This window comes from Ranitomeya imitator, chromosome 4, assembly GCF_032444005.1.
Source record: "Ranitomeya imitator isolate aRanImi1 chromosome 4, aRanImi1.pri, whole genome shotgun sequence".
Taxonomy (NCBI): domain Eukaryota; kingdom Metazoa; phylum Chordata; class Amphibia; order Anura; family Dendrobatidae; genus Ranitomeya; species Ranitomeya imitator.
The window spans coordinates 19,071,783-19,648,498 of NC_091285.1; the positions used below are offsets into that span (position 1 = coordinate 19,071,783).

Below are 576,716 nucleotides of genomic sequence, written 5' to 3' on the forward strand. Positions count from 1 at the left end.
CTTCTGGGTCATAATAGATGTATAGACAATGAAGGGGATCAGCTTAGGGTTTCTAGTCTTGGCATATCATCTGTCACTGTAATAATTAAAGTCCCCTTCTATGTCACTTCAGATCTATAGACATAGGGGGGGGGGGGGCTGGCTTATTTATATAAAAAAAAAAAATAAGCCAGCCCCCTTCTGTGTCTGGATCTGTTATGACAGAAGGGGGGAAAGGCTTAGGAATTGAAATAATTTTATTTTTTATAATTAAGCCAGCCCCCTTCTCTGCCAGATCAGTTCTATAAAGACAAAAAGTGGCTGACTTATTAAATAAAAAAAACTAAGCTTTTATTTTTTTTTTTATATAAGCCAGCCCCCTTCTATGTTTTAAAGATCTGTTGTGGTGGTGAAGGGGGCTGGCTTATTTTATAAAGTGACAGTAACGTATGATGTGTCAATACCAGAAGCCCTAAACTGACCCCTTCATTGTCTGTACATCTGTTTATGACCCAGAAGGGGGCTGGCTTGGTAACTGAAATAAGCAGTCAGCCAGCCCCCTTACCACACACACAAACTGGAAATGATGTCTTATGTCAAGTAGCCGCCATCTGAGATTGGGGAAGGGGGGTTGTGACCGGCGGATGATGGGTCTATAGGTTTTACTCATGCCCGTGTGGAAGAATAGTGGTCGGTGGTAGAGGAACCATCGATCGTAGATACAGGAGTCGCTAGGACATAGAATGAGACTTTATAGATAGAAGAAAATGTACAGATTATAAATGTTTAATCTATTTTCCACCCCAGCTACAGCGCCACCCTTGTACCTAGGCGGAGGCCGGTATTGCAGCTTCATTCCCGCTTCCATTCCAAACACTCGAGGACTACTGATGATTTTTATTTCATGGATCCAGAACATTGTTAAAGGGGAGTTGTCCACATTGGACAATCCTCATTAGCCACATTATGTTCTATATCACTCTCCTGCGTAAAAAAAATATTAATGTGAAATTTTCTCTAAATTATATATTTGTACGATAAACTTTGGCCGCAGAACAGACCGTGAAGGGTTAATGTCCTGAGATTTCACTGCATGTGCTGCATCTTCGTGCAGCAGCGGCGCCACCTGGTGGTGAAATAATGGAAGTGGCGATGATTTTCACAGTATAGAAAGTACCTATAAGGATGGCACGGACTGCGCCGGTTCGGTACTGTATTCTACGTAGAAGATGCGGCCACTTGGCGATAGGAGAAATAATCTGCCGTGTAAACAATAAACCCACACTGAGTCCAACAGGGGGCGTCTTGTCGTCTGTTATTCCGCGTCCCTTTAACCACGTAGAAAACTATAGATGATGTTTATGGTGTATCTGAAGTCATCAATGTGGACCATCGTTTTATGACCCCCGAAGATCATACGAATGAGGGTCCTCTAGCCCCTTTATGTGAAAGAAGTCCTATTGAGCACGAGTGACCACTAACTCTCCATTTACAGTCTATAGGAGTTAAAGGGGCAGTGCTCAATAATGCTGCTTTCACGTAAGGAACTTTGGGACCCCTGTGCTCAGTATCAGGGGGGAATCTTAGCAGCCAGACCCCCAACAATCATACATTTATCAGGCTGAATAGGAGAGAAATTGTTTGGAACTGCCCCTTTAAGTGAATGGCAGTACATACCCCCCCTTTTTTTTTAATAAGGATTGGTGTAAAGTATACTCATGGGGACTTTTGCAGTAGGCCAAAAACGTGCAAGTCTTTCAGACAGGCCGTAATCAGGGGTCCGATGTTTGATCGCAATTCATGGCCTGACCAACATCTCCCAACCCCGAGCCTGACCGCTTCATAGATTTCTATGGATCTGCCACGCTTGGGCCACGTGCGGTCAGTCCGTGCATTGTGATTCAAGATCGGACTGATGAGCTGTTCTAGGTATTCGCGATCTTACATACAGTTGTGACAAAGTGTTGGCACCCTCGAAATTGTTCCAGAAAGTATTTCTCCCTGAAAATTGCAATTACACGTTTATTTCCTTTGTGTGTATTATGATAACTCAAAAAAGAGAAAAAAAATTTGGCAATTTGGACATTACACACACAATCCCAAAAATGGGCCGGAAAAAATTGTGGGTAAATAACTTTTTTAACGCATGTGATGCTCGTTCAGACTCGCTTGTGGCAAGTAACAGGTGTGGGTGATATGAAAATCACACCTGAAACCAGATAAAAAAGGGAGAGAAGGTGACTCAATCTTTGCACTGTGTGTTCACACTAAGCATGGAGAAGAGAACTGTCTGAGGACTTGAGAACCAAAATTGTTGAACATCATCCACAATCTCCAGAGATCTTGATGGTCCTTTGTCCATGGTGTACAACATAATCAAGAAGTTTACAACCCGTGGCACTGTACCTAATCTCCCTGGCTGTGGACAGCAGAGAAAAACTGATGAAAAATTACAATGCAGGATGTTAAAATAGCAGCCCCTATCACGTTCCAAAGGAATTCAAGCTGCCCTTCAGGCTCAGCGTGAACTATCCATCGACATTTTAGTAAAATGAGACCGCTAGGACAGGAGGACACCATTGCTGATACAGAGACATAAAAAAAAAAAAGCCAGACTGCAGTTTGCCAAACTGTAGGTAAGCCAAGATCCTTCTGGGAAAGCATCTTGTGGACAGATGAGACCAATATAGAGTATCTTGGTAAAGCACATCATTCTATTGTTTACCGAAAACAGAATAAGACATACAAAGAAAAGAACAACATACCTACAGTCAAATATAGTGGAAGTTCACTGATGTTTTGTGGCCTCTAGCACTCGGTGCCTTGACTGTGTGCAAGCCATCGTGAAATCTGAAGATTACCAAAGGATTTTTGGTGGCAATGTAGCGCCCAGTGTCAGAACGCTGTGTGTGGGCCCTAGGTCATGGGTCTTCCAGCATGACAATAGGTCAAAACATACATCGAGAAGCCCCCAGAAATGGAAACAAAGCGTTGGAGAGTTCTAAAATGACAGCAATGAGTGCGGAATAAAATCCCAATGATCACCAGGGAGAGCTGTGGATAATCGGCCACAGGTGCAGGATGCCAATAAGGGAACCTTATCCTTCAGCTTGGGCTCAGGGTAAACCTTCAGGGCAAGAACTTGGCTTTCATGTTATCAGAGAAGTTAATGAGGCCTGTTGTAGATGTGGTTTGGTGAGGACATGGCAAAAATCCCCCCTAAAAAAATACTGTTGTTTAGCCGGCCATAAGAAGCCCCAGATGAAACTATTCAGCGAAACAACCAGTCACCTCGTACTGAAACCCGTGGAGGCAGAGGTAGGATAATTGCTATTTGGACTTCCGGCAGCTCCTGGGATGGGCCAGTAGGATTATGGACCCGCTGGTGGGCTCTGAGTAAACTTTTCTTTTTGGGATGGATGACAGATGAAGCGCAACTTCCGTGGCAGAAGCGTCACCTCCACAGACATGGCGTCGTACTCCTCGGAGTCTATACTGAAATGTCCCTCTGTGCCCTATGAGGGGAAAAGAGTAATGATGTCAAGGCCGTGATGTAATAGCGCATTTCACAATTTCGGCCCAGTGCAATGGCCGCCCCAGGACAGCACATGGTAAGTTTGGGCTTAGTGCTCACCTCTGGCAGCTGGACATTGCAGCGGCTGACGTGTAAGATCTGGGCGTCTTTCGGGCACAGCCGGGGATCGATCGTCTTCTCCACACTGAAACGTTTTACAAAAAAGATTAAAGGCCGCTGAAATCCTCTGTGCTGCACAGATGGGACACCATTAAGAGAATAGGACTCACCCCAGACTAATGAATTCGGACTTCCTGATGGAGTCCGGCTCAATGCAGACGCTCATGGAGTCCATTGTGCGCTGGTGACAAAAGTGCGAATATTAGACACATTACAGAACACACAGCAGCTACTGGTGGGCCGGCTCCAACGCGGGAAGAGGGGGAGCGACTCCTTGTGGGTGGGCCGACTGACACGGGAAGAGGGGGGAGACGACTCCTTGTGGGTGGGCCGACTGACACGGGAAGAGGGGGAGACTACTTCTTGTGGGTGGGCCGGCTCTGACATGAGAAGAGGGGGGAGACGACTCCTTGTGGGTGGGCCGGCTCTGACATGATTAGAGGGGGGGGGGGGGCGACTCCTTGTGGGTGGGCCGGCTCTGACATAATTAGAGTGGGGGGGGCGACTCCTTGTGGGTGGGCCGGCTCTGACATGAGAAGAGGGGGGAGACGACTCCTTGTGGGTGGGCTGGCTCTGACATAATTAGAGTGGGGGGGGCGACTCCTTGTGGGTGGGCCGGCTCTGACATGAGAAGAGGGGGGAGACGACTCCTTGTGGGTGGGCTGGCTCTGACATAATTAGAGTGGGGGGGCGACTCCTTGTGGGTGGGCCGGCTCTGACATGATTAGAGGGGGAGACGACTCCTTGTGGGTGGGCCGGCTCTGACATGAGAAGAGGGGGGAGACGACTCCTTGTGGGTGGGCCGGCTCTGACATGATTAGAGGGGGAGACGACTCCTTGTGGGTGGGCCGGCTCTGACATGAGAAGAGGGGGAGACGACTCATTGGGGGTGGGCCGGCTCCGAGATGGGAAGAGGGGGAGACGACTCCTTGTGGGTGGGCCAGCTCCGACATGATTAGAGGGGGGAGACGACTCCTTGTGGGTGGGCCGGCTCTGACATGAGTAGAAGGGGAGATGACTCCTTGTGGGTGGGCCGGCTCTGACATGAGAAGAGGGGGGAGACGACTCCTTGTGGGTGGGCCAGCTCCGACATGATTAGAGGGGGGAGACGACTCCTTGTGGGTGGGCCAGCTCCGACATGATTAGAGGGGGGAGACGACTCCTTGTGGGTGGGCCGGCTCTGACATGAGTAGAAGGGGAGATGACTCCTTGTGGGTGGGCCGGCTCTGACATGAGAAGAGGGGGGAGACGACTCCTTGTGGGTGGGCCGGCTCTGACATGATTAGAGGGGGAGACGACTCATTGGGGGTGGGCCGGCTCCGAGATGGGAAGAGGGGGAGACGACTCCTTGTGGGTGGGCCGGCTCTGACATGATTAGAGGGGGAGACGACTCATTGGGGGTGGGCCGGCTCCGAGATGGGAAGAGGGGGAGACGACTCCTTGTGGGTGGGCCAGCTCCGACATGATTAGAGGGGGAGACTACTTGTGGGTGGGCCGGCTCCGACATGATTAGAGGGGGGAGACGACTCCTTGTGGGTGGGCCGGCTCGGAGATGGGAAGAGGGGGGAGACGACTCCTTGTGGGTGGGCCGCCTCTGACATGATTAGAGGGGGAGAATACTCCTTGGGGGTGGGCCAGCTCCGACATGATTAGAGGGGGAGACAACTCCTTGTGGGTGGGCCGGCTCCGACATGATTAGAGGGGGAGACGACTCCTTGTAGGTGGACCGGCTCAGACATGATTAGAGGGGGAGACGACTCATTGGGGGTGGGCCGGCTCAGACATGATTAGAGGGGGAGACGACTCATTGGGGGTGGGCCGGCTCAGACATGATTAGAGGGGGAGACGACTCATTGGGGGTGGGCCGGCTCCGACATGATTAGAGGGGGAGACGACTCATTGGGGGTGGGCCGGCTCCGACATGATTAGAGGGGGAGACGACTCCTTGTGGGTGGGCCGGCTGTGACATGATTAGAGGGGGAGACGACTCATTGGGGGTGGGCTGGCTGAGATGGGCCGGCTGAGATGGGAAGAGGGGGGAGACGACTCCTCGTGGGTGGGCCGGCTCCAACACGGGAAGAGGGGGAGCGGCTCCTTGTGGGTGGGCCGACTGACACGGGAAGATGGGGAGCGACTCCTTGTGGGTGGGCCGGCTCTGACATGATTAGAGGGGGGAGACAATTCCTTGTGGGTGGGCAGGCTCTGACATGAGAAGAGGGGGGAGACGACTCCTTGTGGGTGGGCCGGCTCTGACATGATTAGAGGGGGAGACGACTCATTGGGGGTGGTATTATGTTTGCTAATGACAGGTGTTATGAAGGCAATCCAGAAACACAGTGTGCTTAGCGATCAGAGCGCACACAGTGATCTGACAAATACCCAAAAATACAAGAACGAGCTCTGAGACGTGGAAACTCTGTAGACTGCACACCTGATCGTATCCTAAACACAACTAAAAGCGGCTGTGGATTGCGCCTAACAACTACCTAGGCAACTCGGCACAGCCTAAGAAACTAGCTATACAAAAACCACCAGACTTGTCACATGTAAATGGCCGGGAGCATATAAATACCACTCCCCCACTATCATAAACCACACCACAATGGTAGGTAGGGAAACTCCAAAACATATAAAACACAAAAAACCGGAGTACAGAAATCCCAAAACACATGTTTACCAATATATAAACTTTATTAACAATAAACAACAATACCATTAAAATGTATCAATTGCCATCATAGCACATATAACACAGGAGAAGATTCAAATGGAGAGCCCATAGGTATACCAGTGGGGCGGGGAAGTCCAGTTGTCCCAAAGAGATGGGCATACGTGGATAGAAATTTCAAATAGACTGGGCGCATGTAGAGGGGTTAAACCCCATAGTAGCATAGTAGCAAATTAGGGGGCTGCCAGTCGAGCGGGGAGTGTCCTCTTGCCTCTGATATGGGTAAGTTACCATAATTTGTGACCTGACTGTGGCTCATTGTGGGGGCATATTTATGCATGTTTAGCTGCTCTACTTATTTGCTACTATGGGGTTTAACCCCTCTACATGCGCCCAGTCTATTTGAAATTTCTATCCACGTATGCCCATCTCTTTGGGACAACTGGACTTCCCCGCCCCACTGGTATACCTATGGGCTCTCCATTTGAATCTTCTCCTGTGTTATATGTGCTATGATGGCAATTGATACATTTTAATGGTATTGTTGTTTATTGTTAATAAAGTTTATATATTGGTAAACATGTGTTTTGGGATTTCTGTACTCCGGTTTTTTGTGTTTTATAAGAAACTAGCTAGCCTGAAGATAGAAAAATAGGCCTGACTTGCCCCAGAGAAATTCCCCAAAGGAAAAGGCAGCCCCCCACATATAATGACTGTGAGTAAGATGAAAAGACAAAACGTAGGGATGAAATAGATTCAGCAAAGTGGGGCCCGATATTCTAGGACAGAGCGAGGACAGTAAAGCGAACTTTGCAGTCTACAAAAAACCCTAAAGCAAAACCACGCAAAGGGGGCAAAAAAAACCCACCGTGCCGAACTAACGGCACGGCGGTACACCCTTTGCGTCTCAGAGCTTCCAGCAAAACAAAAGACAAGCTGGACAGAAAAAAAGCAACAAAAAAGCAAAAAGCACTTAGCTATACAGAGCAGCAGGTCACAGGAACAATCAGGAGAAGCTCAGATCCAACACTGAAACATTGACAAGGAGCAAGGATAGCAGCATCAGGCGGAGTTAAGTAATGAAGCAGTTAACGAGCTCACCAGAACACCTGAGGGAGGAAGCTCAGAAGCTGCAGTACCACTTGTGACCACAGGAGTGAATTCAGCCACAGAATTCACAACAGTACCCCCCCCTTGAGGAGGGGTCACCGAACCCTCACCAGAGCCCCCAGGCCGACCAGGATGAGCCGCATGAAAGGCACGAACAAGATCGGAAGCATGAACATCAGAGGCAAAAACCCAGGAATTATCTTCCTGAGCATAACCCTTCCATTTAACCAGATACTGGAGTCTCCGTCTAGAAACACGAGAATCCAAAATCTTCTCCACAATATACTCCAATTCCCCCTCCACCAAAACCGGGGCAGGAGGCTCAACAGATGGAACCATAGGTGCCACGTATCTCCGCAACAACGACCTATGGAATACATTATGTATGGAAAAGGAGTCTGGGAGGGTCAAACGAAAAGACACAGGATTGAGAACCTCAGAAATCCTATACGGACCAATAAAACGAGGTTTAAATTTAGGAGAGGAAACCTTCATAGGAATATGACGAGAAGATAACCAAACCAGATCCCCAACACGAAGTCGGGGACCCACACGGCGTCTGCGATTAGCGAAAAGTTGAGCTTTCTCCTGGGACAAGATCAAATTGTCCACTACCTGAGTCCAGATCTGCTGCCACCTATCCACCACAGAATCCACACCAGGACAGTCCGAAGACTCAACCTGTCCTGAAGAGAAACGAGGATGGAACCCAGAATTGCAAAAAAATGGAGAAACCAAGGTAGCCGAGCTGGCCCGATTATTAAGGGCGAACTCAGCCAACGGCAAAAAGGACACCCAATCATCCTGGTCTGCAGAAACAAAACATCTCAGATATGTTTCCAAGGTCTGATTGGTTCGTTCGGTCTGGCCATTAGTCTGAGGATGGAAAGCCGAGGAAAAGGATAGGTCAATGCCCATCCTACCACAAAAGGCTCGCCAAAACCTTGAAACAAACTGGGAACCTCTGTCAGAAACAATATTCTCAGGAATGCCATGCAACCGAACCACATGCTGAAAGAACAAAGGTACCAAATCAGAGGAGGAAGGCAATATAGCCAAGGGCACCAGATGGACCATTTTAGAAAAGCGATCACAGACCACCCAAATGACTGACATCTTTTGAGAAACGGGAAGGTCAGAAATGAAATCCATCGAAATATGTGTCCAAGGCCTCTTTGGGACCGGCAAGGGCAAAAGCAACCCACTGGCACGAGAACAGCAGGGCTTAGCCCTAGCACAAATCCCACAGGACTGCACAAAAGTACGTACATCCCGTGACAGAGATGGCCACCAGAAGGATCTAGCCACTAACTCTCTGGTACCAAAGATTCCAGGATGACCAGCCAACACCGAACAATGAAGTTCAGAGATAAGTTTATTAGTCCACCTATCAGGGACGAACAGTTTCTCTGCTGGACAACGATCAGGTTTATTTGCCTGAAATTTTTGCAGCACCCGCCGCAAATCAGGGGAGATGGCAGACACAATGACTCCTTCCTTGAGGATACCCGCTGGCTCAGATAAACCCGGAGAGTCGGGCACAAAACTCCTAGACAGAGCATCCGCCTTCACATTTTTAGAGCCCGGAAGGTACGAAATCACAAAGTCGAAGCGGGCAAAAAATAACGACCAACGGGCCTGTCTAGGATTCAAGCGCTTGGCAGACTCGAGATAAGTCAAGTTCTTATGATCAGTCAATACCACCACGCGATGCTTAGCTCCTTCAAGCCAATGACGCCACTCCTCGAATGACCACTTCATGGCCAGCAACTCTCGATTGCCCACATCATAATTACGCTCAGCGGGCGAAAACTTCCTGGAAAAGAAAGCACATGGTTTCATCACTGAGCAATCAGAACCTCTCTGTGACAAAACCGCCCCTGCTCCAATCTCAGAAGCATCAACCTCGACCTGGAACGGAAGAGAAACATCTGGCTGACACAACACAGGGGCAGAACAAAAACGACGCTTCAACTCCTGAAAAGCTTCCACAGCAGCAGAAGACCAATTAACCAAATCAGCACCCTTCTTGGTCAAATCGGTCAATGGTTTGGCAATGCTAGAAAAATTACAGATGAAGCGACGATAAAAATTAGCAAAGCCCAGGAACTTTTGCAGACTTTTCAGAGATGTCGGCTGAATCCAATCCTGGATGGCTTGGACCTTAACTGGATCCATCTCGATAGTAGAAGGGGAAAAGATGAACCCCAAAAATGAAACTTTCTGCACACCGAAGAGACACTTTGATCCCTTCACAAACAAAGAATTAGCACGCAGGACCTGAAAAACCATTCTGACCTGCTTCACATGAGACTCCCAATCATCTGAGAAGATCAAAATGTCATCCAAGTAAACAATCAGGAATTTATCCAGATACTCACGGAAGATGTCATGCATAAAAGACTGAAACACAGATGGAGCATTGGCAAGTCCGAATGGCATCACTAGATACTCAAAATGACCCTCGGACGTATTGAATGCAGTTTTCCATTCATCTCCTTGCCTGATTCTCACCAGATTATACGCACCACGAAGATCTATCTTAGTGAACCAACTAGCCCCCTTAATCCGAGCAAACAAGTCAGAAATCAAAGGCAAGGGATACTGAAATTTAACAGTGATCTTATTAAGAAGGCGGTAATCAATACACGGTCTCAGCGAACCATCCTTCTTGGCTACAAAAAAGAACCCTGCTCCTAATGGTGACGACGATGGGCGAATATGTCCCTTCTCCAGGGATTCCTTCACATAACTGCGCATAGCGGCGTGTTCGGGCACGGATAAATTAAATAATCGACCTTTAGGGAATTTACTACCAGGAATCAAATTGATAGCACAATCACAATCCTTATGCGGAGGTAGAGCATCGGACTTGGGCTCTTCAAATACATCCTGAAAATCAGACAAGAACTCTGGGACCTCAGAAGGGGTGGATGACGAAATCGACAAAAATGGAACATCACCATGTACCCCCTGACAACCCCAGCTGGATACCGACATGGAATTCCAATCCAATACTGGATTATGGGTTTGTAGCCATGGCAACCCCAACACGACCACATCATGCAGATTATGCAACACCAGAAAGCGAATATCCTCCTGGTGCGCAGGAGCCATGCACATGGTCAGCTGGGCCCAGTATTGAGGTTTATTCTTGGCCAAAGGTGTAGCATCAATTCCTCTCAATGGAATAGGACACCGCAAAGGCTCCAAGAAAAACCCACAACGTTTAGCATAATCCAAATCCATCAGATTCAGGGCAGCGCCCGAATCCACAAACGCCATAACAGAAAACGACGACAAAGAGCATATCAAGGTAATGGACAGAAGGAATTTGGACTGTACAGTACCAATGACGGCAGACCTAGCGGACCGCTTAGTGCGCTTAGGACAATCAGAAATAGCATGAGTGGAATCACCACAGTAGAAACACAGACCATTCAGACGTCTGTATTCCTGCCGTTCAACTCTAGTCATAGTCCTATCGCACTGCATAGGCTCAGGTTTAACCTCAGGCAGTACCGCCAAATGGTGCACAGATTTACGCTCGCGCAAGCGTCGACCGATCTGAATGGCCAAAGACAAAGACTCATTCAAACCAGCAGGCATAGGAAATCCCACCATGACATCCTTAAGGGCTTCAGAGAGACCCTTTCTGAACAAAGCTGCCAGCGCAGATTCATTCCACTGAGTGAGTACTGACCATTTCCTAAATTTCTGACAATATACTTCTATATCATCCTGACCCTGGCACAAAGCCAGCAAATTTTTCTCAGCCTGATCCACTGAATTAGGCTCATCGTACAGCAATCCGAGCGCCAGGAAAAACGCATCGACACTACTCAATGCAGGGTCTTCTGGCGCAAGAGAAAATGCCCAGTCTTGAGGGTCGCTGCGCAAAAAAGAAATAATAATCAAAACCTGTTGAATAGGATTACCAGAAGAATGAGGTTTCAAGGCCAGAAATAGCTTACAATTATTTTTGAAACTTAGAAACTTAGTTCTATCTCCAAAAAACAAATCAGGAATAGGAATTCTTGGTTCTAACATAGATTTCTGATCAATAGTATCTTGAATTTTTTGTACATTTATAACGAGATTATCCATTGAAGAGCACAGACCCTGAATATCCATGTCCACACCTGTGTCCAGAATCACCCAAATGTCTAGGGGAAAAAAAAAAAGTGAACACAGAGCAGAAAAAAAAAAAAATGATGTCAGAACTTTTTCTTTCCCTCTATTGAGAATCATTAGTTAGGCTCCTTGTACTATTATGTTTGCTAATGACAGGTGTTATGAAGGCAATCCAGAAACACAGTGTGCTTAGCGATCAGAGCGCACACAGTGATCTGACAAATACCCAAAAATACAAGAACGAGCTCTGAGACGTGGAAACTCTGTAGACTGCACACCTGATCCTATCCTAAACACAACTAAAAGCGGCTGTGGATTGCGCCTAACAACTACCTAGGCAACTCGGCACAGCCTAAGAAACTAGCTAGCCTGAAGACAGAAAAATAGGCCTGACTTGCCCCAGAGAAATTCCCCAAAGGAAAAGGCAGCCCCCCACATATAATGACTGTGAGTAAGATGAAAAGACAAAACGTAGGGATGAAATAGATTCAGCAAAGTAGGGCCCGATATTCTAGGACAGAGCGAGGACAGTAAAGCGAACTTTGCAGTCTACAAAAAACCCTAAAGCAAAACCACGCAAAGGGGGCAAAAAAACCCACCGTGCCGAACTAACGGCGCGGCGGTACACCCTTTGCGTCTCAGAGCTTCCAGCAAAACAAAAGACAAGCTGGACAGAAAAAAAGCAACAAAAAAGCAAAAAGCACTTAGCTATACAGAGCAGCAGGTCACAGGAACAATCAGGAGAAGCTCAGATCCAACACTGAAACATTGACAAGGAGCAAGGATAGCAGCATCAGGCGGAGTTAAGTAATGAAGCAGTTAACGAGCTCACCAGAACACCTGAGGGAGGAAGCTCAGAAGCTGCAGTACCACTTGTGACCACAGGAGTGAATTCAGCCACAGAATTCACAACAGGGTGGGCCGGCTCTGACACGGGAAGAGCGGGAGACTACTGGTTGTGGGTGGGCCGGCTCTGATGCAAGAAGAGGTGGAGCTACTCATTGTGGGTGGCACGGCTTCGATCCAAGAAGGGGGCAAGAGAATGCTCATAAGTGGGCCAGCTCAGATGCAGGAAGAGGGGGAGGCAACTCCTTGTGGGTGGTACAGATTCAATGCAAGAAGAGGGACAGGTGACTTCTAATGGGTGAGCCGACACCGGGGGAAGAGGGGGGATGCAACGCCTTGCGGGTGGTACGGCTCCGATGTAGGAGAAGGGGGCAGGTGACTCCATGGGTGGGCCAGCTCAGACGCAGGAAGAGGAGTGAGGCAGCTCCTCATTGGTGTGCTGGCTCCACACAGGAAGACGTAGAGGGGGTTGACTCCTCATGGGTGGGCCAGTTCGACAAGGGAAAAGGGAGGGGAATCAGCGACTTCTCTTGAGTCTGCTTTGACACTGGGGAGAGGACAGCACAGAGCCCAGCCTAGATTATCATCTTACCGTCAGATCCGGATGCTGGTTCTGTGTACTTATCGACAGTTCTACCGCAGAAAGCTGGGCTTCTTCCCAGGGCTCTGGTGCCTCCTCCACTGGAACTTCTAACATAAAATTAATATAAATACCATATCGCCACCTTTCCGAAAAACACTTACAAATGTCAGACACTCCCCCCCCCCATAAAAAGATAAAGGGCAACAGCCGAGTTTTTCCATATTTCCAGGAGGAACAACAGGGAAACCGATCAATATAAAATGGTAATAAACAATGTTCCAGAATTGTTATTTCATGTATTTAATAATAATAAAACACACCAGAAAAGTGAACCGATCTTTTTGACAACCACCAGTCTGACATATGGACAAAAATCTTAGAGAGTCACACTATTCACTTACCAACTTTTGGGGGCGACCAGTATTGGACGAGCCTGCGGTATATCCGGACATGCAGAGGAGGACGGCCCAATGGCTCCTTGGCCTCTTCTTCAGGTGGTCGCTCAGTGGGTCCTAAGAAGAGGACAAAGGCCTCGTGTCTCTGCGGCCACTCCTGGAAAATAAGAGGACAGTTCTGGAAGCGGGTCCTGCCATAAATAGATCCGACCTGTGTAATTAGGACAGGCGCAACTGACGGCGCTGAGCGTCTTTATCGAGCCGTCGTATTGCTCTGCCCTTTCCCGGTAATCTGTTCATCACACATGAATGGAGCCGTGAAAAGCTAAAAACCCCCCAGATTCCCCCACAATACACCGCACAGAGCGCAAATTGTATGTTCTGTTTCCCGATCTGAGGCCGAGTCAGTCAGCGCATTGTGAAGAAGCAGCGGCCCCGTCACCATCTATAATAGCACAGCGTTATAAATACCACGACGCGCGCTCAGCACCTGAATTATAGCCGGTGACTCAGATCAGGTAATGGTAACCCTGAAAAAGGCAAAATCTACACAGATCGTGGTGAAAACGTAAAAAGCAGCAAAAACCGAATAGTTACTAGTAAGACAAAGGTAAGACGTCTGGAGAGTCATAAATCATAGAGAGAACATCACACTTGGCAGTATTATAGTAGTTATACTCTTGTACATAGGGGGCAGTATTATAGTAGTTATATTCTTGTACATAGGGGCAGTATTATAGTAGTTATATTCTTGTACATAGGGGCAGTATTATTGTAGTTATATTCTTGTACATAGGGGGCAGTATTATAGTAGTTATATTCTTGTACATAGGAGCAGTATTATATTAGTTATATTCTTGTACATAGGGAGCAGTATTATTGTAGTTATATTCTTGTACATAGGGGCAGTATTATAGTAGTTATATTCTTGTACATAGGAGCAGTATTATAGTAGTTATATTCTTGTACATAGGGGCAGTATTATAGTAGTTATATTCTTGTACATAGGAGCAGTATTATAGTAGTTATATTCTTGTACATAGGAGCAGTATTATAGTAGTTATATTCTTGTACATAGGGGCAGTATTATAGTAGTTATACTCTTGTACATAGGGGCAGTATTATAGTAGTTATATTCTTGTACATAGGGGCAGTATTATAGTAGTTATATTCTTGTACATAGGAGCAGTATTATAGTAGTTATATTCTTGTACATAGGGGCAGTATTATAGTAGTTATACTCTTGTACATAGGGGCAGTATTATAGTAGTTATATTCTTGTACATAGGGGCAGTATTATAGTAGTTATATTCTTGTATATAGGAGCAGTATTATAGTAGTTATATTCTTGTACATAGGAGCAGTATTATATTAGTTATATTCTTGTACATAGGGAGCAGTATTATTGTAGTTATATTCTTGTACATAGGGGCAGTATTATAGTAGTTATATTCTTGTACATAGGAGCAGTATTATAGTAGTTATATTCTTGTACATAGGGGCAGTATTATAGTAGTTATATTCTTGTACATAGGAGCAGTATTATAGTAGTTATATTCTTGTACATAGGAGCAGTATTATAGTAGTTATATTCTTGTACATAGGGGCAGTATTATAGTAGTTATACTCTTGTACATAGGGGCAGTATTATAGTAGTTATATTCTTGTACATAGGGGAAGTATTATAGTAGTTATATTCTTGTATATAGGAGCAGTATTATAGTAGTTATATTCTTGTACATAGGGGCAGTATTATAGTAGTTATATTCTTGTACATAGGGGCAGTATTATAGTAGTTATATTCTTGTATATAGGAGCAGTATTATAGTAGTTATATTCTTGTACATAGGGGCAGTATTATAGTAGTTATATTCTTGTACATAGGGGGCAGTATTATAGTATTTATATTCTTGTACATAGGGGGCAGTATTATAGTAGTTCTATTCTTGTACATAGGAGCAGTATTATAGTAGTTATATTCTTGTACATAGGGAGCAGTATTATTGTAGTTATACTCTTGTACATAGGAGCAGTATTATAGTAGTTATATTCTTGTACATAGGGGCAGTATTATAGTATTTATATTCTTGTACATAGGAGCAGTATTATAGGGATGTTCTAGATAACACTAACTATAAGAAAATAACATTTTCCTTCTCGAGTTGGCCACCCCTCACCATGAGGGGTTAACACTTCCCAGCATTTTGCCTGCTGGCTACTTCTTCTGTATAGGACACCAGGGAATGGTGTCCTAGATAAACAGTCCAGGCCGTACCTTAAGTGTACTGAACAAATGAGCGGCTCTCGCCTTCAGTGGCCCCAAATACCAATATCTGTGAAGAGAAGGCGACAAGGAAGATTGTGACTGGCAGTGAGGGAGCGATTGCGGTGGAACACAGGACAATGACATTAAATGGCGATAATACATTTACAAGGAATCAGGCGTTTCAGCGCTCAGCATCCTGTATTAGTGTAAAAGCTTTTCGGCTGGGTTTACGTCCTGTTATTGGGAGTCCCGGGAGGTCTATTAAAAACCGTGCGTAAGGAAAAAAAAAAAAATCTTATAATTAACCCCATATTGGCCAAGTCTGTATTTCGGTCCAACTTTTTTTTTTTTTTGGAGGAATGCTGTAAATTCACAATTCCGTGATTTTTTTTTGTAGTTGGTCATTGAGGAATTAAAGATGTATTCCCATCTCTAAGACCCTATCCCAATACGTAGCAGGTATAATATAATTAATATTAGCAAATATCTCAAATTAGAAACGTAGTATAGTTCATCTGATTTGCTGACACTTACCCCATCTGCAGGGCATTGCAGTAGCTTAGGTATCCATGGTTACGACCATTCATATAGTAAGAGTTAGTTGCAACCATGGATACCTAAGCAACTGCAATGCCCTGCACATGTGGTAAGCGAATCAGAAGAACTATACTACTTTTCAAATTGGAGGTATTTGATATTATTATTATTACACCTCATATTGGGATTGGATCTTGGAGATAGGAAATACCTTTTTAATGATTCAGGAAGAACGTGAAAAAAATAGAATAAGTTTGGTGAATATTAAAGGGAAACCCCACACACACAAAAAAGAAAAATTTAAAAAATTGACCGATAAACCATGTGATAAATGTTTAACATCGCTGGGGGTCTCACTGCTGGGATCCCCCCACTGCTCAAAAGAAATTAGTTCCAACTGAGCACGTGCGACCTCTGCGAATGATGGTTGCACATGCTCAGTAGCACTTTGTGATCCAGAGTTAGGGGTCTAAAAAAGGTCCCCTGTGTGAATAGCGGCTCTCAGCAGATGGACCCCCATCGATAAGCCCACGTCTCAAGAGTGTTTACTCCCCATGGTTCTTCTAGGGGGAATAGCACTTAAGTGAGCCAGCCCCCTTCTCCCACTGTGAAAGGAGGAGGTGGTCACAGATAGAGGAGGAGGAGTAATGGAAGAGGGGCCTGGGCAGAGTTTTGCCCACTTTTGAGCACCGTGGATGTGCTGGACTAAAAGGAGTAATTCTCCGTGAACTTACTTGGTGGATTTTGTGGCGGCGTCTCGATAACTGCCCCATCTCAGACCATTCAGCGCAAACACCGGCTGCTCCTGATGCCCCTGAGGAACGAGAGAGGAATCAGAAGTAACAGGTACCAGGGACGACCGGTAAAAACGTCAGAGAGAGGATTCCTCTACATTAATGATGGATGCCGGCCTCGGGTGCGGTGAGATTAGTGCAAGCGGTCACATATCGTGGATTCCTCTATGTGATGGATGCCGGCCCGGGTCCGGAGAGCGGCGAGATTAGTGCGGGCGGTCACATATCATGGATTCCTCTACATTAATGATGGATGCCGGCCCCGGGTCTGGAGAGTGGCGAGATTACTGCGGGCGGTCATACAGTGGGGCAAAAAAGTATTTAGTCAGTCAGCAATAGTGCAAGTTCCACCACTTAAAAAGATGAGAGGCGTCTGTAATTTACATCATAGGTAGACCTCAACTATGGGAGACAAACTGAGAAAAAAAAATCCAGAAAATCACATTGTCTGTTTTTTTAACATTTTATTTGCATATTATGGTGGAAAATAAGTATTTGGTCAGAAACAAACAATCAAGATTTCTGTCTCTCACAGACCTGTAACTTCTTCTTTAAGAGTCTCCTCTTTCCTCCAGTCATTACCTGTAGTAATGGCACCTGTTTAAACTTGTTATCAGTATAAAAAGACACCTGTGCACACCCTCAAACAGTCTGACTCCAAACTCCACTATGGTGAAGACCAAAGAGCTGTCAAAGGACACCAGAAACAAAATTGTAGCCCTGCACCAGGCTGGGAAGACTGAATCTGCAATAGCCAACCAGCTTGGAGTGAAGAAATCAACAGTGGGAGCAATAATTAGAAAATGGAAGACATACAAGACCACTGATAATCTCCCTCGATCTGGGGCTCCACGCAAAATCCCACCCCGTGGGGTCAGAATGATCACAAGAACGGTGAGCAAAAATCCCAGAACCACGCGGGGGGGACCTAGTGAATGAACTGCAGAGAGCTGGGACCAATGTAACAAGGCCTACCATAAGTAACACACTACGCCACCATGGACTCAGATCCTGCAGTGCCAGACGTGTCCCACTGCTTAAGCCAGTACATGTCCGGGCCCGTCTGAAGTTTGCTAGAGAGCATTTGGATGATCCAGAGGAGTTTTGGGAGAATGTCCTATGGTCTGATGAAACCAAACTGGAACTGTTTGGTAGAAACACAACTTGTCGTGTTTGGAGGAAAAAGAATACTGAGTTGCATTCATCAAACACCATACCTACTGTAAAGCATGGTGGTGGAAACATCATGCTTTGGGGCTGTTTCTCTGCAAAGGGGCCAGGATGACTGATCCGGGTACATGAAAGAATGAATGGGGCCATGTATCGTGAGATTTTGAGTGCAAACCTCCTTCCATCAGCAAGGGTATTGAAGATGAAACGTGGCTGGGTCTTTCAACATGACAATGATCCAAAGCACCCCGCCAGGGCAACGAAGGAGTGGCTTCGTAAGAAGCATTTCAAGGTCCTGGAGTGGCCTAGCCAGTCTCCAGATCTCAACCCTATAGAAAACCTTTGGAGGGAGTTGAAAGTCCATGTTGCCAAGTGAAAAGCCAAAAACATCACTGCTCTAGAGGAGATCTGCATGGAGGAATGGGCCAACATACCAACAACAGTGTGTGGCAACCTTGTGAAGACTTACAGAAAACGTTTGACCTCTGTCATTGCCAACAAAGGATATATTACAAAGTATTGAGATGAAATTTTGTTTCTGACCAAATACTTATTTTCCACCATAATATGCAAATAAAATGTTAAAAAAACAGACAATGTGATTTTCTGGATTTTTTTTTCTCAGTTTGTCTCCCATAGTTGAGGTCTATGTATGATGTAAATTACAGACGCCTCTCATCTTTTTAAGTGGTGGAACTTGCACTATTGCTGACTGACTAAATACTTTTTTGCCCCACTGTATATCGTGGATTCCTCTACATTAATGATGGATGCTGGCCCCGGGTCCGGAGAGCGGCGAGATTAGTGCGGGCGGTCATATATCGTGGATTCCTCTACATTAATGATGGATGCCGGCCCCGGGTCTGGAGAGTGGCGAGATTAGTGCGGGCGGTCACATATCATGGATTCCTCTACATTAATGATGGATGCCGGCCCCGGGTCCGGAGAGCGGCGAGATTAGTGCGGGCGGTCATATATCGTGGATTCCTCTACATTAATGATGGATGCCGGCCCCGGGTCTGGAGAGTGGCGAGATTAGTGCGGGCGGTCACATATCGTGGATTCCTCTACATTAATGATGGATGCCGGCCCCGGGTCTGGAGAGTGGCGAGATTAGTGCGGGCGGTCACATATCGTGGATTCCCCTACATTAATGATGGATGCCGGCCCCGGGTCCGGAGAGCCGCGAGATTAGTGCGGGCAGTCATATATCGTGGATTCCTCTACATTAATGATGGATGCCGGCCCCGGGTCTGGAGAGCGGCGAGATTAGTGCGGGCGGTCACATATCGTGGATTCCTCTACATTAATGATGGATGCCGGCCCCGAGTCTGGAGAGCGGTGAGATTAGTTCAGGCGGTCACATATCGTGGATTCCTCTACATTAATGATGGATGCCGGCCCTGGGTCCGGAGAGCAGCGAGATTAGTGCGGGCGGTCACATATCGTGGATTCCTCTACATTAATGATGGATGCCGGCCCTGGGTCCGGAGAGCGGCGAGATTAGTGCAGGCGGTCACATATCGTTTATTTTAGCTAATGAGACGTGATTATTCTCCCGACAGGTTTTGGGTGTTTTTATTCACCGTCCTCCAGGATCGATAAACGCGCCATTATATATATTGGATTAAAATTAGGATTGAGCGCGAGGCCGAGCTGGATGGATAAACACGTTCATCTAGGCCAATTTACTGCCAGCGGGATCATGCATCTTCCTCCTTGCGAGACTGCTCCAGAGGCGGCGCGGGAAAAGGCTTTATGGATCTAACCGGTCTCCGTACGCTCTACTGAAAGGGGACTTCACCCCTCAGGCAACTGCATCAACGTCCTCCAGTTTGGTTTAGTTCTGTATTATTGCGGTATTTGATAGAATCGTCTGTGCTTTACACTGAAGCTTTGCTTTTTTTCCCTCCCAATTATCTCCTGTGTTTCAGCACATGTGCACGGAGAGGGGAGGTGGGAGCCGCCTTACCTTTATCTGCAGCACATCCAGCGGCATGGTCTCTCCTTGCAGGATGGAAATCGTAGCATCGGAGATGTGCCTGAAAGATACATACGAAGAGAAGCTTCCTACACTAAACGCCATTTTTAAAAAATACTGCAGCCCTTTACTTCCTCCCTGCTGGCAGATACAAAATATTAACTATAGAAATCAATGAATCAATGTACACTCCACTCTCTCCATGTTCAATCTCCAACCGGAGGAAAAAAAAAAAAAGATTGGGTATATCAAAGTTTAATATGCCTAATCTTTCTTCACGCCAACATCAGGGAAGAGTTCTGACATCCCTCCATATACATTATTCATATAACTCATGGAAAATGATTTACTAGAATATGAAAGGACGCCTTTATTAAAGGGGAGAGGCCTTAAAGGGAACCCGTCGGCACCTTTTTACGTATGGAAGTAGTGGTATGGCTGTGTAGGTGCTTGTCTCCCAATCAAAACGATACCTGTTTCGTAGAGATCGGATCTACCAGCCATGAGTAATCAGGGTAGGTTTAATATGCAAATCAAGCAGGAAGTGGATTGCTTCTTTCAGCCCAATTTGCATACGACTAGTACACTAGATTTGTCATGACTGGAACATCGGATTTCTACAATAAAAGTATCATTTTTATTGAGAGACAAGCGCCTACACAGCCATGGCACCGCTTCCATATGTATGAATATGCTGAAAGATTCCCTTTAAGGCACATACAGCTTAGCGCTCAAGGAAAATTCTTTCCCACACATTAAAGTCTCCCAAACCTAATAATTTTGATGAGACTCGATGCCCATCTTAATCTGTCTCTCGACCCTTTCCTGGCAGAAGATGTCTGATTAGAGTAGGAGTGGGCAGCTTAAATTCATATGCCCAATCCTTTGCTTTCAAGAAAAGCAGCCGTCCTTCAGCCCTTTCCCACTTGTTTTTTTTATTTTTTAATATCTTAGATAAGTCCCAGACGGTTGTTTTGACTGCGGAAGCATACAGGAGACGGTGTCCGTATAGGTCAAACAAGGACAGACAGACGGGGGCCAATTAAAACTTTACAAGCGTGCCGATACTTGACGAATCTGTAAAGGGTAAGTCATGCCGACGTGCAGCCCCTCATCTCCGCTGTGTAACGGCCGCATGCGTCTGAGACATATTTATGAGCAATAAAACGCAAAAGAAATTAAATTGCTTCTGCCGGTAATCAGCGAAACGCGCCGGGTTATTTGTCAGGACCAGGCTGATCGGATGATGCTGTGGGGAAAGACTGAAGAGGCTGCTGAGATTTTTCAATTCGAGGATGGGGACAGAAGATTTTACCCTCCGAATCCAAGTTTGTTTGTTTTTTTCCACTATAGCTGTTCCTGGAAAAGCAGAGCGACACTCTATTTGGGCGTCATTACCATAGAAATAAATCTGATCAGAGAAATCAGCTTCATTCTCCACTTATGAGCCACTTCTCTCCAATCTCAAAAAAATAAAAAAATAAAAAGCTATAAATCCACGTTGGTCAAAACAAAAACGGACCACCATCTCACAGAGATCAAATTACAGCTGCCTATTAACGTTTATAGAGAAAAGAAGGTGAGGAACAGAGTAGAAGAACAGCCATAGACCATATCGGCTTTCTTGTAAATGTTATATCTAATTTTGGAGATGGATTCACAGCTACACTGCTCATTACAGCTGTATAATGACTTCCATGCTGCCGCTGCTTTTGCTAAATAAAGATAGGAGAGCAGGAATCCCTCATGACTGTGTTTGTAGTGTATGGGAGCTGGATTCACAGCTACACTGCTGTATCATGCCCTAAATGCTATCTGGATTCACAGCTACACTGCTCGGTACTGCTGTGTAATAACCTTCATGCTGCCACTGCTTTTGCTTAAGATAGGAAACAGGAATCCCTCATGTCTGTGTTTGAAGTGTATGGGAGCGGAATTCATAGCTACACTGCTAAGTGCTGCTGCTATCTGGATTCACAGTTACACTGCTCAGTATTGCAGTATAACATCCTCCATGCTGCTTTTCTAAATAGAGATGATAGGATTACCTCATATGTCTGTGTGTAGTGCATGGGAGCTAGATTCACAAGTACACTGCTCAGTGCTGCTGTGTAATGTTCTCCAGACTACTGCTTCTAAACATCTGCTAGAGAAAGACAAAAGGAATCCCTCATGTCTGTCTGTGTGTAGTGTATGAGTTGGATTCACAGGTACACTGCTGAGTGCTACTGTATGTCTTCCATGTGGCTTTCTGGATTCATATCTACACTGCTCATAACGACCAGAAATAGCAATATCATCTCGTGCAGCTTTTTGTGAAAAGTCACCTGAACGCGGAGGCAGCTACAGGCGGGAAAACCAGAGGATCTGACAGCACATCAATACTCAACCCTCCATATAAAAGAGGTGATAGCGGACACTTACTGAACCTTGTTATCGGACTTTGGGTACAGGGTTTGGCTCAGGGTGTTGGTCGCGCCTAGTGGAATGAACCCAATCGGGATTTTACTGAAGGAGGCCTGAAAAACAGAAGATCACATCGATGTATAAAAACCTCTACAACTCCCCAATACGCCTTGTGCTTTATTTTCTCGCAATGTTCAAGACTCCTGCTTGCTGTCACTGAATGAGAACACTCCTGCTTCCAAACCAGGTTCTGTTGGGACAGTTTTGGTGCAGTGTATCAGGGTAGGTAAGAACAGAGCCTGGTGTTGGGTTTTCTACAACTGATCCACTGTAACGAATTCCCACAATGCAGCATCGGAGGCCATTACCTGATCGTCCCTGCGGAGGAGTCCTGTGATAACCTGCAAGACACAAGGCCGTCGTGTTACTTGGTGTTCCGGCTCATTGTGCTCATAGCGTGCGGCGTTCCGTCACCTCCAGAGCTGCAATCGAAATCCAGCTGTCACAAATTGGCTGTATGCGACATATATTGTAAGATTCGATCCAGGGATCTAGTCTGGGTGGATGTGTCTGGATCCCATCGTTCTTACCTCCTGCAGGGTCCCATCTCCACCAGCAACGATAATTAGATCTGTACTTTCCAACAGCTCCAGCATCTTTTTGGCCTGACCCTCATAGTCTGTCTGGAAGATTTAAAGGAAATGTATCATCTATATTTTCTAGTCCGCTTTCATTTTCTGTACATGGTTAGGCTGGAGATATCTCGAATTCTAATGAGAATTTAATGGGCATGCTCTGTGACCTATGCAGAGGCCATTATGCAGGGAGGGTGCGGAGGTGAACTCTGATCACCACTTACTTCCAATGCTTTGTTAACTACTATAGGCACATGCCGTCTGAAAATTGCTCATTGATTTCTAATGAGAAGTGGGCATGCTCTGTGACCTGTACAGAGATCACTGTGCAGGGAAGTGGAAAGAAGAGAATTGTGATAATCATTTATCATCAATACTTTGCTACCCAACATAGTAACCCATAGTCTTGAGAGAGGAGTGATTGACTTTTATGGAAGAATATAGTGGGCATGCTCTGTGACCTGTACAGAGACCATTGCGCAGGGAGGGTGGAAGAAGAGAACTGTGATCATTTATTTTCAATGCTTTGTTATTCACCATAGTAACCTATAGTCTTGAAAGATAAGTGATTGACTTTTATGGAAGAATATAGTGTGCATGCTGTGACCGGTGCAGAGACCATTGTACAGGGAAGTGGAAAGGAGAGAATTGTGATAATTTATTATCAATATAGTAACCCATAGTCTTGAGAGAGGAGTGATTGATTTTTATGGAAGAATACAGTGGGCATGCTCTGTGACCTGTACAGAGACCATTGCGCAGGGAGGGTGGAAGAAGAGAACTGTGATCATTTATTATCAATGCTTTGCTACCCAACATAGTAACCTATAGTCTTGAGAAATAAGTGATTGACTTTTATGGAAGAATATAGCGGGCATGCTATGTGATCATCACAAAGTGTGAGTAGCGAGTCATCCTTGATTTTTAAAGGAGATTGTAGTGGGCATGCTCTGTGCAGGAAGGTGGAGTAGTCAGCTGTGACCATCACCTATTGTGAATAGTGGAAACATGGGTTCTCTACCATATGAAACGGTAGTCTTGAGAGTACTCTTACTTCTATTGGAGAGCGTAATGGGCATAGTCTATGACCTGTGCAGGGGTCTTTGTGCAGAGAGGTGGAATAGGCGAGCTGTGACCATCACCTATTGTGAATAGTGGAAGCCTGTGCCATTTATCTCCAGAATTTAGAGGGAAATTGCCCTTAAATCTGACTTATTTGAAGGTTCATAAAGGATATAAATGCCGCCATACTGTGGACGTTTCTAGTCTATAAATCCTCGAGAATCTCTCTCCAATCTGTCACCGCTATTTATATATAAATCACAATCAACAATCTGCCGACTGAGAATAGCTGGATGGCAATTAGCGGTCGTGGTGTTAATCACTGCTCTTCTCACGGACCTGTCACAGCATTTCTGGAAGACGCTGGCACGCTGCCTAATGTGCGCAACACCTGCCATGTGTAATGTAAAAGAGCGCGGGTAATAAGACTGCTACCACCGGGCAAGCAACACCTGACTGGGACGGCTCCAAACTCCCCGCTAGGGGAGACAAGGGTTAATGATTCACACCGCTGGCTTTAAATATCTGCTTATTATCTACAGGTTAGAGAACAGCCAAAGAGAAAGAGCACAAAAACCCTAATGTTCTACTGCAGAGAGACAATGGGGGGAGGCTCCTGCTGCAGCCAGACCCAGAACAGAGTGGAGGTCTAGAACTACAAAGTGGGATATCTCGGGCTAGAAGTAAGATATTAAAAAACAGATTTCAGGGGCATGGCCATGCTCTGGTGCTTGTAAGAAGAGCTCATAGTATCCTGGACAGTAATCCTCCATTAAACCCTACATTTTGACGTTTCAACTGCACTCTAATAGATTCTGAGGGGAAGAATTGTCAGCGGTGCGTTGTGAGGTCTCTCCTGATGCCCGAAGACCACTGCCATGCTGTCGGAAGGACCTAGGCCTGTGGCACGCCGTGAAGTGAGGCAGCCCTGCCCTTCGAGATGGTGAGAGGGGAAGTCACAGTCGGAAGAGGACACGGCGAGGCAACACTTTCCCTCCCCGTGAAGGTGCTTTGGAACCCTGACGGTGAGGAGTTCTCGGCCTGGGTGGATCGCGGTCATGAGAACTACCTGGGTCCTGAAGCCTGCACTCACCAGCACCAAGAGCCTGACGTTTGGGAATAGAAGGCGAGGCAGAGGGGCAGAAGAAGTCTCTGGCTGTCCGAGGTGGGTCCAGGGCTGAGGTTCTGCTATGACCTGTAGCATAAAGATGGGCCAAGAAGATGACGCTGGATCCCAAGAGGATAGAGTTGTCGAGCTGGAGGATGCTCTTCCCCCCCCCATTCATAAGGACATTCAAACATTCCCAGGCGGTGGCAGCGCTACTTGATAAGGTTAATGACTTGGCAAACCGTAAAAAAAGACACAATAACGTCAGACTGGTCAGGGTACCTGAGAATGTAGAAGGAAGTGACCCCTACAGCTTTTTTGAGAAATGGCTGAGGGACTCTTTTGGACAGGAGAGCCTCACTCCTTTGTTAGCGGTAAGGAGGGCAAACAGGGTCCTCACCATGAGACCGGGACAGGTGGCTCATTTTGATAAAAATCCTACATTATAAGGATAGAGACATTATTCTGAGGAAGACACGTGAGAAACAAGACATTACTCTCGGCGGGCAAAAGATTTCTTTCTTTCTGGATTTTTCGGTGGAGTCCAGCGCAAGAGGGCCTCCATGTTCCTACATATCAAAAGAAGACTGCGTGCGCCAGGTCTGCAATTCTCCATGATCTATCCCGCTAAGTTGAGAGTGGTGGCTCTGGTATCTACTGCATTCTCTTCGACAACTCATAGGACGCTCTTAGATGGCTTAACGCTCAGGAGCGTCAGATCAGTCAACAGATTAGGGATAGAAGATCTCAGGTCTTAGACGCTTTCAATCGAAGAAGCTGTTTTGCTTATATAAGTACTGTGCCTGTGGGTTTTATTTTTGCCCTTGAGTTTTCGGAAGATGGACTTCTCTTGACACTTGTTTTCGGAGGTGGGTTCACTAACTGAGTGAGCTTTGATTTAGAGGTTTAATTTTTAGCGTGTTCGCTGGTTGTTCACACTCAGCATGGGAGCGTATTGGATGGCTAGATGCCATTTTGAGTCCCGGGCCTTAAGGTTAAGGGTAGGTTTACGTAATTTGGGGGTGAGGGAATGTTCTGGGTTGGGTTGGGATGGGAGGGTCTTCTCTTGGTGTGCAAATGTAAATATTTCTGGGTACAGTATAGCTGCCTGGCGTCATGATGCTTTGTTAACAAGATTTGGTATTTTTTCTACTACCTAGGTTTAAGTGGAAGTCTCTGGTGGAACATCCAGGAGATGAGAGACAGTGTTCAGACACGCCATTTTTGAACATCAGTCGGCGATTGTTGGACTGCACGAGAAACACATGAAACATAATGAATCCATTAGCACGCTACGTAGATCTTGGATGGGATTTACTCAAGGACGGTTTGTCTCCAGATCCAAAAGAGAATTCTCTCTAAACGTATAGATTCGGTCAGAGATGACAAGGGCAGGTTTGTCGGTGGGCGTTGTACAGTGTCCCACCTTGAATGTATCATTGTTGGCCAATTTGATGCTGGAGAAGGATGTGATCAATACCATGGATGGCAAGAAGAAGAAATAAATTTTGGAACTAATTAAACCAGACATGTCCCTCGAAGCAAAGATCACCAAGCTACGACTTGTCTACTGTGGACATATCGTATGAAAAGAAAGCAATCACTGGAGAAGGACATCAAGGTCGGAAGAGTAGAAGGCACCAGGTGAAGACCAGCAACCCGGTGGCTTGATACTATCAAGACCCTGGTGGAACCATCTAGGCTTCTCGTAAAAATCCCTGGTTGCCCAGATATCTCCTTCACAATTATGGGTGATATTTGTAGAAAATAAGGTTGCGGGAGAGGAAGACTGTACATCTCCATTTAACCGTCTTACAACTTAAGTGGCCATGAAAGATGAGATTTCCCTCTGCAAGAGCCTTGTCGACATGTCAATCCCTACCAAGAATAGATATGGTATGGTGTAACGCCTCTAAAGTACCGCTTTTGTCAGATATTGAATATGGCCCTAGGTCATTGTCTTATTGATTCCCTCTAATGTTCTGGATGCAAGTAGATCCTACTAAGGATAAATACTTCCTTGGCTGGAAATTTAATCTGAGAGATAAAGAGGGGAACATCAGTACCCAAACTTCTAAATACTGGAGAATGTACAAGGTTTCTACGTCTCCAGGGTTAACCACCTGCAGGACAAACTCTTGGAGTACTTGGTTGGGATAGGCTTCCATATGTTGGGGGACAATGATGAGGAATTTTTAGAAATTCCCTCTCTCGTTGGAGGAAGTTCAACAGGCAGTGGTTAAAATGTCCAACGACGAGGCACCCGGGTCGGATGGCCTCTCAATAGAAATATACTAGCTGTTTGTGGAGGCATTGGGGCAACGATGCGTTTATAGCGAGGAGGTTTCAGAATTCCCTAAGCGATGCAATAATTGTGGTTAAACCCAAGGAGGTGAAGGAGAAGGCGCTACCGAATTCACATATACCTAGGTCATTATTGATGTCAGAGGTAACGATCCTGGTGACGAGGCTGGGCACTGTCTTCTCCACGGTAACACATTCAGATCAAGCTGGGTTTATGCCCTCAAAAATCAAAGGCCATTAATTTACGGAGGGTATTCCTAAATTTGCAAGAGGCTCAGGCCAACCCAAGAAGTACATCAATTGTTTCCTTCGATGACGCCAAGGCCTTGGACAATGGTGCTCTATAAAGAGATGGGGTTCGGCCCCAACTTCATCGAGGGGATTATGCTATTATAGAAGACCCCGACGGCTACAATAAGGGCTAATGGGGAGATGTCTGATAGATTCGGGCATTTTAGGAGAAGACAGGGCTGCCCCTTATCACCATTACTTGTTGCTCTTGCAATTGAACCAAGTGTATAATTAGAAAACCTCTGGGAATAAAGGGGTTTAGGTACGGGAATAAAGAAGAAAAAAAAAAAAAAAATCGACTATATGTCAGGATATAATAATATTATCAAATACCTTCAATTAGAAATGTAGTATAGTTCTCCTGATTAGCCATGTCGCTTACCTCCTCTGCGGGGCATTGCCGTAGCTTAGGTATCCATGGTTACAACAACTCATATAGTGACAGTTATTTATGCAACAATTAGTGCTTGCAGCCATGGATACCTAAGCTACGGCAATGCCCTGCACATAGGGTAAGTGACATAGCGAATCAGAAGAACTATACTAATGTTAATATTAAATCTTGGCAATGTAAATACTTCTTTGAATCTAAGTCCTCTGGTAATTAATATAAGGAATAAAGTGAGCGCTTGGGGGAAAACTATGGTACTTTGGTCAGGTTTGGGTAGAATGAACCTTTTTAATGAACCTTACTCAGGAAACAGGGATGATAGTATTAAATCATATGGGGGGGGGGGGGGGGTAAGGGGGGGGTCAAGAACAATATATCACATTTGTTCGAATATCATAAATTCATGGGTAAATCGAGAATGTCTCTTTTTGGTTCATAAAATTTGGTGGACATGTAAAAAAAAATGGCTGGGAACGCAGGACTGCTTGAAGTACACTCCTCTTTGGGATAATCCGAATTTGTGGGAACTGTGACATCTGGGGGGGGGGGGGGGGGGGGGGGATTTGGGGAATGGAGAAATCAGGGACTGAAGAAAAAAAAAAAAAATGGTTGGTCAGGGCCAATGGGAGAGGGACGTGGTCAATGTCTCCACTGAGGAGTGGGAGGAGGCGTTAGAAATCGACAGGACTGGTCTCCATTAATACGGCGCAGAGGAGGTCCCAACTGCTTCTCAAAGACAGGGAAAGTATTAGTAGATGGGTGACGGAGGTTTATAACATCACAATTCATCTAAGAGCAAAATCCAGTGTTCGGTTTGGTGGGGGGACGCAGGAGCTTCTTCCCAAGTACAGTCAGCCATTGTCAAAATATTCTATCAAACCAGAAAGTCTATTGCCAAGCAGAGGTTGGTAAATGGTCCTCCTCAAAGTGCTGCTTATCCCGATCTGTCACTTGACCGTAGGGACACTCATGGGCCGGTAGAGATTTCTATCACATCGGTGAAAAGTAACTGTCCACCTATAAATCCCCATATAAGCCTCCTGCGCCGCCATACTGTACATTAATACATGCCCCATGTCCAAAAGTTGGACAGAGGAGTTAAACTCCCCCCCCCCCCATGGTTGCTTTCCACAGACCTCTCTGCTTAACATTCACGGCAAGCCGAATAGAAAGAGTCTTCTAATTTTGGAGCACGGAGGTTGCTCTATACCGCTCTAATTAATCTGCAACACTTGATTGCATTTCCAATTCCCCCTCCTCTCCCTTCTTTCCACTTGCAATTTTCTTTGCTGACTTGAAAAGGTCCGCAGCCGGCTGATACCGTGACCTCCAAAACCAGCCGGCACATCCGAGGGCGCAAACTTTACAGAAGGGAATAAATACTGGTGGGCAGGTGACTTATCTCGGAAAATTTCAGAGATTGCAAACGTCTATAATGTTAGGAAATGGCAAACATAGAACTACTATAATACTGCCCCTATGTACAAGAATATAACTACTATAATACTGCTCCTATGTACAGGAATATAACTACTATAATACTGCCCCTATGTACAAGAATATAACTACTATAATACTGCTCCTATGTACAAGAATATAACTACTATAATACTGCCCCCTTGTACAAGAATATAACTACTATAATACTGCCCCCTATATATGAATATAACTACTATAATACTGCCCCTATGTACAATAATATAACCACTATAATACTGCCCCTATGTACAAGAATATAACTACTATAATACTGCCCCCTATATATGAATATAACTACTATAATACTGCCCCTATGTACAATAATATAACCACTATAATACTGCCCCTATGTACAAGAATATAACTACTATAATACTGCCCCCTTGTACAAGAATATAACTACTATAATACTGCCCCCTATATATGAATATAACTACTATAATACTGCCCCTATGTACAATAATATAACCACTATAATACTGTCCCTATGTACAAGAATATAACTGCTATAATACTGCTCCTATGTACAAGAATATAACTACTATAATACTGCCCCCTATGTACAAGAATATAACTGCTATAATACTGCTCCTATATATGAATATAACTACTATAATACTGCTCCTATGTACAAGAATATAACTACTATAATACTGCTCCTATGTACAAGGATATAACTACTATAATACTGCCCCCTTGTACAAGAATATAACTACTATAATACTGCCCCCTATATATGAATATAACTACTATAATACTGCCCCTATGTACAATAATATAACCACTATAATACTGTCCCTATGTACAAGAATATAACTGCTATAATACTGCTCCTATGTACAAGAATATAACTACTATAATACTGCCCCCTATGTACAAGAATATAACTGCTATAATACTGCTCCTATATATGAATATAACTACTATAATACTGCTCCTATGTACAAGAATATAACTACTATAATACTGCTCCTATATAGAAGAATATAACTACTATAACATTTGCCCTGATTCCTGCGGTTAGTGAATATGCGGTATACACACCGCCTGTAGTGACTCGTATAACGTGGCAGGATTACCTATATGGCGGATGAGTTGGTAAGGAGGGTAACGGTTTACCATGGGGCCAATTGTACTTTAGTAAATTAGCATAGCGTTTTGTTATTTTTTTCGCCGAGTTCTGCGGCCTCAGGGGGACATTAGTATGTGGCGTTCATCCCACATCATGAGGGGGTGATTACACTGACAATCTCCTAAAGGCGCATTTTCTTTTTTGTAACGAGGATTTTGTCCCCAGGCAGCGAGTCCTTCATCACAACCACAAGTGTTTCTACGGGGCGTAATAATCAATCCAAACCGGTGAAGGAAAACTTGGGTAAATGAGGCGTTACGCGGAGCCCGACCATCGCCACGGGGTGCCTGTGCAATGTAGGACAGGACGCCTAGAGAGGGACACTCGCCTTGTGACCGTGCTGCACTGGGGACAAGAGATCCTCAACACAGGACTCCCTCTAACCGCGCAATTTTTCAATTTTGCCCTTTCAATTATTATTATTATTTTTATCTACATTTTAATTGCTTTTTATTGCATTTTTATTCTGAAGGTGTGGTGAGACAAAAAGAAAAACAATCCTGGCTGTCGATTTTTTTTTCTCCTTTTCATTATGGCGTTTAGTGATTGATTTAATTTTTGATTTTCACAGATCGGAGTTTTAATGATGCGGCGATGCCAAATAGGTTTTAAAGGGTTTATCTGGCCTTGGGGCTGAAGTCTGCAGTCACTCTGTGTAAGTACAGACTTGTGAATCCTTACAGCGTGCATAGTGCGCACTGTCAGGACTCTCCTGTGCCGGCCTCATGACCAAAAGTATCCGATTTGCATACATGTGGTCATATGCTAACTAGACGTGCACGAGGCCTAATTCCTCTAGTCTGAATGTGGACTGGAGGAAGCATATTGCAGATTTGCTGCCAAACGAACGCCAGCGAGTCCTGACAGCGGGCACTATGCACGGTGTGAGGAGTTACAAGTCTGAGGTCACAGTGACTGCAGCCTGGAGCCCCGAGGACAGACAAGTCTTCAGTGATCGCTCGTCCTACACAATGCAGCGCTTCAGTATTGCAATGAGAAAATGAAGGTCTCTTATGAAGAACAGTCGGTAGAGGGGCTTCACGTGAATGAAGCGGGGAGAGACTTTAGTGGGCTGCCTGCTGCCATGCTAACTCATTGCGTCCTGGTCGTGGGTGGTCTACTGGGCGCCCAAACAGACATTCCACTAAGGTTATGCTACCTCAATGCTGCTGTACGAGACCGACAACAAGATTTTGGTGTTTTGACAGCAGCAATTGGAGATCCTGTTAGAGGCAGGTGCTGACTGTATAAAACAGCCGACCACTGCCCTGTGTGGAGCGGGTTCAGATCCTGCTCCTTACACTGGCTGATAAATCCGTCATCAGACATTAGGAATTAACATTGTAAACATTTGAAATTCTCCCATGAGATCCCAACATTCTGTGACATAACAAACATTGCGCCGACATCCCAACATTCCTGCCAACATTTCACCGACATCTCAACATTCCAACCTTCCCACCGACATCCCGACATTCCAACCTTCATGCCGACATCTCAACATTCCAACCTTCCCACTGACATCCCAATATTCCAACCTTCCCGCCGACATCCCAACATTCCAAACTTCCCGCCAACATCCCAACCTTCCTGCCAACATCCCAACATTCCGTGACATTACAACCTTTCCGCCGACATCCCAACATTCCAATCTTCCCGCCGACATCCCAACATTCCACGACATTCCAACCGACATCCCAACATTCCACGACATTCCAACCTTCCCGCCAACATCCCACGACATTCTAACCTTCCCACCGACATCTCAACATTCCAACATTCCAACTTTCCTGCCAGCATTCCATCGACATGACAACATTCCACGACATTCCAACCTTCCCGCCAACATCCCACGACATTCTAACCTTCCCACCGACATCTCAACATTCCAACATTCCAACTTTCCTGCCAGCATTCCATCGACATGACAACATTCCATGACATTACAACCTTCCAGCCGACATCCCAACATTCCGTGACATTACAATCTTCCTGCCGATATCACAATGTTGTACTAGGATATAAAATTCATATGCTACCTGTATGATCCACACCAAGAAAGGAAGCAGAACAGCACAGTGGCTCTACTACCAACATTTATATAGACGGTGCACAAGGACCCAAGATTTAGTGGAGACACAGCTGACGTCTGCGAGTCTTAAGTCATTATATTCCAGCCATGAACCTTGATAAAGAAAGTTTCCTTGATTTTAGTAGTTGCAATGCCTCACTATTCCTGCAGAGGCGCAGCACGAAAAAACAAACACTTAACATTTGTTCAGACCTGGTGGGGACATAGAACATAAATCATAGGTTTTCTTAGATTTTTACCTAGTGAAGTCAATGGAACCTACTGTACCTTCACCACATGGACATCGATCCCAGAAAGATGCAGTATAGGGGCAGCGTTCTTCTCAAAGAGGGTCCTGGCTTTTCTAAAAGAACAAAATACAAGACAATTGTTGTTTGGGGTAAAACCAAAAATTCATCATATACAGCTCCTCCTAAATACAGGCAATATATTTCCTCCACATAGGAAGATGTTTTTGCATAGGATGATGCACCTACAAGAGCTGAGAGCAGTGCAGCCTTCCTGATTCAGATAGCACCGCCTCCTTGTTTCTAATGTTGGCACAGGTAGTACTACCTCCTGGTTTCTAATGTCGGCACAGGTAGTACTACCTCCTGGTTTCTAATGTCGGCACAGGTAGTACTACCTCCTGGTTTCTAATGTCGGCACAGGTAGCACTGCCTCCTGGCTTCTAATGTTGGCACAGGTAGCACTGCCTCCTGGCTTTTAATGTTGGCACAGGTAGTACTGCCTCCTGGTTTCTAATGTTGGCACAGGTAGTACTGTGCACACGGCAGGAAGTGTATCATACCGGCAAAATGTTTTTTTGCTCTTTTAGGTTTTCCTCGACATATCTGTATGAGGGCTTTTGCATTCTCTGTTTTTGAGACCATTCACTTTACCAATGTACTGGGAAAAAAAAAATTCAAGCACAGTGAAGCTGGGAAAAAAAAAAATTTGATTGTTATATTTTGATAGATCGGACATTATGGATGTGGTGATGAGAAATGTGTTTAGTAGTTGATTTTTAATGGGGGGGGGGGGAGGAGTAAAGAGAACGATTGAATTTTTCAATTTTTACTTTATTTTTAGTCTTCTTAGGGGACTGGAGCCTGTGATCGTTCACCCGCTTGTAGTATATAGTACAATAACAGTATTGATGTATACAGTGATAATGGCGGCCTCCTATGGAGCTTTCCCACACGGGATCCCCAGCACTGAGGGACATGTATGGGACTGTGTGTAAAGAGGCGAAGGTTCATCCTGTCCTTCCAGTCTTTTCTATAACGATGTAGTATCAGATTGCACTGCCCTTGTGTATTTACCTGTATACAGTGTAGGCACAGATAGTACTGCATCCCTGTCCATGTACGCAGTATAGTCACACACAGTACTGCCCCAGTGTACGCAGTGTAGGCACAGACAGTACTGCAACCGTGTATGCATCATAGGCACACACAGTACTGCCCCCGTGTACAGAGTGTAGGCACAGACAGTACTGCAACCGTGTACACAGTATAGGCACAGACAGTACTGCACCCGTGTACACAGTATAGTCACACACAGTACTGCCCCGTGTACACAGTATAGGCACAGACAGTACTGCCCCCGTGTACACAGTATAGGCACAGACAGTACTGCAACCGTGTACACAGTATAGGCACAGACAGTACTGCAACCGTGTACACAGTATAGTCACAGACAGTACTGCCCCGTGTACACAGTATAGTCACAGACAGTACTGCCCCGTGTACACAGTATAGGCACAGACAGTACTGCCCCCGTGTACACAGTATAGGCACAGACAGTACTGCCCCCGTGTACACAGTATAGGCACAGACAGTACTGCCCCCGTGTACACAGTATAGGCACAGACAGTACTGCACCCGTGTACACAGTATAGGCACAGACAGTACTGCCCCCGTGTACACAGTATAGGCACAGACAGTACTGCCCCCGTGTACACAGTATAGGCACAGACAGTACTGCCCCCGTGTACACAGTATAGGCACAGACAGTACTGCCCCCGTGTACACAGTATAGGCACAGACAGTACTGCCCCCGTGTACACAGTATAGGCACAGACAGTACTGCACCCGTGTACACAGTATAGGCACAGACAGTACTGCCCCCGTGTACACAGTATAGGCAGAGACAGTACTGCCCCCCGTGTACACAGTATAGTCACACACAGTACTGCCCCCGTGTACACAGTATAGGCACAGACAGTACTGCCCCCGTGTACACAGTATAGGCACAGACAGTACTGCCCCCGTGTACACAGTATAGGCACAGACAGTCCTGCACCCGTGTACACAGTATAGGCACAGACAGTACTGCCCCCGTGTACACAGTATAGTCACACACAGTACTGCCCCGTGTACACAGTATAGGCACAGACAGTACTGCCCCCGTGTACACAGTATAGGCACAGACAGTACTGCCCCCGTGTACGCAGTATAGTCACACACAGTACTGCCCCGTGTACACAGTATAGGCACAGACAGTACTGCCCCCGTGTACGCAGTATAGTCACACACAGTACTGCCCCCGTGTACACAGTATAGGCACAGACAGTACTGCCCCCGTGTACGCAGTATAGTCACACACAGTACTGCCCCCCGTGTACACAGTATAGGCACAGACAGTACTGCCCCCCGTGTACACAGTATAGGCACAGACAGTACTGCCCCCCGTGTACACAGTATAGGCACAGACAGTACTGCCCCCCGTGTACGCAGTATAGTCACACACAGTACTGCCCCCGTGTACACAGTATAGGCACAGACAGTACTGCCCCCCGTGTACACAGTATAGGCACAGACAGTACTGCCCCCCGTGTACACAGTATAGGCACAGACAGTACTGCCCCCGTGTACACAGTATAGGCACAGACAGTACTGCCCCCGTGTACACAGTATAGGCACAGACAGTACTGCCCCCGTGTACACAGTATAGGCACAGACAGTACTGCCCCCCGTGTACACAGTATAGGCACAGACAGTACTGCCCCCGTGTACACAGTATAGGCACAGACAGTACTGCCCCCGTGTACACAGTATAGTCACACACAGTACTGCCCCGTGTACACAGTATAGGCACAGACAGTACTGCCCCCGTGTACACAGTATAGTCACACACAGTACTGCCCCCGTGTACACAGTATAGGCACAGACAGTACTGCCCCCGTGTACACAGTATAGGCACAGACAGTACTGCCCCCGTGTACACAGTATAGGCACAGACAGTACTGCCCCCGTGTACGCAGTATAGTCACACACAGTACTGCCCCGTGTACACAGTATAGGCACAGACAGTACTGCCCCCCGTGTACACAGTATAGGCACAGACAGTACTGCCCCCGTGTACACAGTATAGTCACACACAGTACTGCCCCCGTGTACACAGTATAGTCACACACAGTACTGCCCCCGTGTACACAGTATAGGCACAGACAGTACTGCCCCCGTGTACACAGTATAGTCACACACAGTACTGCCCCCGTGTACGCAGTATAGTCACACACAGTACTGCCCCGTGTACACAGTATAGGCACAGACAGTACTGCCTCCGTGTACACAGTATAGGCACAGACAGTACTGCCCCCGTGTACGCAGTATAGTCACACACAGTACTGCCCCCGTGTACGCAGTATAGTCACACACAGTACTGCCCCGTGTACACAGTATAGGCACAGACAGTACTGCCCCCGTGTACACAGTATAGTCACACACAGTACTGCCCCCCGTGTACACAGTATAGGCACAGACAGTACTGCCCCCGTGTACACAGTATAGGCACAGACAGTACTGCCCCCGTGTACACAGTATAGGCACAGACAGTACTGCCCCGTGTACACAGTATAGGCACAGACAGTACTGCCCCCGTGTACACAGTATAGTCACACACAGTACTGCCCCCGTGTACACAGTATAGTCACACACAGTACTGCCCCCCGTGTACACAGTATAGTCACACACAGTACTGCCCCCGTGTACACAGTATAGTCACACACAGTACTGCCCCCCGTGTACACAGTATAGTCACACACAGTACTGCCCCCGTGTACACAGTATAGGCACAGACAGTACTGCCCCCGTGTACGCAGTATAGTCACACACAGTACTGCCCCCGTGTACACAGTATAGGCACAGACAGTACTGCCCCCGTGTACAGAGTGTAGGCACAGACAGTACTGCCCCCGTGTACACAGTATAGTCACACACAGTACTGCCCCGTGTACACAGTATAGGCACAGACAGTACTGCCCCCGTGTACACAGTATAGTCACACACAGTACTGCCCCCGTGTACGCAGTATAGTCACACACAGTACTGCCCCGTGTACACAGTATAGGCACAGACAGTACTGCCCCCCGTGTACACAGTATAGGCACAGACAGTACTGCCCCCGTGTACACAGTATAGTCACACACAGTACTGCCCCCGTGTACACAGTATAGTCACACACAGTACTGCCCCCGTGTACACAGTATAGGCACAGACAGTACTGCCCCCGTGTACACAGTATAGTCACACACAGTACTGCCCCCGTGTACGCAGTATAGTCACACACAGTACTGCCCCGTGTACACAGTATAGGCACAGACAGTACTGCCTCCGTGTACACAGTATAGGCACAGACAGTACTGCCCCCGTGTACGCAGTATAGTCACACACAGTACTGCCCCCGTGTACGCAGTATAGTCACACACAGTACTGCCCCGTGTACACAGTATAGGCACAGACAGTACTGCCCCCGTGTACACAGTATAGTCACACACAGTACTGCCCCCCGTGTACACAGTATAGGCACAGACAGTACTGCCCCCGTGTACACAGTATAGGCACAGACAGTACTGCCCCCGTGTACACAGTATAGGCACAGACAGTACTGCCCCGTGTATACAGTATAGGCACAGACAGTACTGCCCCCGTGTACACAGTATAGTCACACACAGTACTGCCCCCGTGTACACAGTATAGTCACACACAGTACTGCCCCGTGTACACAGTATAGGCACAGACAGTACTGCCCCCGTGTACACAGTATAGTCACACACAGTACTGCCCCGTGTACACAGTATAGGCACAGACAGTACTGCCCCCGTGTACACAGTATAGTCACACACAGTACTGCCCCCCGTGTACACAGTATAGGCACAGACAGTACTGCCCCCGTGTACACAGTATAGGCACAGACAGTACTGCCCCGTGTACACAGTATAGGCACAGACAGTACTGCCCCCGTGTACACAGTATAGTCACACACAGTACTGCCCCCCGTGTACACAGTATAGGCACAGACAGTACTGCCCCCGTGTACACAGTATAGGCACAGACAGTACTGCCCCCGTGTACACAGTATAGGCACAGACAGTACTGCCCCGTGTATACAGTATAGTCACACACAGTACTGCCCCCGTGTACACAGTATAGTCACACACAGTACTGCCCCCCGTGTACACAGTATAGTCACACACAGTACTGCCCCCGTGTACACAGTATAGTCACACACAGTACTGCCCCCCGTGTACACAGTATAGTCACACACAGTACTGCCCCCGTGTACACAGTATAGGCACAGACAGTACTGCCCCCGTGTACGCAGTATAGTCACACACAGTACTGCCCCCGTGTACACAGTATAGGCAGACAGTCCTGCACCCGTGTACACAGTATAGGCACAGACAGTACTGCACCCGTGTACACAGTATAGGCACAGACAGTACTGCCCCCGTGTACACAGTATAGGCAGAGACAGTCCTGCACCCGTGTACACAGTATAGGCACAGACAGTACTGCACCCGTGTACACAGTATAGGCACAGACAGTACTGCCCCCGTGTACACAGTATAGGCACAGACAGTACTGCCCCCGTGTACAGAGTGTAGGCACAGACAGTACTGCCTCCGTGTACACAGTATAGGCACAGACAGTACTGCCCCCGTGTACAGAGTGTAGGCACAGACAGTACTGCCCCCGTGTACACAGTATAGGCAGAGACAGTACTGCCCCCCGTGTACACAGTATAGGCACAGACAGTACTGCCCCCGTGTACACAGTATAGGCACAGACAGTACTGCCCCCGTGTACAGAGTGTAGGCACAGACAGTACTGCCCCCGTGTACACAGTATAGGCACAGACAGTACTGCCCCCGTGTACACAGTATAGGCACAGACAGTACTGCCTCCGTGTACACAGTATAGGCACAGACAGTACTGCCCCCGTGTACACAGTATAGGCACAGACAGTACTGCCCCCGTGTACACAGTATAGGCACAGACAGTACTGCCTCCGTGTACACAGTATAGGCACAGACAGTACTGCCCCCGTGTACACAGTATAGGCACAGACAGTACTGCCTCCGTGTACACAGTATAGGCACAGACAGTACTGCCCCCGTGTACACAGTATAGGCACAGACAGTACTGCCCCCGTGTACGCAGTATAGGCACAGACAGTACTGCACCCGTGTACACAGTATAGGCACAGACAGTACTGCCTCCGTTTTTCTCTATACATATAGGCACAGGCAGTACTGCCTCCCTGTTTTTCTCTATACATATAGGCACAGACAGTACCATCTTCCTGTCTTTGCCTGCAATGATAGAATATAGCACTGCCTAAACTGTGCATGATGTTAATACAGACAGCGCTGCCTGTCATTACATAAGGTATGGAGGATTTCTCCAACTCATTTTGACACTACAGCTCCCAGCAAGCCCTACCAGGAAAGGTAGGAGACCACAATCATGCAGACACATTTACAGCTGAGCGGGAATTGACAATGCCCTTTATCGTGGACGTCTTTTTCAGGTTTTTCCTTTCTCAGCTCGTACATCTTCATACCGCAGACTGAAAGCTGAAGGTCAGTAGGAAACCAGCGCCGACCTTTCCGGCTGTGATTACGGAGCAATCAATAATCAATGTGCCGTAGTCCAATGCAGAACACTGCTAGCCACCCGGCCGGCCCGGGGCTCGTTACTTACAAGACAGAAATGAACCATTAGTGTAAAAGGTGATGCTGCCTTCTAATTACAGAGATCAATGGCGGAACACGGAGCGAGGTCTGACCTGGTGCTGCCCTTTTAAAAAGCAGAGAGGACTCTGTGCCGAGGTCTGTCCGCCTCTCCCATGTCATGTAAGTAACACACAAAAAGGTTAGAAGACACATGGGGCGTCTTCGTTTTAGCCTCCACTTCTTACAAGACACAAGAAAAAAAAAATAGGAAAAAATATAGAAGAAAAACCCTAAACTATATGTAAAGAATGAGATATATATATATATAATTGTGAGAAGCCGCAGAAAATCTTCTCTGTGACCAAAAGGATAAGGCATGTTGAAATCAATCAGCCCGATCATTCGCTCCCAGATAACAGTGCAGAAATTCACGGATACCTCACATGCACAAGATGATGTACTAGTTCTACTGACATGGGGGTGGAGGGGTTAATGAAACATGTATTGCCCGCTGTATATGATCCACTGTGCAGTAAACAGGATTAGCGATCCTTTAAATCAGTTGCTCCCAGGTTCTCCCAATCTCGCCCGTCCTCACCCATTACAAGCGGCTGGATTTAGGAAAACAGTCGCCTTCTTCACTGCTGTATTGGGGTAAATGAGCTGGTGTCCAAATACCTAAATAGGAAAGCACAGGAAAGTTATCAGTCATTGTACAGGAGGAGGTGAGCTGTGACATCACCTATTGTGAATGGTGGATCCTGTGTTATCTACTGTATATAGAGGTGTTATCAGTCATTGTACAGGATGGGGAGGAGGTGAGCTGTGACATCACCTATTGTGAATGGTAGATCCTGTGTTATCTACTGTATATAGAGGTGTTATCAGTCACTGTACAGGATGGGGAGGAGGTGAGCTGTGAAATCACCTATTGTGAATGGTAGATCCTGTGTTATCTACTGGATATAGAGGTGTTATCAGTCATTATACAGGGGGAGGAGGTGAGCTGTGACATCACCTATTGTGAATGGTGGATCCTGTGTTATCTACTGTATATAGAGGTGTTATCAGTCATTGTACAGGAGGAGGAGGTGGGCTGTGACATCACCTATTGTGAATGGTGGATCCTGTGTTATCTGCTGTATATAGAGGTGTTATCAGTCATTGTACAGGATGGGGAGGAGGTGAGCTGTGAAATCACCTATTGTGAATGGTAGATCCTGTGTTATCTACTGGATATAGAGGGGTTATCAGTCATTGTACAGGAGAAGGAGGTGAGCTGTGACATCACCTATAGTGAATGGTGGATCCTGTGTTATCTACTGTATATAGAGGTGTTATCATTCATTGTACAGGAGGAGGAGGTGGTGAGCTGTGACATCACCTATTGTGAATGGTGGATCCTGTGTTATCTACTGTATATAGAGGTATTATCATTCATTGTACAGGAGGAGGAGGAGGTGAGCTGTGACATCACCTATTGTGAATGGTGGATCCTGTGTTCTCTATTATATATATATATTCATTATCAGTCACTGTAATCCTGTCTGTGATGATAATGAGACTGCTGAGAAGTGATCTGTACATAAGTGGAAGCTTATTGTATGGCTAAGTGGACAGAACAAAAAGGGCAAGATTTCAGGATTCTTTAAAATATTGTTGGAAAATGTGAACAAATTACCAGAAATATTTTTGAAAAGTGATTTTTATATAATAAAACCTCGATGTAGAGAACAGATCATTTACTGATGTGACATCGCCTTTACAAAGAAGCACCGATGCCATTTATAAACCGGCAGAAGTCGCGAGGGGAGCTCTGTGCGGGGACGTACCTGTGCTTCCTGGCAGGCCGCCCTCCTCAGCAAATTATCACTGTGCAAGAAAGAGGCAGAACATAAGATTTAATGGGGATTGATGGTGATCAGCGGCTTTATACCGATGCACGATACACACCGTGCCAAGAATTAAAAGTTCCTGTTACTGCTCAAATAGTCTATGAGACCCCCACCTATATACAATATGGGGGTCTTGTAACCCTCGTTTCAATGCTGCAGCCGCTGCTCCATTCATCTACTCTATACCCATTAATCCCAGGCAGTCCCATAGAGAATGAATGGGGTCTTTGCGTTGCCCCTCTACGGTCGGACCCCCATTGATCTAACAGCAGTCTTGTGGGAAGGTAATCGCTTCTTTATACTCCCCCCCCCCCTTAAGGATTAATAGAAAGTGCTAATATCATCCCCGTTTCCTTCTCGCTGGTCACTTACCAGTATTTGCCGTACATCCAGTTGCTTCCGTACGCCAGCAGGCAGAAGCCCACCGTGCTTTTCTTCCAGTGGTTACGAAGAGTTTTGAAGATGCGGACGACTCTCGCCATGGCTGCAGCCCAGTCTGTAAACGATAGAAGGAAACACGTCAAAATGTCGCCGACATCAGAGCGGTGGGGTGCGGGACACACGACATCAGAAGTGGCAGCCGTACAACTTGTGCAGCAGCAGCAGCAGCTCAGATCTATAGGAGCCGCGGTATCCGAGCTATTCCGCCTCCTTCCAACCAACACGGACCTGCGAATGGAGGGATTGCCACACTCATCCGATATCGATCCCTAACTGGAGGCCATTAAGTACTGGACGATCAATTAAAGGGGGACGTCCCAAGACGATAAGCCGGATCCATAATGACCTTATATAAAGGAGGACGGTCCTCCCACTGAATGAGCCCAACAGCCACTGTCATAATCTGCACCCGGAAGACCATGACACTAAAGGGTTAAGAGGCTTTATTTTTCTTCTATTTTCTATAATCTCAATTTTATTTTTTATAATAAACCCCCGGATAGCAAATACATTCAGTATCACGGCCGCGAGAGGGGAAGAAAGCGGGTGCGGTGATCCGGGATCAGTGATCTGACGGAGATCCAGTAACGGGCGGATCAGGGGAGGCCGGTGTGACCGCCATCGCTCTCCAGTCTCCGTGCCGCCCTGATGCCCCATAGCCAAAATCAATGGAAATGAAAGGACCACCCCACACTCTCACCCCCAATAACGGGGGCACCGATGTGTCCAGAAGAGGATGTATGAGCGGCAGGAAGAGGAGGAATGGCACTGGGGTCCCGAGAGATCGTTCTGCGTTCTCAATCACTTCATCGCAAGAAGATAACGACGACCTTCTTCTTAAAGGGGGCGTTCCAGCATTAAAGGGATTGTCAAGTAACAATAAAATTCACCTGACCACAAGATAGGAAATGACTTATTCCTTGGCGGGAGGCTGAGACTCACACGGATCACCCGTACGGGCGCGGTCAGACCACCGTATAAATGGGACTGGCCGGAGGGTCTTCTGACAGCACGATCGGTCAGGAATCAATGGTTTACACCGGACCATCCCTTTAACATCTCAAGGGCACAGACACCTTCTGCGCTTTCTTTATTTCCTCCCTTTATCACGGGAGGAAATAATAATAATAAAAAAAAGATGATAAAAAGAATCCTGGTTTGGAGCAGAACAAGTTTCCATTCACTGACAGGAATCAGAGGGAAGTGACAAGAGAGGCAGCACCACGTGACAGGAGCAGACGCAGACCCTGCGGTCACTCTCTGTGTCATGTCCGCCTCTCCTCCGTGGGTCCTTACCGGTCACACCGCGGGAGGTTACCCCGGTGCTCACACTCCTGCCTTCCCCCCGGTGCTCACACTCCTGCCTTCCCCCCCGGTGCCGACCCGCACCCTCACATGCGTCCTCTCCGTCACGTGGTCTCAGCACAGCTGTCTCTATGGGTGCGCCGCCGTATGTCTCCTCACTGGAAACAGAACACTAAACTCTTAGTTCCGGCTCCAATTGACATTCACCTGTTACCAGGGCAACCGCTAGACGGAAAGCTCCCTGAGTTTGCTAGTGATGGGACTTCGAGGTTTTTTTTGGGAATCGGCTCTTTCGGCTCTTGAATCGGCTCTTCAGTAATCTCACCAATATAATGACACAAAACCTTCTAGTTAACAGATTAACATTGTTTATATTATTTTTCATTATAAGAACATCAAACAAATGCAAAAAATGTGCAAAACAGCCGTATAACTTAACAGTGAAACATTTTTAGAAGGTCATTAGGACAAATTGGCATTAAGAAACACTAAGTGCCTCAGTTTGGACGGGCTGATCCGGTTTCTTCTCTCTGTGATTATCTGCCCTGTTTTGGAGAAAATTCTCTCTGAAGGGACTGATGTTGCTACGGAACACAGGGCAGGATGCCAATAAAGGCTTCTTTCACACTAGCGTCGGGCTCGGCCCGTCGCAGTGCATCGGGCCGAGGTTACCGACGCTAGCGTTGTCTCCGCCGCACAACGGGTGCAGCGGATGCTGCTTTTCAGCGCATCCGCTGCCCCATTGTGAGGTGCGGGGAGGTGGGGGCGGAGTTCTGGCCGCGCATGTGCGGTCGGAAAGACGATCCGTCGGCTGCAAAAAAGCGTTTTTTTGCGGCCGACGGTCCGCCACAACACGGCGCTACCGTCGCGCGACAGTTGCGACGTGTGGCAATCCGTCGCGTAATGGTAGTCAATGGAGAAAAAACGCATCCTGCAAACACTTTTGCAGGATGCGTTTTTTCTGCAAAATGACGCATTGTGATGGATTGCAGTGTGTGAAAGTAGCCAAAGATGTAAGAAGACAGTGCATGAGGACAAGTGAAACTTGAGCTGTGACTGGCTGCTCTGTGGTCACATGTTCTGCCTTCATTTACATCCTGCTTCTGTATTGGCCGGTGAATGAGATAACACTGAGCTGCTGCCGACTCCTCTCCTACAGGACTGTCAGCAGCAGCTTTCCTCTCTCCCCCTCCAGCACAGTCTCTCCTGGCTCCTCACCTCCTCCTCCACCACCAGGCTGAGGGAAGGGAGCAGAGCAGAGAGCCACTAGATAACAAGCGGCTCACTGATGGGTGCCGGCTCATATCGTTCACAGTGAAGAGCCGGCTCTTTGAGTCGGCTCGTTCATGAACGTCACATCACTAGAGTCTGCAGGAAGTGGTGCTGTGACTGCATTCCCGGCCTTGTGACAGAACCTGCTGGGAGTAGTAGTGTCACAACACATAGCACAGGATTACATCACCCCATAAATGTACCTCATGTATCACCCCATAAATGTACCTCACTCATCACCCCATAAATGGACCTCACACATCAGATCACCCCATAAATGGACCTCACACATCAGATCACCCCATAAATGCATTAACCTAACGATCCCTGTGTGGCCTATTTATAATAAAAAAAAAAAATAAAAAAAAAAGGTTCCTCGCATCATGTTCTCATACACTTTATGCAGTATTAGCCCTCTGTGTCTGTACTGCTACATACTTAGGCAGGTAACTGGTTCATGCAGCTTTACATGAACACCTGAGCCTTACACTATGGCCGGTCCGAATAACTAAAGCAATTGTTACCATCCACCTCTCGTGTCTCCCCTTTTCCTCATAGTCTGTAAGCTTGCGAGCAGCAGGGCCCTCATTCCTCCTGGTATCTGTTTTGAACTGTATTTCTGTTATGATGTAATGTCTATTGTCTGTACAAGTCCCCTCTATAATTTGTAAAGCGCTGCGGAATATGTTGGCGCTATATAAATAAAATTATTATTATTATTTATTATTAAATGTACCTCATGTATCACCCCATAAATGGACCTCACACATCACCCCATAAATGTACCTTACTCATCACCCCATAAATGTACCTCACGTATCACCCCATAAATGTACCTCATGTATCACCCCATAAATGTACCTCATGTATCACCCCATAAATAGACCTCACATATCACCCCATAAATGTACCTCACGTATCACCCCATGAATGTACCTCACGTATCACCCCATAAATGTACCTCATGTATCACCCCATAAATGTACCTCATGTATCACCCCATAAATAGACCTCACATATCACCCCATAAATGTACCTCACATATCACCCCATAAATGTACCTCACGTATCACCCCATAAATGGACCTCACGTATCACCCCATGAATGTACCTCACGTATCACCCCATAAATGTACCTTACTCATCACCCCATAAATGTACCTCATGTATCACCCCATAAATGTACCGCACGTATCACCCCATAAATGTACCTTACTCATCACCCCATAAATGTACCTCACGTATCACCCCATAAATGTACCTCATGTATCACCCCATAAATGTACCTCATGTATCACCCCATAAATAGACCTCACATATCACCCCATAAATGTACCTCACGTATCACCCCATAAATGTACCTCACGTATCACCCCATGAATGTACCTCACGTATCACCCCATAAATGTACCTTACTCATCACCCCATAAATGTACCTCATGTATCACCCCATAAATGTACCGCACGTATCACCCCATAAATGTACCTTACTCATCACCCCATAAATGTACCTCATGTATCACCCCATAAATGTACCTCATGTATCACCCCATAAATGTACCTCACGTATCACCCCATAAATGTACCTCATGTATCACCCCATAAATGGACCTCACTCATCACCCCATAAATGTACTTCATGTATCACCCCATAAATGGACCTCATGTATCACCCCATAAATGGACCTCACACATCAGATCACCCCATAAATGGACCTCACACATCACCCCATAAATGTACTTCATGTATCACCCCATAAATGGACCTCACTCATCACCCCATAAATGTACTTCATGTATCACCCCATAAATGGACCTCATGTATCACCTCATAAATGTACCTCACACATCACCCCATAAATGGACCTCACGTATCACCCCATAAATGGACCTCACTCATCAATCACCCCATAAATGTACCTCATGTATCACCCCATAAATGGACCTCACTCATCACCCCATAAATGGACCTCACGTATCACCCCATAAATGTACCTCACGTATCACCCCATAAATGTACCTCATGTATCACCCCATGAATGTACCTCACGTATCACCCCATAAATGTACCGCACGTATCACCCCATAAATGGACCTCACACATCACCCCATAAATGTACCTCACTCATCACCCCATAAATGTACCTCATGTATCACCCCATAAATGTACCTCATGTATCACCCCATAAATGGACCTCACACATCAGATCACCCCATAAATGGACCTCACTCATCAATCACCCCATAAATGTACCTCACTCATCACCCCATAAATGTACCTCATGTATCACCCCATAAATGGACCTCAGGTATCACCCCATAAATGTACCGCACGTATCACCCCATAAATGGACCTCACGTATCACCCCTTAAATGTACCTCACGTATCACCCCATAAATGTACCTCATGTATCACCCCATGAATGTACCTCACGTATCACCCCATAAATGTACCGCACGTATCACCCCATAAATGTATCTCATGTATCACCCCATAAATGGACCTCACGTATCACCCCATAAATGTACCGCACGTATCACCCCATAAATGGACCTCACGTATCACCCCATAAATGTACCTCACACATCATCCCATAAATGTACCTCACGTATCACCCCATAAATGTACCGCACACATCACCCCATAAATGTACCTCATGTATCACCCCATAAATGTACCTCACTCATCACCCCATAAATGTACCGCACACATCACCCCATAAATGTACCTCATGTATCACCCCATAAATGTACCGCACGTATCACCCCATAAATGGACCTCACTCATCACCCCATAAATGTACCGCACACATCACCCCATAAATGTACCTCATGTATCACCCCATAAATGGAACTGACACATCACCCCATAAGTGCACCTCACACATCACCCCATAAATGGACCTCACACATCACCCCATAAATGGACCTCATGTATCACCTCATAAATGGACCTGACACATCACCCCATAAGTGCACCTCACACATCACCCCATAAATGGACCTCACACATCACCCCATAAATGGACCTCACGTATCACCCCATAAATGGACCTCACGTATCACCCCATAAATGGACCAGACACATCACCCCATAAATGTACCTCATGTATCACCCCATAAATGGACCTCAAACATCACCCCATAAATGTACCTCACACATCAGATCACCCCATGAATGGACCTGACGTATCACCCCATAAATCTACCTCACTCATCACCCCATAAATGTACCGCACGCATCACCCCATAAATGTACCTCATGTATCACCCCATAAATGGACCTGACACATCACCCCATAAATGGACCTCACGTATCACCCCATAAATGGACCTCACTCATCACCCCATAAATGGACCTCATGTATCACCCCATAAATGTAACTCACTCATCACCCCATAAATGGACCTCATGTATCACCCCATAAATGTAACTCACTCATCACCCCATAAATGGACCTCACACATCACCCCATAAATGGACCTCACATATCACACCATAAATGTACCGGTCCGCACGTATCACCCATCTATGTACCTCATGTATCACCCCATAAATGTACCTCATGTATCACCCCATAAATGTACCTCATGTATCACCCCATAAATGGACCTCACTCATCACCCCATAAATGGACCTCATGTATCACCCCATAAATGGACCTCACACATCAGATCACCCCATAAATGGACCTCACTCATCAATCACCCCATAAATGTACTTCATGTATCACCCCATAAATGGACCTCACTCATCACCCCATAAATGGACCTCAGGTATCACCCCATAAATGTACCGCACGTATCACCCCATAAATGTACCTCATGTATCACCCCATGAATGTACCTCACGTATCATCCCATAAATGTACCTCATGTATCACCCCATAAATCGACCTCACTCATCACCCCATAAATGGACCTCAGGTATCACCCCTATAAATGTACCGCACGTATCACCCCATAAATGGACCTCACGTATCACCCCATAAATGGACCTCACGTATCACCCCATAAATGGACCTCACGTATCACCCCATGAATGTACCTCACATATCACCCCATAAATGGACCTCACCATCACCCCATAAATGTACCTCATGTATCACCCCATAAATGGACCTCATGTATCACCCCATAAATGGACGGCACACATCACCCCATAAATGTACCTCACTCATCACCCCATAAATGTACCGCACACATCACCCCATAAATGTACCTCATGTATCACCCCATAAATGTACCGCACACATCACCCCATAAATGCACCTCATGTATCACCCCATAAATGTACCGCACACATCACCCCATAAATGCACCTCACACATCACCCCATAAATGGACCTCACACATCACCCTATAAATGGACCTCACACATCACCCTATAAATGGACCTCACACATCACCCTATAAATGTACCTCATGTATCACCCCATGAATGTACCTCACGTATCACCCCATAAATGTACCGCACGTATCACCCCATAAATGGACCTCACTCATCACCCCATAAATGTACCTCACACATCACCCTATAAATGTACCTCACACATCACCCCATAAATGGACCTCACTCATCACCCCATAAATGTACCTCACACATCACCCTATAAATGTACCTCACGTATCACCCCATAAATGTACCTCACGTATCACCCCATAAATGTACCTCATGTATCACCCCATGAATGTACCTCACGTATCACCCCATAAATGTACCGCACGTATCACCCCATAAATGGACCTCACTCATCACCCCATAAATGTACCTCACACATCACCCCATAAATGGACCTCACATATCACCCCATAAATGGACCTCACCATCACCCCATAAATGTACCTCATGTATCACCCCATAAATGGACCTCATGTATCACCCCATAAATGGACCTGACACATCACCCCATAAGTGCACCTCACACATCACCCCATAAATGGACCTCACACATCACCCCATAAATGGACCTCACTCATCACCCCATAAATGGACCTCAAACATCACCCCATAAATGTACCTCACGTATCACCCCATAAATGTACCTCACACATCACCCTATAAATGGACCTCACACATCACCCCATAAATGGACCTCACACATCACCCCATAAATGGACCTCACGTATCACCCCATAAATGTACCGCACGCATCACCCCATAAATGTACCTCATGTATCACCCCATAAATGGACCTCACACATCAGATCACCCCATAAATGTACCTCACGTATCACCCCATAAATGTACCTCACGTATCACCTCATAAATGTACCTCATGTATCACCCCATGAATGTACCTCACGTATCACCCCATAAATGTACCGCACGTATCACCCCATAAAAGGACCTCACTCATCACCCCATAAATGTACCTCACACATCACCCCATAAATGGACCTCACATATCACCCCATGAATGTACCTCACATATCACCCCATAAATGGACCTCACCATCACCCCATAAATGTACCTCATGTATCACCCCATAAATGGACCTCATGTATCACCCCATAAATGGACCGCACACATCACCCTTTAAATGGACCTCACGTATCACCCCATAAATGGACCTGACACATCACCCCATAAGTGCACCTCACACATCACCCCATAAATGGACCTCACACATCACCCCATAAATAGACCTCACTCATCACCCCATAAATGGACCTCAAACATCACCCCATAAATGTACCTCACGTATCACCCCATAAATGTACCTCACACATCACCCTATAAATGGACCTCACACATCACCCCATAAATGGACCTCACGTATCACCCCATAAATGTAGCTCATGTATCACCCCATAAATGGACCTCAAACATCACCCCATAAATGGACCTCACACATCAGATCACCCCATGAATGGACCTGACGTATCACCCCATAAATCTACCTCACGTATCACCCCATAAATGTACCGCACGCATCACCCCATAAATGTACCTCATGTATCACCCCATAAATGGACCTCACTCATCACCCCATAAATGTACCTCACACATCACCCCATAAATGGACCTGACACATCACCCCATAAATGTACCTCATGTATCACCCCATAAATGGACCTGACACATCACCCCATAAATGGACCTCACGTATCACCCCATAAATGGACCTCACTCATCACCCCATAAATGTACCTCACACATCACCCCATAAATGCACCTGACACATCACCCCATAAGTGCACCTCACACATCACCCCATAAATGGACCTCACGTATCACCCCATAAGTGCACCTCACACATCACCCCATAAATGTACCTCATGTATCACCCCATAAATGGACCTCACACATCACCCCATAAATGGACCTCACTCATCACCCCATAAATGTACCTCACACATCACACCATAAATGGACCTCACTCATCACCCCATAAATGCACCTCACACATCACACCATAAATGGACCTCACGTATCACCCCATAAGTGCACCTCACACATCACCCCATAAATGTACCTGACGTATCACCCCATAAATGTACCTCACGTATCACCCCATAAATGTACCTCACACATCACTTCATAAATGGACCTCACGTATCACCCCATAAGTGCACCTCACACATCACCCCATAAATGGACCTCACACATCACCCCATAAATGTACCTCACGTATCACCCCATAAATGTACCTCACACATCACGCTATAAATGTACCTCACGTATCACCCCATAAATGTACCTCACGTATCACCCCATAAATGTACCTCACGTATCACCCCATAAATGTACCTCACACATCACCCCATAAATGTACCTCACACATCACCCCATAAATGTACCTCACGTATCACCCCATAAATGGACCTCACACATCACCCTATAAATGGACCTCACTCATCACCCCATAAATGTACCTCACACATCACGCTATAAATGGACCTCACACATCACCCCATAAATGTACCTCATGTATCACCCCATAAATGGACCTGACACATCACCCCATAAATGTACCTCATGTATCACCCCATAAATGGACCTGACACATCACCCCATAAATGTATCGCACGCATCACCCCATAAATGGACCTCACACATAATCCCATAAATGGACCTCACTCATCACCCCATAAATGGACCTCAAACATCACCCCATAAATGGACCTCACACATCACCCTATAAATGGACCTCACACATCACCCCATAAATGGACCTCACGTATCACCCCATAAGTGCACCTCACACATCACCCCATAAATGTACCTCACACATCACCCCATAAATGTACCTCACACATCACCCCATAAATGGACCTCACACATCACCCCATAAATGGACCTCACGTATCACCTCATAAATGGACCTCACACATCACCCCATAAATGGACCTCACTCATCACCCCATAAATGGACCTCACACATCACCCCATAAATGGACCTCATACATCACCCTATAAATGTACCTCACACATCACCCCATAAATGGACCTCACGTATCACCCCATAAATGTACCTCACTCATCACCCCATAAATGGACCTCACGTATCACCCCATAAATGTACCTCACTCATCACCCCATAAATGGACCTCACGTATCACCCCATAAATGTACCTCACACATCACCCCATAAATGGACCTCACTCATCACCCCATAAATGGACCTCACGTATCACCCCATAAATGTACCTCACGTATCACCCCATAAATGGACCTCACGTATCACCCCATGAATGTACCTCACGTATCACCCCATAAATGTACCGCACGTATCACCCCATAAATGGACCTCACGTATCACCCCATAAATGGACCTCACGTATCACCTCATAAATTGACCTCACACATCACCCCATAAATGGACCTCACTCATCACCCCATAAATGGACCTCACACATCACCCCATAAATGGACCTCACGTATCACCCCATAAATGGACCTCACCATCACCCCATAAATGTACCTCATGTATCACCCCATAAATGGACCTGACACATCACCCCATAAGTGCACCTCGCACATCACCCCATAAATGGACCTCACGTATCACCCCATAAGTGCACCTCACACATCACCCCATAAATGGACCTCACGTATCACCCCATAAATGTACCTCACACATCACGCTATAAATGTACCTCACGTATCACCCCATAAATGTACCTCACGTATCACCCCATAAATGTACCTCACGTATCACCCCATAAATGTACCTCACACATCACCCCATAAATGTACCTCACACATCACCCCATAAATGTACCTCACGTATCACCCCATAAATGGACCTCACACATCACCCTATAAATGGACCTCACTCATCACCCCATAAATGTACCTCACACATCACGCTATAAATGGACCTCACACATCACCCCATAAATGTACCTCACGTATCACCCCATAAATGGACCTCACACATCACCCTATAAATGGACCTCACTCATCACCCCATAAATGTACCTCACACATCACGCTATAAATGGACCTCACACTTCACCCCATAAATGTACCTCATGTATCACCCCATAAATGGACCTCACACATCACCCCATAAATGTACCTCATGTATCACCCCATAAATGGACCTGACACATCACCCCATAAATGTACCTCATGTATCACCCCATAAATGGACCTGACACATCACCCCATAAATGTATCGCACGCATCACCCCATAAATGGACCTCACACATAATCCCATAAATGGACCTCACTCATCACCCCATAAATGGACCTCAAACATCACCCCATAAATGTACCTCACGTATCACCCCATAAATGGACCTCACACATCACCCTATAAATGGACCTCACACATCACCCCATAAATGGACCTCACGTATCACCCCATAAGTGCACCTCACACATCACCCCATAAATGTACCTCACACATCACCCCATAAATGTACCTCACACATCACCCCATAAATGGACCTCACACATCACCCCATAAATGGACCTCACGTATCACCTCATAAATGGACCTCACACATCACCCCATAAATGGACCTCACTCATCACCCCATAAATGGACCTCACACATCACCCCATAAATGGACCTCATACATCACCCTATAAATGTACCTCACACATCACCCCATAAATGGACCTCACGTATCACCCCATAAATGTACCTCACTCATCACCCCATAAATGGACCTCACGTATCACCCCATAAATGTACCTCACTCATCACCCCATAAATGGACCTCACGTATCACCCCATAAATGTACCTCACACATCACCCCATAAATGGACCTCACTCATCACCCCATAAATGGACCTCACGTATCACCCCATAAATGTACCTCACGTATCACCCCATAAATGGACCTCACGTATCACCCCATGAATGTACCTCACGTATCACCCCATAAATGTACCGCACGTATCACCCCATAAATGGACCTCACGTATCACCCCATAAATGGACCTCACGTATCACCTCATAAATTGACCTCACACATCACCCCATAAATGGACCTCACTCATCACCCCATAAATGGACCTCACACATCACCCCATAAATGGACCTCACGTATCACCCCATAAATGGACCTCACCATCACCCCATAAATGTACCTCATGTATCACCCCATAAATGGACCTGACACATCACCCCATAAGTGCACCTCGCACATCACCCCATAAATGGACCTCACGTATCACCCCATAAGTGCACCTCACACATCACCCCATAAATGGACCTCACACATCACCCCATAAATGGACCTCACACATCACCCCATAAATGGACCTCACACATCACCCCATAAATGGACCTCACTCATCACCCCATAAATGGACCTCACGTATCACCCCATAAATGGACCTCACACATCACCCCATAAATGTTCCTCACGTATCACCCCATAAATGTACCTCACGTATCACCCTATAAATGGACCTCTCACATCACCCCATAAATGTACCTCATGTATCACCCCATAAATGGACCTGACACATCACCCCATAAGTGCACCTCACACATCACCCCATAAATGGACCTCACACATCACCCCATAAATGGACCTCACTCATCACCCCATAAATGGACCTCAAAAATCACCCCATAAATGTACCTCAGGTATCACCCCATAAATGGACCTCACACATCACCCCATAAATGGACCTCACGTATCACTCCATAAGTGCACCTCACACATCACCCCATAAATGTACCTCACACATCACCCCATAAATGTACCTCACACATCACCCCATAAATGGACCTCACACATCACCCCATAAATGGACCTCACGTATCACCTCATAAATGGACCTCACACATCACCCCATAAATGGACCTCACTCATCACCCCATAAATGGACCTCACACATCACCCCATAAATGGACCTCATACATCACCCTATAAATGTACCTCACACATCACCCCATAAATGGACCTCACGTATCACCCCATAAATGTACCTCACTCATCACCCCATAAATGGACCTCACGTATCACCCCATAAATGTACCTCACTCATCACCCCATAAATGGACCTCACGTATCACCCCATAAATGGACCTCACTCATCACCCCATAAATGGACCTCACGTATCACCCTATAAATGTACCTCACGTATCACCCCATAAGTGCACCTCACACATCACCCCATAAATGGACCTCACACATCACCCCATAAATGTACCTCACGTATCACCCCATAAATGGACCTCGCGTATCACCTCATAAATGGACCTCACACATCACCCCATAAATGGACCTCACTCATCACCCCATAAATGGACCTCACACATCACCCCATAAATGGACCTCACGTATCACCCCATAAATGGACCTCACCATCACCCCATAAATGTACCTCATGTATCACCCCATAAATGGACCTGACACATCACCCCATAAGTGCACCTCACACATCACCCCATAAATGGACCTCACGTATCACCCCATAAGTGCACCTCACACATCACCCCATAAATGGACCTCACACATCACCCCATAAATGGACCTCACACATCACCCCATAAATGGACCTCACACATCACCCCATAAATGGACCTCACTCATCACCCCATAAATGGACCTCACGTATCACCCCATAAATGTACCTCACGTATCACCCTATAAATGGACCTCTCACATCATCCCATAAATGTACCTCATGTATCACCCCATAAATGGACCTGACACATCACCCCATAAGTGCACCTCACACATCACCCCATAAATGGACCTCACACATCACCCCATAAATGGACCTCACTCATCACCCCATAAATGGACCTCAAACATCACCCCATAAATGTACCTCAGGTATCACCCCATAAATGGACCTCACACATCACCCCATAAATGGACCTCACGTATCACCCCATAAGTGCACCTCACACATCACCCCATAAATGTACCTCACACATCACCCCATAAATGTACCTCACACATCACCCCATAAATGGACCTCACACATCACCCCATAAATGGACCTCACGTATCACCTCATAAATGGACCTCACACATCACCCCATAAATGGACCTCACTCATCACCCCATAAATGGACCTCACACATCACCCCATAAATGGACCTCATACATCACCCTATAAATGTACCTCACACATCACCCCATAAATGGACCTCACGTATCACCCCATAAATGTACCTCACTCATCACCCCATAAATGGACCTCACGTATCACCCCATAAATGTACCTCACTCATCACCCCATAAATGGACCTCACGTATCACCCCATAAATGGACCTCATACATCACCCTATAAATGTACCTCACACATCACCCCATAAATGGACCTCACTCATCACCCCATAAATGGACCTCACGTATCACCCTATAAATGTACCTCACATATCACCCCATAAGTGCACCTCACACATCACCCCATAAATGGACCTCACACATCACCCCATAAATGTACCTCACGTATCACCCCATAAATGGACCTCACGTATCACCTCATAAATGGACCTCACACATCACCCCATAAATGGACCTCACTCATCACCCCATAAATGGACCTCACACATCACCCCATAAATGGACCTCACGTATCACCCCATAAATGGACCTCACCATCACCCCATAAATGTACCTCATGTATCACCCCATAAATGGACCTGACACATCACCCCATAAGTGCACCTCACACATCACCCCATAAATGGACCTCACGTATCACCCCATAAGTGCACCTCACACATCACCCCATAAATGGACCTCACACATCACCCCATAAATGGACCTCACACATCACCCCATAAATGGACCTCACACATCACCCCATAAATGGACCTCACTCATCACCCCATAAATGGACCTCACGTATCACCCCATAAATGGACCTCACACATCACCCCATAAATGTACCTCACGTATCACCCCATAAATGTACCTCACGTATCACCCTATAAATGGACCTCTCACATCACCCCATAAATGTACCTCATGTATCACCCCATAAATGGACCTGACACATCACCCCATAAGTGCACCTCACACATCACCCCATAAATGTACCTCACGTATCACCCCATAAATGGACCTCACGTATCACCTCATAAATGGACCTCACACATCACCCCATAAATGGACCTCACTCATCACCCCATAAATGGACCTCACACATCACCCCATAAATGTACCTCATGTATCACCCCATAAATGGACCTGACACATCACCCCATAAGTGCACCTCACACATCACCCCATAAATGTACCTCACGTATCACCCCATAAATGGACCTCACGTATCACCTCATAAATGGACCTCACACATCACCCCATAAATGGACCTCACACATCACCCTATAAATGGACCTCACACATCATCCCATAAATGTACCTCAGGTATCACCCCATAAATGGACCTCACACATCACCCTATAAATGTACCTCACACATCACCCCATAAATGGACCTCACTCATCACCCCATAAATGGACCTCACGTATCACCCTATAAATGTACCTCACATATCACCCCATAAGTGCACCTCTCACATCACCCCATAAATGTACCTCATGTATCACCCCATAAATGGACCTGACACATCACCCCATAAGTGCACCTCACACATCACCCCATAAATGTACCTCACGTATCACCCCATAAATGGACCTCACGTATCACCTCATAAATGGACCTCACACATCACCCCATAAATGGACCTCACTCATCACCCCATAAATGGACCTCACCATCACCCCATAAATGTACCTCATGTATCACCCCATAAATGGACCTGACACATCACCCCATAAGTGCACCTCACACATCACCCCATAAATGTACCTCACGTATCACCCCATAAATGGACCTCACGTATCACCTCATAAATGGACCTCACACATCACCCCATAAATGGACCTCACTCATCACCCCATAAATGGACCTCACACATCACCCCATAAATGGACCTCACGTATCACCCCATAAATGGACCTCACCATCACCCCATAAATGTACCTCATGTATCACCCCATAAATGGACCTGACACATCACCCCATAAGTGCACCTCACACATCACCCCATAAATGGACCTCACGTATCACCCCATAAGTGCACCTCACACATCACCCCATAAATGGACCTCACACATCACCCCATAAGTGCACCTCACACATCACCCCATAAATGGACCTCACACATCACCCCATAAATGGACCTCACTCATCACCCCATAAATGGACCTCAAACATCACCCCATAAATGGACCTCACTCATCACCCCATAAATGGACCTCAAACATCACCCCATAAATGTACCTCAGGTATCACCCCATAAATGGACCTCACACATCACCCTATAAATGGACCTCACACATCACCCCATAAATGGACCTCACACATCACCCTATAAATGGACCTCACACATCATCCCATAAATGTACCTCACGTATCACCCCATAAATGGACCTCACACATCACCCTATAAATGGACCTCACACATCATCCCATAAATGTACCTCAGGTATCACCCCATAAATGGACCTCACACATCACCCTATAAATGGACCTCACACATCACCCCATAAATGGACATCACGTATCACCCCATAAATGGACCTCACACATCACCCCATAAATGGACCTCACGTATCACCCCATAAATGTACCTCACTCATCACCCCATAAATGGACCTCACGTATCACCCCATAAATGTACCTCACACATCACCCCATAAATGGACCTCACTCATCACCCCATAAATGGACCTCACGTATCACCCTATAAATGTACCTCACGTATCACCCCATAAATGTACCTCACGTATCACCCCATAAATGGACCTCACGTATCACCTCATAAATTGACCTCACACATCACCCCATAAATGGACCTCACTCATCACCCCATAAATGGACCTCACACAACACCCCATAAATGGACCTCACGTATCACCCCATAAATGGACCTCACCATCACCCCATAAATGTACCTCATGTATCACCCCATAAATGGACCTGACACATCACCCCATAAGTGCACCTCACACATCACCCCATAAATGGACCTCACGTATCACCCCATAAGTGCACCTCACACATCACCCCATAAATGGACCTCACACATCACCCCATAAATGGACCTCACACATCACCCCATAAATGGACCTCACACATCACCCCATAAATGGACCTCACTCATCACCCCATAAATGGACCTCACGTATCACCCCATAAATGGACCTCACACATCACCCCATAAATGTACCTCACGTATCACCCCATAAATGTACCTCACGTATCACCCTATAAATGGACCTCTCACATCACCCCATAAATGTACCTCATGTATCACCCCATAATTGGACCTGACACATCACCCCATAAGTGCACCTCACACATCACCCCATAAATGGACCTCACACATCACCCCATAAATGGACCTCACTCATCACCCCATAAATGGACCTCAAACATCACCCCATAAATGTACCTCAGGTATCACCCCATAAATGGACCTCACACATCACCCCATAAATGGACCTCACGTATCACCCCATAAGTGCACCTCACACATCACCCCATAAATGTACCTCACACATCACCCCATAAATGTACCTCACACATCACCCCATAAATGGACCTCACACATCACCCCATAAATGGACCTCACGTATCACCTCATAAATGGACCTCACACATCACCCCATAAATGGACCTCACTCATCACCCCATAAATGGACCTCACACATCACCCCATAAATGGACCTCATACATCACCCTATAAATGTACCTCACACATCACCCCATAAATGGACCTCACGTATCACCCCATAAATGTACCTCACTCATCACCCCATAAATGGACCTCACGTATCACCCCATAAATGTACCTCACTCATCACCCCATAAATGGACCTCACGTATCACCCCATAAATGGACCTCATACATCACCCTATAAATGTACCTCACACATCACCCCATAAATGGACCTCACTCATCACCCCATAAATGGACCTCACGTATCACCCTATAAATGTACCTCACGTATCACCCCATAAGTGCACCTCACACATCACCCCATAAATGGACCTCACACATCACCCCATAAATGTACCTCACGTATCACCCCATAAATGGACCTCACGTATCACCTCATAAATGGACCTCACACATCACCCCATAAATGGACCTCACTCATCACCCCATAAATGGACCTCACACATCACCCCATAAATGGACCTCACGTATCACCCCATAAATGGACCTCACCATCACCCCATAAATGTACCTCATGTATCACCCCATAAATGGACCTGACACATCACCCCATAAGTGCACCTCACACATCACCCCATAAATGGACCTCACGTATCACCCCATAAGTGCACCTCACACATCACCCCATAAATGGACCTCACCCCATAAATGGACCTCACACATCACCCCATAAATGGACCTCACACATCACCCCATAAATGGACCTCACTCATCACCCCATAAATGGACCTCACGTATCACCCCATAAATGGACCTCACACATCACCCTATTAATGTACCTCACGTATCACCCCATAAATGTACCTCACGTATCACCCTATAAATGGACCTCTCACATCACCCCATAAATGTACCTCATGTATCACCCCATAAATGGACCTGACACATCACCCCATAAGTGCACCTCACACATCACCCCATAAATGGACCTCACACATCACCCCATAAATGGACCTCACTCATCACCCCATAAATGGACCTCAAACATCACCCCATAAATGTACCTCAGGTATCACCCCATAAATGGACCTCACACATCACCCTATAAATGGACCTCACACATCACCCCATAAATGGACCTCACACATCACCCTATAAATGGACCTCACACATCATCCCATAAATGTACCTCACGTATCACCCCATAAATGGACCTCACACATCACCCTATAAATGGACCTCACACATCATCCCATAAATGTACCTCAGGTATCACCCCATAAATGGACCTCACACATCACCCTATAAATGGACCTCACACATCACCCCATAAATGGACATCACGTATCACCCCATAAATGGACCTCACACATCACCCCATAAATGGACCTCACGTATCACCCCATAAATGTATCTCATGTATCACCCCAACAATGTACCTCATGTATCACCCCATAAATGTACCGCACGCATCACCCCATAAATGTACCTCACCATCACCCCATAAATGGACCTCACACATCACCCCATAAATGGACCTCACACATCACCCTATAAATGGACCTCACTCATCACCCCATAAATGGACCTCACGTATCACCCCATAAATGGACCTCACACATCACCCTATAAATGGACCTCACACATCACCCCCTGCACAAGGTCTCTATTCAGGTCTATGACTCTGGTGAAGGTGGCCAAGCCCATCCAGATGAATGGAGCTTCAGGGCGCCTGGGCAACCTGCTGCACTATTCAACTCCTGCTGGTTGTGGTCCTGCGGACACACGCACTACAGGATATGACTTGTGGACTGGAGGTGGGGGTCGACCTCTGGGACCACCACTAATCAAAAACAGGACTTTAACACATCTCTTTAGAATGGAGTGGTGGCATGAACTGCGTGCCACAACTCTACTCATCTTTTATGGATAGTGCCGTCCTCAGATATTTATGGATTGGCTGCCACCCGGCCCAGCCCGCCCCTGGATTGGTGGCATTTCGGAGCCCCGTTTTTGGGGGGCAGGTGCAATAGACGGCGCCCCACCTGTCCCTATGCCGTAACATCACTGGCAGACTGAGGGCGGCCATAGATCATAATGTAGGGTTAATTTTCATGGAGGTAAGAGCCATTTACGGCATCTGCAGGAGACCGCCTGCGCGTTTTTACGATGACCCATTGTGACATTCACTTAACCTAGAGGTGCTGGCGAATTGTAATCTCGAACAGTAGAAGCTCTTTCACTTCCAGAAATGTCATAAAGATCCAGGCTGCTGCCGCCGCCGCCGCGGGGCCGGGGCACAAAATAAATTGTACGATGTGGTGTTCTGTTTGTTTCGGTGTCTGGTTAAATTATCCTCAATTACCAAGGCGATAATAGCTGCAAGGTATTCATTAGAATTCATTACCACTTCAGCAAATCATTGCAGGATGGTAAATTTTACTTTCTGTAAAAAAAAACAACAACAAAAAAAACCTTAAATAAATTTACACAAAACATTTCCCGATCGGCCATTTATTGTGTTCTAATCTCATTACCTTCATCAAAGACAGAGTGTGAACTCGTTCTCACGGGATGGCTCACCGCTGAATTTCTTATTGTGGAATACTTAAAGCGTACCTGTCTCTTCAGGTGACTTCAGAGTAAGCTGGAATCCTATGTTCACGCGCCCACAAAGAAATAGCGCCCCTAGTGGAGTCATTTAGTGTTCCCACTAATACCCCCCATTACAGTGTGATGCTACCCCATGCCGTATCACACCCCATGATACCCTTTCCCCCACATCCTCCTCCTAAATTATGATGCATCCACAGTGCCCTTCTTACATTATAATATCTATACAGAGCCCCCCCATACATTATGATGCCCCCACAGAGCCCCTCAGACATTATTATGCTTCCACACTGTCCCTCATAAATTATAGTGCCCCTTATGCATTATGGTGCCCTTCATATATTATGATCCTCCTACAGTGCCCCTCATATATTATGATACCCCACAGTGCCCCTCATACATTATGATGCCCACAAAGAGCCCCCATATATTATGATGCCCCCACAGATCCCCTCATACTTTATGGTGTCCCCACAGCACCCCTCATACTTTATGGTGCCTCATACATTATGATGCCCCCACAATGTCCCTCATACATTATAATGCCTCCACGGTGCCCCCCATATGTTATGATGCCCTCACGGTGCCCCTAATATATTATCATGCCCCTATAGTGCCCCTCATGCTTTATCATGACTGCACAGTGTACCCCATACATTATGATGCCCTCACAGTGCCCCTAATATATTATCATGTCCCCACAGTGTCCCTTATATTTTATCATGCCCCCACGGTGTCCCCATATATTAAAATGTCCTCACAGTGCCTCTAATATATTATGATGCCCCCACAGTGCCCCTTATATTTTATCATGCCCCCACAGTGTCCCCATATATTAAAATGCCCTCACAGTGCCCCTAATATATTATGATGCCCCCACAGTGTCCCTTGTACATTATGATGCCCCCACTGCCCCTCATACATTAAGATGCCCCCACAGTGCCCCTCATACATTATGATGCCCTCACAGTGCCCCTCATACATTATGATGCCCTCACGGTGCTCCTCATACATTATCACTATCTAAAATTTTTTGTTGTTTCTGATCTACTAGGAAGCTAGTTGCTAGGAGCACCATCATGGGTGTCATGATACCGCAGTCGTGAGCAGTGTAGCTATGAATTCATCTCTGGGATAAGATAAAACACTTATTCTCTCATTTTCACTTTATTTCTCCCCCTCCTTTCCTCATAGACTTTAATAGGCTGCTGTAATCTGATCCCTCATTGAGCTGGCGGTCCATAAGGTTTTGAACTGAGGATGATGTTAGGACTAGAGATGAGCTCCATAGCTATTACCCCCTTCCCAGGCTATAAACATCGGCCCCCAGCCGTCGGCGTTCCCTCTACTGGTTATGAAAATTATGCGGGACCCCATGTCATTTTTTGGGGGGAGTCCCCATTTTAATAGCCAGTAAAGGCTAATTATACAGCTGTTACCTGACATTAATAGCCTGGGAAGCTAAATGGGTATTACCCCCTTCCCAGGCTATAAACTTCTGCCCCCAGCTGTTGGCTTTCCCTCTGCTGGTTATGAAAATTGCACGGAACCCCACATCATTTTTTGGGGCCCCTTCCCAGGCTATAAACATCTGCCTGTTATGAAAGGCAATTCAGTACTACAATGGACATAGCGGTCAGAGCACATACAGTGATCTGACAATAACCCAAAATAATAGAACGAGCTCTGAGACGTGGGAACTCTGCAGACCGCAATCCCTAATCCTCTCCAAACAACACTAGAGGCAGCCGTGGATTGCGCCTAACTCTGCCTATGCAACTCGGCACAGCCTGAGAAACTAACTAGACTGAAGATAGAAAATAAGCCTACCTTGCCTCAGAGAAATACCACAAAGGAAAAGGCAGCCCCCCACATATAATGACTGTGAGTTAAGATGAAAAGACAAACGTAGAGATGAAATAGATTCAGCAAAGTGAGGCCCGACTTTCTTAACAGATCGAGGATAGAAAAGGTAACTTTGCGGTCTACACAAAACCCTAAAGAAAACCACGCAAAGGGGGCAAAAAGACCCTCCGTACCGAACTAACGGCATGGAGGTACACCCTTTGCGTCCCAGAGCTTCCAGCAACAAATTAGACAAGCTGGACAGAAAAAATAGCAAACAAATAGCAAAGAAGAACTTAGCTATGTAGAGCAGCAGGCCACAGGAATGATCCAGGGAAAAGCAAGTCCAACACTGGAACATTGACAGGAAGCCAGGATCAAAGCATTAGGTGGAGTTAAGTAGAGAAGCACCTAACGACCTCACCAGATCACCTGAGGGAGGAAACTCAGAAGCCGCAGTACCACTTCCCTCCACCAACAGAAGCTCACAGAGAGGATCAGCCGAAGTACCACTTGTGACCACAGGAGGGAGCTCTGCCACAGAATTCACAACAGTACCCCCCCTTGAGGAGGGGTCACCGAACCCTCACCAGAGCCCCCAGGCCGACCAGGATGAGCCACATGAAAGGCACGAACAAGATCGGGAGCATGGACATCAGAGGCAAAAACGCAGGAATTATCTTCCTGAGCATAACCCTTCCATTTAACCAGATACTGGAGTTTCCGTCTAGAAACACGAGAATCCAAAATCTTCTCCACAATATACTCCAATTCCCCTTCCACCAAAACCGGGGCAGGAGGATCAACAGATGGAACCATAGGTGCCACGTATCTCCGCAACAATGACCTATGTATGGAAAAAGAATCTGGAAGGGTCAGACGAAAAGACACAGGATTAAGAACCTCAGAAATCCTATACGGACCAATGAAATGAGGTTTAAACTTAGGAGAGGAAACCTTCATAGGAATATGACGAGAAGATAACCAAACCAGATCCCCAACACGAAGTCGGGGACCCACACGGCGTCTGCGATTAGCGAAATGTTGAGCCTTCTCCTGGGACAAGGTCAAATTGTCCACTACATGAGTCCAAATCTGCTGCAACCTGTCCACCACAGTATCCACACCAGGACAGTCCGAAGACTCAACCTGTCCTGAAGAGAAACGAGGATGGAACCCAGAATTGCAGAAAAATGGCGAAACCAAGGTAGCCGAGCTGGCCCGATTATTAAGGGCGAACTCAGCCAAAGGCAAAAAGGACACCCAGTCATCCTGATCGGCAGAAACAAAGCATCTCAGATATGTTTCCAAGGTCTGATTGGTTCGTTCGGTCTGGCCATTAGTCTGAGGATGTAAAGCCGAGGAAAAAGACAAGTCAGTGCCTATCCTACCACAAAAGGCTCGCCAAAACCTTGAAACAAACTGGGAACCTCTGTCAGAAACGATATTCTCTGGAATGCCATGTAAACGAACCACATGCTGGAAGAACAATGGCACCAAATCAGAGGAGGAAGGCAATTTAGACAAGGGTACCAGATGGACCATCTTAGAAAAGCGATCACAGACCACCCAAATGACTGACATCTTTTGAGAAACGGGAAGATCAGAAATAAAATCCATAGAGATATGTGTCCAAGGCCTCTTCGGGACCGGCAAGGGCAAAAGCAACCCACTGGCACGAGAACAGCAGGGCTTAGCCCGAGCACAAATCCCACAGGACTGCACAAAAACACACACATCCCGCGACAGAGACGGCCACCAAAAGGATCTAGCCACCAACTCTCTGGTACCAAAGATTCCAGGATGACCAGCCAACACCGAACAATGAACCTCAGAGATAACTTTATTGGTCCACCTATCAGGGACAAACAGTCTCTCCGCTGGACAACGATCAGGTTTATTAGCCTGAAATTTTTGCAGCACCCGCCGCAAATCAGGGGAGATGGCAGACACAATTACTCCTTCCTCGAGGATACCCGCCGGCTCAGACAAACCCGGAGAGTCGGGCACAAAACTCCTAGACAGAGCATCCGCCTTCACATTTTTAGAGCCCGGAAGGTACGAAATCACAAAGTCAAAACGGGCAAAAAACAGCGACCAACGAGCCTGTCTAGGATTCAACCGCTTAGCAGACTCAAGATAAGTCAAGTTCTTATGATCAGTCAATACCACCACGCGATGCTTAGCTCCTTCAAGCCAATGACGCCACTCCTCGAATGCCCACTTCATGGCCAGCAACTCTCGGTTGCCCACATCATAATTTCGCTCAGCAGGCGAAAACTTCCTGGAAAAAAAAGCGCATGGTTTCATCACTGAACAATCAGAACCTCTCTGCGACAAAACAGCCCCTGCTCCAATCTCAGAAGCATCAACCTCGACCTGGAACGGAAGAGAAACATTTGGTTGACACAACACAGGGGCAGAAGAAAAACGACGCTTCAAGTCTTGAAAAGCTTCCACAGCAGCAGAAGACCAATTGACCAAATCAGCACCCTTCTTGGTCAAATCGGTCAATGGTTTGGCAATACTAGAAAAATTGCAGATGAAGCGACGATAAAAATTAGCAAAGCCCAGGAACTTTTGCAGACTTTTCAGAGATGTCGGCTGAGTCCAATCATGGATGGCTTGGACCTTAACAGGATCCATCTCGATAGTAGAAGGGGAAAAGATGAACCCCAAAAATGAAACCTTCTGCACACCAAAGAGACACTTTGATCCCTTCACAAACAAAGAATTAGCACGCAGGACCTGAAAAACTGTTCTGACCTGCTTCACATGAGACTCCCAATCATCCAAGAAGATCAAAATGTCATCCAAGTACACAATCAGGAATTTATCCAGGTACTCTCGGAAGATGTCATGCATAAAGGACTGAAACACTGATGGAGCATTGGCAAGTCCGAATGGCATCACTAGGTACTCAAAATGACCCTCGGGCGTATTAAATGCAGTTTTCCATTCATCTCCTCGCCTGATTCGCACCAGATTATACGCACCACGAAGATCTATCTTGGTGATCCAACTAGCCCCCTTAATCCGAGCAAACAAATCAGATAACAATGGCAAGGGGTACTGAAATTTAACCGTGATCTTATTTAGAAGGCGGTAATCTATACAAGGTCTCAGCGAACCATCCTTCTTGGCTACAAAAAAGAACCCTGCTCCTAATGGTGACGATGACGGGCGAATATGCCCCTTCTCCAGGGATTCCTTCACATAACTGCGCATAGCGGCGTGCTCAGGCACGGATGAATTAAACAGTCGACCTTTTGAGAATTTACTACCAGGAATCAAATTGATAGCACAATCGCAATCCCTATGCGGAGGTAGGGCATCGGACTTGGGCTCATCAAATACATCCCGGTAATCAGACAAGAACTCTGGAACCTCAAAAGGGGTGGATGACGAAATTGACAGAAATGGAACATCACCATGTACCCCCTGACAACCCCAGCTGGACACCGACATGGATTTCCAATCTAATACTGGATTATGGGCTTGTAGCCATGGCAACCCCAACACGACCACATCATGCAGATTATGCAACACCAGAAAGCGAATAACCTCCTGATGTGCAGGAGCCATGCACATGGTCAGCTGGGTCCAGTATTGAGGCTTATTCTTGGCCAAAGGCGTAGCATCAATTCCTCTCAATGGAATAGGACACTGCAAGGGCTCTAAGAGAAACCCACAACGCTTAGCATACTCCAAGTCCATCAAATTCAGGGCAGCGCCTGAATCCACAAATGCCATGACAGAATACGATGACAAAGAGCAGATCAAGGTAACGGACAGAAGAAATTTTGACTGTACCGTACCAATGGTGGCAGACCTAGCGAACCGCTTAGTGCGCTTAGGACAATCAGAGATAGCATGAGTGGAATCACCACAGTAGAAACACAGCCCATTCAGACGTCTGTGTTCTTGCCGTTTAACTCTGGTCAAAGTCCTATCGCACTGCATAGGTTCAGGTTTAAGCTCAGGTAATACCGCCAAATGGTGCACAGATTTACGCTCACGCAAGCGTCAACCGATCTGAATGGCCAAAGACATAGACTCATTCAAACCAGCAGGCATAGGAAATCCCACCATGACATCCTTAAGGGCTTCAGAGAGACCCTTTCTGAAGATAGCTGCCAGCGCAGATTCATTCCATTGAGTGAGCACGGACCACTTTCTAAATTTCTGACAATATACCTCTATCTCATCCTGACCCTGACAAAGAGCCAGCAAATTTTTCTCTGCCTGATCCACTGAATTAGGTTCATCGTACAGCAATCCGAGCGCCAGGAAAAACGTATCGATATTACTCAATGCAGGATCTCCTGGCGCAAGAGAAAATGCCCAGTCCTGAGGGTCGCCACGCAAAAAAAGAAATAACAATCAAAACCTGTTGAACTGGATCACCAGAGGAGCGAGGTTTCAAGGCCAGAAATAATTTACAATTATTTTTGAAACTCAGAAACTTAGTTCTATCTCCAAAAAACAAATCAGGAATAGGAATTCTTGGTTCCAACATAGCTTTCTGATCAATAGTGTCTTGAATCTTTTGTACTCTTGCCGAGAGCTGATCCACAAATGAAGACAGACTTCTAATGTCCATCGCTACACCTGTGTACTGAACCACCCAAATGTCTAGGGGGAAAAAAAGGCAAAACACAGTGCAAAGAAAAAAAAAATGGTCTCAGAACTTCTTTTTTCCCTCTATTGAGAATCATTAGTACTTTTGGCTTCCTGTACTGTTATGAAAGGCAATTCAGTACTACAATGGACATAGCGGTCAGAGCACATACAGTGATCTGACAATAACCCAAAATCATAGAACGAGCTCTGAGATGTGGGAACTCTGCAGACCGCAATCCCTAATCCTCTCCAAACAACACTAGAGGCAGCCGTGGATTGCGCCTAACGCTCCCTATGCAACTCGGCACAGCCTGAGAAACTAGCTAGCCTGAAGATAGAAAATAAGCCTACCTTGCCTCAGAGAAATACCCCAAAGGAAAAGGCAGCCCCCCACATATAATGACTGTGAGTTAAGATGAAAAGACAAACGTAGAGATGAAATAGATTCAGCAAAGTGAGGCCCGACTTTCTTAACAGATCGAGGATAGAAAAGGTAACTTTGCGGTCTACACAAAACCCTAAAGAAAACCACGCAAAGGGGGCAAAAAGACCCTTCGTACCGAACTAACGGCATGGAGGTACACCCTTTGCGTCCCAGAGCTTCCAGCAACAAATTAGACAAGCTGGACAGAAAAAATAGCAAACAAATAGCAAAGAAGAACTTAGCTATGTAGAGCAGCAGGCCACAGGAATGATCCAGGGAAAAGCAAGTCCAACACTGGAACATTGACAGGAAGCCAGGATCAAAGCATTAGGTGGAGTTAAGTAGAGAAGCACCTAACGACCTCACCAGATCACCTGAGGGAGGAAACTCAGAAACCGCAGTACCACTTCCCTCCACCAACAGAAGCTCACAGAGAGAATCAGCCGAAGTACCACTTGTGACCACAGGAGGGAGCTCTGCCACAGAATTCACAACATCTGCCCCCGCTGTTGGCTTTCCCTCTGCTGGTTACGAAAATTGTGCGGGACCCCACATCACTTTTTTGGTGGGTCCCCCATTTTAATAGCCAGTAAAGGCTAATTATACAGCTGTGAGCAGATATTAATAGCCTGGGAAGCTCCATGGGTATTACCCCCTTCCCAGGCTATAAACATTGGTCCCCAGCCGTCGGCTTTCCCTTTGCTGGTTACGAAAATTGCACGGGAGCCCACCCCATTTTTTTCCAAAAAATAATCTTTTATTAAATACATGTATAGTAAGCTGCACACACTGTACTAATTATATTTGTCACAGACATCCATATATATACCTATTATATTTTTATTTATTGTATGTATTTCATCTCTTCTATCCTGTCGGCTCCTGCAGTGATTTTACAGTACTTGGCAGATAAATTGCTGGCTTTTCTTCTATCTATCTATGTATGTAATATAAATACAGATATATATGTGTGTGTCACTGACATCTATATACCTATGTATTCTATGTGTATATATCTATTCTATTCTAGCCTATCACTCTGTGATTTTACCGTACGCGGCACATGAATTGATGGCTTTTATTCTATCTTTTACCGAATGTTACTGACTTTTTCCAATTTTAAGAAAAATGCTCATGTGACCGATCAAAAATCCGAATGTACCATATTCGTGCCGAATTTATGTTTGGCGATCATTTTCCTAACATATTCGCTCATCTCTAGTCATAATTACCACTGCAGTATTGTTTTAATACTTTATGACTGAGCTGTCCCAATTTTAAAAAGTGTCCCTTGTAAAAAAAAAAAACCTAAAAAAACTAACAAGAACCCCACACTGACTGTACATAACAATGTAATTGTTACGGATACACAGCTGAGGAGGGAGGTCACACAGATGCCACCACTGTTACCACTTTGTCACAGATGACACCGGAAAGATCACGCCGATCCCACCGCTGCCACCACTTTGTCAAGAGAACGTAACTCCGCTACATCCAATCATCAGGGCAATTACGCAATTGACTGACGAATGATGGACAAGGCTGCTGCTGCTTCCACTACTAGGCTGGTTGTTGGGGAACTCATATATACACCTCCGACTCCAATGCATGGAATATATATACTGTATATACCCCGATACGGTTACTGTCAGCTCCACAATAGCAAAAGAACTACTAGCTGCCACCACCAATCTTTTATACAGGCCGATTGGACAACCGTTACAGGTAGCATATGGCTTCATGGGTGCGGTTTACAGAACAAGAGGAACAAAGCTTTCACATTTTAAATATTTAATCCAGAAAAATAGGCAGTGATCATAAAAAGATATACAAGCTGATACAAAATGGGAACAAGAATGCGGTATATACATGATTGTATTCATGATTTTACCTTTACATAGAGATTAAACATAGCATGGTTCGCATCATCTAGGAGTCTGTTATTAAGTTGGAGGAGTTCTAGCAATGTGAGTGAATATGTCACGTCCAAATGTATCTTCCATAAATATCGGATCGAAGCAACACCCCAATATTCATATGTGGACAACAGAGACAAAACATCTAGAACATTCTCAGCACAATCCTTTGAACCCAGGATGCGTCTTACTTGGAACAAAGGCAGTCCCTGAACTCCTTCTCGTCTGAGTAAACCGATCTCAATCTTTTTTCCCAGTGGATATCCTGTTTTAATCACCTGTCCATGGCAGGAGGTCTCTGCTTCAAAGGAAGTTTGAATTAGTTCTGCCCTCCCTAGCTAACATAATTCCACTTGAAAGTTGGAGTGTCAGCTCTTCTTCAGTTTTCCCTCTTCCCCATATATTCAATGTGGAGGAGGGGCATGTCTCTTCCCTGGAGATGTCTTATGGAATTTCATTTTCGGCTATGACAATAATGGTTTTCATACTTATTCTAACACAACACTACCTAGAGCTAGATTTATGTGCAGAGCTATGGGTAGGGTTAGGGTTGAAGTTTAGAGTTAGGTTTAGGGTTAGAGCTAAGGTTAGGGCTAGGGTTAGAGCTAGGGTTAGCATTAGAGCTATGTTTAGGCTTTGAGCTAGGGTTAGAGTTAGAGCTAGGTTTAGATTTAGAGCTAGGGTTCATGTTAGAGCTGCGGTTAGAGGTAGAGTTATGGTTACAGCTAGGGTTAGGATTAGAGCTACGGTTAGGGATAGAGCAAGGATTAGAGCTAAGATAACAAAACAAAAAGCTAGATTTATGGGTAGAGTTAGGGTTAGAGCTATGGTTAGAGTTAGCACTTGGTTTAGGTTTAGAGCTAGGAGTAGTGTTAATGTTAAAGGTTAGAGCTAGAGTTTGAGTTAGAACTTGGGTTAGGCCTTGTGTTAAAGCTAGGGTTAGATTTAGAGCTAGGTTTTAATTTTAGAGCTCGGGCTAGAGTTAGAGCTAGGTTGTAGATATAGAGCCAGTGTTACTGTTAGAGCTGCGGTTAGAGTTAGAGATAGGGATAGAGCTAGGGTTAAGGGTAGAGCTTCGGTTAGGGTTAGTGCTATGGTTAGAGTTAGAAGTAGGTTTAGGATTAGAGCTAGGGGTAGTGTTAATGTTAAGGTTAGAGCTAGAGTTTTGGATAAAGCTTGGGTTAGGCCTTGTGTTAAAGCTAGGGGGTTAAAGTTAGAGCTAGGTTTAGGGATAGAGCTAGGGTTAGAGTTAGAGCTAGGTTTAGGGTTAGAGCTAGGGATAGTGTTAGACCTAAGGTTAAAGTTAGAGCTAGATTTAGGGTTAAAGCTATGGTTAGAGTTAGGGTTAGAGCTAGAGTTAGAGAGCTAAGGTTAGGGATAAAGCTAGGGTTAGATTTAGAAGTAGGTTTGGTGATAAAGCTAGGGTTAGGGCCTTAAAGAGCACTAACACTTAGGGGTAAGTAACAGGGAATGCTAGCGGTCCAATGTTTTGGAGGCGCAAAATACTTGCCTTACCCCAGGGCGCTGGCAAACCCAGACTGTACCACTGCAATCTGTCTCTCTGATGGTTTGTTATTGTAATTTTTCCCGGTCCAGATTTTTTGTTAAAGGTCCTTGCTGCCCGTTGTGCGGGTGCGGTGACACTTGCTGGTGGAGCGTCCTTTAGTGGAGGAAGCAGATGGCTGAACACACACTTTGCTTGAATAATTGTAAATTTGTTTGCGTTAACGTCCACTTGATTAACAAGATACCGGCCTCGTATGTCCAAACGAAGAAGCAATTTAATTGCTGTCAGTGAATGGTATATTACATTGAGGAATTGTAGCTGAGATGAATGCATCTCTCCGCGTTGATAAAAATCTGTGTCACTCCGAAGAGAAGCAAGAAGAATTAGCTCATTGATTGCCGGGTGCCTGCCAGGAGCATTGGTAGAATATTTAAAGGGATTGTTTGGAATAAAAAAAAAGTGAAGGGACTGATTTGAGTCTTTTTTATATGTATATGTTTAATTAAAACTTTTTCTTTACACTGCATTTTTCAATCCCCAGAGAGGCCTTAAACTTGGGATCCCTTGTATTATATATATTTATATACTGTATATTGTGCGGTATATAGTGTAAAGCATTGTCACCTATGAATGAAGCCCAGCTTGTGGTTGGGCTTCACTGGAGTACCAAGATGGCGGTGATCGGGATCTACAACAGGCCCCTTGCTGCGATACCAACTCATTGGCACTATGCCCAGACGGATGATCCACTGAGATGTCACAATTTACTCGGTACCTCCACCAATCAGTTATTGATGACCTATCCTTAGGAAAGGCCATCAATTTAAAAAAGTAGCGATCAACTTCTTGAGCAACAGCGATCGGGGCTAACTCCAGTCACTGCTGCTAATGACTTGTGCTGGCTGTATAACACAGCTGGTACTGCTCCTGAGCCTGTTATACGCACCCTCACCCGTACATACTTTTAACTAATAGAGCCAGAATAGTTCTGAGCTGCAGTACCACACACAACCTGTGCTCAGGTGTGGCGCCGGTTTTGAGAAGATAGCAGACAATGATTGAGGTTGGTACATTGACTGTGATCATAATTTTTTGTCACTTTGTCAGGTCTGCTACCATCATTAACCTACAGACTCCGTATCCAGGATCATCTGCCCACTGCAACTTGGAGACTCCCTCCTGTAATGATACCTCTTCCTGAGACAACCTCTTTTTCAACTGAAGCCACCATTGATCGGTTTGTCTTCCAGAATCCACCAACAAACAGCTAACATCACTGGTGGAAGATGGCTGCTCTCGGCTCTTTCTAATAGACAGGGGCGGATTTATATAAATTTGGCTCCTGGACACCAAGCAAAGTAGAGCTCCATGGTTGCCATTTTTCCCTATTTTGTTCCCTGATGGTCTTAGACACCACTGGTCATCTAGGAATTGATGTGAAATGTGGGCTCCTGGATACCAAGCAAGGTAGAGCTCCCTGGTTGCCATTTTTCCTTATTTTGTTCACTGATGGTCTTAGACACCACTGGTCATCTAGGGCTTGATGTAAAATGTGGGTTCAGTCCTCAACGGTCCTCCAGGCATCAATGGTGCCCTTTCCGGTAGTGATGCACTCCACGAAACTGCACACGTCGAATGCCCTTAAGGCTGACCCTGTCCCATGTAGCCACCTCTATGGTGTGTCCCCTACAAGGCTCAATTAAAACCTGGTTTTAATGGTAAAAAAACCCAACTGAAAGTAAAAAAAAATTGCATTTTCCCAATGGTATAGTCCCAGGCCTTTACCTGTGGCGGCAAACCTCCTCAAGGTACATTTTATAAAGTATTAATTATAAGGAATGTCCTTTTATTAGAAAGCTCATTTGAAAATGAGTTGATGATAGGATATTCTGCTACAGGGGTTAGGGTTAAAGCTACGGTTAGAGCTAAAGTTGGGATTAGAGCTAGGGTTAGTGATAGAGCTAGGGGTAAGGATAGAGCTCGGTTTAAATGTAGAGCTAGGGTTTGGGCTAGAACTAGGTTTAGTGTTAGAGGTAGGGTTAAGGCTTTAAGGGTAAGCAAATTAGTTGATGTTAGGATGTTCTACTACATGGGGTTTGGGTTAAAGCTACAGTTAGAGCTAGAGTTGTTATGATCCGTTCCAGGGTTTAATCCTATCTGCCCTTTTTCCGGGCGGATCATGTCAAGGGTTAACTTTGCTCTGCCTCATTCTAGGTTCAAGTTTGCTATTTAGCTCCTATGCATCCTGCTGGCGGTGTCAGCTATAGTTCTGCCTACGGCGTGTGAACCTGACTCTGGTTGGTCTTGATTTGTCCTGCTGTGATCTCTGACTTGCCCCGTGTGTGTTGACTCTCTTTGTCTGCCCTTTTCACAGCGTTTCCCTGTTTGGTAGTTTTGATTCTCTGGTTTCTGACTGGGCTTGTATTCGGACTCGCTTCTGTCTTCTGACTTTGTCTTATCCGCTTCTGACCGTTGCTGAACCTCCTGGCTTGTTCCTGACCACATGTACTGCTGATTCCTTTTGGTACTTCTGCCTCTGTATTTTGACTCGGCTTGTGTGACCACTCTCTCGCCACTTGGTGGCACCTGTGCTGCTGCTCTGTGGTGCTTCTCTGTGTACGCAGTCTCACTTCCCTCTCTAGCTCCCTCTGGTGGAGGTTGCGGTATATTGCACTGCAGCAGCATGACAGAGTTAGGGTTAGAGCTAAATTTGCGAGTAGAGCTAGGGTTAGGGATAGAGCTAGGGTTAAATTTAGAGCTAGGAATTGGGCTAGAACTAGGTTAGGTGTTAGAGCTGGGGTTATGGCTTTAGGGTTAAGTAAATTAGTTGATGATAGGATATTCTGCTACAGAGGTTAGGGTTAAAGCTACGGTTAGAGCTAGGGTTAGGGTTAGAGCTAAAGTTGGGATTAGAGCTAGGGTTAGGGATAGAGCTAGGGTTAAATTTAGAGCTAGGTTTTGGGCTAGAGCTAAGTTTAGTGTTAGAGCTGGGGTTAAGGCTTTAGGGTTAACTTAATTAGTTGATGATAGGCTGTTCTGCTACAGGAAACCCCAGCGTTCACCTGTAACCTGTGGGAGAACGTAGGAGCAAGTGTTCAGTTTCCCCACAGTGCCTCCGCAGGTGAAACAAAGTATTACACAGTTGTTATTGAACTCTATTGCCAAGGAACACACATGATGGGACCTCTTAAGTAGACTCTTTTAAGTCTAGCTAACGTATGATGGTCTTGAACCTCTTGAGTGAAAACAATGGCGTCTCCCGTGGAACACAAGCCTCCTCGGGAATATAATTTCTCGGCACGTCCGCCGAACATTTCTAGACATAAGTAAAGTGAAATTATCCTGCATTTAATTGTTTCAGAAATAGACTTGCCCCCGCTGGAAGTGCGGTGCGGAATAATCAGTAGCTGCAGGATTAGAAGAGGAGAAATCTGCAGCGCAGGCAGAAAATACAATAATTCCAGTATTGGGAAAGGAGGAGATTTCGTTAGAAGTAGCAGCGAGCGTCGGAGAGACACAGAACGGAGCTATCTGCATTTGCCTGATAAGGAGGCTGCAGAGAGAGGAATTATTTCTGTCGTATTGTGTTGGGGAGCAGCAATGCGGGCCCTTCCATCATTCAGAGCATCTCGTTCACAGGATGTCAGTCTATAGACCGTTTTGCGCAGACCCTCCATCCTTCGTCCCATCCGATGCACAATATTACATTAACTGGTATAAAGCAGAATATATGGCATCGCTAGTCACCGTCAGGAGCCACTGCAGATATGCAGCATTCACTGCCGGGCCGTGGTGCAAGGACAAACTCGTAAATACTGGCTTCAGGTAGAATACAAAAGCCACCGCAGGGACCGAACCAGGGGGGTATGGTGCGGTGTCAAACCTTACCTATCTCATCAGGGGTATGGTGTCGCACAGGACAGGAGAGAACACTGTGATTAAAGAAAAAAAAAATGAAAATTGCGGCATAAATTAAACGGTCCACATCACTGTACAGTAAACACGTCACGTGGAGCACGTACGCTTGATGGTTCTTATCCTAAAAGAGGCACATGCGCTTATCAGCTTCTCACCCACACATGGGGCAACCAAATTTATCCTTAGAAAGGCACATACAATTGAACAGCACCTTGTCCACATATGGGGCATCTAAACTTGACAATTCTTATCCTTGGAGAGGCACCTGCACTTGAACGGTCTCTCATCGACACATGGGGCACATGAACCTGATTGTTCTTCTCCTTGGAGAAGCCACACACTTGAACATTGTCTCATCCACACATGGGGCACATGAACCTGATTGTTCTTCTCTTTGGAGAAGCCACACACTTGAACAGTGTCTCACCCACACATGGGGCACATGAACCTGATTGTTCTTCTCCTTGGAGAAGCCACACACTTGAACAATGTCTCACTCACACATGGGGCACATGAGCCTGATTGTTCTTCTCCTTGGAGAAGCCACACACTTGAACAGTGTCTCACCCACACATGGGGCACATGAACTTGATTGTTCTTCTCCTTGGAGAAGCCACGCACTTGATCTGCGTCTCACCCACACATGGGCACATGAACTTGATTGTTCTTATCCTTGGAGAAGCCACACACTTGAACATTGTCTCATCCACACATGGGGCACATGAACCTGATTGTTCTTCTCCTTGGAAAAGCCACGCACTTGAACAGTGTCTCACCCACACATGGGGAACATGAACCTGATTGTTCTTCTCTTTGGAGAAGCCACACACTTGAACAGTGTCTCACCCACACATGGGGAACATGAGCCTGATTGTTCTTCTCTTTGGAGAAGCCACACACTTGAACAGTCTCACCCACACATGGGGCACACATGTTTGACAGTTCTTTTCCTTGGAGAGGCACACGTGCATGAAGAGACTAACGTCCACACATGAGACTCATAAGTATTGTGCACTCATGGGGCACCGAAACTTGATGGTTATTCTCCTTGAAGAGGCACATACACATGAACAGTCTCACCCACACATGGGGAACACATGTTTGACAGTTTTTTTCCTTGGGGAGGCATACGTGCTTGAAGAGACTAACGTCCACACATGAGGCTCATAAGCTTGACGGTTCTCTTCCTTGGAAAAGCATAACCACTTGAATAGTGTATTGTGCACCAAAACTTGATGGTTCTTCTCCTTGAAGAGGCACATACACTTGAACAGTCTTACACAAAAACATGGGGAACATAATTTTGACGATTCGTATCCTTGGAGAGGCACATGCACTTGAACAGTCCTTTGTCCACACACAGGGCACATAAGTTTGATGATTCTCCTACTTCGAGAGGCATACGCACATAAACAGTTTCACATTCACACATGGGGAACATAAGCTTAACGGTTCCTATCCTTCAAAGGAAGACACAATTTAACACTCTTGCTCTCAAATGTGGCACATAAATTTGATGGTTCATAATCTTGGAGAGGCATATACACTTGAACAATCTTTTATCCACACGGGCAACATAGGCTTGATAGTTCTTCTCCTTGGAGAGACATGAGGCACGTAAGATTCTTTTGCACTCAACCAAATTCTAACCCACACATGGGGCACATAAGTTTGATGGTTATTAATCTTGGAGAGACATATGTACTTGAACAGTCACTTGTCCATGCACATCGTTCACGTAGGCTTGACGGTTCTTCTCATTGGATAGAAGCTTAAGCAATTTTTTCTGAGCACATGGGGCGATAGGCTTGATGATTCTTTTCTTGGAGAGGCACATGCACTTGAACAGTCTCTCATTCACACATGGGGCACATGAGTTTGACAGATTTTTGACATACTGTAGATACTTGAAAAGTCTCTTGTCCACACTTGAGGTAGTTGAGCTTAGTGGTTTCTATCCTTGAAGAGGCACACACACTTGAACAGTCTCTTGTCCACACATCGACACATAAGCTTGATGGTTCTTATCCTTGCTTTTTATTTACTGTACTTACAGAAGGGTATATGTTCATTTTGTTTCCATTTTAGGTTTGGTCCATTTAATGGCCAGTGTGAACATGTTCCAACACATTGCATGTGTACCAACTTATACTCCAGTTCATTTCCTTCGTTTTTTTCTTTAGGTTCTTGAACTTAGTGCATGCAAGGACGTTGGCCTCCCGTTTTTTGAGCTGGACATTACATTTACAGTATATACAGTAGCTTTCCATTGTGTGGTGTCCATAGTTGGATCCCTGTCCTGCCCGGCCCTTATTCGCATTGAGGTCATTTTTGACACATGGTATGGTTTTAATACTAGAGGTAAGGACCACCAGACTGGGTACGCCTGGGATGAATTTTACGCTTTTTATTTAATCAAAAACAGTGTTTACTAAGTACCCTATGTTATTTATATGCTCTATTGCTGTTCTCTTATTTATAGCAAGGTATATGTTAATTTTCTATCTATAATTTGTCTGGTTCCTATCCTTGTAGAGGCACATGCACTTGAACGATCTGTTGTTCACACATGGGGAACATGGGATTAATGGTTCTTCTGCTTGAAGAGGCCACACACACTTGAACAGTCTCTTGTCCACACATGGGGGTGCCAAAACTTGACACGTCTTATCCTTGGAGAGGCAGATGCACTAGAACAGTGTCTCGCCCACACATGGACCACATAAGTTTGACAGGTCTTCTCCTTCAAGACACACACAGCTGAACAGTCTCTTTTCCACACATGGGAATACACACTTGAACAATCTCTCGTCCACACATATGACACCTAAGCTTGATGGTTGTTATCCTTGTAGAGGAAAACACGCGTGAACAATCTCTAATCTACACATGGGGCACATAGGATTGATGGATCTTCTCCTTGAAAAGACACTTGTACATTTTCTTGTCAGCACATGGGGCATGTAAGCCTGATGGTTCTTTTTTTACTACACATGGGGCAAATAAACTTGTTGGTTGTTCTCTTTAGAGAAGCAAATGCACTCAAACAGTCTCATTTCTGCACATTGGACACACAAGCTAGACATTACTTATTTTTGGAGATAGACACAAGCTTAAACAGTCTCTCATCCACACATAGGATACATGAGCTTGATGGTTCTTATCTTTGTAGAGGCACATGCACTTGAACGGTCTCTCATTGCAATAAGGGATCCTCAACCTGTGGTTCTCTAGTGTTTCTTAATCTTGTTTCTCTTTTCTCAGATGTACTTCAGGCCTCTTAGCTTTAGTCGAGGAAACTAATCACAACTCGGCTCGGACTACTTTTGCAGGGCAGATTCTGCACTCTAATAAGAATTTGCGGTCTGCAATATTTTCTTAGAACGGTTCAAATTTTCACATCCCAAATATTCGAGTCTGTTGCCTTTTCTCATACTAGTAAAGATTTCTGCTAAAGGGGTTCCCTACTTTAGAAAATTTGTGCAGGTGGGATTGGTCTCTTGGTGACAGTCATGTAACTTGAGACTTGTGAGCCCCAATGCAAAATCTCCAATAGGTCCCCAACATTCATGTTTCTTAGTCTTGGTCTTCTCGTTTGGACCAAAGTGACCTTTTTTGCACTCCAAGGCTCCAGTTCCTAGGAATTTTAAAGATGCTGGTCTTTATCACAAATATGATCATGCCTCAGTTTTGAAGAAATCAAAATTTACTACAAGATTACTAATAATACCGCTATGAAAGGATAAAAAACACTGCAACGCTATGAGTACATATTACTACCACATAGTGATGGAATTATTCCACCAAGATCAATCTTACCATCAATAATGCAATGCAAGAGCTGAATAATACTGCCAGACAATAACAACATATTATCGGCATATACGGTAGTAATAATACAACCATACTGAAACTCTCTGAGATCACAGGATTGGCATATGATTAGCCAGGCTGGCTGACGCTGCACCTGAGATGTCACACCAGGCCGGAGACTCAAACAAGGGATTCCACAAACTTTGGAAATTTTGCGCGGATCCTGTCGACAGCCAGAGAGCACTGACCTGAACCGTGGAACGATGTTGCACGAAATGACCCATTTATCTATTATTACCGCCATACAGTGATCATAAATTAGAAGCTAACAGTCCATATACGTGTTCATGTATGTGTACTCTGCACACTGACTCCGTAGTGAAGTCAAGTAACATTTCCCAGTATCTAGACATAAACCATTAAACGAAAAAAAAAGCCTCGATGAGTCCCTGCTGCAATCTCCTTACAAGGAAAACAGGAGAAAAATTAACTTTATTGTGATGTGAAATAATAAAACGAATACTCCAGTCACGAGCGTTATTACCGTCAGCGGTACAGTAAACCCTCCCGAGTTAAATGGGGAGGAAAATCCATTTTGCTAAATACCTCTTTGTTTTTATTCCGCTCTCACCTGGATCATGCCGCAGCAATAAAGCGGAGAGTCTCCCGGGGTTGCACAGTATGGAGGCATCGGGGAGAACATGCAGACACTAAAATGCCGCCATGGTGTTATACAGGACGGTAATGGTAATGTTCTCTTGTAACAGATCTCGGAGCATATAGGAAAAAATAAAGCTGTAATGTGGCGCATGCTTCCAGTGAGGAGTCATGGAGGCGGTCCTGGGACAAACGTTACGACTTTTTTCCCCTTCCGGTGTCATCACGTTCCGCAAAAGTGGACGGACTTGGCAAAAGGGGCGAGAAGATTGTCGCGCATGGTTGCTGACATCTAAGCCACCCCATGGCGGATATAGATTTGACTTTCTGGAGCAAACGTGCCAAGTCGTTTGTATTAGTTTACTGGCATCAAAAGGTTGCAAAATTTGGCCAAAATTAGCAATTTTATCTCCTTTTTGTGCCAAATTCAGCACATCAAAAAAAAAACCAGTGGCCAGGGTTTATCTAAAGGTTTCGGCAGGGTCTATCATTGCTCATCAAATGTACTACATTGTATAATATAGGTGAAACCTACGCCAACCTCATTTTATTTTCTGGCATGAAGGCGGCACAGAGAGGAGCCAGATTTAAGAATAGTGGAGCAACTATTAATGCAATTGGCTCAACTTACATCAGCAGCTACAGGGACACACAATGCCAGACTTCATAAATTCTCATCCATCTATCTACCGTATTTATCATCTATCTATCCTTCTATCTATTTATTTATCTCTCTATCTATTGAGGCTTACAAAAGTATTTGGACCATTTTTCCTTTCACTGCTGCTGATAAACATCCCCACAGCATAATGTTGCCGCCACCATGTTTCACTGTGGGGATGGTGTTCTTGGGGTGATGAGCTGTGTTGGTTTGGGGCCAGACATAAGGTGCCTTCACACTGAGCAATATTGCAATGAGAACGACAACGATCTATGACGTTGCAGCGTCCTGGATAACGATATCGTTGTGTTTGACACGCAGCAGCGATCCGGATCCCGCTGTGACATCGCTAGTCGTTACCGAAAGTTCAGAACTTTATTTGGTCGTTAGATCAGCCTGAATCGTTGTGTTTGACATGAAAAGCAACGACGCCAGCAACGATGAAAGGGGCCGTCACAGCGTCTTGTTGTGGCCAGGTAGGCGTTATGCATTACAAAAGGAGACGCCTTTAAATTTAGCAATGTCGCTCGTAGATAGATACGCAATTATTTCGAAGATCCCAATATATTACAAATTACAAAAGGAGACGCCATCTGTCATAATGGCCTGGGAGGTGGTGTGAACATTATTATAGTAATGTAATTATCACCATACTCCCAAATGCATTCCAAAGACAAAAGGTGATGCCTACATCACATTATTACATTAAAAAAGGCACCCCTTTACATTACATTACAAAAGGTGACGCCAACTGTCACGACAGCCTAGGAGGTAGGTGTGAACTTTACGTAAGGGCGTATTTACAATGCATCACTATTACAAAAGAAGACCCCTTTAAATCACATTATTACATTACAAAAGGTGACGCCATAACGTTATATATTTCAAATGGCTTTGTTGTTACGTCTCACTGAGAACGCTGATAGGTCACATCGGGGTCATGTGTACCTGCGTTCCGAAATATAAACCGCGACTTTACAACTTTTCAATCACTTGTGCGTACTCTGCCATCCACGAGCATCTCGTGTGCGTCTTGGTTCGAAATCCATCGTGTTCCTTCTCCATCAACTCGTGGGCGTCTTGGCTGTAACTTTTGAGCGACCTGTTTGTAGATCTTCAACTCTGCAGCGTTCTCAATTAGTACATCTACGGTGAGTATATCCTTGTGCTGTATTCATTTGCCATGCAGCAATACTAATTTATGTGTCTAGAAATAGATGTATACTACATCTCAGCAGTGATTTTTTTTTAGAGCTTTCACGTTTATAACCAAAGACGCTTTAGCGTCGTAGTATTTCCATTTTAAGTGGTAATGCAAACGATTTTGTAGTATGGTGTGTTTCACCAACATGAAATTGGCCATTGACAAAATAGCAGCCAATAGAATTTACAAATTTTTCAACGCTCAAAATGGATAAAAATAGCCCTCATCCCATCCCCAAATGGTGGCTATGGGGAAACACACAAACGGCCCCCATCCCATCCCCTAAATGGTGGAAATAGTCCCACGGACCATCCCATACAAAAAATGACTGATAACAATAGGAACGGCATACGGCTCATCTAACTTTTAATTTTTGCTGTTTCTTAACTTTTATTTTTTTATTTTTTAAAGATGTCTACAAATGAGCAGGACTGTGTTCGGGCACTCATAGAGATGTACCGCTCCCTGCCCTGTTTGTGGAAGATAAAATCTAAGGATTATAGCAACCGTTACATGAAGAGAGAAGCGTATGAGAAGCTGGTGGCCGTCTACAGGGAGTATCATCCCACAGAGACCGTGGATGAAAACATTGTGAGGAAAAAGATCCAGGCTCTCCGCACAGTTTTCAAAAAAGAGGTCAACAAAGTGGAAAATTCTAAGAAGTCTGGGGCCGGAACTGAGGAAGTCTATGTGCCCAGGCTGTGGTATTACGACCTGATGGCATTCACTAGAGACCAAGAGATCCCTCGCCCGTGCCAGACTGTGACTAGCCTTTGTGAGCCATCGCCCGAAGATATCCTGCCTGAGTCTCCTGACGACCATGTAAGTAGCCCCAAGCTTCCCTTCTTGTAGCATGCCGTGTGTCTTGTATGTTTATGAGACTGCATGGCTTCCAGTAATAGTGAGTCACGTTGTTCATGTTTAATCCCCCTGATGATAACAGCTGCCACTTCCTGTGTCCGTAATTAACATTGTGTCTTCCGCACATTCGTACAGTATTGCCGGCCAATGTAGTTCAGCACAGCTCTTTAACCCCTTTGTTTTTTAACCCAGGTAACTGTTCCTCATAGGTTCCAATGGGCATAGAGGTGTTTGGGGAGGTGTGGGCTCTCTAGGGCTGTGTGGCAGAGTCGTTTGTATGTTATTTATTTTAAATTTTTCTTTTTCATGTAATTGCAGGTGCCTCTGCAACAGCGGGAAACAACGGAAGCGAACAATGTCCAGTCCCCTCAGTCCTCCAGTAGCCCGTCTATCGAGGAGCAGACATGTCCACTGCGCCCATCTAGAAAAAGAAAATCAACAGCAGCCACACCTGTGGATCTCCTGGCAGTGGCCAACAGCATCTTGTCCAAACACGTCACAACCAAACTCTCCCCATTCGCATCCTTGGTTGAGGAACGTTTAAACAGACTGGATGATACCCAAAGATCTCACGCGGAGAGAATAATGTTTGACGTTATGAACGCGGCAGCCGCAGGAAAACTATGCGACACATCAACATTGAGCATTGACGTCCGTCAGCCCAGTGCCCATTTTTATTGGGGACACCAACAGGAGCCCATGCACAGCACTCCTGTCCGCAGACCTGGGCCACATAATTCTCAGTTCAGGACACCACCTGCACCCCCTTCTTTTGGTGACTTATCACAAGGACCTCCTATGGCCACGCACCACTACAGTGAGATGGACACTTACTACCAAAATTTGTAGTGTTGTAGTTGAAATAAATGAGACTTGTGTTTTAGATGCTCCACAAGTAATCCCCTATGCCTTCTCCCCTGCAGGCATCCTCCTGGCACCCGTTCATTAATCCCCTATGCCTCATCAACATTAAAAAAGTATTGTAATAAAAAATAATAAAATTTTTAATACAAATAATTAAATTTTTGGTTTCTTAAATTTGTGTATGTACTACGTGTCTCTTTGGCTTGGCAATAAATGACGCCGCTGGTCAATATACTACGTTGCTGGGCAATATGCGACGGGGACATGCAAATGCTAGAATACCCAATACATTACCGTCACACATAACTATATTGTTAACGATATCGTTGCTTTTTGTGACGTAGCAACGATATCGTTAACTAAATTGTTGTGTGACAGCGTCCAGCGATCAGGCCCATGCTGGGAGATCATTGGTCGCTGGGGAAAGTACAGCACTTTTTTTGGTTGCTGAATCTCCCGCTGACATCGCTGAATCGGCGTTACACACAGCATGTGTAACGCCGATTCAGCGATGTCGTCACAAGAAACAAGGGAAACATTGGGTTAATAAGTGCAGGGCCACTCTTAGTAACGTGATGTTTACCATGGTTACCGTTGTCAATGTTAAAAAAACAAACAGTACATACATTCCCACTGTATGGTCAAGTCCCTCGCCTTCGGCTTCCCGCACTGACTGGTGAGCGCCGTCCGGTAGTAAAGCACAGCGTTGACATCACCGTTGTACTTTACGCCCGGCGCTGAGTCAGTGCTGGAAGCTGAAGGCGAGGGACATGACCATACAGCGTGAATGTAAGTATGTATTGTAATTTTTTTTTAACATTTACAACGGTAACCAGGGTAAACATCGGGTTAATAATCGCGGCCCTGCACTTAGTAACCCGATGTTTACCCTGGTTACCCGTGGACTTCTGGATCGGTGCTCGCTGGAGAGCTGTCTGTGTGACAGCTCTCCAGCGACCAAACAGCGATCGACATCATTGTCGGTATCGCTGCAGAGTCGATGAGTGTGAAGGTACCTTTAGAATATGGTGAACATCTACTAATATATATACACACACACATCAGGAAATCACTAGTGCATAGGATGCTGCAGACTCACAGGTTTCATATGATTGATACAGAAGTAGAGTATGTTCATAGATATATATGTTTATTGGTATGTATTGGTATGTATGTAAAATAATAAGAAATAACAAATAGATATATCGTTATGTTCACATTTATTACAGAAAAAGGAGTATCATGGGTCATCCAAAAATTGTTAAAAATGAGCACTTTTACACAAGAGCACTTGAACCCCCCCAACAATATCATCCATAATACATGGTATAAGTTATGCCAACAGTTACGTTACAGCTGTTGATACTGCCATGGGACAGCCCCTGGCCCATTGAAAAAGTCAGAGTATTTGTCCCTGCTATTCGTTGCATCATCACAGTACCTTCCAGAACCCAGACTTTCCAAACCACAAACCCTGTGCGCGTCTAGACGCCATTCGCCCTGGGTTACATCTCCGTTACCCTGGTCCACAGAGTCTACATACTGTGGAGGGCTGTATGCAGTGGCATCACGGCGACGTAGAAAGTTGTGGAGGACACAACAAGCAAGCACCACAGAGTCAATAGACGTTAGTTTCATGTTTAGTGCTGTGTGGAAAACCCGAAATCGGTTTGCCATAATTCCGAATGCATTTTCCACAACGCGTCTAGCTCTTGAAAGTCTGTAATTAAAGATTCGTCGTTCCGGTGTCAGAGTCTTCTGGGAGAAGGGCTTCAAAAGGTTGGGATGCAGTGGGAAAGCCTCATCTCCGACAAAGACAAAGTTCATGTTTTCTGTTGTGTCACTGTTGGGCGGCAAGGCAAGTTTATTATTTTTCAAGCGTTCCCCAAAATCTGTGTGCTCCAAAACTCCTCCATCGGATACTCTCCCGTTAATCCCAACAGACACACTTATGAAATCATAGTTAGCATTTACGAGGGCCATGAGAATTATGCTGAAATATCCCTTATAGTTATAATAAAAGGAGCCAGAGTGTGGTGGTTGGGTGATGCGTACATGTTTGCCATCCAAGGCCCCACCGCAATTAGGGAACTGCCATTGCTCCTCAAATCCCCTTGAAATCTCTTTCCAGTCATCCGGGGTCTGTGGGAAAGGCATGTAACTGCGGTGTAAAACTGAGACAATAGCTTTGCATGTCTCTGGGATGATGACGCTGAGTAGGGATCGGGATATAGCTGCGCTGTAATGCAAGTCTTGCATAGACCTGCCAGTCACCAGGAAACGCAGCGTGACAGCCAGCCTCTCATCCACAGGGACAGCTGCTCTCATCTGTGTATTTTGCCGCCTGATATAAGGTTCTACAGCTGCAAGTAGGACATTAAATGAGTCCTCCGACATTCTCAGGTAGTTACGAAAATCATGCGGGTTGTTATCCTGCAGTTCCCTTATAAGGCCCATATGGGACAATTGATTCCTCTTCTGCAGCCACTGTTTGGTCCACATGCGGCGCTGACGCTTTACACGATTGTTTCGCGCTTGAACCTCCAGCTGGTTGTGAGCTTCTACCAATAACGCGGCCGCAACAATCACAGGTACATCCGAATGAGACATGGCAACCTGAGAAAGGAAAAAAGAAAAAAAAAAATTACTACATATCATTTTCAAAACTTACACAAGACATCCAATACTGTAATGCATTCTCCGTTGCGTCACCGATGCTGCACCATTTGACAAAAATGTTAACATAGGATGTAAGGTACTATATATATATATATACACATACATACACACACATATATATACATACACAGAGATATACATGGCTAATTGTAAGCAACGTTAACACAACAGCCATACCCCATAGATACCCTCCATTAAATGTACCATCCACTGAAACAAACAGGACGATGAGCGCTGCTGATTTATAACGGGAACGCCAAATAGTGACTTCTGGAGCCGACGTCACACCCGCGACGGTGTGCATAAATGGAGACGCTATAGCGTTGCGAATTGCGCGCCAGAACGGTAGAATCAAGGACCTCCTCTGGGCGTGGCTGGGTGGTGCCATACAGCGTCTCTCTTGCTAAAATGGCGGCGAGACAGCGATGTCCTCCTTTGGGGCAGACAGAGGTCCGCTTTTTTGTAAAAAAAATGGATGCCATGGACTATGAGGGCCGGGAGAGTCGCCCAGCACACCCAAATCTACACAAGAATGAGGTGTTGCGCCACATTGCCCAGAAGATGGAGCGGAGGTTCGGCATCCGGCGCAGTGCGCTGCAGCTGCGAAAAAAGTGGGCCGACCTCCGGTACAAACAGCCACTTTATCTGGCAACGTTGCGGGCAGAGACCAGGCAAGGCAAGTAACAGTATAGTGTAATTGGGAGACACACAGTATCGGGAGGGGGGAATAGGGACACTCGCACTGCCGTGTGGCGCTTCCCACCTTCTATATATGTACCTCGATTTGGGGAGTTAAATTTAAATTTTATTCCTTTATGCCACTGGCCTAGGTTTGTTATTTGTGGGGGTGTCGGAAGCTCTGTACTTTGGTGTGTAAACATTGTGTTTCTTTATTTTTTGTGTATAGAGAGACAACTCCAGCAGAGGACTACAGCGGCCAGCAGCGTACGCCCACAGCCAGGGCCGTCACGTAAGTTACCCCTCATGTCTGGCAATTGCGATGGCGCCTACTTAATTTTTTATTTAAGTCTACAGCTCTGTACTTCTGGTGTCTAAACCTTGCGTGTCTTTTTTTGGGGTGTAGAGAGACGCCGCCGGCAGAGGACAGCACCCACTGCAGCCAGCAGTACAGCGGCTAGCAGCGGAAGCCCACAGCCAGTGTCGTCACGTAAGTTAACCACCCTTTTTTAGAATTTAATGACGCCATACGGGCCATTAGTAGGGAGGTTAAATATTGTGTACATTACAGGTGCAGTAACCCCACCGCAGGCCACAACCCCGCCCTTTCAACACCCATCTTCCTCCCCCGGGTCGGCGTCATTCTCTCCAGCGACAAGCATTCGTAAGTGACAAAACCAGCGAGCGCTTCACCACAGTGAGTTCAATTGTTAACCAGATATGTATTTGCTTCCTTTCAGCAGCAGGAGCTGTGGCCCGAGCCAGGGGATGGGTGGTCAGCAGCTCCGCGGATGAGCAACAGGCGTCCCTTTTCCGTAAGTATTGAGAAAGTGGGAGGGGGTTATCGGTGGGATGTCACATTTGACAACGACTAAACGGACCCTAAAACATTGAACCTAAAAAATGCCCTCTGGGGCAGTAGAAAATTGAGTGTGTAGTTAAAAGTACCATTTTACAATAAACGATTTACTAACGATCATTACCAGCTATACGACCTGGTCGTGATCGTTGGTAAGTCACTGTGTGGTCGCTGTCACACAGAACGATTGCGTTAACAATATCGTTGCAACTTCACAGAAATCAAAGATATCGTTACAAAAATCGTTATTTTTGACGGTACCGTAAAATTGCTGGTTATGTAAACACATGCCACCGTTGCAGCTTAATCACTGTCCATTCTCCAACCTCTTCTATCACAGAACCGGACACCGTGAGAGAGCTGCTGGCCAAGCAAGACCGCCTGGAGCGGACAGCAGCGCTCATGCTGCAACAAGTACAGCAACATGGCCGCACGCTGCGACACCTCTTGAGGCGTGGGAGGTTCTGATTTTTTTTTTTTTTCTTTCATTGTTTGGGATATTGTTCTGTTACTTGTTATTTTTCAGTTAACAACATAAAAAAAGTTTGATTTGACACAATTATGTTTGGTTTATTGTGTCTATAGCCGCCGGCAACACACCGTGCGCCAAAAACGTCGCCACACACACTTTTTGGCCCACATAATATCTCCAGTAGTTAAAAATGAAAAGACTGCAGCTTGGTGTGTCTGTAGTATACAGATATGAGGTGGGCCAAAAATATTACATGCATCTCCATAATCACACAAATTGAGGGGACAATGGTTGTCACACGGTACATATCTATGCTCACCTGCCAGGTGTCAGAAATAGTGAATTCAGGAGCCTGTATATGTTTATCATGAATTCATTTTTTCTGACACCGTACTTGATGAATATAGATAGCGTGACAGTGATTGTCTCTTGATCAAAAAAAAATAAGGTCAGTTTGTGAAAAAAAAAAAATTAGTTTACCAGTTGTGAGCTGTTTTTATTTACTTGCGGAGCAGGCCAGGGACAGCTAAGCCAAGGTAGACACAAAAGAGTTGGTTGGCCTTACCATATAGTTTGCGCAAAAAATGCTACACAGCGCCAAATAGTTTGCAAACTGCATCCGAAAGTGCCTCCATCTTGTGTGTCCGCTTACCAGATGCACAAGATAGCTGCCAGATATGTTTTATACATTACTATACCATATACTTAGATAAGCATTGCGTCTAGCATTACTACATAGCCATTACTATACAAAAAAAAAAAAAATTTGAACATACCGTTGATGAGCAATAAAAGAACCGATGAAGACGCCGGCGATGAAGACGTGGAGTACGGCGTTCCAAACAGAACGTTCACGGTAGAAGAGGATCGTAGCTGGAGAAGGATCGTTCCGGACAGGACGCTAGAAATGCAGGAAAAACAGGCATACGCAGCTCTCGAACAATGTGAATCAATCGCTGTAGAGTCGCGGTTTATATTCTGAGACGCCGGGACGTCACATCCTGGGTGACACCTATCTGGGTGTCACCCACCTGGGTGACACCTATCTGACTACGCTGCCAATTCATCGGATCGTTTACACCACTGCTGTTTGACGTGAAGCAAGCAACCAGCGACAACGATCCGCGAGTCGCTGTTACGTCACTGTATCGCTTCGGCATCGTTCGAACGTTGGTGTGTTTGACGTCTCTACAGCGATCTAAACAGCGACGCTCCAGCGATCGCCTTTTGGTCGTATCGTTGTCTATATCGCTGCAGCGTCGCTCAGTGTGAAGTTACCTATAGTGTTTACTTTGGTAGACAACATGTTCAATATTTGTCTCTTCTGACCACAGCACCTTCCTCCTTACATTTGGGGAGTCTCCCACATGTCTGTTGGCAAACTCAAAACGGGGTTTACAGTTCTTGTGCATAAATAATTATTTTTTCTGCCCACTCTTCCATAAAGTCCACCTCTATGGAGTGTACGGCTTATTGTGGTCTGTACTTGGGAACTCTGTAGTTCCTTCAGGGTTACCTTTCGTCTCTGTGTTGCCTCTCTGATTAATGCCCTCCTTGCCTGGGCTTAGAGTTTTGGTGGGTGGCCTACTTAGGTGTTGTTGTGGTACCATGTTCTTTCCATTTGATGATAATGGATAGTGCTTCAGGGGATCATGAGAGATTGGGATATTTTTTATAACCCAACCCTGACTTCTCATCAACTTTGTTCCTGACTTGTTTGGAGTTCTCCATGGTCTTCATGGTGTTATTTGGAAATCTCCTTGGTCTTCATGGTGTTGTTTGGAGATCTCGTTGGTCTTCATGGTGTTGTTTGGAGATCTCCTTGGTCTTCATGTTGTTGTTTGGAGATCTCCTTGGTCTTCATGTTGTTTTTGGAAATCTCTTTGGTCTTCATGGTGTTGTTTAGAAATCTCGTTGGTCTTCATGGTGTTGTTTGGAGATCTTCATGGTCTTCATGATGTTGTTTGAAGATCTCTTTGGTCTTCATGGTGTTGTTTGGATATCTCTTTGGTCTTCATGTTGTTCTTTGGAAATCTCCTTGGTCTTCATGTTGTTGTTTGGAGATCCCTTTGGTCTTCATGGTGTTGTTTGGAGATCTCTTTGGTCTTCATGGTGTTGTTTGGAGATCTCTTTGGTCTCCATATTGTTGTTTGGAGATCTCTTTGGTCTTCATGGTGTTGTTTGGAGATCTCATTGGTCCTCAAGGTGTTGTTTAGAAATCTCCTTGGTCCTCATGGTGGTGTTTGGGGATCCCCTTGGTCTCCATGTTGTTGTTTGGAGATCTCCTTGGTCTTCATGGTGATATTTGGTTAGTGGTGCCTCTTGTTAATGGTGTTGCAGCCTCTGTGGCCTTTCAGAAAAGGTAAAGTGTATATACTGACAGACATGTGACACTTAGATTGCACATGGGAGGACGTCCTATCACTAAGCATGGAACTTATGAAGGTAATGGCTTGCACCAGAAATTTTTAGGGGCTTCATAGCATAAGGGGTGATTACATATGCACACACCAATTTTTAGTTATTTTATCCCATTAACTTAATTTATGCCTATAATTTTCTTACTTCTCTTCACCAACTTAGACTATTTAGTGCCTATGCATCACACACAAATCGAATTGCAAAAATATTTAAACAGGTTGTAACAAGAGGTAAAAATCCAAGGGGATGAATATTTTCGCAAGGCACTGTATCCATCATAATGTAATTGCAAAATCTATAAAGCCATCTCATAGTTCTCATAAATGAACACTGAAGGCTCGCACTCTATGACCTTCACATGACCCTTAGTCTCGGCTGGGTCCATCCAACACTTCTGCTGCAAGCAGGTAGTTAAAGTTGGTCATTTGATGGCTCGTAGACTAGTCACGGCTGACAGAGGGATTTGGAAGATGACAGGTTTATGACCGTTGAATCACCTTTGGCCTCGCTGTGACCGAAAAGATGAGTAGACTGCTTGAGCTCAGGCTCCAGAGTAAATATTAGGATTTTATGAATTTCATAGATGTGACCGATAAGGAAGACATATTTTCGACGTCGTAATGATGTGGTGAACGTAGCACATTGTCTTACATCACTGGACAGTTGCAGCACCTCCAAATAAATATCGGTCAGATGGATGATAATATCCATTCCATATCTATAGAAAGATAAAATTGTGATAGGAAATATGACGTTGAAATCTCCCGCTTGTGACCTCCACTCCAAGGGCAAAATATCGTGAAAATTGGGGATCTCATGATTTTTTTTAAAGACCAGCAACATCCCATGAGCAGCCATGTTATGAATCACTGAAGGGGAGATATGTTGGCGTGACTTTGGTTAATAAAAGCAAATACTGAACTATAATCATTGTAAGTCCTGGAAGACACAATGTGCTGTGGTTCTGTACAGTTACCCCCAAAAACGAAGAGCTCCTCTTCATAAGAGTCAATGTATTGCGACATCAGGTTTAGTACATTTCCTTGTTATTTTATGTAATTATATATATCGTATTGTTTTGTTCCCATTTTGAATCATCTTTGCTTTCCTTTTGGATGAAATATATAAAACGTAATAGTTCTGTTCTTCTTGATCTGTAAACCGCACCCTGAAGCCATACGCTACCTGTAAAAGGTGTATTAACGATTGGTGGTGGAAGCTAGTGGTTCCTTTTGTTATTGTAGAGTTGGCAGTGACTCTACCAGGGTATATATATATATATATTCCATGTGAATGGGAGGTATATACCATACGCTCACTGTGACTTCCCCTATAACGAGCCTAGTAGTGGCAGCAGCCGCGGTGTCATCCATCACTCGTCAGTCAATTCTGTAATGGTCCCGATGATTGGAGGCAGCCGACTGTGTTCCCTATGATTGATCTATCTCTCTATTACACTGGTCTACAAAAAAAAAAAATTCTGGCATGGACTTTAAGAACAGTTTTAGACTAACTTGAGGGTGCTGAATTCAAATCTGATCTTATAATTTCTCTATCACATCACGTTTTTGCGCTATAGGTATATAGCCCATTTTCAAAAATTCCATGATAAATATAAGTAGTGTATGAAAAGTGCCGGTTTATACGGTTCACTAAGGTAAATTTAGTTTTCATTTAGTCTCCCAATAAATGTGAGAATATCATTGTTTTCTTTGAACATGCATAATTCCCATTTGTTATGATAACCCCCTTGTTTTCTGTGCTACTGGGACAGTAGAGCTACAGCAGAGCGTTGGGTGAAAAGTGAATGGCCTCAGCGACAGAGTTTGGCATCTGGCGATAAGAATGTCATCCATGATCCGCTAGTGGATAGGAAGGACATTGTCTTTCCTCCCTTAGGGTACCGTCACACTATACGATTTACCTACGATCACGACCAGCGATATGACCTGGCCGTGATCGTAGGTAAATCGTAGTGTGGTCGCTGGGGAGCTGTCACACAGACAGCTCTCCAGCGACCAACGATGCCGAGGTCCCTGGGTAACCAGGGTAAACATCGGGTAACTAAGCGCAGGACCGCGCTTAGTAACCCGATGTTTACCCTGGTTACAAGCGTAAAACTAAAAAAAAACAAACAGCACATACTTACATTCTGGTGTCCGTCAGGTCCCTTGCCGTCTGCTTCCCGCACTCACTGACTGCCGGCTGTAAAGTGAAAGTGAAAGCACAGCGGCTGTGCTCTGCTTTCACTTTACGGCCGGCAGTCACAGTGCGGGAAGCAGACGGCAAGGGACCTGACGGACACCAGAATGTAAGTATGTGCTGTTTTTTTTTTTTAGTTTTACGCTTGTAACCAGGGTAAACATTGGGTTACTAAGCGCGGCCCTGCGCTTAGTTACCCGATGTTTACCCTGGTTACAAGCGAACGCATCGCTGGATCACATCGCTAGATCGCTAGATCGGTGTCACACACACCGATCTAGCGATGACAGCGGGAGATCCAGCGATGAAAGAAAGTTCTAAACGATCTGCTACGACGTACGATTCTCAGCAGGATCCCTGATCGCTGCTGCGTGTCAGACACAGCGATATCGTAACGATATCGCTTGAACGTCACGAATCGTACCGTCGTAGCGATCGAAATGGTATAGTGTGACGGTACCCTTACACATAAAACTTGGATTGAGGAAGCAGTTCGTCAGAGCTCTCAATCACAGTGGAGAATGCTTTAACTATATATGTTCAACTTTTCCTGGTCTTAGTGAAGAGAAGAAAAAGGCTGGAATATTGGATGGACCTCAAATAAGAACACTTAGGAGAGACCCAAATGTTATCACATCAATGAATGAGACAGAAGAAAGAGCTTGGAGGCATTTTGTAATGTGGTGCAGAATGTTCTAGGGAATAAGAAAGCCGACAACTATGAAGAGATTGTGGAAGAGAAGAGCTACTAACGAGTCTGCGGAATCTCGGATGGAGAATGAGGATCAAGATTCACTATTTCCAGAGAACCTTGGGGATGTGAGCGAGGAACAAGGGGAGCGTTTTCATCAGGACATTAAAACAATGGAAGAACGGTATCAAGACCGGAGGGACTCACATATGATGGCGACTATTGCTGGAGCCTGATGAGAGACAACCCAGAAGCCGCACATCACAGATCAGCCGAGAAAAGAAAGTTCAAATAATAACGGCCATTTGTCATTCATCTGTGCGCCGTATATATGTGTTTATATTTTGTAGTTTAATTCTGTAAGTAGATTTGATTTGCTGTACATAGACTTTATTATTATTATTATTATTATTTATTATTATAGCGCCATTTGTTCCATGGCGCTTTACATGTGAGGAGGGGTATACATAATAAAACAAGTACAATAATCTTAAACAATACAAGTCATAACTGGTACAGGAGGAGAGAGGACCCTGCCCGCGAAAGCTCACAATCTACAAGGGATGGGTGAGGATACAGTAGGTGAGGATAGAGCTGGTCATGCAGCGGTTTGGTCGATCGGTGGTAACTGCAGGTTGTAGGCTTGTCGGAAGAGGTGGGTCTTCAGGTTCTTTTTGTAATCTTTGTTATTCCTTGATTAAAAATTTACAAAATGTAGTATCGAAAATCATGTGTTTCATCATAAAACATTAGATAGGAGTAATTTTCATAAAAAATTGAAAATATCTCGAAATCCTGATGTGATGGCCAAAAACGGAGTTCATATTCGTAATCAGCAGCCAAAATTGACTTAAAATAGGCTTTAAAACCTTTTGCCAGAAAAATTGCGTTGACCAATGTTATTGATCTATCTATTATCTATTTATTATCTATCTATCTATCTAATATCTATCATCTATCTAATATCTATCATCTATCTATCTATCTATTATAGTTCTATTATCTATCTATTATCAATTTATTATCTATTATTATCTATCTATTATCTATCATCTATCTATTATCTATTATCTATCTATCTATCTATCTATCTATCTATCTATCTATGTATTATCTATTATCTATCATCTATCTATTTATTATCTATTATCTATCATCTATCAATTATCTATCTGTTATCTATCTATTATCTATCTATTATCTATCTATTATCTATCTATCTATCTATCTATCTATCTATCTATCTATCATCTATTTATTATCTATCTATTATCTATCTATCTATTATCTATCTATCATCTATTATCTATCTATCTATCTATCTATCTATCTATCTATCTATCTATCTATCTATTATCTATTATCTATCTATTATCTATTATCTATCTATTATCTATCTATTATCTATCTGTATCTATTATCTATTATCTATCTATCATCTATCTATTATCTATCTATTACCTATCTATTATCTATCTATTATCTATCTATCTATCTATCTATCTATCCATCCATACATCTCTCTTTATAACTTTATCTCAGGGCTCGTTCGTTATCGTGGCGTGATGTAGCGCCATCTCACGCCGAGCCTCTCCGTGATCAGAAGCATCATTCATTCTCCTTGGCTCCCGCTGCCACGAGCTAGGCCAATCCTCCTCGGTAAATGTTAGCTGCCATTGATTAGATTTTAATGAGCGCTAAATTCCTCACTAACATTTTTAATGACGATTGCGATGTTTATTTGCTTTCCTACCAGCAGGTGGCGCAGCGCTCATTTATGGGAAGCGTTAAAATTCCCCTCAACACTTCAAGGTGATAGTCTGAGGGTAAGAAAAAGAAAAAAATTACATCTAGAAAATAACAAAACAATGTAATTATCACCGTTAAAGACGCTGAATTAGAAAATCACCGCAAATGAAGAGTAATTTCGTTTTTGACTTTATCTAACTTGAATGGGACTGGAGCGTTCATCATGAGAACTAATTCATCCGAGAAGAGGACGGTCAGTGTTTTGTAATATAAAGAATATTTATTGAAATTTATAAATTTTGTTTTTCCAAAATTTGGGCTGAATCAATAACCTCGTGTGATTTATGGCGAGAACATCACAGGTGAGAGGTGATTGGTTGGGAGAGATTTTGGATTTTTTAATATCTATCTGAGGTGCTCTAATCTGGGACATTTGTGACAGATTGACAGATGGAGATCCAAGGGGTGGATCCCATCCTATCTGAAATATAAGGTTTAGGTACATGGCAAAAATGGACAAGTGGCCACGCATGCGCTTTTCTCTGTCCCTTTTTTTATGAGAGATCTGATATAAGCCAAAGCGATGGAATCAGATATTTATGACACATCGATCGGATGGGATCTTCCATTAAGACTTTCATCTACACTTGGGACCTTTATCTATGATGATAAAGGCGCCTTGGTGTGCGCGGCAGAAATGGAAAAGTGTGCACGCATGCTGTACTCTCTCTGTTAATTTCTGTGGGTGATCTGATAATTGCCAAATAATGGGAAATGCATCTTTAAGATATTTATGGCACAAATAGGACTGGATCCAACCCTGGGACCTTTATCTATGTTGCAAACAGGGTCTCAATGTACGAAGCAGAATTGGAAAAATGACAGCGCATGTGCTGCTCTCTCCATTCATTTTATTATAGATAATTCTCAAGTGACAGGACCCGCAATCTATCAGATATTTACGGAACATTGATAGCATTGGATCTATTCTTTGGACTTTCATATACTCTCGGGACCTTTATCTAAGATGAAAACAGAGTCTCGGTGTGCGCGTAAGAAATAGAAAAGTGGCCGGGCATGTGCTGCCCTCTCCATTAATTTCCTTGAGAGATCTGATAATTGCCAAGTTATGGGACTGACATCAATCAGACATTTATGGCAAATCTATAGATAGGATCTACCCTTAGGACTTCTGTCCGTGCTTGGGACCTTTATCTATGATGAAAACGGGGTCTCGATGTGAGTGGTAGAAATGGAAAAGTGTGCGCTCATGCTCTGCTCTCTCCTTTAATTTCCATGAGAGATCTGATAATTGCCAAGTTATGGGACTGACATCGATCAGACATTTATGGCAAATCTATAGATGGGATCTACCCTTAGGACTTTTGTCCGTGCTTGGGACCTTTATCTATGATGAAAACGGGGTCTCGGTGTGAGTGGTAGAAATGGAAAAGTGTGCTCTCATTCTCTGCTCTCTCCTTCAATTTCCATGAGAGATCTGATAATTGCCAAAATATGGTGCAGACATCCATCAGACATCTACGGCACATTGATAGAATGGAATCCACTCTTGGGACCTTCATCTATGTTGAAGACAGGATCTAGACATTCGAAGCAGAATTGGAAAAAATGACCGCACACGCACTGCTCTCTCCATTAATTTTTATGGGAGAGCTCATAATTTCCAAGATAAGGGTCCTGCATCTACAGTATCAGATTTTTAAGGAACATCAACAGCATGGGATTTACCTTTTGGACCTTCATCTACGCGTGGGACCTTTATCTATGATGAAAATGTTGTCTAGGGGCATGACATGCCCTACTCTCTCCATTAATTTCCACGAGGGATCTGATAGTTAACAAGTGATGGCTCTGACATCGATCAGACATTTATGGCACATCGATAAGATGGGATCCACACTTGGGACCTTCATCTATGTTAAAAATGGGGCCTCAGTGTGAGTGGCAGAATTGGAAAAATGGCTGCACATGCTCTGCTCTCTCTATTATTTTTTATGGCAGATCTGAGAAATCCCTAGTGACAGGACCCACATCTATCAGATATTTATGACACATCGATAGGAAGGGATCTACTCTTAGGATTTTCATCCATGTTTGGGACCTTTATCTATAATGAAAACAGGGTCTCAATGTGTGGAACAAATGTAAATGTTGCTGGGCATGCACTACTCTCTGATAATTGCCAAGATCTGATTGCCAAGTGATGGGACCCACATCTATCAGTCACTTTGATAGGATGGGATCCCCCGTTGGTACTTTCAGATACCTTCAAAGCAGATCCTCAGTGGTGGAAATGGAAAAATGGCCGCACATGCTCTGTTCTTTCCATTAATTTCTATGAGAGATCTGATAATCGCCAAGTGATGGGACTGGCATTGGCCAATCACTTTGATAGGATTGGATCCAGCCTTGGGACCTTCATCTATCTCGAAGATGGGTCACTTACATACCCCATATACAGTGTTGGCCGCCTTCTCCACCTATACAGTGACAATCACAACCACAGTCTACCTCTTCCATGCATACCACCCAACCATTCTCCAAAATGAACCTAATGGACAAAATTATGGAGCATATACAGTAAAAGTGTTTTACCTCCATAGATATGGGATACAAAGCTCCGAATCAATTACATAGGAATAAAGATAAATGCTGAAATTCTGACTAACTGCAGCCACCACTAGGGGGAGCTTGTGAGCTTTCTGCATACAGTAAGCTCCGAGGCTCCCTCTAGTGGAGGCACATGTTTGACCTCGGCATAATGTTAATAGATTTTATGGTTTGCACTTAAGGCAACAAGAATAGACAATAAATTCTTAATTTTGCGAATATGAAAAAATATGGCAAAAACATGTTTGTGATGATGTTTATTTCTAAAATGCATGGTTTTTTTTTCCCTCTCCACTTAAAACTACATTGATGTCTCATGCGGCAGTTACAGCACAATTCACATGTGGAAAATGGCGAGAAAATGACTTTTTGTTACACTCCGGAGGAACATTTAGCACAGCGGTGGATCTGAATTCTTCTGCGACCTCATCACATGTTTCTATATATTTCCACCGCAATTATGACTGAATTCTCTTTCTGCTCACTCTCTCTGAAATGTCCTTCTCATCTCTTCTTCTCCTTTTTTTATTTTCTGAAAAAAACATATTCTGCAATTTTCTAGATTTTTTTTTTTTATAAAAAAAGAAAATAAAAAAAGAAATGGCAACCAAATATAAAATTAAAATTAGCCCAGATTGTAATCAGAATGGATTAATTCAAAGATTCAACAGAAAAATATAAATAATATGATGCATTTTATTTACTACTATAATAATAATAATAATAATAATAATAATAAAGCATTAGCGCAAAGAAAAACCTAATGGCAAAAATATAACAACTATCATAAAGTCACTTAGATCTGGAAATATAACTACTATAATACTGCCCCCTATGTACAAGAATATAACTACTATAATACTGCCCCTATGTACAAGAATATAACTACTATAATACTGCTCCTATGTACAAGAATATAACTACTATAATACTGCTCCTATGTACAAGAATATAACTACTATAATACTGCCCCTATGTACAAGAATATAACTACTATAATACTGCCCCTATGTACAAGAATATAACTACTATAATACTGCCTCTTATGTACAAGAATATAACTACTATAATACTGACCCCTATGTACAAAAATATAACTATTATAATACTGCCCCTATGTACAAGAATATAACTACTATAATACTGCTCCTATGTACAAGAATATAACTACTATAATACTGCTCCTATGTACAAGAATATAACTACTATAATACTGCCCCTATGTACAAGAATATAACTACTATAATACTGCCCCTATGTACAAGAATATAACTACTATAATACTGCTCCTATGTACAAGAATATAACTACTATAATACTGCCTCATATGTACAAGAATATAACTACTATAATACTGCCCCTATGTACAAGAATATAACTAGTATAATTCTGCCCCTATGTACAAGAAAATAACTACTATAATACTGCTCCTATGTACAAGAATATAACTACTATAATACTGCTCCTATGTACAAGAATATAACTACTATAATACTGCTCCTATGTACAAGAATATGACTACTATAATACTGCTCCTATGTACAAGAATATAACTACTATAATACTGCCCCTATGTACAAGAATATAACTACTATAATACTGCTCCTATGTACAAGAATATAACTACTATAATACTGCTCCTATGTACAAGAATATAACTACTATAATACTGCTCCTATGTACAAGAATATAACTACTATAATACTGCTCCTATGTACAAGAATATAACTACTATAATACTGCTCCTATGTACAAGAATATGACTACTATAATACTGCTCCTATGTACAAGAATATAACTACTATAATACTGCCCCTATGTACAAGAATATAACTACTATAATACTGCTCCTATGTACAAGAATATAACTACTGTAATACTGCCCCTATGTACAGGAATATAACTACTATAATACTGCTCCTATGTACAAGAATATAACTACTATAATACTGCCCCCTATGTACAAGAATATAACTACTATAATACTGCCCCTATGTACAAGAATATAACTACTATAATACTGCCCCCTATGTACAAGAATATAACTACTATAATACTCTCCCCTATGTACAAGAATATACTATAATACTGCCCCCTATATACAAGAATATAACTACTATAATACTGCCGCAATGTACAAAAATATAACTACTATAATACTGCCCCCTATGTACAAGAATATAACTACTATAATACTGCTCCTATGTACAAGAATATAACTACTATAATACTGCTCCTATGTACAAGAAAATAACTACTATAATACGGCCCCCTATGTACAAGAATATAACTACTAAAATACTGCTCCTATGTACAAGAATATAACTACTATAATACTGCTCCTATGTACAAGAATATAACTACTATAATACTGCCCCTATGTACAAGAATATAACTAGTATAATTCTGCCCCTATGTACAAGAAAATAACTACTATAATACTGCTCCTATGTACAAGAATATAACTACTATAATACTGCTCCTATGTACAAGAATATAACTACTATAATACTGCTCCTATGTACAAGAATATAACTACTATAATACTGCTCCTATGTACAAGAATATAACTACTATAATACTGCTCCTATGTACAAGAATATGACTACTATAATACTGCTCCTATGTACAAGAATATAACTACTATAATACTGCCCCTATGTACAAGAATATAACTACTATAATACTGCTCCTATGTACAAGAATATAACTACTATAATACTGCTCCTATGTACAAGAATATAACTACTATAATACTGCTCCTATGTACAAGAATATAACTACTATAATACTGCTCCTATGTACAAGAATATAACTACTATAATACTGCTCCTATGTACAAGAATATGACTACTATAATACTGCTCCTATGTACAAGAATATAACTACTATAATACTGCTCCTATGTACAAGAATATAACTACTATAATACTTCTCCTATGTACAAGAATATAACTACTATAATACTGCCCCTATGTACAAGAATATAACTACTATAATACTGCTCCTATGTACAAGAATATAACTACTGTAATACTGCCCCTATGTACAGGAATATAACTACTATAATACTGCTCCTATGTACAAGAATATAACTACTATAATACTGCCCCCTATGTACAAGAATATAACTACTATAATACTGCCCCTATGTACAAGAATATAACTACTATAATACTGCCCCCTATGTACAAGAATATAACTACTATAATACTCTCCCCTATGTACAAGAATATACTATAATACTGCCCCCTATATACAAGAATATAACTACTATAATACTGCCGCAATGTACAAAAATATAACTACTATAATACTGCCCCCTATGTACAAGAATATAACTACTATAATACTGCTCCTATGTACAAGAATATAACTACTATAATACTGCTCCTATGTACAAGAAAATAACTACTATAATACGGCCCCCTATGTACAAGAATATAACTACTAAAATACTGCTCCTATGTACAAGAATATAACTACTATAATACTGCTCCTATGTACAAGAATATAACTACTATAATACTGCTCCTATGTACAAGAATATAACTACTATAATACTGCTCCTATGTACAAGAATATAACTACTATAATACTGCTCCTATGTACAAGAATATAACTACTATAATACTGCCCCCTATGTAAAAGAATATAACTACTATAATACTGCCCCTATGTACAAGAATATAACTACTATAATACTGCCCCCTATGTACAAGAATATAACTACTATTATACTCTCCCCTATGTACAAGAATATAACTACTATAATACTGCCCCCTATATACAAGAATATAACTACTATAATACTGCCCCAATGTACAAGAATATAACTACTATAATACTGCCCCCTATGTACAAGAATATAACTACTATAATACTGCCCCCTATGTACAAGAATATAACTACTATAATACTCTCCCCTATGCACAAGAATATAACTACTATAATACTGCCCCCTATATACAAGAATATAGCTACTATAATACTGCCCCAATGTACAAGAATATAACTACTATAATACTGCCCCCTATGTACAAGAATATAACTACTATAATACTGCTCCTATGTACAAGAATATAACTACTATAATACTGCTCCTATGTACAAGAAAATAACTACTATAATACTGCCCCCTATGTACAAGAATATAACTACTAAAATACTGCTCCTATGTACAAGAATATAACTACTATAATACTGCTCCTATGTACAAGAATATAACTACTATAATACTGCTCCTATGTACAAGAATATAACTACTATAATACTGCTCCTATGTACAAGAATATAACTACTATAATACTGCTCCTATGTACAAGAATATAACTACTATAATACTGCCCCCTATGTACAAGAATATAACTACTATAATACTGCCCCTATGTACAAGAATATAACTACTATAATACTGCCCCCTATGTACAAGAATATAATTACTATAATACTCTCCCCTATGTACAAGAATATAACTACTATAATACTGCCCCCTATATACAAGAATATAACTACTATAATACTGCCCCAATGTACAAGAATATAACTACTATAATACTGCCCCCTATGTACAAGAATATAACTACTATAATACTGCTCCTATGTACAAGAATATAACTACTATAATACTGCTCTTATGTACAAGAAAATAACTACTATAATACTGCCCCCTATGTACAAGAATATAACTACTAAAATACTGCTCCTATGTACAAGAATATAACTACTATAATACTGCTCCTATGTACAAGAATATAACTACTATAATACTGCTCCTATGTACAAGAATATAACTACTATAATACTGCTCCTATGTACAAGACTATAACTACTATAATACTGCTCCTATGTACAAGAATATAACTACTATAATACTGCCCCCTATGTACAAGAATATAACTACTATAATACTGCCCCTATGTACAAGAATATAACTACTATAATACTGCCCCCTATGTACAAGAATATAACTACTATAATACTCTCCCCTATGTACAAGAATATAACTACTATAATACTGCCCCCTATATACAACAATATAACTACTATAATACTGCCCCAATGTACAAGAATATAACTACTATAATACTGCCCCCTATGTACAAGAATATAACTACTATAATACTGCCCTCTATGTACAAGAATATAACTACAATAATACTGCTCCTATCTACAAGAATCTAACTACAATAATACTGCCCCTATGTACAAGAATATAACTACTATAATACTGCCCCTATGTACAAGAATATAACTACTATAATACTGCCCTCTATGTACAAGAATATAACTACAATAATACTGCTCCTATGTAAAAGAATCTAACTACAATAATACTGCCCCTATGTACAAGAATATAACTACTATAATACTGCTCCTATGTACAAGAGTATAACTACTATAATACTGCCCCTATGTACAAGAATATAACTACTATAATACTGCTCATATGTACAAGAATATAACTACTATAATACTGCTCCTATGTAAAAGAACATAACTACTATAATACTGCTCCTATGTACAAGAATATAACTACTATAATACTGCTCCCTATGTACAAGAATATAACTACTATAATACTGCTCCATATACAAGAATATAACTACTATAATACTGCTCCTATGTACAAGAATATAACTACTATAATACTGCCCCCTATGTACAAGAATATAACTACTATAATACTGCTCCTATGTACAAGAATATAACTACTATAATACTGCTCCCTATGTACAAGAATATAACTACTATAATACTGCCCCTATGTACAAGAATATAACTACTATAATACTGCCCCTATGTACAAGAATATAACTACTATAATACTGCCCCAATGTACAAGAATATAACTACTATAATACTGCCCCCTTTGTACAAGAATATAACTACTATAATACTGCCCTCTATGTACAAGAATATAACTACAATAATACTGCTCCTATCTACAAGAATCTAACTACAATAATACTGCCCCTATGTACAAGAATATAACTACTATAATACTGCCCCCTATGTACAAGAATATAACTACTATAATACTGCCCTCTATGTATAAGAATATAACTACAATAATACTGCTCCTATGTAAAAGAATCTAACTACAATAATACTGCCCCTATGTACAAGAATATAACTACTATAATACTGCTCCTATGTACAAGAGTATAACTACTATAATACTGCCCCTATGTACAAGAATATAACTACTATAATAGTGCTCATATGTACAAGAATATAACTACTATAATACTGCTCCTATGTAAAAGAACATAACTACTATAATACTGCTCCTATGTACAAGAATATAACTACTATAATACTGCCCCTATGTACAAGAATATAACTACTATAATACTGCTCATATGTACAAGAATATAACTACTATAATACTGCTCCTATGTAAAAGAACATAACTACTATAATACTGCTCCTATGTACAAGAATATAACTACTATAATACTGCCCCCTATGTACAAGAATATAACTACTATAATACTGCTCCTATGTACAAGAATATAACTACTATAATACTGCCCCCTATGTACAAGAATATAACTACTACAATACTCTCCCCTATGTACAAGAATATAACTACTATAATACTGCCCCCTATATACAAGAATATAACTACTATAATACTGCCCCAATGTACAAGAATATAACTACTATAATACTGCCCCCTATGTACAAGAATATAACTACTATAATACTGCCCCCTATGTACAAGAATATAACTACCATAATACTGCCCCCTATGTACAAGAATATAACTACTATAATACTGCCCTCTATGTACAAGAATATAACTACTATAATACTGCCCTATGTACAAGAATATAGCTACTATAATACTGCTCCTATGTACAAGAATATAACTACTATAATACTGCTCCTATGTACAAGAATATAACTACTATAATACTGCTCCTATGTACAAGAATATAACTACTATAATACTGCTCCTATGTACAAGAATATAACTACTATAATACTGCCCCCTATGTACAAGAATATAACTACTATAATACTGCCCCTATGTACAAGAATATAACTACTATAATACTGCCCCCTATGTACAAGAATATAATTACTATAATACTCTCCCCTATGTACAAGAATATAACTACTATAATACTGCCCCCTATATACAAGAATATAACTACTATAATACTGCCCCAATGTACAAGAATATAACTACTATAATACTGCCCCCTATGTACAAGAATATAACTACTATAATACTGCTCCCATGTACAAGAATATAACTACTATAATACTGCTCTTATGTACAAGAAAATAACTACTATAATACTGCCCCCTATGTACAAGAATATAACTACTAAAATACTGCTCCTATGTACAAGAATATAACTACTATAATACTGCCCCTATGTACAAGAATATAACTACTATAATACTGCTCCTATGTACAAGAATATAACTACTATAACACTGCTCTTATGTACAAGAATATAACTACTATAACACTGCTCCTATGTACAATAATGTAACTACTAAAATACTGCTCCTATGTACAAGAATATAACTGCTATAATTCTGCTCCTATGTACAGGAATATAACTACTATAACACTGCTCTTATGTACAAGAATATAACTACTATAACACTGCTCTTATGTACAAGAATATAACTACTATAACACTGCTCCTATGTACAATAATGTAACTACTATAATACTTCCCCTATGTACAAGAATCCCATCTTTGTTGCTCATGAGTATTAGTGAATAGATCGTTGCCACCTGACAATCCTCGACGTTCTCAGTCGATCTCTCCCAGTCTCTCCGGCTGGTTTCTGGTGTCAGTGTTGGTTTTTGGATTGATCCGGTGTCAGATTGATGCCCTTATCTCAATGATGTAGAATCTATACTTTTTTGGCACCGTCACACCAGATCATCAGCCGCCTGCGAGGAAAGCGTGGCCTATGGCCAATGGTATTCTACACATATTCCTCCTATGTGACGGCGGCAGACAGCAGACCGGTGACACTACAACTCCAAGCATTCACTAAGGACATTTATCATCCTCAATATTCGACAGTAAGAAGGTAAAGTCAGGAAAATAAGAAAATCACAGGATGGAGAGATATGTTAATCATATGCAAATGAGGGAAAATGGAAGAAACATTGTGAAAACATCTTCGATTTCAATGTTAGGGAATATAATAGGATATTTCATATACAATAATGACTCCTAGAAACGGGGAGGCAACAAATATATGAGGGAAAAGAGCTCGCAAAAAAAGTAAAAAAATGGATTTCATATAAAGAATATATATATACACATATACAAAGTAAAGTGCCATGTGCCGGGTCAAAGAAAAAAGTCCAGCAAATAATTCTAAATAAATTATTCAGACATTAAAACAATATAAGGCGCACGGACTATCTATGGAGGTAGAGAAACATGATCACAGCACAGGCATCCGATCCTGAACAGGTAAGGAAACATTACTGGACATGAAAATAAAATATTGAAGATTTTCATGAAGAGACGCCTGGTGCTGGGACTTTTGTTTCCTCTTTCTTTTGCCATTGCTAATGAGGGGTATCCAGCCACTTGTTCCTGGCACCTGTGTTCTTCTAGTTTCCAGTGAGGAACCACTAATCCCTTTCCATGTTCCCAGTATGATGTTGGATTACATTACTGATCCCGAGTTACCTCCTGTATTATACTCCAGAGCTGCACTCACTATTCTGCTGGTGCAGTCACTGTGTACATACATTACATTACTGATCCCGAGTTACCTCCTGTATTATACTCCAGAGCTGCACTCACTATTCTGCTGGTGCAGTCACTGTGTACATACATTACATTACTGATCCTGAGTTACCTCCTGTATTATACCCCAGAGCTGCACTCACTATTCTGCTGGTGTAGTCACTGTGTACATACATTACATTGCTGATCCTGAGTTACATCCTGTATTATACCCCAGAGCTGCACTCACTATTCTGCTGGTGCAGTCACTGTGTACATACATTACATTACTGATCCGGAGTTACATCCTGTATTATACTCCAGAGCTGCACTCACTATTCTGCTGGTGCAGTCACTGTGTATATACATTACATTACTGATCCTGAGTTACATCCTGTATTATACTCCAGAGCTGCACTCACTATTCTGCTGGTGCAGTCACTGTGTATATACACTACATTACTGATCCTGAGTTACATCCTGTATTATACTCCAGAGCTGCACTCACTATTCTGCTGGTGCATTCACTGTGTACATACATTACATTACTGATCCTGAGTTACATCCTGTATTATACTCCAGAGCTGCACTCACTATTCTGCTGGTGCAGTCACTGTGTACATACATTACATTACTGATCCTGAGTTACATCCTGTATTATACCCCAGAGCTGCACTCACTATTCTGCTGGTGCAGTCACTGTGTACATACATTACATTACTGATCCTGAGTTACCTCCTGTATTATACCCCAGAGCTGCACTCACTATTCTGCTGGTGCAGTCACTGTGTACATACATTACATTGCTGATCCTGAGTTACATCCTGTATTATACCCCAGAGCTGCACTCACTATTCTGCTGGTGCAGTCACTGTGTACATACATTACATTACTGATCCGGAGTTACATCCTGTATTATACTCCAGAGCTGCACTCACTATTCTGCTGGTGCAGTCACTGTGTATATACATTACATTACTGATCCTGAGTTACATCCTGTATTATACTCCAGAGCTGCACTCACTATTCTGCTGGTGCAGTCACTGTGTATATACACTACATTACTGATCCTGAGTTACATCCTGTATTATACTCCAGAGCTGCACTCACTATTCTGCTGGTGCAGTCACTGTGTACATACATTACATTACTGATCCTGAGTTACATCATGTATTATACTCCAGAGCTGCACTCACTATTCTGCTGCTGCAGTCACTGTGTACATACATTACATTACTGATCCTGAGTTACATCCTGTATTATACCCCAGAGCTGCACTCACTATACTGCTGGTGCAGTCACTGTGTACATACATTACTGATCCTGAGTTACCTCCTGTATTATACCCCAGAGCTGCACTCACTATTCTGCTGGTGCAGTCACTGTGTACATACATTACATTACTGATCCTGAGTTACATCATGTATTATACTCCAGAGCTGCACTCACTATTCTGCTGGTGCAGTCACTGTGTACATACATTACATTACTGACTCTGAGTTACATCCTGTATTATACTCCAGAGCTGCACTCACTATTCTGCTGGTGCAGTCACTGTGTACATACATTACTGATCCTGTATTATACTCCAGAGCTGCACTCACTATTCTGCTGGTTTTGCTGTACTCTGTACTCCGTGTATTATATTTCCACCACTATCGGCCCCTGGAATATGAAACCTCAGAATAAACCTGTAAATATATTTGTCCTGAAAATCAGTGAAGTGTGTAAGTCGCCCTGTGGTGCAGAGATGCCAGCAGGCTGCAGCACAGTGTGGCCATTTATACCATCTTTTCTGACACTTTCCCCTTCCCTTCACTCTCCGATCTGTTGTCTGTGGAGCCGGATCAAGAATAAATGTCCCAATTTGCGGTGTAAACCTGTTTTCTCCCGGTGCTCGGGGTTCTCCGGTGTTTCTTCAGTTCTGCCACAAGGATATTTTCGATGATGATATTTTCCAGGTGTGCATTAGTTTTGTTTTTTTAACTATCTCTTGATTCTACAGCTTTAATGACAGTTTTCTGCAAATATAAATAATACCGCCATATATTGCACATCGGTACTACTACATAATATTCAAAGAATACTATTATATAGCGCACAATGTTTATATCATGTCCAGTGCTTATGTAATACTGCATACACATTCTATATAAAGCTGCCGCATAGTGCCAATAATACTGCCCTATAGCGTCTACGTGATATCTAGATATTTTATCAATTCATTAAACAGATTCCTGAAGTAAAAAATTTTCAGATGCTACATTGGTCGCACGATACCGTAAATTAATGTTGTCCCGTTGCGACCTGAAATTTCCTGCGACCGCAACACCAGAGTCATGATGCATCTACCGCTGTAAACAGGCGTAGGCTGCTGCAGAACCTCTTTTTAAAAGGTACATTTTTCAATCAGTATATGACGGATTTCATGAAAGTCCCCCGTTGAGCCGTACAAGTGATTCACTATAGTCTGACTCATGAGGACATTCTGTACACAACTGTATAAGAGAACACCTACAAACGGTACAAATGGACCCGCTACTCTACTTACAGGATTTCAACACTATTTCATTCTCTCTAATCAGCAGAACTCGGATGATTTATTGGTTGCAAAGTTAAGGAAGGTCACGTAACAGTCAGAAGATGTCAGCAGTAGGGCCCGAGAGCCAGAGACCAATGCATGTCACAGTCCGTGAACTGGTGGAAATCTTCTGAAAGTTATTCACATTTGTTTCCAAACTAAAGGAAACTAATACTGTCTCTACGTGCAAGGATAAAAATACTATAATACAGCACCTATGTACAAGAAAATAACTACTACAATACTGCCCCTATGTACAAGAATATAACTACTATAATACTGTCCCTATGTACAAGAATATAACTACTATAATACTGCTCCTATGTACAAGAATATAACTACTATAATACTGCTATATACAAGAATATAACTACTATAATACTGCCCCTATGTACAAGAAAATAACTACTATAATACTGCTCCTATGTACAAGAAAATAACTACTATAATACAGCACCTATGTACAAGAATATAACTATTATAATACTGCCTCCTATGTACAAGAATATAACTACTATAATACTGCTCCTATGTACAAGAATATAACTACTATAATACTGCTCCTATGTACAAGAAAATAACTACTACAATACTGCCCCTATGTACAAGAATATAACTACTATAATACTGCTATATACAAGAATATAACTACTATAATACTGCCCCTATGTACAAGAATATAACTACTATAATACTGCCCCTATGTACAAGAAAATAACTACTATAATACTGCTCCTATGTACAAGAATATATCTACTATAATACTGCCCCTATGTACAAGAAAATAACTACTATAATACAGCACCTATGTACAAGAATATAACTACTATAATACTGCCTCCTATGTACAAGAATATAACTACTATAATACTGCTCCTATGTACAAGAAAATAACTACTATAATACAGCACCTATGTACAAGAATATAACTACTATAATACTGCCTCCTATGTACAAGAATATAACTACTATAATACTGCTCCTATGTACAAGAATATAACTACTATAATACAGCACCTATGTACAAGAAAATAACTACTACAATACTGCCCCTATGTACATGACCGCGTATGGCCAATAAAGGATCCTTTCCGTAAAGCATCCCCCACCCCCAACTACCTTGCCCCTCTTAACCCCTCCATCTATTACCCAGGAAAACACACCACCACGTTAATTTCTTTTTGGATAATTTGGCCACAGCGGCCATTTTATTAACAAACAAATACATAAATAACAACATGTAAACAGTAAATATATAAAACCTCGAGGGGGGGGGCTCTTGGAGCTAAAAAATCTGGCTCATAATAGGCAGAGAGCCTACCCAAAATTTTTACAAAAAACACGTATTTACCCTCAGCCGTAACCACCAGCTCGAGGGCACCATGTAACCCATTTCGGGCAAACCAACCACAAAGCTCCCGAGGTAAACACCCCGTCCAGAGCCCGTACCAAAAGCCAGATCAACCCTATCAGCATCATCACCAACTCCAAGAACCCCACCCCCCGCCACACACGAACAGCCCTGACCACCTCAGGCTCGTGAGTGCCCCACCACCGCCAAAGCTCTTTCAACTCCTTCCTGTAGACCGAGCGCCCATAAATCCATCCCGATCTCGTTAAGATGCACTCCATCATCCCTCCAAAAATTACCGACCCGGGCCTCCAGCTCGAAATGCCTCACGGCAATACCCCCATTCCGGGACACAAAACTCGCCACCATCCTGTTCAATTTTACCCTGGCTCTGTTAATCCCTTTATGGGAATGGGCCTCCCGCCACGTCTTCCGCGGCACAATGTCTGACCACACAGTCAGCATACCGGGAAAAGATACCCACAGCCTCAACAAGTCATAACGGATATCCCGAATGAGTTCCCTCACGGGTTTTGCCCCCAAATCATTACCCCACAAGTGAACCACTAAAATATCCGGAGGGCGATCCAGACGGGCGGCGCGGGAGAATTCCGGCAAAAAACTACGCCACGACATACCACGAGTCCCCATCCAACGGATGATCACTGCCTCTCGGCCGAAACCCAGTTGCCTACCATTCGCACGCGCATCGGCCCGGAGGGCGCCCCAATAAACGAAAGAGTGTCCGACAATCCACGCCAAAAGAGGGGTACGACCTGAAAAACACAACCATAATTAACAATCCGCAAAGACGTCCCTCTTCACCCCGCATTGTTGATTTAATGCCGCACATAAGACAGGTAACGATTAGAACTCCATCTGCCTATTTTCTTGATCACCTCCGGCCCAAGGCCCAAACCATCGGCCTCAGATGCGGCCCCAATCCTAAAAGAATGCGAGCCGAAATTTTCCGGGTTAACACCCAGCAAACCCAAGCCCTTCTTCAAAATGGCTACAAACTGGAAACGTGACAAGAAATCCCCCTCTTGGTGTTGCAACAGAGGGCCTGACCTGACTGATGACAAATTCCAATATGCCTCTAAGCAGCGTTGCGGACACATCCCGCTACCCGCCACCCTTCCTAGCACTACTTTCTTTCCCCTACCTAGCTGATCCGTCTTTGAACGCCTTATCCAAAAGGCAACTCCCCCTTCCCAAAAAACCACATCTTCCGCCAAAAGACCACCTGACCTGTCCTTGCTCGGGGAAACCAATTCACCCAGACGCAAAGCACCAAAAAACGCTAGAGAAAAGGCCAATTGAAACAGTACCACCTCAAACTGAGATGAACAAATTACGCCCAAGGCCTCCCCTAACCGCTGCAACAACCCAAAAGAAATGGGCCTGCGCTTATCAAAAGTCGAATTACCCTTACGAAAACCTTTCAACGCCTGCCGTATAACAAAGTCCTTTGTGACGTCCCTCAATCCTTGCAACTGAAAACCAAAAGCCAAACCTGCTATAAACTTGTTTAACCTAGACACGGACCAACCCCACTCCACGACCTTACCTACCAGTGCCAATAACGCCATTGCCCTGTCGCTATCTGACTCAGCCGAGCCGCATTGAAACAACCAACTTTCCCACATGGCCCATGACGCCGCATAATCTGACCATGTCCTGTTTGACACCGAGGCTTGGATCAATCGGCCTCCCCTTCCGTAACCACCTGCCACAGATGCAAAGGACATGCTGCTCCTGCCGCCTCCGAATCTGGAGCCAAATCCCGGAATCGGTCCCACTGCAAACGAGACAAAGCATCAGCTATATTGTTCTGAACTCCTGGCACGTGCACCGCCGTAATCCATGCATTCAACTCCAAGCATCTCAGTACCAACTCCCTGACCAACCTAATTACTGGAGGGGAAGAAGAAGATAAGCTGTTAATCACGGCCACCACGCTCGAGTTATCGCAATGGAAACGTACTCGCCGATCACGAAAGCTGTCACCCCAAACAAACACTGACACCACAATCGGGAACAACTCCAACAATGCCAAATTCTTGGTGAGCCCCTTCTTTCGCCAATCCTCTGGCCACACCCCGACGCTCCATTTTCCTCCACAGTAGGCCCCATAACCAACTCCACCTGCTGCGTCTGTGTAGATCTCGCAATCAAAAGCATTCAGATCCTCCTGCTGAATAAGCGACCTGCCATTATAGCCTTCCAAAAAACGTTGCCAAACAAGAAGGTCCTCCTTATGCTCTCTACCCAAACGAATAAAATGATGAGCCGACCGAACTCCAGCCGTCGCCCTGGACAATCTGCGGCAAAATATCCTGCCCATTGGCATAATACGACAAGCAAAATTCAGGCGGCCCAGCAGCGACTGCAACTCCTTCAATGAAGTCTTCCGCAATTTTCCAATCCGACTCACCTCTCGCTTAAGCAACTCCAACTTATCATCAGGCAACCTACACTCCATTTTCTCAGAATCAATGAGAATCCCTAAGAAACTCAAGACCGTGCAGGGGCCCTCCGTTTTTCCCTGTGCCAAAGGAACACCAAACTGTCCGGCCACCCATTCCATGGTCCCAAGTAAATGACAGCACACTGCTGAATCCGGTGGACCAACAAACAAAAAATCATCCAAATAGTGAATGACAGAAGGAACGGCCGATACATCTTTCACTACCCACTCTAAAAAGGTACTGAAAGTCTCAAACAATGCACAGGAAATAGAACATCCCATAGGCAAACACCTATCCAAGTAAAAACCACCCTCCCACCAACAACCTAACAAAGGAATGCTCTGCGGGTGCACCGGCAAGAGCCTAAATGCCGACTCGATGTCCGTTTTTGCCAGCAATGCTCCAGGCCCGTACATTCGCACCCACCGAACAGCCGCATCAAACGATGTGTAAACAACGGAGCACAACTCCTCCGCAATCCCGTCATTAACCGAGGATCCTTTGGGATATGAAAGATGCTGAATTAGCCGGAACTTGTTCGGCTCCTTCTTGGGCACCACCCCAAGCGGGGAAACAATTACACCCGCCATGGGCAACGAACTAAAAGGCCCCGCCATTCTTCCCAGCTCAACCTCTTTTGCCAATTTAGCCGAAACCACCTCCGCATGCAAGCCAGCTGATCTCAAATTTTTTGTAGAAAAAGGAACAACATGCATCGGGTGAGGGATCTTAAACCCCTCAAGAAAACCGTCCCTAATAACCTCCGCCTTTTTAACATCCGGGTATCTACTTAGATAGGGGGCCATCTTTTGAACCCTCACCGGAGTCACCCCCTTGACCGCCACCCACTGATGGCTTACCACGTGATTTCTTGAAACACTTAGCGGCTCCGTGAGAGGCCCCGTTGCAATGGGAGCACACGTGTTTAAATTTACAAGTGGTGCCATACTTGCATTGGCCCTCATTAAACTGCCAGCATGTCCCAGATTTTTCCTTTGAACCCTGAGACCCGTGTCCTCCACTTTGTCCTGACTGCTGACTGCTACCCCCCCCTCCCCCCTGAAAGGACTGCCCATAACGCACCGGAGCCATCACCTTCAGCCACAACCCGATGTCTTTTTGGTCCCACCTTATCTCCGGCCTCACTGCTTTTCGCTGCCTGAACTGTTCATCGTATCTCAGCCAAGCCTGGCCCCCGTAGGTACGATGCGCTTCACCAATAGCATCCAAATAACAAAACAGGCCCGAGCAATTCTCGGGGAATTTCTCCCCTATAACACTCGCTAGAATGGCAAAGGCCTGCTGCCAGTTAACGAACGTCTGAGGAATAAGGCGCCAACGCCTCTTTTCTTCCTCTTCCTTTTTGCTGTCGTCTTTCTTTCCTTTATCCAAGTTAAATTTTTCTAAAGGAAGGAGAGAGAAAATCTCTACGTATTCATCTTTCCAAATCTTTTCCTTGACTTCTTTCTTCAAATGGGCCCCCAGCGGACCCTCAAAACACACATATACCTCGCCTTTTGCCCTGTCGTCTAACTTAACGGTATCACCTTTTCCCGTTTCCGTTTGTACCGACACCGACACCCCCGCCACAGAAACAGGTGTCCCGCTACCCGAGCTCGCAATCTCGTTCGAACCCCCTGCTACGCCCCCGGCAACTGACACCCAGGCACCAGCGGGCGACGATCCCACACTGTTAGCAACTGAGCTACCCCCGCCCCCATCCAATCTACGCAAAATCTGCGACATACCCGCTAGAAGTTCTCTGACCCCCGGGACCTCATTACAGCCCCCACCCCGCTCCACCACACCCGAAACACCCGGCACTGGGGAAAGACTGGACATGTACTCACGTGGCTGCGCAGGTGCTGTGTCCCCACCAGCCGTGCTTCCTGAATCCTGCTGGTCCATTTCGTCGCGATGTTCATTCCCGGAATCATCGCTGCCGCTCATCTGCCCCAGGCCCGCGCCCCTGGCCTCCACGTCACCAGGGGGGACCGAGACTGGCGAAGGCGACCGGTCCCTCGACCTCCTGCTGGATCTGGATCTGTCCGGCTCCGTGATTCCTCTGCCTCCAGCCGCTGGACTGTCTCCTCTGGACGCCGCTCCTGCGGCCCGACCGCGACCCGCTCCTTGCCGTGATGCCGCCGCTGTCCTGCCCGATAGTCTGCTCTGCCGTCCTGTCGCAGAGCCAGGTGCACTGGGGGGATGGGATCCGGGTGCCCCCGCCGCAATTGCGCCCGCCGCGATACTCCCCGGCTCCTGCCTGGTGGATGCTGCCGCAGCCGCTGGGCTCCTTCCCCGTCCCCCTGCTCGTGTTGCCGCCACCGCGGGAGGTGCTCCCCGGCGGGTAGAAGCTGCTGCTATCGGTGCTGCGGCGCCGCCGCGCCCTCTGCTAGGCCGCACCGGAAGTGCGGCCCTGACATCCTGTGCAGCGCCGGCGTCCTGCCGCGTCTGCACCGCTCGCCCAGCACCGCGCCGCCTCGCGCCGGCAGGGCCGCCAGGTGGATTCCTGCCGGGGGAGGTGGCGGGCAAGGTGGATCGGCCGCGTCCCCCAGCCCCCGCAGGGTCCCTGGAGGGGCTCCGCAGCCTGCGCCTGCCGCGCGGTGTAGTGTCGGGGGACAGCCTGTCTGGCGGCCTAGACCGCCTGGTTCTGCTGCCCCGGCTCCCGCTGTCCTGGCTCCCACTGCCTCCGAGCAGCCCTGTGAGCTGCTCCTCCAGCCATCCGGCCCTCCTGGAACTGGCCTCCCGACGAAGCTGAGCTACCAGGCTGTCCACAGAAGACATGGTGAGAGGATGTGGCAGCAGGTCCACTCACTTCGCCCGTCTAAGGTAACTGATCTCCCCTTTTCCCGCACTTTCCCAAGCCCCCACCTCCCTTTTTGCATAAATCCCCACCCCAAATCCTACTCTTCCAATCCCCGGGCTCCTTTACTCAATAACACCTTTATTTTTTAAAAGAAAACCTACTGCACTGCTCCCATGGCAACGCAGTCATGTGGGGGCCTCCTTTTAGCTGCGCCCCATACAGCCCCCCCTCTAGAATATAACTACTATAATACTGTCCCTATGTACAAGAATATAACTACTATAATACTGCTCCTATGTACAAGAATATAACTACTATAATACTGCTATATACAAGAATATAACTACTATAATACTGCCCCTATGTACAAGAAAATAACTACTATAATACAGCACCTATGTACAAGAAAATAACTACTATAATACAGCACCTAAGTACAAGAAAATAACTACTATAATACTGCTCCTATGTACAAGAATATAACTACTATAATACTGCTCCTATGTACATGAATATAACTACTATAATACTGCTCCTATGTACAAGAAAATAACTACTACAATACTGCCCCTATGTACAAGAATATAACTACTACAATACTGCTCCTATGTACAAGAATATAACTACTATAATACTGCTCCTATGTACAAGAACATAACTACTATAATACTGCTCCTATGTACAAGAATATAACTACTGTAATACTGCCCCTATGTACAAGAATATAACTACTATAATGCTGCCCCTATTTACAAGAATATAACTACTATAATACTGTCTCTATGTACAAGACTATAACTATAATACTGCCCCTATGTACAAGAATATAACTGCTATAATACTGCCCCTATGTACAAGAATATAACTACTATAATACTGCCCCCTATGTACAAGAATATAACTACTATAATACTGCCCCTATGTACAAGAATATAACAACTATAATACTGCCCCCTATGTACAAGAATATAACTACTATAATACTGCTCCTATATACAAGAATATAACTACTATAATGCTGCCCCTATGTACAAGAATATAACTACTATAATACTGCCCCTATGTACAAGAATATAACTACTATAATACTGCCCCCTATGTACAATAAGGTAACTACTATAATACTGCCCCTATGTACAAGAATATAACAACTATAATACTGCCCCCTATGTACAAGAATATAACTACTATAATACTGTTCCTATGTACAAGAATATAACTACTATAATGCTGCCCCTATGTGCAAGAATATAACTACTATAATACTGCCCCTATGTACAAGAATATAACTACTATAATACTGCCCCTATGTACAAGAATATAACTACTATAATACTGCCCCTATGTACAAGAATAGAACTAATATAATACTGCCCCTATGTACAAGAATATAACTACTATAATACTGCCCCTATGTACAAGAATATAAGTACTATAATACTGCTCCCTATGTTCAATAAGGTAACTACTATAATACTGCCTCCTATGTACAAGAATATAACTACTATAATACTGCCCCTATGTACAAGAATATAACTACTATAATACTGCCCCTATGTACAAGAATATAACTACTATAATACTGCTCCTATGTACAAGAATATAACTACTATAATACTGCCCCTATGTACAAGAATATAACTACTATAATACTGCCTCCTATGTACAGGAATATAACTACTATAATACTGCTCCTATGTACAAGAATATAACTACTATAATACTGCACCTATGTACAAGAATATAACTACTATAATGCTGCTCTCTATGTGCAAAATATAACTACTATAATACTGCCCCTATATACAAGAATATAATTACTATAATACTGCCCCTATGTACAAGAATATAACTACTATAATACTGCTCCTATGTACAGGAATTTAACTACTATAATACTGCCCCTATTTACAAGAATATAACTACTATAATACTGCTCCTATGTACAAGAATATAACTACTATAATACTGCCCCTATGTACAAGAATATAACTACTATAATGCTGCTTTCTATGTGCAAAATATAACTACTATAATACTGCCCCTATATACAAGAATATAATTACTATAATACTGCCCCTATGTACAAGAATATAACTACTAAAATACTGCTCCTATATACAAGAATATAACTACTATAATACTGCTCCTATATACAAGAATATAACTACTATAATACTGCCCACTATGTACAAGAATATAACTACTATAATACTGCCCCTATGTACAAGAATATAACTACTATAATACTGCCCCTATGTACAAGAATATAACTAATATAATACTGCCCCTATTTACAAGAATATAACTACTATAATACTGCCCCTATGTACAAGAATATAACTACTATAATACTGCCCCTATGTACAAGAATATAACTACTATAATACTGCCGCTATGTACAAGAATATAACTACTATAATACTGCCCCTATTTACAAGAATATAACTACTATAATACTGCCCCTATGTGCAAGAATATAATTTAATCTTAAAATTTGTGTCACTTTTGCAAAGTCGTTCAGTGTTTTTAATATTCCTGACATTGCCCGTGAGACACCATGTTGGTCTCTCCTAGTCTCGGGGGTACGGTTTTATGCTTTGCCATGGACACAGGGTAATTATTCTTCCATATGTGATGCAATGCTGGTGTACTGCAGCTATACTGCCATGTACAATGGAATATTTATAAGGGCCTCGATGAAATATGCATACGTATGATCTGAGAGAGAGCATATGTATATATCCAGAGACGGTGCTCGTGCACAGAGGCGCACGCTGATCTCTGCAGGGAGGGCGAGACTGTGCTCACGTAGGCAATTACAGACAATTACCGACACCATTGCCGCCACTTAAGTGCTATATTCAGAACATGGCGGGGTTGGGAATCTGCGAGAGGAGAGAGACACATTCTTCTGCTCCTAACCCAATCTCTGTCGATATAACAGGCTGCTGTAAAATGTCGAATGTAGGTGTAGCGGCCCTTTAAGTAGGAAAATGATCTATTGCTCAAATTTAATTTTTTTTTTATGTGTTAAAGCTACTTTTTATTAAATTTTGGCAATTTTTCTTTCCAAATCACAATCTTTCTTAAATATAAAAAAAATAGAACTCTTGCAATTCTTACACTGGCCACCGGGGATTTTTTAGACTCTAACTTCCTGTTATTACAGGAAATTACATACACATTAGCAGCACTGAACAGACTCCTCCCCTATCTGTTGTATCGAAGCATCTAATAAGCGTGTAAAAACTTTATTGGCAAGGGAGGAGGAGGTGAGCTGTGACATCGCTTATAGTGATTGGTGGATTCTGTGTTATCAAGTGTATATAGAGTGGTTACCTCATCTGGCATTGTAATCCTGCCTGTGATGATAAGGAAACCGCTGAAAACTCTTCCTAAAAGAACAAGTAGGAGTCTAAAAAAATCCCCTGTGGGACATTTTGTGGCTTTCAATTTACAATGTAGAGAAAAAAACAAGAAAAAAAAATCAGGTGAAATAATGAAAACAGCCCCTCGCGTCAACCCAAAAAGCCACACAATGTGCCAGATAGAAGGGGCCCCTAAACACATGCCCCCCACTGTGCTATCTATAAAGTAATTAGCCCCCGGACAGTAATATTGCCCCTCATGTTTCTTTGAAGGTTATAATGCCCCAAGTGCCCCCTTCAAATACTAACCACCCTGAGGGTCCCGCTAAAGTGACAGGTTAGGCTACGTTCACACTAGCGTTCGGCTAGTGTGCGTCGCGCTAGCGTCGGGCGATGCAGCGGCGACGCACGCGTCATGCGCCCCTATGTTTAACATGGGGGACGCATGCGTTTTTGCTTGTTGCGTTTTCCGACACGTGCGTCTTTTTTGACGCTAGCGTCGGACCAAGAAAACGCAACAAGTTGCATTTTTCTTGCGTCCGATTTTCGTCAAAAAACGACGCACGCGTCGAAAAACGCAGCGTTTTTGCGTGCGTTTGCACGCGTTTTTCGGTGCGTTGTGCGTTGCATCGCCGACGCAGCGGCGCACAACGCTAGTGTGAACGTAGCCTAAGAACGTCCCCTGAGATGTCCCTGAGCAAAGGCAGATAAAGACATCATGGGGCCACTAACAAAAGTCCTATTTGAAGATCCCCACCCCCAACAAAAAAATAGATATGGCGGAGTAGGCAGATTCATACTCAACTTTAAAGAGAGGGAGGGGGACAATACGTACGGTAATTTTGCCCCTATTGAAGCCCCTTAGTGTAGATAATAGATAGATAATAAATAAATAGATAATAGATAGATAATAGATAGATAGATAGATAATAGATAGATAGATAATAGATAGATAGATAGATAATAGATAGATAGATAGATAGATATAGATAGATAGATAGATAGATAGATAGATAGATAGATAATAGATAGATAGATAGATGGATAATAGATAGATAGATAGATAGATAGATAGATAATAGATAGATAATAGATAGATAGATAATAGATAGATAATAGATAGATAATAGATAGATAGATAATAGATAGATAATAGATAGATAGATAATAGATAGATAATAGATAGATAGATAATAGATAGATAGATAATAGATAGATAATAGGTAGATAGATAGATAGATAGATATATAATAGATAGATAGATGATAGATATATATAGATAGATAGATGATAGATAGATATATAATAGATAGATAGATGATAGATAGATAATAGATGATAGATAGATAGATAGATGATAGATAGATAGATAATAGATAGATAGATGATAGATAGATAATAGATAGATAATAGATAGATAGATAGATAATAGATAGATAGATAATAGATAGATGATAGATAGATAGATAATAGATAGATAGATAATAGATAGATAGATAATAGATAGATAGATAATAGATAGATAATAGATAGATAGATAGATAGATAGATAGATAGATAGATAGATAGATAGATAATAGATAGATAGATAATAGATGATAGATAGATAGATAGATATAGATAGATAGATAGATAGATAGATGATAGATAGATAGATAGATAATAGATAGATAGATAATAGATAGATAATAGATAGATAGATGATAGATAGATAATAGATAGATAGATAATAGATAGATGATAGATAGATAATAGATAGATAGATAATAGATAGATAGATAATAGATAGATAATAGATAGATAGATAGATAATAGATAGATAGATAATAGATGATAGATAGATAGATGATAGATAGATAGATAATAGATAGATAATAGATAGATAGATAATAGATAGATAGATAATAGATAGATAAATGATAGATAGATAATAGATAGATAGATAATAGATACATAATAGATAGATAGATAATAGATAGATAATAGATAGATAATAGATAGATAGATAGATAGATAGATAATAGATAGATAGATAGAAAGATAGATAATAGATTCTTCAGTTTTAAGAATATTCTAGTTTATGGAAGGATATCTGAACATACCTATAAAACAAATCTGCCTTACATCTATCCATTCTTCCATTGACCTTCCTTCATCTATCAGTCATGCTGACAGTTTCCCCTGATGCAGGTGACAGTCAGGTCATTTTGCTGCACTTCCCCCATCTTTTTCTCCTCCCGCAGTATATATATATATATATATATATATATATATATGTATATGTGTGTGTGACGTATTGCTGTTCCATCTTCTTTCGGGAGGGTCGTTCAGCTTTAAGGAGCAGTATAAGACATGATCCTCACGTTGCAATGAGTGACGTCATCTGTTCTTGGCTGAAGCCTTTCTGTATTCTGTCTCTGGTTTCCGACCAAGGCTGCGGGCTGACTGTATGCACAAGGCACGGCAGATTCCCAGGTGAACCCACCGACCAACTGTCTCCTTCTAGATCTTTTCTGCAGAATGCTAATTCCGCGCTGCTCGCTTCTATTGGGCTATCGAGGCTTAACCTTAATTTATTATTAAAATGAGCTGTAATTTTTTTTTTCCTAGGAAGGATTATATGAGATAGGTGCCTGTTTCCCTTCCTCCTCTTCCCCATCCTCTTTCTCTGATGCATGCATTTTTGGGGGATTTTTTTTCCATTTTTTATTTTCGTATTATGCCTGTTGACGTTTAGCCTTATTTTTCTTTTCTGGTAGATTACCATTTGGTGGCGTTGGTTGACAGTCCCATCTTCCTTTTCTGCCTGATCTGATCTTGGCTGTATTGTTTCCGAGACGAAGGGATAAGACTAAAAAATCTTGGATTATTTGTCGGCGTGAGATGGGCTGAAATCCTAAACCCCCTATTTAAATAAGGCTTGTGTAACGCGGGGGCACCCTTTACTGTCTGGCTGGGGCTCTAGTGATACAGCTATTTCTTATTTCCAGAGATTGCTGCTGTCCATGGTGCTGAAATGTCTCCTTTGCTTTCCCTCTTCTCCCCTCCCCCTCTCACCTTCCATTTCAGAGGAGACCAAGAGAAGCGGCTCAGAGGATGAGACGTTGGAAGACGAGCGATTGTCAAGCCCTGAGTGAAGACAAAATCTTTCAACTGCTGATTACAGGCTGCTGACAGGCGAAACGGACCCGGAGCCGATGAATGGGGGGGAAAGAGGGGCATGGAGGCTGAAGGTACGATGATGATGATGATATACGGGTTGTGAAACAAAGGATCCGTCTGCTTGCCAACAGGGATCTTGCTACGAGAGACACAACAGTGAGGCATTGCATTTCTTCGCTTCGAGCTCTCGTAGGAAGAAGAAGAACCCAAAAGCAACGTTGAGTTTGGACTCAATGAGTCTGTCGAAAGAGAGGATGCGGAGAACACAAAAGCTCTAAGGCTGTGGTTTCGCTCGGGCATGTTGCCCTTTTTTCCTCTACTTCCATCTCTTTGACTCTTCTTTGACATCCTGGTGGATAGGGCCAACCATGATCCATCACCCAACAACCCAACGACGGGCTACCTAAAAATTTGGAGGTTGACGCATGCGTTGAGAGACCCCTCCTTCTACATTTTGCTTTTTCAGGGGGTGGCGGATTTTCTGACGAGTTTGGTCCAAACTAATGACTAACCTACGTCAACGTCAAGGTCCGAGAATATTTTTGGGAGTCGGATCTAAAGCCTTTTTTTTTTTGTTTTGTTTTTTTCGGGTGATTACGGTTTTGGCCTAAATCAAAAACCAATTGAGAAACAACAACAACAACAAAAATGTTGATGGCTCTGTGAGATTGGAGGGATGGCTGCCGGAAGATTACTGCTCTACGCCGGACTGTCGTTAGCTTTGTGTGCCCTGGGCATGCTGGCTGTGGCTATCTGCTCCGACCACTGGTATGAAACGGATGCCAGGCGGCACCGGGAGAGATGCAAAAGTTTCACGAATAGAAGGATCGACCCCGGATTCATTTACAATTCCAATAACAACCTTCCGCTGAGGGCGAGCAGGTCGAAGCTGGACCGTTGGGAGGGCAAGTTACTTCTAACTAGGAACAGGAGGCAGCTTTTCGCCATGAGCGCTGCTGACGAGTGCAATAGACAATATAATTCTACCAACATGGGCCTCTGGAGGAAATGCCATCGGCTAGGGTTTGATCAAGACATAGAAGATATCGTTGCCAAAGGTATGTGCATGTTACATCATTGTGCTGAATGCTGTAATATCCTGTAACCGACCGCAAAATATTGGCCAATTCCTATTATTTTTTTACTATATTTTTTTCCATTTTTATTTTTATTTTATTTTTATTTTTTTTAAATTGTTTTCCATTTTTTTATTCTCTTAGTTATTTTTTTATTTTTTTTCCATTATGTATTCTTTTAATAATTGTTTTTATTTTTTTTCCATTTTTTTATTCTTTCAATTATTTTGTTTTTATTTTTTTCCATTTTTTTATTCTCTTAGTTATTTTTTTTTTAATTTTTTTCCATTTTGTATTCTTTTAATTATTTTTTTATTTTTTTCCATAATTTTTTTTTATTTTCATTTTTTCATTTTTTTTGTTATATTTTTGATATTTTTGCTTTTTGATTTTAGACATCTTTTTACGCCTTTATTTTAACCTTAAATCTCCAGTGTCATGTTCAGAGACGGAGGAACACGACACGAGCTGCAGAAATCGGCAGCACGTGGCCTTAGCTGTATACAGATGGAGCTGACCTGGCCTTAGCAGTGTGCAGATGGAGCAGACCCTATTGTAACGCCTACTAATATTTTGCTGCCCCCCCTCATGTTGCGCCTTTTAACAGGGGCTACTCTCCATTCAGCAAGTTGGGTGGGATTTCTACACTACAGTCTGCTCCACCTGTATCCTGACGCTGAGGATGCACTACAGTCTGCTTCATCTGGGTCGCAACCAAAAATATGGTAAACTACAGGATTAGTATGGTTAATAGAAGCTAAAATACGGATGATATCCCTTTAAGGGGTTGTCACTAAGCTTTCCCTGACTCCTGAATGACACCTTTTCCTATTTATGCTGCAATACATGTCACTCATCTGCGTCACTACCACATTCCAGAGCCGGAAAAAGCCAATATTATGGTGGCCATATTGGATCTCACCCTATTTTTACAGAAGCAGGTAGGAAAATGTATGATTTTTACCGCAAGACTTGAGCCGCCTCCGCTATTAGTCGCCATCCCCCAGCGCTTTACGACCTCCCGTGGGCCTAAATGGTTTTGGTCTTCTCAGTACATTCACAATCCTGGTAAAACTAAAAGGGTTTTGCGGTGTCTGTGTGACAGGGAATTTGTCTGCCCAGTCTCCTCACTTTTCTAAACAATCGGCGCCCACCTCCTCCTCCTCCTACCTAATTCCGAGAACAAAATGTTCTAGATTCTCCAAAAAAAGCTGCCCCTATACAACACATAATTGCCGGCTGAATCAATATTCAGCTCTAATCCTACTATTAATACCTGGTTTACTGACCCAATTATGAACAGCAGAAAGGCTTGTTTCTCCTTTGCACTCCAACCCGCGTTTCACTTTGTGCTTCCTCAGGGGGTGTTTAGATAATTGCCGATTGAATCAACTTTGACCCTCAATCCTACTATTAATACCTGAAATGCTGGCCCAATTATGAACAGCAGTGAGGCCTGTTTCCCCTTTACCTAACTCCAACCTGCGTTTCGCTTGGTGCATCCTCAGGGAGCATTTAGATAATTGCCTGCTGAATCAACTTTGACCCTCAACACTACTATTAATACCGGAAATGCTGACCCTATTACAAATGGCAGAGAGACCAGTTTCCCATTTTCTGCACTCCATTGAGTGTTTCGCTTTGTGCTTCTTCCAGGAGTGTTTAGATAATTGCCAGCCAAATCAACTTTCACCCTGAATCCTATTAATAATACCTGAAATGCTGACCCAATTATGAACAGCAATGAGGCCTGTTTCTCCTTTACCCAACTGCAACCCGTGTTTCGCTTTGTGCATCCTCAGGGGCCATTTAGATTATTGCCTGCTGAATCAACTTCGAACCTCAATACTACTATTAATACCAGAAATGCTGACCCTATTACAAATGGCGGACAGACCAGTTTCCCATTTTTTTTGCACTCCAATGAGCGTTTCACTTTGTGCTTCTTCCAGGAGTGTTTAGATGATTGCTGGCCGAATCAACTTTCACCCTCAATCCTACCATTAAAACCAGAAATGCTGGCCCAATTATGAACAGCAGACAGGCCAGTTTCTTGTTTAACTCACTCTAACGTGCTTTTCACTTTGTGCTTCCTCAGGGGTTTTTTAAATAATTGCTGATTTTATCAACTTTTACCCTCAATCCTACTATTAATACCTGAAATGCTGCCACAATTATAAACAGCATAGGGACTTGTTTCCCCTTACCTGACTCCAACATGCGTTTCGCTTGAAGCTTCCTCAGGAGGTGTTTAGATCATTGTCAACTGTATTAACGTTAATTCCCAATCCTACTACTACTGTGAGTTGCTGAAATACAGTGAGCGGTGGGTGAGGTTGGGAGGGAGGAGGCACTTCTAAAAAATTTAATAAGACCAATTTTTTATTTTTTTTCAAAGGTAGACATAAAACAGTAATAAAGTGTTACACTGAAATAAAGAACAATATACAAAATTACTGCTGGAAAAACTGCGTGAAAAACAATTATCTACACATACAATACCAACCCAATTACAAACAGCACAGAGGCCTGTTTTCCATTTACCACCATTCCAAAGCATGTTTCACTTTGTGCTTCCACAAAGGAATGCTTAGATAATTTCTTGCTGATTAAACTTTCATCCTCAATCCTGGTATTAATACCTGAAATACTCACCCAATTATGAACAGCCGAGAGGCCTGTTACTCCCTCTACCAAACTCCAACCCACGTTTCGCTTTGCGCTTCCTGAGGGGGTGTTTAGCTAATTGCCCGCTGAATCAACTTTCACCCTAAATCTTAATTTTAATACCTGAAATACGGACCCATTTATGAATAGCAGAGAGGCCTGTTTTTGCCCACCTCAATCCAATGCGCGTTTAGCTTGGAGCTTCCTCAGGAGGTATTTAGATAATTGCCAGCTGAATCAACTTTCAACCCAAATACTACTAGTAACGTGAGCTGCTGATCTACAGTGAAAGGGGGAGGGGGGAGGCACTTCTGAAAATGCAATATGGCCAACTTTATTTTTTTTTTTCAAAGGTAGACATAAATAGTAAGAAAGTGTTATGTAGAAACAAAAAATATACAAAATTATTGCTTCAAAATGTCATTAGCTACACATAAAAAAACCACAAAAAGTGATTTCTCTATGTAAAACCTGAAATACTGACCCAATTACAAACAGCAGAGAGATCTGTTTCCCCCTCACCCAACTCCAACCTGGGTTTCGCTTGGCGCTTCCTCAGGGGGTGTATAGATAACTGTCAGTTAAGTCAACTTTCACCCTCAATCCTACTATGAATATCTGAAATTCTGACCGAATTATAAACAGCAGAGAGGTCTGTTTGCCCCTCACCCTACTCAAACCTGGGTTTCGCTTGGCGCTTCCTCAGGGGGTGTTTAGATAAGTCGGATAAATCACATTTCACCCTCAATCCTACTATGAATATCTGAAATTCTGACCCAATTATAAACAGTAGAGAGGCCTTTTTCCCCCTCACCCTACTCCAACCTAGGTTTCGCTTGGCGCTTCCTCAGGGAGTGTTTAGATAAGTCGGATAAATCACATTTCACCCTCAATCCTACTATAAATATATGAAATTCTGGCCCAATTACAAACAGCAGAGAGGCCTGTTTCCCCCTCACCCAACTCCAACGTGGGTTTCACTTGGCGCTTCCTCAGGGGGTGTTTAGATTACTGTCAGATAAGTCAACTTTCACCCTCAATCCTACTATGAATATCTGAAATTCTGACCCAATTACAAACAGCAGAGAGGCCTGTTTCCCCCTCACCAAACTCCAACGTGGGTTTCGCTTGGCGCTTCCTCAGGGGGTGTTTAGATAACTGTCAGATAAGTCAACTTTCACCCTTAATCCTACTATTAATACCTGAAATTCTGACCCAATTAGAAACAGCAGATAGGCCTGTTTCATATTTACCTTACTCAAACACACGTTTCGATTTGTGCTTCCTCAAGGGGTGCTTAGATAACTGCCAGCAGAATCAATATTAACCCCCAAATCCTATTATTAAGATGAGACCCTGTTCTACAGTGAGAAGTGAAAGGGGGTAGGGAGGAGGCACTTATGAAAAATTTAATAAAGCCAAGTTATTTTTTTTTCAAAGGTAAAATCCCCTCCAGACATATTACATTATGTGAAGATGTAGCTGAAGTAGGGCGAATTTGCATTATAATATACATGGGTGGCTTTAAGGGACTGTAATCTAAGAGCAGCATAATGTAGAGACAGACCTGGATTCCAGAGCTGTGTCACTTACTGGGCTGCCTGCTGTACTTTTGATAAAATCACTGTCTTGATAAAATTACTATAGGACTATTAAACCTGCTGCCTAGTAGTCCTGCATATTCATGAGCTCTGTATAATCACACCCCACCACTGATTGGCAGCTTTCTGCCTATGCACAGTGTACACCTAAATTTGTCAATCAGTGTTGTGGGTGAGGATATACAGTGCTCAGCATTCAGAGAATTGGTAGATATGCAGCAGAGAAAACTGTAATTTTATCAAAACTGCAGCAAGTGAAACATCACAGGAATCAGGATCTCTGCCCCTACAGCATGTTACAGAATGGGTAGCAAAAATCTGATGACAAATTCCCTTGAAAGCATATTTAAATAGAATGCGTGATCAGAAAATCACCTGTTGTTTAAATAAAGTTTTTATGTTAAATGTATTTTTTTTATAAATATGTTGACGATATTTTATTTCCATGTCACGATCTGAATTAAAAAACAAAACAGAACTTTTGCAATTCTCACATTGGCCACTTGGCTTTTTTAAACTCAGATCCTATCTGTTGACATGCAGCAACTAATGAGCGTGTGCAGAAGGTTTAGTGTGAAGGGAGGGGGAGGAGGTGAGCTGTGTCATCGCCAAAAGTGAGTGCTGGATCCTACATTATCAGTTGTGTACAGGAGCGTTAACCCTGCCTCTGATGATAAGGAAACAGCTGAAAGCTTTTCCTGAAAGAACAGGGAGTATGAGCCTAAAAAACACCCAGTGGTCAATGTGAAAATTGCATGATTTTATTTATTTTGTATAAAATTTGTGATATAAAAAAACCATTTCAAACAACAGTTTCATTTTCTGATGCCACATTACCATTAAGTTTATGTAATAGGAACATTGTAAATGTCACAGAGCATGCTCACTACCTCTGCAAATACCAGAGCATGTTCACTACCTCTACAAATACCACAGAGCATGCTCACTACCTCTGTAAATGTCACAGAGCATGCTCACTACCTCTACAAATACCACAGAGCATGCTCACTACCTCTGCAAATACCACAGAGCATGTTCACTACCTCTACAAATACCACAGAGCATGTTCACTACCTCTACAAATACCACAGAGCATGCTCACTACCTCTGCAAATACCAGAGCATGCTCACTACCTCTGCAAATACCAGAGCATGTTCACTACCTCTGCAAATACCAGAGCATGTTCACTACCTCTGCAAATACCACAGAGCATGTTCACTACCTCTACAAATACCACAGAGCATGTTCACTACCTCTGCAAATACCACAGAACATGTTCACGGCCTCTGTAAATACCACAGAGCATGCTCACTACCTCTGCAAATACCACAGAGCATTATCACTGCCTCTGCAAATGCCACAGAGCATGTTCACTACCTCTGCAAATGCCACAGAGCATGCTCACTACCTCTGCAAATACCACAGAGCATGCTCACTACCTCTGCAAATGCCACAGAGCATGCTCACTACCTCTGCAACTACCACAGAGCATGCTCACTACCTCTGTAAATGTCACAGAGCATGCTCACTACCTCTGCAAATGCCACAGAGCATGTTCACTACCTCTGCAAATACCAAAGCATGCTCACTACCTCTGCAAATACCACAGAGCATGCTCACTACCTCTGCAAATACCAGAGCATGCTCACTACCTCTGCAAATACCACAGAGCATGCTCACTACCTCTGCAACTACCACAGAGCATGCTCACTACCTCTGTAAATGTCACAGAGCATGCTCACTACCTCTGCAAATGCCACAGAGCATGTTCACTACCTCTGCAAATACCAGAGCATGCTCACTACCTCTGCAAATACCACAGAGCATGCTCACTACCTCTGCAAATACCACAGAGCATGCTCACTACCTCTGTAAATACCACAGAGCATGCTCACTACCTCTGCAAATACCACAGAGCATTATCACTGCCTCTGCAAATGCCACAGAGCATGTTCACTACCTCTGCAAATGCCACAGAGCATGCTCACTACCTCTGCAAATACCACAGAGCATGCTCACTACCTCTGCAAATGCCACAGAGCATGCTCACTACCTCTGCAAATGCCACAGAGCATGCTCACTACCTCTGCAACTACCACAGAGCATGCTCACTACCTCTGTAAATGCCACAGAGCATGCTCACTACCTCTGCAAATGCCACAGAGCATGCTCACTACCTCTGTAAATGCCACAGAGCATGCTCACTACTTCTGTTAATGCCACAGAGCATGCTCACTACTTTTGTAAATGCCACAGAGCATGCTCACTACTTCTGTTAATGCCACAGAGCATTCTCACTACTTCTGTAAATGCCACAGAGCATGCTCACTACTTCTGTTAATGCCACAGAGCATGCTCACTACCTCTGTAAATGCCACAGAGCATGCTCACTACCTCTGTAAATGCCACAGAGCATGCTCACTACTTCTGTTAATGCCACAGAGCATGCTCACTACCTCTGTAAATGCCACAGAGCATGCTCACTACTTCTGTAAATGCCACAGAGCATGCTCACTACTTCTGTAAATGCCACAGAGCATGCACACTGCTTCTTTTAATGCCACAGAGCATGCTCACTGCTTCTGTTAATGCCACAGAGCATGCTCACTACTTCTGTAAATGCCACAGAGCATGCACACTGCTTCTTTTAATGCCACAGAGCATGCTCACTCATTTTAATGCCACAGAGCATGCTCACTACTTCTGTTAATGCCACAGAGCATGCTCACTACTTCTGTTAATGCCACAGAGCATGTTCACTACTTCTGTTAATGCCACAGAGCATGCTCAGTACTTCTGTTAATGCCACAGAGCATGCTCACTACTTCTGTTAATGCCACAGAGCATGCTCACTGCTTCTTTTAATGCCACAGAGCATGTTCACTGCTTCTGTTAATGCCACAGAGCATGCTCACTACCTCTGTAAATGCCACAGAGCATGCTCACTACTTCTGTTAATGCCACAGAGCATGCTCACTACCTCTGTAAATGCCACAGAGCATGCTCACTACTTCTGTAAATGCCACAGAGCATGCTCACTACTTCTGTAAATGCCACAGAGCATGCACACTGCTTCTTTTAATGCCACAGAGCATGCTCACTCCTTCTTTTTATGCCACAGAGCATGCTCACTACTTCTGTTAATGCCACAGAGCATGCTCACTACTTCTGTTAATGCCACAGAGCATGTTCACTACTTCTGTTAATGCCACAGAGCATGCTCAGTACTTCTGTTAATGCCACAGAGCATGCTCACTACTTCTGTTAATGCCACAGAGCATGCTCACTGCTTCTGTTAATGCCACAGAGCATGCTCACTACTTCTGTTAATGCCACAGAGCATGCTCACTACTTCTGTTAATGCCACAGAGCATGCTCACTACTTCTGTTAATGCCACAGAGCATGCTCACTATACTCACTAAAGCCAATGGGCCATCAGGAAATAAAGCAGCAGAACTGGCATGTCTCATTGAGGCTTATAGAGCGAGCTTTCATTGACACCAGGTAATAACACAAGTCTCCCTCCCAAGCCGCTGAGATATTTCACTCTTGGCGGTGCAGAGGACAGGACAATCCTGCAGGAATAGAGGAGGAAGCTTATTTTAGTATTGTCATACAGGAGATTGATCGCCCGGCCTGATACAGTAATTGGGAGGTTGGTGAGAGATTGCCGCATCCGTTATGCCAAATGCTGACAAGCGATACGTTACCCCGGCTCCCGCCATGCTGCATGTAATGCATTCATGGAAACACCGGCCACTCCGGCAACGAGCCAAGTCATTCCCTGCGTACGAGCCGAAGAATCGGGTGATTTGCTGTGTGACTCCTCACTGGGAGTGTAATGATTTAAAGGTGAGATGAGGGAAAAAACATGGCAGGTGCTAAACGGTAATGAATAAACAGATTATGGTCCGGATATCGCTGGTTCATAGATTGGCTTTATTTTCACAACATGTCATCATTAGTAATTCTGCATAGAAGATGTCACCAGCCCGGGTAGGAGGAGAAATGTACCCACTAGTGCGAAAAACAGTGCCCCTAGTGGAGAGAAAAATCACTACAGGCCTCTACTCTGTAATAATTGTATTATACTCCAGAGCTGCACTCACTATTCTGCTGGTGCAGTCACTGTGTATATACATTACATTACTGATCCTGAGTTACATCCTGTATTATACCCCAGAGCTGCACTCACTATTCTGCTGGTGCAGTCACTGTGTACATACATTACATTACTGATCCTGAGTTACATCCTGTATTATACCACAGAGCTGCACTCACTATTCTGCTGGTGCTGTCACTGTGTACATACATTACATTACTGATCCTGAGTTACATCCTGTATTATATCCCAGAGCTGCACTCACTAGTCTGCTGGTGCAGTCACTGTGTAAATACATTACATTACTGATCCTGAGTTACCTCCTGTATTATACCCCAGAGCTGCACTCACTAGTCTGCTGATGCAGTCACTGTGTAAATACATTACATTACTGATCCTGAGTTACATCCTGTATTATACTCCAAAGCTGCACTCACTATTCTGCCGCTGCAGTCACTGTGTACATACATTACATTACTGATCCTGAGTTACATCCTGTATTATACTCCAGAGCTGCACTCACTATTCTGCTGGTGCAGTCACTGTGTACATACAATACATTACTGATCCTGAGTTACATCCTGTATTATACCCAAGAGCTGCACTCACTATTCTGCTGGTGCAGTCACTGTGTACATACATTACATGACTTATCCTGAGTTACATCCTGTATTATACCCCAGAGCTGCACTCACTATTCTGCTGGTGCAGTCACTGTGAATATACATTACATTACTGATCCTGAGTTACATCCTGTATTATACTCCAAAGCTGCACTCACTATTCTGCTGGTGCAGTCACTGTACATGCAGTACATTACTGATCCTGAGTTACATCCTGGATTATACCCCAGAGCTGCACTCACTATTCTGCTGGTGCAGTCACTGTGTATAGACATTACATTACTGATCCTGAGTTACATCCTGTATTATACCCCAGAGCTGCACTCACTATTCTGCTGGTGCAGTCACTGTGTACATACATTACATTACTGATCCCGAGTTACATCCTGTATTATACCCCAGAGCTGCACTCACTAGTCTGCTGGTGCAGTCACTGTGTACATACATTACATGACTTATCCTGAGTTACATCCTGTATTATACCCCAGAGCTGCACTCACTATTCTGCTGGTGCAGTCACTGTGTACATACATTACATTACTGATCCTGAGTTACATCCTGTATTATACTCCAGAGCTGCACTCACTATTCTGCTGGTGGAATCACTGTGTACATACATTACATTACTGATCCTGAGTTACATCCTGTATTATACTCCAGAGCTGCACTCACTATTCTGCTGGTGGAATCACTGTGTACATACATTACATTACTGATCCTGAGTTACATCCTGTATTATATCCCAGAGCTGCACTCACTAGTCTGCTGGTGCAGTCACTGTGTAAATACATTACATTACTGATCCTGAGTTACCTCCTGTATTATACCCCAAAGCTGCACTCACTATTCTGCCGCTGCAGTCACTGTGTACATACATTACATTACTGATCCTGAGTTACATCCTGTATTATACTCCAGAGCTGCACTCACTATTCTGCTGGTGCAGTCACTGTGTACATACAATACATTACTGATCCTGAGTTACATCCTGTATTATACCCAAGAGCTGCACTCACTATTCTGCTGGTGCAGTCACTGTGTACATACATTACATGACTTATCCTGAGTTACATCCTGTATTATACCCCAGAGCTGCACTCACTATTCTGCTGGTGCAGTCACTGTGAATATACATTACATTACTGATCCTGAGTTACATCCTGTATTAAACTCCAAAGCTGCACTCACTATTCTGCTGGTGCAGTCACTCTACATGCAGTACATTACTGATCCTGAGTTACATCCTGGATTATACCCCAGAGCTGCACTCACTATTCTGCTGGTGCAGTCACTGTGTATAGACATTACATTACTGATCCTGAGTTACATCCTGTATTATACCCCAGAGCTGCACTCACTATTCTGCTGGTGCAGTCACTGTGTACATACATTACATTACTGATCCCGAGTTACATCCTGTATTATACCCCAGAGCTGCACTCACTAGTCTGCTGGTGCAGTCACTGTGTACATACATTACATGACTTATCCTGAGTTACATCCTGTATTATACCCCAGAGCTGCACTCACTATTCTGCTGGTGGAATCACTGTGTACATACATTACATTACTGATCCTGAGTTACATCCTGTATTATACTCCAGAGCTGCACTCACTATTCTGCTGGTGGAATCACTGTGTACATACATTACATTACTGATCCTGAGTTACATCCTGTATTATACTCCAGAGCTGCACTCACTATTCTGCTGGTGCAGTCACTGTGTACATACATTACATGACTTATCCTGAGTTACATCCTGTATTATACCCCAGAGCTGCACTCACTATTCTGCTGGTGCAGTCACTGTGTACATACATTACATTACTGATCCTGAGTTACATCCTGTATTATACCCCAGAGCTGCACTCACTAATTTGCTGGTGCAATCACTGTGTACATACATTACATGACTTATCCTGAGTTACATCCTGGATTATACCCCAGAGCTGCACTCACTATTCTGCTGGTGCAGTCACTGTGTACATACATTACATTACTGATCCTGAGTTACATCCTGTATTATACTCCAGAGCTGCACTCACTATTCTGCCGGACGGTGCAGTCGCTGTGGAGACACATTATTTGCCCTGTACTGATCTTGTCCGCTGACGCATAAACATCGTAGTACTATGAATCCATTATAGCGAAGAGTTTTTGAAAATGGTGAAAGAGGAAAAACAAATCAGGTTCCCCTTTGCAACCAATCAGAGTTCAGCTCTCATTTCCCAGAAGCTCTTTGGAAAATGAAAGCAGCCTCCTGATTGGTTGCTATGGGTAACGGTTGCCCTTTTCCCTTATCACTAGGCCGGAGCCTGGAACAGATAAATGTAAATGAGCGATTTTTCCTTGAAACTGAAGCGGCGACACTTGCGAGGAGCAGGAAGCGCTTGACATCGGCGCGGCGTGATAAATCGAGCCAACAATTAATGAAGTTTAACAGACCTACAAATTGTGCGCGTGCTTATTTATGGAGTGCGATGTGTGTCGCTGCGCAGCGCCGAAACGCCAGAATAATGAGAGACATAAAGTTCTGATTATCTGTTATCGGAGTCTTATGAATTTCCGCACTCATTACAAAGAGATGTTTTGTTAATTAGAAAGTAGGAGGCCTGTAAATCACCGAGCTCCGCCGCCACCGCCGACGCCGCCATGGTGCTCCATTATGGGATTTCAGTCTGTTCTGCACATATATAAGTCCGGGAGAAGCGAGGAAATTCAGCCCCGATACAATATAGTTTTATTATTATTTTACATTATTAATATTATTTTTTATAGATTTTGTTTGATTTTAATGTAATATAATATTATTGTGTTTTTATATCATTATATTTATAATAATTCTTAAAATGATTAATAATGTTATTAATAATAAATAAAATAATTATATTTTTTATTATTAATAATAATTGTTATTTTACATACCGTAATTACTATTTATTATATCATTACTATTTATTTTAATATTATTCATAAATATTATTTTATATAATTACTATTTTATTTTGGATAATTTTAACGTAATATAACTTTTTTATATAAATATATATAATCTTAGAGGGTTATTCCATCAGTTTGTTATTTATTGCATTTATAATAATTCTTATCGTTGGTAATATTTTTTTCTTATTAATAATACATAATAAAACAATAATTATTTTAATATTATTAATCATTATTATTTTATACAGTACTATTACTATTTTATTTTGTATATTTTTATGTAATAATATAATTAATACAATATTATTACTATTTTATTTTGTATATTTTTATGTAATAATATAATTTATATATATATATATATATATATATATATATATATTTAAAGGGTACTTAATATTTAATTGTTAGTAATAATAATTTAACTATTACTAAATTATTATTATTTTTTTAATATCATTACTAGTTTATTTGGAATAATATTAATGTAATAATATAACTTTCATTATATTAATATACAGTCATGGCTGAAAGTGTTGAACTTTCAATGTTTGGGGTCATTGTCCTGCTGGGAGACTCATGACCTAGGATGCAAACCCAGCTTTGTGACACTGGGCACTACACTGGGACCCAAAAATTCTTTGGTAATCTTCAGATTTCATGATGATTTGCACACATCCAAAGCACCCAGTGCCATAGGCAGCCCAAAAACATCTGTGAGCCTCCACTATATTTGACTGTAGGTACTGTGTTCTTTTCTTTGTAGGCCTCATTACATTTTTGGTAAACAGTAGAATGATGTGCTTTACCAAAAAGCTCTATCTTGGTCTCATCTGACCATAAGACATTTAACCAAAAGGATGTTTGCTTACTCACGTATATTTTGGAAAACTGCAGTCTAGGTTTTTATGTCTCTGTGTCAGCAGTGGGGGTCCTCCTGGTGTCCTGCCAAAGCGTTTCTTTTTATTCAAATGTTGAGCCTGCAGGACAGCTTGAATTTCTTTGGAACTTGATTGGGGCTGCCTATCCCCCATCAAGGCTATCCTGCGTTGCAACCTTTCATCAAATTTTCTCTGCCTTCCACGGCAAGGGAGATTAGCTACAGTGCCATGGGTTGTACATTTCTTGATTATGTTGTGCATGATGGACAAAGGAACATCAAGATGTTTGGAGATGGAGTTGTAACCTGGAATTTGTTGATATTTTTCCACAATTTTGATTCTCAAGTCCTCAGACCGTTATCTTCTCCTCTCTCTGTTCTCCATGCTTAATGCGGCACATACAGACACACAATGTAAAGATTGAGTCATCTTCTTCCCTTTTTATCTGATTTCAGGTGTGATTTTCGTATTGCCCACACCTGTTACTTGCCACAGGTGAGTTTCAATGAGCATCACATGCTTGAAATAAAGTTGTTTACCCACAATTTTGGAAAGATGCCAACAATTTTGTGTGGCCCATTTTGGGGGTTTTATGTGAAATTAAGTCCAATTTGCCTTTCTTTTCTCATTTTTCGTGTTGTTCGAATGAACACAAAGGAAACAAACATTTGTATAACAAGACATATTCTGGAACAAGATCATGGGTGCCAATACTTTCGACCATGACTATATATTGACTTAAAGGGTTATTCTATTCCTTATAAGTGATCACCTATACATAGTAGAGGGGATCACTTGCTGATCCCTCGGGGGTCTGGCCAATGGGACCTCCAATGATCTTGAGAAATACAGCATTGGAACAGAATGGCGGTTTTGCATGCGCCACCACTCGAATAGTAGCCTGTGGGACTGTCGGATCGGGCTCCGCATTGTGGCTTTTATTACTACGAGCTATGGTGTATTTTTCCCAAATTGGGATATATAAACTCCACCCCCAAGGACCTCCCAATAAACTTCCAAACATAGCCCCATTAGAGAAGGACTAGCCCCAATCTTTTTTGTGGTTTGGTCAAGTAAATTTTGGACAGATGGCAAATATATTATATTTATGTTCTCCATTTTTTAATTCTTTTTATTAAATTTGTATACCAGGTATTATAGTAGAAGAGTGTTTTTATTTTTTTCATATATTTTTATATTATGATTCTATTTGGCCACATTCCCCGTAGGAAGGGAGCCGAGACCCACTCCAGACATGACAGGTCCTGATTGCTGCTGTATAACCCCTTAAACTTCATTGTTAATGGTTGGGGGGGGGGGCAATAAAGGTGATTTTTCTTGTACATAAAAACACTGACTGTTTTTCATAAGTGTTTTTGATCCAACTTTCATCTGCATTTGATCAATGTAAGTTTTTACCGTCGGTGAGTTTCATTATCTGCAGAACGAGGAATTTTTGTCCCTGACTGGGAACCTTTATCTCTATAAGGCCTCATTCGCACATCAGTTTATTTTACTAACGAAAAAACCACCTATCCTGTTAATTGGTAATAATTTGTTTTCACCAGATTAACTCTTTAACCCCTTTGCGCAAATAAACATAGCCCCCTCCACTCGCGGCTGATGCCAGCTATATTAAGTGAGTCTGTGTCTAACAGCCAAGGGTGGAGGCTGTTAATCATTTAGTTGCTGCTGTCAATCTCTGACAGCTGCATTCTAAAGATGTCACAGACGGCACATGCGCACCGGCTCCCACTCGCATGTCGTGAACTAATTTGCGGCACGCCACTGGGGTACTGTGAAAGTCTGGTCCTCTTGGTCCTCTTCTGATACTCGGCTATATTAAACGATTGCAAGTTCAAAATAAAGTAAATATAAGAAAATAATTTTTTTTTTTTTTTAAATATAAAATTTCAAATCTCTTCTTTTTTTGTTCCACCATTAAACATAAAGAAATAATAAAAAAATAAAATTTTTGGTATTGTTATGTCCGTAAAAGTATATCAAAACATAAAATTAATTATCCTGATCGGTAAACGGTGTAAGAAGAATAAACAATCAAAACGCCCAAACTGCGATTTTTCGGTCACCGCATCTCCTTAAAATCAATACAATAAAAATGATCAAAACATCTTATGAACTCCAAAAAACAAGCCACCACACGCCACCATTAATGGAAAAGTGAAAATTTGATAGGTTTCAGAAAATGGCGATGCAGACCAATTTTTTTTTCTACATCATCACCCCAGCACCCCATGGCGAGAACACTAGATATGTAATTGTGTGACGCTCGCCTATAGGAATGCTGGTCATTATATATGTATATATATATATATATATAGATGGTTCCCCGCCGACCCCCATAAGGGGCTGACTTTGATCGTACCCTCTGCTCAGTATCATCAGTGCTATGCACATGTTCTGTCTTACAGTGCCTTGCGAAAGTATTCGGCTCCCTGGAACTTTTCAACCTTTTCCCACATATCATGCTTCAAACATAAAGATACCAAATGTAAATTTTTTGGTGAAGAGTCAACAACAAGTGGAACACAATTGTGATGTTGAACGAAATTTATTGGTTACTTTAAATTCTTGTGGAAATTCAAAAACTGAAAGAGGGGCGTGCAATATTATTCGTCCCCTTTACTTTCAGTGCAGCAAACTCCCTCCAGAAGTTCATTGTGGATCTCTGAATGATCCAATGTCATCCTAAATGCCTAATGATGATAAATATAATCCACCTGGGTGTAATCAAGTCTCCGTATAAATGCACCTGCTCTGTGATAGTCTCAGGGTTCTGTTTGAAGCACAGAGAGCATCCTGAAGACCAAGGAACACAACAGGCAGGTCCGTGATACTGTTGTGGAGAAGTTTAAAGCCGGATTTGGATACAAAATGATTTCCAAAACTTTAAACATCCCAAGGAGCACTGTGCAAGCGATCATATTGAAATGGAAGGAGTATCATACCACTGCAAATCTACCAAGACCCGGCCGTCCCTCTAAACTTTCATCTCAAACAAGGAGAAGACTGATCAGAGATGCAGCCAAGAGGCCCATGATCACTCTGGATGAACTGCAGAGATCTACAGCTGAGGTGGGACAGTCTGTCCATAGGACAACAATCAGTTGGACACTGCACAAATCTGGCCTTTATGGAAGAGTGGAAAGAAGAAAGCCATTTCTCAAACATATACATAAAACGTGTCGTTTAAAGTTTGCAACAAGCCACCTGGGAGACACCAAACATGTGGAAGAAGGTGCTCTGGTCAGATGGAACCAAAATCAAACTTTTTATCAACAATGCCAAACTATATTTTTGGCGTAAAGGCAACACAGCTCATCACCCTGAACACACCATCCCCACTGTCAAACATGGTGGTGGCAGCATCATGGTTTGGGCCTGCTGTTCTTCAGCAGGGAAAGGGAAGATGGTTAAAATTGATGGGAAGATGGATGGAGCCAAATACAGGACCATTCTTGAAGAAAACCTGTTGGAGTCTGCAAAAGACCTGAGACTGGGACGGAGATTTGTCTTCCAACAAGACAATGATCCCAAACATAAAGCAAAATCTACAATGGAATGGATCACAAATAAACGTATCCAGGTGTTAGAATGGCCAAGTCAGACTCCAGACCTCAATCCAATCGAGAATCTGTGGAAAGAGCCGAAAACTGCTGTTCACAAACGATCTCCACCAAACCTCACTGAGCTCGAGCTGTTTGCCGAGGAAGAATGGGCAAGAATTTCAGTCTCTCGATGTACAAAACTGATAGAGACATACCCCAAGCGACTTGTAATCGCAGCAAACGGTGGCGCAACAAAGTATTAAGTTAAAGGGGCAGAATAATATTGCACGCCCCTCTTTTCAGTGTTTGACTTTCCACAAAAATTTAAAATAACCAATAAATTTCGTTCAACTTCACAATTGTGTTCCACTTGTTGTTGATTCTTCACCAAAAAATTATATTTGGTATCTTTATGTTTGAAGCATGATATGTGTGAAAAGGTTGAAAAGTTCCAGGGAACCAAATACATTCGCAAGGCACTGTATGTCGCTTCTTTTAACTGTTTCAGTCTGTTCTGATCTACTCCTGTGTGAGATGTGATGAGACCCTTCTCTGCTCTCACTGCAGAGGGAGTACAAGCTGCTTGAGCACAACAGACATAAGTGTGATCACTGACACATCTTTGAACAGGCAGTGTGGGGGAAAGGGAAGTACAGCAGTGGTGAGAGGAGGAGAGCTGACACAAGGGGTTGTAATGTGACACAGCTAAACTCAGCTGTGCTGCCCCTCCCCTACATTGACTCATGAAGGTGGTTTGACAAGGAGATCAGGCTACCTGTCATACATCTCACTCACTGAGAAACCTGCTCTAAGCTATGGTGGGGGCGTGTTCTTTCTCCTGTGTGTTGATGCCTGCTTATGATTGGTTAGCATCCTACAGGGAGAAGAAGTACACGCCTCCAGTGAAAACTATCTGATAACACCCCTTAGATTTAAAAAAGTTAACTCATTAAGTGCCAAATACTTTAACTGCAATAATCTCTGCAACGGCGTAACAAACAAAATCCCAAAACATTTTGTTCTGCTTTGCAGACGCTATTACATTGTGTGTCCGGTTTAGCATGAAAAAAATTGGTGAAACGTTGTCTCCAACAATATTGAGGAAAAGCTCCTCAGAAAAATGACTTCCGGTCTCTTCCTGAAGAGGCTTGCCTGGGCAAATGCTGGTGCCTATATGGTGCCATGTGAACATACCCTAAAACTCCTCGTTTTTGACCTCCTCGAAAAAAACCCTCAGTGCGCACTTAACCTTGGAGCTCTGCAGCTACGATGACAGGGAGAAATGTCCAGATCTGCAGGATACTAAAGAGGCCAAACGTGTGCAAAAATGTGGACCTCGCAAGCCGAGAATTTAGGATTACAAAGTTTTATTTTATGTCGGCAGCTGAATTTTCTAATTGTTAAAATGATTTTTAAAAAAACGCCTGCTCCGTCTGATTGTGGAGACGCACTTGACAATGGTGGATGTGAACACAATGTCCTGTGTTAATCTCCGGCTTCCCCGACAATAGCGCCGGCTGCTGTCCCTGAAAACTGCAGCTGTCACATAGAATATGATCCCGCAGGTTAATGAATGCACAGTGAATAGGCTCAGGCCTGGCCTCGGCACCGTGCTGACAGGTGGATGACATGTTCACACTGGTCTCATCCAAAATAACCCAAAGCTTGAATGTGATGGAAAGAAACAAAAAAATCTTATCTGCAATTTGCTTTACACACAAAAATATAAAAAAAATCCATCTTATCATTTCAAGTGAATGTCCATCTTTTCACACCATATAATTTTTGTTATCTTCTTTGCTGTTCTGATTATTTTTTTCGCCTTTATAGGAGTATGGACTTTTCTGATATAGAGCTCCAAATCCTCTGTATAGACATAGAGTTAAAAAAAAATTCTGTCTTCTTGTAAGCACCTCTAGAGGGAGCTCTTTGTATACTCTTTTATTATTGCGTTTAATGTACTGACAGTATACAGTAAGCTCCTGAGCTCCCTCTGGTGGCGGCTGCAGATGCACAGAATTTTATTGTTTATCCAGGTCGGGGGTTTGCTTCTTGCTTTTCCTTCCCCGGCCTGGTTATGGTGAGGTTAACCTTTCCTGCCTCTCTTTGGTGGGTGGCTATTTATTGGTGCCACTCCTGGTAGCATTTGTCAGTGATAGTTCCAGTCCCTTTCTTGAGCAGCTGACCCGTATACCCTAGTGATCCTTCTGCCTCTGATTACCCGTATTTGGGCCTGACCCGTTCCCTGTCCCTGACTTAGTGTGTGTTTGGTGGTTTCCTACAGTGTATGACTCGGCTTGTATTTTGAACCCTGCCTCCTGCTTTCCATCTTTGTTACTACGTTTCCCGTCTGGCTTTGACTCTTTGGCTCGTACCCTGACTACATCTTCTGTCTCACATTTTGGATCCCGCACTCCTGTCTGGTTCTGATTTCTGGCTTGTCACTGACCACGTGCATTGCTGCGACTTCTGGTACATCATCTTCCTGTTTGTTGCTGACCAGGCCTGTCTGATTACTCTGCCGCCTCCTAGTGGCGCTCCTTGCTTTGCACTGTGGTGCTACATGGTGAGTGCTACTTTTTTTCTCTTGTCTGCGCCCCCTGGAGGAGGTTGAGTGCAACTGCCTGTTTTTGCATGGCATTCAGAGTTTTGTATCAGAAAGTGCTGACCCTTATCAAGATTTATTAAGGAATCAATCAGCTCAGAATGATGAATCTATTTAGATTAATCCCTTCCCAACGTATAATGTCCTGAGCCTGCTGTACGGCAGGGTATAGACGGCTGTGTTACACAGCTAGCGCTTGCCTGTAATGGTGGATCTATTTAGATATCTTGCCCCTAATGGATCAGTGCTTGATCTATTCACTGCTGTTTAACCAATAAACATCCTTTATGAGGAGCAATCGCCTCGTGTGACAGTTCTGGTGACCAACAACCCCTTGGTGTCATGATGGTATGGTGATGGGATGCCATGGCAGCCAGAAGCATACTGAAGGCCTCTGTTGCAGACATCTTTGTACCTCCATGAAGCACATCACCAGGATGGTCTTTATAGGAGATTGTCATTTATTCCATGTATTGTAGCTCAAATGATCACAGGTTCAAATCCCATGGGACGACTCAAAAATGAAGAAAAAGTGTTTTTAAAAAATATTAAAAATAAATATAATACATTTTGAATCCCCCCTCCTTGTCTCAGTTAAAAAAAAAAAAAAAAAATGAAATAAACATATTTGGTACTGTCGCATCTGTAAAACGTCAAAAAGAGAAAAATCAACTGAAAAATATAAAAGTTGAGGAACTCAAAAAATGAAAAGACATTTTTTCTTACAATTTTTGGGGATTTTTATCAGATTATTTTTTTTTACCCAACAGTAATTGTCATAAAACCCAAAGAAACAATGAAATTGCATTTTTTTTTTCAACATATCTTCCCACTTGAATGTTGTTGTAATTCAAAAATACAACTTGTTCCATAAAAAAAATAAATACAGTAAAATATGAATGAAAAAAAAATTAAAAAGTTTGACTTTTGCAACAAGTGGGGAAAAAAATTAGAAGCTCAAAAGGGAAAAATAGCCCAGCTATGAAGGGTTTGAACAAAATGGATTTCAAGGGTTGATATTCACTAGGGCCTCTAACTTTAGATTAAATTGTCCTATCAGAATAATATTATTTAATGCCAATATATTCAGCAGAGAATATGAATTGACATTCATTTTGTGACTGATCTGTTCCAGTCTTTTAGACCTCATCAGCACACAGCAGTGTTCGAGTTGGATGAAGTGTGCATCATCGGAATTATCTCGTTTAGTGGTCCTAATGTTAGTCTTGCACATGGTTAAGTCAAGACCTACCCCAGAAGAAATCTTGTTACTTGATATGGATCCTATCTACCCCACTTATGTGTTGACTGATCTGTTTTGGTCTTTTGGACCTCATTAGCACACATCAATATTCTTGTTAGTTTCTATGATATTACAGTCTGACACATGCCTTCCCTTTAGCTTACTTCATTCAGAAGAAACATTAAGATTTGGCATGGATCCTTCCTACCTATTATCACCCATCTGTTGTCCTGTTTGGGTCTTTTTGACCTCATCAGCGCAAAATAGCATTTTTCTTAGAAGAAGGCAGGCGATCAGACTTACCTCCTTTGGTTGGTCTAAGGTATCCTAGTCTGTCACATTGCTTCATCACACAGAAGAAATTTAGGACTTAATATAGGTCTTATGTTCTCATTATCGATTCATTATTACCCTTTTGGCTTCTGTTCTGCTTTGGTCTTTCAGATCTCATCAGCACAAAAGAGTGTTTTTTTTGTTAAGTGGGTGGTTAGATCTTCAAAATAATCTCCTCTGATGGGTCACATGGCTGTCCTTGTCTTATTCAGAAAAAAATCATATAATCATATAAAACTTATCAACACCTTGACACCCATCTGTCTTCTGTTCTGTTTTGATCCTTTGAACCTCATCAGCACAAAACAGTGTTCTTGTTCTATGGAGGGTAGGTCTTCGGAATAATAATGGGTTTAAGGTACCTCAGGAAGCCCTTTCAGTCATTGCTTTATCCTGGAGAAATACTCGGCTTGCATTATACTAAACCTTTACCACCCATCCATCTTTTGTTCTGTTTCGCTCTTTTGGACCTCATCAGCACACAGTAGTGTTCTTGTTAGTTGGAGGGCAGAACATCAGAATCTTATCCACTGGTTGACCTAATGTATCTCAGTATGTTACATGGCTGTGTTATTCAGAAGGAATTATGACTTCATATAGGTCTTATTTATCTCTTGATATCTATCTTTCTTTTGCTCTGTTTTGGTCTTTTGTACCTCATCGGCACAGAACATTGTTCTTCTTAGGTGGAGGGTAGGTCTTCAGAATCATGGTGGGTTTAAGGTACCTCATTTTACCAACTCTTTAACAGTCATCCATGTTTTGTTTTGTTTCGCCCTTTTGGACGTCATCAGCACACGGCAGTGCTCTTGTTAGATGGAGTAGGTCTTCAGAATCATGGTGGGTTTAAGGTACCTCAGGCTACCCTTTAAGTCATTGCTTTACTTTTGGGAAATCTTAGGACTCTGCATTTTACCAACTCTTTAACAGTCATTCATCTTTTGCTTTGTTTCGCTCTTTTGGACCTCATCAGAACACGACAGTGCTCTTGTTAGCTGGAGGGTAGGTCTTCAGAATTTCTGACGCCTGGTAAGAATTTAACTCATTGTCTTAATCTGGAGAAATATTATGACCTGGATTGCAACCTACTAACCCATGAACACCTATCTACCTTCTGTTGTGTTTCGCTCCTTTGTACCTCATCAGCACAGAGCAATCTTCTTGTTTCCTTATTGATGTTTGAAGAGTCTTTTTTTTTTTAAGTTAAATCTCATGTTCTAAGTGGTCCTTGATTTTATCCACACTATTTCTTAAATCCAGTTTGATTCTGAAAAGCAATTTAACTCGCACAAAACATATGTAATTGGTTCTTTTCTGGGAGAGTCTCAGGGCCGAGTGACATTTGTGTCAATCCAAACCCAATCACGGGAAGCCACTTCCTGACCTCTCCACAATTCATGTTTCACCGTTATGTCATCCAAAAAATATGGTGATGCATCACTGCCCGTAATTACTTATTGGTCAACCACAAGGCCTGCTTTGTGTTTTTTTAATAGGTACTCCGACTCAATTTGTCAATATGAGAATATTTTAGGATGAGCGTCTCTGCGTACCCTTATTCAAGACTAAACCATCTAGAAAGGCTTCGTTCTTTTTTTTTTTACTGCTTTTATTTAATCCGTTCTTCTCCCAGAGTCCTCCTGTCAATCTTATTCATGGTAATCCTCTCACAGTACAATAGCTGGAGACTTGGTGCGGTGAAAGTGTGGTCTGCATGACGTTATTGCAGAAAATGGAAACTCACTAGAGCCGTAGATGAATCCCACAGCAATGCAGACATATTACTGTGAAGGACAAGCCTTGGTAGATGTCATTCCTTACTTTTTTCTCAGGTTTCGAAGACTCTTAGGTCGGTGGTAACATATTGTTGAATGACCTGAAAACATGAAGACCAGTTTTCCAAGCTGATATTTGCAGGTGCCCCTAGAACTTTTTTTGGCAGATCTCCTTAGAGGTTGGACATGGATCTCATGCTTGGACTGGTCCACCAGACTGGCCTAACACAGTATTTCTGCATGACCTTTTCTCGATTCCAATTTTTCCTCCCCTTCTTCCAAGAGTCATAACTTTTTTTTGCTATGTTTCCAACCCCAGAGTTTGTTTTATTTTTGAGGGTTCAATTTTGATTTTTGAATGACACCAATCACTTTACCATATAATGTACCGAAAAATGGGAAATAAATTCCAAAAATGGTGAAAATAAACCTAATTCTGCCATTGATTTTTTTGGAGTTTTGCTTTTACTCCAATCATGGTGTGGTAAAAATGATCTGGTAAAATGATACTTCAGGTCATCATGATTACAGACATACCAAACTTGTATAGTTTTTTTATTATATATTTTAGCTGTTGAAAAAATTGAAAACCTTGTAAACAAAAAAATACTTGGTTTGTGTCGCCATTTTCTGAAATCCTGACTTTTTTACTTTTCCATTGATGGAGCTTTGTTTTGCACGCTGAGCTGTAGTTTTTATTGATACCATATTGTGGTACATTTGATGCTTCGATAGGCTTTTAAGTGATTAATCAGCAGCGATCAAAGTTAGCTCTGATCGCTGCTGTTAGAGGCAGATGATGGCTGTAAAACCGGTGGCATCCGTCCTGTGTGGGGTGGACTCGGCTCATGAACCTATATGAACTAATATGTTACACTTTAGAAAGGTGTTAAAGGGGTCGTCCAGTTTGGATAACCCAATTTTATATACCCTATTAGTAAATTCTTAGAAAATTAGAGGAGGATCATTTCCTTAGGAACCTTATCTGAGCGGAGAATAATTTATAGAGCATCTCGATCTCTGGTAGACCTCTCCTGTCCTGCATCCCACTGATTTAAATAGACATTGTGTAATTCTGGCCCAAGCAAGGGGGAAACTTTGTGATCCGCCTATTGTCAAGACAATCAAGAGATTATGCCAGAGAAATCCCATTTAGTGGCTCTTCCATTTAGCTTATACATATTTGTCTCCAGAAAGGTTAGTACCTAATACGACAAAGAACTATCTTGCTTATTAAAGTGTAAAAGTAAATATCCAGCCATCTTGAAAGTCCAAGGAAGTCCAATGTAAATCAATCTCACAAAATTTGTGTAACTTGCCAATAAATAATAATAATAATAATAATAATAAATAATATGGAATATTTTTCTTCCCTTTTTTGGCTTTTTGGGAAAGTATGTACCTGTCTCCATACTGATAGGCTATATAGTCTCTTATAGGACCTGCACTGTGTGTTCCCAGCCAATTTGAAGTCTCCTGGCTGCAGCTTCTTCTCCCCTCTCGCAGCACACAGTCTCAGAATGAGAAATACTGCAGATGCATCCCCCTCCTCCCTGATTACATTTTCACATTAGAAGGATATTTTTGGTGACTGAGGGCATTTGTAGATATTTAAAGAGAAGAGATGGGCAAAGTGGCAATTAGGTGGGCATGTGAAATAGCGTCTTCCATTCCAGTCATCCGCCAGAGCCATGATTGATGACAAGACACAGTTACTTGCAGTTCTAACTACTGAAAAATGAGGTCTGCGGCTTGGTTGTAATGAGTTAATTACCTAACGCCCCCGAACATAAAGCCCTCTAAAGATGTTGTAGAGTTTTAATTCGGAATGCACAACCCGTCCTCATCTTGTGACACCGCGTCCTTAAGGGTTTTTCGGTATAATATTTTAATTAAAAACTCTCCATATTAGACAGGCCCTCTGTACATCTGCATTATCAGCTCACGCTCCGGAGCACAAGCTGCATTAGCAGAAGTGTACATTTCGCTCCATTGATTTTGAAATGAAAGTTATCGAGTGGGTATTGCACTGAGAGACGCTGCCAATAGCCGCCACGCTCATTGCTAGCACTTCCGAGGCTGTTTTGGGAAAAGTCCAGTCAACAGATCCACAGAGGATGGTTTGAGGGAGACGCCGAGATGTTTCAGATGAGCAGGAAATCAAATTCCACAGAACTGAATAAAAAAATAAAAATTATTGAGTTTTTATAACAATAGGAACGGGCCCCGGTGGACTTATCAGATAGAGAAGCGCGATATCGACCCAAAAGTGAAGAAGCTTCACTGGGATTGATTAACTCAACCATACACTGTCATCCGTTCCCATTCTGCCATCAGGGATATCTGTTACCAAACTGGATGGCGGATACAACCACCCCAGAGGAGGACTGACCACTTTGTCATTGGGGCAATCTCCATTACCCAATGGGACCCGCAAGTCCCTTGTTATTTAGAGCCCTAGAAAATATAAGATAACTGCACCTAAAATATATATTATTAACCCAGATTTCAGGCGTCAGATAGTTGCCAACTGTTCCAGAACCTCCTGGAAAAATCGTAGGTCTTGCAGATTCCTGGAACAGTTTGCAAATTTCCGTGGCTCTGTAAAGTGTGGCACAGTGGTAGTCGTGACCGAGCTGCTATCCGGTTGCGCTCTGGTACTTTACAGACAAGGGGTGTCCCAGTCCCAGTTTGCTGTAAGGTGTGGGGTGCATCATACTCACTTGTAGGCCACAGGCATCTGCTGCCTTCAGGCTTCCGTCCTCAGGAGCTCCACACAAAATGTGTGGGACACCAAGTTATAGGTATCAGTCAAATTTTTACTAAACAGTCCAAGTTCATCAGGTGGGTACATGTGGGATGGGGCCCAGCAATTCACATTTTCTTCCCCTTTAGCACAACACCATTTCTTCCTGGACTACCCCCTAGCCAACTGACTCCATCAGCCTCAGGGATTCCTTGTCCTTTTCAGCAGTGCTCCCAGGACTGGCCACCTGCCCCCACATAATTCCACGTCCACCGACCTCAAGATGTCTAAAGACCAGGCCTGATCCTTGGTGCCTGATCTGAGCCATAGGCTCCAGACGTTACAGGAATGTCCATTTTGGATTTCAGCTTGGCCTTCCACTGCCTAGAACACATGCTGCTCCTAGCAAGCCTCTGCACCTGAACTTGGACCTGACACTGTACTTCTCCTAACTCCATCTGAACTCTTCCTAACCAGGAAGTGTGCCCTTTTATTAACACCAGTGCCCACCCACTCATTGTGTGACCCATATGCTACCATTCAAGATGTAGATGGTTTGTAAGACATTTCAATAATTCTTTGGAGACCCTCAATGTGGATGTTTAAGGATGATTACTAAAACCATTGTCTTATGTTTGAGAAAAAGGAATGACTTGACTTATCCAACACAGATTTTCCAATACTAGAACTCTCCATGTTTAGTAATGGTCAGAAGAACCCATCATCAAGTTCCCCTACAAATTTTTGAGTAAAAAAATAGGCCATTGTGTGACAAGACAAAATGAAAGAGAAGGGTTGTAATTGTCTACATCTATCAGCTGTTTATGATAGAAGTTGGACTTACCTAAGCCGTAGACCAGGTCAATGGATGTGGTAGCTTTGCTTTACTTAGTGGTGGATCAGTTGACTAATTCTAGTCTATGGCTGGTACATGATCCCATATATACCGTAAGAGATATAGGGATCAACTGGTCAACATTGAGTAATCTACAACAGATGAGCGTAGAAAGGAGGACATTTACAACCGACCATAATGTGCTGTCGAGAGCGATGACCTCCGGAGGTGGAGGTAAAGCCCTGGTTTTTATGTGTATATTCGGCACCACTCTTGGAAGGCAGAGATTACTTTTAAACATGTCTCTTCTAATTGATTCCACAATTTATTTCTACAGAAGAGAATGTAATTCTTATCTCACCCAGAGCTTAACCTTAGTCATTAGCGACTCTTCTATCAAGCTTCAAGCTCGGTGACGCATCGCGTTTGACTAATGTTCCAGTCAAAGCTTTCAGTAGGTCTGTGTGGTCCAGGCCTCAGATATTATCTTTCTCGTACATACTATGGGGCATTCGACTGCAAGACCGGATTATTGTACATGCCTAATGCCATAATAGGGATCTACTACGCTCTGTTTGCTTAGGACAAGATCCACCACTGGAAGTCTGAAGGCCTGTCATCATTATGTCACCAATGATCAGCATTAAGGAAAATATAAGGAGATTTATAGTATGAGACAGTCACATTTTGGGGGTTGTCCCCTCTTATAAAGGGATGACATCAAACCCCCAAAATGCCAGAATATCCTAACGATATGCCATCACTTTATAAGATGGGAATGGACACAGTCACTTGATTGGAAGGGTCGTCAGAGTACTTCTATCTGTAATTAGATTTTTAAAGACTGCCAGGTCTTGTCGGCTCCTCCTGGGCGTATACCTGTGTCTCTTAAAGGAGCCACATCCTTTTTTCCTTACCCCTTCTATGCGCAGTAACCTGATCATGCTTGGTGAATGGGAGCCTTTAAAACCAGACAGCATTTTAGCATAGTTACTGATACTTCTGATTGTTCAAAGGGTTTATCAAGGATTAGAAAAATAGAATGGCTGCTTTCTTAACAGAAACTGCTCCACATCTGTCCATGGGTATCGTGTGGTATTGCAGATCAGCTCCAATAAAGTGAATAAAGCTGATCTGCAAAACCAAAAAATAATTACTTTCAGAAGAAAGTAGTCATCATGACTTTCAAAACTTTGAAGCACTTCTTCCTGCATTGACCTTGCCAAGTTTCTTTACTTGTGATTTAATTTTTTTTTACAAGCCCGGCTGCTGATTTCTGCTGCAGCAATCTGCCACCCATCCCCAGGCAAAAAATTCTACTGTAAGCAACTATGCATCCCCCAAATTAAGGTGATAAGATTAAAGGGATACATGGAGGATGGCCTAATTTCCCTACTTGTGATCTAGCGCTTTTTACTCTTCATCTGCTGCTGATTTCTGCAGCAGCAACTTCCGTCTATCTCCAGAAAGCAGATTCCTAAACTGAACCTTTCTTCCCAAATTAATATGGACGAGGAAGAGAGGATGTAAAATGAAATGGGTATGTAGACATTGAATACTTTCTCTACTTTTCATTGAGTGTCTGTCACTCCAAGTTCGGCGTTATTACTGAATCCTAACACTCGCACGGGGATGAACAAACCAGGGGAGATGTTGAACCTGCACAACACAGGTTCCTATAAAGATTAGGCAAATTCCTAACTTCAACCTGACTTGTCCTTCCCTGACCATGGAGGTTATCACCCTTAAATTACTCAATGGTGCCCCCAATCAACATTAGTTGACCCTGAGTGTCCTTACCTGCACCCTCAACTAATCGCAGAGTGTAACCCAAAACAACAACGTAACGTACACAGACAGAAGGTGAGACACAGGGCTTAGGACGTGTTCACACAGTCATACATGAAAGATGAAACAAATAGAAAAAGAAAGGAACCCAAAAAGAATTTCAGTATACGTGAAAACCCCCCAGACCCTGAATGTAGCAAAATGGGAAGAGTGCTGAGAAGGGAAACACGTAAACAAACCGCAGGAGAAGCAATAGAGAAGAACTCAGAAAGATAATTCTTGACTGGGGAGCTGGGACTTCAAACATGCATCTAAACTTGGGATATAGCCAGCAAACACTCAATTTGCCAGGAGAGTATAAAAAAAACTCCCCTCAAGAAGTGATAGGACAAACCAAACGAGGAAAAGAAAACACCTGAACAGAAGCAAAAAACGCAGAACAAAAGAAAGACAAGAGCATTATCAGCAGTTGGATAGAGACAACACAGGCTGTGGTCCAATAAAGTGGGAAACTGACCACACAGCCAGAAGTCACCGGATCGAGGCCTGGAGTCGAGACATGACACTTAGCTGCTGATTTCTGCTGTGGTAACCTGACACCCACTCTCGTACAAAAGATTCTACGGTAAGCAACTACCCATCTACAAAATTAATGTGATGTGGAAGAAGGAGAGGATGGCCCAGTTTTTCTGCTCGTGATCTAATGCTTCTGACTCCAAGCCTAACTGCTGATTCCTGCTGCCGCAACCTGCCTCCCATCCCCTGACAACGGATTCTAAACTAACCCTCTTTTCCCAAATGAATATAGTGGAGGAATAAAGGAGGGAAGAAGAAATACATATGGAGATACTGAAAAATTTCTCTACTTATGATCTACTGTTTGCCATTCCAAGCTCGGCTGCTGATTTCTGCTGCAGCAACCTGCTTCCCATCCCCAGTCAAAAGATTTTAAGTAGTAGCCCATCTCCCAAATTAATATGTTGGATGTATAGAGGAAATACAATTAAATGAATATTTCCTGGAACGCGTCATTTTTCACGGATTATACACATGTATCTTAAAGGGTTTAGATAACCCTTTAACTTGGCTGTTTCTAATGAGAAAGACCTTTCACAACCAACCAGCATTTCTGATTTTTGCATTTTTGCTTGTGATTCTTACTGATTGGTGCAGGTTTCCCTGGCAGCCAGTTACTTTTCAGCGCCTAAGCCACACCCAGTTTCCCAATGGACGGATTTGGTAGGAGGGGTTAACATTAAGCGGATGGTTCGTGGAACACTTATAGAAGTAATTTTGTATTATTTTTTGGCCTTTGGATAGTGATAGGAGATGGAAAATGTTTTGGGAAGGGGCAGAGATCATGGATTGTGTTGCTACGGTATTAATTGTTCTGTGGTTTATTTTATGATGTGACTGCCCCTTTAATTTCCCTCCAAATGTTCGTCTGGAAGCTAAACAAGCTTGGCACAGATTAAAGAATATGTACATTCCCATTAATCTCTGGAGTATGTCTGACCCAAATTCTGAAAGAGAACAAATCGTCTGTAAATGTCAAGTATCAGTTAAATTAGGCTAATTTTAGACTCTAATATTTCAGTGCGGACCCACGGCCTGAAACACGGGGTCCCTGTGCTGACATCTGGCTACAGAATAGATGTCTGGATCTACCTGGTATATAGTCATATGGGGTAAAAGGAATATATAGGGTGTAACTAGGGATATTTTACCTTTAACTACAGCTACTGTATACTAGAAGAGCCCTCGGGGGCGGAGAATGTCCAATCGCTGGGGATCCAGCTGCTGGAACCACCCCAAATAAAGGGGATCCCAAAGTCCCCCGTGTGAATGGAGCAGTAGTGAGCATGTGCGACCATATGGAATAATCGTAATGAATCTCTGCTCTTACAGACCACTATGGAGACCGTACCAATAAAATGAAAGCTAAATCTAACATTTGGTGTCCTCCCTTTGCCTTCATCAGTTCTTCTTGGTACTTGTACTTGTGCACAGTTTTTGAAGGAACTCAACAGGAGGTTGTCCCAAACATCTTGGAGAACTGACCCCAGATCTTCTGTGTACGAGGCTTGTGCGGATCCTTCTGTCTCTTCATGTGATCCCAGACTGGATGATGTGAGATCAGGGCTCCTCGGGGGCCGGATCATCACTTCCAGGACTTTCTTGTTCTTAATAACATTGGTTGGACGCTTGGGGTCGTTGTTCTGCTGCAAAATAAATTGGAGCCAATCAAATGCCTCCCTGATGGTATTTCATGGTGGATAAGTGTCTGCCTGTATTTCTCAGCACTGAGGACACCATTAATCCTGACCAAATCCCCTACTACAATTGCTGAAAAGCAGCCACAAACTTGCAGGACCCTCCTCCGAGCTTCACTGTTCCTATAATACCCTCATTTTTGTGCCTCCCTCCAACCTCTGGGGAACAATCTGCCTTTTGTTAAATATTTCACATTTTGACTCATCAGTCCACACAGCAGTTCCTCCCATTTTTCTACACCCCAGTTCTTTTTTTATGTGCACGTTTGGGTAGCTAGGCCTTTTCTCCATGTAAAATGTTTGGCTTTTCGGCTACAATTCTTCCATGAAGATGACTTCTGGCCAAACTTTTCCAAATAGTAGATAGGTGTAGCTGGGTCTCACTGGTCTCCATCAGTTTTGACTTGATGGCACTGCTGGACAGCTTACAATTTTGAAGAGAAGTAATCATGACGTGTCTTTCATCTGCTGCACTAAGTTTCCTTGGCCAAGCACAGCCTTAATGGTCCTCACCGTTGCCCAATTCTCGGTGCTTCTTATAAAGAACTTCAACTGCACATCTTGAAACCCCAGTCTTGAAGTCTTTTCAGGGAGATACCTGGCTGATGCTGTATAACTACCTGGTGTCTTGCTGTTGAGCTCAGTCTTTTCTGTGACATGAAACTGTTTTCCACAACCTCACCTTTTTATTGGCAGTTCCTCACCCAGTTTTAAACCTTCTACACATCTGTTTCAGTTAATGACTGTGCTTCAACTTACATATGATCATTATCATCTGTTTAGTATAATTACTCATATGCCTGACAATAATCCTACAAAATTCCTGACCTTGTACAAGTGTACGTAGAAGAACTGATATTGTTTTGAAGGCAAAACATACACATATATTTGAGCGTAGTACACAGATATATATATATATATATATATATATATATATAACAAATATATATATATATATATATACTGTATGTATATTGCACACATATACTAAATAATAAGTTTATAATGATGCAGTAAATGTATAATATTTAAATATATGTAAATATTATACATAATAGGGGTTGGAACTCTGTTTTATCCCCTGCGTAAAGCATGGAAGTCTGCATATCATCATCCACCACTAGAGGGAGCTTACTACACACTGGTAATACATCTCAATACTAAAGCAGTATGCAGAGATCTCCTGAGCTCCCTCTAGTGGTGATTTCCGGCAGTCAAAGTTTCATCATTTAATTCTATATATTTGCAGGGGACTTGAGGTTTTGTATCAGAAATATTGCAAAACTGAATGTGGGACCTAAAAACAACCTGGCGTACATTTGTGGAAATGTGTAGCTACAATGCAGGTGCCCTTTAAGTTTCATTTTGGCAGAGGTAGTGACATATGTCTCCGAGAAGGTCAGATCGCAGGGGTCAGATAAGCAGCTGTCGGGGATGGTGGGGCTCATTAATGACTATAGGCGCGATGATATGAAATCTATGTTCTGGCCGGTGACAAGTTGTCAGCGCAGACGTCCAAATTGAGCAGCATCGGGAAGATATCTGTCCAGGCGGCCTCTGCGCGCGGCGATAACGTCCCTGATGGATTAGTGGCCCGGACAGGCGCAGAAAGATAAATGGCCGAGCCGAGAAGTGAGACAGGATAAGGAGAAGATAATGGGCTATGGAGATGGTGGAGAGATAGGGATTACCTAAGAGCTGAACGGGGGAAATAACTGGAGACGCGGATTATGGAAGGTGGAGAGTGACAGTAATGAGGACACAATGGCTCCAGGACAGGTCACTCAGGGCAGGGATCATAGCTTTATAACACGCCGTCACCCCCTGCCCCATCCATACTAGTGGCTCCATAGCGTGTGCTAGATTAGAGCAGCTCCACCACCTGTCTGCTGGTGGCGTGCGGTATTGCAGCTCAACCTCATAAATTTCAATTGGGCTGGGCTGCAATACCAAAAGCAACCACGAATGATTGCATGTGTCCTATGTGTGAGTGATGTGTGCGGTATATGTCCTATGTGTCAGTGATGTGTGCGGTATATGTCCTGTATGTGAGTGATGTGTGCGGTATATGTCCTATGTGTCAGTGATGTGTGCGGTATATGTCCTGTGTGTGAGTGATGTGTGCGGTATATGTCCTATGTGTCAGTGATGTGTGCGGTATATGTCCTATGTGTGAGTGATGTGTGCGGTATATGTCCTGTATGTGAGTGATGTGTGCGGTATATGTCCTATGTGTCAGTGATGTGTGCGGTATATGTCCTATGTGTCAGTGATGTGTGCGGTATGTATCCTGTGTGTGAGTGATGTGTGCGGTATATGTCCTATGTGTCAGTGATGTGTGCGGTATGTATCCTGTGTGTGAGTGATGTGTGCGGTATATGTCCTGTGTGTGAGTGATGTGTGCGGTATATGTCCTGTGTGTGAGTGATGTGTGCGGTATGTGTCCTGTGCGTGAGTGATGTGTGCGGTTTATATCCTGTGTGTGAACAAAGCGCTAAACTATTGTTAGCGAGAACCGTCCCCGATTGTGCGCTGATCCCTTGGAGTAATTTCGGACAAGCGATCCCGGAGCGCTGCTGCATAAGCACGGCCATTTAATCTAATAAGCATCGGACTAGCGGCCTGGCTTTCGGGATTTGGGGGGATTGTAATAATGCCGAGGTTAGCAGACACAATCCCCGTTTTCTGCGGTGTCGTCTTCCATTGTCTGGATAAGTGCCGATCCCTGATCCAATCATCCACGAGCCATTGATTACAATTTTATTTTATTTTTCTCCTCTTCGTATGGTCACGATGCCGCCACTTACTCCTTCAGCCTGAATTTCATCCAGAGCCAAAACTAATTACACCATAAAATAGATTGTGTAGAGATCCTAGTAAATCTCCTGCCGACGGAGGGATCAAATTACCGGGATATAATGACTTGTACAGTTTTAATAATAAGAAGAACTTAATAGTGTTAGGGACAAGCGATGAACAGACGAAAGAGGGGCAGAGTAGTCCACCTTTTATTATTACGCTTCCTTTAAATCTAATATTCTGTGATGATCAATGAAATAATATAATTTAATATCTTCCTTTTTTATACAGAGCTCTAAATACTCAGCATAGATAAAAAGAGAAATAGTAAAAATCTAAGTTCCTGCAGCCACCACTAGAGGGAGCCTATGAGCTTACTGCCTACAGTGTTATCATTGACTTCAATGTACAATCAGTATGCAGTAAGCTCCCTCTAGTGGTGACTACAGGAAGGAGATTCCATGACCTGATGATTTGGGCAATGCTGAGTCTGTTCAGTCAGAGATCCCAGTATTGCTGGGACCTGTAGTGCTCTCCCGTCTGGCAGTAAGGCCAGGGCCGGATCCAGGTTTTTGAGGGCTCCAGGCAAAAGAGTCTCAGTGGGCCCCCTTTAACACATACCACAATTCATGATCGCATATCAACAAAGCCATGTAGTATATAACACAGCCCACGTAGTATATGGCACAGCTACGTAGCATATAACACAGCCATGTAGTATATAACAGCCCACGTAGCATATAACACAGCCACGTAGTATATAGCACAGCCCACGTATCATATAACAGCCCATATAGTATATAGCACAGGCACATAGTATATAACACGGCCCACGTAGTTTATAGAACAGCTATGTAGTATACAGCACAGCCCACACAGTAGTATACAGCACAGCCCACACAGTAGTATACAGCACAGCCCACACAGTAGTATACAGCACAGCCCACACAGTAGTATACAGCACAGCCCACACAGTAGTATACCGCACAGCTCACACAGTAGTATACCGCACAGCCCACACAGTAGTATATAGCACAGCCCACACAGTAGTATATAGCACAGCCCACACAGTAGTATATAGCACAGCCCACACAGTAGTATATAGCACAGCCCACACAGTAGTATACAGCACAGCCCACATAGTAGTATATAGCACTGCCCACATAGTAGTATACAGCACTGCCCACGTAGTATATAGCAGCCCACGTAGTATATAACACAGCCCACGTAGTATATAACACAGCCCACATAGTATATAGCTGCCCACGTAGTATATAACAGCCCACGTAGTATATAACAGCCCACGTAGTATATAGCAGCCCAGTCCACGTAGTATGTAGCAGCCCATGTAGTATATAGCAGCCCATGTAGTATATAGCAGCCCACGTAGTATATAGCAGCCCACGCAGCATATAGCAGCCCATGTAGTATATAGCAGCCCACGTAGCATATAGCAGCCCAGCCCATGTAGTATATAGCAGCCCATGTAGTATATAGCAGCCCATGTAGTATATAGCAGCCCACGTAGCATATAGCAGCCCATGTAGCATATAGCAGCCAACGTAGCATATAGCAGCAGCCCACGTAGTATATAGCAGCCCACGTACTATATAGCAGCCCATGTAGTATATAACACAGCCCATGCAGTATATAAGAACCCATACCTTGTCCTCCCAGCCAGGCTCTGCATCCCCCCACAATCCTTTGCTCCAGGTGGCAGGTGCTGCACACTTCCTGTTTGGCGACGCGCGGCTCATTCTCTGGGCACTGGACGGTCGGAAGTCACTCTGCGTATCCATGGCGACGCATTGTGGGTGGCTCCCCAGCAGCTGCGAAAGTCCCAGAGCTACGTGCTGCCTCCTCTCTTCTAGCGTGCACCTCAGACCGCAGATGCCTGCCTCAGGGGCCGCATGCGGGCAGCCTGCCCCTAACACCGGCCCTGAATGGGCCCCCCTGTCTCACCAGGGCCCTGGCACTTGCCCAGGTATGCCGGGTGCTGACGCTGGCCCTGGGTAAGGGTGTGTGCGCTGTCTAGTATCTCAGGAGGAGTACTGTAATCAGCTCCCTGTTGCGGCCAATGTGGCATCACATCCTATGTAAACTCCCAACATACTACTGGGATTTGCCAGTTATAGATTGATATAACCTTGCTCTCTTAGTTTAGTCCTTATCCTGAACCTCCTGGTGCTTTTGTTTCTACCTTAGGTTATACAATATTTTGACCACCTATCTATATATTGATTATGTCCCAGACTTTGACATCGTGGTAACGACTTGGCTTGATGACTCTTCTTTTTTGCCTGCTCGCTCCACCGGGAAGCAGCCACTCCATGGACGTAAACAAGCAGGTCCCAGCCTAAGTTCAAATTGCTGTATAGTGGTTATAGGGTGAAGGCCAAGGTTCCTCTAGGGTCTTGATAGGCAAAGACGCATGTGCAAAGTCTGTCCATGGAAGCGCCATTAAGAGCTGCCGGGCTTCCAGGTATTGTTAATGACTTAACTTAATGACTCTTCTTGTTTGTCTGCTTGCTCCACTAGTCAGCAGCCACTCCGCGGACATAACCAAGGGGAAACGAAGCTTAAGTCCAACTTGCTGTGTTGGGGTTAAAGGGTAAAGGCCAAGGTTCCTCTAGGGTCTTGATAGGCAAAGTGGCATGTGCAATGTCTGTCCATGGAAGGGCGATTAAGAGCTGCCAGGCTTCCAGGTATTCTTAATGACTTTGTCACGATCCATGTTTGGATCTGTGGCAGATCTGGTTTGCCTCAGTTAAAGACCTTTTTTCCTTTCTGGTCATCGGGGGTTAATGCAGTTTCTTCCCCCCGGTGGCCGCTGATGTTACTGCATTGCTGCTGGCTCAGCTGATGCTTGTGATGACCACTCCCTCCATCCTTTAAAAGGTCACCTGGTTCATCAGCTGACTGTCGGTGTTAGTTCATTCTTCAGCGACCAAGCCAGGAGTAGGAGCTAGCTGGGAACTGCTGTTCTACAGCTGAGTCCGTTGTATCTGGTATTTCTTTCTGCTGTGCTGTGCCTTGCAGTATTAAGTTAAGATTGGTTTTCCTTTACATTGTCTGTTTTCCTGTTTATTGTATAGTTGTACACTGGTGCAGTCCACCTCCCTTGGGGTGAGTGGGGGTCACTATAGGGCCTGCCTAGGAGACAGGGATACGCTGGCGGCTCGGGCCTCCTAACCTTCATAGTGGGGGTGTGAGTTTGGTGACACGGGGACGCCTCTGTTGTCGGTTCTATAAAGAGTTCACCATCTTGTGGCAGACGCATGCGTGAAAATAAACGTTCAGGTCCGGACCTGTGTGTGAATGATTACGTATTGGTGTCCACCAAAAATATCAGGTGGAAGTGTGGAACTGGAATCTGGAGTTCGAGGGTAATCGGGCCATACCGGGTGTCAGCCATTGTCGGTCCGAAGACTTTCCAGTTGGGGTTACCCTCTGTAATGCCCATACACAACTCATTCCACAGGTCGGCGCTCTGGAGATTTGTGCCGCCTACGTTGTCATCTCCAATGTGCTGTGTCCACCGTATACCTAAGGGTCAGGTGACTGAGAAGGTGAACTCTGGTGAATCGAGACGTTCTCACTGTAGGTTGTTTACTGGTGAGGTCCAGTGTTGAGGGTCCAGAGGCCCCTCATTGAAAGGGGGGTACTGTCACGATCCATGTTTGGATCTGTGGCAGATCTGGTTTGCCTCAGTTAACCCCTTCATGACCCAGCCTATTTTGACCTTAAAGACCTTGCCGTTTTTTGCAATTCTGACCAGTGTCCCTTTATGAGGTAATAACTCAGGAACGCTTCAACGGATCCTAGCGGTTCTGAGATTGTTTTTTCGTGACATATTGGGCTTCATGTTAGTGGTAAATTTAGGTCAATAAATTCTGCGTTTATTTGTGATAAAAACGGAAATTTGGCGAAAATTTTGAAAATTTCGCAATTTTCACATTTTGAATTTTTATTCTGTTAAACCAGAGAGATATGTGACACAAAATAGTTAATAAATAACATTTCCCACATGTTTACTTTACATCAGCACAATTTTGGAAACAAAATTTTTTTTTGTTAGGAAGTTATAAGGGTTAAAATTTGACCAGCGATTTGTCATTTTTACAACGAAATTTACAAAACCATTTTTTTTAGGGACCACCTCACATTTGAAGTCAGTTTGAGGGGTCTATATGGCTGAAAATACCCAAAAGTGACACCATTCTAAAAACTGCACCCCTCAAGGTACTCAAAACCACATTCAAGAAGTTTATTAACCCTTCAGGTGCTTCACAGCAGCAGAAGCAACATGGAAGGAAAAAATGAACATTTAACTTTTTAGTCACAAAAATTATCTTTTAGCAACAATTTTTTTATTTTCCCAATGGTAAAAGGAGAAACTGAACCACGAAAGTTGTTGTCCAATTTGTCCTGAGTACGCTGATACCTCATATGTGGGGGTAAACCACTGTTTGGGCGCACGGCAGGGCTTGGAAGGGAAGGAGCGCCATTTGACTTTTTGAATCAAAAATTGGCTCCACTCTTTAGCGGACACCATGTCACGTTTGGAGAGCCCCCGTGTGCCTAAAAATTGGAGCTCCCCCACAAGTGACCCCATTTTGGAAACTAGACGCCCCAAGGAACTTATCTAGATGCATAGTGAGCACTTTGAACCCCCAGGTGCTTCACAAATTAATCCGTAAAAATGAAAAAGTACTTTTTTTTCACAAAAAAATTCTTTTAGCCTCAATTTTTTCATTTTCACATGGGCAACAGGATAAAATGGATCCTAAAATGTGTTGGGCAATTTCTCCTGAGTACACCAATACCTCACATGTGGGGGTAAACCACTGTTTGGGCACATGGTAAGGCTCGGAAGGGAAGGAGCGCCATTTGACTTTTTGAATGAAAAATTATTTCCATCGTTAGCGGACACCATGTCGCGTTTGGAGAGCTCCTGTGTGCCTAAACATTGGCGCTCCCCCACAAGTGACCCCATTTTGGAAACTAGACCCCCCAAGGAACTTATTTAGATGCCTAGTGAGCACTTTAAACCCTCAGGTGCTTCACAAATTGATCTGTAAAAATGAAAAAGTACTTTTTTTTCACAAAAAAATTATTTTCGCCTCAATTTTTTCATTTTCACAAGGGCAGTAGGGTAAAATGGATCATAAAATTTGTTGGGCAATTTCTCCCGAGTACGTCGATACCTCATATGTGGGGGTAAACCACTGTTTCGGCACTCGGCAGGGCTCGGAAGGGAAGGCGCGCCATTTGACTTTTTGAATGGAAAATTAGCTCCAATTGTTAGCGGACACCATGTCGCGTTTGGAGAGCCCCTGTGTGCCTAAACATTGGAGCTCCCCCACAAGTGACCCCATTTTGGAAACTAGACCCCCCAAGGAACTTATCTAGATGCATATTAAGCACTTTAAACCCCCAGGTGCTTCACAGAAGTTTATAACGCAGAGCCATGAAAATAAAAAATAATTTTTCTTTCCTCAAAAATGATTTTTAGCCTGGAATTTCCTATTTTGCCAAGGATAATAGGAGAAATTGGACCCCAAATATTGTAGTCCTGTTTGTCCTGAGTACGCAGATACCCAATATGTGGGGGTAAACCACTGTTTGGGCGCACGGCAGGGCTCGGAAGGGATGGCACGCCATTTGGCTTTTTAAATGGAAAATTAGCTCCAATCATTAGCGGACACCATGTCACGTTTGGAGAGCCCCTGTGTGCCTAAACATTGGAGATCCCCCAGAAATGACACCATTTTGGAAACTAGACCCCCAAAGGAACTAATCTAGATGTGTGGTGAGGACTTTGAACCCCCAAGTGCTTCACAGAAGTTTATAACGCAGAGCCATGAAAAAAAAAAAAAATTATTTTCTAAAAAATGATCTTTTAGCCTGCAATTTTTTATTTTCCCAAGGGTAACAGGAGAAATTTGACCCCAAAAGTTGTTGTCCAGTTTCTCCTGAGTACGATGATACCCCATATGTGGGGGTAAATCACTGTTTGGGCACATGCCGGGGCTCGGAAGTGAAGTAGTGACGTTTTGAAATGCAGACTTTGATGGAATGCTCTGTGGGCGTCACGTTGCGTTTGCAGAGCCCCTGATGTGGCTTAACAGTAGAAACCCCCCACAAGTGACCGCATTTTGGAAACTAGACCCCGAAAGGAACTTATCTAGATGTGTGGTGAGCACTTTGAACCCCCAAGCGCTTCACAGAAGTTTATAATGCAGAGCCGTGAAAATAATAAATACGTTTTCTTTCCTCAAAAATAATTATTTAGCCCAGAATTTTTTAATTTTCCCAAGGGTAACAGGAGAAATTTGACCCCAATATTTGTTGTCCAGTTTCTCCTGAGTACGGTGATACCCCATATGTGGGGGTAAACTACTGTTTGGGCACATGCCGGGGCTTGGAATTGAAGTAGTGACGTTTTGAAATGCAGACTTTGATGGAATGCTCTGCGGGCGTCACGTTGCGTTTGCAGAGCCCCTGATGTGCCTAAACAGTAGAAACCCCCACAAGTGACCCCATTTTGGAAACTAGACCCCGAAAGGAACTTATCTAGATGTGTGGTGAGCACTTTGAACCCCCAAGTGCTTCACAGACGTTTACAACGCAGAGCCGTGAAAATAAAAAATCATTTTTCTTTCCTCAAAAATTATGTTTTAGCAAGCATTTTTTTTGATTCACAAGGGTAACAGGAGAAATTGGACCCCAGTAATTGTTGCGCAGTTTGTCCTGAGTATGCTGGTACCCCATATGTGGGGGTAAACCACTGTTTGGGCACACGTCAGGGCTCGGAAGTGAGGGAGCACCATTTGACTTTTTGAATACGAGATTGGCTGGAATCAATGGTGGCGCCATGTTGCGTTTGGAGACCCCTGATGTGCCTAAACAGTGGTAACCCCTCAATTCTACCTCCAACACTAACCCCAACACACCCCTAACCCTAATCCCAACTGTAGCCATAACCCTAATCACAACCCTAACCCCAACACACCCCTAACCCCAACACACCCCTAACCATAACCACAACCCTAATTCCAACCCTAACCCTAAGGCTATGTGCCCACGTTGCGGATTCGTGTGAGATATTTTCGCACCATTTTTGAAAAATCCGCGGGTAAAAGGCACTGCGTTTTACCTGCGGATTTTCCGCGGATTTCCAGTGTTTTTTGTGCGGATTTCACCTGCGGATTCCTATTGAAGAACAGGTGTAAAACGCTGCGGAATCCGCACAAAGAATTGACATGCTGCGGAAAATACAACGCAGCGTTTCCGCGCGGTATTTTCCGCACCATGGGCACAGCGGATTTGGTTTTTCATATGTTTACATGGTACTGTAAACCTGATTGAACACTGCTGCGAATCCGCAGCGGCCAATCCGCAGCCAAATCCGCACAGTGTGCACATAGCCTAATTCTAAAGGTATGTGCACACGCTGCGGAAAACGCTGCGGATCCGCAGCAGTTTCCCATGAGTTTACAGTTCAATGTAAACCTACGGGAAACAAAAATCGCTGTGCCCATGCTGCGGAAAAACTGCACGGAAACGCAGCGGTTTACATTCCGCAGCATGTCACTTCTTTGTGCGGATTCCGCAGCGGTTTTACAACTGCTCAAATAGAAAATCGCAGTTGTAAAACCGCAGTGAAATGCGCAGAAAAACCGCGGTAAATCCGCCATAAATCCGCAGCGGTTTAGCACTGCGGATTTATCAAATCCGCAGCGGAAAAATCCGCAGAGGACCAGAATACGTGTGCACATACCGAAACCCTAACCCTAGCCCTAACCCTACCCCTAACCCTACCCCTAGCCCTAACCCTACCCCTAACCCTACCCCTAACCCTAACCCTACCCCTACCCCTAACCCTAACCCTAACCCTACCCCTACCCCTAGCCCTAACCCTAACCCTAACCCTACCCCTAACCCTACCCCTACCCCTAACCCTATTCTAACATTAGTGGAAAAAAAAAATTTCTTTATTTTTTTATTGTCCCTACCTATGGGGGTGACAAAGGGGGGGGGGTCATTTATTATTTTTTTTATTTTGATCACTGAGATAGATTATATCTCAGTGATCAAAATGCACTTTGGAACGAATCTGCCTGCCGGCAGATTCGGCGGGCGCACTGCGCATGCGCCCGCCATTTTGGAAGATGGCGGCGCCCAGGGAGAAGACGGACGGGACCCCGGCTGGATCGGTAAGTATGATGGGGTGGGGGGGGACCACGGGGGGGGGATCGGAGCACGGGGGGGGAATCGGAGTGCGGGAGGGGTGGAACGGAGCACGGGGGGCGTGGAACGGAGCACGGGGGGGCTGGAATGGAGCACGGGGGGGTGGAACGGAGCACCGGGGGGGGGTGGATCGGAGTGCAGGGGGGGTGATTGGAGCACGGGGGGGTGATTGGAGCACGGGGGGAGCGGACAAGAGCACGGGGGGGAGCGGAGCACTGGACGGAGGGGAGCCGGAGCAGTGTACCGGCCAGATCGGGGGTCTGGGGGGGCGATCGGTGGGGTGGGGGCACACTAGTATTTCCAGCCATGGCCGATGATATTTCAGCATCGGCCATGGCTGGATTGTAATATTTCACCCGTTATAATGGGTGAAATATTACAAATCGCTCTGATTGGCAGTTTCACTTTCAACAGCCAATCAGAGCGATCGTAGCCACGAGGGGGTGAAGCCACCCCCCCTGGGCTAAACTACCACTCCCCCTGTCCCTGCAGATCGGGTGAAATGGGAGTTAACCCTTTCACCCGATCTGCAGGGACGCGATCTTTCCATGACGCCGCATAGGCGTCATGGGTCGGAATGGCACCGACTTTCATGACGCCTACGTGGCGTCATGGGTCGGGAAGGGGTTAAAGACCTTTTTTCCTTTCTGGTCATCGGGGGTTAATGCAGTTTCTTCCCCCCCGGTGGCCGCTGATGTTACTGCATTGCTGCTGGCTCAGCTGATGCTTGTGATGACCACTCCCTCCATCCTTTAAAAGGTCACCTGGTTCATCAGCTGACTGTCGGTGTTAGTTCATTCTTCAGCAACCAAGCCAGGAGTAGGAGCTAGCTGGGAACTGCTGTTCTACAGCTGGGTCCGTTGTATCTAATGTTTCTTTCTGCTGTGCTGTGCCTTGCAGTATTAAGTTAAGTTTGGTTTTCCTTTACATTGTCTGTTTTCCTGTTTATTGTATAGTTATACACTGGTGCAGTCCACCTCCCTTGGGGGGAGTGGGGGTCACTATAGGGCCTGCATAGGAGACAGGGATACGCTGGCGGCTCGGGCCTCCTAACCTTCATAGGTACCCCCGAGATAAGGGAAAGCCAGGGCCCCTTATAGTGGCAGGGACAGGTGCGGGTTCCAAATACGCCGTCCTGCCCCTTTATCGCCGCATCCGGCGTGACAGACTTGACTTAATGACCCTTCTTGTTTGTCTGCTCGCTCCACCAGCCAGCAGCCACTCTGCGGACATAACCAAGGGGAACCAAGCTTAAGTCTAACTTGCTGTGTAGGGGTTAAAGGGTGAAGGCCAAGGTCTTGATAAGCAAAGTGGCATGTGCAATGTCTGTCCATGGAAGGGTCATTAAGAGCTGCCAGGCTTCCAGGCACTGATAACGACTTTACTTGATGACCCTTCTTTTTGCCTGCTCGCTCCACTGGCCGGCAGAAACTCCATGGACATAATCAAGGGGGAACAAGCCTAAAGGTACCTTCACACTGAACAACTTAACAATGATATCGCTAGCGATCCGTGACGTTGCAGCGTCCTGGATAGCGATATCGTTGTGTTTGACATGCAGCAGCGATCTGGATCCTGCTGTGACATCGTTGGTCGGAGCAGAAAGGCCAGAACTTTATTTCGTCGCTGGATCTCCCGCAGACATCGCTGAATCGGCGTGTGTGATGCCGATTCAGCGATGTCTTCACTGGTAACCAGGGTAAACATCGGGTTACTAAGCGCAGGGCCGCGCTTAGTAACCCGATGTTTACCTTGGTTACCAGTGTAAATGTAAAAGAAAACAAACACTACATACTTACATTCCGGTGTCTGTCCCCCGGCGTTCTGCTTCCCTGCATTCTGCTTCCCTGCCCTGACTGAGCGCCGGCTGGCCGTAAAGCACAGCGGTAACGTCACCGCTCTGCTTTACGGCTGGCGCTTACACAGTGCAGGGAAGCAGAACGTAGGGAAGCAGAACGCCGGGGGACAGACACCGGAATGTAAGTATGTAGTGTTTGGTTTTTTTTACACTTACACTGGTAACCAGGGTAAACATCGGGTTACTAAGCGCGGCCCTGCGCTTAGTAACCCGATGTTTACCCTGGTTACCCGGGGAATTCGGCATCGTTGGTCGCTGGAGAGCAGTCTGTGTGACAGCTCTCCAGCGACCACACAGCGACGCTGCAGCGATCAGCATCGTTGTCTAAATCGCTGCAGCGTCGTTAAATGTGACGGTACCTTTGGTCCAAGTTGCTGTGTAGGGGTTAAAGGGTGGAGGCAAAGGTTCATCTAGTATCTTCCTATGCAGAGTGGCTCGTGCAAATTCTGTCCATTAAGAGCTGCCAGGTTTCTAGTCACTCATAATTACTTGACATTATGATCTTTCTTTTTTGCCTGCTCGCTCCACAGGCCAGCAGCCACTCCATGGACCAAACGAAGAGGGACCAAGCTTAATTCCAACTTGCTTTGTAGAGGTTAAAGGGTGAAGGCCAAGGTTCCCTTAGGATCTTGCTAAGCAATGGTGGAGGCCAATGTACTTCTTGGATCTGCGAAGTAGAGTGGCTTATCCATGGAAGCACCATTAAGAGCTGTCAAGCTTCCAGGTATTGTTAATGACTTGACTTAATGACCCTTCTTGTTTGTCTGCTCGCTCCACCAGCCAGCAGCCACTCCGCGGACATAACCAAGAGGAACCAAGCTTAAGTCTAACTTGCTGTGTAAGGGTTAAAGGGTGAAGGCCAAGGTTCCTCTAGGGCAGTGCTCCCCAACTCCGGTCCTCAAGAGCCACCAACAGGTCATGTTTTCAGGATCTCCTTAGTATTGCACAGGTGATGGAATTCTTGCCTGTGCAGGTGATGCAATTATCACCTGAGCAATACTAAGGAAATCCTGAAAACATGACCTGTTGGTGGCTCTTGAGGACCGCAGTTGGGGAACACTGCTCTAGGGTCTTGATAAGCAAAGTGGCATGGGCAAAGTCTGTCCATGGAAGGGCCATTAAGAGCTGCCAGGCTTCCAGGCACTGATAACGACTTTACTTGATGACCCTTCTTTTTGCCTGCTCGCTCCACCAGCCAGCAGCCACTCCATGGACCAAACGAAGAGGGACCAAGCTTAATTCCAACTTGCTTTTTAGAGGTTAAAGGGTGAAGGCCAAGGTTCCCTTAGGATCTTGCTAAGCAATGGTGGAGGCCAATGTACCTCTTGGATCTGCTAAGTAGCGTGGCTTATCCATGGAAGCACCATTACGAGCTGTCAGGCTTCCAAGCACAGAACACTGTTACATTTTTTAAGCAAATCATAATATAAAGTTTTTAGAAACTGGATCTAGTTTTCAGTTTAGGGGTGATTGATTTGTTTTAAGAAGGCACGTTACAGATGCCCTAATAAAAATGTCTCCTTTGGTAAGATAAATTGATTTTCGACAGCGCCCCTACAGGTGGAAACAGGAACCACACCATAAACTAGGAACCAATTTACCGTATAGTAGAGAAAAAAGAATATAAGCTGAAAAAGTCCATTGAAAGCTGGTCAATATTAAATTTAAGGGACACTGCCAAGGACGAAAACCTGCCACTGTCCCTAGAAATTAGGTTGGCACCAAGCGAGATGCAGCAATTACCGTCCGCGTTCCTGGCTTACAAATCGATCTCGACTGCAAGCCAGAAGGAAACTTGGAGGAGACAGGGATTAAGGATGTGATGACAGAGGCAAGGCAGAACCCAATAAAGGATATAAGTAAAAGCTTCCAGCAATAATCACATGTTAGACAAATTAATAAATTGTTTATTGAACGGCAGGGGCATAATTTAATCTTCAGGGAAGTCAGCAGAAGACAGGCTGCCCCCATCTCTGCACTCCACACGTTCCTTATGAAATCATATTCCCTGTAATTAACTATTCCGGGCATTGGAGGGAGTGAATAACACAGGCGCTGCCTCTTACCACCTCGGCGGGGGGTGGATAATTCTATCCGAGGATGTGAGATATCAGACATCCCATCCTGGAAGTGTTATTGGGACAAAAATGGATGTTAATTAATTGTTCAACGCTACTTGAGGACATGCTGATCATGCAGAAAGAGAGCATGCATGCTGATATTTAAGCCTCAAACCCCCAGGAATGACCCCAAAACTGTTCCTTTGAAGAACAGTCCCTGGAATTGCCCTGGCAGGGTTGATGACCATTTTATTTTTGCCTGTTTGCTCCACCGGCCAGCAGACACTCCATAGACGTACCCAGGGGGGACCCAGCTTAAGTTCAAGTTGCTGTGTAAGAGTTAAAAGGTGAAGGCCAAGGTTCCTCTGGGATCTGCTAAGCAAAGTGGCTTGTGAAAAGTCTGTCCATGGAAGCACCATTAAGAGCTGCCAGGCTTCCAGGAACTGATAGCAACTTGACTTGATGATCCTTCTTTTTTGCATGCTTTGCTCCACCTGCCAGCAGCTATGCCATGGATATGGCCATCAATGTACCTGTTGGATCTGCTCAACAGAGTGGCTTGTGCAAAGTCTGTTCATGGAAGCAAAACTCAGAGCTGCCAAGCTTCAAGGCACTGATAGCAACTTGACTTGATGATCCTTCTTTTTGACATGCTTCACTCCACCGGCCAGCAGCCACTCCATGGATGTAGCCATGAATGTACCTCTTGGATCTGCTCAACAGAGTTTATGTGCAAAGTCTGTCCATGCCATTATGAGCTGCCAGGCTTCCAGGCACTGACAACAACTTGACTTGATGATCTTTTTTTTTTTACATGCTTCGCTCCTCCGACCAGCAGCCACTCCATGGATATAGCCATGAATGTACCTCTTGGATCTGCTCAACAGAGTGGCTTGTGCAAAGACTGTTCATGGAAGCAAAATTAAGAGCTGCCAGGCTTCCAGGCACTGATAGCAACTTGACTTGATGATCCTTCTTTTTTGCATACTTCGCTCCATCGGCCAGAAGATACTCCATGGATGTAGCCATGAATGTACCTCTTGGATCTGTTCAACATAGTGGCTTGTGCAAAGTCTTTCCATGGAAGTGCCATTAAGAGCTGCCTGGCTTCCAGGCACTGATAGCAACTTGACTTGATGATCCTTCTTTTTTTGCATGCTTCACTCCACCGGCCAGAAGATACTCCATGGATATAGCCATGAATGCACCTCTTGGATTTGCTCAACAGAGTGGCTTGTGCAAAGTTTGTCCATGGAAGCAAAATTAAAAGCTGCCAGGCTTCCAGGTACTTATAGCAACTTGACTTGATGATCCATCTTTTTACATGCTTCGCTTCACCGGCGAGCAGCTATGCCATGGATTTAGCCATGAATGCACCTCTTGGATCTGCTCAACAGAGTGGCTTGTGCAAAGTCTTTCCATGGAAATGCCATTAAGAGCTGTCAGGTTTCCAGGCACTAACAACAACTTGACTTGATGATCCTTCTTTTTTGCATGCTTCGCTCCACCGGCCATCAGCTACTCCATGGATGCAGCCATGAATGTACCTCTTGGATCTGCTCAATAGAGTGGCTTGTGCAAATTCTGTCCATGGAAGTAAAATTAAGAGCTGCCAGGCTTCCAGGCACTGTCAACAACTTGACTTGATGATCCTTCTTTTTTGCATGCTTCGCTCCACCGGCCAGCAGCCACTCCATGGATGTAGCCAAGGGGGACCCATCCTAAATTCAAGTCGCTGTGTAGGAGTTAAAGGGTAAAAGCCAATGTACCTTTTGGATTTGCTCGACAAAGTGGCTTGTGCAAAGTCTGTCCATGGAAGCCCCATTATTGGTAAGTACTGAATGAAATAGCCCTTGAAGGTAACTTAAAAGAGCTGTCCACTTAGAACAATTCCTTTTTGTTAGCTAGGTCTATGAATAATAAGTTGACCTTAGGGTGTGCACCGCTGTGCCCTCCCCAGTGATCAATTTTAATGTATTCCTTGTTGTCATCTACATCTGTCTTAAGATACCCATATTCCTCTCGCCCCCTCTAAACATGCATGCTGGGCTCAACTGTACAGATCTCTCTGGCAGGAGCTTATGTCTCCTGAGAACAAAAAGATTGGGCATGTTTAAATCCTAAGCAGATATTTGGGTAGAATGGGGACTAATGTGTGATCCCTGGTGGGCTAGGGCAGTGAAGGGGCTAATGTGTGATCCCTGGTGGTCTAGAGCTGTAAAGGGACTAATTTATGTTTCCTAATAGTCTGGGGCATTGAAAGAGCTAATGTTTTATCCCTGGTGGGCTAGTGGAGTAAAGTGCTAGTATGAGTCCTAGTGATTTAGTACAGTGAAGGGGCTAAGGAATGATCCCTATTGGTTTAGGGCAGCAGTAAAGGGTACATAGTAGGGCTTTGAGGAGTACAAGCAGTATATGGTCTAATTATAATCCCTGGTGTTCTAGGGTGGTGTAAAAACTAATGTATTATCCCTGGTGGTCTAGTGTAGAGAAAGCGCTGAATAATCATCCCTGACAGTCTAGGGCAGTGAAGGAGTGAATACATGATTCAAACTGATTTAGGACAGTGAAAAGGTTGATGTATTATCCCTGCTGGTCTAGGACAGTGAAGAAGGTAAAATATAATCCCTGGTGGTCTAGGACAGTGAAGAGGGTAAAGTAAAATCCCTTGTGTTCTAGGACAGTGAACAGGATAAAGTATAATCTCTTGTGGTATAGAACAGTGAAGAGGGTAAAATATAATCCCTGGTGGTTTCCGGCTGTGAAGAGGGTAAAGTATAATCCCTGGTGGTCTAACACCAGTGACAGTGAAGAGGCTAAAGGTACCGTCACACATAGCGACGCTGCAGCGATACCGACAACGATCCGGATCGCTGCAGCGTCGCTGTTTGGTCGCTGGAGAGCTGTCACACAGACAGCTCTCCAGCGACCAACGATGCCGAGGTCCCCGGTAACCAGGGTAAACATCGGGTAACTAAGCGCAGGGCCGCGCTTAGTAACCCGATGTTTACCCTGGTTACCATCCTAAAAAGTAAAAAAACAAACGCTACATACTTACCTTCCGCTGTCTGTCCTCGGCGCTCTGCTTCTCTGGTCTGGCTGTGAGCGCCGGGCAGCCAGAAAGCAGAGCGGTGACGTCACCGCTCTGCTTTCCGGCTGACCGACGCTCACAGCCAGTACAGGAGGAGAGTAGAGCACAGCGCTGGAGGACAGAGAGCGGTAGGTAAGTATGTAGTGTTTGTTTTTTTACTTTTAGGATGGTAACCAGGGTAAACATCGGGTTACTAAGCGCGGCCCTGCGCTTAGTTACCCGATGTTTACCCTGGTTACCAGCAAAGACATCGCTGAATCGGTGTCACACACGCCGATTCAGCGATGTCTACGGGGAGTCCAGCGACGAAATAAAGTTCTGGACTTTCTTCCCCGACCAGCGATCTCCCAGCAGGGGCCTGATCGCTGCTGCCTGTCACACTGGACGATATCGCTAGCGAGGACGCTGCAACGTCACGGATCTCTAGCGATATCGTCTAGTGTGACGGTACCTTAAAGTATAATCCATTGTGATCTAGGACAGTGAAGAGGGTAAAACATGATCCCTGGTGGTCTAGGACAGTGAAGGGTAAAGTATAATCCCTGGTGGGCTAGAACATTGAACAGGGTAATGTATAAATCCTGGTGGTCTAGAACAGTGAAGAGAGTAAAAAATAATTCCTTGTGTTCTAGGACAGTGAAGAGGGTAAAACATAATCCCTGGTGGTTTGAGGCAGTGAAGACGGTAAAGTATAATCCCTGGTGGTCTAGGATAGTGAAGAGGGTAAAGTATAATCCCTGGTGGTCTAGGATAGTGAAGAGGGTAAATTATAATCCCTGCTGGTCTAGTGAAGAGGGTAAAGTATAATCCCTGGTGGTTTGGGGTATTAGTGGAGGGTACGTGGTAATTGTATATAGAGTGGAAACAAAAGTTTTCTTCAGACCCTTTAGTTATATTAGACAGTCCTAAAGAACTGGTATTCCGACCCCTCGTCCCATCCGCCTCCCCTTTTATTCTTATTATGTGGAGAATATAGCAATTTCTCCCAAGATTATCAGTTGAAAACGAGCCGGCATTACGTGGTCTCATGTCTCAATGTGACCCTTGGACAAAACATAACGAGTATAGGAAAGCAATGGCACAAAACCGAGCCTGGTAATGGTTCCTGACACTATCGCAGACTCATTCATCAACTTCTCATTGCCGCAAAACTCAAACAAGAAAAAAAAAATGTCTTTCCTGTCAGGAGACACAATCCCGTTAACATTCACGGTGCCGGTCATGTCCCCTTGACAAAAAAAAAAATTCTTAATGAATGGCTGCTGTGAAAATTGAAGAGAATAAAAGATGGACACAATTTTGTGGCACCTTGTAGGCACAATGTCCTTCTGAAGCGATGGCCGGGGGACCACCACAGTTCAGGAAGACCACCGTACACAAGATGAGGTGCAAACAACAAAGGGTAGATTTATTGGGAGGCAAGGAATGAAGTGGATGAGGAAGATGCAAATAGGGGTATGCAATGGCAAAAGGTAATTTACAAGAGTTATATTGTTTAGCTTGTCCGTAAAATAGCACGGTGCTCCAACTGTTACAGACTCAATATACAGTTATATGAAAAAGTTTGGGCACCCCTATTAATCTTAAGCTTAATGTTTTATAAAAAAAATAGTTTTTTTTGCAACAGCTATTTCAGTTTCATATATCTAATAACTGTTGGGCACAGTAATGTTTCTGCTTTGAAATGAGGTTTATTGTACTAACAGAAAATGTGCAATCTGCATTCAAACAAAATTTGACAGGTGCATAATTATGGGCACCCCACCAGAAAAGTGACATTAATATTTACTAGATCCTCCTTTTGCAAAAATAACAGCCTCTAGTCGCCTCCTGTAGCTTTTAATGAGTTCCTGGATCCTGGATGAAGGTATTTTTGACCATTCCTCTTTACAAAAGAATTTCAGTTCAGTTAAGTTTGATGGTCGCCGAGCATGGACCGCCCTCTTCAAATGATCCCACAGAGGTTCAATGATATTCAGGTCTGGGGACTGGGATGGCCATTCCAGAACAGTGTAATTGTTCCTCTGCATGAATGCCTGAGTAGATTTGGAGTGGTGTTTTGGACCATTGTCTTGCTGAAAGATCCATCCCCTGCGTAACTTCAACTTTGTCACTGATTCATGAACATTATTGTCAAGAATCTGCTGATACTGAGAGGAATCCATGTGTCCCTCAACTTTAACAAGATTCCCGGTGCCGGCATTGGCCACACAGCCCCAAAGCATGATGGAACCTCCACCAAATTTTACTGTGGGTAGCAAGTGTTTTCTTGGAATGCTGTGTTTTTTGGCCGCCATGCATAACGCCTTTTTGTATGACCAAACAACTCAATCTTGGTTTCATCAGTCCACAGGACCTTCTTCCAAAAAAAATTGGCTTCTCCAAATGTGCTTTTGCATACCTCAGCCGACTGTTTGTGGCGTGCCTGCAGAAACGGCTTCTTTCGCATCACTCTCCCATACAGCTTCTCCTTGTGCAAAGTGCGTTGTATAGTTGACCGATGCACAGTGACACCATCTGCAGCAAGTTGATGCTGCAGCTCTCTGGAGGTGGTCTGAGGATTGTCCTTGACTGATCTCACCATTCTTCTTCTCTGCCTTTCTGATGTTTTTCTTGGCCTGCCACTTCTGGCCTTAACAAGAACTGTACCTGTGTTCTTCCATTTCCTTACTATGTTCCTCACAGTGGAAATAGACAGGTTAAATCTCTGAGACAGTTTTTTGTATCCTTCCCCTGAACAACTATGTTGAATATTCTTTGTTTTCAGATCATTTGACAGTTGTTTTGAGGAGCCCATGATGCCACTCTTCAGAGGAGATTCAAACAGGAGAACAACTTGCAAGTGGCCACTTTAAGTAGCTTTTCTCATGATTGCATACATTTGGCTATGAATTTCAAAGCTCAATGCAGTTAGAAAACCAAAAAAAGTGCTTTAGTAAGTCAGTAAAAATTAGGTAGGAGTATTTAAAACAAGAAAATGATAAGGGTGCCCATACTTGTGCACCTGTCAAATTTAGTTTGAATGCAGATTGCACATTTTCTGTTAGGACAATAAACCTCATTTCAAGGCAGAAACATTACTGTGTCCAACAGTTATTATATATATGAAACTGAAATAGCTGTTGCAAAAAAAAACTATTTTTAGAAAACATTAAGCTTAAGATTAAACTTTTTCATATAACTGTATGTCACACAAGTAAATGCAAACAATGAACAAAGAATGATGCTACTCTACGTATAACCTCCCTGGCCTTTACTAAGCAGGCCACACGGCTGTCGTGTTCTGAGTATTGAAGCCTACACTAGGCCCTGACATGTGCACAAAACAGGAACAAACTCACGGTGATGTTGGGGACTCAGATCCAGTCCCTGGAGGCCCCCAACAGTCTAGTACGGTGGTGCACACGGCTTTCTGTCAGCTCTGTGAAACGTGGTCTTCTCCTTGCTTCTGGGTCCTGGAGGTGCTCCTGGAAACTGTATATCCCTTTCTCAGTATCTTCGTGGCTCCTCGAACTAACACAGGACAGCCAAACTCCAGCTCCACCCCTGCTATCTGCACAGTCCAGTCCATTATCCAGTCTATTGCAGGGGAGGAGAAGAACATTCCATCACGCCAGACAAGGGGGTGCAGTCTCTTAAAGTAACAGCGTGTTCCTTACTGTTCATAACAGCACCACCCTCCTACATTCATATAGATCTAGTTGATACTATAGCATTAATATTTAACCCCTGAAGAAGCATTGGTGAAACGCGCTTCGGGTGTTTGTGTTCATTATATGGTAAAAAGTACCTGGTAATATGATTAATCAGCACTGCAGCGCAGACTGCTACTCCTACAGTATCTCTTCATCAATATAAATACTTTGACTCCTGAAGAAACATTGGTGAAACGTGCGTTGGATGTTTGTGTTCATTGTATGGTAAAAATTACCTGGCAATATGATTATTCAGCACAACAGTGCAGGCTGCTACTCCTATCTCTCCACCAATATAAATACTTTGACCCCTGAAGAAGCATTGTTGAAACACGCGTCGGATGTTTGTGTTCGTTATATGCTAAAAAGTACCTGGCAATATGATTATTCAGTACAGCAGCACAGACTGCTACTCCTATCTCTCCACCAATATAAATACTTTTACTCCTGAAGAAGCATTGGTGAAATGCCTGTTGGGTGTTTTTGTTTATTATATGGTAAAAATACCTGGTAATACAGTTATTCAGCACAGTAGCGCAGACTGCTACATCTTTCTCTCCACTAACATAGATACTTTGACCCCTGAAGAAACATTGGTGTTTGTGTTCATTATATGGTAAAAAAGTACCTGGTAATACAATTATTCAGCAGAGCAGCACAGACTGCTACTCCTATCTCTCCACCAATATAAATGCTTTGACTCCTGAAGAAGCATTAGTGAAACCCTCGTCGGGTATTTGTGTTCACTATATGGTAAAAAGTACCTGGTAATACGATTATTCAGCAATGCAGCGCAGACTGCTACGCCTATCTCTCCACCAATATAAATTCTTTGACCCCTGAAGAAGCATCTGTGAAACGCTCGTTGGGTGTTTGTGTTCATTATATGGTAAAAAGTACCTCGTAATACAATTATTCCACACTCAAGCGCAGACTGCTACTTCTATCTCTTCACTTACATATATACTTTGTCCTCTGAAGAAGCATTAGTGAAACGCACACTGCGTGTTTGTGTTCATTATATGGTAAAAAGTACCTGGTAATACGATTATTCCGCACTCAAGCGCAGACTGCTACTTCTGTCTCTCCACTAACATATATACTTTGTCCTCTGAAGAAGCATTGGTGAAACGCTCGTTGGGTGTTTGTGTTCATTATATGGTAAAAAGTACCTCGTAATACAATTATTCCGCACTCAAGCGCAGACTGCTACTTCTATCTTTTCACTAACATATATACTTTGTCCTCTAAAGAAGCATTGGTGAAACGCATGCTGGGTGTTTGTGTTCATTATATGGTAAAAAGTACCTGGTAATACGATTATTCCGCACTCAAGCGCAGACTGCTACTTCTATCTCTCCACTAACATATATACTTTGTCCTCTGAAGAAGCATTGGTGAAACGCTCGTTGGGTGTTTGTGTTCATTATATGGTAAAAAGTACCTCGTAATACAATTATTCCGCACGCAAGCGCAGACTGCTACTTCTGTCTCTCCACTAACATATATACTTTGTCCTCTGAAGAAGCATTGGTGAAACGCACGTTGGGTGTTTGTGTTTATTATATGGTAAAAAGTATCTGGTAATACGATTATTCAGCACAGCAGCGGGACCTTAAAATTGACCACGGACATTGGCAGATCTATTCAGTGTTTCACTAGCACCCCAGAAATCCAAGCAGCCCAGGTTCACACCACAATTTATGTGCAGCATCTCCAATGCTTATACCCTTCATGCTTTACACTGCACGGTTGAAATTATTAGTAACAAAATATATGATAAATGTAATATTGGTGGGGGTGTTTCGCACCGATGAAAAAAATAGAAGTCCTAAGTAGCCTGTGTGAATGGAGCAGTGGTACGTATGCTTGGCCGCCGCTCCATTCACTGTTTATGGGACCAGTGGACATGCATACGCACATGACTTTAAGACTCCCATTCTTGGACCCCTGATGATAACAGGCAATAAATATTAAATATTATTCATGGGATAAGCCCCTTTATCCCAAATTAAAATACTGAAATTTGTAGCCACTACCCCATTACAGGAAAAGTAATTTTACATTTTGGCTGCACCGATACAAATTCCAGTTTGGGTAGACGTGGGTTAAAATAATGTCCTTGCTCTGACCTGTTTGATAGGGTAATGGTCTGTAATCGGCCCTCTGGCCGTAGGGAAGTTATACATTAGCCCCTTTCTGCGCCATCCCCTCGCGCTTGGTCAGACCATACACCACATGTTGTCAGTCAGCGTAAAAAAACCCAAGTGATGCGGCTGCCGCAGGCTGGACGGGGACTGTCAGGCTCACAGCATCATTTTCATCTCCAGATGCTTATTTGGCTGAAATGAAACATCAGCTCCCGCCGGCCCGGCAATCTGTGTCCTGCTCCCAGGAGTCACTTCAGATCATCACCTTCTCACCCATGACAGGCGACACTTAGTAGCCAGAAGCTCTACTCCGTGGACTATTAAAGGAAAAGTCTATTTTATCCACATTTTCTTTGAAATTATATTCAATTTGTTATTCCCTTGATATCAGCCTCATCCACATGGGCAGAGACTAATTGCAGTAAGATTACTAAGGCTGACCGCACTCCGTGGGGCACTCCGTGTCAAAACTGGACCCAGGAAAAGACAAGAAAAAAATCGTGAAACAATTGCACTTCTCGAGTCCCTTCCACCAGTCCAGTATTCAACCTCTTATTGATGTAATTATAATTTGCCCTTTGACCCACAGGTTCTTTTCTACTTTTTGTTGAAGTTTAACGTGTGTTTTCGAACTTTTTTTTGTTTTTTTAACTTTTTTCTTTAACTATATTATTACCCTAGTCCTAACCCTAACACTAGCTCTAACGCTAATCCTGGCCTTACCACTAGCCCTCTAGTCTAGTCCTAGCAGTAACCCTGGTCCCACTTTAACCGTTGCCCTAATCCTTACATTAACCCTTACCCTAGTCTTAGCCCTAACTCTAGTTGCTAGCCCTCAATCTAGTCCTAGTCGTAACTCTAGTCCAACCCTAACCCTTGCCTTAACCCTTACAGTAGCCCTTACCCTAGTCCTAGCCCTAACCTTGTCTCACTCTAATCCTTACCCTAACATTAACGCTAGCTCTAGACCTATCCCTAATGCTTGCCCTTATCCTAGCCCTAACACTAGCCCTCGCCCTAGTCCTAGCTGCAACTCTAGTCCAACCCTAACCCTTACATTAGCCCTTACCCTAGTCCGAGCCCTAACCTTAGTCTCACTCTAATCCTTACCTTAACATTAACGCTAGCCATAGTCCTAAACGTAATGCTAGCCCTAATCCTAGTGCTAAAACTAGCCCTCATCGTAACTCTAGTCCAACCCTATCCCTTGCAATAAGCCTAACCTTAGCTTAAATAGTAGTCCTAACTCTATCCCTAACACTAGCCCTAAACCTCGTCCCATCTTTAACCTTAGCCCTAGTCCCACTCTAACTCTAAGCCCTCACCCTAGTCCTAGCCATAACCCTTGTCCAACCCTAACCCTTGCCCTAACCCTAACCTTAGCCCAAATGTTAGCTATCCCTAACAATAGCCCCATCCCTAGTCCTAACTTTAACTTTTGCCCCAGTCCCACCCTAACCCTTATCTAACCTTAGTCCTATGCCTAGCGTTAGCCCTTACCTTACTCCTAGCCGTAACCCTAGTCCCACCCTAACCCTTATCTAACCTTAGTCCTATGCCTAGCGTTAGCCCTTACCTTAGTCTTACCCATAACCCTAGTCACACTCTAATTCTTAGCCTAACATTAACCCTTGCCCAAGTTCTAACCCTAATGCTAGCCCTAACTATAGCCAAAACACTAGCCCTAACCCTAGTCCCACCATAACCATTGCCTTAACCTTAGCCCTAACCCAAGTCCCAACCTAACCCTTGCCCTATCACTAACTTCAATCCTAACCCTAGCCCTAACTCTAGTCCCAGCCTAAACTCTTGCTCTAACCCTACACCTATTAGAAATAGTATGTAAAACGCAAAATTTATTATAGTACTGTTTTTTTATGTATTTGGGATACCTCTTCCAACATTGTCTCTTGCTCTGGAGGACCCAATCTGAGTTATTCCTAATTTAACCTGTGGTGGCGCTGCAGTGACCATAAACACTGGCTTCCCAAGTCTTCAGCTGATCATTAATGGATTCTATTAAGAACAAAAGAGTTTTTTCAACTCCTTTCAACCCAAAATTGGCGTCACTCTTAAAGGGGTTTTCTTTTACTGTTCATACAAAGTATAAGCAGTGTAGAAATGAAAAGTTTTAGACTTTAGAGGGTTAATCCGTGAACAGGTTTAAGCGGGGATTTAAGCCCTTGGATGGGGCACTTGCTAACCCTGCCCTCTAGCAGATACCTGTTCAGCCTAGTAATAAACAGCTGTCGTTCAGTATACACCCTGTGGCAGCGCTGGGTTTATAGGCATCAACAGCCTGTGCGAGACCGTAAATGTCAGGTCGGCCTCAGCGCTCGGAGTCCAAATGCCTCAGCCTGGGCTTCGTCACCGAGTAAAAGAGATTTACAGATGGAGACATTTAGTTCAAACCCGAGATGATAACAGCGTTAAAGGAAGGAATAAATGACACTTTATGTGCGCGGAAAGTCGAAAATTGCTTCCTTTAAAAATCTTAAGATGGAGAAACCGCCATCGGTTCATATTTAAAGGGGAAGTCTGGAACAGAGGCTGTCACACTCTTGTCGAAACATTCCAGATGCCAATGGGAACCACTAATGAAAACCATTATTTAACCCATATAAGTTCATTAACCTCCTCGGTCCCTAAAAATGTACATTTGTTGTCTGTGTCCGTTTGTCAGTGTGCTGTCAGTGTCCGTGTGTCAGTGTGCTGTCAGTGTCCGTGTGTCAGTGTGCTGTCAGTGTCCGTTTGTCAGTGTGCTGTCAGTGTCCGTGTGTCAGTGTGCTGTGAGGGTCCGTGTGTCAGTGTGCTGTCAGTGTCCGTGTGTCAGTGTGCTGTCAGTGTCCGTGTGTCAGTGTGCTGTGAGTGTCCGTGTGTCAGTGTGCTGTCAGTGTCCGTGTGTCAGTGTGCTGTCAGTGTCCGTGTGTCAGTGTGCTGTGAGTGTCCGTGTGTCAGTGTGCTGTCAGTGTCCGTGTGTCAGTGTGCTGTGAGTGTCCGTGTGTCAGTGTGCTGTGAGTGTCCGTGTGTCAGTGTGCTGTCAGTGTCCATGTGTCAGTGTGCTGTCAGTGTCCGTGTGTCAGTGTGCTGTGAGTGTCCATGTGTCAGTGTGCTGTCAGTGTCCGTGTGTCAGTGTGCTGTCAGTGTCCGTGTGTCAGTGTGCTGTGAGTGTCCGTGTGTCAGTGTGCTGTGAGGGTCTGTGTGTCAGTGTGCTGTCAGTTTCCGTGTGTCAGTGTGCTGTGAGTGTCCGTGTGTCAGTGTGTTGTCAGTGTCCGTGTGTCAGTGTGCTGTCAGTGTTCGTGTGTCAGTGTGCTGTGAGTGTCCGTGTGTCAGTGTGCTGTGAGTGTCCGTGTGTCAGTGTGCTGTCAGAGTCCGTGTGTCAGTGTGCTGTCAGTGTCCGTGTGTCAGTGTGCTGTCAGTGTCCGTTTGTCAGTGTGCTGTGAGTGTCCGTGTGTCAGTGTGCTGTCAGTTTCCGTGTGTCAGTGTGCTGTGAGTGTCCGTGTGTCAGTGTGCTGTCAGTGTCCGTGTGTCAGTGTGCTGTCAGTGTCCGTGTGTCAGTGTGCTGTCAGTGTCCGTTTGTCAGTGTGCTGTGAGTGTCCGTGTGTCAGTGTGCTGTCAGTGTGCTGTCAGTGTCCGTTTGTCAGTGTCCGTGTGTCAGTGTGCTGTGAGTGTCCGTGTGTCAGTGTGCTGTCAGTGTCCGTGTGTCAGTGTGCTGTGAGTGTCCGTGTGTCAGTGTGCTGTGAGTGTCCATGTGTCAGTGTGCTGTGAGTGTCCGTGTGTCAGTGTGCTGTGAGTGTCCGTGTGTCAGTGTGCTGTCAGTGTCTGTGTGTCAGTGTGCTGTCAGTGTCCGTGTGTCAGTGTGCTGTCAGTGTCCGTGTGTCAGTGTGCTGTCAGTGTCCGTGTGTCCGTGTGTCAGTGTGCTGTGAGTGTCCGTGTGTCAGTGTGCTGTCAGTGTCCGTGTCAGTGTGCTGTCAGTGTCCGTGTGTCAGTGTGCTGTGAGTGTCCGTGTGTCAGTGTGCTGTCAGTGTCCGTGTGTCAGTGTGCTGTCAGTGTCCGTGTGTCAGTGTGCTGTCAGTGTCCATGTGTCAGTGTGCTGTGAGTGTCCGTGTGTCAGTGTGCTGTCAGTGTCCGTGTGTCAGTGTGCTGTCAGTGTCCGTGTGTCAGTGTGCTGTCAGTGTCCGTGTGTCAGTGTGCTGTCAGTGTCCGTTTGTCAGTGTGCTGTGAGTGTCCGTGTGTCAGTGTGCTGTCAGTGTGCTGTCAGTGTCCGTTTGTCAGTGTCCGTGTGTCAGTGTGCTGTGAGTGTCCGTGTGTCAGTGTGCTGTCAGTGTCCGTGTGTCAGTGTGCTGTGAGTGTCCGTGTGTCAGTGTGCTGTGAGTGTCCGTGTGTCAGTGTGCTGTGAGTGTCCGTGTGTCAGTGTGCTGTCAGTGTCCGTGTGTCAGTGTGCTGTCAGTGTCCGTGTGTCAGTGTGCTGTCAGTGTCCGTGTGTCAGTGTGCTGTCAGTGTCCGTGTGTCAGTGTGCTGTCAGTGTCCGTGTATCAGTGTGCTGTCAGTGTCCGTGTGTCAGTGTGCTGTGAGTGTGACACGCATGGAATGAAATGCAGAATAGAAATTAAAAAGTGAAATGTATTAAAGATATTCAATTATAGAGATTGATAGTGATGAGAAACATGATAGACAGATAGATAAAATTCTAACCAGCAAAGGCTAAACAGACAGCTGAGGGCTGATATTAATAGCCAGGGAAGGGGCCAGGGATATTGCCCACCATTCCCAAGCAAATAACACCAGCCGTCAGCAGCCCTAGAAATGGCACCTCAATAAGATGCGCCAAATCTGGCACTTAGCCTCGGTCTTCCCCTTTGCCCGGCAGTACCTCTATGACGTTACCGCTCCCCACTGAAGCTGCGCTCTGATGTTCAGCTCAGTGTCTCCTGGATTTCAGGTTGAACGGTCGCATCATGCCACCATTCAGCTTGAAATCCAGATGAAGCAGAGATGGATTACAGTGTGGGAAAAATGGACTATCATCAGACACGTGAGGAATATTTTTTTTAAATTATTTTTATTTTAACAGTAATAAATGGGAAAATGAGGGTGGGGAGTGTTTATTTTAGTTAAAGAACTTTATTCTTGCTCTGTCTCTTTTACAATATGACTATGGTGTTAGTAATGGGGGCATCTTTTAGACACCTCGCCATTACTAATCTCTGGGCTTGATGTCAGCTGACAATACAAAGCTGACATCAACCCAAACCCTGTTACCCCACTTGCCACTGCACCAGGGCAAGTGGGAAAAGTGAGGCTCGGCGCCCGATTTGGCGCACCTTATCAATGCGCCATTTCTGGGGTGGCTGGGGGCAGGGGCCAATATTCCTGGCCCCTGAATATCAACCCACAGCTGTCTGTTTAGCCTTTGCTGGTTAGATTTTTTCTGGGGTCACCTGTAAACTAACCAGTAAAGGCTAAGCAAACAGCTATGAGTTGTTATGAATAGTCTGGGAACCTTTTGGGATATTGTCTGCTATACCAGATTGGTAACATATCAACTCCAAGCTGTGGGTTTTTCCTCTGCTGGTTATCAAAATTACACAGGAGCCCACATCAAATGCTTTAATTAATTCTTTATTTTACACATGATGTACACAGCTGGTGCTGAATACAACCCCCATCATTGTCGCCTGGTCGCGCCGATCTCAGGGAGACCAGGGAACAATGATGAGAACTGTCTTCAGCACCCAATGCCTGGGAACAACGCAAACTGTACGGCTTTTTTCCAGGCGCCGGTAAGTGTCATGCTAATGGCACACGGATGTCATCCGTGTGTCTTTAGTGTGCACTTTTGCGGCACGCAAATTGGCCATGGTGTACGTAAAGAACGGAAACCTGACGTGCTGTGTGCCCCACCATTGAATACAATAGGCATGCATGTGTCCATAGTTGAGGTCCTTAAAAAAGGTCTGCATATGGACTCAAAAAAATGGACGTGTGACGGGGGCCTTACTATGCTTGCAGTTTCTTACAATGATATGTCAGCCTTTACCTGACTTCTAGTATTCTATTTATGAATTAGGAATTGGATAAGAAATATGAGAATAATTGTGGTCCAGGGTCAGCTAAAGACCTATGTGGGCCCTTGGGTGCCCAGCGGTATCGTACTCTACACTTAACCTTAGCATAGAGCATGTCTATTCAGGTCACCATGGAAGATAGGCCATAGTATCTGCGTAAGATCACCTGGAGCTAGTCCCAACCCTGGCTACTTTACACAGTCTGTTTGGGATGTAATTGGGCCACCAATCAATTTCTTGCTTTCTTTGTTCCAGTTTTTAAACTGTAATAGGGCCGATTCAATTAGCTTCATCATAGTCATAGTCCTAAGACTTCTCTCCTCGACAGTTCCCACAAATATGGATCTTTACAGGAAGTCCTTCAGTTTTCGCATTAAGACCCACCCTCGAGGAGTCTTAATCATGGTCTGATTGCTTACCTCCTCATTTCCATAGATCTACACCTGGTTAGTTTATAGTTTTGAAGGAACCAGGCCACACTTGATCTTACAACCTACAGATGTATCGGAGTTTATAGATATCACCATGAACTGATGAAATTGAATGCTGCTACATCTGAAAATTCCAAGGTACTATTGAATTAGGCTAAGATATATGAGTCCCCCACATGATATTAGTTCCCCCCAACCTGAGGTGTTCTAGCTGTATTTCTTGTTCCAGTCTTTAGGGTTCTTTCTGCATTCAGGGTCCATTAATAGGAGCGGCTCATATATGGTCCAGTCTTAAGACTTCTCTCCTTAACAGTTGTACAACAGTGGCTCTTTAGGAGTAGCCATTCAGTGCTTTCACATTTAGACCCACCCCTGAGGAGTCTAAATCATGCTCTGATTAGTTATCTCCTTATTTCCATAGAATTACACGCCTGTACTTTATCATTTTGAAAGAAACAGGAGAAACTTGAATAAAAACACATTCTTCCAGCCTACCGATGTATTAGAGCTGATAGATATCAATATGAACAATGGAAACAGAACACTGCTATATGTGAAAATTCCAAGGTGCTATGAGGCACTATTGAATTAGGCTTTTGGAACTACAGTATTATATGAGACCACCCACATGATATTAGATGCCCCCCAACTTGAGCTGTCATAGCTCCATATCTTGTTTCAGTCTTTAGCGTTCTGAATTATGGTTCCTTTAATAGGACAGGCTCATGGATGGTTCAGTCTTCAGACTTCTCTCCTTGACAGTTCTCACAACAATAGATCTTTCGGGGAAGTCGGTCAATACTTTCACATTAAGGCCCGCCCCTGAAGAGTCTAAATCATGCTCTGATTGGTTACCTCCTCATTTTTCATAGAACTACACTCCTTTAGTTTATAATTTTGACCAAACTTGAGTAAAAAAACAAATTCCAACCTATAGATGTATCATAGTTGATAGATATGGCCATGAATGGTGGAAACTAAACACTGCTACATATGAAAATTCCAAGGTACTATGATTTAGCCCTAACCTGAGTTGTCCTATCGGCATTTCTTGTTCCATTTTTTTGGCTTCTGCATTATGGGTCCACTAATAGGACGGGCTTATTTGATGTGCTCCATCTACTTATTTAGGATCGGACAGGCCCCTCTTGCGATGACTTATTCCTTACAAGTGTGATATTTAGAATTTGTCAGTCTGCAGTTCAATACTCTGCAGAGCTTTAAATCCCCAACCCCGTCCATGCGGCCGCACTGACGCTCCTCACACCCTCTTCCTCTACTTGAATGTTTTATTACCCAGCCACTCGCATCTATTCAGTAGCGGTCAGGATGAGCAATGGCCATGAATTTTTGGGATCCACCCAAAGAGATCATTAAGCAGCCGGGAGGAGATGCCTCCTTCCTTCAATGACATGCTGCAATTCGAGCGGGTGGTAGGTGGTGGTGGGGGACCTCCAGGCTACATTGATTCTCGGCTTTGCGCTAGTAATTACGCCTCTGACTTGCTCGGGAAGGTGTCTTGGGTTCGTCTTTCGCGTCTTGCAATTTCTGGCCATTTGAAAGTAATAAAAGGAAGTCGCTGTCAGCTCTACGGCATCGCTAAGAGAGACCGCAAATAGTCTCAGCCATTTAGTGCAATTCCGGGAAGCCGCTTCTAAATCCTTTCTAGTGAAAGCTGCTCTCTCTCTAAGATGGTAAGAAGATCTTAGTAGACTGCGGGAGCGACAGAGTCTGCTTTCTACAAAGTGCAAGGGCCTCATGGAGCTTCTATCCATTCCTGTGTCATGCAGTGAAGATCCTTCTCCTCAAGCGAGTCTCGACAATGAGGACCGATCAAGAGCAATACAGATAGTGTCTGCCTGACTTTATAAATCTTTATCGAGATATATTCGAAGTTAACGCTATTGGTTCCTCTACCAAACACAAATTTGCCGTTTGTCATCAATTAAGCATAATTTTTATTCCACAGTTACCCCTTCCAACCAAAAATTGTAACCTAAAGAGGTGCAGTTCTATGGAAATTGCAGAGGTTATCAATTATACCCCTCGGGGTGGGTCTTAATGTGAAAGCACTTCCCCTAAAGATCCATTATGTTGGCAACTGTTGAAGAGAAGAGACTTACACTGAATCCATTTCCTAATCACTAACTGTGGTGAAATACAGTGGGGCAAAAAAGTATTTAGTCAGTCAGCAATAGTGCAAGTTCCACCACTTAAAAAGATGAGAGGCGTCTGTAATTTACATGATAGGTAGACCTCAACTATGGGAGACAAACTGAGAAAAAAAAATCCAGAAAATCACATTGTCTGTTTTTTTAACATTTTATTTGCATATTATGGTGGAAAATAAGTATTTGGACAGAAACAAAATTTCATCTCAATACTTTGTAATATATCCTTTGTTGGCAATGACAGAGGTCAAACGTTTTCTGTAAGTCTTCACAAGGTTGCCACACACTGTTGTTGGTATGTTGGCCCATTCCTCCATGCAGATCTCCTCTAGAGCAGTGATGTTTATGGCTTTTCGCTTGGCAACACGGACTTTCAACTCCCTCCAAAGGTTTTCTATTGGGTTGAGATCTGGAGACTGGCTAGGCCACTCCAGGACCTTGAAATGCTTCTTACGAAGCCACTCCTTCATTGCCCTGGCGGTGTGCTTTGGATCATTGTCATGTTGAAAGACCCAGCCACGTTTCATCTTCAATGCCCTTGCTGATGGAAGGAGGTTTGCACTCAAAATCTCACGATACATGGCCCCATTCATTCTTTCATGTACCCGGATCAGTCGTCCTGGCCCCTTTGCAGAGAAACAGCCCCAAAGCATGATGTTTCCACCACCATGCTTTACAGTAGGTATGGTGTTTGATGGATGCAACTCAGTATTCTTTTTCCTCCAAACACGACAAGTTGTGTTTCTACCAAACAGTTCCAGTTTAGTTTCATCAGACCATAGGACATTCTCCCAAATCTCCTCTGGATCATCCAAATGCTCTCTAGCAAACTTCAGACGGGCCCGGACATGTACTGGCTTAAGCAGTGGGACACGTCTGGCACTGCAGGATCTGAGTCCATGGTGGCGAAGTGTGTTACTTATGGTAGGCCTTGTTACATTGGTCCCAGCTCTCTGCAGTTCATTCACTAGGTCCCCCCGAGTGGTTCTGGGATTTTTGCTCACCGTTCTTGTGATCATTCTGACCCCACGGGGTGGGATTTTGCGTGGAGCCCCAGATCGAGGGAGATTATCAGTGGTCTTGTATGTCTTCCATTATCTAATTATTGCTCCCACTGTTGATTTCTTCACTCCAAACTGGTTGGCTATTGCAGATTCAGTCTTCCCAGCCTGGTGCAGGGCTACAATTTTGTTTCTGGTGTCCTTTGACAGCTCTTTGGTCTTCACCATAGTGGAGTTTGGAGTCAGACTGTTTGAGGGTGTGCACAGGTGTCTTTTTATACTGATAACAAGTTTAAACAGGTGCCATTACTACAGGTAATGAGTGGAGGAAAGAGGAGACTCTTAAAGAAGAAGTTACAGGTCTGTGAGAGCCAGAAATCTTGATTGTTTGTTTCTGACCAAATACTTATTTTCCACCATAATATGCAAATAAAATGTTAAAAAAACAGACAATGTGATTTTCTGGATTTTTTTTTCTCAGTTTGTCTCCCATAGTTGAGGTCTACCTATGATGTAAATTACAGACGCCTCTCATCTTTTTAAGTGGTGGAACTTGCACTATTGCTGACTGACTAAATACTTTTTTGCCCCACTGTATGTGTGTATATATATATATATATATATATATGTGTGTGTGTGTGTAGTGACATATGTCTATGGTTATATGTGTGACTAGTGATAATGTAACATCTGTCCTGAAGGCAAGTCGCACCTAGGTGTTAATAGGTACTTCCTTGGGACTAGTAGAAATTCTGTCTCCATATCTCACCAGGGGGTCTAGCTAGGGCCGAGAAGAAAAGCAACATTTGGCACCTTCTAGGTCTTGGAGGGGAGACGCTAATTGCGGGCTGAGAGAATCTATCCCTGAGAACCTTTCCACAAGAGAAAATAATATATTCATTGGGGGCACGGCCATGGCCCAATCAAACAGGCAGCAATTATGATATTGACCTGAGGGGCCAGTCTGGAAACCTGACCTCAGACCAAAGTTATAAATTTAGGCTGCAGACAGAGAATTGTGTTCACATGTGAGGGCAGCCTGAGAAGCTGATGTGTTCCACCAACTCTATTCACCCCCCCTCAGGGAGCAGGAAGCAACTACCAGTTAGATGATTTCTGTAAGTTTTTCTCCGGTTTATTTTGATACTGTTTTGCATAAGTTGTATGTCTTTTTATTATCATATTTTTATACCTTTTCTTATTGTAAGCACTGACCCTTTTGTTATTAAAGTATAAAACTTTAACAAGTTCAACCTTCAATGTTCTAAAGAATCCATAGCATAAAGTGTGTGAGCCTTATGAGTGATAGACATATTTTTATTAGTATTATTATTTCTGGGACTCATCGCCCGTGTATTCGGTGAGTGGTAGCAACGCGTATGAGCGGGTGTGTGGCCTGGGTCGGTGTGTGATTTATGCTCCCATTACAGCATAGGACAGAGGTTGAATGCTGGACTGAGAGTGGGGAGATAGATTAACCCTTGCAGGCACAACCCCAAGTCACGTGTGAGAGCAGGCACGTGACGAATTAGTGACACCACGGAGTAGGGATCCGTGACACTAACACTTTCTGAAAAGTTTTGGTATGGACCACGCCTTTTTACAGGTCTCACCCATCAATGCAGAAAGTGCGCGCTCTCTACATACTCAAACTCCGCCCCAGAGGTGCTCATGGATCCACCTTTCCAAGATACCGGGCTGTAGGAGAGCTTTGGAAAGCATATATTTACCAATATAAGTGTTTGCAATTTGGGATGACTTAAGTGACTCCCGCAGTCCAATTTATTGGATGAGTTTGTGTAAAAGCCGCCCTCTCTTTGGTCAAGATATCATCTATAACATCCATATTGTGAATATATGATAAAAAGCCTCTCGCATGTTACTGCCATATAGTGAACAAATCAGGAAAAAACTACAACTTAATAATACCATATAGTGCATACATGATAAAAAATAGTACCACATAATCCTGCTATATAAAATGGGTAGATAATAAAAGAAAGAATTACTATATAATAAGACCATATAGTGAGTGCGTGATAAAAAAGAACTACCATATAATGCTGCCATATAGTAAGCAGGTAATGAAAAACTTACCATATAATACCAACATATAGTGTGTAAATGGTAAATAAACCTATAATACTGCCATACATACACAAATCATACGGCAATACAGTAAAAAAAAAATCAGTTCTATGTAATATAATACTGAAATTACATTTCATATATGCTAACTCCACCAACGGTATAATACGGTATGATAAGCAAAACAAAGAGACCATGGTAGTAACTGGCCTGACCTCATGATCACACACTGACGATATATCCTAATAATCTGAAAATAATCTTTAAAAATCTCCTTTTGCATTAGTGTCTACAGCTCCAATACAGACCTAGGTGTTTCCATGGTAACAGACTACATGCGAGCAATCCTGTGTAGTCTGATCCTGACGTCATGTGCCACTCCGATCCTCGCTGTGCCATCTTCTTGATGACCTACAGAGAAGGGGGCAGGCGGAAGAGTGAAACGCGACCGCGGGATCCGACTACGGAGGGTGTGCTTGTTTGTCGTCTGTTACCATGGAGACACAAATGTATTTGCTTAGTTTTGAATTTGATTGCATTCCACTAATGAATAGAATCGGTTTCAGAAGTTTACACAACCCGGAAGTTAAGCCTGGCATCTCCCCGATGTCGAAAGCCCAGAAAAAGGTGTCAATGCCACAGGAGAAGGCTGTGGATGGACGATATTATTAATAAGAATGGCTTTTCCTATTTTAATGGAATTCTTTTAATTAAACTATGGATTGCCAGGTTTTACCGCGCCGCCGACCATTCACAGCTGCGAGAGGACAATGACACGAGGCATCGATCAGCATATGAATAAGATCAATGGCCGGGATGATTTATCCTTTGTTCCAATCAATGGCAATACACAGAAGTAAATGAGGCCGGGGGTGGACTGATCTCCATGTCCGATACTTTGATTGGTCTGTAGTTTTTTTTGGAGGGGGCTGTTAAGTTATTGCTATAATTAAATGATCGGGATGAACATTGCTCCTTCAGCTTCTTGTATTTACAGACAGACCATGGTGCCAGTTGGCACCAGTTGTATTATGGCGGTAATACCGGGGTTAACCTGTAGGGGGCAGTGAGTGATGTGGTTGTAACTGGTAACTGTCAATACGTAGCAATGCCCAGTGCTAATCATGTGATTGTCATGTTGGACCGCACATTGTTGACAATTACAAAAATGGGGATCACAATAATGTTCTTATTTTTAGAAGTGCTTCCAGTATTTCTCTTTAAAGGGGACTAGTCACTTAATATAATTTAGGATTTTTTTTTACCTGGTCTAAATGCCGCTGTTCTCCTGAATCCAACGTTGTTTTTCTTTTGTTCCTGCGCCTCTCCGTTCCTGAGATACGGCCTTCTTTTCCCTGCATCTAAATCTAGTCACATTAGACAACTGGGTGTGGTCGTCAAGAACCGCCCATGAGGAACCATGATAAAAAGCTAGGTTTATATACAAGAAATAAGGGGCCATATCTCAGGAACGGAGAGTCGCAGGAACAAAAGAAAAACTACGTCGGATTCAGGAGAACGGTGGCATTTACACCACGTGACAAAAAGTTTACATATTTTAATACATATTTATGGCAAGTGACAGGTTCTCCTTAAACAGCCTGGTGTGTTTTTGGAAATCCCCCAAGATTTCTGAAGCATTTTAGAAATCAGTGTTGTTCTGTTCTAAAATGTAAAAATTAAAAAAAAAAATAAAATCAAATCATCCTTCCCTAGTCCTGCTTACACAGCTGAGGGTTTGTTACAGTGTATCAGTCTAGGCAATGCTCTTTGAGCTGATCGCAATCTTCTCCTGTCTTTGGCTCTTCCCATGTCAGTGATCTGTTGACGGGCGCACTTTAAGCTTTATTAATAGGTTCATAGGTGGATCCATCCGTCATCAGCATTTTGTATTATCGCGCTGACATTCAGGTGCCCTTTAAAATCCCATCGAGCTATCGCTAAACAGCGTTTTCCTGGGGAAAATGACATTGGTATCACACAATCGATAGGCAGCCGTGTCGGGCAGAATTGCACTGTCAAGTTTTGCAGCTCAGATCGATACGTGACCATGGAAAATCCTCAATAAACACATTCGCACAGTCTGCCGATGTATAATGGGGGGTCCTGACTGCGGGGGCTGCACCATTACATTATCCCAGCTCTATACATCTGTCAGACCCTCGTCCGAGGTGTTCCTGTCTGAATATACATTATTATGTCTCCCCTAAGGCGTTTCATGCTGCATATTTCTTCCCCTTGTCACTATGTAACATGAGGTTAGGCTGGGCCTAAACAATAGGAAAGCCAAGTTAGGAGCCGTGTGGCCACAGGAACAAGGAGATTAGGTATCTGGATGAATGACATGGGGTCTGTATAAGTTTATGGGGTCTGGTCTGGTGTTTGTACTAGTTTAGGGGTCTGGGCTGGGTCCTGTATTAGTTTAGGGTGATTGAGATGAGTTCTGTATTAGTTTAGGGGTCTGGGCTGGGTTGTGTATTAAGTTATGGGGTGTGGGTTAGGCTCTGTATTAGTTTAAGTAAGGGGTTTGAGAAGGGCTCTGTATTAGTTTAGGGGTCTAGACTGGGTTTTGTATTAGTTTAGGGGTCTAGGCTTGGTTCTGCATTAATCTAGGGAGTCTGGGCTGGGGTCTGCAATTGTTTAGGTTGACTAGGCTAGGTTCTGCATTATTTTAGGGGGTCTGGGCTGGGGTGTGCATTTGTTTAGGGGGTTTGTGATGGGTTCTGTAATAGTTTAGGGGTCTAGGATGGGTTCTGTATTAGTATAGAGGGTCTGGGTTAGGATCTATGTTAGTTTATAGGTATAGGCTGGGTTATGTATTAGTTTAAGGGGTCTGGGCTGGGTTATGTATTAGTTTAGCGGGTCTGGTCTTGGGTCTGTCTTTATTAAGCAGGTCTTTTATTGGATCTGTATTTATGTAGGGGGTCTGGTCTATTTTTTAATGGCTGTGTGCCACAGTTCCACCCCTAAGTGTGTCTGGGATGCAGTTACTGACAGCTTAGCCATCCAATCTGGTATAGGGGCATGCTGAAGCTGTCAGTACTTTGATTGACAGCTCAGTCATTCAGTCTAGTGTAGGGGTGTGATGAGTTGTCAGTGCATTGATTGACAACTCGGCCGTCCAATCTGAGACTGGCTGTCTCCAGGTGTTCATTGTCCCAGGTGATTGCCATGCTACTTAACTGGGCTATTAGAATGTAGAATGTAAGGCCGCAAGGACAGGGTCCTCTCCCCTCTGTACCAGTCTGTCATTGTAAATTTGTTTACTGTAAATGATATCTAAAACTCTGTATGTAACCCCTTTCTCATGTAAAGCGCCATGGAATTAATGGTGCTATATAAATAAATAATAATAATAATAATAATATTACTCTCAGATCTCTTACAGACATACATTCAGCTAGTGTGTGGATTGTCTCTCTGTGCCTTGTGTTCTGTATGACGATCTTTCGTTGCCTGACCTTGAACCTCGTTCTGACCATCCCTCTGTTTAACCCCATCTTCTCTGATCCGCTATCCTCCTGGTACTCTGACCTCGGAACGTTACCGGACTACGCCTCTGTCTCTTCCATTTTATGACGTACCTTCCTGGCTTTTGACCTCGGACTCCTGACTATTCCGTCTCACGTCTTGGCCATGAGAAGCAAGTCAGCGTCACACTGTGAAGTCTATTTTTCTTTTTGGGGGCCTGGACTGGGGGTCTGCATTTATTTATGAGTATGAAGTATTTGAGTATGTATGTTTTTGTTTATGGGGTCTAGTCTTGAGTCTGTATTTATTTAGTGGGTCTCGTCTGCGGGATCTAATCTGGGTTATGTACTATATTTATTAAGAGCGTCCGGTCTGGGGTCTGTATTTATTTATTAGTACTGGTACTATATTATTTACCCTGGTTCTTATACTTCTTGCACCAGAACTGAGAACTTATTGCCAGATGTTACATTTTTTATACCGGCTTAAGTGCCCAGATAAGATGCATTGTGAGTGTTTATGGTGATTAATAAGGGTCACTGATAGTAGCTGAGCTTCTAAATGATCCTATGCAGAGCCCTCGGCTGTGGCCCCCAGGGAGCTTCCATTAACATGTTTGCAGGAGACAATGGCTTCTGTGCATTACACAAGTGAAATTATATGTTTTATCTCCCATTGCCTCAGGCGCTCGGAGGAGATGGAACGCTTCATTCATTACCAGATTATCTGGATCTCTTCCGAGGATGAAAAAAAATAACGTCCCGCATCAAATATTTTATCTCCTTGTTGTGACATCATGTAACGAATTATGCGCAAGCGTGCAAAAATATGAGAATTGTGATCAGAAATAGGGTACAGGCGACCAAATATAACCGGGCCGAAAGATTACACGTATGAAATGGTCTATTATCTCAATTCAGAGGCACCACCTTGGGAACCAGGTTTGCCCAATGATACCCATTCACTAGAGTGATGAATACTGTTGGGTGGCACCCTTTATTGTGTTCTTAATTGCAGTACCACCTAAATGGTGACCTTGATTGGAGGCATATAATGGATTCAGTTCCTCACAGACCAACGAACCCTAAAAGATCTTTAATATTTGACAGGGTCTTTCCTCATGGGTTGGAAATTGACTTACAGAGTAGCTACCTGTAACTAGCACAAGAGAGGCTGATTCTCCCCCAGGGGAGAGTTAATTTGCATACTTTTCCAAGGAAGCATTGCCTGTAAAACTCACTACATCAGCTTGATCTCCATAAGGAGCACCAGACCCCCATGAGCCATAATAGTCCTCTAAAAATTTGTCCCGATTTCTCCTCATTGGATGGACAGGGACTTCCAGAGTAGCTACTTTTAGGTGGCATAAGAGAGATAGATTCTTTCGTAGAGGAGCACTAATTTTTATACTTTTCCCAGGCAGCATAGCCTGAAAGACTACCTACGCCAGATAGATCTCCTCAAAGAGAACCAGATGCCAATGAGACTTAATAATCCTTCAAAGTTGTGTCCTTATTTCTCCTTATAGGTTGGACATTGACTTCCAGAATAGCTACCTCTACTTGGCACACGAGAGACAGTTTCTTCCCCCAAAAAAAAGAGCTAATTTGTATACTTTTCTCAGAGACCAATACTTGTAAGACTCCCAGTGCTAGTTGGATCTACTCAAGGGGAACCAAGCCCCCCATGAGCTATAACAGTTCCTCTAAATTGATGTCCGTTTCTCCTCATGGGTTGGATGTTGATTTCTAGAGTAGCTACTTCTAGGTGGCACAAGAGAAAGTTTGTTCCCTATAAAAGAGTTAATTTCCAAAGCTTTCTTCGGAAGCATTCCCTATTAGACTACCTACACTAGCTGGATCTTCTCATAAAGGACCAGACCACTCATGAGCCTTAACAGTCCTCCAAAGTTTTATCTTTGTTTCTACTCATGGGTTGGACAGTGACTTCCAAAATAGAGCTACCTCTAAGTGTCACAAGATAGATGGTTTATTCTGAAGAGGATTATTTGCACACTTTTCCAAGGGAGCATATGAACCCCTACACTTACTGGATCTTCTCAAGATGGACCAAATTCCCATAATCCTTAACAGTCCTTCAAAAAAATGTTCTTTGTTTCTCCTCATAAGTTGGACATTGTCTTTCAGAAAAGGTGCCTCTAGCTGGCACAAGATAGACCATTTTTCCCTAGAGGATAGCTAATTTGCTTACTTTTTCCCAGGAAGCATTACCTGTAAGACTCCCTACATTTGTTGGATCTTCTCAAGGAGAACTAGACTCCCATGAGGAGTAAGGTTTATCATAGTTATTACCCTGTGTCTCCTCATGGATTGAACATTGAATTCTAAAATAGAATAGGTGGCCCGAGAGAGACAATTTTTTTCTCTGGAGGAGAGGTCATTTGCATCTTTGTTCCCCCAGAGTGACCTCCTACATGAGCTGAATCTTTATGAGGACCCTGCAAAAGTTTTTAGCAGAGGATTCTGAAGAGATATTTGAATAGAGCTCTTCGTATGAAGAACCGATTGAGCCCCCGATTAATGGATACAACTGCATCCCCTTAGTATAAATTCTCTAGAAAATTTAATAAATTGTTCTAATATAAATAGCAAAAGGTACACAGGACCCATGACAGAAATATAAATAGATTATGGACATAGTTTCGTATAGGGATGTAGCTCAAGGGCGTGCAGAGGAAGACACATTGGTCACATTGGTGCCATGGTTCCTCCGCTGGACCAAAGAGACAAGATGAAGATGTAGAGAACTCTGTGCCAAATCTTTCAACCTTAGAATATACAGCAAACTCAAGGTCCAGACATGGACCCTACTGTTTTGACTTGTGGTGAGTAATGTTTCTCTTGAATGTCCAGGGTTTGAGTCTTCACTCTTAAAAATTATGAATTTGTGGTTGTCTTGATTGCCTCCATTTATCTTGTCTTGGTCAGTTTACCTGAAACCTTTTGAATATTACTGCCTTGAAGATGAATGGGGTCTTCTTAGATGTTTCGAACAAGATTAAAGGGGTTGACCACGTAAAAAAAAAATATCTAACCAGCCCCCTTGACAATCCCCTCATGGGCTGTGGTTAGCTATTCAAATAAATCATTCGGACATCCCCCTTGAAGATGTGCTGACACTTGAAACTAAGTAGACCAGTGGAGACTCAGAATCGAAGCCGATATCTGAAGTTCATGACATCTTGGAGATTTGAAGATGAGCAATTTCCAATTTGAAGCACATAATATTTTTTAACAACCCATTTAAGCTTCTGATCTGATCAGAAATCCATCTTGAACCTTCTTTTAGCATTTTTTTTTTTACAATTCTTTTTTTATCAATTAATTTACATTTTTTTTTTTAATTATTTGTAATTTGTAAATAAGGATGAATAACAACGGTCCCTTTTATATTGATCATTATTGCCTCTGGGGATCACTTCCAAGTTCTAGGTTCAGTATTTGAGCTATGAAGCGTCCATCAGTATTAGCCGAAACAGCGATGATCATTTTCTCTGAGATGCTTGCTTTAATGAGGGACTATCCGCAGTAATTATGTCGCTTCTGTACTAATGTTGCCAAGTCAGCTATTTACGGAGCAGCTGGAATGACCCCTTCTCCATGGTCTAATAAAGATCTGGGTTTGTTTCCGTGATTTATTGCGCAGTTAAATGACCTGGAGGCCTCCATTTTGCTTGTACCGTAAGCCTTATCCTGCGATAAGACTGGGTAAGGCGTTATGAAACAGGCACCTGCCAAAAAAAGAACAACTGAAAAATAATAATCTTACGGGTAAAGTACAGAGGTCACCCGAAGGTACCGCACCGTTATGGAAAGTCTGTCATCTACAGTGTGTCTTCTTATGTGGCAAATGGACACTGTTAAGAAGGCTACTTGGGTATGTGCCCGGATGCCAGAGGGATGCCAACAAACCACATTGCCTTTGCCAGGTTATCAAGTTACACGACAAGGCCAGCATACTGAACCGAAGGGCCAAAGAGTCTAGTTTTAGGCCTCCAGAGTCTCACGGTTTTACTGCTTCTCTTGACACCCCATTGTGCAGCATACTGGAATATTTTATCATTTGCTCTTTTTGACTGTTCTAAATTTTTCAAAGCCATAGATATTTCCAGGTGGTCCATAATTATGCTTCTAAAAGAGTCAGTTTTTGTATGGGCTCTTCAACACTTGACCCTTGACCATCACCAGTTTAGAGAGAAGAGCTCTGGCCTAGGTCACTGGAGTCCCTTGGTTACATCCTGAGCATCGTTGTGCTGGAGCTGATGCATGTGGCCTCACTCGCACATGCTTGCCTGTTTTTCTTATGGTACACTATTCAAGGATAGCGGAGTGACTCAAATGGTAAGGTCTAACTGGCATAGAAATCTACACAAAATAAGGCAATTAAAAATATAAATTTTGACACAGTCTGGTGGCAGTTAGACTTACAGCCTGGCAGCTGCCCAACAGAATAAAGGCAAAGAGCTTGGAAGTCGCACATCAGAGTAGAGGCACAAAGCTTGGTGGTTACACATTCAAGTTGAGGCACAGAGCTTGGTGGTTACACATCAGAGTTGAAGCACAAAGCTGGGTGGTGACACATCAAAGTTGAGTAATAGAGCTTGGTTACACATCAGAGTTGAAAGATAAAGCTTTTTGGTTACACATCAAAGTTGAGGCAGAAACTTGGTGGCTACAGATCCAAAATGAGGCACAAAGAAGGTGGTTACATATCAAGATTGAGGCGCAGAGCTTGGTGATTACACAACAAAGCTGAGGCATCAAGATTGTTTACATATCAGAGTTGAAAGACAAAGCTTTTTGGTTACACATCAAAGTAGAGGCACAGAGCTCGGTGGTTACACCTTAAAGTTGAGACACAAAGCTTGGTCGTTACAGATCCAAAATGAGGCACAAAGCATGGTGGTTACACATCAAGGTTGAGGTACACCGTACAGAGCTTGATCATTACACATCACAGTTAAGGCACCAAGCTTGGTGGTTAAACATCAGAGTTGAGGCGCAAAACTTAGTGGTTACATACCAGAGTTCATGCATGGAAGTTGGTGGTTACACAATTTAGAGTTGAAGCATAGAACTGTGCAATACACACATTATTTACACCTAGAACTTGGTGGTTATACATCAGAGTTGAGGCGCAAAGCTTGACAATTACAGACAGTACTGAAGCACAGAACTTGGCAGTTGTACATCAAGTGGTGGTTGCAGATTAGATTTGAGACACAGTGCTTAGTGGTGGTTGCCAGTAACAATAGGAATAGTCTCTTAGCACAATTCACAATGTATCTCACAACATGCGGCTGTACGGTTTAGCAGACTGACTTGGTCTCTGTCTCAGCTCACTCTCTTAACCCAGAGTCTTGTTATATGACCCACGATACAGACCAATGGTTGGAAGTGGTCTGCAATCACTTGCAAAATCAAAAGGCATGTCAATATGCACAGTGCTCACTCTAAAAGTCCCGATAGTGATAGCAGTCTTGTTCTGCCCATTAGGGCAAGAGACGAGGTTAAAATTACTGTTATCATTATAATAAGCTTTAATACTCTGTTAGTAACGTCTAACGTGGTAAAAGCACAATCTGGTTTAATTGTATTATAAGCTGTTTTTCTGTGAAATTGTCAATTGCATTGTGGGAGAAACCAATGCATTTTATGTAGGAAGGTCCTGGTGAAGCAGTCGATTTGTAAGAGGCAGTCTTGCAGAACAGTTTGTAAAACTTTCTCATGCATTATGTTACTAAAACTCCATTATCCTGGATAAAGTATATCTGGCAAGTGAACTATCTTTGTTTTGTGGTATTGTTTATTCAGAACTGTTGATACATCAGAAGGTAATTGTCACTAGGTAGTGTGTTCACATGTACAAGCTCCATCTTGCTGTGTGCATTCACTGTAAATTGTGTCATAATTATGTGATATGCTAAGCTTAATACTTATACCTGTTATTTGTATTCTTGTAGTTAGGGTTAGGGTTAGTAGTCCACAGTGTAGGCATCAATTCGAAAAAAAAATAACTCCAACAAAAGATCCTCCTTGTTGTACTTTTTTACTTTTGATACTTCACCACCAAAACCAGTAGATTTAGAGAATCGGCTTAGGGGCCACAATTGGATGCCTTTTGAGGGCCACATTTAAGTTTTCGGTCCACGGTTGCAATAATTGAGATTTTACTTGCATTTTTGTTGTCTTTGCCGAGAAGTCCTCTGCCCTCCCGCGCTCTGATGCTACTTATGTATATACATGCTCTCGGAATGCTTTCAGAATTCGCTTAGATCTGAAAGGTCAGTTCTTGTCATGTTCTGTAAACGTGTCACAGTATTTTCTGTCATTTTAGTGCTTCGGCAGCAAAGTCTGACTTTATAGAGGAATTTTATTAGTTGACCATTAGGAATTCTGGTCGAGTAAAAAAAAAAAAAAGAAGTAAAAACATAATAAAGGCGCCGAGTATCTCCCGCTGCATCTATAACCGAGTCCATTTTGTTCTTAGAAAATATAATTCAATGACTTTTGATGTAACAGGTTTAATAAAACTTTCAGACGGAGGTTGTAAAATTATTTTAAGTGGCCATTGTGGGTGTTTTTCGTTTTTTTGTTATTCAGTACAAATATATTTATTATTGGTAATAGAATATTGAATTCTAATTTCTGGTTATTATATGACTTGTATTCTGCGTTTACATTCAGTTTCCTCTCTACAAGCTCTTTCTCTAATTTTCAGTTGTCTCTGAGCTAGTGGAAGGAAACTAGCTGCTATGATGTCTCCCATACACAGCACACACAGACATGAGAGACTCTGCTCTCCTGTGTCTATGAAGACACAAAAGAGCACAATGAGGTCAAAAATACTCTGTTGTAAAAATAAATCACAGTAATAAGCAAGTGCTAGTCAAAAGATGGAAAAAAAGGGTATTTAGTTGATACTTTTTTTTGCAAAAAAAATATATACTAAGCTGCTCCACCAATTGTCAAGGTATACCCATATAGAGCAGTCCTACCTTATGTATATAATCCCTATCTGATGTATTTAAAACCTGATCATCTGTATAGTACCTGTATAAGCAGGGTTCAGAGAGAAAATATCCATGTGGACATGCTGGATGGAACAGCTTTGGTGCAAATGACCCACAAAGGAGTGGTGGACTCCCTAGTCTTGTAGAAACAAGAGAACAATTATAGAACCAGAAACACATGGGCTACTTGCACATTGAACAAGTCTGTAGGAACCTGTTCACACACCACCAAGAAACTTGAAGACACAAAAGAGCACAGTGAGGTCAAAAATACTCTGTTGTAAAAAAAAAAATCACAGTAATAAGCAAGTGCTAGTCAAAAGATGGAAAAAAAACAGGGTATTTAGTTGATACTTTTTTTTGCAAAAAAATGTATACTAAGCTGCTCTACTGAAACAATAGAGTGCTGCCTCTTTTTTGGAATTCTATGAAGTTTGGATAAATCATTGGACGGATTGTCTAGGGGCCTCGCGCCCGAAGATAAGTATTTATTCTGTGCTGTTCCCTTTTTTTTGTTTCTAGATAGATAGATAGATAGATAGATAGATAGATAGATAGATAGATAGATAGATAGATAGATAATAGATATATAGATGATAGATAGATGATAGATAGATAGATAGATAATAGATAGATAGATAGATAGATAGATAATAGATATATAGATAATAGATAGATAGATAATAGATAGATAATAGATAATAGATAGATGATAGATAGATAATAGATAGATAATAGATAGATAATAGATAGCTAGATAGATAGATAGATAGATAATAGATAGATGATAGATAGATAATAGATAGATAATAGATAGATAGATAATAGATATATAATAGATAGATAATATATAGATGATAGATAGTTAATAGATAGATAATAGATATATAATAGATAGATAATAGATAAATAATAGATATATAGATGATAGATAGATAATAGATAGATAATAGATAGATAATAGATAGATAATAGATATATAGATGATAGATAGATAGATAGATAGATAATAGATAGATAATAGATGTATAATAGATAGATAATAGATGATAGATAGATAATAGATAAATAATAGATAGATAGATGATAGATATATAGATGATAGATAGATAGATAATAGATAGATAATAGATAGATAATAGATGTATAATAGATAGATAATAGATGTATAATAGATAGATAATAGATAATAGATAGATAGATAGATAATAGATATATAGATAGATAATAGATAAATAATAGATATATAGATGATAGATAGATAGATAGATAGATAGATAGATAGATAGATAGATAATAGATAATAGATAATAGATAGATAATAGATAATAGATAGATAATAGATAGATAGATAGATAATAGATATATAGATAGATAATAGATAAATAATAGATATATAGATGATAGATAGATAGATAGATAGATAGATAATAGATAATAGATAGATAATAGATATATAGATGATAGATAGATAATAGATAGATAGGTATTTTTTCCCAGTGCTGCTCTGCGGTGATATACTGGCGGGCAGAACACATGTGTTTCCTCTCCTATCCTACATGAATACATTCCTTCTCCAGCTCGGCGCTTGTCCCTATCACCCTCTCCTTATTATACACTTAGATGATCAATGCTAATATACTGAAACTGCTGGGTATGGGGAAAAAACCTGAGAAAATATTGAAAATCCATAAATAGTGTGTTTTCTTGATGCATCACCACCAATAGCAGATGTCACAGTATCGGCTGGAGAATCTATGGACGGGGCCTTTGTTGGATGCTCGATGTGCAGCTTCTGTGCCCCGGGGTTTGGGGTCTTATATATCATCAGTGTCAAATACCCCTAATGTCTGTGTCCGTATATGCAAAGGCTAACCCTCCGCAATCTCTGGGGGGCTTCATAGAGAAACCAGAAATAGAATTAGGAAATGATACGAGGGACCGTTAAAATCAATAGTAAATTTCATTCAAAAATTCCCCTGAAAGTCCAACATTTTGTCGGTTGCTCGATATTATATTATGTTCCGAGTCCTGTTTCTACTCACAAGCCGCCATGTCTGTCTATAATATTGATGGCCGACTATGTCTTCTTCGTATAAGACCCAGTTAAGGGCCTGTTACTCGGAAATGGAGCTTCAAAGCCACAACAAGCAAATTAACCATGAAGTTCACCCATGCCAAACTCGGGTCTGAGAGAGGTGGCAAGAAAGCCAAGGCCTACCTGACCTCTACAAATGGTGACCATGGTCGGCCTGCAGCCCCATTGTACTCATAATATAAGTATATAGAATATCATACATGGAATATTAACCTACTTTTTTATTTTTCCCTAGGGGACATTGAGCGCTGCGTTTTCATCAAGTACCACTACTCCTCAGCAACAATTCCCAAGAACCTCACGTATAACATCACTAAGACCATCCGGCAAGACGAGTGGCACGCTCTACGTAAGTACCCGGCTCTTATCCCTGGCATTTGGCATGGTGTGCGTTGTTTTTTTGAGGTTTTGGTGCATTTGAAGCATTATCGTTAAGTGGTAGTATTACTTACTAATTGGTCTTGCTGGCTCGGTGATTAAGTGCACCAGTGTTGAGGATAGATATATAATCCGTTTACCGTGTAGATACCTGCTTCGGCCACTAGGGGAACCCCGATGGTTTACTCCCAATGAGTCAAATACAAGCTATAAAAATCCATAAAAAATTAGCTCCCCCTAGTGGTAGCCGGAGGCAGCACCAATTCCGAAGTTCCGCTCGGAGACTATGACATTCCATGAGCTTACCGAAACATTTGGGTTTGTCTCCGGAGAGGGCCTCTCAGGCGTCCCTGCTTTCTTAGCCGCAGGTGCTGTCGTTTTATTTTTTATCTCATTACTGGAATTCTCAAGTGATTTGTTGGAAAATTGATTAATCGTGACAAAAATTAGATTCTTGATGATGGAAACGAGAAGACTGAAAATGAACCGACTGCTTGGATTTGACATCTTTGGCATATAATTTTTCCACTTTTGAACATCATTTAAAGGAGCTTTCGAGGGTAAGATGTTTCTCCAGCGCAGGACCTTAGGAGGTGGAGTCGACCTAAGGACCTACACTTGGCATTGGACAGTGTATCGGTCATTCCTGGAGTGTTATTTCTGACTTTCTGACTAATTCTGCAGATATGTTACTTTGTTTCACAGTAATGTTGGTGATATCAAGTTTCCTAATCCATTCATTCCCATTCACAACCTCGCTGTGCCGCTGTTAGCTCTCAGGGACGCATTTTCAGCATCTCTTAGAGAGGTTGGACACCCCGTGATCAGAAAGTAATCCCTCAATTCTATGGATAAGGGATAACATCACGTGTTGGGAAAAAGAATGGGGATAGCATTTTATATCCAGTCTGTGATTATAGACACCCATATGTCCGCACTGTTACTGTGTACACAAAACGGTAAGGTGTTTTTTTGTTTGTTTTGTGAACTGTTTGCAAAGTTGTTTAGTTTTTTTAATTTTAGATGCATTGGGGTAATTACAAAAAATGTCGGAAAAGTTTACATACCCTTTAATTCTTTATAATCATCTCTTAAAGGGGGTTCATTACTAGATTAAAAGTGGGAATATTTTTCTCTCATTTTATTCCCACTAGTTCCCTGAGTATTCCGCTTTTTGTTTTTTTCGAAATCCGCCATATAGTTCCAGAGATATGAGCCTTTTTAGTTAGTGTTTTTTTTTAAATGACCTTTTCAAGGGGGCGTGGCTCACAAGGTCCTTACGCAGAGCTGCCTAAAGACACGCCCCCTGGAGGAACCTGAGAGCCACTCCCCCTTCGTGAAGACTACAAAATACTAATGCTGAATAAAAAGGCCTATATCTTTGGAACCGTATGATGGATTCACATGGAACGAAAAGCGTTATACTCAGGAGAACAGAGGGAATAAAATGAGAGCGAAATCTGCCCACTTTTCATCTGGTGACAGCTCGACCTTAAAGAGCACTTTTAGCTTTTTGAAAACATTTATTAAAGGGCAGATAAAATTTGCAGCTGGTCAGCCGTTCACTTGGTTATTTTGGAACGCTTTTCAAAATTAAATAAATAAATGAAAGAATAAAGAGCGTCTGATAAGGTTTTCTCTGTGGCGATGTAACTGTCATTTACTTTAGATGATTATTAGACATTAAAAAAATTCAATTTTCTCAGAACAATATTTTAATCAGTTGACAACATCACCTCCATCCCCCGTACAAGACTCATCCAATTTTCTCTGGCACTTTTCAGCTTGTTATTGGTGAGTTTCAATTAGATTTCATTGTGAGAACATGAACTCTGTAAAGATGCATAGGATAGAAGACGCCCCCCTCCCCCACCCGTAGTCAAACCTTCCCCTCTTCTTCCCCCTTCATGTGTCATCTTTACAATTTCCTCTGGCAGATTTGCTTCTTACAATCCACCTGTCTAACGAGAAGATCTCACATTAATAAACAAATCTCTCGTTTTATCTCCCCTCCCCCGCACCCAACGGATCGCCGACCTATTCGTATTTAAAGCAGATTTTAACATCCGGCAAATGATTTACGCAAAACAATGTCCTTTCTCTGTTGTATCCCTCAAGGAACCTGTGATATTTAACATAATTTTTTAGCCTTTCTTGTATTTCTTAGGTCACTGGAAGTTTAATTACTGATTTTAATAATAAGACGTTAAATAGTTCAGACTAAAATAGATCAAAGGGAATCGGGAGAAGTGGATCACTTTAGGTTCAAGGTCTTTTTTTTAAATTTTGGATGAATTTAAAGGACCCAAATATTACAAAATATACACTCATTGATAAATGGACTTTTTAAAGGGCACCTTCCATCCCTTATAAATCCGTGCTCCATAAATTTTTAGAAATTCTTTGGACTATAATAAAACTAGTAGTTGCCGTCTATCTATAAGATATGTGTTTAAATGTTACATGAAGTTGGAAAAAAATTCTGCACTTGCAGTACCTCATTTCACCACTATTTTTAAAAGCAAAGGTTTTTCATAGACATCGAGGAAACAGCGCCACCACCAATGAGATTAAGCATTGACAACAATGACAAAAGCAATTATTTATTTGCACTATAAACCCTATAAGTAATAGGAAAACGTAACTCCTATGTATGGGGCTGAGTCATTTCTCAGTGATGTGCATTTATGTTCGCCTCTCCGGAGCTCTAAGGATTGCCACCACCATATATTAATGTGATGGGTGAGCACCGCCACGTCTTGTACAGGCTCCTCCGCACCTCTGCCCAATGTGGCGGAGCGTCTTCAGATTGATGTAAGATTCTAAAAGTCGCAATATTTCTATGAGCAGCTCCACACCGCACACAAATGAGGCGACTTTACAAAGTGTTTTATGCCAGAAATACTGATGAATCGCCTCCTCGTTCTCTATTTATTTTCATTTACTTATCGATCACTTAATGCTTATAGATAGATAAATGATAGATAGATATAGATAATACATAGATAATAGATAGATAATAGATAGATAGATAATAATAGATAGATAGATAGATGATAGATAATAGATAAAATATAGATAGATAATAGATAGATAATAGATAGATAATAGATAGATAGATAATAGATAGATAATAGATAGATAGATAATAGATAAAAGATAGATAGATGATAGATAGATAGATAATAGATAGATAGATAGATAATAGATAGATAGATAGATAGATAGATAATAGATAATAGATAGATAGATAATAGATAGATGATAGATAGATAATAGATAGATAGATAGATAGATAATAGATAGATAGATAATAGATAGATGATAGATAGATAATAGATGATAGATAGATAATAGATAGATAGATAATAGATAGATAATAGATAGATAATAGATAGATAATAGATAGAAGATAAATAGATAATAGATAGATAGATAGATTATAGATAATAGATAGATAATACATAGATAGATAATAGATAGATAATAGATAGTAGATAGATATATAATAGATAGATAGCAGATAGATGATAGATAGAAGATAAATAGATAATAGATAGATAATAGATAAAAGGTAAAAGATAATAGATAGATGATAGATAATAGATACAGATAATAGATAATTGATAATAGATAGAAGGTAATAGATAGATAATAGATGGTTGAATAGATAGATTTGCTCGGTGCCCCTGGTGACCGTTGCTGGCGCAGACGCGGCTTCTTTCTGTGAGACCGCTCTGGATGACTTAGGCGATGTCCGCGGCGGCTGTAATAATCCGGTTGTGGCCCAGAGAGCAGTGACCCCGCGGTTCTTCCCCCCCTCCCACGGTTCTTCCCCCCGCTCGTGTTTAGCGAGAAAACCTTCAAAGGTGACCTGCGCCGGCCGCCTGCCTCCGCCACACACAGGATATTAAGAGCCCCCTGATCCCGCGGCCTGCGCCATTAATCCTTAAAAATTGCAAAAACCATTCATGTGGAGGAGCCGGGGATGATTGACAGGCGGGGTGGTTGGGTGGTTGGGGGTGACGTTCCGGGCAGCAGGATTCAGCGGCAGCAGTCCGATCCTTAGGAAGCTTTGTACATCTGCAAAGTGAATTCCTGTCTAGACATTTGTTTACCTCTTCGCGGATGTGATTTCTTCGGCCTTTTGGGGTTTCTCATGTTATGATGTTCTTTGCCCGAGGTGGTAACATAGAAGGAAAATAAGCGCGAGCACCTGGTATGGAAATAAAACCGTAAAGACGAGCGCAGGACGCCGCTATGTCCATGATTTAGGGCTGCGCTCTTGTGGCGTGCGCTATTATATCACAATAAAATTCCAGGGATTCTTGTTTTCTTTCACACTTAAATCTGTTGCCCAAAAAGTATAATAAAAAAAGTTAAATTTTATAAGCGCTGAATTTTCTTTTCTTTCAAAATTCTCTTCCCAAAATATTTTTGGAAAACAAATGGAAAAAAGTCTATTTCAAGCCCTCATTATATATAATGAAAAAAAAAGAAAATACATTGTCCTCAATTTTTTTTTTTTTCATTTTATTTTTATTTTTTTAAATTATTTTTTATTCATTTTATTTTTGTGCTTTTCTTGTTATAAAAAAGCATAGAACGCTATGAAAAAAATAATACTTTTAAATACTCCTAAATACGTCGTCGCTACATTTTATTATTTTATGTGACAATTGGTTATTAGAAAAAAAGCAAGAATAAATAATAGTATTAAATTAATAAAATAATAATAAAAATACACATCCCATATTGTTAAATTACTGTTACAGTGAAGAGCGCATGCGCATCCTGCTCCTCCATTCACCTCCTTGCTGATCTAACACTGACCCAGTGGTACGCATGCGAATCCTGCTCCTCCATTCACCTTCTCCTTGCTGATCTAACACTAACCCAGTGGAGAGCGCATGCGCATCCTGCTCCTCTATACTCCTTCTCCTTGTCGATCTAACATTGACCCAGTGGAGAGCACATGCGCATCCTGCTCCTCCATTCACCTTCTCCTTGCTGATCTAACACTGACCCAGTGGAGAGCACATGCGCATCCTGCTCCTCCATTCACCTTCTCCTTGCTGATCTTTCACTGACCCAGTGGAGAGCACATGCGCATCCTGGTCCTCCATTCACCTTCTCCTTGCTGATCTATCACTGACCCAGTGGAGAGCACATGCGCATCCTGCTCCTCCATTCACCTTCTCCTTGCTGATTTAACACTGACCCAGTGGAGAGCGCATGCGCATCCTGCTCCTCTATTCACCTTCTCCTTGCTGATCTAACACTGACCCAGTGGAGAGCGCATGTGCATCCTGCTCCTCCATTCACCTTCTCCTTGCTGATCTAACACTGACCCAGTGGAGAGCACATGCGCATCCTGCTCATCTATTCACCTTCTCCTTGTTGATCTAACACTGACCCAATGGTGTGCATGCGCATCCTGCTCCTCCATTCACCTTCTCCTTGCTGATGTAACACTGACCCAGTGGAGAGCACATGCGCATCCTGCTCCTCCATTCACCTTCTCCTTGCTGATCTAACACTGACCCAGTGGAGAGCGCATGCGCATCCTGGTCCTCCATTCACCTTCTCCTTGCTGATCTAACACTGACCCAGTGGAGAGCGCATGCGCATCCTGCGCCTCCATTCACCTTCTCCTTGCTGATCTATCACTGACCCAGTGGAGAGCACATGCGCATCCTGGTCCTCCATTCACCTTCTCCTTGCTGATCTATCACTGACCCAGTGGAGAGCACATGCGCATCCTGCTCCTCCATTCACCTTCTCCTTGCTGATTTAACACTGACCCAGTGGAGAGCGCATGCGCATCCTGCTCCTCTATTCACCTTCTCCTTGCTGATCTAACACTGACCCAGTGGAGAGCGCATGTGCATCCTGCTCCTCCATTCACCTTCTCCTTGCTGATCTAACACTGACCCAGTGGAGAGCACATGCGCATCCTGCTCATCTATTCACCTTCTCCTTGTTGATCTAACACTGACCCAATGGTGTGCATGCGCATCCTGCTCCTCCATTCACCTTCTCCTTGCTGATGTAACACTGACCCAGTGGAGAGCACATGCGCATCCTGCTCCTCCATTCACCTTCTCCTTGCTGATCTAACACTGACCCAGTGGAGAGCGCATGCGCATCCTGGTCCTCCATTCACCTTCTCCTTGCTGATCTATCACTGACCCAGTGGAGAGCACATGCGCATCCTGCTCCTCCATTCACCTTCTCCTTGCTGATCTAACACTGACCCAGTGGAGAGCGCATGCGCATCCTGCTCCTCTATTCACCTTCTCCTTGCCGATCTAACACTGACCCAGTGGAGAGCGCATGTGCATCCTGCTCCTCCATTCACCTTCTCCTTGCTGATCCATCACTGACCCAGAGGAGAGCACATGCGCATCCTGCTCCTCCATTCACCTTCTCCTTGCTAATCTAACACTGACCCAGTGGAGAGCGCATGCGCATCCTGGTCCTCCATTCACCTTCTCCTTGCTGATCTATCACTGACCCAGTGGAGAGCACATGCGCATCCTGCTCCTCCATTCACCTTCTCCTTGCTGATCTAACACTGACCCAGTGGAGAGTGCATGCGCATCCTGCTCCTCTATTCACCTTCTCCTTGATGATCTAACACTGACCCAGTGGAGAGCGCATGCGCATCCTGCTCCTCCATTCACCTTCTCCTTGCTGATCTAACACTGACCCAGTGGAGAGCGCATGCGCATCCTGCTCCTCCATTCACCTTCTCCTTGCTGATCTAACACTGACCCAGTGGAGAGCACATGCGCATCCTGCTCATCTATTCACCTTCTCCTTGTTGATCTAACACTGACCCAATGGTGTGCATGCGCATCCTGCTCCTCCATTCACCTTCTCCTTGCTGATGTAACACTGACCCAGTGGAGAGCACATGCGCATCCTGCTCCTCCATTCACCTTCTCCTTGCTGATCTAACACTGACCCAGTGGAGAACGCATGCGCATCCTGGTCCTCTATTCACCTTCTCCTTGCTGATCTATCACTGACCCAGTGGAGAGCACATGCGCATCCTGCTCCTCCATTCACCTTCTCCTTGCTGATCTAACACTGACCCAGTGGAGAGCGCATGCGCATCCTGCTCCTCTATTCACCTTCTCCTTGCCGATCTAACACTGACCCAGTGGAGAGCGCATGTGCATCCTGCTCCTCCATTCACCTTCTCCTTGCTGATCTATCACTGACCCAGAGGAGAGCACATGCGCATCCTGCTTCTCCATTCACCTTCTCCTTGCTAATCTAACACTGACCCAGTGGAGAGCGCATGCGCATCCTGGTCCTCCATTCACCTTCTCCTTGCTGATCTATCACTGACCCAGTGGAGAGCACATGCGCATCCTGCTCCTCCATTCACCTTCTCCTTGCTGATCTAACACTGACCCAGTGGAGAGTGCATGCGCATCCTGCTCCTCTATTCACCTTCTCCTTGCCGATCTAACACTGACCCAGTGGAGAGCGCATGCGCATCCTGCTCCTCCATTCACTTTCTCCTTGCCGATCTTACACTGACCCAGTGTAGAGTGTATGCGCATCCTGCACCTCCATTCACCTTCTTGTCGATTTAACACCGGCCCACTGGAGAGCGCATGCGCATCCTGCTCCTCCATTCACCTTCTCCTTGCTGATCTAACACTGACCCAGTGGAGAGGGCATGCGCATCCTGCTCCTCCATTTACGTTGTCCTTGTCGATCTAACACTGACGCAGTGGAGAGCGCATGCGCATCCTGCTCCTCCATTCACCTTCTCCTTGTCGATCTAACACTGGCCCAGTGGAGAGCACATGCGCATCCTGCTCATCTATTCACCTTCTCCTTGTTGATCTAACACTGACCCAATGGTGTGCATGCGCATCCTGCTCCTCCATTCACCTTCTCCTTGCTGATGTAACACTGACCCAGTGGAGAGCGCATTTGCATCCTGCTCCTCTATTCACTTTCTCCTTGCCGATCTAACGCTGACCCAGTGGAGAGCACATGCGCATCCTGCTCCTCCATTCACCTTCTCCTTGCTGATGTAACACTGACCCAGTGGAGAGCGCATGCGCATCTTGCTCCTCCATTCACCTTGTCTTTGCTGATGTAACACTGACCCAGTGGAGCGTGTATGTGCATCCTGCTCCTCCATTCACCTTCTCCTTGCCGATCTAACACTGACCCAGTGGTGTGCATGTGCATCCTGCTCCTCCATTCACTATCTTCTTGCTGATCTAACACTGACCCAGTGGTGCGCACGCGCATCATGCTCCTCCATTCACCTTCTCCTTGCTGATCTAACACTGACCCAGTGGTGCGCATGTGCATCCTGCTCCTCCATTCACCTTCTCCTTGCTGATCTAACACTGACCCAGTGGTGCGCATGCGAACCCTGCTCCTCCATTCACCTTTTCTTTGCCAATCTAACACTGGCCCAGTGGAGAGCGCATGCGCATCCTGCTCGTCCATTCACCTTCTCCTTGCTGATCTAACAGTGATCCGATAGCTAGGTGAACATTTATGTAGAGTGGAATATCCCTTTAATTGTATACTTTTTTTTTTCACCTAATACTAATAAATCAATTTACAGTTCGCAAAAAAATGTTTTCCAAAAATTCATTAAAAAAAATAACCCATTATGTTTTTATAGTTTATCTTCTGTACTTTTTTATATAATTTACCTTTTAGTAAAAATAAATTGACACCGACTTCATAAATATAACTTTTACATTTTTGCACCTTTTTGTAGTTTTGTTTTAATCCCTGCAGCTGTAGAAACAGTTAACGTCTTTTTACGTATTTGCGACCAGACCTGGTGAAATGTTTATGTGCAGAATCCTCCAGGTGTCTGCGCGCAGGATCCGCCGGCATTTATCTGCAGACTTTTTATTATTTTATGGCGAGGGTAGAACAAGGGAGGAGTAAAATTGACTTGAAAGAATATTTGCTTCCTACTGTTTAGTGTTTGCAGCTTCCGCATCTGATAAAATGTAGGATTTGTTTTTGCCAATAAAATGAAGAGTGCATAGCTGGCGTTTTCCAAAATTGTCATTAGGGGCCCATAATAAAATGAATCTGTGGCCCTCTGGTTACTTTTGTTTTTACATGGACAAACCTAATATCAGTGACATATGAGTCCTCTGGGTGCTAAAGAAAATTATAGACACAGGAGTGTTATGGGGCCTGTACCTCACTGTTGTCTCATGGATGTTTCCTCAGGGGTGTGAACCTCATTGCTTCCTCATGGGAGTGCGTCTCACTGTTTCCTAATGGTTGTGTCTGTTTCCTCATGGGTGTGCCTCTCTGTTTCCTCATGGGTGTGTCTCACTATATCCTCATAGATGTGTCTCACTATATCCTCATAGATGTGCCTCACTATATCCTCATAGATGTGTCTCACTACGATACGATACAATACGATACACTTTATTGATCCTGTGGGAAATTATGGTATCACTATATCCTCAAAGATGTGCCTCACTGTTTCCTCATGGGTGTGTCTCACTATATCCTCATAGATGTGTCTCACTATATCCTCATAGATGTGTCTCACTGTTTCCTCATGGGTGTGTCACACTATATCCTCATAGATGTGCCTCACTGTTTCCTCGTAGATGTGCCTCAATGTTTCCTCATAGATGTGCCTCATTATATCCTCATAGATGTGTCTCACTGTTTCCTCATAGATGTGCCTCACTGTTTCCTCATGGGTGTGTCACACTGTTTCCTCATGGGTGTGTCTCACTATATCCTCATAGATGTGCCTCACTATATTCTCATAGATGTGCCTCACTATATCCTCATAGATGTGTCTCACTATATCCTCATAGATGTGCCTCATTATATCCTCATAGATGTGCCTCACTGTTTCCTCATAGATGTGCCTCACTGTTTCCTCATGGGTGTGTCACACTGTTTCCTCATAGATGTGCCTCACTGTTTCCTCATGGGTGTGTCTCACTATATCCTCATAGATGTGCCTCACTATATTCTCATAGATGTGCCTCACTATATTCTCATAGATGTGCCTCACTATATCCTCATAGATGTGCCTCACTATATCCTCATAGATGTGTCTCACTATATCCTCATAGATGTGCCTCACTGTTTCTTAATGGATGTATCTGCTTGTTTCCTCATGGGCAAGTCTATCTGTTTAATCGTGGGCATGTGACTCACCATGTCCTCATGGATGCTTCTCACTGTTTCCTGAAGTACATGTTTCGCTGTTTCCTATTGGATCTTTCTCACTGTTTCTTCATGGGCATGTACTTCGCAGTTTTCCCATGGATGTGTGCCTCATTATTTCATCATGGTTGTAGCTCAGATTCCTTACGGATGTGTCTTACTGTTTCCTCATGAGCGTGTGTTGCTGGTTTCTCATGGGCGTGTGCATCACTGTTTCCCCATTGGCGTGTCCCTCACTATTTCCTCATGGTTGCTTGTATGTTTACTCATGGATGTGTCTCACCATTTCCTCATGGATGTTTCTCACTGTTTCCTAATGGATCTGTCTCACCTGTTTCTTCATAGGAGTGTCTCACTGTTTCTTTTTGGATCTGTCTTACTGTTTCCTCATGGCCACGTTGCACTGTTTCCTCATGGACCTTTCTCACTTTTTCCTCATACGTGTCTTAATGTTTCCTCATAGGCGTGTCTTACAGTTTCTTCATTGTTGTGTCTGTTTCCTAATGAATCTGCCTCAATGTTTCCTTGTAGACATGTGCCTCATTGTTTTCTTATGGGTGTATCTTACTATTTCCTCATGGACCTGTCTCACTGTTTCCTCATGGACCTGTCTCTGTTTCCTCATAGGTGTGTGTCTTACTGTTTCCTCCTGGTGTGTGTCTCTCCTTTTCCTTATGGGCATGTCTACCTTTTGTACTGATAGGCGTGTGCTTCACTGTTCCCTCATAGGCATGTACCTCACTGTTCCCTCATGGGCGTGTACATCACTGTTTCCTCATGGGCGTGTACCTCACTGTTTCCTCATGGGCATGTACCTCACTGTTTCCTCATGTTCCTGTACCTCACTGTTCCCTCATGGGCATGTACCTCACTGTTTCCTCATGTTCCTGTACCTCACTGTTCCCTCATGGGCGTGTACATCACTGTTCCCTCATGTTCCTGTACCTCACTGTTCCCTCATGGGCGTGTACATCACTGTTCCCTCATGTTCCTGTACCTCACTGTTTCCTCATGGGTATGTACCTCACTGTTTCCTCATGTTCCTGTACCTCAATGTTTCCTCATGGGCGTGTACCTCACTGTTCCCTCATGGGCATGTGCCTCACTGTTCCCTCATGTTCCTGTAACTCACTGTTTCCTCATGGGCGTGTACCTCACTGTTCCCTCATGGGAATGTGCCTCACTGTTCCCTCATGTTCCTGTACCTCACTGTTTTCTCATGGGCGTGTACCTCACTGTTCCCTCATGGGCGTGTACCTCACTGTTCCCTCATTGGAATGTGCCTCACTGTTCCCTCATGTTCCTGTACCTCACTGTTTTCTCATGGGTGTGTACCTCACTGTTCCCTCATTGGAATGTGCCTCACTGTTCCCTCATGTTCCTGTACCTCACTGTTCCCTCATGTTCCTGTACCTCACTGTTTCCTCATGGGCGTGTACCTCACTGTTCCCTCATGGGCGTGTACCTCACTGTTCCCTCATGGGCGTGTACCTCACTGTTTTCTCATGGGTGTGTACCTCACTGTTCCCTCATGGGAATGTGCCTCACTGTTCCCTCATGTTCCTGTACCTCACTGTTTTCTCATGGGCGTGTACCTCACTTTTCCCTCATGGGAATGTGCCTCACTGTTCCCTCATGTTCCTGTACCTCACTGTTTTCTCATGGGCATGTACCTCAGTTTCCACATGGGCGTGTACCTCATTGTTCCCTCATGGGTGTGTACCTCACTGTTCCCTCATGGGCGTGTACCTCACTGTTCCCTCATGGGCGTGTACCTCACTGTTCCCTCATGGGAATGTGCCTCACTGTTCCCTCATGTTCCTGTACCTCACTGTTTTCTCATGGGCATGTACCTCAGTTTCCACATGGGCGTGTACCTCATTGTTCCCTCATGGGCATGTACCTCACTGTTCCCTCATGGGCATGTACCTCACTGTTCCCTCATGGGCGTGTACCTCACTGTTCCCTCATGGGCATGTACCTCACTGTTCCCTCATGTTCCTGTACCTCACTGTTTTCTCATGGGCGTGTACCTCACTGTTCCCTCATGGGAATGTGCCTCACTGTTCCCTCATGTTCCTGTACCTCACTGTTTTCTCATGGGCATGTACCTCTCAGTTTCCACATGGGCGTGTACCTCACTGTTCCCTCATGGGCGTGTACCTCACTGTTCCCTCATGTTCCTGTACCTCACTGTTCCCTCATGTTCCTGTACCTCACTGTTCCCTCATGTTCCTGTACCTCACTGTTCCCTCATGTTCCTGTACCTCACTGTTCCCTCATGTTCCTGTACCTCGCTGTTCCCTCATGTTCCTGTACCTCACTGTTTCCTCATGTTACTGTACCTCACTGTTCCCTCATGTTCCTCTACCTCACTGTTCCCTCATGTTCCTCTACCTCACTGTTCCCTCATGTTCCCGTACCTCACTGTTTCCTCATGTTACTGTACCTCACTGTTCCCTCATGTTACTGTACCTCACTGTTCCCTCATGCTCCTGTACCTCACTGTTTCCTCATGGGCGTGTACCTCACTTTTTCCTTATGGGCGTTTGCCACGCTTTCTCAAAAAAAAATTTTATTCCCAATAAAATTGACCGCCACAAAGCCTCTTCTACAAGTCACAAGGTTACCACGTCAAGACAGGATGGCTCCTTACCCGTCACAACATCACCACAACAGTCCGAGCCACAATGCCACGCCATGCGCCCTCGCAAAGTGGATACGTCCTGGGCACATACACTAAGGACAATATGGAACCTAAGTAATGGTTTTTGGAGCGTGGGAGTAAGTTGAAGAACGTACCACCTCTATTTTTGATTTCTTTATATCGAACTTTATCCAAAAATTTGGAATTTCAGAAAAAAAGAAACCAGTCCAGGTTGCCACTTTTTGTAACTCACATCTGATCCATGAGGTGTAATATCCTCCATTCTTCCTTCTGGACAAGAATCATCCTCATCTTTATCTTTAATTTTTTTTTTCCAACACTGCCTGAAAGCAAAATGTGTCAGTGATTCCTCATGTCAGTAATTCACTCGGCTCGCTACCCACTAAGTGATTTCAGAATTACAGCCCGGTTCTTCCACATTTATTTAGTTAGCGAGAGATTTACACCACGGGCTACGTGGTTATTACAGAAAGGAAGGGAAAAAGAGTGTCTTTATTTGTTCCTAAGCCTTTAATCCATTTACTGGGACGAATGCAGCCATCGCTTTTATCCGGACAGAAATGATAATTAAAAAAGCTTTTGATAATTTCCCTGAGCTCCTGACTGAGGCCCCTCTCGGTGGGGGCACGGGATGGACGAGGGACCCTCCAATAAAACCTCCATGTATGTAAGTGAAGAGATAAAGAGAAGAGATCCCGGAGGAGCCGAGGAATCCGCCGACAAAGTTCTATTCTTCCGACAACTCGGGAAAGTCATTAAAGTTCAGCTCCGCAGGAAGAACGCGCCCCCCGTAATTAGCTTTACTCACCTCGCCGAGCGCACGGTTATTCCTCTCCTTGAGGCTTCAATCAGTCTTCACAAGAGTGCAGCTCTGGAGTATAATACAGGAGGTAACTCAGGATCAGTAATGTAATGTATGTACACAGTGACTGCACCAGCAGAATAGAGAGTGCAGCTGTGGGGTATAATACAGCATGTAACTCAGGGTCAGTAATGCAATGTATGTACACAGTGACTGCACCAGCAGAATAGAGAGTGCAGCTCTGGAGTATAATACAGGATGTAACTCAGGTTCAGTAATGTAATGTATGTACACAGTAACTGTACCAGCAGAATAGTGAGTGCAGCTCTGGGGTATAATACAGGAGGTAACTCAGGATCAGTAATGTAATGTATGTACACAGTGACTGCACCAGCAGAATAGAGAGTGCAGCTCTGGAGTATAATACAGGAGGTAACTCAGGATCAGTAATGTAATGTATGTACACAGTGACTGCACCAGCAGAATAGAGAGTGCAGCTCTGGAGTATAATACAGGATGTTACTCAGGATCAGTAATGTAATGTATGTACACAGTGACTGCACCAGTTGAATAGTGAGTGCAGCTATGGAGTATAATACAGGATGTAACTCAGGATCAGTAATGTAATGTATGTACACGGTGACTGCACCAGCAGAATAGTGAGTGCAGCTCTGGGGTATAATACAGGATGTAACTCAGGATCAGTAATGTAATGTATGTACACGGTGACTGCACCAGCAGAATAGTGAGTGCAGCTCTGGGGTATAATACAGGATGTAACTCAGGATCAGTAATGTAATGTATGTACACAGTGACTGCACCAGCAGAATAGTGAGTGCAGCTCTGGTGTATAATACAGGATGTAACTCATGATCAGTAATGTAATGTATGTACACAGTGACTGCACCAGCAGAATAGCGAGTGCAGCTCTGGTGTATAATACAGGATGTAACTCAGGATCAGTAATCCCAGACAGATACAGTTATATGAAAAAGTTTGGGCACCCCTATTAATCTTAAGCTTAATGTTTTATGTTTTTTTTTTGCAACAGCTATTTCAGTTTCATATATCTAATATCTGTTGAGCACAGTAATGTTTCTGCCTTGAAATGAGGTTTATTGTACGAACAGAAAATGTGCAATCTGCATTCCAACAAAATTTGACAGGTGCATAAGTATGGGCACCCTTATCATTTTCTTGTTTTAAATACTCCTTCCTACTTTTTACTGACTTACTAAAGCACTTTTTATTTTGGTTTTCTAACCTCATTGAGCTATTAACTTCATAGCCAAATGTATGCAATCATGAGAAAAGCTACTTAAAGTGGCCACTTGCAAGTTGTTCTCCTGTTTGAATCTCCTCTGAAGAGTGGCATCATGGGCTCCCCAAAACAACTGTCTAATGATCTGAAAACAAAGATTATTCAACATAGTTGTTCAGGGGAAGAATACAAAAAGCTGTCTCAGAGATTTAACCTGTCAATTTCCACTGTGAGGAACATAGTAAGGAAATGGAAGAACACAGGTACAGTTCTTGTTAAGGCCAGAAGTGGCAGGCCAAGAAAAACATCAGGAAGGCAGAGAAGAAGAATGGTGAGATCAGTCAAGGACAATCCTCAGACCACCTCCAGAGAGCGGCAGCATCAACTTGCTGCAGATGGTGTCACTGTGCATCGGTCAACTATACAACGCACTTTGCACAAGGAGAAGCTGTATGGGAGAGTGATGCGAAAGAAGCCGTTTCTGCAAGCACGCCACAAACAGAGTCGGCTGAGGTATGCAAAAGCACATTTGGAGAAGCCAATTTCTTTTTGGAAGAAGGTCCTGTGGACTGATGAAACCAAGATTGAGTTGTTTTGTCATACAAAAAGGCGTTATGCATGGCGGCCAAAAAACACAGCATTCCAAGAAAAACACTTGCTACCCACAGTAAAATTTGGTGGAGGTTCCATCATGCTTTGGGGCTGTGTGGCCAATGCCGGCACCGGGAATCTTGTTAAATTTGAGGGATGCGTGGATTCCTCTCAGTATCAGCAGATTCTTGACAATAATGTTCATGAATCAGTGACAAAGTTGAAGTTACGCAGGGGATGGATGTTTCAGCAAGACAATGATCCAAATCACCACTCCAAATCTACTCAGGCATTCATGCGGAGGAACAATTACACTGTTCTGGAATGGCCATCCCAGCCCCCAGACCTGAATATCATTGAACATCTGTGGGATCATTTGAAGAGCTCGGCGACCATCAAACTTAACTGAACTGGAATTGTTTTGTAAAGAGGAATCGTCAAAAATACCTTCATCCAGGATCCAGGAACTCATTAAAAGCTACAGGAAGCGACTAGAGGCTGTTATTTTTTGCAAAAGGAGGATCTACTAAATATTAATGTCACTTTTCTGGTGGGGTGCCCATACTTATGCAACTGTCAAATTTTGTTTGAATGCAGATTGCACATTTTCTGTTAGTACAATAAACCTCATTTCAAGGCAGAAACATTACTGTGTCCAACAGTTATTAGATATATGAAACTGAAATAGCTGGTGCAAAAAAAAGCAATTTTTATAAAACATTAAGCTTAAGATTAATAGGGGTGCCCAAACTTTTTCATATAACTGTATGTGCAAATGAGCATAGTGAATTCTAGGTCAAAAAGATCAGAATGTGACCCAAGTGATCATTATAATATTTTCTATCTCTGATATTTGGGGTAGATATTTCCAGAACATTTCCCATAAATACTTCTAGTGTCTGGATCAGACCCGGATGATGATTACTTGGTGAATTTCTCATTATTTGCCTTTGTCTCAGCCGCCGTCCGTTTCCTGCTCCGCGCGGCCTCCGGTGCTGTCCTTCACCGCTCTCCCCCTGGTCCCGCTGTGCTTTGCTGGAGGGGTCTGAGGAAGGCAAATCAATAGGAAGATATCACACACTGACAGGAGCTGTACTGCGGGCCGGCACGCCGAGCCCAGACCCTGAATAATTCAGGACGGCCCCAGTAATTGTATTCCATGGCGAAAGCTGGAGGTCATTAATGTTTCACGGAGGACCTTAGCACTGAGATGCCCCCTGGGCATTTATCTCACAACCTGGAATAATTCATCATTTATTATTGGTGCCGGCGTAGAATCCACATGTTAGGACTGAAGATGGGAGGAATGACTGACTATTAATATATAGAGATATTAGATAGATATATAGATAGATCCTATACACTTCTTTGGGTTCTATATTATAATTTTAACTCATTGACAATGAGAAGCAATAAATGATGGAATGTGGGGGAAAGGAAGTTCCAGCACCTGTAGTGCTGGAAACAATGAATGATTGAATGTGGGTGAAAGGAAGTTCCAGCACCTATAACGCTGGAAGCAATTAATGATGGAATGTGGGTAAAAGGAAGTACTAGCACCAATAGTGCTGGAAGCAATGAATGATGGAATGTGGGAGAAAGGAAGTTCCAGCACCTATTATGCTGGAAGCAATAAATGATAGAATGTGGAAGAAAGGAAGTCCCAGCACCTATAATGCTGGAAGCAATGAATGATGGAATGTGGAAGAAAGGAAGTTCCAGCACCTATTATGCTGGAAGCAATAAATGATAGAATGTGGAAGAAAGGAAGTCCCAGCACCTATAATGCTGGAAGCAATGAATGATGGAATATGGAAAAAAGGAAGTCCCAGCACCTATAATGCTGGAAGCAATTAATGATGGAATGTGGGTAAAAGGCAGTACTAGCACCAATAGCGCTGGAAGCAGTGAATGATAGAATGTGGGAGAAAAGAAGGTCTAGCACCTATAATGCTGGAAGCAATGAATGATAGAATGTGGAAGAAAGGAAGTCCCAGCACCTATAATGCTGGAAGCAAAGAATTATGGAATGTGGCAGAAAGGAAGTTCCGGCACCTATAGTGCTGGCAGAATTCTGATGATGCAATGCCAGCCATAATAAAAGAGCGTATGGCAAGCCTAAGAATTTGGATGGTTTCCAGACTGGTTTTGTGCACCCAAAGAAACTGTATCTGGGTGTGGGTTACGATGGCAGTAAGACCATCCTTTCTTAAAGGTTTTGTGTTAAAGGTCGGGCAGAGCTTAGGGCCGTACTATGCTGTAATATTGTTGTGTGGTACGATCCTAAGCTTGAGCCAATCTAAAATATCACGCCACTGGCATTATCAGACTTTCTGATCTTTAGTGATTGCCTGTTCCTGACCTAAATATGAGCCAAGTGCATGCTTAAAAGAGAGAGTCGGATGTACGCTCCTTCCTCGGCAAAGGTTGGCACACAACTGAACTTTGTTCTTAAAACAAAGAATCTTGTAACAGGCAGGAAGTGGGTGTTGTAGAACTTCCGAATAGTAATGGTGTCAGTCTACGATAGGTCCTTGCCAACTCCACTCCATATATGGTATTCAATAGAATGTCCAGTATCTGCTTCACATTCCAAAGATTCCTTCCAGGGTGTTGTTCCAGGATATAGTCGCCATCTTTGTCACTTCATATCTGAGCTGACTTATGTAAGGTTTAATAATTGATTTCATTAGCCATTCTCTCCTTCACAACACGAGCACCGCAGCAATGTTCTGCTTCATCCACAATCAGTTTCGGGAACAAATGAACCACTTGATCACTATCGATCGGTTGCCAGCCCAAGAGCTATAGGATATTAATATTGCAGGAGCACCTCCATTTATTGGCCCTCAAGGCCTTTACCTGTACTATATAATTAGAGGGTGCGTTGGGAAATGGTGAATACACGAGCGCTGCAGAAATGTTCAACTGTCCACAATAACGATCAGGTTCCGAGTACATCGAAAGTGATTGGCCACTTGTTCACGATTGATCAGTTTCCGAAAATAGATTTAGTCTGAACGGATTACCCCCTTTTGTTGGGCCCAAGTTCTTTGTGTGTATGATATATGTTGGAGGAGGCATGGTGATGTGGTGAACACACGAGCTCTGCAGCAAGTTTCACCTTCATGCACCGTCAGGTTCTGAGTAGATCAGCTGTGATCCTTCACTTGATCATGATTGATCGATTATCAACAATTCGACCTATAGCATGTAATATAGATTTGGTCTGATCAGTGTACCCCCATTTAAGGGTCCCAATGTCTGTATGATATATTCTGGAAGGGGCATGGCGATATTATGAACACATAAGCTCTGCAACAATTCACCTTCGTCCACCATCTGGTTGCGAGTAGATCAGCGGTGATCCTCCATTTGATCATGTTTGATCAGTAGCCAACAATTTAACCTATAGGATGTAAATATAGGTTTGGTCTTAGTAGTGTATCCCCATTTATGGGTCCCAATGTCTGAAATAAGCTGGAGGGGCAATGGTAATATTGTGGACACATGAGCTCTGTAGCAAGGTTGACCTTCATCAGATTCCAGGTAGATCAGCACTGATTGTCCATGTCCATTTCATCACAATCAGTTGGTCATCAATTGATCTATCTATAGGTTTAGTGTGAGCGGGATTCCCTAATTTATTTACCCCAATGTCTAAAAGATATATGCTAGAGGGAGCATGGCGATGTTGTGAACACCCAAGCTGTGTAACAATTTGCACCTTCATCCACCATCAGGTTCCGAGTAGATCAGCAGTGATCCTCCACTTTGTCACGATAGATCGGGTGCCAACAATTCTACCTATAGAATATAAATATAAGTTTGATCTTAGTAGTGTTTCTCCATTTATGGACCTCAAGGTCTGGGAATGGTAATGTTGTGGACACATGAGCTCTACAGCAAGTTTCACCTTCATCCACCATCAGGTTTAAAATAGATCAGTGCCGATTGACCATTTGATCATGATCAATTGGTCATCAATTGATCGACCTATAGGTATAGTGTGAGTGGAGTTCCCCCATTTATTGGCCCCAAGGTCTGTATGATTTATGCAGGAGGGGGCATGGTGATGTTGTGAACACATGAGCTCTACAGCAAGTTTCACCTTCATCCAACATCAGGTTTCGAGTAGATCAGCGCCGATCGACTATTTGACAATGATCAATTGGTCATTAACTGATCAACCTATAGGTTTAGTATTAGCCGAGTGCCCTCATTTATTGGCCCCAAGGTCTGTATGATAGATTGTATGCAGGAGGGGGCATGGTGATGTTGTGAACACATGAGCTCTACAGCAAGTTGTTTCACCTTCATCCAACATCAGGTTTCGAGTAGATCAGCGCCGATCGACTATTTGATAATGATCAATTGGTCATTAACTGATCAACCTATAGGTTTAGTATTAGTGGAGTGCCCTCATTTATTGGCCCCAAGGTCTGTATGATATATGCTGGAGGGGGCATGACGATGTTGTGAACACACGAGCTCTGCAGCAAGTTTCACCTTCATGCAACATCAGGTTCTGAGTTGATCATCGCTGATCGACCACTCGATCACGATTGATTGGTAATCAACATCAACATATAGGTTTAGTCTGATCTTCGCATCCCCCTTTACTGACGCCTATGGTCATTGTACGATATAAGGCATCATAGAGTGTGGTGCATATTTTTTTTTTTAGAAACCTGCTGTAACCGTTCTGTTTATTAGTCAATCCGGTGTATTTCACTCGTCTTCGCGGTTCAGCGTTTAACCCTCGTCGACCTCCCGTCTGCAGCCTGGATGCTGTCAGGACCTGCCCTCTGCAATTACACGAAATTAAGTCCTCGGTTTTTGCAGAGGTGACAGGCGAGCGGCGCGGCTTTTCCAAAGAACCTGGCACTTCAGCAGAGGTCACCTGTCTCCACCATGAGCCGGCCCCGTCACATAGGGGGCCGCACTTAACATTTTAGCTCTCAGACCTTGAAAACGTTTTTGCAGCATTTGTAACCAAGGCAACAAGAGCCGGAGCCAGAGCTTTGGATTGATATACATTTTATAACACTGGTGCAAATCATCCACCGCAATTCCATAATTGCGGATTCAGAGGAAAATTTTCCTCGTGCTTCTGTCAGTTTCTGCACAAGGAAACATTGAGGTCACTTACATTTTAAATGAATGCTACTGATGGCCACCACTAGGGGGAGCTCACTACATCCGTGCTAAGACTGCTCCTATTGACTCACCAGCAGCTGTATGCATTTATATGTATTGAGCTCCCTCTAGTGGTGGCTGAAACTAGCCAAATTTATATTGATACTGTTCTGCTGGTTTATTTGGTCATTGCTTAGCCATTAATATTGATGCTATTATTATGGCATTTTATGACTGTATTATTGTGACACTGTATGACAATATAATTATCTTTACATTGTATGGCAGTATTATTTTTACATTATATGGCGGTATTAGTATGCCAGTATTATTTTTACAATATTTGGCAGCATTATTTTTACATTACATGGTGGTATTATTTCTATATTGTATGGCAGTATTATTTTAACATTTTATAGCGATATCATATCTATATTGTGTGGAGGCATTATTTTTACATTACATGGTAGCATTATTTTTACATTATATGGCAGTATTATTTTTACATTATATGGCGGTATAATTTCTATATTGTATGGTAGCATTATTTTTACATTATATGGCAATAGTATTACTATCTTATATTGCTGAATTATTTTTACATTACATGGTGATATTATTTTTACATTACATGGCAGTATTATTTCTATATTATATTGTGGTATTATTTTTACATTATATGGTAATATTATTTTTACATTGCATGGCAGTATTGTTTTTACATTGTATGGCGGTATTATATTTACATTGTATGACGGTATTATATTTATATTGTATGGCGGTATTATTTTGGCACAAATTTGTATTGTATGTGAAATATACGTTAGTGTTATGTGGGCGCTATTTGTTATTCGTATTATCATGCTGTATAGAGGGATGTTTTCAGCCCCAAATGGCGTGGCTGTATAGGAACATATTGTAGCGTTATGTTGACACTATTGTTTTGATATTACATGGCATTATTATTTCTGCAATGTTTGGTGGTTATTTGGGCTGAGAATGCCTGTATTGTATTGTAAATATATGTAAGTTTTATCTGAGCACTATGAGATACTTGAATTTTTTTGCGGTTTTGTATGGAGGTATTATTTCTACATAGTATGGTGGTATTACTTCAACACTAAATGTGCCCACATTGATTATATATTTCCCACACAGTACAGTTAGTGCTAAAATAATACCACCATAGCTAAGTCACTCCAGGACCTTGAAATGCTTCTTATGGCACCACTCCTTAGTTCCCCTGGTTGTGTGTTTTGGGTCATTGTCATGGTAGACCCAGCCATGAACCACCTTCAATACTATTACTGAGGGAAGGAGGTTGTTGGCCAAAATCTCATACATGACCCCATCCATCCCCCCTTCAATACGGTGCAGTTATCCTGTCCCCTTTGCAGAAAAGCATCCACAAAGTATGATGTTTCCCCCACCATGCTTCATGGGTGGGATGGTGTTCTTGGGGTTGTACTTATCCTTCTTCTTCCTCCAAACACGGCGAGTGGAGCTGATACCAAAAAGTTATATTTTGTCTCATCTGACCACATGACCTTCTCCCATGCCTCCTCTGGATCACCCAGATGACCATTGGTGAACTTCAAATGGGCCTGGACATGTGCTGGTGTGAACAGGAGGAGCTTGTGTGCCCTGCAGGATTTTACTCCATAGCGGCGGAGAGTGTTACTAATGGTAATGTTTGAGACTGTGGTGCCAGCTCTCTTGAGGTCATTGACCAGGTCCTCCCGAATAGTTCTGGGCTGATTCCTGACCTTTCTCAGAATCATCTTTACCCCACAGGGAGAGAACTTGCAATGAGCCCCAGACCGAGGAAGACTGACAGTCATCTTGTGTTTCTTCCATTTTCTAATAATTGTGCCAACATCCATCGTCTTCTCACCACGCTTCTTAAATATTGTCCTGTAACCCATACCAGCTTTGTGCAGGTCTACAATTTTGTCCCTGGTGTCCTTAGACAACTCTTTGGTCTTGGCCATGGTGGAGAAGGTGGCAAGTGATTGAGTGTGTGGACAGGTGTCTTTTATACAGATAACAAGGTCAAACAGGAGCAATTAATCCAGGTAATGAGTGCAGAGTAGGAGGCTCCTTACAGAAAACTAACAGGTCTGTGTGAGACAGAATTCTTACTGGTTGGTCGGTGATCAAATACCGTACTTATTTCATGCAATAAAATGCAAATTAATTATGTAAAAATCCTACAGTGTGATTTTCTGTTTTTCTTTTTATTTTTAGATTCTGTCTCTCACAGGTGAAGTGTACCTGCGATAAAAATTACAGCCCTCTCCATTCTCTCACTGTGTGTGTGTATATACGGTATATATGTATTAGTTTGGCACTATATGGCAGTATTATTTGGCCATTGAATGGCTGTATTGTGTGAAAAGAAATACTAGTATTATGTGGGAGTATAGTTGTAGCATATCTTTTCACCAAATACAGCCAAATAATGCTGCCATATAGTGTATATAGTATATATAAAAAGGAATATCAATTTGTCACTATATGTTGGTATTATTTTGGCATTGTACAGCAGTATTATTTGAGCACTGAACGACTATCTTGTGTAGGAAATATTATGGAGTATTATATAGAAACTTATTACAGATTTATCTGGTGCTATTATTTGGGGACGGTATTGTATAAAAATCATATAATATTTTCATGGGAAATTATTGGCAGTAGTATTGCGACACAATATGGTGTTATTATTATGACATTGTATGGCAGCATTATTTGTTCACTGAATGGCTGTAGTGTGTTGTAAATATATGGTAGTGTTATGTGGACTCTTATGGTACTGATTGGATCTTTTATGGAAATGTTTATGAAATAGATAGCGGTATTATTTTTCATTTCATGGTTATTTAGTAAATGGTGAGCGTTACATGGTACTGTCATTATAGTGGAGTATAGAAATTTTATTACATCATTGTATAGCAGTATTATTTCAGCACTGAAAGGTAAAATATCTGATGGTGGTATGTCGGCCCTTTTTGGTACTGTTTGGAACTTTTATGGAAATATTTCTGAACTAAATAGCGGTATTATTTCCAGCATTGAAGGGCTGAATTACATGGGAAAATTATGATAGTTTTCAGTGAACTTTAACTAGTACTGTAATTATAACAGTGTAGAGATTTTATTTTAGCACCGCGTAGCAGCATTATTTTAGCACTGCGTAGCAGCATTATTTTAGCACTGGGTAGCAGCATTATTTTAGCACTGGGTAGAAGTATTATTTTAGCACTGGGTAGCAGCATTATTTTAGCACTGGGTAGCAGCATTATTTTAGCACTGGGTAGCAGCATTATTTTAGCACTGGGTAGAAGTATTATTGTAGCACTGGGTAGCAGCATTATTTTAGCACTGCTGAGCAGCATTATTTTAGCACTGCATAGCAATAATATTTTAGCACTGGGTAGTAGTATTATTTTAGCACTGGGTAGCAGCATTATTTTAGCACTGGGTAGCAGCATTATTTTAGCACTGGGTAGCAGCATTATTTTAGCACTGGGTAGAAGTATTATTGTAGCACTGGGTAGCAGCATTATTTTAGCACTGCTGAGCAGCATTATTTTAGCACTGCATAGCAATAATATTTTAGCACTGGGTAGTAGTATTATTTTAGCACTGGGTAGCAGTATTATTTTAGGACTGTGTAGCATCATAATTTTAGCACTGCGTAGCAGTATTATTTTTGCCCTGGGTGGCAGTTTTGTTTTAGCATTGGGTAGCAGTATTAGTTTAGCACTGCAGAGCAGTATTATTTTAGCACTGCATAGCAATAATATTTTAGCACTTGGTAACTGCATTATTTTAGCACTGCGTAGAAGTATTATTTTAGCACTGGGTAGCAGCATTATTTTAGCACCGCAGAGCAGTATTATTTTAGCACTGAGTATAAGTATTATTTTAGCATTGGGGAGCAGTATTATTTTAGCACTGAGTATAAGTATTATTTTAGCACTGTGCAGCAGTATTATTTTAGCACTGTGCAGCAGTATTATTTTTGGCACTGCGTAGCAGTATTATTTTCACTGAAAGGCGAAATATCTGGTTGTTTTATTTGAACACTATTGGTTATTGTTATTTGGATACTATATGGTGATAATATTTCAGCACTGTGTGGTGGTATTATTTGAGCACTGAATTGCGGTATTGCATGGAGTTATTGTAGAAGTATTATTTGCTACTGTATGGGTATGTTCACACGTTCCTGATTTCCATCCTTTTTCTTTCAGGACTGTTTTTTAAAAAACTGCAGCTCTTGGCAGAAAACGCAGGTCCTTTTTTTGGTCCTTTTTTGATGTGTTTTTTGATGCGTTTTTTGATGCAGTTTTCTAGCCAGAGTCTGTGTGTTTTCTAGGAATTTTTTTAGGGTTAAAATGGCTGAAAATACCCTAACCCTACCCCTAACCCTAACCCTAACCCTACCCCTAACCCTACCCCTAACCCTACCCCTAACCCTAACCCTACCCCTAACCCTACCCCTATTCTAACCTTAGTGAAAAAAAAAAAAAATTCTTTATTTTTTTTATTGTAGGGGTGCATTCGTGCACTTGTATTCGTGTATTTTTATTCAAAGTACTTTTTTTTCTAAGTACTCGGCAGTTATAACATGGCAGAATATAATCAAGCATCTCTTCTCTCTTCATACAGGTAAACAGATCATTCATTCTCTGAGCTGAAATATCCTGCATGTCTATTGCTCCAGTCCCTGACAGCAAGCAGCTTGAATGGTAAACAGATCATTCATTCTCTGAGCTGAAATATCCTGCATGTCTATTGCTCCAGTCCCTGACAGCAAGCAGCTTGAATGGTAAACAGATCATTCATTCTCTGAGCTGAAATATCCTGCATGTCTATTGCTCCAGTCCCTGACAGCAAGCAGCTTGAATGGTAAACAGATCATTCATTCTCTGAGCTGAAATATCCTGCATGTCTATTGCTCCAGTCCCTGACAGCAAGCAGCTTGAATGGTAAACAGATCATTCATTCTCTGAGCTGAAATATCCTGCATGTCTATTGCTCCAGTCCCTGACAGCAAGCAGCTTGAATGGTAAACAGATCATTCATTCTCTGAGCTGAAATATCCTGCATGTCTATTGCTCCAGTCCCTGACAGCAAGCAGCTTGAATGGTAAACAGATCATTCATTCTCTGAGCTGAAATATCCTGCATGTCTATTGCTCCAGTCCCTGACAGCAAGCAGCTTGAATGGTAAACAGATCATTCATTCTCTGAGCTGAAATATCCTGCATGTCTATTGCTCCAGTCCCTGACAGCAAGCAGCTTGAATGGTATCTGAGTCATTCCATCTTCGGCATTGAATCCTGCATATATCTATATATGTTAGTCATCCTATTATGCATTTTTTGTGTTTATAGATATTTAATCTGACTTTGCATGTCCTTACTCAGCGAGATCACATAACTGTTTCAAAGTGGTCTATGATCCATGTAGACCTGGACATTTGTTTATCTGATCACTACATTTATTGTGTCCTGTTGTCTCAACTGAGTTTGATTGATTGCTAACGAGCTTTAACACAAAAAAAAAAAAAAAAAAAAAAAAAAAAAAAAGGAAGATCTAAGGGCTAGCCTTCTATAAATGTAGACTTAGCTTGGGGAAGCATTCATGCACGGGTGCATTCGTGCACTTGTATTCGTGTATTTTTATTCAAAGTACTTTTTTTTCTAAGTACTCGGCAGTTATAACATGGCAGTTAGACAGGGCAGGAGACAGGTAAGACAATCTAAATCTAATCCACATTCACTTGAAACAACACAAATACTCACCATATTTATTTGCATATTCTATATCCTGGCTGCTGCATTCACTCACATTCACCGCCCTTGCATTAACTCTCTACACTCCATCCATATCGGCCCCTCTGTCCTTGCCTCTCCTATGTATAGCACTCATGCTCTGTTCACATTGCTTAGCAGCGCAGATCCATTCAGTCCCACCATCCAACACAAGAGACGCTCTCACAAATCACTTAACCATCTGCTCACTCTTTCGATCCTCCTCCTCCTAGTTGCTGGAGACATCTCTCCAAACCCCGGCCCCCCATGTTATAGCCAGTCAAACCTCCCAATTGCTACACCCAGAAACCCCTCTAACCTTATTAATATTCCCTGCATGCCTTCTGTCTCTTTGAATTGTGCCCTTTGGAATTCTCGCTCTGTGTGTAATAAACTCTCCTTCATCCATGACTTCTTCCTTTCTAATTCTCTTAACCTCCTGGCTCTTACTGAAACCTGGATCCAGCAGTCAGACACCACCGCTGCTGCTGCTCTTTCATATGGTGCACTACACTTTTCTCATACCCCAAGATCGGACAACAGAGCAGGTGGAGGCGTTGGTCTGCTCCTTTCACCAAAATGTACTTTCCAAGTTATCCCCCAAGTACCCTCACTTGTCTTCCCTTCCTTTGAGGTCCATGTGGTCAGACTCTACGTCCCCTTCTCCATGCGAGTGGTGGTGGTGTATCGTCCTCCCGGCCCCTCTCATCAGTTCCTGGATCATTTTGCCACCTGGCTTCCACACTTTCTTTCCTGTGACACCCCCACCCTTATCATGGGTGATTTCAACATCCCTATTGCCTCTCCCCTCTCCCCATCTGCTTCTCACCTTTTGGCTCTAACCTCCTCTTTCGGCCTCTCGCAGCATACTAACTCGCCAACACATGAAGATGGAAACTCCCTTGACTTGGTCTTCTCCCGGCTTTGCTCAGTGGATGATTTCACAAACTCCCCTCTCCCACTCTCTGACCACCACCTTCTTTCATTCTCTATCAAGAACTGCCATCCCGCTCAGGTCACCCCCACTTTCCACACTTATAGAAACATACAGGCCATTAACACCCAGGAACTTATGAAGAACTTGCAGTCCTCATTGGCCCCAATCTCCTCCATCTCATGTCCTGATTCTGCTCTGAAGCATTACAATGAAACCCTGCAAAGTGCCCTGGATGAAGCTGCTCCTCCTATACATAAAACAACTCGGCACAGACGGCAACAACCGTGGCACACGCTGCAAACACGTTTCCTGCAGCGGTGCTCCAGGTGCGCAGAACGTCTGTGGAGAAAATCTAATCTACCCGAAGATTTCATCCATTATAAGTTCATGCTAAAGACATACAATTCTGCCCTTCACCTCTCCAAACAAACCTACTTCAACACCCTCATCACCTCCCTGTCCAATAACCCTAAACGTCTCTTTGACACGTTCCAGTCCCTACTCAACCCAAGAGCGCAGGCCCCAACCACGGATCTCCGTGCTGACAATCTGGCCAATTACTTCAAAGAAAAAATTGACCATATTCGACAGGAAATCATCTCCCAATCTCTTCATACCATGCACTGTCCTCCCTCCCCCACTGCATCTAGTTCACTCTCTGACTTTGAACCAGTTACAGAAGAAGAAGTAAGCAGGCTCCTTGCATCTTCTCGCCCGACCACTTGCACCAGTGACCCCATTCCGTCACATTTCCTCCAGTCCCTTTCCCCGGCTGTCACCTCTCACCTAACTAAAATATTCAACCTTTCCCTCACTTCCGGTATTTTTCCCTCCTCATTTAAGCATGCCATCATACATCCATTACTTAAAAAACCATCCCTCGACCAAAACTGTGCCGCTAATTATAGACCTGTCTCTAATCTTCCCTTCATCTCTAAACTCCTCGAACGCCTGGTCCACTCCCGTCTTACCCGCTATCTCTCAGATAACTCTCTTCTCGACCCTCTTCAATCTGGTTTCCGCTCTTTACACTCTACTGAAACTGCCCTCACTAAAGTCTCTAATGACCTACTAACAGCTAAATCTAATGGTCACTACTCCATGCTAATTCTCTTGGATCTCTCTGCAGCATTTGATACTGTGGATCATCAGCTCCTCCTCACTATGCTCCGCTCCATCGGCCTCAAGGACACCGTTCTCTCCTGGTTCTCCTCCTATCTCTCTGACCGATCCTTCACTGTATGTTTCGCTGGTTCCTCCTCCTCTCACCTTCCCCTTACTGTTGGGGTTCCTCAAGGATCAGTCCTAGGCCCCCTCCTCTTCTCTTTGTATACTGCCCCTATTGGACAAACAATCAGTAGATTTGGCTTCCAGTACCATCTCTATGCTGACGACACCCAACTATACACTTCTTCTCCTGATCTCACGCCTGCCTTATTAGAAAACACCAGTGATTGTCTTACCGCTGTCTCTAGCATCATGTCCTCCCTCTATCTGAAACTAAACCTGTCAAAAACTGAACTCCTCGTGTTTTCTCCCTCTACTAACCTACCTTTGCCTGACATTGCCATCTCCGTTTGCGGTTCCACCATTACTCCAAAGCAACATGCCCGCTGCCTTGGGGTCATCCTTGATTCTGACCTTTCATTCACCCCCCACATCCGATCACTGGCTCGCTCTTCTTACCTGCATCTCAAAAACATTTCTAGAATTCGCCCTTTTCTTACTTTCGACTCTGCAAAAACTCTTACTGTTTCACTTATTCATTCTCGTCTGGACTATTGTAACTCTCTACTAATCGGCCTCCCTCTTACCAAACTCTCCCCGCTCCAATCTGTCCTGAATGCTGCTGCCAGGATCATATTCCTCACCAACCGTTACACCGATGCCTCTACCTTGTGCCAGTCATTACACTGGTTACCCATCCACTCAAGAATCCAGTACAAAACTACTACCCTCATCCACAAAGCACTCCATGGCTCAGCACCACCCTACATCTCCTCTCTGGTCTCAGTCTACCACCCTACCCGTGCCCTCCGCTCCGCTGATGACCTCAGGTTAGCATCCTCAATAATCAGAACCTCCCACTCCCGTCTCCAAGACTTTAGACGTGCTGCGCCGATTCTTTGGAATGCACTACCTAGGATAATACGATTAATCCCCAATCCCCACAGTTTTAAGCGTGCCCTAAAAACTCATTTGTTCAGACTGGCCTACCGCCTCAATGCATTAACCTAACGATCCCTGTGTGGCCTATATTAAAAAAAAAAAAAAAAAATTAATTAACTGGTTCATGCAGCTTTACATGAACACCCAAGCCTTACACTATGGCTGGTCCGAATAACTATAGCAATTGTTACCATCCACCTCTCGTGTCTCCCCTTTTCCTCATAGTTTGTAAGCTTACGAGCAGGGCCCTCACTCCTCTTGGTATCTGTTTTGAACTGTATTTCTGTTATGCTGTAATGTCTATTGTATGTACAAGTCCCCTCTATAATTTGTAAAGCGCTGCGGAATATGTTGGCGCTATATAAATAAAAATTATTATTATTATTATTATTATTGTCCCTACCTATGGGGGTGACAAAGGGGGGGGTCATTTACTATTTTTTTTATTTTGATCACTGAGATATAACCTATCTCAGTGATCAAAATGCACTTTGTAACGAATCTGCCGGCCGGCAGATTCGGCGGGCGCACTGCGCATGCGCCCGCCATTTTGCAAGATGGCGGCGCCCAGGGAGAAGACGGCCGGACGGACACCGGGAGGCCGGGTAAGTATAAGGGGGGAGATTAGGGCACGGGGGAGGCATCGGAGCACGGGGGGGGCATCGGAGCACGGGGGGGTGACATCGGAGCACGGGGGAGGGGCATCGGAGCATGGGGGGGTGGGATCGGGGCAGCCACACTCCACCCACGCACTTCCGCCCGCTTCCCCGCACTTCCTGCTGCAGCGGTTCTGCACCACGAACCGCAATAAAACCCGCAGATCTATTTTTGATCTGCGGGTTTTACTGCGGGTTTGACCTCACAATGGAGGTCTATGGGTGCAGAACCGCTGCTGTTTTACAAAAAGAAGTGACATGGTACTTCTTTTTTACCGCAGCTAATCAGTGCGGTTTTTTTTTTTCAATTCAGGACCATGTGCACAGTGGGTCCTGTTTTCCATAGGGTACAGTGTACTGTACCCTGCATGGAAAACAGCCGCGGAACCGCAGCGGCAAAACCGCTGCGTTTCCGCGGTAAAAAACGCACTGTGTGAACATGGCCTATGGCAGTACTTGGGTCTTAACATTCGGGTATAACTAGCCGGTATATCTATGCCTCATATGGTGGGCAGCTTGTTGCTCGGGGTCTCCTTTTTGATATAAAACCGTCACCGCAGTCCACTGGATGTTTGCCCCTCCTCTGCACCGATTATGTACATGATTTAGTCTCGCCTATTATCCGCTGTTTGCTCTGTATTCTCCATTTGTCGAAATAGCAGAAATCTCTTTGTAAATTGCTTACACCGCTGGCAACTTCCAAATGAAATTATTCAAACAGCGGAACAACACCTGCAGCTACGCGTCCCGCTGTCAATAAGGAATTCAATTGCAAGCTACTGATCTGGCAGTTTAACACCTTATAGAATATAGATCCGTAAATTAGCTAAAATTGTGTCCAATCTATAGTTTAACATTTGTCCCTTTACCTCCTGTAAAGGAGCGTCGCTAAACAAAACCCAATTTTCCAGGAGTGCGGCACTCGCGCCAGATTGGTGCCGAGCGTGTATCGCTCTGTCAGCTCATAAAACCTGTCCCCGTTTGTCTCGAAAAAGAAATACCCCCCAAAAAATGATAAAATTACCTAAATATACTAAAAATTCACATGTATTAAAGGCTTTATTCTTTGTGCTACCTTGCCTATCTTGGCTCCAGCAGCATGATACAATTTGTACTCCTTTAGAATAAACCTCTTCTCCAAAAGGTCCAAAAGGATAATGGAATGAACCTTCTTTATACCTTTCAGTTTTCATGACTTCCTAGTCTATGAATTGGCCATTCGAGTCCTCTTGACTATGCTCGTTAACTAAGAAGACAATGGCTACCACAGTCAATCTAACTTGAAAAATGGAGACTACAAGATGGATATAACAGGGTTTAAAACTTTTCTACCTACTAGGACTTAAACTATCTCCCTTAGACCACCACTGTTTTTATTACTACCTATACAGAGCAATTCCATTGACTTTATTCTCAGTGTTACCTTGCCTATCTTGGCTCCAGCAGCATAATACAACTTTTACTTAATTGAAATAACCTCATACGCCAAAAGGAAAATGGAATGAACCTTCTTTATACCTTTCTGTGTTCATGACTTCCAATTCCATTAATTGGTTATTCGAGTCCTCTTGGCTATGCCCGCTAAGAAGACAATGGCCATGACAGTCAATCTAACGTGAAAAACGGCGACTACAAAACTGATATAACAGGGTTTAAAACTTCTCTATCCACCAGGACTTCTACATTCTCACTTAGACCATCACTGTTTGTATTACTGCCTATACAGAGCAATTCCGTTGACTTTATTTGCAGTGCTACCTTGCCTATCTTGGCTCCAGCAGCAAGATACAACTTTTACTCATTTAGAATAACCCCTTCTCCAAAAGGATAATGTAATGAATGTTCTGTGTTATACCTTTGTGTTTTCATGGCTTCCAATTCCATGAATTGGTCATTTGAGTCCTCTTGGCTATGCTCGCTGACTGGGAGGGCAATGGCAGCCACAACCAATCTCACCTGAAAAATGGTGACTACAAGACTGATATACCAAGGCTTAAAACTTCTTCAACTCCAAGGATTTATACAATCTCCCTTAGACCACCAGGGTTTGTATTATTGCCTATTTAGAGAGCTATCATTGACTTTATTCTTAGTGCTATCTTTCCTATCTTGTCTCCAGCAGCACGATAGAGCTTTTTTTTCGATTGGTACAAACCCGTCCTCGAAAAGGATAATTAAATCACTTTTCTTTATTCCTGTGTTCATTACTTCCTATCCCATGATTTGATCATTCAGGTCATTCGAGTTCTCGTTGAGTTGGAGGACAATAGCAGTTACATCCAATCTCACTTCAAAAAGGGCAACTATTGATACGCCAGGGCTTAAAACTTCCCTACCCTCCTGTACTTATACACTCTTCCTTAGACCACCTGTGTTTTTATTATTGCCTATATAGAGCGCTTCCATTGACTTTATTCTCAGTATTACCTTGCCTATCTTGTCTCCAGCAGCATGATAAAGCTTTAATTCAATTGGAATAACCCTCGCCTCCCAAAAGATAATGGAGTGACCATTCCTTATACCTCTTTGCCATCATGGCTTTATTATTCTAGGGCTAAACGTGAATTGGCCATTCGAGTCCTCTTGCCTTTGCTCATTGACTAAGGGAGATCTGGGAAGTTTGGTAGCTAAGATATACTCTGAACAGAATGCTATGGTGCAGCCTAAGCCAAAGTGAGACTGGTAGGTCTGATGGAATAGTAATGGATCTTACAGAAAACAATTGTTGGAGTCAAGATAGGCAGGGTAGCACAAAGTCTTAGGGGCCAATTCGGTGCCATCATGCCCTCACTGGTGGAGGTGGCACTGACTGTCATGAAAACCGGGGCAAACAGGCTCCTCAGGGTTCTTACAGTCTCGCATGAAACATCATGACTACATGACTGCTCTACTGAACTACCAGGGTTTAAAACTTTCCTACCCACAAGTATTTATATCACCCGAGGAGAGGGGGTTAATATTATTACACTTCTGATATTTTGTAGTCTTTTCTGTACACTTACGTGCCGGCATGCTAAAAAATATATATTCTAAGTCTGTGTGCTACCCTGTCTATCTTGGCTCCAGCAGTACAATAGAGCTGACTTAACATCCAGGAAGTAATTAAACATAACAGGAAGTGCTGTCTCATCATGCGCCCTCTAGTGGCCAGGTTGAAAATTACAATATTTTTGAAATTCAAAAAAATGTACCTTTTTTTAAAGATTTTATTTGATCCGTTCCCTCCCTATTATTTTTTTTCTACAACTTTTCATGGGCGCCAATTAAATGTTTTCCAATCTATAAAACGTGGCCACTCATACATATACATTAGCGCTCGTTACACTGACGAGGTATAATTAAGGTCAGGCTGGAAAGCAGCTGGTGTACCTCAGGCGTATGGAGAAAATCTCACTTTCTCAGCGAGCCAGCGATGTATCACAGGAGGAAACTTAGCGTGGTCCAATGCGGATGATCTCCGAGCCCCCTACTTCCTCCTCCATCTCCCCCAGCCCAGAATAACTCCCATTAAAGTAAATGGCCATGCAGAAAGATCTCACTTGGGCGTCTTGCTGAGATGCTTTGCTTCTTTTTATTTGCTTCTTTCTTTTCGGATGCGGAAGCTTTTTGTCCTCCGCCCAACCCCCACCCTCATGAAATAACATAATCCACATCAACTTAAAGGGAACTACGCCCCTGGAAATAATTAAGGCTTAATTACCTTCACATTAAGTGCCGTCTCTTCCGCCATTCTTTCTGTTTCACGTCGTCCATTGCAATATCCGGATATTTATGACTCAAAGTCGGAGAAAAGAAAAGCTGCAAATGATGGAATTATGTCTGAGAAGCGTCCGGGGAGATGGGGACGGATCGCACGTCGCCCTCTGTACGGGAACAAGAAGAAAGATATTGGGGAACGGAGAATTCCAGCAATTTCCGGAAAAATGTCAATCTTCAATGTGAAGATAAATCTTGGCACCCGGAATAATTCACATATATTCTATTCTTTTCTTTTTTCTTTCTTTCTTTCTTACTTCCTTGTCTTTTTTTCTTTCTCCTTTTTTTCTTTCTCCATTATTCTTACTCCTTTCACCTTTCATTCTTACTCTTTTTCTTTCTTTCTCCTTTCTCTTTCTTTCTTTCTTTCTTTCTTTCTTTCTTTCTTTCTTTCTTTCTTTCTTTCTTTCTCATTCTTTCTTTCTCCTTTCTCTTTCTTTCTTTTTCCTTCTTTCTCCTTTCTCTTTCTTTCTTTCTCTCTCATTCTTTCTTTCTCCTTTCTCTTTCTTTCTTTCTTTTTTCCTTCTCTCTTTTTTTTATTTCTCCTTTGCCTTTCTTTCTTTTTTTCTTTCTCCTTATTTCTGCTTCTTTCTTTTTTCTTTCTCGCTTTATCTTTCTTTCTTTCTCCTTTATCTTTCTTTTTTTTTCTTTCTTTCTCCTTTATCTTTCTTTCTCTCTCATTCTTTCTTTCTCCTTTCTCTTTCTTTCTTTTTTTCTTTCTTTCTCCTTTCTCTTTCTTTCTCTCTCATTCTTTCTTTCTCCTTTCTTTCTTTTTTTCCTTTTTCCTTCTCTCTCCTTTTTATTTCTCCTTTCTTTCTTTCTTTCTTTCTTTCTTTCTTTCTTTCTTTCTTTCTTTCTTTCTTTCTTTCTCCTTTCTCTTTATTTCTGCTTCTTTGTTTTTTCTTTCTCGCTTTATCTTTCTTTCTTTCTTTCTCTTTCTTTCTTTCTTCTTTCTTTCTTCCTTCCTTTCTCCTTTCTCTTTCTTTCTTTCTTTCTTTCTTTCTTCCTTCCTTTCTCCTTTCTCTTTCTTTCTTTCTCTTTCTTTCTTTCTCTTTCTTTCTTTCTTTCCTTTCTTTCTTTGTCCTTTCTCTTTCTTTCTCCTTTCTCTTTCTTTCTTTTTTTTCTCTCCTTTTTTATTTCTCCTTTCTTTCTTTCTTTCTTTCTTTCTTTCTTTCTTTCTTTCTTTCCTTCCTTCTTTCTCCTTTCTCTTTATTTCTGCTTTTCTTTTTTCTTTCTCGCTTTATCCTTCTTTCTTTCTTTCTTTCTTTCTTTCATGAATAGTGAAAAGTAATAGTGCCATATTAAGTCCACATATCACCTTCTGGTGCTAAGACTATAAGTCCATATACAGCTGCCTGATTTTATACCGCTCTATAGTGAAAACACTTAACTGTTATAAACGGTCCACATAATACAGTAATATAAAAACAAAAGTGACATCTTCAGCTGAATTATCACAATTTAGTGCTAAGTCAATCTGGCCATACACAGCCAATGTAATGTCATATAGTGAAATGATAGTGCTGCTATATACAGTCAGTATAATACCGCCATATAGTGCCAAATCAATGCTGTCCTGTTCAGCTCACTTACCGCCATATACAGGTCACCTAATATCACCATATAGCATAAATACAGCACTGCCGCATATATGTCCAACATAATACCGCCATAAAGTGTAAGGACAGTACAGGGATATATTGTCATATAATACCGCCATATAGTGCCGAAAAAAAATAAGACAGGAAGCATTTTCTGACTTGTTTTCCTTCAAGAAATGTGATTCCAGCCTCCGTACACCACAAAGGGGCTTCACTTGGTTCTGGTACGACGTTTTATAGTACGTTTCTCGTTCTCCGAACGCCTGAGGGTTGGCAGGTGTGCGCGGGCAAGGTGCCATCTCGCTTTCTTTCTGCTTCAAACAACATCTGCGGGCCACATGAAACACAAATCGCGTTCTCCACCTTTGATCCGGCCCTGGCGTTCTATACATCGCCTGTCAAATGTGGCGCTAACAAGAATCTATACACGACTACTACTCTGCGGGTAAGAGAGGCCCAGCCGGAGGCGACCGTCTTCCCGTATCTCGTATTTTATACCAAAATTGCTTATTTATATTTCATCTTTATAGGGTAGAATAAGAAAAATAATAATTTTTTTTTTAAACAGCGCCACCTTAGGTTGTGTGTGGTATTGCAGTTTAGCCAGATTCACAAAAATTGGGAAAAAATGACAATACTTGCATAAGTCTCCCCTTTTTTGGCAACTTAACATCCAGCTTAAACTTTGTATTAACATATTTATAATGGAATGAGCCTATATGGGTTTTTTTTAAGGGTAACTAAACTGTAAAAAAATAAATCATAAGTTGTAGCCCCTGTTTCATAGTTTTGATTGGTAGGGGTCCGAGGACTGAGACCCCAATAATCGCTAAAAGAAAGGAGTAAAAGTCTGTTCGCAATCTGGTATCTTAATTCAGCTACATAGAGATAAATAATACAATTCTCAGTACCTGCAGCCACCACCAGAGGGAGCTTAGGAGCTTACTGCATACATCTGTAAGTAACTGCTCATTTGGTGAGCTCCATCTAGTGGTGGCTTCAGGCATTGAAAATTTTATAATTTAACTCACTTTTTATGCAGGAGATTTGGAGCTCTGCATCAGAAAATGGAGCTCTGTGGGATAAGAAAAATCAGTGCTATGGGGATGACGATTAGGAGGTGGGGTGGCAATAGTTTCTTTACATGTTGATCTTCTTAACTCCAGCATTTTCTATTCTCAATGAATAACCTGGTGTCTTAATACATCTTTATCGTGGTCGGAGCTCCTTTTATCATACAGCACTCCAAATACCTTGCATAAGACGATGAGCTAAGTAATAAAATTCTGTCTACCTGTAGCCACCACTAGAGGGAGTCTAGGAGCTTACTACATACATCTTCACATAACTGCTCATTCTGGGAGCTCCCTCTAGTGGTGGCTCCAGGCAATGACAATTTTATAATATATGCCTGTACAGAAAATGTGGAGCTCTGTATTAGAAAAAGGAGCGATGCCGTGGGGTATGAGGGAAGCTTTTCTGAGGAAGCATAGATCACCGCTACCATTCAGGGGGGTCTGGTACATTTTGCTCCACTCCAAGATCCTCACGTAAACGAGCTCCCGATGTGAGCGTATGCCCCGGCTCGCTGGCGATGTGAGTGTATGCCCCGGCTCGCTGGCGATGTGAGCATATGCCCCGGCTCGCTGGCGATGTGAGCGTATGCCCCGCCTCGCTGGCGATGTGAGCGTATGCCCCGGCTCGCTGGCGATGTGAGCGTATGCCCCGGCTCGCTGACGATGTGAGCGTATGCCCCGGCTCGCTGGCGATGTGAGCGTATGCCCCTGCTCGCTGGCGATGTGAGCGTATGCCCCGGCTCGCTGGCAATGTGAGCGTATGCCCCGGCTCGCTGGCGATGTGAGCGTATGCCCCGGCTCGCTGGCGATGTGAGCGTATGCCCCGGCTCGCTGGCGATGTGAGCGTATGCCCCGGCTCGCTGGCGATGTGAGCGTATGCCCCGGCTCGCTGGCGATGTGAGCGTATGCCCCGGCTCGCTGGCGATGTGAGCGTATGCCCCGGCTCGCTGGCGATGTGAGTGTATGCCCCGGATCGCTGGCGCTGACCTACTTTATCTTATATTTACTCTGATTACAACACCTCCAGCTCGTTAATCCTCGGCGGTGCCTTTTGCAGTTGTGTCCTCGTGTCATTAATTGAATTTAATAAACATCTCACCTGGATCTGTAAACAGGATGATGGCGGTACGTGGTACTACGATAGCGCTGGGCAAACCGTGCTGTGCACTGTCAGCGTCCCTGCGGGGGATACTCAGGCTCATGGGTTACCATATAATGAAGCATACATCATATGGAGGGTAGACGATCAGATCGGAGCTTTACGGTGATCTGATTGGTCACAGTGCCCTTATTACAGTATCAGATAGTCACAGTGCCCTTATTACAGTATCAGCTAGTAACAGTGCCCTTACTACAGTATCAGCTAGTAACAGTGCCCTTATTACAGTACCAGCTAGTCACAGTGCCCTTATTACAGTATCAGCTAGTCACAGTGCCCTTATTACAGTATCAGCTAGTAACAGTGCCCTTATTACAGTACCAGCTAGTAAGAGTGCCCTTATTACAGTATCAGCTAGTAACAGTGCCCTTATTACAGTATCAGATAGTCACAGTGCCCTTATTACAGTACCAGCTAGTAACAGTGCCCATATTACAGTACCAGCTAGTAACAGTGCCCTTATTACAGTACCAGCTAGTCACAGTGCCCTTATTACAGTATCAGCTAGTAACAGTGCCCTTATTACAGTATCAGCTAGTCACAGTGCCCTTATTACAGTACCAGCTAGTCACAGTGCCCTTATTACAGTACCAGCTAGTAACAGTGCCCTTATTACAGTATCAGCTAGTCACAGTGCCCTTATTACAGTATCAGATAGTCACAGTGCCCTTATTACAGTATCAGCTAGTAACAGTGCCCTTATTACAGTATCAGCTAGTCACAGTGCCCTTATTACAGTATCAGCTAGTCACAGTGCCCTTATTACAGTATCAGCTAGTCACAGTGCCCTTATTACAGTATCAGCTAGTCACAGTGCCCTTATTACAGTAACAGCTAGTCACAGTGCCCTTATTACAGTACCAGCTAGTCACAGTGCCCTTATTACAGTATCAGCTAGTCACAGTGCCCTTATTACAGTACCAGCTAGTAAGGGTGCCCTTATTACAGTATCAGCTAGTCACAGTGCCCTTATTACAGTACCAGCTAGTCACAGTGCCCTTATTACAGTACCAGCTAGTAACAGTGCCCTTATTACAGTATCAGCTAGTCACAGTGCCATTATTACAGTATCAGATAGTAACAGTGCCCTTATTACAGTACCAGCTAGTCACAGTGCCCTTATTACAGTATCAGATAGTCACAGTGCCCTTATTACAGTATCAGCTAGTCACAGTGCCCTTATTACAGTACCAGCTAGTCACAGTGCCCTTATTACAGTATCAGCTAGTAACAGTGCCCTTATTACAGTATCAGCTAGTCACAGTGCCCTTATTACAGTATCAGCTAGTCACAGTGCCCTTATTACAGTATCAGCTAGTCACAGTGCCCTTATTACAGTATCAGCTAGTCACAGTGCCCTTATTACAGTAACAGCTAGTCACAGTGCCCTTATTACAGTACCAGCTAGTAACAGTGCCCTTATTACAGTATCAGCTAGTCACAGTGCCATTATTACAGTATCAGATAGTAACAGTGCCCTTATTACAGTACCAGCTAGTCACAGTGCCCTTATTACAGTATCAGATAGTCACAGTGCCCTTATTACAGTATCAGCTAGTCACAGTGCCCTTATTACAGTACCAGCTAGTCACAGTGCCCTTATTGCAGTATCAGCTAGTAACAGTGCCCTTATTACAGTATCAGCTAGTCACAGTGCCCTTATTACAGTATCAGCTAGTCACAGTGCCCTTATTACAGTATCAGCTAGTCACAGTGCCCTTATTACAGTATCAGCTAGTCACAGTGCCCTTATTACAGTAACAGCTAGTCACAGTGCCCTTATTACAGTACCAGCTAGTCACAGTGCCCTTATTACAGTATCAGCTAGTCACAGTGCCCTTATTACAGTACCAGCTAGTAACAGTGCCCTTATTACAGTATCAGCTAGTCACAGTGCCCTTATTACAGTATCAGCTAGTCACAGTGCCCTTATTACAGTACCAGCTAGTAACAGTGCCCTTATTACAGTATCAGCTAGTCACAGTGCCCTTATTACAGTACCAGCTAGTAACAGTGCCCCTAACACAGTATCAGCTAGTCACAGTGCCCTTATTACAGTATCAGCTAATCACAGTGCCCTTATTACAGTATCAGCTAGTCACAGTGCCCTTATTACAGTATCAGCTAGTCACAGTGCCCCTAACACAGTATCAGCTAGTAACAGTGCCCTTATTACATTATCAGCTAGTCACAGTGCCCTTATTACAGTAACAGCTAGTCACAGTGCCCTTATTACAGTATCAGCTAGTAACAGTGCCCTTATTACAGTATCAGCAAGTCACAGTGCCCTTACTACAGTAACAGCTAGTAACAGTGCCCTTACTACAGTACCAGCTAGTCACAGTGCCCTTATTACAGTACCAGCTAGTCACAGTGCCCTTATTACAGTACCAGCTAGTCACAGTGCCCTTATTACAGTACCAGCTAGTCACAGTGCCCTTATTGCAGTATCAGCTAGCCACAGTGTCCTTACTACAGTACCAGCTAGTCACCTTTATTATAATACCATCCAACCACAGTACCCTCATTACAGTATCCGCCAACCACAGTACTCTTATTACAGTACCAGCTGGCCACAGCATCTTTATTATAATATCACCCAACCACAGTATCCTCATTATGGAACCAAATAGCTATAGTGTCCTTGTTATAGCGCCAGCTAGTGACAGTGCCCTCATACCAGTCAGCCATAGGACCCAGACATATAATAGTATCAGTCAGTTAAAGGATTCATGACAATACCCAACAACAGTGCCCTAATTACAGCAAGAGCTAGCCTCAGCACCCTCAAAACTGTCTGTGCCCATTACAGTACCCTCATAACAGTATCAGGAAGCCACGGCACCCTTCTAAGAAAACCAGCTACCCCTAAGATATTGTTCGTTCGGTCTTTTCTATCCGTAGCCGAGGAACGGGTCTTATTTCAAAAGGGCAAAGCTCATTCATCTGAGTAATATGGCTAGCAGCTTTCTAATGCAGCAAGCTGCCGCCCAGCCGGGGCTAAACTATCCTAATCGTTGGCCTTTTCCAAAAATTCTTGTGTCACCTGCTCTGGCACTGCGATATACATTATATGGCCATCTTATTTCACGTCTATGATGTCATCTACAAACTCCGAGTCTGAAGCCGCATTTTCCAATCGACTAGACACCCAATTATACCGACATTCAACCAACCGGGTAAACAAAGCCGAATTTCTGAAGGAAGATAAGAATAATTTAGACCTATGAATATTCATGTCCTCCGCTCCGAAAATAAAAAAAAATCTCAGCTCGGAGAGCCGGAGAAAATGATTACTGTTGATGTCCAGTATGAAATAGCATGTGATTGAGGCTGACATGGAAATAGCCGCTATGTGCAGAATGGCTGTCCCCCGTCACCACGCTAAATGTCTTTTTACGAGATCTCGCAGCGTGACCTGCCAGCCCCGTCCTTTCACTCGCACATTTTAGTGTCTACATTTCATACTCGGCCTCATTACTGCCCTTCAAGCAAATTGCTAATAAAAGATGCCAGGGAAATGCGTTGGATAACTGATAAAATCATCCCGGGGCCAGAAAATTATTTAAAGGGGAACATCTCATATATATGTATGAATATGGTTGCATTCATTAGATATGACCCTATAAAATAGGGTCCTAGTCCCTGTTTTCCTAGTTCCAAGTCTCCATTGGTTTAGTGTCCTAGTCCCTGGTGTCTTAGTTCCAGGTATCCATTGGTTTAGTGTCTTAGTCCCTGTTGCCCTATTTCCAGGTGTCCATTGGTTTAGTGTCCTAGTCCCTGGTGTCCTAGTTCCAGTTGTCTATTGGTTTAGTGTCCTAGTCCCTGTTGCCCTAGTTCCAGGTATCCATTGGTTTAGTGTCCTAGTCCCTGGTGTCTTAGTTCCAGGTATCCATTGGTTTAGTGTCTTAGTCCCTGTTGCCCTATTTCCAGTTGTCCATTGGTTTAGTGTCCTAGTCCCTGTTGTCCTAGTTCCAGGTGTCCATTGGTTTAGTGTCCTAGTACCTGTTGCCCTATTTCCAGGTGTCCATTGGTTTAGTGTCCTAGTCCCTGTTGTCCTAGTTCCAGGTGTCCATTGGTTTAGTGTCTTAGTCCCTGTTGCCCTAGTTCCAGGTGTCCATTGGTTTAGTGTCCTAGTCCCTGTTGTCCTAGTTCCAGGTATCCATTGGTTTAGTGTCTTAGTCCCTGTTGCCCTAGTTCCAGGTATCCATTGGTTTAGTGTCTTAGTCCCTGTTGCCCTATTTCCAGTTGTCCATTGGTTTAGTGTCCTAGTCCCTGTTGTCCTAGTTCCAGGTGTCCATTGGTTTAGTGTCCTAGTCCCTGTTGCCCTATTTCCAGTTGTCCATTGGCTTAGTGTCCTAGTCCCTGTTGTCCTAGTTCCAGGTGTCCATTGGTTTAGTGTGCTAGTCCCTGGTGTCTTAGCTCCAGGTATCCATTGGTTTAGTGTCCTAGTCCCTGTTGCCCTAGTTCCAGGTATCCATTGGTTTAGTGTCCTAGTCCCTGTTGCCCTAGTTCCAGGTATCCATTGGTTTAGTGTCCTAGTCCCTGGTGTCTTAGTTCCAGGTATCCATTGGTTTAGTGTCCTAGTCCCTGTTGTCCTAGTTCCAGGTGTCCACTGGTTTAGTGTCTTAGTCCCTGTTGCCCTATTTCCAGTTGTCCATTGGTTTAGTGTCCTAGTCCCTGTTGTCCTAGTTCCAGGTATCCATTGGTTTGGTGTCCTAGTCCCTGGTGTCTTAGTTCCAGGTGTCCATTGGTTTAGTGTCCTATACCCTGTTGTCCTAGTTCCAGGTGTCCATTGGTTTAGTGTCTTAGACCCTGTTGCCCTAGTTCCAGGTGGCCATTGGTTTAGTGTCCTAGTCCCTGTTGCCCTAGTTCCAGGTATCCATTGGTTTAGTGTCCTATACCCTGTTGTCCTAGTTCCAGGTGTCCATTGGTTTAGTGTCTTAGACCCTGTTGCCCTAGTTCCAGGTGGCCATTGGTTTAGTGTCCTAGTCCCTGTTGCCCTAGTTCCAGGTATCCATTGGTTTAGTGTCCTAGTCCCTGTTGTCCTAGTTCCAGGTATCCATTGGTTTAGTGTCCTAGTCCCTGGTGTCCTAGTTCCAGTTGTCTATTGGTTTAGTGTCATAGTCCCTGTTGTCCTAGTTCCAGGTGTCCATTGGTTTAGTGTCCTAGTCCCTGTTGTCCTAGTTCCAGGTGTCCATTGGTTTAGCGTCCTAGTCCCTGTTGTCCTAGTTCCAGGTGTCCATTAGTTTAGTGTGCTAGTCCCTGGTGTCTTAGCTCCAGGTATCCATTGGTTTAGTGTCCTAGTCCCTGGTGTCCTAGTTCCAGTTGTCTATTGGTTTAGTGTCATAGTCCCTGTTGTCCTAGTTCCAGGTGTCCATTGGTTTAGTGTGCTAGTCCCTGGTGTCTTAGCTCCAGGTATCCATTGGTTTAGTGTCCTAGTCCCTGTTGCCCAAGTTCCAGGTGTCCATTGGTTTAGTGTCATAGTCCCTGTTGTCCTAGTTCCAGGTATCCATTGGTTTGGTGTCCTAGTCCCTGGTGTCTTAGTTCCAGGTGTCCATTGGTTTAGTGTCCTATACCCTGTTGTCCTAGTTCCAGGTGTCCATTGGTTTAGTGTCTTAGACCCTGTTGCCCTAGTTCCAGGTGGCCATTGGTTTAGTGTCCTAGTCCCTGTTGCCCTAGTTCCAGGTATCCATTGGTTTAGTGTCCTATACCCTGTTGTCCTAGTTCCAGGTGTCCATTGGTTTAGTGTCTTAGACCCTGTTGCCCTAGTTCCAGGTGGCCATTGGTTTAGTGTCCTAGTCCCTGTTGCCCTAGTTCCAGGTATCCATTGGTTTAGTGTCCTAGTCCCTGTTGTCCTAGTTCCAGGTATCCATTGGTTTAGTGTCCTAGTCCCTGGTGTTCTAGTTCCAGTTGTCTATTGGTTTAGTGTCATAGTCCCTGTTGTCCTAGTTCCAGGTGTCCATTGGTTTAGTGTCCTAGTCCCTGTTGTCCTAGTTCCAGGTGTCCATTGGTTTAGTGTCCAATCCCTGTTGTCCTAGTTCCAGGTATCCATTGGTTTAGTGTCCTAGTCCCTGGTGTCCTAGTTCCAGTTGTCTATTGGTTTAGTGTCATAGTCCCTGTTGTCCTAGTTCCAGGTGTCCATTGGTTTAGTGTCCTAGTCCCTGTTGTCCTAGTTCCAGGTGTCCATTGGTTTAGTGTCCTAGTCCCTGTTGTCCTAGTTCCAGGTGTCCATTAGTTTAGTGTGCTAGTCCCTGGTGTCTTAGCTCCAGGTATCCATTGGTTTAGTGTCCTAGTCCCTGGTGTCCTAGTTCCAGTTGTCTATTGGTTTAGTGTCATAGTCCCTGTTGTCCTAGTTCCAGGTGTCCATTGGTTTAGTGTGCTAGTCCCTGGTGTCTTAGCTCCAGGTATCCATTGGTTTAGTGTCCTAGTCCCTGTTGCCCTAGTTCCAGGTGTCCATTGGTTTAGTGTCATAGTCCCTGTTGTCCTAGTTCCAGGTATCCATTGGTTTAGTGTCCTAGTCCCTGGTGTCCTAGTTCCAGTTGTCTATTGGTTTAGTGTCCTAGTCCCTGTTGTCCTAGTTCCAGGTGTCCATTGGTTTAGTGTCCTAGTCCCTGTTGTCCTAGTTCCAGGTGTCCATTGGTTTAGTGTCCAATCCCTGTTGTCCTAGTTCCAAGTATCCATTGGTTTAGTGTCCTAGTCCCTGTTGTCTTAGTTCTAGGTGTCGATTGGTTTATTGTCCTAGTCCCTGGTGTCCTAGTTCCAGGTGTCCATTGGTTTATTGTCCTAGTCCCTGTTGTCCTAGTTCCAGGTGTCCATTGGTTTAGTGTCCTAGTCCCTGGTGTCCTATTTCCAGTTGTCTATTGGTTTAGTGTCCTAGTCCCTGTTGTTCTAGTTCCATGTGTCCATTGGTTTAGTGTCCTAGTCCCTGTTGTTCTAGTTCCAGGTGTCTATTGGTTTAGTGTCCTAGTCCCTGGTGTCCTATTTCCAGTTGTCTATTGGTTTAGTGTCCTAGTCCTTGTTGTTCTAGTTCCATGTGTCCATTGGTTTAGTGTCCTAGTCCCTGGTGTCCTATTTCCAGTTGTCTATTGGTTTAGTGTCCTAGTCCTTGTTGTTCTAGTTCCATGTGTCCATTGGTTTAGTGTCCTAGTCCCTGGTGTCCTATTTCCAGTTGTCTATTGGTTTAGTGTCCTAGTCCCTGTTGTTCTAGTTCCATGTGTCCATTGGTTTAGTGTCCTAGTCCCTGTTGTTCTAGTTCCATGTGTCCATTGGTTTAGTGTCCTAGTCCCTGTTGTTCTAGTTCCAGGTGTCCATTGGTTTAGTGTCCTAGTCCCTGGTGTCCTATTTCCAGTTGTCCATTGGTTTAGTGTCTTAGTCCCTGGTGTCCTAGTTCCAGGTGTCCATTGGTTTAGTGTCCTAGTCCCTGTTGTTCTAGTTCCAGGTGTCCATTGGTTTAGTGTCCTAGTCCCTGGTGTCCTATTTGCAGTTGTCCATTGGTTTAGTGTCCTAGTCCCTGTTGTTCTAGTTCCATGTGTCCATTGGTTTAGTGTCCTAGTCCCTGGTGTGCTAGTTCCAGTTGACCATTGGTTTAGTGTCCTAGTCCCTGGTGTCCACTTGTTTAGCTTCCCAATATGTATTAAGTGATTTAATGCCCTAGTTCCTGGTGTTTTGGGTTATCAGTTTAATAGGCTATTCCATTTTTTTATTAGCACCCTAGTAGCTTATTGCCCCAGTCCCTGCTTTCCAGAACATAAGACTACGGGTTCTACCTAAGACATCATATTTCTACCAAATGCATCCTCTGATGCTCTAAATTAAAGTTGTCTGCTGGTTTCTTCGAAGGTGCTTGAGATATATGTGTGCTGTACTTTATACCTTAATATGGGGTGGCAGTTTAGTAAATAAAATTCTGGTCATCTGCGGCCACCACTAGAGGGAGCTTTGGAGCAAATGGAATACTGTTTAATCCTTCAGTTCAGTGTGAGCTCCCTCTAGTGGTGGTAGCAGGAAGATAGAATTTTATCATGATACCTGAGACTATGCAGGGAATGTGGAGCTCTCTATCAGTAAAACCTGAGTCACATCCGCTAAAAATATCAATGATGGATCTGATCTGTACAGAATAATGGACGTAGAGTAAATGCAAATGGTGTCACTTAGGCAATCAGCCATGTCATTTACCCATTCATAGAGAAAAATTAAAAGGCTCCGTATTGCTTCGTCCCGCCCTCCGAGACCCCTCAGTCCGCCTGCATTATGGTGATTACACGGCCTTGTCTTCTATTGAGGCGGGTTTCTGGCGGCGTTTATTTAAATGGATTTTCTTTTGTGCCGCAGCCTGTGAAGAAACCGCCGTCCAGCTGCCAGTCACAATACACTGACAATTAGTGGGGTTGGCCCGATTTCGAAGACATCATAAACATATGTTTAGCTCGCGGCATCCAAGCTTTCAGTATTTGGCTATGCAATTGTCTGGATCCCATCTGTAGCCGAACTGGAAACTCCCTCGTTCTATCTAAATGGCTTCAGACCAAGTTTAGAAACTTACGGCAAGTTCAAGAAGAGACGTTTCATTAAATCCGCACGGTCTCCCTGCTTAACGGCACGCTTAGCTGAAAATGCAGATTATTATTGCATATTATCTCCTTGGTATTTCTCCCTTTAACCATAATGTAATTTTTAAGAGTAAAATTCTGAGCTAATTAATTTCTGATTTCCCATCATTTTTTCCGATGCAAGGCTGCAAATAGTGATAATGATATATATATATAATTCTAGCTTCATCCAGCCACCACCAGAGGGCGCTCAAGAGCGTAATGCAGACAGATCCTCCATTGAACTCAATGATAACTCAGTATGCAGTAAGCTCCCTCTAGTGGTGGCTGCTAGAGGCTAAAATTTATATTTTGCAGCTTTTTAACGTTTTGGAGCTCTGTATTAGAAAAGCAGAGTTCTGACAACTAGAATTTTTAGAAGTAAAATTCTGGGTTACTTAATTTCAGATTTCCCATCATTTTTTCCGATACAGGGCTCCAAATAGTGGTACTGTGAAATATACAATTCTGGCTTCATCCAGCCACCACCAGAGGGAGCTCAAGAGCATAATGCAGACAGATCCTCCATTGAACTCAATGACAACTCAGTATGCAGTGAGCTCCCTCTAGTGGTGGCTGCTGGCATCTAACAATTATATAATTGTAGTTTTTTTTAAGTTTTGGAGCTCTGTATCAGAAAAGCAGAGTTCTGACTACTAGAATGTTTAGACGTAAAATTCCAGGCTAATTAATTTCTAATTTCCCATCATTTTTTCCGATTCGGGGCTCTAAATAGTGATAATGTGAAATATACAATTCTGGCTTCATCCAGCCACCACCGGAGGGAGCTCAAGAGCATAATGCAGACAGATCCTCCATTGAACTCAATGATAATTCAGTATGCAGTAAGCTCCTCAGCTCCCTCTAGTGGTGGCCGGTGGAATCTACAATGTATCTATTGTAACTTTGTTAGGATTTAGAGCTCGGAAAAGCAGAGCTCTGAGCACTAGAAATAAATATCAGGGATTTGATCAGTGAAGAAAATTTTAGTCTTTTAGAGTAAGTTAGTATTTTACTTTTAAGTAGATTATTCCTTATTAAAGGGATGCAGCGCATTTATCACCAAATACATGACAAATATAGGATTACTGAGGTTTCTACCACCGGGTCCTCCATTGATTGACCGGGTTCTCCACTGGGGTCCTCCTAAAGTGTGAATGGAGCGCATGCGTGATTGTGGCTCCATTCACTTCAGTGCGCATGCGCACAGCCACCCCGTTCATACTGGGAACTTTGGGACCTCCATGCTCATGATTGGTGGGGGTTCCTGTCTTTGCGGGGGTTAGAAAATAGCTTGTCGAGAAGAGGCTCCTCTAGCACATACAAATATCTCTTTTAGATGGTGCATGGGCACCAATTCTTGCCCCGTCCCTGGTTTGACTCCTAAGACCCTCGAATATCTCTGGAATTTATTGAGCTGCCTATCTGCCCCTCATAGGGGGACAATTTAGAGGATGACATCAAGCCTACATTGCACGGATGCCCCGGTCTGGAGGGAGCCGTTCATTACGGGGTATCTGCTAATGTCAGCACCCAGCAGGCTCAGCATATGAAGAGGATGAAATCTGCAAGGAAGACCATGTTTTTCTCCTGTGTGATATGATTTGATTATTGTTTCTTAGCCACAATATGTGGGAGTCATTAGTAATTTCTCATGTCAGCCGCCTCGGTGGTAGCCGCCCATCCCCTCCTGTGCAATTAGAGAAAGTGTAGATGTTAAACCTCCAGAGAGAGACGTCTAATCTCTCTTCTTTGCCATTAATGACCCGACTCTCGGGGATGCACTTAATGTTTTGTTTTCGCCCTTTGATTACGTTCACAAACGACAGTCTGGAAGCCCCGGACATGCAAGGTAACGTAGGGGTGCAATCACCATACGTGTAATGCTGCTGCAGTGGAGTATAGCGCAACCTCCACCAGGGGATGCTGGTGAGGGAAGAGAGGTTGCACACACTGCGTAACACCACTGAGCAGCAGCACAAGCGCCAACAAGTGGCGAAAGAGTGGTCAGACGAGCCGAGTCAGAATCCATCAGCACAAGAAGTACCAGAGGCCACAGCAATACACGTGGTCAAATACAAGCCAGAAGTGAGAGCCAGACGGGAGCAAATATAACCGAATTGAGAGACAGTAAAACAGGTCAGAGGCCAAGCCGGGTCACATACCAAGGGGTCCAAGAACAGGGAGCGAACACTAAGACAAAGCGGGAAGGCAGAGGACAAACAAGGTATCAAGGGGTCAGCTGCTCTAGCTTGGAAGCATGAACTATCACTGACATTGGTCTGCAGGCTGAAATAGCCACGAAGCACCCAAAACTAGGCAGAGAAGGTTAACCCCCGCATGACCAGACTGGGAAGAAAATAACAACAAACCCCGGCCTGGATCATGACAATACGTATATGGAGAAAACCCAATCACGGTGGATGTGATACACCATGTATTTATTTATTGGAGGCCTTTGGGTCAATCTCGAGCCATGGAAACTTGATGGATGAACAACCGTAGGACGATCGATCTTGTCCAGCCCTAGATAGATCCATCAGGGTCTTCTCTACCATTCTCTTGATAGTATCAAGCCATCTCTGGTCTTCCTCTTCACCTTGTTCCTTCTATTTCTTCATATATACACAATGGAATTGCTTAAAGGGTTACTTTTATCATTTTAAATCCCCCCCAGAATGTCCCTTTTAAGTCGTCCCCACTAGGACCACCTGGAACATTCTTCACCCTAGAATGACCACTTTTTGGCAGGATTTAGGACAACCCCTCTCCAAATGTCTAGGCCAACGTGGAGAACAGTTACAAAGAGCGTCTCTCATTCCTGGATGACCTGTCTTGTCCAGCTATAAACGGGTACAGTGTAATTCCTCATTTCTCCTGGGGTGGTGCTGTAGGGAAACTGAAGACTTACTATAAAGTGATCGCACAGGTTATAGTTTATCAAGATGGACATTTTATGATCTGCTGATTGTCAACAGACCCGTCTGTCAAGTGGAGATTCTGCTTCTTAATTTCATTATCTTGACCCATCTTTTTTTTTTTCAGGAACTCGATGGCTTTGTTGCATTAGTAATTTCTAGGGCTGTCCAAAAATGAGATTAATGCAGTATTTCTAGGAAAGGTCATGATTATCAGAGTGATGAGGGTCAGACATCAGGCACCTTCACTGATCCCGGAACTATGAAGTTTACAATGTCAGAAAAGTACAGCTCCATACACTGTCTAGTGGTCGTTTTCTGGTACTGCAGGACAGGATCCAGTCACTTCAATAGGAGCTGAACTGCAATACCCAAGAATTGCCACTAGATAGAGCTGTTAAAGCTCTATACACTTGCAGGAGCAGGAAACAGCTGATTGATAGATGTGCTCAGTTTCGGATCCCCACAAATCTGATATTACTGGCCCATCCTAAAGATAGGGCATCAATCCCTCAGCCTTGGACTATCCCTTTATGTTCTTCTATAGAGCTCTACATGGATAGCATGTAATACTTCTTTTCTCCTGTAGGGGCGCTGCTGGAAATCCAAACTCTTGTTGCTGGGTTTCCCTTACAGATTGCAGCTAAATACTGAGCGGCAAGCAGGGGCACACACTGTGATCAGCTCATCATCAGGGACCTTTCTATAAAAAAAGATAACATCTAAGACTAAGACTATTCTAAAACCCCTAAATATATTCCCTAAATTCTTTAAATGATTAAGCTCTGAGTAATGTAAATTAAAAAAAAAAAAGTTATGCCTTAACCTAAACGATTTATTTTATCAGGGTGTAATACTCACTATAGCCTGTAGGTGTCACTATTGAGATGACAAATTTGCCTAAAGAGCAGCAAAGTAGAAATATAAGGATCCTAAATGTTATTCGTATGTAAAATATTTCTTGGTCCTTGGCATTTATTTCTTTTGGCCTGCTAATATTTCACAAAAACAACTGTAGGCGTTGATAAGGAAATATTTCATACTGTACCAGGGGGTGATTTTATATTTTAAATGGCAAAAATAAAATAAAAAAAAATGTTTCCTAAAGAATCTTGCAGCCGACTGATAAGGAAGCATATCTCTTATGTAAGATATGGAAGTCATTAGATAGAATTTCTGTGGCGAAGGACCAAATATCGTACTGAAAATTTCCCTTCAATTTAATAGGATTTCAGCAGAAATTAAACCCTAGTAGTGAGCGCTGTGAAATTTCCGCTGTAGTGGCCCCAGGGTGCGCTGGGTGACGGCTTTATAATGATAAATTTCCCGGTATTGGTGATTGTAAGAATTTCTCTTTATTAATATTTATTATACAGGGAATCAGAACCTAAAGGGCTTGTAAGGGATGAGAAAAACGTGAGCGCTTCCTTCCAAAAACATCTGCAGCCGCAGTACCACCCGTAACCAGTGGACAGGAGTGGTGCTGTTTTATGAAGAATGCTTCCATACAAGGAATGATTTCTTTTACATGGAGGTGGGGACTACTATGGGGACAGATACCGCAGTGGGCCAGGTCTATGGGGGTGGAACATGTTTCCCCTCACCTCCACTGTTAAGTGGCTGGCCTCAGCAAACACCACATCCTCTTGGGGCCGTGCACTGGCGCCTGTTCGTGGCTGCCTATGCAGAGCACAGCAGTCCAGATGAGTTTTACTGACAAAGTCATCTCGACTGCATAGGCAGCAACAAAGGCTGAGTAGCTAATTAGTGAAGAAAGTACTGAATCATGTGTGGTGGAAATGATTCAGTATTGACTTCATCCATTAACAGCTGCTTTTACACACTTTTACCGACCCGAACTAGGGGTAGTACTAGAGTTACAGTTAATGCTAGGGTTAGGGCTAGGGTTAATATTACGGCTAGGGTTATTACGCTAGTAGAGTTAGAGCTAGTGTCAGTACTAGAGATAGGACTAATGCTAGGGTTAGGGCTAGGGCTAGTATTAGAGTTAGGGCCAGGGTTACTACGGTAGTAGAGAAAGGGCTAGCGTCAGCACTAGAGTTAGGACTACCGCTAGGGTTAGGGCTAGGTTTACTACAGTAGTAGAGAAAGGGCTAGTGTCAGTACTAGAGTTAGGGTTAATGCTAGAGTTAGGGCTAGGGTTACTACGGTAGTAGAGAAAGGGCTAGCGTCAGCACTAGAGTTAGGACTACCGCTAGGGTTAGGGCTAGGTTTACTACGGTAGTAGAGAAAGGGCTAGCGTCAGCACTAGAGTTAGGGTTAATGCTAGAGTTAGGGCTATGATTAGTATTAGAGTTAGGGCTAGGGTTACTATGGTAGTAAAGGTAGGGCTAGTGTCAGTACTGGAGTTAGGACTAATGCTAAAGCTAGGGCTAGGATTAGTATTAAAGTTAGGGCTAGGGTTACTATGGTAGTAAAATTAGGGTTAGTGTTAGTGCTAGAGTTAGGACTAATGCTAGGGTTAGTATGAGAATTAGGGCTAGGATTACTATGGTAGTAGAGTTAGGGTTAATGTCAGTACTAGAGTTAGGACTAATGGTAGGGTTAGGGCTAGGGTTAGTATTAGAGTTAGGGCTAGGATTACTATGGTAGTAAAATTAGGGTTAGTGTTAGTGCTAGAGTTAGGACTAATGCTAAGGTTAGTTTGAGAATTAGGGCTAGGATTACTACGATAGTAGAGAAAGGGCTAGTGTCAGTACTAGAGTTAGGACTAATGGTATGGTTAGGGCTAGGGTTAGTATTAGAGTTCGGGCCATGGTTACTACCATAGTAGTTAGGGCTAGCGTCAGCACTAGAGTTAGTGCGCTAGGGTTAGGGCTAGGGTTACTACGGTAGTAGAGAAAGGGCTAGTGTCAGTACTAGAGTTAGGGTTAATGCTAGAGTTAGGGCTAGGGTTACTACGGTAGTAAAGGTAGGGCTAGTGCCAGTACTGGAGTTAGGACTAATGCTAAAGCTGGGGCTAGGATTAGTATTAAAGTTAGGGCTAGGGTTACTATGGTAGTAAAATTAGGGTTCGTGTTAGTGCTAGAGTTAGGACTAATGCTAGGGTTAGTATGAGAATTAGGGTTACTACAGTAGTAGAGTTAGGGCTAGTGTCAGTACTCGATTTAGGGTTAATGCTAGGAATAGAGCTAGAGTTAGTATTAGTGTAATTGATAGGGTTACTATGGTAGTAAAGTTAGGGCTAGTGTCAGTACTGAAATTAGGACTAATGCTAGGATTAGGGCTAGGGTCAGTATTAGAGTTGGTGCTAGAGTTACTACCGTAGTAGAGTTAGGGCTAGTCTCAGTACTAGAGTTCGGACTAATGCTAGGGTTAGGGCTAGGGTTAGTATTAGAGTTGGTGCTAGAGTTGCTACAGTAGGAGAGTTAGGGCTAGTGTCAGTTCTAGAGTTAGTGTTAAGGTTAGAATTAGTACTAGATGGAAGGATAAGGCTAGGATTAGTACTGGTTTAAGGGTTACAGCTGCGGTTAGTACTGGGGTTAGAGCTAGGGTAAGAATTAGCATTAGAGTTAAGGTTAGTACTAAGGTTAGGGTTAGAGTTAGTTTTAGAGTTAGGGCTAGTGTCAGTACCAGAGTTAGGGCTAAGGTTAGGATTGGTACTAGGTTAAAGATTAAGGCTAGGATTTGTACTAGTTTAAGGGTTAAGGCTATGGTTAGTACTAGGGTTAAGGCTAAGGTTAGCATTAGCATTAGGGTTCAGCTTAGTACTATGTTTAGGGCTAGGGTGAATACTAGGGCTAGGTTTATTGCTAAAGTTAGGGCTAGGGTCAATACCAAAGTTAGGGTTAAGGATAGAGTTAGTACTAAGGTTAGTATTAAGGCTAAAGTTTTCATTAGGATTAGTACTAGGGTAAGGGTTAAGTCTAGTGTCAGTACCAGGGTTACGGCTAGGGTTAGTATTAGAGTTAGGGTTAAGGCTACTAGAATTAGGGCTGTGGTTAATAGTAGAGTTAGAGCTAGGGTCAGTGCCAGAGTTAGGGTTAACGATAGGGTTAGGGTAAAGGCTAAGGTTTGTACTAAGGTCAGAGCTAGGATTTACACTAGGGTAAGAGTTAACACTAGGGTTAGTTCTAGGGATGGGGTTAAAAAAATAGTTATGGCACGTACAAAAATGTAAATCAAAATTTTAACAATGTTTTATTTTTAATAATTTTTTTTTTCAGTATAAAACAGAAAAAAAACTAGGGGTCATAGGGCAAACTATAATTATATTTAGGTCAGCCTAAACTACTCCATTCTGAATTGGGGCAAAATATCGCATTTTTTTAACGCCCTTAGCTGCACTAATACTATTACAAAAAAAAGGAGACATTTTCTTTCCAATTTTAATGTGTCCATTCATCCTAGACCATTTGCACAGTAGAAATCTCCAGATACGGGTGCACTGCTATGAGCGTCCGTGGCGCAGCAAATCCGTCCTTTTAAAGTTGATCGCAACTATTAAAAAAAAATTTTTTAAATAATCTTTCGATTCACTTGACCCCATCCCTTTTAAAAATAATGAAATTAAAAAATAAATAAATAAATAATCATATGAATTTTTTTACGTTTCCGATCTACCATACTATAAAAATCAATATCAGAATTACATTTTTTTAGTCCCCCCCCCAACAAAAATCAGTCAAAACATGGTATGTATGTACTCCAATAAAAAAGGTCAGGCTTCCACTCCAATAACAAGTTGGCAGCCAGCCCCATGGGCAGAAAAAAAATTAAAAAGTTAAGCTATGTGCACATGTTGAGTATTTGGATGCAGAAATTTCTGCACCATTTCTTGGCAGGAAAAAGCGTGTTTTGTGTTTTTGCCGCGTGTTTTAGTAGTAGTGGTAAAAACCAGTCCTGTAGAACATATAAGAGATCACAGCACAGTTACAGATAATGACTTACCGCTGACGTTCTTTCTTATGGAGTCGTTCACTGTTCCCGTGTTTTCCATCTGGCCCAGACCGACATGACAACTTCTTCCACCCAGGACTCGTCTGCAGAGAATACAACAAAGACACATTTGCAGCCGAGACTAGTGTTGAGCGATACCGTCCGATACTTGAAAGTATCGGTATCGGATAGTATCGGCCGATACCCGAAAAATATCGGATATCGTCGATACCGATATCCGATACCAATACAAGTCAATGGGACATCAAGTATCGGAAGGTATTCTCATGGTTCCCAGGGTCTGAAGGAGAGGAAACTCTCCTTCAGGCCCTGGGATCAATAGGGATGTGTAAAATAAACAATTAAAATAAAAAATATTGATATGCTCACCTCTCCGACGGCCCCTGTACATCCTGCTGCTAACCGGGAGGCTTCTTTGTTTAAAATGCGCGCCTTTAGGACCTGCGAATGACGTCCCGGCTTCTGATTGGTCGCGTGCCGCCCATGTGACCGGCACGCGACCAATCAGAAGCCGGGACGTCATTCGCAGGTCCTCAATTCCTAGAATTAGGAGTTTTTGTGAATGAGAATGACGTCGCGGCTTCTGATTGGTCGCGTGCCGGTCACATGGGCGGCATGCGACCAATCAGAAGCCGCGACGTCATTCTCATTCACTAAACTCCTAATTCTAGGAATTGAGGACCTGCGAATGACGTCACGGCTTCTGATTGGTCGCGTGCCGGTCACATGGGCGGCACGCGACCAATCAGAAGCCGCGACGTCATTCTCATTCACTAAACTCCTAATTCTAGGAATTAATGACCTGCGAATGACGTCACGGCTTCTGATTGGTCGCATGCCGGTCACATGGGCGGCACGCGACCAATCAGAAGCCGCGACGTCATTCTCATTCACTAAACTCCTAATTCTAGGAATTGAGGACCTGCGAATGACGTCACGGCTTCTGATTGGTCGCGTGCCGGTCACATGGGCGGCACGCGACCAATCAGAAGCCGGGACGTCATTCGCAGGTCCTAAAGGCGCGCATTTTAAACAAAGAAGCCTCCCGGTTAGCAGCGTGATGTCCAGGGGCCGCCGGAGAGGTGAGCATATCAATATTTTTTATTTTAATTCTTTATTTTACACATCCCTATTGATCCAATACCGATACCCGATATCACAAAAGTATCGGATCTCGGTATCGGAATTACGATACCGCAAGTATCGGCCGATACCCGATACTTGCGGTATCGGAATGCTCAACACTAGCCGAGACCCATCTATTCCCAACCTGCATAGTGTCGTCATTCTGCTGTCACCACAATACTGAGCTGCTGCTGCCGTATGTGTCCCCATTACTGCACCTGATACCCCAATACTGAGCCAATGCTGCCGTATGTGTCCCTATTACTGCACCTCATACCCCAATACTGAGCCGCTGCTGCCGTATGTGTCCCTATTACTGCACCTGATACTCCAATACTGAGCCGCTGCTGCCGTATGTGTCCCTATTACTGCACCTGATACCCCAATACTGTGCCGCTGCTGCCGTATGTGTCCCTATTACTGCACCTGATACCCCAATACTAAGCCGCTGCTGCCGTATGTGTCCCTATTACTGCCCCTGATACCCCAATACTGAGCCGCTGCTGCCGTATGTGTCCCTATTACTGCCCCTGATACCCCAATACTAAGCCGCTGCTGCCGTATGTGTCCCTATTACTGCACCTGATACCCCAATACTGAGCCACTGCTGCCGTATGTGTCCCTATTACTGCCCCTGATACCCCAATACTGTGCCACTGTTGCCGTATGTGTCCCTATTACAGCACCTGATACCCCAATACTGAGGTGCTGCTGCCGTATGTGTCCCTATTACTGCTCCTGATACCCCAATACTGAGCCACTGCTGCCGTATGTGTCCCTATTACTGCCCCTGACACCCCAATACTGAGCCGCTGCTGCCGTATGTGTCCCTATTACTGCCCCTGATACTCCAATACTGAGCCGCTGCTGCCGTATGTGTCCCTATTACTGCACCTGATACCCCAATACTGTGCCGCTGCTGCCGTATGTGTCCCTATTATTGCCCCTGATACCCCAATACTGAGCCGCTGCTGCCGTATGTGTCCCTATTACTGCCCCTGATACCCCAATACTAAGCCGCTGCTGCCGTATGTGTCCCTATTACTGCACCTGATACCCCAAAACTGAGCCACTGCTGCCATATGTGTCCCTATTACTGCCCCTGATACCCCAATACTGTGCCGCTGCTGCCGTATGTGTCCCTATTACAGCACCTGATACCCCAATACTGAGCCACTGCTGCCGTATGTGTCCCTATTACTAAACCTGATCCCCCAATACTGAGCCGCTGCTGCCGTATGTGTCCCTATTACTGCACCTGATACCCAAATACTGAGCCGCTGCTGCCGTATGTGTCCCTATTACTAAACCTGATCCCCCAATACTGAGCCGCTGCTGCCGTATGTGTCCCTATTACTAAACCTGATCCCCCAATACTGAGCCGCTGCTGCCGTATGTGTCCCTATTACTGCTCCTGATACCCCAATACTGTGCCGCTGCTGCCGTATGTGTCCCTATTACTGCCCCTGATACCCCAATACTGAGCTGCTGCTGCCGTATGTGTCCCTATTACTGCCCCTGATACCCCAATACTGAGCCACTGCTGCCGTATGTGTCCCTGTTACTGCCCCTGATACCCCAATACTGTGCCGCTGCTGCCGTATGTGTCCCTATTACTGCACCTGATACCCCAATACTGAGCCGCTGCTGCCGTATGTGTCCCTATTACTGCCCCTGATACCCCAATACTGTGCCGCTGCTGCCGTATGTGTCCCTATTACTGCCCCTGATACCCCAATACTGAGCCGCTGCTGCCGTATGTGTCCCTATTACTGCCCCTGATACCCCAATACTGTGCCGCTGCTGCCGTATGTGTCCCTATTACTGCCCCTAATACCCCAATACTGAGCCGCTGCTGCCATATGTGTCCCTATTACTGCCCCTGATACCCCAATACTGAGCAGCTGCTGCCGTATGTGTCCCTATTACTGCCCCTGATACCCCAATACTGAGCCACTGCTGCCGTATGTGACCCTATTACTGCCCCTGATACCCCAATACTGAGCCACTGCTGCCGTATGTGACCCTATTACTGCACCTGATACCAAATACTGAGCCGCTGCTGCCGTATGTGTCCCTATTACTGCACCTGATACCCCAATACTGAGCCGCTGCTGCCGTATGTGTCCCTATTACTGCACCTGATACCAAATACTGAGCCGCTGCTGCCGTATGTGTCCCTATTACTGCCCCTGATACCCCAATACTGAGCTGCTGCTGCCATATGTGTCCCTATTACTGCACCTGATACCCCAATACTGAGCCGCTGCTGCCGTATGTGTCCCTATTACTGCCCCTGATACCCCAATACTGAGCTGCTGCTGCCGTATGTGTCCCTATTACTGCCCCTGATACCCCAATACTGAGCCGCTGTGTTATGCTGTGCTATCAGGCAACACAGTGTGCAGTAATCAGCGCACATACAGTGATATGGCAATAACCCAAAAAACAATAGAACAAGCTCTGAGACGTGGAATCTCTGCAGACTGCAATACCTGAACCTATCCTCACACAACTAAAAGCAGCAGTGGATTGCGCCTAACACTACCTATGCAACTCGGCACTGCCTGAGGAGCTGACTAGCCTGAAGATAGAAATACAAGCCTGACTTGCCTCAGAGAAATACCCCAAAGGAATAGGCAGCCCCCCACATATAATGACTGTTAGCAAGATGAAAAGACAAAACGTAGGAATGAAATAGATTCAGCAAAGTGAGGCCCGATATTCTAGACAGAGCGAGGATAGCAAAGAGAACTATGCAGTCTACAAAAAACCCTAAAGCAGAACCACGCAAAGGGGAGCAAAAAGACCCACCGTGCCGAACTAACGGCACGGCGGTGCACCCTTTGCGTCTCAGAGCTTCCAGCAAAAGAGAATAGCACAGCTGGACAGAAAAAACAGAAACAAAAACAAAGTAACACTTATCTAGCAGAGCAGCAGGCCACAGGAAAGATGCAGTAGCTCAGATCCAACACTGGAACATTGACAAGGAGCAAGGAAGACAGACTCAGGTGGAGTTAAATAGCAAGGCAGCCAACGAGCTCACCAAAACACCTGAGGGAGGAAGCCCAGAGGCTGCAATACCACTTGTGACCACAGGAGTGAATTCAGCCACAGAATTCACAACACCGCTGCTGCCGTATGTGTCCCTATTACTGCACCTGATACCAAATACTGAGCCGCTGCTGCCGTATGTGTCCCTATTATTGCCCCTGATACCCCAATACTGAGCCTCTGCTGCCGTATGTGTCCCTATTACTGCACCTGATACCCCAATACTGAGCCTCTGCTGCCATATGTGTCCCTATTACTGCCCCTAATACCCCAATACTGAGCTGCTGCTGCCGTATGTGTCCCTATTACTGTACCCGATACCCCAATACTGAGCCGCTGCTGCCGTATGTGTCCCTATTACTGCACCTGATACCAAATACTGAGCCGCTGCTGCCGTATGTGTCCCTATTACTGTACCCGATACCCCAATACTGAGCCGCTGTGTTATGCTGTGCTATCAGGCAACACAGTGTGCAGTAATCAGCGCACATACAGTGATATGGCAATAACCCAAAAAACAATAGAACAAGCTCTGAGACGTGGAATCTCTGCAGACTGCAATACCTGAACCTATCCTCACACAACTAAAAGCAGCAGTGGATTGCGCCTAACACTACCTATGCAACTCGGCACTGCCTGAGGAGCTGACTAGCCTGAAGATAGAAATACAAGCCTGACTTGCCTCAGAGAAATACCCCAAAGGAATAGGCAGCCCCCCACATATAATGACTGTTAGCAAGATGAAAAGACAAAACGTAGGAATGAAATAGATTCAGCAAAGTGAGGCCCGATATTCTAGACAGAGCGAGGATAGCAAAGAGAACTATGCAGTCTACAAAAAACCCTAAAGCAGAACCACGCAAAGGGGAGCAAAAAGACCCACCGTGCCGAACTAACGGCACGGCGGTGCACCCTTTGCGTCTCAGAGCTTCCAGCAAAAGAGAATAGCACAGCTGGACAGAAAAAACGGAAACAAAAACAAAGTAACACTTATCTAGCAGAGCAGCAGGCCACAGGAAAGATGCAGTAGCTCAGATCCAACACTGGAACATTGACAAGGAGCAAGGAAGACAGACTCAGGTGGAGTTAAATAGCAAGGCAGCCAACGAGCTCACCAAAACACCTGAGGGAGGAAGCCCAGAGGCTGCAATACCACTTGTGACCACAGGAGTGAATTCAGCCACAGAATTCACAACAGTACCCCCCCCTTGAGGAGGGGTCACTGAACCCTCACCAGAACCCCCAGACCGACCAGGATGAGCCACATGAAAGGCACGAACAAGATCTGGGGCATGGACATCAGAGGCAAAAACCCAGGAATTATCCTCCTGAGCATAACCCTTCCATTTGACCAGATACTGGAGTTTCCGTCTAGAGACACGAGAATCCAAAATTTTCTCCCCAATATACTCCAATTCCCCCTCCACCAAAACAGGGGCAGGAGGCTCCACAGATGGAACCATAGGTGCCACGTATCTTCTCAACAACGACCTATGGAATACATTATGTATGGAAAAGGAGTCTGGGAGGGTCAGACGAAAAGACACCGGATTGAGAATCTCAGAAATCCTATACGGACCAATAAAACGAGGTTTAAATTTAGGAGAGGAAACCTTCATAGGAATATGACGAGAAGATAACCAAACCAGATCCCCAACACGAAGTCGGGGACCCACACGGCGTCTACGATTAGCGAAAAGCTGAGCCTTCTCCTGGGACAAGGTCAAATTGTCCACTACCTGAGTCCAGATCTGCTGCAACCTGTCCACCACAGAATCCACACCAGGACAGTCCGAAGACTCAACCTGTCCTGAAGAGAAATGAGAATGGAACCCAGAATTGCAGAAAAATGGAGAGACCAAGGTAGCCGAGCTGGCCCGATTATTAAGGGCGAACTCAGCCAACGGCAAAAATGACACCCAATCATCCTGGTCAGCAGAAACAAAACATCTCAGATATGTTTCCAAGGTCTGATTGGTTCGTTCGGTCTGGCCATTAGTCTGAGGATGGAAGGCCGAGGAAAAAGATAGGTCAATGCCCATCCTACCACAAAAGGCTCGCCAGAACCTCGAGACAAACTGGGAACCTCTGTCAGAAACAATATTCTCAGGAATGCCATGCAAACGAACCACATGCTGGAAGAACAAAGGCACCAAATCAGAGGAGGAAGGCAATTTAACCAAGGGCACCAGATGGACCATTTTAGAAAAGCGATCACAGACCACCCAAATGACCGACATCTTTTGAGAAACGGGAAGGTCAGAAATGAAATCCATCGAAATATGTGTCCAAGGCCTCTTCGGGACCGGCAAGGGCAAAAGCAACCCACTGGCACGTGAACAGCAGGGCTTAGCCCTAGCACAAATCCCACAGGACTGCACAAAAGCACGCACATCCCGTGACAGAGATGGCCACCAGAAGGATCTAGCCACTAACTCTCTGGTACCAAAGATTCCTGGATGACCAGCCAGCACCGAACAATGAAGTTCAGAGATAACTTTACTAGTCCACCTATCAGGGACGAACAGTTTCTCGGCCGGACAACGATCAGGTTTATTAGCCTGAAATTTCTGCAACACTCTCCGCAAATCAGGAGAGATGGCAGACACAATGACTCCTTCCTTGAGGATACTCGCCGGCTCAGATAACCCCGGAGAGTCGGGCACAAAACTCCTAGACAGAGCATCCGCCTTCACATTTTTAGAGCCCGGAAGGTACGAAATCACAAAATCAAAACGAGCAAAAAATAACGACCAACGGGCCTGTCTAGGATTCAAGCGCTTGGCAGACTCGAGATAAGTCAGGTTCTTATGATCAGTCAATACCACCACGCGATGCTTAGTTCCCTCAAGCCAATGACGCCACTCCTCGAATGCCCACTTCATGGCCAGCAACTCTCGGTTGCCCACATCATAATTACGCTCAGCAGCAGAAAATTTCCTGGAAAAGAAAGCACATGGTTTCAACACTGAGCAACCAGAACCTCTCTGTGACAAAACCGCCCCTGCTCCAATCTCAGAAGCATCAACCTCGACCTGGAACGGAAGAGAAACATCTGGTTGACACAACACAGGGGCACAGCAAAAACGACGCTTCAACTCCTGAAAAGCTTCCACGGCAGCAGAAGACCAATTAACCAAATCAGCACCCTTCTTGGTCAAATCGGTCAATGGTCTGGCAATGCTAGAAAAATTACAGATGAAGCGACGATAAAAATTAGCAAAGCCCAGGAATTTCTGCAGACTTTTCAGAGATGTCGGCTGAGTCCAATCCTGGATGGCCTGGACCTTAACCGGATCCATCTCGATAGTAGAAGGGGAAAAGATGAACCCCAAAAATGAAACTTTCTGCACACCGAAGAGACACTTTGATCCCTTCACGAACAAGGAATTAGCACGCAGTACCTGGAAAACCATTCTGACTTGCTTCACATGAGACTCCCAATCATCAGAGAAGACCAAAATGTCATCCAAGTAAACAATCAGGAATTTATCCAGATACTCACGGAAAATGTCATGCATAAAAGACTGAAAAACAGATGGAGCATTGGCAAGTCCGAACGGCATCACCAGATACTCAAAATGACCCTCGGGCGTATTAAATGCCGTTTTCCATTCATCTCCCTGCCTGATTCTCACCAGATTATACGCACCACGAAGATCAATCTTAGTAAACCAACCAGCCCCCTTAATCCGAGCAAACAAGTCAGATATCAATGGCAAGGGATACTGAAACTTAACAGTGATCTTATTAAGAAGGCGGTAATCAATACACGGTCTTAGCGAACCATCCCTTTTGGCTACAAAAAAGAACCCTGCTCCCAATGGTGATGACGATGGGCGAATATGTCCCTTCTCCAGGGATTCTTTCACATAACTGCGCATAGCGGTGTGTTCAGGCACGGACAAATTAAATAAACGACCCTTAGGGAATTTACTACCAGGAATCAAATTGATAGCACAATCACAATTCCTATGCGGAGGTAGGGCATCAGACTTGGGCTCTTCAAATACATCCTGAAAGTCAGACAAGAACTCTGGGATGTCAGAAGGAATGGATGACGAAATAGACAAAAATGGAACATCACCATGTACTCCCTGACAACCCCAGCTGGTTACCGACATAGAGTTCCAATCTAATACTGGATTATGGGTTTGTAGCCATGGCAACCCCAACACGACCACATCATGCAGATTATGCAGTACCAGAAAGCGAATAACTTCCTGATGTGCAGGAGCCATGCACATGGTCAGCTGGGCCCAGTACTGAGGCTTATTCTTGGCCAAAGGTGTAGCATCAATTCCTCTCAACGGAATAGGACACCGCAAAGGCTCAAAGAAAAATCCACAACGTTTAGCATAATCCAAATCCATCAGATTCAGGGCAGCGCCTGAATCCACAAACGCCATGACAGAATACGATGACAAAGAGCACATTAAGGTAATGGACAAAAGGAATTTGGACTGTACAGTACCAATAACGGCAGAGCTATCGAACCGCCTAGTGCGCTTAGGACAATTAGAAATAGCATGAGTGGAATCACCACAGTAGAAACACAGCCTGTTCAGACGTCTGTGTTCTTGCCGTTCAACTCTAGTCATAGTCCTGTCGCACTGCATAGGCTCAGGTTTACTCTCAGACAATACCGCCAGATGGTGCACAGATTTACGCTCGCGCAAGCGACGACCGATCTGAATGGCCAAAGACATAGACTCATTCAAACCAGCAGGCATAGGAAATCCCACCATGACATCCTTAAGAGCTTCAGAGAGACCCTTTCTGAACCAAGCCGCCAGTGCAGATTCATTCCACAGAGTGAGTACTGACCACTTCCTAAATTTCTGACAATATACTTCTACATCATCCTGACCCTGGCATAAAGCCAGCAAATTTTTCTCAGCCTGATCCACTGAATTAGGCTCATCGTAAAGCAATCCAAGCGCCTGGAAAAACGCATCAACATTACTCAATGCAGGGTCTCCTGGCGCAAGAGAATACGCCCAGTCCTGTGGGTCGCCGCGCAAAAAAGAAATAATAATCAAAACCTGTTGAATAGGATTACCAGAAGAATGAGGTTTCAAGGCCAGAAATAGCTTACAATTATTTTTGAAGCTCAGGAACTTAGTTCTGTCACCAAAAAACAAATCAGGAATAGGAATTCTTGGTTCTAGCATAGATTTCTGATCAATTGTATCTTGAATCTTTTGTACATTTATAACGAGATTATCCATTGAGGAGCACAGAGCCTGAATATCCATGTCCACAGCTGTGTCCTGAAGCACTCTAATGTCTAGGGAAAAAAAAAAAAAAACTGAAGACAGAGCTGAGGAAAAAAAAATGATGTCAGGACTTCTTTTTTCCCTCTATTGAGAATCATTGGTTGGGCTCCTTGTACTGTTATGCTGTGCTATCAGGCAACACAGTGTGCAGTAATCAGCGCACATACAGTGATATGGCAATAACCCAAAAAACAATAGAACAAGCTCTGAGACGTGGAATCTCTGCAGACTGCAATACCTGAACCTATCCTCACACAACTAAAAGCAGCAGTGGATTGCGCCTAACACTACCTATGCAACTCGGCACTGCCTGAGGAGCTGACTAGCCTGAAGATAGAAATACAAGCCTGACTTGCCTCAGAGAAATACCCCAAAGGAATAGGCAGCCCCCCACATATAATGACTGTTAGCAAGATGAAAAGACAAAACGTAGGAATGAAATAGATTCAGCAAAGTGAGGCCCGATATTCTAGACAGAGCGAGGATAGCAAAGAGAACTATGCAGTCTACAAAAAACCCTAAAGCAGAACCACGCAAAGGGGAGCAAAAAGACCCACCGTGCCGAACTAACGGCACGGCGGTGCACCCTTTGCGTCTCAGAGCTTCCAGCAAAAGAGAATAGCACAGCTGGACAGAAAAAACGGAAACAAAAACAAAGTAACACTTATCTAGCAGAGCAGCAGGCCACAGGAAAGATGCAGTAGCTCAGATCCAACACTGGAACATTGACAAGGAGCAAGGAAGACAGACTCAGGTGGAGTTAAATAGCAAGGCAGCCAACGAGCTCACCAAAACACCTGAGGGAGGAAGCCCAGAGGCTGCAATACCACTTGTGACCACAGGAGTGAATTCAGCCACAGAATTCACAACACCGCTGCTGCCGTATGTGTCCCTATTACTGCACCTGATACCAAATACTGAGCCGCTGCTGCCGTATGTGTCCCTATTATTGCCCCTGATACCCCAATACTGAGCCTCTGCTGCCGTATGTGTCCCTATTACTGCACCTGATACCCCAATACTGAGCCTCTGCTGCCATATGTGTCCCTATTACTGCCCCTAATACCCCAATACTGAGCTGCTGCTGCCGTATGTGTCCCTATTACTGTACCCGATACCCCAATACTGAGCCGCTGCTGCCGTATGTGTCCCTATTACTGCACCTGATACCAAATACTGAGCCACTGCTGCCGTATGTGTCCCTATTATTGCCCCTGATACCCCAATACTGAGCCGCTGCTGCCGTATGTGTCCCTATTACTGCACCTGCTGTGTGGTACAATAACAGCGTTCCTCTTAGTGCCCCTCATAATAATGCCACCAATGTGCCCCTTACATAGTAATAATGCCTCCTCTGTGCCCTCTAGATGGACCCACAGCTCCCTTATAAACAGTATTATTGTTCCAAATGTCCTATACACAGTATGATGGGCCCACAGCTCCCTTATACACAGTATGATGGGCCCACAACTCCCCTATACACAGTATGCTGGGCCCACAGCTCCTCTTTACATAGTATGATGGGCCCACAACTCCCCTATACACAGAATGATGGACCCACAGCTTCCCTATACACAGTATGTTGGGCCCTCAGCTCCTCTACACACAGTATGATGGACCCACAACTCCCCTATACACAGTATGCTGGGCCCACAGCTTTCCTATACACAGTATGCTGGCCCCACAGCTTCTCTATACACAATATGATGGGCCCACAACTCCCCTATATACAGTATGATGGGCCCACAACTCCTCTATACACAGTATGCTGGGCCCACAGCTGCTCTATACACAATATGATGGGCCCACAACTCCCCTATACACAGTATGATGGGCCCACAGCTGCTCTATACACAGTATGATGGGCCCACAACTCCCCTATACACAGTATGATGGGCCCACAGCTCCCTTATACACAGTATGATGAACCCACAACTCCCCTATACACAGTATGCTGGGCCCACAGCTGCTCTATACACAGTATGATGGGCCCACAACTCCCCTATACACAGTATGCTGGACCCACAGCTTCCCTATACACAGTATGCTGGGCCCACAGCTCCCCTATACACAGTATGATGGGCCCACAACTCCCCTATACACAGTATAATGGGCCCACAACTCCCCTATACACAGTATGCTGGACCCACAGCTTCCCTATACACAGTATGATGGGCCCACAACTCCCCTATACACAGTATGATGGGCCCACAACTCCCCTATACACAGTATGATGGGCCCACAACTCCCCTATACACAGTATGCTGGGCCCACGGCCCCTCTATACACAGTATGATGGGCCCACAACTCCCCTATACACAGTATGCTGGACCCACAGCTTCCCTATACACAGTATGCTGGACCCACAGCTTCCCTATACACAGTATGGTGGACTCACAGCTTCCCTATACACAGTATGATGGCCCTACAGCTCTCCTATACACAGTATGATGGACCCATAGCTGCCCTATACACACTGTAATGGGCTCATTTATTCTCAGTGTGATGGACCTACTGCTCCCCTATACACAGTATGGTGTGCCCAGAGTACCCCTATAAACATTATGATGGACTCACAGCTCCCCTATACACAGTATGATGAGCCCACAACTCCCCTATACACAGTATGGTGGACTCACAGCTCCCCTATACACAGTATGATGGACTCACAGCTCCCCTATACACAGTATGATGGACTCACAGCTCCCTTATACACAGAAGTGTTTGCTATGTAATCACTTCTTTCCCATACAGGTCCTGTCCATATAGATAAGATGTGGTTTTACAGCCTCTTTCTGTGGTTGCGCCACCTCCTGGGCATCAGAAGCTGAGCTCTGTCGCTTTTTATGCCGTGCAGGATGATGATTTCCCATCCGGCTGTAACACTCCATAATTGTAAGCGTTTTGCATTCTGCATATGTTGCATTTTTTATATTGAGTGGTTAAAAAATAAACATGAATCACGGCAGACGGCCCGATAATATTAAATATTGATCGCATTGTTCTCATGTAAATTTGGGTTTTAACATTTTATAAGTCTCGTCTCGGTATTATCTGCAACGCATCTCCTCTCAATATTAGTAATGGTGGACAGGAGAGCACAATATTTGGAGGAATGGAAGGAAGGAGAGAGGGAGGGCGGAAGGGAGAAAGAAAGAAGGAATGGAGGAAAGAAGGAAAGGAAAGAAGGAAGAGAGGGAACAAAGTTAATTAGGAAGGAAGAAAAGGAGAGAGGAAGGAAGAAAGGGAGAGAGGAAGGAAAGGAAAGAAGGGAGGGAGACAACAAGGTACGTAAATTAGGAAGGAAGAGAGGGAGGGAGGAAGGGAGAAAGGAAGAAGGAATGGAGGAAAGAAGGAAAGGAAAGAAGGAAGGGAGGGAACAAAGTAAATCAGGAAGGAAGAAAGGGAGAGAGGAAAGAAGAAAGGAAGAGAGTAAGGAAAGGAAAGAAGGAAGGGAGACAACAAAGTAAATTAGGAAGGAAGAGAGGGAGGGAGGAAGGGAGAAAGGGAAGGGAGAAAGGAAGAGGGAATGGAGAGAAGGAAAGGAAAGAAGGAAGGGAGGGAACAAAGTAAATTAGGAAGGAAGAAAGGGAGAGAGGAAGGAAAGGAAAGAAGGAAGGGAGACAACAAAGTAAATTAGGAAGGTAGAGAGGGAGGGAGGGAGAAAGGGAAGGGAGAAAGAAAGAAGGAATGGAGGGAAGAAGAAAAGGAGAGAACAAAGTAAATTAGGAAGGAAGAGAGGGAGAGAGGAAGGAAGGAAGGAAAGGAAAGAAGAAAGGGAGAGAACAAAGTAAATTAGGAAGGACGAGAGGGAAGGAAGGAAGGGAGAAAGGAAGAAAGAAGGGAGACTTCTTGACTCCGATATTTTGCCTTCACCTTTTAGTTTCTGAATGGTTTTTCATCTTGAATTCTTCCAGCTGTCATGGCGCTCACATGATGCAGATTGGCAATTTTCTTGGCCAAGAGACCTCTATCGATGAGCTGGATGATGCTGTTTCTCTTTTCTTGGGAAATCGCCTTCATGGCTGCTCCTCGATTCGAACCAGTGACCTTTTACTTGGGAATCAACCAAGTATTCAGGAAAAAAAATATTTTTTCCACACACAGGAGCAAGACAGTAACAATGCAGTGACCTGACAAGAATCTGCATAACTAATCATATGCTAAATAGTGGCAAGTCAATGTATGAGATAGCCAAGATGATTGTCTATACAATGATGGCAGTCTCACCTTCAAAGCTGCAGTGGATGGTGAGATATGGAGCCCGAGAGTCAAAAGTTCAAAGCATTGTTACCCTTTTGCTCTTCACTGTATCGATAGAGAACTTTGCTTTTGTGCACATTTTTTAATCACCTGGACACAATCTGCTTCTTTAGTGAGAATTGGATGAATAATGGACTTTTTTTAAATGCTCTATTCATGCATCGGCTCTGACTTGGAGAACAGAAATCACTATTCAGGAGAATTGTTAAAGACCCCCACAGGAACGGGCGAATAATTTATGTGGGCAATTCTAAAGAAATCAGCCATTTCTATTACATTTGTAATCCTATCTCATTCTGGATGTATTAGGTCGGTGCCGGCTCAGCACATCGTTTCATCCTGCTGGACCTCCAGTCAGTATCTCTGCCATGCTCCCGCCACCGAGTCCAATTACAGCGTCGGGTTAGTGGGTGGAGGAAGGATGTTCATGGTCCTCATATTAACTTGGACAGATTGATTATGGGTAACTAACCTGCCCAATTTGCCCTTGTGCCCTTTATGAGACCATACAAAAGTTCCTAAAAATTGGTAGGGTGCACCACCAATATGGGATTAAAAATACGGTAACTATTCGAGCGCTCCCCAATCAACCGAGAAAATAATGCCATGTAATAGCATCAGGTCATGCCCCACTAATAAAATGACATAGCCAAATACTGTTGAAATAATAGTGCCATCCAGAGCCCATCCAGCACAGAGGGAGCATTGTCCTACAGGCAGCAAATAACAAGGCTATATAGTGTGCCCATGATGTCTATAGATAAACTGAAGTGCCAAACCGAGTCTTAGTAATAGTACCGATTACGGTGATATCTCACCCTAAAGCCTAGGGTGACTGCTTGCTCATATGTCCAGTGCCAGGTAATAACTGGCTTGTCCAGATGCTCAGGGCCAGAGAGTCTTCTACTTGTTCTGGCATCTACAAAGCACTACAGGCAACCAAAACCAGGCTCTAGTTCACTCATCCAGACATAAAGGATCACTCACGCTAATCGAGACATCTAAAGTCTGGGGGTCACTCAGTCAACTACACATCTAAGATCACATTTGCATAGATAAGCATCTGGTGGCAGGTATGAAACCAGAAAGGGTCAAACCTACACATTCGGAGTCTGGTGCTCACTCGCTCATCCAGGCATTGAAGGTCACTCTCAGTCAACTAGACATCTACAGTCAGGAGCTCACTTAATCATCCAGATCTGTAGAATCATGCTCACTCATCTAGAGTTAGGTACTAATGCATTTGGAGATATGAAGAGATGTTCCATATATTTTATATATTTTATCTAGAGTCAGATGCTCATTCACACAATGAGAAATCAAGAGGTAAACTCACTCATCTAGACATCTGAAGGCAGGTTCTCACCTACTCATCCACACATTGAAAGTCACGAGAGGGAGATGGTCAGACGCCCACTCAGTCAGATATGAGAGATCACTCTCTGTCAATTGGATATCTAGAGTCAGGTGCTCATTTACTCATGAAAATATCAAGGATCAGACTTATTCATCTAGACATCTGGAATTAAGTACTCACTCACACATCCAGATATCAAGTGTGATACTCATCTAGACATCTAAAGTCAGGGGGTGACGCAATAATCTTGGCAACAAAGGTTGCATAGTCATCTGGAGACAGGTACTAAATCAGAAATGGTTAAGCCTACACATCCAAAGTCAGGTGTACACTCACTCTTCCAGACATCGAAGGTCACTCTCCATCATCTAGACATCTATAGTCAGGTGCTCACTTAGGTACTAATAAACTCATCTAGAGTTAAGGGCTCATTCACACATCCAGATAGGGCTAGAGTCAGATGCTCGTGTACTCATTCAAATCTGAAGCGTTTGGCCCACTCATCTTAGATTTAAATGCCCACTCACATATCCAGAAATCAAGGGCCATACTCACTCAACTAGACATCTATATCTACAGTCATATGCTCACTATCTCATCCAGACATCAAAGTTACTCTCACTAAACTAGACATCTACAGTCAGCTGCTCACTATCTCATACAGACATCGAAGGTCAGAAGTTCACTCATGCAGACATCAGTGGTCATCCTCACTCACCTAGACTTCTGGAGTCAGATGCTACCTCATGCAGACATCGGTGGTCATCCTCACTCAACTACACATCTAGAGTCAAGTGCTCATTTAGTCATCCAAATCTAAAGGATCATTCTCACTCATCTAGACTCAAGTGCTCATTCAAACATCCATAAAACAAGGGTCATACTCATTCATCTGAAGCCAGATACCCCGCTAACTCACACAGACATCTACTGTCATGCTTACTCATCTAGACATCTAGCGTAAGGTACTAAGTCATTCATCTAGATATGAAGGGTCATGCTCTCTCATCTAGACATCTAAAGTTGGGTGCTTGCTCACACATTCAGGTATCTAAGGGTAAGCTCACTCATCTAAATATCTACAGTCAGACTGAGTAGTCATCCTGAAGTCAAGGCATAATCTCACTCATCTTGACTTCTGGGCGCAGGTTTTCACTCTTTAATCCAGACCTGAAGGGTCATCCTCACTCATCTAGACTTCTGAAGTCAGTTGCTCACTCATGCAGACATCAGTGGTCATCCTCACTCATCTAGACTTCTGGAGTCAGTTGCTACCTCGTGCAGACATCGGTGGTCATCCTCACTCACCTAGACTTCTGGAGTCAGAAGTTCACTCATGCAGACATCAGTGGTCATCCTCACTCACCTAGACTTCTGGAGTCAGTTGCTACCTCGTGCAGACATCGGTGGTCATCCTCACTCATCTAGACTTCTGGAGTCAGAAGTTCACTCATGCAGACATCAGTGGTCATCCTCACTCACCTAGACTTCTGGAGTCAGTTGCTACCTCGTGCAGACATCGGTGGTCATCCTCACTCACCTAGACTTCTGGAGTCAGATGCTACCTCGTGCAGACATCGGTGGTCATCCTCACTCATCTAGACTTCTGGAGTCAGAAGTTCACTCATGCAGACATCGGTGGGCATCCTCACTCATCTAGACTTCTGGAGTCAGAAGTTCACTCATGCAGACATCAGTGGTCATCCTCACTCACCTAGACTTCTGGAGTCAGTTGCTACCTCGTGCAGACATCGGTGGTCATCCTCACTCACCTAGACTTCTGGAGTCAGATGCTACCTCGTGCAGACATCGGTGGTCATCCTCACTCATCTAGACTTCTGGAGTCAGAAGTTCACTCATGCAGACATCGGTGGTCATCCTCACTCATCTAGACTTCTGGAGTCAGAAGTTCACTCATGCAGACATCAGTGGTCATCCTCACTCACCTAGACTTCTGGAGTCAGTTGCTACCTCGTGCAGACATCGGTGGTCATCCTCACTCATCTAGACTTCTGGAGTCAGAAGTTCACTCATGCAGACATCAGTGGTCATCCTCACTCACCTAGACTTCTGGAGTCAGATGCTATCTCGTGCAGACATCGGTGGTCATCCTCACTCACCTAGACTTCTGGAGTCAGAAGTTCACTCATGCAGACATCAGTGGTCATCCTCACTCACCTAGACTTCTGGAGTCAGAAGTTCACTCATGCAGACATCGGTGGTCAATCTATAGTCAGATGCTCTCTCACTCATCTAGATATTAAGGGTCTCCCTCTCATCAAGACATCTATATCAACAAATGGCAGCCATATTGGTTATAAAGCTGATCCCCCCACATAGTTGCTCTTGTGCCATCATATGTAGAACGGTGCGATCTTCTGCCTAAATCCACAATGATTAGTATTCGATCTATAGCAGAGTGAGGTTTTTTTTTGCATTCCTTGATTGCAGATTCTCTGCCGCTTTATTTTCTATTTTTCCCACCTTTTTATGGGTTTTGCAGGACGGCTGCAAATTGCAGGATGTAAAATCAAAGGAGACTTTGAGGAAGCATGACAAGGGATATGTTACTATGGTGACAGGGCCTGCTGGCTGGGTTACGAGCCAGACTGCCAATATGGGGGAGAATGATTTTCTGCTTGTATGGAAGGAAGGCGAGAAAGCTGAAAGCGACAGATCTAGAGACAGAGGCTTTATCTTCAGGAGTGACCTGTGTATTGGAGGTCTGGTGAATGAGAGGTCATTTGTGTGGAAGGCTTATTAGTGCATCAGTATAAAACTGGCACACATAGTACACATATATACACACACATACATAATCACCCTACAACTACACACAGACCTGTACACATCATACATACACATACATACTCACTGTATATATCTACATACACATAAATACTGTATATACCTACATACAAATACAGAAAACTTGGAGGCAGCACACCGTTTTGTAGTATTTAATCAGCCCAGAAAGCGACGTTTCGGTCCCAACAGAACCTTTCTCAAGGTTGGGACCGAAATGTCACTTTCTGGGCTGATTAAATACTACAATACATTTTTGGTTGTCATTTTTAAACCCCAGCAGAACAGACATGAAGAAAGCCCTGTACGTCCCGTAATTTTTGACTTTTAGGTAGCTACTCACAGTAAGCGCCAGTTTTGAGCGCCGCTTCCATCCCTCCTCGGCCATAAAGTCTGGTCACGGTGCTGAGATTTGGTTTGGTCAGATCTTTATATCTTATTATAAAGGGCCAATTTCTTTTTGATAAAACTGCGTTCCTTGTAGAGGAAGACGGAGAGCGTGAGAGTCAGCGATGATAATACTGGTGGGTGTGCGAAAAGATGTGATAAATTATTTTTATGATATGAGCCAAGATGTCTTGTGTCGGCTGGAGATTTAAGCTTCTAAAAATTGGTCTCAAGGAAAAATAGAAAGAAAGCGACATAAGGCAAGATGATTCTCGATACGCGAAGGCTTGAAGCTGCGTAGATGCGGATTTGCGTGACGCGGTTGTAAGAGTGGAGAAGAAAATGTCACTGACAATGGGGCAAAGTGATGGGACCCTAGACTTAAATATCAATGGGGTAAGGCAGAATACAAAAAATCCGCCCATATTACCGATCATCCCTTCAAATAGGTCACACCTCCAAACACTCTCTACATGACTCCAAGAGACCCAAAGCTTGACCCCCAGAACTCAAACAGGCCCCACAATGATCTTAGATCCTATAGAGAACTCAGACAGTAGATCCCATAAAAATTTTAGACCCGGTCAAGCCCCCACTGAGATCTAAGACCCTAGATCCCACAGTGATCTCGGACTCCACAGGGATTTCAGACCAAAGACCCCACATTAATTTCAGGTGGACACCACAAAGATTTTAAACCTCATTCAACCCCCCACAGCAAACTCAGACCCTTGAATCCACAGTGATTTCAAGGAGACCCCCAAAACACCTTTAGGCTCCAATCAAACCCCCACAATAATCTTAGAACCTAAACCTCACACTTCATAGTGATCTGAGACCCTCTACCCCAAAACAGTGTCAAACCCTTGATCTCAGACCCCACTGCTGAAGCGATGGCCAGGGGACCACCACGGTGCAGGAAGAATACTGTACACAAGATGAGGTGCAAACAACAAAGGGTAGATTTATTGGAAGGCAAGGAATGACGTGGATGAGGAAGATGCAAATAGGGGTATGCAATGGCAAAAGATAATTTACAAGAGTTATATTCTTTAGCTTGTCCTGTAACGGTGCTCCACCTGTTACAGACTCAATATATGTCACACAAGTAAATGCAAACAATAAACAAAGAATGATGCTACTCTACGTATAACCTCCCTGGCCTTTACTAAGCAGGCCTCACGGCTGCCGTGTTCTGACTATTGAAGCCTACACTAGGCCCTGACATCTGCAAAAAACAGGAACAAACTCACGGTGATTTTGGGGACTCAGATCCAGTTCCGGGGCCCCTACAGTCTAGTACGGTGGTGCACACAGCATTCTGCCAGCTCCGTGAAACCTGGTCTTCTCCTTGCTTCGGGGTCCTGGAAACTGTAAATCTCTTTCTCGGTATCTTCGTGGCTCCTTGAACTAACACAGGACAGCCACCCTCGCTGCACCCGGAAAAGTCTGTGAAATCTCACAAGTCCACTCCGTTACAGGCTGGGGGTCCTCTCTTGCAGCTATAAGCACAAAGTTCTCTCTGCAGCAGCCTCAGCTCACACACGCTGTTCAGGCTCCACCCTTGCCATCTGCACAGTCCAGTTCATTCACACAGTATATCCCAGGGGAGAAGCAGAACATTCCATCCTGCCAGACAAGAGGGTGCAGTCTCTTAAAGTAACAGCATGTTCCTTAATGTCCATAACAGCAACACCCTCCTACACTGCAGTTGTAGACTCTCTAGACCCTACTGTGATTTCAGTAAGACCCCACAGAGATTGTAAACCTCAGTCAAAACCCCTCCGCAATCTTAGACCATACAAGAAACCCCCCTAGCGATTTGACTTTACATCGCACAGTGAGCTCAGACCCTAGACCTCCCCTACAATTTCATACCTTAGATCTCACAGCAATGTTAAACCCTAGACCCTACATTGATCTCAGATCCTAGACCAGTACCCCAGAAATTTTAGACCTTAGTCCTCACAGCTGACTCAGATGTTGGATATTAGTGAGCTCAGACCCTAGATCCTACATTTATCTCAGATTCTAGACCCCTTCAGTGATTTCAGGCCCTCAACCCCCACATCAATCTTAAACCTCAGACTATTCCCCTTGCAATTTCACACCTTAAATCTCACAGTGATCTTAGATCCTAGGCCCTACATTGATCTCATATCCTAAACCTCTACCCCAGTGATTTCAGATCCTAGCTAACTCAGCTTCTAGACATTACAGCGAGCTCAGATCCTAGACCCTACATTGATCTCAGACCCTGGATCCTACATTGATCTCAGATCCTAAACTCCTCCCACCCCAGTGATTTCATACCTCAGACCCTAGATCACTCCTCCTGCAAATTCAGACCTTATACATCACAGCAATGAAAAGACTGGGGGATTTAGGATCTAAGATCAATGGAGGGTCTACCCTAGACCCAACATTGATCTTAGATCCTAAACCTCCCAGTCTTTTCATACTCTAGACCGCCGGTGCGCTCACACCATAAACTATCCCGCTGCAACTTCAGACCAAAGACCTCATAGCGATGTTAAACCCTACAATAATTTCAGATTTTAGACCCCCCCCAATTATTTCATACCCTAGACCATCCCCCTGCAATTTAAGACCTTAGGCCTCACAGCGATATTGGATCTTACATTGATTTCTGATCCTAGACCCCCACCCTGGTGATTTCAGACCCCACAGCTTACTCAGATGCTAGACATGACACTGAGCTCAGACCCTGGATCCTACATTGATCTCAGATTTTAGACCCCTTCATTGATTTCAGATCCTAGATCCCACAGTATGCTCTGACCTTCGACCCCACATGGATCTTAAACACTAGACCAGCCCCCCTGCAATTTCACACCTTAAACCTCACAGCGACCTTAGACCATAGACCCTACATTGCTCTCAGATCCTAGACCTCTACCCCAGTGATTTCAGACTCTACACGTCACAGCTAACTCAGGTTCTAGACATGACATTGATCTCAGATCCTTGACCCCCACCCCAGTGATTTCATACCCCAGACCCAGTCCCTAGACCACCCCCCTGCGAGTTCAGACCTTAGACCTCACAGCGATGTTAGACCCTTGACCCAACATTGATCTCAGATCTTAGACCACCCCCACTGAAATTTCAGACCCTAGACACCACAGCGAACTCAGACCCTAGACCCCTTCAGTGATTTTAGACCCCAGACATCATAGCAAGCTCAGACTCTATACTGTTCGGTAAATTAAGGCAGACCACATAGCAAACTTGCCTAACTCTCGAGTCATCTCCTAAGACTTACCGTAGCTTACGAGAATTAATCCTACAGGCAGAAAATTAGATTCAGCGTGTTTTTTATTTTTTTTTAAAAAGTGATTTTTTTTTTAAAAAACTGCCCAATTTTTCTTAATTACTCAAGTTGTCAGAATTGTCGGATGGTGAAGTGTAATTTACATTATAATCTGACGGTGACGTACATTACCCGCGTGAATGCAAATAGATCTTATCAAAAAAGTGACAGGCCCAAAAAAATGTCTAAGTCTCCCAAGCTGCTGTCCGTCGTCTGTAATATGGCGAACAAATAAGAACCTGGATGTAAAATTACCAGGAACGCCAATTTATACTGACGGAAAAATATATTTAGAAGCAATTTTGCCATGATGGCCACCAGTGTCCTACAACTGCCGGCAAATTCACACTGGTACTTTTCAACCTGGCCTCTAGAAAAATTATTACAAGGGTCTTCCACCTTTGGTGACATCTATGTTGTACTTTTTGAGCACAGACCACATCAAACATCATTTTTACTATTCTGAGAGCATGACATTCTTCTACAAATTGCAGTGTGCCACACAAAAATATTATCTATCACTAACCCTCTGTAAAAGTGGAAAAACCCTTACCTAATGCTTTGAGACAAAAGGCCACAGCAAGGCTCATGGAGCAGTAGCCAGTCCTATGTCCAACTTTTATCTACTGCCATCCTAGTGTCCACCAGAAGCCAAAGTCAAGGCTTGGTTTCCACTCAATGGGGAACAATGATTACAGGGAAGTGAAGAACCTGATGGCCACACACACCACCTCTAGATCTTCATGATGGAAAACCCATAAGGGCACCACACCCCTGAAAGATCCACATGGCACAAACTAGAGGATGAATGAGAATCAGTGAGGTTAAGGTCCCACCCTACGAACCATGAGATGGAGGATAAACCATATTCGTGACTTACCACCACGTTATTCACAGTTTAGGGAGTGGTGGTCAAGCATGGTCATTACTATTCTCATAGACTCATGTAAGTAAGCCGAGTGGTGGTCCCACACGCGCACTACCATTCCATTAACTCATCCATGTGAGAGGTCTCTCTGCAGGGATCCTCACTGATTTCAAGAACGTCAGTCCCATAGTCCTGTTTGAATGGAGTTGTGTGAATGCGTGACCACCACTTCAACAACACCCAAATATGTGAATGAAGTCAGACACCTAGACTGTGGATTGGTGATAAATTTTGCTAAGAGGATAACAACTATGAAGGAGGAAATGAAGAGTCTACCTGATCTACAGTTTACAATGGTAAGAGTCATTCTTTACAGTTGTCCAGAATGATGGACATCCAAAGCATTTGGATAGGACCCCTTTCAAAGGGTTCTCCAATTTGGACAATCCTCACCTGTTAGAAAGGTTCTCAGACTATAAACAGTTCATGGAGTGTCCTCCTGCTGAGAATCCCAGTGATCATCTGTAATCTAAGAAGAAATCAGGCAGTAAGTGTTCAATTTCCCTGCAGTGCCACCACAGAGGAAATTAGGTACTTCACCACATCCATTCTAAATCAATGGCTTGTCTGTGTTAAGCAGTATAGGACAGGTCCTCCAGAGCGAGAGATGCTCTTTATAACAACTCTGCACTTCAGCCAAGAGATGAAGATTCCGAGCAACTCAGGATTCCGAGCAACTCAGGATTCCAAGCAACTCAGGATTCCAAGCAACTCAGGATTCCGAACAGCTCAGGATTCCGAACAGCTCAGGATTCCGAACATCTCAGGATTCCGAACATCTCAGGATTCCGAACATCTCAGGATTCCGAACAGCTCAGGATTCCGAACAGCTCAGTATTCCGAACATCTCAGGATTCCGAACAACTTAGGATTCCAAACAGCACAGGATTCCGAACATCTCAAGATTCCAAACTGCTCAGGATTCCGAACATCTCAAGATTCCAAATAACTCAGGATTCCGAACATCTCAGGATTCCAAACAGCTCAGGATACCGAACATCTCAGGATTCCAAACAGCTCAGGATTCCGAACATCTCAAGATTCCAAACAGCTCAGGATTCCGAACATCTCAAGATTCCAAATAACTCAGGATTCCGAACATCTCAGGATTCCAAATAACTCAGGATTCCGAACATCTCAGGATTCCAAATAACTCAGGATTCCGAACATCTCAGGATTCCAAACAGCTCAGGATACCGAACATCTCAGGATTCCAAACAGCTCAGGATTCCGAACATCTCAAGATTCCAAACAGCTCAGGATTCCGAACATCTCAAGATTCCAAATAACTCAGGATTCCGAACATCTCAGGATTCCAAACAGCTCAGGATACCGAACATCCAATTTGGACAATCCTCACCTGTTAGAAAGGTTCTCAGACTATAAACAGTTCATGGAGTGTCCTCCTGCTGAGAATCCCAGTGATCATCTGTAATCTAAGAAGAAATCAGGCAGTAAGTGTTCAATTTCCCTGCAGTGCCACCACAGAGGAAATTAGGTACTTCACCACATCCATTCTAAATCAATGGCTTGTCTGTGTTAAGCAGTATAGGACAGGTCCTCCAGAGCGAGAGATGCTCTTTATAACAACTCTGCACTTCAGCCAAGAGATGAAGATTCCGAGCAACTCAGGATTCCGAGCAACTCAGGATTCCGAGCAACTCAGGATTCCGAGCAACTCAGGATTCCAAGCAACTCAGGATTCCAAGCAACTCAGGATTCCGAACAGCTCAGGATTCCGAACAGCTCAGGATTCCGAACATCTCAGGTTTCCGAACATCTCAGGATTCCGAACAGCTCAGGATTCCGAACAGCTCAGTATTCCGAACATCTCAGGATTCCGAACAACTTAGGATTCCGAACAGCACAGGATTCCGAACATCTCAAGATTCCAAACTGCTCAGGATTCCGAACATCTCAAGATTCCAAATAACTCAGGATTCCGAACATCTCAGGATTCCAAACAGCTCAGGATACCGAACATCTCAGGATTCCAAACAGCTCAGGATTCCGAACATCTCAAGATTCCAAACAGCTCAGGATTCCGAACATCTCAAGATTCCAAATAACTCAGGATTCCGAACATCTCAGGATTCCAAACAGCTCAGGATACCGAACATCTCAGGATTCCAAACAGCTCAGGATACCGAACATCTCAGGATTCCGAGCAATTTAAGATTCCGAGCAACTCAGGATTCCGAGCAATTCAGGATTCTGAACAACTCTGGATTCCGAACAATTTAGGATTCCAAACAATTTAGGATTCCAAACAACTACTTATTCTGAGTAAGTCAATTAAAATCAACTCAGGATCCTGAACAACTCAGGATCATGAACAACTCAGAATACCGAACAACTAAGGATCCCGAACAATTCAGTATTACGAGCAACTCAGGATTATGAGCAACTCAGTATTACAAGCAACTATTAACTCAGAAACTGCAAAAAAAAAAATTAAAGGATTTCACATAAAACGTATTTCCAAGGTTTCTTCATTTTTCATTTTAGATTAATTAATGGAATAAGAAAAGGCTGTAAAAGTGCACATACCCTTTAAGAGAGAAGAGAGGTACCTAATTATTGAAAAAAAAAAATCTTTTCACATAAGGAATAGTCTAAGCAGAGTAATAATAGAGAATAATGTATTGTACATCAGCACGTAATAGCCGTCTGCCTCTATTGACTCTCTTCATAATAAGTGGATTCTGTGCATAGCTGTTAATTGCTATAATTGTGTGTGGCGCATATTAATGAGCTGGAGCGGCTACGCTGCATCTGATATCATGACTTATTCTACGGGCTGTGCACTGCGCACCCACAATTCATGGCATATGATTGGCATTCCCTTTAAACATGTCATCTATTCACATCAAACGGCATTGTGATTAAATTGTTTCCTCAGGTTTGGACGCCTCTTATCACCTCCGTCCTGAGACGTTAACCTTCCAAATAACTTAAAGGAGCTGTCAATTTTGGACAATCCCTTTTTTTTGAAGGGGTCTCCTGACTGTAAGCTGATCATAGGAGGTCTTGCAGCTGAGATCATTCATGATAAGCCATAATCAAGTGTTTTATCTCCCTGCAGCTCCTCCGCAGGTGAAATCAAGTATTACACAGTTCCAATTGAAATGAATGAACATGCCAAATCCTACGAAGAAAGAGAAACACTCTTTGTGTTTTATTCTGATGCCAAAAAAGAGGGATTTCCCTCACCCAACAGGAGCTTGCTGCCACCACTAGGGGGAGCTTAATATTTACTCGTTATACATTGAGCTTAATAATAAAAAAGTATGCAGTGAGTTCCATCTAGTGGTGGTTGCAGGTTTTCAGAATTTCATTTAAAGGGGACCTGTCATTTTCCAATAATATTTAATTTTTAAACCTGGTGTAAATGCTGTTGTTCTCCTGAATCTGGCGATGTTTTTCTTTTGTTCCTGCTCCTCTCGGTTCCCGAGATACGGTCCCCTCTTCTGTGTGTCTAAATCCAGTCTTTTTAGCAAAGTGGGCGTGATCCTAAATTCTTCTCTGTGGGCGTTTTCTCCAAGTCCCCACCCACTTCTCTATCAAGACTATATTAGGAAGCAAGAAAGAGGAGGCCATTTATCAGGAACCGAGAGGCGCAGGAACAAAAGAAAAACATCACCGGATTCAGTAGAACAGCAGCATTTACGCCAAGGAATAAAATTACAAATTTAAGGCGAGTGACAGATCCCCTTTAATTTATGTCTATGCAGTAGATTTGGAGCTCTGTATCAGAAAAAAATAGATTTCTGTCCTCTTTAGAGATATTTTTAAAATTAATCAGTACAGAATGTTGGATCCAATAATGACATTGTGAGAAAAGTGCCTGGGCCTGCGGCATTAGTTATCACGGGACTGTGTGAGCCAGCAAATTGACACTTGTGTGCAGACAGAATTAACCTATCATTCATATCATGGACAATGAATATTTACAAGCGGTGCAATTACTGAATATTTCTTTAAGGGGATTGTCAAAAAATAGAAAATAAAGGGCAGCTTTCTCCTAGGTATGCGGGTTTTGCCTGTCATTTGTAGCTCCACTCCACTAAATTGATTGGGACTGAGCTGAGCTGCAATACCACACACAACCTGTGGAAATGAGTGGCGCTATTTCTAGGCTCAAGCAGCCATGTTTTCCTAATTCCGCCCAAATCCTTTAACTTTAGCACCAAGTCTTTGAAGTATCCTCCGTGGAACGAATTTCTACTCCATTTTCCTCAGCTCTATTGACCGTAAAGCCGAGCACACGGTTTATTTCAGATCTGAGATTGATTTATACATCATAAATATGAATTGCAGTCGTCGGAGCTTTGCCTTCGCTTTTAGGACCTCGATTATTAAGGGCAATCCGAGCCCCGGCAACAAATCCCTTTTTATTATTTTTTTCAGAGTTTGGAATTTGATTTGCACAAATGTGCCGGGATTCTGACCGGAACGTGGGGATTTATGGCGCAAGATGGCGGAGATTGCAGAAGTATGAAATATGGCCGCTGCGGTGAGGGCTGACTTCTCTATATAGGAACGAAACTTTACCGTGAGGATTGAGATGATTCTCCTGAGACTGGGGGGGTACCACCACACATATTAGTTGGAGACATGGTCCTGCCAAAATCTGAAGGCACCTTGAAAGTGATCCTTAGAGGCTGGGACATTTTACATTTTTCCCTCCCCTTGTTTCCAAGAGCCATAACTTTTTTTTTTTTTTTCCCCTCCCCGTTCCGTCATATGAGGGCTTGTTTTTTAGCTTGGCGAGTTGTAATTTTGAATGACACCATTCTTTTTACCATAATAAGTACAGAAAAATGTAAAAAAATAAAATTAAATAAATAAAAAACAGCAATTCTGCCTTTATCTTTTGGGTTTTGTTTTTGCGACATTCACTGTATGGTAAAAAAATTACCTTAAAAATTAATTCTTCAGGTCGATATAATTATGGAGATATCAAACCTGTATTTTTTTTTAACTTGTTAAACAAAAACGTACAAAAACACTTGGCTTCAGTCGCCTTATTCTGAAAGCTGTAACTTCTTATATTTTTCAATATATCTTTGCCTTGTTTTGAGCAACAAGCTGTAGATTTTCTTGCTCCATTTTGGGGTCAAGATGATTTACTGTTATCTATTTTTTTCTTTTTTTTTTGTTGAGAAGAAGTTTTAAAAAAATAGCAATTCTGCCATTCTGATTTTTTTTTTTTTTGGCGTTCACTTTATGGGATAAATATTTTTCTATTTTGATTTTTCAAGCATCTATGCACTGAATGATGCCAAATATGTCATTTTTAATTTTTTAAGTTTGGCTATTTGCATTTAGGGACAAAAAAAGGGTGACCGATAGTTTCAAATTTTTGCATCATTTTGAAAAATATTTTTTTTTATCATTCTTTACATTATTAAACCGTCCTTAGGGGACTTGAACCTCCGATCACCTATAGAATACTCAACAGTGCTGTAGTATTGCAGTGTATTGGTAAGTTGACAATGACTTATGTTGTCCAGCCACAGACTTCATGGTAGTTCTAACATGGTAGACACAGGTACATCAGTAGGAGAAACCATTGGCACCCCACACTCACTTTGTGAAGGTGTGGCAACAGCCATCCAATGCTACAGCCCCTCCTTTCTTCCTTCCCCTTCTAACTCCTTAAATGCCGAGGTCACAATCAACATCAGCATCTAAGAAGTTAAACAGGGGGGCCTCAACATGATGGCCCCTACGAGCCCCCCCCCCCCTCAGTATTATAATAATAATAATAATCTTTATTTTTATATAGCGCTAACATATTCCGCAGCGCTTTACAGTTTTGCACACATTATCATCACTGTCCCCAATGGGGCTCACAATCTAGAATGTATGGCCCAGACCAGCCCCCCTTTCAGTATAATGTCTCCTACCAGCCCCCCACACAATATTATAGCCCCTACCAGCCTCCCCACTCAGTATTATGGCCCCCATTAAATTATTATTAGGGTCCCAGCCATTCATTGTTATGGCCACCACCAACCCCCACTTAGTATTATGGCACCTACCAGCCTCTCACTTAGTTTTATGGACCCTACCAGCCCCCCAATCAGTATTATGCTCCCTCTACATATTATGGCCCCTAACAGCCCCCCACTCATTATTATTGCCAGAGCCAACACCCAACTTATTATTATTATGGCCACCACCAATCCCCTACTTATTGTCATGCTGCAGCTCTGCAGGTAAATGCAAATTCCACTATGTGGCAGTAGAGAGGAGAGAGGACTGAAAACCTGTTCAGAGCAAACCAGCGGAACTGCAGCGAGGCTACCACCAGTTGGCAGAAAAATAGTCAAAACAAACCAGGTTGATACCAGAGAGTAGCATAGTACAAAGGGAAATATCAAACACAGAGTCAAATGAGCACCAAAAGGTCAGTACCAGTCCAAAGCAGAAATACCAGGAGGCGTACACAAAGTCAGGTCAGAGCCGTAGCATAATCGAGTACTGGGGAATCCAAATAAGAAGGAAAACACAGAGTCAGGGCGGGCAGAGAGGAATGGGCAGACACAGGCTAAGTCAGCTAAACGCAGCAGGACAAATCAGGGTCTCACCAGAGTTAGCTACTCATGCCGTAGGCAGGAAGTATAACTGACAATGGCTGCAGAAAGCAGCGCAGAGAAATAGCAGACCTGAAACCTGAAATTTGGCAGAACGTTAACCCGTGACATGACCAGACCTGGGAAAGGAGAGACAAAACCCAAAACCCGGTCTGGATCATGACACTTATTATCGCCCCTACCAGACTTGCAACCAGTGTGTTTGATCCCCACTAGCCCCGTCCAATCAGTATGAGTGGCCCTCACAGTCCCTTATTCAGTAGAATGACCCCAGTTACTGATATAAAAAAGGAATACTCGCCTCGCCCCATTCCCCTGCATGCAGCCCCGGTCTGGGCAGTGTGAGAGTACTGAGGCCCCACACCACAGTGATGTAATCGTATCTGCAATGCACGGGGTCTCCAACTCACACACGTAGTGTGAATGGTGGATAATGGAGCCGCTGACTCCCTGCATCACCATTCTATTCAATGACATCCGCATCCTCAGGATTCAGATACAGCTGAAATTGTGATGATGGGCAAAGCGGTCCAAGTGCCAAGAAGTGCCAGGTCACCTGACTCAAAGGCCCCATAGTAGCTGCGTGGGCTGCTGTTGTGGATGGCACGCCCCTGTATGCATTGTATGGAGCATGCTCAACTCCTGGGTCCACTCTTTCTGCCATACATGTAGAGATGTCAAAAAGTGATTAAAGATATATATCTTGTGAACGTCCCCAAGTCTCCCTGATTATGCCGCTCTTTTCAGTTTTGCACTGTGCCACTCTAAACCGAAGATATTCACATTTGTTGCTTTTTGAGCACAGTATGTGAAACCTCTGATATGCCGTCCAACTGGGTGTCTCTTCAGAGTCTTCTCTGAAGAGACTGCCAATCACAACTCAGCAACATCTGAGACTGATGAACTGCTAGATCAGCTGCAGAGCTGTGATTGGACCTGTCTGGGAGGGAGAGGTGAAAGCGCACGCTGTTGTGAATTCTGTGGTCGAGCTCCCTCCTGTGGTCATGAGTGGTACTTCGGCTGGTTCTGTCTATGAGCTTCCGCTGGTGGATGTGAGTGGGGCTGCGGCTTCTGAGTTTCCTTCCTCAGGTGCCGAGGTTAAGTCGTTAGGTGCTGCTCTATTTAACTCCACCTAGTTCTTTGTTCCTGGCCTCCAGTCAATGTTCCAGTATTGGTCTTGCTCTCTCCTGGATCGTCTTGTGGCCTGTCTGCCCTGCATAAGCTAAGTTGTGCTTGTGTTACTTTTGTTTGCTATTTTTTCTGTCCAGCTTGCTATATTGGTTTTTCTTGCTTGCTGGAAGCTCTGGGACGCAGAGGGAGCACCTCCGTGCCGTTAGTCGGTACGGAGGGTCTTTTTGCCCCCTCTGCATGGTTGTTTGTAGGTTTTTGTGCTGACCGCAAAGCTATCTTTACTATCCTCGGTCTGTTCAGTAAGTCGGGCCTCACTTTGCTAAAACCTATTTCATCTCTGTGTTTGTATTTTCATCTTTACTCACAGTCATTATATGTGGGGGGCTGCCTTTTCCTTTGGGGAATTTCTCTGAGGCAAGATAGGCTTATTTTTCTATCTTCAGGGCTAGCTAGTTTCTCAGGCTGTGCCTGAGGCGCCTAGGTCTGGTCAGGAGCGCTCCACGGCTACCTCTAGTGTGGTATGATAGGATTAGGGATTGCGGTCAGCAGAGTTCCCACGTCTCAGAGCTCGTCCTATGTTATTAGTAACTATCAGGTCATTCCGTGTGCTCTTAACCACCAGGTCCATTGTGTTTCTGAATCACCAGTTCATAACAGTACGCCTCCAGAGAAGACTCTGGAGAAACGCCCAGTTGTACTGCAAGTGGAGATTACGCATGCTGCTCTCCGGAAGAAACAAATGTGAATATCTCTGCAATGGAGCGACGTAGCACAAAATGGAGAAGAGCGGCAGAATCAGAGAAGCTCAGGGATTTTTACAAAACATTTAATTCTATTTTGTAAGGGGGTTTACCATATTCATAAGTGATCAGTATGTGTTCACTGAAACTGCTGGACATTCATGAAACAACATATAGGTAAAAACTTTTCCACCATTTTCTCTTTTTTTTTCTTTTACTTTACATTTTTTTACAATTTGAGTCAAAACAAAATCTTTAAAATCGGTCACATTCAATCGCCTTATTCTAGAAATAGGCCGTCAACTATAAACCCTGTGAGCGCCTCAAGCAGGGTAAATATTATGTCTACCGGCAGCGGCCACAAGGGGGAGCTCACAGTCCGATACTGATATAATTGGATGGTAGGCTGAGGGCGACGTGCATGAAACTGGCATGCATGGGTGACAGGGAAAACAGCGCGTCTTCGGAGTTTATAATGTTGCGGCCTCTCGCTTCCAGACATACAGGAAATTACCAGCCGATATCTGAGAAGTTTGGAAACAGTGGATGTGACGGCTGATAACGTTGATGGATCTGTCATGTTTTTTGGCTTCCCGGTGACATGAGCAGAACATAATCTTTGGGTTTTCTGAAGGATATAATGAATCCGTGTGTAAAAAAAATAGGAAAAAGCGAGAGACATCAGTCCGCATTTCACTCTTCATTTGTAGTATGGTGCAGTCAAAAGATGGAGGCAAGGAGGCCTATTACCAAGAGAAGAAGGCCGGGCTGTGAAAACGAAAACTTTTTTGCCAACCGCACTGGCTTCTTTTCAAATTCTGCACTTCCTTTGTGTCAGTATTCACTGCTGTTCTCAGATTCTGTTCATGGCCCCACTGATCCCAAGTTACATCTGGTAATATACCCCAGAGCTGCAATCAATATTCTGTATCTCAGCACCGTACTTCTGGACAAGTAAAAGTAATGTAATGTGTATACATAGTGACTCTACCAGCAGAATAGTGAGTGCAGCTCTGGGGTATAGTACAGGATGTAACTCAGGATCAGTAATGTAATGTATGTACACAGTGACTGCACCAGCAGAATAGTGAGTGCAGCTCTGGAGCATAATACAGGATGTAACTCAGGATCAGTAATGTATGTACACAGTGACTGCACCAGCAGAATAGTGAGTGCAGCTCTGGGGTATAATACAGGATGTAACTCAGGATCAGTAATGTAATGTATGTACACAGTGACTGTACCAGCAGAATAGTGAGTGCAGCTCTGGAGTATAATACAGAATGTAACTCAGGATCAGTAATGTAATGTATGTACACAGTGACTGCACCAGCAGAATAGTGAGTGCAGCTCTGGAGTATAATACAGAATGTAACTCAGGATCAGTAATGTATGTACACAGTGACTGCACCAGCAGAATAGTGAGTGCAGCTCTGGGGTATAATACAGAATGTAACTCAGGATCAGTAATGTATGTACACAGTGACTGCACCAGCAGAATAGTGAGTGCAGCTCTGGGGTATAATACAGGAGGTAACTCAGGATCAGTAATGTATGTACACAGTGACTGCACCAGCAGAATAGTGAGTGCAGCTCTGGGGTATAATACAGGAGGTAACTCAGGATCAGTAATGTATGTACACAGTGACTGCACCAGCAGAATAGTGAGTGCAGCTCTGGAGTATAATACAGGATGTAACTCAGGATCAGTAATGTAATGTATGTACACGGTGACTGCACCAGCAGAATAGTGAGTGCAGCTCTGGGGTATAATACAGGAGGTAACTCAGGATCAGTAATGTAATGTATGTACACAGTGACTGCACCAGCAGAATAGTGAGTGCAGCTCTGGGGTATAATACAGGATGTAACTCAGGATCAGTAATGGAATGTATGTACACAGTGACTGCACCAGCAGAATAGTGAGTGCAGCTCTGGAGTATAATACAGGAGGTAACTCAGGATCAGTAATGTATGTACACAGTGACTGCACCAGCAGAATAGTGAGTGCAGCTCTGGGGTATAATACAGGATGTAACTCAGGATCAGTAATGTATGTACACAGTGACTGCACCAGCAGAATAGTGAGTGCAGCTCTGGGGTATAATACAGGAGGTAACTCAGGATCAGTAATGTAATGTATGTACACAGTGACTGCACCAGCAGAATAGCGAGTGCAGCTCTGGAGTATAATACAGGATGTAACTCAGAATCAGTAATGTAATGTATGTACATAGTGACTGCACCAGCAGAATAGTGAGTGCAGCTCTGGAGTATAATACAGGAGGTAACTCAGGATCAGTAATGTAATGTATGTACACAGTGACTGCACCAGCAGAATAGTGAGTGCAGCTCTGGAGTATAATACAGGATATAACTCAGGATCAGTAATGTAATGTATGTACACAGTGACTGCACCAGCAGAATAGTGAGTGCAGCTCTGGGGTATAATACAGGATGTAACTCAGGATCAGTAATGGAATGTATGTACACAGTGACTGCACCAGCAGAATAGTGAGTGCAGCTCTGGAGTATAATACAGGAAGTAACTCAGGGTCAGTAATGTAATGTATGTACACAGTGATGGCACCAGCAGAATAGTGAGTGCAGCTCTGGGGTATAATACAGGATATAACTCAGGATCAGTAGTGTAATGTATGTACACAGTGACTGCACCAGCAGAATAGTGAGTGCAGCTCTGGGGTATAATACAGGATATAACTCAGGATCAGTAATGGAATGTATGTACACAGTGACTGCACCAGCAGAATAGTGAGTGCAGCTCTGGAGTATAATACAGGAAGTAACTCAGGGTCAGTAATGTAATGTATGTACACAGTGATGGCACCAGCAGAATAGTGAGTGCAGCTCTGGGGTATAATACAGGATATAACTCAGGATCAGTAGTGTAATGTATGTATCCGCAGACTTTTACAGGAAGTTCCTAACTTCTGACAACTTATTCTCTTTACACTATAGAAACTTTCAGAAAGTTTTGAAAGAATTAGAGAAATTTAGTAACGATTGAGAAGAGAAAAAAAAAAATCACAACTTGGTCTCTGGAATGCAGATACAATGAGCCGTGATGTGATGAGCCTTAGGATGGGGCGAGAGGGGCGAAAGATAAATCCGAAATTCAATTTCTGTTGAAAAAAGGCTGACGGCAAAACTTCAAATTAAACTAATTAAGCATTCGCCTGATTCCCGGAGGAGAGAACTTCACACTCCATTTATGACTCTTTTTCTTTGCTTTATTTGTTTGCGTTGATGAGGTTTTGTTACAATGTGATGTGTATATATATATAATAATGAGCCCCCGGCCGGCCGGGGAGATGTCAGGATCTGTCTCTGACCTTCAGTCTCCTCCATGTCTGCACATTGATGTCTATTCCAGCAGTTTACCTGAAATTCTTACTTTTTAACTACTTGAGACGTTCCCGTCTTCAGAACTTCTTGTCTCTTCTCCTCCCACCGCAGCCGCCATGAAGAAGTGACCCCGTCCGCTCCACCGTCTGTGAAATATCCGGAAATTCACTCCTCGGCTCAGTCCTCGTTGACCCTTGTCCACATGTGCGGCCACAAGTTTTATAAAATATTCCAATATTTATTTGCCAAAATGGTGCAATTAAGGTACCACAAGTTCTTAAAAAATGGCGCCCAGCAGTGATAAGTTCAAGAACAACACTAAAACCACCGGGGAGGAACCACGGACCTGATAGGATTTATTATTTAAAATGTTTGGGGACACCGTGACTCCACTATTTTATTGGGGACACTGACTGTCACTATTTTGTGGGGGGGCACTGCCCGTCATTATTTTATTTTGGACACTGTGACTGTCACTATTTTATTGGGGACACTGTGACTGTCACTATTTTATTGGGGACACTGTGACTGTCACTATTTTATTGGGGACAAAGTGACTGTCATCATTTTATTGGGGACACTGTGACTGGTGCTATTTTATTGGGGACACTGTGACTGTCACTATTTTATTGGGGATACTGTGACTGTCGCTATTTTATTGGGGACGCTGACTGTCGCTATTTTATTGGGGACACTGTCGCTATTTTATTGGGGATAATGTGACTGTCGCAATTTTATTGGGGACACTGACTGTCACTATTTTATTGGGGACACTGACTGTCACTATTTTATTGGGGACACTGACTGTCACTGTTTTATTGGGGACAATGACTGTCACTATTTTATTGGGGACAATGACTGTCACTATTTTATTGGGGACAATGACTGTCACTATTTTATTGGGGACACTGACTGTCACTATTTTATTGGGGACAATGACTGTCACTATTTTATTGGGGACACTGACTGTCACTATTTTATTGGGGACAATGACTGTCACTATTTTATTGGGGACAATGACTGTCACTATTTTATTGGGGACACTGACTGTCACTATTTTATTGGGAACACTGACTGTCACTATTTTATTGGGAACACTGTGACCATCACTATTTTATTGGGAACACTGTGACCATCACTATTTTATTGGGGACACTGTGACTGTCGCTATTTTATTGGGAACAAGGTGGCTGTCACTTTTTTATTGCGGACACTGACCGTCATTATTTTGTGACTGTCACTAATTGGCAGTGTCACTGTTTCTCTTAAGGGAGCATTGCGACTTGCACAAATGCACTTTTCTACTTCTACTGCGGCTGTTATTGCCATGGGGGGCATCGTTCCTGATCATTTTAAGGGGGCATTGTGTTTGTCATTACTTTAGTGGCTGTCTCTCTTATGGGGGTACTGCGGCTGTCAGGTTAAGAAGCGCGTGTGGTGGAGTGTGAAGAGTCTGCGGGACAAGGCGCGGCTAATAGATGAACGCCATGATTGATGGCGGATAGACTGGGGAAGCTGCGTTATGTCGGCTTCTGAATCATATTCTTCCCAGATGGCCATCACCTTGCCGGGAAGAACGAATATATGACCCGTCAGCGCCCCAAGAATGGAGGCCGATATTTTATGAGCCATATTTAGAGAAGGGCAATTTGGCAAAAGCACAAAAAGATATAATGTACGAAGCCGGAATCCAACCATGGGAATCACAATGTACTTTTGTATTTTTTTTTTCATAATAATGTGGCCACTAGGGGGCAGTGTTGCTAACTTCTTTTAATCCATAAAATCTTAATACTGTTTCTTAAAGGGGATTATCTCATGGAGACAATACTGGCCCATGCACTCTATTAGGTCATATGAAAGAGGTTTCCATTCTAAAAAATAACCCCAAAATGGAGCGCTGCTCCTGAGGACGTGATGTGACGGTTCTGCAATGGTAACAGGAGTTAGTCACGTCTTCCCACAGTAGCAATGAGTTAAAGAAGCAGAACCAGAAGCGATCGCCTCACTACTTGGAGGTAAAGGAGACAATCCCTTTAAAGAGGGATTTGTCATCACCTTTCTACATCGATTAGCCCTTCAGCTCAATGGAAAGAATATATCTTTATGAGGTAACCTTGAACAGTCACGTGAATCAATGGGGTGTATTAGGGTCAGAAGAGGCAGCGCTGATCGAAGCCTCTTGCACCTACTTATGTAACTGAGAACCTGCTGATCGCCGCAGGTTTGTCTTCTCTATGGTTCAAGGTCTGGGTAGACATTTTCTCTGTAGCTGCCACTACAGGGTAAAGGTAGTATTACAAGGAGTCATTGACTCCATGCACAGGTTAGTCAGAGTCCCGACCTGGGGAATAGGCTTATAGACAGGGGTTCTGGTCATGAAAAATCGCTTTGAAGGGATAGTCCAGAATGAGTTAAACCCAATTGTTTTGTCCTTATATCATACGTATCAGTCAAAGGGTTGAATTTTTTTTCTTCGTCATCTGTTCGCTTCCTTAGAAGGTTCCTGGAGAAACACAGAACATCTGCTATTCGTAGTAGTAAAAGGTGTCATTTTCTCGCCTAAAATATCCCTAAGCCATTTTTTGCATCCTGGCTTTGCACACAAATTGACACTGGCTGGCGCCCCGGATCAGAGCGTAGAAATCCTTAGAGACGACATTGAGATTCGCCGCAACAGAAACGGATCATCTGATGACAAACCCTCCAGATGTGCGCGCAAGTCGCACCACAGACAGTCCTTAGTGAAAAATTCAGAGGAGACCACCCTTTATTCATCGTTTGATCCCCAGGTGGTTACCAGGCACCCGAAATAAACACTGAACCAAAACCAGACCCCAATACTGACCCCAGACAAAAAAAAAACCCTGAATAAATAGACTAGACCCCTAATTAAATACTGACCCCAGATCCACTAAATACTGAACCTCGACCAGAATCCTAAATAAACACAAACCCCAGACCAGACCCCTAATTAAATGCTGACCTCAAATTCCCTAAATAAATACTGACCTCAGACCGGACCCCTAATGCTGACCCCAGACCTCCTAAGAAAATAGGAACCCCACAGACCAGACTCTTAAATAGAAACTGACCCCATACCAGACCCCTAAATAAGTACTGAACCCAGATCAGACCTCTAAATAAACACAAAGCCGAGACCAGACCCTTAAATAAACTCAGACCACAGACCAGGCCCCTAAATAAATACAGACTCCAGACCAGACTTCTAAATAAACACAGACCTCGAATAAAGACAGAGTTTACATGAGACCCCAAAATAAATGATGACCCCATTCCAGACTCCTAATTAAATACCAGACTCCATACCGCAGACACCCTAAATAAATACCGACTTCAGCCTCTAAATAAATACTGACCCAGACAAGACCCCTCAATAAATACTGACCCCAGACCAAATCCCCCCAACTATTTACAGACCACAGATCAGATCCCTCAATAAATCCTAACCCCAGACCAGACCCCTAAATAAATACTGACACCAGAGCCCCTAATAAATACTGACCGCAGAGCCCCTAATAAATACTGATCCCAGAGCCCCTAATAAATACTGACCCCAGACAAGACACCTCAATAAATACTGACTGCAGAGCCCCTAATAAATACTGACCCCAGAGCCCCTAATAAATACTGACCCCAGACCAGACTCCTAAATAAACACAGACCTCGAATAAAGACAGAGCTTACATGAGACCCCAAAATAAATGCCGACCCCATTCCAGACTCCTAATTAAATACTTACCCCAGACACCTTAAATAAATACTGACTTCAGATTAGATGCCCTAAACAAATAGACCCCAGACCAGACCCCTAAATAAAAACTGACCCCAGAGGCCATAACTAAATATTGACCTCAGACCAGAGCCATAGCCATAAATAAATACTAACCCTAGATCCCTTAAATAAATACTGGTCACAGACAAAAAATATAAATAAATGCAGTCCCCAGACTAGGCCCCTTAATAAATACTGAACCCAGACCCCTAAATAAATATTGACAGCAGATCAAAACCCTTAAATAAATACAAACTTCAGACCAGATCTATAAATAAATACGGACCGCAGAGCCTCTAAATAAATACTGACCCAGACAAGACCCCTCAATAAATACTGACCGCAGACCAAATCCCCTAAGTATTTACAGACCACAGCTCAGATCCCTCAATAAATCCTAACCCCAGACCAGACCCCTAAATAAATACTGACCTCAGAGCACCTAAATAAATACTGACCGCAGAGCCCCTAATAAATACTGACCGCAGAGCCCTTAATAAATACTGACCCCAGACAAGACACCTCAATAAATACTGACCCCAGAGCCCATAAATAAATACTGACCCCAGGGCCCCTAATAAATACTGACTCCATAGCTTCTAAATAAATACGGACCCCAAAGCCCCTAATAAATAATGACCCCAGAACCCCTAAATAATGACACCAGAGCCAATAAATAAATACTGACCCCAAAGCCTCTAATAAATACTGACCCCAGAGTCCATAAATATATACTGACCCTAGAGCCCCTAAATACTGACCCCAGAGCCCCTAAATAAATACTGACCCCAGAGCCCCTAAGTAAATACTAACCCCAGACCAGATACTTAAATAAATTCAGACCCCATTCCAACCCCATAAATAAACACTAACACCAGACTCCTAAATATAAAAAGACCTCAGACTAGCCCTCTAAATAAATTCTGACCCCAGACCACACCGTGTTTCCTTTTTTTGGCTCGGCTCCCTCACGGTCTCCATTGTTTCTATACATTACAGGCTCACTGATGTCATCACCTATAGCGTTTCTCACGCTGCTTTGATAACTGCTGAGTTACAGTACAAAAAAGGAGATGTGAAATGTCCAGGGAACGACAATAGGATCCCCATCACCGACGCGCGTCTCTCTTTGGCGGTTACTTTTATATTATAATTTAGCCTGAGGACAGAGCCTGAGCCTAACGGTGCGGAGTGTCACATCCATATATTACTGTAATGAGAGGTGTCTGTGATGGCGCACAGGTTGCTGATAATAATCAGGATAATACAGATATCACCGACGTCAGATTTGCATAGTTACGTTAGCAGAATTAAAGTGTCAGCGGCCAATAGATGCGGGAAATGCAGATTCTCACATTCCCTTTAACGACAGATAAAAAAATACCTGTACACGGGTGCATGTTAATGAGCAAGTGAATTTATAGCCAACTTTTAAGACATGGCAACACATTTACTATATGTCCCGCCCATTTATATAGGACACACCCCCAACTTAAAGGGAAAATGTTGTCACTTTTTTACATTACATAAAAGTTTTCTTTTATAAATATATATCACGATCTTTATTAAAAAACAAAATGGGTAAACTTGCAATTTTGGGTCTTTTTTTAGACTCATACTTACCAAAAGAGATTTCAGCAGTCTCTTTATCATCAGAGGCAGGATTACAATGACAGGTAACACCTCTACATACAGCTGATAACACAGGACCCACCATTCACAATAGGTGATATTACAGCTGACCCTGATCCCCCTTGCATCAGAATGACCTTTGTGCACATTCATTAGGTGTTTCTGTACAAGAGCTAAGGTCAATGTCTGTTCATTGCTGCTAATGTACATCTGTTGTTTCCTGAAACAGGAAGTTAAAGAGATTCAGAGCCCTGACCAGATCCACCCAATTAAACACATAACCCAGACAAGATATCAACATATAATCCCCAGATCAGACCCCTAAATATATACATACCTCAGATTTGAAGTTTATTCATTGTGGTTAATGTACATGTATTGTTTCTTGAAACAACAAAAAGTTAGAATTGCTCAGACCCCTGAATAAATATATTTCACCAATGTTCAAAACTGTATCCCTGTGTCATTTATCACTATTACACATCATTTATGGATATCTATGGATAATTTCTTTGCCTGTGTGGATTGAATGGGCTGTTAACGACATCTAGTAAGAATTTCATGTCAATAGCACCTTTAGAAATAGATTTACTTTGAGAATTGGTGACGTGTTCAATACTTATTTCACCGGCTGTATATTATATTACTGCATATTATTACTCTTCGCACCCCCGGTGTGAGCATTTAGTGTCGCTCTCCATATTCTTGAGCCCTCGCCGGCTCTGTTTTTCTCTGAATCGTTTGCTCGCTCGCCCCTTATCACTGTCAACAGCTTGTCGTTAATGAACATCTTCAACCACGGGGGTTGCCATAGTTACCATGGCCGTGTCCCTGGGATGTGACCGCATCTCGGTAATCATCTACAGACACTGTACTGATTGCCTGATGCCGTATCAGCAACATAGTGCCATGGCCGTCCGTTGTGTAGTGTCCTGCCGTCACCTCCCGACTGAGGAGCCAGATGAGGAGAGAGCAAAATTGTGCTGACATGTAATGCTTGAGATGGAAGCTGACGAAAAAAAGAGCCTTCTCCGTAAACTAAAAATGTGAAAACCGTTTATTAATATCTTTCTTCTACGCTCCGATGTGATGACTTTAAGTTATAGGCCTGAAGCCTGAGGCTGCACTACTGAGAGTGACATGTTAGTGACATGTGGTAATACTGGATGCTGTTCCAATTTTGACATATATATATATATATATATATATATATATATATATATAGTATATATATAACATCATCACACCGCAGTCCAGGCACCTAAATTAATACAACCCCCAGGCCAGAACCCTAATAGAGCCCAGATCAGACTCTTACATGAATACAGACCCCAGACCAGACGACTAAATGAATACAGATCACAGACCACAACCCTAAATAAATAGACTCTAGGTCAGACCCTTGCATAAATATAGACCTTGAACAGAACCCTAGATAACTATACCCAGACCAGATCCTTACATAAATACAAACCCCGTATATATATATCTAAATATATACAGACCCCAGACCAGACCCCTAAATAGAGATCCCGAGCAAATCCCTAATTATAGATCCAGCCTAGACCCCTATATAAATATAGACCCCAGAACAGACCCTAAAATAAATACAGGTCCCCAACCAGGCCCCCTAATTAACATAGAACCCAAACCAGATTCTGACATAAATATGGACCCAAGATTATACCATTAAATAGATACAGACCCCAGAATCGAAGTCTATTCATTGTGGTTAATGTTCATGTTCACTTCCTGAAACCACAGGAAGTTAGAGCTTAAAAAAGCCCCAGTGGCCAATGTGAGAATTGCAAGATCGCTAAATTTTATTTTTAATACGGATTGAGATATGAGAAAAAAAACACTTTAACATACATGTAACACAAAAATATCCACCTTAAATAATAGCTAATTTTCTTCCTTTTCAGGCCAACAGGATGGTGGGGTTTACATAAAGGAACAAACTTGATTTTCTCTGTATTGATAAATCAATCTGCGGCCACACTGATGTTTTAAAATGTCTTATAGTCCCCTACACGGCGCTGTAGAGGGTTTAGTAAGCAAACCATCTGTCAAACTCCATTTAAAGGGGCTTTTCCAAGATTGAACATTATCCCTTATCTCTAAGATACAGTCATGGTCAAAAGTATTGACACCCCTGCAATTCTGTCAGATAATACTCAGTTTCTTCCTGAAAATGATTGCAAACACAAATTCTTTGGTATTATTATCTTCATTTAATTTGTCTTAAATGAAAAAACACAAAAGAGAATGAAGCAAAAAGCAAAACATTGATCATTTCACACAAAACTCCAAAAATGGGCCAGACAAAAGTATTGGCACCCTCAGCCTAATACTTGGTTGCACAACCTTTAGCCAAAATAACTGCGACCAACCGCTTCCGGTAACATCAATGAGTTTCTTACAATGCTCTGCTGGAATTTTAGATCATTCTTCTTTGGCAAACTGCTCCAGGTCCCTGATATTTGAAGGGTGCCTTCTCCAAACTGCCATTTTTAGATCTCTCCACAGGCGTTCTATAGGATTCAGGTCTGGACTCATTGCTGGCCACCTTAGAAGTCTCCAGTGCTTTCTCTCAAACTCTTTTCTAGTGCTTTTTGAAGTGTGTTTTGGGTCATTGTCCTGCTGGAAGACCCATGACCTCTGAGGGAGACCGAGCTTTCTCACACTGGGCCCTACATTATGCTGCAAAATGTGTTGGTAGTCTTCAGACTTCATAATGCCATGCACACGGTCAAGCAGTCCAGTGCCAGAGGCAGCAAAGCAACCCCAAAACATCAGGGAACTTCCGCCATGTTTGACTGTAGGGACCGTGTTCTTTTCTTTGAATGTCTCTTTTTTCTCCTGTAAACTCTATGTTGATGCCTTTGCCCAAAAAGCTCTACTTTTGTCTCATCTGACTAGAGAACATTCTTCCAAAACGTTTTAGGCTTTTTTAGGTAAGTTTTGGCAAACTCCAGCCTGGCTTTTTTATGTCTCGGGGTAAGAAGTGGGGTCTTCCTGGGTCTCCTACCATACAGTCCCTTTTCATTCAGACGCGGACGGATAGTACGGGTTGACACTGTTGTACCCTCGGACTGCAGGGCAGCTTGAACTTCTTTGGATGTTAGTCGAGGTTCTTTATCCAACAGCCGCACAATCTTGCGTTGAAATCTCTTGTCAATTTTTCTTTTCCGTCCACATCTAGGGAGGTTAGCCACAGTGCCATGGGCTTTACACTTCTTGATGACACTGCGCACGGTAGACACAGGAACATTCAGGTCTTTGGAGATGGACTTGTAGCCTTGAGATTGCTCATGCTTCCTCACAATTTGGTTTCTCAAGTCCTCAGACAGTTCTTTGGTCTTCTTTCTTTTCTCCATGCTCAATGTGGTACACACAAGGACACAGGACAGAGGTTGAGTCAACTTTAATCCATGTCAACCGGCTGCAAGTGTGATTTAGTTATTGCCAACACCTGTTAGGTGCCACAGGTAAGTTACAGGTGCTGTTAATTACACTAATTACAGAAGCATCACATGATTTTTCGAACAGTGTGAATACTTTTGTTCACCCCTTTTTATGTTTGGTGTGGAATTATATCCAATTTGGCTTTAGGACAATTCTTTTTGTGTTTTTTAATTTAAGACAAATTAAATGAAGATAATAATAACAAATAATTTGTGATTGCAATCATTTTCAGGAAGAAACTGAGTATTATCTGACAGAATTGCAGGGGTGTCAATACTTTTGACCATGACTGTAGGTGATAACTTACTGATTAGTATGGATAGAAATGCTGGTACTCCCAAGGATGAAACCAATTTTGGCGATGCATTGGCAATGCTCCATTAAGATAAACCTCGATCTAGGGAATGCTGGGGTTCCCAGAGGTAGGACCACAAGCGATCCATAACTTATCCCTTATGCCTTGGATAGGGGATAATTTTTAGACGTGGGAAAAAAAACACTTTAAATCCGGCCAAAATCCACTTTTCTATTGCTATTTTGAGGCTGAGTGGGAATATCAGGAATATTTATGGGAATGATGACTAATGATCGGTAACTCCGGCAAGACTTTGGTTAACAATTCGATGTTGCGATGGTTATGTAAGCTTCAATTTAACACCTGGGAAAAGAGAAAACGAAAAAAAAAAAACGGACGCCATATTTGGCTTTTCCGCTCCCCTAATATACAAATCCCATAGGAGCCACAGTGAGTTAGTTCCATCTGTTCTGCCTTTTTAGCGGTAGAGTCTGAGGTGCTTTATCTCAAATGCCGCCGTTACAAGCTGGGTCTCTACACCTTAAGGACCCATAAAAAAATTAAAACAGCCATAAAACTATTGAGATATCCTTGGATTCTCCTTAGCAGACGGATGGAAAATGAACAGAGATGTCAGATTTGACATCGCAATTATCCCCGAGTTTGGCGAAGATTCCCCTCTAGACCGTTTAGGTTTTGTCACATTTGATTGCGACTCCTTAAGTTCAACAAAGTAATAAGAAAATATTAATAAGATCGGTATTTATGGCTAATACACTCGGAGGATTAAATCTGGGGGGTGGAGAAGGGTAAGACATTGATGGAAAGTCACATAATAAGGAGCCGTTACGCTTTTAAAGGGCCCGTAACCCAAAAGTAAATGGAACCGAGTTGTAATATTAGTCACTGCCAATAAACAAGGGGGGCGCTGTTTCTAAAGGAATAAAAAAAAAGTATAAAAAAAATTTAAAACTGTTTTAAAAGTCTAATTTGTTTTTACTTTAGAGCAAATTTTGGTTAAAAGGTCGTCCTAATTGATTAATTTTAACCAAAAGAAACTAAGGTCATAAACATGGTGGATACCGTGTCACAAAAGGATCTAAATAATATTAAATAGGTCCACGAATTGGTACATTTTTCAAATGAAGACTTGGAAGTGAAGTAAAAAATGAATCTGCTTTCCAGCAGCCACCACTAGGGGGAGCCCAGCGTATACAGTTTTATTATTGAGTTCAATGTATAATCAGACTACACTGAGCTCCCTCTAGTGGCGGCTGTGAGCAGCACATATGCAATCATAATTCTGCTTTCCAGCAGCCACCACTAGGGGGAGCCCAGCGTCTACAGTTTTGTTATTGAGTTCAATGTATAATCAATCTGCACTGAGCTCCCTCTTGTGGTGACTGTGAGCAGCACATATGCAATCATAATTCTGCTTTCCAGCAGCCACCACTAGGGGGAGCCCGGCGTCTACAGTTTTGTTATTGAGTTCAATGTATAATCAGACTACACTGAGCTCCCTCTAGTGGTGACTGTGAGCACCTAAAATGCAATCATTAAATTATACATCTATGCAGTAGATTTGCAGCAGCTCTGTATCACAAAAAATGGATTCTACAAAGGTATAAATGAAATTAATCCTCCATTGAGAAAAAGTCCATAAACATAGCAGACGGCCAAGTTGTATTGAATCAATGGAACTGGACGATTTTTTGGAGAAGGTCTCCACCCATTTGGTTAAGACAGTGCCCCTGAGGATCCAGTCGCCATGTTTGGTGTGGGAAAGGTCTGACTGATCAATTGGTCAACTGGAATGCCACCAGTTCCCGATGAACCAAAATCCCTACAGCTATGCCCAAAAAAATTGGGTGGAAAGCCTTCAAAGAAAAGTGAAAGCTGCTAAGGCAGCAAATGGGGGACCACCCATATAAATGTCCATAGTTATATATTGAGAAGATGCACAAGGACGTGTCAAGGTCACCATATGGTCACCACACACTTTTGCCTTCATGTTGCCTCTAGGGTTACTGACAATTTCACGAGCGTCTAGTGAATACATAGTTACTGTTGTTCTGCCTCTAGTAACATTGTATCCCCGAGGACTGTTGCAGAACTCACAAATTCCCCATCGGACCTCTAAACATAAGCAATAACGGTAATAATTGCTGCCATATTTAGATTACCGAGAACCAAACATGAGTGTCCTGAAAAGAAGCCTCCATGTAAGGACACTGGAGAGGTCTATACTGGTCTAAACGGCCAATTTCGGCCCTTACTATGTACAAGTTGATCCGCGCCCGTTTGTGGCGTTTATGGGGGCAGAACGATCGATAATACTGCACCCACACAGCCTGCGTGTTCTCGGCACCACATGTGGATTTTGCCTGTTCGTTGGCCTTATGTCACAGGAGACCGTGCTCTGTGCAGCAGCTCGCAGCATGTCACAGGCCAGGTACCAGCTCCAGCCCTCTGCAGGGGAGGCGCAGATATTATCAGCTGACAATGGCCTTACCTATTCTACAGAAGTGACAAGAGACTGTGCCCTTAGTTTTTTTTAAATTAATATGTTTATAGGATGTGTGCCTATATTTATGGGCTATATAAGGCCCGTAATGTATTTAGGTTGCTATGGGCGGTTCAGACTGTATGTAGGGGCTTATGTAAGGGCTTATACTGTATATAGGAGGTTATGTGGGGGCTCATACTGTATCTAGGAGGCTATGTGGGGGCTCATACTGTACACAGGAGGCTATGTGGGGCTCATACTATATATAGGCAGCTATGTGGAGGCTCATACTGTACACAGGAGGCTATGTGGGGGCTCATACTATATATAGGCAGCTATGTGGAGGCTCATACTGTACACAGGAGGCTATGTGGGGGCTCATACTGTACACAGGAGGCTATGTGGGGGCTCATACTATATATAGGCAGCCATGTGGGGGCTCATACTGTACACAGGAGGCTATGTGGGGGCTCATACTATATATAGGCAGCTATGTGGAGGCTCATACTGTACACAGGAGGCTATGTGGGGGCTCATACTGTATATAGGAGGTTATGTGGGGCTCATACTGTATATAGGCAGCTATGTGGGGGCTCATACTGTATCAAGGAGGCTATGTGGGGGCTCACACTGTATGTAGGGGGCTGACTACACTGGCTCCGCATTAGTGCCAGCTTTCAGTCAGGACAGTAGCTTCAGGAGGCTAATTTGCATATTCCAGGTGCCTTCTGGGAGAAGCGAAGTCTCCCTAAACTAGAAGATCGTTGGGTACAGCCGGGACCAGCTGCTTCGAAAGCATCACCAAACCAGGGATTCAAGCTTCAGGAGGCTAATTTGCATATTCCAGGTGCCTTCTGGGAGAAGCGAAGTCTCCCTAAGCTAGAAGATCGTAGGGTACAGCCGGGACCAGCTGCTTCGAAAGCATCACCAAACCAGGGATTCAAGCTTCAGGAGGCTAATTTGCATATTCCAGGTGCCTTCTGGGAGAAGCGAAGTCTCCCTAAGCTAGAAGATCGTTGGGTACAGCCGGGACCAGCTGCTTCGAAAGCATCACCAAACCAGGGATTCAAGCTTCAGGAGGCTAATTTGCATATTCCAGGTGCCTTCTGGGAGAAGCGAAGTCTCCCTAAGCTAGAAGATCGTTGGGTACAGCCGGGACCAGCTGCTTCGAAAGCATCACCAAATTTTTGCCTGTAGGACATTATTGCAAGAGAGCTTGGCTGAGTAGATTACACAAGAAGGAAAACACACAGCAAGTCAGCAGGATCTAGGAGCAACATGGCAGATGTGACAACCTACATGGTGAGCTGCAGCATGTGCTACATGTTCACAGATCGACCAGAAGAAGAATCCAATTTCACCTGTCAGAAGTGTAGACTAGTGGCCCTTTTAGAAGAAAAGGTGCGGGGTCTGGAAGAAAGAATAGCAACTTTGAAACTCATCAAAGAGAATGAAGACTTTCTAGACAGAACAGAAGCATCTCTACTGGTCACAGAAGGTGCAAAAAGTGTCAGAGAACCTCCAAAAGCAGATGAGTGGAAGCATGTGACCAAAAGAAGCAAGAAGACCATGGAGAAATCACCAACCACACAACTGAAGAACCGATATCAAATCTTTGTAGAGGATGAAGATGGCACACCTAAGAATGAAGCAATACCAGCAAGCAAAAAAGAAAAGGGCACACAGCAACAAGTGACAGCAAAAAGTACAGCCAAGAAGCAACGAAGAGTGGTGGTGGTGGGAGACTCACTACTGAGAGGCACAGAAGCAGCCATCTGCAGACCGGACATAACTGCAAGAGAAGTATGCTGCCTTCCAGGTGCGATGATCAAGGATGTGACCGATAGGATACCAAAGCTCTTCAGCTCCAAGGACGTCCACCCATTTCTTCTGATACATGTTGGCACCAATGACACGGCAAGGAAGGACCTACCGACAATCTGCAAGGACTTTGAAGAGTTGGGGAAGAAAGTAAAGGAACTGGATGCACAGGTAGTTTTTTCTTCTATCCTTCCAGTAGACGGGCATGGCACCAGGAGATGGAACAGGATCCTTGATGCAAACAACTGGCTAAGACGATGGTGCAGACAACAAGGATTTGGATTCCTGGACCACGGTGTGAATTACTGGTATGATGGACTCCTCGCCAGAGACGGACTACACCTCAACAAACCTGGGAAACACACATTCGCCAGAAGACTCGCTACACTCATCAGGAGGGCGTTAAACTAGAAGAAGAGGGGACGGGAAGAAAAACATTAGACTCGAACAAAGACGACCCAGGAAAACATACTCAGAAGGGAGGTAAGAACATTTCTAAAACAATCCACAGTGAGGAGATTGGAACAAAACAAAATCCTCTGAACTGCATGCTCGCAAACGCCAGAAGCCTGACAAACAAGATGGAAGAACTAGAAGCAGAAATATCTACAGGTAACTTTGACATAGTGGGAATAACCGAGACATGGTTAGATGAAAGCTATGACTGGGCAGTTAACTTACAGGGTTACAGTCTGTTTAGAAAGGATCGTAAAAATCGGAGAGGAGGAGGGGTTTGTCTCTATGTAAAGTCTTGTCTAAAGTCCACTTTAAGGGAGGATATTAGCGAAGGGAATGAGGATGTCGAGTCCATATGGGTTGAAATTCATGGAGGGAAAAATGGTAACAAAATTCTCATTGGGGTCTGTTACAAACCCCCAAATATAACAGAAAGCATGGAAAGTCTACTTCTAAAGCAGATAGATGAAGCTGCAACCCATAATGAGGTCCTGGTTATGGGGGACTTTAACTACCCGGATATTAACTGGGAAACAGAAACCTGTGAAACCCATAAAGGCAACAGGTTTCTGCTAATAACCAAGAAAAATTATCTTTCACAATTGGTGCAGAATCCAACCAGAGGAGCAGCACTTTTAGACCTAATACTATCTAATAGACCTGACAGAATAACAAATCTGCAGGTGGTTGGGCATTTAGGAAATAGCGACCACAATATTGTGCAGTTTCACCTGTCTTTCACTAGGGGGACTTGTCAGGGAGTCACAAAAACACTGAACTTTAGGAAGGCAAAGTTTGAACAGCTTAGAGATGCCCTTAATCTGGTAGACTGGGACAATATCCTCAGAAATAAGAATACAGATAATAAATGGGAAATGTTTAAGAACATCCTAAATAGGCAGTGTAAGCGGTTTATACCTTGTGGGAATAAAAGGACTAGAAATAGGAAAAACCCAATGTGGCTAAACAAAGAAGTAAGACAGGCAATTAACAGTAAAAAGAAAGCATTTGCACTACTAAAGCAGGATGGCACCATTGAAGCTCTAAAAAACTATAGGGAGAAAAATACTTTATCTAAAAAACTAATTAAAGCTGCCAAAAAGGAAACAGAGAAGCACATTGCTAAGGAGAGTAAAACTAATCCCAAACTGTTCTTCAACTATATCAATAGTAAAAGAATAAAAACTGAAAATGTAGGCCCCTTAAAAAATAGTGAGGAAAGAATGGTTGTAGATGACGAGGAAAAAGCTAACATATTAAACACCTTCTTCTCCACGGTATTCACGGTGGAAAATGAAATGCTAGGTGAAATCCCAAGAAACAATGAAAACCCTATATTAAGGGTCACCAATCTAACCCAAGAAGAGGTGCGAAACCGGCTAAATAAGATTAAAATAGATAAATCTCCGGGTCCGGATGGCATACACCCACGAGTACTAAGAGAACTAAGTAATGTAATAGATAAACCATTATTTCTTATTTTTAGTGACTCTATAGCGACAGGGTCTGTTCCGCAGGACTGGCGCATAGCAAATGTGGTGCCAATATTCAAAAAGGGCTCTAAAAGTGAACCTGGAAATTATAGGCCAGTAAGTCTAACCGCTATTGTTGGTAAAATATTTGAAGGGTTTCTGAGGGATGTTATTCTGGATTATCTCAATGAGAATAACTGTTTAACTCCATATCAGCATGGGTTTATGAGAAATCGCTCCTGTCAAACCAATCTAATCAGTTTTTATGAAGAGGTAAGCTATAGGCTGGACCACGGTGAGTCATTGGACGTGGTATATCTCGATTTTTCCAAAGCGTTTGATACCGTGCCGCACAAGAGGTTGGTACACAAAATGAGAATGCTTGGTCTGGGGGAAAATGTGTGTAAATGGGTTAGTAACTGGCTTAGTGATAGAAAGCAGAGGGTGGTTATAAATGGTATAGTCTCTAACTGGGTCGCTGTGACCAGTGGGGTACCGCAGGGGTCAGTATTGGGACCTGTTCTCTTCAACATATTCATTAATGATCTGGTAGAAGGTTTACACAGTAAAATATCGATATTTGCAGATGATACAAAACTATGTAAAGCAGTTAATACAAGAGAAGATAGTATTCTGCTACAGATGGATCTGGATAAGTTGGAAACTTGGGCTGAAAGGTGGCAGATGAGGTTTAACAATGATAAATGTAAGGTTATACACATGGGAAGAAGGAATCAATGTCACCATTACACACTGAACGGGAAACCACTGGGTAAATCTGACAGGGAGAAGGACTTGGGGATCCTAGTTAATGATAAACTTACCTGGAGCAGCCAGTGCCAGGCAGCAGCTGCCAAGGCAAACAGGATCATGGGGTGCATTAAAAGAGGTCTGGATACACATGATGAGAGCATTATACTGCCTCTGTACAAATCCCTAGTTAGACCGCACATGGAGTACTGTGTCCAGTTTTGGGCACCGGTGCTCAGGAAGGATATAATGGAACTAGAGAGAGTACAAAGGAGGGCAACAAAATTAATAAAGGGGATGGGAGAACTACAATACCCAGATAGATTAGCGAAATTAGGATTATTTAGTCTAGAAAAAAGACGACTGAGGGGCGATCTAATAACCATGTATAAGTATATAAGGGGACAATACAAATATCTCGCTGAGGATCTGTTTATACCAAGGAAGGTGACGGGCACAAGAGGGCATTCTTTGCGTCTGGAGGAGAGAAGGTTTTTCCACCAACATAGAAGAGGATTCTTTACTGTTAGGGCAGTGAGAATCTGGAATTGCTTGCCTGAGGAGGTGGTGATGGCGAACTCAGTCGAGGGGTTCAAGAGAGGCCTGGATGTCTTCCTGGAGCAGAACAATATTGTATCATACAATTATTAGGTTCTGTAGAAGGACGTAGATCTGGGTATTTATTATAATGGAATATAGGCTGAACTGGATGGACAAATGTCTTTTTTCGGCCTTACTAACTATGTTACTATGTTACTATGACATGGAGCGTAGTTACACTCGCTGCTTTATATCCTCAGCAGGGGAACTGAACCAGTGCTGGAGCCTCCTCCATGACTGAAACTGAATGCTGAAGTTAATTTTCTCCTTGCTGCATTCGGCTATGTGCAGGCTCCAGGCCGGTTAGTAACGCTATTAACCTGCAGATTAACCGCACGTCTTCAGGTTAATAGCGTTATTTCTGGAGACAGGCTCCATTTAAATAATCTACGGGAGAGGTAAGAGACAGCGCTCAGTGCAGCAGCTCGCAGCCTGTCACAGGCCACGTACCAGCTCCATGCCGCTGCGGGACGGGCAATATCCTGACATGATCTACATACAAGGATTAGAGGATGCGTGGTCGTCACATGCGTGGTCGTCACATGCGTGGTCGTCACTTGGCTCGTTCATGGATTCTTGTTGTAGAAAAATGGGGCCTTATATGAGCAGGAGGTCTGAGGCCCAGCAGATGTCTCATCCGTTGCCAGTGTCCATGAGGCATCTGCTACGTAGGTGAGATCCATACAATGTGGTTCTTAAAGGGTTCAATAATAGGATCCAGTGATGAGATCTGGCGGTGACGTCATCATCACCATATTCTAACCAGCCCCCTGACATAGTAAAGATGTTCTTCCCCCTCCTTTTCTGCTGTGTAATTCTCGTTCTTCATGAAAATCTGCTATTCTCATCCTATCATGCATCATCTTTGGCTTTCGTACTAGATGCCAGGGGGCAAAGTGCCAGCGGGCCCATCTGCATCTTGTTGGCATTGGAGCGTCTGGGTTGATCTCAGGGGTTGGTGCTGATTAATCAGATGGCAGCGCTGCCCGTGAATGCCGAGACATGTGACTCCACCACCTGGGCGGTAACCCTTTTGTTACCGAATTCTCTCCTCCGCCTAGCATAGTCTTGATCCGCTGACATTCCGTGAGGAAGGGATGGAATATATATAGCAAAAGAAAAAAATGGAAACAGAACTCGCCCCTTTAAATAATTTTTTATCAGATCACAGCCACGTTGTCCCCTCCCCCAGCTATAATTGACATTGACATTTAGGCCATTGCCTACGGCGGCAAGCTCATTAGTGGCTAATGGGCACCCCTTGTGTCCCACTTTTCTTCTGAAGCAGTTTTAAAAACTTGCCCCCCAATTGTGTACCCCAAAATAGTGATATTGCTTGGGATCTGGGGTTGGGATAATGTAGGAGTCTTGTCTGGGGTCTGACTTTTGATATGTCTGGTCCAGGGTTTGAAGTTTTTTAGGTCTCTGATTATTTAAGGATTTGAAATAATTTATCTGGGGGGGTCTTTTTATTTGAGGAGCCTGATGTAGGGTCTAATTCAATAAGGTAGTCTGGAGTTTGATGTTTGATAGGAGGTCAAACTTTAATTGGAAGTCAAACTTTAATTGGAGCTCAAACTTTAATTGGAGGTCAAACTTTAATTGGAGGTCAAACTAGGGGGTCTGGAGTTTGAGTCACATCAGACTTCTTAAGGAACTTTGGGGTCTGAAAAATGTAAATTTTAACCCTGGTTGAGGGGTTATGTTCCCACGTTGCATTTTTTATGCAAATTAAAAGCTATTTTTTACAGTACCAATAAAAGCTCTGCGATTTCGGGAACCTTATGCATACATTGTTGTTGTTTTTCCCTTACTGAATTAGAAAACTGCTGTTTTTTTTAAAACTGTAGCACGTCACTTCTTTCAGCATTTTTTCCCCCATAGGACGCAATGGGTAAGGGCAAAAATGCAGCAAAAAACTCATCAGTTTTTGCTGTGTTATTAGTGAAAAAAGCAGGTACAGCAGGATGGGTAACCCATGTATTTTTGTGATTTTCTCAACTTTAAGCAAAAATGTCTTGGTCTCCTTACCTGAGAATGAAAGGTAGGATTAGTAAAGTTTAATTAAATTAGTGATATGTGTATAGTAAACACTGCCCGACCAAGGTGTGAGAGTAAACAATACCTGACCTACTCAATGGCTGTGACCAAGGTGTGAAAGTAAACAATGCCTGACCAACTCAATAGCCCTGACCAATGTGTGAAAGTAAACAATACCTGACCTTGGCTATGACCAATGTGTGAAAGTAAACAATACCTGACCAACTCAATTGCCCTGACCAATGTGTGAAAGTAAACAATACCTGACCTACTCAATGGCTCTGACCAATGTGTGAAAGTAAACAATACCTGACCTACTCAATGGCCCTGACCAAGGTGTGAAAGGAAAAATGCCTGACCAACTCAATGGCCCTGACCAAGGTGTAAAAGGAAACAACACTAGACCAACTCAATGGCCCTGACCAATGTGTGAAACTAAACAATGCCCTACCTACAAAATGCTCTACTAATGTGTTAGGTAAACTATTCCCCACCAATTCAACTCCCTCCACTGTTTTTACATTTGTACTTATATATTTTTTTCATGAACTCATGAACTTTTCTGTTCAGAATAGTCATTATTTTTTTTCAGACATATAACTCTTTCCCACTAAATAATTTGAACAATTTGATTTTTCTGGGGTCTGGTGTGGGTCCTGGATTCACTTAGTGGTGTGTTCTTTGGTCTGAATATAGTATTTTGGTATAGAGTTGGATTATTATAGGGGTGTGATGTGGGGTCTGATTATTATAGGGGTGTGATGCGGAGTCTGATTATTATAGGGGTGTGATGCGGGGTCTGATTATTATAGGGGTGTGATGTGGGTCTGATTATTATAGGGGTGTGATGTGGGGTCTGATTATTATAGGGGTGTGATGTGGGGTCTGATTATTATAGGGGTGTAATGTGGGGTCTGATTATTATAGGGGTGTGATGTGGGGTTTGATTATTATAGGGGTGTGATGTGGGGTCTGATTATTATAGGGGTGTGATGTGTTGTCTGATTATTATAGGGGTGTGATGTGGGTCTGATTATTATAGGGGTGTGATGTAGGGTCTGATTAATATAGGGGTGTGATGTAGGGTCTGATTATTATAGGGGTGTGATGTGTTGTCTGATTATTATAGGGGTGTGATGTGGGTCTGATTATTATAGGGGTGTGATGTGTTGTCTGATTATTATAGGGGTGTGATGTGTTGTCTGATTATTATAGGGGTGTGATGTGGGTCTGATTATTATAGGGGTGTGATGTGGGGTCTGATTATTATAGGGGCGTGATGTGTTGTCTGATTATTATAGGGGTGTGATGTGGGTCTGATTATTATAGGGGTGTGATCTGGGGTCTGATTATTATAGGGGTGTGATGCGGGGTCTTATTATTATATGGGTGTGATGCGGGGTCTGATTATTATAGGGGTGTGATGCGGGGTCTTATTATTATAGGGGTGTGATATGGGGTCTGATTATTATAGGGGTGTGATGTGGGTCTGATTATTATAGGGGTGTGATGTGGGTCTGATTATTATAGGGGTGTGATATGGGGTCTGATTATTATAGGGGTGTGATGTGGGGTCTGATTATTATAGGGGTGTGATGCGGGGTCTGATTATTATAGGGGTGTGATGTGGGTCTGATTATTATAGGGGTGTGATGTGGGGTTTGATTATTATAAGGGTGTGATGCGGGGTCTGATTATTATAGGGGTGTGATGCGGGGTCTGATTATTATAGGGGTGTGATGTGGGGTCTGATTATTATAGGGGTGTGATGTGGGTCTGATTATTATAGGGGTGTGATATGGGGTCTGATTGTTATAGGGGTGTGATGCGGGGTCTGATTATTATAGGGGTGTGATGTGGGTCTGATTATTATAGGGGTGTGATATGGGGTCTGATTATTATAGGGGTGTGATGTGGGGTCTGATTATTATAGGGGTGTGATGTGGGGTCTGATTATTATAGGGGTGTGATATGGGGTCTGATTCATCTACTTACGGGATGAGGAGATTAATTGTAGGATTCATGTCTGAGATCTGAAATAATATTGGGGTCTGATTTATTTAATTTAGGGTTTGGTTTGGGTTTTACACCAGAGTTTAACAATATTTTGGGGTTCTTGTCTGTGGTCTGATTATTTATGGGATCGGTTCTGAGGTTTAAATTCATTTAGGGGTCTGTTCTGTGTTGTGTTATTTTAGGGGGCTGGTGTGGGGTCTAATTCATTTACGGGGTACGAGGTTTGAATTTAAGATTTTTCTATAGGATTTTAAATAATTTTGGGATCAGGGGTCTAAGCACAAGGTCAAGGGGTCTTAATTAACTTGGGGACAGAGCGCGTGGTCAGGTGTCTTAATTTGAGGGCAGAGCGCATGGTTGGGAGCTTTAATTAACTTAGGGGCAGAGTGCATGGTCAGGAGTCTTAGTTCATTTAGGGGCAGAGAGCATGGTCAGGGGTCTTAGTTCATTTAGGGGCAGAGAGCATGGTCAGGGGTCTTAATTGGTTTAGGGACAGAGTGCATGGTCAGGAATATTAATTTGTTTAGGGGCAGAGCGCATGATCAGGGGTTTTAACTAATTTGAGGGCAGAGCGCATTGTCAGGAGTCTAAATTAATTTGGGGCAGAGTGCATGGTCAGGGGTTTTAATTAATTTAGTGGCAGAGTGCATGGTCAGGGGTTTTAATTAATTTAGTGGCAGAGTGCATGGTCAGGGGTCTTTATTTAGGGTCAGTGTAGCTAGGAATATGTAATATGGTCTTGTAGTTGCGCTGTGCTGCTATACACTGTCCATACTTGCTGCAATCTGCTGTTAATAGACACTACTTTTATGATTACAGGTGTTCGCTTCTATGAATTGGCTAAATGATAAATACAGCTCTGCTACATTTGTATCTCGCCCATTTATTAGTTTGTTAGCGTATGGGGTGATTAGATTTCCCCACGTGCTCCCTGCCAGTCCGCCTGCTGTTACCCGTCCTGCACTTTGCTGTTATTTTTATCTGTTGGTAGATGCATAATTTATAGGCTTTAAATAAACACAACGTAAAGCAAAGGAGCAAAACCGATCACAGGATCAGGGATTTCACTCACTGTCTTCTGTCTGTGGACTCCAAAACTGACCTGAATGTTATCATAGAATAATCACCTGTCATACAAAAAAGCAAAAGGCAACAAGAAGACATCCTGTGCTAGGGAATAAACGAGATATGTACCGCATTGTTTATACTGTACACGTATAATAGCAGCTATATTCCTGTACATAGAGGCAGTATTATAGTAGTTATATTCCTGTACATAGAGGCAGTATTATAGTAGTTATATTCTTGTACATAGAGGGCAGTATTATAGTAGTTATATTCTTGTATATAGGGGCAGTATTATAGTAGTTATATTCTTGTACATAGGGGCAGTATTATAGAAGTTATATTCTTGTACATAGGGGCAGTATTATAGCAGTTATATTCTTGTACATAGGGAGCAGTATTATAGTAGTTATATTCTTGTACACAGGAACAGTATTATAGTAGTTATATTCTTGTACATAGAGGCAGTATTATAGTAGTTATATTCTTGTACATAGGGGCAGTATTATAGCAGTTATATTCTTGTACATAGGGGCAGTATTATAGCAGTTATATTCTTGTACATAGGGAGCAGTATTATAGTAGTTATATTCTTGTACACAGGAGCAGTATTATAGTGGTTATATTCTTGTACATAGGGGCAGTATTATAGTGGTTATATTCTTGTACATAGGGGCTGTATTATAGTAGTTATATTCTTGTACATAGGGGCAGTATTATAGTAGTTATATTCTTGTACATAGGGGCAGTATTATAGCAGTTATATTCTTGTACATAGGGGCAGTATTATAGCAGTTATATTCTTGTACATAGGAGCAGTATTATAGTAGTTATATTCCTGTACATAGGGGACAGTATTATAGTAGTTATATTCTTGTACATAGGGGCAGTATTAAAGCAGTTATATTCTTGTACATAGGGGCAGTATTATAGCAGTTATATTCTTGTACATAGGAGCAGTATTATAGTAGTTATATTCCTGTACATAGGGGACAGTATTATACTAGTTATATTCTTGTACATAGAGGCAGTATTATAGTAGTTATATTCTTGTACATAGGGGCAGTATTATAGCAGTTATATTCTTGTACATAGGGGGCAGTATTATAGTAGTTATATTCTTGTACATAGGAGCAGTATTATAGTAGTTATATTCCTGTACATAGGGGACAGTATTATAGTAGTTATATTCTTGTACATAGGAGCAGTATTATAGTAGTTATATTCTTGTACATAGGGGCAGTATTATAGCAGTTATATTCTTGTACATAGGGGGCAGTATTATAGTAGTTATATTCTTGTACATAGGGGCAGTATTATAGCAGTTATATTCTTGCACATAGGGGGCAGTATTATACTAGTTATAGTCTTGTAAATAGGAGCAGTATTATAGTAGTTATATTCTTGTACATAGGAGCAGTATTATAGTAGTTATATTCTTGTATATAGGGGCAGTATTATAGTAGTTATATTCTTGTACATAGGGGCAGTATTATAGTAGTTATATTCCTGTACATAGGGAGCAGTATTATAGTAGTAATATTCTTGTACATAGGAGCAGTATTGTAGTAGTTATTTTCTTGTACATAGGGGCAGTATTATAGTAGTTATATTCTTGTACATAGGGGCAGTATTATAGTAGTTATATTCTTGTACATAGGGGCAGTATTATAGTAGTTATATTCTTGTATATAGGGGCAGTATTATAGTAGTTATATTCCTGTACATAGGGAGCAGTATTATAGTAGTTATATTCTTGTACATAGGGGCAGTATTATAGTAGTTGTATTCTTGTACATAGGGGGCAGTATTATAGTAGTTATATTCTTGTACATAGGAGCAGTATTATAGTAGTTATATTCTTGTATATAGGGGGCAGTATTATAGTAGTTAAATTCTTGTATATAGGGGGCAGTATTATAGTAGTTAAATTCTTGTACATAGGAGCAGTATTATAGTAGTTATATTCTTGTACATAGAGGCAGTATTATAGTAGTTATACTCTTGTACATAGAGGCAGTATTATAGTAGTTATATTCTTGTACATAGGAGCAGTATTATAGTAGTTATATTCTTGTACATAGGGGCAGTATTATAGTAGTTATATTCTTGTACATAGGAGCAGTATTATAGTAGTTATATTCTTGTACATAGAGGCAGTATTATAGTAGTTATATTCTTGTACATAGGAGCAGTATTATAGTAGTTATAATCTTGTACATAGGGGCAGTATTATAGTAGTTATATTCTTGTACATAGGGGCAGTATTATAGTAGTTATATTCTTGTACATAGGGGCAGTATTATAGTAGTTATATTCTTGTACATAGGGGCAGTATTATAGTAGTTATATTCTTGTACATAGGGGCAGTATTATAGTAGTTATACTCTTGTACATTGAGGCAGTATTATAGTAGTTATATTCTTGTACATAGGGGCAGTATTATAGTAGTTATAGTCCTGTACATAGGAGCAGTATTATAGTAGTTATATTCTTGTTCATAGGGGCAGTATTATAGTAGTTATATTCTTGTACATAGGGGCAGTATTATAGTAGTTATAGTCTTGTACATTGGGGCAGTATTATAGTAGTTATATTCTTGTACATAGGGGCAGTATTATAGTAGTTATACTCTTGTACATTGAGGCAGTATTATAGTAGTTATATTCTTGTACATAGGGGCAGTATTATAGTAGTTATAGTCCTGTACATAGGAGCAGTATTATAGTAGTTATATTCTTGTTCATAGGGGCAGTATTATAGTAGTTATATTCTTGCACATAAGGGGCAGTACTATAGTAGTTATATTCTTGCATATAAGGGCAGTATTACAGCAGTTACATCCTTATCTGTACAGATGTCTATTGTAAAATACGTAACGCTGAGATATTTTCGGTGTCCTCCCTGTGAATATCCAGCGTGACTAACGTTGCCCTTTACCATCCTGCGTTGGTAAATGTGCACTGGATCCCGCAGCCGCTGAGTTATAACAGAACATTACAATCTATTTTATATTAATCCTTTCTGCTGTGCGGGATCTTTTAGTCATAGACTAGTGCTCCATAGTAACAAGAGTGACCCCTTACCATGCAACGAGAAAGGATCATACGCAACCATTAATAAAAGGTTACGAACCGTCCCCCACCCCCCCAAAAAAAAAATAAAGGCAGAAAACACAAGTTATTACGTTTTAACTAGTATACTTATAGCCCACCCAAACTTTTTAATAGTTAGAATGTGAGACTTAGAGCGGATCTATCAGCGAATTTCTCAATGCGAAACAGCATACAATATTACTTAGATCACTTAGACCTGATGAAGCTGATAAACTTACTATGAAAATGTAAAATCCTATTTCATCCTCTTCATGCCTAATGTTAAAATGCTATAACTGAACTCCTACAATGCTCATATTAACCTCAAGATTATATAGCCATTCTAACGAGGTGGTTTTTTCTCTCAAAGTAAGTACACCAGCCCCATCAGGTCTAAGATATTTATTTATTTTCTTCTATTTGTACGGTGGATTCAAGATTTTCTTCTTTAGATTTATTTAGAACCTGGTAAGAACCAGTGACAGCGCATCGCACGGTGCAGCTGTAGTATGAGGAGTCACGGCATAATTCCTCTGGATGACTATACTCGCCGAGCAGGAAACCATGGGGTAATTAAATATGCAAATATAAAGATAAACATGGATGCCGGAGCACATCTGGGAGCGCGACAGTATGGGACAAGCGTCTGTGCCAGAGACTAATGAAAATTGCAGTTTGCTGACACCCGCGGTAATTGTGATTAGCATATCCCATGGCTGCTGGAGACAGAGCGGATTGCTACGGCTCTGCCAGCGCGCAACTGTGAGAGTATATACCGTACATGCTCCATGAGGCAGCGAGGTCTGCAGTAATGATGAAGCTCCAAGGACAGTGTACAGCGGGGGCGCACTGAGAAGTGTGAGGGGGCACTAAAATATTTATATTCCTGTACATAGCAGCAGTAGTATAGTAGTTATATTCTTGTACATAGGGGGCAGTATTATAGTAGTTATATTCTTGTACATAGGGGGCAGTATTATAGTAGTTATATTCTTGTACATAGGAGCAGTATTATAGTAGTTATATTCTTGTACATAGGGGCAGTATTATAGTAGTTATATTCTTGTACATAGGGGCAGTATTATAGTAGTTATATTCTTGTACGTAGGGGGCAGTATTATAGTAGTTATATTCTTGTACATAGGAGCAGTATTATAGTAGTTATATTCTTGTACATAGGAGCAGTATTATAGTAGTTATATTCTTGTACATAGGAGCAGTATTATAGTAGTTATATTCTTGTACATAGGGGCAGTATTATAGTAGTTATATTCTTGTACGTAGGGGGCAGTATTATAGTAGTTATATTCTTGTACATAGGAGCAGTATTATAGTAGTTATATTCTTGTACATAGGAGCAGTATTATAGTAGTTATATTCTTGTACATAGGAGCAGTATTATAGTAGTTATATTCTTGTACATAGGAGCAGTATTATAGTAGTTATATTCTTGTACATAGGGGCAGTATTATAGTAGTTATATTCTTGTACATAGCGGCAGTATTATAGTAGTTATATTCTTGTACGTAGGGGGCAGTATTATAGTAGTTATATTCTTGTACGTAGGGGGCAGTATTATAGTAGTTATATTCTTGTACATAGGGGCAGTATTATAGTAGTTATATTCTTGTACATAGGGGCAGTATTATAGTAGTTATATTCTTGTACATAGGGGGCAGTATTATAGTAGTTATATTCTTGTACGTAGGGGGCAGTATTATAGTAGTTATATTCTTGTACATAGGGGAAGTATTATAGTAGTTATATTCTTGTACGTAGGGGGCAGTATTATAGTAGTTTTATTCTTGTACATAGGGGAAGTATTATAGTAGTTATATTCTTGTACGTAGGGGGCAGTATTATAGTAGTTATATTCTTGTACATAGGGGCAGTATTATAGTAGTTATATTCTTGTACATAGGGGGCAGTATTATAGTAGTTATATTCTTGTACATAGGGGAAGTATTATAGTAGTTATATTCTTGTACGTAGGGGGCAGTATTATAGTAGTTATATTCTTGTACATAGGGGAAGTATTATAGTAGTTATATTCTTGTACGTAGGGGGCAGTATTATAGTAGTTTTATTCTTGTACATAGGGGAAGTATTATAGTAGTTATATTCTTGTACATAGGGGGAAGTATTATAGTGGTTATATTCTTGTACATAGGGGCAGTATTATAGTAGTTATATTCTTGTACATAGGGGGCAGTATTATAGTAGTTATATTCTTGTACATAGGGGGCAGTATTATAGTAGTTATATTCTTGTACATAGGGGCAGTGTTATAGTAGTTATATTCTTGTACATAGGGGCAGTATTATAGTAGTTATATTCTTGTACATAGGGGCAGTATTATAGTAGTTATATTCTTGTACATAGGGGCAGTATTATAGTAGTTATATTCTTGTACATAGGGGCAGTGTTATAGTAGTTATATTCTTGTACATAGGGGCAGTATTATAGTAGTTATATTCTTGTACATAGGGGCAATATTATAGTAGTTATATTCCTGTACATAGGGGCAGTATTATAGTAGTTATATTCTTGCACATAGGGGCAGTATTATAGTGGTTATATTCTTGTACATAGGGGCAATATTATAGTAGTTATATTCCTGTACATAGGGGCAGTGTTATAGTAGTTATATTCTTGCACATAGGGGCAGTATTATAGTGGTTATATTCTTGTACATAGGGGCAGTATTATAGTAGTTATATTCTTGTACATAGGGGGCAGTATTATAGTAGTTATATTCTTGTACATAGGGGCAGTGTTATAGTAGTTATATTCTTGTACATAGGAGCAGTATTATAGTAGTTATATTCTTGTACATAGGGGCAGTATTATAGTAGTTATATTCTTGTACGTAGGGGGCAGTATTATAGTAGTTATATTCTTGTACATAGGAGCAGTATTATAGTAGTTATATTCTTGTACATAGGAGCAGTATTATAGTAGTTATATTCTTGTACATAGGAGCAGTATTATAGTAGTTATATTCTTGTACATAGGGGCAGTATTATAGTAGTTATATTCTTGTACATAGGGGCAGTATTATCTAATATATAATTGCCTAGAATACTACTTCCTGCAATTTGTGCCAACTTCCGTGGCTTTGTCCGGAGCTAATGTCCTGAGCTAATGTCCGGAGCTAATGTCCGGAGCTAATGTCCGGAGATAAGTGACGTCAACAGTGTCCAGTGTCTGATTGGTTGCCGCCTGCTGCGAGCGACCAATCAGAAACGTGCCGTACTGTGACACACTCCGCCCACCATTTTGGTGTGATTTTTGAATTTTTACCTCACAGCAAGTTTCTACTGCGTGGAGGCGGGCCCAGTGACGTTGCTCTTCAAGCTCCTGCCGAATTTCGTCAAAAAAATGATAATACCATTTACCAAAACTATATATATTTAGTTGTGAAGTGGTTCAGTGACATTTTCACACCAATTTTGAACTTTTGTTTGGTGTTTTCTCCATATACTGCCTATTATTTTTCTTCTTTCTTACTATTATTTATTAATTGTATTATTCTTACATTTGAATAAATAAAGTATATATGGATTCTAGACTCCCGATTCTTTAGAATCGGGCTGCCATCTAGTAGTAGTTATATTCTTGTACATAGCGGCAGTATTATAGTAGTTATATTCTTGTACGTAGGGGGCAGTATTATAGTAGTTATATTCTTGTACATAGGGGGCAGTATTATAGTAGTTATATTCTTGTACATAGGGGAAGTATTATAGTAGTTATATTCTTGTACATAGGGGGCAGTATTATAGTAGTTATATTCTTGTACATAGGGGCAGTATTATAGAAGTTATATTCTTGTACATAGGGGGCAGTATTATAGTAGTTATATTCTTGTACATAGGGGAAGTATTATAGTAGTTATATTCTTGTACGTAGGGGGCAGTATTATAGTAGTTATATTCTTGTACATAGGGGAAGTATTATAGTAATTATATTCTTGTACATAGGGGAAGTATTATAGTAGTTATATTCTTGTACATAGGGGAAGTATTATAGTAGTTATATTCTTGTACATAGGAGCAGTATTATAGTAGTTATATTCTTGTACATAGCGGCAGTATTATAGTAGTTATATTCTTGTACGTAGGGGGCAGTATTATAGTAGTTATATTCTTGTACATAGGGGAAGTATTATAGTAGTTATATTCTTGTACATAGGGGAAGTATTATAGTAGTTATATTCTTGTACATAGGGGCAGTATTATAGTAGTTATATTCTTGTACATAGGAGCAGTATTATAGTAGTTATATTCTTGTACATAGCGGCAGTATTATAGTAGTTATATTCTTGTACGTAGGAGCAGTATTATAGTAGTTATATTCTTGTACGTAGGGGAAGTATTATAGTAGTTATATTCTTGTACGTAGGGGGCAGTATTATAGTAGTTATATTCTTGTACATAGGGGCAGTATTATAGTAGTTATATTCTTGTACATAGGGGAAGTATTATAGTAGTTATATTCTTGTACATAGGAGCAGTATTATGGTAGTTATATTCTTGTACGTAGGGGAAGTATTATAGTAGTTATATTCTTGTACGTAGGGGGCAGTATTATAGTAGTTTTATTCTTGTACATAGGGGAAGTATTATAGTAGTTATATTCTTGTACTTAGGGGGCAGTATTATAGTAGTTATATTCTTGTACATAGGGGCAGTATTATAGTAGTTATATTCTTGTACATAGGGGGCAGTATTATAGTGGTTATATTCTTGTACATAGGGGCAGTATTATAGTATTTATATTCCTGTACATAGGGGCAGTATTATAGTAGTTATATTCTTGCACATAGGGGCAGTATTATAGTGGTTATATTCTTGTACATAGGGGCAGTATTATAGTAGTTATATTCTTGTACATAGGGGGCAGTATTATAGCAGTTATATTCTTGTACATAGGGGCAGTATTATAGTGGTTATATTCTTGTACACAGGGGCAGTATTATAGTAGTTATATTCTTGTACAGAGGAGCAGTATTATAATAGTTATATTCTTGTACATAGGGGAAGTATTATAGTAGTTATATTCTTGTACGTAGGGGCAGTATTATAGTAGTTATATTCTTGTACGTAGGGGAAGTATTATAGTAGTTATATTCTTGTACGTAGGGGGCAGTATTATAGTAGTTATATTCTTGTACATAAGGGCAGTATTATAGTAGTTATATTCTTGTACATAGGGGCAGTATTATAGTAGTTATATTCTTGTACATAGGGAGCAGTATTATAGTGGTTATATTCTTGTACATAGGGGCAGTATTATAGTAGTTATATTCTTGTACATAGGGGGCAGTATTATAGTAGTTATATTCTTGTACATAGGGGGCAGTATTATAGTGGTTATATTCTTGTACATAGGGGGCAGTATTATAGTAGTTATATTCTTGTACATAGGGGGCAGTATTATAGTAGTTATATTCTTGTACATAGGGGGCAGTATTATAGTGGTTATATTCTTGTACATAGGGGCAGTATTATAGTAGTTATATTCCTGTACATAGGGGCAGTATTATAGTAGTTATATTCTTGTACATAGGGAGCAGTATTATAGTAGTTATATTCTTGTACATAGGGGGCAGCATTATAGTAGTTATATTCTTGTACATAGGGGCAGTATTATAGTAGTTATATTCTTGTACATAGGGGGCAGTATTATAGTGGTTATATTCTTGTACAGAGGAGCAGTATTATAGTAGTTATATTCTTGTACATAGGGGGCAGTATTATAGTGGTTATATTCTTGTACATAGGGGCAGTATTATAGTAGTTATATTCTTGTACATAGGGGCAGTATTATAGTAGTTATATTCTTGTACATAGGGGCAGTATTATAGTAGTTATATTCTTGTACAGAGGAGCAGTATTATAGTAGTTATATTCTTGTACATAGGGGGCAGTATTATAGTGGTTATATTCTTGTACACAGGGGCAGTATTATAGTAGTTATATTCTTGTACAGAGGAGCAGTATTATAGTAGTTATATTCTTGTACATAGGAGCAGTATTATAGTAGTACTGTATTTTGTACAGTTCTGGTTATATATAATTTTCCTGCATTTTTCCCAAAACTTTTCTGCCACACATGAATTTGGAAATTGCTGCTGTTTCGATGATTACGTGTAACGATCTCTCATATGGCGCAATGTTGATATTGGTTTATGACAGAACCTTGCGCCCGTTGGTGACAAACCCATTATGTTCCCATCTCAGCTGCAGACTGATGATACAATAATTTTATTGTAACGACTTCATTAACAAACCTGTAAAAGTGATGGGAGATGATACAATGCCGGGACACAAACAGTAAACGGTTCGGCTTAGTTGTTTGGGTAGAAGACAAGTTAATTGAATGCTGTGTTTTTGCAATTAAAATGACCATAAAGCTGTTATTTCGATTCCTTCCATAATGTCGGCATATTAGGGAAATAAGCTCATAGTTTACCTCCAGGTGAATCAGTAGATCGTCCTCATTATTAGGATGAAGCAGTTCTATCCATTGTCTTCATTCGCCTTCACCATGCCACCACTGTAAAAGGGTATTGGTGAGCGGCGGGGTTCCCAGTGACCAGACCCCCAGCGATTAACCAGTTATCACCTATGCAATAACATAACACATCCGACTGCAGTTTCTGATTCTGGCGCACTATTTGACAGTTCAGTTTTTGGTGAGATTAGTTAAAATTAATTATTTACGTTGTCAGAAACGGCCACAAGGAGTAACTAGAGAAGGTCTATGCACTTAGAAGTGAATATTAGAAACTTTTTAATATATCCTATAAGAAAATTCTGCCTTTTTTTCTCAACTTATGAGCAGTGGCGCAACTAAAGTCTGATGCGATCCAGTGCAAGATTTAATCCGGGGTCCCCCATATCCTGGTATATATCTATATATATATAAAAATTTGCCTTCCTGACCTCATCCTGGTACGTACAGCTCTGGCAAAAATTAAGAGGCCACTGTAAAAAGTTCAGATTTTTCTCTTCTTTGATGGCTTGTGATTTTCCATCATCCTCTTGATTACATCCCGGAGGTTTTCAGTGGGGTTCAGGTCTGGAGATTGGGCGGCCATGACAGGGATTTGATGTGGTGGTCCTTTATCCACACGTTGATTGACCTAGCTGTGTGTCATGGCGCATTGTCCTGCTGGAAAAAGACACATTGCTGAAATCAGGGTCTCTGCCCCTACATCTTGCCACTCTCAGATTACATAGGAAAAACTTCTGACAGATTTCCTTTAAAGTCTATAAAGAGGGGAGAGAGGAGCAGAGTGAGAACGGGAAGGAATACAGGCAGACCCCTGATTTTGCTTTCTAGTAACTGTTTTATTTCACCCCTGAGCCACACTGTTCAGTACTGCTATATAATGCCATCCGAAGCTGGATTCACAGTTGTACTGGTTAGTACTCATGTATAATGCCCTTCAGTACTGGATTCGCAGTTACCCTGCTCAGTACTGCTGTTTAATGCCCTCCAGTGCTGGATTCACAGTTACCCTGCTCAGTACTGCTGTATAATGCCCTCCAGTGCTGGATTGATAACTACACTGCTTAGTATGGCTGTATAATGCCCGCCAGTGCTGGATTCACAGTTGCCCTGCTCAGTACTGCTTTATAATGCCCTCCAGTGCTAGAAACATAGATGCACTGCTCAGTACTGCTGTATAATGTCCTCCAGTGCTGGATTGACAGCTACAATGCTTAGTATGACTGTATAATGCCCACCAGTGCTGGATTCACAGTTACCCTGCTCAGTACTGCTTTATAATGCCCTCCAGTGCTAGAGACATAGATGCACTGCTCAGTACTGCTGTATAATGTCCTCCAGTGCTGGATTGACAGCTACACTGCTTAGTATGGCTGTATAATGCCCGCCAGTGCTGGATTCACAGCTGCACTGCTCAATACTGCTGTATAATGTCCCTTATGCTGCTGCTGCTTCTGTTCTTGTGCTGCACAGAGACAAGAAAGCAGGAATCCCTCATCTCCTTTGTGTACTGGTTATAGGAGACATTGTAGTATCAAGTCTTCACCTACTGAAAAATTAACATTGAGTCTGCAGTGGGGAAAGCTGGTGAAAAATGCCATATTCATGTCATATAAGGGCCAGAAATAATGATATTCCTCATGTACAAACACAACAGCTTATTCTGAGCAGTGCCCTGACACGACAACGCAATTCTTCCTGCTGTCCCTAGAGGACGCTCCCTGCATAATGTTTTGTCTTAGTAATTCTTTTGCAGTGATCTCCCCCTAGTGGTGACTTTTGGCAGCCCGAAAAAAAAACCATTTCACTTGCCCTTGATTGCTGCATTGTACTGTGTATTGCCCCAGGCTTATGTAATACAGTTATAATAATGTATGATTAGACCAGGTCGGATTCAGTCCCTTTAAGTGCGAGCAGGCGGCGGCGGCCAGCTGACTCTTCATTGCCACTGATTTCATTGTCCTAATCTCCACCTAGGACACTAGCCTGCTTATGACGATGGCCGGCTTCCCGCTGCGAGTTGCCCGAGCGGAGATTTACCGGCTCGGAGCGCTGCGTATTGACACTGTGTCTGCTGATTGTTTGCTCTCTATGCAGAAAAACCAATTGTAGAAAATACGTTTTGCAAATTCAGACGGGATTTATAAATCATTTCTGTCTTGGTGGAAGCTTCCGGGAGGATGTTCTATTCTTTTCTTCTTACTCTGGGCCATCCAATGTTGTATTGGGGTTCCTCTGACCCAACAACGGGAATGACTGGGTGCCAATTTCCATCAACCTGAGCACCCAGACTCCAAGCAACGAGCTCCATTACCCGGGGTGTAGCTATAGTGGGTGTTGTAGTTACTCTAACCGGAGCCTTTGGTCCATACGAGAAGACCAACACAGTCAAAGTTGAGGACCCTACTCGAAATTTTGTATGGGGTCCACAATCTTCGAGTTACACCACTGCCTTTTGCCTTGACCAGAGTTAGAGGCCAGAGCATTTGACCGACCCTTCGTCCTTGGAAGACAGTCTGACCTCAGGGGCAAACGATGAGGGATGTCTTCTGCTGGAACCTATGGAGCCCATAATTACGGTATAAGAGTCTACTATGGGATCCTTTGGCACTTTCAACCTTGGAGGTAGGAATAAGGTATAAGAAATAAACCCTACCAGGGCCGATGGGTTCTAAATGGTGGTAGACCCCTATGTGAGAGAGGAGAGCCATTGAAAAGGATGATTCCACCTCTGGAGGACCTATCGGACAGACGAACCTCTGATTTCGAGAGGAAGCATCCCCAGGGGTTTCAGTCAACTCAGTCGATTAAATCCCACTGGAACCCTTGCCTGACCAATACCAGTGCAGACCCCAATTGCTATTCCTGTGGATGAGATTGTGCCCACTGGTTAAAAGGTTTGTCCACAATTCTTATTTGTTGCTTTTGTTGGAAGACTACAATGAGCTGACCACCACCAAGTCATCCCTAGCGATCAGCGAAGAGAACTCATCAGCAAGTGTTCCTTTATCCTGCAGCACAACCGCAGGTGAAATGAGGTATTACACCGTCAACTCCAAGGAATCAACAGGTTATCGATGTATGGACCTCCACCATGGGAGTCGTCCCTTGTAGCCGCTTTCTACTCAGACTTGGATCCTGAACAATGGACCTTCATTTTTTTCTAAATCGAGAGTAGGGGTATATATGATGAGGGGCTTTCCCAAGCTCAAACCCTCGTATGAGGGTCATATATTGGCAGCAGCTTCTCTTTAGTCTCCGGATACGTCTTGTTTTTTGTGTTTTTTTTTCCATGGCTTTTCTCGTAATCTGCCCTTCCGCTCCTGTCTCCATTCTCATCCTTCTTCGCCTTTCTTCGTTAATTTGCTGTCTATTCGTCTTTGCCTGTTTCTCCTCCAAATCTCTCTGCGGAATAAATTTTGTGCAAACTGTAATTGGCATGAAAAAAAGGGGGGAAACTTCAGGGGCGACTTAATGCCGCCTTGTTACTAGCTGTCACTGCGGTATTAGAGAAATCCCTTCATTCCTGATCGCTCGCCGCCATCAGACTCCAGATCCGACATTAGCGTTAAAAATTCATGGGAGATTTTCCTGATGCTTTCCCTTAACATTTGATGTGTGGAATTAATCTGTTGCTCTGTGCAAATTCTATTTGGGACTGATCGGTGATTTTTTTTAGATACGCGTCAAGATAAAAAAAAAAAACCTACTGCTCTGCGTTTCGAGAAGATTGACAGCAGCGGGGGACGAGTCTGTTGATCTTGTAAGCGGCAGTGACCTGTCCACTCCTATTAGGATGAGTAGTGCATAGGATCCGCTTCTTTACACCCCAAAATGAATACAGACTCCAGACCAGACAGACCCAACCCCCTTAAAGAAATGCAGACCCTGGACAACCAAAAAGATCCCAACCTTCCTGAATAAATACAAGCCCCCTGCCAAGGCCACTAACTAATATGCAGACCCCCTTAATAAATGCAGACCCTATATAATGCCCTCTTAAGTCTCACATCTAATACCAGACCCTCTTAAAAAGAAAGACTCTACACAAGAGCCCTTAAAGAAATACAGACCTAGACTATCTCAATAATTACTGACCCCTTGTCTCTCCATTGAATCAAATACAGACCCCTTTAATTAATACAGACCATGTACTATGCCGTCTTAAAAATGTAGCTCCGAGACCAGATCTGCCTGAATCTAAGAGCAGCATGATGTAGGGGCAGAGAACCTGATTTCAGCGATGTGTCACTTACTGGAATTCTTGGTGCAGTTTTGATAAAAATTCCTGTTTTCTTTTCTGTAAATGTGACAATGCTCAAAATGCTGAGCTGTGTGTAACCCCGCCCACACCCCTGATTGGCAGAATCCTGTGTATACTGTCAGCAAGCAGCCAATCAGTGGTGAGGGTGGAGTCACGCAGATTAGCTGGACTACCTGGCACGCGACGCCTAGTCAAGCAGTGATAATCTCAAGGTGATAAAACACTGATTGTACTGAAACTACAGCCTAATAAGTGACACATCCCTGGAATCAGGCTCTCGGCCCCTATTCATGCTGCTCTCAGATTAAATAGCAATACCTGTAGACAGATTCCCTTTAAGACCTAGATTATTAAAATAAGTACTAGCCACTACATCAAATTAAATGCAGACCCCAGAGCTGACCTTCTTAAAAATAGAGACCCTAAACTAAACTCGGCCCAGACCCCCAGACCTGCCTCCCATAACATATATAGACCCCAATAAATACCAAATTCGTCCTAATGTAGGGCACTTCAAATATCAAAAACTAATAATTCCCACATAATTACATATAGAACAGAAGCGATCCCATGTGTAGGCAATAAAAACAATTTTTATTATAAATATAGTAAAAACCACAACAATATAAACAAGTCAAAAAGCAAAAGATGCCGTAGGGGACACCAACCAATATCAGAATAATGAGACAGAATTTGGAAAGAGGGGCGAGACAGGGATGCCAGATATCACCCTTATTGTTCAACCTGGCTTTGGACCCTTTCTTACAGTATCTCCATGGCTGGACAGGTCTTCAGGGCATACGATATGGGGCGACAGAAATTAAGATTGTGGCCTTTGCTGATGACTTATTGATTTTCCTGTCAAACCCGCGGGAGTCTCTGGGCCCGCTCCTTAGAACAATAGAAGAGAAGGGGGCGTTGGTGGGTTTCACCATAAATGTTGGTAAGTCTGAGGCAATGATGCTCTCTGGGCCTTCTGAACCACGTTGGACACAGGAACACTCTTTGCACTGGAAGACTCACTCCTTGACTTACCTGGGGGTCCAGATCACGAGAGACCCGGCAAAACTTTACAAAACTAACCTGCAAACATACATCACCTCATTACAGGACGAGTTGACAGCATGGGAAAAGTTTACCTTGTCCTTCATAGGCCGGGCAAATTTGATAAAAATGATCTCATTTCCCCGATTATTATATCTATTTAATGTCCTGCCATTTTATCTGAGACCAGTGGATGAACATAATATTAACCGTTTGTTTCGCAGATTTATTTGGCAAGGGAAGAGGCCCAGAATAGGATTCCACACCCTCACACAAACCCGAACCAGTGGCGGAGTGAATTTCCCAGACATTAAGCTGTATAACCTGGCAGCAAACATGCGAATTCTCCGAGACTGGTTGAAGGGTACCTCTATATACTCAGCTCTAGCGGTTGAAACATCACTAATGGGAGGTAGGTCACTGGTAAACGTATTACATGAGCCTTATACATTGATGCCCCAGGAGCTGAGAGCCAATCCTCTGTTTACAACAATTTGGCGGTCTTGGGTTGTCATACGCCGTGGGTTGGGGCTATCGCCACGGGTGTCACTGGCACAGACGTTTTGTACTAATTCTAGGTTTCAGGCGGGGAAGGCACACCACATTTTTTATGGTTGGCAAACACTAGGCCTGGGCAGGGTGGGAGACATAGTGGATGTACATTCCAAAAAGGTCCTTACTTTCAACCAGGCGACACTTTTATTTGATTTCATCAATACACACCCTTTCCACTTCATGCAACTACAGAGCTATGTGACGAGTGTTACTTGTGGCTTCAGTGATAATGATTGGCAGGATAAGCCGATAACCAAACTTACCACATGCAAGCTGACGAAACGGCTTGTGTCAGACTACTATACATTCCTAAGAACTGAGACCAAGAGGGAAGAACATTCCACAGGAATAATGAAGTGGCAGCTCCGTGACCCGTCATTGACACCTACTCTGATTTTACAAATGTTGAGGAACACGCTTAAATTTACACCGTTTATATCTTATTGGGAAATGGCGTTGAAAATTATGCATAGATCCTATATCTCGCCAAGGCGCAACTTTCTTATGGGTAATATACCGAGTCCGATCTGTTCCAGGTGTGGAGAGGCCGAGGCAGACATGTTCCACTGTTTATGGGCTTGCTCACAAATCCAACAATTTTGGCAACGCATACTTGTATTTACTCATATAGAGTAGCTCTCACCCCAGCCTGGGCTCTTTTCGGGTACATTACTAATGAAGGGGCTGTGATCCCCACTCATGGTAGAAAATTCTTGTACATGATTTTGGCCTCGGCCCGGAAAACGATTTTACAAACCTTGCTGGCACCTAATGTGCCCACCCTGAGGATCTTCCTGGACAAACTCTCCTTCCTATTTAGGATGGATTGGGTGGAAGCATCCCTTCAGAAGGAACTAAAAACCCAAAATTTTTTTGAACTATGGCAGCCACTTATACCCATCCTTCCAACGCATATACAACAGAGGCTCAAACAATGCTTCTGTACAACTACATGGTTTCTGGAACAGGCGGTAGCGGGCCGAACACCCTTGTGAGCGGAGTTGTCTCCTAAATAACACATTGGGCGAAGTGCGGAGCCGTGTGTCCCACCCCCCCCCCCTTCCCTCCCTTCGACTTTCCCTAGTCTGTTTGTTGACCCCTCCCCCCTCTTTTTTGTTTTTCATTTTTTCTCTAGCTATAACTTCCCCTCTCTCATCATTTGGGGTTATCTAGTTACAGAGTGGTAGTCCACTCGTATTGTATTTCCATGTTGAATTCTATGTTTTAGCCTTATGTTTATCTTGATTGAGAGGTACTTTGCCTTAATTTGCAAATTGGAACGCTAAAATAGTTACCGTCTTTAATAATGGGCTTCTGTAATACCGGAAAGAGGGAGGTAATTCCTTGTACCTATGTTTGCATGTCAATATACTAATGTTGAAAATGTTTAATTGAAAATGTTTAATAAAAACAGTTTGGAAAAAAAAAGAATAATGAGACAGCCCACTATGGAAATTAGGATCAAAAAATATGGCTAATTTGAATGCTGAAACAGCACATGCTCATGTATCCAAAGGATAAACATAGAAGAGTTTATTGATCCTGATCATAAATACAAATGCTTATTGATATCCTAAACAGCCTTTGATCGACATAAATCAACCCACATGTCATACTGTCAATGCAGCCCATAAACCATAGGGCTTGACCCATTATCCGCCCCCGAAAGAAGCAGGTGGTGAAACGCGCGTCGGGGTGAGGGGACACCACGAGCACTGGTCATAGCACGGACTCCTTGAAGGTATTAGCCTTGTTACTCCCTTACTTACTGCACTGACAGAATTATATTGATTATATTTTGGGTGGATCATGGCTGTGGCGGATAATAGGTCAAGCCCTATGGTTTATGGGCTGCATTGACAGAAAATCCAAGATTCTCACCTTTCGTGGTTCCTACAGCTAGTAATCCTTTTTTATTTTTACTTCCGGGTGCTCTTTTTAATATCATCAAGGGTCTCCCAGACGTTCCAAAAAAGTTGCCATACGAATACTATGTCTAGCTATAGTCTATTATACCACTAGGATAGTTTCCAACCACAATGTTCACTAGGTTGCCCAAGCCAGAGGGATGTTCAAGCTTCATCTCTGGTGGCTTCCAACCAGACGTCACATGCTGAGGATCAATGGCGACGGGCAGGTTAAGTATCTCTATTATAGATGCCGAGGAGGACATTTCTTCGTCGACCAATTGATGCAATACTATCTTAGTGCATACAGGCTCAATTACACAGACAAGATCACAGTGCAGATGCTTCATGCAATATCCAGAAGATAAAAACGGCAATTCAGACGAGTCGAGGAAATGGATAGAAGATAGAGATAGAAAGACAGAGAAGGCGGCGAGTAAACACACTGAATTAATTTTGTCCAGGAGGTATAGAATGATAAGGGAAATTGCTCATTTAACTTGACAGCCTGTCAAGCAAACGTAATACACAGATTAATGCCACCTCCCCAGAAGTTATCCCTTGAGGGCTGCACCAAAACTTCACAGCTTTTCAAAACGCTCATATACGATGCCAGACGCTGCGCTCTCGCGCTCTCTCCCCCCGACTGATCTGCACTCTCAAGAACAGAGGAAGATTCCATGAAAGACAAATGCAGATATCATATTTAGACGTCTCAATGTACATACATAGGTTATAGGGGTGTCAGACATGTACAGGGTATGAGACTAGAGTATCTCAAAGGGAAGGTGTCTTGGGGTTTACGTAAAATGTCAGGATGAATTGTTACTCACCTTGCCAGACTCTAGTGTCAAACCCTGGTGAACGACTATGGCTCAAGCGGACAGGCAAATCCATGTCGACCATAACCTTGCTGTATTCAAATATGTCTCTACTCTTCACCCAATGGATCTCTCAAAGAGAACAAGCATCATGCTCCTCAACCTCCAACCCACGCCCTCTCCTGCAGTGGACAAGCCTCTCCTGCCACTAATGCTTTACCCAATGAACAAGCCCATTCTGGCTGACAGTTCACCAACCAACGCCCAAAAAGACAGGCTTTGGAGCACCTCAAAAAGACAAGCTTTGGATTTACCACTTAATACTGGACCAACTAGGCCAGGACTCCAGTGACAAGTCCTGGTGAGCAACCATAGCTCCAGCCAACAGGCACCAGGACACCTCCTCCTGGCTCAATATCAGCCACAGCCTTAATGTATTCGAATTTCCCCCTACTCCTTTCCAAATGGGTTTCTTAATGAAAGCAGACATCATGTTCTTCAGCCTCTGGCCCACCTTCCCTCTTGGTCTCCATCCATCGATGAACAAGCCCACTCTGGCCTCAGATTCCCAGATTCTCCTCCGACAGAAAGGCCCAAAATAACAACTCAACACAAAACTGAACCAACCAGGTAAAGAGTCCAGCTACAAGTCGTAATGGGTGACCTTGGCTCCAGCCAACAGTTAACAAGACACCTTTTCTACTAGTCACTTTGTCAGGTGCAACCTTGCTCTACTCAAATGTCCCTTAACTCATTACTCAATGGACCTCTCAAAGAGAGAATGCATCATGCTCTGCAGCCTCCAGCCCACCTCATCTTCTGTAATGGATAAGCTTCTCCTGCCTGTGTCTACTGCTGCTTCCCCCAATGACCAAGATCACTCTGTCCTCCAGTTCACCTACACTAATTGAACAGACAGCCCTTAGTTTCACCACTCAATATAAGACTGAACCAACTTGGTCTCCCTATAGGCATTGTGATGGTCCCTTACAGAATTATCAGTCTGATTCTATAAGCATCTAGCACCATCCCTTGAAGACTACCAAAAATGAAAACCTTTCCAAGTTGGCAGTGCACTCGGCCCATAATGTTTTACCATCAGCCCACACAGAGATTTGCAGACTTTCCTCTTCTGTTTCTGGACTTTTCAAGCCCACTTTTTTAAGCAGCAACTCTGTAGGTCAGCACATCATTTGCTCTGCCATCATCAGCACTATCAAGAGAATAACTCTCACCCAATGGTTCTCTCATACTCGAGTGCCACTGTCTCCAGCCTACAGTTCACCTCCTCCGATGCAGGGGACAAGCTGATCCAGGCTCCATTCATTGATGTTCCCCGATGAACAAGTCCACTGGTCGTCTCCAGTTCACCAGCAATGCTTCATTGGACAGGCACCTAAATTAGTACTCAAAACAAGGTCTGAAAAAAGCATACCATGATATAGGCCTCAGGGTAACCCCCTCATAGACTCAGCAGTATACTTCACGGGTTTGAGTCTAGCATCACCCAACCTACTCAGGCCAATGTCCCTCACAAACCCTTCAGACTCCTCAGAAATTCTGTCTTCACACGCTGACAACACTCCACCTCCATCCTCAACCTACTGATGCTATTCTGATGATGAAGCCCACTCTGGCCTCCAAGTGAATGACCCTCCTCCAATGGAAAGTTTTAACACTCAACACGGACCGACTGCATGATCACTTTACACCGCACATAGACTATCCACACAGTGCCCCCCCTTTGTTGGCGCCAAACTTCTCCATTCTGCTCCTCTGCATCCAGTTTAGTGTCAGGTTCTTCTTGTGTTTACGTTACTACTTACCCAATCTCCTATACTAACAGTCCAAAAAACAAACATTTCCACTGCTGGCTATGGTGACACGTCATGGCAGTGCCTTCACTGATATGAATAGTAGAAATTGATTTGTACTTGAATATTAACAAAAAAAGTTGGTAATTTACTTCCATGCGGATTAACAAAGTGGCAGCTGCTGGATCCAATTTTTAAACCAGAAAGGACCATCAAAAGGTAGAAATGAAAGAAAAATCCTCATACACACTTCACCCCTCATGTCTCGGCCCCTCTGCTCCTCAGCATCACCCTTCCGATCTTCACCGCATCTTCTGATCCCTGCCGCTCAGGCTGACCCTGTGCCGCTCAGGCTGACCTTGTGCCTCTCACACTTGGCCAGGTCTTCCAGCTTTAATGAGGCTCCAGACTGTTTGGCCCATGTGCTCCTAAGGTTACAGAGAATGACATGACCTTACAAGTGATTGCACAGAACCATCAGGATTTCAGAAGCAGTGGAAGTGATCAGAAGATGTGACGAGAACCTGAAGGGTGACCTTGAGGAGTGAAGGGGTCAGAGAGGTGAGTGTGAAAGTGAGTAAAGGGATTTGGAAATGGATCTTCTAAAGTCGACATCTCTTTTAAGAATAGGAGTATAGCAATTTATGAAGTCAGTTTTCGAAAGAAAAAAAACCAACATAAAATTGTAGAAGTTTTGAGCTAAAGAAATTGAAAAATCAGTGAGAAGGAACCTTCATAGTCCGGATGTAAGGCCTTTAATCGGATCGTGGAGGTTCCTCTCTGCTACAAACATGTTTTCTTTCTGTATTAAATTGGTTGTTTCATGTGAGGCCGTGAAGCTTCTGAAGCCGAGATGAGCGAGATTCGTTCCGAGCGAGCGAGACAAGATATGGCGCGTTACTTTCTACGCTCTGATATCCTCTGTGTTTCTCTCCGCTGCACTGATCCCGGAGTTGGGGGAGGAGGAGGTTGTCTCCGATGACTTTGTGAGATCCACAATGCCCTGAAAGTGAAAGGCTTTGGTCAAAAAAAAAAATATTTCAGTACCATATGATTGAAATAAAGGATGGATTTTAAAGCTTCTTTCACCGATTTCAATTACGTGAAAGCTGAGTGACGACCAATATCAAAGTCCCACCATCTGAGAGTCCTAAATGGCGGATCTCCAGGCTGATTGATATGTTGGATCTAAGCTTGTTTTCCAGGAATGGATTGACCATTTGGACATTAGACGTCCATGTCCATATTTGGCCCTGGGCTTGAAAAACCTGCTTGACAATTTTTCAAAATTGTCGTCTGGGAGGAAAGAGATCTTTGTCAACATAGACACCCTTCTTTTTTGTCTCTGTACCCTAAGCATGCCCTCTGAAAGTGTGTATGGTGCCACCAAAACCTGTGAACCCTTATTTCCAAGAGGTTTTTAGAAGAATTTGGTTGCAGAAAATTGGAGATATACCGACTCCCCTGGGAGTGTGGGAGGTCTCTTTTTTTAAAATTCTGGGAGCCTCCAAACTAAAGGCCCCCCGTACACTTTAGTCTACTTTTGGCCAAAACTGCCAATATCGATGGGTTGAGAAGGGAATCTAATGTGTTTGGAGTTCCTAAATAAAAGATCATCATGGAAGATGTAGATCAGTCATGTCATGTCCAATTTTGGACTGAAGAATCTCTTTGTTCTATTGGAGATAAGTTGTCACTGAACATGGATGGTGATGGCTTTCTCAAAGAGAACACAAGATTGCATGAGAGAGCCGGCGGAATTGGTTGTCAACCCAACCATCGTCCGAAGCATCGTCTGATAGCCATCTAACATGTGTGGTCGACTTAAGTCCTTACATATTTGGGTATCACGGATGACCCACTTCTTGTCCTTAGAAACCATGGGCCATGTTTTGTACATGATCATAGTAGAAGTCTTCAATTTTGGCCTAACAAAAAAACAATGATAGAGCACATGGAGCTCCTATATGTGTAGCTAAAAATGTATAATGTCTACTAGGCCTAGTAAAGAAACAATAAATCTGTATGATGTACGGATTAAGAACTCAATCTTGATGTCTGGCCACATACAGCTACAAGCCTCGTATTTGTAGCCGTGATTGTTGGTTCGGTCAATTACAGTGGGAAGCTCTGAGCATGCTATAATGTCTCATGTTTTATTTACATTGTCTTTCTGCTTTCAGCCGGACTATAGAATTAAGTCTCCGGGGGCCTTAGGAAGTCAGACAAATAAGTAGGACATGCCACTCTGTCTGGGAGAGAGCACGAGTCCCCATCATCAGTACTCAAACCGAAAACCGATATACATTGATTTATCCTAGAGATCCTTTACAAAAATCTTTAAAATGGTATTGACGAGAGGGAAAATCATCACGAAACCAGACAATGGTGGAAAGAATGGAACTTCATGGGGAAGGTAATCGGAATTATATATATACAGTATATACACACATAGAGTTTGCCTTAAAATATTAGACATATCCCAAAAATAAGCCATAGCTTGATTTTGATGAATTTTTTGGACTATAAGCCCTACTCCAAAAATAAGCCCTAGTTACAGTCAGGGCCGGCATTAGGGAGGGCACACTGGGCCCACAGCATTTGCATAACCCTTGGTAACATCACGGTCATGTGACCACGATCGTGAAGAGGAGAAGTGAGAAAAAAAATTAAAATTTCCCCTGAAAATAAGCCCATCTTTTGGAGCAAAAAGTAATATAAGACATGGGTGAGTCCACATATAGTTACCATGATGTCCCACTGCACTTTTTATTACAAACAAGGCAATAAATTACCGTTATTTATGAGAAATTCGATTCAGGCTGCCATGCCCCGATGTCCCATCCAGTCCTCTGTTGCAGCCGGTCTTCATTTTTGCAAAAGGTCATACATGGAAAGAGAGATTCTTCATCTACATAAAGTCTCCTTATTTTGCCATAAAGCAGCCATCAATCTAAAGGTCCAAACTGGACTTGTAACAATAAACAATTAGATTAATCATTTAAATTAAAAAACATGTGCAATGAATAAAAAAATTGCACTCTCTCCTTTAGGCTCCTCCATTTTTATTCTATACAGTCTAAAAAAAAATAAAAATCAGGAATATATAAGTAAAATTTCTGTGTCTCAATAGCTTACACTGATGTCCTGTGTGTGGGCCGTAAGACAACTGACTGGAGCAGGAGCCGCCTCCCCCTACTGCCCTGTCTGCAATTGGATGAAAGATCGCTAAGCTTTGCCTTATTTGGTAGAGGGGGTGGAGCCTTATCCGCCAACACACCAAATAGAGAACTGATCGGCAGATTAACGGCCCATCTCAGTCAGCGCTCCCTTTAGTAGGATGGCTAGGTGGTCCTGTGTTCTCTAGCAGGGAAGAATAATGAGATGGTCAGTCTGAAATCGAACATTCCCTATTGATATCTTCCCTGACCATCATCAGTCCGGGGACTATTTTCCGAACCTGTCGATATTATTGGTGGGTTTGGATAACATTAGTATTTTTTTTTAGCACCCCTCGAATTAGAGAGATCTGATGCCTCCATTTGAAAGGTGAGGCAGTCACACCTTACCCAATTGTCCATCCTGCCTACCCATTATATGGATCTTGCCTAATATACATCCATAAATGACTACTTCTAAAACTAACATAATGGATATCATAAAAAGGCGTGATTCTGAAGATCGGCAAACTACACGGCTCGTTTAGTCTTTGAATGGGTAAAGCAAAGATTTTTCTCATTTTTAGCCTCTCCATAGTCAAAACCCACAGGACGGAGACAATCTAGGAATCCGATGCTCCGCGGAGAGAAACGCCTGGGGATCAGATAGGATTATTGATGAGGACGATTACAATTGCAGAGGCCACTGCTATCGAAATGTAAAAAGATTGATTTCCCACCCAGAAGACTTATCTCTGCTCGGCTGAACGCTCCGCTGTCCGCCCCATGGTCCCAAAGCCTAATAGACGGGGAAGCAGGGACCCCCCACTCCTTCTCCCTGCACCAATATTTGCATTACATACATTATTCAGAAAGGCCGGCTGCTTATCTTGTTGCAAATCTGACAATTCTGTACATTGCACTTGTGATAACGGCGCTGCTGAACGGTATGACATGTACAAATCTTCACAAGCGCCTGATGGGCTCTTTCTGTGTTGGGAAAATGGGGTTATTATGTCACGTGGCGCCAGGGGGCAGCTGCAGATGTGCAGGGGTAGCAGGTAGCATATCCAGGTCCTAGCATTATATCAGACCCTTTGACCCCTTTTACAAGCCATGCCGTCTCCATTCCCAATTTCTCACCCCCTGATTTTGCGTTTGGATGCCAAGGCTCCATCTCATGAGGAAGCAACCCAGTGTCCAGCACAAGAAATGGTCCAAGGAAGGTGTAAATGGCTGAACTTGCGCTACAGGGCACTGTGCAAACTGTTTCTCCCCCTTGGGCACCATACAGCTCCCCAAAAATCGTGCCATACAGCAGAGGACCATGTAATGTCCATACATTGCTGACATATAGCATGCGGGTGACAGTGTCCAAACACGCCCTACCATACAGTGCCAAACATTACTACAAACAATGCTGAAATAATACTGCCTTACAATGCCCAAAAAATAACCACCACACAGTGCCAAACATTACTACAAAACAATGCTGAAATAATACTGCCTTACACTGTCCAAAAAATAACCACCATACAGTGCCAAACATTGCTAAAAACAATGCTGAAATAATGCGGACTTACAATGCCCAAAACATAACCACCACACAGTGCCAAACATTACTACAAAACAATGCTGAAATAATACTGCCTTATATTGCCCAAATAATATCTCCATATATATAGTGGCAAAACATTAATGCTATACAATGCTGAAATTTTACTGCCTTAGACTGCCCAAATAGTACCACCATACAGCGCCCAAACATTACTACAAACAATGGTGAAATAATACTGCCTTACAATGCCTAAATAATATCCCCATACAGTTCCCAAACATTAATGCTATACAATGCTGAAATATTAGTGTCTTACACTGCCCAAATAATACCACCACACAGTGCCAAACATTAATGCTATACAATGCTGAAATATTACTGCCTTATAGTGCCCAAATAATAACACCATACAGTGCCCAAATATAACAGTCATACAAAGCTGAAATAATACTGCCTTACGCTGCCTGAATAATATCCCCATACAGTGTCCAAACATTAATGCTATACAATGCTGAAATATGACTGCCTTATAGTGCCCAAATAATAACACCATACAGCGCCCAAATATAAGTCATACAATGCTGAGATAATACTGCCTTACACTGCCCAAATAATACCACCATACAGCGCACACAAATTAGTCTCATAGGCTACTCATTCCAAAGACTGCTCTTCTAATTAAAAATTTCTAATAAAAGCAATGGATTATGCATCCTAAAATTAGCATTGATTGTAGCAGTCCCGAAAAACAGAGAATAAGAACAGAAATTTAATTTCTATCAGGAAATTTATGTTAATGACGGTTTGTAAAAACTAGTACTAAGTAACAGTGTCAAAACAGCAACATGAGGTATCTAAACATTACTACCGTACAGTGGTCAAATAACACCGTTATACTGTATCCCAATAATGTCTTACGGTATCAAAATATTAGCACTATAAAGTGCCCAAAAATGTCCTGTTCTGTGCCCATTAAACACGGCTCTACAATGACGTGCTATGTCTAAATAATGTCTAAAGTGCAGAAATATTACCATTATACAGTGCCAACAATACTGTCATACTGTGTCCAAATACTGTCTTACAGTGCCTATAAAATAATGATGTACAATGCCGTACTATGTATAAATTATGGTTTAAAGTGCACAAATATTGCCACTATACAGTGTCTAAATAATAAGTTCATAGTATGCCTAAATAATGCCTTAGTTTCCAAATAATAGTGCTGTACTATGTTCAAACAATGTCCTACAGTACCCAAGTAATACTTTTAAACAGTACCCAAATAATACTGCTGTACTAGGTCCCAATAATGCTTTACCTTGCCCAAAAATAACCACTACACAGTGTCCAAATGATACAGCCATACTATGTCCAAACAATGTCTTACTGTGCCTAATCATTACCACTAAACAGTGACCAAATAATACTGCTATACTATGTCCAAATAATACCTTACAGTGCCGAAATATTACCACCATACAGTGCCCAAATATTACCACTATACAAACACAAATAATATTGCCATACAATGTCCAAATAATGCCTTACAGTGCCCAATTATTACCACTCTGCAGTGCCCAAATATGACTATTCAAACCCAAATAATGAATCCATATTATGTCCAAATAATGCCTTACAGTGCCCAAATATTACCACCATACAGTGTCCAAATAATACTGCCATACAATGCCCAAATAATACCTTACAGTGTCGAAATATTACCACCACACAGTGCCCAAATATTACCATTATACAAACAAATAATATTGCAAGACAATGTCCAAATAATGCCTTTCAGTGCCTAAATATTACCACCATACAGTGTCCAAATAATACTGCCATACTATGTACAAATAATGCCTTGCAGTGCCCAAATATTACCACCATACAGTGCCTGAATTTTGCCATCATGTAACACCCAAATATCCCTATTAAAAAGTTTTTTGTCCTTGGAAATATTCACTCTGCTGTATTTATTACCCCTCTGTAACAATCATATAATCCAGCACCTACGGTATTATATTCCCTAAATTTCGGACTAAAGGAGTTGTACTTCCCTACGCTGACACATAAAACACTCCCTATATAATCGCACTCCCCTGTACGATGCACACGTGGATTCGGCCATTGTACCTGTGTCAGGAGGATGGCGGTACAGTATTGCGGTAATAATCGGCTTCACACACAGGGTCACTATGTGTCAGTCATATCTGCAGACTTACTGTTCAGTCAGAACAGATTTAATTTCTGGCCTGAAGACGGATCACAGCTAAATTAATCTGACAGCCACTTCCAGCGGCATTTCTAAAAACAGGAAAATAAAAAAAACAGATTCCAATCCTCCAGAATGATTAGTGCTTCACACAAGGTATATGCTCTGGTTGTCTATAAAGTGTCATGGTATCTCACCACTGCAACAACCACTGGTGGTCTTGTTGCCCCCCGCTATCTTTCGGCACTGCTGTTACGCTGTGCACCAGGACAGGGACCCTCCACCATCTCTCCCAAAAAACGTTTATCGCTTGTGGCCGTGCAAATGTCTGGTTCTGAGTTCCTACCTGGTTCTGAACCAGCTTCTATCCTCACCTTGATATTTGTCTGCCGCCTGCCCTGACCTTCTGATAGTCCACTGTCTTAAATTCTGCCTGCCTGGCCTTCTGCTTGTCCATGGTCTTGAATGAACTCTGCCTGCAATGACTCTCTACTTGTCCATAGTCTCGAATGAAATCTGCCTATCCTGACCTGCTTGTCCAAATTCTTGAATGAACTCTACCTGCCCTGACCTTCTGCTTGTCCATGACCTTAAATGAACTTGGCCTGCCCTAACCTTCTGCTTGCCCAAGGACTTAAATAAACTGCCTACAATGACTCTCTGCTTGTCCATGGTATTGAATGAACTCCTCCTGCCCTGACCCTCTGCTAGTCTATGAAATTAAATAAAGTCTGCCTATCTTGACCTTCTGCTTGTCCGTGGTCTCGGATTAAATCTGCCTACCCTGATCTTCTGTTTGTCTGAGATCTTAAATGAATTGGCCTGCCCTGACCTTCTGCTTGTCCATGGACTTGAATGAACTCTGCCTGCCCTGACTCTCTGTTGTCCATCGTCTTGAATGATTTCTGCTTGACCATAGTATTGAATTAACTCTGCCTGCCTTGACCTTCTACTTGTTCGTGATCTTAAATTAACTCTGCCTGCCCAGACTCTCTGCTTGTCCATCATATTGAATGAACTCTTCCTGACCTCACCTTCTGCTTGCCCATGGTCTTGAATGATCTCTGCTTGACCACAGTATTGAATGAATTCTGCCTGCTCTGACCTTCTACTTGTCCATGGCTTTGAATGAACTTGTCCGCCCTGATCGTCTGTTTGACCACACTATTGAATGAGCTCTGAGTGGCCTGACCTTCTTCTTGACCATGCATGGTGTTGAATGAACTTTGCCTGCCTTTACCTGCTTATCTATGGTCTTGAATAAACTCGGCTTTCCCTGACCTGTTTGTCCATAGTCTTGACTGAACGCTGCCTGCCCTGAAGTACTGCTTGTCATTGGTCTTGAATGAACTCTGCCTGCCCTGAACTTCTGCTTGTCCATGGCATGGTAGTCCAAATCACTTGGCGGTACACGAAGGTAGAAAACAGGAACACTGTCTCTTTAAATCTTCAGTTGGTTTATTATATGGCAGCATAAACCAACAAGAAGGGGAAAGTAAACACAGCCCTTCAGGCAAAAGCAGGAAAACAACAAAGAAAACAAAATGCTGTAACAGAGTCCATACGTTTGTGGGTACCAGCTCGCTCTGGAGCAACACAAGTCCAGTCTTTCCTCCTCAGGAAACCAAACATCCGGAGATCCTCTCTCCAGTCCTGCTGAACAACGACTGCCTCTAGAGCCCAGCTATTTAAGCTCCAGACCATGTGACTCCTCCCCCATGTGACTGAACACATGACTGTGACATCACACAGGTCCTGTCAGCACACGACGGTGCCGGCTCTGCAGGTGGAGATAAGGTGGACATCCTCCCACCCACTCTATGGATGTCCACATAAAACCAGCCCATTTATGCAACTTATCATAATCTTCACAACACTTAGTGTGTTGGAGGAAAATACTGTGGGTTTCACATCACTGACGACATTAAGCCTTCCCTGACCTTCTGCTTGACCATGGTAATTTTGTGAGCACAGAGTTGCTTTAAAGGGATTGCTCAGGACAGCTAGGCAGGTAAAACACCTGGCATCCCATCGATCAGCGGATCCCAAAAGATACAATTATAGAGAGCCAGAACACCATAGTGCCTTGCGCCTTATAGTGGCCGTTCCTAGGTACTACAGCTCACACACTAAACTGCAGTTCCCGAGGATGGCCACTACCCAATGTATGGCGCTGTTCTAGCTCCATATACAGTGCAGGACCTGCTCACAACTGATTAGTGGCGGCGCCGGGTGTCGGATCGGCACTAACCCTATGTCATAGTACTTTAGTCCTGAGCCCAAATAAATAATTTCCCGATGCTGTGTGCGTGATACTGTACGACGACGCAGAGAACAAAGCCGAAGATAAGTGGAAGCAGAAGTCAGTGATTTGTAGATTTCTCCTGCCGGAGTGGCGCCCCTTGGTTTTGAAGAATGTTGAAGCTGGTGGACTAAAAGGAACTTTAAAAGCGCCAGAGCCTTTAAACAAAAAAAAAAAAAATGCTCAACTTCGTCTGCACAATCGTTCCGGTGGAATACAAAACAGCCGCCAGTACGTGAGATATATCAAATGAGTGCGGCCGAGCGCTCGCTGCTGCTGCTGCTCACTTCCCGCTGCTTCTTCCAGGCACATGGCGTAAAGCAGAGGAGCAGAGGCCGCCACCGCACAAGTCACTTGTGAATATTTTAAGTCCATTTATTTTGTATGAAGCTGCAGGAGAACAGTTACTTAATGTACTGAGCAGGAGCGCGGGAGAGTGAGGACCGAAATAGTCAACACAACAGAATGCCGGCCCGGGGTGACGACGTGCCTAGTACTAAGACGGCCATAAACGGCCCCGATATCATTCCTCGCACCCAGCAATAGTCACTGGCATCTATCAAGTCTTAGTCCTTAGTCCTCCTCCTCTCTGAAGAGACTATTTGCATATTTAATGTCCCAGAGGAGCATGCATGGCCCATAAGTCTCCTCACTCTGACATGCCAGGCCTGGCTTGTCACTCTACACAAAGAGAAATGTTACCCTCCTTAGACACCTGATGTCAACCCTGAAATTCCAAACACCACATTTTTATGGGTTCTCCACGCATTTTTTTTTCTTTTACTTCTTTTTTCCTTCATGTGAAGCTGAACCGGAAGAAGATGAAACAAGTCTGTGCGAAACAGAGAGGCAGTGTGTAATAGGAGAGGCAGATGCACGGACGAGGAGTCATTGGTTGGATCTCTGGTTCTGAGTCCCGTTCCAAACCCAATTCTGAGTCTGTTCTAGGATCAGCTAATGATGGAGATTCTGGTGTTAAATTATTTGTAGCCAAACAATGAGATCGATCAAGGAAGGATAATAGATAGATGGATCATATATAGATCATAGATAGATAATAGATAATAGATAGAAGGACGTAGATCTGGGGATTTATTATGATGGAATATAGGCTGAACTGGATGGACAAATGTCTTTTTTCGGCCTTACTAACTATGTTACTTGTTATGATAAGGTAATTCAGTACCACAATGGACATAGAGGTCAGAGCACATACAGTGACCTGACAATAACCCAAAAACATAGATCGAGCTCTGAGACGTGGGAACTCTGCTGACCGCAATCCCTAATCCTCTCCAACCACACTAGAGGCAGCCGTGGATTGCGCCTAACGCTCCCTATGCAACTCGGCACAGCCTGAGAAACTAGCTAGCCTGAAGATAGAAAATAAGCCTACCTTGCCTCAGAGAAATACCCCAAAGGAAAAGGCAGCCCCCACATATAATGACTGTGAGTTAAGATGAAAAGACAAACGTAGAGATGAAATAGATTTAGCAAAGTGAGGCCCGACTTTCTGAACAGAGCGATGATAGGAAAGGTAACTTTGCGGTCAACACAAAACCCTACAAAAACCACGCAAAGGGGGCAAAAAGACCCTCCGTACCGAACTAACGGCACGGAGGTACACCCTCTGCGTCCCAGAGCTTCCAGCAAGCAGGAAAAAACAAATAGACAAGCTGGACAGAAAAAAACAGCAAACAAAATAGCAAAGCGGAACTTAGCTATGCAGAGCAGCAGGCCACAGGAACGATCCAGGAGGAAACAGGTCCAATACTAGAACATTGACTGGAGGCCAGGATCAAAGCACTAGGTGGAGTTAAATAGAGCAGCACCTAACGACTTCACCACATCACCTGAGGAAGGAAACTCAGAAGCCGCAGTACCACTTTCCTCCACCAACGGAAGCTCACAGAGAGAATCAGCCGAAGTACCACTTGTGACCACAGGAGGGAACTCTGCCACAGAATTCACAACAGTACCCCCCCCTTGAGGAGGGGTCACCGAACCCTCACCAGAGCCCCCAGGACGACCAGGATGAGCCATATGAAAGGCACGAACAAGATCGGGAGCATGGACATCAGAGGCAAAGACCCAGGAATTATCTTCCTGAGCATAACCCTTCCACTTAACCAGATACTGGAGTTTCCGTCTTGAAACACGAGAATCCAAAATCTTCTCCACAATATACTCCAACTCCCCCTCCACCAAAACCGGGGCAGGAGGATCAACAGATGGAACCATAGGTGCCACGTATCTCCGCAACAATGACCTATGGAATACGTTATGTATGGAAAAAGAATCTGGAAGGGTCAGATGAAAAGACACAGGATTAAGAACCTCAGAAATCCTATACGGACCAATGAAACGAGGTTTAAACTTAGGAGAGGAAACCTTCATAGAAATATGACGAGAAGATAACCAAACCAAATCCCCAACACGAAGGCGGCGACCCACACAGCGTCTGCGATTAGCGAAACGTTGAGCCTTCTCCTGGGACAAGGTCAAATTGTCCACTACATGAGTCCAAATCTGCTGCAACCTGTCCACCACAGTATCCACACCAGGACAGTCCGAAGACTCAACCTGCCCTGAAGAGAAACGAGGATGGAATCCAGAGTTGTAGAAAAACGGCGAAACCAAGGTAGCCGAGCTGGCCCGATTATTAAGGGCGAACTCAGCCAAAGGCAAAAAGGACACCCAGTCATCCTGATCAGCAGAAACAAAGCATCTCAGATATGTTTCCAAGGTCTGATTGGTTCGTTCGGTCTGGCCATTAGTCTGAGGATGGAAAGCCGAGGAAAAAGACAAGTCAATGCCCATCCTACCACAAAAGGCTCGCCAAAACCTCGAAACAAACTGGGAACCTCTGTCAGAAACGATATTCTCTGGAATGCCATGTAAACGAACCACATGCTGGAAGAACAATGGCACCAAATCAGAGGAGGAAGGTAATTTAGACAAGGGTACCAAATGGACCATCTTAGAGAAGCGATCACAGACCACCCAAATGACTGACATCTTTTGAGAGACGGGAAGATCTGAAATAAAATCCATAGAGATATGTGTCCAAGGCCTCTTCGGGACCGGCAAGGGCAAAAGCAACCCACTGGCACGAGAACAGCAGGGCTAAGCCCGAGCACAAATCCCACAGGACTGCACAAAAGTACGCACATCCCGCGACAGAGATGGCCACCAAAAGGATCTAGCCACTAACTCTCTGGTACCAAAGATTCCAGGATGACCAGCCAACACCGAACAATGAACCTCAGAGATAACTTTATTCGTCCACCTATCAGTGACAAACAGTTTCTCCGCTGGGCAACGATCAGGTTTATTAGCCTGAAATTTTTGCAGCACCCGCTGCAAATCAGGGGAGATGGCAGACACAATCACTCCCTGTTTGAGGATACCCGCCGTCTCAGATAAACCCGGAGAGTCGGGCACAAAACTCCTAGACAGAGCATCCGCCTTCACATTTTTAGAGCCCGGAAGGTACGAAATCACAAAGTCAAAACGGGCAAAAAACAGCGACCAACGAGCCTGTCTAGGATTCAACCGCTTGGCAGACTCGAGATAAGTCAAGTTCTTATGATCAGTCAAGACCACCACGCGATGCTTAGCTCCTTCAAGCCAATGACGCCACTCCTCGAATGCCCACATCATGGCCAGCAACTCTCGATTGCCCACATCATAATTTCGCTCAGCAGGCGAAAACTTCCTGGAAAAGAAGGCGCATGGTTTCATCACCGAGCAATCAGAACTTCTCTGCAACAAAACAGCCCCTGCTCCAATCTCAGAAGCATCAACCTCGACCTGGAACGGAAGCGAAACATCTGGTTGACACAACACAGGGGCAGAAGAAAAACGACGCTTCAACTATTGAAAAGCTTCCACAGCAGCAGAAGACCAATTGACCACATCAGCACCCTTCTTGGTCAAATCGGTCAATGGTTTAGCAATACTAGAAAAATTGCAGATGAAGCGACGATAAAAATTAGCAAAGCCCAGGAACTTTTGCAGACTTTTCAGAGATGTCGGCTGAGTCCAATCATGGATGGCTTGGACCTTAACAGGGTCCATCTTGATAGTAGAAGGGGAAAAGATGAACCCCAAAAATGAAACCTTCTGAACACCAAAGAGACACTTTGATCCCTTCACAAACAAAGAATTAGCACGCAGGACCTGAAACACCGTTCTGACCTGCTTCACATGAGACTCCCAATCATCCGAGAAGATCAAAATGTCATCCAAGTACACAATCAGGAATTTTCCAGGTACTCTCGGAAGATGTCATGCATAAAGGACTGAAACACTGATGGAGCATTGGCAAGTCCGAATGGCATTACTAGATACTCAAAATGGCCCTCGGGCGTATTAAATGCAGTTTTCCATTCATCGCCTCGCTTAATACGCATAAGATTATACGCACCACGAAGATCTATCTTGGTGAACCAACTAGCCCCCTTAATCCGAGCAAACAAATCAGATAACAACGGCAAGGGGTACTGAAATTTAACCGTGATCTTATTTAGAAGGCGGTAATCTATACAAGGTCTCAGTGAACCATCTTTCTTGGCTACAAAAAAGAACCCTGCTCCTAATGGCGACGATGACGGGCGAATATGCCCCTTCTCCAAGGACTCCTTCACATAACTCCGCATAGCGGCGTGCTCAGGCACAGATAAATTAAACAGTCGACCTTTTGGGAATTTACTACCAGGAATCAAATCGATAGCACAATCACAATCCCTATGCGGACGTAGGGTATCGGACTTGGGCTCATCAAATACATCCCGGTAATCAGACAAGAACTCTGGAACCTCAGAAGGGGTGGATGACGAAATAGTCAGAAATGGGACATCACCATGTACCCCCTGACAACCCCAGCTGGACACAGACATGGATTTCCAATCTAATACTGGATTATGGACTTGTAGCCATGGCAACCCCAACACGACCACATCATGCAGATTATGCAACACCAGAAAGCGAATAACCTCCTGATGTGCAGGAGCCATGCACATGGTCAGCTGGGTCCAGTACTGAGGCTTATTCTTGGCCAAATTCGTAGCATCAATTCCTCTCAATGGAATAGGACACTGCAAGGGCTCCAAGAAAAACCCACAACGCCTAGCATACTCCAAGTCCATCAAATTCAGGGCAGCGCCTGAATCCACAAATGCCATGACAGAATATGATGACAAAGAGCAGATCAAGGTAACGGACAGAAGAAATTTTGACTGTACCGTACCAATGGTGGTAGACCTAGCGAACCGCTTAGTGCGCTTAGGACAATCAGAGATAGCATGAGTGGAATCACCACAGTAGAAACACAGCCCATTCAGACGTCTGTGTTCTTGCCGTTCAACTCTGGTCAAAGTCCTATCGCACTGCATAGGCTCAGGTTTAAGCTCAGGTAATACCGCCAAATGGTGCACAGATTTACGCTCATGCAAGCGTCGACCGATCTGAATGGCCAAAGACATAGACTCATTCAAACCAGCAGGCATAGGAAATCCCACCATGACATCCTTAAGGGCTTCAGAGAGACCTTTTCTGAAAATAGCTGCGAGTGCACCTTCATTCCATTGAGTGAGTACGGACCACTTTCTAAATTTCTGACAATATACCTCTATCTCATCCTGACCCTGACACAGAGCCAGCAAATTTTTCTCTGCCTGATCCACTGAATTAGGTTCATCGTACAGCAATCCGAGCGCCAGGAAAAACGCATCGATATTACTTTATGCAGGATCTCCTGACGCAAGAGAAAATGCCCAGTCCTGAGGGTCGCCACGTAAAAAAGAAATAATGATCCTAACTTGTTGAACTGGGTCACGAGAGGAGCGAGGCTTCAAAGCCAGAAATAGTTTACAATTATTTTTGAAACTCAGAAATTTAGTTCTATCTCCAAAAAACAAATCAGGAATAGGAATTCTCGGTTCTAACATAGAATTCTGAACCACAAAATCTTGAATATTTTGAACTCTTGCCGTGAGCTGATCCACACATGAAGACAGACCTTTAATGTCCATCGCTACACCTGTGTCCTGAACCACCCAAATGTCTAGGGGAAAAAAAAGCAAAACACGGTGCAGAGAAAAAAAAATGGTCTCAGAACTTCTTTTTTCCCTCTATTGAGAATCATTAGTACTTTGGGCCTCCAGTACTGTTATGATAAGGTAATTCAGTACCACAATGGACATAGAGGTCAGAGCACATACAGTGACCTGACAATAACCCAAAAACATAGAACGAGCTCTGAGACGTGGGACCGCAATCCCTAATCCTCTCCAACCACACTAGAGGCAGCCGTGGATTGCGCCTAACGCTCCCTATGCAACTCGGCACAGCCTGAGAAACTAGCTAGCCTGAAGATAGAAAATAAGCCTACCTTGCCTCAGAGAAATACCCCAAAGGAAAAGGCAGCCCCCACATATAATGACTGTGAGTTAAGATGAAAAGACAAACGTAGAGATGAAATAGATTTAGCAAAGTGAGGCCCGACTTTCTGAACAGAGCGAGGATAGGAAAGGTAACTTTGCGGTCAACACAAAACCCTACAAAAACCACGCAAAGGTGGCAAAAAGACCCTCCGTACCGAACTAACGGCACGGAGGTACACCCTCTGCGTCCCAGAGCTTCCAGCAAGCAGGAAAAAACAAATAGACAAGCTGGACAGAAAAAAACAGCAAACAAAATAGCAAAGCGGAACTTAGCTATGCAGAGCAGCAGGCCACAGGAACGATCCAGGAGGAAACAGGTCCAATACTAGAACATTGACTGGAGGCCAGGATCAAAGCACTAGGTGGAGTTAAATAGAGCAGCACCTAACGACTTCACCACATCACCTGAGGAAGGAAACTCAGAAGCCGCAGTACCACTCTCCTCCACCAACGGAAGCTCACAGAGAGAATCAGCCGAAGTACCACTTGTGACCACAGGAGGGAGCTCTGCCACAGAATTCACAACAGTTACTATGTTACTATAATAGATAGATAATAAATAATAGATGGATAATATACAGATAATAGATAGATAGATAATAGATAGATAATATAGACAGATAATAGATAGATAATAGATAGATAATAAATAATAGATGGATAGATAGATAATTGACAGATAGATAGATAGATAATAGATAGATAATAGATAGATATTAGATAATAAATAGATAATAGATAATATAGACAGATGATAGATAATAAATAGATAATAAATAGATAATAGATTATAGATAATAGATAGATATAATATAGACAGATAGATAGATAATTATAGATAGATAATAGATAGATAATAGATAATATATAGATGATAGATAGATAATAGATAATGGATAGATGCGGTTTATGGTCGGACACTCGGCCCCTGGAGGTGACGGCCGCCACGTCTCCTCCACAATGATCCTCTCCAGTGGGATTCGGCCTCTTGTGTCGGATCCTTGCAGCTCGCGCCTCTAGAACTTCTCGGAGGATGATGGCGGCCCCCGTGAGCAGACAGTAAATGAGACACATAATTAAGAGTAAGACGCTCGGGGAAGCAGGTCTAAAAAAAGAGAAAATTGTGGAGGCAGAGAAGAAACCGGAAACTGCAGAGCTATTTGGGAGAGGTGTGAGTGGCAGCGTAATCGTTTCCCTAAAGGATAAAAAACTCAGAGCAATTTCCTCCTATTTATAGACAGTGAGGCGTGTGGTAGCGGGTTTATAATACAATGAGGTGGCGGCATTACACATGCGGAGGAGCGGGCTGCATGTGGTGACGGGGACCGGCTGCATTCAGAACACTTCTTTGTAGCCGGCTCAGTGTCTTCCGCACTCCTCCCGCCACACAGTGCAGGTTGCACATCGCTCATAATCTCCGTCATTATCACTTCACTTCTTGTTGCCAGAGACATGTTCACTATAACGCTGAAATACATGATTCAATTCTGTCCACCTGCAGTCTTTCTGTGCTAAGCAAGTCTTCTGCATGGGAGAAATTATACAGCAGTACTGAGCAGTGTAGATGTGAATCCAGTATGAACACTTACTAGAAAGAAACAACTCCTTGTCTAGGTGGCACTGCCCATTCCCTTCTTCTCCCTTCCTCTCTCCATAGACTTGAATAGGCAGCTGTAATCTGATTCCTCAGTGAGCTGGTAGTCCATCTTGCTTTGACCAATATGGATTTTAGCTGAATGTTATATCTGTTTATTCTATTGATTTTGCTAGGGGAGAGGGACTTGCTGTTAAGATGTCTTCCATACACAGCACACATACACATAAAGGATTCCTGCTCTTTTGTCTTTATGTAGTGCATGGTTAAAATTAGCAGCAGCATTGAACATATTATACAGTAGTACTAAGCAATGTAGATGTGATTACAGCATAAACACTTACTAGAAAAGAAGAACTCTTTCTTTAAATGTCACTGCCCCTCCATGTCATTTTGCTCCTCTCCCTTCATTTCAGTAGACTTAAAGGCAGCTGTAATCTGATCCCTCAGTGAGTTGCGATGTCTGCTTATACCACTGATTTAGCTAGCGGATGGGACTAACTGTTATAATGTCTCCAATACACAGCACACATACACATAAAGGATTCCTGCTCTCTTGTATCTATGTAGCCACATGTTCAGAATTAGCAGGAGCATGGAAGACATTAATACAGCAATACTGAGCATTGTAGATGTGAATCCAGCATAAACACTTACTAGAAAACAACAGCTCCTATTGTAGGTGTCACTGCCCCTCTCTTTCACTCTGGTTTTATCCTCTCCTCCCTTCCATAGACTTTAATAGGCAGCTGCAATTTTATTCATCAATAGGCCAGAAGTCCATCGTGCTTTGAACAAAATTGATTTTAGCTGAAGAAGTCACTTTTTAGTGGAGAAAGTAAGTTTCTCAGATGAGCTATATTACAAAATGTCTTATATGCGCTTGTACAATCGCTTTAGCTAGTAGAAGGAGACTAGCTGTTATGATGTCTCCTATATGCAGCACACATAAAGTAGTGCAGTTTAGAATTAGCAGGACCATGAAAGACATTATACAGTATTACTGAGCAGTGCAGACGTGAATCCAGCATAAACACTTACTAGAAAACAACAGCTCCTTTTCTCACCTTCCTTCCTCCATAGACTTCATTAGGCGACTGTAATCTGATCGTTCAGTGATCCAGAAGTACATCTTCCTTTGACCAAGAATTGACTTTTAAGTAGAGAAAATAAGTTTCTCTGATAATTAATATTCCAAAATGTCTTATATTCACTTGCACTATCGATTTAGCTAGATGTGGCCTAGCTGTTATGATGTCTGCCATACACAACAACACACAAAGACATGCTCTCTTGTCTCTACGCAGAAGCAGAAGAGGCATGGAACACATTCTTGCCCATTCAGTACTGAGCAGTGTAGACTTGAATCCAGCATAAACACAAGAAAGCAGCAGACCCATCTCCGGGTATTTCTACTCCCCCTCTGACTCTGACTCCTTTCTCCATAGACTCTAATCTAATCACTCCATGAGCCGGAAGTTCATTTTGCTTTGACCAAGATGTATTTCAGATGAAGAGGTGGCTTATAAGTGGAGAAAGAAGAATATTTCTCTGATAAGATACATTACAAAATTTCTTATAGTCGCTCATACTATCAATTTAACCAAGGTGTGTTAAAATGGGGGAGGGGTGAGCGCCCCCTAGTGGCAGCTGCAGGCAAATGCTACGACAAGAAGAAGAAAGCACAGTTCCGTACCATCTTTTCTGTAGCCACGGGCCCCGTGGCCATACTCTACGTGCTTTATATACCCCCCTCGAGTGCTAATATTTTTTTTTTACTGGTTTTTAAGGAAACTGCATAGGAGGAAACAGTTTCCGATCCACCATATTAGTCGATGTCGCCAATTTCCATAGCGGTGCGAATTCTTTCTTCTTCTCCGCACTCTTCGCCCTTTTCTCCTTCACCGCTCGCCTCTCTATCTGCAGCCGTCCATCCTCGTCCGCTCCCACCTCCTCCGTCCGTCCCCTATCTTTCTTTTCCACGCGCTCTCACTGTAGCCCTCGTTCCCCCTTTTCACAAAAATGCAATTTCATGCCTAATGCATTTTAAGATTCCATCAAGAAGTTTGGTCTTTGATCAGCGGGACGGACGCCCCGCTGGGCTATTTTTTGCTGGCAAAACGCAATTCTCTTAATTAACACAGCGTGTCTGTTTATCGCTAAATAGAATCAAGCTGAGCGCTCTTCATTTTAGTGCCGTCTGCCCCCCGTTAGCCGAATCTCGGCCATGCCAACGGAAAAAGGCTCCCGCCTCCAATATTCGCACTTTTCTCCTACCGTCTGACCTCTAACTTTTGGAGTCGGGTTTTGGAAAATTACTTTGTGAAACTTTTTTTGATATAAATGATTTTGGACGGACTCGGAGGACCCGGCGTGTACATTCGTTTTAATAGGAGCTGTGTAATACCGCATTTCGCCTGTGGTGGCCACTGTAGGGAAACGCAGCACTCCTCAGAAATAGCGGGTTCTGCGCTCATTGAATCCACCAGGGAACCATAAAGTATTTTTCTTTATAGCCAAAATCCATTTAACAAAAAAAATTAGATATTGTTTATATCACGTTTTTTAAGTTTGACATATGTGAAAAAAAATATTGCCAATATTAAAAGAATAATAGAAAATAATTAAAAATTATATTTGATATATATATATATATACACACACACACACACACACAAATATACAGTATATATATATATTAAAAATATTGATATAAAAATATTTATATACATAACATAATATATACAATTTTAATTATTATTATTATTATACATTTATAAATATAAATAATGCTAACAAAAATAATTATTTTAGTTATTTTATTATTATTATTTTAATAGTGACAATATATTTTTTTCACATCACAATCTTTATTAAAAACAAAAAAATTGACATCTTGCACATTTTCACACTAACTTCCTGTACTTTACAGAAGACTTTTCATGAGTCTCATTACCGTCACAGGCAGGATTACAATAACACCTCTATATAGAGCTGATAATACAAGATCCGCCATTCACAATAGGCCATGTCACAGCCACTCCGCCTCCCCCTCCATTGATAATGACCGTCGCTCATTAGATATTTTGGTACAATAGATAGAGTCGGGGACTATTGCTACTTATGTACCTGCGGAGTCTAGACTTACCCTTGCAAGATTTCTCTACATATATTTCCAAATAGTTATTGTGATGTAAAAATAAATAAGTATAACATGAAAATATGAGATAAGGGGTGGGGTTTGGAATGGTCCTATACCTATAAGAGTTGTGTAAGCCCCTCCCCTAACTTTTTCCGGTAGTAAGTGGCACTAGTAATGCCACGACCTGTGTACACCCATAAGGCGCATTCACACCTTTAACACTCATTTGTCAACGGCCCATAGTGGCCTTCTTTGTGACATCTCAGAAAACCAGACATATCATCCCCCAAAAAATGTCAAAAAAGTAGTGAAAACTAAAATTTGGAGGGTGGTAAGGAGGGAGATGCAGCTGCAGTCAGTGTCCCAGTGATACTCATGCTGTGAGAGAGAAGAGGGAAGAGCAGAGGGAAGCAGCTGATTGGTTAAGAAGACAAAGAAAAAAGAGGGAGGAGCAGAAGGAAGCATCTGAGTGGTTAAGAACACACAGTAAGAAGAGAGAGGAATAGAGTTGTAGTGTCTGATTGGTCCAGAGCATACAGCAAAAAGAGGGAGGAGCAGAGGGAAGAATCTGATTGGTCCAGAGAACACAGTAAAAAAGAGAAGAGCAGAGAGGAGAATCTGATTGGCCCAAATCATACAGTAAAAAGAAAGAGGAGCAGAGGGAAGCATCTGATTGTTTAAAAACCCTGCTGTTGTCTTCAGTCTGGGGAGACCTATTTTGAACTTTGGTATTTTTTGGGTTGTTCAAGATGTGGTTCTGAAACTTGTGGTTGATTGGCTTAAATGAGGATGGGTCGGTCGGCCACGGGGTTCAGAGCCGCATCTTGAATATTTAAAAAAATATTGAAGTTCAAGGTCGGTCGTTTTTGACCGAAGACAACAGCAGGGTTAAGATCATATAGTAAGAAAAGGGAAGAGAAGAGGAAAGTAAATAATTGGTTCAGAACACACAGTTAGAAGAGGGAGGAGCAGAGGGAAGCATCTGATTGGTTCAGAGCACACAATAAGAACATGGAGGAACAGATAGAAGCATCTGATTTGTTAACAACATACATCATGCATCACAACAAAAAGAGATATTCAAGGGATATAAAAATGGAGGTGTCCCACAAACCGTCTTTAAGCAGTATGGATTATAAAAGTATGCACGATGGTGGCCCAACTACTGGGACCCTGACCGATCTGGGGTAAGTGTTGTGAATTCTGTGGCTGAATTCACTCCTGTGGTCACAAGTGGTACTGCAGCTTCTGAGCTTCCTCCCTCAGGTGTTCTGGTGAGCTCGTTAACTGCTTCATTACTTAACTCCGCCTGATGCTGCTATCCTTGCTCCTTGTCAATGTTTCAGTGTTGGATCTGAGCTTCTCCTGTGACCTGCTGCTCTGTATAGCTAAGTGCTTTTTGCTTTTTTGTTGCTTTTTTTCTGTCCAGCTTGTCTTTTGTTTTGCTGGAAGCTCTGAGACGCAAAGGGTGTACCGCCGTGCCGTTAGTTCGGCACGGTGGTTTTTTTTTTGCCTCTTTGCGTGGTTTTGCTTTAGGGTTTTTTGTAGACTGCAAAGTTCGCTTTACTGTCCTCGCTCTGTCCTAGAATATCGGGCCCCACTTTGCTGAATCTATTTCATCCCTACGTTTTGTCTTTTCATCTTACTCACAGTCATTATATGTGGGGGGCTGCCTTTTCCTTTGGGGAATTTCTCTGGGGCAAGTCAGGCCTATTTTTCTATCTTCAGGCTAGCTAGTTTCTTAGGCTGTGCCGAGTTGCCTAGGTAGTTGTTAGGCGCAATCCACAGCCGCTTTTAGTTGTGTTTAGGATAGGATCAGGTGTGCAGTCTACAGAGTTTCCACGTCTCAGAGCTCGTTCTTGTATTTTTGGGTATTTGTCAGATCACTGTGTGCGCTCTGATCGCTAAGCACACTGTGTTTCTGGATTGCCTTCATAACACCTGTCATTAGCAAACATAACAGTACAAGGAGCCCAACTAATGATTCTCAATAGAGGGAAAGAAAAAGTTCTGACATCATTTTTTTTTTTTTTTCTGCTCTGTGTTCACTTTTTTTTTTCCCCTAGACATTTGGGTGATTCTGGACAGAGGTGTGGACATGGATATTCAGGGTCTGTGCTCTTCAATGGATAATCTCGTTATAAATGTACAAAAAATTCAAGATACTATTGATCAGAAATCTATGTTAGAACCAAGAATTCCTATTCCTGATTTGTTTTTTGGAGATAGAACTAAGTTTCTAAGTTTCAAAAATAATTGTAAGCTATTTCTGGCCTTGAAACCTCATTCTTCTGGTAATCCTATTCAACAGGTTTTGATTATTATTTCTTTTTTGTGCGGCGACCCTCAAGACTGGGCATTTTCTCTTGCGCCAGGAGACCCTGCATTGAGTAGTGTCGATGCGTTTTTCCTGGCGCTCGGATTGCTGTACGATGAGCCTAATTCAGTGGATCAGGCTGAGAAAAATTTGCTGGCTTTGTGCCAGGGTCAGGATGATATAGAAGTATATTGTCAGAAATTTAGGAAATGGTCAGTACTCACTCAGTGGAATGAATCTGCGCTGGCAGCTTTGTTCAGAAAGGGTCTCTCTGAGGCTCTTAAGGATGTCATGGTGGGATTTCCTATGCCTGCTGGTTTGAATGAGTCTTTGTCTTTGGCCATTCAGATCGGTCGACGCTTGCGCGAGCGTAAATCTGTGCACCGTTTGGCGGTACTGCCTGAGGTTAAACCTGAGCCTATGCAGTGCAATAGGACTATGACTAGAGTTGAATGGCAGGAATACAGACGTCTGAATGGTCTGTGTTTCTACTGTGGTGATTCCACTCATGCTATTTCTGATTGTCCTAAGCGCACTAAGCGGTCCGCTAGGTCTGCCGTCATTGGTACTGTACAGTCCATATTCCTTCTGTCCATTACTTTGATATGCTCTTTGTCGTCGTTTTCTGTCATGGCGTTTGTGGATTCGGGCGCTGCCCTGAATCTGATGGATTTGGATTATGCTAAACGTTGTGGGTTTTTCTTGGAGCCTTTGCGGTGTCCTATTCCATTGAGAGGAATTGATGCTACACCTTTGGCCAAGAATAAACCTCAATACTGGGCCCAGCTGACCATGTGCATGGCTCCTGCACATCAGGAAGTTATTCGCTTTCTGGTGTTGCATAATCTGCATGATGTGGTCGTGTTGGGGTTGCCATGGCTACAAACCCATAATCCAGTATTGGATTGGAATTCCATGTCGGTATCCAGCTGGGGTTGTCAGGGGGTACATGGTGATGTTCCATTTTTGTCGATTTCGTCATCCACCCCTTCTGAGGTCCCAGAGTTCTTGTCTGATTATCAGGATGTATTTGAAGAGCCCAAGTCCGATGCTCTACCTCCGCATAGGGATTGTGATTGTGCTATCAATTTGATTCCTGGTAGTAAATTCCCTAAAGGTCGATTATTTAATTTATCCGTGCCTGAACACGCCGCTATGGCTACGTTCACATTAGCGTCGCGTCGCCGTTGCGTCGGCGACGCAGCGGCGACGCAGCGGCGACGCGCCCCTATGTTTAACATAGGGGACGCGTGCGTTGTTTTGGTGGCGTTTTTCGCCACGTGCGTCGTTTCCGACGCTAGCGTCGGACGCAAGAAAACGCTACATGTAGCATTTTCTGTGCGTCCGATTTTCGTCAAAAACGACGCACGCGTCGCAAAACGCTTGCGTTTTTGCGCGAGACCGTGTATTGATTACCGCCTTCTTAATAAGATCACTGTTAAATTTCAGTATCCCTTGCCATTGTTATCTGACTTGTTTGCTCGGATTAAGGGGGCTAGTTGGTTCACTAAGATAGATCTTCGTGGTGCGTATAATCTGGTGAGAATCAGGCAAGGAGATGAATGGAAAACTGCATTCAATACGCCCGAGGGTCATTTTGAGTATCTAGTGATGCCGTTCGGACTTGCCAATGCTCCATCTGTGTTTCAGTCTTTTATGCATGACATCTTCCGTGAGTATCTGGATAAATTCCTGATTGTTTACTTGGATGACATTTTGATCTTTTCAGATGATTGGGAGTCTCATGTGAAGCAGGTCAGAATGGTTTTTCAGGTCCTGCGTGCTAACTCTTTGTTTGTGAAGGGATCAAAGTGTCTCTTCGGTGTGCAGAAAGTTTCATTTTTGGGGTTCATCTTTACCCCTTCTACTATCGAGATGGATCCAGTTAAGGTCCAAGCCATCCAGGATTGGATTCAGCCGACATCTCTGAAAAGTCTGCAAAAGTTCCTGGGCTTTGCTAATTTTTATCGTCGCTTCATCTGTAATTTTTCTAGCATTGCCAAACCATTGACCGATTTGACCAAGAAGGGTGCTGATTTGGTTAATTGGTCTTCTGCTGCTGTGGAAGCTTTTCAGGAGTTGAAGCGTCGTTTTTGTTCTGCCCCTGTGTTGTGTCAGCCAGATGTTTCTCTTCCGTTCCAGGTCGAGGTTGATGCTTCTGAGATTGGAGCAGGTGGCGGTTTTGTCACAGAGAGGTTCTGATTGCTCAGTGATGAAACCATGTGCTTTCTTTTCCAGGAAGTTTTCGCCCGCTGAGCGTAATTATGATGTGGGCAATCGAGAGTTGCTGGCCATGAAGTGGGCATTCGAGGAGTGGCGTCATTGGCTTGAAGGAGCTAAGCATCGCGTGGTGGTATTGACTGATCATAAGAACTTGACTTATCTCGAGTCTGCCAAGCGCTTGAATCCTAGACAGGCCCGTTGGTCGTTATTTTTTGCCCGCTTCGACTTTGTGATTTCGTACCTTCCGGGCTCTAAAAATGTGAAGGCGGATGCTCTGTCTAGGAGTTTTGTGCCCGACTCTCCGGGTTTATCTGAGCCAGCGGGTATCCTCAAGGAAGGAGTCATTGTGTCTGCCATCTCCCCTGATTTGCGGCGGGTGCTGCAAAAATTTCAGGCGAATAAACCTGATGGTTGTCCAGCAGAGAAACTGTTCGTCCCTGATAGGTGGACTAATAAACTTACCTCTGAACTTCATTGTTCGGTGTTGGCTGGTCATCCTGGAATCTTTGGTACCAGAGAGTTAGTGGCTAGATCCTTCTGGTGGCCATCTCTGTCACGGGATGTACGTACTTTTGTGCAGTCCTGTGGGATTTGTGCTAGGGCTAAGCCCTGCTGTTCTCGTGCCAGTGGGTTGCTTTTGCCCTTGCCGGTCCCAAAGAGGCCGTGGACACATATTTCGATGGATTTCATTTCTGACCTTCCCGTTTCTCAAAAGATGTCAGTCATTTGGGTGGTCTGTGATCGCTTTTCTAAAATGGTCCATCTGGTGCCCTTGGCTAAATTGCCTTCCTCCTCTGATTTGGTACCTTTGTTCTTTCAGCATGTGGTTCGGTTGCATGGCATTCCTGAGAATATTGTTTCTGACAGAGGTTCCCAGTTTGTTTCAAGGTTCTGGCGAGCCTTTTGTGGTAGGATGGGCATTGACCTATCCTTTTCCTCGGCTTTCCATCCTCAGACTAATGGCCAGACCGAACGAACCAATCAGACCTTGGAAACATATCTGAGATGTTTTGTTTCTGCAGACCAGGATGATTGGGTGTCCTTTTTGCCGTTGGCTGAGTTCGCCCTTAATAATCGGGCCAGCTCGGCTACCTTGGTTTCTCCATTTTTTTGCAATTCTGGGTTCCATCCTCGTTTCTCTTCAGGACAAGTTGAGTCTTCGGACTGTCCTGGTGTGGATTCTGTGGTGGATAGGTTGCAGCAGATCTGGACTCAGGTAGTGGACAATTTGATCTTGTCCCAGGAGAAAGCTCAACTTTTCGCTAATCGCAGACGCCGTGTGGGTCCCCGACTTCGTGTTGGGGATCTGGTTTGGTTATCTTCTCGTCATATTCCTATGAAGGTTTCCTCTCCTAAATTTAAACCTCGTTTAATTGGTCCGTATAGGATTTCTGAGGTTCTCAATCCTGTGTCTTTTCGTTTGACCCTCCCAGACTCCTTTTCCACACATAATGTATTCCATAGGTCGTTGTTGCGGAGATACGTGGCACCTATGGTTCCATCTGTTGAGCCTCCTGCCCCGGTTTTGGTGGAGGGGGAATTGGAGTATATTGTGGAGAAGATTTTGGATTCTCGTGTTTCTAGACGGAAACTCCAGTATCTGGTTAAATGGAAGGGTTATGCTCAGGAAGATAATTCCTGGGTTTTTGCCTCTGATGTTCATGCTTCCGATCTTGTTCGTGCCTTTCATGCGGCTCATCCTGGTCGGCCTGGGGGCTCTGGTGAGGGTTCGGTGACCCCTCCTCAAGGGGGGGGTACTGTTGTGAATTCTGTGGCTGAATTCACTCCTGTGGTCACAAGTGGTACTGCAGCTTCTGAGCTTCCTCCCTCAGGTGTTCTGGTGAGCTCGTTAACTGCTTCATTACTTAACTCCGCCTGATGCTGCTATCCTTGCTCCTTGTCAATGTTTCAGTGTTGGATCTGAGCTTCTCCTGATTGTTCCTGTGACCTGCTGCTCTGTATAGCTAAGTGCTTTTGCTTTTTTGTTGCTTTTTTTCTGTCCAGCTTGTCTTTTGTTTTGCTGGAAGCTCTGAGACGCAAAGGGTGTACCGCCGTGCCGTTAGTTCGGCACGGTGGTTTTTTTTTTGCCCCTTTGCGTGGTTTTGCTTTAGGGTTTTTTGTAGACTGCAAAGTTCGCTTTACTGTCCTCGCTCTGTCCTAGAATATCGGGCCCCACTTTGCTGAATCTATTTCATCCCTACGTTTTGTCTTTTCATCTTACTCACAGTCATTATATGTGGGGGGCTGCCTTTTCCTTTGGGGAATTTCTCTGGGGCAAGTCAGGCCTATTTTTCTATCTTCAGGCTATCTAGTTTCTTAGGCTGTGCCGAGTTGCCTAGGTAGTTGTTAGGCGCAATCCACAGCCACTTTTAGTTGTGTTTAGGATAGGATCAGGTGTGCAGTCTACAGAGTTTCCACATCTCAGAGCTCGTTCTTGTATTTTTGGGTATTTGTCAGATCACTGTGTGCGCTCTGATCGCTAAGCACACTGTGTTTCTGGATTGCCTTCATAACACCTGTCATTAGCAAACATAACAGGTAAGTGGTCCTAAAGTCTAGTGTGAAAGGAGCGGCAGAAAGTGAACGGAGCGGCAGAAAGTGAACGGAGCGGCAGAAAGTGAACTCCGAGCGGTAGAAAGTGAACTCCGAGCGGCAGAAAGTGAACGGAGCGGCAGAAAGTGAATGGAGCGGCAGAAAGTGAACAGAGCAGCAGAAAGTGAACAGAGCAGTAGAAAGTGAACAGAGCAGTAGAGAGTGAACAGAGCAGCAGAAAGTGAACAGAGCAGTAGAGAGTGAACGGAGCGGCAGAAAGTGAACGGAGCGGCAGAAAGCGAACGGATCGGCAGAAAGCGAATGGAGCTGCAGAAAGTGAACGGAGCAGTACACATTTCCATGAACGGAGCGGCAGAAAGCGAACGGAGCGGCAGAAAGTGAACGGAGCGATAGAAAGTGAACGGAGCGGCAGAAAGGGAACGGAGCGGCAGAAAGCGAACGGAACGGCAGAAAGCGAACGGAGCGGCAGAAAGCGAACGGAGCGGCAGAAAGCGAACGGAGCGGCAGAAAGCGAACGGAGCGGCAGAAAGCGAACGGAGCGGCAGAAAGCGAACGGAGCGGCAGAAAGCGAACGGAGCGGCAGAAAGCGAACGGAGCGGCAGAAAGCGAACGGAGCGGCAGAAAGCGAATGGAGCTGCAGAAAGTGAACGGAGCGGCAGAAAGCGAACGGAGCGGCAGAAAGCGAACGGAGCGGCAGAAAGCGAACGGAGCTGCAGAAGGCGAACGGAGCGACAGAAAGTGAACGGAGCGGCAGAAAGTGAACGGAGCGGCAGAAAGTGAACGGAGCGGCAGAAAGTGAACGGAGCGGCAGAAAGTGAACGGAGCGGTACACATTTCCATAGAGGACACAAAATCTCTGATCTCATGATTGATGGGGTTTATCATGTTGGTTAGACCCCAGGGATGATACAGTCATCACATATCCTGCGGGTGAGATGACCCCTTTAAGTCGTAGCTTGATAAGTGTAAGGTGGTTTTTGGGAAATGGCGACTTAGTCTTATATGTTAGTGACAGGGGCCGCACATGGACAACCTGCCATTCACATCACACCCGTTACTGCAGCAGATTCAGGGTGTCGGGGCAGATGTGTAAAAGATAAGATAAAGGCTGTGACTTCACACTTCAAGAAACGTCTTAATAATTTCCTTGGAAGTGACAAATGACAAGTGTCAAAAAGGGACTTGATGAAAGCCGTGGGGTGTAAGAAATAAGCACAATTAAATCAACCATATAGAACTGTGAGAATGACACTTTTCCTGGAGATTTCCTGGTATTCATTGGAGAATGAAGTCACTTTCCCTGCAGCGCCCCCGCAGGAGAAAAAAAGCACTACACAGTGGCTGCTGAAATCAATAGGCTATAATGCATGGGCATAGGGTCCTTCAGGAGCTGCCCTTAAACAGTCGATCCTCTGCCCCATTTTATATCTAAAATTACCATTTTGATCTTGTTTATATTTTAGTCTGAGCAGTAATTTTGATCCAAAACTCCAAATTCTCTTTCATAGACAAAGATTGAAACCACAAACATTGTGGCTGCCTGCGGCCACCACTAGAGGGAGCGGAGTCGCTTAGTGCATACTGATCACACATTGAACTCAATAATGGAACCTGTATGCAGCGAACTCCGAAGCTCCCTCTAGTGGTGGCAATTGGAAATGACATTTTCTCTGGATTTCAGCTTTAATCCCTTCTTGACCTATAACCGATTGATTTTGATTGTAATAAAAACATCTTATCTACCCCAAAATGTTATAATTTCACAATGCTGGCTCATCAAACTTAAAAAAAAAAAAAAGAGTTCTCACACAGCTGAATGGCCGGAAAATTAATTTAAAAAAAAAAATGGCGACACAAAGCATAATATATAGTTTTTCTACATTTTTTTTTTTTTTAAATTGTAATTTATTTTAGCTGCTAAATATATATATAAAAAACTATACAAGTTTGATATCGCTGTATATTGGACTGAGCTGGACAATCAGGTCACTATTACTGCACAATGAACGACGTAAAAATAAGACCCCCCCCCAAAAAAAAAAAAAAATGGAAAAAATTACACTTTAACCCCCAATAGGAGTTTTTGGTTCCAGATTAAAGGGGTGGTGGGGTGTGTCAAGGGGGGGACTTTCTTTTGGGACCCTCATTGCAGGGACTGGTTACAGACTCTCACGCAATCGGGTGGGCTGAGTTGCAATACCAAACATGGCCAATGTACAAAGGTGGCGCTATTTCTATAAAAAAATATAGAAAAATCCCTTTAAACTCCTCCATAATCCAAAACACAATGAATCTCAGTAATCCCTGGTACCTAGAAGCTCCGGATCAAGGAGTTAATACAAAGATTCTCCCTGCGAGGCGGCTTTTTCTTCTCCTTTTAACTAGTTTCTATATAAATGCAGATGCCCTGTCTCTTCCTATCTCTTTCTTCCCTTCTCCGGAGTCGTCGTCCGCTGGAAAAGACGTCTTCAATTTAAATGTTAATACGAGACGAACCTTCAAAATGGAGCCGGTGTATCCAAGCGGGGAGGGCCGCCGACACTATTTAATATCTCTTCATACCTTATTCCTCCTATTAAGCGGCACTTTATGTAATGGGGGCGCCATCCAGAAGGGGCGGAAACGATGGCGGATGGACAGATGGTATGGAGGATTTCTCCAGCATAAAACGGACAGTGCTGCCGAGCGGACGGCGCAACTGTGGGCGCAAGTACGGTGTATGGGGAGATACTACAGAAACAGGTGTCAGATCGATGGAGAAATAGAGGGATGAGAGCGATGAGAAAACAGAGAGGGAGAGAGAACGATGAGAGAAAGAGAGAGAAAGAGAGAATGAGGGAGAGAGAAAGAGGAGAGAGGGAGAGAGAAGATGGGCGAGAGAGAGAAAGAGGGAGAGAGACAGGGAGAAAGAGGGAGAGAGAACAATGAGAGAAAGAGAGAGGGAGAGAGAGAAAGAGGAGAGAGAAAGAGGAGAGAGAAAGAGGAGAAAGAGAGGAGAGAGAGATGGAGAGAAAGGGAGGAGAGAAAGAGGGAGAGAGAAAGAGAAGAGACAGAGAGAGAAAGAGGAGAGAGAAAGAGAGGGATAGAGAAGATGGGTGAGAGAGGGAGAGAGAAAGGGAGGAGAGAGAGAGATGGAGAGAGAAAGGGAGGAGAGAGAGAGAAAGAGGGAGAGAGGAGAGAAAGGGAGAGAAAGGGAGGAGAGAGGGAGAGAGAATGATGAGAGAAAGAGAGGGAGAGAGAGAAAGAGGAGAGAGAAAGAGAGACAGCGAGAAAAAGGGAGGAGAGAGAGAGAGGGAGAAAGAAAGAGGGAGAGAGAAAGAAAAAGTGAGAAAAAGAGAGGGACAGAGAGAGGAAAGAATGATGAGAGAACAGAGACGAGAAATAGAGAGGGAGAGAAAGGGAGAGAACGATGAGAAAGATAGAGAGGATGAGAGAACAGAGAGAAACAGAGAGGGAGAAAGAGAGGAGAGAGAAAGAGATGAGAGAAAACAGAGAGAGGGAGGGAGGGAGAGAGGAGAGAGAGGGTGAGACGAGAGAACGTAAAAGTAAAGAGAAAAAGAGACAAGAGAACGATGAGAGAACAGAGAGAGAAAAGCCAACAGTGAGAAAGAAAAAGAAGATAGAAAGAAAAAGCAAGAGGAAAGAAAAGAAAGTACAGAAATTAAACACAATAAAGTAATAACAAACAGGGAAGAAAGGAAAGCTGATAGTGAGAAAGAAAAGAGAAATGACTAAACAAAAAGAGAATGAAAAGAGAAAGAGTAAGGAAAGGAAGAATATAGACAGGGATTGCATGAAAGAAAGGAAGGATAAAGGCTGATAGTGAGAGAAAAAAGTAAATAATATAGCCAGGCAAGGAAGGAAGGGAAGGAAGGAAAGAAACACTGACAGTGAGAAAGAGGAAGGAAGAGCGGCCCACGTGATATGGTTTATCCATAATGATGGAGAGGAATGTAGACAAGTAGTAGATCCATGCGAGGTGTGGGGCCTTCCAGCAGCACAGAGTGTTTCAGCTGCTGATCTGGTGTAAGGCTCTGACAATAGTAAGGACAGCGCTGTACAGAGAGGGGAAGAGGCATTTACGTAGGTGACCTATAGACCATTCAGCCCTGGACAGCAGGTGATGCCTGACACAGCAGACATGGCAGCTCCCCCATAATATTTCCCTCCCTTTCCTGTTCTCTAGGAGCCATGGACCGGGCCGGATTGTGAGGCGCACTGAGCGTACAATGTCCATGTGTCCGCCGAGGGCCCACAGGCTGCTGCTGATTTTGATCCTGTGAATGTTGTGTTCACAGCAGGCCTCGGCCAGGCACAGACAGAGGCCGGCCATTGGTGGGGTCATTGCTGGGGCCATTGCTGGGGTCATTGCTTGGGACATTTCTGGGACCATTCCTGGGGTAATTTCTGGGGCCATTTCTGGGACCATTGCTGGGGTCATTTCTGGGACCATTGCTGGGGTCATTTCTGGGACCATTGCTGGGGTCATTTCTGGGACCATTGCTGGGGTCATTTCTGGGACCATTGCTGGGGTCATTGCTGAGCAAGAGGATACTGTGCAGCCAAGTCTCAAGGAGAGTAACTAGTTGTGACTCGGCCCCCGAGGGGAAGCTTTACACGTACAGGGACAGAAAAACTCAACCCAGAGTTTGCCTAAATCAGCCGCTATCTGTGACAATACTTGTGAAGAGCGGGGATCGGCATGTAGACGTAGCCCCCCAGAGTGGCATATTCTGGGTGTGGTTTCAGGGTATATCTGAACTTGTATCTACTTCCACTTCTTCTGTCACATCAAGAGCTGAACTCAAACTTCTGCTGCTTCCAGTTAACTCTCAGAAACTCAGATCACACCTCCATATGGAGCTACCAGAAGTCACCACCAGGGGGAGCAAGGGACTATGGAAAAAAAAAGTCATTGACTAAACAGTATGCAGTGAGCTCCCTCTAGTGGTGGCTGCAGGTAGACAGAATATTATCATTTCGATCTACGTGCAGCAGAGTATTTGGAGCTCTGTGTTAGTAAATCAGCACAGAAAGTGTTAGAGTGGACATTAATTGTCCTACTGTTTGATTTGCCGTACTGCAGGGAATTGTGGGAGATGTAGTATTTGCTGTTATACAGTGGGTGGTGGAGTAAAATAAATCAATCTCATGGGATCTCGCATGAAAGCATATGGTCCTCAGGAGTGCGGCAGACCTAGAACATCTGGACTATCGGGGGATGACGCCCCAATGTCGCCTTCCCCATCATACTAATATGACAGGAGAGGAGGAATCAAGGACTTAGAGTTACTGGGGATATTGGCCGGAGGTCCCTGCACCATGGACAACACCTGCTATACAGGGGGTCAGAGGACGGAGGCGGATGTCCTACATGGCAGGGGATCTAGATGGCTGACCCAAATCAGCTCGTCCCTCCGAAATCTCTATATGTAATCATCTAAGGTCCACTTCTGTCTGTTTGTCTGTCACGGAAATCCCGCGTCACTGATTGATCGCAGCCGGCTGGGCACGACCAATCAGCGACAGGCACAGTCCGGCCGCGAATTGGCCCCTCCCTACTCCCCTCCAGTCAGTGCCCCCTCCATACTCCCCTCAGTCAGTGCCCACATAGCGTTTTAGCAGTCCGTTAACACTGCCATTAACCCTGTAAGTGTGCCCAACTTTTTACAATTGATGCTGCCGTCGCAAGGAGCATCGCTAAAGGCCTTGGTTGGATCTGGGAAGGTGAGTATATAACTATTTTTTATTTTAATTCTTTTTTTTTTAACAGGGATATGGTGCCCACATTGCTATATACTACGTGGGCTGTGTTATATACTATGTGGGCTGTGTATATACTGCGTGGGCTGTGCTATATACTACATGGGCTGTGATATATACTACGTGGGCTGTGACATATTGCGTGGGCTGTGCTATATACTACGTGGGCTGTGATATATACTGCGTGGCTGGGCAATATACTACGTGGGCTGTGCTATATACTACGTCGCTGTGCTATATACTACGTGGGCTGTTATATACTGCGTGGGCTGTGTTATATACTGCGTGGGCTGTGCTATATACTATGTGGGTTGTGCCATATACAGGGCCGGCGTCAGCACCCGGCGCACCCGGGCAAATGCCGGGCCTCTGAGCAGGCAAGGGGCCCTGCCTATAGTGCCGGCCCCCGCAAGTGGACCCCCCGCCTGCTCTGGGCCCCGGCACTTGCGATACTTACCTGTCCCGGTTCAAGCACTGCAGCATCTTCCATCCTCTGACTGTGATGTTCAGGTCAGAGGGCGCGATGACATCACCAGTGCGCGCCCTCTGCCTGAGCAGTCGCAGCACAGAGAGCAGGAAGACGCCGACGGTGAGGAGTCCATAGCAGCAACAAGCAACGAGAGATGAGTATTTCAATTTTTTTTAATATTTGGAGCAATATATGGGGACCATCAGAAGGGGCCATATATGGAGCATTATATGGGACCAATAATATAGGGAGCATCTTATGAAGCCCATTCTATAGGGAGCAGTATATGGGGCTAATGTAATATGGAGCATCTTATGGGGCCAATTCAATATGGAGCAGTATATGGGGCCAATTACATATGGAGCAGTATATGGGGCCAATAATATATGAAGCATCTTATGGGACTAATTATATATGGAGCATTTTATTTGGCCAATTATATATGGAGCATTATATGGGGCCAATTATTTTTGGAGCATTATATATGGGAACCATTCTGTAAGGAGTATTATATGGGCCCATTCTGTATGGAACAATATATGGGACTCAGTATACTGTATAGGGCCGATCATATACTGTATGGAGCATTATATGAGGCCCATCATATATGGAGCAATAGATGGGGCCCATCATTGTTATGAACAGGTAATTCAGAACCACAATGGACATTGAAGTTCAGAGCACACAAAGTGACCTGACAATTACCAAAAAACATAGGACGAGCTCTGAGACGTGGGAACTCTGCTGACCGCAATCCCTAATCCTATCCAACCACACTAGAGGTAGCCGTGGAGCGCTCCTGACCAGACCTATGCGCCTCGAGCACAGCCTGAGAAACTAGCTAGCCCTGAAGATAGAAAAATAAGCCTATCTTGCCTCAGAGAAATACCCCAAAGGAAAAGGCAGCCCCCCACATATAATGACTGCGAGTTGAGATGAAAATACAAACGCAGAGATGAAATAGATTTAGCAAAGTGAGGCCCGACTTACTGAACAGACCGAGGATAGGAAAGATTGCTTTGCGGTCAACACAAAACCCTACAAACAACCACGCAGAGGGGGCAAAAAGACCCTCCGCACCGACTAACGGTACGGAGGTGCTCCCTCTGCGTCCCAGAGCTTCCAGCAAGCAAGAAAAACCAATAATGCAAGCTGGACAGAAAAAATAGCAAACAAAAAATAACACTAGCAAAACTTAGCTTATGCAGAGCAGACAGGCCACAGGAACGATCCAGGAGGAAGCAAGACCAATACTAGAACATTGACTGGAGGCCAGGAGCAAAGCACTAGGTGGAGTTAAATAGAGCAGCACCTAACGACTTCACCACATCACCTGAGGAAGGAAACTCAGAAGCCGCAGTACCACTCACATCCACCAACGGAAGCTCGTAGACAGAATCAGCCGAAGTACCACTTGTGACCACAGGAGGGAGCTCTGCCACAGAATTCACAACAGTACCCCCCCTTGAGGAGGGGTCACCGAACCCTCACCAGAGCCCCCAGGCTGACCAGGATAAGCCATATGAAAGGCACGAACAAGATCGGCAGCATGGACATCAGAGGCAAAGACCCAGGAATTATCTTCCTGACCATAACCCTTCCACTTAACCAGATACTGGAGTTTCCGTCTCGAAACACGAGAATCCAAAATCTTCTCCACAATATACTCCAACTCCCCCTCCACCAAAACCGGGGCAGGAGGATCAACAGATGGAACCATAGGTGCCACGTATCTCCGCAACAATGACCTATGGAATACGTTATGGAAGGAAAAAGAATCTGGAAGGGTCAAACGAAAAGACACAGGATTAAGAACCTCAGAAATCCTATACAGACCAATGAAACGAGGCTTAAACTTAGGAGAGGAAACCTTCATAGGAATATGACGAGATGACAACCAAACCAAATCCCCAACACGAAGTCGGGGACCCACACAGCGTCTGCGATTAGCGAAACGTTGAGCCTTCTCCTGGGACAAGGTCAAATTGTCCACTACATGAGTCCAAATCTGCTGTAACCTGTCCACCACAGTATCCACACCAGGACAGTCCGAAGACTCAACCTTCCCTGAAGAGAAACGAGGATGGAACCCAGAATTGCAGAAAAACGGCGAAACCAAGGTAGCCGAGCTGGCCCGATTATTAAGGGCGAACTCAGCCAAAGGCAAGAAGGACACCCAATCATCCTGATCAGCAGAAACAAAGCATCTCAGATATGTTTCCAAGGTCTGATTGGTTCGTTCGGTCTGGCCATTTGTCTGAGGATGGAAAGCCGAGGAAAAAGACAAATCAATGCCCATCCTAGCACAAAAGGCTCGCCAAAACCTCGAAACAAACTGGGAACCTCTGTCAGAAACGATGTTCTCTGGAATGCCATGTAAACGAACCACATGCTGGAAGAACAATGGCACCAAATCAGAGGAGGAAGGTAATTTAGACAAGGGTACCAAATGGATGATCTTAGAGAAGCGATCACAAACCACCCAAATGACTGACATTTTTTGAGAGACGGGGAGATCCGAAATAAAATCCATAGAGATATGTGTCCAAGGCCTCTTCGGGACCGGCAAGGGCAAAAGCAACCTACTGGCACAAGAACAGCAGGGCTTAGCCCGAGCACAAATCCCACAGGACTGCACAAAAGAACGCACATCCCGCGACAGAGACGGCCACCAAAAGGATCTAGCCACTAAATCTCTGGTACCAAAGATTCCAGGATGACCAGCCAACACCGAACAATGAACCTCAGAGATAACTTTATTCGTCCACCTATCAGGGACAAACAGTTTCTCCGCTGGGCAACGATCAGGTTTATTAGCCTGAAATTTTTGCAGCACCCGCCGCAAATCAGGGGAGATGGCAGACAAAATTACTCCCTCTTTGAGAATACCCGCCGGCTCAGACAAACCCGGAGAGTCGGGCACAAAACTCCTAGACAGGGCATCCGCCTTCACATTTTTAGAGCCAGGAAGGTACGAAACCACAAAGTCAAAACGGGAGAAAAACAGCGACCAACGAGCCTGTCTAGGATTCAACCGTTTGGCAGACTCGAGATAAGTCAAGTTCTTGTGATCAGTCAAGACCACCACGCGATGCTTAGATCCTTCAAGCCAATGACGCCACTCCTCGAATGCCCACTTCATGGCCAGCAACTCTCGATTGCCAACATCATAATTTCGCTCAGCAGGTGAAAACTTCCTGGAAAAGAAGGCGCATGGCTTCATCACCGAGCAATCAGAACCTCTTTGCGACAAAACAGCCCCCGCTCCAATTTCAGAAGCATCAACTTCGACCTGGAACGGAAGCGAAACATCTGGTTGACACAAGACACAGGGGAGAAGAAAAACGACGCTTTAACTCTTGAAAAGCTTCCACAGCAGCAGAAGACCAATTGACCACATCAGCACCCTTCTTGGTCAAATCGGTCAATGGTTTAGCAATACTAGAAAAATTACAGATGAAGCGACGATAAAAATTAGCAAAGCCCAGGAACTTTTGCAGACTTTTCAGAGATGTCGGCTGAGTCCAATCATGGATGGCTTGGACCTTAACAGGGTCTATCTCGATAGTAGAAGGGGAAAAAATGAACCCCAAAAATGAAACCTTCTGAACACCAAAGAGACACTTTGATCCCTTCACAAACAAAGAATTAGCACGCAGGACCTAGAACACCATTCTGACCTGCTTCACATGAGACTCCCAATCATCCGAGAAGACTAAAATATCATCCAAGTATACAATCAGGAATTTATCCAGGTACTCTCGGAAGATGTCATGCATAAAGGACTGAAACACCGATGGAGCATTAGCAAGTCCGAATGGCATAACTAGGTACTCAAAATGGCCCTCGGGCGTATTAAATGCAGTTTTCCATTCATCGCCCCGCTTAATACGCACAAGATTATACGCACCACGAAGATCTATCTTGGTGAACCAACTAGCCCCCTTGATCCGAGCAAACAAATCAGATAGCAGCGGCAAGGGGTACTGAAATTTGACCGTGATTTTATTTAGAAGGCGGTAATCTATACAAGGTCTCAGCGAACCATCCTTCTTGGCCACAAAAAAGAACCCCGCTCCCAATGGCGACGATGACGGGCGAATATGACCCTTCTCCAAGGACTCATTCACGTAACTCCGCATAGCGGCGTGCTCAGGTACAGATAAATTAAACAGTCGACCTTTAGGAAACTTACTACCAGGAATCAAATCGATAGCACAATCACAATCCCTATGCGGAGGTAGGGCATTGGACTTGGGCTCATCAAATACATCCCGGTAATCAGACAAGAACTCTGGGACCTCAGAAGGGGTGGATGACGAAATAGACAAATGGAACATCACCATGTACCCCCTGACAACCCCAGCTGGACACAGACATTGATTTCCAATCTAATACTGGGTTATGGACTTGTAGCCATGGCAACCCCAACACGACCACATCATGCAGATTATGCAACACCAGAAAGCGAATAACCTCCTGATGTGCAGGAGCCATGCACATGGTCAGCTGGGTCCAATACTGAGGCTTATTCTTGGCCAAAGGCGTAGCATCAATTCCTCTCAATGGAATAGGACACTGCAAGGGCTCCAAGAAAAACCCACAGCGCCTAGCATACTCCAAGTCCATCAAATTCAGGGCAGCGCCTGAATCCACAAATGCCATGACAGAATAAGATGACAAAGAGCAGATCAAAGTAACGGACAAAAGAAATTTTGACTGTACCGTACCAATGGTGGCAGACCTAGCGAACCGCTTAGTGCGCTTAGGACAATCGGAGATAGCATGAGTGGAATCACCACAGTAGAAACACAGCCCATTCTGACGTCTGTGTTCTTGCCCTTCAACTCTGGTCAAAGTCCTATCGCACTGCATAGGCTCAGGTTTATGCTCGGATAATACCGCCAAATGGTGCACAGATTTACGCTCACGCAGGCGTCGACCGATCTGAATGGCCAAAGACATAGACTCATTCAGACCAGCAGGCATAGGAAATCCCACCATGACATCCTTAAGGGCTTCAGAGAGACCTTTTCTGAAAATAGCTGCCAGCGCAACTTCATTCCATTGAGTGAGCACGGACCACTTTCTAAACTTCTGGCAATAAATCTCTATCTCATCCTGACCCTGACACAGACCCAGCAAATTTTTCTCTGCCTGATCCACCGAATTAGGTTCATCGTACAGCAATCCGAGCGCCAGGAAAAACGCATCAATATTACATAATGCAGGATCTCCTGGCGCAAGGGAAAATGCCCAGTCTTGAGGGTCGCCACGTAATAAAGAAATAATGATCCTAACTTGTTGAACTGAGTCACCAGAGGAGCGAGGTTTCAAAGCCAGAAAGTTTACAATTATTTTTGAAACTCATAAATTTAGCTCTTTCTCCAGGAAACAAATCAGGAATAGGAATTCTTGGTTCTAACATAGAATTCTGAACCACAAAGTCTTGAATATTTTGTACTCTTGCAGTGAGATGATCCACACATGAAGGCAGCCCTTTAATGTCCATCACTACACCTGTGTCCTGAACCACCCAAATGTCTAGGGGAAAAAAAAGGCAAAACACAGTGCAAAGAAAAAAAAATGGTCTCAGAACTTCTTTTTTCCCTCTATTGAGAAGCATTAGTACTTTGGGCCTCCAGTACTGTTATGAACAGGTAATTCAGAACCACAATGGACATTGAAGTTCAGAGCACACAAAGTGACCTGACAATTACCAAAAAACATAGGACGAGCTCTGAGACGTGGGAACTCTGCTGACCGCAATCCCTAATCCTATCCAACCACACTAGAGGTAGCCGTGGAGCGCTCCTGACCAGACCTATGCGCCTCGAGCACAGCCTGAGAAACTAGCTAGCCCTGAAGATAGAAAAATAAGCCTATCTTGCCTCAGAGAGATACAGCAAAGGAAAAGGCAGCCCCCCACATATAATGACTGTGAGTTGAGATGAAAATACAAACGCAGAGATGAAATAGATTTAGCAAAGTGAGGCCCGACTTACTGAACAGACCGAGGATAGGAAAGATTGCTTTGCGGTCAACACAAAACCCTACAAACAACCACGCAGAGGGGGCAAAAAGACCCTCCGCACCGACTAACGGTACGGAGGTGCTCCCTCTGCGTCCCAGAGCTTCCAGCAAGCAAGAAAAACCAATAATGCAAGCTGGACAGAAAAAATAGCAAACAAAAATAACACTAGCAAAACTTAGCTTATGCAGAGCAGACAGGCCACAGGAACGATCCAGGAGGAAGCAAGACCAATACTAGAACATTGACTGGAGGCCAGGAGCAAAGCACTAGGTGGAGTTAAATAGAGCAGCACCTGACGACTTCACCACATCACCTGAGGAAGGAAACTCAGAAGCCGCAGTACCACTCACATCCACCAACGGAAGCTCATAGACAGAATCAGCCGAAGTACCACTTGTGACCACAGGAGGGAGCTCTGCCACAGAATTCACAACACATCATATACTGTATGGAGAATTATATGTGGCTCACAATACTGTATGGAGCATTATATGGGATCAATTCCGTATGGAGCAATATATGCGGCTCATTCTGTATGGAGCACTCTGTGGTGCCCATTATACTGTATGGAGCATTATATGAGGCTCATTATTCTGTTTGGAGCAATATATGAGGCTCATTATTCTGTATAGAGGACTATGTGGTGCCATTTATACTGTATGGAGCACTATATGGGGCCATTATACTGTATGGGGCAATATATGGGGCTCATTATTCTCTTTGGAGCAATATATGGAGCTCATTATTCTGTATAGAGGACTATACTGTCCGGTTTCTGAGCTAATGTAGAATGTACAATAGATATCACTCATGTAATGTAAGAAGTAAGTGAAATCTTTGGCATTGTACTATACCTATATTTCTCTGCCGTATCGGTGCATTATGAATTGTGGTATGTGTTAAAGGGTCCCACTCGGACTCTTTCGCCCATTGCCCATGAAAACCTGGAGCCGACCCTGGCTATATACTACGTGGGCTGTGCTATATACTACGTGTGCTGTGTTATATACTGCGTGGGCTGTTATATACTGCATGGGCTATGCTATATACTACGTGAGCTGTGCTATATACTACGTGGACTGTGGTATATACTGCATGGGCTGTGCTATATACTACGTGGGCTGTGCTATAAACTACTTGGCAGTGCTATATACTATGTGGCTGTGCCATATACTACATGGCTGTGCAACATACTACGTGGCTGTGCAATATACTACGTGGCTGTGCTATATACTACGTGGCTGTGCTATATACTACGTGGCTGTGCTATATACTACGTGGCTGTGCTATATACTACGTGGTTGTGCTATATACTACGTGGCTGTGCTATATACTATGTGGCTGTGCTATATACTACGTGGGCTGTGTTATATGCTATGTGGGCTGTGAGACTCTTTCGCCCGGGGCCCTCAAAAACCTGGAGCTGGCCCTGGCTTCACTGATTGGTCGTGCCTGGCCAGGCGCAACCAATCAGCAACATGCGCAGTCCGGCCACGAATTGACGCGGGATTTGAACCACGCTTCGCTAATTGGTCGCGCCCGGCCGGCCGAATCCTGTGTATTCATTGCATTATTCTGAAATCTTCATAAATAAGCGACATACATATTCTAGAATACCCGATGCCTTAGAAACGGGCCACCATCTAGTATGCTAATATGTGTCAGGAAAAGTTAAAACCTCATCACCACTAATCTACAGAGGACGATGATCAAGGAAGAGGCTGCCTGAAAAAAAAAAGTATTATGGTAGTTATACTCTAGTACATAGGAGGCAGTATTATAGCAGTTATATTCTTGTACATATTGGCAGTATTATAGTAGTTACATTCTTCTACATAGGAGCAGTATTATAGTAGTTATATTCTTCTACATAGGAGCAGTATTATAGTAGTTATATTCTTGTACGTAGGGGCAGTATTATAGTAGTTATATCCTTCTACATAGGAGCAGTATTATAGTAGTTATATTCTTGTACATAGGAGCAGTATTATAGTAGTTATATTCTTGTACATAGGAGCAGTATTATAGTAGTTATATTCTTGTACATAGGAGCAGTATTATAGTAGTTATATTATTGTACATAGGGGGCAGTATTATAGTAGTTATATTCTTGTACATATCGGCAGTATTATAGTAGTTATATTCCTGTACATAGGGGCAGTATTAGTTATATTCTTGTACATAGGAGCAGTATTATAGTAGTTATATTCTTGTACATAGGAGCAGTATTATAGTAGTTATATTCTTGTACATAGAGGGCAGTATTATAGTAGTTATATTCTTGTACATAGGGGCAGTATTATAGTAGTTATATTCTTGTATATAGGGGCAGTATTATAGTAGTTATATTCTTGTACATAGGAGCAGTATTATAGTAGTTATATTCTTGTATATAGGGGCAGTATTATAGTAGTTATATTCTTGTACATAGGAGCAGTATTATAGTAGTTATATTCTGGTATGTTTCCGATATATATTTGTTATAAATGGTTTAATATATGAGGCGATCTGCATTTTGCTGTGCTGCAACTTGCAGCGCAATACTGGCAAATTTACCAGTTCTAAGATGGCCACTTGGTGCTGCAGCGCCGTGTCTGGTCCTCCCCCTGCTCGGCGTTCATCGCTTGCTGTTTGGTCACATGGGGCCCCATGTGTACCAGCATCAGCGGTGACGTCAGGTGCTGGGAGAGGTGTGTCTTCGGCGTGCAGCAAGTCGTGACTACATCCGGTCTGAGCTGTATTTAGATCGCTCCAGCGTTCCTTTTGGCACGCCCCCTGAGGAAGGAAGCATCTTGCTTCCGAAACGCGCGTCGGGGAGGGTGGGAGCCCACATGTGCCGGTGTATACGAACTTTGGTAAGGTCACCCTTATAGATGTCGTTATGATACTTGAGTATTTTTGCCTATTAGGCGGCGCACTTGCGCTGGTGACCATCTACTAGCATGTGTGTACTCCCATTGTTTGCTGCTTAGCGTGCTGTGCCGCTGTGTCCGGCTTTGCCCCCATTATTTCCTTGTATGTGATTTTAATCAATAAAGGTTCTCTATTTTTGTGTATCTGTGGACATATTCACCATTTGTTCTGTGTGGTGGTCTATATTGTAGTTTGGTGAGTCCTGATTACTCCATTACCAGTTTGGGGGCTTCATATCTTAATATATGTGCCTAACTATTTTTTATTATTATGAAGTGGTCCTCATACTTGGTGCGTTTTTCAGTTTGCTAGTTATATTCTTGTACATAGGGGGCAGTGTTATAGTAGTTCTATTCTTGTACATAGGAGCAGTATTATAGTAGTTATATTCTTGTACATAGGGGCAGTATTATAGTAGTTATATTCATGTACATAGGAGCAGTATTATAGTAGTTATATTCTTGTACATAGGAGCAGTATTATAGTAGTTCTATTCTTGTACATAGGGGCAGTATTATAGTAGTTCTATTCTTGTACATAGGAGCAGTATTATAGTAGTTCTATTCTTGTACATAGGGGCAGTATTATAGTAGTTATATTCTTGTACATAGGAGCAGTATTATAGTAGTTCTATTCTTGTACATAGGGGCAGTATTATAGTAGTTATATTCATGTACATAGGGGCAGTATTATAGTAGTTCTATTCTTGTACATAGGAGCAGTATTATAGTAGTTCTATTCTTGTACATAGGGGCAGTATTATAGTAGTTCTATTCTTGTACATAGGAGCAGTATTATAGTAGTTCTATTCTTGTACATAGGGGCAGTATTATAGTAGTTCTATTCTTGTACATAGGAGCAGTATTATAGTAGTTCTATTCTTGTACATAGGGGCAGTATTATAGTAGTTATATTCATGTACATAGGGGCAGTATTATAGTAGTTCTATTCTTGTACATAGGAGCAGTATTATAGTAGTTCTATTCTTGTACATAGGGACAGTATTATAGTAGTTATATTCTTGTACATAGGGGCAGTATTATAGTAGTTATATTCATGTACATAGGGGCAGTATTATAGTAGTTCTATTCTTGTACATAGGAGCAGTATTATAGTAGTTCTATTCTTGTACATAGGGGCAGTATTATAGTAGTTATATTCTTGTACATAGGGGCAGTATTATAGTAGTTATATTCATGTACATAGGGGCAGTATTATAGTAGTTCTATTCTTGTACATAGGAGCAGTATTATAGTAGTTCTATTCTTGTACATAGGGGCAGTATTATAGTAGTTATATTCTTGTACATAGGGGCAGGAATATAATAGTATTAGAAGACGAACAATACAGTGGTGATGTCATTGTGTCACACAGGGAATGACCTCATTTACAATTGGTTATATCCTGTGTATACTAGCCTCACCTGATGAGTATACTGCAGGATAGTAGTAGCGCTCTGCATTGGAGTGGAAAGGTTGAGTTCTTCTTCCCATGTGGACCATTCATCTCTGCAGGGCTGTAGGCAGCAGCATGTTGTGTTGTCAGACCCCGGGCTGCAGTGTGCTGAGCGCTGAATGCATTCATTAATTTATAATGTGCTTATAAAGCCTTGAAAATACCTAGTCAACCTGCACTTAACCCTTCCCTGCCGCACACAGCAGCATTCTACAATGCACAGGGAAAAAGATGGTTATCAGTCACAAACGCCAATTTAAGGGGTATTATATTTAAAGGGAATGTGTAATCAGAAAATCACCTATTCCTATTGTTTAAATTGGATTTTTGCGTTACATGTATTTTTTTTTTTTTCCCGCTCTAGTTCCTTACAGGTTTAAATATCTCTGCATGCTGCCAGTGAATGGAATCCTTCATTGGTTAATGTCAGAGGATGAAAATCTGTCCTTGATGGACACACAGGTCTAATATTCAGCGGTATTAGAATGAGCCATGCACCTATTTAACCAGGTCAGGACCAGGATAGAATATGATTGGACTTAAACAGTGAAGGTTTCCATTCAGTGTCATCAAACAGGGATCATAAAAATCAACAAAAAAAAATAATTTATGTACAAAAATGCCAGAAAATTCAAGATAAAATGTATTTTCATGTAAATACCAGTGTTCTATGTCCAGGGATTGTCCCTGTTGCTATGCTCTTGCAACCAATTTTTTTTAGTTGGGCAGTTGCTCTTCATCAGCACTCTGCCAGCACTGTAGGTGCTATAACTTACTTTTGCTTACTTACCAGCATCCATTGCTCTTGCCCTGAACTGAAAGCATGCATTTCAATTATTCCTGCATGGAGTGTGACAGTCAGGTGAGCAGGGAAAAATCCAAAAACCTGCCTCCACTTTCTAAAATGATTAAGACCCACCACCACTTCCAGTTGAGAGACTAAAGCCAGTCCTACTTCCTTTAGCAAGACAAGGCTGCCCTGACTTCATCTAGAGAATCAAAGACCCACCCCCGCTTACTGTAGAAAGACTAAGATCCGCCCCCACTTACTGTAAAAAGACTAAGACCCACACCCACTTACTGTAGAAACATTAAGACCCACCCCCACTTACTATAGAAACATTAAGACCCACCCCCACTTACTGCAGAAACATTAAGACCCACCCCCACTTACTGTAGAAACATTAAGACCCACCCCCACTTACTATAGAAACATTAAGACCCACCCTGCGCTTACTGTAGAAAGACTAAGATCCGCCCCCACTTACTGTAAAAGGACTAAGACCCACCCCCACTTACTGTAGAAACATTAAGACCCACACCCACTTACTGTAGAAACATTAAGACCCCCTCCCACTTACTGCAGAAACATTAAGACCCACCCCCACTTACTGTAGAAACATTAAGACCCACCCCCACTTACTATAAAAAGACTAAGACCCACTTCCACTTACTGTAAAAGGACTAAGACCCACTCCCACCTACTGTAGAAACATTAAGACCCACTCCCACCTACTGTAGAAACATTAAGATTCACCCCCGCTTACTGTAGAAACATTAAGACCCCCTCCCGCTTACTGTAGAAACATTAAGACCCACCCCCACTTACTGTAGAAACATTAAGACCCACCCCCACTTACTATAAAAAGACTAAGACCCACTTCCACTTACTGTAAAAGGACTAAGACCCACTCCCACCTACTGTAGAAACATTAAGATTCACCCCCGCTTACTGTAGAAACATTAAGACCCCCTCCCGCTTACTGTAGAAACATTAAGACCCACCCCCGCTTACTGTAGAAACATTAAGACCCACCCCCACTTACTGTAGAAACATTAAGACCCACCCCCACTTACTGTAGAAACATGAAGACCCACCCCCTTACTGTAGAAACATTAAGACCCACCCCCACTTACTGTAGAAACATTAAGACCCACCCCCACTTACTGTAGAAACATTAAGACCCACCCCCACTTACTGTAGAAACATTAAGACCCACCCCCACTTACTGTAGAAACATTAAGACCCACCCCCACTTACTGTAGAAACATTAAGACCCACCCCCACTTACTGTAGAAACATTAAGACCCACTCCCACTTACTGTGAGAAACATTAAGACCCACCCCCACTTACTGTAGAAACATTAAGACCCACCCCAACTTACTGTAGAAACATTAAGACCCACCCCCACTTACTGTAGAAACATTAAGACCCACCCCCACTTACTGTAGAAACATTAAGACCCACTCCCACTTACTGTGAGAAACATTAAGACCCACCCCCACTTACTGTAGAAACATTAAGACCCACCCCAACTTACTGTAGAAACATTAAGACCCACCCCCACTTACTGTAGAAACATTAAGACCCACCCCCACTTACTGTAGAAACATTAAGACCCACCCCCACTTACTGTAGAAACATTAAGACCCACTCCCACTTACTGTGAGAAACATTAAGACCCACCCCCACTTACTGTAGAAACATTAAGACCCACCCCCACTTACTGTAGAAACATTAAGACCCACCCCCACTTACTGTAGAAACATTAAGACCCACCCCCACTTACTGTAGAAACATTAAGACCCACCCACACTTACTGTAGAAACATTAAGACCCACCCCCACCTACTGTAGAAACATTAAGACCCACTCCCACTTACTGTAGAAACATTAAGACCCACCCCCGCTTACTGTAGAAACATTAAGACATCCCCCACTTACTATAAAAAGACTAAGACCCACTTCCACTCACTGTAGAAAGACTAAGACCGGCCCTCACTTCATTGAGCAAAAGAAAACCACCCCCACTTCATCTAGGGAGATAAATACTTGCCTTTACTAACAGTTGAGATAAATACCCGCCCCATTTACTTTGGAGAGACTAAAACGTGCCCCCACTTACTGCAGAAAAAACTATGACCCTTCCCCACTTTATCTTGAGACAAAGACGTGCTCCACTTCCTTTAGTGAGACAAACCCACCCCCACTTCACTTAGGAAAACAAACCTGCCCCAATTTCATGTAGAGAAACAAAGACCCATGCCCACTTAGTGTAGCGAGATTAAGACCCATCCCCACTTATTGTAGAGGGATTAAGTCTCGCCTCCACTTACTGTAGAAAGAACACCACAGAAATAGCTCAGTGTAATAATGTCCAGAAACTGACACTAATAGTAAATGCAAAAGTTTATTAAACATATAAAAGAGGATCCATAGATAGCACACATGGGAAAAGAGTAGCGGATACTCCCACAAATAGAGCACTGGCAGGGAAGGAGCATGTAAACCAATAGAGAGACAATAAATATTTATACCCAAACGTAAAAAGTATCCATATTGCACAGTGGCCAAGTCTCCGGTACCATACCTTATAGTATCACAGGTTCACAAACGCGTTCCCGCGTAGGGCGGGAACGCGTTTGTGAACCTGTGATACTATAAGGTATGGTACCGGAGACATGGCCACTGTGCAATATGGATACTTTTTACGTTTGGGTATAAATATTTATTGTCTCTCTATTGGTTTACATGCTCCTTCCCTGCCAGTGCTCTATTTGTGGGAGTATCCGCTATTCTTTTCCCATGTGTGCTATCTATGGATCCTCTTTTATATGTTTAATAAACTTTTGCATTTACTATTAGTGTCAGTTTCTGGACATTATTACACTGAGCTATTTCTGTGGTGTTCTCTCTGTGGACTTCAGTGTGTCCGTACACGTCCTGTAATATACTATGGGTTATGTCGATTATTATATGGTGTACTAACATGATGTCCCATAGTTTTTTGTGGTTTCTTGCTTATCTTACTGTAGAAAGATTAAGACACACCCCCACTTACTGTAGAGGGTAAGACACGCCCCCACTTACTGTAGAGTAAGACATGCCCCCGCTTACTGTAGAGAGTAAGACACATCCCCACTTACTATAGAGACTAAGATCCGCCCCCACTTACTGTAGAGAGACTAAGACATGCCCCCACTTACTGTAGAGACTAAGACATGCCCCCACTTACTGTAGAGACTAAGACATGCCCCCGCTTACTGTAGAGAGTAAGACACATCCCCACTTACTATAGAGACTAAGATCCGCCCCCACTTACTGTAGAGAGACTAAGACATGCCCCCACTTACTGTAGAGACTAAGACCCGCCCCCACTTACTGTAGAGACTAAAACACGCCCCCACTTACTGTAGAGTAAGACACGCGCCCACTTGCTGTAGAGAGTAAGACATGCCCCCACTTACTGTAGAGTAAGACATGCCCCCGCTTACTGTAGAGAGTAAGACACATCCCCACTTACTATAGAGACTAAGATCCGCCCCCACTTACTGTAGAGAGAGTAAGACATGCCCCCACTTACTGTAGAGACTAAGACATGCCCCCACTTACTGTAGAGACTAAGACATGCCCCCACTTACTGTAGAGACTAAGACATGCCCCCACTTACTGTAGAGACTAAGACCCGCCCCCACTTACTGTAGAGTAAAACACGCCCCCACTTACTGTAGAGAGTAAGACATGCCCCCACTTACTGTAGAGAGTAAGACATGCCCCCACTTACTGTAGAGTAAGACATGCCCCCACTTACTGTAGAGTAAGACATACCCCCACTTACTGTAGAGTAAGACATGCCCCCACTTACTGTAGAGTAAGACACGCCCCCACTTACTGTAGAGTAAAACATGCCCCCACTTACTGTAGCGAGAGTAAGACACGCCCCCACTTACTGAAGAGAGTAAGAAACGCCCCCACTTACTGTAGAGAGTAAGACACGCCCCCACTTACTGTAGAGAGTAAGACACGCCCCCACTTACTGTAGAGAGTAAGACATGCCTTCACTTACTGTAGCGAGTGTAAGACATGCCCCCACTTACAGTAGAGAGAGTAAGACCCGCCTCACTTACTGTAGAAAGAGTAAGACCCGCCCCCACTTACTGTAGAGAGTAAGACACGCCCCCACTTACTGTAGAGAGTAAGACACGCCCCCACTTACTGTAGAGAGTAAGACACGCCCCCACTTACTGTAGCGAGAGTAAGACACGCCCCCACTTACTGTAGCGAGAGTAAGACACGCCCCCACTTACTGTAGAGAGTAAGACCCGCCTGTTGTGAATTCTGTGATCAAGCTCCCTCCTGTGGTCACGAGTGGTACTGCGGCTTCTGAGTTTCCTTGCTCAGGTGATGAGGTTGTCGTTAGGTGCTGTTCTATTTAACTCCACCTAGTGCTTTGATTCTGGCCTCCAGTCAATGTTCTAGTATTGGTCTTGCTTCCTCCTGGATCGTTCCTGTGGCCTGTCTGCTCAGCATAAGCTAAGTTCTGCTTGTGTTACTTTTGTTGCTATATTTTCTGTCCAGCTTGCTTTTTTGGTTTTGCTTGCTTGCTGGAAGCTCTGAGACGCAGAGGGAGCACCTCCGTACCGTTAGTCGGTGCGGAGGGTCTTTTTGCCCCTCTGCGTGGTTGTTTGTAGGTTTTTGTGTTGACCGCAAAGCTATCTTTCCTATCTTCGGTCTATTCAGTAAGTCGGGCCTCACTTTGCTAAATCTATTTCATCTCTGTGTTTGTATTTTCATCTTAACTCACAGTCATTATATGTGGGGGGCTGCCTTTTCCTTTGGGGAATTTCTCTGAGGCAAGGTAGGCTTGTTTTTCTATCTTCAGGGCTAGCTAGTTTCTCAGGCTGTGCCGAGTTGCATAGGGAGCGTTAGGCGCAATCCACGGCTACCTCTAGTGTGGTTTGATAGGTTTAGGGATTGCGGTCAGCAGAGTTCCCACGTCTCAGAGCTCGTCCTATGTTTTGTGTTTTTTGTCAGGTCACTTGTGTGCTCTGAACTTCAAGGTCCATTGTGGTTCTGAATTACCTATTCATAACACCCGCCCCCACTTACTGTAGAGAGTAAGACACGCCCCCACTTACTGTAGAGAGACTAAGATCCGCCCCCACTTCCTGTAATCCATCTCGGTGTCTCTGCTGGTAAGGACAAATTACACTTGACAAAAGGCAGTGGTCAGGAGGTTACATGAAAGATGACAGTAGTCACCACTTTAAAGGGATTTTTCAGGAGTAAGACAACATAATTTATGAGTAAAGTTATTTGCCTTTTGTCTTTCTATAACATTATTAAACAAAATTAAGTTGTCTAGAAGTTCAGGGACCTTGTATCATCTGGCCCATAAGATTCTAGGGAACAGAGGATGCTATATATATGAGATGTAATTCTGTACATACATATATTAATGATTTATTGTTAGAATTAACAACTATTGAATCTTGCTTTTATTTCTACAGATTTACGCAGGATGACAGCTGGATTTATGGGAATGGCCGTCGCCATCATTCTGTTCGGCTGGATCATCGGAGTGCTGGGCTGCTGCTGGGACCGGGGTCTCATGCAATATGTCGCTGGTCTACTCTTCCTCATGGGAGGTACGTGGACTCAACAAATTAAAACCTGCCAAAATGCTAGGCAATGTCTAGAAAAATGCTGACCCTGTCGGCAAAAAAAAAAATAGAGGGCATACTTTAAACTTTTAGTCACTTCTGCCTGAAAATAGTCCAGGTCTTTGCAAACTAGACTGTAAAAGAGGTGTGCTGTAAAAAGAAGCATTTCCAGTTTTGTGGGTGTTTCCCGTGTTGTAGGGTGGGACACACAACCCTGGGGAAATAGTGGTCCAAAATACAATGCTGCCTTCAAATATTTGATTTTTATGTACCAATGAACTTTTTAGTTGAATTTTACTGAGAATTTGTCTTGAGTAGATTCCTTCTTCTGCAGGAACAGGTACAGGAACATAGGTCAAGTCTGGAAAAATGTTGACCAAGTAGGTAAAAGAGGGCAGGATCTCAAGGGAAATGTTCTCCTCACCTCATAGAAGTTAGACCCTAGACATTAAGTCACTGATACCTGAAAACTGAATGGGTTTTAACAGACCCGACCCTAAAACAGGCTTGGTTTATGTATGCAATGGTTCTTAGAAAGAGGCATTTCGAGCTGTTTTGTGGGCGTTTCTGGTTGGGATTATGGCCATTGACAAATTTTGGTGCCAAATGTAAACTCACCTTAAAATTGGTATTGGACTATACCAGAAAGTCTTTGTTGAGAATTTGTGTTTAGCAGGTTCCTTCTTCTCCAGGAACAGGTAAAGGAACAAAGTCATGTCTGAAAAAAGGCTGACTTTGTAGGCAAAAGAGGGCAGCACCTCAGGTGAAAAGCTCTCCTCGGATGTACATAAAAAAAGAAAATGTATTCCAGCTCCTTATCATTATGATTGTCATTATGGCCCTAGGCAAGTGATGGTGCCAAATATTAACCAACCTTAAAATTGGTATCGGACTGTACCAAAAAGTCTTCGTTGAGCACGTTCCTTCTTCTGCGGGAACAGGTGCAGGAATATGTCAAATGTCCACAAGGCTGACCCTGTAGGCAAAGTGGGCAGCATCTCAGGTAAAATGTTCTCCGTGCCTCATAGAGGGGACACCTTGCTCTTAACCCACCTTAAAATTGATATTGGACTATATGAAAAAGTCTTCATTGAGAATTTGTGTGGAGCAGGTTCCTTCTTCTGCTGAAACACTTGCAGGAACATACCGTAATTCAAGTCTTGAAAAGTGCTGATCCTGTAGGCAAAAAAAAGGCACTACCTGGTGGAATGACCACCACACCAGACTGTATTTGTTGAGAATGTATGTTGTTGTATATTTTCTAATCCTTATATGTCATGTCTTCCCACAGGCACTTTCTGTATCATTTCACTGTGCACTTGTGTAGCGGGGATCAACTTTGAGCTCTCACGTTACCCTCGATTCCTGTACGGGCTACCTGATGACATCAGCCATGGTTATGGATGGTCCATGTTCTGTGCCTGGGGTGGCCTGGGCCTAACGTTAATCTCAGGCTTCTTCTGTACCTTAGCACCTTCAGTACAGCCTGTCCTGAGGACCAACTGCCCCAAAACACGCCCTGAGAATGGAACAGTGTGCTAAAAACCCTCTACAGATCAAAAACGAGAGAGAGACGGGCCACTCTAACATATACTAATGCCTGGACTACAAAATATCTCTTCGTCACCCATTTCTCATTCATTACAAGGTGGCCATATTTGGATGCCACTAAAGGGTGATGTGGGCAATGGGGAGTCAATGGTAATATTAGCTCCTCATGATGGTAGAGTCCATGTCAAGGACTATGTATATATCTCATTCATCAACGCTTTTGTTTTCTTGGACCGTATACTAGATATCATGGGGAACTTTTGTCATGATGACCTTCCATGTTTTTCCACAATGTTTTATTTAACATCTACATTTCGTCACTAGACCTATAAAGTGGAACGCAGACCACCTCAGTAAGACACCTTCTAAAAATGACTTTGGGACCTAACAAGGAAATAATTTTTAACACTCATCTCGCAAACCACCATCGACCCAGAATCATAAAAAAAAATTTCCAGAAGAAAAATGTATTTTTGAATTAGACAAAATTAATAAAAACTAATAAAAAAACAACCACTACCCACATCGACTTACGGAATGAGTACGAACCAATAAATTAAAGTCCCAACTTGTTGTTTTCCGTTAATGATGACAGTGAAGTCTGTGAACATGTGGCAAAAAAAAGAAGGAAGCGTAAGCTGATTCCTGCTTGCTCAGTTGTGGGTCTCTGCTGCCTTAGCACGTGCCTGGTCTATAGGATGGACTGAAAATGAATGGCAGAAGCACAAGGCCTAATGACAAAGACTTTTCTCTCCGTGCCAGTCCTTTACGAGTCATTAAGACTTTGGGTTAAGTTTCGTTCAATTTTTTTTTCATTTTTTAAGAATTTTCAGAGTCCAGTTCCGTCGTCCCGTTGAGTTCTCCATGGATAAGAAGTTTGACTTGGACTATATAAAGGGACTCAGAGGCGTTTACCATGCCTGGGTTACAGGTCAAAGAGATTATCAACAGTGGTGGATGTAATGCTACTGTTAAGAGTCACATGGTACTCAAAATTAGCCTAAAATATAGAGAGGAAAAAATCAATATAAACTGTTTTCCTGTAAATTTACTTTTTTTTTTACAATGTTGATTTATCTTTTGTTTGATGTAAGATGTCATAACTTCCATCAATGGAGCACTGGAAGTAAGCGCAAAGTAAGTAGGCCCTTTCCCTTACAGTATTTTGCACACAAAATACTGCAGCTTTTTGTATGGAAATCTCGAAAGCAAATATATCCTGGTTTCTGCCTTTTGCTCAAAAAGGCACGCTTAGACGTACGGGTGTCTCTGTAGCAATAATGGTTGACTAGTTTGTTGAGAATTACAAAACTGTTTCGACAAAGTACCTAAACAAAAATGGCGAACTCCCTTGTGTCCTTGAACCCTGGACTCCCGGTCTGTATATGTTCTACTATAGAGCAATGTAATTCCACTCACTCTCAGCTGCTCAACACTATAATGTTTGGGAGCAGTACACCAATACAAACAACATTACTATACATTTTAAACTTCGGGAGTTCACCAAATAATCCTTTAAGTATATCTGTGTTTCTTAGATGGGACAGCTCACATTTTTCAAAAAAATTAATCATCGATATATCTTACATCTCTTAAAGCAAAATGTAGTTCTATTGGATTTAAGGATCTGGAAGGTATAATTCTTTCAAAATTATTTCTAATTTACAGCAGCAAAAATAAAATAAAATCCCATGCAAACCCACATACCATATCATGGTAGTTTATAAATTTGATTAGACGAATGTAATTATCACCAGCAGAAAATAAATTGGGGCATAATGGGCTATGACCAAAATGTTCTAACTGTGACGCTTTTTTTAAGACGAGGGGCTTCCACTATTTTAAAATAGCATTTAACAGTGACACAGCCATGACTTTTTGCTGAATCCATCCATGACAGGTCAAAATTGTCCCCATTGACCCAAAAGGGGGGCCCGTTAGGGCTCCCAACAAAATCCAAGAATATTTGACTACAAGAATAATTACAGAAACCCCAAAGGAGAAATGGATGAAAGCCTCGCAAGCTCATGTGAAGAATGCTTAGAGCATGTCTACCTGTGGAATTTGTCCAATAATTCAAGATCCTTTTCCGGGATGGAATTTATAATATGGCGTAAAATATCTATTATTCCACATTTGACATGATTGTAATATAATCCTTTTAGATTAATATTCTTAACATTTCCATAATGGTTGAGATACAGTACATAAAAGCTGCAGTGTTAGTGGCAAATGGGAAGGGTACCGCAATGGGTACGGTTGTTTGTCATGCTGTCCTTGAATGTACTTATATTGTAGCAAGACTTAAATGGCCTACATACTCGACTGATTAATTATCTCCAACTGTAATAAAGATCACTTATAAACTCGATAACATTTCAAGTTGCAAGAAAATGATGCACACAGGTTCATTCGACTGCCGTAATACATTCTCCAAGGAAGATTAGTCGAACGTAGTAAATCTTTCTCAAGAAGCGTAAAGAACCTTAAAAACACATTTCAAGTGGACCCTTAGGAGCTTGTTATTCTTATCAAAATGTGATCAGCCACAATCTTACCTTAAATCTTCCCTACCACTAATTACTTATCTGAGATCTCAAGTGCATAAATAACATGTTTACAATTAGGGTTGGTAGAAACAGGTCTTAACAGATCAGCAACAGAACTGGGTCTAAAAAATCAGTCAAGTTAAAATTAAAAGGACCTTACGACGAAAAAAATAAACAAATACAACATTATGGTATTCCAACACTTATTGTAAAAAGTTATATACTTTATCCCAAAGGTGGATAGGATCAGTGAAAAGTAGGAGCAGCTCAGGCTAGCATACGCCCTTCTCGGTAGCATACGCCTTTCTCAGAAGTTGGTTGAACCTAACAAAGACGACCTTTCTCCATAGACGTCCCAATGTGAAAACAAGGTGGATTAGGCCACACAAGTGCAAGGTACTTCTCTCTTTTGGGAGAGGGATTGTGGTGGCACAGGAGTACAATGTAAAGGCATCAACACCATGTACTGTGCCAGTCAAACTTGTGGTTTCATAATACCAAAGTGAATCCATATGTCAAGTAATGGGCAAGGCTGGAAAATACTAGGCAATCCCAACCAGGTTTTCTCTACCTAACTTCCAAGTGACGTCTCCAAACTGACCACCAAAACATAAAAACAATTTTTATAAAATGGCAAAATTAAACGTACATTTGGCCCTAGAATTTAGATGATGTCTCAATGTTTTAGAAATATTGTTTTATTGTATTAGACATATTTTTTTCTCAATCATTCTGACACCTGATACATGTGTCTAAAAAAAAAAATATCTATGAATGCTTTACCCCATCCATCCGTGATTGTCAGTCATTTTTGGACTCAACTAGTCAACGGCAAAAGTTCAAAAACACCTACAAGTACATGAAAACCATGGGTCAAATGAGCTCTGACCTGATATGTTCAGTGATCTAATATGTTCAGGGTCATACAGTCATGGCCGAAAGTGTTAGCACTCTTGAAATTGTTTAAAAAAAAATAAGAATTTCTCCCAGAAAATTATTGCAATTACACATTGTTTTGTTATACCATTATTTCCTTTGTGTCCATTGCAACAACTCAAAGAAACAGAGAAAAATGGGCAAATTGGACATCATATCACACAAAACCCCAAAAATGGACAGGACAAAATTGTTTGCATCCCCAACTTAATATTTGTTTGCACACCCCTTGGAATAAATAACTGCAATCAATCGCTTTCTATAACCATCCACAAGCTTCTTACACTTCTCAGCGGGAATTTTGGACCACACTTCTTTTGCAATCTGCTCCAAGTCTTTCATACTTCAAGGGTTCCTTCTCCCGAAAGCAATATTAAGATCTCTCCACAGGTGTTTATCTGTTTCTTGTGTTCTTCTAATATACACAAAGGACATAAACATGTGTAATTGTAATAATTTCCTGGGAGAATTACTTCATATTCTGGAACAATTTCAAGGGTGCCAACACTTTCGGCCTTGACTGTAGGCATTGTAGTTGCACAAGTAGGGAAACTGCCTGGTCCTTGAGCTAAGGGAACCTAAAGGCACTTCTGCCACATAAGCATACTTGCCAGATCTTTGGGAAAATCTGTTATGCTACCAAAAAAATGTAAAAAGATCTTCCAGAATCGAGAAAGAGTTGGCAAATTTGTTTTTAGAGCTTATGAGGCCTAAAGGCCCTTCTGCCATATGAGCATATTTGGAACATCCGAGAGGCTCTCAGAAAAAAGGAAAATCTTGAAGAATCCTGAAGGAGTTGGAACATTTTGGAGAGCTTTGGAAGCCTATAGGCCCTTCAACTATATAAACATACTTGCCAGCTCTCCTGGAACATCTAGTAGGCTACAAGAATCCATGAAGAGTTGGCCAATTTCATGTAACTTAAGAGGCCTAACGGCCTGTCTATCACGTGATCATACTTGCCAACTCTTCTGGAACATTCGGGAAGCTCTCAGAAAATAGGAAACCCCCTCCAGCATCCTGGAAGAGTTGGCAAATATTTCCCAGACATTGTCGAATACTTTCAGAATGGGTCTTTCCGACACAAGGTATTTTCTCCTGGAAGGTCATTTTAAAAAGTTGTCAAACGTACATAATAAGATATTAGTTTTATAATTGGCATATGGTAGGTGGGTGTCCTGTAACAGATTTTTCATTGGTGTCCGGAAACTTCAAGATATGACTCTAGATACGTTGACTAAGGGTACCGTCACACTATAACATTTCGATCGCTACGACGGTACGATTCGTGACGTTCCAGCGATATCGTTACGATATCGCCGTGTCTGACACGCAGCAGCGATCAGGGATCCTGCTGAGAATCGTACGTCGTAGCAGATCGTATGGAACTTTCTTTCATCGCTGGATCTCCCGCTGTCATCGCTAGATCGGTGTGTGTGACACCGATCTAGCGATGCGATCCAGCGATGCGATCGCTTGTAACCAGGGTAAACATCGGGTAACTAAGCGCAGGACCGCGCTTAGTTACCCGATGTTTACCCTGGTTACAAGCGTTAAACTAAAAAAAAACAAACAGCACATACTTACATTCTGGTGTCCGTCAGGTCCCTTGCCGTCTCTGCTTCCCGCACTGTGACTGCCGGCCGTAAAGTGAAAGCAGAGCACAGCGGCTGTGCTTTCACTTTCACTTTACGGCCGGCAGTCACTGAGTGCGGGAAGCAGACTGCAAGGGACCTGACAGACACCAGAATGTAAGTATGTGCTGTTTGTTTTTTTTTAGTTTAACGCTTGTAACCAGGGTAAACATCGGGTAACTAAGCGCGGTCCTGCGCTTAGTTACCCGATGTTTACCCTGGTTACCCAGGGACCTCGGCATCGTTGGTCGCTGGAGAGCTGTCTGTGTGACAGCTCCCCAGCGACCACACTACGATTTACCTACGATCACGGCCAGGTCATATCGCTGGTCGTGATCGTAGGTAAATCGTATAGTGTGACGGTACCCTAACTCTCCTGAAACATCCAAAAGGCTCTCATAAAAATGGAAAACCTCCCAGAATCCTGGAGGAATTTACAATTCAGCATTTCTGAATACTCTTGAAACCGTCAAGAATTTGAGTGGAGCTTACGAGGCCTAAAGGCCTCTCTGCCAGATGAACCTACTTGCCATCTCTACTGGAACATCTGGGAGGCTACCAGAAAAAAAAGGAAGGTCTTCCAGATTTCTGGAGGAGTTGGCAAAACTCCCAGGCATTGCTGAATAATCTCAAGACCATTAGGAAATTCAGTGGACATGGAAGAGGTGCAAAAGGGAAGTGGATGAGACTTGGATGGGTGTGATGGAAAACAGGGCTTTATGTAACAATGTATTTTCTCCCAGAAGGTCATTCAAAAAACTGGCAAGATTGTCCATAAGAAGACACTAGTATTAAAGTTGGCATATGATAGGTAGGTACCCTGTGACTGACAGATTGTTCATTGGGGTCTCAAAGCTTCAAGATGCCTCTGGATAAGTTGGCTAAATGACTGTCTGTACGTAACCATAGACACCTTCTGACTGAAAGTGTAAAGTTAAAGAGTTGGACCTCCACCCCCACCCCACACAAAATAAAGATAAGCATTGTTGGTAAGAGACTTTCTGGAAAAATATATTTGTCAAAAAGCAAGTTGGTTCACTACATTTAACGAGGTCAGAACACTCCAGCGTGACATCCCTTCAACGCAGTTTTAAATTTGCATTTTTCTGAGCTCGGAGAGGATCAGCAAAAGTATGTTGATTTTGTTTCCTAACGAGACACCCTACGTTAATTGCACTGCTACGGTAAACTTATCCTTTTTTTTTTGCTTATTTTACACCTTTTTGGCAGCTCGTGGCTTAATAAGACACAATAGAGAACATCATCAGAAATTAAAATACGGTAAACAGAAAACACAAGACTCCGCTGTCACTTTCTGCTGACTCGGTGGTGCTAAGGAGTGAACAGCTGAAGACTGTTAAACCTTTTCCTCTCTGGGTTATACAGTGCCTCTAACATAGTCCGGTGCTACATAGACCAGTCCGATTGTAACCTTCTCTGCTCCGCGATGCTCTGAGATGGATGGTGTAAAAACATACGGGAACATTTTTCATTTATTTCCATTGTGTGAGTTTATTTGCACCCTGAAAAAAAATCATTCCTATACCTCTACAAATTCTAAAAAGTCCAATCTATCATACTGGAGTAGAGGAAGTTGCATAAGAAAGACAATTTACCATGAAAATAGAAAATTTACCATGACAAAATTGTGTGATTAATTAAAGGGGTATTCTCAAAATATCCTTTGAGCTGCTCAGAGCTCTGCAAATTCTCTGTACGTCCTGCTACAACACATTAATGGCCTGTCAGTGTTTGCTCTCAGACTACTATTGGCAGATTCCAGAGCAGTTCTCTTAATCAGGGCTCCTACTTTCCTAGTAATGACAGGGTAGACTCATCACTAGGAAAGTAGGAGCCCTGAAGTTAGTCTACCCTGTCATCATTTTGTGATGACAGGGTAGACTAACTCTATTTGGATAACAGGGTCTTTGAACAAGCACGTGGCTCAGGAAAGTGAGAGCCCTGATTAAGAGAACTGCTCTGGAAACTGCCAATCATGGGGGCTGGGGGATTGTGATTCCAAAGGAATGATAAGTCATGTTATTCTGTCAGAAGCTGAGAGGGAGGTGAGTAGAAAACAATGGGCTTAGAGAGGTGACTGGAATGATAGGAGCTAACTCCTCTCCTGGAACGTAACTACTGTGCACACTCGGCTGGGTTCTAGTTGCCAAGATCCTTGGAAACAAGCTGTAATCTATGTAAGATAAAAGCTCTCACAGCAGGAGAATGACAGTAGGTAAAAAAAGCAAGTCAATTGCAAACTTGCTTATTTTCATGCTGTCTAACTAAAGCTATTTAATAACATGTGAATGCCCCATTAAATGCTCACTGATCAACTGTTTCAGTTCCAGGAAGCTCTGTGATTAGTGGCCACTACTAGACAAAAATAGAGGCCTTTGAAGTAACTGTTTGTCGTGCAATATACTGTAGGGTCGAAAGAACCTCCCCCTCTATGTGATACACTATGATGTCAATATGTCCTAGTGGTGGGCTGTCACAAAGGGACAACTCCTTAAAGGACCTTAGGTAACCATAATTGTTTTCCCATTTTTTTAGTAGAAGATTCAACAATTCAGCCTTTATTTATAAAAACTAGGACAAAGAGTTGAGGTGGAGCCTTTACCAACCTACCAATCTGGCCACAGTATGGGAAACTCCACCTCTTTCTCTCAACCCCTTATATGTTACAGTAGCAAAAGTTAAAAACTCAGACATGGATGACCAATAACCAATGCCCCTTCTACGTCAAACTCATGTCACAAAATCAGTGTGTGACTCCAGTATTCGCTGTCACCCAAGGCCCGTCCTCTGTTATTTGCCCACATGGGTCCAGCTATGAGAGTGTTTTTGTAAAAAAAAGTGTGTACAAATGTAAAAAATAAATAATGAAATAAAAAAAAGTTAAATATATAAACCAATGATGAAGGGTAGTGGAAAGACGATGTGATGCTTGTAGATCAAAGACTGGTTGGACTGGAAAACCAATTTTTAAGGTGCTTGAAGGTTAAGGGTCGGGTTATAAAGATGCAGCCATTGGTACCCATTAAACCATCCAAAATTTAAAATGGGGGGTATCAAGGGGGGCGTCTGGAAGCTTAAAAGTTATTTTATTATTTATCTTATATATTTTTTTGTTTTTTAGATTATTTATTATTATTTTAGACTTTTCAACAAATTATAGGTGATAAAAAAGGAAAAAAAAGTTTATAGGAAGTGAAGTGTATAATTGAAATTTTGAAAATGTCCATGTTTTTAAAAAAAAAAATTATTATTTTAATTTTAAAAAAATCAGAAAAAATAAAGAGAAACAAAAACACAATAAAGAAGGAGAGACTTAGAGTCATCCAAATTTTTTTGCAAAAATATATGAACAGGTACGAAGCGAGAAGAAGGGCGGTAGGACATGTGCCCAGGGTGCTAAACTGCCTTGGTCAGGGTAAGGTAGTAAACTACATTTTTATGCAGGGTGAAAGAATACCCTGATTATGAGATTTTCCAGTCTATTTACCTTATGTGATGCAGAGACTCTCCTAGTTGGATTTTTCCCCTATTCGTCAAAACAGGGAGAGTCACTGCAAAATCCCATTGCAGTAGGTAAAAGCCAGCAGCTTCTCGACTTATTACCGGAATGTGATTATTTTCATATGGTTAACATATTTTTGTCAAGATTCAGCCCCCCCCCCCAATAATTAATGACATCATTAATTTCTGAAACCCGTGATAAAATAATATTGCATTAATATTTTCATCTGGAACGACTATGTAGTCTCTGATTTATAATGTTGTTTTTTTTTCCCTCGTTGCCTGATTTAGCCACTGACTAATCAGCTTGGTGGTACAGTATATCATAACACCGGTGACTCATAAAAATATATGTATGTTCTACCCCCAAGGCAAAGCGCGAGGATTCATTATGGCAATATACAGAACGGGAGCTAGGTAGGCTTTCATTGCTGCTAATTGTCGCCCTGTTTTACTGGATATGTTTATAATTCTGCAAGGTGATGAGGTCCACATTTTACATATGGCACAATATATATATATATATATATATATATATATATATATATATATATATATATATATATATATATATATATATATATATATATATATATATATATATATATATAGTACAGACCAAAAGTTTGGACACACCTTCTCATTTAAAGATTTTTCTGTATTTTCATGACTATGAAAATTGTTCATTCACACTGAAGGCATCAAAACTATGAATTAACATATGTGGAATTATATACTTAAGCTTCAAGAGGTAGTCACTGGGAATGGTTTTCACTTCACAGGTGTGCCCTGTTAGGTTTAATAAGTGGGATTTCTTGCCTTATAAATGTGGTTGGGACCATCAGTTGTGTTGAGCAGAAGTCTGGTGGATACACAGCTGATAGTCCTACTGAATAGACTGTTAGAATTTGTATTATGGCAAAAAATAACAGCTGAGTAAAGAAAAACGAGTGGCCATCATTACTTTAAAAAATGAAGGTCAGTCAGTTCGAAAAATTGGGAAAACTTTAAAAGTGTCCCCAAGTGCAGTTGCAAAAACCATCAAGCGCTACAAAGAAACTGGCTCACATGAGGACCTCCCCAGGAAAGGAAGACCAAGAGTCACCTCTGCTTCTGAGGATAAGTTTATCCGAGTCACCAGCCTCAGAAATCGCAGGTTAACAGCAGCTCAGATTAGAGACCAGGTCAATGCCACACAGAGTTCTAGCAGCAGACACATCTCTACAACAATTGTTAAGAGGAGACTTTGTGCAGCAGGCCTTCATGGTAAAATAGCTGCTAGGAAACCACTGCTAAGGACAGGCAACAAGCCGAAGAGACTTGTTTGGGCTAAAGAACACAAGGATCGGACTTTAGACCAGTGGAAATCTGTGCTTTGGTCTGATGAATGCAAATTTGAGATCTTTGGTTCCAACCACCGTGTCTTTGTGCGACGCAGAAAAGGTGAACGGATGGACTCTACATGCTTGGTTCCCACCATGAAGCATGGAGGATGAGGTGTGATGGTGTGGGGGGGCTTTGCTGGTGACACTGTTGGGGATTTATTCAAAATTGAAGGCATACTGAACCAGCATGGCTACCACAGCATCTTGCAGCGGCATGCTATTCCATCCGGTTTGCGTTCAGTTGGACCATCATTTATTTTTCAACAGGACAATGACCCCAAACACACCTCCAGGCTGTGTAAGGGCTATTTGGCCAAGAAGGAGAGTGATGGGGTGCTACGCCAGATGACCTGGCCTCCACAGTCACTAGACCTGAACCCAATCCAGATGGTTTGGGGTGAGCTGGACCGCAGAGTGAAGGCAAAAGGGCCAACAAGTGCTAAGCATCTCTGGGAACTCCTTCAAGATTGTTGGAAGACCATTCCCGGTGACTACCTCTTGAAGCTCATCAAGAGAATGCCAATAGTGTGCAAAGCAGTCATCAAAGCAAAAGGTGGCTACTTTGAAGAACCTAGACTATAAGACATAATTTCAGTTGTTTCACACTTTTTTATTAAGTATATAATTCCAAATGTGATAATTCATAGTTTTGATGCCTTCAGTGTGAATGTACAATTTTCATAGTCATGAAAATGCAGAAAAATCTTTAAATGAGAAGGTGTGTCCAAACTTTTGGTCTGTACTGTATATATATATATATATATATTATACACTATTTTGTTTCTTGTGATCAAAATAGGTCAAACACTCGGAGGCTTCGCTGATTAGTTTCCTAAAATATGGCAATCTGATACAGAACTCTAAATTCCCAGCATTGACATAGAGTTACATGATAATTATTCTGTCTGCAGTCACCACTAGGTGGAGCTCACTACATCTAAACTCATTATAGTGAGCTCCCCCTAGTGGTGGCTACAGGCTGAGAAAATTTGATAAATTAAAGGTTGGGGAATTGGACTTGTGTATCAAGAAAACTGAGTTTCGATTGCTATAAAGATGTATTAGGAAATTAATCAGTACAAAATAATATAAAGTGGAGATTCACCCAATTTCATAGGCGTCGTGTGTTTTCTATTTGTTCTCGTTACCCCCTCTAGTGTTTTTTTAACCATTCCGGTAGAAAGAAAGAAGCATAAATAGACTGCACGAGAAATCTTGCCGTTTCAGGGTATAAACAAGTAAGAAAACAAAAAAGAGAAAAAAGGAGAAATATGACAGATATGTGCTAATTGAGAACCGAGGTGGATGCTTAGGGCAGACACTGTGTTATGTAACAATAACTATGTAAATGGACAGATAAATAGAATAAATCTAAACTAAAATGTTTTCTAGGAAAAGGTAAGCAGGGGTGGAGATAGTGTGAAAGAGGGTGTGTTCTATTTCAAACCCCGCCCCCGAGGTTTCAGAAGCAAAAGTTCTACAATAATGGGTATTATATGGTTGCATCTTTCATGGACGTGACGTCTTCATGGGCAGCTGGACATCTGTCTAATCAATAATCAATTTGTTCATGAGGAACAAGAAATACAAAATATTAAATTGTCAGTTGTGGAATGTAAACTGATTAAACGAGCAACCAACAAATCCTAATAAACAATGTTGTGTGTCTGTTGTGCTCTTTATTGGTATCTACAGATTATGAATGCCACCTTGTGAACAGCCCTTGATTTGGCATAAATGGTCACTGGACTTTCAGATAAAAAATATCTAATTTGACAGATGATGCGATAAATAACCTACAAGTCAATTCATTTAAAAACTACGTTGTCTTCCCCCCAAAAAATCACTCCCAAGTGCTGCCACTAGGTGTCTCTCTTCAGTCTAATTTGTGTTTCACCGCCTGTTGTAAAGTGCAATCCGTCTCTTGCAGCAGAGACACCGAGATGCATTACAGGAAGTGGGGGGGTTGGGATTTGTGTCTCTACAAGAAGTGGGGGGTAGGGCTTTGTGTCTCTACAAGAAGTGGGGGGTTGGGATTTGTGTCTCTACAAGAAGTGGGGGGTTGGTATTTGTGTCTCTACAAGAAGTGGGGGGTTGGGATTTGTGTCTCTACAAGAAGTGGGGGGTAGGGCTTTGTGTCTCTACAAGAAGTGGGGGGTTGGGATTTGTGTCTCTACAAGAAGTGGGGGGTTGGTATTTGTGTCTCTACAAGAAGTGGGGGGTAGGGCTTTGTGTCTCTACAAGAAGTGGGGGGTTGGGATTTGTGTCTCTACAAGAAGTGGGGGGTTGGGATTTGTGTCTCTACAAGAAGTGGGGGGTTGGGATTTGTGTCTCTACAAGAAGTGGGGGGTTGGGATTTGTGTCTCTACAAGAAGTGGGAGGTAGGGATTTGTGTCTCTACAAGAAGTGGGAGGTAGGGATTTGTGTCTCTACAAGAAGTGGGAGGTAGGGATTTGTGTCTCTACAAGAAGTGGGGGGTTGGGATTTGTGTCTCTACAAGAAGTGGGGGGTTGGGATTTGTGTCTCTACAAGAAGTGGGAGGTAGGGATTTGTGTCTCTACAAGAAGTGGGAGGTAGGGATTTGTGTCTCTACAAGAAGTGGGGGGTAGGGATTTGTGTCTCTACAAGAAGTGGGGGGTTGGGATTTGTGTCTCTACAAGAAGTGGGGGGTTGGGATTTGTGTCTCTACAAGAAGTGGGAGGTAGGGATTTGTGTCTCTACAAGAAGTGGGAGGTAGGGATTTGTGTCTCTACAAGAAGTGGGAGGTAGGGATTTGTGTCTCTACAAGAAGTGGGAGGTAGGGATTTGTGTCTCTACAAGAAGTGGGGGGTAGGGATTTGTGTCTCTACAAGAAGTGGGGGGTTGGGATTTGTGTCTCTACAAGAAGTGGGGGGTTGGGATTTGTGTCTCTACAAGAAGTGGGAGGTAGGGATTTGTGTCTCTACAAGAAGTGGGAGGTAGGGATTTGTGTCTCTACAAGAAGTGGGGGGTAGGGATTTGTGTCTCTACAAGAAGTGGGGGGTTGGGATTTGTGTCTCTACAAGAAGTGGGGGGTTGGGATTTGTGTCTCTACAAGAAGTGGGGGGTTGGTATTTGTGTCTCTACAAGAAGTGGGGGGTTGGTATTTGTGTCTCTACAAGAAGTGGGGGGTAGGGATTTGTGTCTCTACAAGAAGTGGGGGGTTGGGATTTGTGTCTCTACAAGAAGTGGGGGGTAGGGATTTGTGTCTCTACAAGAAGTGGGGGGTTGGGATTTGTGTCTCTACAAGAAGTGGGAGGTAGGGATTTGTGTCTCTACAAGAAGTGGGAGGTAGGGATTTGTGTCTCTACAAGAAGTGGGAGGTAGGGATTTGTGTCTCTACAAGAAGTGGGAGGTAGGGATTTGTGTCTCTACAAGAAGTGGGGGGTAGGGATTTGTGTCTCTACAAGAAGTGGGGGGTTGGGATTTGTGTCTCTACAAGAAGTGGGGGGTTGGGATTTGTGTCTCTACAAGAAGTGGGAGGTAGGGATTTGTGTCTCTACAAGAAGTGGGAGGTAGGGATTTGTGTCTCTACAAGAAGTGGGGGGTAGGGATTTGTGTCTCTACAAGAAGTGGGGGGTTGGGATTTGTGTCTCTACAAGAAGTGGGGGGTTGGGATTTGTGTCTCTACAAGAAGTGGGGGGTTGGTATTTGTGTCTCTACAAGAAGTGGGGGGTTGGTATTTGTGTCTCTACATGAAGTGGGGGGTAGGGATTTGTGTCTCTACAAGAAGTGGGGGGTTGGTATTTGTGTCTCTACAAGAAGTGGGGGGTAGGGATTTGTGTCTCTACAAGAAGTGGGGGGTTGGGATTTGTGTCTCTACAAGAAGTGGGGGGTAGGGATTTGTGTCTCTACAAGAAGTGGGGGGTTGGTATTTGTGTCTCTACAAGAAGTGGGGGGTAGGGATTTGTGTCTCTACAAGAAGTGGGGGGTAGGGATTTGTGTCTCTACAAGAAGTGGGGGGTTGGGATTTGTGTCTCTACAAGAAGTGGAGGAAAGTCTTTATGTGCAGGAACTGGAGGATCTTTGACTCTTTACAGGAAGTGGAGGAAAGTCTTTGTATTTCTACAGGAACTGTTGCGGGTCTTCTCTGTCTAAAGCAAGGGTGGAGAACCCCACGCTCCACGGGCCCACGATAACCTTTTCTCCTCCAGCTCCTGGGCAGATTCCCGAGGGTCACAGTCCTCAAGCTTGCAGCTCTTTGCCAGCCCTTTAATTTCCTCTTATTCTGGGAGCACGCGCATGCAGCGTTCACTTCTGAATGCTGCAGCACATGCAATTAAATATTACGTCCTCACGCTGGACAGCGCCAGTGATGCATTTCTGTCCCACAAAAGACAGAAGCGTCAGCGTCTCATGTGATGTCTATACCACAGTCACATTTCCTGTGATGTATATACTGCAGCCCCAAGTGTCTCCTGTGATGTCTTTACCATAGCTGTATATCTCCTATGATATCTATGCCGCAGCCCCAGGATCTCCGGTGATGTCTATATCACAGCCCCATGTCTCCTGGGATGTCTATGCCCCAACTCCATGTCTCCTGGGATGTCTATGCCCCAACTCCATGTCTCCTGGGATGTCTATGCACCAGCTCCATGTATCCTGGGATGTCTATGCCCCAACTCCATGTCTCATGGGATGTCTATGCCCCAGCCCCATGTCTCCTGGGATGTCTATGCCCCAACTCCATGTCTCCTGGGATGTCTATGCCCCAACTCCATGTCTCCTGGGATGTCTATGTCCAAGCCCCATGTCTCCTGGGATGTCTGTGTCCCAGCCCCATGTCTCCTAAGATGTCTAAGCCCCAACTCCATGTATCCTGGGATGTCTGTGTCCCAGCCCCATGTCTCATGGGATGTCTATGCCCCAGCCCCATGACTCCTGGGATGTCTATGCACCAGCCCCATGTCTCATGGGATGTCTATGCCCAGCTCCATGTATCCTGGGATGTCTGTGTCCCAGCCCCTTGTCTCCTGGGATGTCTATGCCCCAGCCCCATGTCTCCTGGGATGTCTATTCACCAGCCCCATGTCTCATGGGATGTCTATGCCCCAGCCCCATGTCTCATGGGATGTCTATGCCCAGCCCCATGTCTCCTGGGATGTCTATGTCCCAGCCCCATGTCTCCTGGGATGTCTATGCCCAGCCCCATGTCTCCTGGGATGTCTATGCCCCAGCCCAATGTCTCATGGGATGTCTATGCCCCAGCCCCATGTCTCCTGGGATGTCTATGCCCCAGCCCAATGTCTCATGGGATGTCTATGCCCCAGCCCCTTGTCTCCTGGGATGTCTATGTCCCAGCCCCTTGTCTCCTGGGATGTCTATGCCCAGCCCCATGTCTCCTGGGATGTCTATGTCCCAGCCCCTTGTCTCCTGGGATGTCTATGCCCAGCCCCTTGTCTCCTGGGATGTCTATGTCCCAGCCCCTTGTCTCCTGGTATGTCTATGTCCCAGCCCCTTGTCTCCTGGGATGTCTATGTCCCAGCCCCTTGTCTCCTGGGATGTCTATGTCCCAGCCCCTTGTCTCCTGGGATGTTTATGCCCAGCCCCATGTCTCCTGGGATGTTTATGCCCAGCCCCATGTCTCCTGGGATGTCTATGCTCCAGCCCCTTGTCTCCTGGGATGTCTATGTCCCAGCCCCTTGTCTCCTGGGATGTCTATGCCCAGCCCCTTGTCTCCTGGGATGTCTATGCCCAGCCCCATGTCTCCTGGGATGTCTATGCCCAGCCCCATGTCTCCTGGGATGTCTATGCTCCAGCCCCTTGTCTCCTGGGATGTCTATGCCCCAGCCCCTTGTCTCCTGGGATGTCTATGCCCAGCCCCTTGTCTCCTGGGATGTCTATGTCCCAGCCCCATGTCTCCTGGGATGTCTATGCACCAGCCCCTTGTCTCCTGGGATGTCTATGCCCCAGCCCCATGTCTCCTGGGATGTCTATGCCCCAGCCCCATGTCTCATAGGATGTTTATGCCCCAGCCTCATGGGATGTCTATGCCCCAGCCCCATGTCTCCTGGAATGTCTATGCCCCAGCCCCATGTCTCCTGGGATGTCTATGCCCCAGCCCCATGGGTTGTTTATGCTCCAGCCTCATGTCCCCTGGGATGTCTATGCCTCAGCCTCATGAATGCAGTGATGTATATACCACAGACCCATGTTTCCTGTGGTGTATACACAGCAGTTTCAGGGTCACCTATGTGATGTATATATAGCAGTCTCTGTGTCTCCTATGTGATCTATATATAGCAGTCTCGATGTCTCCTATGTGAAGTGTATGTCATGATACTGTAGCACTATTTCACAAGACAATGGGCTCTTTCCCTGTTACTCAAGCTAGGAGGATCGTAGGCTATCCCTGTTCACCAGATTACCCCTGATGTTGATGTTGGGGTCTCGTACCTTGCTATGGTCCTATATGCATGAGGATCTGTTTTCTCCTACACCCAAGGAGTCATGGTTCAGAAGTGTATAGGATAACACAAACCTGACAGATAGGGAAAACAGACAGTGATTAAAGTAAACTATAATCACACAAATACACTCACAGAACAACCGAGTGGAAATCAAAGGAACAGTAAGATGGACAAACCAAATTGGAAGAGGATAATGATAAACACAACACCAAATCCACGCAGATATCTCCTGAAAACAACACCAACTGACTGCTAATTAGACTACTCCTTCAACACAAATCCAGGAGTTTGTAAGCTATCACCAGCAATTCCCTATAAGAAGTGGTGAGCACATATACCTGAGAGGAGTGGCCAACACAGAACAGCTGACACAATTCTGGAAGGAGAGCTCCAGGAGATAGACAGAACTGATTAACGCTTACAATAACAGATCAAGAAAAACCTGCACTGCTAAAAGGAAAGTGAAGCAGTTCTAATAAGTGCAGGGGTTTGTGTAACCAGACGATAGCTCGATATCTCCTATGCGATGTATATACATCAGTCTCAGTGTTTCCTATGTGATGTATATACAGCAGTCTCAGTTTCCACTATGTGATGTATACTGCAGATTTCCCTTTGATTGAGGTCTATAAATTTATCATGAGCAGTGACAGATTTCCCACTGTGAGGAGACTTGCAGTGCAATATACATGTATGACTTACTGCTGTGAGTTCTTTACAAAACTCATCATGGCAAAGAGTAGCCTGTGTTCCAGCCCAACGCAGACCTGGAAAAGTAGTTATGAGATGAAACATCATCCAGACCACCTAACATCGCAGAAGCAGCTCCAGCTGTCACATTAGGGGGGCGTTAACTAAATGTTTGACCAAAAATAGCAGTGTAATGTTCAAGTTGATAATTTGATACGGCCCCCGAATTATGGTATAAATATTCAAATGGCCCCTGGCAGAAAAAATATTCCCCACCTCTGGTCTATAGGAACTTGGGGAAAATGTTTGTCCCTTTACAGGAAGTGGGGGCAGGTCTTTATATCTCTTACAGGAAGTACGGACATATATTTTTCTCTCCACAGGAAGTGGGGGTAGCACATTGCCTCTACAGGAAGTGGTGGCGGATCTGTCCCTTTAAAGGATGCGGGGGCAGGTCTGTCTCTCTGCTCCTGCTCTCCTGTCTGTCACACTGCATACAGGCAGAAAGGAGAAGTAGGCTTGCAGTTTAGTGCATGCCATTCATTGGACAATTTTAGAAACAAAGCATGCTGGGAGGTGAGAAAAAGGAAGTTCCAGGACCTATAGCATAATGTCATTGAAAAAAAAACTTGCCTACTTAAAAATAGTAGCTGGCAAGTTATACAGCATGAGAATGGGGTACTGTGTTAGATTGATAGGTGAATTAAAAGCATCTATAACTTGTGGGCGGCCCGCATCGGAGCAAGCAAGCAAGTGACGGTGAAATGTGTTATACCTGATAAAGCCCAAGGTGAAGATTGATGCTGTTAAAAAAAACACTTACACCTAAAAATGCATTAATTTGTCCCAAAAGTTATTCCATGCCCAGAGAGCCATAGCTGCCCATATCGTATCTGTTACATGTTGTCGGCCCGCATCGGAGCAAGCAAGCAAGTGACGGTGAGATGTGTAATACCTGATAAAGCCCAAGGTGAAGATTGAGGCTGTTAAAAAAAATACTTACACCTAAAAATGCATTAATTTGTCAAAAAAGTTATTCCATGCCCAGAGAATGCCATAGCTTGCCCATATAGCATCTGTTGCTTGTTGGCGGCCCGCATCGGAGCAAGCAAGCGACGGTGAGATGTGTAATACCTGAGAAAGCCCAAGGTGATGATTGACGCTGTTAAAAAGAAAACAATAACACCTAAAAATGCATTAATTTGTCCAAAAAGTTATTCCATGCCCAGAGTGCCATAGCTTGCCCATATAGCATCTGTTGCTTGTTGGCGGCCCGCATCGGAGCAAGCAAGCGACGGTGAGATGTGTAAAACCTGAGAAAGCCCAAGGTGATGATTGACGCTGTTAAAAATAAAACACTTACACCTAAAAATGCATTTATTTGTCCCAAAAGTTATTCCATGCCCAGAGTGCCATAGCTTGCCCATATAGCACCTGTTGCTTGTTGGCGGCCCGCATCGGAGCAAGCAAGCGACCGTGAAATGTGTTATACCTGATAAAGCCCAAGGTACCACATCCTCAATCCCATGATCTGTGATCAGGAGAGTCATGCTGCCCTCTGCTGGCAGCTGCTAGTAATGCAGGTAGTATCTGATCCCACTAGTTTTACTGTAGGGTCCTCCAGTAACATGGGTCACCTCTGACAATAACCAAAGTCCAGGATGGTCCTGCTGGACCTGGATTCTGCAGATATTTCCGAATTTCCGATGTTTATTCTCATATAATGTTATAATGGAGCAAGAAAGCCCCCCGCCGGCGTCTGCTCCTCCGCAGGCGCTGCCCACGCTGCCGGCCGCCCCCACATTATAGATTACGAATGGTTGCACATTTGCAGTCGTTTTGTCCCTGTCACTGATGCGGTCGTGTTCCCGGCTCTGCTGCGTCGCTAGCGCCGTCGGCCTAAATGGAGCTTTATCTGGAATTGCACAGTTTTGCTCCTGCGATAATTTCCCTTTTGTGACAGGTAAACAATAATGTGATATATACCTGGCTGTGTTCCTATGGTAACATTTACTGTCATTATGCGCGAGGATAAAGAGCGGGGAACAAACACTATATAAATCAGCGCTAATTCATGCAAACTGCGGATAAAACAAGCCGCTGCCTCCGCTGCCGTCACCTGATGCTGTGGAGCCTGACAAATCAGCCCCAAATAATTACCCGGCTCGTCGCCATCTGCGGCAAATAACAATAAGAATAATAAGAACCCGGCGTTCCCGGAGGTGGAGACGTTACACGGGGGGAGCCGGAGAAGAGGAAAGGCTGGCGGAAAAAATAATCTCATATATAAGGGGCAGCAGAGGGGCTTCACCCAATATTAGAGGCAGGAAGGTGATAACCGGCAATATCCTAATAATGTCCGATAATGCCGGGAACAGAGGGACAGGTCAGCACATCTGCTGCAAAGACTCCTGTATGTCAGTACCCGGACCGGACTGTGGGGGGCGCTGCCATCACTTCTATCAGCATGCAATGCTCTGTGCTGCCTGGTGGGGGAGTGGTGTTCACTTCCGGATAGATAGATAGATAGATAGATAGATAGATAGATAGATAGATAGATAGATAGATAGATAGATAATAGATAGATACATAGATATAGATAGATACATAGATAGATAATAGATAGATACATAGATAGATAATAGATAGATAGATGATAGATAGATAGATAATAGATAGATAAATAGATAGATAGATAATAGATAGATACATAGATATAGATAGATAGATAGATAGATAATAGATAGATACATAGATATAGATAATAGATAGATAGATAAATAGATAATAGATAGATAGATAATAGATAGATAAATAGATAGATAATAGATACGTAGATATAGATAGATAGATACATAGATAGATAGATAGATAGATAGATATAGATAATAGATAGATAGATAAATAGATAATAGATAGATAGATAATAGATAGATAATAGATAGATAGATAGATAATAGATAGATAATAGATAGCTAGATAGATAGATGATAGATAGATAGATAGATAGATAGATAGATAGATAGATAAATAGATAATAGATAGATACATAGATATAGATAGATACATAGATAGATAATAGATAGATACATAGATAGATAATAGATAATAGATAGATAGATGATAGATAGATAGATAATAGATAGATAAATAGATAGATAGATAATAGATAGATACATAGATATAGATAGATAGATAGATAATAGATAGATACATAGATATAGATAATAGATAGATAGATAAATAGATAATAGATAGATAGATAATAGATAGATAAATAGATAGATAGATAATAGATACGTAGATATAGATAGATAGATACATAGATAGATAGATAGATAGATAGATAGATATAGATAATAGATAGATAGATAAATAGATAATAGATAGATAGATAATAGATAGATAATAGATAGATAGATAGATAATAGATAGATAATAGATAGCTAGATAGATAGATGATAGATAGATAGATAGATAGATAGATAGATAGATAGATAGATAGATAGATAAATAGATAATAGATAGATACATAGATATAGATAGATACATAGATAGATAATAGATAGATACATAGATAGATAATAGATAATAGATAGATAGATGATAGATAGATAGATAATAGATAGATAAATAGATAGATAATAGATAGATACATAGATATAGATAGATAGATAGATAGATAATAGATAGATACATAGATATAGATAATAGATAGATAGATAAATAGATAATAGATAGATAGATAATAGATAGATAAATAGATAGATAGATAATAGATACGTAGATATAGATAGATAGATACATAGATAGATAGATAGATAGATATAGATAATAGATAGATAGATAAATAGATAATAGATAGATAGATAATAGATAGATAATAGATAGATAGATAAATAGATAGATAGATAATAGATACGTAGATATAGATAGATAGATACATAGATAGATAGATAATAGATAGATAGATAATAGATATAGATAATAGATAGATAGATAGATAATAGATAGATAGATAATAGATAGATAGATAATAGATAGATATAGATGATAGATAGATAATAGATAGATATAGATGATAGATAGATAGATAATAGATAGATAATAGATAGAAAATAGATAGATGATAGATAGATAGATAATATATAGATAGATAATAGATAGATATAGATGATAGATAGATAATAGATAGATATAGATGATAGATAGATAGATAATAGATAGATAATAGATAGAAAATAGATAGATGATAGATAGATAGATAGATAATATATAGATAGATAGATAGATAGATAATAGATAGATAGATGACAGATAGATAGATATAGATAATAGATAGATAGATAATAGATAGATAATAGATAGCTAGATAGATAGATGATAGATAGATAGATAGATAGATAGATAGATAGATAGATAGATAAATAGATAGATAATAGATAGATACATAGATATAGATAGATACATAGATAGATAATAGATAGATACATAGATAGATAATAGATAGATAGATGATAGATAGATAGATAATAGATAGATAAATAGATAGATAGATAATAGATAGATACATAGATATAGATAGATAGATAGATAGATAGATAATAGATAGATACATAGATATAGATAATAGATAGATAGATAAATAGATAATAGATAGATAGATAATAGATAGATAAATAGATAGATAGATAATAGATACGTAGATATAGATAGATAGATACATAGATAGATAGATAGAATTTAGATTGTGAGCCCCATCAGGGACAGTGATGATAATGTGTGCAAAATGTAAAGCGCTGCGGAATATGTTAGCGCTATATAAAAATAAAGATTATTATTATTATAGATAGATAGATATAGATAATAGATAGATAGATAAATAGATAATAGATAGATAGATAATAGATAGATAATAGATAGATAGATAAATAGATAGATAGATAATAGATACGTAGATATAGATAGATAGATACATAGATAGATAGATAATAGATAGATAGATAATAGATATAGATAATAGATAGATAGATAATAGATAGATAGATAATAGATAGATAGATAATAGATAGATATAGATGATAGATAGATAATAGATAGATATAGATGATAGATAGATAATAGATAGATAATAGATAGAAAATAGATAGATGATAGATAGATAGATAGATAATATATAGATAGATAATAGATAGATATAGATGATAGATAGATAATAGATAGATATAGATGATAGATAGATAGATAATAGATAGATAATAGATAGAAAATAGATAGATGATAGATAGATAGATAATATATAGATAGATAATAGATTGATAGATAGATAGATAGATAAATAAATAGACAGAATAGCTAGATAGATAAATGAGAGATATAACAATAGATAGAAAATAGATAGATAATAGTTAAATAATAAATATATAGATAACTGATAGATGATAGATAATAGATAGATAATAGATAGATACATAGATATAGATAATAGATAGATAAATAGATAATAGATAGATAGATAATAGATATAGATAATAGATAGATAGATAAATAAATAGATAGATAGATAATAGATAGATAAATAGATAGATAGATAATAGATATATACATAGATATAGATAGATAGATAATAGATAGATAAATAGATAGATAATAGATAGATAAATAGATAGATAGATAGATAATAGATACGTAGATATAGATAGATAGATACATAGATAGATAGATAGATACATAGATAGATAATAGATATAGATAGATAGATAGATAGATAGATAATAGATAGATACATAGATATAGATAGATAGATAATAGATAATAGATAGATAATAGATAGATAGATAAATAGATAGATAGATAATAGATAGATAATAGATAATAGATAGATAAATAGATAGATAGATAATAGATACGTAGATATAGATAGATAGATACATAGATAGATAGATAGATACATAGATATAGATAATAGATAGATAGATAAATAGATAATAGATAGATAGATAATAGATAGATAGATAATAGATAGATAGATAATAGATAGATATAGATGATAGATAGATAATAGATAGATATAGATGATAGATAGATAGATAATAGATAGATAATAGATAGAAAATAGATAGATGATAGATAGATAGATAGATAATATATAGATAGATAATAGATTGATAGATAGATAGATAGATAAATAAATAGACAGAATAGATAGATAGATAAATGAGAGATATAACAATAGATAGAAAATAGATAGATAATAGTTAAATAATAAATATATAGATAACTGATAGATGATAGATAATAGATAGATAATAGATAGATACATAGATATAGATAATAGATAGATAAATAGATAGATAGATAGATAATAGATACGTAGATATAGATAGATAGATAATAGATACGTAGATATAGATAGATAGATACATAGATAGATAATAGATATAGATAGATAGATAGATAGATAGATAGATAGATAATAGATATAGATAGATAGATAATAGATAGATAATAGATAGATAGATAAATAGATAGATAGATAATAGATAGATAATAGATAATAGATAGATAATAGATAGATAGATAGATAGATAGATAATAGATACGTAGATATAGATAGATAGATAGATACATAGATAGATAGATACATAGATATAGATAATAGATAGATAGATAGATAAATAGATAATAGATAGATAATAGATAGATAGATAATAGATATAGATAATAGATAGATAGATAGATAGATAGATAATAGATAGATAATAGATAGATAGATAATAGATAGATATAGATGATAGATAGATAATAGATAGATATAGATGATAGATAGATAGATAATAGATAGATAATAGATAGAAAATAGATAGATGATAGATAGATAGATAGATAATATATAGATAGATAATAGATTGATAGATAGATAGATAGATAAATAAATAGACAGAATAGATAGATAAATGAGAGATATAACAATAGATAGAAAATAGATAGATAATAGTTAAATAATAAATATATAGATAACTGATAGATGATAGATAATAGATAGATAATAGATAGATACATAGATATAGATAATAGATAGATAAATAGATAATAGATAGATGATAGATAGATAATAGATATAGATAATAGATAGATAGATAAATAGATAGATAGATAATAGATAGATAAATAGATAGATAGATAATAGATAGATACATAGATATAGATAGATAGATAATAGATAGATAGATAATAGATAGATAATAGATAGATAAATAGATAGATAGATAATAGATACGTAGATATAGATAGATACATAGATAGATAGATAGATACATAGATAGATAATAGATATAGATAGATAGATAGATAATAGATAGATACATAGATATAGATAGATAGATAATAGATAATAGATAGATAATAGATAGATAGATAAATAGATAGATAGATAATAGATAGATAATAGATAATAGATAGATAAATAGATAGATAGATAGATAATAGATACGTAGATATAGATAGATACATAGATAGATAGATACATAGATAGATAATAGATATAGATAGATAGATAATAGATAGATACATAGATATAGATAGATAGATAGATAATAGATAATAGATAGATAATAGATAGATAGATACATAGATATAGATAGATAGATAATAGATAATAGATAGATAATAGATAATAGATAATAGATAGATAGATAGATAGATAAATAGATAGATAGATAATAGATAGATAGATAATAGATAGATAGATAGATAGATAGATAGATAGATAGATAGATAGATAGATAGATAGATAGATAAATAGAATAATAAATAGATAGATAGATAATAGATAGATAGATAATATATAGATAATAGACAGATAGATAGATATACATGACCAAAAGTGTTGGCATTCTTTAAATGAAGAATTTCTCCCAGGACATTATTGCCATTACACATATTTTGTTATACACACGTTTATTTCCTTTGCGTGTAATGAAACAACACAAAAAAGCAAAGGAAAAAAAAGACAAATTGAACATAATTTCACACAAAACCCCAAAAATGGGCAGGACAAAATTGTTGGCACCGTTCCAAAATTGTGAATAAACAACTTTGTTTCAATTAAGTGATGCTCGTTCAAACGCACCTATGGCAAGTAACAGGTGTGGGCAATATGCAAATCAGACCTGAAACCTGATAAAAAGGACAGAAGTTGACTCAATCTTTACACTGTGCGTCTGTGTGTCCACACTAAGCATGGAGAACAGAAAGAGAAGAAGAGAACTGTCTGAGGACTTGAGAACTAAAATTGTTGAAAAATATCAACAATCTCAAGGTTACAAGTCGATCTTCTGAGATCTTTATGTTCCTTTGTCCACAGTGCACAACATAATCAAAAAGTTTACAACCCGCGGCACTATAGCTAATCTCCCTGATGGGAAGGCAAAGAAAAATTGATGGAAGGTTGCAGAGCAGGATAGTCCGGATGGTGGATAAGAAGCTCCAATAAAGCGCCAAAGAAAATCAAGCTGTCCTGCAGGCTCAGGGTGCATCAATGTCAGAGCGAACTATCCGTCGACAATTCAGTGAAGTGAAACGCTATGGCAGGAGACCGAAGCTCTGCTGGCACAGAGACATAAAAAAAAGCCAGACTGCAGTTTGCCAAAATGTAAGTGAGTAAGCCAAAATCCTTCTAGGAAAGCATCTTGTGGACAGATAAGACTAAGACAGAGCATTTTGGTAAAGCACATCATTCTACTGTTTACCGAAAACAGAATGAGGCCTACAAAGAAAAAAACACAGTACCTACAGTCAAATACGGTGGAAGGTCACAGATGTTTTTGGGTTGGTTTCCGCTTCTGGCAAGGCATCACGAAATCTTAAGTTTATCAAAGGATTTTGGGTTGCAATGTATATAGATAAATAGATAGATGATAGAGAGATAGATAATAGATAGATCGATAGATCTCTACTTTATTTTATTGACAATAAAAAGGCCAGAAGCATTGCATGCTGGGAACTCGGGGTAGAGAGTTCCAGCACCTATAGTACTGGCAGAATGTTGATGATATTAAAAAAAAAGGAGCCGCACAAGCAAAAGTACAGGTCTAGGTGCAAACCCACTGGTTGTAACCCTCCAAGTTTTTTTTTTGCACGGAGTTTGCTATTGAGCGCTGCCCACTTTTTTTTTCCCTTTCTTTCATTGTTAGATAAATATGAGATAGAGATGAATGTAGAGATTGATTTTTCCCTATTTTTTGGAGAAATGCTTCTTACGTGTCTGCATGAAGAGAAATCCCAGCACTTCCTACCTGTAGATGAACATTTTACTGGTTGAGATCAGTGCTCGGGGCAGTCACTCTGGGCAGACTATTGAGGTCTAAGATTCTCATTTCGCATTCAGCTTTTATCCTACAAGGGGCAATCGGGCCCCCACTAACAGCACCGAGCCCCTGAGAGTCCAGCACAGAGCACAGGAAGGAGCCAGCGAGGCAGGTGTGAGGAGCCAGGGAGGCAGGTGTGAGGAGCCAGCGAGGCAGGTGTGAGGAGCCAGCGAGGAAGGTGTGAGGAGCCAGCGAGGCAGGTGTGAGGAGCCAGCGAGGAAGGTGTGAGGAGCCAGCGAGGAAGGTGTGAGGAGCCAGCGAGGAAGGTGTGAGGAGCCAGCGAGGAAGGTGTGAGGAGCCAGCGAGGAAGGTGTGAGGAGCCAGCGAGGCAGGTGTGAGGAGCCAGCGAGGAAGGTGTGAGGAGCCAGCGAGGAAGGTGTGAGGAGCCAGCGAGGAAGGTGTGAGGAGCCAGCGAGGAAGGTGTGAGGAGCCAGCGAGGCAGGTGCGAGGAGCCAGCGAGGAAGGTGTGAGGAGCCAGCGAGGAAGGTGTGAGGAGCCAGCGAGGAAGGTGTGAGGAGCCAGCGAGGAAGGTGTGAGGAGCCAGCGAGGCAGGTGTGAGGAGCCAGCGAGGAAGGTGTGAGGAGCCAGCGAGGAAGGTGTGAGGAGCCAGCGAGGAAGGTGTGAGGAGCCAGCGAGGCAGGTGTGAGGAGCCAGCGAGGAAGGTGTGAGGAGCCAGCGAGGAAGGTGTGAGGAGCCAGCGAGGCAGGTGTGAGGAGCCAGCGAGGAAGGTGTGAGGAGCCAGCGAGGCAGGTGTGAGCTGCTGCTATTAATAGGGAGATGTTGTGTCTGGGTGACTGCCTGGGACGGCATCTGGCTCTCATTGCAGTCTGCAATCTCTGGGCCGACAGGTAACATGGATTATAGGAAGACAGCAGCTCAATATACGACTTATTAATAAGCACTGACATCGGGAGCCACAAACACATTATGTAATACTCAGATAATCCATACAGTCATATCACACCTAAATAGGAAATCACGAAAAACTGATCTTCTGACATACAGTGCCTACAAGTAGTATTCGACCCCCTGCAGATTTAGCAGGTTTACACATTTGGAAATAACTTGGCATTGTGACATTTGGACTGTAGATCAGCCTGGAAGTGTGAAATGCACTGCAGCAAAAAAAAATGTTATTTCTTTGTTTATTTTTTTTTAAATTGTGAAAAGTCTTTTCAGAGGGTCATTTATTATTCAACCCCTCAACCCACCAGAATTCTGTTTGGTTCCCCTAAAGTATTAAGAAGTAGTTCAGGCACAAAGAGCAATGAGCTTCACATGTTTGGATTAATTATCTCTTTTTCCAGCCTTTTCTGACTATTTAAGACCCTCCCCAAACTTGTGAACAGCACTCACACATAGTCAACATGGGAAAGACAAAGGAGCATTCCAAGGCCATCAGAGACAAGATCGTGGAGGGTCACAAGGCTGGCAAGGGGTACAAAACCCTTTCCAAGGAGTTGGGCCTACCTGTCTCCACTGTTGGGAGCATCATCCGGAAGTGGAAGGCTTATGGAACTACTGTTAGCCTTCCACGGCCTGGACAGCCTTTGAAAGTTTCCTCCCGTGCCGAGGCCAGGCTTGTCCGAAGAGTCAAGGCTAACCCAAGGACAACAAGGAAGGAGCTCCGGGAAGATCTCATGGCAGTGGGGACATTGGTTTCAGTCAATACCATAAGTAACGTACTCCACCGCAATGGTCTCCATTCCAGACGAGCCCGTAAGGTACCTTTACTTTCAAAGCGTCATGTCAAGGCTCGTCTACAGTTTGCTCATGATCAATTGGAGGACTCTGAGACTGACTGGTTCAAGGTTCTCTGGTCTGATGAGACCAAGATCGAGATCTTTGGTGCCAACCACACACGTGACGTTTGGAGACTGGATTGCACTGCATACGACTCCAAGAATACCATCCCTACAGTCAAGCATGGTGGTGGCAGCATCATGCTGTGGGGCTGTTTCTCAGCCAAGGGGCCTGGCCATCTGGTCCGCATCCATGGGAATATGGATAGCACGGCCTACCTGGAGATTTTGGCCAAGAACCTCCGCTCCTCCATCAAGGATCTTAAGATGGGTCGTCATTTCATCTTCCAACAAGACAACGACCCAAAGCACACAGCCAAGAAAACCAAGGCCTTGTTCAAGAGGCAAAAAATCAAGGTGTTGCAGAGGCCTAGTCAGTCTCCTGACCTTAACCCAATTGAAAACTTGTGGAAGGAGCTCAAGATTAAAGTCCACATGAGACACCCAAAGAACCTAGATAACTTGGAGAAGATCTGCATGGAGGAGTGGGCCAAGATAACTCCAGAGACCTGTGCCGGCCTGATCAGGTCTTATAAAAGACGATTATTAGCTGTAATTGCAAACAAAGGTTATTCCACAAAATATTAAACCTAGGGGTTGAATAATAATTGACCCACACTTTTATGTTTAAAATTTATAAAAATTTAACTGAGCAACAAAACTTTTTGGTTTGTAAGATTTATGCATCTGTTAATAAATCCTGCTCTTGTTTGAAGTTTGAAGGCTCTAACTTATTTGCATCTTATTAAACCTGCTAAATCTGCAGGGGGTTGAATACTACTTGTAGGCACTGTATATATATATCTACTATAATACTGCCCCTATGTACAAGAATATAACTACTATAATACTGCCCCTATGTACAAGAATATAACTACTATAATACTGCCCCTATGTACAAGAATATAACTACTATAATACTGCCCCTATGTACAAGACTATAACTACTATAATACTGCTCCTACGTACAAGAATATAACTACTATAATACTGCCCCTATGTACAAGACTATAACTACTATAATACTGCTCCTATGTACAAGAATATAACTACTATAATACTGTTCCTATGTACAAGAATATAACTACTATAATACTGCCCCCTATGTACAAGAATATAACTACTATAATGCTGCCCCTATGTACAAGAATATAACTACTATAATACTGCTCCCTATGTACAAGAATATAACTACTATAATACTGCCCCTATGTACAAGAATATAACTACTATAATACTGCTCCCATGTACAAGAATATAACTACTATAATACTGCTCCCATGTACAAGAATATAACTACTATAATACTGCTCCCATGTACAAGAATATAACTACTATAATACTGCCCCATGTACAAGAATATAACCACTATAATACTGCTCCCAATGTACAAGAATATAACTACTATAATACTGCCCCCTATGTACAAGAATATAACCACTATAATACTGCCCCATGTACAAGAATATAACTACTATAATACTGCTCCTATGTACAAGAATATAACTACTATAATACTGCCCCTATGTACAAGAATATAACTACTATAATACTGCCCCTATGTACAAGAATATAACTACTATAATACTGCTCCTATGTACAAGAATATAACTACTATAATACTGCCCCTATGTACAAGAATATAACTACTATAATACTGCCCCTATGTACAAGAATATAACTACTATAATACTGCCCCCATGTACAAGAATATAACTACTATAATACTGCTCCTATGTACAAGAATATAACTACTATAATACTGCTCCTATGTACAAGAATATAACTACTATAATACTGCCCCTATGTACAAGAATATAACTACTATAATACTGCCCCCATGTACAAGAATATAACTACTATAATACTGCCCCTATGTACAAGAATATAACTACTATAATACTGCTCCCTATGTACAGGAATATAACTACTATAATACTGCCCCTATGTACAAGAATATAACTACTATAATACTGCTCCTATGTGCAAGAATATAACTATTATAATACTGCTCCTATACACAAGAATATAACTACTATAATACTGCTCCTATGTACAAGAATATAACTACTATAATACTGCCCCTATGTACAAGAATATAACTACTATAATACTGCCCCCTATGTACAAGAATATAACTACTATAATACTGCCCCTATGTACAAGAATATAACTACTATAATACTGCTCCCTATGTACAGGAATATAACTACTATAATACTGCCCCTATGTACAAGAATATAACTACTATAATACTGCTCCTATGTGCAAGAATATAACTATTATAATACTGCTCCTATACACAAGAATATAACTATTATAATACTGCTCCTATACACAAGAATATAACTACTATAATACTGCCCCTATGTACAAGAATATAACTACTATAATACTGCTCCCTATGTACAGGAATATAACTACTATAATACTGCTCCTATGTGCAAGAATATAACTATTATAATACTGCTCCTATACACAAGAATATAACTATTATAATACTGCCCCTATGTACAAGAATATAACTACTATAATACTGCTCCCTATGTACAGGAATATAACTACTATAATACTGCTCCTATGTGCAAGAATATAACTACTATAATACTGCTCCTATGTACAAGAATATAACTACTATAATACTGCTCCTATGTGCAAGAATATAACTATTATAATACTGCTCCTATACACAAGAATATAACTATTATAATACTGCCCCTATGTACAAGAATATAACTACTATAATACTGCTCCCTATGTACAGGAATATAACTACTATAATACTGCTCCTATTTGCAAGAATATAACTACTATAATACTGCTCCTATACACAAGAATATAACTACTATAATACTGCCCCTATGTACAAGAATATAACTACTATAATACTGCTCCTATGTACAAGAATATAACTACTATAATACTGCCCCCTATGTACAAGAATATAACTATTATAATACTGCTCCTATACACAAGAATATAACTACTATAATACTGCTCCTATGTAGAAGAATATAACTACTATAATACTGCTCCTATGTACAAGAATATAACTACTATAATACTGCCCCTATGTAAAGTATATAACTACTATAATACTGCTCCTATGTACAAGAATATAACTACTATAATACTGCCCCTATGTAAAGTATATAACTACTATAATACTGCTCCTATGTACAAGAATATAACTACTATAATACTGCCCCTATGTAAAGTATATAACTACTATAATACTGCTCCTATGTACAAGAATATAACTACTATAATACTGCTCCTATGTAGAAGAATATAACTACTATAATACTGCTCCTATGTACAAGAATATAACTACTATAATACTGCCCCTATGTAAAGTATATAACTACTATAATACTGCTCCTATGTACAAGAATATAACTACTATAATACTGCCCCTATGTACAAGAATATAACTACTATAATACTGCCCCCTATGTACAAGAATATAACTACTATAATACTGCCCCTATGTACAAGAATATAACTACTATAATACTGCCCCTATGTGCAAGAATATAACTACTATAATACTGCCCCCTATGTACAAGAATATAACTACTATAATACTGCCCCTATGTACAAGAATATAACTACTATAATACTGCTCCTATGTACAAGAATATAACTACTATAATACTGCCCCTATGTACAAGAATATAACTACTATAATACTGCCCCTATGTACAAGAATATAACTACTATAATACTGCTCCCTATGTACAAGAATATAACTACTATAATACTGCCCCTATGTAAAGTATATAACTACTATAATACTGCTCCTATGTACAAGAATATAACTACTATAATACTGCCCCTATGTACAAGAATATAACTACTATAATACTGCTCCCATGTACAAGAATATAACTACTATAATACTGCCCCTATGTACAAGAATATAACTACTATAATACTGCCCCTATGTACAAGAATATAACTACTATAATACTGCTCCTATGTACAAGAATATAACTACTATAATACTGCTCCTATGTACAAGAATATAACTACTATAATACTGCTCCTATGTACAAGAATATAACTACTATAATACTGCTCCTATGTACAAGAATATAACTACTATAATACTGCCCCTATGTACAGGAATATAACTACTATAATACTGCCCCTATGTACAAGACTATAACTACTATAATACTGCTCCTATGTACAAGAATATAACTACTATAATACTGCCCCTATGTACAAGACTATAACTACTATAATACTGCTCCTATGTACAAGAATATAACTACTATAATACTGCTCCTATGTACAAGAATATAACTACTATAATACTGCCCCTATGTACAAGAATATAACTACTATAATACTGCCCCTATGTACAAGAATATAACTACTATAATACTGCCCCTATGTACAAGACTATAACTACTATAATACTGCCCCTATGTACAAGAATATAACTACTATAATACTGCCCCTATGTACAAGAATATAACTACTATAATACTGCCCCTATGTACAAGACTATGCCTACAGATATGACTGCAAGTACAATGTGAAAAGTCTCAGCGCTAATACAACATTCACACAGCTTTCCCACAGTCCCAAATGGGAGATGCGGAGTGATAGTACATATCATTATAAAACTCTGCAGATTTTCTGTTCAGGAGTCTGGAAAAGCTGGAGTAATGACTAATATGGTCATGAATGCGGCACCCAGCTTTCCCAGAATCATGAACAGTAATTGATCTCATAATTCCTCTCATTACTAAGGAATATCTATCGTTCTGAAATTTGGGAAAGCTGAATCATAATCTAACATAGTTTTCACCCATCTTTTCTGGATGCCTGAATGGAAAATATAATATAAATATATAATGAAGCGACTAAGCAGATTAGCCACTCAGGGGTCTGAAAAAAGCTGAATAATAACCAACGGAGGCTCATTTACAGGTTTGGCTTGTCACTCAGCTTTCCTAATCGTCCTCATCCGGACTGGAACTGACGGAGTTAATAAATAAAAAACAAAAAGGAGAAGGGGTCGGGATTTTCCACTCGGTAATTGCACGGAAATACACCATTAATAAACAGGTGCATTATTTTTAATGAGCTCCTTGAAAGGTCACTTTATGTAGGGCGCGATGATGATTAATATGCAGGTTAATTTGTAAAGGGGCGAAATGATGGTGATGGGGGAGGGGAAGGCGGCGAGCGGCGGCGTAATCAGAGCTTAGCGCCCGCGCAGTCATTAGTCTACGGGGACAGACATTTAATGACTGGGGGACGAGCACTACGCTCCAGCTCTGCCAGGAGGCCCCCATAGAGCAAAGCCAGGGATGCAGGACATATTGGTCATACTAAAGCAGGGTAGGGGGGAGGTGAAGCTGCAGATGTAGCGGTCAGCTCCGATGCCAATAATTATTTTATAATCTTTCATAAAAAATACGTCTTTCACAAACACTTATCGATTAGGAGATAAGAGCCTGATTACTGGGGGTACCATCGTAGCAATCAGAGAAAAGGGGTAGGAGGGAGAGGAAGCTGCAGATGAAGCAGTCAGCCTTATTGACGGTATTATTTCTTGACCTTCTATAAGAAACGTTTTCTCCAAATCAACATTTATCAATTAGGATATAACAGTCTGATTGCTGGGGGTATCATCATACTAATCAGGGAAAGGGGTAGGAGGGAGAGGAAGCTGCAGATGAAGCAGTCAGCCTTGATGACACTATTATTTTTTGACCTTCTAGAAGAAATAAGTTTTCTGCAAATCAACTCTTATCAGTTAGCTGACAAGTTACTGATTACTGGAGGTCCCCTTGTCGTCATAAGGGAAGTGGATAGGGGGGAGATGAAGCTGCAGATGAAGCAGTCAGCCTTATTGACGGTATTATTTCTTGACCTTCTATAAGAAATGTTGTCTCCAAATCAACATTTATCAATTAGGATATAAGAGCCTGATTGCTGGGGGTATCATCGTACTAATCAGGGAAAGGGGTAGGAGGGAGAGGAAGCTGCAGATGAAGCAGCCAGCCTTGATGACACTATTATTTTTTGACCTTCTAGAAGAAATAAGTTTTCTGCAAATCAACTCTTATCAGTTAGCTGACAAGTTACTGATTACTGGAGGTCCCCTTGACGTCATAAGGGAAGTGGATAGGGGGGAGATGAAGCTGCAGATGTAACAGTCGGCCCCAATGACAGTGGTTACTTTATAATCTTCTATATTGCAGATTCAGCCCAAATCAACACTAATCAATTAGGAGACGAGTGCCTGATCGCTGGGGGCCCACTTGTAGTCATCAGGACAGGGAAGTAGGATAGGAGGGATATGAAGCTGCAGATGTAGCAGTCGGCCCCTATGACTAATTATTTAATAATCTTTTACAATAAATACGTTTTTCATAAATGAACACTCATCAATTAGGAAATAAGACCCTGATTGCTGGGGATACCATCGTAGTAATCAGGAAAAAGGGTAGGAGGGAGATGAAGCTGCAGTGGTAGCAGTCAGCCCTGATAACAGGAATTATTTTTTAATCTTCTATAAGAAATAAGTTTTCTTCAAATCATCTCTTATCAATTAGGTAACAAGTTACTGCTTACTGGAGGTCCCTTTGTCATCATCACAGAAGGGCGCAGGAGGGGGATGAAGCTGCAGATGTAGCAATCAGTCCTGATCACAGTGGTTATTTTATAATCTTCTATCTTAAAGACGTTTTCACAAATCAACACCTATCACGTTCAGGATTCCTTAAAGTCATCAGGGCAGGGCTGAAAGGTAAGGGGGGAGATGAAAGTGCAGATGTAGCAGATAGGCTCCATGACAGTGATTATTTTTTAATGTTCAATAATATATAGGGTTTTCCAAAATCAACACTACATCACCGCTGTGACCCCCGAACATTACATCACCGCTCTGACCCCCGAACATTACTTCACCGCTGTGACCCCCGAACACTACATCACCGCTGTGACCCCGAACACTACATCACCGCTGTGACCCCGAACACTACATCACCACTGTGACCCCCGAACACTACATCACCGCTGTGACCCCCGAACATTACATCACCGCTGTGACCCCCGAACACTACATCACCGCTGTGACCCCCGAACATTACATCACCGCTGTGACCCCCGAACATTACATCACCGCTGTGACCCCCGAACATTACATCACCGCTCTGACCCCCGAACATTACATCACCGCTGTGACCCCCGAACACTACATCACCGCTGTGACCCCCGAACATTACATCACCGCTGTGACCCCCGAACATTACATCACCGCTGTGACCCCGAACATTACATCACCGCTGTGACCCCCGAACATTACATCACCGCTGTGACCCCCGAACACTACATCACCACTGTGACCCCCGAACATTACATCACCGCTGTGACCCCGAACACTACATCACCGCTGTGACCCCCGAACATTACATCACCGCTGTGACCCCGAACACTACATCACCGCTGTGACCCCCGAACACTACATCACCACTGTGACCCCCGAACATTACATCACCGCTGTGACCCCCGAACATTACATCACCGCTGTGACCCCGAACACTACATCACCGCTGTGACCCCCGAACACTACATCACCGCTGTGACCCCCGAACACTACATCACCGCTGTGACCCCCGAACACTACATCACCGCTGTGACCCCGAACACTACATCACCGCTGTGACCCCCGAACATTACATCACCGCTGTGACCCCCGAACATTACATCACCGCTGTGACCCCCGAACACTACATCACCGCTGTGACCCCCGAACATTACATCACCGCTGTGACCCCCGAACATTACATCACCGCTGTGACCCCCGAACATTACATCACCGCTGTGACCCCCGAACACTACATCACCGCTGTGACCCCCGAACACTACATCACCGCTGTGACCCCCGAACATTACATCACCGCTGTGACCCCGAACACTACATCACCGCTGTGACCCCCGAACATTACATCACCGCTGTGACCCCGAACACTACATCACCGCTGTGACCCCCGAACATTACATCACCGCTGTGACCCCCGAACACTACATCACCGCTGTGACCCCCGAACATTACATCACCGCTGTGACCCCGAACACTACATCACCGCTGTGACCCCCGAACACTACATCACCGCTGTGACCCCCGAACATTACATCACCGCTGTGACCCCGAACATTACATCACCGCTGTGACCCCCGAACATTACATCACCGCTGTGACCCCCGAACACTACATCACCGCTGTGACCCCCGAACATTACATCACCGCTGTGACCCCCGAACACTACATCACCGCTGTGACCCCCGAACATTACATCACCGCTGTGACCCCCGAACATTACATCACCGCTGTGACCCCCGAACATTACATCACCACTGTGACCCCCGAACACTACATCACCGCTGTGACCCCCGAACATTACATCACCGCTGTGACCCCCGAACATTACATCACCGCTGTGACCCCCGAACACTACATCACCGCTGTGACCCCCGAACATTACATCACCGCTGTGACCCCCGAACATTACATCACCGCTGTGACCCCCGAACACTACATCACCGCTGTGACCCCGAACATTACATCACCGCTGTGACCCCGAACATTACATCACCGCTGTGACCCCCGAACATTACTTCACCGCTGTGACCCCCGAACACTACATCACCGCTGTGACCCCGAACACTACATCACCGCTGTGACCCCCGAACATTACATCACCGCTGTGACCTCCGAACATTACATCACCGCTGTGACCCCGAACACTACATCACCGCTGTGACCCCCGAACACTACATCACCGCTGTGACCCCGAACACTACATCACCGCTGTGACCCCCGAACACTACATCACCGCTGTGACCCCCGAACATTACATCACCGCTGTGACCCCCGAACATTACATCACCGCTGTGACCCCCGAACACTACATCACCGCTGTGACCCCCGAACACTACATCACCGCTGTGACCCCCGAACACTACATCACCGCTGTGACCCCCGAACATTACATCACCGCTGTGACCCCCGAACACTACATCACCGCTGTGACCCCCGAACACTACATCACCGCTGTGACCCCCGAACACTACATCACCGCTGTGACCCCCGAACATTACATCACCGCTGTGACCCCCGAACATTACATCACCGCTGTGACCCCCGAACACTACATCACCGCTGTGACCCCCGAACACTACTTCACCGCTGTGACCCCCGAACACTACATCACCGCTGTGACCCCGAACACTACATCACCGCTGTGACCCCCGAACATTACATCACCGCTGTGACCCCCGAACATTACATCACCGCTGTGACCCCGAACACTACATCACCGCTGTGACCCCCGAACATTACATCACCGCTGTGACCTCCGAACATTACATCACCGCTGTGACCCCGAACACTACATCACCGCTGTGACCCCCGAACATTACATCACCGCTGTGACCTCCGAACATTACATCACCGCTGTGACCCCGAACACTACATCACCACTGTGACCCCCGAACACTACATCACCGCTGTGACCCCGAACATTACATCACCGCTGTGACCCCGAACACTACATCACCGCTGTGACCCCCGAACATTACATCACCGCTGTGACCCCCGAACACTACATCACCGCTGTGACCCCCGAACATTACATCACCGCTGTGACCCCCGAACATTACATCACCGCTGTGACCCCGAACACTACATCACCGCTGTGACCCCCGAACATTACATCACCGCTGTGACCTCCGAACATTACATCACCGCTGTGACCCCGAACACTACATCACCGCTGTGACCCCCGAACATTACATCACCGCTGTGACCTCCGAACATTACATCACCGCTGTGACCCCGAACACTACATCACCACTGTGACCCCCGAACACTACATCACCGCTGTGACCCCGAACATTACATCACCGCTGTGACCCCGAACACTACATCACCGCTGTGACCCCCGAACATTACATCACCGCTGTGACCCCCGAACACTACATCACCGCTGTGACCCCCGAACATTACATCACCGCTGTGACCCCCGAACATTACATCACCGCTGTGACCCCCGAACATTACATCACCGCTGTGACCCCCGAACACTACATCACCGCTGTGACCCCCGAACACTACATCACCGCTGTGACCCCCGAACACTACATCACCGCTGTGACCCCCGAACACTACATCACCGCTGTGACCCCCGAACATTACATCACCGCTGTGACCCCCGAACACTACATCACCGCTGTGACCCCCGAACATTACATCACCACTGTGACCCCCGAACATTACATCACCGCTGTGACCCCCGAACATTACATCACCGCTGTGACCCCCGAACACTACATCACCGCTGTGACCCCAGAACATTACATCACCACTGTGACCCCCGAACATTACATCACCGCTGTGACCCCCGAACATTACATCACCGCTGTGACCCCCGAACATTACATCACCGCTGTGACCCCCGAACATTACATCACCGCTGTGACCCCCGAACATTACATCACCGCTGTGACCCCCGAACACTACATCACCGCTGTGACCCCCGAACACTACATCACCGCTGTGACCCCCGAACATTACATCACCGCTGTGACCCCCGAACATTACATCACCGCTGTGACCCCCGAACATTACATCACCGCTGTGACCCCCGAACATTACATCACCGCTGTGACCTCCGAACATTACATCACCGCTGTGACCCCCGAACACTACATCACCGCTGTGACCCCGAACACTACATCACCGCTGTGACCCCGAACACTACATCACCGCTGTGACCCCCGAACACTACATCACCGCTGTGACCCCCGAACACTACATCACCGCTGTGACCCCGAACACTACATCACCGCTGTGACCCCCGAACATTACATCACCGCTGTGACCCCCGAACACTACATCACCGCTGTGACCCCCGAACATTACATCACCGCTGTGACCCCCGAACACTACATCACCGCTGTGACCCAATCACAGCCGAGCTCTCATTTTTTTTCAGCCTCTTTGGTAAATGAAAGCAGTGACCTTATTGGCTGCTATTAAATTCTCCTCTCCCCTCATATCGTCTCGCTCCCTATCCTACATGGTCTACACAGAGCTGATCACGTGACCGTATACGCCGACGTCACCTGTGAAGTAGCGCGCCATCGTTAGGAGAAGCCGTTGCCGGGCAACCGTAAAAATAGACAGACGCGCGCAGGCGCGCTGCTGAAATCCGGCCTGCAAACCACTTCCGGGTCAGACAGACTGCATGTGAGGCTGTGGAGAGGTCACCCGGGTAAGAAGGGGTCGCTGGGCGATATTTAACCCCTGATTTGCTGGCGTGCATGAGAGATGAATGCGGGCGCCGGGCAGTAATAAGTGCAGGTCCTGATGAGCGGAGGAGTGTGCGGCGCCGACATTTATAAGCTGAGGTGATTATGTGATGTGTATGGAGCTGGGATAGAAGAATCTTGTCGCCCGTCACATGACCACACACCGGACTCCGGGCCGCCCGTCACATGACCACACACCGGACTCCGGGCCGCCCGTCACCTCACACCGGACTCCGGGCCGCCCGTCACCTCACACCGGACTCCGGGCCGCCCGTCACCTGACACCGGACTCCGGGCCGCCCGTCACCTCACACCGGACTCCGGGCCGCCCGTCACCTGACCACACACCGGACTCCGGGCCGCCCGTCACCTGACCACACACCGGACTCCGGACCGCCCGTCACCACACACCGGACTCCGGACCGCCCGTCACCTCACACCGGACTCCGGGCCGCCCGTCACATGACCACACACCGGACTCCGGGCCGCCCGTCACCTGACCACACACCGGACTCCGGACCGCCCGTCACCACACACCGGACTCCGGACCGCCCGTCACCTCACACCGGACTCCGGGCCGCCCGTCACCTCACACCGGACTCCGGGCCGCCCGTCACCTCACACCGGACTCCGGGCCGCCCGTCACCTGACCACACACCGGACTCCGGACCGCCCGTCACCTCACACCGGACTCCGGGCCGCCCGTCACCTCACACCGGACTCCGGGCCGCCCGTCACCTCACACCGGACTCCGGGCCGCCCGTCACATGACCACACACCGGACTCCGGGCCGCCCGTCACATGACCACACACCGGACTCCGGGCCGCCCGTCACCTGACCACACACCGGACTCCGGACCGCCCGTCACCACACACCGGACTCCGGACCGCCCGTCACCTCACACCGGACTCCGGGCCGCCCGTCACATGACCACACACCGGACTCCGGACCGCCCGTCACCACACACCGGACTCCGGACCGCCCGTCACCTCACACCGGACTCCGGGCCGCCCGTCACCTCACACCGGACTCCGGGCCGCCCGTCACCTCACACCGGACTCCGGGCCGCCCGTCACCTGACCACACACCGGACTCCGGACCGCCCGTCACCTCACACCGGACTCCGGGCCGCCCGTCACCTCACACCGGACTCCGGGCCGCCCGTCACCTCACACCGGACTCCGGGCCGCCCGTCACATGACCACACACCGGACTCCGGGCCGCCCGTCACATGACCACACACCGGACTCCGGGCCGCCCGTCACCTGACCACACACCGGACTCCGGACCGCCCGTCACCACACACCGGACTCCGGACCGCCCGTCACCTCACACCGGACTCCGGGCCGCCCGTCACATGACCACACACCGGACTCCGGACCGCCCGTCACCACACACCGGACTCCGGACCGCCCGTCACCTCACACCGGACTCCGGGCCGCCCGTCACATGACCACACACCGGACTCCGGACCGCCCGTCACCACACACCGGACTCCGGACCGCCCGTCACCTCACACCGGACTCCGGGCCGCCCGTCACATGACCACACACCGGACTCCGGACCGCCCGTCACCACACACCGGACTCCGGACCGCCCGTCACCTCACACCGGACTCCGGACCGCCCGTCACCTCACACCGGACTCCGGGCCGCCCGTCACATGACCACACACCGGACTCCGGACCGCCCGTCACCACACACCGGACTCCGGGCCGCCCGTCACATGACCACACACCGGACTCCGAGCCGCCCGTCACCAGACCACACACCGGACTCTGGGCCGCCCGTCACATGACCACACACCGGACTCCGGGCCGCCCGTCACATGACCACACACCGGACTCCGGGCCGCCCGTCACCTCACACCGGACTCCGGGCCGCCCGTCACCTGACCACACACCGGACTCCGGGCCGCCCGTCACCTCACACCGGACTCCGGGCCGCCCGTCACCTCACACCGGACTCCGGGCCGCCCGTCACCTCACACCGGACTCCGGGCCGCCCGTCACCTCACACCGGACTCCGGGCCGCCCGTCACCTCACACCGGACTCCGGGCCGCCCGTCACCTCACACCGGACTCCGGGCCGCCCGTCACCTCGCACCGGACTCCGGGCCGCCCGTCACCTCGCACCGGACTCCGGGCCGCCCGTCACCTCGCACCGGACTCCGGGCCGCCCGTCACCTCGCACCGGACTCCGGGCCGCCCGTCACCTGACCACACACCGGACTCCGGGCCGCCCGTCACCTGACCACACACCGGACTCCGGGCCGCCCGTCACCTGACCACACACCGGACTCCGGGCCGCCCGTCACCTGACCACACACCGGACTCCGGGCCGCCCGTCACCTGACCACACACCGGACTCCGGGCCGCCCGTCACCTGACCACACACCGGACTCCGGGCCGCCCGTCACCTGACCACACACCGGACTCCGGGCCGCCCGTCACCTGACCACACACCGGACTCCGGGCCGCCCGTCACCTGACCACACACCGGACTCCGGGCCGCCCGTCACCTGACCACACACCGGACTCCGGGCCGCCCGTCACCTGACCACACACCGGACTCCGGGCCGCCCGTCACCTGACCACACACCGGACTCCGGGCCGCCCGTCACCTGACCACACACCGGACTCCGGGCCGCCCGTCACCTGACCACACACCGGACTCCGGGCCGCCCGTCACCTGACCACACACCGGACTCCGGGCCGCCCGTCACCTGACCACACACCGGACTCCGGGCCGCCCGTCACCTGACCACACACCGGACTCCGGGCCGCCCGTCACCTGACCACACACCGGACTCCGGGCCGCCCGTCACCTGACCACACACCGGACTCCGGGCCGCCCGTCACCTGACCACACACCGGACTCCGGGCCGCCCGTCACCTGACCACACACCGGACTCCGGGCCGCCCGTCACCTGACCACACACCGGACTCCGGGCCGCCCGTCACCTGACCACACACCGGACTCCGGGCCGCCCGTCACCTGACCACACACCGGACTCCGGGCCGCCCGTCACCTGACCACACACCGGACTCCGGGCCGCCCGTCACCTGACCACACACCGGACTCCGGGCCGCCCGTCACCTGACCACACACCGGACTCCGGGCCGCCCGTCACCTGACCACACACCGGACTCCGGGCCGCCCGTCACCTGACCACACACCGGACTCCGGGCCGCCCGTCACCTGACCACACACCGGACTCCGGGCCGCCCGTCACCTGACCACACACCGGACTCCGGGCCGCCCGTCACCTGACCACACACCGGACTCCGGGCCGCCCGTCACCTGACCACACACCGGACTCCGGGCCGCCCGTCACCTGACCACACACCGGACTCCGGGCCGCCCGTCACCTGACCACACACCGGACTCCGGGCCGCCCGTCACCTGACCACACACCGGACTCCGGGCCGCCCGTCACCTGACCACACACCGGACTCCGGGCCGCCCGTCACCTGACCACACACCGGACTCCGGGCCGCCCGTCACCTGACCACACACCGGACTCCGGGCCGCCCGTCACCTGACCACACACCGGACTCCGGGCCGCCCGTCACCTGACCACACACCGGACTCCGGGCCGCCCGTCACCTGACCACACACCGGACTCCGGGCCGCCCGTCACCTGACCACACACCGGACTCCGGGCCGCCCGTCACATGATTACCCTCCTGACTGCCCATTGTGTGATCACTTCTATGACATCTGGTCTCCAGGAAAGGAAGGAATCGGCATTTAATTAAATCACAGCTTAAAAATGCAGCAAGAGCCCAAATCCAAACCTATCACCGACTATCAAGATACTACAAGCACAAAGAAGCATGCCCACCGGTAGTGAGAACACCGGCTGACATGTGCGACTAGTGATGAGTAGCGTGAATGTTTCCTAGTGTCCTCCTGGCTGGATGTCTTAGTAATGCTGAGGAGGTGCCCTGGTAAAGACAGAAACATGGGCCTCTATTAATATTGAAGAAGGAATCGGGCATATTGACCATCATCATGGCCGATCCCTCAGCACCTCCGTACACATTCAGGCCCCTCTCAGGGGTGGTCTCCTACAGAGAACCCCCGTCCCTCTGCCTATAATGTCCCATACAGGGATCCCAGATCATGGCCGCTCCGCAGCAGCCATTATCGTGCTCGTTCCCGGCCCTCATTCCTATACGAGGCGGTTTTCTGGCCCTGCCCTTCACTATGTAACGGTAATAGTCTGTGATTGTGTCTATAAAGACCTCGTGCGGTAATAAATGTCAGTCCGGCTTATTATTGAGGTGACGGGAATGTCTGTAAATCCTGTCCTGGGCGGCGCCTGCTCCCTCCTCACAGCCATCATGGCCGTTTCGTATCGTAATAGTGCTGACCTGAAGAATTGCACTGTCAGGTCATTTTTACAGAGCAATGAACTCCGTAAAAACAATGGCGGAATTGTATTTTTTTTTTTCACCATTTCACCCAACTTTTTTTTTCCTCATTTTTTCGTACATTATATGGTAAAGTGAATGATGTCATTCAAAATTACGACTCATCCCACAAACAAATTAGACGTCATACGGCGATGTGGCTAGAAAAGGGAAAAAGTTATTGGTCTTGGTTGTTGGTTATACAAGGGATGGCCTGTTAGACAGGTGATGGGCAAGTAATGGCCGGCTATGCAGGTGATAGTTGGCTGTACAGGTGATGACAGGTTGTACAGGTGATGGGCGGGTGATAGCTGGCTGTACAGGTGACGGCTGGTTGTACAGGTGATGAGCAAGTAATGGCCAGCTATGCAGGTGGTGTGCAGGTGATAGCTGGCTGTACAGGTGATGGGCAGGTAATGACCGGCTATGCAGGTGATGGCCGTCTGTACGGGTGATGTGCAGATGATAGTTGGCTGCACAGGTGATGGCCGGCTGTACAGGTGATGGGCAGGTGATGGCCGGCTGTACAGGTGATGGTGGGCTGTACAGGTTATGGCCAGTTGGACAGGTGATGGCTGGCTGTACAGGTTATGGCTTGTTGGGTAGGTGATGGCCAGTTGGGCAACTGATGGCCGGCTGTACAGGTCATGGCCAGTTGATGGCTGGCTGTACAGGTTATGGCTTGTTGGGCAGGTGATGGCCAGTTGGGCAACTGATGGCCGGCTGTACAGGTGATGGCCAGGTCATGGCCAGTTGGACAAGTGATGGCTGGCTGTATAGGTGATGGACAGATGATGGACGATTGTGGGATTATTTGCAGTCCCCGCTTTGTTTTTTCAGTGTTTGGCATTCTTTTTTGTTACCAGTGACTCCAGCCATGCTGCTTTGTCTGGTGTTAGGTTTTCTGTAAATGCCTCTTGTATCATGCTTGGACCAGGCAGCCCCCTCATTAAGCTTTTCGGCAGGGGTTCTGGTGGTCAGACCCCCATTGTTCATACGCTGATGAGTAATCTGACTCCTGTTTCTGGGATTAGTTGTGCCTGACAACCTGTCCATGGTTGTCAGACATTGTATCCTGACTAACCAGACTGACGCACATGACCAAGTTATCCAGAAACATAAACCAGGACAATGTCGAGAAGGGGTAAAGCGGCCGATTCCCAAAAATCCCTCATATACGTTATTCCTAAGGGCGCCCAGTAACGCCGAACCAATGGTTGTTTGTTCTCTGTTGTGCAGGGCGATACCTCCAAGCCGCCCCCCACCGCCATGTCTTCCCTGTCGAGTTACGCCATCCGCATGTCCCGTCTCAGCGCCAGAATCTTCGGAGAGGTGGTGCGGCCGACGAATACCTACTCCATGAAGGTGGTGAAACTCCTGAGCGAGCAGCCCCGGGCGAAACGGAAAGAGGTTTACGAGTGGTACCCGGCCCACCACGTCTACACGCCGCTCATGCGCAATCTGAGATTTCTCGGCCTTTACAGGTAAACTCCTCGTGGCCTCCCCGTCACACAAAGCCGTCCTCGATTAGAAGAACTGTCTTTGTTGCCCATAGCAACCAATCAGAGCTTAGCTTTCATTTCGTAAACGGCTCTGGTAAGATGAAAGCTGCGCTGTGATTGGTTGATATGGGAAGCCAAGACCGGTTTTCCTCTAGACAGGTTTCATGCGTTTGTCAAGTTTTTGTGAACAGCACAACAATTTTACAGCCATTTCCTGGAACCTTTGTCATTTTTTGGGGGGATTGTTTTAATTTGATGATTTGTTTTCCACGTCTTTTTTTTTTTTTTTTAATAAATGGATGTATTTTTGGCTAATAATCAGTTTTTCAGTAGGGTTTCATTAACAATATATAGAAAAATTGTCCCTAGAGGTGAAAAATGGCGCTCGTAAGAAGTGGAAAAGTGGGTGAGATTTTACTAATCCTATCTATACGCTACGGATGGCACTCTGATGTACAGGAGCACGCCGCCGCAGGCCCTGTGTCCGGGAGGGCGCCGCCGCCGCAGGCCCTGTGTCCGGGAGGGCGCCGCAGGCCCTGTGTCCGGGAGGGCGCCGCAGGCCCTGTGTCCGGGAGGGCGCCGCAGGCCCTGTGTCCGGGAGGGCGCCGCAGGCCCTGTGTCCGGGAGGGCGCCGCAGGCCCTGTGTCCGGGAGGGCGCCGCAGGCCCTGTGTCCGGGAGGGCGCCGCAGGCCCTGTGTCCGGGAGGGCGCCGCCGCCGCCGCAGGCCCTGTGTCCGGGAGGGCGCCGCCGCAGGCCCTGTGTCCGGGAGGGCGCCGCCGCCGCAGGCCCTGTGTCCGGGAGGGCGCCGCCGCCGCCGCAGGCCCTGTGTCCGGGAGGGCGCCGCCGCCGCCGCAGGCCCTGTGTCCGGGAGGGCGCCGCCGCAGGCCCTGTGTCCGGGAGGGCGCCGCCGCAGGCCCTGTGTCCGGGAGGGCGCCGCCGCCGCCGCAGGCCCTGTGTCTGAGAGCGCACACTCTCCTGCACTGCTCCTGTTGATTGACAGGAGTGACGTCCTGTGTACAATAACTTGTTGTCCTTTGTAGGGATGAACACGAGGACTTTAAAGAAGAAATGAAGCGTCTGCGGAGACTGCGGGGTAAAGGACCACCAAAGAAGGGGGAAGGCAAGAGAGCGAAGAAGAAGGCTGCGTAGCCTGCGCAGTGCTAAGACGCTGCAGTCACGTAAAGGGACGGTATTTGCAGTGGGGCCCTGCTGCCCTGAGGACATGAAGTCTGTATGTGGAGGAGACATTGGTGCAATGTATGAAAGTCACTTATATGGATTCCATGTGGAATAAAGCTATCCTCCATATATAAAGGTGCCGATCACATTGAGTCTTTGCATTTTCATTTGCACACAATTATCTGACACACTACTCCTATCAGACAAAGGGGTGGGGCTTATGGAAATGTGCTGAGTGACGGATGCGAACGGTGGGACAGAGGTGTGACTTATGTTGGCTTTCACTGGGGGTCCTGCCACTTGTAAAAATTACTTAGCTAAGTACACAGATGCAATACTGTACGTACATTGTGGTTGCGCTTGGTACTGTACCCATGTACCAGTCTTTCTGCAGATCCCGAGGGTCCCGAGATCAGACCCCTACAAAACCATTATCCACAACAAATAACAGTAAGGCTTCTTTCACACTTGCGTCGGTACGGGTACGTCTCTAAGCGTCGGCACGATGTACAGACGCACGTTGTGAAAATTTGGCACAACGTGGGCAGCGGATGCAGTTATTCAGCGCATCCGCTGCCCATTGTAAAGCCCCGTGGAGAAGGGGGCCGAGTTCCGGCCGCGCATGCGCGGTAGGAAATGGCGGACCCCGACGTATTATAATAGTTATATTCTTGTACATAGGGGGCAGTATTATCTATCTATATATATAATTGCCTAAGGGTTTTTCCGTCTGTCTGTCTGTCCTGGAAATCCCGGCTCTCTGATTGGTCGAGGCCGCCAGGCCTCGACCAATCAGCAACGGGCACAGCGACGATGATGTCATAATGGTTGCCATGGCGACGATAATGTCATAAGGTTGCCTCGACCAATCAGCGACGGGCACAGTATCGACGTAGATATCATAATGGTTGCCATGGCGACAATGACGTCATAAAGGTTGCCTCGACCAATCAGCGACGGGCACAGTCTGCCGCGAATTCTGGAATCATCATTGTCCATATATTACAGGGACATGCATATTCTAGAATACCCGATGCGTTAGAATCGGGCCACAGTCTAGTATATATATAATTGCCTAAGGGTTTTTCCGTCTTTCTGTCTGTCTGTCTGTCCTGGAAATCCCGCGTCTCTGGTCGAGGCCGCCAGGCCTCGACCAATCAGCGACGGGCACAGCGATGATGATGTCATAAAGGACGTAGACATCCCGCGTCTGATTGGTCGAGGCCTATCAGCAACGGGCACAGTATCGACGTAGATGTCATAATGGTTGCCATGGCGACGATGATGTCATAAAGGTTGCCTCGACCAATCAGCGACGGGCACAGTCTGCCGCGAATTATGGAATTATCTTTGTCCATATACTACGGGGACATGCATATTCTAGAATACCCGATGCGTTAGAATCGGGCCACAATCTAGTAGTAGTTATATTCTCGTACATAGGGGGCAGTATTATAGTAGTTATATTCTTGTACATAGGGGCAGTATTATAGTAGTTATATTCTTGTACATGGGGCAGTATTATACAGGTCCTTCTCAAAAAATTAGCATATAGTGTTAAATTTCATTATTTACCATAATGTAATGATTACAATTAAACTTTCATATATTATAGATTCATTATCCACCAACTGAAATTTGTCAGGTCTTTTATTGTTTTAATACTGATGATTTTGGCATACGACTCCTGATAACCCAAAAAACCTGTCTCAATAAATTAGCATATCAAGAAAATGTTCTCTAAACGACCTATTACCCTAATCTTCTGAATCAACTAATTAACTCTAAACACATGCAAAAGATACCTGAGGCTTTTATAAACTCCCTGCCTGGTTCATTACTCAAAACCCCCATCATGGGTAAGACTAGCGACCTGACAGATGTCAAGAAGGCCATCATTGACACCCTCAAGCAAGAGGGTAAGACCCAGAAAGAAATTTCTCAACAAATAGGCTGTTCCCAGAGTGCTGTATCAAGGCACCTCAATGGTAAGTCTGTTGGAAGGAAACAATGTGGCAGAAAACGCTGTACAACGAGAAGAGGAGACCGGACCCTGAGGAAGATTGTGGAGAAGGACCGATTCCAGACCTTGGGGAACCTGAGGAAGCAGTGGACTGAGTCTGGTGTGGAAACATCCAGAGCCACCGTGCACAGGCGTGTGCAGGAAATGGGCTACAGGTGCCGCATTCCCCAGGTAAAGCCACTTTTGAACCATAAACAGCGGCAGAGGCGCCTGACCTGGGCTACAGAGAAGCAGCACTGGACTGTTGCTAAGTGGTCCCAAGTACTTTTTTCTGATGAAAGCAAATTTTGCATGTCATTCGGAAATCAAGGTGCCAGAGTCTGGAGGAAGACTGGGGAGAAGGAAATGCCAAAATGCCTGAAGTCCAGTGTCAAGTACCCACAGTCAGTGATGGTGTGGGGTGCCATGTCAGCTGCTGGTGTTGGTCCACTGTGTTTCATCAAGGGCAGGGTCAATGCAGCTAGCTATCAGGAGATTTTGGAGCACTTCATGCTTCCATCGGCTGAAATGCTTTATGGAGATGAAGATTTCATTTTTCAGCACGACCTGGCACCTGCTCACAGTGCCAAAACCACTGGTAAATGGTTTACTGACCATGGTATTACTGTGCTCAATTGGCCTGCCAACTCTCCTGACCTGAACCCCATAGAGAATCTGTGGGATATTGTGAAGAGAAAGTTGAGAGACGCAAGACCCAACACTCTGGATGAGCTTAAGGCCGCTATTGAAGCATCCTGGGCCTCCATAACATCTCAGCAGTGTCACAGGCTGATTGCCTCCATGCCACGCCGCATTGAAGCAGTCATTTCTGCCAAAGGATTCCCGACCAAGTATTGAGTGCATAACTGAACATTATTATTTGATGGTTTTTTTGTTTGTTATTAAAAAACACTTTTATTTGATTGGTTGGGTGAAATATGCTAATTTATTGAGACAGGTTTTTTGGGTTATCAGGAGTTGTATGCCAAAATCATCAGTATTAAAACAATAAAAGACCTGACAAATTTCAGTTGGTGGATAATGAATCTATAATATATGAAAGTTTAATTGTAATCATTACATTATGGTAAATAATGAAATTTAACACTATATGCTAATTTTTTGAGAAGGACCTGTATATTGCCCAGCGACGTAGTATACAGCACAGAGCCACGTAGTATATTGCCCAGCGACGTAGTATACAGAACAGAGCATATTGCCCAGTCACGTAGTATACAGCACAGAGCCACGTAGTATATTGCCCAGCGACGTAGTATACAGCACAGAGCCACGTAGTATATTGCCCAGCCACGTAGTATACAGCACAGAGCATATTGCCCAACCACGTAGTATATTGCCCAGTCACGTAGTATATTGCCCAGTCAGGTAGTATATTGCACAGCCCACGTAGTATATTGCCCAGCCACGTAGTATATTGCACAGCCACGTAGTATATTGCACAGCCCACGTAGTATATTGCCCAGCCACGTAGTATATTGCCTAGCCACGTAGTATATTGCCCAGTTACATATTATACAGCACAGAGCCACATAGTATATTGCCCAGCCACGTAGTATATTGCCCAACTATGTAGTATATTGCCCAGTGACGTAGTATATTGCCCAGTTATGTAGTATATTGCCCAGTGACGTAGTATATTGCCCAGCCACGTAGTATATTGCCCAGCCACGTATGTCACAGGTTAAAAAATACCGTGACATCATGGCAGGTCCTTCTCGCGCAGGACCTGTGATGACGTTGCAGTCACATGACCGTGACGTCATGGCAGGTCCTTCTCGCGCAGATGGTGGTTCCTGTGATGTATTTGCAGTGCCCCAGAGACCTGGTCGTTGCAGTAGTATCGCTCTGCTACTAAGGGGAGTGATGTTATGTCTGATGGCACTAAAGGAGTTCACCTGACCAGGTATCACCAGCACACATTACACTTCACACTCCGGCCACTAGGGGGAGCAAAAGGTTTTATTTCTTAGGCCACTCCTCACACTGGTAAAACTAGGGGTTGGATAGGAAGTCAGACAGAAGCTGACTGGGTTTTGCCCAGGCAACATCCCGTGGCAGGGGGTGTTGCGGGGAAGATTCAGAGGGGTCCCTGTCAGGCGTGGGAACCTGGCAGTGACTTAGCGAACAGAACAGAACGTTACAGAGCCGCACCTGCACTACCTTGCGGCAGCATCTAAAGAAAGGACACGAAGCGAAGGATATTGTGGACAGTGAGAAACAAGATCAAGCACAAAGGAGAGCCAGTAGAAGTCGTTCCCCGAGAACGGCAACATCCTACTGAGGCGTAGCCGGTGACCGAAACACCGAGGAAGTAACTGACTCTATGCCTTACTTCAAATACCGCAGGACAGTTAATTATAGGTTGGCTGTCTACCTTACATCACCTAAGCAGACATAGGGGGCAACGCGTGGAGAGGGGCGTGTCTAGGGTCCCAGAATAGCGCCGAGCCTTCCCGTCAAACGGGTGCGTCCTAGCCATAACAAACTTGGGGGACGGAGAAGAGAAAGAACGAGAACAGAAGTTGTGAGGACTATCCCGAATGCTCAGCAGGGAAGCACTACAACACACAGGCGCTAGTGGTAGGCAACGATTTCCACCTGCAAAGGGAACTCTGGATGTGCCCATCGGACCGGCCGGTCTCAGATAGCCCTGTTGCTAGTGCTCTGGATTGAGGATCCTGAAGTCACCAGTAAAGAGACTGCAACCTTGTGTCCTCGTTATTGACTGCGCCTTGACGCTGATCTCTCCTTCAAACCACATATCAAAGCCCTTTCCACTTCCTGCTGACTTCAACTCAAAAATATTTCACGAATCCGTTCATTCCTCAACCATGAATCTGCAAAAACCCTAGTCCATGCCCTCATCATCTCTCGCCTTGACTACTGTAACCTCCTGCTCTGTGGCCTCCCCTCTAACACTCTCGCACCCCTCTAATCTATTCTAAACTCTGCTGCCCGACTAATCCACCTGCCCCCCCCCGTTATTCCCCGGCCTCTCCCCTCTGTCAATCCCTTCACTGGCTCCTCATTACCCAAAGACTCCACTACAAAACCCTAACCATGATGTACAAAGCCATCCACAACCTGTCTCCTCCATACATCTGTGACCTCGTCTCCTGGTACTTTCCTGCACGCAACCTCCGATCCTCACAAGATCTTCTCTACTCCCCTCTTATCTCCTCTTCCCACAACCGCATACAAGATTTCTCTCGCGTATCACCCCTACTCTGGAACTCTCTACCACAACACATCAGACTCTCACCTACCATCGAAACCTTCAAAAAGAACCTGAAGACCCACCTCTTCCGACAAGCCTACAACCTGCAGTAACCACCGATCGACCAAACCGCTGCATGACCAGCTCTATCCTCGCCTACTGTATCCTCACCCATCCCTTGTAGATTGTGAGCCCTCGCGGGCAGGGTCCTCTCTCCTCCTGTACCAGTTATGACTTGTATTGTTTAAGATTATTGTACTTGCTTTTATTATGTATACCCCTCCTTACATGTAAAGTGCCATGGAATAAATGGCGCTATAACAATAAATAATAATAATACTGCAAACAGAGATGATAACGCCACAGCGCAGGGCCCCGCAGTCGGCGTTCCGGAGCCCGCCATCGGCAGAGTCGGCCGACCCCGAGGACACCGTGGTGGCAGGTAAGGACGCCGACCCTGCCCCAGTGACAGAAGACCCACTGGTAGGCCCCGTAGCAGCGCCACTTGCTGCCATGACTAAGACTAACTCTGAACTGACAAATCCTAATACTACTACCAAAAGTGACATTCGAACCAAGATTATACCTGAAAAACCGATTAGTGACATTGATAGCGCATCGGATGAGAAGTCGAACACAGATCTTTCCAGGCCAGGAAGTGTTCGCTACCAACTGATGCCTGGCAATGAGGATAAACCTCGAAACCCCGACAAATGTAAATAGTTAACTGTTTGTTTCCTGCTCGTTTGCCTAAACCCGTTTAGGGTTAACTCTTAAAGGGATCCCTTTGTTTACCCGGGATCCCTATTGTTTTATTTTGCACAAGTTCATCACTGTTTAAAAGACTGCCGAATCATGGACGGTGAATGGTTCACAAACTGTTTTGTAAATAGTTTGCACCTTCTTAAAGGTGCCCTCTACTGGTTTTACAAAGAAAGAAGGCTTTCTGAAGAGACTGTTTTTGAATACAGCACAGAAGTTCTTGCTTTCTAATGGACTTCCAGATAGAGAGAATCTGCACTACCTCAAAGAGACTTGGTTCCCTATTAAAGGGAATGTTCATGTGTTGCACTTAAGTATAATGTTGCCTTAAGAAAGTTAAATTGTAATAAAGTTGAGACTTAGGAAATGTTGATAATGTTACTAGAGATGGAGGACAGGAAAAGTTGGAAGCCGAATTTCAACACAGTGAACCCATAGGGGTTCGAGAGTCCTCCTGAGAACCATAGAAAGATGGTTGATTGTGACAATGACAGTAGGCCCAGACAAGGAGCTGGGCGGTCCTGCATTTGTGAAGTTAGAAAAATAAAGAAAAGGTTTAGTTTGCCTTATAGTACTTTACAGTAAGCCTTTAGTGGGTTCAGCCTATACGCCCTTAAAGGTGAAGTTCAGAATTTGCAGTTAGTAGAATACCCGGCCGGGTACCAGAAGTTATTTATAGTCAGAATGTTATTTAAAATATTTAACCTTGTTTTCGTTTATAACGTTCAAGTGTCCTCACCTCCCATAAAGGGAAGCATTGTTATATTTATTTGCTCCTTGCATTTCAAAATTTGTATGTCTTTTGCTAATATGTATTGTTGTTCTTCTTCCCAGTCCAGGAGTACTGGATTTTACTGGGGGGAGAGTGCAGCGCCCTAGAGACCTGGTCGTTGCAGTAACGTCGCTCTGCCACTAAGGGGAGTGATGGTACGTCTGATGGCACTAAAGGAGTTCACCTGACCAGGTATCACAAGCACATATTACACTTCACACTCCGGCCACTAGGGGGAGCAAAAGGTTGTATTTATTAGGCCACTCCTCACACTGGTAAAACTAGGGGTTGGATAGGAAGTCAGGCAGAAGCTGGCTGGGTTTTGCCCAGGCAACATCCCGTGGCAGGGGGTGTTGCGGGGAAGATTCAGAGGGGTCCCTGTCAGGCGTGGGAACCTGGCAGTGACTTAGCGACAAGGACAGATCGTTACAGAGCCGCGCCTGCACTACCTTGCGGCAGCATCTTAAGAAAGGACATGAAGCGAAGGATATTGTGGACAGTGAGAAACGAGATCAAGCACAAAGGAGAGCCAGTAGGACTCGTGCCCCGAGAATTGCAACATCCTACTGAGGCGCGTAGCCGGTGACCGGAACACCGAGGAAGTAACTGACTCTATGCCTTACTTCAAACAGCGGCAGGACAGTTAATTATAGGTTGGCTGCCTACCTTACGTCACCTAAGCAGACATAGGGGGCAACCGTGGAGAGGGGTGTCTCCAGGGTCCCAGAAGAGCTCCGAGCCTACCCGTCAAACGGGTGTGTCCTAGCCATAACAAACTTGGGGGACGGAGAATAGAAAGAACGAGAACAGAATTTGTGAGGACTATCCCGAATGCTCAGCTTGGAAGAACTACAACACACAGGCGCTAGTGGTAGGCAACGATTTCCACCTGCAAAGGGAACTCTGGATGTGCCTTCGAACCGGCTGGTCTCAGACAGCCCTGTTGACAGTGCCCTGGATTGAGGATCCTGAAGTCTTCAGTAAAAGGTAAAGAGACTGCAACCCTGTGTCCTCGTTATTGACTGCGCCTCACACCATCACCATCCATCATACTGGGAAGCCCTGGGGATATACTTCACCTGTGGGAAGGTATACCATCTAGCTGCCATCACATCACCCCAGTGGACCCCAAGCAGCGTCGGTCGACCTGACCGAATACCACAGGTGGCGTCACGAAACCTTAGCCGACTTTCATCACCCCTTTTATTGGACGCCCCTTAGCAGGGTCACGGACCGGGTCCAGCCACCCTGACAACCCAAGAACTGAGACAGAGAGGACCGGCCCTGCGTCTGGGGGCGCTCCATATTCATGTACTGACGGTGGTTTTGGTGATGTATTCATGTACTGATGGTGGGTTTGGTTATATAGTCATGTACTGGCGGCGGTTCCTGTGACGTAGTCATGTACTGATGGTGGTTTCGGTGATGGCGTCATGTAGTTACGGTGATTCTGGTGATATATTTATGTACTGATGGTGGTTTCAGTGATGTATTCATGTACTGATGGTGGGTTTGGTTATATAGTCATGTACTGATGGTGGTTTCAGTGATGTATTCATGTACTGATGGTGGTTCCTGTGACGTAGTCATGTACTGATGGTGGGTTTGGTTATATAGTCATGTACTGATGGTGGTTCCTGTGACATATTCATGTACTAATGGTGGTTCCTGTGACGTATTCATGTACTGATGGTGGTTTCGGTGATGGCGTCATGTACTTACAGTGATTTTGGTGATATATTTATGTACTGATGGTGGTTTCAGTGATGTATTCATGTACTGATGGTGGTTCCTGTGACGTAGTCATGTACTGATGGTGGTTTCGGTGATGGCATCATGTACTTACAGTGATTTTGGTGATATATTTATGTACTGATGGTGGTTTCAGTGATGTATTCATGTACTGATGGTGGGTTTGGTTATATAGTGATGTACTGATGGTGGTTTCAGTGATGTATTCATGTACTGATGGTGGTTCCTGTGACATATTCAGGTACTGATGGTGGTTCCTGTGACATAGTCATGTATTCACGGTGGTTTCTGTGATGTAGTCATGTACTGATGGTGGTTCCTGTAACGTATTCATGTACTGATGGTGGTTTCGGTGATGGCGTCATGTACTTACGGTGATTCTGGTGATATATTTATGTACTGATGGTGGTTTCAGTGATGTATTCATGTACTGATGGTGGGTTTGGTTATATAGTCATGTACTGACGGTGGTTTCTGTGATGTAGTCATGTACTGACGGTGGTTTCGGTGATGTAGTCATGTACTGATGGTGGTTCCTGTGACGTAGTCATGTACTGATGGTGGTTCCTGTGACGTATTCATGTACTGACGGTGGTTTCTGTGATGTAGTCATGTACTGATGGTGGGTTTGGTTATATAGTCATGTACTGATGGTGGTTCCTGTGACGTATTCATGTACTGATGGTGGTTTCGGTGATGGCGTCATGTACTGATGGTGATTCTGGTGATATATTTATGTAAGAACCCCTTTAAAAGAAGTGTAGCCCATGGCCCAAAAAAATCTGTTTACCCCTGCTCTTCTCCATAATGAAGTACTAGAGACTATAATGCTGCCCATTCCCTTCTCTCTCTCTGCCTATTTCTGCTCTGGGTCCTTCTCTTTGGAAAATTCTGCCTCCCATCTCACCCCGCTTTAAAGATTGAAGTAGGGACTTGTGACGTCACGGCCGCAGGGTACAATGACGTCAGAGCCGCGGCGGGAACGCGCTCCCTGCACCTGAGCGGGGGGGAGGCGGGGCTAAGATGCGAGGGTTCCCCCAGCGTGACGTCACCAGCAGAGCTTTGTTCGGGCCCCTCTCGCCTGTGATTGGTGTAAAGCTGACGTGTGCGCGTACGTATGTATTCATGTACTGATGGTGGGTTTGGTTATATAGTCATGTACTGACGGTGGTTTCTGTGATGTAGTCATGTACTGACGGTGGTTTCGGTGATGTAGTCATGTACTGATGGTGGTTCCTGTGACGTAGTCATGTACTGATGGTGGTTCCTGTGACGTATTCATGTACTGACGGTGGTTTCTGTGATGTAGTCATGTACTGATGGTGGGTTTGGTTATATAGTCATGTACTGATGGTGGTTCCTGTGACGTATTCATGTACTGATGGTGGTTTCGGTGATGGCGTCATGTACTGATGGTGATTCTGGTGATATATTTATGTAAGAACCCCTTTAAAAGAAGTGTAGCCCATGGCCCAAAAAAATCTGTTTACCCCTGCTCTTCTCCATAATGAAGTACTAGAGACTATAATGCTGCCCATTCCCTTCTCTCTCTCTGCCTATTTCTGCTCTGGGTCCTTCTCTTTGGAAAATTCTGCCTCCCATCTCACCCCGCTTTAAAGATTGAAGTAGGGACTTGTGACGTCACGGCCGCAGGGTACAATGACGTCAGAGCCGCGGCGGGAACGCGCTCTCTGCACCTGAGCGGGGGGAGGCGGGGCTAAGATGCGAGGGTTCCCCCAGCGTGACGTCACCAGCAGAGCTTTGTCCGGGCCCCTCTCGCCTGTGATTGGTGTAAAGCTGACGTGTGCGCGTACGCCGGCCGCTCGCCCCGCCCCTTCAGGTGACGCACTGGACAGCTGGGCCTCTGCTGCCTTTCGTGCTCGCTCCCGCGGCTCCCGATCACTTCAAGATGGCGGCGCTAAGCGGGGGATCGGCCGAGGGGCCCTCACTGCTCAACGGGGACCTGGAGTCGGAGACCGGGAGCCTGAGCGGAGCCGGGGAGATGGCGGCGGCCGGGGGATACCCGGAGGAGGTGAGCGGGGCCGCCACCGGCGAGGAGCTGTCATCTGGCCGGTCATTGTGTCTGTCGTCATGTCGTGTTGTGCCTGTCACCTGCTGTCGTGACAATGCTGCTCGGTTTTCATTCATCCCATGACAGGATCGGGATGTGAGTGACGCCTTCATGGCGATATGTCACGATAGAGCAGTCTGTTGTGTCCCTCTATTCTGTGTATGTCGTGATGTGCCTGCATCTTTTCTTTGTAGTTGGGTCTCGATGATCTCTGTCACGACATAATGATATTGTTCTATCAGATGTGTCCTCACACCATAGGCGTCTGTCACAATGGTGCTGGGGAGAGAGTGTCATTCATGTCACAATGGGATGGGTATAACATTGTGTCGTGACGTTATCGCGATGGAGGTCACTACGGGCTTGGGATCCGTCGTGACACCGTCCGGCCGCCTCCTGTGTTGTGACAAGGTGGTGTTGGGATATGGATGTGTCATGACAACATGGAGTCAGCAGCTGAGGCTGCCAGTATCGTGACTGAAGATGCCGCCGTCGTGACAGCTCTTGTGTTCTCGCTCCTCTGCCGTAATCTGACGGTTCCAGATTGTGCTGAAACCTGCCGCACTGTAAAGCATGGCGGACAGTGTGCAGGGAGGCCGCATCCTGACTCTGATTTTCCACCAATAATTCCCAAATGTCTGCGCCAGTGATTCTGGAGTGTGAAATCTTAAAGGGGTTTTCATCTTCTTTTAAGGTGAGATGTCTGAGAGACTCTCCAGGTGTCGGGAGGTCTCCTGGGCGGCTGATCGGTTAGCAGTTAGGATTCTTCTTCCCCTCCCCGTGCAGGACTAGGAGGCACTGCCTCCTTTATTACGGGTTTTTCCCGCACAGAGGATCTCCGACTGCCCGACCGTGGAGGGAAATGCAACCGGGGACGGTGTTAAAATCACTTAAGTGGGCAACTTCGCTCCGGCCCCTTTGTTCTCACATGTGGGGTCCCCGAGTAAAGGGATGATGTAATGTAGAAAACTGCTTTTTTTAAAGGGAACCTGTGACATTGATTTGTGGACGGCGCAGGAGAAGCCGAGCAGAGCGATGTAAGGATTGTGGGAAAAGGTTCTGTGTAACTCGCGGTTTTATTCATTGTTTTGTGTTTGAGAAGTCCAGTGGGCGGTCCTACCAGTGATTGACAGGCCTTCTGGTAGGATGCTGCATGCGGAGAGCTGTCAAGCACTAAGTAGGACCGCCCACTGGACTTATTCATTGAAATCCCTGGTGTTTTTTTATGAGTCCAGTAGGCGGTCCTACTCAGTGATTGACAGCTGTTCGCATACAGTGTCCTTTTTGAAGGACTGTCAATCACTGGTAGGACCACCTAAACCCAAAACTGTAGTTGGGGAGCTGTAATCTGCCCACTCAGTAGTTCTGTAGGAAGTAGCTCTGTCCCCCCTGCGATTTCCTTTCCAGTCGTTGATGCCACAGCTGTGGTTGATGGAGAACCTCTGCCTCCGAATAAGTGGCTTAGAGCGCCCCCTAACTCTTGATGGTGGCAGTGCTTTTGTGTGCCATGACCCAGGTCTTTGCTCCACCATTGCTGTCCTTGGCAGACCTGGTCATAGGTTTCCTTGTGCTGTTGCGGCCTCTTGCGCCCCCCCCCCCCCCCCCAATCGCTGTTGCGGCCTCTCGCCGGCGATACATGTCCGAGCCTTCAGCTTTTAGTCTGGTGTTTCTCGGTTCTCCTCCCTCTCGTTCTCACACCCAGATCCTACAATCCAACCTTAAGAGTCAAGTGAGCCGAGGACACTTCACCTTTCGTCGTCTTTGTGTCTTTTGATCCTCGAGCCGTAGGAAAAACCGGTTCAGCTTCAGCGTTGTCTTTTTGTTAATTTCCACCATGTTCTGCCAGTGAAGAGGTTTTCTGACTCCCCAATCAGCAGAAGGAAGGAGTTGCTCCTCACGAAAGCTCGTGGCTGGACCTGGAGCACCCTCCATCTAATCCCCTGCATAGACCCAGAGATAACGTTCTGTCTGAGGCCACCACTAGGGGGCGCCTGTTGCATTCTGTTCACGGTTCTTGATGGTCTCTTGTTGGGGTAGGTTATCGATCTCAGTCCACCAAGGTTCCGACACTCACAAACTCCCCCGAAGGGTCTAGAAAGGGTCCACCGCTCGTTTGTTTCTGGAGACAAAGGAGTCCTGTAGCTCAAGAAGAAAATATGCATAAGACCTGGTCATAATGAGAACTTCTTCGGCCTGAGGGAGACCACCCATATGGGCAACGTTCGTGGTTGACATCCGGTTCCCGTGTATAAAGCTCTGATGATTGGAGTCCGTGGCCTTGATGGTCGGTGCGATAAGGGGAGGAAGTGAACGGTCAGTTCTTCAAGTTTCTTTGTTGGAAGAAGGTAAAATAAGTCAAGTGTGAAGGCCGAGAGACTGACAAACACCGAACCGTGAGGGCTGGACAGATGGGTCAGAGGCATCTCGAAAACAGAAGGTCTTGTCAGTTGGTCCCTAGATTTCTGGCGGCTCTTGTGTAAGGGTAGGGGATGACCAATGTTTGACTTTTGTGGAAAGAGCGTGTCTGGTGGCTCTTGTGGAAGAGGGATGTGGGGGGTACCAGGTGTCTGGCAGGTCTCGTAAAAGATGAGGAGGGTACAAGGTTTGTCAGCTCCTGTGGAAGATATGGGGGTACTGGGTGCAGGTGACTCCTGTGGGGGCAGGTGTTTGGTGGCTCCTGTGGAGGATATGGAGGGGTACCGGGTGCAGGTAGCTCCTGTGCAAGATGGTGAGGGGGTACCAGGTTTCTGGCGGCTCCTGTGGAATGAGGGAAGGGCAACCAGGTTTCTGGCGGCTCCTGTGAAATGAGGGGGTACCAGGTGTCTGGCGGCTCCTGTGGAATGAAGGAGGGGCAACCAGGTGTCTGGTGGCTCCTGCGGAAGATAGGAGAGTGTCTGGTGGCTCCTTGGGGGAGGTGGGGTACCAGGTGACCAGCGGCACCTGTGGAAGCGGGGGGTTGGTACCAGGTGTCCGTCGGCTCCTCTGTTGGGGGGTTGCTGGTCTGCTGAGGTTGGGAAATATCAAAGTGGTCAAAGGAAGGAAAACATCCAGTGAACCAGTGTTGACATGGTCAAGGGTGCCCAAGGCTCACTGGTGGGCTGCCCAAGGCTCATTGATGGGTGCCCCTTTTCTTCAGTACTGTACAACAAATTGCTAAAATAAGTTCTTGCTGAATCTAATATAAAGCAGTCAAGGCTCAGAGTATGGTGGGTATGTTAAAGGGGACAGGACACGCAGCCCTCGCTGTCACACGCGGAGGTGGGATGTTCTTCTGACCTGCTGCAGACTGCGGCCTCCCGGATACCGGTTAGTATAGTCCATGCGGCCGGTGTTGTGCATGGTTTCTATTAGAGTGGGGGTCCGCGCATGAGACCGTTGTCGCTCTGTAGGCAGCGCCTCTCGCCTTCTGATGTGGAGCGTAAGCCGGGGGATGTGCCTCGTTATACGACCATTGCTTATGTAAGGAGAATCCCTTATTTCCAGATGATTCGAGGTTACTGGTCGATCAGCAGTAAAGCTTGTACCTGGATAAAGGTGGGTTCTCTCAGCGTCTTGAGTCGTCTTGACCTTTGGAACCACCAGTTCTCGGCGTCTTGTCCGCCTCTCTGAGCACGATTTTATTATTGAGGATCTGGGATTGAACCTTCTAATCTGAGAATATCATCCCGCGAATAGTTGAGGTTTACAAGGACAAATCCTCCTCTCCAGATCCGGTGAACCATTAAGTCTCCGCTCGTTACCTGGAGGCCGTCATCTGCTTCTGTTGACTGATCCGCTTGTGAATTGTCTACAGCTCACTGACATCCCAGTACCCGTGAAATCCCAGAGCAAGTATCAGGTTTCCCAATGTTGTTCAGACACCTTCGGTAGGTTGACAGCGTCTCTGACCCTGGTGTTCACACCGCTAACCTGCTTGATGATGGTTTCCAGACTGCAGCAGATTGCGTTTTTTCTAAAACAGAGTAAAATGTTAAGGGTAAAGGTCAATGTCGGTTCAACAAACTCTACATAGTCAATGGTGCAAGCAAATATGAGAAACCTTGTAATATATCTTATCAGAGTAAATATTCAGCCACTTTTTCTCCTCCGGATCTCATCATAGACTATGAAAAGCGACTAAAATCTGTCCGTCAGAAGACAAGACTGCTACACTGAGAGAACAGATTACAGCCGCCTACTGAGATCTATGGAGAGAGGATCAGAGTGAGAGACGCATACTGAAGGTGCAGCTCTGTAGTAAGTTCTCTCCCCAGCACTGGATTCACAGTTGCACTGCTCAGTACTGTTTAATGTTCTCCAGAGCTGTATTCACAGCTACACTTCTCGGTACTGCTGTATTATGTTCTCCATGTTGCTGAACATGTGCTAAATAGACAGGAGAGCAGGAATCGCTATTATTTGTGTATAGGAAACGACATGACAACTAGTGTACACCCACAGGCTCGGAGACAGATGATGATTTAAAAGACTGCAGAAGGGAAAACCGGTGAAAAAATATTAGGTACAAGACCTATAATGGCCAGATATATCATGTACACACACGGCAGTTTGTTCATTGCCCGCACTTGCACTCAGCTGCTATCAGTTATTAATGGTCATCTGAGGGAGGTTCTGTTGTACTGAGTGCACTTGGGCAAATCATCAAAATCCACTGCTGGGAGCTCCTTTACCAGTTGTCAACCAATGATGTCCTAGTTGTGAGCAATGGGAGACAAGTCTGGAGAAGCTGCAGGCCATGGTAGCACGTTTAGGCCCCACAGGCTACTCAAAGTAGCACGAGCAATGTGTGGCCAGGCATAGGCATTGTTTTGTTGAATAGCAGCTTATGGGACAATTTTAGACAAATGGTTCTACCACATCAATGTAAGGCCAAGTTATTTTACCTATAATGAAGACCATAGTAACTGGGTCCCAGTTACTGAACATTATTCCACCTCCCACCGTAATTACGGGAGACGGACTGGTGGGACGTTCCCTCACGAAGGCCTCTTCATGGTCTCCAGATGAAGACTGGAGGTTGAAATGGAGATCTGTCCTGTTCAGAGACGAGTCTTGAACGCAATGAAAGCCAAGGATTAGTCTGGAGACAACATGGGTGGTTCCACGAAGAGGCCTTCACGAGTGAATGTAAAAGCATCCCATGATCTGTTCTCCAACACGTCAACGCAAAGCGTGGTTAGTAATTATCTAGGGAGCTGCCAGCAGCGGATCTTGATGGTTTTCCCAAGTACATTTACCAGCAGAACCTTCCTCAGACGACCATTAATGACAACTGTAAGTGCGGACACAATCAGGCATGCACAAAAAGATGTCGGGCTTCACATCTGGTTACAGATCTCATAATTGTTGATGTTTCTTAGTAAAGGTGAGCGAATAAATTTCACAGGACCCTGGTCCAGAGGCCACATCCATGATCTGTGGCTGCCGGACGGGAGCGTCGAGAACCTACTCCCACCTGTCAGCTTCTCCGGTGCTTCTACTTGGGAGGCTCCCCGCCGGCGGCCACTGGACTAGGGGTCTTCGAATCGATGTTAGGCTGGTCATCAGGGAGTCATGAGTTAGTAGACCAGAGAGGAAAGTGGAGATATAAAGGAGGTCTTTCTCCGGTGGCCCCGTCTTGTCGTGCGTTGACTAGGCACGGTGTAATACCTCGCTCCTCCTGTGGCGTCACTGCAGGGAATTTGACCACTTCATGTTGATCCCACCCATCACCCCTGATTGCCGCGGGATACTATGCGCTGTATGTATTGTCAAGGGAAAGTTGGGAAAATTCGAGGTGGAGGAAACCCGGCAAACTCCTCTGGGCGGTTGTGCAGTAAGGAGGCAAGTGGAGACCACTGTTCTGGTGGGGAAAGGAGGGTCCCATTATACAGTTATCAATATGGTGGAGTGATTGAGGTCTTGCCCGTTTTGTATAAGCTGTGGGTGGTAAACCAGCTCCCCGTCCGCCCCAAGTGTGGAGGCCACTTCTCGCCTTCTCCTAGGACTTGGCAGGTGTCATGCAGAAACTATTAATCCCAGAGACGCCCTCAAGTCTGCGGGGCCTGAAACATGGAACTCGTCTAGCTGGTTCCTCTCCCCAGACCGGAGGGTGAGGACGGCCCGAGGAATATGAAGATCTCCAGCCCGGCTCCGGCGGTAAGTTCTGTCCACATCCCCGTTTATCCTAAGCATCGGGATGGATCGCAGCAATAAGACCGATCAGCCCGATGTCTCCACGGCTGGCAAACTTCGAAAATATAATTTATTTTTTTTTCAATTGGAAAATGAAGCAATTTTGCAAGTGGTTCAGATCACGAGTAAAAAAACAAATCAAATTCTGATTCTAATACGATTCTACACTCGGAACAATTTTTTTTTTTCTAGGATGAGGATCAGACTTCATAGAAGGGTTTGTTTTGTAGTCTGTCGCTATGGATACGCTTTGCTCTGCACAGGAGCTGTAGACGCTGCCTATTTTTAATGAAGACTGTAATAAGAAGAAAATATTGGGTAGCTAATAAAGGTCTGCTCGTCGGGCCCCATAAGGAGTGGTGGCTCTGCATGGGTAGCTGTACATGGGCAGCCCCACGAGGAGGAGGGGTGGTGGCAGCTCTGCATGGGCGGCCCCACAAGGAGGGCTGTGGCTGTACATCAGCTGCCCCACAACGAGAGGTGGGTGGCTGCTCTGCACTGGAGGCCCTGAAAAGGAGTGGCGGCTGTGCACAGGCGGTCCCAAAGAGGAGGAGGTAGGCCGGGCAGCAGCTGTGCATGGGTGGCTCTGCGAAGGAGGAAGAGGGGTGGAAGCTGTGCACGGGGCGGCTCTGAGAAGGAGGGGTGGTGGCTCTGCGGAGGAGGAGGGACAGCAGCTGTGCACAGGCGGCTCTGCGCAGGAGGATGGACCGTGGCTCTGCACGGGCGGCTCAAGGAGGAGGAGGGATGGCGGCTGTGCACGGGCGGCTCAAGGAGGAGGAGGGACGGCGGCTGCTGTGCACTGGTGGCTCAAGGAGGAGGAGGGATGGCGGCTGTGCACGGGCGGCTCAAGGAGGAGGAGGGACGGCGGCTGCTGTGCACTGGTGGCTCAAGGAGGAGGAGGGATGGCGGCTGTGCACGGGCGGCTCAAGGAGGAGAAGGGACGGCAGCTGTGCACAGGCGGCTCTGTGGAGGAGGGACAGTAGCTCTGCATTGGCGGCTCTGCGCTGGAGAATGGAACGTGGCTTTGCACGGGCGGCTCGAGGAGTAGGGGTGGCGGCTTTGCACGGGCGGCTGAAGGAGGAGGGACGGCGGCTGTGCACGGGCGGCTCAAGGAGGAGGGACGGCGGCTGCTGTGCACTGGTGGCTCAAGGAGGAGGAGGGATGGCGGCTGTGCACGGGCGGCTCAAGGAGGAGAAGGGACGGCAGCTGTGCACAGGCGGCTCTGTGGAGGAGGGACAGTAGCTCTGCATTGGCGGCTCTGCGCTGGAGAATGGAACGTGGCTTTGCACGGGCGGCTCGAGGAGTAGGGGTGGCGGCTTTGCACGGGCGGCTGAAGGAGGAGGGACGGCGGCTGTGCACGGGCGGCTCAAGGAGGAGGGACGGCGGCTGTGCACGGGCGGCTCAAGGAGGAGGGACGGCGGCTGTGCACGGCCGGCTCAAGGAGGAGGGACGGCGGCTCTGCACAGGCGGCTTAAGGAGTAGGGGCGGCTGTGCACGGGCGTCTCTGCGGAGGAGGAGGGACGGCGGCTGTGCACTGGCGGCTTGAGGAGGGATGGCGGCTGTGCATTTTTTAGTTGTTTTGTTGTTTTTTTGCCTGATTACCAATATTTGGCCTCGGCTCCAATACAAATGCTGCTTTTTTGTTGTTGGCTGCGTGTTTGGCCTCCAGGTGGGACGGCTCCATGACAAATGTTTATCCCCCTCTGTCCTCTTCCTCCTGCGGATCTAAACACCATGAGAACTTTCTTTTTTTGGGGGGGGGACTTTAGTTTTATTTATCCCTACTTTTAATCCCTCATGGAAAAAGATCAAGGATCCTCCAGTTACATCTGAGCCGACCTCTGTGCACGTAGTCTCCCAGTAATGTCAGTCCGGGGCTTCGTAGTGAAGCTTGTAGGGAGGGAGGGAGGTGCCTGATCATAATGTCCGAAGCGGAAATTCTTTTCCTAAAGCGGTTTATCTACAGTGTGCGCCATCAATGTGATGATCGTGGGGTAAAACCTCTGGACCCCATTGATCCTAATAATGTTGAGGTTGTGGTGCTGTGTCCCTACCTCCTGGTCCCCCGGCCACCGTTTTGGGCAGGGAACTGCGGTTTTGCACCATCAGACTAAATGTGAATAGCCCCTTTAATCAGAACTGACACCAAGTGTCTCTTACTCTGGAGGACCTGACTATGTAATACTTCTTTCATCCTGCGGGGGAGCTTAAGCCTTGTCGCCAGGCTTCAATTTTTTTTTTTATTTCCTTTTTAATTTTTATCTTTCAGATCTGGAATATTAAGCAGATGATTAAGTTAACACAAGAGCACATCGAAGCCCTCCTGGACAAGTTTGGAGGCGAGCACAACCCCCCCTCAATATACGTGGAAGTAAGTTCAGCAGCATCGACTTTTTTGGGTTACTGTGTTTTTAATGTTCTGTGTGTGGGGGGGGGGTGGTCTTGTTGTCAGTGGGGCTTGTCCTATAGATGGACCCCCCACTATGAGCCAGAGCAAGTGACCACTAAGGAGCGGTGACTTATTCTGAGTAATCACCGTGTAATACTGAAAGTTCCCTGCAGTGGCCGCTGCAGGAGAAACGAGCAGCCAGCGCCATCTTCCCGCCAGGACGTATGATGATCGGCGCAGCTGATGGCTTATTAAAGGGAGTGCCAGCAATGACTCCACACCTAATAAATCTGAATGCTGAACTCAAGAGCAATAGTCTGCAGCATTAGCAAAACTACAGGGGGATTCTGTGAGTTGTAGTGCTACAGACTAGGATATAAGAAAGCTCCTTAAACCGTGGCAGCGGGAGATCCTATCATTTCATTGTATAACACTTAAGTAGCCTTCTTCACTAGTCTGACATTAACCGATGACAGGCAGCAATAGATTGCATTCATCTGCATGTAACACACAGCCCCGACGCGCGCTCACCGGTAGGAGCTCCGTCATTAAATCGGATCGGATCCCGACCATTAAATCTCTTTCAATCGCATCGCTTATAAGACTCCTCGTTCCTGTCTGCTTCCCTGAACCGATAAGGGACATAAAATGAATGATAAAAAAAAATGAAATTGCTTAAAAGGAGTCTGTGCATATAAAAAAAAAAAATAAAAATTCTATATGTATATACACATTTTCCACACACATTAGTGGGACACTGAGGGGTTAAGTGAAGGCCTACAGAACATGTCCTCGCCCCCCCACCGCTGATCCTCGCTGTCAGATCCAGGATTTATCCCCCCACATTGTGTAAACAGAGGTTGAGATTTGTTATGAACTCTATTCGGAGTTTCCCAAACATTTGTCTCATCCTTCAACTCCGCGATCTCCCTTGTTTACCGCCATCCTCCGCTCACCTCCCGCCTAGTCCGCTGCGTCACTGCGGGTTAAGGGAAGCTGCTGAGAACCATCACCCGTGTGTACGTGAAGGTCCTCGGCCCTGGGGAGACGGGAGCTACATGTCTGATAACAGAGAACAACAGCTGCCAATGTGGCTTTATTGTTAAAGGGTCAGATGGCGATCAGCTGTGATCTGAGGGATCACCTGGCCGTAAGTGTTCAGTTTCCCTGCAGCACCACCACAGGGCAAAGGAAGTATTACACAGCGTTCATTCTCGGGTCCTCCAGGGAGAGCGCCGCCTCTTGTTACTGTCTCCACTCTGACCGCTAACGAGCTGCATTACCAGACACAACCTGTAGACAGGTGGGGCGCCGTTTCTACACAAAAGCAGCCATGTTTTGTTTTTTTGTGGTCACAGAACGTCAGGCTCGATGTTGATTTTTTTTATTTTATTTTTTTTTTTTTTTTCTCCCCCTCGCAGGCTTATGAGGAGTACACGAGCAAACTGGATGCCCTCCAGCAGAGGGAGCAGCAGTTACTGGAGTCAATGGGGAACGGCGCGGACTCCTCTTCCCTGTCGTCAGAAATGGCTCTGTCATCCGTCCCCTCCACCCTGTCTCTAGCGCCCTCATCTCTCTCCGTCCTACAGAACCCCTCCGACCTCTCCCGGATTAACCCCAAGTCTCCTCAGAAGCCTATCGTCCGAGTCTTCCTACCCAACAAGCAGCGCACGGTGGTGAGTGTCCTCCAGAGCGGGCGCTCATGCTCTCCTTCATCAGCCCATAGACATTGAGGAGTCTGTAACTTTTTATTATGACCACAGTCCACATCCGAGTCGAACTGAACTTTGATGTGGTCATAAAGCCCCGCAGCAGCTGGAAGTAATCATCTGATGGGTTGGGGCCGCCTAAGTCCTGGACTACCCCTCCAACATCTTGTAGTCCGTATCCATCTATCAATTGTGGGACACTGTCCCAATCAGTCGGTAGACCGTGGGTGCTGCGGTTCAGGATACTCCAGTATCTCGGAGGCGGGGTCAGACAGAATCGCGCAGAGCCAGGAGCGCCCCGGCCGGTGACGTCCCTCGATGCGCAGCAGAAAAAAATGGCCGACAGTACTCGGAGGCTTATGGAGCCTCGCTGGGGCAAAACACAACCAACGCGTTTCAAGGGAATTCGTCCCTCTTCGTCATGGTTACCGCCCCTTACTGCCGCTTGCTAGATATATGCTATATCCGACCCCAGTCCCTGCCCTATTAACACCTAATGTGCCGTTCAAAGAGTACCTGCGGCCGTATTTAAATAGATCACATTGCAAGATGTCTTCTCTAAGCGATACTCATCTACTGATGTGCCATCCATCGCCATCACCCCACAGGCCGTCTGCATTGGGTGGGGGAGGGAATAGGAGGGAATGGGAAGGGGGGTGGAAATCTTTTAAAAGTAATAAATTTATTCATGTAAGGCTAGGTTCACATTGCGTTAGTGGGTATCCGCTAACGGAATCCGTTACATAGCGCCACTAACGCTATGTAACGGATCCGTTAGCGCACCCATTGACCGCAATGTATCTAACGCATCCCTAACGTATGCCATTTTTGGCACGCGTTAGCAATGTCCCGTTATTTTCTGATGGACCTCGAATGCTGCTTGCAGTGTTTTTGGGTCTGTTTTCGCTATCACAGATCGGGCATCTGCGCTAGCGGGATCGCTAAACGCAATCCCTTTTTGTACATTGCGTTAGTGCAACGGATTGCACTAACGCAATGTGAACCTAGCCTAAGATTAAAATTTAAAACCACACATGTGTGAATATGTTAATGTAAATAAAATTTAAATTAAAATGTGTGAACTACTGATTACCATATTAACTGCATTAGCGGTATCCAGATCGATAGAAACACCCGCCCCGCTTATTAAAACCACCTAAACTGGTCGTCCATTGGCATCAGGATCTATTATCTTCAATACTGAAAACCTTAATTCCGTCTGAGTCAGAAATTGTTAGTTGACGAATTGTTTTAAAAGAGGCGAGAACATCCAAAACGCCCTCCACACGGGGAAAACCTACGTTTGGTTGGTCAGAGGTTCTTAAATAACCATGTGTCAACACTTGTTATAGCTGTAGGGGCTATGGGATTGCCCTATCATTATTATTTAATTATTATTTATCATTATTTATTATTATTATGTAATTATCATTATTTTATTATCATTTCATAATAATGATAATATATATATTTTTTTCTCCTTTTTTTTGCCGTTCCAGGTGCCGGCCCGATGTGGAGTGACCGTACGGGACAGTCTAAAGAAAGCGCTGATGATGCGAGGTCTGATCCCAGAATGCTGTGCGGTGTACAGGGTGCAGGACGGGTGAGCGGCTCCGGTCCTATAACCCTGGAGTGACCCGAATGTCACTGACTCTCCTTAATGATTGTGAACATCGTGTTTTTCACTGATTCAACAGTAACGTGCTGGGCTTCTTTTTTCCCCCCTTTTTTTAGTTGTTTTTAGTTTAACTTAAAAAAAAAAACATATATATATATATATATATATATATATATACACACATATGCACACACACGCGCGCGCACACACACACACACACACACACACTAGATGGTGGCCCGATTCTAACACATCGGGTATTCTAGAATATGTATGTCCACGTAGTATATTGCCCAGCCACGTAGTATATTGCCCAGCCACGTAGGTATATAACACTGCCCACGCATTATTTAGCAGTGTGTGCACCATATCCCTGTTAAAAAAAAAATAAATAAATAAATAATAATTTATATAAAAAATAGTTCTATACTCACCCCTGGGATCCAGCAAAGCTGTGTGATGCGGCCGCCATCTTCCGTTCCCAGGATGCATTGCGAAATTACCCAGATGACTTAGCGGTCTCGCGAGACCGCTACAGGTACCTTCACACTGAACGATATCGCTAGCGATCCGTGACGTTGCAGCGTCCTGGCTAGCGATATCGTTCAGTTTGACACGCAGCAGCGATCAGGATCCTGCTGTGCCATCGTTGGTCGGTGCAGAAAGTCCAGAACTTTATTTCGTCGCTGGATCACCCGCTGACATCGCTGAATCGGCGTGTGTGACACCGATTCAGCGATGTCTTCACTGGTAACCAGAGTAAACATCGGGTTACTAAGCGCAGTGCAGCGCTTAGTAACCCGATGTTTACCCTGGTTACCAGCGTAAAAGTAAAAAAAAAACAAACACTACATACTTACCTTCCGTGTCTGTCCTCCGGCGTTCTGCTTCCTGCACTGTCAGCGCCGGTCAGCTGGAAAGCAGAGCACAGTGGTGACGTCGCCGCTCTGCTTTCCGGCCGCTGCGCTTACACAGTGCAGAGAAGCAGAACGCCGGAGGACAGACACGGAAGGTAAGTATGTAGTTTGTTTTTTTTAACTTTTATGCTGGTAACCAGGGTAAACATCGGGTTACTAAGCGCGGCTCTGCACTTAGTAACCCGATGTTTACCCTGGTTACCGGCATCGTTGGTCGCTGGAGAGCTGTCTCTGTGACAGCTCTCCAGCGAACAAACAGCGACGCTGCAGCGATCGACATCGTCGGGATCGCTGCAGCGTCGCTCAGTGTGAAGGTACCCTAAGTCTTCTGGGTGAGTTCGCAATGCATCTCTGGGAACGGAATAGCAGACCAAGAATTACAACAATAATAAAAGATGGAAATGGGTAACTTATTACTACCGCCTTTTTACGAGTAAATATATTTTTTAAAAAAAAGTGAGATTTTTTTTTATATATTTAACGCGTGTATATTTTGCTGTCTAAAGTTATTTTTTACTTTGTACTTTTTAATTACCGTATATAACTTTTCTTACTTTGCAATACTTTATTTTATAAATATTTTTATATTGTACTTTTCATATACAATATACACAGGTAGTGCTAAATACAATATTTGTAAATGTAAAGAGTATATACTGCAGAGAGCAAGCCAATATGTGTGTGCATGTATGTATATATATATATATATATATATATATATATATATATATATATATATATATATATATATATATATATATATATATTTTATTATTATTTATTTTTACTTTGCATTTAGAAAAAATGCATATGTCTAAATCCTCTTCTTCATCCCAACAGAGAGAAGAAGCCGATCGGCTGGGACACGGACATCAGCTGGCTGACTGGGGAGGAGCTGCATGTGGAAGTCCTGGAGAACGTTCCCCTCACCACACATAACTTTGTAGGTAGAATGGAGGGACGTGGACTGTATACGGTGCAGCTCGGCGGAGCTTTACCACTGATGTTCCTGTATAAAGGTCCGGAGATGAGCAGCACCACTCCGCTGCCGCTAGTCGTCGTCCTTCTGCTGAACATACATTTTTTCTTTTTCTTTCTGTGACCGCCACATTTTTCATTTGTGACATGACTCTCGCTCTGTGTTTTTTTTTTTTCAGGTACGGAAAACCTTCTTCACTCTGGCGTTCTGTGACTTTTGCCGGAAGCTGCTGTTCCAGGGTTTTCGCTGCCAGACGTGCGGGTACAAGTTCCACCAGCGATGCAGCACGGAGGTGCCGCTCATGTGCGTGAACTACGACCGACTCGAGTAAGTCGCCCCGGAAGAGAAGGCGGCCGTTACCGGTGGCTCCAAAAGAAAACGCTGATCCTAAATTTGTCATTCTTCAAAACCTTAAGAAGTAGACCCACCTGGCTTTTTACAGTGGGGCAAAAAAGTATTTAGTCAGTCAGCAATAGTGCAAGTTCCACCACTTAAAAAGATGAGAGGCGTCTGTAATTTTATTTGCATATTATGGTGGAAAATAAGTATTTGGTCAGAAACAAAATTTCATCTCAATACTTTGTAATATATCCTTTGTTGGCAATGACAGAGGTCAAACGTTTTCTGTAAGTCTTCACAAGGTTGCCACACACTGTTGTTGGTATGTTGGCCCATTCCTCCATGCAGATCTCCTCTAGAGCAGTGATGTTTTTGGCTTTTCGCTTGGCAACACGGACTTTCAACTCCCTCCAAAGGTTTTCTATAGGGTTGAGATCTGGAGACTGGCTAGGCCACTCCAGGACCTTGAAATGCTTCTTACGAAGCCACTCCTTCGTTGCCCTGGCGGTGTGCTTTGGATCATTGTCATGTTGAAAGACCCAGCCACGTTTCATCTTCAATGCCCTTGCTGATGGAAGGAGGTTTGCACTCAAAATCTCACGATACATGGCCCCATTCATTCTTTCATGTACCCGGATCACTCGTCCTGGCCCCTTTGCAGAGAAACCGCCCCAAAGCATGATGTTTCCACCACCATGCTTTACAGTAGGTATGGTGTTTGATGGATGCAACTCAGTATTCTTTTTCCTTCAAACACGACAAGTTGTGTTTCTACCAAACAGTTCCAGTTTGGTTTCATCAGACCATAGGACATTCTCCCAAAACTCCTCTGGATCATCCAAATGCTCTCTAGCAAACTTCAGACGGGCCCGGACATGTACTGGCTTAAGCAGTGGGACACGTCTGGCACTGCAGGATCTGAGTCCATGGTGGCGTAGTGTGTTACTTATGGTAGGCCTTGTTACATTGGTCCCAGCTCTCTGCAGTTCATTCACTAGGTCCCCCCGCGTGGTTCTGGGATTTTTGCTCACCGTTCTTGTGATCATTCTGACCCCACGGGGTGGGATTTTGCGTGGAGACCCAGATCGAGGGAGATTATCAGTGGTCTTGTATGTCTTCCATTTTCTAATTATTGCTCCCACTGTCGATTTCTTCACTCCAAGCTGGTTGGCTATTGCAGATTCAGTCTTCCCAGCCTGGTGCAGGGCTACAGTTTTGTTTCTGGTGTCCTTTGACAGCTCTTTGGTCTTCACTATAGTGGAGTTTGGAGTCAGACTGTTTGAGGGTGTGCACAGGTGTCTTTTTATACTGATAACAAGTTTAAACAGGTGCCATTACTACAGGTAATGAGTGGAGGAAAGAGGAGACTCTTAAAGAAGAAGTTACAGGTCTGTGAGAGCCAGAAATCTTGATTGTTTGTTTCTGACCAAATACTTATTTTCCACCATAATATGCAATATATACAGTGGGGCAAAAAAGTATTTAGTCAGTCAGCAATAGTGCAAGTTCCACCACTTAAAAAGATGAGAGGCGTCTGTAATTTACATCATAGGTAGACCTCAACTATGGGAGACAAACTGAGAAAAAAAAATCCAGAAAATCACATTGTCTGTTTTTTTATCATTTTATTTGCATATTATGGTGGAAAATAAGTATTTGGTCAGAAACAAAATTTCATCTCAATACTTTGTAATATATCCTTTGTTGGCAATGACAGAGGTCAAACGTTTTCTGTAAGTCTTCACAAGGTTGCCACACACTGTTGTTGGTATGTTGGCCCATTCCTCCATGCAGATCTCCTCTAGAGCAGTGATGTTTTTGGCTTTTCGTTTGGCAACACGGACTTTCAACTCCCTCCAAAGGTTTTCTATAGCAGGGGTCCCCAACTCCAGTCCTCAAGGCCCACCAACAGGTCATGTTTTCAGGATTTCCTTTGCATTGCACAGGTGATGCAATTATTACCTGGGCAAGACTAAGGAAATCCTGAAAACATGACCTGTTGGTGGGCCTTGAGGACTGGAGTTGGGGACCCCTGTTCTATAGGGTTGAGATCTGGAGACTGGCTAGGCCACTCCAGGACCTTGAAATGCTTCTTACGAAGCCACTCCTTCGTTGCCCTTCATCTTCAATGCCCTTGCTGATGGAAGGAGGTTTGCACTCAAAATCTCACGATACATGGCCCCATTCATTCTTTCATGTACCTGGATCAGTCGTCCTGGCCCCTTTGCAGAGAAACAGCACCAAAGCATGATGTTTCCACCACCATGCTTTACAGTAGGTATGGTGTTTGATGGATGCAACTCAGTATTCTTTTTCCTCCAAACACAACAAGTTGTGTTTCTACCAAACAGTTCCAGTTTGGTTTCATCAGACCATAGGACATTCTCCCAAAACTCCTCTGGATCATCCAAATGCTCTCTAGCAAACTTCAGACGGGCCCGGACATGTACTGGCTTAAGCAGTGGGACACGTCTGGCACTGCAGGATCTGAGTCCATGGTGGCGTAGTGTGTTACTTATGGTAGGCCTTGTTACATTGGTCCCAGCTCTCTGCAGTTCATTCACTAGGTCCCCCGCATGGTTCTGGGATTTTTGCTCACCGTTCTTGTGATCATTCTGACCCCACGGGGTGGGATTTTGCATGGAGCCCCAGATCGAGGGAGATTATCAGTGGTCTTGTATGTCTTCCATTTTCTAATTATTGCTCCCACTGTTGATTTCTTCACTCCAAGCTGGTTGGCTATTGCAGATTCAGTCTTCCCAGCCTGGTGCAGGGCTACAATTTTGTTTCTGGTGTCCTTTGACAGCTCTTTGGTCTTCACCATAGTGGAGTTTGGAGTCAGACTGTTTGAGGGTGTGCACAGGTGTCTTTTTATACTGATAACAAGTTTAAACAGGTGCCATTACTACAGGTAATGAGTGGAGGAAAGAGGAGACTCTTAAAGAAGAAGTTACAGGTCTGTGAGAGCCAGAAATCTTGATTGTTTGTTTCTGACCAAATACTTATTTTCCACCATAATATGCAAATAAAATGTTAAAAAAAACAGACAATGTGATTTTCTGGATTTTTTTTCTCAGTTTGTCTCCCATAGTTGAGGTCTACCTATGATGTAAATTACAGACGCCTCTCATCTTTTTAAGTGGTGGAACTTGCACTATTGCTGACTGACTAAATACTTTTTTGCCCCACTGTATGTATGTATATATATATATATATATATATATATATATATATATATATATATATATATATATATATATATATATATATATATATATATATATATATATTTTTTTTTTCTCTCTCTCCAAAAACTACAACTTTAACCCCACCCCTGAGGTCCGAAGAGAACTTTACTTTGGCCTGTTTAATTACTTTCCTTTCTTTATATATATATATATATATATATATATATATATATATATATATATATATATATATATATATATATATATATTTATTTATTTTGGTAGTTTCCCTCTTCCTGTAGCTGACACAGCCCCAGTTATAGGGAACATACAGCCTTCTAATATCTCTGTCAAGCTGATCCCGGTCAGCTACACCCCAGCAGCACTTGGCGATCACTGAAACCGGAGCTGTAATCCGCAGGGTCGGTATTAACCTGTGCACCCTAAGCCCACTGAGGACCATATACTCTGCAATCAGGAAGGCAGGGATGGTAATAATCGGTCTCTGCCTTCTCGATAGGATGTTTGGCTGTCTTTGACTATGCATGTGCCTGTCCAAGACATCTCGAAACGACTCTGCGGAGTTCTATACGGTACAGCCAGACTATTCAGAATTCACCAGGATGCTGAGTCAGGTTTTTTTTTTTTTTTTTTTCTTTTATCCCACAGTTTGCTATTCGTCTCGAAGTTTTTTGAACACCACCCGATATCTCAGGATGAAGGTCCTTTCGAGGAGGTGACCCCAGCCGTGGAATCCTGCTCGCCCTCGCCCCCTCCAGATGTCAACGAGTACGTTTTTGCTAGTATTCCTGGGACATTGGATCATCCTTCTCCCTTTATGTATATTTTACTAAGCGGTCATTTTAATAATTCCGCCACCCTACCACCCTAATACAAAGGACAGTCTTGTGTCCCTGTATAATCTGATACTGTCGGGCACTGTCTGGGCCATGTGCAGCAATTAGAATACTGACAAGCAAGTGCGCCCCCCATGGAGCATTGGCATTCACCACGTGTTAGAAAGGGGAATCGTGGACCCCCATTCTTAGCATGAGGGTGGGTCTTATCCCTTCGAGGGTGGGTCTTATCCCTTCGAGGGTGGGTCTTATCCCTTCGAGGGTGGGTCTTATCCCTTCGAGGGTGGGTCTTATCCCTTCGAGGGTGGGTCTTATCCCTTCGAGGGCGGGTCTTATCCCTTCGAGGGCGGGTCTTATCCCTTCGAGGGCGGGTCTTATCCTCACGCTGCCTGAATAACTAGTGCATTTGCTTTTTTTTTTTTTTTTTTTTTTTTGCCTTATAGGTGGCAGCACTGAGCACACAATTTTATTTATTTTTTTCTTATAGGCCTCCCTGTCTCCCCAGCAGTTCTCCGTCCAAGTCCATTCCTATCCCCCAGCCGTTCCGACCTGCCGACGAAGACCACAGAAACCAGTTTGGCCAACGAGACCGGTCGTCCTCCGCCCCCAACGTTCACATTAACACCATTGAGCCTGTTAATATCGATGTGAGTGGCCGGACGTGTTCAGGGTTGCGGCATCACAACCTAGAATTAATGCCGAGATCTGCTATAATCTATAACAAAACCTGGCCAATTTCTCAACAGCACCCCCACAGGAGAAGTGGAAGTATTACACTGCGCCCATTCACATCAATGGGTTATCTGTATAATTCAGGGCAGGGTAACCGGTCTGGAATCCCATCTCATCTGCCTTTTTCTCTATCATTTAGGACTTAATCCGAGACCAGGGCCTTCAGCGCAGCGAGGGAGGTAAGTGACGCCTTTACATCTTCTCATGTTGGAGGACTCTTCCGCTCCCCTGAATTTCCCATTAAAAAAAATATATATATTCTGCCGTCCCTCTATTGTTGATCCTGTAAGTGCATGAATGATTAACAACCGTTACTGTTCTTTATAGGGCGTGTCCTACACCGCTGTCCAATCAGTGCAGAGGACACGCCCCCATTGCCGAGGGACGGCCCAGGAGGAACAGAGGAATAACAAAATTTCTCACGGGGGATAATATGGTGGTGACAGGAGAGGGAGGGGAAGGGTCCTTCTTTAATTTTCCCATGGTCTGTATAATCCACCTCCATATTCTCCATCAGCTGTTAATTACGATCGTCTTCTGTCCGTGTCCTCAGTCTACACCCATCATTTGGTCTAGATTCCTAGACTTCCCGCCAGTCACTACCAGTAATATATACTTATATGTCTGCCCTTACATAGACGCCTATTTTTTTATTTCATATCTATTTTAATCCCTTTTTTAAAATTTCCCTTTTTTTTTGTTTAATTCCCCTCCCCTTTAAAATAAAAGCAATGGAGTCATCCGAATATTTTAAAGGTTCCCATCAGCTGTTTCTTCTGTTGCCAGAATAACTGGGTGACCCCCCTAATGTGTTCATAGAGCATAGACCTCCCCCCCAGCCTTCCCAGTCTCCCGCTGGTCTCTGCACTCTGCAGAATCATGGTCATGTGACTGCGCACACGCCCAATCACTGTCACGCATCTAGTCATGTGACATCCGCAGCCAACCAGTGAAGTACAGAGACCGACGAGGAACTGGGAAGTATCGAAGTTGAAGTGGCAGAACTTCGGTAAGGTGAGCACGACTTTATTTACATTTTTGCCCCTTTAATTTAACATATGGGGCGTGTCACGGACGTCCCCAATCAGTGATCCTTGTGCTGGAGTCTGGGAAAGCTGGGTACTCTATGGCGGTCATAGCTAAAACGCAAGAAACAGCTGACGTTGAATGCTTGGTAAAGAGTGTATAGACTTTTGCAACCTTATCTTGCTTCACTGCACTTTTCTATTTTTATATATACAGCTTATATGTAGTTGTGTTTCCATGGTGACAGACTACAAACAATCCCAATGTAGTCGGATTTTGCAGTTGTAATTTTTTTTTTTATTATTTTTCCTTTCACATCAGAACTGTATATATACAAAATATTTTATTTTGGAATGTTTTAGAGCAATATAAAATAAAACATATTTTGGTTGCAGAGGTGGACGTGCCTTTTTAATTCCCTCTAAACCCCCCTCTTCGCTTTTAACTGCCCCCAGTATAAACTGTGAATATTAATGTGTGTATATTTTGCTAATTATGTCTTAATTCTGCCCTCCCAACTCAAACTTTTATTTCTCTCCCCACCCCCTTTTCACTACTACATTTTAATCCACCTTTTCTGCTCTCTTTACCCCCTCCCCACCATTCTCCGTTTTCTTTTTTTTTTTCCCCCTTTATGCCTGTGTTTCTCCCACAGCCCCCCAGGTCCAGCCGACGCGCTGCCTTCGGAAATACCACTCTCGGAACCCCAGCCCACTCCTCCATTCTCTCCCCAGTGAAATAGTCTTTGATTTTGAGTCCGACCCCGTTTGCAGAGGTAGTTGGGCTGTTATACTTGTGATTTTTTATTTTTTTTATTTTTTTTTTAACTATTCCCTAAAATGAGCTATAATTTCCTCTAATTTCGCACTGTCTATTGCTCCGCATCCACACCTCGCACGTGTGCAGAACGCAGGCTGTGCTGGATGTTCTTTTTCTGCCAGTAGATGTAGTTTTGTGTTTTTTAGTCTTGTCCTGTGTGTATTACTAGAGCCCAGTCCGGCCGTGCACTCGTACGTCTGCACTTTCACCTTTTTTACATTTTCATTTTTTATTTTTTTATTTCCAAGTTACACATCACCCCCGTTTGTCTGTCCTTTGTGCATGATGGGATGTCGTGTGATAGACTCAATACTTGACTGTAGCGTAGCCATCCCACCCTGGAGCGCGTCGGTCGCGCCGTCTCCTTTGGCTTACTTTGCCCATGTTGAGATGTCCTTCTGGCCATAATTGGCCGCATGACCGGAAAATATGGAGAACCCAAAACTATTCACTAACATTGGGCCCGCCGTTAACCTGAGTGCTGCACGTGATGCCTATGTCACAGCATATGTCAAACTGTACGCAAAAAAAAAACTTATTTGTGCTATACCCAACCCTTCAAAAAATGTGTCTAAGACCTCATCCCAACTGCAAGGAAAAGAGTATTTGGGTCACATAAATTGTATTTGTACCACATCCGCATCTTTAAAAAAAAAACCCCTATCTTAGCCTTTAAGGCAGACCACACCCTCAAGTGTATTTATACCACGCCCCTGCTTACAATGTGTCTTTACACCGCGCCCCTGCTTACAATGTGTGTTTATACCACGCCCCTGGTTTAAATGTGTCTTTAGACCGCGCCCCTGCTTACAATGTGTATTTAGACCGCGCCCCTGCTTACAATGTGTATTTAGACCACGCCCCTGCTTACAGTATGTATTTAGACCGCGCCCCTGCTTACAATGTATGTTTAGACCACGCCCCTGCTTAGTGTGTCTTGAGATTGCGCCCCTGCTTGTTGTTTTTTTAGCTCATACCCCTGCCTAAAATGTATTTAGCTTACTTAAACCACTCAGAATGAATTTGGACAACCCCTGCCTAAATATATAGACCACACCCCCGCTTTATTAAGCCACATCTCTAAAAAGAAAAGGTATTTAGGTTACACCTCCCCTACCAATCCATGGAGGGAGAGATCATAATTTGATGAAACAACATCCTAGAGATGAGGGATGAAGAATGCCCGAGGCAAGGATCGCTCCTGACACAATATGGCGGCACCAGACTGATGCTGAACCACTCCTTATTGGATCCACCACTTGCAGTTTTAGGCCCACCCCATTATCAGCCCTCTGGGCCCTTTTTCCTTTTTTTAATCCTTCGGTCCCTTCTAAAGTATTTTTCTTCTGTGCTGACAGGCACCACCCCAGGCTTATCTGCCACCCCTCCGGCTTCCCTGCCAGGATCCCTCACAAATGTCAAAGCTCTGCAGAAGTCCCCCGGTCAGCAGAGGGAGCGCAAATCGTCCTCTTCCTCCACAGAAGACCGGAGTCGGATGGTAAGTCGCCATATACTAAACGACCTCGACATGGTCACCGGCGGCTGCACTGACCGGGAATTCTCTTCCAGAAAACACTCGGACGCAGAGACTCCAGTGACGACTGGGAAATCCCTGACGGACAGATCACCGTGGGACAGCGGATAGGATCTGGTTCCTTTGGGACTGTGTATAAGGGAAAGTGGCACGGTACGTACACGAACTGATCAGAATGTGGCTGATCCTGATTGGGGCCGTCAGTTTTTATTTTTCTATATGGACATGAAGGTCATAGGAAGCTGAATAAAATGATACCTTGGTATCTGCAGTCCGATATCTTATTCCATCCAGAGAAATTCACAGGTTTCTTAATATGTAAATGAGCTATTAAGATCTATGGTCCGGACATAGATCTCCCCGAGAATTTGCCTCGAGAGCTTATTGTAAATTGCAAATGTGAGGCATGTAATGAATCTGCTTTCCTGATCTCATTGCCGAGCTCTGTGAGTTATCAGTAGCATAGTACAGCAGAGCTGAGCTTGTCTCATTACAAACACCATCTGCAGTTGTAGTTCTCTCAGTGCCATTAGATCTCCTGTACTGTCTCTCCCTCCGCACTTGTTGTGTGAGATAAACGCTAGAGGTATTCACTGTAATCTTTCATATCTCTGCAGCTGAGCTGACAACAGGTGAGGCGCTGCTGCAAATGGGTTTGTAGTGAGACAAAGCTCAGCTCTGCTGTACTATTATAATCCCTCACAGTTCTGCTGTTGGATCAGGATTTTCAATCATTACATGTCTGACACTGGTGATGCCCCCTTTCAATTACAACTGGCTCCGGCAACAGATTTTCAGGAAGATCTTTGTCCCGCCCATAGATCTTAACAGCTCATTTACATACAAGAAAATCATAGATTTCTCTGGAATAAAGACATCGGCTCTCGGATAACAAGGTATCATTTTATTCAACTTTCCATGACCTACATGGACTGCTTGAGAAGGTTGATTCTACTGACAGATTCCCCTGTAAGGGAAAGGACCTAGCTTTTAACCTGTTGTGCGGCTTCAGGACAAAAAAAATGTATTTATGGTGACTATATTTACCTCATTGGAGTTGCATGTGAAACTCACTGTAAAGTGCATGCAGATTTGCCTCGGGTTGTAAGGCTGTGCTGCATAAGTATTGAACCATCCAGAATCTTGAGCAGCTGCAGTCAATAATCTCTGAAAGACTATGGGTAACATGGCAGTGAATGTTTTGTGCTTTGTTTTAGTTGTTTTTGTTCATTTGAATTTTTCTATTTATTTACTTTCCTTACGTAGAGTCTGAGCAACTCCTTTTACATAGCCGGCTGTGCTGATGCTTCAGAGCTAGACTAGACTGCGTCTGAGCAACTCCTTTACATAGCTGGCTGTGCCGCTGCTCTAGAGCTAGATTACACTGCGTCTGAGCAACTCCGTTACATAGCCGGCTGTGCCGATGCTTCAGAGCTAGATTACACTGCATCTGCACAACTCCTTTACATAGCCGGCTGTGCCGCTGCTCTAGAGCTAGATTACACTGCATCTGCACAACTCCTTTACATAGCCGGCTGTGCCGATGCTTCAGAGCTAGATTACACTGCATCTGCACAACTCCTTTACATAGCCGGCTGTGCCGCTGCTCTAGAGCTAGACTAGACTGCGTCTGCACAACTCCTTTACATAGCCGGCTGTGCCGATGCTTCAGAGCTAGACTAGACTGCGTCTGAGCAACTCCTTTACATAGCCGGCTGTGCCGATGCTTCAGAGCTAGACTAGACTACGTCTGAGCAACTCCGTTACATAGCCGGCTGTGCCGATGCATCAGAGCTAGACTAGACTGCGTCTGAGCAACTCCGTTACATAGCCGGCTGTGCCGCTGCTCTAGAGCTAGATTACACTGCATCTGCACAACTCCTTTACATAGCCGGCTGTGCCGCTGCTCTAGAGCTAGATTACACTGCGTCTGCACAACTCCTTTACATAGCCGGCTGTGCCGCTGCTCTAGAGCTAGATTACACTGCGTCTGAGCAACTCCGTTACATAGCCGGCTGTGCCGATGCTTCAGAGCTAGATTACACTGCATCTGAGCAACTCCTTTACATAGCCGGCTGTGCCGCTGCTCTAGAGCTAGATTACACTGCGTCTGCACAACTCCTTTACATAGCCGGCTGTGCCGCTGCTCTAGAGCTAGATTACACTGCGTCTGCACAACTCCTTTACATAGCCGGCTGTGCCGCTGCTCTAGAGCTAGATTACACTGCGTCTGCACAACTCCTTTACATAGCCGGCTGTGCCGCTGCTCTAGAGCTAGATTACACTGCGTCTGCACAACTCCTTTACATAGCCGGCTGTGCCGCTGCTCTAGAGCTAGATTACACTGCATCTGCACAACTCCTTTACATAGCCGGCTGTGCCGCTGCTCTAGAGCTAGATTACACTGCGTCTGCACAACTCCTTTACATAGCCGGCTGTGCCGCTGCTCTAGAGCTAGATTACACTGCGTCTGCACAACTCCTTTACATAGCCGGCTGTGCCGCTGCTCTAGAGCTAGATTACACTGCGTCTGCACAACTCCTTTACATAGCCGGCTGTGCCGCTGCTCTAGAGCTAGATTACACTGCATCTGCACAACTCCTTTACATAACCGGCTGTGCCGCTGCTCTAGAGCTAGATTACACTGCGTCTGCACAACTCCTTTACATAACTGACTGTGCCGCTGCTCCAGAGCTAGATTACACTGCATCTGCACAACTCCTTTACATAGCCAGCTGTGCCGCTGCTCCAGAGCTAGATTACACTGCATCTGCACAACTCCTTTACATAGCCGGCTGTGCCGCTGCTCTAGAGCTAGATTACACTGCATCTGCACAACTCCTTTACATAGCGGCTGTGTTGATGCTTCAGAGCTCGACTGGTTTCTTGCTGTGTTGCCTTCGCTATCTGCTCTTCTCTTCCTGCTTTCTCATTATGGAGGGCGAGGAAGTTGCACAAGGCAAATCCGAGTGTAGAGAGGGGAGCAAGCAGCCAGGTTTACAGGAAGGACTGATCTGAGGCTGCAGATGGGGAGGAAAGACCAGGAAAAGATTAGGACAAAATTACATAGTGTGTATACACATAGGAGCGCTCCTACAACACGGAGGATGAGGGAATCGCGCTAACTTATTTATTTTATTTTTTAGGTGATGTAGCTGTAAAAATGTTGAATGTAACCGCACCGACGCCTCAGCAACTACAGGCCTTTAAAAATGAAGTTGGAGTGCTCAGGTAAATATGTCCGAGCCCTCCTGGAAATAGCAGGATGAATTGACGTTTCCAGGAGGAACAACAGAGGGCACAATGCAAAGTTCTAAAAAAATATGCTACAGCCTGATTAGTTGAATATTACAGGTAGGACAGGAGGGAGGACTGCTCCAGTCAGTCCCTCGCTAATTGTCCAGGTCTCTGCTTGCTGGCAGTAAATGGAAATATTCCTTTTTAGTATGTTAGAAAGTGGCAAAAAATGTTTATCGTAAAGTGATTTGGCAATCTCCCATCACCCAGGTATTCAGGGAGGGCAGATTACAGGCTATAGATAGGGAGGAAAGCACTGAGGGAGGGCGGTGATTGATAATGCAAGCTCCCATCACCCAGGTATTCAGGGAGGGCACATTACAGGCTGTAGATAGGGAGGAAAGCACTGAGGGAGGGCGGTGATTGATAATGCAGGCTCCCATCACCCAGGTATTCAGGGAGGGCACATTACAGGCTGTAGATAGGGAGGAAAGCACTGAGGGAGGGAGGTGATTGATAATGCAAGCTCCCAGGTATTCAGGGAGGGCATATTAGAGTGTAGATGGAGGGGGGGGGGGGGATAAAACACTGAGGGAGGACAGATATTGATGAGGAACGTCCACATCACCCAGATATTCAGGGAGGGCAGATCACATGCTATGGATAGGGAGTAAACCACCGTGGGAGGACAGAACACAGGCTGTAGATAAGGAGGAAAGCACTGAGGCAAGTTCAGATCATCCATATATGCATATGTCTTTTCAAGCATAAAGTGGCCATGACACCCAGAGGAGCAGTCTCGCTCTATACCCTAAAACAATAGCATGCAAATACATGATTCTAAATTAGATCCTCCCCAATTGTTTAATGTATTGCAATGGGAAGCTAATTAAAGGGTTGTTCCCAGAGATGACCTATCACTAGACTGCTCCTCTGCGGCTGGCACTTCATTCTCTTCATCAAGGTATCATTAAGTGACTGCTTAGTCAGGGGGCTGGCTACAATTACCTGGGTGACCGGAGGGCTGCCACGTAGAGAAAACAGGCCATGCAGCTCTCCAGTCGAGTCTCCGGTTACCCAGGGAATTGCAGCCGACCCTCTGACTATGCAGTCAGGTGGTAATGGATTCAGTTACGAAGATTGTAGCCATATTACTGTTCCGATGTGGGCAAGGACGATCACGTGATTCACCGACAGTTGCCGGTTACTACCGTTCATCGAGGGTTTGTCTTCATCACTTTGTCCTGATTCCCTCCATTTGTTTTTTTTTTTCTAGGAAAACTCGGCACGTGAACATTTTGCTCTTCATGGGCTATTCCACCAAACCCCAGCTGGCAATAGTGACCCAGTGGTGTGAGGGCTCCAGCCTCTACCACCACCTCCACATCATAGAGACCAAATTCGAGATGATAAAGCTTATTGACATTGCACGGCAGACGGCACAGGGCATGGAGTAAGTGGCTGCCCCCATCGCGGTCCCCCAGATCTGCTGTGTGATCTCGCACTAATAATTTTCTCTTTTCAGCTACTTGCACGCCAAGTCGATCATCCACCGAGATCTGAAAAGCAATAGTATCCTTTGTGCGACCTGACGTGACTTACGGCAAGTTAAGTTGTTCGTCTGGTAGCCGCTGTCTAGTCGAGGCGACTTCATTATGGCCACTAGGGGCTATAATGTGACAGATCCATATTCTTGGTCATCCTCTCCTTAACCCGTCACCTTCTCTAGATATTTTTCTTCATGAAGACCTCACGGTAAAGATCGGTGACTTTGGCCTCGCCACAGTGAAGTCTCGGTGGAGCGGCTCTCACCAGTTCGAACAGTTATCGGGCTCAATACTATGGATGGTAGGGAAATCTTCTATGTCACTGTCAAAGGAGGGGGCAAGTTTTTATTGCTTTTGGGGGTGTTTAAAACTGCGCCACTCTGGGGTTAGGGCTGCAGCATCTAAGGGGGGGTTTTGGGCTGCAGCATCTAAGGGGGGGTTTAGGGCTGCAGCATCTAAGGGGGGGTTTAGGGCTGCAGCATCTAAGGGGGGTTTTAGGGCTGCAGCATCTAAGGGGGGGTTTAGGGCTGCAGCATCTAAGGGGGGGTTTAGGGCTGCAGCATCTAAGGGGGGGTTTAGGGCTGCAGCATCTAAGGGGGGGTTTAGGGCTGCAGCATCTAAGGGGGGGTTTAGGGCTGCAGCATCTAAGGGGGGTTTAGGGCTGCAGCATCTAAGGGGGGGTTTAGGGCTGCAGCATCTAAGGGGGGGTTTAGGGCTGCAGCATCTAAGGGGGGGTTTAGGGCTGCAGCATCTAAGGGGGGGGTTAGGGCTGCAGCATCTAAGGGGGGGTTTAGGGCTGCAGCATCTAAGGGGGGGTTTAGGGCTGCAGCATCTAAGGGGGGGTTTAGGGCTGCAGCATCTAAGGGGGGGTTTAGGGCTGCAGCATCTAAGGGGGGGTTTAGGGCTGCAGCATCTAAGGGGGGGTTTAGGGCTGCAGCATCTATAGGGGGGGTTTAGGGCTGCAGCATCTATAGGGGGGGTTTAGGGCTGCAGCATCTATAGGGGGGGTTTAGGGCTGCAGCATCTATAGGGGGGGTTTAGGGCTGCAGCATCTATAGGGGGGGTTTAGGGCTGCAGCATCTATGGGGGGGATTAGGGCTGCAGCATCTATGGGGGGTTTAGGGCTGCAGCATCTAAGGGGGGGATTTAGAGCTGTAGCATCTAAGGGGGGGGGGGGGTTAGGCTGCAGCATCTAAGGGGGGGGGGGTTTTAGGGCTGCAGCATCTAAGGGGGGTTAGGCTGCTGGGATTGGAGGTCAGTCCGATCCCGGCAGCTGCGGTGAGTGATAAAGCTGTGTATTGGTGTAAGTAACCCTCGGGTACAGTGTGCTGTAGTCAGAAGGTGGTATTGTCGGATATATCGATCACCATGCAGCTCCTAGTCGCCATGGCTATGTCCATCACTGGTTGTTAGCGATCAGCACGGCAGATCTAAGTCTCTGTCCACTTTTGCCAATACTGACGTCATTTATTTATTTTTTTGCCTGTAGGCCCCAGAGGTGATTAGGATGCAGGACAAGAATCCCTACAGCTTTCAGTCTGACGTCTACGCTTTCGGAATAGTTTTATATGAATTAATGACCGGGCAGCTCCCGTATCAGAATATCAACAACAGAGACCAGGTGAGGGGGCGAGACGTTCACTATTGGGATGTGAACATTGAGTCTAAGGCCACCAAGGAACATAGAATTTCACTACCGTCATCATGTAACACCTTCAGCCACCACTAGAGGGAGCACTCTGCTTTGGAGTTCTTCACAGTTCCCTCTGAAAAAGTAAAATAAATCATTGTGCAGTGAGCGCCCCCTGGTGGAAGCACAAAGAATAGAATGGGAAATAGCACTTTTTTTTATGGTGTAATCCACGTTTTATTTATTTTATTTTTTTTTAGATTATATTCATGGTTGGTAGAGGATATTTATCTCCAGACCTCAGCAAAGTTCGGAGTAACTGTCCCAAAGCAATGAAGAGGTTAATGGCCGACTGTCTAAAAAAGAAGAGGGACGAGCGGCCCTTATTTCCACAGGTAAGTGCAATGTAGTTCCACCACACTCGTCGGGCAACGTTGGGAGTTGTAGTTTCACACCGATGTCCACAGGTCATGTCTGATATTGCAGCTCAAGTGAAGTGAATGGGTCTGGGCTGCAATACCAGACATAACCTGCGGACAGGGGTGGCGCTGTTGCAGGAAGAAAGCCGTCACGTTTTCCGATTTTTGCTTCTGCAGGATGCCCAAAACGTTACCAAGCAGCGTCTAATATACGGCCCTGTTCTTTCCTCCCCATTTAGATTCTCGCCTCCATTGAACTCCTGGCCCGGTCATTGCCAAAAATTCACCGCAGTGCATCTGAGCCGTCGTTGAACAGAGCCGGCTTCCAGACAGAGGACTTCAGTCTGTACGCTTGTGCTTCTCCAAAAACGCCCATCCAGGCCGGGGGATACGGTGGGTTCGCGATACGCTGACCGGACGGGACCCCAAAGTCCTGCAAAAAAAAACTTGCACCCCCTGCTGGCAGGAGAATGTAAATGTCTGTGCGACTGGTCTGTTACCTACGGAAAACGTGTATATATGAATATATATTATAGGTGTAGATGTGCAGCACATGGCGGCCGCCGCCTCCGGCGTAATATATCTGTATACCGGGGTCATTGATCTTGACCGAGAGAAAAATCTGCAAAATAATTGGACGTGGCACAGTTTTATAAACCCGAACCAAGCGACCGTTTGCTTAAGAAGGAAAAAAAATATATAATTATTATAATATCTGTGCTTTTTTTTTTGTCCTTAAAAAGAGATCATATCCCAATATGTAGTAGGTGTAATAATATTGGCAAATACCTCCAATTAGAAACGTACTATAGTCCTTCTGATTAGCAATGTCGCTTACCCCATGCTTTGGTATCCATGGCTACGACAACTGTTACTAATATCAGTGGTCATAGCCATGGATACCTCCTAAGCTTGCTGCAATGCAATGGACATTTGGTAAGTCGCATCGCTAATCAGAAGAACTATACTACATTTCTAATTGGAGGTATTTGCCAATATTACACCTACTACATATTGGGATATGATCTCGGAGATGGTAATACCCCTTTTTAAGCACAAGGATGTTGTCCTGCAGCACAGAGTGTTTCAGGAGAGGAGGGTACAAGCCTAGACAGGGCGGCTCTTGATCCTTGGAGACAGAGGTGATGGCGGAGGGTAATCTCTTTTGCTCCGACTTTTGATCTTCTCCCTTCTTGATTTTTAACCACTGCCTTGTGTGTACAGACCGTTGTCCCTTGCCGCGTGTTATGTCCCTCTGTTGTTTTTATTTTTTTGCGCCAGCATTAACCTGTCTAGCTTGTGCCTCATACAAGCATCAGACGCTTTTTCTGCTTTTTTTTTTTTACTAATAAACTTTATTTCTTTTGTACTCCCTCCGCAGGAGAATTTACAGCCTTCAAGTAACGGCGCAATCAGCACAAGCACCTCTGTTACTACTTTAAGTCTCGTGTTCCTCTAGTTTTCTTAGCGCTGGGACTACATTACGGAAAAAAAAAAAAAAATTTCAGATAATTCACCTATTTTGTGAGAGGGAACAGCATGAACCATCAAAGGAGGAAAAAAAAATAAATGGGGGGAGGAGAAAGGAACCAGCTGAATCCCCTGTGTTCCTCTAGGGAGTGGCCTAGCACTGTTCTATGACACGCCCCCGAGGAGTGGCGTCGTCTTAGCAACAAGAAGGAGGACTTTCTTCATTGCAGAGACTGTCTAAAAAAAAAACTAACACTGAAGCCCTCGTGTTCTGTGTGGATCTTGCTCCAATCATCATGGGGACTGTCTACTAAGATTTTTATTTTTATTTTTTCTGTCTTCTGGGAAATAAAATGCTGGATCTCCATATTTTCCAAGTTTCCCCCATTCATCCCCATTACAAACCACCTCAACCAGCAAAATCAGTTTGTCCCTATAATTTGCACCGATCTGAAGCGTAAGGCTGAGCTGCAATACCGGACGCGGCCCACGGACTGGAGTGGCGCTGTTATCTACAAACACTTTTTTTAATTTACAGTCCATTAAAGGGAACCTGTCACCTGAATTTGGCGGGACTGGTTTTGGGTCATATGGGCGGAGTTTTCAGGTGTTTGATTCACCCTTTCCTTACCCGCTGGCTGCATGCTATATTCAATATTGGATTGAAGTTCATTCTCTGTCCTCTATAGTACACGCCTGCACAAGGCAAGATTGCTTTGCGCAGGCGTGTACTATGGAGAACAGAGAATGAACTTCAATCCAATATTGCAGCCAGCATGCAGCCAGCGGGTAAGGAAAGGGTGAATCAAACACCCGAAAACTCCACCCATATGACCCAAAACCAGTCCCGCCAAATTCAGGTGACAGAGTCCTTTTAAGTGCAATTTCCAAAATGTCTGAACATGGTTAAAACTGGCCATTTGTTGGAAGATTCCCACCAATCGTTGATATGTTCTTCTAAAGAAGAGAGTCTGGGGTACTGGTCGGCTGCCCTAGTTTTGGGAGTCGGGGGTACTAATGTTTGCAGGCGGTAAGATGTGGCACCATCAGATTATTGCTTGAAATGGAGATTCTGCATTTTATTTACTGTCCTAACACTTTAATGCAAAAAAACTATCCTCCCCTTTCTTTATAATTTTTTTTTTTTCCTTTTTTTTTTTCTTCTTTGTTCCTCAGGGGAGGGGCTATGAGGAATATGTTGGCTACCTTCTCTAATTTACTCTGGTATTTCATTCCTTTTCGTGAGGCCTTGCATGGACTGAATCTGAACTGTTTGTGTTTTCTGGTCTTTTTTCTTTTTTTTGGAGGGGGGGTTATTCAATTCATATCCTACACCCCCCAAAAAAAAAAATTTAAGATAAACATTCCATGCTGAGTAGTCACATGATCACAGTAAACCCCGCCCCTGCGGGGCAGCAAAGCTTCTTTCTCATGTGCTATCACTTTAAAGATGCACCCAATCCTTTATTAATTTCGCTCTCTAGTCTTTACCTCCCCCTGTCTGGATTTTAGCGTGTGAGCGTACGTTTGTGAGTGTTCACGCTGCTGGTATCTACGTTTCGACTAAATATTTATACTACGAAGCCTAAACCAGTAGCAACTGACGAGGTCATATTTTTTTTTTTTTTTTTCCTTTTGTACAGTTTTTTTTTATTTTTTATTTTCATAATTTTTTTTTTTTCTTGTTTCATTTCTATTTATTTAATTTATTTTGCTATGTAAATGTGGAACGCTTTGGAGTTTGGCCAGAGTATTGTTTGTATGAAAACTAGACCAGTTGCTTTTGTGTAATAATCCGCATCCCCTTCCCCCCCATCTCCTCATCGCTTAGACATTTTCGTTTTGGTTCCGTCTGCGGGACGGACGTCACGCTGTGGCCACAACACAAACTGCCCCGGTGACCCGTGTACAAAGCTCTTTAGAATATTCACAGGTTTCACTACTTTGGAACACACTTTATAGGAAGGTTTGTTTTTGTTTTTTTTTCACCAAAATGCAGAACAATGCAGTTTGTATTTTTTTATTTTATTTTTTTTATTTTTCAGTTTTCTTGATAGAAAATTAAGGGATGTATTCATGTGTTTTTGACCCCCCTTTCCCCAAATTTTTTATTTTTTTCTGTTAAACCATTGGGTTCAACTATTTAAAGGGGGTTGTCTAACTAATGACCTGCCAGTCATTAGACGAGGACATGCGCCTGATGACTGCCGAGCATGCTCAGATAAGGCATTATCCGAGCATGCTCGTGTGCTAACCGAGGGTCTTCGCGAGCTCAAAAAATATGTTCGAGTCCCTACGGCTTTTCGACAGCCGCAACACTTGCAGGGATTGCCTGGTTGTTAGGGAATCCTTGCATGTGTTACGGCTGTCGAACAGCCGTGGGAACTCGAACATATTTTTCGAGCACACCGAAGACACTCGAGCATGCTCGGATAACGCCTTATCCGAGCATGCTCGCTCACCACAACTGCCGATCATGCCACATCGCGGAAGATGTGTAGACTCGGTGTCTTCGGTATCGCTCCCTTCCCAAGGAAGAGAAAACTGACACCCCTTTTTAAAGGGAACCTCCGTTTTTATGCTTGGGAGCATAGATTAGGGCAAAGACTCGGATTCCAACGATGTATATCTTATTGAGCTGCTTACTGTACTTTTTTTTTTTTTTTTTAAATATATAAATATATAGTTCTCATTATTCATAAGCTCCAGCTTGCCCAGCTCTCTGCTGATGCTGTCAATCAGAGATAAAGGGCGTGTATGCGAGAAGCTCGGCCAACGATCCGGCCTTCGAAGTCGGCTCAATAGTTTCATTTAGCCATAGAGAATTTAAAATTCAGATATGTTATTTTTTTTTTCTGAAGCAATCTCTTTAAAGTTTAACTTTTACTTTGGTTCATCTTTTATACATGGGCCAAAAAAAAAATATTTGGTTACATTTGGGATAGTTTTATACTTTCCTTTTTTCATTTTTGTTTTTTGGACATTCCACGATTGTTTTCAAGAATGAATTACAAGTTTTCTAGTTGTTTTCTTCTTCCTGTGTGTATCTACATTCAGCACGTCGTCTCCAGCACTGGGTCTTGTATCAGATGGTTCCAGTAATAACGCACCCGTATAAAGCGAATTCAATGTTGCTGTACATAACTGTCAGTCACTGACTTACAGTGCACATTCAGGTTGGAAATACTGGGGGGGGATATGTATAAAAGTGGTGTGTAAATTATAATAAAGACCATATTTCCAAATGTTTACATCGTGTCCATTACCCCCACCTTTTAAAGCGATCTCTTTTTATTTAACATGTTGGGGGGAAAAAAATGGAAATGAATTGGCACAAGATGGATGTTCACTCAGGTAAGAGGTTATGTATACAAAACAGAAATCCTGTTACTACAGCCTACAAGAACATATCCATGGAGCAGAAAAATCGAAAGGACTTTCCGGCTAGCTAAGACATCAGCACTGATTATCAAAAATCTAATCCTTGAGCGAAATGTCGGACTGCTGGTATCAGGTCTGCAAAATGTCAGCATGCTGGTATCGGGTTTGCAAAATGTCGGACTGCTGGTATCTGGTCCACAACATTTCAAGCTGAGATGTGGGAAGGAAAAGAAGAGAACACCTATAACAAAAAAGGAACATAAACCAAAATATTTGAGGATCAAGGGAAAGTAGACCATCCACCCAAAGATGTCCAGATCTCCTGAAAGTTAACTTTCTCTTTTGAAATAGTAGTGTTAACCAGGGACTTCCATCTGCCGATTGTGTGGGGTCTGTTAGCCGATCGGTGAAAATCAATGATGATTCCAATTTCCTCAAGAGGGACTTGATTGTGATGCTGCCACTGTTATTCGTCTAACAACCCAAATAATGCTTACTTGGATTCACACAACATAGGGATTGACAAAAGAGAGAACCATAACCTAAAAAAGTTAATCGAAAAGAAGGATATTGTGAAGCAAGAACATATTGTATGGCATTTGGAGAATGGCAACGATGTCGCACTTAGGAAGGGGTCCTGCCGGCCTGGGGAAACAACAAGGGACGGATAGGTTTGATAGATATTATAAAGCCTGCTCAGCTTATTGGTAATCACCGTCAAGACCACAAGATGCAAAAAAATAACATCCTACTACCAGTTCTCCGCCAACAGGGAGGGAATTGGGTTTCTCCATTTCGCCTTCACTGACATTGAGACAGAACCAACCTTGGCCGATGGGATGTGTGTAGAAAAGAGATCTGCCTTTTAGAGCCTTCGGGTCGAAGAATATCGTTGAGGGGGTATGATGAGATAGAGATGGTGGGTGTATTGAACTGTGTTCAAGGCTGATAGTACCTAAACATGTATAAGCAATGGACACTAAAAGTCTCTTGTCAATTGGGATGGAATGGTCGGATTGGGCCCAAAGGGAAGGTCCGAGACTGTGCAGTTCATCCTCTGTATAGCTGGCAGCTATTGCAGGGATATATGCGTAATTTATTTTGAGATTATTTCCTATGCCGGTTGTAAAGTGTTTTTATTCCTTTGCTGCCATTGCTATGAATGTTTGCATATATTTGCAGCTGTAATTTTTCACCAGTCCCCTCTCACTGTTACTCCTCCTATCTTGTTGCCTCAGATCTTGTTTTTTTTCTGGTCAGTGCCATCTTGGCAGTAACGTTCATCAAAGCTGGAGCGAGGATTTGCCATTTATTTCTCATCCTTGTCCCCTCAACTTTTCTAGATTTTACTACCTCTTCATAGTACAGTCAAAACAACTACCTAAAGGTTCGTCCACTGAATCCTTAGTCATTACATGCAGCTGGTCAGGCAAGAGAGGATAGCGAGTAACCTATCTGCTATAGCTTGTAGAGAGATCTGTGCTCACATCCCTCAGACACATCTCACCTAAGTACATGGGTTTCCTATTAGTAACCTGTCGCCAAAGTCCCAAACGTACAACTAAACCAACACCGAAGGTCAGAGAGAATTTTGAGACTACCATAGATGAATTCCGTCCTAACCAAGATGATTTATGGGACAGTCGACCACTACTTTGCAGCTCTTCCACACTTGAACAGTGACGTAGAAGTTTTAACCTTGAATTGTTTATCTGCCACTTATGATCTCCACCAGTATTTGAAAAATACATTACATTACCGAATAAATCTTGACAAAAGAGTCTTCTCCTAGAAAATACATCACAAACTCGGAAGAGGTTAGGCCACATCTATCAACATCGTCCAAAGTCACATCTCGATCTTCAAGGTCATTTCAGAAAGTCAACCTTGTCTGACAAGCTACTGAAACCTAGGTAAACGTAGAGGAATTTAGAATTGGAAGCTTCATTGCTTTGTAGGAAGCAGAGACCGAATAAAAAGTAAAAATACTTCAAGCAGAAATAGAAGAACCTGCAGCCATCGCTAAGCTGAAGGCCCTTCAACGAGCACTAGATCAAGATGCTGATCTGGACGGTCTCATCCCTAGAGAAGGGGATCAAACTACTATATGCTTAGACAATCGCCGTCTAGCAGTGCCACCTCCAATCTACCACGTTGATGTACCTGCAAGTCAAAGGATGTCGCCATCTACTACTGACCAGGTAACTTTCAGCATTAACCCAATCCTATAGAGACTAAACTGCAGCTTAACCCTTATGCCACATTTTTTCCCCTGATACATCGCAGTCATATAAACTGGAGAACTTAAATTTGCCAAATAGGAGATTGGACATGTCTGACTTAGCCAGATTCATGATTTTCAGGGAGTTTAATAAGCGGTCTCTCAAAAGTTTCACGAGCGTGCTCAGAACTGTGGAACCCAGAAGTTGACCTTTCAAGACGTAATCCAAGACCTTAACCTCTCCACTAAGGAACAACTGTACTTGTTTGTTAAAGGGAATCTGTCACCAGGTTTTGTTGCCTCATTTGAGCCCAACATAATGTAGGAAAAGAAACCCCGATTCCAACAATGTTTCATTTAGTTTACTAGGTGCAGCAGTTGTGACACATAGTTCTTAGATGCAGCAGAGCTCAAAAAGCTAACCCTGCCCACACCACAGCTTTCAGTGTAATTGTCTATTGACAGGAAACTTCTTATCAGAGGGGGCGTGTTCCGTCAAGTGCTCACACAGGCTGTTGTCCGGGCAGTGATCGTCTGGTGATTAAACACTCATTGTATTGAAACAGGACACAGTCTAATAAGTGACACATCTCTGAAATCTGTGTCCTACCCTACCTCATGTTGTCCTCAAATCACATAGTGGTTAGGCCAAGAATCAGCAGTTTATGGAGGTCATCCGGATGCAGGTCTTGTTGCAGGGCTGGTTTACCCAGACCCTCCTCTCTCCTCAGACTTACCAAATTTAACACAAATTTGTATAAGGCTAGTATCTCCACTCCAGAACATGTCAGAATCCCAGCACACCCCTCATTCATCTTCTTTTACCATTGGCTTTCTATTGGTATTAAATTCGGGCTCGTTGGGATGTCTGGTTCCGGAGAAATCTGTACTCTGTCCCTGTTGGAACTAGAGGTTCATGCTTACAGTGGCTGACAGATCCGCCGATGGACATTAGCAATATGTACTTATTATTTTCCTAGCCCAAATCGGGGCCCAGAAACTTACAATATTAGGACAAAGAACCTCATGTTTTAAAAGAGAGATAAGACCAGTTTCAGCTGGTACCATTGTACCAGAGCTAGAAGCAATAAAACCTCTTCTCCACACACATTTCAGAAACACAAAGAGAAGGCAGGTTTTAGCCTGCAGCATGGGTCTGACAGGCAAAGCTACAAAATCGTATTACATTTCATACAATATCGTGACACTCCAGGACCTGAGTAATTTGTTAAAAGAACTAGAATTGGCTAAAATAGAACCATATCTGTCAGGACTGTTACCTCAACCCTGCTTATTCCTGAATCCAGTGGTGCACAAGTTGCCATACAGGAAAATTTGGCAGATCAGGGGTCAAGGGACAAAAGTGAGCATAATGTGAAATTCCATCCCTTTTCACAATTTTCCAGATTCGTGAGTCGGCAAGCTCGAAGAAACGATCCCAGCTTTGACTTCACTGAACCTACTCCACCAGCTTCATCATCTACTAGGTATGATGGCAATACCACCAAACATAGAGCATTTAAGGGGCAAAGTATCTGTTAGGAAGACTGACTTTCCCGTTACTAGATATCTTCCTTTGCTAAACCAAATGCTCTTGCTTCTAAAGTTGTCGACTGCAACCGTATGTGCCCTATTTATAAAAGACCTCACTGAAGGAATGTCTTGGGATCTGGGCAAAGAATTTGCAAGAGCATAAAGATATTGTTAAGGAGCTTGGGATATATTAAGAGTGTTGCACCTCCACAATCCACACTGCTAAAGACTGCAAGGCTGTTAAGTGCACCAGATGCAGCAGTAACAAACACGTTACGGTAATGCATGACACACCCGCTCCTCACAACCTTCAGGAGCATCCAACACTGCCCCAATTATGGCAACGAGCTACAAGATCCTAATGCATCTGCTGTTTCCTCTTAAGGTACCGTCACACTAAGCGACGCTGCAGCGATACCGACAACGATCCGGATCGCAGCAGCGTCGCTGGAGAGCTGTCACACAGACAGCTCTCCAGCGACCAACGATGCCGGTAACCAGGGTAAACATCGGGTTACTAAGCGCAGGGCAGCCGGAAAGCAGAGCGGTGACGTAGTGGTTGTTTTTTTTTTACTTTAACGCACGCCGATTCAGCGATGTCAGCGGGAGATCCAGCGACGAAACAAAGTTCTGGACTTTCTTCCCCGACCAGCGATATCACAGCAGGGGCCTGATCGCTGCTGCCTGTCACACTGGACGATATCGCTAGCCAGGATGCTGCAACGTCACGGATCGCTAGCGATATCGTCTAGTGTGACGGTACCTTTAATGCATTGAAGTATGTGGAGAAGGGGTCAGTCCTAAACGCTGCGCCAAAGTATGTCTGGTCAAGGTCTATCCAGAAAAACAACCTGGCAAGGCAATTTGAAATGAGCAAAGCAACAGGTTTCTAGCAAAACCCAAATTCATTGAGATCTTCAATATAAAGGGGCAAGCGGCTTTGGTCGTATCGAAGCTTTTTACAGATGAGCGTCTGGATACATTGTCTCTTCAATCAAGGGGAATACGCACATAGTCTTGCCAGTCTTAATTAAATGTGACCAGATACCCATGACAAAGAAGAAAATCCCACTCGAAAAGCTGGGCTTCATCATCCCCACTTGGGGCACCTGGCTAAAAAAATTTTCTCCTATAGACATAAATGCTAATTCTTTTAATCCTACTCTGTAGGGACATTATGAGACTTCACAACGCGCGCCAACAATGTAATGGCCCAGATGATGCTCTATATCATCAAAAACTTATTTTAGGCTGTGTTATTGAGGAAGATGTATGTTTGGATAAGAGTCACAAACCGTCCAAAGTCAACTCTAAAACATGTGCTCCAAAATGGTGGCACTATTTGCTTTAACCCCTTTACCCCCAAGGGTGGTTTGCACGTTATGGACCGGGTCAATTTTTACAATTCTGACCACTGTCCCTTTATGAGGTTATAACTCTGGAACGCTTCAACGGATCCCGGTGATTCTGACATTGTTTTCTCGTGACATATTGTACTTCATGATAGTGGTAAAATTTCTTTGATATTACCTGCGTTTATTTGTGAAAAAAACGGAAATTTGGCGAAAATTTTGAAAATTTCGCAATTTTCCAACTTTGAATTTTTATGCAATTAAATCACAGAGATATGTCACACAAAATACTTAATAAGTAACATTTCCCACATGTCTACTTTACATCAGCACAATTTTGGAACTAAAAATTTTTTTTTGTTAGGGAGTTATAAGGGTTAAAAGTTGACCAGCAATTTCTCATTTTTACAACACCATTTTATTTTAGGGACCACATCTCATTTGAAGTCATTTTGAGGGGTCTATATGATAGAAAATACCCAAGTGTGACACCATTCTAAAAACTGCACCCCTCAAGGTTCTCAAAACCACATTCAAGAAGTTTATTAACCCTTCAGGTGCTTCACAGGAATTTTTGGAATGTTTAAATAAAAATTAACATTTAACTTTTTTTCACAAAAAATTTACTTCAGCTCCAATTTGTTTTATTTTGCCAAGGGTAACAGGAGAAAATGGACCCCAAAAGTTGTTGTACAATTTGTCCTGAGTACGCTGATACCCCATATGTAGGGGTTAACCACAGTTTGTGCGCATGGCAGAGCTCGGAAGGGAAGGAGCGCCATTTGACTTTTCAATGCAAAGTTGACTGGAATTGAGATGGGACGCCATGTTGCGTTTGGAGAGCCACTGATGTGCCTAAACATTGAAACCCCCCACAAGTGACACCATTTTGGAAAGTAGACCCCCTAAGGAACTTATCTAGAGGTGTGGTGAGCACTTTGACCCACCAAGTGCTTCACAGAAGTTAATAATGCAGAACCGTAAAAATAAAAAATCATTTTTTTTCACAAACATTATCTTTTCGCCCCAAATTTTTTATTTTCCCAATGGTAAGAGAAGAAATTGGACCACAAAAGTTGTGGCACAATTTGTCCTGAGTACTCTGATACCCCATATGTGGGGGTAAACCATTGTTTGGGCGCATGGGAGAGCTCGGAAGGGAAGGAGCGCCGTTTGACCTTTCAATGCAAAATTGACAGGAATTGAGATGAGACGCCATGTTGCGTTTGGAGAGCCACTGATGTGCCTAAACATTGAAACCCCCCACAAGTGACACCATTTTGGAAAGTAGACCCCCTAAGGAACTTATCTAGAGGTGTGGTGAGCACTTTGACCCACCAAGTGCTTCACAGAAGTTTATAATGCAGAACCGTAAAAATAAAAAATCTTTTTTTTTTCACAAAAATTATCTTTTCGCCCCCAATTTTTTATTTTCCCAATGGTAAGAGAAGAAATTGGACCACAAAAGTTGTGGCACAATTTGTCCTGAGTACTCTGATACCCCATATGTGGGGGTAAACCATTGTTTGGGCGCATGGGAGAGCTCGGAAGGGAAGGAGCGCCGTTTGACCTTTCAATGCAAAATTGACAGGAATTGAGATGAGACGCCATGTTGCGTTTGGAGAGCCACTGATGTGCCTAAACATTGAAACCCCCCACAAGTGACACCATTTTGGAAAGTAGACCCCCTAAGGAACTTATCTAGAGGTGTGGTGAGCACTTTGACCCACCAAGTGCTTCACAGAAGTTTATAATGCAGAACCGTAAAAATAAAAAATCATTTTTTTTTCACAAAAATTATCTTTTCGCCCCCAATTTTTTATTTTCCCAATGGTAAGAGAAGAAATTGGACCACAAAAGTTGTGGCACAATTTGTCCTGAGTACTCTGATACCCCATATGTGGGGGTAAACCATTGTTTGGGCGCATGGGAGAGCTCGGAAGGGAAGGAGCGCCGTTTGACCTTTCAATGCAAAATTGACAGGAATTGAGATTGGACGCCATGTTGCATTTGGAGAGCCACTGATGTACCTAAACATTGAAACCCCCCACAAGTGACACCATTTTGAAAAGTAGACCCCCTAAGGAACTTATCTAGATGTGTGGTGAGCACTTTGACCCAATAAGAGCTTCACAGAAGTTTATAATGCAGAGCCGTAAAAATAAAACAAAATTTTTTTCCCACAAAAATAATTTTTTAGCCCCCAGTTTTGTATTTTCCTGAGGGTAACAGGAGAAATTGGACCCCAAAAGTTGTTGTGCAATTTGTCCTGAGTGCGCTGATACCCTATATGTGGGGGAGAACCAGCGTTTGGGCGCATGGGAGGGCTCGGAAGGGAAGGAGAGCCATTTGGAATACAGACTTAGATGGAATGGTCTGCAGGCGTCACATTGTGTTTGCAGAGCCCCTAATGTACCTAAACAGTAGAAACCCCCCACAAGTGACCCCATATTGGAAACTAGACCCCCCAAGGAACTTATTTAGATGTGTTGTGAGAACTTTGAGCCCCCAAGTATTTCACTACAGTTTATAACGCAGAGCCGTGAAAATAAAATAAAAAATTTCCCCTCAAAATTATTTTTTAGCCCCCAGTTTTGTATTTTCTCGAGGGTAAAAGGAGAAATTGGACCCCAAAAGTTGTTGTCCAATTTGTCCTGAGTGCGTTGATACCCCATATGTGGGGTGAACCAGCGTTTGGGCGCATGGGAGGGCTCGGAAGCGAAGGAGTGCCATTTGGAATGCAGACTTAAATGGAATGGTCTGCAGGCGTCACATTGCGTTTGCAGAGCCCCTAATGTACCTAAACAGTAGAAACCCCCACAAGTGACCCCATGTTGGAAACTAGACCCCCCCACGAACTTATCTAGATGTGTTGTGAGAACTTTGAGCCCCCAAGTGTTTCACTACAGTTTATAACGCAGAGCCGTGAAAATAAAAAATCTCTTTTTTTCCCACAAAAATTATTTTTTAGCCCCCAGTTTTGTATTTTCCCAAGGGTAACAGGAGAAATTGGACCCCAAAAGTTGTTGTCCAATTTGTCCTGAGTACGCTGATACCCCATATGTTGGGGTAAACTCCTGTTTGGGCACACGGGAGAGCTCGGAAGGGAAGGAGCACTGTTTTACTTTTTCAATGCAGAATTGGATGGAATTGAGATCGGTCGCCATGTCGCGTTTGGAGATCCCCCTGATGTGCCTAAATAGTGGAAACCCCCCAATTATAACTGAAACCCTAATCCAAACACACCCCTAACCCTAATCCCAACGGTAACCCTAACCACACCTCTAACCCAGACACACCCCTAATCCTAATCCCAATCGCAAATGTAATCCAAACCCTAACCCTAACTTTAGCCCCAACCCTAACTGTAGCCTTAACCCTAACCCTAGCCCTTACCCTAGCCCTAACCCTAACCCTAGCCCTAACCCTAACCCTAATCCTAGTCCCAACCCTAACCCTAGCCCTAACCCTAACCCTAGCCCTAACCCTAGCCCTAACTCTAGCCCTAACCCTAGCCCTAACCCTAGCCCTAATCCTAGCCCTAACCCTAGCCCTAGCCCTAACCCTAGCCCTAGCCCTAGCCCTAACCCTAACCCTAGCCCTAACCCTAGCCCTAACCCTAGCCCTAGCCCTAGCCCTAACCCTAACCCTAGCCCTAGCCCTAACCCTAACCCTAGCCCTAACCCTAATGGGAAAATGGAAATAAATACATTTTTTTCATTTACTTTTATAGCGGGTTTTTTAGCGGATTTTTATGATTGGCAGCCGTCACACACTGAAAGACGCTTTTTATTGCAAAAAATATTTTTTGCGTTACCACATTTTGAGAGCTATAATTTTTCCATATTTGAGTCCACAGAGTCATGTGAGGTCTTGTTTTTTGCGGGACGAGTTGACGTTTTTATTGGTAACATTTTCGGGCACGTGACATTTTTTGATCGCTTTTTATTCCGATTTTTGTGAGGCAGAATGACCAAAAACCAGCTATTCATGAATTTCTTTTGGGGGAGGCGTTTATACCGTTCCGCGTTTGATAAAATTGATAAAGCAGTTTTAATCTTCGGTTCAGTACGATTACAGCGACACCTCATTTATATCATTTTTTTATGTTTTGGCGCTTTTATACGATAAAAACTATTTTATAGAAAAAAATAATTATTTTTTCATCGCTTTATTCTGAGGACTATAACTTTTTTATTTTTTTGCTGTTGTCGCTGTATGGTGGCTCGTTTCTTGCGGGACAAGATGACGCTTTCAGCGGTACCATGGTTATTTATATCCGTCTTTTTGATCGCGTGTTATTCCACTTTATGTTTGGCGGTATGATAATAAAGCGTTGTTTTTTGCCTCGTTTTTTTTTTTTTTTTCTTACGGTGTTTACTGAAGGGGTTAACTAGTGGGCCAGTTTTATAGGTCGGGTCGTTACGGACGCGGAGATACTAAATATGTGTACTTTTATTGTTTTGTTTTTTTTATTTAGATAAAGAAATGTATTTATGGGAATAATATATTTTTTTTTTTTTCATTATTTAGGATTTTTTTTTTATTTTTTTTTTACACACTTGGAAATTTTTTTTTTTACTTTTTTACTTTGCCCCAGGGGGGGACAATACAGATCGGTGATCTGCCAGTTTGCACAGCACTCTGACAGATCACCGATCTGTCTGAGAGCAGTGCAGCGTTACCAAGTGCCTGCTCTGAGCAGGCACTTGGTAAGCCACCTCCCTCCCTGCAGGACCCGGATCCGCGGCCATTTTGGATCCGGGACTTACTGCAGGGAGGGAGGTAGGAGACCCCCGGAGCAACGCGATCACATCGCGTTGCTGCGGGGGTCTCAGGGAAGCCCGCAGGGAGCCCCCTCCCTGCGCGGTGCTTCCCTGCACCGCCGGCACATCGCGATCATCTTTGATCGCGGTGTGCCAGGGGTTAATGTGCCGGGGGCGGTCCGTGACCGCTCCTGGCACATAGTGCCGGATGTCAGCTGCGATAAGCAGCTGACACCCGGCCGCGATCGGCGGCGCTCCCCCCGTGAGCGCGGCCGATCGCGCTGGACGTAATATTCCGTCCTTGGGAATTAAGGCCCACCCCACATGGACGGAATATTACGTCCAATGGCAGAAAGGGGTTAAGCCATGCCCACTATGAGGTGAAAGAAAGGTTCCCCGACCTCATCGAGGAGCCCATTGTCATTCTTGCTTCCTATGACGATTTAGTGAGAACAGTGTTTCGCACGAACACAAGATGACCACAAAATAGCTTTATCAATAGAAGACAAGGAGTTTATTAAAATAATGGACAGTAGATACTTCAAGGATGAATCCAACCATGGGGTTGCAACCTTACCCATCAGGACGGCAAGAGCCAGGATTCCAAACAACCCAGAACAGGTTTTACCCAGGTTCATTTCACTGCAAAGAACATTTAAGAAACAAGCCTGAAGTGAAGGACCATTTTGTGGCCTTTTCGGACAAGAACTTTCATAATCTTTGGTTGACAGGATTGGAGGTCCTACTGGACCACATTGAAGAGACTTCCATTGTTGATGTTTTCAACCTTCAAGATCCTGATGACGATCCAGATGTTTGTCCTGAAGTCAGTACCCTCATCATCACCACATCGGGAAAAAAATGTTGGCTTGAGCTGTCTGCAATTTCAACACTTCTCCAGATGGACTAGGCTTGTTCGCACCACGGCAAAATTAGTCCACATTGTTCAGTCTAATCACAATAAGGAATGCCGATTGTTGTGGTTTGCCCATGTGTCATAAGCCTATCTCTGTGGAAGACGTTACTCTTACTGAGTTGGTTGTGATACGTAATGGGCAGCAGAATGTTTGTTACAAGGAACTGGAAAGTCTACGTGAAAAGCGAGATGTTCCTTAACAGTCCCATCATCGATTTAAAACCAGTAATCAACAGGACATAGTAAGGGTCGGTGATCGTTTAAACAAGACCGAGTTGGAAAATGTAGAAAAGAATCCCCTAATTATTCCTGGTTGCCATATTGTTACCCTTTTGATACAGCATTACTACAAAAGGGTCAAACATCAAGGCATACATTTCACCAAAGATACTTTAAGAGCTGCAGGCAATTGGATTGTAAAAGAAAAAAGATAATTTCTCTTCTAATTTATCACTATGTTCAGTGTCGCAAAACTGTAACATATTTTTTTATTGATAGGACAAGCACAGAGCCACCATTTACTTATGTTGGTTTGGATGTCTTTGTGCCATGGGCAGTTCCTGCACGTAGAAACAGGTGGCCATGCAGCCAGTAAACAATGGCCAGTGTTTACATGCGTGCGTTATGTATACGCGGTACACCTAGAAATGATAAAATCCCTGGATACATCCAGTTTCATCAATGCCTTAAGACGATTCTTTGCCATCAGACGACCAGTATTGCAATTGCGATCGGATTGTGGAATTATCTTGATAGGTGCCTGTCGATAGTTACAACTTCAACCCTCATCATGCTTCCCATATGGGTGGATCATGGAAATTTAATTATAGAAATCACTTGTAGGATATTGGAGTCTATATTTATGGACTCAAACCTTTCAAGACTGACACATGAGACATTGACCAATTTCTTAGCTGAAGTGTCTATTGTGAACTCAAGACCTCTTGTTCCTTTATCTATGGATTCAGAATCTCCTGCTATTCTTATTCCACCAATTCTCCTCACTCAGAAAAGTGGAACTGTTCCTAGTCCACCTGAAGACTCTGTGTCCGGTAACAAATACCAGAGTTGTTGTAAACCTGTACAATATCTGGCTATCTGTTCCTGGAGTAGATGAACAATGGAATACCTTAGTCATCTACATATACGTAGAAAATGGCAACAAGTTAATCCGAACTTGCAAGTAGGAGATCTTGTTCTTATGAAAGGCCAAAAGGTGGAATAAAACGCATGACCTATGTGTTTTATTTCAAAAACCTTACCCAGTGAAGATGGTAAAGTGGGAATGACAGTCACATAGCAGGGTGACTCCAAATCTGTCATCTGGCCTATATCTGGGTTGGTCTTACTCTTACCAGTTGAGAAGTGATTTTCCACTCAGTCGAAAGGATCTTTCAGACCACTTAAGTTAGCTTTCATTAATACTGGACCCTAAATTATTGGATTACATTGAGGTCGGAGGCAGTTTGGCCTAATGCGGCTTTTACAATGCACAGAAGGGCTATCCACTGGGTTATTCCAGGAACTTGTTGTAGACATTTGTCTGCTACATTCATACATTAAGGTTATTGTTGTATTGCAAGCACTTTTTTTCAGGTTGAGTTATCAGTGAATATCAGGAAACCACCTCAACTTCAAGACAGTTAATATAATCAAATCCAAGGATTTCAGATGGGGAGTGTGCTGTTCAGCCATCTTCTGTGCAAAACTTACAGCTATTGCAGGAGTATATAGTTAGTCCACTGTTTTGATTTTATTCTCTATGCTAGTTGTAAAGAATTTATATTTGTTTACTGCATCTACTGGCCATTGTTTATATTTGCAGCTGTAATTTCCCACCATGCCTCTCTCTCTATAACTCCTATCTGATTATCTTGCATCCTGTTCTTTCTGGCCAGTGCCATCTTGGCAATAACATGTATCAAAGCTGGAGAGCGGTTTCTCCTGTTACCTCTTACCTCCAGCCGTGTCCCCTCATCTTCTCTTCCTCATCATTTCTAAAAGTGCTGTCAATAAACTACCTAAAAGTTCATCCACTGCATCTTCTTTCCTGGATTAACTGTGCAGCTGGTCAGGCTAGAAAGGAGAGGATAGCGAGTAAGCTATCTACCATTGCTTGTACAGAGATCTGTGCACATATCTCAGATACATCTCACCTACATACATTGGTGGTAGAATTGAGCCAATGGAGTTAAACAGGAGGACCTTTGTAGAATCCTGGAAAACCTCTATATCTAGTTTACAGTATGAATAGGTATGAGATTACTAAGCAGGCTATCAAGAAGGGTCATTCCAGTGAAACGAAGACCTTGAAGACCTTCATTGTATCTAGTAAGTCCAAGGTCTATCATCAGCGCTGGTGAGCTGAATCAATGCCAGTATCTGTGTAATATTAATAGTGGTGGACTTCCCAGGCATAAATCCCGTCTGATCCAGAACGATAATAGAAAGAATTGCCCAACAGACTGACTGGAAAGATTTTAGTCCATGTTTTTCAGTCTGCATTACCTGGGGAGATTGGTCTATACAAGGCGCAATCTAACGGATTCTTATCTGGATTTATAAGTACAATCACTGACACATCATAAAAGGAAGCTGGGAGTTTCGAAAGCATGTTCCAGGGTGGCTAGAAAAATTGGGAATGAAACCTCATTGCACTCTAAGGCTGCTAATTGCAACTCATCAGTAGTAAATGAGCTAAATCAGGCTGATAAATTAGCACGGATCGACATGGGGAACACCCCACCAGTATGTCTACTAGGTGGTATCAATGGACAAGGATGATGCACTTCAGGTTGTATTAATGGGGCTTAAGGCAATCTATGTGACTGCAGACTTGTGAATTCTCACAGCACTCACAGTGTGCGCTGTCAGGATACTCCGGCACAGGGAGTGGGCAGTCATGTAACTGCAAGTTTGTGATTTGCATACTTCCGGCCACATTCTAACTAGACGTCTCTGGCCTTGCTTTATTCACTTGTATTGAGTGAAGCTACACAAGACTAGTCAGCCAGAGATCACATGAATGCCAATTACATATTTGGGGTTATGCGTCCACCAGCTCCTGGCACCGGCGAATCCTGACAGTGCGCATACTGCATGATGTGAGGATTCACAAGTCTGCAGTCACATAAATTTTTATATTTCTAGAAATATTCATTATATTTCTACCTATTTCTACAAATATCTGATGTACAACAACAGATTGTAACACAAGTCCTAAAAGTAGATAAAAATGATCCAAGATCTTACGTTTGGGAATGGCAAAAGTACATGAACCTCTAGGATCAGCAGATAATTTGAAGGTCAATCAATGGGATGACAATCAGGTGTGAGTGGGTGACCTGTTTTATTTGAAGAACCGGGATCTATCAAAGTCTGGTCTTCACAATACTTTTGTGGCACTGCATTATGGCACAAACAAAGGAGACTTCCAAAGACTTCAGAAGAAGAGTTATTGATTCACTTTGGGCTATCAAAGGTTAAAAAACCATCTCTAAAAAAGCTTGCAGTCCGCCAATCTACAGTTAGATGTACAAATGGAGGAAATTCAAGAGCATTCTTATCATGAGTGTTCGACCAACAAAGATCATGGAAAAATTGAAAAAGGGAACGGTAAAGATGTCATGAGGTTAATCCAGATAATTTGTTGAAGAGGGTAGTGCTCCAGAGTCATGTTTGAATCCACCTCGCAGGAACATGACCATGTGACCCTGTAAAAATATGGCCAACACATACCACAGTTTCTGGATAGGGGGCCACAACAGGGGCTTACAGCTGCTTATTTCTATGAGGTAACACATTTCCCTGCCTGTTTTATCACAGGAATGAGTGTTTGTCGAGTGATGAGTCATGATGTGAGCCCCTGCAGTGTCGTCAGTATACTTTTTTTTTTATGCTCCCCTGGCTAAGAGCTGTGGCATGCACTGACCATATTCTTGCATGGTCTGACACCCATACATAGTAGGGGCATATTTATAAGATTATCTCAGCACAGGAATATTTTTTTAACACATCCAATTGTGGAGCGTAATATTTCAAAATCTATTACCCAAAAATATTATAACGCCAGTGGGTGCAGACTCGCTGCAAAATGGGACGAGCTTACCCTCGAAGGGCATAACTGAGGCTATGTGCACACGTTGCGGAATGGGGTGCAGATTTTTCCGCAGAAAATCTTCATCTCCAGGCAGAAACCGCAGGTGTGGATTTTCCGCGGATTTTGTGCGGAAAAGCTGCGGATTTAGTGCGGAACTTGTGCGGATTTTACACCTGCGGATTTCTAATATGGAAGGGCTCAGAAACGCTGCAGTTCCACACAAAAGTAGCATGCAGTGGATTTCATGCAGATTTTTCGGCACCATTAGCACAGGTTGTTTTTTTTTTTTTGCTATTGATTTACATTGTACTGTAAATCACAGTGCGGAACTGCATCGTTTCTACGTGGAAAAATCCGCTGCGGATCCGAGCTAAATCCGCATCGTGTGAATTCAGCCTGAGTGTCTACCTGGTCTTCACTAGGGCCTCTGATTGTAATGATAGGTGGAGCTGCCTGTAGACACCACGTACCATCCCAGGGCAGTTCCCAGGACAGCTGCAGCTAATCAGAGGATTATAGATGAGGGTACAAGGAAAAGAAGGGAAAATATGTGGTCAGACAATCCAAGCTCAGGGAAGGCCACGCAGAATCGATACACATAGCCCAAGTCAAGAGCAGAGAGGGGTCAGAAAAGATGGATAAACAAGCCGGGTCGCTAACGGGCAACAGGATATGGAGGAATGAATACACAAGGTGCTAGCAGGCTGAGAACCAAAGAGTGGTGGGAAGAGCTGCCTAATATAGAGCCATCTGGCACGGGACAGGCAGGAGAACGTAATCTTTACAGGACACAGCAGGGTTAAATTCCTGCAGAGAGCAGCCATGCACACCTAAAGCCAAATGGAAACCAAATTCAGATGCAGCAGTAGTGAGGAGTGCTGCAAGAGGCAAACTCAGCAAGCCGGACTGATATGAGGAGAAACCGCATGGTGAGTAGGGTGGCGCTTAGGAGGCATGCGAGTTACCTCGGTGACAAATATACGCGGTTCTTAGGACAATCCTTTAAAGGATAAGTTTGTGAAAACAGATATTGCTAATAGTTCTGTTCCCACATGCAGGGGTTGTTTTCCCTGTTTAGGTATCTGTAGTTGTAACAACTTGCTGAAAGGTAACCACTTTATACATCCAAGAATTAAAAAAACAAAACAAAAGCAATAAACAATATTTGACATATAGATCGGAGTATGTTGTGTGCACCATCCATGGTCCATGTGGATTATTATATGTGGACGAATAGAGACTTACCCAACATAAATATATCATCTGTAGAAGGAGGTGGACCTTCCAATCCCAGACCGTTTCTTTACGGCGGGCCATAATGTATCACAGCAGGGATGCACAATCATTGACAGGGTGTCCCCATCGAGGAGAGGAGGAGACAGGGAGGCACAACTAAAAGGATTAGAATTTAAGGTACGCGTCTCGTAGATCCATTTAACACCGAAAAGCTTGAATCGTGATTTTAAAATTGGTTCTCTACCTCACAAACACCAGATTTCTTCTATTTTTTACTGTCCCCGATTGTTTGGGAATTGTGCAGCAACTATTGTTTGTGGGAGATGCTAAAGTCTTCTTCTGATAAGTATGTTCTATGACAAGACATATACTGCCCTTGGGGTGCGATGTGGGTATACAATCACTTCACCGGCGGCTTCTCTTATGCTTTGTTAACTGTCTCCTCACGCTGTCGTCTTTGGTGACGGTAGTGTGGGTGACGGAGGGAGTAAACAGCGTATTACATTGCTTTCTATTCTGTGACCTTGGAGATCTGGTATACACATTCAAGTTTTTCTTGATATACAATCGGTGCATTAAAAAAGTTTTACTATGACTGACCATGGTTCTAATTTTTTTGTTTTTTTATCTACGTCACCACCTTGTGATTTTTCCATTTTTGTGTTCGGTTTTTTTTTCTGTCCACGTAAACATATAGAGGGCTTGTTTTTTGCGGGCTGAGTTGTACTTTTGAAAACAAAATTGCTTTTACCATATCGTGGACTGGAAAACGGGAAAACAATTCAAAGAGCGGTGAAATTGCAAAAAAAAGTACAACTCCACAATTGATTTTGTTTTTTTTTATTTAGCGTGTTCACTAAATGCTAAAACTGACCTGCCATTATAATTTTCCAGGTCATTACGAGTTTGTAGATACCAAACATCTCTAGGTTCTTTTTTTATTTAAGTGGTGAAAAAATATCCAAAGTTTGTATGAAACAAAAATCACTTTTTTCCAAGACCCGTAACAACTACATTTTTGGGATCTGAGTTCACCGCAGATCTTTGATTTTTGGTTTGTGGTGAACTCAGTGACTTTTCCTAATGGTGCTGAGGTCACCGCAGTTCTCCACAGAACTGGGAACGCAGCCTCAGTGACCGGCAGTAACCTCGATGACATCACCGTTAGTCCCTGATGCTGCGCTCACAGCAGCTCTTTCATCAATGGTTCTCAGCCTGGATGGTCGCTTACCAGTCTGAGACTACCAGCCTCCAGTTGTTTGCTTTAGCTTGGCTAGTTGTCAAAAATAGGGGGACCCCACACCATTTTTTCTATATTATTTATTTAAATAATTAAAAGAAAAACAGCATGGGACCCCTTTATTCTTCATAACCAGCCTTGCTGAAGCTGACAGCTGCCTGTTGCAGCCCACAGCTGTCAGTTTTGCCTAGCTGGTTATCAAAAATACAGGGGAACCCCATGCTGTTTTTTTTATTTGTAGAGCAGTCACTCCTATAAGCTGCCGCCTTCTCTCACTGCAATTAGCGGCAGCAGATGTAGGCTGATGGGAGCAGTAGTCCCATCAGCTGCTGGCGCTGTTATCACTTGAATATAACTCTCATCCTTCTGCTCTGCTTGCGTTGATAAGCGGCAGAGCAGGAAAGAGTGATAAGAGCCGTCTTCAACACCTAGTGCCAGGAAACAGCGCTAACTGTATCACTGATTCTCATGCGCCAGTATGTGCCACACTGATTACATCCCTGTGTGTCATCTGTAGGCAGGATGTTTTGCAGCCTGTGCTGTTGTTAAAAAACAGACATGTCTGCGTATTTTGCCCGCAGACACATGGTCCATGGAAACAAACTGACATGTGAACAGACCCATTGTTATTGCGTTCTATTGCAATGTTGTGGCTACCAAAACAATGTACTTCTGGCATATTAATTTTTTTCTCAATACGCCGTTTACTGATTGGATTAATTTATTTTTTATTTTTATAGATCGGGCGTTTCTGAACTTAGTGATACCAAATATGTGTATTATTTATTTTTTGTAATTGTTTTATTTTGCATAGGGAAATGGGGGTGGATTTTAACATTTATATTTTTTGATTTTTTAAATACTTTTTAAATCTTTTTTTTTTTTTTACCTCAATTATCTCCTTTAGGAGCCTTGAAGCTGGGATCATCTGATCATCTGTGGTATATATAGCAGGGCTTCAGCTCTGCTACGTGTCGCAGAGATCATGATTTCCTATCTACGTATACGTTTCTTACGCAATCCGAAAGCAGGCACTTTCCCGTGCCTACAATGCAACCAGTGCAATAATATTTTGAAAGGGAATGTCATTTACCATCCTCATTCAAGCAAAAAGTATCCCAAAAAGGATTTTTACACATGCGACACGTCATTTGTGGCCTACCTTATTAACCCCTTCCCGACCTTTGACGCATACGCTGCGTCATGAAAGTCGGTGCCATTCCGACCCATGACGCAGCATATGCGTCATGGAAAGATCGCGTCCCTGCAGGCCGGGTGAAAGGGTTAACTCCAATTTCACCCGGCCTGCAGGGACAGGGGGAGTGGTAGTTTAGCCCAGGGGGGGTGGCTTCACCCCCTCGTGGCTACGATCGCTCTGATTGGCTGTTGAAAGTGAAACTGCCAATCAGAGCGATTTGTAATATTTCACCTAAAAAACTGGTGAAATATTACAATCCAGCCATGGCCGATGCTGCAATATCATCGGCCATGGCTGGAAACACTTATGTGCACCCACCCCACCCCTCCGATCGCCCCCCCAGCCCCCCGATCTGTGGTCCGCTCCCCTCCGTCCTGTGCTCCGCTCCCCCGTCCTCCTGTCCGCTTCCCCCGTGCACCAATCACCCCCCCGCGCTCCAATCAAACCCACCCGCACTCCGATCCCCCCCCGCACACAGCGACCCCCCCGTGCTCCGATCCACCCCCCCGCACAGCGATCCCTCACCCCGTGCTCCAATCCTCCCCCGTGCTCCGATCCACCCCCCCGCACAGCGATCCCTCACCCCGTGCTCCAATCCTCCCCCGTGCTCCAATCCTCCCTCCCGTGTTCCGATCCACCCCCCCCATGCTCCGATCCACCCCCCCATGCTCCGACGCCCCCCCCCCGTGCCCTGATCTCCCCCCCTTATACTTACCTGGCCGCCCGAGGTCCGTCCGTCTTCTTTCCTGGGCGCCGCCATCTTCCAAAATGGCGGGCGCATGTGCAGTGCGCCCGCCGGCAGATTCGTTCCAGAGTGAATTTTGATCACTGAGATAGGTTATATCTCAGTGATCAAAATAAAAAAAATAGTAAATGACCCCCCCCCCTTTGTCACCCCCATAGATAGGGACAATAAAAAAAATAAAGAATTTTTTTTTTTTTCACTAAGGTTGGGGTAAGAACTAGGGTTAGGGTTAGGGTTAGGGGTAGGGTTAGGAGTAGGGTTAGGGGTAGGGTTAGGGGTAGGGGTAGGGGTAGGGGTAGGGTTAGGGGTAGGGTTAGGGGTAGGGTTAGGGTTTCGGTATGTGCACACATATTCTGGTCCTATGCGGATTTTTCCGCAGCGGATTTGAAAAATCCACAGTGCTAAACTGCTGCCGATTTATCGTGGATTTACCGCGGTTTTTCTGCGCATTTCACTGCGGTTTTACAACTGCGATTTTCTATTGGAGCAGTTGTAAAACCGCTGCGGAATCCGCAGAAAGAAGTGACATGCTGCGGAATGTAAACCGCTGCGTTTCCGTGCAGTTTTTCCGCAGCATGTGTACAGCGATTTTTGGTTCCCATAGGTTCACATTGAACTGTAAACTCATGGGAAACTGCTGCGGATCCGCAGCATTTTCTGCAGCGTGTGCACATACCTTTAGAATTAGGCTATGTGCACACGGTGCGGATTGGCCGCTGCGGATCCGCAGCAGTGTTCCATCAGGTTTACAGTACCATGTAAACATATGGAAAACCAAATCCGCTGTGCCCATGGTGCGGAAAATACCGCGCGGGAACGCTGCGTTGTATTTTCCGCAGCATGCCAATTCTTTGTGCGGATTCCGCAGCGTTTTACACCTGTTCCTCAATAGGAATCCGCAGGTGAAATCCGCACAAAAAACACTGGAAATCCGCGGAAAATCCGCAGGTAAAACGTAGTGCCTTTTACCCGCGGATTTTTCAAAAATGGTGCTGAAAAATCTCATACGAATCCGCAACGTTGGCACATAGCCTTAGGGTTGGGTTGGAATTAGGGTTGTGGTTAGGGTTAGGGGTGTGTTGGGGTTAGGGTTGTGGTTAGGGGTGTGTTGGGGTTAGGGTTGTGATTAGGGTTATGGCTACAGTTGGGATTAGGGTTAGGGGTGTGTTGGGGTTAGTGTTGGAGGTAGAATTGAGGGGTTTCAACTGTTTAGGCACTTCAGGGGGTCTCCAAACGCAACATGGCGCCACCATTGATTCCAGCCAATCTTGTATTCAAAAATTCAAATGGTGCTCCCTCACTTCCGAACCCCGACGTGTGCCCAAACAGTGGTTTACCCCCACATATGGGGTACCAGCATACTCAGGACAAACTGCGCAACAATTACTGGGGTCCAATTTCTCCTGTTACCCTTGAGAAAATAAAAAATTGCTTGCTAAAACATCATTTTTGAGGAAAGAAAAATGATTTTTTATTTTCACGGCTCTGCGTTGTAAACGTCTGTGAAGCACTTGGGGGTTCAAAGTGCTCACCACATATCTAGATAAGTTCCTTGGGGGGTCTAGTTTCCAAAATGGGGTCACTTGTGGGGGGTTTCTACTGTTTAGGCACACCAGGGGCTCTGCAAACGCAACGTGACGCCCGCAGACCATTCCATCAAAGTCTGCATTTCAAAAGTCACTACTTCCCTTCTGAGCCCCCACGTGTGCCCAAACAGTGGTTTACCCCCACACATGGGGTATCAGCGTACTCAGGAGAAACTGGACAACAACTTTTGTGGTCCAATTTCTCCTGTAACCCTTGGAAAAATAAAAAATTCTGGGCTAAAAAATTATTTTGAGGAAAGAAAACGTATTTATTATTTTCACTGCTCTGTGTTATGAACTTCTGTGAAGCACTTGGGGGTTCAAAGTGCTCACCTCACATCTAGATAAGTTCCTTTCGGGGTCTAGTTTCCAAAATGGGGACACTTGTGGGGGGTTTCTACTGTTTAGCCACATCAGGGGCTCTGCAAACGCAATGTGACGCCCACAGAGCACTCCATCAAAGTCTGCATTTCAAAACGTCACTACTTCACTTCCGAGCCCCAGCATGTGCCTAAACAGTGGTTTACCCCCACATATGGGGTATCAGCGTACTCAGGAGAAACTGGACAACAACTTTTGGGGTCAAATTTCTCCTGTTACCCTTGGGAAAATAAAAAATTGCGGGCTAAAATTCATTTTTGAGAAAATAATTTTTTTTTTTTTATTTTCATGGCTCTGCGTTATAAACTTCTGTGAAGCACTTGAGGGTTCAAAGTGCTCACTACACATCTAGATTAGTTCCTTTGGGGGTCTAGTTTCCAAAATGGGGTAATTTGTGGGGGATCTCCAATGTTTAGGCACACAGGGGCTCTCCAAACGCGACATGGTGTCCGCTAATGATTGGAGATAATTTTCCATTTAAAAAGCCAAATGGCGTGCCTTCCCTTCTGAGCCCTGCCGTGCGCCCAAACAGTGGTTTACCCCCACATATGGGGTATCTGCATACTCAGGACAAACTGGACAACAACATTTGTTGTCCAATTTCTCCTATTACCATTGGCAAAATAGGAAATTCCAGGATAAAAAATCATTTTTGAGAAAAGAAAAATTATTTTTTATTTTCATGGCTCTGCATTATAAACTTCTGTGAAGCACCTGGGGGTTTAAAGTGCTCAGTATGCATCTAGATAAGTTCCTTGGGGGGTCTAGTTTCCAAAATGGGGTCACTTGTGGGGGAGCTCCATTGCATAGGCACACAGGGGCTCTCCAAATGCGACATGGTGTCCGCTAACAATTGGAGCTAATTTTCCATTCAAAAAGTTAAAAGGCGCGCCTTCCCTTCCGAGCCCTGCCGTGTGCCCAAACAGTGGTTTACCCCCACATATGAGGTATCGGCGTACTCGGGAGAAATTGCTCAACAAATTTTAGGATCCATTTTATCCTGTTGCCCATGTGAAAATGAAAAAATTGAGGCGAAAATAAATTTTTTGTGAAAAAAAAGTACTTTTTCATTTGTACGGATCAATTTGTGAAGCACCTGAGGGTTTAAAGTGCTCACTAGGCATCTAGATAAGTTCCTTGGGGGGTCCAGTTTCCAAAATGGGGTCACTTGTGGGGGAGCTCCAATGTTTAAGCACACAGGGTCTCTCCAAACGCGACATGGTGTCCGCTAACGATGGAGATAATTTTTCATTCAAAAAGTCAAATGGCGCTCCTTCCCTTCCGAGCCTTACCATGTGCCCAAACAGTGGTTTACCCCCACATGTGAAGTATCGGTGTACTCAGGAGAAATTGCCAAACAAATTTTAGGATCCATTTTATCCTGTTGTCCATGTGAAAATGAAAAAATTGAGGCTAAAAAACTTTTTTTGTGAAAAAAAAGTACTTTTTCATTTTTACGGATCAATTTGTGAAGCACCTGGGGGTTTAAAGGGCTCACTATGCATCTAGATAAGTTCCTTGGGGCGTCTAGTTTCCAAAATGGGGTCACTTGTGGGGGAGCTCCAATTTTTAGGCACACGGGGGCTCTCCAAATGTGACATGGTGTCCGCTAAAGAGTGCAGCCAATTTTTCATTCAAAAAGTCAAATGGCGCTCCTTCCCTTCCAAGCCCTGCCGTGCGCCCAAACAGTGGTTTACCCCCACATATGAGGTATCAGCGTACTCAGGACAAATTGGACAACAACTTTCGTGGTTCAGTTTCTCCTTTTACCATTGGGAAAATAAAAAAATTGTTGCTGAAAAATCATTTTTGTGACTAAAAAGTTAAATGTTCATTTTTTCCTTCCATGTTGCTTCTGCTGCTGTGAAGCACCTGAAGGGTTAATAAACTTCTTGAATGTGGTTTTGAGCACCTTGAGGGGTGCATTTTTTAGAATGGTGTCACTTTTGGGTATTTTCAGCCGTATAGACCCCTCAAACTGACTTCAAATGTGAGGTGGTCCCTAAAAAAAATGGTTTTGTAAATTTCGTTGTAAAAATGACAAATCGCTGGTCAAATTTTAACCCTTATAACTTCCTAGCAAAAAAAAATTTTGTTTCGAAAATTGTGCTGATGTAAAGTATACGTGTGGGAAATGTTATTTATTAACTATTTTGTGTCACATAACTCTCTGGTTTAACAGAATAAAAATTCAAAATGTGAAAATTGCGAAATTTTCAAAATTTTCGCCAAATTTCCGTTTTTATCACAAATAAACGCAGAATTTATTGACCTAAATTTACCACTATCATGAAGCCCAATATGTCACGAAAAAACAATCTCAGAACCGCTAGGATCCATTGAAGCGTTCCTGAGTTATTACCTCATGAAGGGACACTGGTCAGAATTGCAAAAAACGGCAAGGTCTTTAAGGTCAAAATAGGCTGGGTCATGAAGGGGTTAAATGCCCGTGTGGTCTCCTATATATTGGAGAAACCACACAGCCTATAAAAGACAGAATTTCTAAATGTAAATCCACCATAAGATGTTAAAACCTCCTTTTACCCATACCACATCATTTTATTTCCTCCGGACTTAGGGTGTCACAACTTCAATTTCAGATAATTAAACATATTCCCCCACCTAGGCATGTCTGTGATCACATTGGCATCATAAAACGTAGAGAAGCCCATTGGATCCACGAGTTGTAGACACTGTCCCTAAAGGTCTTAATAGGGATTATGATTTATTGTCTTTCATACACTAAGATGCTTATGAAACCAACAGTATCATCACAGATTTTTGCTTACTTGGTGTACTAATTTTCTGTATCCTCTGTACAGAGTCATTTGTACTGAATATCGTCACGAGTTCCCTACCTCCATGATTCCTTCCCTCGGACCTTCCTTTTCCTTGCTGCGTGCTTGACTTCCAGACTTAGGGGTCTTTTCTTAAACTCTAAAATGTTATAGCCAAATGCTGCAATTCCCCAAGGGGCAGGGTACAAACACGGGTACTATATGCTCACCACTGTCTGTGTAACGTATGCTTTAGTACCTTCCATAACGACAGTGGAACGCATAGACCGCCGACTTCCGGCTCCCGGAACTCATGCCAACGTCACATCCAGTGACTATCGGGCACAGCACGTTACTCACCAGCATTGCGGCGAAATGCCGGTTCCGCCCACCCTCTACAAATATCCGGCAACAGGGTTTATCTTTCTCAGCTAATAGCGGTGGATACCACGTCCTCACTGGCCCCGGCGTCACTCCTCATACGGGTAGGTAGAACTTTGATTTCACCATCACTATGGTAGGCTGTACCTTTGTAATCCTTACCTGTATCTGGGCGACATGCTCGATGCACCGGATGGGTGTAACATCTGCTTCACAGGTCTCCTTTGCAATATCCAGAAGTCCCCAAGGGTGCTGATTGTACAACTTCTCGAATGGAGAAAACCCTGTAAAGGCCTGTGGAACTTCCCTAAAATAAAATGTAGTTAACAATCTCATCCAAGCCAGTACAACCTCGGAAGTACCCACTCTTGGGTTTTGTCTATACCCAGATTCCCACCCAAGACATGAGAATTGACCGAGTCTAAGACCCTACACCTACATGATCCCGATACTAACAGTTGCTCTATTACCTCACCCCTCAGTTTGGTAACTCGGCATAGCAAGTTTTCATTTATCGCAAAGTACGGAAAGCTGGTGTTGGCCCCTGGCTCCTGAGCAATCCCATTTAGAATAGTAACATTATAAAATGCCCCTTTTAAAGTAAGGTCCCGCATTTGAGCAGTCCAAAATTCCCCCCAGAAACTTCCAACTCAAGAATGTCGGACTCATAGGTCACTGTCTCGTCCTCGTTGCCAGCAAAGACACAAAATATAAATAAACTTGGCACACAGCGGATGATGATGAGGCAATTTCATGCAGTCCACTTTAAGGCAGTACAATATATACAAACAACCTTTTTTCAGTGTACTACAATATAAACGAAAATCAAGTATATACAATCATCCACAACAGTATAGAGGTCAGAATTCAATATTCACGATCCAACTTTATGGGTCAAACATAGGAACAGAAAAATGGGTAAAAAGAGGGGAACCTACCCGACTGCTGTATAAATAGTTGACGTAAAAGTGAAAGTATTCTCCACCTGGAGATTGGTCTGTTAAGTGGAAGATTAATATATAAATATATCAATTGGGAACGATCAGATGCCGATATTAAATGAAATGCAAGCCTACCAATAGGATGAGAGGAGGAATCTCCGGCCCTGTTAGTGCAATGTGCAGTCAGGTTCAGGTATCATATGAATACCTATGGAGCGGTGCACAAGGTATTAAATGCTGAAACAATACTGATCAGGATTACCATGTCAACCTGCTTATGCTGGTTGAGACAGGGAACCGGTGGAAGCTACATGCCTTGGGGGTCAATCCCAAAGCCAAGATCGAGGATGTAACAGTGGCAAAGACACTATCACTGTCTCAGAAACAATAGTGCTGAGAACTGCTTCGGTGGAATCGAGACCTGTTTTCAGAGTTGCAGGGATGTATGCAGGTCGTGGAGCACAAAATCCTGATGGAACCACATGCGTGGGTAAACCTAAAGCCATATTGAATTCTTGAAGCTGCCGCAAGCTGATTTTGAAAGAGGTGAGGGGAATAATGAGCTTGGATGTCATTGAGTAGTCAAAAAGTGGCTGGTCCAACCCCATTGTCCTTGTGCCAAAACCTGATGGAGAATGTTGGTTTTGTAATGAATATAGGAAGCTGAATGAGGTGTCCAAGTTTGATACTTATCTGATGAACTCATTGAGAAGCTAGGGTTAGCCAAATACACCACCACCTTTGACCTAATGAAAGGGTACTGGCAACATTTTCGTGTGCCAAGTAGAAGACAGTCTTCTCTACAGTCGATGGTTTCTTCCAGTATACCAGAATGCCTTTTGGACTAAAGAGAGCCCCAGCCACCTTGTAGAAGGCTATGGATTGGATCCTAGCCCCTCACAAGAAGTACTTCACCGCTTACCTGTACGATTTTGTGATCTTCAGCCCGGATTATCAGTCAGCTGAAGAAGGTCCAGGCGGTACTGGATGCACTGTGGAAGACGGGGTTTACCATAAATCCAAAGAAGTGCGCCATGGGGAGGAGGAGGAAAAATACTTAGGCTATATCATCAAGAGGGGTGAAATGAAGCCGAAAGTGAAAAGAGTAAAGGCGATCCAAAATTGTCTGCAACTGATCTTGAAAAAAAAAACAAGTTAGGACAATTCTGGGAATGGTGGGATGCTATGGGCAGTTTATTCCGAATTTCACCATGATACCCACACCCCTGACTGACCTTCTTAAGGGTACAAAGACATTGATGGCCAAGTGGTCTCCTGAAGCGGAAAGGTGTTCCAAGAGTTAAAGTTTGCCGTGTCTCCCTGCTCTACCGTGAGGCTTAATTGCATGAGGGTGCTGTGCAGGCTGATCAGTTAAGTGTAGCATAGCTCTGGGTTGGCCCCTCTGAGCGAACAGCCTGGGAAAACTACACCCTCCTCCCCCCTCCCCTGGTAGCTATGCAACTGTGTACATGATCATACATGATATATAGAGGACTGAATAGGTGTTACAAATCTGCTGAACCCTGTGTCTATATAACTGACACCTGACCTCAGATTTCTGAGTATCAGAGAATTGTAGTTCCATTTCACTTTATCTGTGTCAGCCATGGCGTCTGCTGATCTGAGAGACGAGCTGCTCTGCTCCATCTGTTTATCTACTTTTAAGGACCCTGTAATGCTGAGATGTGGACACAACTTCTGCCGGGTCTGTATTGGTCGTGTGCTGGATACACAGGACGAGTCTGGAGTTTATTCCTGTCCTGACTGCAGAGAAGAGTTTAAGCGGCCGACACTGATGAGGAACATAAATCTCCATAATGTCGCAGAACGTTTCCTGACTACTCAGCAAGAACAAAAGGAGATCACCGGGATCTGCTGCACTTACTGCGTGGACTCTCCGGTACCTGCTGTTAGATCCTGTCTACACTGTGAGGCTTCTCTGTGTGATAAACACCTGAGATCTCACAGCAAATCACCAGAACACGTCTTATGTGATCCCAGCACTTCTCTGGAGAAAAGGAAATGTTCTGTCCAAAAGAAGATCCTGGAATATTACTGCACCGAGGACGCGGCTTGTATCTGTGTGTCCTGTAATTTGTCCGGAGAACATCGGGGACATCATGTGGAGATGCTGGATGAGGCCTCAAAGAAGAAGAAGGAGAAACTGAGAAATGTTCTTCAGAAACTAAAAACAAAGTGTGAGGAGACGGAGGAAACAGTCCGGAGTCTGGAGGAGCGCAGGAGAAAAGCCGAAGAGAAAGCAGCTGGAGAAGCCGAGAGAGTCACTGCCCTGTGTACAGACATCAGGAGACGGGTGGACGACCTGGAGAAGAAGGTCCTGAGTGAGATCTCCAGGCAGGAAAAAGAAGAGTCACTGTCACTGTCTGCTCTGATCCATCAGCTGGAAATAAAGAAGGACGAGCTGTCCAGGAAGATGAGACACATTGAGGAGCTGTGTAACATGACGGATCCACTGACTGTCTTACAGGATCCAGACACCGGTGACTTGTGTGATCCTGAGGAGGAGGGAGGTGATGAGGACACAGGGGGACATGATAAACAGCTCCATGATGGAGATGACCTGGATGTGGCTGTGATCTCACACACATTACACACATTATGTGAGGTAATATCAGGTATAAGGAGCGGGATCTATATGGAGGATCCTGCAGACATATTACTGGATGTAACCACAGCTGATAATAATCTCCATATATCAGACAACCTGAAAACTGCAACCTGGTCACGAGAGAAGCAGAAACGTCCAGAAACAGCAGAGAGGTTCCAGTGTAATCAGGTGATGAGCAGGAGAGGATTTACCTCAGGACGACATTACTGGGATGTGGAGATCAGTAGATCTGGTGATTGGATGGTGGGGATGTGTTATCCCAGTATAGACAGGAGCGGAGAGCAGTCATATTCAGGAAATAATAACAAGTCCTGGAGTTTGAGGAGGAGATATAATAATCAGTATTCAGTGATACATGACAGTAATGCGATTCCATTAACCGAGAAGATCTCCAGTGATAGATTCAGGATATGTCTGGATTATGAGGCCGGGCAGTTGTCCTTTTATGAGCTGTGTGACCCCATCAGACACTTACACACCTTCACTGCCACCTTCTCCGAGCCCCTTCATGCTGCATTATATATATGGAAAGGTTCTATAAAGATATTAGGGAGAAGCAGAAAGTGGAAGAAACCGTCATAGTATAATAAACTGGTGATGAAGAACCTAATAATGAAGGGATCATATTACTTTTGCTGATAATCTTATTTGCTGATTTTTCTTATGAAAATTTTTGCTTTATCAATTTTTTGCTGTTCGTCTGTACGATTATATACGGATTAAGCTGAGGGACTGCTCTTCGGTGTTTTGGGGTCTCAATGCCTTATATTACGATCTCATTCCTTTTTGACCATATTACCCATTTGTATATACCGGTATTTGTTTTTTTCTTCATGTTATGTTTTTGTTTGATTTTCTTTCATTTTTTTTTATTATTTATGTAGTAACTGATGAAGGTGTGGGTGACCGAAACGTTTTGTACTACATCTTGGAATGCATTAAAAGTTCACCTTTACATCATTAAGTTGAGTGCCGGGTTTATATTATACCCTGTATGTTCACAGTCTGCCGCCGGCCGGCGCTCATCTTCTGTGGTCACTGCTATGTGCCTGGAGCAGGAGAGTGGGAGATCTTCAGTGCCAGCAGAGAAGACGGGGAGCAGAGACCGCGCTCTGGAAACTTCAGCGAGGGATTATCGTTACACTGGCCGCATCTGTGTGCTCTGTGTCTGCCACACATACTGTGGCCGGACCATGCAGGGGCTGATCAGGCGGCCTAAAGGACCCTCTTTAGCCATCTCTGCCCAGGGAGTAATCAATTGTCGCTCCCATTAGTGTGAATGACAGACCTCTCCTTAGTGTTTCTGCTGCTCTGGCACCCCGGCTCTATGCTATTCACAATACACTGCCGGGCACTGAGCAGCTTTACCTTTCCACTTTCCTAGTGTTCGTATAGCAGTGTAAAGGTAAAAGCCTGTGCACACATTGCAGATTTGTCACTTTTTTAAAATCTCTGCAGGATGTCAATTCTTTCAGCAATGTTGCTGACAATTTTTCTAAGGCCTCTTTCACACGTCAGTGTCTCCGATACGTGTAGTGACAGTTTTCTCACGTACCGGAGACACTGACACACGTAGACCAATTCAAATGAATGGGTCTATGCACATGTCTCCGTGTTTTCACGGACCGTTTGTCCGTGTGCAAAACACGGAGACATGTCCGCTTTTCTCCGGCAGCATGTACCGCAATATGTCCAGCACACGTGCACACGGAAAACAGGAGCTACAGTAAGCGCTGTCTCCTGCTTTTGGTGCTGAAGCCGGCATTCATTCCTTCTCCAAAGCAGCATTCGCTGGAGAGGAATGAAAAATCAAGGTTTTTTTTATTTTTTTAGTTAAAAATAAAGTTTGTGGGTCACCTCCTGCCTCCCATCCCCTGTATGCCCGCCGGCTTGCAGAGAAATACTCACCCAGCTCCCGCAATGTCTCCTCTCAGCGCCGGCAGCTTGTCCTGTGTGAGCGGTCACAAGGTACCGCTCATTACAGTGATGAATATGCGCATATTCATTACTATAATGAGCGGTACCACGGTACCACATGACCGCTCACACAGGACAAGCTGCCAGCGGCCGCTGAGAGGAGACATCGCGGGAGCTGGGTGAGTATTTCTCTGCAAGCCGGCAGGCGCACAGGGGATGGGAGGCGGGAGGTGACCCACAAACTTTATTTTTAACTAAAAAAATTAAAAAAAACTTGATTTTTTATTCCTTCTCACCAGCGAACGCTGCTGGGGAGAAGGAATGAATGCCGGCTTCAGCACCAAAAGCAGGGGACAGCGCTTAACTGTAGCGCTGTCTCCTGCACGGTCCTTGTGGTTCTCAGGCAGCACACAAATTTTCTGGACGTGTGAAACCGGCCTAAAACTATTCAGTGTGGAAAAATCTACAACAAAACCGGCAAAAATGCGCTTATTGTTCGCTACGTTTTTCCTGCCAAGAGATGCATAAATGGTGCAGAAATTTCTGCAGATGTGTCCAAAACAGGTAAAGGATCCAGATTCCAGTATATATGCTCCATACTGTATAATGGCCACACAGTGCTCCATACTGTATAATGGCCACACAGTGCTCCATACTGTATAATGGCCACACATGATGCTCCATACTGTACAATGGCCCCACATGATGCTCCATACTGTATAATGGCCCCACATGATGCTCCATACTGTATAATGGCCACACAGTGCTCCATACTGTGTAATGGCCACACAGTGCTCCATACTGTGTAATGGCCATACATGATGCTCCATATTGTATAATGGCCACACATGATGCTCAATACTGTATAATGACCACATATGATGCTGGATACAGTATAATGGCCATACATAGTTACCCCACCCCCATCATTACCTTCTCCCCAACCTCTATCATTGCCTTCTCCGCTCCGTACACTCGTACACACGCGGCTGCGCTCCATACACCTTGTACACACTCGGTTCCGCTCCGTACACCTCGCACACACTCAGCTTCTCTCCGCACACCTCGCACACACTCGGCTCCGCTCCGCACACCTCGTACACACCCGGCTCCACTCCGTACACCTCGTACACACCTGGCTCCACTCCGTACACCTCATACACACGCGGCTCTGTGCTGTACACCTCGTACACACCTGGCTCCGCTTCGTACACCTCATACACTCGGCTCCGCTCCGTACACCTCGTACACACGGGGCTCCGCACACCTCGTACACACTCGGCTCCACTCCGCACACCTCGTACACACTCGACTCCGCTCCGTACACCTCGTACACACCCGGCTCAACTCCGTACACCTCGTACACACGCGGCTCTGTGCTGTACACCTCGTACACACCTGGCTACACTCCGTACACCTTGTACACAAGCGGCTTCGCTCCGTACACCTCGTACACACGCGGCTCCGCTCCGTTCCGTACACTTCATACACACGTGGCTCCACTCTGCACACCTCGTACACACGCAGTTTTGCTCCGTACACCTCGTACACACGCGGCTCCACTCAGAACACCTCGTACACACACGGCTCTGCTCTGTACACCTCATACACATGACTCTGCTCCATACTCCTCGTACACACATGGCTCCGCTCCGTGCACCTCATCCACACACGGTTCTGCTACATCCACACTGTAAACCCCTCCTGACCCCAAACATAAACTTACCCTCATCCAGCACCATGACAAGCAGCACAGCAGCGTCCTGCATACACGGAGGCCCCGATCATGTAACCCCTGACTCCTCCCCTCCTGTGACCTCATCACAGGTCCTGTGCGCACAGAGCAGCCATATACAATATGTGGTGCGTGGTAGTGATGGGCAGACTGAGACTCTCTCGCCCGGGGCCCATGAGAACCTAGAGCCGGCCCTGCCCACCTCGCAGGCATATAACCTGCCCTAATGCAGGTTCTGGCGCCGACCGCTATCTCAGCATGGCCAGGGCAGCCTTTTATATTCAGGAAGTCTTTCTTGATCAGATTCAGGAGGCGAATTCACTCACCCTGCAAATGTCCTAGCACAATTTAGTTCCTGCTAAAACAATTCGTCCTTTTTTACTTTCACTTACAGTTTGGTCTAGCAGATGGCGGTGTTTGCATACAGTTACTCGGTCTCTCTACATAACCACGGCATCGGATGCAGGAGTCTGACAGGAGAGGCATGTGTACAGTCTTTATAAGAGGATCTGGCAGGCATTTTCAGCCTGGGGGAAATCACAAGGCAGTGGCCCTCCTGTGGCGGCCCACCTCTGCCCTGCTCATCTCTGGCCGCTACATTAAAGCAGCAGAGATAACAGACTTTAAAAACAGGCTGGTACTTAGAACTGCCGCGACCCACAATCTTCTTCTCCCATTAAGCGACGCCACACCATTTTCATTAACACATAAAAGTTTATTAGGAAAGATTTTAATATAACTTTCATCTTTTACTTTTAGCTTAAAATTTTATGGTCGCAGCTTAACAAAGGCAATATTTGCCAATAAATCGGGTGTAGGGAGATTATCTGCATTCCGGTCTCCCGGTGCAGGTATCTTCACCACCAAAAACTCCACCCGTTCCGCCAAGGAGGAGCGCGGACCGCAAGCTATGACCCCCCCAAAAAATGAATCGCCTGAACCTCCCCTTCACGAAGACCATTAAGAAAAATATCTAAACCAGCATTAAGATAGACTCCCATCTGGAAGAAGAAAACCAGTATTGTCTCCCTCGAGACAATGGTGCCTTACCACTACACCGTTTTTAAATCTGACAAAATGCGATATTCACTGATTCAGGGTACGCCTGGATCTTTCCATGGCGTTTAGCTCTCTGGCGCCCCACCATACTAGCCTTGGAATTACTTCTGACAAGACTATTCGCATTGCAGAAAAGAAGCTCGGAAATTTGTCCATGTCCGATCTCATGAGAGTCAAAAGTTCAGCGAGCGGAAATGAAGCCAAATCGTTCCCTCCGGCATGTATGACCACCACTGTTGGGGATGAAGCCCCTCGTGCGATGCGGACTACCTCTGGAAGAACCTGAGACCAAATAAGACCTCTCGTGCCACGCCAGATCACATCCAAATCTGTGAAACCCAACGATCGTCCTCCTGGACACAATTCGGCTCGCCGAGCCGCCCAATAAATGTAGGAATGACCCACGAACCATACACTGGGCCGTAGTCCATCTGAGAAAATAAAGTTGTAAATTTAGACAAACTTGAAAGCTGCATACATATATATGTCTTTTTTTTTTCAATTTTATCCTATAACACTAAGTCAGGCCTGATGTACATAGTAAAACAGCAAGATTTCCATCTGCCAACTCTTTGAATGTCCGACTCAAATAACCCAGCCCTAGAAGCTTCCGTCGCCGCCCCTATCCGAAAGGAATGCATTCCAAATTCAGCTGCAGGCAGCCCCAAGAACAACAAAGAGCGTCTTAATAGAGCTAAAAATTGACCCGACAGCAAGGGGTGTCCGTTTTCATGAATAAAAAATTGGGCCCCGTTACTTCTAACCAACATGTACTTATTAATTAAAACTAATGGGCAAATATCCTCTTTAATGGCAAATACTGGAAACCATGTGCCTCTCCCTTCTTGATCGGTCTTGGATCTATGAATTCTAATCCTCAAGCCATTGTCACAAATTAAAATGTCTTCCCGCTGCAAGCCGCCTGCTTTATTGAGAGCGGAGGGTAAGATCTCGCTAACCCGCATGGCCCCGAAGAAGGCTACGCCGAAAGCCGCTGATATAAGAGCAGTTTCGTAAGTTGAGTCGCAAATGACTCTTGTTGCCTTAATTAAACTGGCTAACAGCTGGAACGAAATGGGGCGCCTATTGTCGCTATGACTATCTTTTCTACGCCATCCTTTCAATAATTGACCAACTAGGAAATGTTTTGTAGAATCCGTCCAACTCCGCAGTTTGAAATTAAAAGCTAGTGCGGATACGCGGTTGCGTGCCACCGCTCCTGACACCCCTTTGGCATGCATTCGGGATAAGAATGCCATTGTCACCTGCATCCATGAATCATATGAAGACCCCCACCGGTTTATCTGCTGCTAGAAGGCACCACTCCTCCTACGCCTTACCATAGACTCTCCAAGTCGACGGGGCTATTGACGAACGTATCAAGGGAATTAAGTCTCCAGGACATCCCAAATCAAAGGCGGACATTCCAGCTCCTCCAGATGCTCCTGCACCCGCAGACCAGGTTGCTCCTGCGAAACAGACTCAATTGTCATATCTGTTAAATCATCATTATTTTCGATACCAACACTTGCTTTGAACCAAACATTGAAAATTAAACTTTTAAAACGATAAACCCGATCAAATCCATGACCGGCGGAGAAGAGGATGACAAATAGTTTATGGCATGTGCAGCACCATCAGTTTCTAGTTGTAAATGTATTTGTTTATTGGCTAATTGTGGTCCCCAAATAACTATGGCAACCACCACAGGAAACAGTTCGAGAAGAGTTGAGTCCCTAGCCCAAGCCCTGCTAACCCAAGAGTTAGGCCATTTATCTGCGCATTTCTGGCTACCAAAACGAACGCTGAAACCGGCGTGGCAAATTTATATCACCGTTCGTGCACTCCTCTTCTTGGAAACAGGTTCTCCCATTGTAAGTGCTGAGAAAATGTTTCCAGCCTTACTACAGAGAAAAGGGAGCAGAACCGAACTTAGAACAGAGATATGGGAGCAGAAACGAGCTTACTAGAGAGATATGGGAGCAGAACTGAGTTTAATACAGATATATGGGAGCAGAACCGAGCTTACAAAGGAGATGATAGGGGAGCAGAACTGAGCTTACTACAGAGATACAGTGGGGCAAAAAAGTATTTAGTCAGTCAGCAATAGTGCAAGTTCCACCACTTAAAAAGATGAGAGGCGTCTGTAATTTACATCATAGGTAGACCTCAACTATGGGAGACAAACTGAGAAAAAAAAATCCAGAAAATCACATTGTCTGGTTTTTTTTTAAACATTTTATTTGCATATTATGGTGGAAAATAAGTATTTGGTCAGAAACAAAATTTCATCTCAATACTTTGTAATATATCCTTTGTTGGCAATGACAGAGGTCCTGCGTCCCCATCCTGTCATGCGCTGCTCCATCCTGCGTCCCCATCCTGTCATGTGCTGCTCCATCCTGCGTCCCCATCCTGTCATGCGCTGCTCCCATCCTGCGTCCCCATCCTGTCATGCGCTGCTCCCATCCTGCGTCCCCATCCTGTGATGCGCTGCTCCCATCCTGTGATGCGCTGCTCCCATCCTGTGTCCCCATCCTGTCATGTGCTGCTCCATCCTGCGTCCCCATCCTGTCATGTGCTGCTCCATCCTGCGTCCCCATCCTGTCATGCGCTGCTCCATCCTGCGTCCCCATCCTGTCATGTGCTGCTCCATCCTGCGCCTCCATTCTGTCATGTGCTGCTCCCATCCTGCGTCCCCATCCTGTCATGTGCTGCTCCATCCTGCGTCCCCATCCTTATGTGCTGCTCCATCCTGCGTCCCCATCCTTATGCGCTGCTCCATCCTGCGTCCCCATGCTGCCTCTGACCCGCTCGGCGCCGAGTGCTGGGGGGCCTGAGCAGGCGGGGACACCAGTGCGCTGTGGGGGTCAGGTGCCAGTATCGCCGCCAGCTCAGGCCCCCCAGCACTTACTATATTCACCTGTCCTGCGTTCCAGCGCTGGGCGCCGCCATCTTCCCGGTCTCCTGGCCGTCACTGTTCAGTCAGAGGGCGGCGCCGGCGCGCATTAAGCGTGTCATCGCGCCCTCTGAACTGAAGGTTACAGGCCGAAGACCGGGAAGATGGCGGCGCTCAGCGATGGAACGCAGGACAGGTGAATATAGGCCGATACTCACCCTCCTGGCGGTCCCTGCTTCTCTGTTGGAGATCGCGGTGTGTGTTCAGTGTGAACGCACACCTCGATCTCCCGGGAGCGTCACTCTGTGAGGCCCAGACTGCGCTGGCGCTTGCGCCTGCGCAGTCTATAAAGGTTTCGGACAGAGTGACGCTCCCAGCGTTATATTATAGATATACGGTATATATATACCATCTCGTTACTGCTCCCTCTCACCAGTGACGAGTCCCTGTAACCGCCCAGCTCTACGCTACCAATAGCAGACACTGTATGTGCCAATGCTCTGACCCATCATACATATACCCAAAACTCATGAAGACTGTATAATACAGCAGAAATGTGACACAACAGCCATGTCTGTAGGGAGGTCACACAGGAGCTGTCTCTGCAGTGTGTGAGGCAACTTGTAACAGACCCATGAGGGAACATGGCAGCTACATGAATCTCTGAGGTAATATTACTCCCAAATAAGATGTAAGAGCTGAGACTACACTAATACATGATGAATGTGGAGTAGTACATCAGCCATGTCTGCAGGGAGGTACACATGAGGGAACATGGCGGCTACATGAATTCCTGAGGTAAAATTGATCCCATATATGATGTAGGAGCTGATACTACACTAATACATGATGTGTGAGGTGAATGTGCTCCTATCAGCTATAATGTGAGGTGATGACCCCAGTATTATACTCCCTGAAACTGCAGACAAAATTACTACAATAAAAGGCCAAAACAACCCATAATGTCCACCACCATCACCACCACACAGCGATTACATAACTGTATAGTAAGAGTTATTTTTATTGGTTTCAACACTCCAATTAATCAATACTAATTATTGATATGTTCCAATCATTTCAGTATATAAGCTTGCAGTCCTACTGGTGTCTTCAACCAGGGACAATAACAGGTTTTTTATTACAATCTTGACACTTACATTCTAACAAAGGAGCCTTTTGATATTCAAAAATGCAAATTGTCTCCTCTGAGAGGAGGAGAACTAGAACTTCTTGGATATTCAAAGATGAGGTCAGATAATTAGATGTTATCCTGTATATGTTAATTCTATGTAAGTTGGGAGTTGTTAAGTCTCCAGCACACACACCATGGGAGACCAAAGCCTTTACATAAGATTCAATGGGCAATTTAACATATGAAAGATGATGGAAACTTGGGGAAGAGAGAGATTGGAAATGGACACACAGGCTGATGGACTTCTACTTTGAGAATCTAATGTATGAAAAATGCTTGGATTTGATGCACATGTATTTATTTTACTATATGTGTTATTTGAGTGACTATTTCTTATCTTTTATTAAGTAAATTCACTCAATTCTCATGAGAACATTTCTTATTCATCACAATCACTGGATCCCTTACAAAACAATTACATAATATGACTACTACCTCTACATTACAAAACACTCTATACAAAGACCAATGTCACCACCACATACCTCCTACTACATAATGACTGAAACACACTAAGCTGTTACTAAATAAAAAAAGAAGAAAAAGAAAAGCTCCTAAAAAGAGCAGTATTCGCACCTTACAGTAACCGTATAGTGGTAGATACCAGCAGTCCTGCAGAACATACACGTTATTACAGTACAGTTATATACAGTGACTTACCGCTGACGTTCTTTCTGATTCAGGTCGTTCACTTTTCCCGTCTTTTCCATCTGGCCGAGACCGACATGACAACTTCTCCAGCCACAACTCATCTGCACAGATTACAACAAAAACACATCTGACTTCTCACATCTCCAGCGCCGTCTCCATCTATTCCCAAACTACTTAATCTCCCCGTTCCGCGCACACCTGCGGCGTGCAACACTGACCCCAATATTTAAAAAATTGTGTCATTACTAGGATTACTACCTCCCCCTACAAATTAACGTGTCCCATAGAAAGTATTAATGATCCTACTGTGCAAAGGCCTCTATGCTCCTTTGAAGGATATAATATCCCAAGTTCCCCCTTTTAGCAACTAATGCTCTGGTCCACTTAACAGCTTTCTGACATCGGGCGTAAATGTACACCAATGTCGGACACCCTCCCGTTGATGTAGGCTCCGGCAGTGAGCCCACATCTTTCCCGGCCCTTGTCAGCTGTTTTGAACATCTGACATGTGCCCGGAACATGCGCTTCCAGCAATCGTGCCGAAAATCTGCCCATCGGTGACCCCGTCATAGGATTTTGGGTCATCGATGGGTTGGCATGTCAGCTAGAGGTCTCCTGGAGACCTCTATGGTTGTCACTGCCGGCTTGCTGTGAGCGCTGCCCGGTGGTCGTCGCTTATAGCAAGTGAGTAATTCTGCTACATACAGGTGATCTGATCATCGCCTGTATGTAGCAGAGCCGATGGGGTTATGGCAGCTTATAGTCTCCCATGGAGACTATTGAAGGATGACAAAAGGGAAAAAAAAAGTTTTAAAAAATTTTAAAAAAATATAAAAGTTCAAATCACCCCCCTTTCGCCCCATTCAAAATAAAACAATAAGAAAAAAATCATTTGGTATCGCCGTGCTCAGAATCACCCGATCTATTCATAATAAAAAGGATTAACCTCATCGCTAAACAGCGTAGGGAGAAAAAAAAGGCAAAATGCCAGAATTACATTTTTTTTAGGTCACCACAACATTGCAGTGTCACCAGCCCCCAGCGCTGCACATCCATGGGGGTAAAGCTGTTATCTGTCCTCCTTACTTACATATACTTATTTCCCACCATAATTTGCAAAATAAATCTTACCAAATCAGACACGGTGATTTTCTGGATTTGTTTTCTTATTTAGTCTCTCATACTTGTGGTCTACATATGATGTCAATTACAGGCCTCTCATCTCAATACTTTCTTCCCCATGGTAAATATATATATATATATATATATATATATATATATATATATATTATATATATGTATATAATATATATATATATATATATATATATATATATAACGGGAACAAAATACCAAGTGTGGTGTAATTGCAAAAAAGTGCAATCCCACACTTGTTTTTTGTTCACTAAATGCTAAAACTGACCTGCCACTATGATTCTTCAGGTCATTACGAGGTCATAGACACCAAACATATCTGGGTTATTTTTTATCTAAGTGGTGAAAAAAAATTCCAAACTTTGCTAAAAAAGAAAAAAATAGCGCAATTTTCCGATATCTGTAGCGTTTCCATTTTTCAGGATCTTGGGTCGGGTGTGGGCTTATTTTTTGTGCGCTGAGCTGATGTTTTTAATGATACCACGTTTGTGCCGATACAATCTTTTGATCGCCCTTTATTGCATTTTAATGCAATGTCGCAGTGACCCAAAAAACGTAATTCTGGCGTTTAGAATTTTTTTTATCGCTACACCGTTTAGCGATCAGGTTGATCCCTTTTTTTATTGATAGATCGGGCGATTCTGAACACGGCGATACCAAATATGTGTATGTTTGATTTTTTTTTTACTGTTTTATTTTGAATGGGGCAAAAGGGGGGAGATTTAAACTTTTATATATATATTTTTTTCATATTTTTTAAAACAATTTTTATTTACTTTTGCCATGCTTCAATAGCCTCCATTGGAGACTAGAAGCTGGTATAGCCTGATCGGCTCTGCTACATAGAAACGATGCTCAGATCGCCCCTATGTAGCTGAATTACAGCATTGCTATGAGCGCCGACCACAGGGTGACGCTCACAGCAATCCAGCATCAACAAACATAGAGGTCTTAAGGAGATATCTGGTTGTCATGCCGACACATCGCTGACCTCCAATCACATGACGGGGGTCAGCGATGAGCACATTTCTGGCCCGATGGCCGGAAGCATTAGTTAAATGCCGCTGTCAGAGTTTGACAGCGACATTTAACTAGTTAATAGCGGCAGGTAAATCATGACAGGTCAGTATAATGATTTCTGTTTTATCCTTATTTTTACAGGTGGAGACAGTGGGAGCAGACTACTACTCTTATCATTATCTTCTGCTGGTGCTGGGAACCATGATGAGGGTAGCGTTCAGCACTCGGCGCTTGGGAACAGAGAAAAACTGTACACTGATTCCCAGGCTCCGGATGGCATCCGTGTGGGGTACGTGTCACATGGACTCATTGACTTGTGATCTGTGCAGTCGTCCATCACAGATCACGTGTGCAGTGCGCTCACTACACTGAGCAGCCAATCACAGATCATGTGCGCAGTGCACTCACTACATTGAGCAGCCAATCACAGATCATGTGTGCAGTGGACTCACTACACTAAGCAGCCAATCACAGATCATGTGTGCAATGAGTGCACTCACTACACTGAGCAGCCAATCACAGTATTGTATGTGTTTATGTGGGAGGAGCCCGATCACAACAAAGCATTGCCAACCATTCCCCACTTGTTCACACTGCTCCAAGTCTCCTCCACATCACTAGCAGCTGGCAGAGGAAAAGCACAAACCAAGGTAAGAGCTGCTCAAATATGAGCAAAAAAAATCAGCTAGATCAGTGGGAAACGTCCTTACGACGAGCATTAAGGAGCCGTGTGCGAGTCCAGAATCTTATTTGTGGAAGTTCTTCTGTTGATACATTCAGATTCTTCAACTTTTATTCATTTTTATTTGTGTTTTCTGAGTTTCTTTTACAACTTTTTATATGAACATTTCAAACTTCTAATTGTAATGAACATAAAAGAAAACTGGATGGAGCGTACACAGTATATACAAAAAGTTATGGCTCTGGGAAGAAGGGAGCTAAGACAAAAAAAAGCACGCACGCCTTTTGTTTTGTTTTTTCATTTCCATCAATATGGCCGTATAAGGCTATGTGCACACGCTCCAAAATTTTCGCATTTTTGCACGTTTTTTTCTCAAGCAAAACGCTTCAATAACGCCTAAAAACGCATACATTAGTATCCCATAATTTATAATGGATTCCACATTTTTTGTGCACATGTTGCGTTTTTTTCCGTTTGCATTTGCGGGAAAAAAACGCATGCGGAAAAAAACGCAGCATGTTCATTAATTTTGCTGATTTTTTGCGGATTTCCCATTATATTATGACATTGGGAACGTATATTGCTCCATACAGAGTGGGCCCCATATAATGCTCCCTACAGAATGGGCCCCATATATTGCTCCGTACAGAATGGGCCCCATATACTCCTCTACATGTAATTGGCCCCCATATACTGCTTTAAACATTATAAAAAAAATTTATATTAATCTCTCGACGCTGTCCGACTCATCGGCGTCTTCCGGCTCTCTGCGCCGTGACTGTTCAGGCAGAGGGCGCACACTATTCACATCATCGCGCCCTCTCACCTGAAACGTCACAGTCAAAGGATGAAAGACACCGCAGCCCAGAAACGGAGAGGCGAGTATCGCCAATCTCGGGGTTTGGAGCAAGCAGCGGGGGATCGGGCCTCCATAGCACGCCAGTGGCCACGATGGTGAGTGAGACCCTCCACCTGCTCAGGGCCCCGGCACTTGCCCGCGTGCGCCGAGTGCTGATACCGGCCCTGTACATATTCATACATCATATATAGAGGACTGAATACCTGTTATAATTTTTCTGTATCCTGTGTCTACATAGCTGAACCCAAACTTTACTCTGAGTATTAAATAATTGTAGTTTATTTTCTCTCTTCTTCCGACAGCCATGGCGTCTTTTGATCTGAGAGACGAGCTGCTCTGCTCCATCTGTTTATCCACGTTTAAGGACCCTGTAATGCTGAGATGTGGACACAACTTCTGCCGGGTCTGTATTGGTCGTGTGCTGGATACACAGGACGAGTCTGGAGTTTATTCCTGTCCTGACTGCAGAAAAATATTTCAGGAGCGTCCGGCACTGATGAGGAACATAAATCTCCATAATGTTGCAGCACGTTTCCTGATTACTCAGCAAGAACAAGAGGAGATCACCGGGATCTGCTGCACTTACTGTGTGGACTTTCTGGTACCTGCTGTTAGATCCTGTCTACACTGTGAGGCTTCTCTGTGTGATAAACACCTGAGAGCTCACAACAAATCACCAGAACACGTCTTGTCTGATCCCAGCACTTCTCTGGAGAAAAGGAAATGTTCTGTCCATAAAAAGATCCTGGAATATTACTGCACTGAGGACGCTGCTTGTATCTGTGTCTATTGTTCAGCAGGAGAACATCGAGGACATCAAGTGGAGATTCTGGATGAGGCCTCTGAGAAGAAGAAGAGGAAACTGAGAAATGTTCTCCAGAAACTGATCACAAAGAGAGAGGAGACTGAGGAAAGAGTCCGGAGTCTGGAGGAGAACAGGAGAAAAGCTCAAGAAAAAGCAGCTGGAGAAGCCGAGAGAGTCACTGCCCTGTGTACAGACATCAGGAGACGGGTGGACGACCTGGAGAAGAAGCTCCTGAGTGAGATCTCCAGGCAGGAGAAGGAAGAGTCACTGCCACTGTCTGCTCTGACCCATCAGCTGGAAATAATGGACAAGCTGTCCAGGAAGATGAGACACATTGAGGAGCTGTGTAACATGACGGATCCACTGACTGTCTTACAGGAACCAGACACCGGTCACTTGTGTGATCCTGAGGAGGAGGGAGGTGATGAGGACACAGGAGGACATGATAAAAAGCTCCATGATGGAGATGACCTGGATGTGGCTGTGATCTCACACACATTACACACATTATGTGACGTAATATCAGGTATAAGGAGGGGAATCTATGTGGAGGATCCTGCAGACATTTTACTGGATATAAACACGGCTGTTAATAATCTCCTTATATCAGACGACCTGAAAACTGCAACCTGGACACGAGAGAATCAGAAACGTCCAGAAAGAGTAGGGAGATTCCAGGATTCTCCTCAGGTGATGAGCAGGAGAGGATTTACCTCAGGACGACATTACTGGGATATGGAGACCAGGAGATCAGGAGTGTGGATGGTGGGGATGTGTTATCCCAGTATAGACAGGAGGGGGCGTCAGTCAGTGATTGGATATAATAAAAAGTCCTGGTGTTTGTGGAGATTTGATGATGATGATGATGATAATGATCAGTATTCAGTGAGACATGACAGTAAAGTGATCCGGTTACCTGACAAGATCTCCAGTGATAGATTCAGGATATGTCTGGATTATGAGGCCGGGCAGTTGTCCTTTTATGAGCTGTGTGACCCCATCAGACACTTACACACCTTCACTGCCACCTTCTCCGAGCCCCTTCATGCTGTATTATGTGTATATGATGGTTCTATAAAGATATTAGGGAGAAGCAGAAACTGGAAGAAACCGTCATAATTTTAAGGGAAAGTCCCACCAGTTTTCTTGTAGTTTGTTTTTGTGTGAAATTAAGCTTAAAATAGTAATTAAAATGTATTAATGCAATGTGTGCAATGTTTGCAAACATTTCTATATGAAAAATATTATATATTTTCTTACAAATATAAATATATTTACCACTAGGGGGAGCATTTTCCATTTTAGACCTTAATCAGCTATAGTAAGACTTGCCAGCTTTACGATATGTTTCCACAGTCAGGATTGCATCAGGATTTGCTCAGGATTTGACCCAGGTAAAATCTGCACCAAATCTGCACCTGAGGTCACTGACAGGTCACCTGCGTTTTTCAAGCATTTTTTTTTTTCATGCGGATTTGTGTGTGTTTTTGTAAGCTAAATAAAGATATACAAAAAAAAAGAATTGTGATGTCACAAACGTCGCAAAACGGCCGTCGTTTGGACCTGTACACTCTGCTGTATGTACACCCCCGAGCCATGAAGATTTTATCGCATTAAAGAGTTACCTGTTTTGAAGATTGGCGAGAGCTGCCGTTTTCTTCCTGCTTACGATTCGCATTTGTATGTCTTCCTAGCAAAGCACCTGAGATCAAGGGGCCAGCTTCAGCGGACAGCCGGAGTGTTCAATAAGCAAGCGCTCTGGTGGTGCGGTCAGCTGGTTTCTTTGTGATTAAAGATAGATAGATCCATACAATAGATAGACAGATAATAGATAGATAATAGATAGATAAGATAGATACATACAATAGGTATCTATTGTATCTATCTATTATCTACCGATATATCTATCTATAAATATATCTATAAATGTGTACATGTATCTGGAATGATATTGAAATGAATACATTAGGTACATATAGCTCCACAATAAGACAAAAAGTGTACAGAATATTGATATGAATAAGTATCAGCTTAGAATATATCCTGATATCGTTCAGGATCTAAGGCCATCCCTTTGAGATATGCAACACCATACATCAAATAATGGGATATACCACATAATAAAGACGAAACCAAAAACACTGGCGAAACAAAAAAAAACTGTATCCACCTGTCAAAGGAGAAAACCATTCTATGAAGAAAAAAGAAAAAAAGGTCCAAAAAGGAAAGGAAGAGGAACCAAAAACATAAGGTTCAAAAATAAAGGAATACTCCACAATGACCGAAAAATAAAGATAAAAATAAAAAAGAAAAACATATAATAATAATGTGAACATGCAAGTCCATGAAAATATCGAGTCCTGTAGATAAAGACTATGCATGGCCAAAACGAAAAAATGCAAAGTGAAAATGAAATAACCTCCAGAACACGTATAGCTCACAGATGTGAGACCGCGGCAGGGGACATAATCCACTAAGTATAACGCATAACAAGAGGAGCAAAGAGCTGCTTACGAATATCTGATAATTACCAGTGGTGGGAGTCCAGCTGCATAAGGTCCGTAGTGCGGTGGAGATAAGGGCGCATAACCGCGCTTATATGTGCCAGAACGCCGCAGTGAGGGGAGGAAGAAGAAGAACTTCCGGGTGCCCAGGAGGTCAGGATCCGCAGAGCGCAGGCGCAGGAAAAAAGTGGAACGCCGAATACAGCCAGAGAAAGCCGAGCGGTCGAGCGTCCTTCGCGCATGTGCAGTTAGCGCAAATCGGAGCCGGCCTGTAATAAAAAACGCAGAGTTAATACCAGGGAGAGGGCACCTGCTAGAAAAAAAAGAAATAACAAAATAAGTATCGGAGTACTAATTGCCAAAGGGGTAAAGACTAGGGTTGAGCGAAACGGGTCGAACATTTTCAAAAGTCGCCGACTTTTGGCTAAGTCGGGGTTTCATGAAACCCGATCCGACCCCTGTGCGGGGTCGGCCATGCGGTACGCGACTTTCGCGCCAAAGTCGCGTTTCAATGACGCGAAAAGCGCCATTTCTCAGCCAATGAAGGTAAACGCAGAGTGTGGGCAGCGTGATGACATAGGTCCTGGTCCCCACCATCTTAGAGAAGGGCATTGCAGTGATTGGCTTGCTGTCTGCAACGTCACAGGGGCTATAAAGAGGCGTTCCCGCCGACCGCCATCTTACTGCTGCTGATCTGAGCTTAGGGAGAGGTTGCTGCCGCTTTGTCAGAAGCAGGGATAGCGTTAGGCAGGGTCCATTAACCACAAAACCGCTTGTGCTGCAGCGATTTGCACTGTCCAACACCACCCTCGGTGTGCAGGGACAGTGGAAGTTTTTTTTTTTTTTTTTTCCCCTCAGCGCTGTAGCTCATTGGGCTGCCCTAGAAGGCTCCCTGATAGCTGCATTGCTGTGTGTACGCCGCTGTGCAAACCAACTGCTTTTTTCAAAGCACAAATCCTCTTGTTCCTTCCTTTCTGCACAGCTATCTTTTTTGTTTGTCCACACTTTTTATTTCATTTGTGCATCAGTCCACTCCTTATTGCTGCCTGCCATACCTGGCTGAGATTACTGCAGGCAGGGAGATAGTAGCTGCCTGCCATACCTGGCTGAGATTACTGGAGGCAGGGAGATAGTAATTGTAGGACATTCCCTGTTTTTTTTTTTTTTTTTTTTTTGGTGGGAGATTAAGATTGGCAATTTGGCATTTCTGCTAGAGTGCCATCCCTGTGTGTGCCATCTCTCTCACATAGTGGGCCATAGAAAGCCTTTTCATTTTTCTGTATTTTTTTTTGTGGGGTGTATAAATTCTCCCTGATAAAAATACAGTGGGAGATTAATATTGGCCTTTGGGCTTGTGTGCCAGTCCTGAGTGTGCCATCTCTCTCACAAATAGTGGGCCATAGAAAGCCTATTTAATTTTTTTTTTGGTTTTATAAATTTTCCCTGAAAAAAGGGAGATTAATATTGGCCTCTGGGCTTGTGTGCCAGTTGTGAGCGTGCCATCTGTGCCAGTCCTGAGCGTGCCATCTCTCTCACAAATAGTGGGCCATAGAAAGCCTATTTAATTTTTTTTTTGGTTTTATAAATTTTCCCTGAAAAAAGGGAGATTAATATTGGCCTCTGGGCTTGTATGCCAGTTGTGAGCGTGCCATCTGTGCCAGTCCTGAGCGTGCCATCTCTCTCACAAATAGTGGGCCATAGAAAGCCTATTTAATTTTTTTTTTGGTTTTATAAATTTTCCCTGAAAAAAGGGAGATTAATATTGGCCTCTGGGCTTGTGTGCCAGTTGTGAGCGTGCCATCTGTGCCAGTCCTGAGCGTGCCATCTCTCTCACAAATAGTGGGCCATAGAAAGCCTATTTAAATATTTTTTTGGTTTTATAAATTCTCCCAGAAAAAAAGGGAGATTAATATTGGCCTCTGGGCTTCTGTGCCAGTCCTGAGCGTGCCATCTGTGCCAGTCCTGAGCGTCCCATCTCTCACACAAATAGTGGGCCATAGAAAGCCTATTTAATTTTTTTTTTGGTTTTATAAATTTTCCCTGAAAAAAGGGAGATTAATATTGGCCTCTGGGCTTGTGTGCCAGTTGTGAGCGTGCCATCTGTGCCAGTCCTGAGCGTGCCATCTCTCTCACAAATAGTGGGCCATAGAAAGCCTATTTAAATATTTTTTTGGTTTTATAAATTCTCCCAGAAAAAAAGGGAGATTAATATTGGCCTCTGGGCTTCTGTGCCAGTCCTGAGCGTGCCATCTGTGCCAGTCCTGAGCGTCCCATCTCTCTCACAAATAGTGGGCCATAGAAAGCCTATTTAATTTTTTTTTTGGTTTTATAAATTTTCCCTGAAAAAAGGGAGATTAATATTGGCCTCTGGGCTTGTGTGCCAGTTGTGAGCGTGCCATCTGTGCCAGTCCTGAGCGTGCCATCTCTCTCACAAATAGTGGGCCATAGAAAGCCTATTTAAATTTTTTTTTGGTTTTATAAATTCTCCCAGAAAAAAAGGGAGATTAATATTGGCCTCTGGGCTTCTGTGCCAGTCCTGAGCGTGCCATCTGTGCCAGTCCTGAGCGTCCCATCTCTCTCACAAATAGTGGGCCATAGAAAGCCTATTTTTTTTTTGGGGGGGGTTTTAGAAATTCTCCCTGGAAAAAAAAAGGGAGATTAATATTGCCCTTTGGGCTTGTGTGCCAGTACTAAGCGTTCCATCTCTCTCTCTCTCTCTTAGTCAGTGGGCCATAGAACGCCTATTTTTGGTTTTATTTGTTTTCTAAATTCTCCCTGAAAAAATCATTTTATTTTATTTGGTTTCTAAATTCTTCCTGATAAAATCATATTTTTTTTATTATTTTTTTTTCTAAAGTCTCCCTGAAAAAAAAAAAAAAAAAAAAAAAACAGTGGGAGATTAATATTGGCCTTTCTGCTTGTGTGCCAGTCTTGACTCCTGGGTGTGCCATCTCTCTCTCTCTCTCTCTCTCTCTCTCTCTCTCTCTCTCTCTCTCTCTCTCTCTCCAATTGTGGTCCATAGAAAGCCTATATTTTTTTTCCTTGATTTGGGTTCCAAAATCTACCAGAGAAAATAACTCCATCAATCATTGGTAGAAAAATATTGGCCTCTGGGCTTGTGTGCCACTCCTGATTCCTGTGTGCGTCATCTCTCAGTCAGTGGGCCATAGAACGCCTATTTTTGGTTTTATTTGTTTTCTAAATTCTCCCTGAAAAAATCATTTTATTTTATTTGGTTTCTAAATTCTTCCTGATAAAATCATATTTTTTTTATTATTTTTTTTTCTAAAGTCTCCCTGAAAAAAAAAAAAAAAAAAAAAAAAACAGTGGGAGATTAATATTGGCCTTTCTGCTTATGTGCCAGTCTTGACTCCTGGGTGCGTCATCTCTCAGTCAGTGGGCCATAGAACGCCTATTTTGGGTTTTATTTGTTTTATAAATTCTCCCTGAAAAAATCATTTTATTTTATTTGGTTTCTAAATTCTTCCTGATAAAATCATATTTTTTTTATTATTTTTTTTTCTAAAGTCTCCCTGAAAAAAAAAAAAAAAAAAAAAAAAAACAGTGGGAGATTAATATTGGCCTTTCTGCTTGTGTGCCAGTCTTGACTCCTGGGTGTGCCATCTCTCTCTCTCTCTCTCTCTCTCTCTCTCTCCAATTGTGGTCCATAGAAAGCCTATATTTTTTTTCCTTGATTTGGGTTCCAAAATCTACCAGAGAAAATAACTCCATCAATCATTGGTAGAAAAATATTGGCCTCTGGGCTTGTGTGCCACTCCTGATTCCTGTGTGCGTCATCTCTCACTCAGTGGCCCATAGAAAGCATATAGTTTGTTACATTTGTTTTCTAAATTCTCCCTGCAAAAATCAATTTTTTTTTTGGGGGGGGGGTTTCTAAAGTGTTCCTGAAAAAAATAAAAATAAAAAACAAATAATAGTGTGACATTAATATTAACATTTGTGCTTCAGTGACAGTCCTGCGTGTGGGGCATCTCTCTAATTTGCAGCCACCAAAAAAAGAGTGTGTAACATTGTGCCTGATTTTCGCGGTGGTCTCACCAACCTGTAAAGGGGTAGCTAAATCATACTGAAGTTATAGCTCACCGTGTAAGTTGTGTGACTGCAACAAATAACGTTAGTTTGGTTACGTTTTTAAAACAATGAGGAAGTCTAGTGGAAGAGGTCGTGGCCGGGGGCGTTCATTGTCAGCTGGTAATGAGGGTAGTGGTAGTGGTGGAGCATCAGGTGGTCGTGGGGAAAAAAATATTGCACCTAAGTCTGGAGCTGTGGAGCCAGGTTCGTCGTCCGGCTACACAAGGCCTCGAACGCTCCCTTTTCTGGGATTAGGAAAACCGCTTTTAAAGCCGGAGCAGCAAGAGCAAGTTTTGGCTTATCTTGCTGACTCAGCCTCTAGCTCTTTTGCCTCCTCTCGTGAAACTGGTAAAAGTAAAAGCAGCGCGTCGTTAGTGGATGTTCACGGTCAGGGACAAGTCACTTCCTTGTCCTCTTCAGCAAAAACAACAACAGAGAAGAATGCAGCAGGCGACACAACGGGTTACTCCATGGAGCTCTTTACACATACCGTCCCTGGCTTAGAAAGTGAAGCAGTTAACAGTCCATGCCCATTACAAATTGAATCTGACATGGAGTGCACTGACGCACAGCCACAGCCAGACTACTATGCTGGTCCTTTGACTCAGACCACAACATTGCCCTCGCAGGGTGCTGATCAAGAATCAGACCCTGATGAGACTATGTTGCCCCATCACGAACGCTATACCACCGAACGACACGGTGACACAGACGAAGTTGCGCAGGAGGTACAAGAAGAGTTATTAGATGACCCAGTTCTTGACCCCGATTGGCAGCCATTGGGGGAACAGGGTGCAGGCGGCAGCAGTTCTGAAGCAGAGGAGGAGGAGGGGCCGCAGCAGGCATCAACATCGCCACAGGTTCCATCTGCCGGGCCCGTATCTTGCCCAAAACGCGTGGCAAAGCCAAAACCTGGTGGAGGACAGCGTGGCCATCCGGTTAAAGCTCAGTCTGCAATGCCTGAAAAGGTATCCGATGCTAGAAAGAGTGCAGTCTGGCATTTTTTTAAACAACATCCAATTGATCAGCGCAAAGTCATCTGTCAAAAATGTTCTACTTCCTTAAGCAGAGGACACAAAAGAGAATGGTAAAACCAAAAACACTCAGTTTGAAAAAATGTTTGCAGTAATCCGCAAGTGCTAGTAAAAGATGTAAATAACAGGGTATTTGGTTGATACGTTTTTTGCAAAAAATGTATACTAAGCTGCTCTACCAATCTTCACGGTATACCCATATCAGAGCAGTCCTAACTAATGTATGCAATCCCTATCTGATGTATTTAAAAACCTGATCATCTGTATATTGCCTGTGTGAACAGGGTTCAGAGAGGAAAAATCCATGTGTGCATACAGGGCAGAACAGCTTTTGTGCAGCTAGCCCAAGAGGAGTGGTGGAACTCCCCAGTCTTGTAGACACAAGAGAACAATTATGGAAACAGGAACACATGGGCTACTTGCACAGTGAACAAGTCTGTAAGAACATGTTCACACACCACCAAGAAACCTGAAGACACAAAAGAGAATGGTAAAACCAAAAACACTCAGTTTGAAAAAATGTTTGCAGTAATCCGCAAGTGCTAGTAAAAGATGTAAATAACAGGGTATTTGGTTGATACGTTTTTTGCAAAAAATGTATACTAAGCTGCTCTACCAATCTTCACGGTATACCCATATCAGAGCAGTCCTAACTAATGTATGCAATCCCTATCTGATGTATTTAAAAACCTGATCATCTGTATATTGCCTGTGTGAACAGGGTTCAGAGAGGAAAAATCCATGTGTGCATACAGGGCAGAACAGCTTTTGTGCAGCTAGCCCAAGAGGAGTGGTGGAACTCCCCAGTCTTGTAGACACAAGAGAACAATTATGGAAACAGGAACACATGGGCTACTTGCACAGTGAACAAGTCTGTAAGAACATGTTCACACACCACCAAGAAACCTGAAGACACAAAAGAGAATGGTAAAACCAAAAACACTCAGTTTGAAAAAATGTTTGCAGTAATCCGCAAGTGCTAGTAAAAGATGTAAATAACAGGGTATTTGGTTGATACGTTTTTTGCAAAAAATGTATACTAAGCTGCTCTACCAATCTTCACGGTATACCCATATCAGAGCAGTCCTAACTAATGTATGCAATCCCTATCTGATGTATTTAAAAACCTGATCATCTGTATATTGCCTGTGTGAACAGGGTTCAGAGAGGAAAAATCCATGTGTGCATACAGGGCAGAACAGCTTTTGTGCAGCTAGCCCAAGAGGAGTGGTGGAACTCCCCAGTCTTGTAGACACAAGAGAACAATTATGGAAACAGGAACACATGGGCTACTTGCACAGTGAACAAGTCTGTAAGAACATGTTCACACACCACCAAGAAACCTGAAGACACAAAAGAGAATGGTAAAACCAAAAACACTCAGTTTGAAAAAATGTTTGCAGTAATCCGCAAGTGCTAGTAAAAGATGTAAATAACAGGGTATTTGGTTGATACGTTTTTTGCAAAAAATGTATACTAAGCTGCTCTACCAATCTTCACGGTATACCCATATCAGAGCAGTCCTAACTAATGTATGCAATCCCTATCTGATGTATTTAAAAACCTGATCATCTGTATATTGCCTGTGTGAACAGGGTTCAGAGAGGAAAAATCCATGTGTGCATACAGGGCAGAACAGCTTTTGTGCAGCTAGCCCAAGAGGAGTGGTGGAACTCCCCAGTCTTGTAGACACAAGAGAACAATTATGGAAACTGTTTCCATAATTGTTCTCTTGTGTCTACAAGACTGGGGAGTTCCACCACTCCTCTTGGGCTAGCTGCACAAAAGCTGTTCTGCCCTGTATGCACACATGGATTTTTCCTCTCTGAACCCTGTTCACACAGGCAATATACAGATGATCAGGTTTTTAAATACATCAGATAGGGATTGCATACATTAGTTAGGACTGCTCTGATATGGGTATACCGTGAAGATTGGTAGAGCAGCTTAGTATACATTTTTTGCAAAAAACGTATCAACCAAATACCCTGTTATTTACATCTTTTACTAGCACTTGCGGATTACTGCAAACATTTTTTCAAACTGAGTGTTTTTGGTTTTACCATTCTCTTTTGTGTCTTCAGGTTTCTTGGTGGTGTGTGAACATGTTCTTACAGACTTGTTCACTGTGCAAGTAGCCCATGTGTTCCTGTTTCCATAATTGTTCTCTTGTGTCTACAAGACTGGGGAGTTCCACCACTCCTCTTGGGCTAGCTGCACAAAAGCTGTTCTGCCCTGTATGCACACATGGATTTTTCCTCTCTGAACCCTGTTCACACAGGCAATATACAGATGATCAGGTTTTTAAATACATCAGATAGGGATTGCATACATTAGTTAGGACTGCTCTGATATGGGTATACCGTGAAGATTGGTAGAGCAGCTTAGTATACATTTTTTGCAAAAAACGTATCAACCAAATACCCTGTTATTTACATCTTTTACTAGCACTTGCGGATTACTGCAAACATTTTTTCAAACTGAGTGTTTTTGGTTTTACCATTCTCTTTTGTGTCTTCAGGTTTCTTGGTGGTGTGTGAACATGTTCTTACAGACTTGTTCACTGTGCAAGTAGCCCATGTGTTCCTGTTTCCATAATTGTTCTCTTGTGTCTACAAGACTGGGGAGTTCCACCACTCCTCTTGGGCTAGCTGCACAAAAGCTGTTCTGCCCTGTATGCACACATGGATTTTTCCTCTCTGAACCCTGTTCACACAGGCAATATACAGATGATCAGGTTTTTAAATACATCAGATAGGGATTGCATACATTAGTTAGGACTGCTCTGATATGGGTATACCGTGAAGATTGGTAGAGCAGCTTAGTATACATTTTTTGCAAAAAACGTATCAACCAAATACCCTGTTATTTACATCTTTTACTAGCACTTGCGGATTACTGCAAACATTTTTTCAAACTGAGTGTTTTTGGTTTTACCATTCTCTTTTGTGTCTTCAGGTTTCTTGGTGGTGTGTGAACATGTTCTTACAGACTTGTTCACTGTGCAAGTAGCCCATGTGTTCCTGTTTCCATAATTGTTCTCTTGTGTCTACAAGACTGGGGAGTTCCACCACTCCTCTTGGGCTAGCTGCACAAAAGCTGTTCTGCCCTGTATGCACACATGGATTTTTCCTCTCTGAACCCTGTTCACACAGGCAATATACAGATGATCAGGTTTTTAAATACATCAGATAGGGATTGCATACATTAGTTAGGACTGCTCTGATATGGGTATACCGTGAAGATTGGTAGAGCAGCTTAGTATACATTTTTTGCAAAAAACGTATCAACCAAATACCCTGTTATTTACATCTTTTACTAGCACTTGCGGATTACTGCAAACATTTTTTCAAACTGAGTGTTTTTGGTTTTACCATTCTCTTTTGTGTCTTCAGGTTTCTTGGTGGTGTGTGAACATGTTCTTACAGACTTGTTCACTGTGCAAGTAGCCCATGTGTTCCTGTTTCCATAATTGTTCTCTTGTGTCTACAAGACTGGGGAGTTCCACCACTCCTCTTGGGCTAGCTGCACAAAAGCTGTTCTGCCCTGTATGCACACATGGATTTTTCCTCTCTGAACCCTGTTCACACAGGCAATATACAGATGATCAGGTTTTTAAATACATCAGATAGGGATTGCATACATTAGTTAGGACTGCTCTGATATGGGTATACCGTGAAGATTGGTAGAGCAGCTTAGTATACATTTTTTGCAAAAAACGTATCAACCAAATACCCTGTTATTTACATCTTTTACTAGCACTTGCGGATTACTGCAAACATTTTTTCAAACTGAGTGTTTTTGGTTTTACCATTCTCTTTTGTGTCTTCAGGTTTCTTGGTGGTGTGTGAACATGTTCTTACAGACTTGTTCACTGTGCAAGTAGCCCATGTGTTCCTGTTTCCATAATTGTTCTCTTGTGTCTACAAGACTGGGGAGTTCCACCACTCCTCTTGGGCTAGCTGCACAAAAGCTGTTCTGCCCTGTATGCACACATGGATTTTTCCTCTCTGAACCCTGTTCACACAGGCAATATACAGATGATCAGGTTTTTAAATACATCAGATAGGGATTGCATACATTAGTTAGGACTGCTCTGATATGGGTATACCGTGAAGATTGGTAGAGCAGCTTAGTATACATTTTTTGCAAAAAAACGTATCAACCAAATACCCTGTTATTTACATCTTTTACTAGCACTTGCGGATTACTGCAAACATTTTTTCAAACTGAGTGTTTTTGGTTTTACCATTCTCTTTTGTGTCTTCAGGTTTCTTGGTGGTGTGTGAACATGTTCTTACAGACTTGTTCACTGTGCAAGTAGCCCATGTGTTCCTGTTTCCTTAAGCAGAGGTCAGAATCTGAAAAGTCTCAATACTAGTTGCATGCATAGACATTTAACCACCATGCATTTGAAAGCTTGGACTAACTACCAAACGTCCCTTAAGGTTGTTGCACCCTCGGCCAATGAAGCTAGTCATCAACGCAACATCCCTTCCGGCAGTGTAGGACCACCATTTAGCGCACCACCTGCTGTATCTGTGCAGGTATCTTTGCCAGGCCAAAGCAGTCAGGGTCAGGGAATCACCAGTTTCGTAGTAGGAAACACTGCATCTAGGGCACCGGCGGCAACAATACCATCTCCCACCGTCTCTCAGTCTGCCATGTCCACCGGCACCCCCGCTAGTTCCACGATCTCCATCTCTCCAGTCCAGCTCACCCTACATGAGACTATGGTTAGAAAAAGGAAGTACTTAGCCTCGCATCCGCGTACACAGGGTTTGAACGCCCACATAGCTAGACTAATCTCGTTAGAGATGATGCCCTACCGGTTAGTTGAAAGCGAAGCTTTCAAAGACCTGATGGACTACGCTGTACCACGCTACGAGCTACCCAGTCGACACTTTTTTTCCAGAAAAGCCATCCCAGCCCTCCACCAGCATGTTAAAGAGCGCATCGTCCATGCACTCAGGCAATCTGTGAGCACAAAGGTGCACCTGACAACAGATGCATGGACCAGTAGGCATGGCCAGGGACGTTACGTGTCCATCACGGCACACTGGGTAAATGTGGTGGATTCAGGGTCCACAGGGGACAGCAAGTTTGGGACAGTTCTGCCTAGCCCACGGTCTAGTAAACAGTTGTCTGTAGCCGTTCGCACCCCCTCCTCCTCCTCCTCCTCCTCGTCCTCCTGCAGAAGCAAGAGCTCGTCCACAGACCGCAGTCGCACAAACACTCCATCCGCACCTGCCACTGTTGCACACCAGGTCTCCCATTATGGGGCAGCTACTGGCATACGTCAGCAGGCTGTATTGGCTATGAAGTGTTTGGGCGACAATAGACACACCGCGGAAGTTCTGTCCGAGTTCTTGCAGCAAGAAACGCAGTCGTGGCTGGGCACTGTAGATCTTGAGGCAGGCAAGGTAGTGAGTGATAACGGAAGGAATTTCATGGCTGCCATCTCCCTTTCCCAACTGAAACACATTCCTTGCCTGGCTCACACCTTAAACCTGGTGGTGCAGTGCTTCCTGAAAAGTTATCCGGGGTTATCCGACCTGCTCCTCAAAGTGCGTGGACTTTGCGCACATATCCGCCGTTCGCCTGTACACTCCAGCCGTATGCAGACCTATCAGCGTTCTTTGAACCTTCCCCAGCATCGCCTAATCATAGACGTTGCAACAAGGTGGAACTCAACACTGCACATGCTTCAGAGACTGTGCGAACAGAGGCGGGCTGTTATGTTTTTGTGGGAGGATACACATACACGGGCAGGCAGTAGGATGGCAGACATGGAGTTGTCAGGTGTGCAGTGGTCGAAGATTCAAGACATGTGTCAAGTCCTTCAGTGTTTTGAGGAATGCACACGGCTGGTTAGTGCAGACAACGCCATAATAAGCATGAGCATCCCCCTAATGCGTCTGCTGATGCAAAGTTTGACGCACATAAAGGATCAGGCGTCTGCACCAGAGGAAGAGGAAAGCCTTGATGACAGTCAGCGATTGTCTGGTCAGGGCAGTGTACATGACGAGGTACCGGGCGAAGAGGAGGTGGAGGATGAGGAGGATGATGGGGATGAGTATATTTTTAATGAGGAAGCTTTCCCGGGGGCACGGGAAATTGGTGGCGTGGCAAGGCCGGGTTCTGGTTTTTTGAGGGACACAAGTGACGTAGATTTGCCTGCAACTGCCCCTCAACCAAGCACAACCGCAGATTTGACAACGGGAACTTTGGCCCACATGGCGGATTATGCCTTGCGTATCCTCAAAAGGGACACACGCATTACAAAAATGATGAACGATGACGATTACTGGTTGGCCTGCCTCCTTGATCCTCGCTATAAAGGCAAATTGCAAAATATTATGCCACATGAGAACTTGGAACTAATATTAGCAACAAAACAATCAACTCTTGTTGACCGTTTGCTTCTGGCATTCCCTGCACACAGCGCCCGTGATCGTTCTCACACGAGCTCCAGGGGCCAGCAGACCAGAGGTGTTAGAGGGGCAGAAATCAGAAGTGGCGTTGGCCAGAGGGGTTTTCTGACCAGGTTGTGGAGTGATTTTTCTATGACCGCAGACAGGACAGGTACTGCAGCATCAATTCAAAGTGACAGGAGACAACATTTGTCCAGTATGGTTACAAACTATTTTTCATCCCTTATCGACGTTCTCCCTCAAACGTCATTCCCATTTGATTACTGGGCATCCAAATTAGACACCTGGCCAGAATTGGCAGAATATGCATTGCAGGAGCTTGCTTGCCCGGCAGCTAGTGTCCTATCAGAAAGAGTATTCAGTGCTGCAGGTTCAATACTAACAGAAAAAAGGACTCGTCTGGCTACCCAAAATGTAGATGATCTAACCTTCATTAAAATGAACCACAACTGGATTTCAAAATCTTTTGCCCCACCCTGCCCGGCTGACACCTAGCTTTCCTATGAAAAGGTCTTGCCTGTGGACTATTCTGAATGACTTTTCCAATCTCGTAATTTTCTTCACCTGATTGTCCAGCATACGACATGTTTCCACCTCACGAAATGGCCAAACTCCCCACACGGGGTCGTGCTATCGCCACTTTGCGCTTGGACCCTTGAGAGTGCTGTTTGTCTGAAGAGGTGGGTGAGCCCGCTTTTGGTCGACGGCACTGCCACTGGGTCCCTCATAGTACAATAAAGTGTCTCTGGCGGTGGTGGTGCGCACCCAACGTCAGACTCACCGTTGTAATATGAGGGGCCCTGTGCCTGTACCGCCGGCCACAAGCCAGTTCCCCCCCCCCCCAGCTCAAACAGTGCTCTACCACTAGCAAAATTATCTCTCACAGCTTCACCAATGTGTAGTCTAGGCGCTGACATCCTTCAATGCCTGGCACTGACAATACCATTGTTTTGACATTTTTGTTATGTTAGGCCTTCGAAGCCTGTCTGCGGTCACTCCTTCCACTAGACTTCCACTGACCAGACCACTGCTGCCCGTGTACCCCTGGAACCAATTTAAAATTGCCTACAGCCATGTGTTAATATTTTAGGCCTTCGATGCCTGTCTGTGGTCACTCCTTCCACTAGGCCTCCACTGACCACACCACTGCTGCCCGTGTACCCCTGGAACCAATTTAAAATTGCCTACAGCCATGTGTGATTATTTTAGGCCTTCGATGCCTGTCTGCGGTCACTCCTTCCACTAGGCCTCCACTGACCTGTCTACTGCGGCCCGTGTACCCCTTGAACCAACCTAATAAAATATTTAAAAAATTAATTTGATTATAAAAAATAAGATCGTGTTGAGATCTCAAATGCAGACATTTTAACATTAAAAACAAACACACAACAAAAATCTGGAACTGTACTAAAAAGGTCCACCAGCTACAATTACTTTCTCCTGCAAGAAGTTAACTGAAAGGTTTTTTTGGAGTTGTTAACACAGATATGGCATCCACCGAGTGTTGTCCTGTCGCGTCTCCTTTAAATTATTTCCAATAAGATGTTAAACTATTAATTTAATAAAATCAATAATTAAAAAAATAATTGAGTAAGTCAAAAGCACATTGCAAATAAACATTAATTACAAATCAAGAAGCATGGCGCGTCCGAGGGTGAGTAGATACCGAATAAGAATATAATCACCCTCGGGCGCGCAATGCTTATTTACAACAGCCTTCCTTCCTAAGAATCAGCCCTTCCGTGGTGTAGAGAGAGGTTGTTGTTACACTCCAAGGTGTTCCCCAGGTTGCCTTTCCTGAGCTTCGATCTTCCGGCTCTCGTTTAGTAGCTGTTGGAAACTACGCTGCATTAGGCCTACAAATTGTGTATGGGTGAAACAGTGGCGCATCTGCGGTCCCTCCTTCCACTAGGCCTCCACTGACCTGTCTACTGCTGCCCGTGTACCCCTTGAACCAACATCTTAAAATAAAAAAATAATTATTTTGATTATAAAAAAGAAGATACTGGTGAGATCTCAAATGCAGACATTTTAACATTGAAAACAAACACACAACAAAAATCTGGAACTGTACTAAAAAGGTCCACCAGCTACAATTACTTTCTCCTGCAAGAAGTTAACTGAAAGGTTTTTTTGGAGTTGTTAACACAGATATGGCATCCACCGAGTGTTGTCCTGTCGCGTCTCCTTTAAATTATTTCCAATAAGATGTTAAACTATTAATTTAATAAAATCAATAATTAAAAAAATAATTGAGTAAGTCAAAAGCACATTGCAAATAAACATTAATTACAAATCAAGAAGCATGGCGCGTCCGAGGGTGAGTAGATACCGAATAAGAATATAATCACCCTCGGGCGCGCAATGCTTATTTACAACAGCCTTCCTTCCTAAGAATCAGCCCTTCCGTGGTGTAGAGAGAGGTTGTTGTTACACTCCAAGGTGTTCCCCAGGTTGCCTTTCCTGAGCTTCGATCTTCCGGCTCTCGTTTAGTAGCTGTTGGAAACTACGCTGCATTAGGCCTACAAATTGTGTATGGGTGAAACAGTGGCGCATCTGCGGTCCCTCCTTCCACTAGGCCTCCACTGACCTGTCTACTGCTGCCCGTGTACCCCTTGAACCAACATCTTAAAATAAAAAAATAATTATTTTGATTATAAAAAAGAAGATACTGGTGAGATCTCAAATGCAGACATTTTAACATTAAAAACAAACACACAACAAAAATCTGGAACTGTACTAAAAAGGTCCACCAGCTACAATTACTTTCTCCTGCAAGAAGTTAACTGAAAGGTTTTTTTGGAGTTGTTAACACAGATATGGCATCCACCGACTGTTGTCCTGTCGCGTCTTCTTTATATTATTGCCAAGAAGATGTTAAACAATGAAATTAATAAAATCAATAATTACAAAAATAATCGAGTAAGTCAAAAGCACATTGCAAATAAACATTCATTACAAATAAAGAAGCAGGGCGCGTCCGAGGGTGAGTATATACCTACTAAGAATATAATCACCCTCGGACGCGCAATGCTTATTTCCAACAGCCTTCCTTCCTAAGAATCAGCCCTTCCGTGGTGTAGAGAGAGGTTGTGTTACACTCCAAGGTGTTCCCCAGGTTGCCTTTCCTGAGCTTCGATCTTCCGGCTCTCGTTTAGTAGGTGTCGGAAAGTAGGCTGCATTAGGCCTAAAAAATGGGGAATGGGGTGGAGAGAGATGGTGTGTTACACTCCAAGGTGTTCTCCAGGTTTCCTCGCCATTGCTTCGATCTTCCGACTCTCGTTTAGTAGTTGTAGAAAACTACACTGCATTAGGCCTACAAAATGGGTATCGGGTGGAGAGAGATGGTGTGTTACACTCCAAGGTGTTCCCCAGGTTTCCTTGCCATTGCTTCGGTCTTCCGACTCTCGTTTAGTAGTTGTAGAAAAGTACACAGCATTAGGCCTACAAAATGGGTATGGGGTGGAGAGAGATGGTGTGTTACACTCCAAGGTGTTCCCCAGGTTGCCTTTCCTGAGCTTCTATCTTCAGGCTCTCATTAAATTGTGGTTAAATGGAACAACTGCATTTGGCGTACTAGTTGGTTTGGGGCCTACTATCGGTGTCTGCCACTCCTTGCTGTTCTCCTGGTTTCCTGTCCTGAAATTCCATTTTCAGCCTCTCGTTAAGTAGTTGTTAATGTTAGACTGCATTTGGCCTACTAGTTGGGTTGGGGCCTACTATCGGTGTCTGCCACTCCTTGCTGTTCTCCTCCACTGAACAAAGCTGTGCCGCCTGTTTACTACGGTTGCCAATTTTGAACTGCATTTCGACTACTTACTGATTTGGCCCTACTCTCTGTGTCAGCCTCTCATTCCAGTTGTCCTCCACTGCAATGCCCCCTGGTTATTCCTGTGTTACCAATTTTGAACTGCATTTAGCCCACTTTATTCTTTGGGCCTATATCTGTGTTTCCACTTCATCGTGCCCATTGCCCAGCCAGTGATAGATGAGTCTGCTGGTACATTGACCCATAACGCAACATTCCCCGTGCACGCTACACAACAACATTGTGACCCTGCTGAAAGTCAGGTTGCTCTTCCCGCATACCATACCACCTTACACGGGGACAAAGAGGAAGGTGCAGATGAAAGTGCAGGTTCCTTCATCAGGTGGGGGGAGGAATACTAGTTGGCGACGTCACTGGCACAGGGCCTCTCATAGTACGCAAAAGTGTTGCTGCCGGTGGGAGGCGCCCCCGCCGTGCAAACACACCGCTGTACTTTGAGGGGCCCTGTGCCAGTGCCAATGCCAACGAGTGGGCCCCCCCTGCTTGCTCAGGATCACAGCACTTGCAAAGTTGAAATACTTACCTCTCCCTGCTCCACTGCCGTGACGTGGTCCAGATTTACTGGGCCCACTAATTACTTGAACCAGCCCTACCCCCCACAACTTTAGCCAAATGACCCCCAATTTCAAATGCCTTCCAATTATTTTAAGGTAAATTACGCTTGACAAGCTTCATTAAGAAGAATGGATGGTTTTGACATTAAAATGGGCACTCTAGGTGTTTTCCTGGCCCCCACTCACTGCCGACTATGCTGCCCCATTGACTTGCATTGGGTTTCGTGTTTCGGTCGATCCCGACTTTACGTCATAATCGGCCGATTTCACTCGACCCGACTTTGGACATAGTCGGGTTTCGCAAAACCCGGCTCGACTCTAAAAAGGTCAAGGTCGCTCAACTCTAGTAAAGACCCATAGAATAAGCTCCTTTTATAAAATTATTGTACTCAGGGCTTTTGAGTCCGTCCTCATCGTGCAGTCCCGTCTGGCTGCTGGTAAGCTTGTTTTTTATCGTCGCTTCATAGACAATCTCTTTTTAATTTGGACAGGCACTGAATTGGAAGCCCTTGAATTTGTTCACAGTCTCAACTCTAATTCTTGGGGTCTTACCTCCACAGCTAATTTCTCACGCTCCTCAATTCAATTTTTAGATCTAATGGTACATGTTGACACTGAGGGCTTTTTCTCCACCACTACACACTTTAAAAAGGTGGATGTGAATAGTTACTTGAATTTTAATAGTGGACACCTTCCCAAATGGATCCTTAACGTCCCGTATGGGCAGCATTGGCGCATAAGAAAAAATTGCACAAGAGACAAGGATTTTTTTGAAGAGCAACGTTTTTTACAGAAAGGCTACCCTAAAAAACTGGTTCAAGATGCCCTTTCTAAAACAGGAATATTGTCCAAATATGAATGTATACAGAAAATTAAAAGTAAAACTAGTAGGGGTGCTAAATCTGTGACCTCTGAATTTGCCAAGTGGAGCTTGGTTACAACTTTTAATCAATCTCATGCTACTATCCAAAGACTTTTGAAAAAATATTGGTTCATATTGGAAGGTGACCCGATATTCTCAGGTCACATCCCTACCCACCCCAGAATAATTTATAGGCGGAATCGCACACTCCGCAACCTAGTTGCACCCAGCAATACAGTTATTAGCCCCAGTGCCACATCCGCGACCCAGCTAACAAAAAATCCCAGCTGTTTTGCTTGCAGATCTGCAAAATGTCTGTGTTGTAACTCCATCAGAAATGGTGTTAAAGAATTCACATCCAATACTACTAATATTAATTACAGAATCAACTACCATGTTAACTGTCAATCCTCATTTGTAGTATATCTAATAGAATGCGGATCTGGGCTCCAATATGTTGGACGGACTATACAGACCATGCACGCAAGACTGAAGAAGCATCGCCAAAATATTAGGAATGGTTTTATGTTGCATAGCCTATCAAAGCATTTTTTAACCAAGCACCAAAAAAATTTAGAATCTCTGAAACTGACGATTATAGATTTTATACCAGAAAATGTATCTGATCGGTATGGGAGCTTGATTAATAGGGAAAGTTTCTGGATTTTTAAGTTGGGGACTCTGGCGCCTGAAGGGTTAAATCTTACTATTGAAAGGGTTAACAAGTGATCTCTCTGTTTTTAATCATTTTTATAGTGTTTTTATAGTGTATTTTATTATATGTTGTCTTATTTTTGCTTTTTACCATGTTTTATATTTTAATCAGGTCTAGGGGCTTTATTTAATCTTTTTTTATATATACATAGTTTTGTTCCTATTGTGTTTTTACCATGTGACCTTACTATTTTATCATTTGATTTGTTCTTATCATGTGACCTGCTGACTATGAATTTTAGTGGTTGCTATTTGTTTAAATACCCCTTCCTGCTCTCCTTTAATAAACTTCCACCTGATGAAGACGGTTTAACTGTTGAAACGCGTTGTGGTTCAACACTAAAATCCTTGTTTTGGTCTCATTTCCAGCGCTCCTAGGACCGTTATTACTATTTACAGCTATGCGTTTATGTCATAGTTTTACAATCAATTTATGTCATTTTGCGTGAACCCTTTCCCCACCATGATGTATATTTATGTAAAATTTCATGAAGGGGTTAATAAAAAAATAAATAACCCATTAAAGGAAGTGATACATTTCTGTAATTAGGGTCTTTGCCCCTAAATCATGATTCTCTCAGAGGGGTATAAAAAATCTCGTGCCAGATTATTCAAGAAGTTAAGTGAATGGGTGCAACTATAACATTGCTAAGTATTGAGTAATAGACACTTTCAGTTTCATTTCTTCCTTCTTCCGTCAGCCATGGCGTCTGCTGATCTGAGGGAAGAGCTGCTCTGCTCCATCTGTCTGAGCACTTATACAGATCCTGTAATGCTGAGATGTGGACACAACTTCTGCCGGGTCTGTATTGGTCGTGTGCTGGATACACAGGACGAGTCTGGAATTTATTCCTGTCCTGTATGCAGAGAAGAGTTTCAGCAGCGGCCGACACTGATGAGGAACTTATATCTTCATAATGTCGCAGAACGTTTCCTGATTACTCAGCAAGAACAAGAGGAGATCACCGGGATCTGCTGCACTTACTGTGTGGACTCTCCGGTACCTGCTGTTAGATCCTGTCTACACTGTGAGGCTTTTCTGTGTGATAAACACCTGAGATCTCACAGCAAATCACCAGAACACGTCTTATCTGATCCCAGCACTTCTCTGGAGAAAAGGAAATGTTCTGTCCATAAAAAGATCCTGGAATATTACTGCACTGAGGACGCTGCTTGTATCTGTGTGTCCTGCAGTTTGGCCGGAGAACATCGGGGACACCAGGTGGAGATACTGAATGAGGCCTCAGAGAAGAAGAAGAAGAAATGGAGAAATGTTCTGCAGAAACTGATCACAAAGAGAGAGAAGACTAAGGAAAGAGTCCGGAGTCTGGAGGAGCAGAGGAGAAAAGCTCAAGAAAAAGCAGCTGGAGAAGCCGAGAGAGTCACTGCCCTGTGTACAGACATCAGGAGACGGGTGGACGACCTGGAGAAGATGGTCCTGAGTGAGATCTCCAGGCAGGAGAAGGAAGAGTCACTGTCACTGTCTGCTCTGATCCATCAGCTGGAAATAAAGAAGGACGAGCTGTCCAGGAAGATGAGACACATTGAGGAGCTGTGTAACATGATGGATCCACTGACTGTCTTACAGGAACCAGACACCGGTGACTTGTGTGATCCTGAGGAGGAGGGAGGTGATGAGGACACAGGAGGACATGATAAACAGCCCCATGATGGAGATGACCTGGATGTGGCTGTGATCTCACACACATTACACACATTATGTGAGGTAATATCAGGTATAAGGAGCGGGATCTATGTGGTGAGTCCTGCAGACATATTACTGGATGTAACCACAGCTGATAATAATGTCCGTATATCAGACGACCTGAAAACTGCAACCTGGACAGAAGAGAATCAGAAACGTCTTGAAACAGCAGAGAGATTCCAGAAATATAATCAGGTGATGAGCAGGAGAGGATTTACCTCAGGACGACATTACTGGGATGTGGAGACCAGGAGATCAGGGTGGTCAATAGTGGGGATGTGTTATCCCAGTATAGACAGGAGGGGAGGTCAGTCACTGATTGGAAATAATAACAAGTCCTGGAGTTTGTGGAGATCTAATAATCAGTATTCAGTGAGACATGACAGTAAAGAGATCTGGTTACCTGACAAGATCTCCAGTGATAGAGTCAGGATATATCTGGATTATGAGGCCGGGCAGTTGTCCTTTTATGAGCTGTGTGACCCCATCAGACACTTACACACCTTCACTGCCACCTTCTCCGAGCCCCTTCATGCTATATTATATGTATATGAAGGTTCTATAAAGATATTAGGGGGAAGAAGTAACTGGGTGAAACCACTATAACGTGATAGATCCATTGATACGATAGAGAAAATCTCAGATTTGTTGCAGTTAAATGTTTTAGATCATTCAACTAATTGTAGTATGAAATAAAGACAAGCTTAAAGATCAAAATGTGTTAAAATTCCAAGTGTTTGCCCCTTATAACTAATAACTGGTTATATATCTGCAATGATTCTTTTATTGAGAATTAATATTTAGCACACTCTTTGCATAATTGTTTTAATTCTACTATTCTGGAGGGTTTTCTCACATGAACTTCCCGATTCTGTCCTGTAACAGTAACAATATCTCGAGGGTTATTATATATGATGTATTTTTTTGAAATAACAAAAAAAAAACTGTTCAGAATAAAGTACCGGCAAATTAAATTAGATATTTGAAATGTTATGTGCACGATGCCTCATTTTCCGCTTGTAACTTGAACGGTGCAAATGTTTAAAATTTACCATGTCCATTGTTTCTGCATTTTGCTGCATTTTTGCGGTCATAGACATCAATGTGGAGCCCATTTTCTGAATAAAATAAGTGTTGCTCTAATGATTTCTACATGAAGTGATATAAAATATAAAAAATATATAAAAATATGTAAGAAAATTAAAAAAATAGAAAAAAGTGTCACTTTCTAGAGAAAGGAAATGTGATATCACAGGAGCAAGAAGCAACAATCCAGCAGGAATATAAAATGTTGAACATTAAAAAAAAATTCAAATACAAAATTTACTTGCAGATTTTCATGAGTTTTATGCATTTTGTAAGTTGAAAAAAAAAACACATAAAAAATCCATTGCATACATTGACCCAAATAGGGTCAGTATTCGAATTGCCCATTCTTTATTTTCTTTTAGAAGTGTCCTTATTGCTTTGATTCAGTCTACCGTCCGACAACTTAACCCAACGGTCCTTGATCTTTATTAGAGATGAAGAAATATGTTTGGAAAACGATCGCCAACATAAATTCGGCACAAATATGGCACATTCGGAATCATGAGCATTTTTGTCTTATATTAATTCGGTAAAAAGTGCAGGAAAATAATTGCGTTGCCACTAAAGTATTTTCAGCACTTTGGCTAGGATAGTGGTGGTGTATGATGAGCGGGGGGCACATGTTTGATGAGGGGAGGGGGTGGGGAGAGCTCAGAGGATCTGAGTGCTTGTAATTTTTTTTTCTAACTTTATGTATTCAAATTACGGCTAGCCAATCAGGGTGCAGGAAACATCCACAATGTCCAGACACAAGGGCTGGTGCCATTGGCTGCTGAAATCACATGTCTCTCTCGATATAAAGAGCGGACATCTTGTTTTAGCGCCATTTTGTCACTATAACAGTGCAGAGAGGCTGCTCCTGACGCTAGTCCTCGGTGCTGATAGATTTTAGCTAGTTAGCTAGGCGGTTGTTTCTAAGTCAGATAATTTAGCTAGCTAGTGTCCTGTGTGGCTGTGAAATCGACCATCCAGCAGATTTTTTTTTCTAGCGCCATTAGTGAGGTCCACAGGCAAAGACAGCAGGGCACATTTCATAGAAGTGTGTTGTGCGTTGCTCCTATTGTGCTCCATGCAGTAATAGACCATTAAAAATCTATGTTTTTCAGTGCTAACGTGATTCAGCAAAGCATATGTCACCTTGTCATTTATAGCTGCTGAACTTCATCTTTGTGCAGAGTAAGAAAGTAGGAATTAGGCTGCTTTAACACATCAGTTTTTTGCCGTCAGGCTCAATCCAGCAAATCTTGAAAAAAACAGATCTGACGAATGATGCTGCCATATCCGTTTTTTTTCTCATAGGCTTGTATTAGCGATGGATGACCTCACGTTTCATCCGTCGTTCGCCAGATCCGTGGAAAACGGACAAAGTAAAGTTTTTTGTCTCCGGCAAAAAAACGGACAGTGCCGTTTGCTAGAATGGAAGCCTATGGGCGCCGGAAGGTGCCGGATCCGTCACATGACGGAATCCGGAGTCGGATTCTGTTTTTTTAACTGCGCATGCTCAGATACAATTGGCCAGCCCCCAATTAGGAAAGGTGTATATAAAGCCTGCTATGTAGGGCTTCACTCATCCATTTACCAGCCAGCCAGCAAGACGCAGACCTGCTGCCAGAGCTTAAACCTTCCCCAGGCCAGCCAGCCACAGCTTGCCAGCAGCCAGCCACAGCCTGCCAGCCACAGCCTACCAGCCACAGCCTACCAGCCACAGCCTACCAGCCACAGCCTGCCAGCCACAGCCTACCAGCCACAGCCTGCCAGCCACAGCCTGCCAGCCACAGCATGTCTTCTTCTGGCAGCCCTCCCCCGCGTCATCAGCGCTGTGAGGTAAATATTTTTCTTTTGTTTTTTCTCTTTTTGGTGATGTTCACATAATTTATATATATATTATTAATACATAATTTTTGTATAACAGGAAGCTGCAGGATCAGAGGTGCTTCCAGAAGGAGACGGATGGGGTGGAGAAATACCCGGAGTAGGCTCGCAATTGGTAAGTTTCTTACATGCATCGCAGAACCACATCATCACAGACATCACAGTACACATAACACATAAGCCTACATCCAAGCACATAATGTTTTTTTTTCTTTTTAAGTCTTCCCATTCTGGGGCTCGATCAAGAGGTCCTCAAAGCGCCTCCCAGGGTCATCGGCGTTAGTGTCAGGGCGGTCGCCATCGAGGATTTCAGTGTAATGTTTTTGTTTTTTGTCTTTTTTAACAGGCTTCACAGCGTGCTCCTGACTTGGATGGTGAGGAGGCCGGGATAAACATCGACCTTCTCATCGATCTAATCCTAGAGCGGGAGCCGCTGTGGAACATGGGGGTCTGCCACCACGCCTATATCGTTGTGACCCATCGACTCTGGGAGCAAGTGTGCAACAAAGTTGTGGGCAACTGGGAGGACCTCGATGTTCGGGCCCAGAATCAAGCGCGTAAGTATTCCCAGTTCAGTTATGTTGCCTGGATGTAATGTGTTGTATACTAACCAAGAGAGTTGTCAAGCAGTGGCGGTCAATCAGGGATCACTTCAAAAAGGAGTTTTACAAGGAGATGCGGGCCCCGAGTGGATCGGGAGGACGCAGGAGCAAGTACAAGTATGCTACAGCCTTGTCGTTCCTTCGGTCAACGATGGTGAGCAGAAGGTAAATATCACCCACCCCATTTAATAAAAAATGTTTACATGTCTAACACTTTTTTATTGGGTTTCAGCCCATCCAGTATTATCTCCACCCCACACTATTTAAATTTATAAAGATTTTGTTTGTTAAAAATTTGCTAATAAAAAAAAACAGTTTTTTGGTTTAAAAATTTTGTCTTTCATTTGTTAGTTTATAAGGTTAAATACTTTGGTTAAAACAAGGTACAATACTTTGGGTAAAGAAGGTCAAATACTTTGGGGAAAACCCAACCATGTACAATGCTTTGGGTTAAAAAGGTACAATACTTTGGGTAAAGAAGGTCAAATACTTTGGGTAACAAGGTCCAAGACACATTTTTCAAACTCTCTCATCCTGCCAGTCTATATCTTCCTTGAGGTGAAATACAGTACTCAGCAAATTTGTCCCTCATTCTGGAAACTGACACAGAACTTCTATAAGTAATGTTCTGATAATCATGCAAGGTGGTTTCTTCAGAGTGGTCATCAATGGAAATCTGTTCCTTGCACATAACAAAATTGTGCAGGACCACACAGTCTTCAAGTTGATAGCGGTCAATAGAACTCGCCAATTGGCTGTCAGAATCCCAAAAGCGCACTCCACCATTCTCCGTGCTCGTGTTAGGCGGTAATTAAATACTCTTCTAGTGGGCGTCAATCCACTACTGGAGTACGGTTTCAGCAGGTGTTCTGAGAATTGGAAGGCTTCTTCTCCAACACAAACAAAAGGCATTGGTGGCCCAGAGGTTTCCTGCAGCGGTCTTGGGGGTGGAAATTGGAAGGTGTTTCCATAGAGATGATGACCCATTGCAGACAATTTAAAAACTTGTGAATCATTGGAGCGGCCATAGGCCTCTATATTGACCGCTATAAATTTGTATTCAGCGTCAGCGATGGCCATGAGCACAATGGAGAAATATTTTTATAGTTAAAATATTCTGATCCAGATCCAGCAGGTTTGACGATGCGGATATGTTTCCCGTCCACTTCACCCAAGCTATTTTCAGCCAACTCTCCATTGTAGGATGTGGTATAAACTCGCCATTTAACCCCTTTCTGACCTCGGACGGGATAGTACGTCTGAGGTCGGATCCCCCTCTTTGATGCAGGGCTCCGGTGGTGAGCCCGCATCAAAGCCGGGATATGTCAGCTGTTTTGAGCAGCTGACATGTGCTCGCAATAGCGGCGGGTGAAATCGCGATTCACCCACCGCTATTAGCTAGTTAAATGCCGCTGTCAAATGCAGACAGCGGCATTTAACCGGTGCTTCCAGACGGAAATGAGCGCATCGCTGACCCCCGTCACATGAATGGGGGTCAGCGATGCATCAGAATGGTAACCATAGAGGTCCTTGAGACCTGAGGTGATCCTGAGGAGGAGGGAGGTGATGAGGACACAGGGGGACATGATAAACAGCTCCATGATGGAGATGACCTGGATGTGGCTGTGATCTCACACACATTATGTGAGGTAATATCAGGTATAAGGAGCGGGATCTATGTGGAGGATCCTGCAGACATATTATGGGATGTAATCACAGCTGGTAATAATCTCCTTATATCACACAACCTAAAAACTGCGACCTGGAGACAAAAGAAAAGGAATCATTCAGAAACAGCAGAGAGATTTCAATATCCTCAGGTGAGGAGAGGATTTACCTCAGGACGACATTACTGGGATGTGGAGATCAGTAGATCAGGGAGGTGGATGGTCTGGATGTGTTATCCCAGTATAGATAGGAATGGAGATCAGTGATTGGAAATAATAACAATTCTTGAAGTTTGTCGAGATATAATGTTCAGTATTCAGCGATAAACGGTAGTTAAGTGATCCTATTGTCTGACAAGATCTCCAGTGATGGAGTCAGGATATGTCTGGATTATGAGGTCGGGCAGTTGTCCTTTTATGAGCTGTGTGACCCCATCAGACACTTACACACCTTCACTGCCTCCTTCTCCGAGCCCCTCCATGCTGTATTATGCGTATGGGATTGTTGTATAAAGATATCTGTGGGGAGAAGTAACTGGAAGAAACCAACATAATCTATTACATCTGCTGTATAAATAGGAACCGGTCTGGTCACATCTGAGCTTTTATTTGTTTTGCACCTGATGATATTTACCTGTCCTTTACAATGGAATTAAACCGAATAAGCATAATACAATATGTAAGCCAAATCAATGTTGGTTTTCTTCAATGTTATATACAAGGGATAAATGAGAAATTGATTCTATTTGGTGCCTATTGCTGGGAGTTGTAGTTCATAATTACGCTCTTAACAATACATACGTTCAAAATACTCAAATACTCTAATCATTAAACGAAACTGGTAATATTTTGTACTATATAATATATAGTATTTTTATTTATTCTGTGATTATAGGATATTATACAGGTACATGTATACTAAATAATATAACAATCTGTTACACTCAGATTTAATTGGTGCAAATTGAATTTTTTGAGGAAAATTCAGTGAAGCCGACGATTTCAAATTTGGAATGATCTGCTGATCTCTAGTTCTTACCCCTGTGGTATCTGCCACTGATGAGGATTAGACCCTAGAATCGTATACTAATTATTCTATTACAGGCTGTTGTCACACGCATGTGCACGAGACATCGTTCTGTTTTTCTTGAATCATTTTTTTAGATGTCTTTTCAGATGACTATTGCGGCATTTTTTACTTTTTCCCCCCAGATTTTATGTATTAGTCATGAGCATTTTATGTATTAATCATGAGCAGAAGACTCCACAAGAATGTACTGTTGACTACTCTTAACCGTTTCACGTTTTTGAAGACCTGAAGAGGTTCAAAGAAGCACAGAATATATACACAGCAAGTACTTTTGACATGGCAGGGCATTTGTTCATTATTTTTGGCATTTTTAATGCTTTTTCCAGGCAAAATACATGTGAAGTGCTCATACTCTGATACAGGAAAGATATATATCTTGGTACCGTATTTTTCATACCCTGATAGTCACCATCATATGCATCTCCCAACAGCAAGTGATCCACATATGAGGGTTTGAAGGCAACATTAGGCTCCCAATCCACTGCCTGGGCTTTTGGTGACTGTATCGCTAGCAAACCAGGATAATTACACAAAGAACTACGGCATCAAACTGAATTTTTGCCCTGGGTGAAGTAGAGGTCAACTACGCTTCCAAATTATTACCTTCAGGCTTAAACGAATATTCACTGCGGAGAATTCCTTCACAATGCACTGATCCCCTTACGATAAGCTGATCACAGGGTTTCCCACCACTGGAACTTGCTTCAATTATCTTGTCAGGTCTCGAAAACTTTTCCAAACTGCCTTTATTATGTTATGTCTCCATATTCCACAATTCCTTCCATGTCCTTGATGTCCCTGTTGTGGATAAGTTTGCAAAAAAAGGTATTATGTCAGTCACTTAGCAGCCTTATGAGTTAGTTGTCATCAACTTGGGTGCCAATTCAACCCTTAACAGTCCAGTCTCAGACACTGCAATCATGGGCACGCGGGTGTGATTGATGGCCTCCTCTTGTTAAGCTCTAAGCGGAACATCAAGGATAGTGTGGGAATCATGGAGTAGGGCTAAATTACATAAAGTTGGTGGTTTGGGAGGCCTGCAAGACTTGACAAGTTTCTTTTAAACCATGTCTAAGGCCGGTTTCACACGTCAGTGGCTCCGGTACGTGAGGTGACAGTTTCCTCACGTACCGGAGACACTGACTCACGTAGACACATTGAAATCAATGTGTCTCTGCACATGTCAGCGTGTTTTCACGGACCGTGTGTCCGTGTGCAAAACACGGAGACATGTGAGTGTTCGTGGGAGCGCACGGATTACACGGACCCATTAAAGTCAATGGGTCTGTGTAAAACACGTACTGCACACGGACGCTGTCCGTGTGCAGTCCATGTGCTGTGCAGGAGACAGCGCTACAGTAAGCGCTGTCCCCCCCACGTGGTGCTGAAGCCGCCATTCATATCTTCTCTCCAGCAGCGTTCGCTGGCTAGAAGATATGAAAATTTTTTTTTTTTTTTCGTGTTTAAAATAAAGATCCCTGTCCCCACCCCCCTCCCACCCCCTGTGTGCCCCCCCCCCTTCCCGCTGTTAATAAAATACTCACCCGGCTCCCTCGCAGCTTCCTGTCCTCGCCGCACCTTCTCCTGTATGAGCGGTCATGTGCGGCCGCCGATTACAGTCATGGGGTGGATCTTTATTTTAAACACGAAAAAAAAAAAAAGAATTTTTGATATCTTCTAGCCAGCGAACGCTGCTGGAGAGAAGATATGAATGGCGGCTTCAGCACCAGATGCAGGGGACAGCGCTTACTTGTAGCGCTGTCTCCTGCACGGTCTGTGTGGAACCCAGTGTGCCGCACGTGTGCCACACTGATGTTCACGGTAAGCACACGGACACATGGACACGGATAATTCCGGTACCGATTTTTCCGGTACCGGAATTATTTGGACGTGTGAGACTGGCCTAAGGGTTAACGTTTCAACTTATGGAGAGTGACAATCAAAGCTGGCATGTCAGAGTGAGAAGACTTAAAACCCATGCATGCTCCTCTGGGAAATTAAATATGCAAATTGTCTCTCGAGATTCTGGTTTGGTTTTTATCCTGATTCATATTGCAAGGCTCGTTAAACAGTCACTGTTGACTTTCAGGATCGCTGCTTGCAATAGGTGGTGCTCGAGCTTAGTCCTCTTCTTCCATTAAGACAAAATTTGCATCTTTAAACCATGTAAAATCGCTGGAGTCTTTCAGGCCAAGAGATGCTGTGTGTAAGCACTGATGGGTTCACGACACATATTGTTGGCTGAAGATGAAATATTGTAATCTGTGTTTGGTTTGATTTGATGGATTGAAATCAATTATGATATTATTTATAAATCATGGTGAACAGCTTCAAAATAATAATTATAAAAAAAATATTTTGCATAAATGTTTTAAACATTTTTCACATATCACAGTTTATTAAATATTTTATTAAGAATATGTTATGTTTTGTATGTGATGTATATGCAATGTATATGGTGTGTAATGGGTATGTCAAGTCCAGTAAACATATTGGAATCTGAACGACCTTTTGGGAGGTAGCAATTCTAGATCCTGGTTACTTAAAAGTGTGTCTATATACTTTGATCTAGATTTTATCTATCATCTGGCAAGACAATTTACAGTCTCATTACACAAGATACCAGAGAGAAGTAGCAATATTCATGTCAGATATACTATCTTTTTCATTTCAATCCCCAAAATCAGATGTATATTGAATTCCCTGAGCTTACTAGGTGGTGAATGAACATGGAATATTTGCAGCTTCCATGGGAATGAACACATGCAGGTGCTTCCCACAAAATTAGAATATTCTCAAAAAGTTAATTTATTTCAGTTCTTCAATACAAAAAAATGAAACTCATATTATATATATACACTGCTCAAAAAATAAAGGGAACACTAAAATCCCACATCCTAGATATAACTGAATGAAATATTCCAGTTGTAAATCTTTATTCATTACATAATGGAATGTATTGAGAACAATGAAACCTAAAAATGATCAACGTAAATCACAACTAATATCCCACGGAGGTCTGGAGTTGGAATGATGCTCAAAATCAAAGTGGAAAATTAGGTTACAGGCTGATCCAACTTCAGTGGAAATGCCTCAAGACAAGGAAATGATGCTCAGTAGTGTGAGTGGCCTCTACGTGCCTGTGTGATCTCTCTACAACGCCTGGGCATGCTCCTGATGAGGCGGCGGATGGTCTCCTGAGGGATCTAGTCCCAGACCTGGACTAAAGCATCCGCCAACACCTGGACAGTCTGTGGTGCAATGTAACGTTGGTGGATGGTGCAAGACATAATGTCCCAGATGTGTTCAATCGGATTCAGGTCTGGGGCATGGGCGGCCAGTCAATAGCTTCAATGCCTTCATCTTGCAGGAACTGCTGACACACTCCAGCCACATGAGGTCTGGCATTGTTCTGCATTAGGAGGAACCCAGGGCCAATCACGCAAGCATATGTTACCCAAACCAAAAAAGTGAATCATAGAGCGAAGTACCATTAAGTATAAACATTCTTATTGATAAATAGTACAAAACAAGGGTAGTTATTAAAGTACATGTAAAAATTAATAACAGGGATAGTGACACCTAAGTACCATGTCCGGCAAGAATATAATACAAATGTAGGGAGGTAGGGCGCAAGCATATGGTCTCACAAGGGGTCGTAGGATCTCATCTCGGTACCTAATAGCAGACAGGCTACCTCTGGTGAGCACATGGAGGGCTGTGCGGCCCTCCAAAGAAATGCCACTCCACACCATTACTGACCCATTGCCAAACCGGTCATGCTGAAGGATGTTGCAGGCAGATTGCTCTCCACAGCGTCTCCAGAACCTGTCACGTCTGTCACATCTGCTCAGTGTGAACCTCCTTTCATCTGTGAAGAGCACAGGGCGCCAGTGGCGAATTTGCCAATCCTGGTGTTCTGTGGCAAATGCCAAGCGTCCTGCACGGTGTTGGGCTGTGAGCACAACCCCCATCTGTGGATGTCAGGAACTCAGACCATCCTCATGGAGTCGGTTTCTAACAGTTTGTGCAGGCACATGCACATTTGTGGCCTGCTTGAGGTAATTTTACGGGGCAGTGCTTCTCCTTTTTCTGCTTTTACAATGGCTGAGGTAGTGGTCCTGCTGCTAGGTTGTTGCCCCCCTACAGTCACCTCCACGTCTACTGGTATACTGGCCTGTCTCCTGGTAGCGCCTCCAGCCTTTGGACACTACGCTGACAGACACAGCAGACCTTCTTGCCACAGCTCGCATTGATGTGCCATCCTGGATGAGCTGCACTACCTGAGCCACTTGTGTGGGTTTTAGAGTCCGTCTCATGCTACCACGAGTGTGAAAGCACAACCAACATTCAAAAGTGAACAAAACATCAGCCAGAAAACCATGGTACTGGGATGTGGTCAGTGGTCCCCACCTGCAGAACCACTCCTTTATTGAGTGTGTCTTGATAATTGCCAATAATTTCCATCTGTTGTCTATTCCATTTGCACAACAGCATGTGAAATTGATTGTCAGTGTTGCTTCCTAAGTGGACAGTTTGATTTCACAGACGTTTGATTTACTTGGAGTTATATTCTGTTGTTTAAGTGTTCACTTTATTTTTTTGAGCAGTGTATATTTACACCATACACATATATATATAGTTATATGAAAAAGTTTGGGCACCCCTATTAATCTTAAGCTTAATGTTTTATAAAAATTGTTTTTTTGCAACAGCTATTTCAGTTTCATATATCTAATAACTGTTGAGCACAGTAATGTTTCTGCCTTGAAATGAGGTTTATTGTACTAACAGAAAATGTGCAATCTGCATTAAAACAAAATTTGACAGGTGCATAAGTATGGGCACCCTTATCATTTTCTTGTTTTAAATACTCCTACCTACTTTTTACTGACTTACTAAAACACTTTTTTTTTTGTTTTCTAACCTCATTGAGCTTGAACTTCATAGCCAGGTGTATGCAATCATGAGAAAAGCTACTTAAAGTGGCCACTTGCAAGTTGTTCTCCTGTTTGAATCTCCTCTGAAGAGTGGCATGATGGGCTCCCCAAAACAACTGTCTAATGATCTGAAAACAAAGATAATTCAACATAGTTGTTCAGGGGAAGGATACAAAAAGCTGTCTCAGAGATTTAACCTGTCAATTTCCACTGTGAGGAACATAGTAAGGAAATGAAAGAACACAGGTACAGTTCTTGTTAAGGCCAGAAGTGTCAGGCCAAGAAAAACATCAGGAAGGCAGAGAAGAAGAATGGTGAGATCAGTCAAGGACAATCCTCAGACCACCTCCAGGGAGCTGCAGCATCAACTTGCTGCAGATGGTGTCACTGTGCATCGGTCAACTATACAACGCACTTTGCACAAGGAGAAGCTGTATGGGAGAGTGATGCGGAAGAAGCCGTTTCTGCAAGCACGCCACAAACAGAGTCGGCTAAGGTATGCAAAAGCACATTTGGAGAAGCCAATTTCTTTTTGGAAGAAGGTCCTGTGAACTGATGAAACCAAGATTGAGTTGTTTGATCATACAAAAAGGCGTTATGCAAGGCGGCCAAAAAACAGAATTTCAAGAAATACACTTGCTACCCACAGTAAAATTTGGTGGAGGTTCCATCATGCTTTGGGGCTGTGTGGCCAATGCCGGCACCGGGAATCTTGTTAAAGTTGAGGGACACATGGATTCCTCTCAGTATCAGCAGATTCTTGACAATAGTATTCATGAATCAGTGACAAAGTTGAAGTTACGCAGGGGATGGATCTTTCAGCAAGACAATGATTCAAAACACCGCTCCAAATCTACTCAGGCATTCATGCAGAGGAACAATTACACTGTTCTGGAATGGCCATCCCAGCCCCCAGACCTGAATATCATTGAACATCTGTGGGATCATTTGAAGAGGGCTGTCCATGCTCGGCGACCATCAAACTTAACTGAACTGGAATTGTTTTGTAAAGAGGAATGGTCAAAAATACCTTCATCCAGGATCCAGGAACTCATTAAAAGCTACAGGAAGCGACTAGAGGCTGTTATTTTTGCAAAAGGAGGGTCTACTAAATATTAATGTCACTTTTCTGGTGGGGTGCCCATACTTATGCACCTGTCAAATTTTGTTTGAATGCAGATTGCACATTTTCTCTTAGTACAATAAACCTCATTCAAGGCAGAAACATTACTGTGTCCAACAGTTATTAGATATATGAAACTGAAATGGCTGTTGCAAAAAAATATATTTTTATAAAACATTAAGCTTAAAATTAATAGGGGTGCCCAAACTTTTTCATATAACTGTATATACACACACACACACACAAACACATATACCGTATTTTTCGAACTATAAGACACACCCCAAATGTTCAGAAGGCAAATAGGGAAAACAATTAATGTGTCAAATGGGGGTCTGTCTTACAGTCTGAATTCATCTTACTGGAGGGAGTTCGAAAGCGCTGGTGGAGCGGGGTCACAGGGGGTATTCAGTGGTCCAACGATATGACTTTCATCCCAGACTGGTGTGGCGGTTCGACGGTGCTAAAGGTGCGGGGGCTCCGCCGACATTGTGTGAAATCCCGGAGGCCCAGACATCCATTGCTGTTCTGTGGTGGCCTCCGGGAAATCCCATCCCAGGCTGGTGCAGCAGGTTCGGCGGTGCCTTGTGGTGCGGGGGCTGTGCCGGCATTTTGTGAAAGCCCGGAGGCCCACACATCCATTGCTGCGATGCGGTGACCTCTGGGAAAATGGCCACCAAGGGCAGTGCACACTCAGATTGAGATCTCGCGCCGAGATCTTGTCTCCAGAGATTTCGGAACAAGATCTCCTTGCCGAGATCTCAATCTGAGCATGCTCCGCCCCTAACGGCCATTTTACTGAAGGCCACGGCATCGCAGCAATGGATGTAAGGGGCCTTTGGGCTTTCACAAAATGCCAGAGCAGCCCCGAACCACAGAGCACCGCCGAACCTGCCGCATCAGCCTGCAAAGGGAGTGTGATCATTATCCTGCAGGGTCGGACCGCCGCAGTATCGCCCGACTCCTGCTGCCGTCACACTACACTTAAGTATATTCTGACTATAAGACGCTCCCCCGTTTTACCCAAAAAAAATTTGGGGAAAAAGTGCATTTTATACTCCGAAAAATATAGTATATACACACATCTATTAATCTATTATATACATATTCTTACATCATATATAGAGGACTGAAGACCTGTTACAATTCTGCCGCACCCTGTGTCAAGAAAGTTGAACCTGACCTTTGCTTTCTTAATATCAGAGAATTGTAGTTTCATTTCTTCCTTCTTCCGTCAGCCATGGCTTCTGCTATTCTGAAAGACGAGCTGCTCTGCTCCATCTGTTTATCTACATTTAAGGACCCTATAACACTGAAATGTGGACACAACTTCTGCCGGGTCTGTATTGGTCGTGTGCTGGATACGCAGGACGGGTCTGGAGTTTATTCCTGTCCTGACTGCAGAGAAGAGTTTCAGGAGCGGCCGACACTGATGAGGAACATAAATCTCCATAATGTCGCAGAACGTTTCCTGATTACTCAGCAAGAACAAGACGAGATCACTGGGATCTACTGCACTTACTGTGTGGACTCTCTGGTACCTGCTGTTAGATCCTGTCTACTCTGTGAGGCTTCTCTGTGTGATAAACACCTGAGATCTCACAGCAAATCACCAGGACACGTCTTATCTGATCCCAGCACTTCTCTGGAGAAAAGGAAATGTTCTGTCCATAAGAAGATCCTGGAATATTACTGCACTGAGGACGCGGCTTGTATCTGTGTGTCCTGCAGTTTGATCGGGAAACATAATGGACATAAAATGGAGTCACTGGATGAGGCCGCAGGGAAGAAAAAGAAAAAATGGAGAAATGTCGTCCAGAAACTGATCACAAAGAGAGAGAAGACTGAGGAAAGAGTCCGGAGTCTGGAGGAGCAGAGGAGAAAAGCTCAAGAAAAAGCAGCTGGAGAAGCCGAGAGAGTCACTGCCCTGTGTACAGACATCAGGAGACGGGTGGACGACCTGGAGAAGAAGGTCCTGAGTGAGATCTCCAGGCAGGAGAAGGAAGAGTCACTGCCACTGTCTGCTCTGATCCATCAGCTGGAAATAAAGAAGGACGAGCTGTCCTGGAAGATGAGACACATTGAGGAGCTGTGTAACATGACGGATCCACTGACTGTCTTACAGGAACCAGACACCGGTGACTTGTGTGATCCTGAGGAGGAGGGAGGTGATGAGGACACAGGGGGACATGATAAACAGCCCCATGATGGAGATGACCTGGATGTGGCTGTGATCTCACACACATTACACACATTATGTGAGGTAATATCAGGTATAAGGAGCGGGATCTATGTGGTGAGTCCGGCAGACATATTACTGGATGTAACCACAGCTGGTAATAATGTCCTTATATCAGACGACCTGAAAACTGCAACCTGGACACGAGAGAATCAGAAACGTCCAGAAACAGCAGAAAGATTCCTGGGTTATAGTCAGGTGATGAGCAGGAGAGGATTTACCTTAGGACGCCATTACTGGGATGTGGAGATCAGTAGATCAGGGTGGTGGAGGGTGGGGATGTGTTATCCCAGTATAGACAGGAGCGGAGATCAGTCACTGATTGGAAGAAATAACAAGTCCTGGAGTTTGAGGAAATATAATAATCAGTATTCAGTGAGACATGACAGTAAAGTGATCCGGTTACCTGACAAGATCTCCAGTGATAGATTCAGGATATGTCTGGATTATGGGGCCGGGCAGTTGTCCTTTTATGAGCTGTGTGACCCCATCAGACACTTACACACCTTCACTGCCACCTTCTCCGAGCCCCTTCATGCTGTATTATATGTATGTGAAAGTTCTATAAAGATATTAGAGGGAAGAAGTAACTGGGTGAAACCATCATAACATGATATATCCATTAATACGACAGAGAATACATCAGATTTGTTACATTTACATGTTTTAGATCATTCAACTAATTGTAATATAAAATAAAGAAAAGCTGAAGGATCAAAATGTGTTAAAATTTCGAGTGTTTGCCCCCCCCCCCCTTATAACTAATAACTGCTTATATATCTGCAATGATTCTTTTATTGTGAATTAATATTTGGTGCACTCTTTGCATAATTGTTTGAATTCTACTATTCTGGAGGGTTTTCTTGCATGAACTTCCCGATTCTGTCCTGTAACAATTTCTCAAGGGTTATTATATATGATGTTTTTTTTTTTAAATGACAAAAAAGAACTGTTCAGAAAAAAGTACCGGAAAATTAAATGAGATCTTTGGAATGTTATGTGCATGATGCCCCATTTCCGCTTGTAACTTGAATGGTGCAAATGTTTAAAATTTGCCATGTCCATTGTTTCTGCGTTTTGCTGCATTTTTTGGGTAATAGACATCAATGTAGAGCCCATTTTCTGAATAAAATACAGTTAGGTCCATATATATTTGGACAGAGACAACATTTTTCTAATTTTGGTTATAGACATTACCACAATGAATTTTAAACAAAACAATTCAGATGCAGTTGAAGTTCAGACTTTCAGCTTTCATTTGAGGGTATCCACATTAAAATTGGATGAAGGGTTTAGGAGTTTCAGCTCCTTAACATGTGCCACCCTGTTTTTAAAGGGACCAAAAGTAATTGGACAGATTAAATAATTTTAAATGAAATGTTCATTTCTAGTACTTGGTTGAAAACCCTTTGTTGGCAATGACTGCCTGAAATCTTGACCTCATGGACATCACCAGACGCTGTGTTTCCTCCTTTTTGATGCTCTGCCAGGCCTTCACTGTGGTGGTTTTCTGTTGCTGTTTGTTTGTGGGCCTTTCTGTCTGAAGTTTAGTCTTTAACAAGTGAAATGCTGCTCAATTGGGCTGAGATCAGGTGACTGACCTGGCCATTCAAGAATATTCCACTTCTTTGCTTTAATAAACTCCTGGGTTGCTTTGGCTTTATGTTTTGGGTTATTGTCCATCTGTAGTATGAAACGACGACCAATCAGTTTGGCTGCATTTGGCTGGATCTGAACACACAGTATGTCCTGAAGACCTCAGAATTCATTTGCCTGCTTCTGTCCTGTGTCACATCATCAATAAACACTAGTGACCCAGTGTCACTGGCAGCCATGCATGCCCGCGCCATCACACTGCCTCCGCCGGGTTTTACAGATGATGTGGTGCTTTGGATCATGAGCTGGACCACGCCTTCCCATACTTTTCTCTTTCCATCATTCTGGTAGAGGTTGATCTTGTTTTCATCTGTCCAATAATGTTCTGCAAGAACTGTGCGGCTTTTATAGATGTTTTTTAGCCTTTTTCTTCTTGATGCTTATAAGTGGCTGCACCGTGCAGTGAACCCTCTGTATTTACTTTCATGCAGTCTTCTCTTTATGGTAGATTTGGATATTGATACGCCGACCTCCTGGAGAGTGTTGTCACTTGGTTGGCTGTTGTGAAGGGGTTTCTCTTCACCATGGAGATTATTCTGCGATCATCCACCACTGTTGTCTTCCGTGGGCGCCCAGGTCTTTTTGCATTGATGAGTTCACCAGTGCTTTCTTTCTTTCTCAGGATGTACCAAAATGTAGATTTTGCCACTCCTAATATTGTAGCAATTTCTCAGATGGTTTTTTTCTGTTTTTGCAGCTTAAGGATGGCTTGTTTCACCTGCATGGAGAGCTCCTTTAACTGCGTGTTTACTTCACAGCAACACCTTCCAAATGCAGCACACCTCAAATCAACTCCAGGCCTTTTATCTGCTTAATTGAGAACAACATAATGAAGGGATTGCCCACACCTGTCCATGAAATAGCCTTGGAGTCAATTGTCCAATTACTTTTGGTCTCTTTAAAAACAGGGTGGCACATGTTAAGGAGCTGAAACTCCTAAACCCTTCATCCAATGTTAATGTGGATACCCTCAAATGAAAGCTGAAAGTCTGAACTTCAACTGCATCTGAATTGTTTTGTTTAAAATTCATTGTGGTAATATCTGTAACCAAAATTAGAAAAATGTTGTCTCTGTCCAAATATATATGGACCCAACTGTAAGTGTTTCTCTAATGATTTCTACAGGAAGAGATATAAAATATAAAAAATATATTAAAAAATTGAAAAAAATAGAAAAAAAGTGTTGCTTTCTAGAGAAAAGTAATGTGATATTACAAGAGCAAGAAACAACAATCCAGCAGGAATATAAATGTTGTACATTAAAAAAAAATTCAAATACAACACTTCCTTGCAGATTTTCGTGAGTTTCATGCAATTTGTAAGTGAAAAAAAACACATATAAAAATCCATTACATACATTGACCCAAATAGGGTCAGTATTCAAATTGCCCATTCTTTATTTTCTTTTAGAAGTGTCCTTATTGTTTTGATTCAGTCTACTGTCCGACAACTGAACCCAACGGTCGTTGATCTTTATTAGAGATGAGCAAATATGTTTCGAAAACGATCGCCAACATAAATTCGGCACAAATATGGCACATTCGGAATCACTAGCATTTTTGTCTTATATTAATTCGGTAAAATGTGCGGGAAAATAATTGCGTTGCCACTAAAGTATTTTCAGCACTTTGGCTAGGATAGTGGAGGTGTATGATGAGCGGGGGGCACATGTTTGATGAGGGGAGGGGGTGGGGAGAGCTCAGAGGATCTGAGTGCTTGTAATTTTTTTTTCTCTAACTTTATGTATTCAAATTGCGGCTAGCCAATCAGGGTGCAGGAAACATCCACAATGTCTAGACACAAGGGCTTGAGTCATTGGCTGCTTAAATCACATGTCCCTCTCGATATAAAGAGCGGACATCTTGTTTTAGTGCCATTTTGTCAATATAACAGCGCAGAGAGGCTGCTCCTGATGCTAGTCCTCGATGCCAATAGATTTTAGCTAGTTAGCTAGGCGGTTGTTTCTAAGTCAGATAATTTAGCTAGTGTCCCGTGTGGCTGTGAAATCGACCTTCCAGCAGATTTTTTTTTCTAGCGCCATTAGTGAGGTCCACAGGCAAAGACAGCAGGGCACATTTCATAGAAGTGTGTTGTACAATGCTCCTATTGTGCTCCATGCAGTAATAGACCATTGAAAATCTATGTTTTTCAGTGCTAACGTGATTCAGCAAAGCATATGTCACCTTGTCATTTAGAGCCGCTGAACTTCATCTGTGTGCAGAATAAAATAGGAATTAGGGTACCGTCACACAGTGGCATTTTGATCGCTACGACGGCACGATTTGTGACGTTCCAGCGATATATCCGTGACGTTCCAGCGATATCGCTGTGTCTGACACGCTCCTGCGATCAGGGACCCTGCTGAGAATCGTACGTCGTAGCAGATCGTTTGAAACTTTCTTTCGTCGTCCAGTGTCCCGCTGTGGCGGCATGATCGCATGGTGTAACAAAGGTGTGCACGATATTGTATACGATGTGCGCATAGTAACCAACGGCTTCTACATCGCACATACGTCATGAAATTATCGCTCCAGCGTCGTACATTGCAAAGTGTGACAGCAGTCTACGACGCTGGAGCGATATTGTTACGACGCTGGAGCGTCACGGATCGTGCCGTCGTAACGATCAAAATGCCACTGTGTGACGGTACCCTTAGGCTGCTTTAACACATCAGTGTTTTGCCGTCAGGCTCAATCCAGCAAATTTTGAAAAATACAGATTCGACGAATGATGCTGCCATATCCGTTTTTCTCATAGACTTGTATTAGCGACGGATGACCTCACATTTCATCCATCGTTCGCCAGATCCGTCGAAAACGGACAAAGTAAAGTTTTTTGTCTCCGGCAAAGAAACGTACAGCGCCGGATTCGGCATTTGCTAGAATTGAAGCCTATGGGCACCGGAGGGCGACGGATCCGTCATATGCTGGAATCCGGAGCCAGATTCCGTTTTTTTTAACTGCGCATGCTCAGATACAATTGACCAGCCCACAATTAGGAAAGGTGTATATAAAGCCTGCTATGTAGGGCTTCACTCATCCATATACCAGCCAGCAAGACGCAGACCTGCCGCCAGAGCTTAAACCTGCCCCAGTCCAGCCAACCACAGCCTGCCAGCCACAGCCTGCCAGCCACAGCATGTTTTCTTCTGGGAGCCCTCCCCCGCGTCGTCAGCGCTGTGAGGTAAATAAATGTTTTTCTTTTGTTTTGTTTTTTTTATTGTTGGTGATGTTCACATAATATACAGTACAGACCAAAAGTTTGGACACACCTTCTCATTTAAAGATTTTTCTGTATTTTCATGACTATGAAAATTATACATTCACACTGAAGGCATCAAAACTATGAATTAACACATGTGGAATTATATACTTAACAAAAAAGTGTGAAACAAGTGAAATTATGTCTTATATTCTAGATTCTTCAAAGTAGCCACCTTTTGCTTTGATGACTGCTTTGCACACTCTTGGCATTCTCTTGATGAGCTTCAAAAGAAAGTCACCGGGAATGGTTTTCACTTCACAGGTGTGCCCTGTCAGATTTAATAAGTGGGATTTCTTGCCTTATAAATGGTGTTAGGACCATCAGTTGTGTTGTGCTGAAGTCTGGTGGATACACAGCTGATAGTCCTACTGAATAGACTGTTAGAATATGTATTATGGCAAAAAAGCAGCTAAGTAAAGAAAATGAGTGGCCATCATTACTTTAAGAAATGAAGGTCAGTCAGTCCAAAAAATTGGGAAAACTTTGAAAGTGTCCCCAAGTGCAGTGTCAAAAAACCATCAAGCGCTACAAAGAAACTGGCTCACATGAGGACCGCCCCAGGAAAGGAAGACCAAGAGTCACCTCTGCTTCTGAGGATAAGTTTATCCGAGTCACCAGCCTCACAAATCACAGGTTAGCAGCATCTTAGATTAGAGACCAGGTCAATGCCACACAGAGTTCTAGCAGCAGACACATCTCTACAACACCTGTTAAGAGGAGACTTTGTGCAGCAGGCCTTCATGGTAAAATAGCTGCTAGGAAACCACTGCTAAGGACAGGCTACAAGCAGAAGAGACTTGTTTGGGCTAAAGAACACAAGGAATGGACATTAGACCAGTGGAAATCTGTGCTTTGGTCTGACGAGTCCAAATTTGAGATCTTTGGTTCCAACCACCGTGTCTTTGTGCGATGCAGAAAAGGTGAATGGATGGACTCTACATGCCTGGTTCCCACCGTGAAGCATGGAGGAAGAGGTGTGATGGTGTGGGGGTGCTTTGCTGGTGACACTGTTGGAGATTTATTCAAAATTGACGGCATACTGAACCAGCATGGCTACCACAGCATCTTGCAGCGGCATGCTATTCCATCCGGTTTGCGTTTAGTTGGACCATCATTTATTTTTCAACAGGACAGTGACCCCAAGCACACCTCCAGGGTGTGTAAGGGCTAATTGACCAAGAAGGAGAGTGATGGGGTGCTACGCCAGATGACCTGGCCTCCACAGTCACCAGACCTGAATCCAATCGAGATGGTTTTGGGTGAGCTGGACCGCAGAGTGAAGGCAAAGGGCCAACAGGTGCTAAGCATCTCTGGGAACTCCTTTCGACGATCAAAACCCCAAAGTAATGCATATTCTCAGAAAGCATTGGAACGTCTTGAGAACTGACTCTGATATTGCTAAGTGGATTACACCCAGACCCTTGGTGACATTCAGACGGGGTAAATCAATAAAGGACCAACTTGTTAACAGTCACTTTGCCCCCCCTAAAAAAAGAAGGTACGTGGCTAGAAAATAGAGCCATAGGTACCTTCAGATGTGGGCATTGTAGTTATTGTCGGTATGTAACGCCTTCCAGTACGTTCACGAGTACAGTCACCAAGAGAACATACAATAATAAACAGTTTGCAAATTGCAAAACGGTGGGTGTTGTTTATCTCTGTACGTGTTGCTGTCCATTAAACTATATCGGAAAGACCAAGAGACAGTTTAAAATACGTATTGGGGAGCATCTTGGCGACATACGCAAAAAGAGGGATACACCGTTGGCGCGTCATGTGAATATGCATCACGGAGGGATTTGGGGTCAATTGCATTTAGGGTAATTGAAGTGGTGGAACCATCGGTCCGTCAAGGAGATTGGGATAAGAAAATCTTGCAGAGAGAAACAAGGTGGATCTTTTGGATGGACACCGTCCACCCTAACGGACTTAATGAGCAGCTGACTTTCTCGAGCTTCATCTAGTTGTGATGGTGAGAGCATTTCCCATGCGAGGAAACAATATAGCCTGGTTAATACATTGATATTGTGTTATCCATGCAAATCCAGGTGGTAGAGGTACTCCTAGACCGCAACATCCTTTAATATAGTGGGAGACGATTAAAGGTTTTATTGGCTATTGAGCCTTAACATATATATGGAATTTCATATCTGGCAATTATTTGCCGTATAGCTTCCACTATGTTCCATATCCTCTCTCTACTTGATGTTCTGCTGGTACCCAGCAAACTGTATGTTATGCTGCGAATAAAGATACATATGAAGTCCTATAATTGCCATTTAATTAGGTAGGATGGCATTGTGGCAGCTGATAAGTCATATTTTATGCTGTGGCTAAATATATGTGTAAACTATTAATTGTCATCTTGTCACTCAGGACATTGCCTGAATTAATAACATCACTTACTTATAATTTAAATGGCAGGCATTACTTGGGAACAATAATATGTTACCCACATCCAGCTGCTGGATTTACCGTACATCTGGGCAGCACACAAGGCAGGATTGCTATGTGCATGAGAAAGTGCAGGCGCATGCGCAGGACAGAAGCGGGCGCGATGAGAAAGGGAGACATTATATCTCCGGGACCAACAATGCTGCTCTGAGGCTGTACGCAGAGTTATGGTGGAGCGCATGTGCGTTCCACAGAACGCTCCTCACGTCATCAGTGTGAGCATATGCGTTCCACAGAGCGTCATCAGTATGAGCACATGCGCTCCAGAGAGCGCGCCTGACGGCATTAGGCTTCCTGATTCAGCACAGCACGTGTATTATGGTGCCGGACATAGGAGGACGTCACGCCAATGCCTAATTAAGGTGGGTGGAGATTAAAGCACTGCACTATATAAGAGAGTGGATATGGTAGCTGGTAGCACAGACTCTGGTATACAGCATCTTGATTCCCGCCTGTAGCTCTACGACCTATTAAGGATAAGCAATCTTCAAGTCCCCTGATGAACCCCCTGAGAAAATATTACGGGGGAGAAACGCGTCGGGACAGCGTGAGCTAACGTATTGACATGGCTGCTCTAAGGGAACGCCTGAGGAGCAAAGAGCTAAGTGGATGATTCTTATTAGCTATGATTTTTATATCACATGGCGCATATTTAGCATACTAAGCACTTGATTTACTAAGGCATTAGTTATACATAACGTGTGTGTGGGTATATCCCCGTTATGATAAACTATGAAGATGGGAGTGTTCACCTAACTTATCTATGTAACTTACAGTATATGGTGCATATATAGCATATTAAGCACTTTATTGACTAAGGCATTAGTTATAGATGATATGCGTGTGGGTATATCCCCTCTATGATATACTATGGATATGGGGGCATTTTTCTAGCCTAACTGTGCACTCAGTAAGGCAGTTATTGATGTAGTATTTTCTAACAGTATCTTCTCAAGCTGTCAAAGAAAAACTTGTTTACAATATATATATATATATATATATATATATATATATATATATATATATATATATAGTACAGCTTAGGTGTATTATAGCTTCCTGCTGATCGCAGACTTGTTACTACCCCATAGTTTTACATAGTTCTACAAACAACTAATCAAGCCCTTAGTGACTATTTATTATAAGCAAGTCATTTTTGTAAGGAATAGTGGCAGCCATAGTTGCAGTGTATATAGAAGTGCTTTTGCATTTTTACTATGGATCTAATCTGATCCATATATGTTTGTTTTTGTCTGTGGTTATTAGGTTTTTAGGGACTTCCTAGGGATATAAGGGACAGCCACCGTGGAGCGAGGGGGGCGCCATATCGCAAATTTAGGGTGCCAACCTCCGCTGCAAGGAAGGATATCAGACTTTAGGGCCTATTAGGGTCAGAAGAGGCATATTATATGTAGCATTTTTTCAATTTTTGATGTTTTTTTTATTGTTATTTTTTATATTTTTTTTTTTCAGTTTTTCTATATGGGTTTTTCTGGTATCACAAAAATGTACTCTATATAAATGTCTCTATAGGTAGGCTGTGCCCCTAATTGCAGGAACTTGTAGTCCCTAATAGGGATGTTCTTCATTTAGATTTTTGTTGATCGTATGTATTGTACTTGATTATTAATAAAGACTGATGTTTTTAGGGGTAGGTTTGTTTTTTGGGTCTGCAGGATGGCCAAGGTTCATGACTCTACCCAGGGGTGCATTAAGGGTAGCCAGGGCCCCGGGCTGTTCACACACTGTGGGCATGTGACGGGGGTCATGTGACGGGGGTCATGTGACGGGGGTCATGTGACGGGGGTCATGATATACCCGAACCAGATTATACCAGAAAAATGTCCGGGCCCTACTCTACTGTAACCTATTAAATATTTGTTAAAATCTGCAATACAATTTAGGTATATCTTGACCAATAATATCACATACAAGGAACAAATACAACCGCACCGTGACCAGATCACAAATTACAACCACAGTGATCGAATAATATCACATACAAGGAACAAATACCACAACACCATGTCAAGACCACATATTACCACTTGGTGACCAAATAGCACATACAAGGGACAAATACCACAACACCATTTCCAGACCACATATTACCACCACATAGTGACTGAGTACCACAATACTGATCAGTAATATAAAAACAAAAACACAATACTATCACCATAAGTGCCAGTATTCACAGGAGATCTGTACTTAGTATGCAGTGTCTGTGTAGAGGTAATACTGAGATCACTGGTGGTATTATACACAGGACCTCTATATAGTATACAGTGTATAGTGTCAGTGTATAGGTAACACGGACTCACCAGTGACGTCTCTAGGTGAAGTCCTTCATCTTTCATCCAGCACAGACCGCCATCATTCCTTCCAGCCAGGACTCGTTTCTGCAGGAAATAACACAGTTATCTCGAGCTCCACTTGCAGAACACATTACTTAATTTTTCACAACTTCTACATTACACCACATGAAGATAAAAAGGCGATATAGTGTCACTCTGCACAATAACAGGACCGCCCCCCCATTTAAAACAGTATACTCAAAAAATAAAATAAATACATCACTGCAGTAACAATATCCCTTAATTAGCCCCTATGGTAATAATATTCCCCACCCTGGCTCCGTTTATCGCATTCCTGGCTCCAGCCATATGTTCTCCCATCCTGCACTCATGAGTATCCATTCTACCCCATATGATCTCCACATCCTGCCCCATCTGTCTCCATCGTATCCATCCTGCCCCATGTCTCCAATCATGCCCCGTGTCTACATTCTGCCCATGCCTCCAGTCCTGCCCCCAGTGTGTCCAGCATATTACCCTCAGTGTGTCCAGCATATTACCCCCAGTGTGTCCAGCAATCTGCCCCAGTATGTCCAGCATATTGCCCCCAGACAGTGTGTCCAGCAATCTGCCCCAGTGTGTCCAGCATATTACCACCAGTGTGTCCAGCAATCTGGCCCAGTGTCTCCAGCATTGCCCCAGTGTGTCCAGCAATCATCTGCCCCAGTGTATCCAGCATTGCCCCAGTGTGTCCAGCAATCATCTGCCCCAGTGTCTCCAGCAATCATCTGCCCCAGTGTCTCCAGCAATCTGCCCCAGTGTCTCCAGCAATTTGCCCCAGTGTCTCCAGCAATCTGCCCCCAGTGTGTCCTCCAGCAATCTGCCCCCAGTGTGTCCTCCAGCAATCTGCCCCCAGTGTGTCCTCCAGCAATCTGCCCCACTGTCTCCAGCATTGCCCCACTGTCTCCAGCAATCTGCCCCACTGTCTCCAGCAATCTGCCCCCAGTGTGTCCTCCAGCAATCTGCCCCCAGTGTGTCCTCCAGCAATCTGCCCCCAGTGTGTCCTCCAGCAATCTGCCCCCAGTGTGTCCTCCAGCAATCTGCCCCCAGTGTGTCCTCCAGCAATCTGCCCCACTGTCTCCAGCAATCTGCCCCACTGTCTCCAGCAATCTGCCCCACTGTCTCCAGCATTGCCCCCCAGTGTGTCTTCCAGCATTGCCCCCCAGTGTGTCCTCCAGCAATCTGCCCCACTGTCTCCAGCATTGCCCCACTGTCTCCAGCATTGCCCCCAGTGTGTCCTCCAATCTGCCCCAGTGTCTCCAGCATTGCCCCCCAGTGTGTCCTCCAATCTGCCTCACTGTCTCCAGCAATCTGCCCCACTGTCTCCAGCAATCTGCCCCACTGTCTCCAGCAATCTGCCCCACTGTCTCCAGCAATCTGCCCCACTGTCTCAAGCAATCTGCCCCACTGTCTCCAGCAATCTGCCCCACTGTCTCCAGCAATCTGCCCCACTGTGTCCTCCAGCATTGCCCCCCCAGTGTCCTCCAATCTGCCCCACTGTCTCCAGCATTGCCCCCAGTGTGTCCTCCAATCTGCCCAGTGTCTCCAGCATTGCCCCCCAGTGTGTCCTCCAATCTACCCTACTGTCTCCAGCATTGCCCCCAGTGTGTCCTCCAATCTGCCCCAGTGTCTCCAGCATTGCCCCCAGTGTGTCCTCTAATCTGCCCTACTGTCTCCAGCATTGCCCCCAGTGTGTCCTCCAATCTGCCCTACTGTCTCCAGCATTGCCCCCCAGTGTGTCCTCCAATCTGCCCCAGTGTCTCCAGCATTGCCCCCAGTGTGTCCTCCAATCTGCCCCAGTGTCTCCAGCATTGCCCCCAGTGTGTCCTCCAATCTGCCCCACTGTCTCCAGCATTGCCCCCAGTGTGTCCTCCAATCTGCCCTACTGTCTCCAGCATTGCCCCCCAGTGTGTCCTCCAATCTGCCCCAGTGTCTCCAGCATTGCCCCCCAGTGTGTCCTCCAATCTGCCCCAGTGTCTCCAGCATTGCCCCCAGTGTGTCCTCCAATCTGCCCCAGTGTCCTCCAGCATTGCCCCCCAGTGTGTCCACCGCACCGATAATAACTGATCCAAAAAAAAAAAACAGTCTCCTCACCTGTCCACGCTCCAGGCGGCGAGCTGCTCCCTTCTGCAGCACACTCGCCGGCGACTGACAATGACGTCAGACGCCGGCGACGTGTGCGCTGCGGCCGACATCAGCTGCCAGCCTCCAATTGGCTGGCGGCTGGTGTTGTTAACTATTGATGTGCGGGCGCACGCCCGCACATCAATAGGAAACCGCCGCAGCGCCGGAAGGGGCCCGGTGAGCAGATGAGAAGGGGCCCAATGCGGGCCCCCTCTCTCTGCCCACCGGGTCCGGGGGGCACATAAACGCCGCCCGGCGGGCAGTCACAGAGGATTATCAGAGGGTTAATCTGCGGTAGCCCAGGGCCCCCCAGACCACTGGGCCCTGGGCTACCGCCCATATTGACCCTCTGATAATCCGCCCCTGACTCTACCAGTCATTAGTTGATATGGGGTGATTGCAGTGCTCTTTGCATCCGTTCCCCGTATTGCCATTAGAATCGCAGGTAGGTGACACAGCCAATTACGTCCGGATTGCAAAACCATTTTTTTAATCTCTCCTTTAACCCCTTTCTGCCAGCTGACGGAATAGTACGTCAGCTGGCAGATCCCCTGCTTTGAGGTGGGCTCCGGCGGTGAGCCCACCTCAAAGCCGCGACATGTCAGCTCTTTTGTACAGCTGACATGAGCGCGAGCGGAATCGCGATCCGCCCGTGCCCATTAACTAGTTAAATGCCGTCGTCAAGCGCTGACAGCGGCATTTTAAAAAAAAATCAAACATACACATATTTGGTATCGCCGCGTCAATCAATCGCCCGATCTATCAATAAAAACAAAGGATTAACCTGACCGCTAAATGGCGTAGCGAAAAAAAAAAATCAAAACGCCCAAATTAAGTTTTTTTGGTCGCTGCGACATTGCATTAAGATGCAATAACGGACGATCAAAAGAACGTATCTACACCAAAATGGTATCATTAAAACGCCAGCTCGGCATGCAAAAAATAAGCCCTCACCTGACCACAGATCACGAAAATTGGAGACGCTACGAGTATCGGAAAATTGCGAAAGATGTTTTTTTTTAGCAAACTTTGGAATTTTTTTTCACCACTTAGATAAAAAATAACCTAGACATGTTAGGTGTCTATGAACTCGCAATGACCTGGAGAATCATAATGGCAGGTCAGTTTTAGCATTTGGTGAACCTAGCAAAAAAGCTAAACAAAAAACAAGTGTGAGATTGCACTTTTTTTGCAATTTCATCACACTTGGAATTTTTTTTCCCATTTTCTGTTACATGGCATGTTAAAATCAATGGTATTGTTCAAAAGTACATCTCGTCCCGCAAAAAATAAGCCCTCACATGGCCATATTGACGGAAAAATAAAAAAAGTTATGGCTTTCGGAAGGAGGGGAGCGAAAAACGAAAATGAAAAAACGGAAAAAGCTCCGGGGGTGAAGGGGTTAAAGTTCGATTCATTCTTTCTACTATCCCAGATGATTGCGGATGATATGATACATGAAACTTTGGTTTTACATTCAACATTTCACACATATTAGTCATGATTTTGCCGGTGAAATGTGTGCCTCTATCTGATTCAATGACTTTTGGAAATCCCCACCTTGAGAAAACCTCCCTCCATAATGCTTGCCTCACAGCTTCTAGTTCAGCTCTTGGTGCTGAGAATTTTCTTGGGCATTTAATGAGAATTTGTTCATTTGTTTGAGGACGCCACAGGGCATAACCTGTGTAAAATTGTCCCTCTTCCCAATACCTTGATCCATCCACCCAAATTTTTAGATCTTCCTTCCCTGCCACTAATCCAAACCCCTCCTGGGTCTTGGTCATGTGTACCACCCCGCAGTCATGTTTTTCCCCTTTGTATTGCATCAACTGTGGCAGGATGTAGTTAGTATCATGAGTTATTGTGATGTTCCTAGGTGTCAAATCTACCAGCCATCTTGCTACTCTTTGGGAAGATACTGAGTGTTCACTCCAAGAGCATTTTGATGGGTGTGTGGGGTGTTTGTAGTATGATTTCATAAAATCCTACTATGTATTCCGTGGATAGTATTGCCCAATGTACTGCCAACAGATTCCTCACACAATCACCAAATCCTATTTCCACAGGACTTAACAATCTTGATAGGTATCCAACAGAAACCCATTTTCCTTGCCTCTCCTGTAGCAATACAGAGACGTGAACCTACAAGGCAAAATGCTGCCACAAGATGTCAGCCAATATTTCATCATCTGTTCTCAAAAGCATAGCTGGATCTAAAGATTCTGCACCTTCGATTGAATCAATACCATAATTGTCAGTAACCATCTTTAAACAGCCTCTATACCGTGATCCTCTCCACAACATCCAGTTGCACAAATCTACAATAAGTCCATGTTCCTTCATAACATCTGACCCAACAATGGTACCTTCACGTGTTGGTGAAAGATATAAGCCATGCTCAACACATAGATTACCTAGGTTTATTGATACTGGCAAAGATTGCTCTGAAGATACTAATTGTCCTCCAAAACCTCTCAGGAAAATCTGTTTACCACTAGGATCCATCTTCAAATCCAGATTAGTTAAACTGACAGCAGCCCCTGTATCCAGATGTTTGTACGGTGGCCCCCTACCGTACCCTGAATACGGGGTCTCCCGGCCTTGTCCTTGCTAAGCTGACTCGCTAGGGACAACACTGGGGCCTGACATCCCTATTGTTTTAGGTGGGATCTTTAATTCCTCTGGCTTTCCTGCCATTGCCTTTCCAATCTTCCTCAGCTCTTCCAGAAGAGGGCCATATAATGTAACTTCAGGAAGACTATGCTCTCCATTACTTGCATTTGGTTCTTGTTCTTGAGTTTGCTTCCTATCAATAAAAGGTCTATTATTGATAATTCTTTTACGACTTCTGCATTCTTTCATAGTGTGACCTGTGTATCCACATCTATAACATTTCCCAACGAACCTTACTTTGCCTTCATTTTTGACTATCTCTGAGATTCGCCTTTGGGGCTTGTTGTCATGACTTGTGTCCTGAATCCAATCCTTCAATATATTTACAAAGGCTTGATAGGAATTTGCGTTCCTCGAGGCAAGTTTTGTTGGATAGTCAACAAAGGTGCATTTGTTAGCCATTGAATATAGAAAACTGTTATCATCAGGAGACATGTCAGGGCAGTTATAGGTAGAACGATATAATGTCAAATATTCACTGCAGAAAATAATTGGATCATCTCCTCTATTTAGTTTTGCATTTTCTAAGGCATTAGTACCTCTTGTATCTCGTCCTCCCATGACTCTCTTTAATTCCTCCATTCTGTCACTAGCATTTCCCCAATTGCATTCAAGATCTGCAGACAATCCTTTGTGATATCCTACAGGAGGCTGCAACTTTTCACAGAGTTGGGATGGGAGCCATACCCGAAGCCCTATTACCTAGATTGTATTGTGTCACTACAGCCTCTAGCCTATTGGAGAGACTAATGGCTGATGCGCTTGGGTCAAATGTCCCTAATATCTGGCATACGTTTGTCTTTTCTTGCATGGTGAGTGTTGTGCAATGTACTTGATTGCTGCTCTTTATAAGTGAATTCTCCCTCGTTTGTCTCAATCTACCTGACTCATGGTAACACAAGCCCCACCATTCAAAATAAATAAGACAAACACACCAGATTTAGTTTGGAATAAAAATTGACCGTGGCGTTTATTTTTGAGTAACATGAAGAATAAATTATTAATAAAATAACCAACCAGAATTAAATAATCATTCATCAACTGAATTAAATTTCACCATTAAAAATCCAATCCACCCGACACCGGGCGATTTTTCCCACAAAATAAACGACACGACAAGGTTACAACAGAACCAAAAAAAAGGGGGTGGGAGAACGGGATCTTGAATCTTCTGAGGTAAACTAGTGACAGCGGCTCTGAACAGCTGTTTTTATAGCCAGGAATTCTCTCAGTTCGATATCTGTAAGCCAATCAAAACACTGGAAAAAAACGGGAAGAACAGTGGGGAAAAAACAGAGAAAACCAGAATCAACCTGCTCGTGCACAGCACAGCTTACATAGCTATTAATAGCCTTTTCTGACAGAACAATAAACTGAGGAGAATTCACCCATAACCATAATAAATTTCATTAGGGGCTGTGTTATCATAGATTACACTAAAGGTACCGTCACATTAAGCGATGCTGCAGCGATATAGACAACGATATCGATCGCTGCAGCGTCGCTGTTTAGTCGCTGGAGAGCTGTCACTCAGACAGCTCTCCAGCGACCAACGATGCCGAAGTCCCCGGGTAACCAGGGTAAACATCGGGTTACTAAGCTCAGGGCCGCGCTTAGTAACCCGATGTTTACCTTGGTTACCATTGTAAAAGTAAAAAAAAAAAACACTACATACTTACATTCCTGTCACGCCCTCCAGCGTCAGCTTCCCATCACTGTGTAAGCGCCGGCCGGAAAGCAGAGCGGTGACATCACCGCTGTGCTTTGCTTTACGGCCGGCCGGCACTGACACTGGGGGATACAGGGAAGCTGACGCTGGGTGACGTGACAGGAATGTAAGTATGTACTGTTTTTTTTTTTTTAACTTTTACAATGGTAACCAGGGTAAACATCGGGTTACTAAGCGCGGCCCTGCGCTTAGTAACCCGATATTTACCCTGGTTACCAGTGAAGACATCGCTGGATCGGCATGTGTGCGATGTCAGCGGGAGATCAGCGACTAAAAAAAGGTCCTGATCATTCCCCAGCGACCAACGATCTCCCAGCAGGGGCCTGATCGTTGGTCGCTGTCACACATAACGATTTCGTTAACGATATCGTTGCTACGTCACAAAAAGCAACGATATCGTTAATGAAATCGTTATGTGTGAAGGTACCTTAAGGGGAGGGCATTCAGGAGTAAAGAGAGAGGACCTCTGCTTTGGGTTACCTTCAGGGCTATCCGCGGTGCATACAGGCCGCTCCTCCCGCCTTTTCCAGTCTCTTTCTTCCTGGTCATTAGATTTGCACATTTGATTACAGCAATGATTATTCACTTTAGTACCTTTCTGTGATTTCAAAGACATATTATCATGTTCTTTTAGTTCCAGTTTTACATTGGCATCATGCAACTGATTTCTAAGTATTGTCATAACATCATTATACTTTGCTTCCTTTTCTTCTAGCAAAGCAATTCGCTGCTCCCTAAGTTGACATCTTTCCTCATACTCCTCGAGCTTATCTTCTAACTCACAATTTTGGTCATTCATATTGTCTACCTCATCCCTTAGATTTTCACATTCACAACTATGATCTTCAGCACTAGCAATAGCCATACTGACTTCCTGTTCAATTTTGTCCACCTCACCTCTTAATTGAGCTTTCTCTGAATACCAATGTGATTCCTTTCATTTTCAACAACATACACAAAACATTTGCTAACTTCTCTTTCTTTGCTTTCTTTTTCGACAATTTACTCTCACTCTTCCCTTCACATTGTTTCATTCGGTCATTAGGCGTCTCAGGCGTTCAAGTTTCCACGAACCAGCGTGTCACTTGTTCACCGATAAGATGTTCTCCTTGGGTCTGTTTCCTTGAAGAAGGGCTTTCTTGTCTGGTCTTAAAACTGGATATTTTCAGGCACTTGGATGAAGCAGTTGGGAACTTCTCGTTCTGGGTAGAATGCTGTTTTTCCACGATCCGCTGGGGTGACAAATGTCGGTGGTGATTTCTCGTCCTGTATCCTGTCCTGAATATTTCCTATACAATCAATAACTCAAGTTTGGGAAAATGACAAATATATTTAATGACAAGTAAAATAAGATAGTAGTAAGACAATTCAGAAAATAAAATAACAATAAAACCTTATCTTCAAGGTCCTATAATTAGAGAAAATACCAATACAAGTATCTACAAGTATACTTAGCAATGATTCTTCATGGCAATAATAAGAGAGAGAGAGAGAGAGAGATGGACTTGATTCTTCCTCCATTTCTACCAACATTTCACATCCACACGCACATACAAGCCATGACTCCACCATTGCTTCCAGTATCTTCTATGGCAAATGTCCAATCGTCTTCCGGCAATGTGAACACTGTCATTGGCTGCAGTAATCATCACCTTCCTGCAGATGGCGTCCTCCTACTTGGGAAGAAAGTTCTAGTGTAGGACAGGTTCAACTCCATTTGGGCTGGCTCCAACATGTCCATTCACAGAACAATGGTTCGTCACCCGAACACCACAGGCATTGTGTATCCATATACATATCCATTGGCCGAAGACAGGATGTCTATCTCATGACCAGTGGCTTATAATGGAAACCCACAGGAGTTGTGAACATATGTAGATGATGGGCCACAAACAAGACAGAGGCTATTGATTCAAGATTTCCACAGTGTATACCTGTGTCCTCCATTAGGGTGGAGGGCCAATATTCACTTAGGCTACGTTCACATTAGCGCGTCATGCGCCCCTATGTTTAACATGGGGGACGCATGCGTTTTTCGCGTTGCGTTTTCTGACACGTGCGTCGTTTTTTACGCTAGCGTCGGACGCAAGAAAATGCAACAAGTTGCATTTTTCTTGCGTCCGATTTTCGTCAAAAAACGACGCACGCGTCGCAAAACGCAGCGTTTTTGCGTGCGTTTGCACGCGTTTTTGCGTGCGTCGTGCGTTGCGTCGCCGACGCAGCGGCGCGCAACGCTAATGTGAACGTAGCCTTAGTATGTAGATGCACCTCTGCCTTCTCACTAAAACAAAGGACATCACACAAAAGAACACCGGCCTGACCGCCTGATAGGTTTACAGTCTTGTATCTGGTTTATCTCATCAACAGAGTCCTGATCATATTCAGCACTCATAAATTCTATATATTTCTACGGTACGCACATTGTCCATGTTGTCTTCCAACACCCTATAATTAATAACCAGCAAAGGCTATGCAGACAGCTGCGGGAAGAAATTAATAGCCTAGAAATAGGCCATGGATATTGCCCCCCTCCCCCCCCTGGCTAAACACATCAGCTCTCAGCCGCCCCCGAAAAGGCGCAATTCCAAGATGCGCAAATTCTGGCACTTAGCCTTGCTCATCCTACTTGCCCTGTAGCGGTGAGCGGTAGCAAGTGGGGTTCATATTTGTTGAGTTGCACTTTTGAACGACACAATTGGTTTTACCACGTCTTGTACTGGAAAACGGGAACAAAATACCAAGTGTGGTGTAATTGCAAAAAAGTGCAATCCCACACTTGTTTTTTGTTCACTAAATGCTAAAACTGACCTGCCATTATGATTCTCCAGGTCATTACGAGTTCATAGACACCAAACATGTCTAGGTTATTTTTTATCTAAGTGGTGAAAAAAAATTCCAAACTTTGCTAAAAAAAAAAACAAATAAAAAAAATAGCGCAATTTTCCGATATCTGTAGCGTTTACATTTTTCGGGATCTTGGGTCGGGTGTGGGCTTATTTTTTGTGCGCTGAGCTGATGTTTTTAATGATACCACGTTTGTGCCGATACAATCTTTTGATCGCCCTTTATTGCATTTTAATGCAATGTCGCAGTGACCCAAAAAAATGTAATTCTGGCGTTTAGAATTTTTTTTATCATTACACCGTTTAGCGATCAGGTTGATCCCTTTTTTTATTGATAGATCGGGCGATTCTGAACACGGCGATACCAAATATGTGTATGTTTGATTTTTTTTTTTACTGTTTTATTTTGAATGGGGCAAAAGGGGGGTGATTTAAACTTTTATATATATTTTTTTTTTTCATATTTTTTAAAACATTTTTTATTTACTTTTGCCATGCTTCAAAAGCCTCCATTGGAGACTAGAAGCTGGTATAGCCTGATCGGCTCTGCTACATAGAAACGATGCTCAGATCGCCCCTATGTAGCTGAATTACAGCATTGCTATGAGCGCCGACCACAGGGTGACGCTCACAGCAATCCAGCATCAATAAACATAGAGGTCTTAAGGAGATATCTGGTTGTCATGCCGACACATCGCTGACCTCCAATCACATGACGGGGGTCAGCGATGAGCACATTTCCGGCCCGATGGCCGGAAGCATTAGTTAAATGCCGCTGTCAGAGTTTGACAGCGACATTTAACTAGTTAATAGCGGCAGGTAAATCATGACAGGTCAGTATAATGATTTCTGTTTTATCCTTATTTTTACAGGTGGAGACAGTGGGAGCAGACTACTACTCTTATCATTATCTTCTGCTGGTGCTGGGAACCATGATGAGGGTAGCGTTCAGCACTCGGCGCTTGGGAACAGAGAAAAACTGTACACTGATTCCCAGGCTCCGGATGGCAGCCGTGTGGGGTACGTGTCACATGGACTCATTGACTTGTGATCTGTGCAGTCGTCCATCACAGATCACGTGTGCAGTGCGCTCACTACACTGAGCAGCCAATCACAGATCATGTGCGCAGTGCACTCACTACACTGAGCAGCCAATCACAGATCATGTGTGCAGTGGACTCACTACACTAAGCAGCCAATCACAGATCATGTGTGCAGTGCACTCACTACACTGAGCAGCCAATCACAGTAATGTATGTGTTTATGTGGGAGGAGCCCGATCACAACAAAGCATTGCCAACCATTCCCCACTTGCTCACACTGCTCCAAGTCTCCTCCACATCACTAGCAGCTGGCAGAGGAAAAGCACAAACCAAGGTAAGAGCTGCTCAAATATGAGCAAAAAAAATCAGCTAGATCAGTGGGAAACGTCCTTACGACGGGCATTAAGGAGCCGTGTGCGAGTCCAGAATCTTATTTGTGGAAGTTCTTCTGTTGATACATTCAGATTCTTCAACTTTTATTCATTTTTATTTGTGTTTTCTGAGTTTCTTTTACAACTTTTTATATGAACATTTCAAACTTCTAATTGTAATGAACATAAAAGAAAACTGGATGGAGCGTACACAGTATATACAAAAAGTTATGGCTCTGGGAAGAAGGGAGCTAAGACAAAAAAAAAGCACGCACGCCTTTTGTGTTTTTTTTCATTTCCATCAATATGGCCGTGTAAGGCTATGTGCACACGCTCCAAAT

General features: G+C 43.9%; 10 protein-coding genes and 1 pseudogene across 17 annotated transcripts; 9 read left to right on the forward strand and 2 right to left on the reverse strand.

Annotated features, from left to right (window-relative positions):
* Positions 1 to 874: 874 nt before the first annotated feature.
* On the reverse strand, positions 875 to 43,781 carry AGK (acylglycerol kinase). 5 transcript variants are annotated; one of them, XM_069763228.1, is made up of 16 exons: positions 43,633 to 43,756; positions 42,268 to 42,391; positions 41,833 to 41,872; positions 40,599 to 40,678; positions 33,325 to 33,400; positions 23,154 to 23,246; positions 22,932 to 22,964; positions 22,582 to 22,676; positions 20,149 to 20,218; positions 16,947 to 17,026; positions 15,685 to 15,742; positions 13,416 to 13,566; positions 13,024 to 13,121; positions 3,784 to 3,854; positions 3,614 to 3,698; positions 875 to 3,494 (listed from the first exon to the last, which is right to left on the reverse strand). In XM_069763228.1, the coding sequence occupies exons 2-16, from the start codon at positions 42,375 to 42,377 to the stop codon at positions 3,351 to 3,353; spliced, it is 1,284 nt and encodes a 427-aa protein (XP_069619329.1). In that variant the 5' UTR covers positions 42,378 to 42,391; positions 43,633 to 43,756; the 3' UTR covers positions 875 to 3,350. The 5 variants fall into 5 exon arrangements, with proteins under 5 accessions (XP_069619329.1, XP_069619331.1, XP_069619330.1 ...); XM_069763230.1 differs by having other exon boundaries at positions 2,676 to 3,494; positions 43,732 to 43,781; XM_069763229.1 differs by having other exon boundaries at positions 2,676 to 3,494; positions 43,726 to 43,773.
* A 38,719-nt stretch (positions 43,782 to 82,500) lies between these two features.
* Positions 82,501 to 85,014, forward strand: LOC138675198 (uncharacterized). Its single transcript, XM_069763233.1, has 3 exons — positions 82,501 to 83,167; positions 83,632 to 84,042; positions 84,400 to 85,014. Exons 2-3 carry the CDS (start codon positions 83,632 to 83,634, stop codon positions 84,928 to 84,930), a joined length of 942 nt encoding a protein of 313 aa, XP_069619334.1. The 5' UTR covers positions 82,501 to 83,167; the 3' UTR covers positions 84,931 to 85,014.
* Positions 85,015 to 123,001: 37,987 nt separating this feature from the next.
* TMEM178B (transmembrane protein 178B) lies at positions 123,002 to 388,592 on the forward strand. 2 transcript variants are annotated; one of them, XM_069763234.1, is made up of 5 exons: positions 123,002 to 123,105; positions 123,700 to 124,850; positions 203,358 to 203,471; positions 384,515 to 384,652; positions 385,959 to 388,592. In XM_069763234.1, exons 2-5 carry the CDS (start codon positions 124,469 to 124,471, stop codon positions 386,207 to 386,209), a joined length of 885 nt encoding a protein of 294 aa, XP_069619335.1. In that variant the 5' UTR covers positions 123,002 to 123,105; positions 123,700 to 124,468; the 3' UTR covers positions 386,210 to 388,592. The 2 variants fall into 2 exon arrangements, with proteins under 2 accessions (XP_069619335.1, XP_069619336.1); XM_069763235.1 differs by having other exon boundaries at positions 123,004 to 123,105; positions 123,390 to 124,850.
* A 37,114-nt stretch (positions 388,593 to 425,706) lies between these two features.
* MRPS33 (mitochondrial ribosomal protein S33) lies at positions 425,707 to 433,117 on the forward strand. Of its 2 annotated transcripts, none has more exons than XM_069763236.1 (3): positions 425,707 to 425,835; positions 431,530 to 431,774; positions 432,833 to 433,117. In XM_069763236.1, exons 2-3 carry the CDS (start codon positions 431,560 to 431,562, stop codon positions 432,939 to 432,941), a joined length of 324 nt encoding a protein of 107 aa, XP_069619337.1. In that variant the 5' UTR covers positions 425,707 to 425,835; positions 431,530 to 431,559; the 3' UTR covers positions 432,942 to 433,117. The 2 variants fall into 2 exon arrangements, with proteins under 2 accessions (XP_069619337.1, XP_069619338.1); XM_069763237.1 differs by having other exon boundaries at positions 425,834 to 425,971.
* A 10,255-nt stretch (positions 433,118 to 443,372) lies between these two features.
* BRAF (B-Raf proto-oncogene, serine/threonine kinase) lies at positions 443,373 to 474,239 on the forward strand. Of its 2 annotated transcripts, XM_069763238.1 has the most exons (20): positions 443,373 to 443,529; positions 452,012 to 452,113; positions 453,553 to 453,807; positions 455,340 to 455,443; positions 457,216 to 457,318; positions 457,533 to 457,681; positions 461,551 to 461,670; positions 462,226 to 462,385; positions 462,610 to 462,649; positions 464,152 to 464,271; positions 465,674 to 465,813; positions 465,885 to 466,002; positions 468,996 to 469,080; positions 470,363 to 470,539; positions 470,612 to 470,658; positions 470,816 to 470,934; positions 472,123 to 472,254; positions 472,524 to 472,658; positions 472,922 to 473,075; positions 474,064 to 474,239. In XM_069763238.1, exons 1-20 carry the CDS (start codon positions 443,407 to 443,409, stop codon positions 474,084 to 474,086), a joined length of 2,406 nt encoding a protein of 801 aa, XP_069619339.1. In that variant the 5' UTR covers positions 443,373 to 443,406; the 3' UTR covers positions 474,087 to 474,239. The 2 variants fall into 2 exon arrangements, with proteins under 2 accessions (XP_069619339.1, XP_069619340.1); XM_069763239.1 differs by lacking the exon at positions 464,152 to 464,271 and having other exon boundaries at positions 474,064 to 474,226.
* A 29,241-nt stretch (positions 474,240 to 503,480) lies between these two features.
* LOC138675203 (E3 ubiquitin-protein ligase TRIM39-like) lies at positions 503,481 to 506,173 on the forward strand. The gene has a single exon (XM_069763241.1). The coding sequence runs from the start codon at positions 504,512 to 504,514 to the stop codon at positions 506,114 to 506,116; it is 1,605 nt and encodes a 534-aa protein (XP_069619342.1). The 5' UTR covers positions 503,481 to 504,511; the 3' UTR covers positions 506,117 to 506,173.
* Positions 506,174 to 518,961: 12,788 nt separating this feature from the next.
* On the forward strand, positions 518,962 to 520,755 carry LOC138675204 (tripartite motif-containing protein 14-like). Its single transcript, XM_069763242.1, has one exon. It carries the CDS (start codon positions 519,008 to 519,010, stop codon positions 520,625 to 520,627), a length of 1,620 nt encoding a protein of 539 aa, XP_069619343.1. The 5' UTR covers positions 518,962 to 519,007; the 3' UTR covers positions 520,628 to 520,755.
* Positions 520,756 to 540,234: 19,479 nt separating this feature from the next.
* Positions 540,235 to 542,558, forward strand: LOC138675205 (E3 ubiquitin/ISG15 ligase TRIM25-like). Its single transcript, XM_069763243.1, has one exon. The coding sequence runs from the start codon at positions 540,235 to 540,237 to the stop codon at positions 541,840 to 541,842; it is 1,608 nt and encodes a 535-aa protein (XP_069619344.1). The 3' UTR covers positions 541,843 to 542,558.
* Positions 542,559 to 544,104: 1,546 nt separating this feature from the next.
* LOC138674428 (E3 ubiquitin-protein ligase TRIM39-like) lies at positions 544,105 to 547,020 on the forward strand (annotated as a pseudogene).
* A 7,809-nt stretch (positions 547,021 to 554,829) lies between these two features.
* LOC138675207 (E3 ubiquitin/ISG15 ligase TRIM25-like) lies at positions 554,830 to 556,927 on the forward strand. Its single transcript, XM_069763245.1, has one exon. It carries the CDS (start codon positions 554,860 to 554,862, stop codon positions 556,465 to 556,467), a length of 1,608 nt encoding a protein of 535 aa, XP_069619346.1. The 5' UTR covers positions 554,830 to 554,859; the 3' UTR covers positions 556,468 to 556,927.
* Positions 556,928 to 570,326: 13,399 nt separating this feature from the next.
* Positions 570,327 to 574,933, reverse strand: LOC138674429 (posterior protein-like). Its single transcript, XM_069762272.1, has 3 exons — positions 574,927 to 574,933; positions 572,501 to 573,033; positions 570,327 to 571,046 (listed from the first exon to the last, which is right to left on the reverse strand). The coding sequence occupies exons 1-3, from the start codon at positions 574,931 to 574,933 to the stop codon at positions 570,327 to 570,329; spliced, it is 1,260 nt and encodes a 419-aa protein (XP_069618373.1).
* Between the last annotated feature and the right edge of the window lie 1,783 nt (positions 574,934 to 576,716).

Coding starts and splice junctions, on each gene's coding strand:
- LOC138675207 (XM_069763245.1), top strand. CDS start 554,860: ATGGCTTCTGCTATTCTGAAAGACGAGCTGCTCTGCTCCATCTGTTTA.
- TMEM178B (XM_069763234.1), top strand. CDS start 124,469: ATGGCTGCCGGAAGATTACTGCTCTACGCCGGACTGTCGTTAGCTTTG. Junction 124,851..203,357: donor AGAAGATATCGTTGCCAAAG/GTATGTGCATGT, acceptor ATTTTTCCCTAG/GGGACATTGAGCGCTGCGTT. Junction 384,653..385,958: donor TCTACTCTTCCTCATGGGAG/GTACGTGGACTC, acceptor GTCTTCCCACAG/GCACTTTCTGTATCATTTCA.
- LOC138675203 (XM_069763241.1), top strand. CDS start 504,512: ATGGCGTCTGCTGATCTGAGAGACGAGCTGCTCTGCTCCATCTGTTTA.
- LOC138675204 (XM_069763242.1), top strand. CDS start 519,008: ATGGCGTCTTTTGATCTGAGAGACGAGCTGCTCTGCTCCATCTGTTTA.
- LOC138674429 (XM_069762272.1), bottom strand. Junction 571,047..572,500: donor TAACGATATCGTTGCTTTTT/GTGACGTAGCAA, acceptor CTCTGTGAAAAG/TTGCAGCCTCCTGTAGGATA.
- LOC138675198 (XM_069763233.1), top strand. CDS start 83,632: ATGTCTACAAATGAGCAGGACTGTGTTCGGGCACTCATAGAGATGTAC. Junction 84,043..84,399: donor CTGAGTCTCCTGACGACCAT/GTAAGTAGCCCC, acceptor ATGTAATTGCAG/GTGCCTCTGCAACAGCGGGA.
- BRAF (XM_069763238.1), top strand. CDS start 443,407: ATGGCGGCGCTAAGCGGGGGATCGGCCGAGGGGCCCTCACTGCTCAAC. Junction 452,114..453,552: donor CCCCCTCAATATACGTGGAA/GTAAGTTCAGCA, acceptor TCCCCCTCGCAG/GCTTATGAGGAGTACACGAG. Junction 461,671..462,225: donor CCCCCTCCAGATGTCAACGA/GTACGTTTTTGC, acceptor TTTTTCTTATAG/GCCTCCCTGTCTCCCCAGCA.
- AGK (XM_069763228.1), bottom strand. CDS start 42,377: ATGGCGAGAGTCGTCCGCATCTTCAAAACTCTTCGTAACCACTGGAAG. Junction 3,699..3,783: donor TCCGAATTCATTAGTCTGGG/GTGAGTCCTATT, acceptor AAAACGTTTCAG/TGTGGAGAAGACGATCGATC. Junction 3,495..3,613: donor GCAATGTCCAGCTGCCAGAG/GTGAGCACTAAG, acceptor TTCCCCTCATAG/GGCACAGAGGGACATTTCAG.
- MRPS33 (XM_069763236.1), top strand. CDS start 431,560: ATGTCTTCCCTGTCGAGTTACGCCATCCGCATGTCCCGTCTCAGCGCC. Junction 431,775..432,832: donor AGATTTCTCGGCCTTTACAG/GTAAACTCCTCG, acceptor TGTCCTTTGTAG/GGATGAACACGAGGACTTTA.
- LOC138675205 (XM_069763243.1), top strand. CDS start 540,235: ATGGCGTCTGCTGATCTGAGGGAAGAGCTGCTCTGCTCCATCTGTCTG.